The following is a 566,175-nucleotide window of genomic DNA, read 5'->3' on the forward strand; positions in this document are numbered from 1 at the left end:
ATAAGCTGTGGAGGAAATTAGAGTCAATCTGTAATATAAACGCTGTGGCCTTACAAAGAAAAAGAAGTAAAAGAAATGTATGTGCTACATTTCTCCAGTACCTTCTGGGGTTGGCAGAAGCCCACGTATTTGCACATGGCAAGCGTAGCTCAAAGTTGCATTTTGCAACTGTAAAGGCTTTTTAAGACTCTGGATAAATTAAGAACACTGTAAAGTGTGCAGGTGTCTGCACACTTTTAGATACCTGTATGTCTACATAGAGAAAATTTCTGATTTGCATACCCTCATGTAAATGTTTATATGAACAGGCAAGATACGTGAAATTTACAAGTAAAATCCAAACTCTTGAAAACACTTGTAATAAGAGAGCTAAGTTTCTTAGCACCAGGACCTGAAGCGAAGCTTCACAGCCATCTGAACCAGCAGCGCACGTAGCACCACACTCGGCGTGCTGCTGACATCAGCTCATTAAATAAGCTAACTGATCTGTTACAATGCAGCTGCAAATAACTGATAATAAGGTAATATGTCTAACGCTTCCATGAAACCCTCTTCAAAATGCCTGTCCTGCAGGTGAGGGTGCCTCCGTTCACCTCCTTAGGATGTTTTAAGGATTCCTACACATGTGGTTTTGAATACTTACTGGCATTTTCAGAGGGTAGGAAAAAAAGGAAAGAAAAACTCTTGCCATGGTTGCCTATGCAAAAATACGTCCTTCTACACCAAGAACACATCAGGACTGACGTAGCTATAATTAATTAACATTGCTCCTGATGTCTGGGTGTTGCTTTTTTCTTACTGTCCCTGCAACACAGGTCACACAGGCAGATCACTTAGTGGTGAGGAAGTCTCTGCAACTTCACTGAGCTCCGGCAGGCTACAGAGATCTGCTCAGAGAGATTTGCACCGCTTGGTGGCTAGAGTTATCAGTAGTCACACCATGAGCAATTTGTAGCTAGTATTTTAGAGAATTGGCAAGTTTCCTTCCTGGTGGTCTGAAGAAGACAGGGAATGTGCAGAGTCTTTGAAAGGGAAAATGAAGTGCAAGCAAAGGAGGGCAAAAGAGAGAGTTTGCAGGGCCAGAGGTGTGAAACTGCTTTGATTATCATGAGCAGCAGGGAAAAAAAAGCATCATTTTCTGAGAGGGGGAGAAGGAGAAATGCAAGGATTCACTTGCAGAGGGTGCTGAGGGGGAATGAGTGAAGCATTCTTCCAGAAGGGATAATTTCCTGAAAAAATTTATTTTGAGGGCATGGGCACTAGTCTTAATACTTAATCTGTAAGCAACAAAAAAAAAGAATCTTTTTAAGAGTGTCTTTCTAAAACTAAATGTTTCCTCTTACTATTTCCAAACTACAGCTCTGTTTTGAAATGGATAGCTATGCTGCTGTTGGGGTTCATAAAAATGCACCGAGTGCATTTTGGCCCTCCAAAATGGTATGCTACTTTCTCATTATTTTTAGTTTGGCCTCCAACCAAAAAGCCAATTATTTGATTGAATCTCACGCTGAGCTCTGTTCCTGCGTCTGTCCCACCCAACAGTACTGGTGTAGCGCACTCACCTCCCTTTGGAGCAGCCAGGGATGCCTCTCTCTATATGATAAGCACAGGCAGTTAGCTTTGCACTGTGGATGAGTTTCTCTCTTACTGTTGGCTGCAGAAAAGCCTAGACCAACTGTCTTCCTAGTTCAGGTATTTTGATGAGCTGCTGGAAATTAGCTGGTGTGAGTCGTAGCCCCTAGCTCTGATGAAGCAGAGCTGTTGGGCAGACACTTGATTCGGTGCCGTCACTGCTGACGTGTCCCAATGTTGCTGGATTATGCCCAGAGGGTGCTGTGCCTTGCAGGGGTAGTCAGGCTCTGCAGGTTTCTGGAGAAGGGAGAAAATTATCTCACTTTTGCAGCCAGAGAAATGGAAACTTACAGCAGACGGTCCTGGCAAATATGGCAGTGCTGGAGGTGAAGGCCTGGGATGGGGTTAGTGGGATGCTGACGACGAGTCTTCTCCGGGTGGTTGTGCTTCCCGAGTAATGCGTCATCAGCCAGCCGTGCTGGCGTGGGGCGCAGAATCTGTAACCCCACGCTGCTTATTTCCTCTGCATGCAGCAGCACCACCTCTGCCTGGCCAAGGTATGGAAGTGTATCTCTGCAGCTGGTAAATAGCTCTCTGCAGAGCCTTGGGTGCACCTCCTGGCTGCGCTGACCGTGACTGGGTTCAAGAAAACCGGTAAAGGAATATTTTCCTTTTCTCTTATAAGCCAAAACACCAAAGAATACCTAAATACCTTGCAGTGGGTATTTACTAAATTTATATTGAGCTGGTCTACTACGGCTGCTAGTTTGTAGGATGCAATTACTTGTTGTAAGCTTCTTATCGTTTAGCAGAGCTTGAAATAGTACCCAGAAATAGCAGTTCCCAATAGCTGTCTCACTTAAAAGACACACCGGCCTCCTGACCACTCCAGTCACTCATTTTTGTCTCCCAACCAAATGTGTTGGGATAGTCTTGCAGGTCTTTTGTAAAACTCTCATGATGAATGCTGTACTTGGAGGAGAAATCTTCCCCAAAACATCCTCTAAAGAGGAACAAGGCAACACTGCGTCCAGTTCTTAAATGCTCTATCTCATGACTGGGTTAATATTTTGATGTGAGTGGCCTGAGTTGTATGAAGGCTGGAAAGACTGAGCCCAGGAGGGAGCTCTGCAGGGTTGAGAGAAGGGGAGCAAAATCAATGAACCTTGCTACGCTACTAGCCACTATAATGCCATCTACTGAAACCACCTTGAACTTCATGAAATTTTCCCCTACAAAACAGTTATATAGATACATTTGTGCCAAACAGAAGCATTTTCAGTGAGCAAGGGGTTTAGTCTACTGTCGTTGTAGTGAGTGGGACTAGGGTGGCAATGACAAGTCATCAGACACTTGGCTGTTTATTTGGTTATTGACAGGCTGGATGCTTTAGAAGCCTGCAGAGCCTTTCAGCTCTCCTTCCTCACCCTTTTAGTGTGGCTTTTCCTCTAACCTTTGCATACCGCTCCACTGAGAAATTCAGAAGCGTCAATAACAAGCCTTAAGTGGAACACTTCCCCAACAGCCACAGCAACTCCCTTCTCACTGCTGCTCTGAAAGGTTAAAAATCAGGTTTTCTATTTGATAAGGCCAAGAGTCAGGCTCCAGGCCAGAGTATTGGGGTGGGGCTTTTTGCAGTAATTAAACTGTTTGGCAGCAGAATGAACCCTTTGAATCTCTTCTGTACTTGAAAGTGATGAAAAGTCTGATCTTTTTTTAAAGAAGTTCGTATTAAAACCTGTCAAATTTTGATGTGCATCAGAATGGAAGTTTCATTTCATTTTTATTTACTACATTTATTATTAGGGATTTGGGTGGCAGGTTTGAACCTGGCAGTAGTTAAAATATGAAAATAGCATCTACAAACAGGGTTGCACTCATCTACGTCTTCAAGCAAGACATTCTTCACAGTTAATGTTTCTGATTTGGGGTAGTCTGATGGAGTAGACAGTAAACCTTTTAGTCTACATAGAAACGGGATGAGGGAGTCTATGAAAAGTATTAAGGCAGTATATAAAGGGTTGCTGAATACTCAGGTAATTCAAGTATTAAGCTGCTTTTCTTTTCCAAAACTCCTCAGGTATATTGTGGTCCCTTGGAATCATTGTCTGTGAAATGAAAATGGAGAATAGGAGGCACTTCTACTCTCCCTCAAAGCGTCTGTAACAATTACATCTAAGAGATATGGCTTCACAACGATTGCTGTAATACAGTCATGTTCAAAATTAAAACAGTCCAGCCTCTGGTGTCTTACTGAGTCCTAAAGCCGAGAGACACCAACAGCAATGAAACCACTTCCAGAGGAAAACCACGGCTAAAACATACAGGTGTTTTAGCTGCTTAGCTGTGCCTGCCGTTTCTATTTCCATACAAATGGCTACCCAAACTTCAATGTGGGAAATGTTAGGGGCTTTCAAATTATCCACAATCGTGCCAATTTAAAAAATTTTAAATCACCTTGCCTTCTGTGAGGAGCCGATCTCTGTTCCCATGGAAACAGAAACAGCAGCCTCCGAGCATCCGGCTTGATTTCTTACAACTCCTCTGAGCCCATCTATGGCTGCTGGCTGAAAGCTGGTTCAATATGCTCCAGACCCTTCACCACCAGCCCTGTCCAGCTCTCAAACACACTCCCTTTGCTCCTTTTAGAAGGAACTATTTGAACATCCTTCCAAAAGCACTGTTTCACAGTGCAAGACAGTCCTGCTGGCATTTTGCTTCAGTAAAATTGACAACTAACGTAAAGATTAATTGCATAGACTACATTCTTAACCAATATCTAGCGTTTCATAGTGGTTTCCAACAGAGGTCTTCGCTGAAAGGTGGAGCCAGTCCCTGATGTTTTACCCAAGAGAAAGATAATCATAGTCTTCACCATAATTATGAAGAACATGAATGGATTTCATCTAAAATTAACATCATGACACTCTATATATCCTAAATTTATTGTTCATATCACAGAAATGTGAGGTCTTTTTGTGCTTGATATGTGTTTGAACACGGTTAGCTATGATCCTTACTCTTCAAAAGGTTTCAAAGACAAAAAAAGGACAAGAGAAACTGTGGGAAACTGCAGTGTCATAGGAGGCTTGATTAACGCAAACAGTACCTGGTAGTTCTTTGGAGAGAAGTACAACCGCTCTGTGAAAGAGCAAATTAAAAGGTTTGGGTTTCTATCTCCCCTTCTTGTCACAACTTCAGGTACCTGCAGAAAGATGCTTTTTATTTCTCTGACATCTCTTGTGTATTTTGCCAACACGCTTGCTTTCTCCATCCCGTTAATTCAAAGGAAATCACTATTCATTTGCAAGTATTGCATATTCATTAGCCAAGGAGGCAATGCTTGCAGTGCTGAAGAGGTTTCCACTTCTCAGAAAGGACTCTGAATACTGCAATTCTGGAAAGAAAGCGGGGTGTGTGTTTTACAGACTTAGACTTAACACAAACACTCTTTTTTCTTTGTCTGAGGCAATGCAATTACTTCATGAAGTCTGACAATTCAAGTTCATACAAACTTTAGACAGAAGTTTAGATATGCTTTGCAAAAACCCCAGATCTTACCTGATTGTGACTACAGGGGGTGTGCACATAGGCAACAGCTGTTCAGACTGGCATTCACAAAGATTCTGCTGTGTTTTGTGAAAAATCGTGCCATTTTTAGTCAATCTCAAACCATTGGACCTTTGTCCAAAATACGCCTTCTCCAGCAGGTGTCTCTCTGTACAAAATATTTCTTCTTTAGTAATAATACAGTGAGTTGTTTAGCATCGTGGGAGGCAACAGTTTAGATTCCTTTGGCATATTTTAGCAAATATTCTGCATATTTGCTCATTTAGAAACATCACCAATTGTTGTTTGTTTTTTTTTTTTTCCTGAGGAGGAATGCAAAACTTAGCAAGTCAACAGTGAACATCTGAAAGATCTTTTAAAAAATCTTTAAAAAGCAAAACTTTTCTAAACAAATTATTTGCATGTTTATTATTGTAAACAGTCTGAAGTACTGAAGTGTACATTTTTGGATTTCCAGATAAAACATAACTTACACAGTTCAGACGAACCAGTTGTTTAGTCTCAGTTAGCACTGTAATCCTCCGCCTGTTTGAGAAAACACATACACAGATATTTTGACACATAATCCTACCTCTATAGGTAGAAAGAGAAACAGGGAACTGGTGAAAGCATTTGTGCTTTTTGCAAACCTCAAATGCCAGAAACACTGATCAGCTGAATCCCACTTCAGCTAGGTAAATGATTATGCCTGATGTTTGACATTGCTTAGTCTTGTTTTTCTACTGTTACTATTGAAAGAAAGGTTTATTACTGGCTTCCTCAAAACAATTTAACTTTTCCTTTATTTATAGTGAATTCCTTTCGGATTGTTTTTTCAACTTCTTCCTTTTTGCTTTGATAGATTGGGGGGCTGGTAAAATAACATTCTTCATGAACAAGTATTTCCTTATGCCTCCATACAAAGATGTTGGTACACATCCACGTGAGCAGCATTTCTGCAGCACAAAGGAGTCTGCTTTACGGACCAAACACTTGTGGAATTACTCTTTAATGTGACCTTTCTTCTTGTGACAAGGGCACAAAGCACTTGACATGGGGCACCACCCTCTGCATACAGAAGTTATAATATACATGTTATAACAAGAATAACTTCTAACTTAAAAGCAACATTGAGATCAGCGTTCACCTTCTGAGAGGTTTTCCTTGTTACTTCTAGCAAGCTCTGGGGGTTTTCTTAAGACAGAGGAGGAAAGGATAGCTTGTAGTTGGAAATGCTGCACACTCAAAATAACTTAAAATTTACAGGAAAATAAACACACCTTGCCAAATGGTTTAGATAGGATCACTCTGAACAGGATTATTTGTGCCTCCTGGTCTATGCAAGGCAGGTCTCGGCTTCAGCCTCCTGCTCCAAGCAGAGCTGACTTCAAAGATGGATCACACTGCCCAGGACCTTTTTGAGCTCTGTCTGTCTGCAGGGTGGAAATTCTTCCATCACTGCTTAACCACCGCTACCGTTAAGTTTTCATCTAGTCAGAATTTCCCTTGCTGGAACTTGTGACTGTTGCCTCTTGTCGCTTCGTAGTGCACCTCTGAGACGTCTGACTTGTTTATACCAGCAATGTAATTTTGCTTGTTCTGTCACCCATCCATTTTCCTTAAGATGAGCTGTGCTTTTGGTAGCATGTGTTTTTGTAGATAGTACGAGCTGCTTCGTGTTCTGGAAAACTGCAAATCCAAGCTGCTTCATCTACTTGCTGTCGTATTATTCTCCCTTTGCCCTGTTTACCTGACATTTTTACAGGCAATGTTCGTTTAGAAATCAAATTTTGCTGGATCCTTGATTTTATAAATGGATTTTCAAACAAGTAGAGGACTTTTGCTCTCTTCATTGAACTTGGCTAGTATTTGTTCCTCTGAAAAGTCTCTCTCGCTTAGACATCATCCAAAGATTCACCCTCATGCATATGCCTACAGAGCTGTGGACTGCCCCTGAATTAGGGATAACCAATTTTGAGGATGAGAATGAGATTACCTTGCCAACAAGAACGCTCAGTCTCTCTCTAAGAAACCTGAATGGTTATTACATGGAGACAAAGTGCTTTTACCAGCTTTAATATTTGAATTGGGAATATTCTGCATGTGCTGCTTACAAAGTGAGATCAGATGCAACAGGCCAGAGACCTTCAGTACGATGTGCTGAAGTAGGCTGCCGCTGCACCTCAAACCACAGTGTATCGACAAAGAAAATGTGATACTTAACCCTCACCATCTCTCTTTTCAATTCTTCCTGTAAATCAAAACTAAGTTTTCAATTCTGAGTTTGATCTTTGTGGGGTTTTTTCGGACTGGCTGTTTTAAGCTGTTCCAGCTGACCATAACCTGAACTGTGCTCATAAAACTTCCGCAGGTAGAAGTTGTGCAGTTTAAGAATAAAGTCTCATTCCTCAAAAGGGGATTCTGCGAAGAAGCGTAGCATTAGCTGAATCTGCTCTTGCTTTCTAAAATATCCCTACAACCTGTTTTTGTTTGTTTGGTGAGGTTTGCAGTTGGTGAGAAAATGATAAAAGAATCAAAGTTCCAATAGCAGTGGGACAGACGGGGACAGAAAGACTGCCAAAGTATTACGTCCCTAAGAAACCAGGCACAAACAGACCCTTAGTTTTTCAAAGTTTGTCATCTTGGCTATCACAGTAGTCTCTGCTGCGTGTGTTGCTGGGGGAGGCATGGGGATGTGTAAGGAAGAACAGGATTCTTTAGTATGCCTCTAAGTGGTCTATTTCATCTGTAGGATACCATGGTTGGAGGCTCTTCCAAAACAAAGCATCAGTTCTACATGACAGAGCAGCACAAGACGTAGTCCTTTGTTCCAAAATGTCTTCATGGTTGAGCACATGTGGTTATAGCTGAAGTCTGGATATTGTGAAAACCTTTTGTAAAACCTGGCAGAGGGGAGGGAGCTACCAGACACTGCTCTCAGCCTTCACCAAAGCAAACAGCTCTGCATTTTCTACAAATAGGGCCAAGAGGAAACACAAAAGACTAGGCTAACCTGGGTGACTTTGTGCATGACTTTCACAGGCTCTGGTAGTCCCAGATTCAGTACCAGTCATTCCTTCCGTAAATATACAGAATAAATCATGCCACAATAGAGTGCTGAAAATCTCCGCTCTGACTCATTAAAATTAAAGTTTCTATCTACAGTGAAACAAGTTCTAAGAGATACTTTGCTTCATTGCACTTCTCGGTATACTTAAAAAATGCTAGGTAAGGGACTCTTGTCAAAGTGTAACCCTGAAAGCATGGGAGCTACACTCATGTAGAATATTTGGATAGACATCACTGAATCTAAGCAGTGGATTGCCAGTTTGGGCAATCCAAGCACTAGATTAAACTATCAAAAGCCACAAATCTAAGATTGTGAAAGCACCATTAGGCTTCCAATCCTATAGTGAAAGAAGCCTAATTTTAAAAACATTATCAGAAATCAAAAGAAGTCTACATTAATTTACTCTAGGAATTACAGAAACGTTCAACAGAATACAATATTATTAAAGAATTGAGCTTAGTACTTCTCCAAATCCACACTTCAGTTACATTAACAATTATATTGCTTCCTTTTGAAGTACTAGTTTTCTGTGCCCATAAAATTACACCAAGAGCTGCAAAGTGACAAAAGCTGTAGTTCTGTCTTACAGTGAGCTAAGCTCTAATAATACCTAACATGATTTGCTCACAGAAATATTAAAATAAGCAATAAATTGGATGTTTGGCACAGACTCCTAGATATGGACCATATAAATGCTATGCTGTTTGGTATTTTACTATATCTTGCTATATATACCTCTTCTTATTCTTGGTTTATGCAAATTACTGCAATCCAGCAAATTACTTGGAACTGAGTCAAAGAGCAAAGGACAGTGGCATTCCTTCCAAAGGCATTCTTTGTTCTCCTTGTTTTGGAAGTTAAAACTTTCAAGTTGATGATGACGTTTTTAATACTGAGTATGCAGTTGAATTTACCATTAAGACTCATTTAAAAATGCCGTAAATAATAACAAATAAGCAACTCTGGGTATATTTCAAACCAACAAAGTTGACAACTGTTCTAATATTCCTGGACACACTGGATTTAATTAGACTTTTTTTTTTTTTTTTTTTTTTAAATCAGATCCCACCACCAACATGGCAATAGTTGTGCTCACATTTCCAGGAACTGAAGTAAACAAATATGGGTAGAAAAAACCCCAACCATTAAAACTGAAAAAGTATTTTGAATTTCTATCACTATGATATCTAAAAAAATACAGTAGAAGTATATGTAGTTTTATTCTGAATCGAAATTGCTAGCCTTCTAATGGTGATACTTCAACACTTCTGTCAAAAGGAATTTCCTGTTTGTTCCAAGAATAATTGAGATGGGTATATTGGGAAAAAACCAAGGCAGAACTAGTTGCTTTTACTCCATAAAAAGAGTTGGGTGGAAGGAAGACACTAGTCAAGAACACTGCAAGACCATTGCAGGAGTTAGTTACCTAGGAATTAAAAAAACCCTAATACATTCTACACAATCTGTTCTGTGAGGTTTTGTCTTTGTTTAGAATACTCAGCTAATTTCTGTGACTTTCTAGGAGATAAAAAGCGAATATATGTCCTTTCCTAAATTGAATCTGTCGTGCCATTAACCTTTTGGACTATTTCAAATAATCACATAATGGGACAGTACTCACTTTTATGAGTGTTAATTGTGGAGCTATCAACCGAAGTTAACTTTTAGAGGTTATTACTACAAATATTATATAATGCCTTGGTGCTTTAGAGTTCTATATATCACCAATTAAAAAAAGAACCAAAACCCAAATACAATTGCTTTTGCAAACTTGTCCAGAAAATGCTAAATGCACACTTTGCTTTTTTTGAATCTTCTTTAGCATCTAGATGAGATGACATATCTTTGGTTTACAAAAGCTACGAATGTTGCCCTTTTACATTACGTACATTGTTCACATTTCAAGGGGTTGCTATAGGTGACCCACAGGAAGCAATAAACGGACAAAACACAGAAAGACAGAATATTTAAAGTTTTAATCCAACAAATGAAGAGGGTCTTAACACTGTAAAATACCATTGTATTGCTAATGCTGTAGAATTGTACATTAAAAACAGTTGTCTATAGATGTAAAAATAGCAAGTTTATGATACAATAAAACACAGTATAGAAACCATTTAAAATTAAGTAGAACCTCTTAAACAATTGAGGCATTAATCTAAGTGTTTCTCCAAATGTATTAAATAAAACACAGTTAATACTGACTCTAAACATCCCGCCCCATCTTCCCCACTCCCCGCCCTAATTAAACTCATTAGAAAAAACAGTAGTCTCTCAGTCACTATGTTTTGCATTCTTTCAGAATCATTTAGATTCTCCATTTTCTTCAAGTACAGTAGAACAACTCTTCATAACACAGTACTACCCCTGAAGTAAATTTTTTCCAACGCTATATAATTTTGGAAGTAAGTATTTAAGATTAATTTTGAAGCTAGAAGAGGCTCAAGGAAGTCTGCAGGATGGCAATTAAATTTTCAATGCAAATTATTTACACAGACATTAGTGTACTGTAATTACAGCATAGAACTGGCAACATAGCTGATGGGTGCTTTTAACAAAAGCTCCAAATGAAAGAAAGGGAAGAAAAACAGATTACAAAATAAATAATCTAAAGTTCTTCATGGTAGAAGCGTTCATCATGAAGCTGCCTACCATAATCCGTTGCTTCACTGTTGAGAAACAAATCCTGGTTCTTAAGAATTTCTGCTTCAGAAAGCTTTTTATCGTCATTCAAATCCATTTCTTCAATAAGGTGAAGAGCCTTTAAAATAAATGGAACACCATGTGCACTGTTAATAGATACGAGCATTTATAAATAATGCTTTTGGAATAGCTTTGTCAAAGTCCTGCCACCACACCATTATTTGTAACAAGCTAGACAACATACTACATTCAGAACAGAGCCTTTCTTTCCTCAGTTTGCTTCTCTTTGCCTCTTTTATTTGGTGGCAAAATCATACCATCAGATCTCTACCCTCACTATCAATTCTAAAGCAACAAATCAATGTCAAACCCACAGCTTTACTTTGAGGGCAGAAGACAGCACTAAACCAGCAAAGATTAGCCATCTTCCTGGAAGCATCTGTAGTCCTTGAAATCCTCGGGCGAGTGCAGTACACGCCTTTCGTGTATGATCTGCAGAAAATGCAAGCTTAGCATGTCAGCTAGAGACCCTGTGTTCAGGGAGCCCTTCTGGATATCCAGGCACCGAATGACAGCTACAACAGCAACTCCTTGATGTGTGGGACCTCAACTAGGATTTAAACCAGTACAGTCTTCAAGTTGAGCATCCTCTTTCAGAAGCGTGCGCCGATTATCTCAGTCACATATTTACCCTCTGTCTGACAAGAGAAGCATCATTTACAGCTCTCAGGTTAAGCTGTAGGCATGCTTGCTTTCAACTCTGGAGGGGTCTACTGTGCTAAGCCATTTTTTATTTCCTGAACCTGTGGAGACTCACTGTCTACCTTCAACAGTGGACAAGATAAGCCATCTAGGCATAGGAACTTCAACTTTGGTTAGCAATTTATATTTTCCTTCATTTCCTGAAAACAGAAACTTGCTTTTCTCAAAAAACTTTTAAATACTAAATCATGACAATGTCAAATGAAACTGCAAATTAAAACTGTTATCAGATTTTTGCTTATTTATATATCATAAAAGGAGGGAAGTTCAGCAGTAAAAAAAACAATTGCAGAGTATTTTACTTGTAGCTCATTCACAAGTGTTACATAGCTCAAAGCTAACAAGCTACTACAGTAGCTCTACCGCACCGATTAATTGTGAGAAATAGAGGAGTCCAAGTATTACATGTTTTTTTTGTTTTTATTTGCTAAACATCTACAAATACAATGATTTAGAGAATCCTTCTGTTCCTACTTTTTCTGATAAATTTGGCTCAATGTAACTGCTAAGTGACTTTTTAAAAAATTAAATATTACTTACAATTAAGCTGACTACCTCACCAAAAAGGACTGAAGAAAATAACCGGAACTAATGTTAGCCAAGCAGATTTTAAAAGCACTCTGCATGGCAAAAGCTAAAAGATTATTAAGACAAACATCTTGGTAAACACATATAAATTCCTGGAAATAGAATGTACAGTAATTTTTATGTTATTTAGCTACCAGGTTTCTCAAGTCATTTTGAAATGCCAAAATGAAACTGCAATATTCAGCTTTCAAACAGCAGTTTATGACTTAAGTCAATGCTACCTTCTCTTTAGGATAGGTTCTTCAGGATAGGTGACTTTGCTAAGCCCTTACATTAACTGAAGGAAAAAAATAGCACATTAGAGAAACAGAAAAAAAAAAAAAAAATTGTTTTCAGAACTCAGCTACTGCTACAGCATGGCCTTGCTGTAAGCGAAGATTTGAATGAATAGCGAAGAACTGCTAAAAAAACCCCAAACCCAACCAAGCAAACCAACACAGGTATGGTTAGACTCAACACCACACAGAATTCAAGTCAGTTAGAACAGTATTTTTTTTCCGTGAAATAAGAACCAACCACCCTCAAGAGTCAGATGTTAAACAAGGTCTGTGCAAAGGCTTACAGATCCACATTTACAAAAATACTGCTAGAGCAATTTAACAACTTAGTTTCCTACAATGATAGATACGCGAGTACCCAGTGCTGCATGCTAGCCACATTGCTTTTTCTGTCACCAACAGAGCTGAAAAAGGAAGAGGTGGGACCTCAGTAATGAGACAGTCCAACCCAGTAGCTGGACTATGCTGTTTGACACAAAGCATGTCCTGTCTTTACCAGGAATTATGGAGGCATGGGAAGACCTGTTGTTCCTGCCATTCTGAACACCAAAATCCTCCAGTGCAAAGGAAAGAGACTTGGACAAGTTAAGATAAAAAGTTACTAGCGGAAAGACAGAAATCCTCTCTACTGCAGTCGGCAACTGTAAAGTCTGCTTACTAAAATAGGTTGTTCTGGAACACCCAGCGCTTCTACTGCCTGCTACAAAAAAATAAAGACAGCTAAAATGAGAATCCACTTAAACCTATTATGCTGTTCTACCTCCGATTAAATCATTTTAATTATCATCAAATGCTGTTTGCATTACAGCATCTCGAATCATAGAATACTTCCATTTTCTTGTACTTACAGAAAGAAAGACAAGTCTTTAGTTCTACAAATTATGGTGATTTATACAGTTAGAAGAATCACAATCAATTTTTGTTTTCAAAATTATGCTGTCAGTATATACCAGCTTCTTTTAGTAGTATATCTCATTAGATTTACTTACAATAACTAAAAAATAACTTATTAAAATACTGTACCCTTAAGTCCAACCAAGTAAGCTATTTAAACACGTAGAAAGGCACTTCGTTAATTTATAAACACTCATACAATTAACAGGAACTTCACATTTGCCTAATGCAGTTAAGGGACCTGCACTCTTTTGACAAACTGAAAAAAGGTTAAAAATATATACAAAGATCTACTAAGCATTCTTTTTCAACTAAGACATGATAAATCTGAATGCATCTATTCAAATTCAAAATTCTACCACATTAATTAAAATCTAAATAGCAGTCAAAACACATACCTCCTCTTGTGCGATACCCTGATTATTAGGTACTATCCAAGACAAGAGCTCTTGAGGGTCGAGTTTTCCGTCACTATCCTTGTCATAGTCATTGACAAACCGATCCTTCTCAACAAGTATCCATTCTGGATCTTCCCTTGCAGCTAGTAAGACACATTTGTCAAGTTTAAAGCCACTTTTTACCTTAAAGCAGATGTTTTCACCTTTTGTCCTAAGCAAATTCACTTATTCTCATAAAACATAACATAAAAGTGATTTGACTTAACAAAGACAAGACTTACAGACCAGTCCCAATAGATTAAATAAATGCATCTGTCTACACATGAAAAAAATACTTGTATAGAATAAAACAGCATTTAAAGCTAAGGTAATATTAAGATTGTAAATTTACAGTTGAACTAAGCAGACATTAAAGTCAAAGTTTACCACCAACTGAACTGTTCACTTTACATCTCCGCAATTACCCAAATTGATAGTGGAGAAAGCATACTTTATATTGAATGTGCTGCCAAGCAGATGGTTTCCTACTTATTGGGACAGCTGACATATCAGTAGAAAAACATTAAAGTGGATAAAAGAGATATCTTACATTTGCAGTATTTACTTTGAATGAGTTAAGATTACTCTCTCCCATTAATGTATAGCAATCGTGTTGCAGACACCATGTTGAGAGTATCACATGACAGCAATATGAGCAATACTATAGGCCTCAGACATTGGTCATCTCAGCACTTAACGGATGGAGGAAAGTAGGGAAAAGCTTTAAATCAACAAGCGTCCCAAGAAGTAGGTAGATATATAGTGGTTTGCAGCATATAAAACTGATAACATGTATTATAAAAGAACAAAGAGTGAAGTCCCTCTCCTTCCTTTCCAACATCTTCTTTTGCAAGTAGATTATCCCTTCATGTCACAATTCATCATGCACTGTTGCCCAAAATCACAAAACAGTTATGAAACTACACCCACCATGTAGTTTAAATAAACTGTGCTGCAGGAACACTGTCTGCAGAGGAGATGGGCATTTGGAGAAGTTGAAGTAGTTTCTACAATTATAGCTGATTCTGAATTCTTGCTGAAGTTTTAATAACAAAGCTGTTATCTTCTCTGTTAACTGCAAGGACCCTAGCAACAACTTCACTCCTTTCCAACAGCTTCGGACAGACTGGCTTGGAAAAGCTTTTTTTATGTCAGAGCAGGAAAATGATAAAGAACCCTGTAGTAGCATCAGAGATCTATTGTTTTAACCGGGTCTGGCAAACAAGATGGTTATACAAGGTGAAATGTCAGGTGGTTGATTGCAGTGAAGAAAAACTGACTATTCCCCTATTTCTCCATATCCTTATGTGGCTTAAACATTTTCTCCATCTAGGATGCTAGCCCACGCTTAAGAATTAGCATTCCTTAGGACCAAGCAAACTCTCCACATGCCTCAAGCTACTGGTCTTTCTGAACTGGAGGAGTTATTTGCCCTATCGTGTAGCAAATATAATACAGTGTATAAAATATTTATCTATTAGCAACATAGCTAGAGAAAAGTATTGCTAAACACCAGGTAAGAGTCCTTTTTCTTGTTAAAGAAGGAATACATCAAGCTTAAGGAAGGGCAAGAGTGGGAAAAAAACTAAAAGTGAAAGCAGATAGGCTTTTGATATCTGGTACAGTGAACAGACTCCTTACACTTCCCCTCCGACTCTCTTGAAACACACACAGCTTCACCCCTTCTAAAGCAAGGCTGACAGCTGCCACCTTAAGCTGATAAAGACCAGGGAAGTTTAACCTTATATTCATGCTGGCTGGTTTCGCAGATGTGTTCAGTTAGCAAAACTACATCTTATTTCAGCTGCATATCTAGCCATGAGGAATATGCTTCAGTCTTCAGGAAAACAAGAAGTAACTTGCAAGGAAACAGTGGGATGGGCTTTATACAAACTACTGCCAAATACATACAGGGCAGACTGAAATAATGACCTACTATGCCCAGTACCATGAAACTGAATTATCCTAAAAGACAGGATAACGTTATTCAGAATCTGTAGGTGGAGGTGTAAAAAGCTGAGAATAAAGGTGCATACAATTCATCCCATTCCAAAAGCTTCTGTTCAGTTCCTTCTTTCATGCCCCCACCCTTTTTCCTTACTTGGGTCTCTTCTGTAATCACCAAGGAATTCTTCCAGGCTAACAAATCCATCACCGTCTTTATCATGTTCTTCTAAAGCCTCCTGAATGACAAAGTCCTTTTGTATACATACAAAAAGCAAAATATTAATTTGGGAAAAATTAGCAACTTTTAATCAAGAGAAACAGCAATAAATCATTTTAGAGCAATAAGGTATCTTTTAAAGTAAAGACTCCCTCATTTCAAATCTGCTTTTCCATTTTTATGCAGATTAGTGCATTAATTGGTTCCCGTGCAACAGAACAGATCTGTTCTTAAGAGTTTAGGATGTCAGGTTTTATGAAAACCAAATCCAAAAGGTGCACCTAGGGTTGGAATCCTTCAACTTAATTCAAAACTACAAAAATAGCTGAGAAACATGAATTTCTACAAAGCTGTATCATCTCATTTAACTCTTCTTTTTTCATGTGATGTATTCATTTAATTTGCATTTTTGTAACTTTATGAAATTGTCAGGAAAACTGGTTGGTTTCCTTTTGGTCCTGTGTTTCCCAGTGAAGCCAGTCTGCCTGTTCTCCTAGTTCTGTCTTGTCTTGTTTGTCCATAATTGTCAACACAAACAGAGGCTGTTTGCATGGCACTCCTCCTGGCAGTTGGCTCTGCAGCATCAGATAGACAAAACTGAAGGCTCTATTGCAGAAAAGCACCAATGTACTTTTAACTGGGGTCAACTGTCGATACTGAGCTGGAATGACACCCACAGTCACAGCAGTGAGGAAATAGATGCCCAATGGCAAAGTGCTCCTGGCTGAAATAATAATCTCCCAAGCTCTAACCACAGTACAGTCAGTATTAAAGCTTCAGACAGGCTTGAATGCTCTTTTTCGGCCAGAAACGTGACTCTTGTGTCCCTTTAAGTGAAGTGAGAGTAATCGGCACTTGACCTTTTCCTGTGAAAAATCTTTCCTGTAAGTCCCCTTAACTAGAACTGAACTCTGAACTAGGCATGAAACTTCCTCAAGCTAAAATCTCACTGATCTATTTCCAACCTAACAGAGTTTAGAGACAGATACGTCAGTCCAATCCCAAAAATTTGGGATAGTTGTGCAATACTATTCCTGAAACAGATTTCAAAGAAAAACACTGAACCGCTACTCCAGCTCCTGACCTCCAGCACTGGATCCACAACACATTATCTGCTTTTTAATTTGGTCTGTAAAAGCAATACTCAGAACTGCTCAAAAGCACACTTCCTGTAGTACTGGGGCTAAGCACATGCATTAAAAAGATGTTGCATCTATATACACAGGCTGATACTCTCCTAAATCTTACCGTCATATACTCCACTTCCTCAGGATGTTCAAAAGCAATAAATTCATCCACATTTAGATCAGGAACATCATCTCTATTAGCTTTTTCAAAACGCTTTTTCTCCTTTAAATGAAGCTTAGAAAATAGATTTAGTTAGAGCACTTAATGAAAAGGAAAAACATTATAGTAGCTGGCTGTAGGCTCATTAGAATATTAATTGTTTCACATTATGTACTCATATTATACTGACATTGTATTTTCTCTAAAAGAGCTCATCCAGAGCAATGAGAACAGCACTTTTAATTGAGGTAGTTTTACTCTAAGAATCGCATAAAACCTTCCTTATTTTTTCAATTTAAGGAGACATTTAAAACATACTCTTAGCCAAGGCTTCAAAAACACAAAAGGGAGAGAATGAAAAGACCAAGAATTATCTTGTCTTTATACAGGCTTCCTCTTCTAAAAGTCACCAATTCCCAAACTAGGTTTAGTGGAGTACAATGATTATAATTAATGGTAGCCATTGCAAATTCCGAAATTTACATTTGAAGGACATTTAACCTTCTGGATTTCTATCTCATTTATATCAAGGGCTGTTTGTAGTTCAAAGAAGGTCTTGAAAGAAATATCATGTACGTAAAATGTCTTTTCTGAAGCCATTTTAAGTGCTGAAGGATTAGACAGATTCCTTTAATACAAGACTGTTGTCCATTACATCTGAACACATTTGAAAGCAAAGTCACTTCTCTCACCCATTTTAAGTATAAATATTAGCATGCCTTTTAAAAATAAATAAGATCCACAATAAGCAGGGAAGTTCTTATTTCTGAATGTCTTGCACTTCCTGTTTCCAAATTCCAAATGCGCAAAAATTTTGTATTTTTTTTCTCATTTAATTTCATACAGTCTCTTTAGACAAAATAAAGACCCACACCATTGATAACTGATCTCTACTCAAACTGCATGTGATGTGAGCTATACAAATGCTGGAATCCCATGATTAAGTGTGTTGTGCTACCGGTGTGACTCTGATCTGGATAAGGGAGTGGCCAGCAAACCAGAGATCACAAATACTTTAAAAATAACCATTTGAAATTGTACTTCCTCGTTTATATCCTATTTAGTGATACTTCTTTCAAAATTAGGCTAACCTGATTAATACAGAGCATAACATGTAACAAATAAACGTATAAGATCTTAACTATTCTGCAAAATAATTAAAGGTACTCTTAAAGAAAAGCTGACCTTAGCTGAGAGTTTAAATAGGAAGGCAATTCAGAAGGACTGACTACAGAAAGGACTGGACTGCAACATAAACTTGAACTATTGAGGGGGAAAATCTATTTTTCATCGTTTTTTTGAGAAGTGATGAACAAGGCTGCCACCTTCTGGTAAATTCATATGTTTACTTGATGTCAATTCTAAATCAACACCATAGTCTAACTCTTCCATTTTGACTAGAGCAGGATCACTAATTCCCAAACATAAGGAAAATGCTGAAGAAGGCTGACATATGATGCTTGTACAATGCTGCTAATTTTGCTCTTTACAATATATGTTGAAGAAGTCAGCAAGCAGGAAAACCCAGCAAGCAGTCAAATAAAGCATAGCATAAGTAAGTAAGTAGGAGTTCTAACTCGGCATATATACCTATGATGGCAATATCTCAAACATGGGATCAATATTTTGACTGGTAGGTCCATGTAAAGTCTTGTTTTATTTAAAAGCTATGTAATTATTCAGTTAAGTGACCTCCAAAGCTTTACAGTTTGTTTCTTCAGTGTGTAAAACCCCCTGCCCATTGTCTATTTCAGCTTCACTTCTGTCAACATCCTGTATTATCTATTACTACTTTATTAAAAGCAGCCACAGCAATCTTCACAGAAAAAAACCCCAACAAACCACTCAGGCCAGAATAGTCTAAAAACTCACTTATTCACTTTTTGGGAAATATTTACATGTACTATACATGTGTAACCTGAAAGGAAACAAGTTTCGCTATGTGGTGATTCTTGGTGAACCTTTCCTCCCTGCCTCTCTTGCCTCTTTCCTTTCCACTCTCAAGTATCTGCTTTCATATATGACATTAATCCATAACTTCTGTTGTTTACACATCCAGTTTTAGCTGTCAGAGTTGCATTTTGATTGCTAAAAATGTCTGAATTGCTATTGCTTTCTCTGTGGGTCTCTAATGGACAGAAAATGTTAAAGTAGGCTGTATTGATACCCCACACTGGGTACTTGAGAAATAACTGGAAAATGCAACAGAGGGGGTTAAAGAGTACAAGGGTTTCCTTTACCTCCAACACCAGTGGTACTGGCCCCTGCTGAAGGGAGGACACTGGTTAGGCTACAGACCTAATCTAACAGATTGCCATTTTGTTTTAAGGTGATAGCTGGAGACTGTGCTCTGTGGCAAGACTGTCAGTAGACTTACACTCAACTCAGCTTGAAAAAATATACTTGGGAGGTACGATTTTGTTCTGTCTTTGTTTAGTTGGTAGCAGCTTTAATACTCCATTACTTTCCTTTAATTACTCCCCTATCTCAGATAGACGAAAGCGTTAAACCATGTGCCAGCTGCTAGGGTTTCTCTACCCATCTTGTTCTGTCACAATAAACAAACATTGCTGCCTTTTGCCAACAGCTTACAGAAACTGATGCTGAAACATTTTACCTGTCGAAATGATTCTTCTTCTTGATCCTCCAGGACAGTGTTCTCATCAAAATCAATTACACGATCATACATTTGCATATTATACTCCTTCCAAGACACTAATCCATCACCATCTTTGTCATAGTCATTGAAGTGTTGCTTAGCTTCTTGCGTAACATAATGTTTAAAAGACTGCTGTATCCAGGAACTCAGCTCCTCTGTGAAAATCATTAAAAAAATAATAAAATTAAAAAAAATCAGAATCATCTGCACTATAAAAACTATAAAGATACCACAGGCCTATTCAGTCTGGAATATACTCTGCAATTCAGATGTAAGCATATAGGCAAGAGCTTAGTTAAAGCAAAACAATCTGTTTCTTCTATGCCATGGCTTTTTTCAAGTTAACTGAATGAGAGACTAGATCACAGCTACAGCCTTCAGTTTTTCTTTCGTAGTACCACTCCCCCATTGATACCCTTAAGCTAGAGTTACATGGTTACTGGCCTATACTGGTGCTGCCAGAGTAAGTGTGATGTATCCCTCTCTGAAACAGGTGGGATGTGGTAGGAAAAAATTATTACAGGTAGCATTCATACAGCTACATAGCAAAGTGGATCACTAAAAACTTATCCTGCAAGTAAAGTCTTAAGTTTTCAGCTGAGAACGTACCCTTATTTAGGTCACTGAACAATGGAAGCGGGAAGCCTGCCCCTTTTGGTGCCTGCTGACATTTATGTCAGCCTGAAATGATTACGTGGCTATGCCTTTCCAAATCTGAAGCCAATCAACACTGTAGCATCCCTTCACCTTTTTTGTCTTCAGAGCTTTATGAAAATGATACTGAATATGGTTTAGATAGACAACTCTAAACATAACTTTTTATCCCCCCAAAATATCATTCCCATCAGTTTTGGGTTTCTTTTGAAAAATCCACAAACTGAAATAAAAATAAATTCCCTGCCATTGCCTTAATTACCAAAATGAAACATTAAGAAATGTTTTCCCTTTACTTGGGGCTGAAATCAAGCCTTATGTATTTTTGGAAATGCTTTGCAGCTATTTGTTTTTATAGAAACATGGCTAAAAGAAAGCTGAATATGCAGATGAATTCATACAAATACATTAAAGTTACTTCATTTAAAGATTGGGAGAACATATTCCCTCAGTATCACCCAGTTATTTTCAGGTGCCCAGAAAGGGAAGGCAACTTCCTCTGCATTGCAACATTATATAGCTAAATCAACTCAACTGAAATCCTGCTCTGAAGAGTCATGATGACTAATTAAAAAATCCTACAGAAATTACTACTTTGGTGTAGAAAAATCTTATAACTTTTTTTAAATACTTAAGTATCTTATTCTGTCCTTCCTTGCAGAAGTGTCAATACAACTTTACTAGCTTTATTTAAATATCTTTGAAAAGCAGCAAGAGATTTTTAAAAATATATTTTGAATACTGAATTTGTATTACCAAAGGAACCAACTTTGTAACAGATTCTGTGAATCGACTGAACATGTGGAGGCGTGCATGCCATGTTTTATAACCACTGAGGCTTGTGCACAAAACGAGCATTGCCTTACAAGAAACTGCAACATGATTTCTTAAAGATGGGTAACATATAATTTATAGCATGGTTTATTTCCCAGCATTTGAGGCACGAGGCACAGCCATCTGAACACGTAATGTCCAGTGCCATTAATCAGAAATACTTAATGCTCCAACATTAGAGAAGTGGTATTAATATTTATCACAAATTCTCTCACTGTTAGCCTCCACTACTCCACTACTAAGGAAAAGTTCTCCAGGAGTGTTCTGCAATACACTGAAAAATAACTGAGCTGAAAAAGCTTCGATATCATAAGTTTATTGGTGTAAAACCGTATTCCACTCTGAGTTTTCCTTTGGGAAATGAGGGGAGGGCAAGTTTCCATTAGACTGAGAACCAGATGCAATATATACCATGAGGATGGAGTACGGGTGGAATTTCTACCCTTTAGATAGACCTCTGCCCTTACAGCCTTCACGTTGTGAACTGCTTGTTGTTTATTACAGGGGTCAGCCATCCTGTCAAAGTTATATACTATCTCATCTCTACACAGTCAGATGCAGGAACACTGAAACAAGTGTGCAGCTGATTAGTTTCAGCATATAAAGTGGAAGACATTCAAGAGATATAGCTGATCTTGTCTTTAAAACCATATTTTGTCCTCTCACCTAGAAAGCTTCCTGCATGTTTAGTATCATGTTAATGAAGTATCACTGTTCTGGTGTGAAGTATCACTGTTGTGGTGTTTGAACAAGGATTCTACTTGCTCTGCGTGTGTGCATGTGAGACGATTTTGATTTTTTTGTCAAAATCACAGCAAAACACCAAAAATACATTTTCACAATGAGTTTTAAACCGAAATTAATAACGTGTCATGATCATGTACCGAAAGGAAGGGCCCGAGTTTACCGTGGTGTTCCCGAGTCTGACTGATAAAAACCTGTCTGGGAAGAGACATTTGATACGATACTGTGATGAAACGAATATATGATTCCTCAGGGCCACTCGGTGTCACCAGGCACTGAAGCGCATATAGGTAGTACTACGACTGCAGCGCGCTTTCTTTGCCTCTGAAACTTGCTCTCCGAGTTGCACAAAGAGGATTTCGAACACAGAAATCCCCTTGACTCAGAGCGGCTTCGGGCGTGCACGGCTGGGACCTCCAACTTAGTAACGCTCTCTTACCCACACTAACTCGCTCCCGCGTGCTCCTGTTGGCCCCCACTTCTTTCCTCCCGTAAAACAGAAATCTTAGGGACCGAGACACCCTCTGTTGGCGTTCCTAACGCACTGTGCAAGCTGCTCCTTCTGTTTTCCACGGAGATTCCCCACAGCACAGGAGTCATCGGCGGTGTCGCGGGGGGGGGCGGGGAGCGCATCTTTCCCTCCTCTGCGGGCGCGGGGCCGGACCCGGGACAGGGACAAAGCCCGGCCCCCGCCCGCTTGAACCCCCCCACGCGTGCTACCAGCTGGTCGCCGGGCCACGCAACCGCGGCGGGCCCCGGGCCAGCCGGGTGCCGGGCCGCCGCCCGCCGTTACCCTTGGTGAGGAGGCCGTCCGCGTCCGAGTCGATCTTCTTCACAATGGCCCTCAGCCGCCGCTGCTGCTCTTCCGGGCTGAGCCGCGCGTACTCCTCCGCCTCCTCCTGCGGCAGAGGGAACCAACCAACCAACCAACCGCCCGTCAAACCGCCGTCCCCGGCCGCCTCGGACCCTTGCCCGGCCCGGCGGCGCCCGCCCCGCGGCCTCGCCGGCGGAGAAGCGCCGCGCTCGGGCCCTGCTCCCGCCCTGCCCGCCGCCGCCCACCTGTCCGCCGAGCAGCGCCTCCCGGTCGTAGTCGGCGCGGTGCTGTCCCTGCGCCGCCAGGGCCAGGGCGAGGGCCAGGCCCAGCGCCAGCAGCAGCAGCAGCAGCAGCGGCCGCCGCCGCCGCCACCACCGCATCTCGCCCGCCGAGGAGGGGACCCGCGGCTGAAGGGGCGGGGAAAGGGGCTGCGGAGGGGCGGGACGAGCGGCGCGGCGGGGGGCTCGGGGGCGCCGCCTGCGCCGGGGGTCGGACCCGCGGCCCTGGGGGGACGCGGCGCCGGGCGCCGCCTTGTGCGGAATTGGCCGCAGCGGGAACGGGCCGCTGGTTGGGAACCGGAGGGGTTTACCCTCCTCTGTCGCCCAGTCCTTTTTGCTGTGGCCGTGGAAGGGACCAAATGCGATCGAGGTTGGGGGGATCGTTTGCCGACTCGTAAGCATCGGTGAAGCTCGGCAGACCGAAGTGACTTGTCACCAGAACGTCAGGCAAGCGTCAACAAACCCTGGCATCGGGGAAGAGGATCAGGAAACGAGCGGAACGGTGTAAAAGCTTTACACCAAAAACGAGCCAACGATTCTCTGGCCGGAGGAGCCGACTCGCAAGTCACGCTTCTCACCCACAGTTAAAGGGGAGCAGTGCTTTAGGAGAGTTAACAAGGTGGATCGATACGACTGTTCCTAACTGCCCAACGCAGATAATAGAAAAGAAAGCTGTAAAATGAATTTAACCTCGTTTACCACTCAGACAAACTAGAAATACGTCAAGTAAATGAGCAGGGGGCCTCCCCAGGAATACCATTCCTAAGAGCTGTTGCGTGAAATTGGGATTGCTCTGATCCCAAGCCCAATGAGGTCAAATTAATCATTCTTACTGGGTGAATCCAGGTTTACGCAAGACCGTCCCTAGATTTGTTACTTCTCCTTTCAATACTAGTGTGTTTCTGGAACTCCTCTTTTAAACAGAAAGAAGCGAGATTAACCTACCTGGATTTCCAGAAACACAATGAATGGTTGCCAGGTTTAAGCAGAGCCCTCGATTAATGGAGGTTGTCTGCTGTGCTGTCCTGTCTCTTCCGTGGCAATAGCGATGTACAGCTCCCCGGTTAACCTCAAATTCTATTAACTGCGAAGAGCCACGACAGTTCATTTTGAAGATCTGAGAGTAACATATTGCAATAAATCAGTAAATGTGTTATTGCAATTTCCTGCCCATATAAGAAATGTCTTTCTATTAAAAAAATCTAATAGTGAGTTGAGTCTAATATATTTTATTGGTTTAAATGTTAAATTTCCCATCAGTATTTATATAAATCACATATACAAAATGTGAAATAAGGCATACTACTTGTGGCATGTGTAGATAAAGCAAATCCTGTAAGCATTAAAAACAGAAATAAGATTTGGTTTCTGAAATAGTACTGAAGATGCTTTGTCTTCTTTGTCTAATGCATTACTAACACCCTAAAAAAACTCTGCTGCCTATCTCAAGGTTTGACAAGTGTATCACATTATACATTTAAGTGCCTAAACTGTACTAGCCTCCAAGTAAAAATTTCAACGTAAATGTGCGAAGAGCAAGTTTATTAATGGCACGTTCATATGCCGAGATGACTCAGGATAGGAGGAGGAGGAAATACAAATAACTGAAACAATAAAGCAAACTAAACCAAAAAGTCATTATATCCTATACATTAGGAAAAAAAAATCTGAAGCTCAGCAAGATGGAAAGCATAGGCAATCATATTCTTCTCTTGGTAGTTAGCCTGTGTCAAAATGCAACCCAGACACTTCCCAGCATGCAGTTAATCGGTCATATAATAAAATTCAAGATCATTCTGGTATGGATGCGGGGGGGGGGGGGGGGGGAGGGGGGAAGAGAGAGAGGCTCTCATATTCCCTCGATATTTTTAACCAAGTGCACAGCAAATGCATCACTATTGTAACTTGTAAGGAAAAAGAGAGTATCAGTGAAGCTATTTTTAAATCAGAATGAGTCACGCTATATAAAAACTTTTTAATGTGCTGAACTTTCTGACTTTTCAAAAAAATCCCCCCTTCCCCCAAGCCAAATTGCATACAGTCTTTCACAAGTCTGCTTGGAGCTTCTTTCAGTCACAAAGGAATTAATGTTAGAAGGTCATGTTCAACACAACTTCTTCTCTTTGAGATCTGCAAATGTAAATCTCTTCCTGTTAAACTGTCAGCAGGAGATCAGTTGTCCAGCAACACAAACAGTAGCTTCTTAACAGTTATTTCTAGCAAGTGAAGTTATCCATCTGGTGTTTACTACAATTTTTTTATGTTTCTACATTTTAGTTTTATAAATCACTGCCTAACTTGAATAAGCTTTAATTTTCTTCACTCTAATGTATGTCATTTATACCCTTTCAGAATAAACGGATTTTCAGTAGTTTTTTTTAGATAGGCTTCCATTTTGACATATTCTCCTAATTTTGTTTTTATCACTTGTAAACATCTTAAGCTGCATACGAGATGGTTAAGTGTATCCAAGACCTGCATGCAAAGATTATCCTTCCTTCTTCCGTTATAAAAGTCGTTGGATTTTGGCATGTGGATTTAAGTAAGGGGAAAAACTGAGCAACAGTGTACTTATAAAGATGATCAGGTTCAAATACCATGTGTTTGCATTTCAAAATGGCAGTCATTTGCTTTAGTAGTACCCAAATATGACTTTCTGAGTGTTCTAATCAATTGTTTCGTAACACCTTGCACAAAGTATCCTGAAGTATTTTAGACCCTGCAGACATTACAGACCTGGTTTTCTACATCTTTGCATTTAGTGCAGTTATTAATATCTGAGGAAGTAGGTTATAAAATGACACTTCTAATGTGGTATCTGATTTGGCATCGAACCAGAACAGCAGGATTTGACACGAGGCCCAGTACCACAGTGCTCAGCTCAGCCGCACACCAAAGAGACAGTTGTGGAAGCTCAGACAAATGCCTGATAAATAATAAAGAAGCTCATAATCGAACAGTGACGATATAAGGGATGTGGACGGGGCCTTCAGGGGCGACCTGGCTCAGCTCCCTGCTCCAAACCAGAGTTAAGTATATGCGTCATTTCTGAGAGATGTTTGCGCTGCTGTTCCTGGAGACTTCAGCTGAAGCATGTATAATCTCCCAAGCCATCTATTCCAATCCTTGTATTATTTTTAACGTTTTAGAGATAGCAGCCTAAATTGTCCAGGTTACAATTTAGGCCTCTTACTTCTTACTCCTGTCACAGCGGGGGGAAATGGATTATTCTCTTTCTCTTCACAACCATGCTTTTACATGCTTGAACGCTCCCACCACATTCCCTTTTGGCTAAATAGATTCAACTTGCCCAGTATTTCCTCACAAATCACGTTTTTCAGGCCTCAAATCCCATAAGAAGGGCTGGCCTCTCCACGCGAGCCCCACCGGTCTCCAAGTACAGTGCCCAGGCGGGACACAGTACCCTAACTCACACCTCACCAGTGTTACACCCCAGGATTAGGTCCTGTTTTGCTGTTTGCCTGCGCATACACCCAATGTCTTGTACACGCGTATCTACTGGCTGGCACATATTCGACGTTCTCCTTTTTCCACCTCCCTACCGGCGGGGAAAGCGCTCGCCGCTGAGGGACTGACCGCCGTCACCTCAGCGGTCCCGTCAGCCTGGGAGGGCCGAACTGACGGCACCTCAGGGCTTTCTCACAGGGCTGACGCGGCAGCCCCAAGCGACAGGCGGCCTGACACGGGCCGGGGAGCCGCAGGTTCCTCCGGTACGCGGTTCGGGACCCCTCTCCAGCCCTCTGTCAGAGGCGGAGGCGCCACGGCCGCCTCAGCCCCGCACCAAGCGGGAAACGAGCGGGCGAGGTGAGGGCAATGCCTTCGCCGGCACGGCGGCGCATGCGCGGCTCGCGGGGCCGGGCCGCGGCGTGTGTGTGTGTGTGGGGGGGGTGGCTGGAGGGAGACAAGCGGGGCGGTGGTGGTGGTGGCGGCGGCGGGCGGGCGGCCGCTGGCGGCGGGATGCGATGACATCACCGCGGCGGGACGCGCGCGGGCGGGACGGCGCGGCGCGGCGGAGAGCGTGAGTGGCCGCTCCGCGCGCCCCGGCGCGGGGGAGGGGCGCGGCGCGGCGGTAGGGCGGCGCGGGGCGCCGGCGGCGGGGCAAGATGGCGGCGGGCCAGCCCTTCCCCCTCCCCCCTCTCCCCCCTCCATCCGCCCCGCGGAGCCCCCCAAGCACTGCGGGCGGCTCCGGGTCCTCGGCCTTCCCGAGAGGCCCGGCCCGGCCCTGCGCAGCGCAGCGCGGTGGCCGGCTGAGGGAGTGAGGCCTGTTGCTACAGGCAACCGGGAAAGCCCGTGTCGGCGAGCGGGCCCGGTGGGTGTCAGATAGGCCTCGCCGGAGCGGGGCTCCGGAGCGCCCCCCCCCCCCCCCCCCCCCGGGTTGTGCCCCGCGGCAGCCCTGCCTCAGACTGGTGGTGGTGGTGGTGGTGGTGGTGGTGGTGGTGGTGGTGGTGGTGGTGGTGGTGGAGGGGGCCTGTCCCTCCCGCCTGTCTCTTCCCCCCGTCGCTCCCGCCCAAGCCCGCAGTCGTGAACGAAGTCTGTGAGGAAACTTTGGAATCGCTCAGTCAGCGGGAGATTCCCGTGCTTGTAAAGCTCTCTGTTAATTTGAGTTGCGCAGGTCCGCCTTATTTGCGGTGTGGAAGTTTTGTGTGTGGGGGAGGGTGGGGCACGCATCCTGAGAAAATTTACTGTAAACTCTTTAAAAACCGCCATAAGGTGTGTAAGTATTTGCATTTTAAAAACTGTTAACGGCGTTCATAGTTTAAACTGATGGTCTTCTTGTGCTGTCAGAGAGAAAACCATGGTTACAAAAGCTGACAGTAGAGTAGGCCTCGCAGCATACTCGGGGCTAGGGTTTGTATTCTCTGCACATTTCTCTAAATACAGATTCCTGGTTTTAAATTGTTTCCAAATGCGCTGCAGTACTGGGAAAATACTTGGACCCTCAGGCTTTTTCTTCGAATATACGTGTCAATTTAGTGAGCTTTTATTACACCTTGATTATAATCAAGTTAAGTTGGTGGGCAAAAGCACAGTTTTCTAAGATGCTTCAGTGGCTGAAGACTCCTCATGCTGGGCCTATCCTGATGCCTGAAGTGATGCTGAAAGATAATCTTACTTTGTTTTCAAAAACTTGCTTCCTTCAACCAGCTGCAGAATGTTTCAGTTTTCTTAAGCTCAGTATGTCGTCTTAAACCATACAAACAAGTGCAAATCCTAACAACTGCCTGTTTGTTGACATAGGTTTTGGCTATTTACTTTTAGAAAAATCAGCAATTTACGAGGAATACAAGATGTAATATGAGAACAAGTGAGCAGCCCACTTAAAGCAGTGTCATTAATGATAAAGACCAACAAAATCCGACTTTGGATCTGATTAAAGGTTAACCTTGTTCTGTTACCTAACTTCTGATAATTTAAAAGTGTCTTTAACTTCTGGTTAGTGTCTGGCTCTTCAGAAGAATAAGAACTGTTGAAGGAGAGCGTGTGCATTCTAAGAGTAGCTGGTTAGAATTTATTTCAACCATGAAGCCAAGGGTTTAATTTTATTTCAGAATTGTTATCGTTGTTTTGAAAATTCTTGATAAACCTATAAATATTTAGTCCTGTGCACTTCTGCATTTGTTGCAATGGTTCTGTAGTTCAAAATGGGATAAAAGGATTCCCTTTCTCAGATTTGACTTCTACGGGAACCGTCCCATTTTTTTTAAAAATGAGAACAGAAGTTTCAATTTTATTTTGCTTCGCCACTAATTATCTGATACCGATTTCTTAGTATGTCTCTGATTCATTTTTCTTTTTGAACTAATCACCAACGTGCCTGGTCCTCTGTCACAGGAGAGATTATTCTGCTTGCCTTTGACTATTCCAGAGCAGTCCATGCAATGATTTGTTTTAAAGTTTTAATATTCTGTCTATTGTTTACTGTCTTACTACATATACATTTACATTTTTCTGTATGGTCATTCTCTTTTTGTTTTCTTTTTGGGCCCTTAGCTGCTTTTACTAAGGAGCAATGCAAACACTTCACAAATAAAACGATCTTCTGAAAAGCTTACTGTGTTCGTCCGATGTCTATGACATAAAGGCTGCTAAGAAGCTAAAATTAGTTTTAGAAGTGGTTTACGTTAAAATAATTAATTGCATTTATTTTGACACAGGTATGAAAACTCAATGGGGTCATCCAAAAACGTAATAAGTGAGCCTGTTGATGTGGAGGAAGGCTATAATATGATGGTAAGACATTCAGCTACTGTAACAGTGTGGTAGGATTTTTCCTACTGCAAGAAAAACTAATTTTTCATTTTGGGATACACTGACAGATCAGTTCATTTGTACCTTCTCTCTGAAAGTATTGATTCTAGAAACTGGATCAACTTAATTTGTTAACACCGTGATGAGAAACCTTAAAAAATGAATTTTACTGTAGAAGAAATTTGTTTTGTATCATTTCTAGTTGTGTTACTATATTGGTTTTTTTGCACTTTAAGGCATTGTTTCAGCTGATTCCCATTTTAAACTGCTTTCATCCAACCTGTGCTCTAGTGTAAGACCATAATGTTTGGTTACACTAATGGAGTGGTGGTCTTTGAAGAAGCTGAGGTTAGAGCTGAAGTCATTTTCTTTGTGAATGCAATGGATGAAACTGGGGGTTTTGTTTATGGCAATGTATGTATATATATGAATACCATTAAAACAAGAATCCTCATAAAAGGTCCTCTAATATTCATAGCCATGCAAAGAAGCAGTACAGACTAAATGACAAAAATCTGCTACTTAAGGCTAAACAAATTTGTAGTCACTCCTTTTGCCTGACATGATTGTATCTAGAGTACTTTGATGAAGATAACTTCTTTGGATAGTTAAGTAGCAAATAGGAGGGATTCAGGTTGAGGGGGCGGTCAAAAAGTATCACTTCACTCCTATGAAGGAGGGCATTAAAGTTTACTCTTGTCTAGTCAAATGAAAAGACTATGTTGATACCCACTATGGCCTTTGGCACAATAGTTTACACTTCTCTGTGGCTGTACATTTCATTATTGCTAACTGTTCCATTAAGACCTCCTCTAAGGCTTTGTTGTTTTCTTTTGACTGACATCTAAGTTATGGAGACTAGAATTTTAAGTCAAGTTCGAGTTTCATGATACAAAGTACTTGGAAATGTCATGTTGAGATACTTCTGCTTTCCTTATAAGCCTTTCTGGCTTGTAAAAAAATAAATAATTTTAAAGGTCTGTTTGGTCTGGACTAATGGAAAGTTTTACACTTACATGGGAGTAATGATCTCCAAAAATAAGGATGGAAAACAACTGTCTTGGCAGCAGTTGTGCAGAAAGGAACCTTGGGATTATAGATTCTGTATGCGCAACGAGAAATTCTGCTTATATATTAGGAAGAGTTGGGTCTGATCTGACAGGGGACAGGAACTTGGGGGTTGGATGAGACCTGCAGAGGTCCCTTCCAGGCTTTGTTATTTTGTGACTAAGTTGTGCTACTTTATGTGTGGTATGTCATGATACGTGTGTTATGATTATATCGTAAGTGATGAAAAGGTAATATTGTATTGCAAAGAAACCCACCCCATGCATCATTTTGAGATGATTAAATGGGAATATCATCTGTAAGATGTGAATAACCTGTCTGCAGTGTTTAACGTTCAGAAAGTCTTTACTGAAGTATTTGTATCTGCTTTTGGATGTTGTGTTTCAAAGAGAGATGTGAATCAGTTGGAGACCATCTGGCAGAGAAAACCGTAAGTGCTCAGATCCAGAAAACCTGAAATCTGAGATCTGGAAAACGGGAGAAAAAAAGATTAAAGGAATAGGGATGGTAAGCCTGGAAGATAGGAAGACCAATGAAGGATGAAATGGGATGTAACAGCATGAAAAATAATAGGAAAGAAAAACATTCAAATGATTTCCAAGTCCTCCGTGTATGGCAAGAATGAGCAGGCTTATGCTGTAGGAAAGCCATAGTTAAGTATTACGTAGATTGTGCCAAGTGAGCAGTGTCTGCTGGTGAAGGATTTGAAAGAAAAGGTGCAATAAATGAGGAAAGATTTATTTGTTTACTTATTCATTTTTGGCAGTTAGGGATGCTGTAGATTAGCCTTACTTCCAGCTAAGGTGAGTGTTTAGGTCTTTTTGAAGATTTGAGAATAAATTAATGCAAAATGCAGTCTGAATATTCTTCTTTTTGGTTTAAGACAGACTCATTTCAGAGGTGATTAAGTTAAAATTATTTGACTCTGTTCTGAAGTAAGGCACCACAAGTATTTACATTGGGAGTTTTTACAGTATTTTAAAGTGATTTTAACAGTTATGTGACATTCGTGGGTCTCTAACTCTTAGATCAATGATGGAAAGTGTATTGTTAAGCAACAAGGGATTAAAAACCCCAGCCAAACTTGATTCAGCAGAAATAGTCATCTTACTAAAAATTCCTAGCAAGAATAGGCAATTAATTACATAGAACAGATCCTGGGTTTTTACATGCTTTGCTTGGGTTTCTTTGGGCCAAAATATATAATTTGCTTTATTTATTTGGTTAGGTTTTCCAAAACTTCACTTACATAGCAGTGCTATTTTTTTCTTTATTTTTGTTGTATTATGTGGTGATATCTCGAGGTAGGTCTGTGGAGCACTAGATGGCACACTGCAGCTTTGAAACATACAATTGAGGACATCTGGATGAGAGAAACTGAAGTTAAATACTGTTATATAAGCATTGAAGTAAAAGCAGTTTCTCAGTTCGTCTTGCATTTCCTACCACCTTAATAAGTTATAGCCACTCATCTGCTATATTAGTTTTTACTGTATTTTCTTTCTAAATATGTACTAGTACTATAAAACTAAGTGGTTGCAGGCTTGAGTCATACAATGGTAAGAATGAAAAGAGGAAAAATGTGTCTTCTGATTAATGCTATAGAAAATAAGTCTGTTTGTGCCTGAAATAATATTTAGATTTATGTAACTTCTTTGTGGTTAAGTTTGTCAGTGTTTAAAGATAACTTGGTCAGCAGTTTTGTGCTATCACGGTATATAAATTTATCATTACAGTATATAGCTTGGCTTTGTTTCAAATTATTTTCTGAGGAATAACTTGATACACTGGAGAAGAGGCAAGATTTTATCTAATTGACATCTGTTGGTTGATAAAAATATTTCTCAATATATTTGGTTTCAAATGTCTTGCGATGGTGTATTTTGCAAGTGCAAAGAAACATGTTTATTAGGTAAAGTGAAGTTCATCCTCAGTGTCTCTCATTCTGTCTTTGAACAGCTGCAGCTTTCTAGTAATAACAGCTAACTTCAGTTGCCAGGAAATACTTTATAGGTTCTTGTCTTCTCGGTGAAAGAGAGGTGGGTTTTTTACACGTTTTGGGTAGTTCCGATAAATCTCATGCCTTTCTCCAGGCAGTTTTGGTTTAAGCCCAATCAGCAGCTACGCACCACGCAGCCACTCTCTTGCTCCCTTCCACCCGTAGTGGGATGGGGGAGACAATTGGGGGGGAAAAAAAAGTAAAACTCGTGGGTTGAGGTAAAGACAGTTTAATAGAACAAAAAGGAAGAAAATAATAATGATAATAATAAAATTACAATAATAGTGGTAAAAGAATTAGAATATACAAAACAAGTGATGCACAGTGCAGTTGCTCGCCACTTGCTGACCGATGCCCAGTTACTTCCCGAGCAGCAATCTCTGCCCCCCCTCGGCCAACTCCCCTCAGTTTATATACTAGACATGACATCCCATGGTATGGACTATAACTTTGGCCAGTCTGGGTCAGCTGTCCTGGCTGTGTGTCTTGCCTTCTTGCTGCCTGGGCATGAGAAGCTGAAAAATCCTTGACTTAGTCTAAACACTACTTAGCAACAACTGAAAACAGCAGTGTGTCACCAACATTATTCTCATATTAAATCCAAAACATGACAGTATACCAGCTGCTAGAAAGAAAATGAACTCTGTCCCAGCCGAAACCAGAACACGGCCTCTTCTCCAGTCAGCTAACACATGTGTTTTGGTCTCCTGCAGCTTTTATCTTGAGTAATTAGTTCTAATTAACACAAGCTAACTAGAACGTTTTTGAAGTCTACTGTGATGCTCTAGCAGCACTGACAATCAATTAAATGGAGGTTAAAAATGTGTGGTGTAGACATACACATACTGAGGGCTGGGTAGTAACTCTCATGTCATGTTAATGAGTCAATCTGCTTATCATGCAGAAAAATGTTTGTGAAAATGAGTATGTACACCTGTTTCAAGTATTTGAGGAAAATTTAGTACCCGCGCACCCTACTTTGGATGAAATCAACATATTGAACCAAAAATTTGTATATATATATATATTTTTTTTTTCCCCCCATCCCTTTATTTCTTATTTTCAGGCTTCCTTCCAACGCTCTAACAGCCATGACAAAGTGAGGAAAATAGTTGCAGAAGAGGGACGTACAGCAAGGAACCTAATTGCATGGAGCGTTCCACTGGAAAACAAAGAAGATGATGGTATGTATTCAGGAGTCTTCCACCAGCTTTTTCCACTTCCATCCCTTTGTCCGCTGGAGTTGCTCACCTGGAAACATGTTTCTTACATAGGATTTCTCTATAAAAAAATAAATGGTTATGTTTAGTGTACATAGTATAATTTTAAAGCTTTTTTACAAAATGAACCCTGCATTTGACAGATCACTTTATAAAACCTTCACCGCGACAGATTAAAAACTGTTTTCGTTTTGTCTGTAAGCAACATCTAAGACTGTTCTCTTGCTGATACTATCAAGATACTTGCGTAATATAATAATGTTGTCTTAAACTGATCTCTTGTAACTTGGGAATTCAGAATTGTAGAGATAGCTTAGAACAATCTTAACAAATTGCTCTCTATGCTCTAAAACAAATAAGTTTGGAAGTTTCTTTTGGTATCACTTCAGTCTTTGGTAAACATCTGTGAAGAACTTTGGGGATATGTGGGGACAGTTTTCCATAATGCAAGTCCTTGGAACAGTTTTGTTACTGTTGTAATATTCTCTTGTGCTATGATGACTTAAGGAGCCAGCAATTGATTTTAATTTTTAAGCTGTTCCAGATGTCAGAATGCTGTTTTTGAGGGCTTAATCTCAAGTATTTTTGTAGCTCACATGTCCCTGTGCAGGTGCTGCTGCTTTTGAGACTTAGGCAGGAGTGTCTAAAAGTAAATTTTTTGCTGTGAAGGTGGTTGAACACTGGAACAAGTTGCCTAGAGAAACTGTGTGCAGTCTTTGTCCTTGGAGGTGCTCAAAACCTGACTGGACATAGTCCTGGGCAGCCTGCTCTAGCTGACCCTGCTTTAAGCAGGGAGGCTGGACTAGATGATCTCTAAAGGTTCCTTCCAAGCTCAGCTGTTCTGTGATTCTGCCAGTGAAAAAGATATTTCTATGAAAAGTTATGTCTAAGTTACAAGATCATTAACCCTATGTCTGAAGCAAACTGACCCAAAATTTAAACTGTCTTTGCCTTCCTTTATGCATTAAGGTATATTTGTGATTTTTTTTTTTTCTTTTTTAAAGCTGAAAAGTCTAAAAGTCACAGAAGGCAATGGGTTGCTTGAAAACCTATTTAGATGTTTGTACGTGGACATTTATGCAGCTTTCATTAAGGAAATTGCATTCAGTTCAGAAGCCATAGCTGTACCTCTGTTGAACAGTGACAAGCAGAATGACAGTTAACTTATGTTTGTCAGCTAAACATCCTAAGCCTAATTACAAGTGTCCACATTTACAAGCTTTGGTTTCAGGTTTTGACCCTTTTAGTTCAGTATTGTCCCAGCTTAGGACATTTTGTGCAGTGGCATTTTTAGAAAGCACTAACTGGTTAGCAGAAAAACAGGTACTGTGAATCTTTGTTAGCTACACATAGGAAGAGAAAATGGAAATAATGTAAGACTTGAGCATAATCTAAGTAGAATGCATACCTCCCAGCTTTGGATCATATGCAACAGCTACTCAGTTTATTATCATGAATACATGGATTTTTAAGTGGGCCAGTTTTTTGTTCTTGTGGCAGCTTCATTTACGGCTGTCTCCAGAAGATGCATTTATCTATTTGCTAGTCTTACATTTGCCTGCATGTTCTTGAGTATGTTAGTAGATCCATTGATATTATTAAACTAGTCACATACGTCATTTAAGCAGAATAGAACTGGGGCCCAAAGTATTTATAGATTCTGAATTACACTTTTGGGAAGGGTAGTAATATGAATGAGAATATGCAAAAGGAACATGGAGTGTATTTCTAACAGTTTTTTTGAGCTACTTGTGAGTTGATTCAATTTCTGTTTAAAGAGTCTGCTTCTTTTGAATACTGCCTTGTTTGTAATAGTCTTTTAGAAACTTTCAAGTAACACTTTTCCCTTAAAAACAAGTGTATGTGAGTTGTAGATGAATGTTTGCTCTAACTTTCTGCCAACACATGAAGAATGAATGTAAAAGTGAATTTTTAGCCTTCATTAAATAGTTATGTATGATAATTAAAATCTAAGTAGCTATATTCATTTCCTTAATTTGGTTGTATTAGCACCATTGTAATTTTTAAACTTTCTGTCACTGGTGCTTTCTTCTTTTTAAAATTTCTTCATTAAATCATAGGTTGACCTTTTTGCACAATACAAAGGATCTGATGATAATTGCCTGATGGAAAATTTCCCTGTGGAAAGGAACTTGTGGCTAATGAAAGTGGCAGAGCCAGATCCTTTTTCTCTTGACCCTTGTCTTGGCATAGAGGGTATATATGTTGCTGTCAGTGAGCTCTGATTCATTTTATGCTGATCTTCCAATATGTATTTTGTCCCTGAGGAATGATACAGCAATATTATGAATTAGGACAGTTCTAACTCATTCAGGGGTTGTGTAAATCAGGCCAAGGGTTCAGGCTGCCTGAGCCAATCCTGCAACTCTTCTCTACAAAGCAGAATTTTGTCTTTGGGCAGTTTCTTCTGCTCATAATGTTCAGAGGTCTTGCTTTGGCAGTAACAGTGTGTGATTTAACATTTTATGTTATATACTGTTAATCATTACGAGATTTTTTTTTTATTCTTCTGCAGAAACAGTGAGGTATAGGCATTTGCTGTTACTAGTGCTAGTGTTGTAGAAGGTTGATAAATTAAAATGCTGGATTCGTTTTTTTCAGTTTGTATCCTTTCTTTTTCTATTTATTTTAAAAATTGAATGCTTGTGTCCTTCTTACCATTTGTCTGAAAGACTTGTGTATTTTCTATAGAGGACATGGGTAAAAGAGCAATAAGGAAAAGAACTGTGATCAAAACCTGCTAATTCCTTAATGGAAATACATAGTTCCTGTCAATAAGAAATATTTCCTTAAAAAGGAGAGAGATTTCTGGAATGGCAGGTCACACTTCTGTTACATATTTTGGAGCAGCATGCACCCTTGTTATGTCGGATCTGAAATTCCTGTTACGAATATATATATATATATATATAAAAAAATAAAAAAATGACATGAGAAAATCCAAAGCATGGTGGCAGTGGTCTAGAAGAGGTCGTGACTGTTAACACATTTCAGCTATTGAAATTAAAATACTCCTTCACAGAATTCATGAATATGCAGCAGATTCTGCTGGATAGACTAATTAACGGTACAGTTGACTTTGTGTCCTAGGGTGAGAGTCTTATAACTGTGAAAAATTCACTAGTCTGATACTCTGTCTCCAGAATTAAATTTGCATTCCAGACCTATGGCTACCAATTGCCTGTTGCAGTCACTTAGATCTTGCCTACATTGGAAAGCTGTGATCATTCTAATAGTGGATTTCAGAGTTTTTTTGATGTAATTATTTTGTATACCTGGCATGGAATTTGAGGTACCACATGCAGATAAGCACTACACACAAATTTTATTATAAAATCGAAGCTATGATATTAGCAACAGTTAAAACATCCCAGAGGCTTGACATTTAAATGTTAACAGAAGGTAAGGTACCTTTGGAACTTGAAGAGATGTGTCCAAAAAATTGGAAGAATCTTGTATTTGTAACTGTTCCCTTCTTATTTCCTATTTGTTTAAAATCATTTGGACTCTTGCCACATAGAATTCATTTGTAGATTAAGCATTTCAGGGTAAGGAAACATACTTTATTGGTTGAAAGGTACCTGGCACACTTTGGGGAGCCTGCAGTATAATCTACTGGTTTAGCAAGAGCCTGATGGAGTAAAAAGGTTTTGCCGTATGTGATGAAAGTCATGAAACTTGGCTCTCTTTGGCCAGTAAGGAAGTTGTAAGAGTCATGACTGAAAACATTGTGTGTAAGCCCTAGCAACATTGGATCGGATCGTAATTGGCAGGATATAACATGAAGGGAAGGGTATTCTTTAAGGCTCACAAGTTTCAAACCTTGAATTTCACTGAAATGAATGGGAATCCAGTCTAGTGCTGATAGGTGAATACAGGGCCATTATATTCTGGATGAGACAGTGACAGTGATTTGTAGAAGTAATTTTGTGCAAAATGCATTGCTGTAATTCAATCTGGAGGTGGAAAAACATGGAGAATTTTGGTGATATTCATGCTTGAAGGCAGTAATTTCTCCAGATCCTTAGCATTGTACGGTTAGAAAAATCATACCTACTACTGCTCTACAAACTTCTAAAAAGATGCAGTTTATAATAATACTAGAAACTTCAATATGCATCCTCAGTTAAGGGATCAAAAATAATTGGTCTCGTCTGGTTGCTTCCTCCAGGCAGATGCCTCTGCCTTACTTTAAATGAGGTCCAGGCAACTAGGTCTTACCCAAGCCTCATTTTTGCAAAAATGTTTCTTAAGATGGGCAACTGTTCCAGCTGGGCTAGTTAGATTCCAGAGTACAGACTGGTTATATGTAGCAGTGGCACTATAATGTAGACTGACTGCCTTAAAGGTTTTACGGATAATATGGAAGAAAAGAGGTGACAGAGTAGATTTCTCACACTGTGTATAAGAACTGGAGGAAAACAGCAGAATGCTTACCCAATTGTATCTACAGATTCATTCAAGGAGATGAAAAGAAGTATAACTGAAAATTGTTACTGTTCCTGCTGAAGGTCTGATGATGAACAGTGTCAAAGACACTGAAACAACATCAGCAGTTGATCTCTACCGTAGTGAGAACAGAAATGAGGGCTGCTATTAATTACTAAATTTAAAGGTGATTCCCACATTTCTCGTATCAGTAAAAGTATCCAGAAGAGAGAGGCGAGAGGGATGATTGTTGAGATTGTTAGTATAAAAGATAGTTTTTGAAAATAGTTTATGAATGGCTTTTTTTTTTTTTTTGGAGATATTAGCACCTCAGCTTTTTGTGACAGGAAGTCTTCACAAATCATAAACCCTGTGTGCTTCATATTTAATTACGAGACAGAGAGGAAATGGACTTCAAGTGTAAAATATGACTGTAGCTCCCTGAATGCTGCAAAATTTTGCTACTTTATATATCTCACATTGGCAACTTAATAGCTGATGAGATTATTATCTGTGGTCACTATTGTTCTTTCCTTAAAATTCAGTAAATTTCTAGCAGGTAATGCCCTTTGTATGTCATTGAGTTCCTGTGCATCTCATAGCAATGCTAGTATTCTGTAGTTACATACCAGTAGTCACTGAACATACGCATAATGGTTGAGCAGTGCTCTTGTATTGTCATTACTTGTGAATATAAAAGGACAAAAGCAGAAAGGAAGATGTCCTCTAATAACCAGAGGCACTTAGTAGAAGAAAAAGAACAATAAAGCTTGGAAATGTGGCTGCTGCTGAAATACAAAACTTTTTGGCCCATACACCTCAAGAAAAAATTAGTCCTTGCCACACATTATTTGCTTTTAAATTTGCAAAACCTGGTATTTACATAAGTTTGGTTTTCTCTAAATGTCTGCCTTATATAGAAAGTGCCTGAAAACTTGCTTTTGTCTTTACAGGGGACTTGTTCAGACATTTCCCAGTTCTTAGATGATGGATTAGTATTCTCTTTTTTGTAGAATCTAAAGAGACTACAACTGGGTTTTTTGTTCATCTGCCCTTTTTTAATTTTAACATACCCATATTTGTAAGCCTTTTCACTGTGCAAGTTCTGTATGCCATTGCGTTCAAAATCTTGTCTTTGCAGAATGTAAATTATGTCAGAAGAGAGACTTTGGTGATTGAAATATTTCAGTTGTCATAATTCTGACATGGAACTGATCTGCAGTTTAAGCTTTTTAGTGAATAGGAAGTTTTTATACCTACAGTAGCTGAATCAGATTTTTTCCTGAATGCTGCTAAATTGAGTTTAATATATTAATTTGTAGCTGTTGTTCGGATAAGGAAGCATTTAAAAAATGAATTATCAAGCAAATAATTTTTAATTTGTTTTAAAATTAAAGGCCTTGTTCCCTGGAATAGCCAGTGATGCAAACCAGCTGTACAAACCAGCTGTACAACTGCTTGATTAAGACAGGTTTACAGCTGCTTTACATAGTCAGAGCAATGTAAAACAGCTGGACTGTGTTAGGGAATTTGGCCTAAGAACTGTTAAAATCTCAGCTGGACAATTCTGAAATTCAAGAATGATCTCTATGGTCTAGGAAGGAACTGTATTCAACTAATGCATTTATTTGCTTGGCTTCATCCAGCTACATAATCTTGAAACTTAGATGTAATCTGTGCTAGAGAGTACTCTAGCCATAGTTAGTATTTTGTCTTAACTTATGTTTTTGGTAATTGGATCCTGTGATTTTCATGTTGTGCAACTTAGTATTTAAGTTGAAGGAATAAAACTTTAAAAAAAAATTTTTGTTGTTGCTTTTGTTGTTTGATTGGTTTTTGGTTTGGTTTTTTTTTTTTTAAATTACCCCTGAGCAAATCTCAAAGATTAAATGCAAACGTGTCAGGTAGGTCTAGGCTAACACAAATTTATCTATGCAAAGGTAATTTTTAATCAGTTAAGAAATTGCCACCACCACAGCATGGAGACCTGAAATCATCCTTTCTGACTGTGGGAATTTAAACTGATTTTGGAAGCATAGTTGCTAATGTCTCTTTATATAAGCAGTGGAGGGAGACAGCTACATTTGAGAAGGTATTTCAGATCTTAAGGGACTGACTTATGCTCTGTGAACGTTTTTCTCTCTTCCTTTGGCTACCTAAATGTAGATGAACTAAATCCAGTTCTAAGTTCTGTTTTTCCCCATCTTTCTTGGCAGAAAATATGTAAATCTATTGGTAGGTTGTTTGAACAGTTTGAGAAAAACTAAATTACTACGTTTGTTTTTCCTAAGAAAGATATTCCTTGTTTTACTTCTGTAATATCTGATTGAACAGTCATTCAAGAGCAGACTTTTTCTAATCTATATAGAAAACTAGTATCATATTTGACATGAAGGTTGTAATGATATGATTTTCAGAGGCACTGAGCACTTAAAGGTAGATTATCTTTGTTTAATGAAGTCTGTAATTCTTGCCTTTCTTTGTAATTTTTATTCATTTTTTGTGTGTTTTCTGGCATTATCCACGTTCTGAACTGTGGAGTATATATTTGGAATGTACAGTTTTACAAACCTCTTAACTCATCAATTATGCCTATATCAGTACATTGCAAGGTGAGATAATGCGTGTTTTAGAATGCTCTATCTAATTAAAATCATTATTGTTGATTAAAACAACACAGGAAAATCAAAATGGCAAGCTGGTGGAAAAACAAAGAGAGTGGCTCAAGGAACGCACAAGACTGCAAAACAGGTATCTGCTCATTTTTTATTATGACATAAAATTTACAACATAAAAATGTTTTGTGATATCACTGATACATTATTGGCTGTATAATACATATATAAAATGGTGCATTGTATTTTTATTATTTTTGTATTTTTAAAGCATCCAGTTTTCAAACTCAAGTATTCAGAACTTAAAAAATGTCAGAATTTAGGTTATCTTCCTCAGCCTTTACTTTTAGCACTTCCTAACCTCTGGATGCATGACTTTTTGGCATTAAAGTTACTTTAAGGAAAGTGCTGTTCAATAAAATGATACAGGATATTCTTCCTATAAGCATGCTGCTTAAACAAAGGCTACCTTTCTGGCCATTTTCTAATTTAAGGAAATGCTGTATTTCTTGACCTCATATGTTAATGACTGAAGTCAGTATATCCTATTTTGGAAAAAATTAGTCCAGGTGAGTAAAATTTCCGAGAGTTATGACTGGTGTTATGGACACACGAGTGTACTGCCACAACTGGAAAGCAAGTCTGAATGAGAAGCGTCAAGAAGAAACTGCTTTTATTTTTATTCATGTTTTTTCTATGTCACTGACAATCTTTATTACATTAATAAAGTGATACATCTTTCTTCATGTTTAATATTGTTAACAGTTGCTTTGCTTTGATTAATGGATTTAGCCATTAGTATGACTTTAGCCATTTAGTATTTTGAGACAGTCTGTCAGAGTTTGATAATATGACATATGGAAGATTTTTTTTGGGGGGGGGGGGATAATTCTGCTTCCATAAAGATGTATTTGCATCTTTAAAACATAGGCACGTTCTTTTCCCAACTTAGTTTAGCAACTATTAACCTTGTGTTTTCTCTTCATGTACTAGTATGTTACACATACTCTGTATCCTGGTGGAATTTTGTTGATGTAGTTGGGGCTCCCTGTAAGGGTTTACCCTCAGAACCTTTTGGGTGCAAGAGTAATGTGCTACATAGTTTGGGTTCTGTCTATTTTAGTCACTTGGGTTTACGTAAATACTGAGTTTTCTGGAGAATACTTGATTGTTATTCAGTGGCTCTGTGTGGGATAGCTATACTAAAACTACATTGTAGAAACTGCATTCCTAGTGGGTACAATTAAGTTTTAAGACGGAGTGCTGAGTGTCTATGCATCTTGGCACTTCAGTTTGGCATTCAGCACCTTTATTTCTACTGCATTTCTGACACTGGATACTGCTGTAAATTGGTGGCTTTTTTTGTTACTTCTGTTGAGCCTTCAGTTTTAATTTTCCTTTACACATAAATGGGCTGCTAATCTCAAGAAAATAAGCTTACAAGAACCCTTTTGTATAATCTTATCAACCACATCTTCCTCTCAGTAGGGTGCTGGCAAATATACATTCAATAAATTTTGGCATCCTGAGAATAAATATACACTTAATACTTTCCAGAACTCCAAGGCAGGTTACTGAAACTATTTTGGGGGGAGGGGAAATTCAGTTTTAACGTCACTTTCATCATCCACACTGAGTTACTTGAGATGTAAGAAGGAATATTCCTGTGTTTCTTAACTTCAAAAGCACAAAAGCTTTGCATTTTCTGCGGTTCAAGGTTTGAACGATCACTGCAAGTGAGATAATATCAACTAGCCCCTCTGAATCTTTGTTGTTCTTGGGTGGGTTTTGTTGTTCTAATGAGGACAAGCTTCAGTGTAGGCCTGCTAGATCATGTCTGTATAAGCCATTGTCACACTTCGGGTAAACACACATGTTATTTGAGGCGGGGGGGGGGGGGGGGGGGGGCAGGGAAGGCCAAGGTAGGCTATTTTTTGGTGTGTTTGTAAATGCTATGATTGATTTTTTAAAAAAAATATTTTTTAGTGAGCAATAGTCTTCAAATTTGTAGAATGTATATTAAACTTGGGGTAAGTGTATTGTCAAAGGCTAAGGGCTCCGAGATCACTTAGGAGATTCAAAAGTACTTACATCCAGTTCAGAATGATCTGTAGAAGTTTGCAGGATTGGAGCTTTAGAACTCTGCTCAGAAAAACTTAATTCTGTGTACTTGTGTCTTGTCAGTGGAAAGAGGCTTGTGCCTCAACTACTAACCAAAGTGGAAAATCTGCTAAGAGTTAGTTGGAAGCACTAGACACAGGGATCTAGGTGGAGCTTATGTGGCTTGGGTATAGCTCCTTCTTGGTGAAGGTGTGGGATCATTGCCTTATCGTTCTTTAGTCTGGAGTGTTAGAAATGTTTTGTCCTTTGCCCGTATGTTCCCTCAGAATACCAGAGAGATCCAGAGATGATAATCTCTGGAAATTGAGTTTCACTATTGCATCACTCTCAAACTGAGCATGACACTGAAAAATATGATCTGGTCAAAAGTATGTACTTCTAGTAAATACTGTTTAATTAGAACTTAATTCCAGGAAGGATGAGTAATAATAATAAAGCTATAGCTGTGCATCAGCACTACAGTCTTGAAAAGTCTGTACCTAATCCAGTTTTTCTTCCTTTTCACAGTGAAAAGTTAGTTTGATTCACTGGCAAATTTACTTAAGATGCTTACAGGTAAAGATTCTGCTGAACAATATACAGATTAACTCAGAAATCCTGCTTGCGTTAAACATTTGTACAGAATATAGCAGTCTGTATAGGATACTAGTAGTATCTTTATATTAAAAGTAGTCTTTGCTGCAACTAATAAATTTAAGTGAGTACTGGCTTTCATTTCAGTAAAGTTGGTGCCAGTCAAACTTGATTAAGTTTGAGAGTAGCTTGCTGAGTTTGATCTTTTTTCATGGAATTTCTGGAGACTGAAGTGCCAAACATGGAACATGATTTGGGTGGTTCTCTGAAAATTCACTTCTGTTTCCTTGAGTGGCAGATACCAGGCTGTGACAAATTCAAATGTACAGTGTTAGAACTGACTTGTATCAGGAACTTAAAATATTATTTCTATTAACTAACCACCAACTTAATGCTTACCTGCTTGTGTGATTGTGTTTACAAGAAATTCAGTAGTTTAGGTGTTAGCATCCTTTCAGAGGCATTCTACTGGAATAAGAGTAACTGTAAATGTTGCTTAGGTTTTACTTAGACGCTGGAAATCTGCTTACAGGGATAATGGAACTGCTACAGCTTACTTAGAGTAGTTAACATGGTTCAACATGCTGTTTTCCTAATTAAAATACGGCTGACGTATAAGAGAGATGATAAATGGATGCCAAATACAGTAGATGGATAACACTTGTTCCTAAATTTCAAAACATATTCCATGACACTGTCTTAAAGATACATTTGAAAATTTATCTTTCAAATAGTGGAAATTATGCATGGTTCCCATTCCAAAACGACTGATCCTTTATATCAACAACATTAGCTGAACAAGTAGAAACCTAATCACTTTACTAAGGTCACATTTGGTAAATACAGGCAGCAAAAGGTAGCACTGTTAGTTCAGTACAGTTATTTATGATTCGGTAGTTAAGGTTGCGTCATTATAAACTGTATTTTAAAGGAGCTGTAAATTAGCCAGTATAAGCTTTGCTTTAAAGGTTTATATACAAGGCCTCAGCTAAGAATTCTCTGTCTCCACGTATAAACTTACCTACTATGAAACTCATCTTTTGGCACAAAAAAATAATGTTTCCTAGCTTTTTACATAGGGGACAAAAAGGCTTGAATCCCAGTCAATTGTTTTGCTATTTTTGCTAGTATTTCTAGTTAGTGATTAGATATTCTAATTGTAAACTCTGTGTAATGGCTTGCACAGTGTTGGTTTCAATCACCGAAAGTAGAGTTTTTAGAATGGAATTTTGCGGTAATCCCTACAAGTGTACTCCAGTAAGAATTGATTTTTCTGGAGATCTGTGCCACAGTGGACCAATGTATCAAAACTGCGTTAAAGGTGCTATTAAAATGTATGCATTAATGAAAAAAACCCAAACAAACCACCACCCCAAAACTCAGACTCCTGTAGCATGTATCACAAAATGGCATACAGCTGGACATCACTTTGGTTTTATTGGAGGTGCTTATCCACCTGGCTACTACGGAATACAAAAACTTACAGAAGTCTGGCATGGTAGCAGGATTTTTCAGTTTGTTTTTTGTTGTGGGAGAGAATTTCAAGTTTAATAAGGACAGTGTTGTGGGGCCAAGTACTGATTTGGTATTTTCAGCCAAATAGGCATGCTTCAGAATCATTTGGAACATCCTTTGCAGATGAGTGAGTCTGTCAAGGAGACATATCCCCATATGAGTGACTAAGCTGAACACACAAGGTCAACTGATACATAACACTCAGGTGGCATAACAGTACTTCCAAGTAGGTACGTAGTGATTCCTGCCTGAGCCACCATTTGTGAAGACAGTCAGATGTTTTCCCTCTGCTCCCGTCACATACAGCATATTGGCAGTACTCTGCATCTGTGCGGCAAAGCAGTACTAGATCAGTTAGTCTGCATATTAACACTAAAAATCAAAACAGATTTGATGTAGTTAAAGCTGTTAAATTACAACTTAAAACAGCATGAGGACACTTTCAGATTTGGTATAAGTAGGAGCAACTTGATTCATTGGCACACCACTTTTATTGGGTTGAATTGAGCTTGCAATGTTAACAATATGGTGAATGGAAATCTTAGTACAAGTAGTTTTCTAAAGTGTGGAAGCTTCCTTTTGTAACTAATTCAGTGCTTGCTGGCATCTCCTTTGCAGTGTAGCCATAATATATCAATCAAAGGGCTAGCCACATCAGCATTTCACTGACATTAATACTCATGTATTAGAAAGAGGGTTTAAAAATGATAAAGTCGTATGTAATGTCTTGGTAATAGAATTTAACTGTGATGGAATACTGCTGGTATAATTATTAGTAAAATGTAATTTTCATCTCTGGATGCACATACTTGTCAGAATAAGTACTACAGGATACGTAATTAGAAAATGTAGTTTTCCAGTGTGCTAAGAGGCGGAATATCTTGTACTGTTGTGTGATGCAAATATTGGGTTATAAATGTCAAAGAAACAGAATCTAATTCTACACAGCTGCTGCCTATATTTAAGATAAGAAAGTGTGTTTTAAAAAAACTCAAGTCAGTGGGCTGATGTAGTCTTCAGTGAAAAATTTGTTTACAAATGTTTGAGTACGTTGAAAAAATGTGTGTTGCACAGAAACCCAACCCCTTACTGTATTTGTTTTTTGTTTTCTGTTCTGTCTTGTTTTTGCAGAGCACTACCATAGACTGTAAATTAACAGCAGCAGCAGCGGGAGATAAAAACTTTGACAAAAGCCCAACAAAAACAAGACAGCCTCGAAAAGTTGATCTGCGAGCTCGATACTGGGCATTTCTTTTTGACAATCTCAGACGGGCAGTTGATGAAATCTATGTTACATGTGAATCGGATCAGAGTGTTGTAGAATGCAAGGTAAGTCTTCAGCTGTTCTTTGCCTGTTGTCATGTGGCTCTTACTGTGCTTTTTTTATTCTTCACAAAAAAAGCCAATTGGGGAATTAGAGCTTCAGAGACATGTTACTTTTTGTTTTGTATTTAGTGAAGCATTGTAAATAGGAAAGCTGACAGCATATTTATTCAGATTTAAGAAGATGCTTTCATCTTAGGCAATGACTGATTATTGAAGTGTAAAACTTGTAGTGATGTACATAATGTTATTAGATCTCAGTTTTTTGTATGAAATCAGTTTTTGCTTATTGAGTTCCAATTTTGTTAATTTTCTGACTGAATACCAATTAATTTATTTTTTACCGTAAACGTTCTTTGCTGTAGGTGGCACTGTTGTGATTCAGTCTTTCACATTGGTTTGCTTCCTGCTAACTGGCTTAATTGTACGTTGCTCCCTTTTTGCAGTGGTAGTTATCACTCTTCTGACTCTATCTGTAGTGTTAAGAAAGTGGTTTGTGGCCAAGCGTAAACAGTGTCTGGTTGGGATGTTACTGTAAGGTGCACTTCCTAATTTCGAATAACGGTGTATGTAACAGCTTGTGCATCTGGTTTATGTTTTATGTGTAGAAAGCCCATTGTGACTTAATAAAAATCACTCATTCTTTAGAAATGGAATTTATCACAAGCACTAAGAGAAGCCAGAAGAATACGTTATAAAAGAAATGTTAAAGATATGACTTATGTTTTCATATTAAAGATGGCTGAAAACTCAACACATTCTGGAAATGATTATCTAATCACTGTAAAAAATAACATATGTCAATTTAAGTGAACTTTTTTCTTATCATATGCATCTAGTTCTCTGCTATAATCAGACATGGCCAAATTGACTTTGAGATTAGCGTACAAATCAATTTCATTGAAAGCAGGTTTGAACAGTAGCTAGAGGCTTCCAAATCACTGGTTGGTCTAACACAATTTAACCTTTTGTTACTGAACTGTCTTCCTGCTCAGGAAACTTCTCTGGAGAATTTTTTGGTTTAAGAAAATCAGTCAGCCTTGCATTGTAATTAGATTACCATTTTAAACTTTTGTGACTGAAAGAACAGAAGTGTATTTGTATCATTATCACATATTTTTAGGGTTAGATATCATTCAGCATTTTAATCATGCTACTTGATCTGTTCTCGGATGGAGATATTACATAGCCTAAGTGAAAAGTCTTCATTTTAGTAGATGCTTGACAATGATGTATGTATCTGTATGTATCAAGTTACTTGTTTGCAAAACAGAGGTGGAAAAAAGCAAAAATGAATAAACGGGAGTCCAATGTCATGTGTTGTAAAACTTAAGTAACATTCGTGTTGCTTTTACGTTTTAAAAGATCTTTCTTCTTAGCACAAAAAGTGCCTTACTGGAGTAGCTGGAATATGCATTTGTGCTATGGTCATTTGTTTGTGAGACTTTCTTTTAAAGGTTACTGTTAAATGATGAGTATTACTCTTTCGATAAATTACTAAAATTTCTGTTAATTAAGCTGTGAAGTATAAAACTGTTGAGCCTTGCCAGTTACTTTTACTAATAATGCTTCACTTCTCTCAATTCTGTTGATTGTCATAATTTATTTTGGGGTGGTTATTGTTGACAGATACAGTCCAGTTTCTACCAGAGGTTAAGTTGTCAATGTGTTCTAGCTAACCAGTTACAGGAGAATATTTTAACTGCTGTCTTTTGAAGTGAGTGCTTTACATTACTCTTAATAGATAGGCATATAACATTTTTGGTACTACATACATAGGCTTCAACTAGGGACTGATCAAACTTGTCGTTAGCGAGGAGGTATGTTTTAATTTTGGATGGAATATTAGTGATAATGAACAACAGGTTCTTGTGGGAACTGTGAGTCTTCCTCACCTCTGATCCTGAAAAGCCAGTGCTTGCTGTCCTCCATCAACTGAAATACCTTGTCTAAGTGCAGCTTTCATGTTATGGAATATAAAGAAAGTGTTTCCTGTAGTACCTCAACCTTTTAGGAGTTCATAAATTAAAATTGTGATCTAGTCTCAGAGTTCAGTTGGCAAATGATAATTATTAAGAAGCACTCATGTGACGTTTCAAGAATTCCTGTAGCTTGGTAGAAGGCCTATGTCCTGCCTTAAAAATAGCTTAACTCATTCTTTAGTTTGATCATTACAATTTGTCCATGTGTGACTCAGTTCAGGTAAATAATTATCATCTGCTTATCCAAAACACTTGCTCTATTGCCTTGGCTTTGGTAGTCCTGTGTACGTTGCTTTCATGTTACTCCCAAGCACCAAGTTTCATGCTTTGTATTGGCTGTTCTGATCGTGCCAGGTCCAACCTTGCAAGAGCTCTGGTCATGCCTTTTCTTGCTACTTGAAAATGTTATAGCAATTAACAGAATCTAGATTCCCTGTTTTGTGTCAGCTTGGGTGTTCACTGTTGCAGCAAAGACAGCTGTAGCAAAGGTTCTGGGTGTTTTTCCAGGGTTGGCTCTAACTGCTTGAATGTGCAGGACTGGGAGGATACAAAGTGATTTTATGGCTCTGAATGAGGCATATGTGAATAATTGCATAATATGAGGCATAATATGAATTCTCCGTGGTCTAATGAGGTATCTCCCTAACTCTGCTATTGTCGGTATAATACCAATAATGCAGATGTGGCATGGCAAAATATGTTAAGCTTCATTGGCACAAAAATGTCTATAATGTGTATGATGCTTTTCTTAGGCTTTTGGACTTAGGAGGCCAGGTTTAATGCAGTCATAGCATGTGTCTTGTCTGTCCTTGTATAGCCATGATTTTCTGTTATCCCTGCTGTAACTTTTAATATCAGTGGACCAATTTAAATTATTTTAGTCGTCATAGATTTCATGAGAGTAGGTGACTAGCTTGGAAGAAGGCATCCTGTTAAGGTTCACATTGCAGAAAAAACTGCCACTCAATCTTTATTAGACACCAGGGAATTCAGAGAGAACAAGAGAACATGAATACACCAACTGAAGGAAGAGGGATTGTGTGTGTGGTGGTTTTTCATTTTGTTGGGGTTTTTTTGTTCCTTTTTTTTTTTTTTTTTAAAGTAAGAATTAATTGAAATGCATGTCATTATGTCATTTCTGGCACCAGAGAAACCAGTAAGGAGATCATGGGAAAACAGGCTCCACAGTTTGCAGAACCACTTAGGCTTTTTTTTGCTTGGTGGTTTGTGGTGGATTTTTTGTTTGTTTGTTTAATTTCTCTTTGGACAGGAGGAGTTTAGCTAATTCTTATGCTTTTTCCATTTTTATGTATGATAGTACTAGTCTTCTGAATATTTTAATTTTAGGATGAAAATTCCATTTATAATAAACTTTTACTAGAGCTCATGCTAAAAATGAGAATAGATTAGCTTCACTTTTAGGTTCTATTTTGCAAACTTTTTTTACTACATAGAAAAGTGTCTAGAGGTTAAAATGTTACAAGAGATACCAGCAGACACATCAGCTCAGTTGAAAATGGATTGATGTATTTCTGCTATACCTAAAGCATTGAGAGGATTTTGATAAATGACAGTTCCATATTGCTGCATTTACTTTTCAAACTCATTTGACAGAATATCTTGTTAGCTCTTTTCATGAAGTGTACCAGTTTTATTTTTACTACTGGACATGTGGGAAACAAATAAGCAACCGAAATGGTTAAACTGTTAGCCTTTCGTTCTTTGTTTTTTTTAAGTGGTATTTTGAAAAATCCTTTTTATTAAGATAAATTGGTGTTATCAAAAACTTCCTTAATTTCAACTTTTAAAGTGGTATCTCTTCAAACTTATGTCTTGGTCAAATGGGCATGTGCTGTCTTTAGTTGTATAAAGATTTTCTTAAAAGAAGACCCATGTAAAAATGAAATGTGACAACTTACAGCATCTAAAACCTTCAGATTAACTTGGTATAAAAGTGCTGGGTGGTTTTTTTTTTAAATTTTGTACCTTTTGCTGTCTTGTATTCTTACAAGTTGGTATAGTTTTATTGATTACGTTGTCACTGAAGATAATGTTTGATGCTCCCAAATCGGAAAGGGCTCTGGTGGCTGGTTGTGGTTGAAACTGCAGACGGAAGGGTTGTGGTAAGGATACAAACAGTGGAAATGTGTGTAAGAGGATCGTTGTGTATATTTTCTCCCAGCTTTGGGCACTGCTGAAGTTGGTATTTTGCTATTGATTTGGAATTGAGAGCCCTCAAATCATGCATATAGATATGCCTTTGATGCTTTGTGTATAAAGATATAGTGAACATGGTTGAATTGTTTCTAAAAGAAATAAAGAGTTCTCAAGTTTAAGCATCATCTTACTGTACATAAATCAGTTTGTGCAATAGTGATAGAGATTAGATAAATTCTAATAGAATTTGCTATAGCCTTCAACATTTCAAAATGCGAATTGTATGGATATTCTATACATCAGCTAGGTTTCTGTGTGTTTAATGTTTATATGAATATTTTATTACCTAGTATTTTCTAGGTTTGGGTGGTGAGCTTAGGCAGAAAAGAAATAGTAATGCCTTTAAATCTCTTTCTGTATGCTAAAAGAAATTAAGCCCAAAATTATTTGTAGATGGAGGAAGGCAGATTCTGTAGTCACTTTTGATCAACGGAATTTTGGTTAATGCAGCAGAGAAATGTGTCTACTGCTGCTGTTCTTTTATGGTCTTCAGGTGGCTCAACAACTTGAGTTTGTTTGTTTATGTTTATATATATTTGTATATGTTAAAAAAAAAAAAGGAAACAACACATCACACACTTGTATAAAACTCTCATTGATAGAGTTAGAGCAGCTGGATCCAGCAGCTAAGGATACGGTACAGTCCAGAAAAAATCTCAAACGTCTTAAATTTTAATTTGTGGGGTTTTTTTCCTCCTAGGATGAATTAATGGCTTCAGCTGGTTTTTTCCTTTCAAAGAGCTGAATTTTATTATATAAAAATGTAGTTCTGTATTCTTTTTAAGTTGCTGTTTAACATTACTTAATGCTCATACAAACTTTTGTCTTTCCACCTAGCATTATTTGTTGGTATATTTCCGTAAGGTTTTGGCAAGGGTAGTTTCTCTCCTTGTTTCTAAAGCTTACAGATACATCCTTAAATCAGTCTGCCTTGAGTGTAGTTCAGTGAAAACAATTTAATTCTTCTTGAGATTCTTATTCCCTCTTATGAAATGGAAAATGCAGCAATGAAGTTCTATTGTTCTCATTCTCATAGACAGTGCAAGATACTCTGAAGAGGTGGGTAAATCCTTTCCCTGAAAAGATTTGGCATGTTGCAGGATATTATGGAAAGAACCAGCTGAAAAAACCTTTAGTTAAGGCATTCCAATCAGGGTGATATCTGTGAGAGAGTCTGAGTTGATTGAAGCTTCCCAGAAGGAGAGAGAAGCTTGCTTACTTCATTAGTGTCGCTTGTTGAGAATGTCTTGTGAGGGCTGCTTTTGGTTCTGGGTATGCTAATTCTAATGTTTGCAACCTGTGCATGCAGACTGAGACCCATGGTCATCCAGGCTGATTACTAGCTTTTAAGACAGCCAAAAAACCTGTTTCTGAACATGTTGGAGCTGAAGGTAAAAAACCCAAGATTTTCTTAACTTCAGTGAAAAGGAAATCTGCAATAATTCAGTATAATGGTCAAGTTGATCTAAAGAGGATCTTGATCCTGTCTCCACTGATAAGAGCCAAATCAACTGCCTAATTTACTTTTTTTGGAGGATAAGTTTTGACACACACACACCACACCACACCACCCCCCTCCACCCCCCCACCCCCCCCACCCCGGTACTTTTTGTTTTTAAAATGTAGAAGATATCTAGTTCCAGGGAGGAAAAAATACAGAATCAGGGTTTGATACTTAAGGCTTTTTGGGAGAGATAATTTGTTATATGTGAATTTCTCTTCTTTCCTTGTAGCACTACAAACCCTAAGAAAGGTATCCCGAGAAGAATTATGAAGTAATTTATTTCCTCAGTGCAGGCCTCTAAGTATTCTGTGTAGGTACACTATTCTTGTTCCAGTGTCCTGGATTCCTCTGAGTCTCTGGGTGAAAAAATTCTTGGCTTTCCAAAGGAATTAAAACAAACCAAAACAACCTATACTGCAAAATCTGTGTTCTTTAATTAAGGTTTAATAAGAATCTTTTGCTTTTTACACCTAAATTCTTCTAATTGGTAATTATTTCCCCAGTAGAATCCTCTGTTAAGTGTATTTCTATCAATTTTGTAACCATTTTGAGCATTAACTTAATACCTTGTTGCACTGATGTCTTCATTCTTTGAACCTCTAGAACATTTCCATTTAGAAGGAGAATTTCAGCATGGAATGAACTCTATTCCATATGACTGAATCTATTGTCTTTTTATTTAGTACAACCAAGGTGATTATGAGTTTCCCTGAAAGCCTAAGTGAATGATTTACATATTAGAACATGTTTCGTTCTTTTTCTGTGTTTCTCACAGGACAGTCTTTCAGATCAGTAGGGTTTTATGGAATATATATTCAGATTGTTTGAGAAGGTCTAATTCTGCAGTTGGACTATGTCAGAAGTGTGCAAGGCTGCCACTTAACACTCACTTGTAAAAAATACATGTCTTCCGTTTCTGAATTTGGAGATATTTAGGAAGAGTATGTTTATGTCTCTTTCTAGGTAAATACCCTGTGGCTGTATTGTGGCAGTCAATGCCAAGGGAAAATCCCTTTTGTGAGCATTCCTCCTGCCTCTCTTGGGACATTTACATTTCCGTTGTTGTCATCTTCTGCAGATAAGTCAACAGTGAAGGACAGGAAAATGGGGTAATGATTGGGCATCCAGTCTCACAGGTGGAAATGGATGAGATCTTTCAGAATGGTAATCTATTCTAAAAAGCCAGATGCTGAAAAGCTGGAATCTCTTCTCGTTGGCAGTCTGGATAATTCCATCCCTTTCCATCCTTCACATCATATATACATATATATATTTACATTTTTTGTGTAAATGAATTGTCTGATTAAGTCTCTGCATGTGACCCCTGACTGCTACATTGATTCTTATGGAGAAGATTTACTTTGTTAACAGTTATACCTTGGCAGATAGTGGATTATGGCTGTTATGTTGTAGGTGAATCAATGAGGAGCAAACTGAGGCCAGATACCGTGCATTTAACACTGGGATCTAAGAGCCCATGTGTTCCTGCAGCTTTACTATCTGGAATATGCTGCTTAGTGGCTTCTGCAAGCCTAGGGTGAGAACATTTAAAAAGGCACACCAATTGAGAAAACTTTAGGTACTGGAAAATTATTCTGGTTTTCTCCTCTCTGCATCTGTTTGAGAGTTTTGGGGGTTTTTTTTGGTGTTTTTTCGTTTGTTTTTTTTTTTTTTTAATATTATCTACTATGTACTGAAGTTGGTATAATAAGAGTCCTTTGGCTAGAGGAGCTGCTTCTTTTTGTCCTTTCCCAAAGTTGTAAGAACCGCTTTGGCAATCGTCTTTGTTTAACCTAACCCCAGAGCTGGCTTTAAGTGTTTGTAATTCAATTGTATGAAAAAGGCTACAAGGAATTTTTGAAGCTATTTTTGTGTCAAATTACTGAAACACCCAGTTAACCTTAAACATATAAATTTAAAGAAAGAAAGAAGGAACTTATGTTGCCTGCTAAAAATGTACTCTAGTACAAGAAAATGAAGTTTATTTTGGTAAATATGTAATCTAAAATAGTTGGTATAGATAATGAAACAATATAAAGTATGCATAGTTTGTAAAATAACACACATATTTCTAGCCTTGAGAATAAGCTAAAGTACAGATGTTAATTTCTCTGACATGCGTTCTACTATTTTGAATTGTCGTAACCTTAAAATCCTACAATCTTCAATGCTTCCTTGTTTTTCTTCTCCTTGTTTGAGAATGGGAGAATAAATGGAGAAGATGACGTTTCAAAGCTGTTACAGGATTTCCAAACAAAGTGGACTTCTGTTTTTAAGGATTATAATAGGCCTATCTAGGACCCAAGTCAAGGTTGTCCTGATGCAGGAATATAGGATTATTCTGATATGGCTACTCTATATGTTGGAGATCCTTGTTGATTGCAAAATAATTATTATGATCACCCAATTGAAGAGACTGGAAGTACAACTTTAAGATTAATACATAGAAACCAAAGTAATGACTGAGAGCTGGAGAAAAGAAGGAAAAGCACAAAAAGAGCTTTTTGGCATGCAGGACTATTGATCAGAGAATTGAACAAAGGGGAGAAAGAAACAGGAGCCGTATTGTGAGTGTTTTTAGTTTTATGTCACTGATTTTCCTTTAAGTGTTGTTTTTTAACAGTATTACTTTCTTTTTTAGTTTGAACTGGCTCTTTAAAAATTGTATGGGATGGATATGACCTTGAAAAATAATGGGATTTAAAATTGTTTTGACTCCAGTGCAGCCGTAGTCTACCCCATAAAGGTTCCTTTTTGTCAGCACCTTCTCAAGTGGTACAAGTTTCCACTGCTTCAGCACCACAGGGTATATCTGCTACACTCGGTACCGTAGGTGAGCTAGAGAGCTGTATTGATGTCCAAGACCCCAGAGCCCTGCACGCCAGTATTGTGTGTCAGTAGGACAAAGGGATGGCGCCAACCATCCTGCTGTATGCGCCAGTAACTAGAATTAATTACAAACCAATCGAATCCGTTGCAGCCAATTGGTAAACTAATTGGTAATTTTAGCTGTACATCTATATGTAGTTATCTGGATGCCTGTAACGGCGCTTTCAGAGCCACTTTTGTTCTGCTTCATCCTGCTTGACAAAATGGCCCTCATAGCTTTAGGGAGAAAGATGTGCATCAGTGAATATGGGGCCGCTCCAGCTGCTTGTCTTGTTTGTATTCCCTTGTTCGTAAAACATGACTCGGGTTACAGCTGCATGGTTCTGCTCTGATCATTTCTGATAATGTGTAGCTAAACATTCCTTAAAATAGGTTAAGCCATTTATTGTATTTTTTTTCCTGTGCCAAGTAACTTCAGAATACAACTCATATTCAGTTGTATTCGGTTTTTTTTGGTGAGGAGTATCTCAGTGGCAGACTTGATAAGTAAATGATCCAGAATTTAATTTTGCTTTCTATGCTCTTATTGTTAGTAACAGTCAGCACAACTTAGTATGGGCTAACCTAAATGGACATGAATTGAATTAGAAAGCTGAAATTTTATTAGTGAAACTGAAAAAAGAACTGGCTAAAATACATGATTTGCTCATTTCTTGTAGCAGACTTTACTTAAGAATTATCCTGGTGCTCTAAACGAACTGCCTTGGAAGAAAAATTTTTGTTAGCTTTTTTGTGGAGTATTTCAAAACAAAGACCAACTTTTACATCAGCAGTAGTATTCTGTTTGATTTCCCTTGTGTTTGACTTTCTTGTGACTTTTCCCTTGTAACAACCAGCATATGCTCTGTATCTGTCATACATACTAGTTAAAAGGATACTTATGTGAAAACTGAAGCTGAATTTTAGACTTGCATTTGTGTTAAACAAAATGAATAATCATCCATATAACTTCATATGAAAAAGTGTTTTGCATACATTAAAGGTCCTTTTTCTATTATAAGGACAATTAAAAGTAAGGGTGAGTGGACATGATGTTACAAACCTGTGCATTAGTTACCTGTACTGTAGTAGAGTGTTTTTACTGTTTTCAGTGTTAAAAATTTTACAGTTAAAATTTGTAGTTAACACTTAAGAACCAAGACATTTTCATTTGTAATTCTTCCCAAAATATTTCTAAGTAATAATTATTTGCTTTGACCAGAAAATTTTAAACTCTGCATGTGAAGCTGATATAAGTTTTTGTAGAATTCTACCTTCATTTATGGATTTGTATTATTTTCAGCATGTTGTCATCATAGAGTACAGTATAAATTTTTCTTGGCTTTGAAAGGGTAGTTAGGAAAGCTTCTACTTCTGATTGATGTGATCTCGAATTATCTCCTTCAGAAACGCATTAATGTGCTTTGTTGGGTGATAATCAGCTCTGCTGAGAAGGTGCCGTATGCCTGTTGGCTGTGATGGACTGTGCATTTTTTGTCACATTCAGTAAATGATTTTTTAGTTTATATATGGAATGTAGGTGATTTCCTAGCTTACTGCATGGTAAAGTATTGCTCCTTTCTCTATCAGTGACAGTAGATAGCTACGAGTTTAATCATGTGGTCTTTTGCTCTGCTTTGCTCTGAAAAAATGGCACAATTGTTTGAGTAAAGACTGCAGGATCCCAACTTACCTTTTAATTTTTTACTGTTTCTGTATGTAAAGTGACTTTAGTATAGTTACTACACTTGTACATTTGACCTAACTGGAAATGAGTACATACAGTCAATAATTTCTGAAAGTTAAGGATATTTTTGTCAGAAAGAAGTCTTCTAGTTCCCTACTGTTCAGCCACTGGCATTTTATCTATTCATTTCTTCATGATACAGTATGAAGTCAAGTTAATTTTATATGTCTTTTCATAACAGTTAATTTTATTTGTTAGAGACCAACAAATAATTTACAAGTTTCTAACTACTTAAGATTTCGCAGTATTTTGAATAAAACTCTAGCATGCTCACATAATTCTGACAGTGTATGTTTAATCCTACCCAGGAATTACGGGATGGACTAGATTGTTCTTAAGATCCCTCCAAGCTGTGTTATTTTATGATAATTTGTAAATCTTTCAAGCCATAATGTATGTTCATGAGTACAGCTTTCAGTGATTAATTAATGTAAAAATGCATAAATTCTTCAGTACTCCATATAGTTAAAAAATAATTTTTAAAATGATAAAAAATTAATTGGTTATCAATGGTCAAGAAGTATAAGCTGGCTATTGGAGTTGTGAAGTCTGGACACGTAATCACTACATAGACAAGAATGTGCAGTTAGTGACTTTTTTTCACTTGTTAAGGTGGTGTCCTAATCAGAGAATGTAGACTTTGCATCTTGCAGATTATCTTGTTTATTTCTCAGTAAGTTTATGTCAAGCATGATGTTTTTATAAACCGAGTGTAATGCTGTGGTCTTTCTCTTTTTGCCTCTCAAAATATCACCATGATAGTCTTTTTGATTAAAAGCTGCTTTATTAGTACAATAGGGCTGATAATCTCGGGTGACAATAGAAAGTCATTAATCTGGATGCATACAAGAAGACGTCATTTGAGAGTTCTGCACACTTGAAAGTCAGTAGGAACAGGTTACAGTTTGCTGAACTTCAGAAGCATAAGAACTATTTATTTCTAAAGTGGGGAACCCAGGATTCTCCAGAAGGAATTCCCTCTATCTGATGCAGTTGCCTTTGTGTAGCTTTATGTATTTTTACTTCACAAACAGATTAATCGTGACATTTTTAGTCTCCCACAGGTCTATCAGGTTTTACAGATAGCTTTGCTTATTTGATGAAGTATGTCCAGCATATTTTAAAAGATACAATTCTGACCGAAAAATCCTGAAACAGTGATACTTATGTATGTTAGGAATTATTTTCTTGCCAAATTTTGCTATTTTGTCCATAGATGTTGGTCTCGCAGAGAACTTAAGAAGTGTACACATTTTTTGATAGGATAAATATATCAATGTTTGTTCACATAAAAATCTTAACTATCTGGGCTTTTTTCCTTTCAGGGTTTTTCTTGGTGTTTTTTATAAGAGAGCTACAGATTAGTAAATCCCTACTTTCTTTTCAGTTCCTTTAGTGGGGTGGGGGATTGTTTTTTAAATGGTTGATGTAATGGTTGCTTTTCAGGAAGTCCTGATGATGCTTGATAACTATGTAAGGGACTTCAAAGCATTGATTGACTGGATACAGCTACAGGAGAAGCTAGAAAAAGCTGATGCTCAAAGCAGGTAATTAGATTTATATATTTTTAATCTACATCCAAATATTGTCTCATACTAAACTTCATTTTGTAGCAGAGATTCAGCAAATAGAACCAATTTTAATATTTGCTCCGGGGCATCAGGAAGGAAGTTTTCCTTCTGGGAACAGAATTGGTGTGAGGACATAGAGGGGATTTTATCCTCCCTGGTAGTGTTACCAGTGAGGAGCTGTGCCAGAAATGGTAAAGAGTTTGGAAGTATAGTATCAGAAAGGTAAAACTGATGACATCATTACAGTTTGTGCCTAGTGTTGAATTTGTGCCTCGGTGCCTAAGTATTTAGCTTTGAGAGGTAAATGAGAAGTAAGGTTTTGCTGGTATCATTTGTGTCTGTACAAGATGGCAGAGCCATAGTATGTGTGGAGCGATACACTCTAGTTCTTCCATTTTCCTTTGTTAGGTAGTGAGTTCAATCACTCATCTGCCTAGGTAGAGACAAAAAATAGACCAAATGTGACAGAGTGGTTTTTTTAGTTGTTTATAGGTTATTAATCCTCCTGGTAGTACTGGAACCAGTTAAAAGATAATTTATGTAAGTGCTTTTCTGAATCTGTCTTCAGCAGCACTGGGTTCTACAAGTTTAGTTTTGTTTTTAACTGCCAGTTGTAATTTTCATGTAATCGGATAGCTTCAGGAGCAAGAGTTAAAAATAAAAAAGAAGATAGCGTCAGCTTCAGTGAGATGCATAATGAAACTGCTACCCTGGCTTCCATGTCAAACTACATCTGTTTGGATAAGAACATTTTATGTTAGTGGCAGTTAACTTAAATCAACCTGTTCAATTATCTTTTGCAAGTACACATTTATCGGCAAATGTTATTCCTAACAAAGTTTGGTATGTCAGTAGTATGATAAAGGGAGGGGATGGTAATATATTTGGTTGCTTCTAAAGTTTTCTATGTACTGGAAATACTTGACACTTATATTAACCAAAGCTCCATTTAAATTGTATTGAATGTTCTGTTACACAGCATAGGAAAACGTAGGGTACCTTAAATTGTGGCCTTTTATGTGCATTTTCATTGTCATTAGAACTAGAGGATATTTCCAGTCCTACCCCTGATCCTTTCTTTTTAACTGGTTGGTTTGATGTTTGGTGCCACACTGACAGTTAAAATAAGCGTTGTGGTCCTGAGAGTATGCATTATTTTTTATATGGGTCTGGCTAATACAGTTTGGAGTTGTAGAAACATTTGCTAAGATGATTAAATTCAGCAGTATTCATTAATACTTCATAGCATTTGTTGGTGCTGTTTTTCCTTTAAGGTGATAGGGGAATAGTTATTGTGAATTTTATTTTTAAACTTTTCTTTCCTGCATTTGCAGACCTACTTCATTAGCCTGGGAAGTAAAGAAAATGTCTCCAGGACGCCATGTGATGCCAAGTCCATCAACGGATAGAATTAGTGTGACATCAAATGCTCGAAGAAGTTTAAATTTTGGGTATGAAACCAGATCATAACTTTATTAAAGCTAAAATAAGGATTCGTTTGAAGCAGAGTTCCTGAATATGCTATTTTTCTATAGTAATCAATATATTATTTTGCTGTTTATTAAGTCATACATGCAATTATTTGCATTCACGAAAGAAAAGCACATGGTCTGTAAAAGAAAATCCTATCAAGGATTTAGTTTTTTACTTACTTTGTTATATATTTAATTACTCGTCATTCCAAAAACCTGAAGATAAAATACAGTTAGTGTATTTCATGTTATCTATTTAGTACTCTCTTCCCACTACAAAACAAAGGTCAAAATGTCTGTAATAGGCATTTTAAAATTGCCAGTGTATGCAGTGGGAATGGCCAGCTGAGTGTGCAAAAGTGTAGGTCAAAAAGTATTAAAAAAAATATTAAAAAAAACCGAGTGAATTTAAAGTGAGTTTGTGATTCTGATGAAAAGAAAAACTGATACTAGTTTAAATATAAAGCATATTATATATTACAATAAGGCATCTTTTACTTGTTAAAAATTAAAATGACTGTTTGAAAGCAGTTCAACAAAAACGTGCATAAACACCAGTTTAGAGCAGCACTGTCTGGCACTGTTTTCAGTTCTGGAGAGCATGTATGTGTCCAATTTAAATCTTTCTCAGGGTGTGTTTGGTAGTTCATTAGGTTTGTTGGGATCTAGAGCACATACTATACTGTTTCATAAGTGATTACAATGTCCTCAGCAGAGATGTAATATTAGAATATTTGGTCAGTACGTCCAAGTGTTGAACTTTGTTAAATTTTGAATATCAAATATTTCTACAAAAATACTACAATGTGCGTTTGGTGGAAAAATCAGTCCAGTGGTGTAGTCTCTTTGTAGATGTATGTATTGATACCTACCTGACAACACCTGAGTGGTGTCTGCTTAAATGCATCATGATGGAGAGAAGATATGCACAAGCAGTCAAATGAAAAATTTGAATCTTGTGGAAATCAATGCTTTTTTATTTTTATTAGAACACAAACAACAGCTCAGTGTAACAATGTCTTACAGCTAAGCCTTTTTTTCGATGTAATTACACGTTGCTATTGTTGCTAGAGCTGTTTTATTCACCATCACAGGGAGGTGATTAGCTGCTGTGTGTGTTAAAGCAACTAATAACAAGATGAGTTTCCTATGCTTCAGACTTGCAGACTTTTTCTTCTGTCTTAGTCTGCTTGTGCATCTCAAAGCAAGGCAACACCAGACAACTACAATATTTTTTGTGTGTTTGAGAAAATAGGATAGAAAATAAGGGTTTAGACATACTTGGTGTACTATGGAAATTTTTGATAGAATGCTAGAAATTATTCAGAAAGGAATAGAGGACAGAAGAGAAGGTGGTGTTGTACCACTGTAGAAATTCATAGTGAACGACTTGTACCTGTGGTCATCTTCAACTCTTCCCAAAAGCAGTATAGGAGGAAAAGTGCAGAAACCAGAAACAGGAACAATCAGAAGTATCCAACAGAACTGATGCAAAAAGAGGAGAATTTGGAGAAGAGGTAACAAGAAGGGTATGACAAATAAAATCACTTACAGAGAAGATGAGTAGGAAAATTTTGTTCATTATTTTTCATGGAAAGGAATTGGAAGTACTAATTAAAATGATCAAACACCAAGCCTAAAATGACAGAAGTATTTTTCAAGACTTTAGCATGTAGAATTTGTTATTATGCGATGCTTTGGATGCCAAAAGCATTAAATGACTTTAGAAATGAGTACCACGAAGATTAAAGTCCATCTTCAGTTATTAAACACAAAGATGTGTTTAATAAATTACAACAACTTTTCAGTGTAAATTGCTGCAACCTGGAGAGTATGCCAAAGGAAAAGTCATTCTGTACTGCATGGTTGCAATAGTGTCTTTGCTTGGCTGTATGTAACTATCAGAGACAGGGTATGGGGCTTGGCCTTTTTTCCTGGTTTCCTCATAGGAAATGGTATTGCATCCCTGTAGGATCTGTGGGAATTATTAAAACCAAACAAACTAACCAGCCACGTTTTTATAATTTATGGAATTATTCATGATAGGGGTTTTTTTGATGAGTGACTTGATAAAAATAGGAAATAATGACAAATTGATATCTCAGTGGGCTTAAAATAAGTGAACAATCTAGCTATATGGGGTTTTTCTACACATTTATTTGAAGCTTGCAAGATCTCTATTTCTTTATCCTTGATTTGCTTTAGCTAATGAGGCAGCTGAATTTGTTGGACTGTTTTAATCAGTGTTGTAAAGTTTGGAAAAGAAATTAGTTGTATGATTGCAGAGAAAATGACTCTTGCTACAGAAGAGAATTGGACGCTTCTTGAACATGTATGTGCTTCTTGAATGTTACCATTTTCCAATTTTAAAAAATTTCCTTGCATTCACTTAAAAATATATAGGTTTTTGCTCTAAGCATTGTGCAGAAAATAGCAACTTTTTGTAAAAAAGCAAAACAAAATAATTAAAAAACCACTGCAGTTCTGTCCATCCAGAAATTCAAAGTTTGGGTGGTCAGCGTTATTTAGACTTTCTGAAAGTTAATAGAATGGCCTTCCATGTTTCCAATTTATTTTTGCTGAGTAGGTAATAGAGAATAGACCTATACCTTTATTTACTTAACCTTGGAACAGTAAATTATGGATTTGTGTGATCTACATTTACAATTAAACCTGCCCTTTCTCGGACTTCCTGCCCATATGCTTTGTTAGACTCCTTGTATTAGTAATGGTTGCAGCCCATTCTGTACGGTTCATTGATTAAATTAGACTGGACCTGGGAAGATGCAATAGAAGAGCTGTTATATTTGGCTGTAAATACTCACCATATGTTTATTTCTATGATATTAAAATTTGGTATCAGAGAATGTTCCCTGTGGGGACTGTTTGTGCATCACTAGAGTTGCAGGTTTCTTCATTAGACATGAAAAAACTTTAACCTGAGAATGTAGCTTACTGTTCATTTAGTTTCGTTGACTACTAAATATAAGGAATCTAACTTGGAAATTTTTCTCCATGTGCAGTGCTGTTTTCTATCTTCTTCCGATGTGACTGGGAATATGTAATAGGCTATCAAGGTAGTTACCCAATAGAAACAAAAAAACCCAAACCACCCCACTTGCTGATTTATTGCTGCATCCTTCTTTCTGTGGTTAGATTTACTTTTTTCATGAGGTAAATTTATAGGGATTTTGCTGATGAGAAATCTACTGAGGCTTTAACGTTGAAGAACTATAAATTTCATTTTTTAAAACTGTGTAAAGAGAAGAGGACATGGGCTGTATGAAGAGTTACTACAATAAGCTTTTCTTGTTGTTGTATAGTAGGTCAGAGTTTCTGAAACTAGCTCTCAGTCTGAATCATTGAACACCGAGATTAAGGAGAGAGTGGGCTGATAAAGTTTGCTAATGAACCATTCTGTTATTTGATTAGACACTAAAAAAAGCTATGACTTTCATTTAGGAACCCTGCAGTGACAATTTCTGCAACACGCCTGGCTCCTTCTGGTGTAAGTTGGGCTGATAAGGTAAAAGCCAATCATGGAACTAAAGCTGCCAATCCTGAGCTAGCAACAGCACAAACCTGTCTGCCACCTCCAGCACAGAAGTCATCGCGGAAAAATGGCAAGTCTCTTTAAGTGGCTTAAGTTATTTTCACAAACTCTGTGGTATCAAGTTAGTTCAGAATGTGATGACCTGTTTTCAAACCGAAATTAATTTTGCAAAATACAATGTTTAAATCAAGTATTGAGATAAAAGATTAATGCAGCCCTACATTGGAATAGTTAAGTTTGAGACAAAGTTGTGTTTTCATGTGTAGGTAATATTCCACTCTATTTCCACTAACTAGAATTTGATATGTTAAAATACCAGTGCACAACAGCCCGAGAAAGAAAGGTCATTGGTCACAAACTGACAATCTAACTGACTGCAGTTTGGAATGGTTTAACAATATAAAGAATAATACATGTCCAGGAATCTGTAAAAAAGAGCTCAAGATAGTTTTTTGTGCCCAGGGAGACAATGTTACTAGAACTGCACTGAAGTAACAATTGATGGTTGTTTTTTTTTCTTTGAAGACAAGAGTTAACCACATTCAGTTATGAATTGTTTCTCTAAAGATTGTCCTTAAAGAATGCTTGATGTGGGGTCTTTTGTTTTAGAAAGAGATTTGTTTAGTTGTAGACATAAAAAACTTCACCATTTGGTTTATAAAGTTAGTTTCTTTGCACACACTGGAACCCTGAGATTGTCTTAAGAAATGCATTTTTTCCATTTATTTTTTTCATGTGTGGTCCCGGATGACTTTCTGCAAAATAAGCAGGCAAGATGTAGAAATGGATATTCTGAAAGAAATTTAAAAGAAATGTTAATAATTTTTTTTTTTTTTAAGAAAAATTAGTGGAAGAGCATGTATTAATTGTATTAATTTAAGATAGTTGTACGTTCAACCTAGTAGTAGTAGAAGTCATGTGTAGTGGTTTGGAGACTTGTGATATGTTATGGAACAAAATACCTTGTCCAAGTGTCTTGCAATTTAACATAAATGAGTTCAGTAGCATGTGGATTCTTACGCTTAAAAAAGAGCAATCAAAACCATGCTCTAAAAGTGGTTGGTTGAATGGGAATTGATTGATGCTGTTTGCATGAGGGAATATCTTGCTGTATATAGTTGCAGTGAGCTGGTTAGAGATCAGTAGCAGTTTGGCTGAGTTTTCAACACTGTAACTGAAGGTGTAATTCCACCTTTAATTTTTGCCAGTAGTTGAAGCTATTCACAATGAAACCTTTTTGTGTTGATTATTGCTCATATTAAAGTGACAGAATCCAAGCTGTTGTTAAAATACCTTTATTGGGGATTCTTGTGCATACGGAGAATTTTATTAGCTCACGGGAATAAAACTGATCTGCACTTCCATAAGGATAACATATTTTTAAGAGGCTAAAAGGAGAACAAAAGACCTTATCCCTATGTTAGTTTTAGGCATTTAAGGGGCTGAGGAGTCAGTGTTGTGCTGTGTTTTATTGGCCATTAGCTGCAGCTGATAAGCTCCAAAAAGAGCAAAACCACTTAGGTCCTGTAGTACTGGCCTTAAGTGTCCAGTAATTTTCAAAATGAAGTGTACTATACAATTCAGACTTGAAACATTTCATTTTAAGAAATAACAGTCATTCCTTCTAGAGGCTTTGTTTATTCTTAAGAATCCATTATCTCCGACATTTGGCGTTGGAGAATTTTGATGATTTTCTCATGGATGCATTGTAATGTTTTTAACAAATCAAATTCTCTTTAGGAGCATGTTATCCTTTGCATGGAGGCTAGAATCACTTTGGTAAAATCAAATTAACCTCACTGAAACACAAGAGAATCTGTGAAGTTTATGCAAAGGGAGCCACAAAGGCTCTTTGCATGCATTATTGAAGCAGATACGAGGCTTGTGTATCATCTGCTGTGCCTGTTCACCAGCTAATGCACTCATAGCTGTTAGGTACATTCAGGCCTTGTGGGAGGGAGGATTCCTCCTGCCACCCTGTAATGCTTTCTTGCCCACCCTAAATCCCAGCTGGGTCTTAGAGTGGCAAGATTTCCCTAAAACACTTTTTCTCCAGTGATTTCCAACAGCATTATCATTAGGTGTCACAATGGTTTTGTGAAGTGGAAGAGTGGTATGATACTGTATCTGTTTCATGGTTGATGGAATTTCCAAATTTAACTAAGTAAGTCCTTAGGGAGAGAGAAATGCATTATTTTTCCAGATATTTCTTTGAATTCTTTTTTTTTTCTGGATGCATAATTAAATGAGGTTAAATCTTTCTACCTAATTTCCCTCATTAATCTTAGTGTTAACTTCAGTATTTTAATGAATTTAAAAAAAATAACAATTTTGTCTTTCATGCTTGAGTGTTCTCTACAATATGAAACATGGTCCAGTCTTATTGTCTGACTGGTTTATGGCAGGAGAAAAGATTGGTTTAGTAACAGTAGTACAGTAGTCTAGCATGAAATTAATTCCCAGGTGCTCCTGGTAAGGTTATACAAGTTTAGAGTGTGTATTAAGACTGGAAATAGGTGCTTAGAATTAGAATAATTGCTTGTTGTTTGTACATAACTTAGGAGAAAGGGCAGTCAATAACATGTAAACTTTTCAGAAATACTGAATGTTTTTGCTGTTGCCACACTTGAAATCTAGTTTTATTACTTATTATTGTTATCTTCCCATGCTCATGTCCATAGTTGTGAATAGATGTAATGTAGCTAAGGCTTCAGGCTTTGCAGGACATACAGTCCTCTAAAGAAACTGTCCTGATTTGGGCTCAGACATGCTGGCGCCTGATCTTGTGGAGGCATGCATAACTTCTGCATATTGAGAACAAATTGCAGGAACGTCATCACAGACAGCAAAGGAATATTTATTCCTGTCTGGGTTGTCAAATTATTATGCATAATTTCTGTTGAAAATTTTACATTCATTCTTTTTTTATCTTTTTTTTTTTTTTGCACCCCTCCCTGTATTTTTAAGTGGCCATTAAAAGTAGTCTGACAACATCTCTAACTGAAGTCTTGCCTGTTAACCCACCATCTCTTGTTATGGTTTGTAAATTTACCACTCCTTGCACCACTACGTTTTCTCTGGTGTTTTTGTTCTTATTTTATTGTTCTGGTTTTCATGTCTTCTGCCCTTTAACTGTGTTTTGGCTGTGTTTATGTTTCTATATTTGCTTCCAGATTCTCAAGTAGTCATGGTTTTCCAAAGTGCCTTTTAAATGCAGTAATACTACTTTAGATTTTAAAAAAAAAAGTTGGGGCTGAAGTTTAGTAATGAGTGGGGAAGTTCAGGTAGGCTTTGGTAGTCTGTTACTTGCAAGTAAATTTTTAAGAAGGAGCATGCATCTCCTAAGGTAGAACTCCTTAGTTTATTGATGTTGCCAGTAAGACTGCTTGGCCAGTTCTTCCAGATGGAGTAACTTTGAAAGGATAAGGCCCTGGTGGCTATGAGGGCCTCAAGGTAACAGATGGCTTGTCACTTCCATGTAATACAAGAGCAAGCAGGGACAGGGAAGTTCAAATGAAACTAGAGAATGATCAAGGTAGTCAAATGAATTATTCATTGACAAAACTCTGGGAGTAATCAAACCCAGCATGTGATACTTAGCATGTGGAGATAGCTACTGGGCTATATGGAAAGAATTCCAGACTTAAGGAAAAAAGTGAAGGAAGGGAGGAAGGGTGATGCCCCACCGAGTATTGACTTTGCTTTAGATTAGGAACTACGTGATCTAATGTTAATAAATATATTAGCTTTGCAAACATTTTGTTAAAAACGTGCCTGGAAATGACTGAATACTAAACTTGTAAGTGAATGAAAATGAAAAAGTAACTTCTTGTGCACAGTTTGTTGTCAGATGGCATAAAACTGTTAAACTGATTCCAGACATTTCAACAGTCTTAAATGCATGCTTGCGTTAAAAACTCTTTTGTATTTGAAGAATTCACCAAACAATATTCATTCAAACACAAGTATTTATGTGCTGTTAAAATAATGGGATGAGTCTTGAGTAATAATTATGTCTGTGAACAAATACAGATTAAAAATTGAACATGTATGGCTTTTACTAAAAGATTAATTCTTACTGTAGTAACTGTGATTATGGCTTTACTATGCTCTGAATAATTTTATTCTCATTAATTCTATCTGTTTTAGAGTACTGACAAATATGCCATGAAACAAGGAATTAACTAGGCAAGGCAGGCAAGAATTTTTTTTTGTAGAATTAACTTCAGTAGGTATTAGTAAAGATTATCAGTAGAAGATATTAGAAGGCATTAGTAAAATTATTATTAAGATATAGATAAGATTAATATAACTTATTATCTAGATGTTAGTAAAATTATCTTTAGGTAGTAGGTACTACTAAAGGGTGTCTCCTGATCTTTTTTTAATGTAGAAAAGATGCCTTATGTAAGAGCTGACTTCAGTTTTTCAGAACAAGTAGAAGTGAAATCTTGCAACGATCTTGTTTCGTAAGTGACAAGCAAAAGGAATCATAATCCAAAAGTCTGCTGCATTAAAGCAATGGCAGTTTTTTGGTTGATTTCAGCAGTCTTTTGAACAGTTTCTTTGTTGTCTGCATATTACTTGCCAGGGAAATTTCTTGGCCAAATTTTTTTATAAGCTATATACAGCAAAATCTTTGTGGACCTACCAATTACAAAAGTCAGTGGGGTAGGAGCAGGTGTGATATACAGGGGGCCTAAGCAGTCCTTGTAGTCCCGCGTAATACAGGGCCATATTCTATATAGGTTGTGTTCCTGGAGCTTTCTGCAGTAAATCTGTTTGTGATTCTTGCAGAATTAAAACCCTATTCCCTGGAGTACTGTTGGAGTTAAGATTGTCTCTGAGATAGTAGTAGTGTGTTTCGATCACTTGCTCCTGTGGGTAATAATATTTTTTCCATGTAAAGATGAAGAAATGAAAATAAAGCCAAAGTCACTTACAGGGGTCAAATGGAAAGACTGTGGTAAAGCAAAAAAATATAATCCATATATTTTTGATTGTCATTCCCCTCTCTAATCAGTGGTGCATACCAAAGCATGTGCAAGTGCACATAGGAGGAATGAATATATAAAGGCTTTCTGCAGAGGTATGCTGTCTCTGGTTACCGTCAGTAATCTGAAGAGATCAACTGTAGTCATTCACACAGAGTTTTGGAATTTTATTTACTTTAAAATATACAGCAAATTTTCTAGAGTAAAACAGTTTCAACAGTAAAATATCAAATTGAATTATCTTTTTGCATCTGTCATATTATCAGCATTGTTAAGGTTTGTGAACAGTTATACAGTTATGTAAAAACAGCTATGGCATGAGCTGTTCAGCTAAGATAAATTTCAGTACAGTCCTGTTAACTTCACTGGTAACTCATGATTCACACCAGCCATTGGTCTAGGCTGCTGTGTTTTATCCTGAGATATTAAAAGAACCCAGTAGTTAAATAAGCACTTAATATTTGTGAAGTGCTAGTTGCCAAGTGAAGCAAACTATGAAAGTGCCATTACTTCTGGTTTAGGCTAATTTCCAGTTTATTGGTTACTGCTGATGTTGAACATCAGTTCAAACCTATTGAAAGGTAGTTAAGTCCAGTAGGTACAACGGTTTTATCTTTTACCCAAAATAATCTTCATTTTTATTGACAGTCCTGTGACTGTGCCACTGCAGTGCTTTGCAGTATAGCACTTCTAGTGAAAGTGTTGGTACCAGAATTTCTGTACTTGTTTTACAGTTGCCAGAAACATATGCCCTGGAGGGAAATTTAAAAAGACTCCAGGATTTTTTGACCATGAAAACTAATGTTAAGACAGGTCCTTTTTATGTATTGTAAATTGCTTTAAAATAAACATACATCTTCTGAAAGGAAGAAAAAATATTTTGTTCTCTCATCTTCCTGTGGGTGTGTTGCGTATAGATGTTACTGGCAGTCCATAAAGATGGTTCACTTCTTGTAACCTAACCATCATGTGTTCCTACTGAAAGCAGGTGGTATTTTTAGAGAGCATAATGCTTTTAACTTACATTTTTTAAGCCATTTCATATTTTGCTTTTAAAAATCAGACCTCTAGAAATGCAAGTTTTAAGCCAGTCTTTAAGTTGGTAATCTGCAATTCATCATAATATACAAATCATTCAATTTACTCACCACCCTTGGGTGTTTGAAATGACATTTTTTGACAACCAAGTAGACTCATATTTATTCATATTTATGTTAAACATTAATGTTTGAGCTCTGATCTTTATGCCTGAGCTACAGGACCATCTTTGTTAGTAAAAGCTTTGGAAATACCCAGAGAATGAATTTTGATATATAAGTTCTGTTCTATTCTAGATTTTTTTTCAGGCAATTTAGTGTTGGGTTTTTGATTCTTTGCTCCTCCAGGTAAAAATAATCTCCCACACCCTTCTCTTCCTTTTATGTGACAGATCCTAAAAATAGCTTATGCCAAAAGTATATTGGAAAATATGGTGCATAGTTAGTTCTTGAGTTTTTTGCAAGAACTTCTGTTCAGCAATTAGACATGCGTGAGCTTACTTTTCACAACTGTGAGTTGTACCATCAGGTTTCAAAAGAACCACAGTCATTTCAAGATGTGTGGGAAATTATGTGCTGGTATTAATTGCTGGCCACAAAAATGTTGTATATGGAGAAGGGTGTTCACCTTGATATTCTAGAAACGTGATCACACTTTTAAGATCCAATACTTTAGGCAGACAGATGTAACTTTGAAGGCTTTTCAGGTATGTACCAAGACTAGATATAGAAATGTTGATCAGCAAGTTGTATTTAACAGCTATTTAGTCATGAAGGTAAATTGAAGAAAACTACTGTTTTATTTTCTCCTTCAATTTGCAGTCCCACTATAGCAATGTTTTGCTATTTCCTGGAATCCAGGAAAAGACATTTTCTGAAAGCTGACACCGATTAGTGTATTTTTATGAAACAAGCGGGAAAAGTAAGGAAAACATTTCTGGAATAGTAAGTCTCATTCTGGACAATACTTTCCACACTAAGATGTGCAGTTATGTCTGTGCTTGCAGAGATTTGCACTTTCATGAAAGACCTCCAATGTTACTGTTGCTAGAAAGAAGAACAAAGGTGTGGTTGCTTTGTTGTGCTTTACCATCTTGTAAAATAGCAGTATAGACATGAAAAGCTTAAGTAAATGTTGCCTTTCTTCACGTGGTTTTGTGTATGAGTAGCTTAGCTTCTTGAAATAACAGAGCTGGTCCATGAATAGAGTTGTTCAGTGTTTGTGAAACTGATAGCAACACTTGAAGTAAAAAGCTTTGCTAAAGAATATTTCATTGATTTTTTTTTTATTGATTTTTAAAGAGAACATTTTTATCACACAACTTGTGTAATACTGTAATAAAATAGTTGTTTATAATACTTCTATTTATAAGTCTCCCTTTCTTAGGATGGAGTGTTTTATATTTTATGTAGATCGAAAGGATGCAGAGGGCTGGGAAACAGTTCAGCGGGGAAGGCCTGTTCGATCTCGATCCACAGCTTTGGCAACAAAAACTCCTGTAGCTGCAGAATCACTAAAGTCCAAAGGTGACAGTGACAAAGAAAATGTCATTTCACCGCCATCGGAGAATAAGCGCGGGAGTTCGCTCACTGACAGTGGTGCATCCAAAAGCACGGAGCTTATACAGAAAGATCCTTTACATCAGTCTGAAGGTCCTCTTACTGAAAGGACTCAGGTCAGTACAATTTTGAACCATTTTCTAACCTTAAATCTTGCAACTTCTTCTTTAGAGCATTTTCTAAAGATAGTGTGGTCTAGAGGTTTTATTCACTAACCAGATTGGAAAAGGATTTAAAAATAATGGCTATTTCAGTTACATTTATGGAAACACTCTAAGATGTTGGCACAAATAGGCAAGTTAAAAATCATGAGATGAACCATATATTTTACAATGCTGTGGACAGGTTTTGCATGTTTTCCAAAAACTCAGCATTAGGCACATCTCATACATAGAAGATTTCTGGTAGAAAGATCCAACTTTTGCAAGGTTATTAGCAACTGAAATAGACGTGGAGTTATTTGCATCACTCACTGTAAGGTTGCCAGGTATTTTGCTAAAATCCTTTTGACTCTGGTGACTTTAAAAATCAGTATGTTACATTTTGTTAATTTTGTAAATGCCTCTTGTTAGTTCACAGCACACGCCTTGGAAAACAATGGGGGCACTGGCACACCAATGCAAGAAGATTCCTTAAAAACAGTTTCTGAGATGCCTCCCATTCTCACAAATACTGACTGTACTTCAGAAACTCTGCAGATTAATGGAGCTTCCTCCCTGATCACTGATACTATAGACAGGCATCAAACAGAAAAAGCTAAGACTGAAACTGAAATGGATCCCTCAGATATTTCAAATGTGAGTGCTGCCAGATTGGTAAGAAATTTTATAAGAATTCTGAGTAAATAATAGATATAAGCCTTAATTTTCTCATTCTGTGTTGTGTTGCACAGTGTTTATTTTTAGCCTGCTGTAGAAATTGTAGCAAAGTCTGTAAGGTACTTACTGTAGGAAAAATAATTTCTTGCAGTTACTTTTCATGATAGGATTTAATTCCAGTAAAGTTCCTGAACTCAAAGTAGAAAGATAGAAGTGCATTATTTGGAATAGAGAGATCTGTGCTCTCATTACTTTTTTTACATATATGTTTGCCGTAATTTTTCATTTCCTTCCACTATCAATCATTTTAGGTCAGACTCTTTTTAAATTCTTACTCCAGTTTTGCTAATTATTCAAACTGGAAACACATGGCATATCCAAATTCTGTTAGAAACAAATGCAGACCTCTGCCTTTTAACACTAGCTGAACGGCTCTCTTGGGTCTTCCTATACAGCTAGCAATTTGGATGAACGCCATTCTTAAGCAATAAATGTTAAGTCAGTATTCTCTTTTTATGTGGCTTCCTGAAAAGAATGTCCTTTCTTGTCTGTAGGATTCTGCAGGTTTCAAGGTGTGTCTGCTTTACTGGGATTCTCTGAGTGGAGAATTGCAGTAATGCTACGTAAAATCCAGGTTATTCTTTCAGGTTATGTTTGTTTTGTTTTCTTCAGAAACTAGATTAAAATTCTGATTTGCAGAAGTTTTCTTGTAAATAGCTTTCCCTTTAACATCTTTTACAAAGATTTCCAAGTCAAGGATTTGTGTGGTTTTTTTTAGAGCTGATTTCTAGCATCTCGTCCACTAATGTTGATTCAGATTCTCAGCTATTTACAGTTCAGGATGCTGACAGTTTGGTGGGATTTGTGTCTCTTGTGAGCATCTTACTCCTGATTAGTTTGCTTTGAACACAGATTTGTGCATTGTGGCACATTGTTTGGCAGCCGGAGTGGAAATGAACCAGTCAGTACTGGACATTAGAGAAGGAAAAGACAAATCAGCATATTCAGGCTTACATTCTTGCCTAACTATTTTGTCATTCATGTTGAAAAACAAGTATAGCCTGAGATTCCATTGTATTAACTGTGGTAAATTTTAGATACAGTTCATCTGCAGATCCATTTTAATCTTTAAATAATACTTTGGCACATGATTCCTTTTCTGGAGATAACAGCAGGGCATGCCATTAACGTTTCAGAGTATGCATTGCGTAGTCCCTAAGACTAGGTATTTAGAAGAATAATTAGAGAACTGTCTTTGTTGCTGTTTATGACAGTGTTCATGTAATATGTTTTGGAATTAATGTGAATGGTAATTAATTTCCTAAGTGTTTCATGTAGCTATTAAATGAGTAATAGTTGCTAATAGTTTTAGTGGGGTTTGTATTTCAGCTACCTTTGCAAAATATAGCAGTAAAGGAATTGCAAGTAATTAGAAGTTGAACAAAATATCGTATAATTCATATTAACTATATGGAAACACTTTTTTGTGCCTCCTACTGATGTTGGGTTTTTTTCTGGTTTCATGTTTCCTACAGTCTATGGCAGAAGTCCTTGCTAAGAAAGAAGAGTTAGCAGATCGTCTGGAAAAGGCAAATGAAGAAGCCATTGCAAGTGCTATTGCAGAAGAAGAGCAATTAACAAGAGAGATTGAAGCAGAGGAAAACAATGACATTAATATTGAGACTGACAATGATAGCGATTTCTCTGTGAGTGTTAAATTTAAAGTACCCAACTTGAAGCCGGCTTTGATGTCAGCAGAGTATGAATATAGAATTTGTTAGTGTTAATGTAATCTGTTTTACATGCAAATAAAGTAAATACTGTCATGTAATAATTATACCATACTGTCTAAGGTATATTTAGCTAAATTCAGCAGCACAGTGCTGCTGACTGGTACAAAGTCCTCTGATGTTGCAGTCATTGTCCTGCTGCCTATTTCTATGTGCAAAACTGGGAAAGCTGGGACTTGTTATTTTCATTGCTACCACACAGGAGCTACTCTAGGTTGAAGCAGAAGTCTCCATTTCTACTGTCAGAAACAGCAGGGACAGCATCTGTCTTTGAGATGGCTAGTTCAGTCTGGAAACATTGCTGAATATCGCTGAGTTGGCACTGTTTAATATGTGTGTACACCTGCGAATTGAGGTTTATGTTTTTACGTCTGGATCATATTAAATTTCAGGCTAGCATGGGTAACGGAAGCATATCTTTCTGCGGTATGTCTATGGACTGGAATGATGTTCTGGCAGATTATGAAGGTAAATATTCATATATTACTGTGCTTATGTTGAAATGACAGTAAAAGTTAGAAAAATGCCCATTTTACTCATGGCTAGTTAAGGTTTCAGAAGATCCCCCTGACATCTAATTATTATTCCAAGTTATATTATTTTTTATGTTATTTCCTTAGGAAAGATGGACTTGTGTGTTCAAACTATCTCTGTGTCTTTGTTCTTCAGCTCTCTTCTCCCATCTCTATTAGAATTTTAAAATTAGTTACGCAGTTTATCTTAACATTTGGATAAAAGCGTAATAAAATCATTAAGCACTGAAAACACCCAGGGATTAGACATGCATCAGTCTGTGTTTGCACCTTACCTAAGTTCAAGAGAACCCATTTGAGAGAGAACTTGCAAAAGGGACTAAGCCTCATTAATTGCACTTCTCCCAGAAAAGTGTGTTTAAATTACCTAACACTTTGTTTTCTTTATGTACAGCTCGTGAATCATGGCGCCAGAGTAATTCTTGGGGAGACAGAGTGGAAGAAGAGCCTGCACGTCCACCCGGACATGGAATACACATGCATGAGAAACTGTCGTCACCATCGCGTAAAAGGTTTTAGAGTTGTTACCTGTCTTGATTAGCCAGTTAAAACAAGCAACCAAACTCATGGCTGCATGGTTCATAAATCTACTTTCTTTAAGTCCGTGGGTGGAAAGTGTTGTAGAAATCAGTATATTATTTTCATAATGAACTAGGCTTATGCTACATTGTCCGTTAAATAAAGATTTGAAGACTAGAAGAACAGTATTTACATTCAGGGGAAATTAATTGCCCGCCGGAGGTCTGTTTGTTTTCTCTTACTGAAAATGACATAGAAATGTTTGCAATGCTGTCAGTTAATGTTGTCTCACTTGCTTTTGCTCTGCTTTGTTTTTTATTAAAAGAACAATAGCAGAATCCAAAAAGAAACATGAAGAGAAACAAATGAAAGCTCAACAGCTGAGAGAAAAGTTACGTGAAGAAAAGACACTGAAGCTTCAAAAATTAATGGAGAGGGTAAGCTTTCTGTAATACAAAGGAGCAGGTCTGCTGCCTTTCAGTAAAGCTTTTTTCTTTTTTTTTCCACATAGCCTAGAAATGTTAGAGATTAAAACTAGCGGTGAAACGAGATTTTCCTTGGAGTCTGAGTTCACGTAGTTTTCACAGATGACTCGTACATCACAGATATTACAGAAAGCATTATTTCAAATCATGAACTTCTATGAGAGTGTTGCTGACATACTATACTGACTCAGATTCAGGGAATGCATGATAAAAGTAGAAATGTGTTGCATGTATCTGACATAAATGGTAAAACTCACCAAACTGAAGCAGTTAGCAAATCAGTATACTTTGGGTTAAACTTAATGTAGGCTTTGTGTAGAGCATCAGAATGTTTTATTACTCTAAATAAAGCTTCAGATATTGGGAAATTTTGTGGAAAAATTCAGGCCCTATTTTCAGTTACTGTACTAGTAATGAATTTACTCATATATAGGAGAAAGATGTACGGAAATGGAAAGAAGAATTATTAGATCAAAGACGAAGGATGATGGAGGAAAAATTACTCCATGCAGAATTTAAACGTGAAGTGCAGCTACAAGCAATTGTGAAAAAAGCACAAGAGGAAGAAGCTAAGGTAAGTTATTTTGTTTTAAAGGGGAACTATTAATAGTTATGCTTGTATATGTTTTATACCTGGGAGTGCTAATGAGTAGGTTGTGAAAGATGATGCAAGTTAGATATGAACACACGTAAACTGTGAAGCTGATAAATGCTGATATATCTCTAAAATGGAAATTTTTTCTGTAATATGAATTTAAAATTAATTAGCTGTTATTAGATGTCATGGTGGGTTGGACTGGAAAAAAAGATGGGTTGAAAGAGAGCTGATAGTCGTCTTGCTGCGTTTGTTCGTCACAGAGTATGGCAGCATTTTCAGTGATAGCTAGTCCTCCTGGAAGGAGTAGAAGATCTTATTATCGATTCTCTGCTTTCCAGCATGTAAAATGAGAAGTGGGGAGAGCTCATTGCTCTTCTCCTTTGTTAAACATCCATTCTAGATCCAGCATTCTGTGTCCTTAAACAGTTCTTTTGCTGTGTTCTGTACCACTAATGTTGTTAAACAGTTGGAAATAAATAGAAACCTACAGTTGGCACATGGCAATTGTTGTAAAATAAGTATTTTGTTTAGTTCTCTTCTGACTTCAATATGTAATTTCATAAGACGAGCACTAGATGAATGCTTTTTGGTTTACCTTACTCATATTACTTTGATAAACACTGTCATGGTTTAACCCCAGACAGCAACTAAGTACCACACAGTCACTCACTTGCTCCCCCCCTCCCCGGCCTGGTGGGATGGGGGGAGAGAACAGAAGTGTAAAAGTGAAAAAACTTGCGGGTTGGGGTAAAAGCAGTTTTATAATTGAACAGCCCCCCCCCCCCCCCCCAATCATAACAACAATAAAATTGTAAGGAAAAGGAAAATAACAAAAGGAGAGAAACGATACCCGAGAAAGACAAGTGATGCAAATGAAAAACAAGTGCTCACCACCAGCCAACTGATGCCTACCCAGTCCCTGAGCAGCGGCAGTCCCCTCCGCAACCTCCTCCCCAGCTTTATGTACCGAGCATGATGTCATATGGTATGGAATATCCCTTTTGGTCCATTGGGGTCCACGGTGGAGCAGGTGGGTGCCTGAAGGAGGCTGTGACCCCGTGGGAAGCCCGCACTGGAGCAGTGTGCAAGTGTGCTCCTGAAGGACTGCACGCCATGGAAGGGACCCGGGCGGGAGCAGGTTGTGAAGAACTGCAGCCCGTGGGAAGGACCCATGCTGGAGAAGTTTGTGGAGGACTGTCTCCCGTGGGAGGGACCCCATGCTGGGGCAGAGGAAGAGTGTGATGAGTCCTGCCCTTGAAGAGGATGAAGCGGCAGAGACAATGTGTGATGCACTGACTGTGACCCCCATTCCCTGTCCCCCTGCGCTGCTGGAGGGGGTTAGGTAGAGAATCCGGGAGTGAACCTGCGCCTGCGAAGAAGGGAGCTGTGGAGGGAAAGTGTTTTGAGATTTAAGTTTATTTCTCATTACCCTGCTCTCCTTGCTTGGCAATAAATTGAGTTAATTTTCTCCAAGTTGAGTCTGTTTTGCCCATGATGGTAGTTGGTGAGTGATCTCTCCCTGTCCTTATCTTGGCCCATGAGCCCTTTGTTATATTTTCTCTCCCCTGTCCAGCTGAGGGTGGGGAATGATAGAATGGCTTTGGGCACCTGGCATCCAGCCAGGGTCAACCCACCAAAATGACAAAACTGATTTAGCTTTTTTTACTTAGTCACTGTTTCTGTCTCTTGGATTAGAATGATTTCTAGGTTACCTAATTCAGTCTAACATACCTTCATTATTATTTCATTGCACTGGTGTGACTTCTCTAATCATATGAATTAAATCACACTTGCCATAATTCCCCAGCTAAGCAGGTGTTTCAAATATTGTGTGTGTTTAAATGTGTAAGATCTGCTGCCTCTTGAGGTTCTTGTGTTCTGGAAATAAAGGTTAATTGGGACAGAAGGCTTTAGAGAAATAGCTGCTGAGTAGTATAGCTGAAGGCCATGGTAACTCTTGCTGCCCAATTGGTTATCTAAATTCCCAGTGCTTAGTTGTTTACTGAACTGTGAAATCCATTCTGTAGATGGATTCTAGTCAGTACACAAAGCAACAAATATTATCGTACCACCCTTTACATGATCTGTTGTTGTCTGTTCATATATGTTCTTTTTACTCATTTCTTTTGTGGATTCAGACAGGGCATGAAATTTGAGTACAGCAGAAGAATTTCTATTTCAATCATATGTCTGAGTATAGTTTATAGCTGATAAATTTTTATGATTTACCTCAATAGCTTTGATTCTAAAACTTTTATTTTATTAAATCAAAGTTAAATTAGAGTTTGATTTTTCCTGTCCATATAAGTTGCTAAAGCATTTGCATTTAAAAGCCTAAAGTTGACAAGAATTTTGTTCAGCAGCCTTGTAGCAAGGACAAAATATTGATTACCTTCATGAACCTAAGTAGTAGAAAAGCATTTTCTTTGGTATTTTTAGTATACACAATAAAGTACTTTTAAGTTAGCCTTTTCATATTATTTTCTTTTTTTTATTCTTGTATGTTGCACTGAGCTGTGGCTGAAGAAAAATTTATGTATGTTTGTGAAATAGGCTATACTGATAAGAAATATTAAGACAATGAGCTTGTTCATTTTTTTCTGATTCATAGTATGTATGTTTTCCCTTTTTTATTCAGTAAGTACCCATATACTTAAAGTTAGATCAAAAGACCTGTTGGATTGTACTAGCACTTATGTATTTTACTGATTTATCCAGCTGGGCCTTAGCACTCCACATTTTTGTGAATGAGAGAATAGACTAATGAAGTCTCATCGCTGAGAAGACTGGGAAGATTTTCCTGGTATTTACCCAAAGTTTCTTGTTTTTCTGATAAAATTCAAATTATCTTTTTTTATATTCCATGGGCTAGCCAGTTAAAAAAAAAAAAACCCAACAAACAAAACCCCAAAAGAAATAATAGTAATAATAATAAAAAAAAAACAAACAACAAAAAACCAAAGCCTTATTCTCATCTTGGTAGTTTTCCAACTCATTCTGGTGAAGTGTCCCACCAGTTTAATTATCAGATGGATAATTGAGAAATGGGTGGAATCCCTGAAGAATGAAACTTATTTCAGCTTTTCAGATCTTTTCTTATACTTTCTGATTATTTACAGGTAAATGAAATTGCATTTATAAACACCTTAGAAGCTCAGAACAAACGTCATGATGTATTGAATAAACTAAAAGAATATGAACAACGCTTAAATGAATTACAAGAAGAGCGTCAACGAAGACAAGAGGAAAAACAAGCACGTGATGAAGCAGTTCAGGTATAATATCTGTAGTTGCAGGGGGACAATGAAATATGTATTTGTTTTTTAATTTTGGCTATGCAGTCTTTGTAGCTTTATATCTTACTTTTCTGAAGTAAGGAAAGGAAGTATCTTTTAATATGTTTCTCCTTTGTGATGTTTCAGCAGTAAGAAGGAGAAAGGTGAGTCTTAAAAGCCTCTATAGCACAGGTCTTACAGATGTTGGGTAGATGATTCATGCCTGTCTTAAGCTTTTTAAAAAAAAAATTTGTTACTCTGTTGTAAGAAAATGTTTGTTTTCTTAACACTGAAAACTTAAGTGATGAAACAGAAAAATACTCCTTATCATATGCCCACTGTCATAATTACAATACTTTTTACAGGATCAGTGAAAACCACAATGCAAATGTGTTTGTGTTCCTGGAATCCTGGTGCGGAGTGGTGTGTTGTTTTTTTTTGTTGTTGTTTTGTTTGTTTGTTTAATACAGCATTCCAATACAGAGTTTTCCTAGCCTCAGGCATTCACTTTTTTGGCACTGTTCTCTATGTTAGAATCTAAAACATAAGTTTTCTTCTTATGTAAGCTCTTCTTCCCTCTCTATATGTACCTCAGATCACCTCAACTGTAGATCACCCATGAATCCAGCTTCTGCCAGAGCTTAGTACTTAGGATTAGCAGCTGATTCTATCTCCTTGTTGAATAGTGGGGCATGTTACTGACTTCAGTGACTCAGAAGCCATTTTTGAGACAGAAGGTACTCCAAAAGTGCTAGATAAAAGTCTTTTTGAGAGAACACGTTATTAAAAGTTTCTGGATTTCCTAGGTTTGATTGCATTATCAGTGAAAAGTAGCCTTCCAGATTGTTTATGAAAAACCTGATCTTGGTGATCCTGCTTTTGTAGTTACTCATACTCTCTTATTCTAGAATGCAGCTTTCCTGGAATCTCTTTCTGAGATTTGGGGTGTTTTTAACTCTTTCTTGTCTCTGCCATTTTTTTAGTGCTTTCCTGTGTTGTGTAGGCATTAGGCTGTTCTTAGGCTGGTAGTTGAACTAGAACAAACACTGCAGACAAGTTTTCAGTAATAAATCCCACTTATGACCACACTGTTCTCTCTGTATCCTTTCTGCCAGACCGAGTATCAAGCTGATGCTTCCCATTACACTTTTCTCCATGCACAAGTTGCTTAACAGTTGAGTAAAGCCCTATATTTTGAGGTATGCTGTAGCTTCCCCTGCTGTCCTGTATAAAACAATGTGTATTCCCCTCACGGGGGAGCTTTCCTGCACTGTTGTGGAGCTGGACCCACTCCCAGTATAATAACTTTTTTAGTAGTGTCGTGATTTAACCCCAGCCAGCAACTAAGCACCACACAGCCGCTCACTCACTCGCCCCCATCCAATGGGATGGGGGAGAAAATGGGGAAAAGAAGTAAAACTCGTGGGTTGAGATAAGAACGGTTTAATAGAACAGAAAAGAAGAAACTAATAATGATAATGATAAGACTCATAGAACAACAACAGCAATAATAAAAGGATTGGAATGTACAAATGATGCGCAGGGCAATTGCTCACCATCCGCCGACTGACACCCAGCCAGTCCCCAAGCGGTGATTCCCCGCCCCTCTTCCCAGTTCCTATACTAGATGGGATGTCCCATGGTATGGAATACACCGTTGGCCAGTTTGGGTCAGGTGCCCTGGCTGTGTCCTGTGCCAACTTCTTGTGCCCCTCCAGCTTTCTCGCTGGCTGGGCATGAGAAGCTGAAAAAATCCTTGACTGTAGTCTAAACATTACTTAGCAACAACTGAAAACATCAGTGTTATCAACATTCTTCTCCTACTGGACTCAAAACATAGCACTGCACCAGCTACTAGGAAGACAGTTAACTCTATCCCAGCTGAAACCAGGACAAGTAGTATAACTACAAACAAATAATTCCACTTCAGTGAACTGAAATGAATCGTGAGAGTTCTGGCCTATAAGTATGAATATAATTTTATGCAAAAACTCCTCAAACACTGGAAGAATACATTTCTAAACATATCTACTTTATGTTTACTGTAACAGTGATGGGCTTCTGCTATACATGGAATTGCGTCATTTAAAATCACAAGGATTCTAAAAATGGTATAAGATTTCAGTATCTGTGCAAACTGGGCTGTTTCTCTACCTGAACAATGTCTTTGTCAACCTCAGGTATTTCTCAGATCCATTCAGTAAAATCTATTGCTTCTTCCTGACACCACATTCTGCAGAATCACCTTTAAAACCTTCCTTCCATCAAGCTTATTTTAAATTTTTAATTACAGGATCTACTGAAGATTTTATTTTTTGTAGCTTTTAATTGCTTTTCCATTTAGTAGCACTGGTACCTAATTAAAAGTGTACAAGCTATACTGGTATATTTTCAAATGGAAACTCAGAGGTCTTTGTAAGGAATGTCCAGCAGAACTAGTATTTGGTTTTGTGACGCACTGGGTGTATTCTGTAAAACAGTTTGCATTCTTGTTGATTTAATAGTACAGTTGTATTAAAGTATTCCATATCTTGTCTTATTTTTTTTATTAAGAAGGAAATGAATGTATTAGTGCAATGCTGTTGCTGAAACTTTATGCAGGGAAAAATTATGTTTTCTGTGAAAGCCACAGTTTTGATTATCCATTACCAAGCTATATTGCCTGTGCAGATGAAGACAGTGCAGTTAACATCATATTCATTAATATAAAATTCTGTGCATGAAATTAAAAATGTTCACTTATTTTTTTAGGTCTTCATTTCTTGAATAAAGTATAAGGTTAATGTTTTCTGCTTTTAATATGTCTAAATTTTTGTAAAACCGATATTTAAGAGCACAGGGCCCTCATCTAACCATGTAAAAAACGTTCACCATTCCAGCAAGTTTTGGCACGTGCTAATGAAATCTCATACTGTCTCCTGAAAGGAAGATAATTTATTTGCTAGTATAGTGATGTGTGTTCACAGTGCAAGGAGTATATTTTAAGTGTATTTAAATATCTATTTTTCATTTATTCTGTCATACAAAACAGACTAATTTTTTAGTAAGATAAGGATTTGAAGAACACATTAAAAATCCAGTTCTCCCCACACTTTCAGCTAAACCAAATAATCACATTCCTCTTTGTAAAACTTACCAACTTAATGTCTATCCATAAATGTCTTATTTAAATATGAGGTTTCAAACATGCTTTATTTTTGTTTGTTGCTGATAGTAGTACAGCCATTCTGTCAGAAAGGTTTACAATACCATGTATAGTTTCTTAATTAGTCACAAAAAACTAAAAAATGAGTAGTGAGACAAATCACATATTCAGTGATAGCACAGCAAAAAATCTGTTTTGTTTTATAACATCATTCAAATAGTTTCAGAATCATAATTTAAATATTAATATTCCATGGGAGCATAGGTTATTTCAACATTACCTGTATCCTGTAGGATGTTTAAAATGTTTTCAAATACTGTCATTAATGAACTAGATTTATAAGCTTTTATAGTGGATGGACTTTTTCAGGATGACCAAAGCACATGGCCAATTAATGTGTGTCGTGGTTTAAACCCCAGCCAGCAACTAAGCACCACACAGCTGCTTGCTCAGTCCCCCCAACCCCAGCAGGATGGGGTGGAACAGAATTGGAAGGGTAAAAGTGAGAAAACTCATGGGTTGATATAACACCTTAATAGTTGAAATATAATAATCATAATTGTAGTATTGAAAAGGAAAATAAAAACAACAAAAAAAAAGAGCGAGAGAAGTAAAACCCAACAAAGACAAATGACGCAAATGAAAAACAATTGCTCACCACCAACTGACTGATCCAGCCAGTCCCCGAGCAGTGGCCCCCGGCCAGCTTTCCCTAGCTTTGTATGCTGAGCATGATGTCATATGGTCTGGAATATCCCTTTGGTCAGTTGGGCTCAGCTGTCCCAGCTGTGTCCCCTCCCAATTTCTTGTGCCCCCCTGCTCCCCAGCCTACTCGCTGGTGGGGTGGTGTGAGAAGCAGAAGAGGCCTTGACTCTGTCAGCACTGCTCAGCAGTAACAAAAACATCCCTGAATTATCAACACTGTTTCCAGCACAATTCCAAAACATAGCCCCGTACTAGCTACTGTGAAGAAATTCAGCTCTATCCCAGCCCAAACCAGCACAGTGTGCAGTTTAGTTCATCCAACTGTGCTTTCAGTGTATGTTCAAGCTCATATTTGCTTATTATTCCTTTATCTAGTAAAAACACAGTTCTTACTCTGTCATGAAAGTAAGATAAAATTCTATAAGCAGATGTTAAAATACAGTTTCCGTTAATTCCTTTTTTTTGTTTTTCCCTAAAATAAAAGTTAAAATTTACTGTTCTATGACTAGGAGCGCAAGAGAGCCCTAGAAGCAGAACGGCAAGCCCGAGTTGAGGAGCTGCTGATGAAGAGGAAAGAACAAGAAGCACGGATTGAACAGCAGAGGCAAGAGAAAGAAAAAGCACGAGAAGATGCAGCACGGGAGAGGGCCAGGTAACTTTGCAATAATTTCGTTGGGTCCCTGCCCTTCACCGTTACTGGTTCCAGCAAACTGTAGCTTCTCTATAACAACAGTATGTTCTTAGCTCTTCAGCCTTAGTATTTTAAAAAGTATCATTAATAAATATTCTTGATAAATGGTTTGAAAGAAGAAATCAGGTGAGTAATCGTAAATTCTGTAATAGATTTTTGTGTTCCTTAGATACATGCACAATATAACATGCAAGACTGTATTTTATTATATTCATCTTAGCTTTATTGCTAACAAGACCTTTTAATAATTTGCCTTTTTCATATTTTAGCTTAGTTTCAAAGGAAGCAAGATTAATGTCCCTGTGTTCCCCATTTCCTCCACTCTCCAGTAACTTGGACTTACTGGCATCAGTTTGAGTTCACCTTTTCGTAGACACTAGAGATTACCTTTGTGAAGCACAAAGCCGGGAAATCAGGCTTCATTAATTCTACTGCCTACGAACTGCTTGGTTTATGTTTTTGCCCATAATCAAAAGTTCATAAAAGGGTTTTCATACGGGCTCTTCTCTCTTTCTTTTGAGCCAAACATGAGGTGCAGGGAAAATGAATGTTGGGTGTCATTGCAGTGTGTGAGAGGGGTTTACTTTCAAGTCTGATTCAGGAAAACTGCTTTCTGCTTATTGTTTAATTTGCCAAATTCTATTTGTATTCACATCCTATTATTCCTTCTTTCCCTACAGTTCTACTGCCACAAGCATTTCATAAAACCTAAATAGAAGTTACATTTTTCCTATGACAAGAAGTGTTCACTAATGGTTCTTATAAACATTTTTGTTGTCACAGCTTGTTTTCTTCAGAGTTGTCATGAGGAGTTTTTTTCTCTCCAAGTAAAATATTCAGAAATGTATTGATCACCTTCTTTCATCTTCTAAAGCCATGAGTAATTCTACCTTGACATCATAAAGAGATTCCACTTTCAATTAGATGTTTAATGAATGAATTGTGGATAGGATCTATGGCCTTGCCCAGGACCTCATGGACTTTTCCTCAATATATTGATCCAGAGTCACAATGAGATAGAGTGAGTTGGAAGGGATCCTTCAGTATCTTATTCTCATTCATAGACACTTGAGGAAGATTAGGGCTAACGGGGAGAATTTTGGTTGTGACATTTTGGGTAGATAGACACTGTATGTGTAAGGCTTTTACATCTTTCTGAAATTTGAGGAAACCCTTACAGTAAGCAAATGTGTGATTATTGTCCCACTGACATCTTTGCCTTCTGAGGTCTTGTACGGTTAGAACCTGTCTAAAGGCTCAAGGCATGTAACTCTTTGCTCTGTTTAATCAATTTTAAATCTGCCACTTTCCTTTGTTGCACCCCATTTATTTCATTATGACATGTGAAGAACAACAGTTTTCATTTGTCTTCTGTTAGTACTGTGTTACAGCAAATTTTGTCTGTAATTGCTACTATGGCACTCAGTTTTCAAATGCTTTGTACTTGATATTGCAGTACTCTGCTTGTATTTGTTTGCCAGATGCTGATTATGAGAGAGATTTTTTTCCTTTTTTTTTTTTTTTTTGTTTTTTTAATAATTTTGGGAAAGAGTAGGAAAGAATGTATGTGTGGTGTGCTACAGTCTGGTGATTCTGTTATGTCAGAATGGCCTCAGAGTCATTGCATCTCCTTAATAACAGTTCTGAGGTTTCTCTAACATAGTAGAGTTAGAGGAGGATTCAAAGTGTCCTGGTTTAGAAGCTAAGGGAGAGATGAGCTTGACAGGAAGCTGGCTGTACTGTCCATTCCGTCTTGGACTTCGGCATGTTTTGGTGGAACCTCAGGGTATCATTTGGTGTTTTGTTTTGTTGGGGTTTTTTCCTGCTGCTAGGATTTGCCTCTTATCCTGAAGATTTAATACTTGCTGGAATGAGTAATTTTTTTAATATCTGCTTAAAGTTTCTTCAGTATAAGCTTTACCATGTGCATCTGGTGGTGATTAAAGCATCTGTATGAAAGGAATAGTGTACTTAAAACTGACTTTAAAAGCCCCTCTGCCCTTATGGTACATTAACTTGATTCCAGTAAGGTTTTAGATGTAATTTCAGAGCATTTTATATTCCAGAGAGTTGAAATCCATAATATGGAAAATTTTGTTCTTGTCAATAGAAATCGTAAAACTGTATAATGTAACCTAATCATATAAAAAGCATGCTTTTCAGAAGGGCTTGTACAGAAATAATGTTGATGCACTATAAATTGAAACTTCAGAATTTTGTTTCAAATATTATTAATCCAAAGTATGCAATGATTTTAATTTGTCATAGTTTGTAGCATTAAACAAATGCTTAAAAACACATACTGAAAGGAAGTGCTAAAATAAGCTTTGGGTTTGGGTTATGTGTTAGCTGTGATTTGTTTTAGCTCATGGTGTGAGTCAGGAGCTCTTTAATACAAAGACTGTAGTTCAGTCTTTCTTTATATACCTCAAGGGAGATAGCACATAAACTACCTAATGCTTCTCATCCATCATCTCTTCCTCACCCCCCTTCCACGCCCATGGTGATTGGAAGAGTTCACTTATACTTTCTGAAAGAACAATTGTGTGTAGTGTTTATCGTTAGACTTGCTTCCTCCCCCGTGTTCTTTCCTATCTGCTTTTACATTTTCTGTGGCTTTTTGTTTTAAAATGTTACTTTATCTGAGTCTGCTACTTTTACTAAAATGACCTTGTTTTTTCTACGAGTTTTTCTGTTTAAAAAAACCAAACAAACGGAAATCCACACAAAACAAAAACCACTGCAGTTTGAATAATATTTTTTATGTTAGCCTTTCTAGATTTGTCATTCAAACTACTTTAATTTTAGAATTCCTTTTTAAAAGATGGCTAATGGTTTTGAATGACTTCTTCATTGCTCAGTCTTACTCAAAGCTTTTGTTACTTCTTTTGGCCTTTCACAGCTGCCAGACTTCTAGAATTGTTTCTCTCCCATCCCAATTCTTTTTGTACTAACACCATGAGTAGGTGACTTTCTTCTTTTTTTGGCTTTAATAGCTTCCTTGGCTTACTGGTCATTAGTGAGTTGTTCTTGATGAAACTGTTACCCGCAGGTTTCTGCTTAACGGTTACTGTAACAGATCAACTTACACTTCTTGTTCTTTCCTCAGACAGAAAAAAAAATAAATCTTAATACCGTGATGCTTAGGGGATTCAGAGGCTCTTACTGACATCCATCTGCATGACAGCTGTGCTTTGTCAGTTTGCTGGGGAGGAGAAGGAACGTTGCTAAAAGTGAAGAGGACAACTGAAGTTTGAGGCATGATTCAGCTTTTGGAAGAGGCATGTAGGGTAGACAGGTTCAGTGAGCAAAATAAGTCCCGACTGCAGTTATCTACAGAAGGTGACAGGCCATCTTCAACTTTGTTTTTTGGGGTGCTTGTTCTCCATTTCAAACATAAAATAGTCAATATTATGCATGCTTTACATTATAACAAGCTTTCCCTATGTTTATTGTGTTTTGGTTAGAGATCGAGAAGAGAGGTTGGCAGCTCTTACTGCAGCTCAACAAGAAGCCATGGAAGAACTACAGAAGAAAATTCAACTGAAGGTATAGAGTGTTACTTTAGTTACAAAATACATCAACAGTATAGAATTTCTGCAAAATTATTTTCTGTATGTATGTTTTATTTGGTGAAGATATTACAGTGCACTGTGCAGAGTCCTGAATTACATAACTTTACAAGAGATTTTTATTTAGACTTGCATTAAGAGAAGGACCTTGCAGTATAACATACACTGTGTAGTTTGGAAAGATCAGGACTGAGCTCTGTGGAATTCATTAATTTCAAAGCTTTGAACATGAGAACAAGTAAAGCTGTACTTCCCAAGAGAAGTCAAACTAATTTTAAATTAAGTTGTGAAGAAAATCAATATATAAAAACTCACACTGTTTAGTAAAGACATTTCACCAAATAGTCACACAATTTGCTATCTAAAGGTATTGAAATTGATGCCATCAAGTGTAGCATGCAACTTTTGTTTCATGAGGGACTCCAGTTATTTCATAAAATAGGCATAAGGATTGAGCCCCTTGTAGTTCACCTGTTCAGCTGAATTGACTGTCCAGTAGAGAACCAAGGTATCAGAAGTTTTGAAAAGATATCCACTATTTTTCAAGACATTTAAAGACTTCTAAAATGATCAATTACATTTTTAAGGTTCTGAGGTAGAGCTATGTATTAAAGTTTCAATTAATGATAAAGTATGCAAATTTTTATTCTAGGATGGTTTACGTATATGTACAAATGATTTTTTTGTTTCAGTATAATTCTTTGCTCTGATCCCAGTCTGAAGCACCATAGCTACATTTACTTGTACTGTAAAATGCAGTTTTGTTATTAAATAAAGGTTCATACCCCAGCCTCTGATTTTAAGTAATACTTGAGAGTTTGTTCCATTCTCCTGAGGGTTAGGTATGAAAACCCTCTGAAAGAATCCAGTGAACTGTGCCTGCTACTGCAGATAAATAACAATTTATTTTACTTTAATTTGTACTTTATGATTTCATATCTGTTAGTGAAGAACAAAACCGGAACTGAGATGTTAAATGTAACAAGATTTACAGAAGGATTTGCAACAGATTAATTGATAATCACCTATAAACCAAAAATAGTGCTGATTTTTTTTTTTTTCATTGTAGCATAATTTTATAGTGTCTATGATGTGTGGTGACTTTTAATGCCTTTCAGAAATAAAAAATTGTTTCAGTTTAACAGAATTTCATCCTAACTGTACAATATTTGGTATTTTCCAATATTTCTTTGCTGTCACTTTGATTATTTTCCATTCAGCACGATGAAAGTATTAGAAGACACATGGAACAAATTGAACAAAGAAAAGAGAAAGCAGCTGAATTAAGTAGTGGAAGACATGCTAATACTGATTATGCACCAAAACTTACACCGTACGAACGAAAAAAACAGTGCTCGTTATGCAATGTAATGGTAAGTTGGATAGAGGGAATACTGTCAGAATTGCAAGGCCAACCTAAGCCTCGAAGTTACAAATTATGCTTCATTCACAGGGGAGAGTACTGCACATCTACTGTGCCCCTGCTCTGCTCTTGTAAAGTACACCTTATTTTGGATTCTTCTGTCTATAAATCAGGTGGTTGAGAGAAGATTTGATAGAACTATACAGTTGTAGGTAGAATAGAGAGTGTGGACAGTACTCAGTTATTAGCTGTCTCTTCTAAGAAAAGCAAGAATTCGGGAGGGAGCATCAAATGAAGGTATTTAAAAGCTAGATTTAAAGCAAAGTAAAGAATGTGGTTCTTAATATAGCAGGTAGATGAGCTGTGAACACTTAGTTATCAAATTCTGTAGATATTTGAATTTAATGTGAGTTCATGGAATGATTGGACAAATTGCATTGGATTGAAATTCACTGAAGGTTACTAGGTACAGAGAAACCACATCAAGCTCGAAGTTCTTGAACTGAGTTTGGTTGGAGGCTTAAAAGTGTTGAAGGGGAGAATCAGCGTTCGCTTTGTCTCTTCTTTTACTTTTCCTTAGGTGTCTCATTTTTGGTCACTGTTGGAAGCCAAGTGCTTTGCTAGACAGACCTCCGATCTCAACAGGGTATCTCTTCTTGTGTCTGCCGTTCCATATGTCTGAGGAATGGTGGAGAAGAGGTAGCCATACAGTCACTGAGTAGGAAGCAGGGAGATCTGTTCTTGCTGATAACTGGTTTTACTGATTCGCAAAGACTGCATTATTGAGTAAAGCCTTATATCCTGCTAAGCATTATTTCTCTCTGATTGCTGAATTAAACAAGATTGCACAGGATCACTTTGAGCAGTGCTGGAACAGAAACTCAGGTTCAGCAGACTGCAGTCTTGTATATTCACTGATGACGAATTTCGGAATGAAAGTCCAATATATGAAGTTAAATGAAAATGAGATGAGAAGCCAAGATTTTTTTTTTTTATTTTTTTTTAAATCTCTTACTGTACTGCTGGCTAGCAAATCATTGTGTAATTTACTCTTAAGTCCTGCATGAAAGATGTTAATGTAAATTAGGTTGAGTAATAAAGTACTGTGCTTAAAATTCTGAACATACTCCTGACAAATTGGCGTATTTTATATTTAAAATACTGTAATTTATAGATTATGGAATTATCGAGGAAAAAAATTACTGTTATGTCATTGTCATTACAGATTTCGTCAGAAGTGTACCTTTTTAGCCACATTAAAGGGAAGAAACACCAACAAGCTGTGAGAGAAAACAGTAGTATACAAGGACGAGAGCTTTCAGATGAAGAAGTGGTAAGTTTTGTAATATTTTTTCCTATATTACTTCCAGTTTTAACTGCCATCCATCTGAGTAGTCTAAGAAAGTCTTTAAAATTCTTTTAAAGGACTTGAACAAGAATATTTGTGTTAGCATGGGAATAACAGTGCCCTTTTGAACATAGACTACCAATGAAAAGGAGCAAAAGAAACGTGGGTTCAATTAGTTCAGGCAATTGCCATTTGAAATAGATTGTGTATAAAATATGACTAATTGCTTTTCTATTAATCCAAAGGTGTTTTTCATTTCACTGTATTCATCTTTTCATCATAAAAATCTGAGGTGTTGCAGGTGTCTGCATTTTGCCTTACCTTTTTTTTGTTCCTTTCTGTTGCTTAAAATATCTTACTCCTCTTTTGGGTTATCAAATGTGCTATCCTATGCATCAAGGTCAATAATACTGAAAACTGTGGTGCTACATTACTTTAAAATGTAAGATTGGAAATGCTTTACAAGTATTAGCATTGCTAGAAAGAACAATAATTAGTTTTTTGGTAGCTTCTTTAGAAGAATTGGCATTTACGGTGTTTTTTTAGGAAGCACTGAGGACATTTCATACTAAATCAAGAAATTATGCTGTTTTGAAGAAAAGACTTCTGAATTGTTGTCTGATTTAATTTCTCATTGCTGGTGTCTGAATTGAACTACAGTATTAAGTCAAGGCCTCTTCTATGAGACAAATTATAACAGTCAGACTTTGAGTTCTGTCTTATCCAAAAAATCTGTGAATGCCCATGTATTATACCTGTCAAATGTTACAAAGAAATACTTTACAAGCCAATTCTCCAGAGTTGATTCAGATTTAACTTCATTGTGTTCGGAAATCTGTTCCCAGCCAAGCTGATTCAAATGACACTGCTCAGCACTTCTAATTTTTGGCTGTCTCCTTCTTTCCTTCACAGTTCTTGTTACTATTTTTATTTGTTGAAATCTTCTCTTTGTTTACAGCTTCTTATATCCAGTAGTAACATATTTTCTCTTCCTTCTTTAAAAAGCTTTGGAGAGTTAAGTCTCTGAGGTATTGAAATTCACAGGGGTGGTTATCACTGGAAAAACAGAAAAAGAAAATTGGAGAGATACGGTAGTCTGGAGGAATAAATTTTTTGCTGAGTTGCAGTATGCCTATCCCTTCCTCACTGTAATGAAAGTACATAAACTATCCTTTCAGTTGTTTTTTTTTTTCCTCTTTTACAGTGGTTAGTGGGAGTTGTGTGGTTTTGGATTTGATTTTAGATGCCAGGTTTACCGAATTGGATATATGGGATAAGGCTTCATACTGCATCCATTTTCCTGGAAATACAAGCTGTGAGATTTCCCAGAATCTTTCATGTTGCTACATGTACCAAAGTGGGGGCCATCTATAATATTGAAATTTTCTTGTATCTGTCTAGCCTTTGCTTCTATCTGTCTAGCCACTGATAATTGAACTGTGGTTGTTGCTGGGCACCTGTCTCAGATCAATATGGAGAAAACAGTGAACTAGATTTTTTTCTGACTGGGTGTTATACACTATTCACAGCATCTAATTTGATAGCTTTAACAATTCCAGCTTCCAGAAAAAGGGATCATGTTATAACAGCTGCATTTATGCCCATTTGATGAAAAAGAAGTTCCACTAGAGGGCACAGATATCTTGATTTTTGTGGTGTCCAATATCATATGCTTAAATCCAGTGTTTTTCAGCAAAACATTTTGATGTGAGCTTAAGACCAAGATAAAGGTTAAATGTATGGGATCTTTTGAATGCATACCTGGTGCGGGAGCAAAAGGAGAGAACAGTTTTAACTGGATGAACAGCTTGATGATTACAACAGCAGATTTAAATATCCTTAATCAAGATGGTGCACAGTATTTGGCATACTGGCAACATATGGATGCTTCCATTGTTACATATTTAATATATTATTTATAACTATATTTTAATTAGTCTGAGTATACAATTCTGAACCGCACTATTGTAGTCTGAAATTTCCTTCACCTGAGGCCCTCTCTGTTTGGTATGGGTTTTTTTCCGAAGAGCAGTAATAAGATATACATGCTAGAGATAGGTCACTGTAACGTAGAAAAGCAATTCTATTTATCAGAGAAATCTGCTTCGTGTACCTCTTCATTCAGCATGCATGGTTAATGCATACTCTGCCTCCCCCACACCTAAAGCATTCAGTAACTTTAATTAAGTTTTGAAATACTTGAGAAGAAGTTCACAAAGTATTATACAGAAGTAAAACCATATTCAAGGGAAGCATTATAATAATCATAGTTACTTAATTCATCATTGTTTTCAATTTTTTAGTCAGTGAAGGTATCTGTAGTGAGACACACTTGTACTACTTAAAGTTATTACTTGTCATCTGTGGTGTCTTTAGATTATATGCATCTTGTCTGTGACCCTTCTTCTTTGACATAAAAGATTTTATTTATATCACCTTTAACCTAATAAAATTTCACCTTTAACCTTATGCACTTGACACCTCAAATAACTTACTCTTGATCTTTGACTCATTTTGTGTTGAGCCTGTTAAGTATAATAGGTTGCTGCCTAGAAAGAAAGCTTTTTTTTAATTGTAATCTAGCCATAGAATTTCTTTATTACTTGAGAAATCACAGAAAGACTTGAAATATGTTTATTTTGACTGTATTGGTATCACAGAAGGTAAAATTTAAGTATCTCCTTAACACTTTGGAAACTGATTTAAGTAAGTGATTATATAATATGTTTTCATACAGTAAGGATTTTTGTTGATTGATTTGACTGTAAGCAGAAAGGTAAAAGCTGTACTGAATGATCATTGGCACTAATTTCTCTGGGCCAGGTGGATGCTAGTAGTTGATCTTGCCAGGTATAAAAAGAAACTATTATATTCTAGGTTTTTTGCCTTTGCTATGGAATCTATAGGCTTTGTATTTTACAAACATTTTCAGAGATAAAAGTAGATTTCATATTGGAGCAGTTTTCCATTGTTCTGGAATTAAGCATATATTGTGCTTAATTCCAGCATATATTGTGCTTAATTCCAGCATATATTGTGCAAGAGCTGACAGCTAGTATTAGAACATCAATAAGATTAATTCAGTTGTAGATGTGATATATTTGGTGAAACTCACAAAGAAAATAGTTTTGTTATGAATGAAGATACTAAAAATGAAAAAGCATGAAGTTATTTCTAAGATTGTATGACAGCTTCATTTCATCTCAGCTTTTGGGGTTTTCTTCATTTGGGTGTTTATTAGTCTCCAGCTGAAAAGGACGTAGATTTCTCTTAAAGCAAAAATCTATTGATTTTGAAACAGTGGTCAACTTTTCTTTTGTCCCGTCTCTTATAAATACATTCATTCATGTAGATGGCAAAACTCTTTCAGCAGGGTGGGCTTCAGACTAAGTGTCATCTTTCCTTCATTATATTTCTGAAACTTGGAATGCTATCACTGTCCCACACCGTTTCACATCTTTCACAGCACAGTAACAATGTTCTGTCTACATTTTCTCTCTCTGGTGTGTCTTCTTCCATCAGACTTACAGCTTTACGTTCTTTTTACATTGCTATTTCTAAGCTATTGATTTCCAGTCCCCTCCCTTAATATTCATATTACTTTCAGTTCAGCAAGATGTAAACAATATATGCAGCTTGGTTTCATTGACTTAACTGGACTCAATTAGTATGTTTGAAGGTATGACTAACTGTTTTGCGGAATCAAAACCTGTGTGACACAAAGGGCTTTTGACATAAAGGCCATCACTGAAAAGGGGCCTGCTGAAAGCCATAGGACATTATGATTTCATTAGACTGAGGAGTTTCTGCAAGGACCTTGTAGGCGTTTGTTCCCACCTGTAGCTCCTAGATTATTTATTCATTTTTATGCCCCTCTGCTTTCCCTTTTTTCTTTGCCTTTCTTGTCTATCCTAGTTTGCTTTGAGAAGTACAGATAACATCAGTAATCCTTACAGGTTGTTTCCTTTGAACCATTGTCCTATCTCTTGTCTGTATCTCCTGTCATTTAAATACCATGGTTTAAAGGCACTTTTAGAGTATAAAGTTTCTAATAAGTGAAAAGTACTTCTAAAAAACATATGAAATAGATAATTTGGCAGGGGTTTGGTTAATTTCTCTAAGGTGCATGCTAGAATTTTATGTATTCCAAAGCAGGATGGAGGAATATTAATGAACCTTTGTTTGCATATGTGAAAAATGTGCATTTTTTTATCAGGGAGGAAGACTGACTCTGTTGTCATGATATAAATGAAACAAAGAATTTCTTAGAGGTATATTTAGATAAAATGAAAATACAGTCCCATGATGGAGCAAAGAGATTGTTGTTGCCTGAAGACTGACAGCTTTAAAATGTGAGGATTTATAGAAAGACATGGTTGGTTGAGCCCACCCACATTCCTTTTTAAAAAAACCAACAGGTAGTTGGTGACTAAAGCTTACTCTATAGTGTGGGTTGTCAGATTGGCTGGGGTTGCGGTGCAAGCCTTTTCTGGCATAGGTCTGTCTAGATTGTAGCAGGGTCTGATTTACAGTGTGCATAATTGTGCTGGCAAGTTCCCCTGGTACAGACACTACTCCACTGGCAGGATTGTGCTTTTGCCAGGATGTGGTGAGAGGCTGCCTGAGAAAGCAGAGTTGTGCTGGTACAAGTTCTGTTCCAGCCATGTAAGCTTTATAGCTAGCACAACACACAAGCAAAGTTGATGTTCGTATAAGTTTGAATTTCTAAAAGCTTTTTAGGGGCGAGAGGTTGTTTTTCTTTAAGAAATCGAGCTGTTTTCTCAAAGTTGTGTGTTACTTCCATTATTTCTTTCAGAGGAAATTACTGAGGGAAATAGATGTGGGAATGTTTTCATGCCTGGCCTTTGCTCTTTTTCTTCTGTATTTACAAGGAGCTTTCTTGTCTAGAGACATGGTGATGCCTGGACTTTGCTAATTACAATTGTTTTAATTCACTGAATTTTAATTTTCATTAAGAATAAATTATATATAACTTTGTGCTTGAGATCGCTCCAACCAATGTGCAGAACCTTGCAGTTGGCCTTCTTGAACTTAATGAGGTTTGCACAGGCCCACCTCTCAAGCCTGTCGAGGTCCCTCTGGATGGCATCCCTTCCCTCCTGTGTATCAACTGCACCACACAACTTGGTGTCATCAGTGAACTTGCTGAGGGTGCACTCAATCCCACTGTCCATGTCACCGACAAAGATGTTAAACAGCGGCGGTCCCATTACTGACCCCTGAGGAATGCCACTCGTCACTGGTCTGCACTCGGACAGTGAGCTGTTGATCACAACTCTTTGAGTGCAACCATCCAGACAATTCCTTATCCACCGAGTGGTCCATCCATCCAGTCCATGTCTCTCCAATTTAGAGACAAGGACGTTGTGCAGGACGGTGTGAAATGCTTTGCACAAGTCCAGGTAGATGACATCAGTTGCTCTTCCCTAATCCACCAACGCTGTAACCCCGTCGTAGAAGGCCACCAAATTTGTCAGGCAGGATTCACCCTTAGTGAAGCCATGCAGGCTGTTGCCAATCACCTCCTTATTTTCCATGTGTCTCAGCAGAGTTTCCAGGAGGATCTGCTCCATGATCTTGCTAGCCACAGAGGTGAGACTGACTGGCCTGTAGTTCCCTGGGTCTTCCTTTTTTCCCTTTTTAAAAATGGGTGTTATGTTTCCCCTTTTCCAGTCAGTGGGAACTTCCCCGGACTGCCATGACTTCTCAAATATGATGGATAGTGGCTTAGCCACTTCATCTGCCAGTTCCCTCAGGACCCGCAGATGCACCTCATCAGGTCCTGTGGACTTACGTACCTTCAGGTTCGCTAGATGGTCTCGAACCTGATCTTCCACTATGACGGGCAGTTCTTCATTCTCCCAGTCCCTGTCGTTGCCTTCTGCATCTTGGGCAGTGTGGCTGGAGCACTTGCCGGGGAAGACTGAGGCAAAACAGTCATTGAGTACCTCACCCTTCTGCGTGTCCCAGGTAACCAGGTCTCCCGTTTCCTTCTGGAGAGGACCCCCATTTTCCCTAGTTTTCCTTTTATCACCGACATACTTGTAGAAGCTTTTCTTGTTGCCCTTGACATTCCTGGCCAGATTCAGTTCTATCATGGCTTTGGCTTTCCTAACCTCATCCCTGGCTGCTCAGACAATTTCTCTATATACCTCCCTGACTACCTGTCCTTGTTTCCACCCTCTGCAGACTTCCCTTTTGTGTTTGAGTTTGTCCAGGAGCTCCTTGTTCCTCCATGCAGGCCTCCTGGCGTTTTTCCCTGACTTCCTCTTTGTTAGGATGCATCCCTCCTGAGCTTGGAGGAGGTGATCCTTGAATATTAACCAGCTTTCTCAGGCCCCTCTTCCCTCCAGGGCTTTATCCCATGGTACTCTACCAAGCGGATGCCTGAAGAGGCCAAAGTCTTCTCTCCTGAAGTCCAGGGTATTGTGTTGACAACTGTGGTTTTAGCCATCTTTATTTATTTTGAGGTTCACTCTAAGTAATGAAAGTCCTTAGCATTCAGTGTTAAGCTCTCTTGTGTTTGACTATTCAAGGCTCTGGACTAAGGCTTTCACGTTATTCTGATTATTTTTTTCAACTATGAACTCTGTGTGCCTAACGTTTGCAGCCTTGGTCTTATTCTGGTGTATGTTTGCACTCCAGTCTCTTTTGAACATTTGAATGATTAGTTATGACCATTACAGTACAAGGAGATGATCTTGACTCAGCTCTGGTTGTATACAATATGTAAGTAATTTCTGGGTAAAACAGTGGTGCATATGGCTTGGTCATATATTGAACAATATTCCTGTTTCTTTTATCCACAGAGGTACAGAATATAGACTTCATTGTAAATTCTTTTTTTTATTATTTTTTGTGTGTGTGTGTGTCTATAGTTTTCCAGCAGTAGCCCATTTTTCTTCTCTTGCTCAGTGGAAGCAATGTGTAAATCACTTGCAGAAAAGAGCTCCCTATCCCAATAAAGCCTCAGGTTCCAGTTGAGTTTGCTTTACTCAATTTTTTTTTTTATTTTTTTTTCCTGAGGAAGGGAGGATTTTTTTAGAGAGGGGCTGTGTGTTGCTGGAGGAATGGAATTAGGCCAAGCATCTGTGGTCCATTTTTGTTCATGGATGTTTCATACCTGTTGGATACCTGTGGTTCTTTCAGCACAGGAACTGGCTTTGTAATTCTGCTGTGAATACATTTGTCCTAGAAGAAGCTGTCATGAACAATCATGTAATTATAAAGTTTAATCCATGATGCAGTTTGCTGAAGGTCTCTCGGTACTCTATACATCAATTCTAGTTTTTTGTACTTTGTGCAGCAGTAGCTTCTAACCTTTAATATATTATAAAGTGTTGTTTTTCTTGGCAAAAATGTACATGATTAATTGTTTATTGGCTGTGTTTTTAATTGTGATAGATCACTGCCAACAGCTGCACCCTTCCTCCTTTTGGCTTAGATATCTTGAATGTTCACAGCCACTAAGAAAAACTACTGCTGGCAGGGGCAACTGCACTCTCATTTCCCTCTTTCTCTTGCTTGCCCTTGCAGCCACATGATAATGTCAGTGCTGTCCAACTTTCTTTCCTAATCTGCAGAGTGATGCTTTCCATGTCCAGTATGCAGAATTCTCATTCTTGCGGAAGAAACAGCTTTACTTTGCCTTCTGTTCCCACATTTTGGAATGACAAGTGGGAAAGGGAATGATACTAAAAACCCCAAGAAATATCTGAACCTACTATTAAGAATATTATTTGCTATTTATCTTAGTGTCAGGCTGTCGTATCATTGAATTTATGGACAAGCAAGGTGACTAAAAGTGCAGTTGGTATTAGCAGTAAAAATAGTATTTAGTTTGGACATGCTAAAATGCAGTATTAGTCCCTCATTTAAAAAAAATTAATCTTAATTAAATAGAAGTAGTGAGGGAAAAACTACTTCTACAATGAAAGGTCAGTCTTCAGTTTTAAACAAATAATAAAAGGTTTTTAATGCTCTACATTCATCTTCTAAAGTACATTCTAGCACAGAAATGTGAATAATTAAAATCTTGATTTTGAGAAAATAATATTTGAATATCCATTACTTTATTTTTATAACCTCTTTCTTCACATAAGAAGCACTCATAATAACTCTTATTAATGGTAACAGGTAAATACCTTCCTTATTTTGAATCTTCACCATATTTTGGAGTGGATCATCACTTGTGGTATTATAACCATATTTGATCACAAAAATTTGATGTCTTTATGATTAAGCGTTAATGACCATTTGTTTCAAGCTGTGATTGGTTATAATGTTGAATATTGAGTTATGCATTTGACTCAGTCTGCTTCAGCATCTGTTTTCCATATTAAATATTGTCCTAGGCTACGAGGAAAAAAATAAAATACTGAGGAGTTTTGTTGAAACATGTAAAAATCATGAACAAATACTTCTGTGGTAAGATGATTTAGAATTGAACCTTAAAAACCTCTTCAAAATTTGGCAAATACATTCTTTAAGCGATTATATACAAGTAAGAAACCGTTATTCCTGACATTGGTAATAAATACCGAAAACATTTTAAAATTATTTTCTGCAGTTACAGGATACTGTTTATTTTGAAACAGGTAAAGATGTTAATCCAAAAGATAGATGTAAGCTTCAGAATAGTTGCCTATTGATTTGCTAGAATATATTCCTTATGTACCTTACGTTTATACTAAATACTCAGATTGCTGTTGATAATTTTTTTTATTAAAATTGTAAATGAATAACAGCAATTATGATGTGATATAAGTTACTACAAGTATGTCTTTATAATCTTCCTCATGTTTATTATTTTAATGCTGATACAGGAGGGCAAGTAAAAACAAGTGTTTGGAAGTTCTGAAGATTGAATTTAGACAAATAGCTAGAGTCAGTTATTTTTCAAGTTGCCTTGGTCTGCAGAATTGGGTTAGAAGACTTATAAGAATGCCTTTTCTTTCCAAACTTGGGGATTCAAGGTTGGAAAGAATACAACAATAATAGGAATAACCAGTCTTACGGTATTCTGGCACTTCTGCTTCAGTTCTGGCCAGAATCCAAAAATACAGAAAGGAATGAAAATGAAAAATAATAGAGAAAAAAAACGTATAAACTTTTCAGATTCCAAGAAGGTCATTTTGGCTCAGTTTTGTGGGTGAAAGTCCAATAGCCGGAAGGGTTTTCCACTTACATGAATTGGTTAGTTTATACATAATGGAAACACAGCTAATTAAGCACTGTGTCACACTCTGTATAAAACAGACTATACATTGGAAAGGTCAGGCCTTCACTTGCCTTTTGCTTAGACAGTAGGATTTCACTCCAGTGCTGCTTTGTGGTAGCACAGGACCCTCCAGAGCTTATAGGAACGGCAGAAAATACTTGATATACTAGGTGATGATCCTGGCCACTCCTGCCAGCGACTGACTGGCTTCAGACCGGAGGATTTTCAGAGCTTTCCTTCCCAGGCTGTTACCACTACATATTAGGAGGAATATTGTGCTTCACGAGAGCCAGCAAGGAGCAACGTGCACGCAAGAGAACAGAGGATCTTAAGTTATGACTGCCCTACAGCAACAAATGCCAGGCTGTGATTTTCTTCTCAGTTTGAGCAAATACAGATGCTTTACTGCAATATTGTCCTACCTGTGCAATCTTGCCCCAGCAGAATTTATAAAAAGGCAATGCTTACTTAAAAAGAGAGGAAAGGGAAATAAGTATTTGTGTTAAGCTCACTCCTAATTTTAGAATGAGGAAATTTAGTTAGGAAGAATTCTGTTTGGCACACTTTACATCACGATTTAATAATGTTACTATAAATATTTGCTGAGTAGTGAAATGAATAGTAGCTAATATGTAATACAGAGAGCCAAAAGTGTCACAGTCAAAGAGATTGGGTAAGAAAATAATTTTGCCATTGTGTTCTGGTTTGATAAATACTTGCATATCCAACGTTTCATCTGTCAAGCTCAGATACGTTGATGATGTTGGTGTGATCAGGACATTAAGTGAGGAGAGCTAGTCAAGAGTATTGGTCTTGTGAATGGGTATTGTGTGAAGAGGGTGTCCATTAGGAAATTTATTCTCCAGCTGTTGTATTTTCTAGAGATTACCAAGGTTCAGAATCCCATTTATGGTATGGTTTTCCTCCTCCAAACTCAAGTGGACTGTACTCAACTGTATAGTATTTTGTAGTATTTGCTACACTTTTGAGGGAAAAATTTTGCAATTATGTTTGTTCTGGAGTCTGAAAGTTTTACTTTATTTCAGAGAGTATTGATAGTAATGCTGTAATCCTTGTAATATAAACATGTCATATAAGAAAAGGGGTGTAATCCATTGTATGGAGAAAAACTTGGTTATAAGTACATAGTCAACTAAAATTATCAACTTCAAAATATAAAATGAAGTGGGTGGTTTTTCTGTTTCAGGCAGTTGAATGGGACTAGGCAATAACCAACAAGAATGTGACTTCATGGGTGACCTTATTAGTTTTAGCTATAATGGTTTTGGCAACTTGATTCCTCATGTAGTTTGTAGATGAGGCTCGTGTTGCATTTGGAAAGTTTCAGGATTCTCAGTGACTAAAAGAACAGTTGAGGATGGAGGGAGGAGAGAAGAAAAGCAAAGACATTTTTTGTAAATAATCTAATTTCTATCTTGTCTGCTTTGTGGTGACTGCAGTTTTACATGTGCATTTAATGTTAGTTTTTATCACCTTGCTTGTAACTAGAAGTATTGAAACTTTTACAGGAAATTTATTTTGATTGTTTTAAAAATTACTTTAGTGTTATTTAAAAATTATTAGAGGTCTGTATAGCTATGTCAGATAACCAACGTGTCTATACAGGATGCCGTCAAATATCAAATTTTATATATTTACCAGGTTACTTTTATGTCTCATAAGCTTTTTCAGCTAGAGACAGTCTCCCTCTGAGAAACAGGTGCAGTATGCCTTGTGATTTTTAAAAATAACCTTTAGTTTTGGTGAATGCATGTAAATAACACTGGAGAGAAATAGGAGGAGTATTTCTACTCTAATGCATATGCATCACTGATCCGTCACCATATGAGTACATATAGAGGAATATATACAGATGATCATGAGGAAATATATCAGCATTCAATTCTTGTTTCCATATTTTGCAGCTGTGCATCACAATATATTACAGACTAACTGCTTTTTGTGGCACAGATTCTGCCGCCTTCATGAAAGTTGATACCTTATTTTGTGACATAGTTGATCTCAGCTGTGCAACTTAGAGCATGAGTTATCAAGTATGAAAAAAGATGGCAGAAATCTGATATGTAATGACCATCATAGCTGGTTCTTTTTTAACCCTGAGATAAAAAGTAATCTGTTAGGACAAAACCAGCGAAATTACTAAGTTATACATAAATCTTTAAAACAACGTTTTAGAGAAATTGTGCGGCTAAACCTGACGTTGCTGGTGTAGAAACTGAAACAGCAATGAACATTTTTGGTAGGTGTGAGCACAGTTCTTAATAACAGAAGCTTTCATTAGAAAAGAGCCTTTACTTAATAATGCTTTGCATTTATAATGGCCTAAATTCTCCAAAGATGTGGTGGTTCACTAATATCTGAGAGTTTGGGGTCAGAATGTCCTCAACATAGCGCAGAATCAGGCCAGTAATGTTCCTTCACGTTGTCATGAAAACAAACCCAGAATGCCTTTATGGAGGGGGTAAATTAGTCTCAGAAATTCCTTGTGCATTTAGCATTTACTTATATAAAAATAATAATTAAAAAAAGTAAAAGGCTTTCAGGAGGAAGTGACTAGATTACCCAGTCATTCTGCATTACCTTTCTTAGAAATAAAAACCCTTTGAAATTGAATAGTTTCCTTATTGCTTAAATAAAAGCATTCAGAGGATGGCAAAAGTTTGCTTTCTAAACACTGCACTGGCTTCCCTCGCTTTCATACAGTTATGGGAGTTACTTTTATGGTATGTTAACCTGCCCAACTAATGGTTGCGCGGGTAAAATTACTCATTAATTTAGTTAAAGGATTGGACATACTGTACTTCAGTGCAACTCAGTGGATTCAAAAACCTTTATTTTTTGAGATAACGGGTAGGAGCTTAATAAAACATGGGAATAAATATTTTTACACTGCTCTGAAGCATAATACAGCAGCAGCTATCTTCAGATGTGAGTTGTCATTCAACACCAAGCTATTAGTTATACTTGTTTCACACCTGAATGATGTAGATCTGCCTACCGTGATAATCCTGCGCTTTGATCTGTACCTTCAAAAAGTGATTGTTTTTGTGACACGAGGTATTACTACTCTAGTCTTACTTTAATGAGCTGTATGTGTGAAGTCTGATATTAATCCAAACTGCCACATGTGAAAGCTGAGAACTCTGAGAAACATCGTTCACGAAGGTGCTTGAGTTCATATGAACAAAATGGTTCGTAGCCGTCCTGTGTGCTATTGACAGCAAGACCTTTTTTAGCCCTCACAGGCTGATAAATGAATGTGCTTGTTGAACCCTGTAGTTCTCTTTGAGTCATCTGCTAAGCCACAGGTAAGATTAGGAAAAAGAGATGAGTGTCTGCTAAGGGGATACGAGGCTTTGTCTCTCTCCTGTCTGCCTAGCAGGAGTCGTGATACCGTGTTTGCAGTGGCCGTCGTGCAGCAGGAAGGCAGCGGGCTGACTGTATCTGGCTGGAGATGTTCTGCCCCTTTGGTAAGGTGGTGTCCATTTCAAAGTGCAGCATTAACTTCGTTTTGCTCTGCTGTCACTTTGAAGGATATAGTCAGTAGTTTGGAGATCTGATGAACCAAAAAACCAGTTTCACTGTTGAACAAAGATACAGAACTATAGTAATAGTTCTTGTTAGTTTTGTGTATTACCAGTGCTTCATCTCACTCGTGAGACAAGAGGTAAACTAATGGTAGATTACAGTGCTAGGGTGTACTAGTTCAGTTTAGAAAGCAGGGATGTACATATCAAATCCCACTGAAATAATTATTTTTTTTTAATAACTGAGCATCCACAAAATGTGATAGGTTGATTACCCTGAAGCTTGATAGCAAAGCAGGAGTAGTGTCATAGTCTGTTCTGAGGAAGTCCTTTCTTTTCTTAACACTGAAAAACTCAAACCCATCAGTTTCGTGTGACGTTTCATTCAGCCTTATGACTAGGTTTCTGTTTATTAAAAGCAAGTTTAAGGGAAAAGCTATTTTTTAAGTGGATGTTGAGGGATACATCTCTCTGAGGAGACAAAAATGAACTGGGTGTCATAACCGGCGCTGGGATGGTTTATGTTCTGTGCTACTGCAGATTGGTTAAGAACTAACTCATCAAAAAATGGAATATTTTGCTAGTCTTGTACTACTGAATCATACTAAAGGGGACAGCCTTTTGAGATACCTTAAGTTTTCTTTTAAGCTCTTCTTGTTAAAATTAAATGGATAATATTAAGGGCAGGGGGGAAATACTTACAAAAGCTGTTAAAGTTGTGTTACATATGGTTGTGGCAATACCCATGGTTTAAACAACTTGGACAATACATCAAGGAAAAAATGTTCAGGTGTACTGGGAGTTACGCAGGGTAGGCGGTGTAGCAAAGTTAGTGTTACTTTTACAATTTGCTTTAGATTATTATGCTTGATTTCTTATGTCTAATATTAATTCAGTATTCATTTTGCATTCATATGATTTAAGATAGAAATTTCAATTACTATTTTGACCAAATATATATTGCTAGGTTATATCAGGCAGCAGTGCTTTACAAAAACTAAATGGTCTTTTTCCAGGAAATTTCACAGTGATTTATTTTGTTTTCAACAGGCATAAGATTTTCCTGAATCAGTGAAAGAAAATATAGGTTGTTTTCTGGAAAATACTATCTATAAATTTTTTAACGCTTCACCTTTTACTTTGAATTTTGAGGATACTTACCAAGGAAGGAATAACCACATCTGATTGTGGCACTAAGCATTTCCAAAGATAAATTATCCTAACAAGCAATGGTGATCTATACTTAATAATGTATTCTGTAAGAATACAAATGTAAGCCTCAGTACATTAAAAATGGGATAAATATATTCTAATAAATGGCATTGAACTGGTTGTTTGTTGTTATTTGTAAAAATGAACAATTGGTTGCTGTAGCCCAGTAGTACAAGCAGTCATAACGCAGTATGGACATACGGTGTCCACTTGTTGCATCGAGGTATTTGTGTGAGAGATTTCGATAGTGAGAATGTGTCTGTTAGTCTTTTATTATTGTAGAAGGACATTGCAGTATCATGCAGAACATCAGGTTACACATTTTTTTAACCAAAGTAGACTAATTGTGGGCATTGTAGTGGTTTAAGCGGGTCACTTTTAAAGTTGTGTTGATTAAACTTGTTTAAGTTTCTTGCACTGACAAGGGTCTGAAGTACATTGATAGTTCAAAAGAGGTTAAATTCAGTAATGCACATTTAAATTGAAAAGTAAGTTTAGAAGGGACATTCGGGTAGAAATCCTTCTTGGTTGTTGAAATCTAACTTTCTGCATAGAGTACTTTGAGTAAATTTCTAACTTGAACTCAGGAAAAATAAGCTAGTCAACAGTTTGGCAGCTGGGGGGGGTTGGGAGGGTTTGTTTGGTTCCATTTTTCTGGTGGTGGGGGGGTTGTTTGCATGTATATAGTTTCTGGATAGTCTGTTGGTCATGGGAATTGTTACAAGCACCTACATGTCCATTCATGGATAGCATAGGTCAATCAAAATTGAGAACAGCTTTAGAGGAATAGCTTTGGTTATTCATCTCTAAATGATAAATATTTATTTTAAATGTAGACCTTGAACTGTATTGTAGTAGTCTATACTTTCACTGAAAGTACCTCTGAGGAAACAGGAAATTTTTTGTAACATTTAAAAAAAAAAATCTTTGAAAGCATTTATTTAAAATCACGTTGTAATCACATTACCTTTTTTTGCATGCCATTATATAAAAACTGTACTATTTCGTAAAGTGTTTAATCTATGAGCAACTGAGTTTTTACCAGTATTTTACTTAAGTGCACATTTGTTAATGTGAGAGGAGAAGTAATATTCCCATCAATAAATGGTAGCACTTTAAGTAGTGAATAGATTCAATGTATTTTAACAAAAGTTAGGACAAGTCTAGATTTTCATGAAGAGTTAAATTCATAAACCAGAATTAGTTCATTTAATATAATGAGTTGTATTGGTAGGGCAGGGTATTGGTTTCATATGGCTGTAAAAGGCAGCTTGGAGAAGAGAGAGGATGTCAGCTTGGAATTCATACTTGTTAAGTAACAGTTTCTTGAAAATTAGGGACAACATTTATTCTCCTTTACTTCTCAATAATTATTCTCCCTTATTACAAAATACCCATCATGTGTTCTCTCCAGTGTGAAATAATCTCTTTTCCAAAATTTATTTTAAATTTTTTTCTTAATTTTATTAACCTTTTGGTAAATATTTACCACTGTTGTCTACTGGAAAGATAATCTATAATCTCCACCGCATGCTGTAAGATTAAGTATTATTTCAATATTTTCTGCAGGAGCACCTGTCATTAAAGAAGTACATTGTGGATATCGTGATTGAGAGTTCTGTTCCTGTGGAACCATTAAAAGATGGAGAGGAGAAACAAAAAACTAAAAAGAAAGCCAAAAAGCTAAAGGCACGGATGAACTCCAGGTAGTACAAATTTCTTCTTAATTATTTTCTTTAAGTTTTGTTCTAAAGTTTACCTTTTGTCCTTTAATATGAGCGCAGTGGAAGGCTGAAAAAAAATTTTAAATTATTTGCTTTGGGAGTGTCTTGAAAATAATACTGATGAGCCTAATTTATGGCCACTTTCTCTGATTGAGAAAGAAAACTGAGTATCGATCTGGAGCCCTTGGTTTCACCTGTTAAGAGCTTTTCTCATAATTGGATGCCAGTGCCCTGCCAAAACTGTAGCCTCTTCTAGCATACAATAGCATGTTTAAATTTGTGTAAACCATGCCTATTTTTCTTTCTAGCTATTGATTTTTAAATGAAGTATCAAAGAAAATCAATAGTAATCAACAAATAGAAGTCAGCCTGCTGTAGTGTCAAATCCCATGACTAAATTTAATCATTTTTTGTTGCCTGTCACAACAAAAAGAAAGTTAAAAATATCTTTAAATGGAAAGTGAGTTGTCAGACCTGCAATTTGTTATTAGTCTAAAAAGTGACATCTGCAAATCAGTGTGATATGCAGGACATCATTATATCATGAACTGGCAGTGTCAGTCTTTATAGCTGAATAGTCCCCAGCTAAGGTTAATACTTAACTGAAGATTGTAACATATCTTTGCATTTATCTCTAAAAATACTTCTCAGAAGGTTACGTATTTTCTCTGTCTTGTTTTTAAGCAAGAAGTTTTACGAATTATAGGAAAACACCTGAATGGATTTTTAGAGCTACAGTAAAAATGAGGTGGTGTATTAACTCATTAGTGCTAATAATGGCACATTAGTCTTCAAAAACACAATACTTTTACAATGTATTACTGTTTCTGATTGTTGTCTTCTTTGGATGAGCAAATCCACTATGTGAATACCACACTGGAACACACTGTTGAAACTGGATAACGTATTCTTCCAGGTTTCTGATTGCTCAAGGTGCAATTATTCATGTTACCTGTTGATCTAATGCAGTTATTGGGTCCAATTTTGATTCTTTCTCAAGAGCTGCTTCTATTGAATTTAGTCAAAGATTTGTCAGACCTAGGAATACAGGCTCTAATAATAATTTGTTATTGGCACTGATATCTGAAAAACTTTTTCAGAACATTTCGAATTCTTACATGTCAGACTGCTGGGTGAGTCAGCATATTCATCATCAAAAATTATAATTAAAACAGTAATAAAGGGGCATCATTTTACAAAGGTGATATACCGTTGAAAAATACAGTGAAAGTTTAAAAAACTAAGAGGAGTTATATTCGCAGACATGAAATTAATGTTCATTACGCTTGGTTTTGGTTCTAAAGGGTGACTAAACTTTTCAATGGGATACTGTCCTTGAAGATAATGGGGAGTTAAATTGAAGATTTCACCATGAGTTGTCTAATGTTAACACAAAAGACTTACTAATAAAAATGTCCAATAACAATATGAAGTAAAGGTTGTTCCATGGAATTTCAAACAAAAAATTGATAAGGAAAAAAAAATCCATTTGGGAAATTAATTTTAGCCATGCAAGTCTTGCCAGTCTTCTACAGTCACTGTAATTGACACTTGAGTAATAGTAATAGGCATAGTAATGACAAATACTGCCTGGATGTTCCTGCATGTAAGCTTATTACTGGTGAGGTGAGGAGGTTTTCCATGTTCAGAAAATGGAAGAGGATTATCTTAAGTTATGTGGCTAAAGCAATTAAAGCAATAACCTCTGAATTACAAAATTAAATACTAAATTAAATAATTTAGGTAATGTCTAATAAGTTTCCACCCAACGATCTGGACAATACTACCACCAGATGGCTGGGAGTTTACTGCTCAAAATAACTACAAATTTAGGGGGAATATATAGTTAAAGTACTTAATAGTTAATTTACTGAGGATCGTTTGAAGGTGAAGAGTATTTGATGTTGATAATCCACATAGTTTCACAGGTGTTAGATTATCTACAAACCATGTTTTAGTACACATTTGCAACTATTCCTTTTCTCTAGAAAAAGAAATAGTTATAACAAACCTCCTTATACCTCAAAACTTGAAATTATACATTCATTTCAGTTTCTAGGAAGCAGTGATATTTTAAACTTGGAAACAAAAAAAAAAAGTAACTGCATCCAAATAGATTCCCATTGCTCTCCTGAGTTTCTAGATCTTAAATCACTATTACAATACCAAAGCAATGAAGGGCAAAGGTGAATGAGGGGACAAATTGTGATCAACAGGTTATCAGATATGTTGAGAAGTTTTGTTAGCCTTATTAATTATAACCTTAAGCCATTAAACTGGTGCTATAGTAACAACTGATACATAGCTAAGTAAATTATCTCAGGCTAACATGTACGTGCTGCTAGCAGAAGAATACTTAGGTACCTGCATGGCAAAAGAAAGCCTGATGAAAGGTAACCTCAAGCAATAGAGGTGTAGTTACAAGCTAGGAAGTATATACAGTTGAGATGCGTTTTGCAATGGATTTAAACCACTCCAGTCATGTTCATTTAGTAACAGATATTTTAGGTGATTACTCATGTTTGACTGACTTGTCTGTACAAAACTCAAAGCTGAAATGTGTTGTTTCTGGCTAAGAGGCAGGAAAGAAGGCAAAAGGTTAATAAAGGAATCTCACCTTCATGTTTAACACTAAATTCAGTTGTGATTAATAGCTTTATTAATGATCCACAAATCAGAGCTAGCGGTAATGTAACAGTATTTGCATGTAGCGTAAGTTGTATACGTTAAGCAAGCCAAGGGAAAACTTGAGTAGCTTTGGAAAACTTGATCCACTTGGGTGAACAGAAGATATAAAGAAATGTTTATTATATGTATCTGAGAGAAATAATAGGAATTAGATCTTTACTAAATACTTTTTTGTGCAGTGCAGCAATGAAACACATTTCCCATTGGAAGCCGTTGTCAAAATCTTAGATTTGAAAAGAATAATTGGACATTTGTAACGTTGGCAAGAATGTCAATGGATAGCAGTTAATATTTAGAATACCTTGAAAATTAATAGCAAACACTGTTTTTATGGGTGGAAGTTGCCCTGAGGCAGATTTTTTTTTATCTGCTTTTCTGTCCTGAGGAGCTTTTGGCACTTTCCTCTGGGGCTTGTTATGGGTGTGCTTGGTAGAGACAGATGGATCACATATCTAATGACACATTTAGTCCCAGGTGTCAGTTACGTTTCCTTCAGGTGTGTGTAGAGGTTTTTTTGAAGAATTTTCCAAGCCATGAATGATGATGTCCCTTGTTCATCTGAGAACACAACCTCAAGAGGCTTGAACAGCGGATCTCCCTGAAGTCCCTAGAGATCCATGTTGCATCTGTGAAGTCTTCATTTCAGAATAATAATTGAAAGAGCAATTTTAATGGATCAAGTTTTTAAGGGCTAAATGCTTTTACTGCCTGCTGGATGTTTCTTCATCACAGGGTGCTCTCTCTGAGAATTGAATTTTTCTGCATCACTGTAGTGTCTGGATTAGTTTTACTTTGTGTATGTATGTTGATAAAAAAGGTTACAGGATTACTACTGTGAATCCTGTTTTGGTTGGTGACTTGGTCATGATTTTCACCTGTTGGCACCGGCTGGCTGGAGTCAAAACAAGCAATGGAAAAAAGTTGTCTCCCTCTTCCTACTTTTTGGCATATGGCCAGCATAAATAATACTTTTAAGGGACTAAAGAGGTTTGTGTTTCTGTTTCCAGCAGTAAAACAGTCATTCATGGAGGTATTTACTTCTATGCTGTATGCCTAACAAGGTTCATTATGTTACAACACAGCCATTAGTTACACAAAAAATACTCCTGTACCTGAAAATATAAAAATTATTTATATGTTAATTATAATCTCTGTGATGTAGTGATCTTCTGATCTGTATTACATGTCTAAATTACTAATATTTTCATTAGATGAATGTCGTAATTTTATAATAAGCAGTAGGTTACTGTAGTTGTTGTATATACAACTTGTACCATTTTCTACCATTTGGAAAGTCAACTTAAATACACCATTTGTGTACTGATGTTATTCTAAAGTAGTAAATATTAATCATAAATTGTTAATGGCCAATAGTTAAACCTCATGTCGTGGTTTAACCCCAGCTGGCAACTAAGCCCCATACAGCTGCTTGCTCATTCCCCCCCAGTGGGCAGTGGGGGGAGAATCGGAAGGGTAAAATGAGAAAACTCATGGGTTGAGATACAGACAGTTTAATAGGTAAAGCAAAAGCCACACTCACAAACAAAGCAAAACAAGGAATTCATTCGGTACTTCCCATTGGCAGGCACGTGTTCAGCTGTCTCCAAGAAAGCAGGGCTCCATCGTGTGTAATGGTTACTTGGGAAGATAAAGGCCATAACTCTGAATGTCCCCCGCTTCCTCCTTCCCCCAGCTTTATATGCTGAGCATGATGTCATATGGTCTGGAATATCCCTTTGGTCAGTTGGGGCCAGCTGTCCCAGCTGTGTCCCCTCCCAACTTATGCCTACTCACTGGTGGGGCGGTATGAGAAGCAGAGAAGGCCTTGACTCTGTGTAAGCACCACTTAGCAATAAATAAAACATCCCTGAATTATCAACGCTGTTTCTAGCATAAATACAAAACATAGTCCCATACCAGCTACTATGCAGAGAATTAACTCTATCCCAGCCAAAACCAGCACACATCAGTATGGATTATGACAGGGCAGAATTGATGGAAATGCTGTGTGTTACTATGAAGTAGAAAAAACCCAAAGGTTAGAATTATCTTACTGGTATTACATACTGTACACTTAAGACAATAGTCAATAATAATGAATATTTTCTCCTCCAGGGCAAAGGAATATGAGAGTTTGATGGAAGCAAAAAATGCTGTCTCTGATTCCCCATTTAAAGCCAAGTAAGCATTTAACTTTATATATTTTAGACATACACTACCCCCCCCCCCCCCGTCCCCCATCTGTGGCAGAATTGCTTCTGAAACTTCCAGTGGAACAGGTGTGGTAAGATTCCCACTCAATATGGGGCATATTGCCATCTTGAATTACAGATGGGTTTCTAATACAAAAGATCAGACCTTACAAATGCAATTTTTTGGAAGGCACTGTAAATCTTAAACCATGTAAGATGAAATAGCAAAGAGAACATATGCTCGTCCTTTTCCTACCTGGAAGCAAGAAGGTTCCTGCTTTTTACTTCCAAGGCTGGTGGTGAAAAATCAGCACTGGAATTCTGGGGCTGAAAATGTTATGTTTGGCTTCGGTTTGGTCAGAAACAAAGGTTCCTATAGTGAAAGCACAGATATTTTAATGCACAGATGTCTTAATCTGGCATTGAGCTTTCTAAAGAATAGACCTTTTTATTTTCTCTAGGATAAGGCACACATGAAAACAGTTGGATGGTACAATTAAAGCAAGACCTATTTTCACTGACAAATTCCTCATCCTTAGTTTGAAACTGAAAATTGCTCAGGTTTTGCTTTCAGATTCCATTGAAACTGGTGGGCAAAAGGTGCAGAATATTTGGATTTCCAAAAAGCTTTTGATGAGATCTATCACCAAAGATTTTAAAAGAAACTATATAGCTGTAGCATAAGTGGAAATAAGTTGAAAAATTGAAAAGAAGTGGAGTATATGATCAGTCCTTGCAGAACAGGGAGGTTACCAGTGGAGTTCTGCAGTCCTATGATGTTCAACATATTCAGAAGTGACTTGGAAAAAGAGAGCGAGCAGTGAGGTGACACAGTTTGATGATGATAATGATGATGCAAAGATATTCAGGATAGTAGGGACAAGAGCTGATACCGAATGATAATTTTGAAGAGAGTGACTCAGCAGTAAAATGGCAGGCAGGTGAAATTCAGTGTATATTAAGTGCTACAAAATGGAGGGGGAAGGCAGAACTCGATTATATCTTCACATACAAAGTGTGGGCTTTGAACTTACAGAAGTGGTAGGTGGTTCCAAGAAAATACCAGCTCAGTACTCTTAGCAGTTAAAAGAAATCCTTTGTTAAAATTATTTAGAAAGGAACAAAAACAGGACAAAGAATGTCATTATGTACAAATGCCTGGATCATCTATGTCTTTTGAATACTATGTGCAGTTCTGGTTCTTCATCTCAGAAACTATATGCTAGAATTGTTAAAGGTTCAGAGAAGGCAGGAAAGGAAATCAGTACTAATTTCTGGTATAACTTCTGTATTAGGTATTAAGTAAACTAGTAATTTTCATTCTGGAGGAAAATGTGGCAATAGGAGGAATTTTTAATGGGAATATGTTACAGAGATCTGTAAGGTCATAAATGGCATGGAAAAAATGGATGTTGATTGTTTGCTGTTCTTCCGGGTACCAGAATGAGGGAGCATAGAATGAAGATGGAGCCAGCTTCAAAAGAAACCAAAGACAATAGTTGTAGTGTGCAATTCAATGTATGGCACTCGTTGGCAAAAACCACACAGATGCTAACAGTTTATCTGCATTACTGCAGTTCTAGCAAACTACATCCAGCCCAAGAAACTCCTAAGCTGAAAATGGGGAAAGAAGCAGATTAGTGAAGAGGATTATGCATGCTTGCCCTGTTCTTAATTTTCCTGAGACATCCATTTACAGTTTGCTATTAAACAGGATAGTGGGCAGATGGTATGCCTTTCTTAGGAGTTGTGCTCATGAAGTCTGTAGCAGGTTAGTCAAGAGGCTGTGGTGTCTCAACAGTTGGATTCAAAAACCTTCATCCTAAAATTACAACAACTTTTCAGATCAGGGATATTTGACTTCAGACTGAGGTAATAACCTGTACTAGATCCTGTATGTTTTGTGGTTGCTTCCATCACTCATAAATTGCTGTACACTTGAAGGTAGCATTTTGTAGAAGTTGCTGTTGGTTAAGATGTTCAGAACCTTGCTGTTAGGCTTCCTTGGTTGTATATACAACTAGCCTGTATGCAGTATCTTTTACATAGTCTTTTCAATAGTTTGAAAACCTGCTGCTGAATTGTGGTGTGTATTTTAAAATTATAAAAATCCATCGCTGAGGTTTGACGTAAGGAAATGAAACATCTCCACCAGATGGCACACCTGCATAAACACATTGGGGAAGAAGGTTCTGTTGGCTTCATTTCTTAATAATCAGCACTTCAATTTTCAAGATTAATTTCATGGCAGAACAAGACTTCCAGATTTGTAGCTTCTGTGCTTTGCTTTTCTTTGCTATCAGAAAATAAAAAATCAGGGTCTCATTGTCAGAACGTAGAAATGCATGCGTTCAAGTGACTGAAAATACTGATAAGCTGTAGTCCTTCCGCTTCAGTTTCTTTCTCACTTCTGATTATCAGCGATGTACTTTGGTCAGTTGCATCTCAATTGCAGTGCAACAGAAACTCAGATTTTTTTATTTTTTTTTTTAGTCTCTTGACTGATCCTGAATTTACAGTTTCCATTTCTCTCTACTTACTGAAATGCTAGTGTGCTTTCAGGCAGAATTTTCTGTTCCAACTGCTTTCATATTTTCCTCCTTTATAGCCTCTGTTTGGGCTGTGCCCTTTTAGATGTAAAGTAGCGTGATGGCCACTGTGTAGCTCACTTTCATCACAGATCTTCTGGGAGTTTTCTTTTGCAGTCTTCATGTAGAAACCTAGTGATCTGGCAGATGCTTACATCTAAATTTTTAAAACTGTTTCAGGCGTCATAGGTATTGTCATTTCCAAAATTACACCATTTTTACCTACCATGAGGGTTCAAATGTTTGCGAGCTTCTTTGAAATCAAGGGGGTAACAATGGGAGCTCAAGTCTGAACTGACTTTTTAAGAAGGAGGAGACTGTCTGTGAATCAACCTGAAGCCCATTTATTTCTATTAAAATTTGTTTACTTTACACAACACATAATACAAAATGGAAGAAGGATAGGGAAGGGTAGTTTTATCCCTTTCTGCAAGGGAAGTGATGAGAGGGCAAGAAATTTCATGAGGCAAGAGTTTTAGCCCAGACCATATCTGTTTACATAGAGAAACATACTCTTAATATAGGAAAAATTAATAGGAAAACACCTTTTTTAGCAGAACTAAGTATAGGATCCTACTTAATCAAGAACAGTAGGAAGAAGAATCGGCTGAAAAACAAACAGTTAGTAGATCTCCACTGAAACATTATTATATTAACAAGCTATGAAAATAGTTAGACTGTTGCCTTTTTAGCCAGAAGACAGTGTACTGTACTATGAGCTAATATTAACTGCTACTGTACCTGGCTGAGGGAGAGCAAACTCTTGCCAATACTAGGAGTCTTAACAGCTTTCAGGAGATTGGTTGAGAAAAGTCATATCACAGAATGAAGGGGGTAAAAACTGAGAGTGCTAAATGTGTTCTTTGTGTCAAAACAAATGCCAGTACTTTTTGTTTATCTCAGAAGAAGGTTTGATGTATTCAAATTGGAGTGGAAGTATACTAATGAACAGAAAATACTTTTTAACTTGGTGGGCTGTGGAATTTAAAAATGAAAAAGTTTTCTTTTTAAATTCCATTTAAAATGTGACACAATTGGTAGGTGTGTTTATTTGCTTAACCGAACCAAATGTGTTTTAGAATGAAATGATTAAATATAACTTTCTTTTATGCTTCCTTGCTTATGCCACATTTCTTTACTCACTTCTCGCCCCCCAAATTGATTGTGTCTTTGCAAACAACTAAAACCATTTATGGAATGCAATTTCTTATCTGATTTTAGTTCTTAGTCATGTTGTCAGTTGTTGCAGAAGAAAGACAGAACCCAGAATTAGTCTTTGGCAGGTAAAAAGCCTTTTTAGATCACCTTTAAGATTAAGCCACCTTAACATTATGAGACCACTGATTTCCTGCTGCAGCTGATAGACTTTTTCAGTAGTTCTTATTAGTTTAAGGTTTGCAGATTTATAAAAACTTTTACACTGAGGAAGCACCGATCCAAGTGCTTTTGAAGCTTCACATTGGTAACACACTAATATCAATAAGCAGACAGAGTTTATCCTGCTTTGATAGACATGGTATGTATACCTTTTTCAGTTTGAGTACTGAATCTGATTCCTGAGTGAGATTGTAAACACTGGTAAGTAGTTCTTTTTTAGAAACAAGCGTTTTAGAAGATGTCTGGAAGAGATATTTTTTTTTTTCTTTTTAGGCTCTATTAAAAAAGTTATGTCTCTTAATGAGGGGCGGAGGGGATAATTCCAAATACTGCCTTATTTAGTAGGTATTTTGCTCTCTGAACTATTTAATGTGGCAAGAGGGGCTTTCAAGGAAAAGGACTATGGATATTCTCACCTGGGAGCACCCAGTCAGTTGCTCCTGACCTCTCTCTCTACTATGCATTAACTGGTTGGTCACTGGTGGCACTTAGGTAATTTTATAAATGCTGATGGACTCTCGATGGATTTGTAGTATTAATTCATATTCTCTGGGAACTGATCTGAATGTAATTATTTAGTGTCTAGTCTGTTAAGTTACCCTGTCAAAAGATGTGTTGGTGATGGCTCTTTCTGTTTGCAGCATTCTCAGGTGTCCATCAGAGCACATTGGTAAAAGGGAAGGAAAAAGTTTTCACAATGTTAGTGCGTTATTTACATCTATTTAGTATCTTCTAATCCAAAGGCTGTATATTTCAGTGTTGAGGCAACCTGCAAGTAGTAAAGTGTAATTGCCATCCTTTAATACAAGCAGGGAAACTAAGGTAATGAAAGATTGTCACATGCCTAAAGGGAGTTAGCAGGATTGCAGGGAAAAAAATTTAACCCCCTAATCTAATACTTTAGCCAGTCTTTCCTCATGCCAGAAGGAATTGGGTTTTTTAACTTTTGTTTTTTTTTTTACTCTACCCTTTTTTTTAAACTATGTAAAGGGACACTTCAAATAGTATGGAAATGGGAACCACTATTATCCTGAAAAAGGACTGCAGCACAAAAAGAGGAGAGTTAGGAAATGAAAAATTATTTCCTCTAAGTGTCTGCTGGAGAAAAGATGGGAACATAGTGTGAAGTTTGTTCTTGCAGAGGCCCAAAGCTAAATGCCTTTAACAATACAGTTCTTTCTTATTTTCATTATGGTATATCAGTGCATTCACAAGATAGGCTTACCTTGTAGGTTTTCTTCGTGTAATAAGCTAGGGTCCAATTAGGCCAGTTGTAAGATACTATACCAAAATAGTGATTACTGGTAAAAAAAATCAGATGATCTCTGAAGCTGGCAGTATTTGTGCAAAATTTAGTTTCCAAAGAGCTGTGAGACCTGTAGAAGAGCCGAAGTGTAAATAAAATAAAATTCAATTAAACTTTAAGAAAAGATAAATACCTGCTTATGAATGGATGGATGGTAGATTTCATCTTCAGAGAATTGTTAGAGCACTTATAGGAATTTAAATAAATAAATTCAGAGAATGATCTTCATAGAAATTTTTCATCGTTCTTCAGATAGCTTCCATTTCAAAAACTAAAGAAGGTGTGTGAAACTGTCTAGCAGTATTTGGGACTATGTCAAGATGTAGAATAGTGTTTTCCATTGCGTACCTAGAGCGATCGGAGCGTGCCACATGTGCCACCGTGTATAATAATTTTACTGCAGGGGGTCAAACCGCAGGCGGTACAGAATAGTCCAGGGGCTGTACGTTGCTTTAAGAGGATACAGCATAACTCTGTGTTGGGCTGGGCAGGAACTGTCACAGACTTTCTCAGTTCTCTCCAGGCACAGGCTGCATTGGGAAGAATTGGGGCTGTGTGTCCGGCTGGCATCTGGCCGCCCTCAGCGGGAATGTATGGGAGGAGTAACCACTCCTTCCGTACAGAAACTGCCCAGAATCCAGTGCTCTGCCGAGTCGTGCTAATCCTTCCTTGCATACATTCAGCGTACAGCCAAGAAATGATGGATTTAAGTGTGGAAGTGCTGAAACACATTGATGTTGCTATTTCAAGGCTTTTTTTCTAGAGATGAAAGGTGGCCTATAAATATTAACAGAGATCTTTTTCCTTTAACTTACAAAATATATTAAATGTGCTAAAAATATTTAGCCCACACTAAAAAGAACCCCTTAATTCATACAATACTTTTAATTTTGTTTATATATTTGCTATATAAACCTTTAATATCAATATCCCTCATTTTCCCATTTGCAGTGCAAAAAGATCAGATAAAGTATTTGTATTTGCTGAAAATACTATTTATTAAAGTTTACATTATGGTAACATTCCAAGACCAATCAATGCCTTATGTCCTTTCTGATATTTCTTCTGCATTCTGAATTATCTGTTTGTGGCCAGTACTAAAATCTTAATTAGTGAGATGTAAATAACTTTAGATAAAAAGACATTAACTTTAACTTTCCCTTTTATTTAGCCCAGTAAATTTTCAGTTATTTATCGTTCCCTGTACAGAATAGGAAGCATTGGAGGAATGCAAATTGGGGGACAGAAGGAAGATTAAATAATTGTCTTGAAATTTTTGGATTTGGAGTCAACTGTATTTCCACGTCGTCACTGGATCAGGTGTTGATACCATGCTCTATTAATCTACAGTGCATATAAAGAGTGCACAAGGAGTACAATATGTACAAAGAGGTCTCCCTTTCCAAATCCATTCATAGCAATGATAAATTGTATATCCAAGCACAAGTCATCTTGCATAGATTTCTAGTCCTTTGAAACACTCCTAAAATTATTCTTATTTCTCTGATCCTGCCAAGAAGTCAGTATAAAGGATATTAAATTAAAATAATTTTTCTGAGGTTGACTTGGTGGGAGGAGGGTTTATTTCCTTTCTCTTACCCATGTGATCACATAGCATGCGTTACCTGTTTTTGGCAGAAGACCAACATACAGTAGGATATGAGGATGTAAGAGGTAATTCTTTAATGTGGCAGAACCGAAAATTTATTCTTCATGTTTCTTACTGTATGATGCTGAACACACACTTAGAAGGTTGGAATTTTGCTAAAACTGTCCAGGAGGACTTTTAGAAGAAATGGAAAATTGGAAGACTTTCCTTGAGATTTAATGGGTTGTACGTCTTTTTTTTATTATTATTTTCTGACAGAAACTCAGTGTGATGTTTAATTTACATAGCATCTTTGTATACTGAAAAGAAAGAAAGGGAATTTGTCAACAGAAATAACAATGTAATATGATTATTTTCTATTTGAGTCCTTGTGAGTAGTGTTTTGATAAACCTTACACATGTTGTATGCTGATGCCTGATGTAGATTAGGAAAGTCCCTTTCTTCAGCTTCTGTGGTTAATCCTGGTTGAATTCCATTCCTCTGATGTTAAATGAAGCAAATGGAAACCCGTCTTCCTGTCTTCTGTCATGAAGTTACAATATAGGGTGGTGGTTTTCTTCAGTGCTTTATATATGCTTTAATCATGGAATTTGGGTAGATGTTTCAGAGGGAGAAAGTCTTTATTTTTGCTTAAAGTGCTAGGATATTGCCAAGTCAACAGCCATTCTAAATCACATTCTATGAGAATACCTGAAATATTCTGCTTTTAGATCATCTTTGTGGACTGCAGCAATTCAACTTTTTACTGGTGCTGCAATCCACTCCTTATGCTCAGCAGTTAGTGGTCAACTGATTTACTGTCCAATTCTGCAGTTATTTGTGTTTTGGCTTTTGATTTTTTTTCCCATTTTAGCTCGTGGCTTACTGAGTTAGGCAGAGGTTTCCTCCAACCTCATTTTCCACAGAGGAAATAGCAGTGCAGAAAATCTCATCAGGACATAATCTCCCTTTATTTTTCTTGTCATAGAAAAATCTTGGCTGAATATTAGTGTATTCAGCTGACCAGATGATAAGAAGTCCAAGACTCAAAATTCTGCAGGTTGTTTTTATTTGTACTTCAAAAAAATATTTGTATTCTCAGAGTCTCTTGAAAGTTTTTAACAAAGCTCTTAATTTTTTCAAGAAAAGTTACAGAATACCTGTTTCCTATTGATTAAGTGGAAACTCTCTATTCTTGCCCCAAATGAATGTTCTGATTATTATTTTTTTTTTTTTAATACATGTGACTTCTGTGGTACGTTCCCCAGCCATTCCATTTCATTTCTCATCTCTCGGAGACTAGTTAATGTAGTTTTCTCTTTGCCATTACTCTGTGGTCACTTTGTGAATGCTTTCTGGCCCTTTTACACTGATGATCTCCCATTTTATGATAAGCATTGATATCCTTCCCCTCTCTTTTCCTTCCTGTAGAGCTACGTTTGTTACTAATCACAACAGTATTTCTCCCATGCATCCTGCTCAATTACCAGCTTTGTCCCACTTCTGGTACAGATTGCTCAATAGATCAAACCAAAGGTTCACCAAAAGCTGAGCCTGTCATTAAGAGCAGCCAGTAGCAGATATTAAGGCAACGGTTGACAAATACCTAGCAAGTACTGAATGATAATTCCTCCCGACTTCATCAGTCTCCAGTTAAGGGACTCTGTTTAGCATTTAGTATCATCTGCCTTAATGCGTCTACAGATGTAGAAGTCTACATCTGAGCTGATTGCCGACTTCACATTCAAGGCAAAGAAGGATAAAGCATGAGTGTGTTTGGACTGCTTTGTTTTAGACCTTAGGATGAGATGAATGGTGCCTTGGAACTGCATATTTCTCCTCGCTGCCTAGCAGGAGAGCACAGGTGAATGGCCCAGATGTAGATGTGTAAAATGGAAATGAATCCTAACCCATGTGTGTCTACATCTCTCCCAGCGCTGCATTTTGGCTTCATTACTGACCCTCATTAATAAAATGCCCTTCCTGAGGTAGTTTGCAAAGTCACTACTTTTCACTTACTCAAATAACCCTAAAGAGCTATTTCTTTTATGATGCCTATAAGAAATCAGACAAGTAGTGTGGTGTTCTATTTCCCTTACTCATCTCAAGAGCGAACTACTTGGCTAAGTGGGCAGAAAGGATTGAATGTTGGAAGAAAAGTAGGATGAAACCATGTTGAAAATGAAGATTGCAGAAACTAGCAGGAAAAACTGTGGAGGGAGAATAGGGAAATTGACACTGTACAGAAACAAACCTGTAGCTAATAAAGAAGTACCTTTATGGCTGTACCGTTCACACTATTTCTATGCCATTTCCCTGAAAAAGTAGATTGTGAAATGTCATAGGCACTCTAAGCTGACTGTATGTCCTTGCTGTATTGCATATTTTACACGCTGTTCGGTATAGATGATGATAATACTTTTACACAGATTTTCATGATTGCTTTATTGAAATTCAGTTAGCAGACTTTCATTACAAAGATGGAAGTTTATGTGATCAGGAGAGTTTTTGCTTTAACTGCTCTTCATTTTCTGTTTAATGTTAAAGGTTACAGCGATTAGCAAAAGACCTTTTAAAGCACCTCCAAATGCAGGATAGCTGTTCGCTGGGGAACAACAAGGTTTCTGCTCTGGACAGGACTTTGGGAGAGATCTCTCGTATTCTGGAAAAAGAGGTATTGTGACTGTTCCTATGTAACTTACGATTAACCTATAAACTGTGTTGCCCTCAAATGTCATTAGTTTGGATTTGGGAATGTTTCAAACGTGTCGATGAATACATGACTTCTGTGTAACAAGCAGTGTCTGCTATTACACTTTCCTGTGGTGGTTGCAGCAGTGGATGCTTTTATTTAGACATCAGGTTTTATATAGGCAGTTTTGCAGAAGTGCAGAAAACACACTTGACTGATATTAGATCATCTGGATAATGACAAGCTGTACTTGCGCTGTATTTTCCTTGGGGTTGTTTTTAACCTGGGCCATTTCAGTCATCTAGTTTATAGTGCGTACCCACAAACAGCTTTTACAATAAGGGGCCAAAACAATTAGCAGAGAACAGGAAAGAATTGGAGCCAGCTTTGCTGTCACAGCCACCATATCGTGGTGTAATGGCTGACTTTTGAAGGAGCACAAATCTGCTGTGTTTTCCTAGAGTGCAACAAAGCCAGTAGGTCTTTGGTGGAGGATGAAGGTATAATGTGCATAAATACGGGATATTTCTATGTTTTGATTTTTTTCTAAGTGCTATGTTTGTACAGCATGTTTTGGTTTATGGTAAATGTTGGATTTTTTTAATTTATAGCATAGCATTTGCATCTTTTTTACTGCTGCATCATGTCCAGTCTGCTGCCACAGTGCTTTGTGTCTTGTAATGCATTATTTTTGCTCTATTAGGACTATGGTGTTTGAGCTTTCAACTGGAACACTGTGTTCTGTTCTCTCCAACCATTAGAAAATACTTGTCTTTCATATCAAGAAATCATGAAAATTAGTTCTGAGAGAAATCAAATTAATGAAATCTGAGAAGGGTTGCATAATTGTGGTTCAGAGTTGGTGTCTGTGAAGATGAGAGCTCTGCTTGATGCTTTTCACAGCTTAGTCAATGTGGAACACAATTGCTGAGAGCGTATGTTTTTAAATACCAAAAGCTGCCTGGGATGCATAGGGTTCTGATGTTCATTCTTGTAGTTACTTTGATCTGCTGACCAAGTTTAATAGTGTTTTTGAAAGAGTTGTGACATTTTCAAATTTTGCAGTGTTTGCTTTAATTATTGAAAAAATAATTTGCTATTTATTTCAAAATACAGAAATCATGTTGTTGTATGAAGACTATAAAAAGATGTATCTATTTTGAAATTTATCTAAATAATTATTGGAAGCTGGTTTTGGAAAGTGGTGGTGTATCCACCCTCTCATCAACGTAGATGTTTTCTGACAAATTTTTTTTAAATGAGACGTGAATTGCAGCTAAATGTTAATCATTAATTGTTCACAACATTTTCTGCTTGTTGAGTCTACAGGGGAAAATGAAAAGATAAATTTGATAGTATTAATAGCCATGCATTATTTTGTTGTTGATTTGGGTTTTTACCCCCAAAACATTACCACTGGAGAAGTATTACTATATCCAAGTGTCCTAATCAATAAGGTCAAGAAAGATTGATTTCAATAGCTGTCACTGTGTTTATGGCACAGATCATACATAGTCATTTATAGAAGTGGATAGTAATTCTCTTGTTAACTTGCGAGTCAAGAAATCAGCAGACACATCTTGCATGTCAATGGGCGGTGAAAAGAATCTTGATGGTGTCAGTCATCGACTGAGAGGAGGAGACTGACACTGTTAATTGAATTTCCCTGGAGAGCATAAAAATATACCATAATGTGGGGGGAGGAATGAGGGAGTGGGAACCACACAAGCTGTCAGTGTGTGTGAGCTGATAACATTGATTTACCCTTGCTAATGGCCTGGGTTGAATAAAGAATTGCCCTGAGGGAGGACAGAGTTCACTACAATAGATCCTTGCCACTTACTAGAAATTCTTCAGGCTCAGTAGTAGTCATGCAAAAGTATTACAAAATAAAATTATAAAATAAAAACCTCATGATCCAAAAAACCCTCTTTTCAGTCATACTGTGAAACATTGGATTTTTCTTTTGTTAATAGTTTACACTGAATGAAAAATGTATTTATACAGTCTCACCAGGGAAATAAAGATTTGTTTTGCAAACAATGAAATAAAATGCGGAGCTGCTGTTGGTAACAGTAAATAAGAAAAATAAATACCATTAAATTTCTCAACAGAAGGGTTATTCAGTTCATCAGAAACTCTGTGACTGTACTAAAACAGCATTAAAGAGCAGGATTGTATTATTTATGCAAACTTGAATCACAAAAAAAGCCACGTATGAAAGATTGGCAGCCCTGTCTCACTGGGTTTTGCCTTCAGGTGGAATGGAATCAGACTAACAATTCCTTTTTGGACTTAGTCTTCACCTGTTATGTTTCATAGTGATGAATAAGGCTTTTTTTCACTTCTTGAGCTGCTTTTATAATGTGAGAACATTCTAGGATGAGGCATGCCTGCATGATTATTGTAGTCATACTTGGTTTTGTTTTGCATGCCTTCCTGGTCTGTTGGCCATAAACAGATTCTGCACTTGGGGCCAAGTGATTTCACCAATACAGCAAGAAGAGTTTGTTTAATGTAAACTAAAAGGTTTTTATATTGGCATATCCTCTAGCTACTCAAATTTGAGAAATCTGTCTCTCAGGCAAAGATACATCTTAACCACTGCATGTTTTAGAGTCCTGTCTGTTTATTGTAGCACACTACCTGCTTCTCATTAATACCGAATTCGTAGGCTGCTGCCTGTTCCACATGCAACACAGTAAAATCTACAACTTTCACTTTGAATCCAGCGCATGATTTGAGTGCTAATAAATGAAACAGAAGTTGCTTTGCTTTTCTTCAAGTGGTGGTTAGATCTCCAGACATTTCTTGATAGGTTAACATTGGCTTACTTGGATGAAGCTCTACAATCACTAGAAGTATTGCACCCTATGCCAGAAAAGTATTTGTAAATAAGCAAGTTGAAGTGCAGGTTTTGAGGATCTGACAAGCCATTAATGCTTACAGCCGGTGGTTCACATGTATTTTAACTAAATAAACATAAAAGGTGCTATAAAGTCATGAACCACAATGTCATTCCAGTTCTTAAGTAGATTTGTACACCTCAGGTCATGTGTCCTTGCTTCTGCTAGTAATGTCAAGCAGGAGGCCCAAATCCAGATGGTGGTGTATACACCTGGTGTGCTGTCCCAATGTGTATCTACAACATGTACTGCTAGGGTGCTGGTTTGGCTGTGCTCTAGATTATTGGAAGGTAGTCCTTGGGTTTTGTGCATAGTCTGCCATCCTTTCTGGCAGAAATCCTGGAAGGAAGTTGTATTCACTTTCATCTCCACTTTGTTTTTAAGTATATTAAAAAAACAGACACACACAACAGCAAAATGCATGCAAACATTACCAAAAAGCCCTGGCCTGATGTTGACAGATTGTCATACGGGACTCTTCAAGCTCTTAGTAAGATCTGATAACACTCAGCCGATGCTAAAACTCGTGTCCCCTCTCAAAGCAGAGCTGATGTTTAAAACTGCAGGGCTAAAGCAGTTTTGCTGCCACAGTTCTTTTGATTTTATACGTGTTCATTCTTTGATGGGCCTAATTTTACACATCCATTACCAAGGGCAGCAGTATGTTTCAGATGTGCAAGGAATCCTGGATTGACTGTTCCAAGTTTGACTTGAGCACTTACACAGAAATGTCCTGTATAGGGAACACTTTCAAAACCCAGTATATTTAAAGCTGTATATCCTATTAGTGTGACTACAGATACAGTTTTTAGTTGCTTATGCTTATATCATGTATTTCCCTCAATGTATAGAGGTGAGGTTTACCGATTAAAAAAACCAACAAGACCGTTGTCTACTGCATATAGACTTCAGAGGTTATGCTGACTGAAGTACATGTATTTCTAAGGCTGTGAACCTGACCTGGGCCAGAGGTTACTGCCTCTCATATGGTCATCCTTAGACTTGCTGACAGAACATCACTTCCCTAAAGTTCTTCCTCAAATTTGTTTTAGGGGTTTTGGGGGGGGTCCAGGTTTTAAAAGTCCTACTTCTAAATGTTTAAAGTATTCTGGGTGATTTTTGCTAGGTCTGGGCTAGGCAGAGATGACAGACACCATTATTCTGAGGAATGTGGCAGGATGCTACCTTCAGTAAGGAGGATGGTGACATGCAGCTGAGGGTAGTAGCCTTTTCACCTGCCTCAGCTGCAGCTAAAACACTGCAGTTAAATCACTTCAGTTAAATTTGTACAAGACTTACATGTGACATCTAGACAAGCTCTTAATGTGTCTCCCGTCCTTCTGACTAGGACTATGACATAGAGGCTCAGTATGATCGTGAGGCAGCCTCATGATTTTTGGAATCCAGGTGCAGCAGGTAATCTACTTAACTGGCATTATTTTTATATGATGTTTCTTATCAGACCACTAGTTTGAAAAAGTTCTTCATCACAACACAAGGTATAAGATTCCTTTAACTAAGTGATTTGACAGAAGATCTTACAGATGTGCTCCTGAGGAGAGGGCTGCAGCCACAGGGGAAGGACAGAGGTTTTATAAATGTGCCAGCCTAAGCAAATACTACAGCTGAAGCTCACGTGTCCATCACAAGGCACAAAGCACTAACAAACAAGAGTTCACTGGTTCTGATGTTCATAACACTTACTATGATTTTGTATAGTTTTGAAGATAGCTGTGTCCCTAATCTCCTTCAGGCTCTCTAGGTGCTGTAAAAATCTCAGTAAATAATAGTGAGTGCAAATTAAGTAGCTAAAGCGTGGAAATAAAATGGAACCAGAAGAATAGAAGAGGAGGCTTTTAATAAATTGGGCCATGACGCTTGTAGTTGCTTACCAGCTCACCTCATGCAAATCTAAAAGTAGCTGCTTTTTATTAGGCTGAGTTTCAAGATACTTGTTTTTATTACTGATTCAGTACTGTAAACAGATTTCAGGGGAAAAAATATTCTTCCTTAGAAAAGGTGTAATTTATAACTGAAAAAGGTGTGAATCTGAGCTATTAATTGACTGCAGTGTTTTAATACTTTTTTAAAAAAAGGATCTCAATGCTTATGACCTCTAAAATGTGCTCTCTCAGTGGCCATTAATGGTTTGTTTTGTGTCAGGCAATGGTTTTGGTTTTGTGATTTTTAGATAGATTTTTCAGCCTCCTGCTTCAGCAGTTGTAATGTCAGCTATTTACATTTCAGTAAAGTGTTTGTTGTAGTTTTCAAATACATGGGGACTGTAGACAGACAGTGTTTATCCCATTGTAAAGACTGTCAGAAATGGTTGGCTTTAACACAGTCAGGCCTGGTATTTATGTTTTATTCTCTAAACTGTCAGGCCCATTGGGTATGGTGACCATAGCCAGTGTGAAGATTAATAGGCCAGTTTTTGGAAGGCACACTGAATTGCATGGCTATCTATGCCTGATTTTTCTTTTTTTCTCCAATAACACGAACTCTGAATCATTAGAAATCGAAACAAATTAAAAACTGTCCAAGATCTAAGGTATGTAACAAATGCCATGTAAAATGGAACATGTGTAAACTTTTGTCCTGTTCATGATAAATTTCTTCAAAAGTCTCTACGGAGATTTAAAATTGCCCTGTGTGTGTATGTGTATATAAATATATATATGACATGTATATACAGATAAAATAGATTTTAGAATCAAATACCCTGCTATAAATACTCAGCATTCTTACTTATTTAAGTTTATTTAAGAATACAGTGGGATTTGTGATTCACAAACTCTTACGCATTTGATTCTGGTGCTGCAAAAATTTTTGAAGCTGGCTTGAGCATCCAAGGTAGCTGCATATTTCTAGTGTAGCCAAGTAGTGTAGCCATGAAAAAGAGAGGATTGAAAGGCACTGAATTTAATGGCTGGACTTTATTTTTCAGAAGGTCAGAATTTTGGACCAGCTGAAAGGCTGGTGTGATGTATCTATCTTTAAGCTTTCCTTGACTTGCTATTGATTATATTTGAACTGGATATGGCGTTACTACTCTACATAATTTCTGATGTTTTGAATGAGTATTAGACAAGATACTGTAATTTGATTTCAAACTCTTGAAGAAAGTTTGAATTTGTAAGCTAAGCAAGAGTGACATAAATAGGCAGTGTATTTTATGCTAGATGATGTCACTGGAAAAGTCAGACTAGCTTTAAAGCACACTGGCCTTAGCTTGAGTCTTGTGGCTTCTATTTCAAAAATGAAGAAAACTGTCAAGTGTGAATTAGAGGCAGCAAATTTTAAACCTAAATTTTGGCTAAAAGCAATAGATCCAAGTTTAACTTCTGTTAATCAGCTAGACTTCTTAGAGGTAAGGTTGATCAGTATCTCTGAAGAAAGCAGGAGTGATCACAGGCAGAGCAGTGATTCAGTAATCTTTTCAAAATTAATATTTTTTGTGTTTCGAGCATTGAAGGGTCACCTGAGAATAAGACGGTGGCAAAAATCTGTGGTCCTAAAAAAAACTGTGATGATTTCTGCAGCCCCCCCCCTCCCCCCCCCCCCCCCCAAAAAAAAATAAATATTTGGCTTGGCTTTTATGTAGAAAAAGGAAGAGATGGAGAGAGGAAGACAACAATGGATAATTTTGGGAGTTGTGAATTGACTAGATTCCTCATTGCAGTAGCAGAGCATTTCTGTAGACAAGCTACAGTCACTAGTTAGTGTTAAGGATATCTACACTTCTAGAAGAAAAACCCAGCATAAAGTCTGATACATGAATTCATTGAGGGCTGGGGAAATCACAGGAGGTGTCAGTTTATCTGTCACCCTCTTACATAATGCCCTATGATTCTTTTTCTGGTTTAGTATGAAGAAGGGAGAAAATTACTGTTTTAGTGAATTTACCTAAGTCATGGACTAGTGGCTTTACCCAAATTAGAGCCACATTGTCTGTATTTTATGATCTTGTGCCTGTGTGTGTATGCATGTATACACATATTATCTGTGTATTATTTAACACACTCAACCAATTATTTTAAATAGCCTCACAAATGATTTCTCAGTCTGAAGCTTTAAAAAGTTATTTAAGTTACATTTAAGCAATATTATAGTAATGAAAAGCTTGGTCAAGATGCCAAACTTTTATAGGCACTTAGTGATTGAGAGGTGTTTGTATTTTCTTTGAAAGGGTGATTTCTGTGATGCGGCCCACTTCTGTTTTCTTGTTTACTTAATATCTCCCATTTCTCCACTAGAGGACACTACTGGCAGAAACAACAGCATGTCCTTTTAATCCTTAGAAATAATAAATCTATTTAGAAGTCAAATTTTGTTTTTGGAAGAGAAACACTTATATAAGATTTAAATTTGGTTAATACTGATATGACTCCTAAGGCCAAAGGTATTACCTGCTAAACTGATTTGCATGTTAATTCTCAAAGATCTGTGTTTAGTTATGGCTATTTTCAGAACAGGCTTTAAAATACTGTTGATTTTCGTATTGGACAAACTGGCCCCAGTTTTGTTCAATTTGAATACTTCTACTGGAGTCTGCCTTCGTCTTTCTGACATCAGGTTCAGCCAGTTCTGTGGCACTTCACATGCCAGTGTGTTTAGAAATTACACAGCGCTTTTTTCCTACTGAACTTCGGACAGCAGTACGTCTCCTGGTTTTGGTGTGTTAGGCTATTTAAGTAGGTAATCGGTATCCTGTCAAGGATAATTAACATTACTTAAATGTGCAATCATACAGTGTCTTCTATAGGAAAAAAATAGAAGTACACACATGCACAGTATTAATTTAAAAAAAAAAAAGCCACATGCCCACAGTTAAATAGGCATATTTATGAGCCACTGTTGTTTGTGCTATTTACATTTTATAGTAATCTGCAGTGCAGATCTCTCTAGTGCTTGAGCAGCAGTTCAGCTTGGCTGTGGTGGCAGGAGTGTCACGGGGCCAGCAGCAGGGCTGACCTCTGGCAGCAGCTGGCAAGGCAAATTCATGGCAAAGGCCCCCAAGCCCCACATCAGTCCTGCGCCCTTTCCTCCTTCACCCTTGCAATGGTGCAGTGGGTCCCTGCAGAGTCATTGGTACTGTCATGTTGTAACCTACTGCGTTTTCTCTTATATATGTGGTATGTGACTTTTGGCTCTTAGCCATGTGAAGATTTTGATATATATTGCGCTGGTTTACACCAAAAAGCCGCCTTCTATATTGGGCAGTGGGCATTTTGTGGCCAAAGTGTTTAAAAAATAAAATAAACTCTCACACACTATCTTAACTGTGCTTTCATCTTTATGGATTTTGTTCTTTATGAGAGTAATTGCTACTCTTTTATTTTTTATAGATAATCAGAAGTTACAACTTTAAGGTTCATTTTAGCTAGACATATGATGTATTTCTATACAAAGAATGGCTTAATTTTTTAATCCATCCATTAATTTTTCAACTTTGGATACTCCTGCAGTAACCAGTTCCAGAGCTACAGTGATGTCACACAAAGCGAAGTCAGTAATTAAACGTAAAGCTGAATTCTAATAGTGTAAAAACGATTGAAAGTCAAAACCCAAACTTTATGAAGTGTGTTGAATTGCAAAAGTTAAAAATAAGTCTGTTTTGCCAGCTAAAACTAGAATTCAGGCCCTTGGAACTCTATTTTACACCCAAAAATCTAATGAATTTGCTAACACAGAAGGTAACATAGGGAATTCTGTATTCATGCTTCCTTTGTTGGAAGTGTTAATCAAGTCTTACCTGTTCTTACAAAAGTACAGAACCTGAGTTCAGAGCATGAACTCAGGAACTGATAAAGTAGATATAATTGATGGAAAATCTCAGGTGTAAGTAACCCTCGTCGAAATCAATTCACTTCAAACCCTTTAACTGGGAGATTAGGGATTTTTAATGTATACATGTTCAGCACTGAGCGCCAATAATGCACAGTGCCACTAAAACATGGTTTGAAGAAGGTTCAGCAGTGTTCAAAGCTGGAGTATGGGGTATTGTACTGTGTCTACCACCTTAACTGCATATGGTCCAAGCTACTAGTAGTAGAAACATCACCTGATCTGATCAACTCTGGCAGTGGATTTGACACTAACAGCACACTGGCTGTGACTTCAAAGAGCAGGCTATGTGCAAACACAGGAGGAGCTCTTTGGACAGCATTTTCTACCCGCACAGCCTTTTCCTGTCACTGCCAGGAAGAAGTCAATAGGTCAGGTGTGTGTTGTGCATTGCAGGTTGGACAAGGCAGCTTTATATTATCAGTAATTCGTTTGCCCAGAGTTTCTATCATCTGTGGATTAACCTTTTTCTCAAGATGAACATAGAAATAGGAACTTCTTACTAGAGGTCAGCCATAGAATATTTTTTAACTTGTTTGCTGGAAGTGGTATTAAGAGGGAAGTTCAGTTCACAGAGAACTGCTGCAGTGAACTTATTCCAAGATTATTTAATGTGCACAATGGGTGTAGTTGAAAACCGCTGTGTTGATTTCTGGTTCTGTGAGATGCAATTAAATATTAATTTCCAGTGCCCTTATGCTGTACTATTTGTGGCCTTTTGCTGTCAGATGAGGCTTTTTTTCCCCTTCTACATCAGTTTAGAACTAATACATCATATCAGAATGGATATAATTGCTATATATACATTTCAAGGTATGCACAGTTTCTTCACTAAGCGTTTACAAGATGAGATATGTTTTAATATCATTAAAGTACAGGCACCAATTTCTCTGTGATGAGAAAATGGCCTACGCAGTCATGTTTCTGCTAGTAAGCAGGAGCCAGTTTAGAGATCATGATAAAGTAATGGTTATTATAGCTTCTAAAAAAGTGAAGTTTTTAGTTCATTTAGTCTGATGGTATATCTATACATATATTTTCTTGAAGGTATTTTTTAAATTCTATATCTGATTTGAGACAATCCCTTCTGACTTAAGAACATACCACCTAGAAGTCTTTGTTGTCTGTTCCCATGTTTGCAGTGCTTCACAAACCCACATTATTAATCTGCCCTGCAATACTTTGTTGCTGTCCTGTGGATGGGTAATGGGCAAATAGTCCAAGAGGTTACAAGAGAGCACCCAAGGCAATCAGTGTGAAAGCTGTGTTTAGAATTCAAGTGCTCTTGACTGCACTACAGGTCTTTAAACAACCATCGTTCTGTCCCTATATGTCTTCTCCAACATAATTTTAATATCTTTAGTTTTGCTTGATTGCACTGGTTTTCATAGTTTTAAGTTCAGCTGAAATCAGTGCTGCTTTCTAGTGGCTGAAAGCTTTCAATATTATTATCAACCATAGGGATTTGAGATTCAGTGTTGCAAGAGATCTGCAACTTTCCTACTTCGTGGACAGCTTCTTGTCCAATAAACTCCTGAGAGAAAAGGAACAAGATCCTGTAACTGTGCTTTTTATATACTTGTTTGGGAACTTCTGTTTATGAGATTATTCAGAAAAAGTCAAATTGGCCTTAGCTAATGGAGTGATGTATGGAGAATCTAGGAGCAGTTGTTCCTGGTATTAGAGACTTAAGCTTTTATCCTTGCTTTCCTCCTTTAATTGATGCATTTACTAGATGCCCTATTATTTATAAATAGACTAAACATTTATTTTTAATAAGCACAAGTGTTGCAATGCTCGGTGTTGTCTTTCGCAATATCTATAAGGACAATTCTTATTTTTCCAAGCAATGTTGACTGTTTCTCATTATGCTACTTAGCAAGAGTGAAAGCAGCTAAACAGATAACATGTAATTCACTAGTTTACCTTTACCTATCTTTCCCATATGGCTTTCACTGACTCTGGAAACTTCACAAACAGGATTATGAAGGTCCTGTCCTTGTCAACAGAAGTGTTAATAGAGTGCCTCTCTGATTTTACTATTGAACTGAAAAGATACTGCAGAACTGGGAAGGAGATCGTGTAAATAAGGTTCATCTTATTCAATAAGGTAATACAGTGATTCAGTAAGGGCCCTATCTAATATGGTTTATCTTACAATACGGGCAGAAGTTTGAGAACAGAAGAATGAATAAAGTATATGATGTGTATAGACAGAAGTTACATTTGTGAGCACGTGACATTTACTGTTTGCAGGACAGGCTTAAGAATCAAATTTCTTAGCAGTGGTACTGTCCCTAGGCCTGGACCAATTTTAAGTCACTTGTCAATAATGTACTTTCAGAGAGTATAATAGTAAATACCTCTTCTTTTTTTATTTTTCATTTAATAAAAAAATAAAGTAAGCCTGATTTTCATTGTTCCATTTGCGTGATGTGTCAACTGCTTTGTTTTTCATCCTTTCTTTTTGTTGTACTTAGATATTTGTCTTCCTTTATGGTAAATATATGTGAGGTTGCAGTTAGTATACCTTAGCTATAAAAGTGAAAAAAACAATATTATCCAAATGGCTTAGATACTAGAGGCTGAGCTCTACAGGGGAGTGTGCAAGTACTGAACATCACACAGGGAGTGAAACCGCTTCTGCAAGATAAGGCCCATTTACCTACCTGCCATCTCAGATGCTGGGTAATCATCCTCTCCTAGATGAAGCCATGGAGATTAGTCTGTGTGGAGTGTAAACACAGAAATCAGAGGAGCTGCCTTATCTTGAAGGCTTCAGAATCAGCTTTAAGGCCTCAGAATTTGCACTTTGCGGGATAAGGTGCGAAGGAGCATTTCTCAAGCCCTCCTTTCTGTTGCCTTGCAAAGCATTATCTAAAGAACTTGGGTGCTCTAACACGTAAGCAATGCACGAGGGAGGAGTTGATAGAAATACATCATAGAATCATTTAGGCTAGAAAAGACCTTCAAGATCATCATGCATCTATAATAGAAGAAAAGCAGCTGTACTGCACATTCCAGCTTCCTGGCCTCAAAGCACTACCTAAGCTCCCCAAGCCCCGAGGGACGGCTGCAGAGAGAAGAGCTGAAGGAGGTGGCAAACCTCCTTCAGGGCCTGGGCCTGATTGTATGCATTAAAGTAGCTCCAGGGCTGGTCTAACTTCTGCCCAGGCCTGGCTCCACCCTTCAGCCAGTCCCGAAAAATGAAGAGAACAGAATGAATATTTAGACTCACAGAATCATTTAGGTTGGAAAAGACCTTCAAGATCATCAAGTCCAACCATCATCCGTACCCACTAAGCCATGTTCTGCAGTACCTTGTCTACATGCTTTTTGAATACCTCCAGGAATACCTCAACCACTTCCCTGGGCAGCCTATTCCAAAGTCTGACAACCCTCTCAGTAAAAAAATTTTTTCCTAATACCCAACCTAAATCTCCCTTGCCGCGCCACTTGAGGCCATCTCCTCTCGTCCTATCTCCAGCCACCTGACAGAAGAGACCAGCACCCACCTCACTACAGACCCCCCTTCAGGTAGTTGTAGAGAGCGATAAGGTCTCCCCTCAGCCTCCTTTTCGCTGGGCTGAACAGCCCCAGTTCCCTCAGCTGCTTCTTGTAAGACTTGTGCTCCAGGCCCCTCAGCAACTTGGTTGCCCTTCTCTGGACACGCTCCAGCACCTTCATGTCTTTCCTGCAGTGAGGGGCCCAAAACTGAACACAGGACTCGAGGTGCGGCCTCACCAGTGCTGAGTACAGGGGGACAATCACCTCCCTGCTCCTGCTGGCCACACTATTTCTGATACAGGCCAGGGTGCTGTTGGCCCCCTTGGCCACCTGGGCACACCGCTGGCTCATATTCAGCCAGCTGTCAGCCAGTGCCCCCAGGTCTTTTTCTGCCAGGCAGCTTTCCAGCCCCTCTTCCCCAAGCTTGTAGCGCTGCATGGGGTTGCTGTGACCGAAGTGTAGGACCCGGCACTCGGCCTTGTTGAACCTCATACAGTTGGCCTCGGCCCATTGATCCAGCCTGTCCAGATCCCTCTGTAGACCCTCCCTACCCTTGAGTAGATCAACATTCCCTCCCAACTTGGTGTCATCCGCAAACTTACTGAGGGTGCACTTGATACCTTTGTCCATATCACTAATAAAGATATTAAACAGAACCGGCCCCAATACTGAGCCCTGTGGAACACCACTTGTGACCAGCCGCCAACTGGATTTAACTCCACCACAACCCTCTGGGCTCGTCCAGCCAGCCAGTTTTTTACGCAGTGAAGAGTACACTTGTCTAACTGATACTGATAGGTACGTCCTTAATGTGAATTAATACCTCCCCCCAATGGTGTGCAAAGGCTACTGAGCCGATTCTGGCTCACGTTTTAATCCTAAACTAGTTTCCCACTGATGTTCAGTGCTTGAAATTGTATTGTGGGTGAAGTCACTCATATTTGTATACCAGTTTGAGATTTTCAGATCAGGGTATTACTATAATACTGATTTCACTAGGGAGAAGTATTACAGGGAACAAAATTATCTATTTTAATAGAAAATACTCTTTTGGTATAGTCTGCAGTGATTTTTACTGTGTAAAGTTTTATGTCTGGAGGACTAATCAGAGTGTAGATTTTCTACAGTCACAAATGTATCTGTGGTTTTGTTATGTGCATGTAGAGATACTTGTGTATTTATTTAAAGGGGGTGGGGGGGTGGGAAAAGGACGAGCCAGCCCACGGTTGTCTGGTTTGTTTTTCTAAGGCAGCTTTGAACTGCATTTCTTAGCCCCTGGCATTTTAGATAGAATCTTCAAACACTAGATAAAAGGAAAGAAGAAAATTCTTAAGATGGATTTCAACTATATTTTACTAATTAGTTATTATTTCTTCCTTCAGTGAACAGTTTAACAAGTGTAGAATAGAGTTGCACAAGTTCAGTGTGTTCTTTCAGAAACAGAAGTCGGAATGTTTCAAAGTATGTGGGATTCATTCAGAAATAACTTTTTTCTGAACAGTTTTAGTTCCTGAGGTCTGTTCAAACAGGCCTTCCAGATCAGCTTCTTATTTGGACGTAGTAGGCAGGACGAGCAGAAAGTGTTTCTTTGGCTGATGAAGGAAAATACTCTTTTTTAATCTACATAAAGATATTGATTGTGGAGGTTTGTCTTAGAGGGAGGGTTTACACCGGACTGTTTAACTTAGTTCAAAAAGATTTCAAGTAGTCAAAATGTGAGGTGCTAAAGTTGCATAGAACAGAGACGGTAAAGCTGTCGTTAAATCATTTCAGCTGTTAAAGCTCCGCATTATTTCTGATTCTGCTCTACTTATTAACTAATAATAATACTTTAACAGGAGAAATGTATGGAAGTGAGTACTTTGGTCCAGGACATTGGATTTCACCCAATAATTCTTGCACCAAATTAATAAATTATGATTTAACTAGGATCATATTTTTCTAGGAGATAATCAGGTTTGATTTAAAAACTTAAAATGATTGAGAGTCGACTATATCCTAAGTATATTATGCTCATCATTAATTACTCTTGGCATTGAAAAAAATCATTTTATTCTTACCTGAACTCATCTAGTTTCAGCTTCCAAATATTAGCTGTTACTGTGCATTATCAGAAATCTTCTTCCCGTTCAGGTACTTCCACACTGTGATTCCATCATACTTTTACTTTTTCCAGCATAAACTAAATTGTACTTCTGTAGCGTCTCATGGTGAGACAGGTTTCTCTGACCTCGTATCTTGTTTTACAAATCTTCCAGTTTGCCAAATGCCCTGTGTAAAGGGGAGTGGCACTGCAGGACAGTGGTTTTGGTCTGTGTTCTGTCCTGGAGTGTTGTATGCAGAAACCAAATGCTGTTCCTAATTGACGCTCACTTTATTTTGTTCTGTGTTACTTTGTATTACCCGATGACTTTTTTAAATAAATCAGAGGTTTTTCCCCTAAGTTGGTTTTATTTCAGAAGAATACATTCTATATTATCTGACTACTTTAATAAGTTAAAAAAGACCTAGCAAAGTAACAGCACAGGTCAGTTGGCCTTTTCAAGTATTTCTTTGCTGACCATGTTATGTATGATGAGACATATATGTGTAAATGACTTTTTTTTTTTTTTTAGCTGTGTGTATTTTCCTGTACCAAATGTCAGATAATGAGATGGAAACATTATTTTGAACTATTTAGTCTGCTAATTTTCGAGTTTGCCAAACATACTTGTATCATTGGGTAAGTGGTGCTTCTGAAGGTGCCACAGATGCCAATCTCTGATAAAATCCACCCTATCTTGTTAATGAACATACAAACAGTTGTTCCCCATCTGCTGCCTCTGTCTGAAAGGTTATGAAGCCCTTCCTTCTTGATCACAAAGGACATAATTATTGTCTGTAGAGGAGTCAAGTACAAAGACAGTTCATCCAGTCTGACCGCTACTACACTGAAGGCCACCAAAGATTAACAGCTGCTTCTCCTTTGATTAGGTTAGGTAATAACAGTTACTTTAGTTAATAATTGGATGGATTCCCAGGCCATGTAATTCAGGTTTAGGCTGTCATTTTTTGCTGGCATGTAGCTGAGCCGTATTATTGGAACGGAGCCTGTAATCCTATTAGTCAGTTGTCACTCAAGTCATAGGAGAGGAGAGAAGGGGAATTCAAATCCATTAAGGTGTTGTAACAGGTAGGTAAGTCAGTCAGCCACACTAGCCCAGTGTGCAGGGAACTTTCTTGATTGTTTGTCATAACTGAAAAAAAAGGGATTCATTTTAAATGTCTTAAAATGTTTAGTTCATAATTAATCCATAAAATGGCTACTTGATTCGTTTATTGTTATTTGTGTTTATTTTGCCACACATACATTAGTGTACACACACTCTTTGCTAAAGTTACTTGGTTCATGCACAGTTCTGCTGAAACTAGTTGCTGTGTGTTCTAGATGACAAATTTATAATGGTCCAAAGATTAAGAATACATACTTAATATCACATCAGCTGTTTGGCTTTCCTCCTGTGCAAACAAGACCACTGTATTTCACAATGATACAGACTTGAGAGGGATAAAGAAAAATGAGGGTTTTTTCTTGTATTGATTTTGAGTGCTACATCTGCTGTTCTGAAGACTGTGTCTCTGTTACTGTTTTTGTAATGGTTAAGACATATCTAGGTGGCATCCCCAAGGTTTTTCTGCCTCTTCTTCTCTCTGTTAAGAAACGCATAGATGACAGTAATAATAATTTTTGCCTACATGTTCATTTGTCCTTGCTCTCCTGCATGACCAGGTAACTTCAGAGCTTTGAAATCCTTTTATACGTAGAAATCAAATTGTTTAACAGTGTTATTTGAAGTAGTTGTGAATTTCTGAAAATACGTATGAGCTAGTCAAATTTTCACACACTGTTTGAAAACCAGATGTATGTATATTTTCTTCTGTTCGACAAACATGAATCCCATTATATTGATTGCCTTTGCTGAATAACCTTCCCAATCTAAATATGCAGCCACTCGAAGAACTGTTTCTATAGTGAAATTATGAAATGGGTTTTATAAACATCTAGCTAAGTAATTTGGGAGACCAAGTTAGAAGTCTGGAGGATTCTTTCAAGCAGCAAAAACATGCCATACAGGTTTATACTCCTTCCAAATAGGGATTTAATACTTACTCCCTACATGATCTGTCATTTTTCATGCTCTCATGGTACCTGATCTACTGAGTGCCTTGGTGCTACCAGAGTAAGTCATAGTTACCTGAATGGGTCTTTCATTCTGACACAGATTCAAATGAGGACCAATTTAAATAAGAACATTATGTGAGTAAGGGCTTTGAATAACTCGCATGCCTCAGTCTACTTGTTTTGAATTTTTATTATGTTTTAATAAGTATCAGCTAATGTAAAGCTAAAGCACTACAGAACATTAAGTGAGTTTGGATCATATTTTGAAGGATATAGGTTAATTCTGGAAGAAAACCAAATTGGATAAGATAGCCTGCTCCCCTGTATTTATGCTTTAAGAAAGATTTCTTCAGATGAATATTTAAATACTTCAAAATTTGAAACTCACCTCAAGTAGGAATAAATTCAGACATATTTTCAAGTATTTTGGTATTATTTGGCTGCTATACTTCAGAGATGGAGTGACAATATTTTTCAACATTGGAGAGATTTAATACTGTTTGTTCTTTACACACAGCTCATCTCCTTACCTGAGGTCTCGTATTGTGGATAGCTGAGGAAATTGCCTGTGCATGATTCCTTTTTCCACGGTTTTCTCCAGTACCACAGTCACAGTATTCACTCTGAAAACATCAGTAATGCAATATTCAAGCGACTCTTCTGCTCCTTTGTGGATAGGGCATGTTTTCTCTTCAGTTCCCATGACCCCTACTGACCCAAGGCCAAGCTCAAGGAGCTGTGCCTGAACCTGGGATTCCTGATAGCAGGGCGCTTGTGTGGTGACCAAGGTCGTTCACAAGCACTGTATACCAACAGTTACTTTGGTAATCAACATTGCCTTTCAATAAATGGGGTAAAAACTCTTGGAGTTCTCCACCTTAAAAGAATCCTTGGAGATAAATATATTAAATATCATGCCAAAAGTAGTGTATTCCTAATGCCTAAGTGGCAGTTTTATAGACCTTTGTAAGCATGGTGAACAATTACGGTGCTCATGTAGCTTTCCCAACTTTGCTGCTGATTTGGTTCTCCCTTTCATTTAAGGCTTTCCCCCTCTCTCTTCCATGCACAAAGTTAGGGATTTATTTCCCTGATGGCTAAGCATCAAAATGCTGATTAATTTTTATGAGTAATTTAGAGAGGAGAATAATAGGACATAAAGCTAAATCATATAAAACTGGGAGAAATTACAAACTCGCTTCTTCTTGATAGAAAACTGTAGTAGTAAATGAAGTTCTTTAAAATGTAAATTTATATTTTGCAATATATACTTGTCTTTAATAAAACATGAGACAAAAGTGAAACAGGCACTCTGAAGAAAAGTCTGTCTATAAGAGAAGTGATGCTGAAAAGAAGTGATGCTCCAGACTGAAGTGGAAGGAGAGCATGTAGGAAATTAAACAGCTTTGAAAGATTAATACTCTTTTTAAGCAGACACATGGAGGGAGAAGAGGGAGACATTATAGCTTCTTTCAGTGTAGCTCTGGTGACTGGCTGTGGGGGGAGGTTCCTTTCTGGACACTTCATTACTAGGTATTTATGGAGAAAAGAGAAGTTCTGGAAAAAAATCACAAAAAAGAAAAATTTACATAAAAAAATAAAAGAAAAGGGTGGGTTTAGCATCAATGAATATGTAGAGTTGAGAAACAAGTCAAGTAGGAAAATGTAACAGTGTACGATTTCAAGAATGGAGTAATTACTAAGGGGAGAAACAAAACAAGTGCAATAAAACAGGATATAACTCAGAGTAATGGGATGAAAGAGAGAAAGGGCATATTTGGTCTGAATGACGGGAAAGACTTCTTCACCACGAGAGCTAATAGGTTGTGGCATAATCTCCCATGAGAAATAGGGAAAGTGAGAAATGGGAAGTGCTTGGCACATTTAAAACTGGAGTAGCACTAACAAATGTGCTGTAGCAAATAAATCAGCAGTGTCACATAAATGTCTTTCTCATTTGTGTGCTGCAATGCTGGCATGCCAATCTTATGCAGAAATCCTCGTGCACATTTGTCTACACTGGTTATGTGTGTATGTTGATTACCAAGGAACATGCACGCTTGAAATAGGAGAATCTCTCCTTAGACTTACGAAGTTTTAAGCTGAAGTGAAAATTGATACGTTAGAAAGGCCCCAGGCTTTGGCAGGGGGGTGCTGAACCGCTCTGCAGCACTGGTGGAGCAGGGCAGGAAGAGGAGAAGGTTTGAGAACTGTGGCCGTAAGCCAAGGTGCTCAAATAATACTGTCTGATTTGTGGCAGGACTATTTCTTCGCTGTTTGGCTGTCTCTTCCTTACGGCTCTATCAGGAGGCTGGTGGGAAAGCATTGCAGGGGAGGCAGCGCTTACTGCAGATCGATCCCAGTCACGCTGGACGCGCGGTTGCTGTGTTGTGTTGTATCAGAGGTCCCCGACTGGGGGGTGCTTAAGGAGGCTTTTTTTATTGTTGCTTGGAGTTTTTCTGAGTTGGAAGGGAGGGAGAGGAAGTAAAGGAGGAATATATGAGTGAAACTCAAAAATAACTCTTTAGTTAAGGCACACTTACTGGGCTAACTGGACTAAAATTGACTGCTAGAAATTATATTTATCAGTTAGCCTGTAGGAAATCAGTGGTTAGTTATCTCAACTGCTTGGTGAGTTGGCACACAGATTTCCATTCATTTGAGGCTAGTTATTCCTTTGGAGGTAAATCTTTTGGCTGTCTAAAAATCTACATGTGGTTCATATTAATTGTGGACAATGTTTTCTTTTTGAATATCTGACTTCTCTGTTTGAACAGTTTTTCTGGAGCTTGGAACTTAAATAGAGTATAGATGTTTGCTTGAAAGAAACTTATGGAGAGAAAGTTGCATGATTGAAAAAAAAAAGATGTATACTTTTGTGTTTACATATTAATGTCTCATCCTCATAGGGAAAAATGTTTCCCTTCTAAATCATACTCTATCTTGCTCAATTATATGTCTGATTGTTCAAAGAAAGATTTTATGGCCAGAGTCACTAGGAGTTTTTTCTGTTAGCTTGTTATAGTATAATACGTTCTTTACGGACTAATAATGATTGTATTTATAGAGCACTTGCCATTTTTTTCCCCACATGCCAAGTGCTTGCAGCACTGGGCGGGAAAAAAGAAACTATTTCGTATTAACTAGAATATCCTCATCATTGACAAAATCAAGATGATTAAATACAAACTGCCAATAAAGTTACATAAAATTAGCAACTTAAAAGTAGTGAAGAAGAAGATCTTACTTGCTTTACTTTAAGCAGTAGGAGATAAAACCAATTTTGCAGGAAAGGAAAAGGGCGTGAGTAAGTTCTAAAATACTGGACCTGCTCCAGCAAAAACTCAGTCACTTGCAAACTGTAAGAATAATGGTAGGAAGGTATTAAGTGTAAAATTCAGCTAAGTGGAAGTTCAAAGAGGACACCTCGAATAAATAAAAGGTAATCTAGAAAGCTGGGAACAAATACAAGACTAATTTAAATTGAATCTTTCCATTTATAACCGATAACATAGCATAATGAATGTAAAACAAGCTGGATGTGAATGTTGCACCTCAGAGCTAAAAATATTCATTCGTTCTGCTACATTTTGAATAAGCTGCAAGCAGTGTATTAGACAAAGGACCTGGGTGGCTAGTAAGTTGGAGTTGCCAGAGATAAACTACACTAATCATCTAGGTGACATTTTCAAACTTTACCTCTGTAGTTTCCCGTAACTGAAGCACTACCAAAAATCACATCCAGATTTTTAACATGATTCTTAAACTCCAGGCAATTAATTTGAGAAGACAGAACAGCTAACCAACTTGTATCCTCAACAGCATCTGTCAGGCAACATTTCTGTCTTCCCAAGATTAAGGATAAAATAAAACATCTGGTGACACTGTCAGGCTTTCTTCCAGATCAGCAACTTAACTAATGGGTCCAGGTTCCATGAAATATGTAACCAGGTATCATCAACATAATGATGGTTCTCAGTCTTTTAAAGTGATCTGCCTAAGCTATTTTATGCATACAATGAACAAACAAATCAGGGAACAAGCCTGGAGGTTGTTTCCTTTTGGAAAAGTGTAAAAAAGAGGAAGTACCCATCTAGAGATTGTCTGTATTCTTTAAATCATATACAAAGCAATAAAGTATAGCTACAAAGATAATGGCAACAGATAAAGATTAAATTTATTAAAATCCCTGTAGCAGTATGTCATTACAGGAAATATGGTATTCAACTGTATTACCTATATAGTATTTGATATGTAAATATGATCTTTGAGAAAAATAGCACCTGAGAATTTGAACTCCTGCTCTAAAGAATACTCTTCCCTGTGCACTGGCAGTGAAATGCTTTTTTCAAAGGTGTTCAACATGATAAATAAATGTGTTAAGGATTTGCTGCATTGATGAAACTCAGGACAATTGTCTGTCAGGCATATCTTTTATGTAGGAATTTCTTTAATTTCTGTTGGATCTCTTCTGTGTTTGTGTTTATCTAGAACACAGCAGATCAAATAGCATTTCGGGCTGCAGGAGGACTGACTGCCCTTGAAAACGTTCTTCAAGCAGTGACTTCTCCCACCAATCTGAATGCGGTTTCACGGATTCCTTTTAAGTAAGTATGATTGGTCCTTCATTTGTCACTTAGAATCACTAGAATATTTATTTCACATCTGCTGCTTTGCTGCTGCTTCTCCTCGTGGTCCACTGTTGAACTTCGAACTGTGCTGTACTGTACACTGCCATGGAAGGTGAAAGACTTTTCCACTCAACCTCTGGTTTTCTAACTTGGTGATTTTATTTCTAGATGTGATATATTTGAGCAGTGGCGTCCCTAATTGTATAAAATGAGAAAAGAGAAAACTGTATTAAACAAAGAGGAGGTACATATCTTTTGAAGTTAGTCTGTAGAGATCTCCAGTGGGAAGTGGAGGAATTTTTTAAAGGATTGCAATTCACTGGAGTCTGCTTTTAAAATGAAATCAGTTGTAAGATACTGCTAGCTGAAAGGGCTTCTACAAACAGGTAAACCAAAATTCTTGTGGATTAGAGGAATTCCTCTTTATAGCACATAAGAATAGAAGGGTTTAAATGTCTAATCCCTAAAAAAAAGGTGGTGACTAAACAGAATACCTGCAAAAACTGATAACTCAAAAGCATGCATTTTCCCCTAATCTCTAACTGTAATTTTTATCCATTCAAAAGCACATATGTGCTTTCAGAGCCCAGCTAGGCATGGTTTTAGTACAAGAGGAGCCAAGCCCAAGATACCCTGTTGGGTACCATTGCCATCATTTGTTTGTAGATGTATTTTAATATTGTAATAATTGGAATGTAAGTGCTACGTTGTGAGGGTTTGCATTAAAACTGTTCATTAATATGTTACGGGACAGGTGTAAAGTGCTAGGAAAGAACACCAAGGAAAAAAAGTGGTTTTAAGATACTACCTTTACTCTTCAAAGAGAATAAAATTCCTACTTTCCCAGTAAGTCACGCAGAATGCACTTGCTGCAAGTCCAGCCAGCTCCACTGATCAGCAATCCTGAATTGGTCTTATGGTGAGCCGCTCAGCAGCAGCCTTTGGAATTGTTAATTTGCAGAGGCTATAATTTTGAGTTACTCTCATTGATGTGGGATAAACTTTGCAAGAGAAGGGGCTGCACTGTGTGGCCACATAAAGCTTAGCTTAAATTTAGCTTTAAATTCTTAGAACGTGCGTCTTCTATACATCCTTGATTTTTGTTCTTTCATTTTAGGAATAGTCTCACTTTGTCAACCTTTGTTGAGAAGGTTTGAGAATATCGTGTTTACGTTATTAAAAACATTTTGTTTGAAGTCTGTTAGACAGTATGAGGATGTATTAGTTCTCAGAGGAACTTGTGTGCTGGTAAATAAAGCCCCGTCAGCTGCATTTGTGTAACAGAAAGAACATCCAAGGAGATTTATCAGAGGTTCTCCTCTCTATGACAGTTACTCTCTGTCTCATACCTATTTCAGACCAGTATAACTGGTTTCTCAGATTCCTGAGCCTATTCATGACTGAATTATAAACGGAATTTTTAAACCTTTAAAAAATCCTTTAGATGTTCTTTTATTAACGCAAGTTTTCAACTCTCTGTATTTCCAAAAGAAATATCAAAGCAGAAAAGAGATTAATATAAACTATTCTGACAGCTTTGTATGTTAAAAAAAATAATCTACTGAAGAACTTAGGTCCACTACTGAAATAACAGCATTTCATTCAACTTTACAGCAAACTGCAGTCTCCAGTTTATAGGCATCTGAAAGTATTGTAGTTTGGTAGTTATACATCAGGTTGCACGTAATTTAACACAGGATCCTCCTTTCTAAATGCATGGTTTTTTTCTGCAAGAGTCTAACTGCTTGAGTCTAACTTACAGGGTCTAGAGTCTGCTAGAAGTGTTGCAGGGAACTTGATGTTGCGGCGTGTGATGCAGAGCCTCCTCTATTCTTTCTGATAGAGAAGAACATATTTTGTGCAGAATCCGCAGCTCGACTGTCTAGAGCAAGCAGTAGTTCCAGAGGGTGGGACTTTCCGTGAGCAGTTTGAAACAGGCACAAATGTGGCTGGTTTAGAGAAGCCATGTTAATGCATATTAGTATGGTCTCACTGAAAGTATTTAAGAAATTCTTCAAATATGTTGCTGTAAATATAGAATGTTTGAGAGAGTTTCAAAACCAAAGGATAATGATAGAATGTATTCAGTTCTTTAAATGAGGAAGAAAATTTGTATTGCATTTCTCCTCAGTTAATTTTTTAAATGAGTTTGAAATCATTTTTCTTTCTTCTGTGCAAATGTAATTTGCATCCTGACTTCTTAAACTTTGAATCTAGCAAATCAGGAGTTTTCTCTGTTTAAAGACAAAACAAAACCCTGTGGAAAGAAGTTGAATTAAGACCTTTCATTAATTGCCCTCCAGTCTTCCCCTGGCCAAATATGCTTTGCTAAAGGACACTACTGTACTTAAGATTGTTTGTGTGCTCTTGCAATGTTTAACCATTTGTACTCATCTTAAATTGGGAATTTGTCTGTTGTTTTGTGGTGAGGATAAGCTATTTACAAGTAGGTGAGGAGATTAGAAGGGCTATTATCTACATCTCTCTTTCTCCAAAATCCTGGCAGTATGGTGCAGCTCAGAACTTTAATCCCATGTCTACAAGATAAAGCTTTATTATCAGAAGATTTAACAATATGCCTGTTGTTTTGTACTACTGTCCAGATTGGTAGTTAGAGCAGCAGGACGGCAAATGCTGTGAATAAGATGTGACATTTATGAGACAGATGATACATTTGGTGTTGGGGCAATTTTTCTCCCCTTCAAATAAATCACTGAAAAAGGAAAAGAGAAAGCAGTGGATTATAGGAAGTTTTATTATTGGTGTTAATGTACAAATTAGTGTCCAGCCGCGTTATTTCTTAAAGTAGCATTTTGTAATTTTCCTGGATTTGTTCAGTTCTCCACAAAATAAGACCTATTCAGCAGAATTTCAAGAGGTTTCAGAGTCTTATGGTATTTTTCTTAGGCTTCTACTGAAAATCAAATGGGAGCTGCACAGCAAAACAATTGAATGACTTAAGATCAAGACCAGAAGATGAGTCTCATCCCCCGTGTTGCCTTGCATATTTGCTATGGGCAACTCATTTAGCCCCGTTGTGCCATGACATGTTACTGGCCTTGAAAACTGTAACAAGTCTGCTAACAAATGAGGTTTGTAGGGTTTGTTTAATTAACATTTGTGAAATACATTGACTTCCTTGGGTGACCAGCGTTTTATATAGAAACAAGCAGCAGTCGTATGAGGAACAAAGGAGGACTCTGGTTTATTATGATGTATCTTCTCTATTCATACAATTTCTTGTATCATTTATTTAAAGCAAATATTATCAGGGTAAGAAAGCCCAAACCATAATTATATGCATAAAAAGCAGAAAATAGTGCCTGCATAATATTATGGATGGCGTTGATACAAATTACTTTTTTCAGTAAGAGCTATTTTGAGCTGCGAGCTGGTTTTATAGCTTGTTGTTTGTAATTTTTACTTGGTTTTATGAGCATACATTTCTTAAGCTGCGCTGTTACTGTTCATGCAGTTCCATAGGATTGTCCACAATTTTTTTTACAAAAAGTACAAAACGAGCTTTCTTATTTTCTTGTAAGGGTATTCCCTCTAGAGAGACATTCATTGAAAACTAGCAGTTGGTGCAAGGACGTAAAGATACCCTAAAGAGAATGAGCGCTGTGCAAGTTCAACATCTGAAACCTGCAGCATCTGTCTCTTTCCATGATGTATTCTTGCTGTGTGCCTCAGAGCTGGATTTCAAGCTCTCAGAGCCCGAGAATAAAGTAATCTTGCCCTCCTGTGTGATACAGGAACTAATTTTATTGTCAAAAGGAGCTCTGTGAAACGTTACGAAACTTATGGATTGAGAGCCAGATCTCGCAATGAAACAATTGATAAGCCAGGGATTAGAGTATTTCTGTAGAAGATTTTCAAATTCTATCACACCTGTAAATGTTGGGGTAAATTAATTGTTTGATCATCAGTTGTTATTCAAGAGTTTATTCCTAAGTACAGTAACATTTCAGAATGAAACTCCGATCTTGGAAGGGAATTGTTGCTGAGTTTTGTCTTCTCTCTATTAATTGGAGACTAGACTTCAGCTGGAGTCCATTTTTTAATTGGATATCCTTAAATAATGTAAAACACAAACAAAAGAGTAATTGATTATGAATCTTGGAGGGTTCCTGCTGGTGTAATAGGCCCCGTGAGTGAAGTATAAGGGCCTGTATTGTCTTGAAGAGTTAAAATTGGTATTTTTACTTTAAAATCAACTTTTTGTTGTTGTTGTTTCAATCCATACTCTTACCTTGGTGCTTCTTCAGCCGTTCCACTCTACAGCTATTCTGTGCACCGTTTTGAGTAATAGCGCACTTCCCACTTCTTCTCAACTCAGCTTTTAAATACCAATACTGATCACTTTCTTTCCCCATCAGAGTGCTGCTGCATAATATTCAAACTGGTTAAAAATGAGCAGTTTGCTACTAAATCAACACATCCTAAATTTGATAATGTTTAGTTTTGTATTATTTCAATGCCAATTGAGCTATTTGGGTTATTTTCTTCATTGATAATCAAAGTACATTTATAATCTTCAGAAGTTGAAAGTAATGTGAAAAAGGCTTTACGCTTGAAACAGGCTAATCGTTATATGTTGATCATGCCCTGATTTTTATACAGCAACAGTTGTGAGTTCTCACCTACATATCCTGGTGCACTGTGGTTGGATAATGTTGCTGCCTCAGTATTTTGAATAAAAGTTAGTTTGTCAGCTTGTTTATATCAAGCAAATTGAGGAGAGTGAAGATGTGCTAGCATAAAAGAAAATTACATACATACATATAAACTGTTGAAATCTAGCTTGAAAACGTTGATTAAAATGAATCCTCTTCCTATTTCTTTGTACTCATGTAAAATAAATAACACATACAGATGCATATTTTTGTCTAGTTTAAAGACCCATTTCTTTTTTGGATCAACGTTTGTGTACCATAATGAGTGTTTTTATAATTGGATTTACTCTAGAGGAAAGCCTTACATCAGAGGGTACTTACTGTGTGGTTTGAGTATAAATGCTGTCTAACATAGCTTTAAAGCTGATTTGCGGGTGTGATACAAAGTTTAGAGCAACATCAGTAATCAATAAACAGCTGCCTTACATGAGGCTCATACGTTACTATTTCAACTGATTTTGATATCTCTTGAGATAAAAGTTTTGGAATTAAGAGCAGTTAGAGCTTTCAACAGGGAAAAAAATGGTAAGAAATTTATTGAGTTTTTCATCCCAGAGAGTTTAACTGGTGGTTAAAGTAAGTTCTGGCTTGACATTCACAGCACTCTGCTTGTCTCAGAGGCCTTGTGCAGAAATGGTGACAGTTGACAGCTGTTGTTCCCTTAATAAGATTAAAGTAAAGAAATTAGTCGTGCTGTCTTTAATCTGCCATTTAACACCGCGAACCACCTGGGGATGGCTTCTGTGCTTGACACTTCCAATTTTGAATTAAAAAAAAAATTATGGAACTGAATCGTAGTTCAGAGTGTGCTGTGATTAGAATGTATTTAGACGAACCATAGTTAGCAAGCGTATGTTATCAATTAAAAGAACCCTCTTTATTCTTGTGAAAAATTAATTTGACATCCATTTGCTTACACCACCTTTTCAAATGCATTATTTGAGTCTCTGAAAATGCAAGTACTCTTTCTGACATGAGATTCAGTTGGGAAATACAAAAACATGATGCATTATTACCATGGAATTTGTTCTATATATAAAGTGGAAAGGTTTTGTGTTTTCAAATGTAAAATAAATGATCCTTTTGGGAGTTAGGAATCCCATGTATCAAAAAACATTATTGCATGAATTAACTTAATCACCTCAGAAACTCTGAAATGCTGTCAAAATAATAAGTTAACCTACCAAGTTCATATTTGACACTTTGGGTAAATTATAATGTTTATATTTAAATAGAATTAATCTTTATTTTAGAATAGCTGTTAAAATGACAGATGCTGATTTAAAGCATCTTCTCAACTGAAAATAGAAACTACCGATATAGCTTCATATCTCTCTCCCCGTAAACACACCTACACCGGGGAATAATCTTCTATGAAAAGTAGAAGTAAGTGCCTAATGAAATTTTTTTTCAGCATTACTGAGGAAAGTGAAAAAATACATTTATACAGTCAGGACAGGAAAAGAGAATCCTGTTGCAAGGGAGGTTTTAAAAAATGCATGTGAAGCATGCTACTTGAATTACATGTAGGTGTTGTCCTTGTAGGGTAAAAATTAGATGAAATAGGTGAAAATGAACCTGCCTTTGATCAATAAATAATATTTTAATATTGTTTTCATGTCATGTGAACTGTACATTGAAACTGATTTAATTAGGCAGTAGAGTAAAATTAATTACCAGTACAGTAAAATTAATATAACTGGCAATACGGTGATGCTCAGAATATTATTGAAGGAAAGGTATGAATGTTCTTTATTTTTTTACAGATCAAACCAAGCAAGGTAATTTTACTTTTTAAAGTTCAAAATTATTTCTCCAGCTGAAGAAAAGACAATCCAGAAATACAAATGAAAAAAAATTAAATATTCTGGCCTCTGAGCATTTCCAGCTTTTCTTGGCTTGAGAATACAATGGACGTATATAAGACGCTTCGATTTCAACTCTTGGGAGCTGTGCTAAGTAATCAGATGCCTCAGCAATCAGTAAAGCAGCCTCCCTTATTATGTAAATAACTTTGTTGTTTCAAAAAATATTTTAGGAGAAAAATAAAGCATAAAACTCAAGTCTCTCTTTGTAAGTATGTTGAATTAGTCTACAGCTTGTTATGTTAAATACCAGCATTGATGATTTCTGTATGATAACTTGTTTGTTGCAATCCCACTCTTGTATGACCTTTTGACAGTGCTTACAATTTATTTTCTTCTGTGGAGTTTATTTGAACTTAGTCACGTTTTTTCACATGTTAAAAAAAAACACAACAACAACAAAGTAAAAGTTCTTTTCCTTTTGGTTTACTTTAGACGACTTGAATTTCTAGCCATCTTTATTACTGTATATATTTGATTCATTTGTGTTGTGTGTCTATGTGCGTATTTGTATAGTAACAGTGGTAGCTTTTGTAGTAAGCAAAGTTCAAGGAATGAATTTTGTGTTTATCCTGAAATAGTATTATCCATGATGAGATTTATCTTCTCTGTGAGTATATTCTATAGGACTGGTCCCAGCTTCCCTGCAAATCCTGTTTTGAGAAGAGCACTATAATGGGAGCAGATGGAAATTACTGCACATGATGCAAAGAATAATTGGGCATGTTTTGTACATCTGGAGCTTTCTGTGACTCACTGTGCTTATGATTTTCTGTTCTTACTGTTGCAAACCTGTAACCTCTTCCTTCCAGCCATAGGTGTAGGTCAGTTGATGCTATTGTAGTTATACGCTAACGCTTAAAGGCTCTGTACAGTAGTGGTTCACAATATGTCAGAAGAAATTTTTGGACAGGAATTTCACCTGTGCAGTTTTGGTTGCTCAGTGCAAATTATTTGATCCTCTCTGTTCCTTGATTAGTTCACAGGCGCTGCGCAATAGCCTCTTGCTGAAGCTGGTCCCGGTATACTGTGAATTACTTCATACCGTTTTTTTCTTCTTGAAGGTTGTGCTAGGAAGCAGACCTTATACCCAAATTACTTCTGTGATATAACTGTAAGCCACAAGAAAAGAATATTACATATCCAAATTATGAAATCAGCTGACAGTCTGTGTAAGTTCTGTTAGGAGTTTTGAATATGGAAGAGTCCAGTAGCCATACAGTGCATGACTTCTGATAAGTATGGCTTTACTGTTGTGAAGTTACTGATTATTTAATTGATTTCATGTAAATTTTTAGTTCTGTTTGGAATCCCAAGTTCAAGAGAACGAATGTGTATTACTGAAAGGTTGTTTTGTGATGTGCTTCCATTTATTTGCTTTTGATTTAGTGAAGAAAGAAGTAAAATTCTTATTTTTATTTTTCTTTCCTTCTGATTTTTTAGGTCCCTCTGCAATGCGGTAAATGCTTACAGCCTCACCTGCAGTAATTGTGCAGAAAACTGCACCTACGTTCTTTTTAGTAATAAGATCACTTTTCTCATGGACCTGTTGATACACCAGTTTACGGTATGTAAAATAGCTATTTTAATTTAGAAATGTTTGTGTGCTTCACAAACGTATTAGAGTATTTAGAGTATAAGAACACCAGGAGATACATGAGACTAAAGGCTCAAAAGAGTAAGATTCTTTTGTCGTATGTGGTAACTGTTTCTACTATACTTCCATACAAATGGATATACTTGCTTCTGCTAATAAAATCTGCAAAAGCATGCATACCAGGAACTCTCGTGAGTGGACAGTGTGCTATCTTTAATGTTTTCTGAGGTTGTTGTCTTTAATTCATCCTGTAGTAATATTTACAGTATAGAATATTATGTGTGATTCTAACGTGTTTTGGTATCAGCAATATAAGTCAGGTCAGTACATCGCTGTGCTTTGATTTGCTGAAGGGCTTAAATAGCAGGACTCTTTAACTGTGAAAGTTTTAATTTTCCAATGTTGCATTTAATTTGAAATGTCATTAAATATTTTATTTGAAAACTCATTTTTAATTCATAGTGACCTGCTCATCATAAGATATTTAGTCTTGGTTTTCTACTTATAAATGTGTGTATGTATTTTCATGAGCCAAGCAGTTTGTTAATTGAAAAGTTATGTACATACTTTAAATAATTTAAATGACACTGTTAGAATCAACAAGCCATAGGACTGTTGATGAACACTTTAAAAAGATAGTCCGAAGGTCCTTGACACAAAGAAAACCTGAACGCAACTTGTGCATTCTCTACTAAGTAGCTGCCAGCTCATTGTTCTTCACCAAATCTTTCCAAGAGGATTCCAGGTATTAGATTTCAAATATACTTAGTGAAAGGTGCATGTATTGTGCTGGCCCAGTCACAACATCGCTGGCTCTCTGCAGAGCGAGCCAGCGCACAGGCTCCATGGGTAATTACACGAGAGATGAAATCCTTCAGCACTTCACAAGTGACAAGATCCATTCTGATGCCAAACACCTTCCCTTTTCTCAGTGCAGCGCTGTGTGAACAACCTGCACTTTTCCTGAAGAAATACAGAGGGTATTTCTTAGGAAATGTTGGCCACCTACAGATCGGAGATACTACATAAGAAAAATTTACTACGCTTAGAGCTGTTTTCAGTCTGTTGCCAAATACTACCCTTGAATTGCAGCAAAACTGTAATTAAAGCTTAATGTTTCCCATGATCCACAGTGGACTTTTCTTTCCTATGCATAAAGTCTCTTATGTTCTCTTCAGGCAAAATTGGCCCTTAAACTAGGATATCTTCGTAGGTCCGTGAAGTACATATTTAAGTACAAAAAAATACATACAGTGCTGCTTTTCTAATGCTGATTTTTCTCTCTCGGAAATACAATAAATCAGATCAAGTTTTAATTTCTTTATTACAAAAAAGAAATGGACAAATGGAGAGCACTTTTTTAATTTGATCAAGCTCTGAATACCAAAATATTAAAAGACACCCCTCCGAAGAATTTAACTGCCTCCAGTATTCTAGTTTGGTGAGCTGTATGATGCTGCCTTTGCCAGTGTTGTGTGTATTTCCACTTGCTGTTGGAAAATAAACCCCAAGTAATACCAGGAGTAATAAATGAGAACATATATTTGCAAGGTTTTAACAGATTATTAAACAAGTATGGCAATATTTGCTGAATACAGAAACAGAAATAATCCAGTTTTGAGAAACCTTTAAATATATTCTTGAATACAGCCAGTATGAACCTTATTTCCAACCAATTTAATGTAGGTTTATTTTTGTTTTTATTCATCAATCGAATGCAATGTCTGCTTCACTTTTGCTAAAACTCAAAGCTATACATTTTAAAGAATAAAATTTAAAACAATCACTTCTCACTGGTGAGAAAATGTTCATTTTTGTTTACACTGGTGTAACAATTTTCTCTTCAAAATATTACTTGAAGAATTATTTAAAAAAAAATTAAAAATATTTTTTTTTCCAATGAAAGCTTGGGTACCAGTGGGAAATGGTAGAATAATAAATAGACTGTATTTCTTTTTTTTTTTTTTTTTTTTTTTTTGTGACATCCAGCCTGCCCAAGTTAATTGTTAAAAGTGTGCTGATCTTTTATCTCATACCTAAACAGAGTGGTAGGAAACCTTCTGTAGATTTTACTTACCATTTTACCTTTCTTAGTCTCCTTAGCTCAGGTAATGCCCAATTTGGTGTCTGTTGAGGTTAGTAGTAGTATGTTTCCTGATTTTAATGGTTAATGGATCAAACCTTCCCACCTACACTCACAGAAGTCTTGTGCTAGAGTTGTAACTTCATTTATCTACAGACTGCTGTCTCTGCTCTGATTTGTCTTCTGTACCTAGAAAATAGTTGCGAAATAGTGAGAACTTTTCTAATTGTGTATTTTGGAAGGTTTCATACTGAGAGAAACAATTAATTATGTGGAGCATGTAAGGATAGTTTTTTATTTTGGGGGGGTGGTGGTGTTCTAGTAAAGTGACAGCTGTCATATACTCTTCCATGAAGATATCTGAAAAAGCTGTATATATATAAACCATACATATCTGTGCCTGCATTTGTAAATAATTTTGTGTTTTGTAAATAGATTGGGGTTTGGGGGTTTTTTTTTGGATGTCTGTCCTTTTATGATTTCACAAAAAGAAAACCATGACAGCTTGTTTTCTGCTATATCTTCTCAGATAGATCAAAGGGAAATTTCGAAAAGCTTTTGAGAATAACAAGTTGGACAAGACCACCTTGTCCAGTAAAAATTCTTAGAAGGATTTTGTTCCTTCAGTCACATCTTTCCCATAGCATACCTGCTTTTAGCAGTTAAAGCATAATGCAAATCAGTACTAATTAAGAATTAGAAATTGAGACATTTTTGTTGTTATATTTCTTTGTTCACATAAATACGCAAAATTACATGGATTCTTTCTTGTTTCATTTTTGAATTGGATATTACATAGAATTGCAAATGACTAGCTTGGGGTAGTCACCGCTATGCACTTCATTTATTCATGTGCATTATTGCTAATATCCTGCACGTGCAATAAAATTTTTAGGCTGTTTTTCTTTCTGTTTAAGATTAATTGCTAAAGGCTAGAATCAGATTATTCCTTTAAGTAGATAATTTTATGTAAACTTGCAACATACAGGATTGATTTCAGAATTGAAAAGCAAAAAAAAAGAAAAGTCTTGCCAGTCTCTCTCCAGCAGTCTGACTTGCCAAAGTTGGTTGCCATTTATAGCTCTGGTTGAAATTTTGAAAATTTCAAGCTGGGTCACTATGATTTAAGTTAATCTGGCTATCTAGTCACAGTGAAGTGATTTTTTCTCCACCATTTCTTCACTAGAATGTGCTGCCATTTAATTTGGGTGCTTCCAAAATACAGTATACATCCTATCCCCACTGCTAGTTTCTAACCGTTTGTGGTCAGTTTTTTAATCTTCTGTACTGCAGCAAGTAAGGCAGCTTCGTGTTTGTTTGCGCTGATTATGAATACATGCTTTTTAGCTCTTCTGGTCCATTTTGAAATAGTGCTCAGCTGCTGTGGCACTGACAGTACTCCTAGCCCCAAGCAACGAGGCCGTGGGGGGAGTTTCTACGCTCCAGGTCACTAAGAGATCTAAAAAACCTGCTCTCCCTCCGGTTTCGGGACTAGTTGGAGACCTGAAGCCCAGCACCTAGAAGTATTCAGGCTGGCCAAAAAAGTAGCTCAGTTAGGTGTCAGCTCTGTGGATTAGGTCATTTCTAATGCAATTCAGTCAGCGTTGGCAATGTAAAAAAGCACAGAAACTTCATGTCTTTTTCTCTCTTTTTAATAATGTAACTTTTAAAGGACCAAAAACTTATGTTTTGTTTATTTGCTTCAGTAGGAAGCCAGTGTGTTAATCCTGTAGTAAATCTTGAAAATAGGGCTGGGGTAGGAGAAATAATGACATATTAAAGTATTTAGGGGTAGGGAATTTAAAAAGTGGAACCTTCATCTGCGCCATCTTAAGCCCATAGACTTCTTGGGCTGTTTCCATTTCCTTAGTTTGCTAGTTACTACATAAAAATTCTGACATCCTATAGATACTGTTTTGAAAGTATATGTTTTCCAGCGTGTTTTTGAGGCAAGCCCAATGACTTACACATGCAAAATCACAAAATCACCACTGTTAATGGGAGAAGAATACAACATAAGTGACCAAATGAGCAGAGATGGGGTGCTTCAAAAGGTTTGAAGGCTTTCCATTTAGGTTTAGCAGCTCTATATTTAAAATTCTTGATGGCTGTGAAGGATTATGCTTTTTGCGAGACAAAAACATAAATGAGTTTTCAGTGACAGAGCTCTACGTTGCTAACTGGAAACTGTTTGGGTTTGGTTTTTTGGGTTTTTTTTTTGTTAGCACAGAAAAAAAATGTGCTCTGATATGCAGAGGTACTTTTAGTGACATGAGTCAGAGTGGAGTAGCATTTTCAGCTATATTAAATGTTTGCCTAAGTGCTTTACTGGATTGGGGCCATATTGTTCAGCATCTTGCAGGATTAAGTCCGAGATGTTGGGCAGAGCTGAAGAGCTTACAGCAGCTCTTCAGAAGCAAGGGAATCCCTACACAAGGGGAATTCTCTGCTGAACGGCTTAACAGTTTCATGGAGACTGTACTGCAGCTGAGTATCTAGTCATCAGAGCGTTCTGGTTCAAGAACTGATTTAAAGAAAGTAGGAGTCTTGATTAGGCCCAGCATAGGCAGTCACCATAAATGCTAAAAGAGCGTTGAGATGTTGGATGTGTCAAGTAATTGAACAATAGTTACATTTTTCCTGATTTTCCTTTGTGATTTAAAAATGTTTTAAACCAATTACTTGACAAGTCAGTTTAACTGTGTAATTGTACCTGTAGATTTGTGTCAGTTAAACTGTTAAACCTCAGAAATAAAAACATGGTATGTTTTAACATTTACTCATCTAAAGCCCATGTTCAGTAAACACAGTTTCTCTGAATATGATTAACTCCTTGTGTAACCAACACAAAGAAACCAGAGCTTGAAAGCTTTCATAATTACACTATTAAATTTTAAGATTTCCTCCCCCCTTGCTTGATAGAATTATCAACAAGCGAAGTAATACATCACTTTTGCAAGCACCCCAATTAATTTTGAACATAAATCTCAACATATTTTCACACTATGCCGTTAATTACTTCTTCGGTAAAAGAGCTGATCTTTTGTCACGCATTTGAGTTCGTATAAATGGAAAATATTAAAGGTGGGAATCAAGTTCAAATTTACCCATTTTCTGTAAAACAGTATTTCCTTCTATCTCCTCTTTGACATACACAGTATAAAAACACATTTGGTCTTGCTTTGTATTAATAGACACACACACTTTCCGCAAAAATCAAATGTGAAAAATCAGCTCTGCAATAAAAGATTGTATTAAGACTGCTAGATCTATTTATTTTACAAATTAGGAAGAACAGTTTTATATTAAAGCATGAACTTGTGTAGCTAAGGGCTATATACTTAGAAAATACAGTTCTTATATGTACATTCAACTAGAAGACAAAAATAGACATCTGTTTATAGTACTGTTCATTACAGCAAATGGAAGGCTCTACTGCAAAATATTATTAAATCTTTTAAGAAATAAGTTATATATAATATTTTCTCTTGAGTGAAAAAGCAGTGAGTGGCATTTGTTAGCAAACTTTAAAACTTGGTGTTCTTAGTACAAAGTCACCACATTTAAATTGATTTATACATTGCAAAGCTTAATCCATCCGTTCCAGTAGGCAATTGGAATCATTAGGTATGAATTATTTTAGTCAACAGAAGTTACTGGAGCAACATAATACTATTTTTCCTATTGAACTTGAATAAGCAGCTAAAGACTTCTCACTTGCTCACTTGGCTCATCACCAGAAACAGGCTATTACAATGAGTTTTAAGTACCAACACAAGGCTCAGAGCTAATGAATAATAAAGAAATGTGCATGTTGTTCTTTGTCACCGAGTGTTACCAAATCCCTCCTGATACCTATACAGGGAGGAACGATTTTCTGTGACCTCACTTGCATATACCAAGTGTAAATGATTTGAACCTGGAATGAAAATAAAATTTCAGCCAATATTGATCACTAATTACAGTGTTGAAAGCCTCAAGCTGTCTCGTAAAAGTGCCTTCACAGAGGTCTATTGGTACATGGAGTCCAGCAGCATTAAGCACAGTGAACGTACCTCGGAGCCCCATGTCTTGATTGATGTGTCTGTGCTGCCAATATTCTGCCTGTAAAACTGCAGGACTTACACACACACTTCACTTACTGTTTGATCATAATAGGGCAGAATTTCAGCTGGTTAAATTATCTTGGACTGCAGAAATGAAAAAATAAAATACTTTATTTAAAAAAAATTATACTCCTCAGGAAGATTTCCTTCCAGATCTGTGTCCTGCATATAGATTTGTCTTCGGGTTTGCGTGTTGTACATCTCAACTTCACTGCCTTTTTTAGGAGTGGGCTCTAATTTAATGATTTAGAAAAATTGGATTCTGTTCCTCTGAGGTCTGTTCAGACAGAATTGCATGTTGTGCTTCTGACATGATTGACAAGCAACTGACATCTGATGGACCAGTGCAGTGGTCATCAGGTGATGTTTTATATTGAGATGTTCAGGCCTTATTCATGGGACATGTTTTTCCTGCTGTCCTTAATAGTTAAAATATGATGGTATCCATAAAGTGCTCAGACTTTCTCCGTGCCTAATTTGAGATTTGTGAGTGAAAAGCATTTCCCATTGCATCTTCTAGAACCATATTATTCATGTCATCCGTTATGATGTTCCAGTATGTCAGGTTGTGCCCCAGAATTTGTGCAACTTTTCTGTCTTCTCAGATAATTCCTTAGTTGTTTTTTGTGTTCAGTTGGTTGGGGTTTTTTGGGGGGGAGGAGGGAGAGGTGTTTGATTCTTCTCATCAGATTTGGTCGGCATAGTGGGGTTTTTTAATATGCCTCCCTCCCTGGGAGAAACTTCTACTTTAACAGCCTTTCATTTTTTACAAAATCGGGACTCTCTTTATTTTTGTAGACTTCAGAAGTTTTAGCAGTTCTCTTTCTTTTTGAAAAAAAGATGGATAAGAGAAATGTGAATCAAAAAAACCCATGGAGCCTTCCCTTAAGAGTATTCTTGCCTTTGAGGAGTACTTAGCCCTTTGAAATACTTAGCTGCTTTGGGTTAGCTTTAGTAGTAAACTGCTCGACTGCGAAGTTCTGACACTTAACTGGGAAAAGGTAATTCTCTTGCAGGCTTTTTCAGGTGTGAAGGGGAACATCTGTAAATCATCTGTCTCGATTCAGTGAAGGTTGCCTTCTTTCACTGCCTTAAAACACTGTATACTGCCCTCTTTGTGTACCTCTGCAAGTCATATAATTTGTTCTGAATTCAGTTATGCAGAAGCTTAGCAGCACAACTGAATACCTCCTCGTAGATTGGAAAAATTTTGTATTCCCCAGCGTCCTTTGCCACTGTTACCAGATGGCACCTCCTGTGGCTTTCCTGTGTGTTGTCTAAACTTACTGCTCAGATGCTGTTTCAGTATGCTGTTTCCTAAGGGCAAACTAGTACTGTTCCAGATACATTTATTTTTTTTCTTAGTTATGGTCTGAGTTTTATCACAATCAGTCTCACTTTTTGTGGCAAAAAAATCTGTAATTTTTGTAACATTAAAATTCCACATAAAATACTTTGGAATGACACTTACTTCAGGATATTTTTGTTTGTTTTTTTGCTATGATGGAGCAAGTCCTCACTGCAAAGATCATTCCTGTTGCTGGCAAAGTATATTGTCTTTTTCTGTGAAGAGCCACAACTGTATCTGCTGTGTCACAAGAACTCTTGCCTTTCAAAATACTCACTTTTGTAGGGGGTGTTTGTTTATGACTGTTGAGTAGCCTTCTGATGGTACATTGTGTTTTTCCAAAGTCAGGTAGGGGATTACCATACAACAGTTAATGCTATTTCTTCACAGAAAATAGCTATCTTTCCTCTATGTTACTGAACGCTTTGTGTATCCTACCTAGACATTTAATATGTCTTTGTGGTAACACAATGTAGTAGTCAAAATGAACTGTCTCAGTAGTTTGTTTATTTGCAGTCAAGTTTAAAAAAAAAAAAAAAAATTTTTTTTTTTTTGCTAGTGACTCATCAAAATCCTGTGTGTGCATAAGAATTGTGTGCACCACAATCGTACTAATGAAGTACTCTGCTGCTATAAGGCTTCCTTCAGTTCTCATACACTAAACGCTGTTTTGACTTGATTTATTCTGGTTTGGCTTTATTATCTGCATAAGGGGTATAGACCTTTTCCTGTATCTGAAATGTTTTAATGTCCATCAGCACTCTATAATATGTTACTTTATTATTATTTTTGGTGTACTCATGTGCAACTTTCTAAGTGTTTATCTACAAACCTTGACTATTTTTACTGAATTCTGATTGGTTTTTCTTTTTTTTTCTCTTTACTTAGGTTAGTGTTCCCGATGACCATAATATTACTTCAGGCAGAAGTGCAAATAAGCAGGTATTCGAAGGTTTAACAACAGGACTTCTGAGGATAACTGCTGTGATTTTCAGATGTCTAATCTCCAGCTTCCCAGATGGAAACAACCACTCTACTGCACTGAAGATATTACAGGAAGTGAAAAGTAAATCCTCGCAAGTGGAAGCCTTCAACGGCAGAGTCCAAGATCTAATCAGGTTAAAAAAAATTAAGAAACTTCTCTAAACCTTCTTTACTACAAAGAAAGAAAATTGCAATGATTTAAGAAAGGAACAAACTGCTTTAACTCTTACCTTAGCAAGAGCAGTTAGTGTGTGTAGTCAAGAAGACTATTGAAATATTCTCAAACAAAAATGTTCTTCAAAAAGCTGCAGACACAGAAATACAGAAAAAACAAGTCTTTTAATTTGGGGCTTGGTTTTTTGTGTCCTTTCCGTCCGCTTCATCTCCTAATTACCTAGGAGTCAGCTTCCATATTATCATTGTTTTCTTTCAATTCTCTATGCCAACTGTGTATGCCCGTTGCCGGTGTGGTCCTGCATATTGTACATGCATTCATATAAGCTTACCATAAAATATATACTTTCTATTATAAAGATTACCCAAATAATGAAGCTGTATTTTAACAGCAATTTTCTAAGTATATTTCTTGAGCAAAATTTCAATCAGAATAACTCAGTGAGTTGTAACAGTCAAATAAAAGAGAATACGTTGTTTTGCTCATTTTTACTTGAAACATTCTAATTCTTTTGGTAAAAATACTTGAACCTGAATATATGAATATATATAATTAATGTATATTTAATATATAGATATAAAACTAATATAGATCCAACAATATATTAGACTTGCTAGAAGTGTATAGTTTCACTAGTAAATTATATAAATAGTCATCAATACATCTTCAGCCCTCTGAAGAAATAAAATTCTGAGATATGCTACTGAAAATGTATCATACTGACCATCTTCAGACTTTTCAAAGTCTGGTATGATACTGGTGAGTACAAAAAAGACAGCTGGAGGAGGAAAGCAAAACAAATAGTTGTCACAGATACCAGTGACCTCTAAAACTTTATTGTTCTCATGTAACTCGTCTTCTCCCCAAACAGGTTTAGAAAGAGTGTGAAATTTCAGGATGTTGTATTCTCCCCATTTATGAATGGGAGGGTGGGAGGTCTGCTTATTGATATTTGTGCTGAACAGACATCTGACACTGACTGGGCCAAGCATAGGCATACCCTTGAGATAAGAAGATACATGAGAATCCAACTAGGTCCCTCACCTGAGGCACTTTAGGGGATCTGGTTATAAATGGAGAATGAAAGGCACGATGACAAGGTAATAGCGCAATTAGGAAAAAAAGAGAGAGGGCATTTTAAACTAGTCAAAACCAGACAAATTCTGTTATTAATGAGAATCTTTTGCCTCCAGGTTGTTGTATCATATGTCCTTGGGGAGTTGATTAAATGAGAGTTTTAGGAAGATGGGGGAAGAAAGAGGAAAGTTGAAATTTTTTTTTATTTTTTTTTTCTATTTGGAACTACTAGACCTGATGCATAAACAATAATTATCTACACACTGTCTGGGTATCAAAAGGGTAGCTAAATTATTTGAACTATGCTACCATGGGTAAAAAGACTGGGAGATGGAGGCAATAGATTAGAGAGCTTTGACATTCCGCTTGTCTGTATGCTCAATTCTTCAAGGAAGGGAGTGTTTCATGTGTCTTCTCATTGTCTCCGGATGCCATTAAAGAATAGTCCCAGTAGACTGAAAACTCTCATCCATTTCTTCTCTGCCAAAAGAGCAGCCGCTTTGTGTCCAGGTGTGGGTGTAAAGGAAGGGGAACAATGAACATGTTTTGCAGGTGTCAGTCGGACTGTAGAGATGTTCCTAGGGAAAAAGGAGGAGAATATTGATGAGAATGGTTGTGCCTTTTTTCCAAGTAGTAATCTCTCAGTATTAGCTGTATTTTATTTAGTTTTTCCTCTCCCCTCCTATTTCACAGAGAGATTTCTAGCACTCAGCATTTCTCTGTGACTGTGATGTATCTAACATCCAGCTCTGTTCCTGAAATTATTCTGCTAATACAGGAGAGCTCACTTATCACCTGTATGATGAGGTGGATTGCTTAGATCAAAATCTGCAAGAAACCTAATGCTGGTAACCTTTCATGTTGCTAAATAGAACAAACTTACCTGAGCAATGAGTGTGCAATTAAAAACCTTTGTGCATCATTGTGTTTTTAACTGCTATACTTCAGCAGCCTTAAAAATTTTTCATACTGCAGTTAGACTTCTTGCTTTATATCCAGTGTATTTTTTTTCTTAATTACTTTCTTTGCTTCCAAAAGCTTTGTGTCAGCAGAGTCAACTTTGGCAGAAAGTCTAGCTTCCAGCCCTGAAGAGAGATTAGTCATTGAGCGACAACACTGTCTGAAAAGTGTAGAGGTTTTATGCACTAATCTTAAAAAAATCCCTGTTTTTTCAAAATCAGACTGTAAGACATGTGAGGGAATAGTTATCTTTAATAAATACTTCTACAGCTCCTGTGACAAGCGTTATCTAATCAGTATTACTTATTTAGTAGAATCAATATTATTTAATAATGTTCCATACTTAGTCAAGTCAGGGTGGTCTTGACATTATGGAAATGTACAGCCAGTGCTGTACCCATCTCAAGGACCCTGCGCTTTAAGAGGCACTCTCTAACAAATGGACTGGACGAGCAAGTAGACAGAACAGCTGGTAGGATGGAGTAGTATTAGTAGCAGGATGGTTTAGTGTAGACTATCAGTGTAAAAACAGCGAATCAGTTGATGGTGTCTGAAAGTAATTGGTTCCCCATGTCTTTTAAGTCAGGTGGAGGCACAGGATATAACAGCAGTTCTTCTGATTTTCGCAAGCGGTTTCTCCCACTCGATAAGAGTGAAGGAAAATACAAAGAAAATTAGAGGGGAAAGAGAAGGAGGTGATTGCAGCGGGATATTTGTCTCCACAAAGGAAGTTGATCTCACATAAGTCAGCAGAACGAACAGTTGAGACAGAGTAAAGTCTGAGAAGCTGAATGTTTGTGGTAGAAAAAGGAAAGTGCATGAAGTTAGGCGATATCAGCAAAGTGACGTGGGAAAAAAAAATAATCTGTGTGTGCAGTTTAAGTGGAGTTGATACTGATCAAAGTATGAGAGAACCTGGTGTGGGCAGAGAGATCTTGGTACAAGGACAAACAGCAAATTTTTTGGTGTCGGTTTCCAAGCTATTAGAAATTCAAAGAAGAAATTTCAGCAGTAGTGATCTGATGATCAGCAATGATGATCTGATCTACTCTGATAATGAAAGAGGAGTTTTCAGTTTAAAAGAAAAAAAAGTCACTAGCATGGTTTTCTCTGCATTGAGTTTTGGTTGAGCTCCTGAGGAGGCTTTCTGCTCCGGATCCTTCTGTACTGATCGTAGAAGGTTGTTATCTGCTTGTTCTATTAGTCTCTTAACTGTTGCATATATTTTAAAAAGGGAAAAAAAAAAAAAACAAACAAGCCAACAGCTGGGCAGTAGTTGTTATCATACACGTATTGCAATAAAACATTATCTGGGTAACGTCATTGTCTTCTTGAATTAGCGTGTTCTACAAAGTTTATCTCTTCATGCTAAAAAGAAATCGTGCTGTTGCAGAGCCATCAAGATTATTATAAATCTTTTAACTATGGCAAAATTCCATTGTCCTTCTAGGAGTATGGTAAAATAAACATTTACACTCATCTTTCTTGTACAGTATAATACAAATTAACCTACAACAGACAGATCTCTTAACAAAAACTACTGATAGTTGCAGAGAGCCAGATCTCAAGTCATTGTAATTTGAATTGTTTTATTGAACCCTTTCAGAAAGAGTATTTTAAGTAATCACAAACCTGCATTTTGTATGGTTTGATAGTAGAGAAGCAGAAATTACTTCCACTGCAAAGTTACCAAAACTGGCATGGGACTATTTCTTTAATACAGTTTTCCCTCTGTTTCTAGTTATGTGGTGAACATAGGATTGATAGACAAGCTGTGTTGCTGTTTCCTCTCCGTTCAAGGCCCTGTTGAGGAGAATCCCAAAATAGCAACTTTTCTACAAAATGCCACAGCAGTGTTGCATGGAATATGTCAACTGTGTTTTGCTGTCAATGGAAGGTAGGTGCACTTGGTCTGTCATCTTTAATATGTTCATCAAGCAGCAGCCTTTGTAACTCTGTGCCAACACTGTGTTCATGGAAGCGAGCGTTCTGATGAGGCTGTTAGACAGAACTGTTCTTATTCACACAGTAATAACCAGTAAAGAAACAGAGCAGGAGATTCAGTCTGCTCACCCTTTTTCCCATTGAACTGTAATTAGTTACCTGCACTGAGTCTTGATTCTTGTAAGTAATTTATCAGAATTGCAAACTTTATCTCTTTTACTCATCATTACAGAGAGGGTTTTGTCACCGCTAATTTTAAGTGTCCAGTCCTAAGGACTTCAAGAGGTATTTTATTATCAGCTAAAATCAACTCTTAATTGATTTGTCTCTAGAGCAGCCTAATTCAGCTCCTGTTCTTTAAAATACCACTGTCAGTAAGGGAATTACATTTTTTTATAAATAAAAGTATTTCTAGATTTGTCAGGGAATTTTCTGATGCAAAATGTTTGTTATCGTAACCTAACCAGGGTTGTGGGGAGTAAGCATGAGGTATGTGTCTGCCAGCAAATCTGGACTTCTATAATCTACAGCTTCGGACAGCCTGACACTGTGAGAGTCAAAATTTCAGAGCTTTGGGGTGCACATACTAGAACCTACCAGCATTAGACTTACACATTTCAGGAAAAGACAAGGCTGACAGAACTTTACAGTGAATTCCTGAAGGGTAAAATGATGCTGGGGCAGAAAAACCAGAGTTAATAAAACATAAAATAAGAAACAAAGCTGTAGCTAAGAGCTGTTGCTGGTAACCTAGGGACACAGGCCCATGGAAAAAGAACTGCAAGAAATATGAGCCCAAAGAGACCATCCCAACTTACTGACATTTCCCTTTCTGAAAGCTGCCAACTTGGCATTTACATTCCAGGACAGCGCTGCCAAAAGTCAAATGCATACTAAAAAAACCCAATAAAAATCACCCTTCTCTTAGTGAAATAATAGTTTTAGCTACAAAAGTGACTAATATAATATTTACAATTTCTGAAGCAGGCGCATGTTTCACTCGCATAATAGAGATCTTTGCACCCCAAAATAATACAGCACTGTGCAAGTACTTCCTTCAAGAACATCTGTCCTTTGTAGCAGAAGAACAATTTTAGAGGTTTGAGCATTTTTCTTCCCCAAGAAGTATCTGATCTTACTACCTGCATATAATAGCAACACATTGGGTTTTATCCAAAGGTGCTGATTGTTCTTGATTCCCAGGTTGAATTATTCATTTGAGCATGAAAAGAAATGAGAGGAATGAACTTGGAGATTTCAAAACTGTTGTCTTTCACTTCTAGATCAAAAGCTTTGGTGTTACTGATTAGAAGGGCAGTTTAAATTAAATGTCTTTCATCACCTGAGCCCACTCTCATGTAAGAAGTGAATGCAGAGTGTAATTCTGTCATGTTACAGAAGTCCTTAGTATTCAAGGTGATTTAAATGGAACAAGGTATTGCCAAACACAGATTAAGGTGGCAGAAACAGCTCAAATTTATTGAATTCTTAAATATGTCACGATACAGTAATACACGTTGTGTGATACATGATCCGCAGCACAAAAGGCGGCCTCTCTTTGTGAGAAATACAGATGCCTCTTTCATTCGTGGTAAATAATAGTAGGACGCAGTGCAGCCTATTCAGTCAGAATCCGGCATTTCTCATTCTCCATCTCTGTTGATACATGTTTGAGCACCAAACAAACATGCCATATTACACTTCTCTGTACATCAGAGTAACTAACCATTCTGATCAGAAAACTTTTGAAGTTGTTACTGAGAGGAAAAAAAGAGTCTAGCAAGTACTACCAGTGCTCTGACACTGTAGCGTGAAAAGAAGTTTTGCCAAAATAATATCAGGCTTTCACCATTGTTGCAAGAGCAATTTTGAATTCTTCTTTTGATATAACCTCCTATATAGAATGTTTCCAGGTTGGGAACTAATTTATGCTCCTCAGTTAGTGACAGCGGGGGGTGCAAAATTGTTTTTTCTGATAGAACTATTTCAGGCTGTTATTTGTCATGTAAAAAGTTGTCATTCCATATTAAATGCTTTAGAGTATTTTTATGCAGTGCTCTTTAAGCTGTGTGCAGATCTTTGCGTGGTGCGCCACTGAGTGGCATAGTGGGAAGCTGATAGGACAGTAGACGCTGCCTGGCCAACACACCGGGGACCACCTCAGGGCTCTCCAACCATCCACAGTGCCTGCAACAATGAAATCCTTTATGAGCCAGAAACGGCCAAGTGCTGCGTGACCCTCCTCCTTTGCTTTCAGATACCACCAGGCTGTTACAAACTTCACTGCAACTGTAGTCTGCAATATTCCCAGAGGGCCAGAAGTTAAACGCTCTTTAAGTTTTCAACTATTAAGAGATTCTGTCCTGTGGGTACAAAGTAAGTTAGGCCATTTCTAGAGCTCTGATGTAGGAAGAGCTGTCAATCTAGACTTTCCTGTCTTCCTCACAAGAACGTTTCATAAAACTCCCAAACTTAGCGGAATGTTTCTAATCCAAGCTCTGAATTGATACCCACTGTTTAATTGGGCAGTTACTTCATGGAAAACAATTTTACAGGCAGGGAAGAGATCTCAGTCAAGTACCTCCCTGCACGTACCTCTACATCAGGCAAGATGTCACAACAGTAATGATTATTAGAGAATAGCCTCAAATTGTATCATATATGTATCTCAGCATTAAGTATTAAATGAGGTCTATGGTTGATATAATGTAGATGATAAAATTTTAAGACATAAACTAAGATACTTTTTTATTCCTGTGGTAGACTTGGGAAAAAACGTCAAGAATCATGGAGTTAGATACAATAAAGGAAGGTCTTGCTAATGTAGAAACATAAATTGGAGGATTCTCAATTTTAAAATCATAAAAAGTTATTGAAATGAGGGAATCCATTCAGAACATGTGTTATAAACATATCTTAGTAGGAGAGAGGGATTTTCTTTTCATTAATGGTCTAGGTCTTTAAAAAGATTTAACTTTTATATTGATCTTACTTCTCAAATGATCATTTTTGGTACTGGCTAATAAATGCTAGATTGATTCTTCTAATTGAAGTTTTGCTGTGGATGTAATAGCACGTTTTCCAAACAGTGTGTAACATGTATGAAAGATCATTTGTTGAAAACATTAATAACTTGTAACCCTATGTGAACCTTGTTTTGATAATTTTTATACCCTCATCTGTTACATAGTGAGAATATGTGAGGGTGACTTGAGACCTCCAACTGGAAGTCCCATTTTTCTCATGTTATGTTGCATCCATTGCTAGCAATGGAGGTGAAAGCTCCTTTCTCCCTGATGAGTTTAAAAAAAAAAACAGAAAAAAAAAGGTGTGTAAGAGCTACAGATAGGGTATTGTCCCTTATTGTATGTAGTGAGAAATCATAAAATGCAGCATGTCTGAATATTGAGCTATCTCTGTTTGCTGAGCAAATGATGAACCTGTCATTTGATACTTAGGCTTGAAAGTTGTGGCTATGATAATGCTTAACTGTTTTTCGCTCACCATTAAGAGTAACAGTAGCCAGAATTGAAAACAGAGACATTTTTATTAACCTGAAATAAAGCAAAGTATTAAATAGACTTTATACAGAATAACAGTGGTTTATATAGCCATATAAATCTCTCTTGCAATTTGTGTCCAATTCCAGATGTCCAGTAGCAGTGTTCAGGATGATAGCCTTGTTTTCCAGAGTTTATTATTGTAACCGTGAGAGATAGAAGGCCTATTTTGAGCCCTTGAGTCCTGAATACACATATAGAGTATGCTTGGCTTGTAAACACGAGACAGAAAACAGTGAGCAGGCATGGAATGCAAGGAGCATTAATAAAAATTTGGCCATGCTGCCCCAACTCAGCCTTCCCTAAAAGCAGGAGTGAAGACTTAAGTAAGAAAATCTACAGCAAGTCCTTCATCAGTATAGCAAGGATCTTTTCCTGTACTGCCCAGTGGTCATCAAATCTGTATCCTTTTTTTCCCTATGTGTCTTCGGAACTAAGATTTCTGTCCAAGAAGTTTAGTTGTTACTCCATGGAGGACTAACTGTTAATGCCTTATTTTGCTTTTGCCCATAAGTATGAATGAAGAAATCCATACTAACTACAGAGTTAATGCAAACAGCAGGAGGAAACCATCAGGAGTAGTGCAGTGTAAGGGTTAATCACTAAGGAAGAATGTTCTCCCTAAGAGCAGTACAGTGGACTAGCAATAACACAGGCACAAGGAGGTAAGTGAGTTTTGCATAAGGAGAATATTGCAAATGATAGTCCCTCAAATTACGTAGCTTCTTGGGACATCAACTTTTTCAAAATTTTGCTATTTTCTTGATATAGGAAATGTCTGCAAGCTCCCTCGTTAATCTAGGAAAATAGAGTGTCATAGCAGAACAGTAAATTGTTACTGTTATATGTTATCTCAAAACAGCGGTGGAATACATATAAATCTGTGTCAACAGCTAATGAAGTTGTGGATTACAAGCTGCAGTGGCAGAAAGCTGCAGATATATAGGGTTTGATCTAGGAAAATAGTGACTGTCATGTCACAGATATGCAAGGAAGTAGGCTGGTTTGTTTTCAGTTTTATTACAGTAATTAAGATAACGTCTGTTTCAGCTGTTGGATGGTGAATCAGATGCAAGTCTGCCTGAACGCTGGTTGTGCTTCTCCCACTTCCAAGGGACAGCAGATCCAGCAAGTACTGTAAACTAACTAAAACTTGGTCTTGAAATTACTAAAAAGTTTCAAATCATTGCTTTTATACAGTACTGTGATTCCTAGCTTGACAGTGTGAATTATAACAAGGTCTGATGGGTGCTAAATACTTCTTTATACTTCTTTTATTATTATTTTGCCTCTTCATTTTGACATCTCTTTCTAAATAAAATAATTTAGAAGCAAAAAGTACACATGATAGTCTTTAAATCCTAATAATAAAAAAAACCCCAAACCAACAAAAAACCTCAGATTATACTCTAAGCCTTTTGAAAACTCATGTTTCCATTTGGCTCCACGTTTTTAATCAGGAGTATATATTTCAAATATACAAACATTATAATGTATACCCTTAAGAGAGGCTTGTCTGCTTGTTAGCTCAGTTTTTAAAACAATATATTTTCAGATATAAACAGTTTGCTTATATTGAAGCTTGGAGAAATTGTAGTTTTATACTTGTTCCACAGAGTATGCTGTTTCTCATCAAGCTGTATTGAATTCCTGTTTTTAATAAATAGTGGTATATTTTAAGCAATGAAGTACCACTGTTTAGTATCTTTCTTTCCTGTGATGGATATATCCACATTTTAAAATTCTTAACCTTTTTTTTTACTCATAAACCCTGTACCAATTCCTGAGACTCCTTGATGGCAGAAGCTGAAAATCGTAATGGCAACCCATAATGAAAATTCCCTGCATTTCATTAAACTTTTCTCTTTAAGATCCTGCAGGTTGTTTGACTGTAATATAAATATTTGCCTGTTTTTCTGTGTTAAATATAGAGACATGGTAAAATTTGAAAGCCAATCAGTTTTCCCAGCTATATAAGCCAACGTAAAAAATCTGGTAAGTCTCGCTTCCCTTCAGTGATTAATTGAAGGGGTTTTGTCCAATACTGACTATTTTACTTTGGCAGCTGCTACAGACACCGTAAGCTTCTTTAAATAGGAGAGTTAAAAGGAGGTACATCTATAGGAATCTCCTCTCGTAACTTCAGTTACATAAAACCTAGGTTTCTTGTATGACGTTGTCATCTTATGCTATTAGGGTTTTTATGGGCTTTTACTTCAGTCTGTATCCTGACAGTTAGCACTGGATTTTCACTGGGCTTACCTATGAGGTGGACTAAAAATCTGCTAAATGTATGAAATCCACTGTTGTACAGGCTTGAGCAAAATCACTCAATGCAGTGTATGCAAAGGTTCATGCTTTATTTTCCAACTTCCCATATACATTTTTTCTACTTTAAAGCCCACAACCAGTATGAATAACGTCTTTTACCTTTTTATTGTAAACATTTAGGCTTAAAGTGATTATAACTGACAGTTAAAACCAACAGGAGCCAGTGGCCCGTTCATATACACATTAACTGTAATACAGGCAACATCAAAAATAAACATTTCTAACAGTGAGATTTTTTTTTTAACAGCTTTGTCCTGTGGTATAACTTCAAAATTCCTGGTCTTTTCTGTGAAAAAAATAATGCGTGCATTTTGAGTTATTTTACAGTTGACTTTTTTATGTATATTTTGATTCATTCACTGCTTCAGAGCAGCACAAAATGGTAAAAGGATTGCATCCAGCAATGTAAGCTTTTTCATATGGAATTGTTTAAAAATAATGATGGAGTGAGAGTTGAAAGCAAGCTAACTTTAACCTTTGGTAAAATTGGTCAATCTTCTCATTGTATATAGTAGCAAAAAATTCTGTGAGATACCATACAGAATAATTAATTTGGGGTTATCATTTGACCATGAGTGGTTTTTTCTGTCTTGTCCTGTTGAAAAAGCTAAGATTGAAATTAAGAAATACTGGTTGGCAAAAGGAGCTGTGTTTTCATGTGACATTCTAGTTACCTGAGTGTAGTTAAGTGACAGCACATTTTGGCTACTGCATACGGCAAAAGAAATAATTGGACATCAGGAGGTATTTTAAAGTGAGAAACGCTATGGAGTCCACAGACACGCAAAGCAAAGTTGTAAAAATGGTGGTCCCAGAGCTGTTAGCTCACCCTCCTTTTGCAGCCATCCACATTCGTTCCTCACTTGCAGCCAGATTCACGTGCCAACAGGACTTGAAACTATGCAGCAGGAACCTGCGTAAAGGCACAGCTGGCAAGGCCACGAGATGGTTCAGGAAGTGTCTCTGCTGACTCCATTCAAACACACTCACTTAAAGACCACAGAGCTTCAAAATCAAGATTTTGGGCACGGATTCCAGGTGTAGGAAAACGAAAGTAATGCCATAAATTGTTGTGCCGTGTAGCCCCACCCAAAACGCATTTCGAGCTCTAGTATTTTTCCCACTTTTTTTATTCTTTATGGAGTAAATGGTAGGGTCGTTATGAGTGTTACAAATCACCAGCTGAATGTTTGTGGTTCTTCTTTTACGGCAGGTAAGTGGCATCAAATCATAATTTTAATCATCTTTTTAATGTACTTCAGCTTGTCTTTGGAATGTTATTACATGTATTTTGAGAGAATCCTACGCCGGTGGCCTTCTGAAGCACTGTCACGGCTGGTTTTGTGGCACATTTTCTTTAAGGATTGTTAGGTGTTCAGTCGGCTACCACAGTATTAAACGAACACGCTGGTTTTGGAACCTGTACAATAAAGTCAGACACGTTTGTCTCCAGCTGACTCTTTACAAATGGCTGACTGCTAACTTGCAGAGTCGTACTGGAGGTCTGGTGGTGACCGGTGGTAATGGAGTCACTCGTGTAACAACACAGGTACTGGAAAATAGGCACAGCTACGTTGCTTTTGTTCTTACTGTGTCTCGCCTAAAGATCTGATTTGTTCTTACTGTGTCTCGCCTAAAGATCTGATTGCTTCTTTCAAAGATTTGTGAAGTAATTATGCAATCTTGTGTGGTTTTTGTGCAGCATAGGTGTTGTGGTTTAACCCCAGCCAGCAACTAAGCACCACGCAGCCGCTCACTCACTCCCCCTCCACCCTGTGGGATGGGGCAGAAAGTTGGGAAAAATAAAACTCATGGATTGACATAAGAACGGTTTAATAGAATATAAAAAGAAGAAACTAATAATGATAATGATAACACTAATAAAGTGACAGCAGTAATGATAAAAGGAATGGAATATACAAATGATGCGCAGTGCAATTGCTCACCACCCGCCGATCGATGCCCAGTTAGTCCCCGAGTAGCGATCCCCCCACCCCCACTCCCCCAGTTCCTATACTAGATGGGACGTCCCATGGTATGGAATACCCCCTTGGCCAGTTGGGGTCAGCTGCCCTGGTTGTGTCCTGTGGCAACGTCTTGTGCCCCTCCAGCTTTCTCGCTGTCTGGGCATGAGAAGCTGAAAAATCCTTGACTTGAGACTAAACATTACTTAGCAACAACTGAAAACATCAGTGTGTTATCAACATTCTTCTCCTACTGAACTCAAAACACAGCACTGTACCAGCTACTAGGAAGACAGTTAACTCTATCCCAGCTGAAACCAGGACAATAGGTATTGCTGAAATAGGACCGGGACATTAATCCTTGAGGTAGCAGCAGAGGATGCTGTACTTAAAAGCTTTTTCAGTAGCTTCGAACACTCATGGACTATAAATAGAAATAACTTGGAAAGAAGTGGTACCCATAAATGTTACTTTCAGATAAGATCATTCCTTACACGTGTGATCTAACTGATAAAAAGCAGAAGTGAGTCATCTGAGCAACTGCTTTCTAAATGTAAAGATGTGAGCGGACAGCGATGGAAGCAGATGGGTGCTGGTAGAGTAAGTTGTGTACAACCCAAATACCGTCCTATTGTATTCATCTGGGCTCCAGGCTGCGAGAAGACCCCTCAGAGGCTGTGCAGAGATACTTCATAGCTTGGGTGCTAAAATAACCATCCTGTGCCTCCTAAATGGTCCCTCCTTCACCTGCAGCAGTTCGGCCTCCTTGCAGTAGCTGCGCACACTGTCCCCACCCAGCTGCTAAGCGGTCCCTGCTCAGGGACACAACAGGAGTTTGAAAGACCTGGTTATCAGCCTTGCTGTCTGAAGCAACCAGGTGTTGCTCGTGGTTTTAGTGCCCACTCACGCTACCTTACAGAAGAATTGGATCCGTGACAAAATGCATAGATACTAGCTTTCAGGTTTGCTAGTATAACTGGAAAGATGGTGTTTCATGTAACAGTTGTTCCTTCTTCTCTTAAAATATTTAAGGTATATTTGAAGTTAGCCCAGTATCAGGGCTTCCTTTGGGACATGGAGAACACAGGTTTGTTATCCTGCTCTGCCTGTTTCTCTCTCTTTTACTTTGGTCCAAGGAAACAATGGTGTGCTGTTACCAATAGAAATTCTCCTTGATAGACGTTGGGTTTGGGTGAGGTGGTGCTTTCTTACCTGGTCTTTTTGCTTCACTAGAAAAAGTGAAAACGACAGAAGATAATGATGATGATTGCCAAAACTTGGTAGTTGCTGAACTCGTGGTTTAGTTGCTCCGTTGAAGACAAGTGTCCGTATGATAAAAAGCAGGATTAGTCAGCCTACCTAGGCTCTGTGTTGGAAACTTCACGGGATTGGAACAATGTGTGTAAGAGGTGGTGCAGGGTGCTTCTAATGCAGATACTGAAAAGATCATTTAGAGCCGTTCTAGTCAAGGAAAAGCTCCGTACTGATTCTGGTCAACAGGAATATTCTCAGCCCTCTGAGCGTCCAGTCTTTTCTGTGTTAAACTGAGGTCTTCAGAGTTGTGGATTGTTTTAGGAAGTGGTTCTTGCCTCCACTACTTTCCCATTTCCTTTGGTTTTACTTGTTATAAAAGGGGAAAGATGCCGTCATCTAATTTTCCCTTTCAAAACATCTTCTCATATCACCTGTCCTATCTTCCTTTAATTATAAAAAAGAGTAACGTATAGACTCAATCTTTGATATTGGCACTTATTTCTTTTTTTCTTTGTTGTTTTTTTTTTTCTTAAGATGGAAACATGGTAGATGAGGTGAAGACCAGATTTTGATGTAACATATTTTCAGTGTTACTGTTCACTGTATCTTAGTATTTTAGTGTTTCCTTTGATTGCCGATATAGACTAAATGTATTTCTGTAATGAAGTTCAGGTGATTTACATGATGGGTTTGAATTAGAACTCAGAGGATATAAAACATGTCGAATTATTTTTGTGCTTTATTTTATATTTACCTGCCTTCCACACGTTGTCACTGCTCTGGAAGTTAAATAATCTTAGTCTTCCTTAGTAGGGGCTGTCCTGCATCATCTTCTGGATTATTAATAACGTGAAAAAACATGAACAGTACAAATCATGGAGGGATTATGTTAAGTGCTTTTGAAAGTTTGGATGGGAGAATGGAAGGGGCATCCCGAGTTATTTGCCTGCCTGTTCTGATATCCTAGATAGCCAAAAACCTTCTTCGTTATTTTATATGCCTACCCAAAAGATAACAAAGAAACCTAGTTTACATTTGTACGAGCTGCGCTGGTTTGTCTCGAGCGTTTCATACTTGTTTGTGCTTTGCTACCGTACGGTCTCCCATAATAACATCTGACTGAAATAAGTAGTAGTGTGTTTTGTTAACTGCTCAACCACTTCATTCTTAAATTCCTGCAGAACTATTTGATTAAGATCATCTGGTCCCAGTAACTTAGTTTGCTACTTAGGTAGGTATTTGTTCCAGTTGCCTGCAGCCCGTCACTGAGGCAGTGAGAGGCTCCAGGGAGTTCTCCCACCTCTGCTGGCTGCTGTTGCAAGGAAGAAAGACGGGTGTAGGCTACTGACCTGAGACAGAGCTTGCATGGAGCCCCTAAAGTGCCTCCAGGCTTCTAACTTTAAAGCTGTCGAATTTTCTGCACGGTCTCATGCTGGTGTCGTGAACCCATTTTGGGAGTAAAGACACCCGTATGTGGAGAAATATATTTAAAGATACAGCTGCGCTGCAATTAAAAGAGAGCGTGAGACGGTGCCCGGATTATTGAAAGTATTTTCTGGAAATGTTGTGGTTTCTTGACACATTAGACATCAGGTTTTTTCCTTTTTTAACAGCTTACCATTTTTCTAACTTTTGGCTTATTAGAAATACTGCGTCCTGGGCAAGTGTTCTGGCTGAGTGCTGGTCTCCTCCTCAGACGGCTTAATGTTTCTTTGACAGATCTTGGAACATATTTGACAATACGCGCCAGGACCCCACAGGACTAACAGCAGTTCTTCAGTCTACGGATCTGGTTGGAGTCTTGCATATGCTGTACTGTGTTCTTTTCCACGGGACAATTTCAGATCCAAACACAGCAAGTCCTAAAGACAGCTATGCAGCAAACACAATCCAGGTTGCCATTCAGAGTTTACGTTTCTTCAATAGTTTTGCTGTTCTTGATCTGCCTGCCTTTCAGGTAACAGATGTTTTGAAACTTTTGCTTAGTGTGAAAATGTTAATTATTGTATATACTTTTGGACTAAGTTTTGTCTTTATGATCTGAGTTATTGAAGGGACTTTCATGATTAAATGTTTAGGTTTTCTTCACGCATAAAATCGGTAACTGTTGTTGTTTCCACCACATAGCTATGGCTCATGTATTTAATCAAAAAGTGAAAACTTGGAATACATGAAATGCTGAATCCAATCCATGACTTACCTATTCAAAAAACATCACTTTTAACGTAGTACTTTTTAATAAGCCCCAAAAATGTAAAAAAAATCTTGGTCAAAAGCACGAAACAACAGTTTTTCCTATGTGAAAGGACTTGCTTATATTATAACCACAATTTACATTTGTCAGTGCTTTCAGTGGCTACTTGCTTTAAGATTGTACAACTGAAACTGAAAATCACTTGATATTATTAATTTTTTTAATCCAAATAAAATTTTATTGACCAAAAATTGGAAATTTAACTTTTAATAATTTTTGTTCACAAAAAAAATCCCAAAAGATCACATTTTGAGTCTTGAGAAGGTCTTTTCTTAACCTTCTTCTGTGAACAGATTTCTAGTGTAAATGAATCATTTGCCATACAAAGAAAACACAAATACTAGTGTATTTCTCAGATAAATTGGCAAAGCTGTTATGTTAATATAAAACACCTGTCAAAAAGCATTGCTTTGCAAAATGCCTTTAGCAGCATCAATCTTACACAATTCATCAGAACAGGTTTCTGTTGCATTTAATATGTAATTTGTATGTAAGTTGTACCACACACTCCGTCTGAAATACATTAAAGAGCACAAGCTTTGCATGAGTAAGGAATTTAGTGTAAGGGTATAAGTCTCCTTTAGTTTGTATTTCTTGACTTTGATTTTTAGTACGTTTAGCATCTCTAATAACAGCAACAAGCAATTTGCATGTGGCAACATTGATCTGTATAGATGCAGTTGCAGGATCCAGTCCAGTCAGAGGTTTTTTTATAGGGCAAAGAAACAGTGTATTTATTGGAGTTTCATGTAAAACAACTCTTAGACACACCATTAACTCCCTTTTCTTTCTGTAAATCAAGGTGTATCAAAGTAGTTCTACAGCTTGTTCAGTACCTCTTGGTTTGAGACTGGATGTTTATTTGTTGCTGTAGATATTACAAGTATATACCTGTAAGAGAGTAAGACCAGAATTGGGACAGTTACAGCTCGTAGGGGAGCTGCAGCGCATCGCGCTGGCTGAAGGGCTGCTCCCCGCTATCTCAAGAAACCGCTATTAATTTTTAAAATGCAGGCTTCTACTTACACTGTCTGTATTTACCCCTCTACCAACTACCATTGTATCTGAGCATTTATAACAAACCATGAGCATTAATTCCCAAATCCTACTGATTAGTTTGTTCTACATAAAATGGCGCAAGATAGTAATTATTGCCTAAAGGGTGGTAGAAAACTAACCAGTGTGAATTATTTAATTCACTTCCTCGATGCAGGGCTTGGCTCAGGAAGTATCCGCTTAGCTGTCTTACCAAATTGTAGGCATAGTATTGTTTGTGATGGACAGACACACTTGTGTAATCTCAGCAGCTATCCCTTTCAATGTATTAATGAGATTTGTTTCTGTAATGTTAAAAAAATCAACATACATCTGAGGCAGTTTGCTGTCCATTCTGACCTTGTGGTCTATAGCAGGCTAGCAAACAGCAGAGAGAAAAAGCATAGTTTATGTACTCTCTGATAATTATCTCTAAGGAATAGTTTTACCACGTAATAGTAGGACTATAGAATAGGGTTTTTTGATTAACAGAAGAGGTCTGGTATTCTAGAGTTTGTATTAGCACAGATGGCTTATGGGTATATATTTCATTTAATTTGACAGTCTAAACAATGGAAAGATGGTAGTGAGAAACGACGCAGGATCCTGAGCTGATATTAATTCTGGCTAAAAAGGAAGCATAGTTTCCTTGAAAAATTAGTTTAACTTTTATACACAAACTCAGGTGCCCTTTGACCTGTTGTTATCAGGGAAGGTTAAACCCAGAGTGCTAGGTCACAGCATACGTGGCTAGCACTAATTAAATAAGGGTGGACCTAAGAACATGGCATTTACATGATGTAAAGCAGCAAATGGTGGCTGTATTGTGCGTTAAATTTTGAAAATACACTAACTTACCAGAATGCTTGAGGTTCAAGATAGAAAATATCCACAGCTGAGTCTGGTTTAATTGTCAAGCATTCTACTATTGCTGGCTAGATTTGAAGTATGCTAAAACTAAACTATACTACAGACTGGGATTTATGTATATGTACTTAACACAGGCTACGAGGTATAAAACGAAGAAAACTCTCAAATGAAAGAGATTTTCTCACAGGCCTGCATTGCTGTTTCATTAGAGTTAGTAGACTGTCATGCTCATTCCTTGTGCTTTAGTTTTCCCCTTTGACCTTGTGTCGTTCTGTCTGTTTGACATGTTTATTAAATAGAGGCTGTAGGCTGCACAGATAAAATCTAATTCTGAATCTCCATGTTACAGCAATTTGCCTACTTTTAAAAAACATCCCAAGAAGCTTTGCAGCTGAGTGTTCTCTCCGTTTGGATGTTTCTAACTTCTTTTAATGTTTGAAAAGTCATTATTTGTTATTAATCTTTGTATTCCATTCAGAGCGCGGTTATTAATGAGAAATGCATTTTGCTCTTCTGCAGAAATGAAGATGGTTTGGTTTCTTTTGCTTATTACTAAGAAATATTATTAGCATTAAGTTTTCCTGGAACATGTAATGTATGTCAAATGAAGTGGTCAACCTAATGCTACACTGAATGTCAACTAAGCAGAATCCAATTTTTGCAGTGTCCCTTTAAAATTGGAATTTATTCTTGTTTTTGTGGCTTTTAATGTTATAGTCCAGTTGTAAACAATAAGTTACTGAAAGACGAGAGCTGATTCTGTCCTCCTCCAAAGTCATCGCAACAAAGAACGTACCCTATGCTTTGCAGAAAAATAAAAGAGTGCAATTGATGTATATGTAACTCACACAATTTCTGTAACATGCTGCTAGACTGTAATTTCTGTTTCTTGGCCTTTTTTTCAGTCTATTGTGGGTGCTGAAGGACTGTCCCTTGCATTCCGGCATATTATCAGCTCTCTGTTGTGGTACTGTTCCCAGCATACCTGTGAAGGATTGCTACACGAAGTCATTATTTGTGTGGGCTATTTTACTGTAAACAACACAGATAATCAGGTAAGGCAAATGGAAAATGGGATCAGAAGTTATCAAGGGCACATTTAGTCATGGATCCCTCAAGAAAACTAATCCCCTCAACGGTGTTGCTGAAGCGCTTGGAATTCCTGTGAGCGCAAACATATGCACTTGCAAAAGAGAAGCTGAAGTTGCATCTTAACATGAAAACGTTAATTTTATGCGTCCATAAGCAAACTCCATGTTCTTATGCAGACAATGATGCTGACTTTGCACTGATTTTTAAGTAGCCTTACTCGCTGCCAAGATATACTTAGCAACTGTTATTTTTAATTCCAAGTTAACTTCATGTCTATTTGATCAGATGGCTGTGGTACCCAAGTTAAACCCTTTTAAAGCCAACTAAGCTAGTCTGCCATGAAGACATGTCCTCAGATGCCAATGTAGCCATCTCCCTGGTAACCAGAGCACTCATTTAAGTTTAAGCCATCCTTTTCCTTGAATCTTTTTAGTAGTAAACCAAATACTCTGTTGAACAAACAGTGAAAATTCCCATTTAGCTTCCTTGATTGTTGTCCACTTCAAAAATATTTCAAGTATTTTAGCCTTAAAAATCTCTGAGTTTCTTCAGCTTATATGTAGCATCTCAGGATGTATTGGGCAGGGCAGAAGTTGGCAGTAGCTCTTTATTTTTGAGTATGCGAACCAGACTCTGGGTACACAGAACCTGCGTCATGGCGCCTACATCTGTGGTATGATTCAGTTGAATGCTGTATTTTGTGAAGTTACTCTCTCCATATTTGTAACACCTGGTTCCTGTTTTTGTTCCACTTTGGGGGTAGGAGTTCAGGATGAGGAGCTTAGTGCCCTCAGTTAAGCTGACGAGCAGAAGAAAGAAGTGTTGCAACTTGTCAGCAACAGTTTAGAGAAAAGCCGTCCGATAACGTTCTTACAGTTTTGACTATAATTGGAACATTATAATATCTTAAAGCTGACAATGCTGTGAGAAGTATTATATAATTATATAATGTAATTATATAGTAATGTTTCTGTGGCTTTGGCCACAGCTGGAGGGAGGATCCTGCAGCCTTCCTACCCTGTGCAACCAAATCCCACGCAGGATCTGGAGCTGACTGCGGGCAACACTTTTTAATATGGTCGTTTTGAAAGTCCATGTGATATTGCTGCCATTTTCTGATTCCCACTGCTACACAACGGGTCGTGCTGGCATCCAGAAGTGCCAGCAAACAATGTTGTATTTTCTCTGCCGTTCAGAAATTTCTTTTCTGGCACACAAGTACAAACAGATGTGATTCATTGCATGGAGGACTTGAAACTATAAACGTGCCAGGAATAGCGCAGAAGAGGGATTTCCTACCAGCGATGTCAGTTCGAGTAGTCTAGTGCCTGTCGCTGTTTAGCGCTCATGCCCTGGGGTGAAGGTCTGACCATGGCAAGCAGGCACCGTGCCACGGCAGCAGCTGGCTATGGTGGCTGCCGGCAGGCAGTCAAGAGACTAAGTATGTGCAAAATGCGTTTGTCTGTGGGCATGCTTCCCAGCTGGTGATTTTTCAGTGTCTCGGAGTCTTCAGCATGTGCACTGGGGGTTGAGGTCATGTACCGTCACTAATCTACCCCCGGACTGAGTTAATTTTCAAGATGGAAAGGTAGCTTTTGCAGCTCTGAGAGTCAAGTTTAGGTCTTTGGTTAAACAACCGCGGTACGTTAGTACTTTTCGTACACTAAAAGCAGTCTGCTGCGGTGGTTTGCTGTGGTGGTACTATCTCAAGAGACGTCACGACGTGCTTAACTTTTTATGTAATTTCTGATATTCCCAAGTGTTTCACTGAGGAGGTGGCATTCTGGTTTGGGTTTTTTTGGTTAAAAAAACCCAACATTTTGACAAACTGAAGCGTTCCTCACTCGGGTACTTGCAAAATGCAGGGAAGGTTTTTTAGTAAAAGGAAGTATTTTTCCTTTTACTACGAGGCAAAGCAGTACAACTTGCTTACGGTAGTTATTTTCAGGTGCTGTTAGTGTTGCGATTTCCAATAAAGATACAATGCCTTTCAGGAAAAGGGAAGTGCTTTCTAGTCATTCAGTTATGGTTTAATTTCTTATTATGTTATGAGCTTCCAATTTTTTCTTTCATCGTTGATCATCTGCAGAGTCCTACTAAAAATAAAAAATTCGTCTCACAGTGAAAGCTTTCAAATAGTAGGCTTGAACTCCTGGAAAGAACAGCATAATAAAAATAGATACACCAGACTTGAGCTACGAAAAGAAATTTCCATAGAGCCTGATAGCTTTTTTTATTTAGTATTTGAACAGACTTTAAAGGAGGCAATAACTGATGTATTTCAAAGCATATTCACATTATTCTTGCAGTCAAATGTACATTTGCTTTGAAATGTTTGTAGTTTAAATAAGTCTTTTCCTCTCTAAATTTGTATTCCTTATTACAAACCTTTGTATGTTTTCATTACTTTCAACTCTCAAAAAAAAAAAAAAAAAAAAAAAAAAGAACAAATAGTTGTTTGGAGTTTTCAGTATGCCTTTTTGTGATTCCTTTGTCTGCCCACATCAAGAGATAAATATCCAAAGCGGCATACTGGAATAAGGAAAAAAAGGCATTAATTATTCAAAAAAATTGCAGCTTCCCAGTTTGGAGAATAGATAGATTTCTAAAAAGGAAATTTTACAGCCTGTCAACCTCAACATTGACCTTCTGTAGTAGTACTGTGATTTAAGTAAGTGAATTATTACCACTATGCAGTCAAAATAATAAAAGGGCAATTTCCTAAATATTTCACATTCATAGAAGAAAATCTTCCAAGAGCATCATATGCCAATCATTTAATGTAATATAGGTTTGTCTGGTTTTATTACACTATCTGTAAAAGTCTCTATATTTAGTTAAGTAGCAAATTAAAAAGGAAACTTATTTTCTCTCATATAGCTTTGAGATTCATATTTCACTGCAGTTTCCAGGAGACCCAAATAAGGGGGGGCCTCACCGTGGGTCCTGCATACATGCAGAGAGAGTGGCTGGGGTTCCAGTTAGCATTTTCACCACGGCTGGCTTTTGGTCCAGGCCCAAGTGATTCTGTCAAGGAGCAATGAGGACAATGGATTCCTAAGGAACACATTCCTAGGTGTTTTGATAGTGCTTGCTCTGTTTATTTTAAAAAGACTATGATTTTGCTGACTCTGCCCACATATAATATATTAGTAATATTCCTTTCCTTTTTTTGTATTTTGTTTTAACAAAAATAAAAGCTTTTTCAGGGCAGCTGCTGTCACTGAAGAAATAAATCAGTTGTGAAACTGAAAATTTCAAAAAGCAAGGAGCGTTTCTTCAATTTTTTAAATGCTTTAACATCATTAGTCAAGCCTAAACTGCACTGTCTGTTTTGTATCGGCACGTGAACTTTTGTTTACTACAGAGTTAGACAGCCTGTGTTTCACGAGACAGGATTCTGTAATCGTGTTGCAGCAGAGCTCGGCTTTATTAGGCATCTGCTTTGCATGAAGTATGATCAAGGAAACTGATTCTCTTTTTTTGGCCACCATTTAATCTACTAACATATGAAAACAGGTCCCATGGTACTAAGGATAGACATGTAAAACTAAACTGCGTAATAAAAATAATGTCCAATATTTCAATAAGCCAACCATACTATATCAGGCTATAGGATTACAGTTACTAATTAAAATGTTCTTGTTAATTAAAAATATCCTTCTATTTCATTACATTTTTATTCCCTTTCATTGTTAGATTTAATTATTATAATGAATATAATTAGCATGTGCTGTCAACTCACTTCATTTGCATATTATATTGGATAATTGAATGTGGTCCTGTAATTAAATTAACATGAATGACAGACAATTTGGCTTCTTTCACATTGCTGTATTGGGAATAAAAATCTTTCCATAGTCATTGCAATTACTGAATATTTTTCCTATGAAAAGTCATCACAAATCAGATCCTCAGACTCAGGATCTTGCCTGACAGGCTCCAAAAGAAGTTGTATCGTTTATTTGTATTGCTATGCATTTATTTAAATAAAAATAGCTTTTGTTCTTTCAGACTTAGACACACACTGTATTTAGAGTGCTCTAGAAGAATCTCACTAACTTTTGGGATATATAGGATACAGATCTGTATACTTCTAAATTGCCAAACTAAAACATTATTACTAGATGACAAAATAAAATCTGTCAAAGAGCTAGGGAAAAGTGTATGCAGCTTTTAAAAACTTAATTATAAAATTATGGTGTGTAGATAGAAGGAAAAACTTCTCTTAGAATAGCCAATGCAATTGGAAAAATTTGGATATGTAAACCATGTGTCTGTGAAGAAGGGGTTTCATCCCCAGAAGTTTGTCTTCCAGCTGGATGAGTCTAACTTATTTCTCTGTCACTCCAAACCTTTTATCCCTAGACACTTGTGTCCATAAGAACAGGACATTATTCTTATTGTAAACTTATAAACAATGAAAATGTTAATGTTTAATAATCCATATGTTGAAAATAGAAGCACACGGAATTAGATTTAATAGTATCATTCACTTATTACAAATTTAGCCTTGCTATATAGATGTGGGAAATCACAAAACATGTTTCAGGCATACCAGCTAGCTCCAGTTAAAGAAATAAGGAACAGTAAGATTACAGGATATTTTGGGAGAGGAATTTTACCTATCGAAAAAATACAAAATGTCACACAGCAGTGTCACAGGTATAAGATGTTCAAAGAAGTTAAAATATTATATGGCAGTTACAGTTCTGAATGGATCATGAAATTTATGACACATTTAGTTTCATGCCCAGCACAAAGAAAGCATGGTAGATAGTCCCTAAGAAAGCCTTCATCCTGAGATTGTCTTTTTCCCTTTTTTTGTTCAATGATAGTCTTATATTTTCTTACTTTTTAGCATTTTTTTCCTGTGGCAAGTCTTACTTCTGTCATAAAATAACAGTACACTTTATCCTACAGTAAGTGTGTATCACATACATATATATGTATGTGACATATATCCTAACTATGGTTACAAGTATGGCTAGGTTGTAAGGGGCACTTACAAAGTGACTTTAGATTAAAAGTTATCTTCTGTAGGGAAATTATTTTTAACTGCTTTTGACAGTGTTAGTGCATATGGAGTTTCAGTACATGGCCAGTTTCCTCTAGTGTTAGCGCGAAGAAAGAAAAATACTTTTTAAATGGAAAAATTGTGAAAATCAGAAGTTGACAGGAAAACTTGGAAGAGTGGTTATAAAAATATTATGTAGAGTTTCCATATGGGTTGTTTACTAGAGGCCATCATTAAACTTTAATTATTTATGTTGCTTTTCGGGCTATGGAGTTATTGGAACAATTTTGATGGGGTAGGTGGAGTTTTTGAAAATACAACACGAGTAAGGATGCAGGAGTTTGTAGTTACTGTATAGTTAATGTCCATATTTGTAAGTAAATAGGATCTGAAATGACTTAATTCTGATTTTGTTAGTTTCTTTCCAGAGGAGGGATTTTTAGGAGTATGGATTTCATGTTGAGGTTGTGGGTTTAGTTCTTTAAGCCTTTCAAAAAACGGTTTGAGAGGGTGTGGGGAAGGTAATTTAATAGGAGCAAAGCCGTCACATGAAATCAAGTGTATTTAGCTTCAGTTCATGATGGCTGGCTGATTCCTGTCGGAGGGGAAGAGGGAGTGTTTAGGAGTTAATATGAGAAATTAATGCACTTGGGTTTATCTTACTGTCTTATTCTCAAACTGTAAGCACGGGGTAAATTTAGCTCCCGCTGTCATAAAAAAAAGCCGGTACCTCAACAACCTTAAAATACGGTCCGTCACTAAAGCTTAGAGATGAAGAGAGCGAGCAATCGGCTAATGCCGCCTCCAGAGAGTGATGCTCTAATCTTATTCCTGGGTCAGGAAGAAAAAGGGTTTGGTAGTCTCAGCTTAATCCCCAGCGGACCTTTGTCCACATCGAACAACCACCACACAGTTTGGCATAATCCTGCTTAATAAGCAGTTTCCTCTCAGCTAAGACCTGGGCCTGAAACATTTATGGGTTTGGCCAGTGGAGATCCGCTGGCGGAGATGGACGCAGAAGCTTGCACAACGCCTGCCTTCGCTCTGCCTCCTTCCCACCCAGCCTGTCAGTCTCTCCTTTTCATGAGAATTAAATTTCACATAGAAATTTAAAACAAAGTCTAAAGCCTGCAAATATTTAATCGGGCCTTGTGAGCTATTGTCTGTCTCGCCTCATGTGTGAGGGAACTCCCTGTACTTCTCCCATAAACTCTAAGTTTCCAAGTCTCTGCAGACCCACAGTGACTGTCCCCACCATCGGTGGCCCCATGCAGAGAGGACGCCAGCCTGCTCTGTGTTCACAGCTTTGGGCTCAGGCGGCTGACAGTTGTTCCGAGCGCTTGGATGCTGCTCTAAGGGTGGGAGCCTGCAAGAGGCCCAAAGAAGTCTCCCAAACCCATTTCATCATATTCAGCTCAAGTAACACTGGATCGAAGCGATACTGAAACATAAAGAAAAATCAAAACGCATTAAATCTTGCAAAGTGAGTACTATGGAAAATCTTGCTCGTCTTCCTCTCCCCTTAGTAATGGGTACATTGTAGCACATTTTTCATGGCAGAAAAGTACATTTTCTTGTTCTCTGTTTGAAACTTTTCCTCAGCCAGCTCTGTAACATGTCCAATGGCTCAATGTTTCACAGTCTTTTTAGCTGATGATCAGATATTTTCACAAACCCTTTATGTTCATTGTGGAAGCCAGAAGACAAAATGTACTAGTAATAAAAATTCTAAGACCACATAGCTTACTTGCGAGTAGGGTTTTGGAGAGTGATGGAAAATACTTGCTTTTGAAGAGAGAAAATGCTCTGAGACACACTAAAAGATTTTGTGTGTTTTAGACTGCAATATTTTAATTATTCACACCTTCTGGGGATTTTGACCCAAACTAGCTATGTTTTCAGGGGTGATGGCAGAAACCTCTGCCAATAGTATCTTTGAGTTTCTGTTGACTAAGGTCCTGTTTCTTCTCTAGCCTTTAAGTCAATAATTCTCCATTCAGATCAGTTGAGCTTCATCTGTGTAAATGAGTAGAGAATCACGCCCAAAGCAGCGGCTTAAATTTACAAGTGGTACATCATCAAAGTTGAAGAGCTTATCTAAGTGTGAAGGTGATTCTTCAGAAATAATGCAGGCCTACAAGGGCTAATTCTAATCATTTCAATGTTTAGAATAATACCTAGGGATTTGAGACATGGCATGATGGGGTTTTTTACTTGAGCTTACAGAATATATGTATTTCTCAATGCATGTGATAAATAATAATACTCTCCTCTGATTAAAAATTATTAGGCCAACACTTAAACATATAAATCTCCTGTTATGTTATTTTGGAAACTATGAAGCTTACCGTTTTCTAGAAAGCAATGATACCCTTAAATTTAACCGGGTATTTAAGTATATGATTAACGTTAAGCACGAAAGCAACCTCACATGCTTAAACATTTATTTTTATGTTAATACGTAAAATGCTAAAATGCTATAATTTTTAAAGTTAGGCTTTTCCTTAATACCTTTTCTAGTTCAGGCATTAGATTACTTCTTTATCCTGTAGCCTGGGCATGTGTTAAATTGACAAATAGCCTCAATGCATATTAGAATTGGTTCCATTCTCCTTTCATCACATTGTAATGAGCTTATCTTTTACAATATCTGTTTAATATTATTTATTTATTGCTGAATTTAATCTATATATACTTCATTTTTTATCTTATAACTAAGGTGACTCATTAGTTATCATTTTGGGTGACATTTTTTCGAGAGCTTTGTATAAAGAACTTCTTTATCTAGATTTCCCACTAGCATCACTTTCGATAAATATTTTTACATCTTTACTGCATCACTGTGCTTGTATTTGCCATTGTCCTATCCGAAATGCTCAAATGGCTTAGGATGTTTATACAAAAACTGCTCGGACACTTTTTTTCTTTGTTGTGTATACACAGAGCACCACTGAATCTGTGTGCTTAAACCATAGAGCTAGCTCTAAAAGGACAATGCTCATAATGTGGTTTATAGGAAGACTAATGTTACTTCTGAACTCTGTTATCTTTTCTCCGAAAGCTTACATGTGATGTTAAGAAAATAAACACTGGAATTTTTTCAAATAGACAAAATTCTTATTTTTAATTTTTAATGTAGCATTCTGGAACATTGTTTTTGCATGGAAACGGTGCTCTGATTCCTGGTAGATGTTAGGAGGAATTTAGAACGTTCTTTGCTCCGAGCCTTGCCAGTAGTGGAGTTTGCAAAATGGAAAGAAAAGAGCTTGACCTTAAAACAGAAGAAGAGCCTAAGTGGTGACATATTCTGGTGATTAAATACTAGCAGTATGAGATCTGTTTATATAGAAGCAAAGAAATAATGCAGATCTAACTTTGAAGAGAAACTCTGGACTACTAATATAAAGACTTATTTCTTCTACAAAGTTATAAATAACCTGACATCAAACAAAAGGATTTAACTGTTTGATGGAATACTGTAGTTGCAGAGATTAGATGCACAGTTCCTGTTCAATGAAGTTATTAGTTGTTTGTACAAATTAGAACTGACATTTATATAAATGACAAATAAATAGAAAAGAAACATTAATAGTTCCCATACCAACAGTACAATTTTAAGATCCAAATGTTTATAATGGCCATGTTCAAGTTTGGAACTGTAGGTCATACGAGATAGTGGAAAAGGCAAGGAGTGTCCCTTAGAGAACCATTAGCTTTTTAGTCTGATTTGTTCTAAGAAAATTGTGTCTGAACATGAAATACATTATAGCAGAAGAGCACAGTCAAGTAGAAGAGCACACATTAATGCTTCATTTCATAAAAATGAAAGGCAATTCTATTGAGAAGGATTTTTTCTAGAAAGTTAGTTCACCTCGCCGTGATAATCACTGTGTTTGTTTCTAAGAACCTATGGAATACACCATTTCATGAGCAGCTTTTTCTCTCCAAGAGCTGAGGAAGGTTTTGCTTCGGGAAGCTTTAAACTTTACAAAGTTACGATTCAGCTCCATTTTCCTGTATCCACTTGATATTGGTATAACTTTATCTCACTTGTCATTTGATAAAAGAGCTGCATGCAACTTCTAATACTTGGTCAAAATTACTAAAAACCACCAGCCTGACTGTAGAGTACGAAGAACACAACATTGTCATGCAGAGTTGGTCACGCAAGAGTCGTGCACTTAAATGACTTGTAAGGTTTCGTTCAAAATGTTGACATTTGGGTTTTTTGTGGCTACAGATTTCAGTTTCTCTCCTTGGCAATCTTTCTCCTTTTTTTGCTTTCTTAAAGCAGCAAGAAGCAATTTTTCCTTTCTTCTGTGGATGAAAGAAACTGGTAGGCTACAGAAAGCCCCCCTAAGTCCCATTCCCTTCCTGCTGCAGTGTTGCCGCGCGAGCATCCCTCTGCTGCTGGGGAGACCTGGCAGCATGTGTGCAGTTCCAGGTGCTCAGGTGGCAGCGGGGAGTAGCTGGACATTGTCTCTACTTTTTTAGCTGGACATCCCCCTACCCCTGCAGCTCTAATTTATGGTGCCCTAGCAGTGCCATTGATGCCAGCAATGGATTTGCTCTCAAAGTTTCTGCATTTTTATGTTGCATATTTTTTAACAGCATAAACCATGATGTGATGCTAAGATATGGTAGAAGGAATAGAAATAATAAGCAAACAATGTGATGAAGTTAACATCTAAAGACACTCATTTTTTTAAATCTTCTGTTATTTCTGTGTAGTTGATTTCTGGAAGGCCATGTGAGCTGGCAGGCAGAGTAACCAAGTGGCTACTAGGAGAGATTCAGGAGAGTATCCAGGCTGCAGTGAGCTTGTCTGTTATTTGTCATGTGGAAAACACACCTGTACACCTTTGCGTACAAAAGCATTACTGGTGACTTCAGTAAAATGTCAGCTTTTGCAAAATCATTGCCTGAATGGTAATGGGAAATCTGTGATAAAGGAAATCATGGGGCAACACAACAGAATGAAAACTAGAGCTCAAGTTACGGGAGCTGCTCTGAAAAGTACCCACATATGGTGTTTCTATTTGAGAACACTTAAATCATATCTTCCAGTTATGTTTGTGAAAAGTCTTCAGCAAGTCTCCCAAAAATGAAACAAAAATGATGGAAGTGCACGTCTGTGTTCCTGAGTTAGCCTGGAGCTGAGGGCTCTCGTGTATATCCCATAGGTCTCCAAGAGCCAGCACCGGCTGTGTCCCCCAGCCCCGGACTTAAAGGACCCTGGAACAATGGATTATCGTTGGCAGCGTTGTTTGCCACACCGAAATGGATGTGGCGAATGTCTCCTAGCAAATGCACCATCTTGTTTAGTGACTCCCTTTGATAGCTAGGGAAGCTGCTTTGACCGATGAAAATCATACCCTGTTTTGGGCTTAGGCTTGGACTTGACAACCAGACCACTGTCGAACAATTCAGAGGAGAACAGCTTCTCACCAGACTTAAAACAATTCATTTTTAACCTGGAATACTGTGATGAGATTTTTTTTTAATTGTTATTGGGGGGGGGGGGGCCACGGGGGGAGGAAGCAACCTTTGAGGAAATAATTGAATAGAATGGTAAATATTATTATCATTTTAGACACATGATGAATGTCTTGTAGCTTTCGAAGTGTATGGATAATCTTCAGTAAATGTTAATAATCGATTCATAATATTATGGTTCTCTGGTCTAGCACAGTTTAGTTCACTCAGAACCTGTCTTTCTGAATGCTCACTTCTCAGTTCTTTTTTTTTTCTGCCTTTGCATAGACAGAAAGCATGCTGCTGGCTTTCTGTTCTTCCTGACCAGAAAATTAATTAGCCTCTTTGAAAGATAATTCCAGTGGGTTTATGGTATATATGGACAGAAACATGAATGATGCCTTTCCAGAGCTCCAAATGTCCAAGTGAAACAAGAAAACCTAAATCTATCAGTAGAACTAGACTAAATATTGCTCTAAAAAAATCAGCACTTCCACTCTGCAGTAATCCTGGACTAACCTTGTGTAGTACACAAGGAGTGAAAAAGCTCTTGGTCTGAGACTGAACTTTTTTTTTTTATTATTACTTGTAATAAAATATCTGACAATATTAAACCATACATGCATAGAATCACTGAAAACCAATCTGTGATCATAATCTTCCTTAAATCTCTGGAAGGTTGCAGGCAAAGTTTTACATTCAATTAGTTTTGCTTTTTTTAAAATGCTTTACGTATGTAAAATGTGTGCAATTACAACTTGGAAACAAAAATCTAGATTATCACCAAAAATACTACTCCATAATTAAAAATACGTAAGTCTTCACAAGGCAGCTTGACTGAACTAGTAGTTCTTGAAAAATCAGTAGCATGTATCTACGTTATATGTCTAATTAGGAAGTATGAATATATGAATTACCAGTTCACTGCAATTTGGGTAGTATTTGTTCAGTATTTTACATACAGTCATTCTTTAACTTTCTGGCTGACACTCTGGCTGACACTTTAGTTTTCTCAGTGAAAATGCTTTTTATTACTTACAAGGTGCTTATAAACTCAGTTACCTGCTTGCGAAGATACAGTTTCAAAGGCTAGAGGATTCTAACTTTAATTTTCTTGTAAAATTAACCATTGACTTGGTAAGAGTTTACTTCTGATTTGACATGCAACTGCTGATACGTTCTGTGTCATTGCTGTATCATTCAGAAGATCTGTATCTTATTAGTTATGAAGATTTTATTACCCCGCTTTGACAAAAATTCATACATATGCATTTAAAACCAACTGTAGTTTTCATTCACAATAAAAGCGATACAGAGAAAGATGAAGTGAAAGACAAATATACGTATATACAGTATGTAAATAGAATTAGGTGGTGTTCACCAAAACATCTTTCCCTTGCTAGTTCTCAGGCGAAGGTTGCCCCTGTATGCCAGCAGTTACCTCGCTGCCCTTGCAAGCAAGAAAAGGAGTCGCACTTCGATGATTCTTGTGCCCGCAGGATCATCAGAAAGTTATTTTGGGGCCCTCGGAGCTTCACAGAAAAATGAAATGAGCTGCAACATTCCCTTTGCTACCCAGAGGAGAATTGTACCCAAGTTATGTGGGTCCGTGTGGTTTATTAGCTCCCTAGGAAAGGCCTTCAGCCCGGGGAAGATCTCCTTCGCAAGGTGCCAGGAAGCAGCGGCAGGAGAGGAAGGCTGCTGGAGCTGTCCTGGGGGGAATGCAAGGAAGAACTGCAGAATCCAGGATGGAATATCCTTCCAGCAGTCACCTTGGGTCTGTAGCCAGACTCCCTACCTAAGTGACAAGGGAAGCCTTATCTCCCAGCAAAATGATGAGTTCCCCTCCCAACGTTATTACTGTTCCATACCACAAGGAGCTTTTAATTTTTTTTGATTGATTGTCCTTTTTTATTGCTCAAGTGCTGTGTGGCATATTGCTGGCTTTTGTCATTGTAGTCTGTTTTGAAAGACTGACTTTTATACTGCTTCAGACTTTCACAGCTAGAAGAATTGCAGCAAATGGCCAAGCAATATACTATGTAGTGAATATTGGCCCCAGTAAACTTGAGGAAAAAATGGCTTCCGTCTAGAGACTTTAGAAATCGTGAATCATGCTTTCCTAAAGCGTTAAACTTCAGAAATACCAGTACAGTGGATCAGGCTGGTTATTGCACTTGTGAGCGCAGAGTGCGCTTTCCAAAGAGTGGCGTGGGAGCATGGATTGCCTGGTAGGGCAGAAGAGAGTGCCTGACCCTCTGGCTATTGGAGATTAAGCAAATTAGCGGGACCTGCAGAAGGCTGTAAACAGGTGGGAGTCACAGAAGATAACTGATTGGCAACCTTGAAAGGTATAGCTCAGTAAAAAGTTCCCACAGGTCATCACATTAGTCCCTGTGCTGGGTAGGCAGCTAGCGTGGATGCAGTAGGCGCAGCGTATGTGGCATAGGAAAAGCTGGAAATTCAGACGGAGACCAAGCAGGGAAAATAGTGTTCTTAAAGGTGACTTTCAGCAAAGGTTAAACGTAAACAAAATCGGATATTAGAGTGGCATGTATTGTGCGGCCTTGCTAACCATCGGCTTATACGGTGTAGAGGTTGCTTCAGTTCAGCAGAGGAAAGGGTTGAAGAAGCTCTAGCCTCTCATTTTCAGCAGGCTTTTACATCGAGAGCAGACGGTACCAATGGCCAGTGCTTTCTGGCGTACTAACCCTCAATCCTGTCACCGCGCTCCGTAACAGGGACTCTACCCCTGAAATGTATCAGGGTCTTGAATTTGACTGGTAGCACAAAAACCAACTTCATTAATTCATCATGAAATAGCATTTCAGAAACGTATTTGCTGTGTCTCTTACCTGTGTGTATAGTTTCAGTCTTCAGAGGGTTATTCTCATGTTTACTGTGTAGGGCCAAAAATAAGCTAAGCTAAGTTGGTGCATCTTCTTTGGAATTTATTTAAGCTAAGTACAGGCAAAATCAATAAATTTGTATGAATACCTATAACTTTTGAGAGTAAGCAAAATTTTTTAATGAAATATAGAAAATATGAATGTGAGTTACCTGCTCTGGATAAAAAAAAAATAATAAAAAATGTGGCTTATATGAATTTGATAGGTCTCAATTCAGAAAAAGAAAACCACGAGCAAATATTAATGGAACCTAGGCACATATCTGAAGTTAAGCAGGTGCTTAAATGCTTGGCTATACAGAAATGCGATGATTTAATTAGGATCTGGTTACGTTTGACAGGCATATCTGACTTTCAAGCTAAAGAGAGAGAGCAACAAGAAAAGCTAATTCTAAGTAAGTAAGTCTGGATTCCAGTATGTGGTGGGAGGAAAAGCAAGCTTTCTGCACTGGATATAAGTAACGAGTTTCTATCTCATATTAGAGCATTTTGTAAGATGAGTATTCCAGGCCTGCAAAACTCCCTGGGATCATTAAGCCAAGTGACTGTTCAGTCAAGAGAAGTCTTTTTCCACCGTAAAGAAGTCATGGGCAAGGTTTTCATTTGTTTTCTTCACTGTTCATCTGCTAAGTCAAATGCTGGACTTCACTTTCTCTACCAGTTGACAGTGAAACAAGGAATAAGTGCTCTGCTAGAGATTTGTTTGGGTTTTTTTCCAGTAAGGGGTGACTCATGATTTTTTTTTTTTTTCCTCCAGAGTACATAATATAGTGTATCAGGTTTAGTAGCTGCATTAGTACAATGAGCTGAAATCATTAAATTGATTCCACATGTGATAAATACCAGATTAAAACAATCAGCAGCCCTTGTATATACCTTCTATCTTTAATGTTGATAACATCATAGTAGTAAAATGTTGAAAAGATAATGAAATAATAATTCCATGGAAGCTATTTGAGTATCTGCACTGTTAGTTTGGCAAGAGTTCACTAATTATCCTTGGTGGTTTTAGAACTGGTAAAGGAAGCAAAGTGTGAAATGAAAAATGTGAAGTCCCGAAAACTTCTTTTCCTCTGCCTGTTCATGCAAGTGTACAGTGGCCATTAAAAAGAAATCAAGAGTTCTGTTGTTCCGCCCTGGATCAGAAATACCAATTGTCATTATTTTAGTACAGTTACGATTAAGTACTTCTCTGATTATAGAATTTACGGTAGAAAAACATAGATTTATATAATAACCACTCCAGTTAATTTAAAATTCAAACAGTAATCACAAACTCGAAAGGCACCCTCTTGCTTACAGGCTTGTAGCTGGTAGTTCAGTTTAGAATCATCCAAATGCTTCAGTGATATTTTCCTCAAAACAATGTCTGAATGTATGCTTAATTGTCACATATTTGGCTGACTTTTAAAAATTCCTCCTGTCTTTAAGGGCATTAAGACATTTCTGCCAGTATTTTGAAAGGTTTTCAATGTCGTCTTTACTGGTGAACTGAAAAAAATGCAAACTATTACTTTGTTGATCTTGTTTTTAAACTGAGCTGCATTATCAACTGAGAGTGTGCTCTGAAGGTATTGTTAAAAGTGCTTTGAAAACTTGTAAATCCCTGTAATTTATGTTCCTGTGGTCTCAACTGCTTCTTTCTGTCCTTCTGGTTTTAATTTGAATGCAGTCTTGTCTGGGTGTGTACCTGTAAAATTGTGTTTTTCCAAGTACAATTTACAGTCGTGACCCTAAGTTTTACAGTGTTCTAACCTTATAGGAGCTTCCTCCTATGCCGAAAAGCCAACTTTGGGTCAAACAGCTCTTTCATATTATAATTGTCTAATCAAGGTTACTTGGAACAGATCCGATTTTGGCATTTTTTAGTTTATCACAAAGATTTTATAAGAATATCAAGTAAATTGGAAAGGTTCGTTTGCAGGAGACCAGTAATAGCATTGCCTTTTTTCTTCAGATGTACACAGTTGTAAACTTAGCCTGCTTCATGACAACAGTCCCATTTATCTAAACAATTCTCCTTTTAGAGTCGATGGCACTGATAGAAACTGAGATAAGAAATACATATGGGAGGATCTTTCTGAGTCTCTACTTACTGAAACTCCTTGCTGTGCAGCTTACAATCACCTTTTCTTTTTGGTGCCTGAGAATGCGTGGCAGACATCTACCATGAAACAGAGTCCTCTCTAATTGCTAGAGAGCACTCTAGTAAAAGATGATCGAGCTTCAGGAGGGTTTTTACAGTCCTGGTGATCTCTTTCTTGATTCCCCCCCTCTCCCCAAAAAACATGCTTACTGTGTGTAAATGGCAGGGGTTGTGGTTTTTTTGTTTCATAGCTCTAACTTACAATAGTCCCTTCGCTATAATTCTTTGTCTTTTGAATGAAGGTATTAAATTATCTACTTTATTGTAATCTGCAGATTAATCCCCTTCTCATTTACTTACTGTCTTTTTGGGTGATACAGGAAAAAAAGAAGTTTCACAGCCTTACATTCTTTGTGTTCCTCTGCAAGAAGAATAAGACTTGGACACTGAAACAGAACTTATTTAGACTAAATGTTATAAGCTTTATTTTTAGTATTTACTCCTCAGCTGTGCTCATTTTTTTAGCATGACTTCAGCACCCTTGGTGGTTAACAGGAAGAGAAGAACAGATAGATCACGTGTTTTAATTTTGTTATGTTTGTATTTTCAGATCATTGTACAATCTGGCCGTCACCCCACAGTGCTGCAAAAACTGTGCCAGTTGCCTTTCCAGTATTTCAGTGATCCTCGTTTAATCAAAGTGCTCTTCCCTTCGCTAATAGCTGCTTGTTACAATAACCCTCAGAACAAAATCATCCTGGAGCAGGAGATGAGTTGTGTTTTACTCGCCACGTTCATTCAGGTAGCTATTGCAGTAACGTAACAGTGGTGTGCAAGATAACTGCAACAGTTTTTCTTGCCTTTGCTGTGTATATGGAGATCATTTGACTGAAGTAAAACAAGTAAACAGCATTGAAGTACTTTAAGATTCTCTGCAGCTCTTTTCAAACCACAGATTATGCCTGTACTTGAGGCATCTTAAGCACTAAAAGGTAACCAAGTAGTTCAGGTTCTCGCTGTCACATGCAGAAACCTGTTTTCATTAAAGTTATTGGACATGCTAGGAAGAGTTGATGTAGATCCTGCTATATCAAGACAATTCTTAAAATACTTAATTTTTAAAACACTACTGCACATACAGCATATCTGAAATCGGTATATTAATGTGTTTACATACAAATGTACAGCTGTATACTGCATACAATAGATTTACAGAGAGAACTGAAGTTTATATATTTTATGCAGAAAATACACAGAACACATGTTACCCGTCTAATCTTGCAATCTGTGTTTTTGACAGTAAGCCACTGAGGTCATTACGAATACTGTTCTGAATAAGGATTTACAGCATTTTTGTTCCCTTTGTCTAAATTTATATGCTGTGCTTTATGTATCAGATTTTATACATGCCTCATGTTTTCCATACATTTTATTGACTGTTTCCAATGAATAAATGTAGTTTTCATAAACACTCTAGTATTAAAAAGTAATGTGCTTTTAGGAGTCTAGTAACTCTATATCAGTCACCTGAAAGTTACTGTTGTTGATACAGAAATGTTAGTCGAACTCTTTCCTGATGCTTTACAGCTAGTCCAAGGGTAGGCCACACGGATTTGGGAGAGAAAGCACAAGAACTAAATATTTACTAAAAGTGTTCGCATAACATCAAACTTCTGAGTGTGACTACTGTTTATCCTTTTAATACTAAAATAATTGCATAGCAGTTTAAAAAAAAAAAGTTTGGAACTTAGTATTAAAGAATTTGCTGTGTAGTAATGAACTTTTGGTTAAATACAAAGCTATAATTCATCATTGACTTTCGCATAGTGAAACTACAGATTTCAGCGTAGAAGTGGCAGCGGCAAAAAATAACTTGAGCATTACAAGTAAGTGCAGCAAGTTTAGTTTGGTTTTTTCAGCCAAAAACCATAAGAGTGGAGGAGAGTGTTCCCTATATGAATAATTACAGTTATTTACCTTGATTTCTGTGCTATAAGAGAGACAATGGCATTTAAATCCCCAGTAGCTACACCAAAGCTTAAATATATCTACAAGAGTCAACGTTATTAATTTGATTTCCAATTAGAGGTGTATCTCAGATGCCAAGTCCACATACTATTCTTGCAGGCTTTTAAAAAAGGTGTGATATTAAAATATGTAAGATCCTTATGTGCTGTAATGTCATGTCTTTGTTGACTTCACTGGTACTTGAGCATTTTACCCATTTTAAAATCTAATCCCAAATGCTGCGCACACACACGATACTGAAAGGAAGCGAGGAATGCTTGGATACCCACACACACAGAAGAGACTTGCCTCTCCACTTTCATTTCAACTCGCTGCTTGTCAAGCAAGTCTCTCATTTGCTTCAGTGGAAGGTTTGGGAAAGACTGTAAAATATTTCCCTGTGACTAGAAAATGAGATTCTTCCTGTGCCAGGGAATGCAAAAAGAAGTCCCATTTACGTAAAAGTTTGGTGGTGTGTACGAATATAACACTTAAATACAGTGTGTTAAATGTGTGCAGCATAAATCAAAGGAAAATGATTGCTGGATTTTATGATGACCCACGTTATACCTCCCTACCAACAGATTTATTTCCATCATCTGAAGATTGCATCATCCTTTTTATTTTTGTTAGTTCTGTTTAGATGTGCTGAATAATTAAAAAACATTTAGGAGTATCCACGATTTGCTAAATTCTATCTCTTATGTCAAGTAATACCGTCTCTGCTCAGTGAGTACTTGGAACAAAAGATAGGGTCTAAAAGCCCTCCTCGTACTGGGGCAGCTGACTTGCGTACTCGTGCGTTGTTCGGAGCAAAGTCGGTGCCGTTCCCGACTCCGGAGGATGCAGCATCCTGTCCGACAGCAGCAGGGATCGCACATCGCGCTGGGCGCTGAGATTAACTGCACCTCAGCTGGTTACGCAGCTGGCTGCAGCGTTGGCCAGAGTTAATCACCTCTCTGGAAGAACTTCACTTACTCTCAGGAGATCAGGACCTCAGGCTCCTGGGTCACAGCCGGAGAAATTGGGATAATTCAAGGATTTTGTAAGAGCGTATTTGGAGTCAGGAGTGTAAATCTAAAACTCTTATTTGTTTTAAAGAAACACAACTATAGTATAGTCCCCTTAAAAGTCATGACAATAACTATTTCCTAAGAAGACACAAAAACCTTGTTTTTTCTGTTGTGTATTAAAAGGTTTTTTGTTTTGGTTTGGGTTTTTTTCAAAAAAAAAAAAAAAAAGTATAAATAAATGTATAAAAATCCAGTATATATTATAGAATTCAAGTGCTGGCAGTATTCTGTTATGTAGCAAACAAGCCAGAGTTTGTTAATTTACAGATTTCATAAAATACTGGTATTTTTGAGTGACCGTGAAGACTTCAAAATGTTGGTTTAATTCCTCAGACGTAAGATCTGAAAATCTGATGCCTTTTTTTTTTTTTTTTCCCCGCTCTAGGATTTTGCACAGAGTTCAAGCCAAATGGATAATCAGTTATCTCAGCAGAGGGGTATGTCTCCAGTGAAATGTAATAGAGTTGCAGTTGGGTCACAAAATGTGTTGATATTATATTTTACTGTGATTTAATTTTTTTAATCCGTATTACGATGAAAGAAATACAGTAAATTGCAACATGATTTTACAATTTGGGGAGGGGGTCCCTAGCTTACGTTCAGAAACATACAGGTCTTCCAGTCTGCTACTCATGGTATCAGGAATTCAGAGTGTTAATCTTCATTAAATGCTACGTGGTATCATGTCTTAAAATGTGATACTGTACGTGCACATATTTAATTAGCTGTCACAAAGGCTACCTTCAAAAGTTTTAGGTTGCAGAAGTCACGCAGCCATGCCAATACACCCAGGATGCCAAAAATCGGTAAAATACTGCCCTGTAATGATTCTGTAAAGTTTCTCAGGTTGCAGAAGAGCTGCGATTTTTTTTTTTTCCCCCTCAGTTGTTGTAAATATCACGTAATATACAGTTAACCTCTTTAGGCCAAACATTTGGAAGATTCTTAGCTAAGATGGCTATTACTTGTTAAACACATCTGAAATTCAAGTGTGCGGTGGGAACCTGGTCTTGAGTCACCCGTATTTTGCTTAAAGTATGTCACTCGGCCAGTCATTTCTCTCTAATAGCAAGCAGAACTCCACCACCATTTTGCTGAATGTTTGGCAGAAGACAAGCAGTTCTAGGTCTAAAACATAAGCTTTGTGTTTAAAATTAAATTATAAAATTAACATAATTTTATGGAGATTTTTACGGTCAACATTATACCTCTTAGTCTGAAGCAGCCTCGTGCAGTGTCTGCAGCACAGACTTTCCAGGATTGTGTTTGCCTGAGAATCTGCTCGAGAAACGTCTAAAATCCAAGTGGGAAACTGCTTTTTATTTTCACTATTCAAACTGGATGAACTTTTAAACAAAGATGACTATGTGGTGACATGTGAGTGTAATTTCTAAACATTCCCCAGTTGCAAAAAAGCTGACTTAATAATAGTATAAGTAGGATTATTTTTATCCATTATATCTCTTGAATGTGAAGGATGGTGTCCCCCAAAAAAACAAATGGGAACAATAACGCTGCTGGGAATAGAACTTGAAAGCGCACACTTTATTGTTGGGTGCTGTGCTGCAACACGCTGCTCGAAGGGTCGGACCCTGCAAACCCGTGCACGCCTGTGTAGTCCTGTTCACGTCACCAGCGGTACTCGCAGGAGTAAAAGCTGTGTTTGTAATCGTGCTGTGAGCTTTGGGGAGTCAGGGAGCAAAACTCCTCCGCAGCCTGTCGTGGAAAAAGCAGAGAGCGCGCCGCTGAGGCTGCCCAAACTTGAACGAGGCCGAACTGCTCCCCGGTGGGTCCAAGAACATAAAACACGTAAAGATGTATAATGTTCCGATGCATAAAGCGGGAGCGCCTGATCCAAAAGCTTAAAAATCTAAGCCTTGGCTCATGAGAGTCCTCTACCCCCTTTTTGAAAGCCAAACCTCAACGGCTGGAGCTCCACAGAAGTGTCATCCCATGCTTTGAGAAGTTTTTGGTAGGGGGAGGGGAGCGAATGGCTTGAAGTATCTCGAATTGGCTGCGTGTTCATTATTCTTGTTTTATTGCCATCTTATCTTCAGAGGGATAACTTGGTAATTTTATGTTCTATTTTCAACAGAAAAATTTTTCAATTCTCAAGATTATCTTGAGCTGTCCAACAGATTCCCCCGCCAGTCCTGGGAAGAAGCTCGACAGTTCTTCTTGAAAAAATAAGTGCTGTGTTTGGTTTTAAAATCCCTGGCATCGTCACGCTGACCAGTTCCTGCTGACTACCTTCTTTAAAAGGCTATTCCGAAAAGTTTTTGATACTCTAAATACTTATGTTGTAGATACATAATTTGCACTATTTGTATCATAAGTACTGTAGATACTTTCAAGTTCTGTTTTGTAATTTTGACAATTTCAGTTTGTTTCATTCACATATCCTGTGTCATGACGTGGGTATTTTCTACCCTGTGATGTGGTGGTACTTGGACTGCAGAACTGCTGAAATAAGATTGCAAACAGAGAAAATGTGTTCTATATATCTTGTAATAAAATAACTTATTCTGTCTGTAGTGTGACTTCCGCGTTTACAAATGTTGGTGTCCTTGAATTACCATAAGCAACGCAAGGCTTGGAGAGAAAAAAAAAAAAAAAAAAGACTCCTGTGCTCTCTTTCCAGTTAATCAAAAGTCTAAAGAATTTGTCACCTTTAGCTCTGAGGAAAGTTCTCTTACCATTTTTTGGTGATTTGGGATAAATCACGTGACGCAGACTTTTTAAACCACACGCATTTTTAACATTTCGATAAGACTTTAATAATGCTTGTTTAAACCTCGTGATGTTCTCTGAGCGGTGAAGGTTCCGCGAAGCAAAATTAAAAGGTGAAAAACGGCAGCGTGTCTCGGTATAAGATTTATTTCCCGCGCCTCTCGCCGTAGCGCGCTCCTCGCCGCTGTGAGGGGCTGCGGGGTGGGAGGGGGGGGGGGAGCGGGACGCCGCTTCCTCAGGGAAGGCGCCGGCGGAGCCGCGCCGATCCCGGGCCGCGGGCGGCTGAGGGCCGCGGGGACCGCCACCGGGACCGTCCCCTCTCTCCGCCGGTCCCAGCGGCCTGGCCCGGCCCGCACCCGGGCGATCCCGACCCGCCGCGGCCTGAGGAGAAGGGGAGTGAGGGGGACGCGGGTCCCCCGGCCGTCCCCCCCCGCCTCCCCTCACACACACACCGGAGGCGATTTTAAGGGCCCGGCCGGCTCCGCTCCCGGGTGACGGAAACGGCTTCGCTTCAGTCTAGGCCCGGGAGAGCGCGGGGAGCTGAAACCCGACCCGGCTGGAGCCAGGTAACGGCGGGGGTGGGGGGGGGCCGCGGCGGGGTTTAGGGGGGAGGCGGAGCGGGAGACCCCCTTCCCACCTGTCCCCGGGCCCGGGGGGGGGGGGGGGGGGTCGCCCGGCCCGGCGGCAGCAGAGGAGCCCCTGGCTGAGGCGGCCCCTTCTCCCCTGCCGGGCTGCTCCGTGCGCCCCGACGGCAACTGCGGATCGGCCGCGCGGGCCAGCTCCCCCCCCCCCCGGTCCCCTCACGCCCGTCTCCTCGGCCCCTCCGGGGGTGGTGGAGCCGGCGCCGCGCTGCCCGTCGTCCCCTTGCGGGCCCGGGAGGCTCGGGCAGGGCCCAGCCCCGCCGCCCCGCTCCCCTCCCCGAGGGTGCGGGCGCGATTGCGCGGGCATGGGGCTGGGGGGGGGGGGGGGGGATGTGTGCTCGCCGCGGTTTAAGGCTGCCCGGGCCTGCGGTGCCACCGGGAGCCGGCCCTGAGCGCACTCCCGTCCGGGTAACGGGGAAGGAGCCGGGGCGGCCCCCGCCGCGCTCCTTCCCAGGTGATGCCAAAGGCAGATAAGGAGCCGCCGCCTTCGTCTAGACTCGGGGATGAATACACGCGAGGGGGACGGCTGGCCTCGCCGCCCCCGGGGAGAAGGGGAGGCGGCACCGCACCGCGGCAGGTGCGGGCACGACCCGGCCGGGCCCCGGGGGCTGCTCCTTGCGCCGAAAGGGAAACCTGCGCTCCGCCTCCCCGGCTATAAATAAGCGGCCCCGGTCGGGAAAGCCGATTAGCGCGGTGCGGGGGGGGGGGGGGGGGGGGGGGGGAGGCCGTCCCGACCCGCACCCCAGCCCGCACCTCGACCCGCACCCCGACCCGACCCGCTCCACGACCCGACCCGGCCGGCAGCGCGGCTCCGCGCACGGGGAGCCCCTCCGCCGCCCCTCCGCTCCCTTTTTTTTCGTTTCAATCCTTGCCTTTTCTTTTTTCTCCTTTTTTTATTAAGTCCAAAATATTTAATCCCACTATTCAACCGCTGACTCTGACAATAAATAACAATAACTTACGTTTGTTCGTTAAAGGCTCAAACAATCCGTCCTCCGTCCATTGATAACTTAACATTATTAGTACTGGTTTTCCCGTTAAAACAGTCTCGTTTCCGTGTCCCGTTTTTCCAGCGATCGTGCGGGGCCGGGCGCCGCGGCCCGGGAGAGGCATCGGCGTGAGATGAGGCTGGACGGCGCGGCTCGGCGGAGGGAGGGCCAGGCCGGCTCCGCGGCCGCGGGAAGGCGCGCACGCCGGGGGAGTCTCTCCCCCCTTTTTTGTATTCTCTTTTTTTTTTTTTTCCTCTTTCCTTTTCCCTTTCCAAAAAGGGAAGAAAAGCCGTCCCCGGCACAAGCGGCGGGCGAGACAGCCTGTCACCGTGCCGGGCTCCAGCGGGCAAATCCGCGTTTCTTTGGGGAAAAGAAACATCGAAATCCGCAGGGAAAAAAAAAAAAAAACCACCAAAACAACGAAATAACCAGGGCGGGGGCTCTCTCTCCGGTCTGGTGAAGGCGGCGAGGATCCCGGTGCTTTTTTGGCCGTCAGTAACATATTTTTTGTTTGTTTTTAAATAAGAATAATTAAAAAACAAAGGCGTTTGTCCGGCGCTCTGGGAGCGGCCCGGGGCCGGGTGTCTCATGCAGGGAGCGCAGGCATGCGGAAGTCCCGCGGCGGCGGGCGGCCGGCCGGGCCGCCTCACGTCTCGGCCGGGCTGGGCACCATGCTGTTGGGGGTGTCGGGGAGCTGGGAGGACAGCGAAGTCACGTCGCTGCCGGAGGAGGTGCCCAAGGAGCCGGACTCGGAGAAGGAGACCTGGGGGAGGGGGATGGGGAAGGGAGCGGCGGCGGTGAGGGCCCCGTCCCCGTCCCCGTCCCCCCTCCCGCAGCGCCGGGGGCTGCCCGCGACCCGACGGGGGAGGGGGTCGGGCCCGGTCCGTCCCGGCCCGTCCCGGTCCGGTCCGGCGCGGTGCGGGGCGGCTCACCAGCTGTTGGAAGGCGGCGGGTTGCTCCAGGTCGCTCTGCAGGGCGAACTCGCTGAGCGCTTTCCAGGGCGGTTGGTAGGTCTGGACCTCCACGGCGCTGCCCTGCACGGCACTCTCGTGGCGGATGGGGCTGCCGGCCACCAGCGGCGTCCCGGTGAGGCCCTGCAGGCTCTGCGGGCACACGGGCCTTCCTTCAAGCGCGGCTGCCGCCCGAGCCCGACCACCCCACCAGCCCCCGCCGCCGCCGCCGCCGCCACCACCACCTCCTCCTCCCTCCCCGGCGGGGCGGGCGGGCGGGCGCTCACCGTCTTGTCGCTGTGCTGCTGCTGCTGGAGCTGCTTCATGAGGATGGACTTCTTCTTGTCCTTGCAGCGCTTGTTCTGGAACCAGACGCGGATGACGCGGGGGCTGAGCCCCGTCATCTCCACCAGCTGCTCCTTCATCAGGGCGTCGGGGCGCGGGTTGGCGGCGTAGCAGGTCCGCAGCGTGTGCAGCTGCTTCTCGTTCAGCACCGTCCTCACGCGGGTGGTCTTCTCCGCCGCCTTGTGCGCCGGCGGCCGCGGGGCGGGCGGCCGCCCGGGCACCGGCTCTGCGGCGGGCGGGGAGGGCGCTCACCGTCAGCGCCGCCCGCCCGCCCACAGCAACCCCCCCACCCCACCCCTCCCCAATCACCGCCACCCCACCGCCCGCCCCGAGAGGGGGAAGCCGGTACCTGCCAGGTGGGCGGCGGGCGGTGGCAGCGCCGGGCTGCGCGGACCGCGGGCGGCGGCGGCGGCGGCGGAGCCGTCGGGGGTCGGCCCGTGGTCGGCGCGGCAGAGCAGGTCGCGCTCCCGCAGGCAGAACTGGTCGCCGGGCAGGAGCTGGCGGCCGCAGGCGGCGCAGCGGAAACACTCCAGGTGGTAGACGTGGTCGCGGGCGCGCATCACCAGGTCGCTGCTGCTGAAGGCCGCCCGGCACTGGGCGCACTTGATGCCGAAGAGCCTGCGGGCAGAGGAGGGGAGGCGACGAGCCGTCAGGGTCGGCGGCCGCGCCGTCGGGGCGGCTCCGGCGGCCGGGAGTCAGCTCGTCGTTTGGGGAAAATTCGGGGGGGCGGGAGGGAGGGCTTTTGTGCTGTTTCGGGGTTCGGTTATTTGGGTTTTGGTTTTGGCTCTTGGGTTTTTGTGTTGGTTTTGTTGTTTTGGTTTTTTTTAACGAGCGTCGGCGCATTCGAGGTCACCTGCTGTAATCCCGCTTGCAGTAGGCCTTGCCGTCGCGCAGGAAGCATGTGCAGGTCTCGTCCAGGGGCTGCCCGCACTCGGCGCACTTGAGGCAGGCGACGTGCCACTCCAGATCCGGCGACACCCGCAGCAGGAAGGGGTCCTGGATGCGGCCCCCGCAGCCCGCGCACAGGGCCAGCCCCGGCCGCCCTGCCGGGAGCGAGCGGGACACGGTCAGGGGCAGCGACGTGCAAGAGCAGAAGCGCCAGGAATTAGGAAAAACCACTTTTTTAAAAAAAAAAAACCAACTTTTTTTCCTTTTTACTTACTCTTTTTTTTTTTTTTTCAAAATAGGAAGAAAGAAGAAATAAAGACGGAAACACGGAGAGAAGGAAAGGATGGAAAGACGAAAGGAGAGAAATAAATACAGCTAGAAACTAAAAAAAAAAAACCAACCAAAAAACAAAAACCAAAACCACAAAAACCCAGAAACTTGATGGAGGGAAATAAATGCAGAAAGACCGAGACATAAAAGTAGAATTTCGGAAAAGGAAATAAAAGCAGAAACACAGAAACACTAAAACAGAAGCTGAGGAAAAAGTTAAAGGAAGAAAAAGAAATAAAAACGGAATGACGGAAAGAGAAACAAAACCCGCGAAAACCCAGAAGGACACAGTTAAAACGGGAACACGGAGAAATGAAAACAGCAAGAGACAAGGAATCAGAGAGACGGAAAAAGCAATAAACCCAAACAAAACCAGAAGAACAGAAAGAGAAAGAAATAAATGAAAACGGAAAGAGAAATTTTTTAAAAAAGGAAGACAAACCGAAACGCGGACAGAGAGAAAGAAAGAAAAACGGTAACGCGGGCAGGGAAAGAGAGAAGGAAAGAAAGAAAACGCAGAGGGCAAGGAGAGAAACAAATGGAAACGGCAGAAAGACACGAGCTCGGCAGCGCGGAGAGCCGAAAGGACAGGCATTCGGTAAGAAAAGGGAGCCGGCGGGGCCGGGGAGCGCCGGGCACCAACGGGAATAGCGGCGCCGGAGATGCCACGGGCCGAGCCCGCAGCCTCCCGCGCCCGCCGCGGTGCCGCAGCCCTTCCCGGCGCTGTCACCGCGCCCGCGGGTCCGGGGCGGCACGGCGCGGCACGGCGCGGCGCGGCACGGCACGGCGGCCGCCAGCCCGCCCGACGGCAGTCGGCGGCGGGGAGCTCGGCGTCCCGCAGCGTCCCGCCGCTCCCTCCCTCCCTCCCGCCCCGGCGCCGCGTTGTGCGCCGCGCTGCGCTCACTTACTCTTGGAGGGCTCCCCCATGGCGCCCGGGAGCGGCCGCGGGAGGAGGATGTCCACCATGCGGGCGGCCCCCCTGCGCACCGGCCGCGATGCGGGATGCGGGATGCGGCGCCGCCGCTCCACCACTACCCGCGCCGCGCGGGGCGGGGGCCGCGCCCGCCCCCCCGGGCCCGCCCCGCCGGGCCGCGCCGTGATGTCAGCGCGCACCGGCCGCCGGAGGGGCGGGAGGGGGGGGGGGGGGGGGGGGCGGCGCTGACCTCACCGCGCGGCCCCCAGAGGCGATTGGCGGCCGCGGGGAGGGCGCCCGCGGATTGGCCGTGGTGAACAATGGGCGCGCGGCGGGGCGCGGAGCGGGGCGCGGGGCGCGGAGCGGACTCCCCACGCCGCCCCGCGTGGAGCCCGGCTCGGCGTGACCCGACGCCGCCTCGGACGGACGGAGCGGGTCGCCCCTGAGCGACGCGGGTAGAAGCTCCTCCGCGGGGGCGGTGGGTGCGCGGCTCAGCGCCCTAGCGCCCCGGGAGGCCGCGGCACCCACCCGGCACCCGCGGCCGCCCGCGGGACCCTCCGACCGCCTGGCCGGCCGCCCCGGCCCTCTAGGCGGAGGGGACGGCGGCATCGGCAGCCCGAGGAGATGGAGATTCATTTTAGCTTCCCGCCTCCCCCCCCCCCCCGCTCTCCCTGTTATTTCCCTTGACTTTTACTTCGCCTTTTATGTTCTCCTTCTCTTGTTTCCCTTTTTTCCTGTTCCTTCCCCTCTCCCTCGCCTTTTATTTCGTTGTCCCTCTTCCCTGCGTTTCGGCGTGCCGCAGGCAGGTGCCCGCGGACGGACGCGGCGGGACAGTCGCCGGCGCTGCGCGGAGGCGCATCCCCGCGGCGGACGGGAAGGGGGCTCCGCGGGGGACGCGGGCTCGAAGCTGCGGGCCCGCGGAGCCGTGCCCCGCTGGGCGGGGGGCGGTGCGCGGAACGGCCGCCCCGACGGACCCGAGCGGGACCGCCGGCATCGTCGGGGCGGCCGTCTCGGGCAGCAGCCAGCCGCGTGATGAGTCGAAATTAGGGGGGAAAAATAGTATTTTACTGCGTTTTCATGCACCTGATCCCGTGCTGCGCCTGCAGCTGAACCTCTCCTGTTGCTTTTTTTATCCCTTCTATTCATTTTTCCTCCCTCTTTCCCCCCAGTCTCCAAGGGCTTCCTGTGCATTAGCAGAAAAATAGGGAGAGTGCTTCAGCGGCCTTTGACTCGGTTTTAAATTCCCAAAGACTTCGCAGCACAGCGGCACGAGTAGCTCAAAAGGTCCGTGAAAGCTTATACGTGCTGGAATTGAGATTGCTGCTGTCGTGGGGCTTCGGTCCTGGCCCTCCCCTCCATGCAATCACCTTCTTGATTTTACACACGGAATTTGACAGGCGTAGACCAACCTGTATGGCTTGGGAAGGACATGGTGACTTTAAATTTTGGCTCAGGAAGGGCAGGCTGTGCCCATTTTGCTCGGAGGAGGGAGGCAGGATGGGTTTTCCAGCCGACGCGCTTGGTTTTTGTAGGAGTCGGGCGCTCTGTAGGTACGAAACCCCAGAAGCTGCTGCGCCTTTGAGGACCCCGAATGTCGAAAGCAAACATTTAAATTTGCACAAGAGTCGAGGGGAGAAGCAGGATGGCGTTTGGGGTGCCCACTTCAGCAGGGGCACGTGTCGCCAGGGGATTTTGGCATCCCTGCCCGCCCCTGCATGTGCGACGGTGCAGAGGTGCGGTGTGGCAGTGACGTCCTCGGGGCAGGGCGAGCCCCCGTGTCCCCTGCCTGCGTGGCAGTGGCAAGGGTGGCCGTGGCGCCTGTCGGGGTTTGTGGTCCGACCGCTGCCTGCCGTGAGCCTGGCTCGTTTGCCAGCGGCAGAGCTGAGCTGGGAGGTGAGCGATGCGAAGGGCATTGGAAAAGTTTGGCTGGCTCTTCAAAGCAGGGTGACCCTGTGGGACGGGTGACAGGAACCTCCACAGCGCTGCCATGGCCGTGGGGCAGCGCGGGGTGTCCTGGCCATGCCTGGCAGGAAAGGGGGTGCAGAAGGATGACTTCAGTCTGAGCCGGAATCCACGGAGTCCTGAGTGAGTCAGTATCTGCATGTGTTAACAATAAAATGCAAAAATAAAATGTCAGAGTGATAGGAGAATGAGACACGTCTAAGAATACAGCAGCTTGGCAGGGATGCTCTATGTTGCATCACCCTTTTCTCACTCGAGGGCAGGGTCCTCCCTGCTCTCCCAAACCTCCCATCAGCTTAGGAATAGGAAAGGTTACAGCTGAGCCAGCCAAACTTTTCCAAACCGGCACAAAGCTGTGCTGCAGGCACACCTGTGTGAGTACAGAGCGGTGTGTTGACACCGGGCAGGTATGGTGGGACTGGACTGGGTTTGTGACCGGGCAGGTAGGAACGGGGTGGGCAGTGCTGGCATGGGCAGCTTAGTAGAAAACCCCCAAAAAGGACTTGCCAGGGAAATGCCAAAAGACCTGAACCTCCTCTAGGTGATGTATGAAAAACTTTAAAATGACAACAGGTAATGCCAAGAGGCATAAAACCAGCCCGATACCACCACGGTTTTCAAGCAGGTTAATTGTTGGTTCATCTGAGGTGGGCGTACGGGAAAGCACGTCATAAAACCGTAGAATAATTCAGGTCAGGAGCGACCTCTGGAAAAACCGCTTTCAGGTCGCTTGGAACTGCTAGAAGCATTTGCTAGTCAAAACCAAGTGCAGTCTCTCCTGACACACCGATTACTCCTTGCTCTCCTTCACCCAGCGTCCAGAGTTTCCAATCGCTTTCGGGGTAATTCCAGTCGGGTTTGGTGCGAGAGCTGGCAGGGGCTGCCTGGCCGCGGGGTGAGGCTGGCTAACAGCGCTTCCCGCTCTCTCCGGAGCAACTCTTTGGTTTTTGCTCCCAAATAGAAATACAAGTTCCCTCTAGAAAGGGGAAACGGTAACAATTTTTTTGTTTGCAGCAGATTGCAAAGGCAGTAAATGCTGATTCTTTCAGAGCCAGCCGTGGATTAAGTCCATTATAAAATTAAAACAGATGGAACACAATTTCACTTACATTACAAAAAGGACAGGAACCATCTGCAATAAGATTTAGCATTGCAAAGCTATTGTTATCATGTTACCATTAAAACCTTTGATGAAGGGTTTTCTTTTCTTTCATAAACTTGTTCACATGAAACAAATGTTTTATTTATCCATCTTCCTAAGATAATGGTATTTTATTTAAAAAGATGACATCTCTCAAAAAAACAGCTCTTAGTCCTAACAGAACATATGAAAATAAAGAAATGTTGTAAAACTCCAGCATCAAACCGTTGGGGGCTTCAATGGGGAGCCGGTAGCAAAAGGAGGAAAGTCCCTGTCCATTTTCCCTTTAAAAAACATTTCCTTGTGTTTTGGGACAATGTCTGATACTGAAAATAGATAATTAATGAGATAATGGGATACTGCATGTCACCTCCTGTCCAATGGGATTATCTGATGGCTAATTATGGACAGATTGTGATTAATGTGATTATGGATTGGATATTAATCTGATTCTGGATTGATCTAGTTATGTTTTAGTCTGCTCCAAATGGTTAATTGGATCTGAGATAATAGAAATGCAGCTTGCACCAGATTTTGCCACATCAGTTGATGAAGTATCTTTTGATCTGGGTGGGTTGCGAACAATAAATTATTTACAGCTGTTGAGAAAATGACTCTTCCTTAGAATGTAGTCATTCATTTTATTTTTGAGAGCCTTTGAAAACAAAATCAATATCCTTTTTAAAAGGAGATGTTGACAAAAGAAAGGCACGTACATAACTCACAAACAAATGTGACGAAATTAAACAGTGGTTAACCCGGTGGCCTAATGTCTGGTGATGCATTTGAATTGCTATGTGGAGCTTTGGGCTCAATTCTTCTGAGACCAGCAGGGGTTGGGAGCATTGCAGGGGAAGAGGGCCCAGCTCTGGGGAAAGTGGTATTGCACAAGAGCTACTGCCAGCCCTGCTATTGATTAAGAATCAGCCATGGTAAAATGGCAAAGGGACCCCTTGCCATTTTTCCCCCCTCCAGACAAGAAGGACTCAGAAAGTTCATGGGCGTAGAAAGGACTCATTGGCCCATCTCATCTGGTCTCCTTCATACCAGACCATGCAACTGGACCCACTATTATTATTTTTTCCCCTCGCAGTCAGCCTGTTAATTTATGGTTGACCTCAGTCATGTCTCCCAGAGATGCATCTGGTCTTGATGTAGCCTGCCAGTGTGGGAGAGGCTGCCCCACTCCCTGCGAAGCCATCCTGCTTGTTAACTACTTTCACTGAAATGGCAAATTAAGTGTATATTTTAGGTTCAACCCCTAGGCACTGGATCTCATTATGCCATTATCTGCGGGATTAAAGGCAACGGGTAAGTTGTAGCATCTTAGACTTCGTGACAGGGCAAGTGGGAGGTGCATTAGCCTTCATCACCCACCGGCTGGCATAAGCGGCAGGTAACTTCACCAGAAGGTGCTCCTCTCTCGCAGGCTTTGCAATAACAGTATCAAAAATGAAGCAGGTCCCAAACCGCTGAAAAGAGAGGCCTATTGCAGCTGTTGCGCTTAGCGCTGAAGTATTATTCACTGAGCTGAAACTGAAGGAAAAAAGGAAAAAGCAACTTTCCCTGAAGTGCTTGCAGGCATGGAAAGGGCTGTTCCCCTGGGGTGATTTCACGCGCTGGCTGTCCCTGCCTATGCAGGAATGGCTCGGGCTGGCACGAGCGGGAATACAGTGGCATCTGGATTCCTCTCCAGCAGCGTAATGGGCAGAAAAAGCAGCTACCTGTTTAAAAAATAATGCTGCTGTTAACCCGGCAGAGAATTTTACAAGCATCTCCCATTAGCGACAAGGCGAGCTGCGCGCCGGAGAAGGGCGGCAGGTCGTCGAACGCCCATCGCAGGTGTCTGCTCTGGGAGGGGAGCAGAGCTCTCCCCGCTTCCCTTGTCCGCACAAACCACCGCCACTCCTGGACAGGACGAGCTGCCTTCTAAGGTAACCGGAGCCTTTGCTTCCTTCCAGGAGGTTATGAAAGTCCCTTTTTGCCTGTGACCTCAGCAGAAGGGGCTTCTTTAACTCCTCTGGCGATCTCTTTCTCTAGGAACATGCTCCCTGACTCCCTCATTACTTGATCGGCACATGCAAATGATCAGCAAGTGAGAGGAGTTCATAAGAAAGGGAAAACACCTGCCTGTGGTGGTTTTGTAGGCTCAGTATCAGTAGAAGGGTTGTCCCTGCTACGAGGTGGTTTTGGGGAGCTCTGTCCCCCCCTTTGGAAATGGGGCTCATGGCACTGTCCCCTTCCAGAGGGCTGCTGTAAGGCCTCATGGGAGACTAGCTGCTGATCTGAGACGCACAGGTGAGTGGTTGTAAGATGATCTGGGCAGAGCATTAAGCACACCTGTGATGGTGTTTTACTATAAAGGAACTCAAATGTCAGATATGTTGAGAGGTGGTTTTGTGCCAGTGAGGAGGAGCAGGAGCAGCGGTGAGCAGGACCATGGGGAGATGAGGGTCCATGTCGTTCAGAGGGTCCCATGTTCGTGGCTGCTGGGAAGGGGTGAGTGCAGGGGGACAGGCAACGTTCGGGGTGGCTGAACCACTTGGTTCATCCGAGCTTGCAGTGCTTGGGCGCAAAACAGCTAGTTCAGCAGCAGAGATCCCTGCTGCTGCCACTTCCAAGGTGGGTTTTTGTCCCGTCCTTCCTTGCTGCTGCCCATCCGGTGCTGGGCCGCGGGTCCTGCCCTTTGGCTCGGAGAGCCCCGCTGAGCCATAAGCAGGTTGCAGTTGCTTTAACGTTATTGGATTTTGACAGATTAGGAGGCGAATCCTTTCGTGTGTTGGGGAAGCTTCCCAAATGAAGCTCTTTTAATTTATCTGAGTCAGCTATCCCCAGAGTGATTGCAGGAGTAGTAAGTAAGGATGACCTGTGACAGAGGGGATCGTCATAGCAGTAATAAAAAAATTCCTGTCCTCCACTAAATCCCTTAGTCATGAGGCTGTATTAGCTGGATTCCATATGTTTTAATTAGGAATTATGTATTTTAAGAGAACCAATCCGATTCTAGTGGAGACATGATTACATATTTGTAATGGTTCTCATTTCATTTGGCTTTTTTAGAAATAACCAATACCGGTACCTGCTCTTGCTTGCAACCATATTTGTAAAAGTTTGAGTAATGTGTTGATGATTTATTTTTTTTTCTTCCCCCTCTCTCCCTCCCAACAGTGTGAAAAAATGTAATTCCCTTTCCAATGCAGAAATTGGGTCAGCAGATCCTAATGAAATAATCCTGGATAACAATGCACCATACAATGATCAGCTTCCACTAATTAATGATTAATTTTTCTTTCAAAATACAGAGTACTATCCTCTGCCTGCAGCGGACAGTGACTCTACCGTCAGTGGTACCTGTTTGTTGCATGTTTTACCATTTTTATTATTGTCATGCCCTAGGCGGGAAGGTCAAACAGAAGAAAGCTTTTTGCCACAGTTCAGCTAATATGGATCATGCTGATATAATTCCTACCTAATTACGGTTATAAGCTCCTAAAACACTGGCCATAAGTGATAAAGACTTCCTTTGTGCTTCAGGGTGTAATCCGCATCAAGCCAGTTTCAATAAGGATTATGTCCATCTGAAGTGTTAGTGAGGTTTTGAATCAAAATTATAAACAGAAAACATAATAAAAAGCCTGTCGTGTCTCTGGATTGGCGACGCTACACCTTGAAATATGACCTAAAGGGTGGTGATATCATTTGCTCATGAAAATACAATGTATGCTGTTAAGCCAGATACATAGTGAAAGGATCAATTTATTCTGAGCTATGATGCAATTAGGTCAATTTTGGTAGTAGCTCACTTTTGTTTTGGTCTGAGGTATTAAAAAACAAACTGGGATGAGATGGGTTTGTCTGTTTGGGGGCTTTGGGGTTTTTAGGTGCACATGTGTTTCTTTTTATTAAAGATTTTATCCCCATGAGATGTGCATGTTGGAAGCTCAGTTTTGGAGCTTAAAATAGGATTATGAAATTGCGTGCCATGCTTTTGATGAGTAAAACACCTTAATTAACAAGACATAATGGCCAAATTAAGGATGCCCAGGATGTTCTTATTTTGTATCCTTATTTTGCTTTTGTTGTTCCTTCTGTTGGATTACCTAGGGTGCAGATAGGGATTTCTACACTGTATAAAACTTCACATCTGTAAAGAGTTATGCTGCACCTTAACCATCTCTCAAACTGGTGGTAAAGAGCAGCATCAACTATTTATCCTCTTCTCAAACCCATATCAGGGTCTTGTGACTTCAGCAAAATCCCCCTTCCCCTTATCTTCAAGAAAACAATTTTTTTTTTTCTTTTATCCAGTCATTTGCTCAATTCTGGAGATGCAACAGGCAGCCCCAAATATCAGCCTCTGTATCAGAAATAGCGTGGCCAGCAGGAGCAGGGAGGCGATTGTCCCCCTGTACTCGGCACTGGTGAGGCCGCACCTCGAGTCCTGTGTTCAGTTTTGGGCCCCTCACTGCAGGAAAGACATGGAGGCGCTGGAGTGTGTCCAGAGAAGGGCAACCAAGTTGCTGAGGGGCCTGGAGCACAAGTCTTACGAGGAGCGGCTGAGGGAACTGGGGCTGTTTAGCCTGGAGAAGAGGAGGCTGAGGGGAGACCTTATCGCTCTCTACAACTACCTGAAGGGGTTTGTAGTGAGGTGGGTGCTGGTCTCTTCTGTCAGGTGGCTGGAGATAGGACGAGAGGAGATGGCCTCAAGTGGCAGCAAGGGAGATTTAGGTTGGGTATTAGGAAAAAAATTTTTTACTGAGGGTTGTCAGACATTGGAACAGGCTGCCCAGGGAAGTGGTTGAGTCACCGTTCCTGGAGGTATTCAGAAAGCGTGTAGACAAGGTACTCCAGAACATGGCTTAGTGGGTACGGATGATGGTTGGACTTGATGATCTTGAAGGTCTTTTCCAACCTAAATGATTCTGTGAGTCTAAATATTCATTCTGTTCTCTTCATTTTTCGGGACTGGCTGAAGGGTGGAGCCAGGCCTGGGCAGAAGTTAGACCAGCCCTGGAGCTACTTTAATGCATACAATCAGGCCCAGGCCCTGAAGGAGGTTTGCCACCTCCTTCAGCTCTTCTCTCTGCAGCCGTCCCTCGGGGCTTGGGGAGCTTAGGTAGTGCTTTGAGGCCAGGAAGCTGGAATGTGCAGTACAGCTGCTTTTCTTCTATTATAGAAGCATTTGAGACAAAGTAAATTTTGCCTTCAGATGCTTGCATTGGTGGACCTGTTTAGCTTTTGCTGTAAAGCAGTAGTACTTTTTGGTCTGATGTGAAAATCATGGGGCAGAAGAAATTTTAAAGGAGATCCTGTGCCAAGGCTGTGGCAAAGCTGAAGAGCCCTTTTGATAAATTTGCCTTTTGCTTTTCTACGGGGCACCTCAGAAATGCAGAATGAATCACTGACATGCTGCAGATCACTGCTTATTCTAGGAAGAACGGTCCAGTGGCCATAATTGTTCAAGGTTTGGTTGGTTGTTGGTTGATGTTTTTTTTCCTCTCTAAACCACTTCAGGATGGGAAGGAAGAAACTGCATTTGTGGCTCACTATTTAGTGATTTTTTGGAATGGGAAGTCAGTTGGGAACATCCCAAATCCATGTGTGCTTGGGGCTCCTGGGCTGGCAGACAGATTAGTCCAGTGTGGTGGCTCCTGCCAGCTTCTCCAGGACACTAGGTTTTCAGAGCGTGACAGCACGTATTTTAGCAGTGAATTTGGCCTGAAACTTCGCTCCATTGATTTTTAAATTCCTCTCCTTGCCACCTGGAAAAAAAGCCTGGAGGCATGGAAAAAACAGGGAGCCCCCAGCCTGGCCCTTGGCACACCCTGGTGCCATGGAAGGGGCAGGCACAAAATGTCTTGCCTTGGTTCTGAGACATCAGAATAATAATAATAATAAAGAAATCTATAAAATATGCGGAGCAAATGAGCTATTCTCCAATGCCGTTGCAGGGCTGACCGCAGGGGTAGGGATGAGGCAGCTGTAAATCTGTCCTGGTTGAGGGTACGCCGCCCTGGGCTGGTGTTACCTGACTGGACTGGGAAGCTGTCAAGACTGGTGGGTTGTGACATTTGGGAAGCACCGTGATGTCTGGGCCTCTCCTGTGCCCCACACGCTCCTTCCCCACGTTACCTCCTTTGCTCTCGCTGCGTGTCTAATGTCGTGGGGAGCTGGGGGCGGGGGAAGATCTGGCAACTTGTGGGCAGTTCTGGACATGTCCCCAGGGTCGGGGCTGGGAGCCTGCCCGTGCCCTCCCAGCCTTCTGCTGGCTCCACAGCCGCAAATGAAGACTTTCCCCTGCTTTTTCTTCACAAGGCACGTTTTTATTTCCTTGGGGATAGGATCTGGTCTGGAGCATAGGCATTTGCGTGCCTAACTCCACTTCCTGTTGTTTTCTTCTTTTTAAAGGGCTTTTAACTCTTCGCGGAAACAGTGCGGGGGGGGGGGGGGCGGGGAGAAGGGAGAAGGCTCGCGCGCGCCCCGTCAACGGTCCCGCACCCGCCGCTCCAACCGCCAGCCCGCGCGCTACTACTACCCGGCCACGCACCTCCCGCCGTGAGGGAGGCACGGGGGGGGGGGGGGGGGGAGGGGCGCTTTCTACCGCTATCCATTGGCCCGCCGCTTCGGCCAATGAGGGGGGGGGGGGGTGGGCGCGGTTCTCGCGAGAGCGGCGCGGGGCCGGGGCGGTGGAACCATGTTGCGGGCGGTCGCGGCGCAGCGCTTGCGGCGGGCGGTGAGTGCGGGGCGGGAAGCGCGCGGCGCCCCTTCGGCCGCGGCCGGGGTGTGTGTGGTGCGTGTGTGCGCGCTCCGGCGTGGCCACCGGCCGCGGGGTGCTGAGGGGTCGGTTGCCTTCCCTCCGCCCCGGCCGTGTGGGCCCGTGCCCAGTGGGGCAGAGGTGGGGCGGGGCGGGGCCCAGCTCCGCCGTCGGCCCGCCCGGCGGTGGTGGCCGATGGGGGTGTCCGGGGGAGGGGGGCGAGCAGCAGGGGCCGAAGTCCTCCGGTGGACTCCGCTTCTCTCCCGCAGCGTGGCTGTTAGCAGTGAAGTTTCTGAGTGGATGCCGGGTGTTCAAGAAGCCCTCTCCCGTGCGCAGTGCAGGCGAGAGTTGAGGGTTGTTGTCCTCTGTGAAGAGCTAACGTAGGCTTAAGGGAGGTCTTAAATTTTTCGGAGTGCTCGCTCTCATCCGCCCTCCTGCAGGACGGGGTGAGGAACGAGGGTGCTTTCCTTACGGCTGAAGAGACTCTTGCAGTTGGTTATTGCAAACTCTGACAACGTTAGAAAGGCGTACGTGGCTCAAGGGGAGGCTCTCTGGGGTTTTGAGAGGTTAATAACTGTTTCTCAGTCACACGAACACAGCTGTGCAGAACTGCGATTGCTTTAACTGTCACAACCTGCAGACAAAGCTAATGTGAAACACTTGTTGCTTTTCCATATTGACCTTCATATTGTGCAGCTGGGAGGACTGCTGGGCTTTTGGAGGCCGATTGCTGCTTGATGTGTCCTGCTGGCTATGTTACCAAATTTAACGACTAGGTGAGCTCAAGGTTAATGGCGTAGATGATTCATGAAATGTCCCTGAATATCTGTTTGATCTCGTAGTGTGCGCTACGAGATATTCCCTCCACTAGAACTGTGTGTAAGTAGCCCTTCTCAAAGAGCTTTAAATCTCACAAGTTTCTTTTTGAGCTCTCCAAGGCTTTACAGGTATTGCAGTTCTGTACAGCTCTAAAATAGGAATTATGGACATATTAATCGGTTTCAGGTATTAAGAATGGCTTAAAAAAAAGAGCAAAGGTAGACCAGGACGTACATGATTTAGTTAATCTAAAAATTATAACTGTTGTAATCATTGATGTCTTTCAGTTATTGTCAGGCTCTAGGCTTTGCAAAGCAAAGGTCTTGATCTCTAGAACTCCTAGAACGTAAGGTACAGCTACGTAAATTATACTTTCATGATCACTGCACAGGTCAGTTTCATGTCCTGGAAACATGCGGTCAGCTCCTTGTTTTTCAGCCATATGCATCTAAAGTCATAAATTTATGAAATAAAGCCAGTAGAACATTGTGTGCATCTTCAGTGTGTGGGTAACAACGTAGTTTGCAAAAGAGGCACAGCAAACTGCAGTTCAGCACTGCTGACGCTCATGCAGTTCAAGAATGAATAAAGTCTAGAGAAAAACAGGATGCAAGAGACCTGTAAAGTATGAGCAACGAGGAAATGTTGGAGTTGCATAACTTAAAGATGGGAGGTCTGAGGAGGAATATGAGACTGCAAATACACAAAAATTGGTGCAGAGGTGGGAATAAGCCATTTCACCAGTCCATGGATGATAAAATAATAACAGTTGGCTTAAATTGCAAGAAAGCTATTTAAGATAGCTACAAAGAGTTAAGACGGACATTAAGAAATCCTTTCTAGTTCAAAGGCTATTAAGTTTTTGGAATAGCTTGCCTAGGAGTCTTGATCAACAATAAGCTAGATCATATGTTGGAAATAAGGGATACGGTGGCTTAGCATCTGATGGAGGAGAGCTTTCTATAAACTCTTGGAAGTCCCTACCAAACTTGTAATGATAGGAAATTGTGATCATCAGGATTGTCTTGTGGACTTAGTTAAGGGGTATTTTGAGGTCACACATTCCTACCCTTATAAAACAACAAACAGATAATGTATTCCCTTACATTCTCTGCTTATCATTTTTATCAGATAAGAAAGTGTCTGCCTTTTTGCCTATTCACAGTGTTGGGGTTTTTTTCTTCTTTTTTTTCTTCTTACATGACATTACACAGCAGTTTGGGGGCCAAGCTGATTGTAGGTGGGTATAATACTGTGCCTTTAATTTTGTATCCAGTTGTTATTCAACCTGTGTTGAAGTTAGAATTTATCCTAAGGATATTCATGAAGGGGAAGCAGTGTTAGTCTTGACTGTTTCAAGTCACAGATGAATCTCTTGGTCTCCCTCACTTCTAGCTCCACACTCCCTCAAAAAACCCCCAGCAACAGGGTGAAAGAGTGAAGGACATTGTGGCTCTCTGTTTCTTAAGAAAACTGTTTTGCTTTGTATAATGCTTCAGGGTTCTGCTGTTGTTTTAAAGGTCCAGATAGAGTAAAAGTTGCATTTGTTTCTGCAGTATTGGGGGCAGTGAGTGCAAGAGATGCTTTAGAGTTGGCTTAAACAAAGTAATAGGCTTGTGCTTATGAAGCTGTAGGAGATCTTCAGGTGAAAGTGGTCTTAACTGCCAGGTTTTCTTTCTCACGTAGTATTTTACTATATAATAGGTTTTGAATAAAGTGAAATGTCACTTGCATAATTTTTGGTGAGATTGAGCAGATACTCTTATTTTGTCTTTACAGTGTTCTGGGCGGACCCAGTATTCACAGTTATTGAGTCTTTGAGTTCCTGTTGATTTCAGAGCTTTCAATTTCCTGATGTTTCTGAAAATGGTGGATTTTATTTCAGTCATATATATCTCACAATGCATGTCTGAGCTTTTTTTTTTTTAAGCATGAGAGAATTCAGATAAATGGGTTTAATAGCCTGAAACACACCTTACTCTGGAAGTACTGGGCTACATTTGTAGTCTTAGGGAATGCTCTGTATCTGTCCTTCAATTGTCATTGATAAGCTCAGTCTAATAACTTTTAAAATGTATTCATTTATCTTGAGTTTACTTTCAGTAGTGTTGTCGGTATTTCAGAACAGCTTTGTTGCTTTGATTTTTTTTTATTAGTGGTTTGCATGGGATATATCTGGAAGAGTTTATGCTGTATTACAGCTTTATGTTGCTGCTTCAGTTCCTTTGTAGTTTTAAGTCTTTATTGTGATTCCTAAATAAATACTTTTTAGAAGTGTTTTCTTTATTCTTTTGCTGTTTTTTTGCTGGAGTTATAGCTCCTTTTCAGTGCCTTTAGTGTTGTTTTTCTGGTTAGCGTTTCCTGTAGTTAAATAGCTGTCTCTTAGACCTCTTCTGTAGCCAGATCTGTACAGAGGTTCTAGGAGAAGTATAAGCTTTTTTGCTAGAGCTTCATCCTCTCCTTGAGCTTCCCAAATGTTTTTTGTTTCTTTTTAAGTTTTGCAGCTACAAGACTGTCTATTAATAGAATTAGGCATTGTTTTGTTGTATAGGAAAGCAGCCATTATCTTTAGTATTACCTCAATTCCTAGTTCGTGGAGTCAGGTCTTGGGAACTTTGCCCAGTGATAATGGGTCTCTGAGATACATCCTTCCTACTAAGGAGTTTTAAAATTTTAATTTCTGGCCATTTTGCTAAGAAAATCAGCTGTAGAGATACCTTTGTGGGTCCAGTTGTTAGGTACTTTTTGCCTTGTGAATTGCTATTTTGATTTAGTTCCTGAAAGTTGCAGTGGTTCCTCTGAAGAGGTTGGGAGGCAAACTTTGGTTTCCTGGGTGAAGTTTCTAACAGCCTGTTTCATACTCATGCATATTTGGAGCATGGGGCCACGTACAATACACCTACTGGGACGTTTCTTATGTTTCCTGGAAAGACTTTTTGGCCACCCCACCTTTTGCTCCTCTCTGCCACATGTCTTTCTTACAGGCCCAATTTCATAATTCCTGCATGACAATGAGTGTCCTTGGAACAGGCTGCAGGCAGTTAGCTATTGACTGTAGAGGCCATTGATACCAGTGTGCTCACCAGTTTTGCCAAGCAGCAAACAAAGATTTACAACATTTCTGTCTGGGATTTTCCAGCTGTGTTAATACCTATGTTTTGTATCATATAAGCAGCAAATCTGTATTTAAGAAATGCTGGGCCTGCTTGTGTGCTGTTAGGTGACCTGTCTATGTGCTGAAAGACCAACGTCCGTTCAGTTTGCATTGGTGTTGCTGTGGAGAACAGATCACCTGTGCATATGACTGAGTACTTTGGATGTGTGGGGTGTTGGCCTCGTGTGGGTTTATCTGTGCACCCGTACTGGGCGTGTCCAGATTTCTAACCCTTGGCTGGGACGGTAGCAGTGGGTAGTCTAGAAATTCAGATACTATGCTCAAGTTTTTCACATTCTGCTTGGAAAACGTTGCTGGGTTTCTCAGGTGGGGAACAAAAAGATGCTTCGGGGAAACGTGAAATGATAGATTCAGCAAATGCTTTGGCACTTTGCAAGTGGGTTAGTTGATGTATACTGCACGTCTAGGTTAATCTTACCAACTTTTAGACGCCTGGAAGTCAGAGGCCAGGTTTGCTGTACTATCAATGCTGGGGAGGCATGACTGTGTGTGTGTGTTGGAAAATCCAGACAGTTTTCCTTCATAAATGTTTATTTTAGTATAAACTGAATCACTGTCTGGAGTTTCCACCAGAGAGGAAATGTAGATGTTTCTGCTGTAGAGGGAGCATAGGTGCCTAGCTTCAATTTATATCTAAACCTAGGTGAAATAAATTTCCAGTTCTACTGGTTGCTGGCAGATGTGTTCATAACCTTCTGGTATGCTTGAGAAGCCACTCGATTGTCCAAGTTTGTAGGATGTTTAACTGTAATTGATTTCTTTGGATAGCCTGATTTTTCAAGAGCTTGGTTTTCGCCAGGAACCTTCTATGGCACAAGCGCTTGAGTGCTGTGCCCTCTCAAAGCATTGTTTTCAATAGTCTGGTTGTTATGTGTGTCTTATTTCTTGTGCTTTTTTTATCCTTGCTGTCAGCTGGTTAGGTTTATACTCAACCTTCCTATTTTATCTAGGCTTGAAACTAGACTTCCTGCCCAAGTACAGATGGAGAAATTATGTCAGTGAAATAATGGGCTGTTCTTGCACATGTGCAGCTGGACAAGTTACTTCATCAAAATAACTACCTGTCCTTTTCATTGACTCATTGCAGATTCTCAGTTTTCAGGATCATATGTAACGGGATGAATTACTCTCTGGTTTTACTGCAGAATCCTTATTATAACAAACAAAAGTCAGTTTGTTTTTGTTTTGTTTATTAAAAAATTATTTTAGGTATGTTAGTATGTTAAAATTCAGACTCATGTAGGAATCTTACTTGTCATCCAGGATTTTTACCCGATGTAGAACATGACTTTTATTTTAAATCTGGTCTTGTCTTTGTGTTCAGAAATGTCATGCATGTAGGCATAAAGTGACCTTCTGGTGTGCAGTTCCCACAAATAGAAAATGTGGGATTATCAGTTTAGAAATAACACCTAGTTAATGCTGTAATATCCAGTCTGCTCAAGCAACATCCATTGCTCTTATTCTTTTTGGCTAAAAAATTTCTCAGTTTATTCTGGAATTGTTTGACAGAATGATACAGAGCTTCTGTGGTGGTGCAGTACTTATTTAGGGAAAAGATCATAATATAGTCAGAATTAAATGTGTGTTTAAAATGCATGTGGCTCCCTTTGGAAATTTGAAAACTTTCACGAGCAGGGTCCACTTTACCCTGTGACACGACTATAAATCATTGGAAAAGTGGGCTTTTTGCCACAAAAGCATGGATTTATTCTTCAAACAGTGACTAAAATCTCATAATTTTTGTTGCAAATGATGTATGAAACATAATCAAAAATATGGTGTCTGATCTATATTGGCAATAAATATTTTGTTACTGGCAATTGGCTTCAAACGATCTTAAAATCTTTAATCATAACAAGTAGCCTTAAGCATAAAAGATTAAATGCAGAGCACCTTTACAAGAATCCTTATTGTTTTAATCAAATGACAAATTATAATCCTGATTCTGCAAAACCTTATCTTTGTATTTTTACACTGTGATTAGCTTCAGGGAAGTCCTCGGGGTTTGCTTTCTCTGTGTGAAGTTTAGCATGTTGGTGGGCTTTGTGTGGTTGAAGTCCGTATCCAAATTTTAGCCTCTCAGAATTTCTGAAGCTTTTTTTTTCTAGTTTAAGTAGTGGGTAAGTGCGGATTTGTCACGAGAGGAGATGGGGTCAGAATATATGTTTAAAAAAGTAGTATTTGGCTGCACAGTTTTTAGTGTTGTGTTAGTATTTGTGCCTTGGTCATATTAATTAATAGATTTTGTTTTCCATGTGTTCCATATTACGTTGATCATAACTCAAGTCTTGATTTAGGCTTTATGTAGGGTAGAGAAAAACTTGGAAGGATAATATTCCTGTTCCCATGCCAGACTTTCCCTACCCTGGTGTTAGTCTCTGACGAATAATGCTTTTTCTGGGTTCACCTGAAAATGAGAGAGGACAGCCTCAGAGCTTAGAATATTTTGGTTTGGTTTCATGGCAGTTCTTTGCCTTTTTTTTTTTCTGTCTTTTCTTTAATTTTTGCTTTAGAAGTTAAAGTCTGTGTGTGGATGGTGAATTGGTCAAAATTATTATTTAAGGACCATTAAATTGTGGTGGTAGACTAAGAGGTCAAGTGTCAAATGTTTTAAAGGAAAATAGAAAAAAATGAACCTGATGCTTATCAATAGTTCTGTTAGTGTGTTTTCAGGCTGATTAATTGTGATCCTGCTACTGCATACAATTTTGCCTTTATACATAACTAATTAAAAAAGTGTGTTCTGTAGCTAGATTTTGGCTAAAACCTGTAGTAAAAAAACCCCCAAACCAACAACCCCAAAAAACCAAGAACTAAGTATTTATTTGCTAGCCTTGATTTCCTTGTGTCTTAGTCTTGCTGGTCTAATCTTCACTCTTTAAGGTACTTTAAGTTGACCAACTGAGCTTGAATGTAAGGTATTAAAATGTTTTTCTTAGTATTGTTCCTGTATTTTCCTGTGGAGGTTTTAGTTTAAACTAGTCAAGCAAGTTTATACCTTTTTTTTTAAACACCTTATATGTTCTGCCTACTTAAAAAAAATTACCTAGATTTAGCCTAATTTGTTTGACAGCGTTATTTTACAGTTTGTATAATTGCTAAGTTTCTGTAAAGCATTGGATGCTCTTAGGAACAGTTTTTTACTGAAATGCTAAGTATCCAACTCCTCTCTCTCTCTCTCTCTCTCTCTCTCTAAAGGCATTGCTGCTCCGGAGGTTTCAGAGTACATTAGTCGTAGCAGAACACAACAATGAGACTCTTACACCCATTACACTAAATACTATCACTGCAGCAAAACGTCTTGGAGGTGAAGTTTCTTGTTTAGTAGCTGGTACCAGCTGTGACAAGGTAGGAAATGCTATTTTCATATGAATGAAATAATGAATGCAGTGAAACAGTACTTGGTAGCATCTCGGTTAGCCTGAAAAATAATCTGTAGCAAAGAGGAACTGTGCCAGGAATTGCTAATCTGCCGGAAATGTCCTGCACTTGAACTGCTTCTCTTCTGAAGTGAAAATATGGGTATAAATCTCATTTCACAAGGGAGAATATCAGTATTGGTTGTTATAAGCTTAAGCAAGCAAATTTTTATAGGACTAAAGGACAATTAACTTTTAAAACAGTATTTCCCTGTAAAGTTTGAAAGACAAATATTGCAGTGCTAAAAACTTGCAAAGAAGCTTGCACTTGTCCAAATGGAAACCAGCAGAAATGAAACAGTATGGTAACAAATAGGGCTTCTGAGCATCTTGCTTTTACTAGTCAACTACTAGTAGCATAGTGACAGTGTGTTTGCAACCTAAAATTCTGAAGTTGGTGCTTCTTGACTTTATCGGATAGCTCACGTCTAAAAAAAGTTTCTTGTATGTTAGCTGTTGTATTGTTAGTCTAAGTTTTATGTGCAAAATCTAGAGACAATATAGTTAGTATATTAGTGACACTTTTATTCCACCATGATGTACTCTTGTGTGAACAGTAAAAGTAGAAATAATTATGCCTAATATTTTTCATACTAGGCTTATGAATTTCATACTAGGTTTATGAATTGTTATTCTGAAAGCAATACGTAGTATCTCATGCATGAGGCATACTTCAGCCAATTCACAAATAGGTGGAGAAACCTCAGTGGCTATTCTAAACTGAGCCCCAGGTGTTCAAGGTGGAGACCTGGAAGCAAGTATTTATCCAGATCAAGAAAAGCGGGGGGGGGGGGGGCGATTTGCCTCATCTGTCTGTCTGTGAGTTTCGTTATTCTTTGGCACTTGCGTAGTAGAAAAATAATTGGGAATGGTTGGTTTGTCTGTTTTTTAATACTAAGTATATGGTGTCTATTTGGCAATGTATGTCATGCTGGGAAAAAGTACTTTATAAAAAATGAAGGTTTGGAGTTGTTTTTTTTAAGTTTCTTTGTAAGAATCTGTATTGATAGGACAAAAGAGCCAGTTACTCAAACAGATATTCTGTAGCAGCTATTATGGAATTTTTGTTTATTTCCTCTGGTTAATTTTTGAGGGTTAACTGATACTCAGCAAACTCAGTAAAACTATGCTTGTTCTGGGACGATGCATGTGGTCTCCAGACACTGCTGTCAGTCCTCTTCTCTCTGATCTGCAACAACCCTTTTATCATTTAAACTTTACTTCTGCAAATTTAAAGGAAAAAATGCATAAATACAGAATTTAAAATACACATCACATCAGTAGGCAAAAGTCTGCTGCAGACAAAGGATTGTTCCTTCAGAAGAAGTAGGATTGATTTCTTGGTGATTCTATCAGAATACTGAGAAGTAATCCTCAAGCATGATTGTTATCCACTGTTGTAATACATCATAAGATTGTTGCGTAATCCTGCATGCAGGAGGCAAGCTTTCTTATGTTTGGTTTGATTTGTAGTTTTTTATTCACAAAATCAATTCTCATTATCCTATAAGGCACTAGGCTGTGAGTCAGAAGATCTGTATTTTGTTCCATCAGGTTTGTTCTGCTTTTGAAATTCACATACTTTTGTGTTCCAGTTGTAACTAATGTATAGGTTGTGAGCTCTTTGCAGCAGAGACTCTCTCTTGTTATTTGTTTGTGGTGCCTGTTACCATACAAACTAATAATGATTTATTTGCAATCATAGGTAGCACAAGAACTCAGCAAAGTGCAGGGTGTTGCAAAAGTTCTAGTGGCTCAGCATGATGTATACAAGGGATTTTTAGCAGGTGAGAGTTGTTCTTACCTATTGACAAAAGAAATGGTATTTATATTTGTGATTGAAAATAAGATAGTTGTAAATTTGGGGCAATATTTTTTTTATCCTCAGAGGAGTTGACTCCCTTGATTTTGGAAACTCATAAAAAATTCAATTACACCCACATTTGCGCTGGAGCATCTGCCTTTGGGAAGGTAAGTAGATCGAAGTGCATCCAAATTTCTTGTAGAAAAGAGACAGAGACACTGTTGTATGTGAAAGCATGAATCAAATGCCTGAGATAGGTCAGCTATGGACAGTTTTGAGTTTTCAAAAAATGTTACAGTAGTTTGCTTAAGAGGTCATTAGTTAGAAACACCGGTTCGTGTCTGAATTTTATTATGGGCTGACTTGGACAAAGGAACAGTGTAGAAGAAATATTTAGTGGTAACCAGCTAGTTCTATGTACACAAGGCAAAATGTACAATAACACAAAATAGATTAAGTGATCTGAAAGTATTACGAAAATTGTAAGGAAAAGTACAGTAAATTGAGATGAAAAATGTATGATTTGCATGTTGAAATGAAAGTGTGCAGACCTATTGGAAGCAAGTTTTTTTGGAGGGGGGAAATGGCATCTGTGATGTAAGTACTGTAAATTGAAATGTCTGCAAATACATATAAATAACTCGGATCCGAGTGCCAGCCAAGATGTTTTTTAATGAAAATAAAATTTTTCAAAACTTGTTTTTTAAGGAGTGTGTATTTAAGTATGCGGAGAGCCTCAGTACTAACACTCTGGTCAACGTTCTGGTGCAGCTAAATGAGAGAAAAAGGATACTTCAGAAATCTTGCTGATGTGGGATGAATAATGACATCAGCCTTCCATCTGACTACTTTTACTTCCAATCAATATCAATCTGTATACTTGTAATTTTGCTAGGAGAAATCTTTACATACCTTAAGTCTTAGGGTTTATTTATTTTATTTTTACTCTTTATTTTTGATCTGCAGTGTCTTAGTAAAGGTTAATAGCTTTTGCTTTAAAGCTTACACTTCCATTTTTGAGCGCTTAATGTGAGTAAAGATTTAGGAACTGGGCCCTTCGTGTTGTACCAGCTTAGGAGGGGGACAAAAACCAAGCAAAGCTCTTGCTATCATTAATTTCTTCATGATTTATGTTGCTCTTTTTAGCCTTCCTATTCTTAAAGGTGCTAAGTTATTTTTTAGAGTCAATTTCAGAACAGGAGAATATATATTTTAATATTAATTTTTAAAATAATAATTTTTTGGCTTTTGAGGAGAAGGTGCGAGGGGTGTTCCTATTGTCTCTGGTAACTAGCTTCCAAAAGTGCCTTTTTTCCTTGAAGTGCTAAGAGCTCAGCAATCCATAATTGTCAATTTCCTGAGTAAATTGCATCTATATTCAGTTTTAAACTGCTGAAGCAAATAAGCCTCCTAATTTAATATATTGTCAGGACCCAGACTGGACAGACCAAGGAGTCATGTTTAATTTGAAATTCCCTCGGGCTAAATTGAGGTGAAATGATGCCAAACGATCAGTTAAAGATTTTATTCATGACAGATGCAAACTGAACTGGCGGGGCGTGGTAGTAGGTGGCGGGGCGTGGTAGTAGGTGGCGGGGCGTGGTAGTAGGTGGCGGGGCGTGGTAGTAGGTGGCGGGGCGTGGTAGTAGGTGGCGGGGCGTGGTAGTAGGTGGCGGGGCGTGGTAGTAGGTGGCGGGGCGTGGTAGTAGGTGGCGGGGCGTGGTAGTAGGTGGCGGGGCGTGGTAGTAGGTGGCGGGGCGTGGTAGTAGGTGGCGGGGCGTGGTAGTAGGTGGCGGGGCGTGGTAGTAGGTGGCGGGGCGTGGTAGTAGGTGGCGGGGCGTGGTAGTAGGTGGCAGGTTTCTCACAACAGGAACTGGCATAAGACTACTTCTGTAAACTGTAACCCAGGATAACCATATACATCAATTCAGGGAGCAAGGAGATCCGTCCCATTGAGTCATGAGGTTCAGAGCAGACCCCCTTGCTTTCTAGACTCCCCCTCAGAGAAGGGTCTAGGGGTGGCTGGATCCACTCTTAGTCTCAGACTTGGTCAACGGTTTATATCTTGAAACGGATGAGGTGTAGGGATTGTGGAAAAGGAAAGAGAGAAGAAGACCGAGAGGGGGAAAAAAAAAGGAAGAGAGAAAGATTTCACTGGTCCTGGGTCCAGTGCTGGTCCAGTCAGCCAAGGGGTCCAGTCTGGGTGGGCTTGTGCACCTGGGCCTTCAGTTTGTGTCCTTTTATCTTGCCCCTCCCTCGGGCGGGCACCTGAAGTGTCAGGCTTATGAGCAGTTTGTGAGCCTTTGGGCTTGGGGGTTGTTTGTGGAGTAACTTTCTCCTTCCCTGCAGATGTGGCCATTGTTTGATCTTTGTATCCTAACAGCTTATCTGAATAGGGAGCTACTCGCCCTCCAGCATGCCCTCCCCCTCCTGTTGCTCACGTCTGAGCTGATGGGCTTTTCACCTTGGTTCCTTGCTCTGCAGGGTTTGTCTTTAAGCAGAACTTACCCCACCACTATGTTTGAGACATTAACTCTTTCAGTCTCTCACAGAAATTGAATTCAGGGTTTCCCTTAGGCTAAGTCTCATAAAATGTCTAATGTTATTACAGTAATGGGATTTTATTTGGCTGCTAAAGCTACATGAGTAGCCCTACAAAAACCTTACAATTGTATGTGCCTTTTTACCTACGCACAGCATTATATGAAGTTAAAAATCAGGACAGCAGGCATTCTTTTACTGACAGTGTGCATTTTACTTAGCATTTACTGTGCTAACTTTTCATCTTTAACTGCTAGAATCTTATTCCCAGAGTGGCTGGCAAACTTGATGTTGCCCCTGTTTCTGACATTATTGAAATTCAGTCACCAGACACTTTTGTGAGAACTATCTATGCAGGTGGGTAATCACAAAAGGTATGTGGTATTTGTGCAATAAAGAACCCAATACTGATAACTTTTTTACATAATCCTGTTGTTAGAACCTTGGAATATGATAGGCATTTTCACTTTACAATCTGAATTGCTGTGGTTCATAAAAATGAAACCTGGGGATGGACATGATGCTCCATGTATGAGAAAGCAAGTAATCCCAACAATTTTGGTACTAGCAGTTAGAAACCAGGTCTATCACTTTAACAAATAGAATTTGGTAATCTCCTTTATATGTACTGCATTTCTTTGTTAATGTTCTTCTGATCAGATTTAGTAAAACGTAAGACATTAAGTTAATTGTCCAGCTTTATTTAATATGACTAGCATTAGTTCTGATTTAAGATACCACAGGGTTATTTTTCCTAATTATGAAGACATTGAACTAATTATAAATATTTAATTATCTTAATTTGCAATTCTTTTTTCAGTCTTGTTTCTCTAATGCTTGTCTGACACTGCATTTTAATTTAGATATGAGCTCATTAGTTTGTGTTTCTTAATTTTACTGTACAAGATTGTACCATGTGTACCAACATGGTGTTACATTACCAGAATGTGGTTTTGTGTTGCACTTTTAAGTTGCTTCCCAGTAATTCACAGTTTCAAGATGACTTTGTTTATGAATAGCTGGTATTACAGCATTTTTCTCTTTTAGTGTTCCCTGCAGCCTCCAGTGTCAAGTAAATACCTTATATAATATATTACTGAGAGAAACGCAATCCTACAGATACTTGGGGCAGGCCTCATTGTCTTCTGATGAATTCATGCAACCGGATAAAAGATCTACTTTGAATTATAGACACTCTTTAAGAATTAAACTTTCAAAGTTGGGTTTTCTTTTCCTCCTTCTGAAATTTAAGAGCTTATTCATAAGAAATTATTTGAATGCTCTGTATCCTTTAAAAATAGAGGATTTGTTATACTTCAGAAACCTGGAGCTAAAAAGTAAATTAAAATATTTGTATAATCTACATTTATTGAGTACCTAGGTTTCAAGCTTTAGTCATCTAAAACTGCAGTTTTTGGGAAGTAACTTTCTAAAAGTTGTCTATTCTGGTAGGACTGCTAATGTGTTTCTAATATTAATTTTATTTGTTTTTTTAAGAAGCATAGTATGTTTGATATTACCTTCTTTAAAAATGTAATATGACCCTTTTTTTTTTAGGAAACATTCTTTGCACTGTGCAATGTGATGAAGCGATTAAAGTATTTACTGTACGAGGAACTTCTTTTGAGGCTGCACCAACAAGTGGTGGTAGTGCCAGTTTAGAAAAGTGTGAGTATTTGTTCTGGTATTTCATGTAATAGTTAGTTTTGCTCGCTGCACGGTAATGTTTTGCAGAAGTGTTTGTCAAATCAAACTGGTTTTCATGATCTGAGCTTGATGCTTGTAATTTTTAGTGATGTCTGGTAAGGGAAGATATGGATTATATGCTCACTTGCTAATTTTTCTTTGACCAGAAATGGAGATTACCTGTGCTGAAATCTGTGCCTGTTTCACTTACTGCTTAAACCTCTGCCACCACAGTCTTGAAACTTTTCTGTATTTTAAGTTACAGCTGTTCAAATAGCCAGATGGGTTTTCAAAGCAAGATTGAGCAAAAATAAAAGTGGCTGGCTGTCCACAGTTTTGGTTTCATCAATTGTATTTAAATTGAAATAGGTCATTATAATGTCTAACTAAATTAGTAGCAGTTTAGATTGATTCGAGAATACCCACTTGTAGTTTTAGATCAGTTTTAACTAAATCAGTTAAACTAGTATTTTAATGAAGCCAGCGTAGCTTTGATAATAGAGAAATCCAGTCACAGAATCACAAAATAGTTGAGGTTGGAAGGGACCTCTTGAGATGATGTAGTCCAGCCCACTGGAGCAGGTTGCCCAGGTTTGTGTCCAGTCAGGCTTTGAGTATCTCCACAGATGGAGACTTCCCAACCACTCTGGGCAACGTGTTCCAGCGTTTCATCACCTTGGTGTGTTTTTGCTGTGGGCCTTTTCATGACTGTGCTGTAAATCCAGCAGAGGCAATCATTAGTAACGTGCTGCGTGTGTGTCCCAGTTCTCATACTTTTTCTGGGTGGCTTAGTACCTGCCCCTGAACTATCCTGTATTTCCTAATGTCTGGGGATGTTAGGAAACAAATGCTACTTGATACTTAAGATTAGCATATTGCACTGTCATTGCACTACTTAACTGGCTTGTTTGCCTGTCTTAAGAACCACACTTACTATGCTGTGTTGATATCGATGTATTACTTTATACAATAGACCTTCATTTTAGTGCAGCTTGTACTATAGGTTACTTAAACACAACTAATGAAAGAGCAATTACTGATAGTAGTTAAAAAGCTCATGGTAGAATTGGTTATACAATTAACTTTTGCATTAAGTTTAAGCTCAAATTTAAACAGTTGAAAATACACACTTTGTCCTTTTTCTTGTGAATGTTTTTCTTCATCTGATGAATGCAGTAACCCCTCCGCCACCTGTTGGTATCTCTGAATGGATTGAGCAGAAGTTGACAAAAAGTGATCGACCAGAGCTTACGAGTGCAAAAGTGGTTGTATCAGGTGGTAAGTCGATAATATTAAAACTGTGTTATGTGCAATTAAGTAATGGCACATCCTGATTAAATAATACCTGTAGCAGAACATTATAATGTGATACACTGAAAAAAAAATAATAATTATGATGTAGTTCTGAAATACACCGTAGCGGGCCAGTGGGAATGCACCCAACATGTATTTTTTGTGAAGAGGCAAAACACGTTTTAACATATGCTAGTAGGCTTTTTAAGAACATTGTTGTATTTGGTGAGCCCCTTTAAAATTTTAGCGATATGATGTGGTTTTAGGTCCAAATCTGTCACGTTTAAAATTATTGCTAATCGTTACAGGCAGGCCAAACATTATTATGTAATGGCTTTAATGGTTCTAAAAATCATTATGTTTGTATTCTGCTCTTCAGGTATAAAGTGATGGACTGTGATTCTTACTGTATGCCTACAGCTAAAAAATTATTCTGTAGTTATCCCACGACAGAGTTTTGTACCTGAAGCCAGCAGAGGGAGCACAAATTAGTAAAACTCCTGTTTCCCTGATTTCAGAGAATGATCTTGATGATGCTGTGTGCAGGAAGTAAACTAGACAGAGTGGTGTTGGTTTATACATATGAAATAATAATATTAATCACCAAGACAAAAGCTAAATCTTCAAATATTAAATACTATTTAGTAATATATCCAAAAAGTACCCTATGCAAGCACATATTTGTGGCTTTGCAAACTCAAATACTCATACAGAATGTTTATGTAGGCAATAAAGAAAAATATCTTAAAGCATATTATGTTCTTCTTTATCTTTTTTTGTTCTTAACTTTTAAGGGAGAGGCTTGAAGAGCGGTGAAAATTTTAAGTTGTTATATGATCTTGCGGATCAATTGCATGCTGCAGGTAAACTTGTTTTCTTCCTTTTTTTAACTCTGGTTATTATATTTTAAAAGATTACATAAAAGACTTAAGATGAACATTGTTTTAAATTTTCATCTCTCTCTCAAATTCTTAAAATCCTGTTAGTTTAGTCGTAGATACAGTTTTGTCTTGTCCTTGTGGTCAACTGTGTATTTGAATGCCTGTGTCTGAAGCAAAATACTAAACTGTAATATTCCCTGTCCTCCTCAAATATCCAGATCACAAGCTCACAAACAAAAAGTGAAGTTGTATAAATTAAGAAATGGTCTTAGCTCACTTTGAAGTGCTGATATTTTCTTCATTCATCCTTATATACTACTCCTTTATAGAATCCCTTTCACACTTCTTGTAGTTTGAGTGGCTCTGTCTTTTTACTATGCTTTGTATTAAAAGGAGAAAACTGACTGTGTACAGTGTTTCAGCAAAATATTTTAAGAAAAGGTTGGGAGAGGAGGACGAACTGTTTGCATTAATATTTTAACTACATTAGTTTTAGATTTCACATGTAATAATACATTTATAGTTCTACATGAAAGGCTTTGTTTTTAAATTGGTGGCTTCACTAACTAAATGTCCATGTGGCATTGTCAAGTTTACTTTGATATTTTTCTTCCGTATGCCTGACTTTTTAGCTCCACAGCAATATAAGATGGCACATGTGTTCTCTTTAAACTTGGGAGGAGCATTATGGGAAGGCACTTATGGGAAAATCCTCTTTTGACAAAGCGACAAGAGAAAATAATGGAAATATGCCAGACCGAAATCCTTGCTTTCAAATATATGGCCCTTTGGTACTGGGAGTAAGGATTTCCTGTTGCTTATGAAGTGCATTAGCACTTGGTATTTGGAAGTTTCAGCCAGTGGTATAGAGAGGGATTACTATAACAGCTTTTAAGAGGGAAGTTTCTAAATATGTGCCCTTAGAGTGTGGGACTCTTCTGAAATACATGTGCTTTTATGGTGATAGAAATTTGGCTCACTAATATTTTAAAAGAAAACACTGGAAATATTTTCTTTCAACTAGTTGGAGCTTCCCGTGCAGCTGTTGATGCTGGCTTTGTTCCTAATGACATGCAAGTTGGACAGACGGGCAAAATAGTAGCACCAGTAAGTATGGAAATACCTTTCATAAAAGAGCTGTGATGTTTTCTAGCATGCATTTTCCTTCAAAGCAAGTGCTTAGAAATGAGCTAAGTCTTAATACTGAGCCTAACAGGAAAAGCTTAGTGTGCCCATTGTGATATTGTCACTTGACCATGTGTTTGCAAAACTACAGCAGCAAGCTGTGATGTAAATTCCGACTTTGGGTCTATTGGAATTGTTCCGCACATAGTTTTGTCAGAGGTTTTGCATGCTGAATTTTTTTCGTGGTTGCCTGTGCTGAGCCTTTTTTAGTTTTCTAACAGCCATCATTGATATGCTAAAAGATGTCATTGCCAACATAAACTTGAAATTATATTGATATGTGGCTTGATCTCTGGGAAGTGTGTTTTTTGGTAACCACAATTGGATTGTTGCATTATGTTCTAAGCAAAATTTTTTGTAAGAGATGAAAGTGCAAGAAACTTCAGTGATAAATAATCTACAGGTTGGCTGCTGTAGATTGAAATACCAAGAAGGGCGTACTGTAATGAGTGGCTTAATGTTGGGAAATAACCTGCTGCATATCTTTTCTGCTATGCATCCTGGTATCACAGGGGACTGATTTCCACCCCTGTGTCATTTTGGATTGGGGGGGGGGGGGGCCCTTTCTGTCATGTAGAAGTCTGAGGCTACTTTTGTTGTTCCTTATGACCTGGGGAAATTTGGGGAAAGTGGTAGACAGATAAAGTGCACTGGAGCATTTGTAAATAAGAAGGTACAAATGTAGGTTGTCTCAGCGTGGGCTAGAATGTGCGCTAGCACATGATGATTGTCAACGTGAGTAGGGAATTGTGACTAAGAACATGGCCAAGTATAGCAGTCTGTCAGATGTACACTTTGAGCTATATAAACAAGTAAACATTTAGCCTTTCAGTAAGCAGTTCTTTGAGTGTGTATGGCAACAGAAAGCACCAAAGAGCAACTTTATACTTGTTAACGGTTTAACGAGACCAGAGGGGAGAGTGACCTGGAACTTAGTAGAGAAACTTGTCATATTTCAACTCCTGCCTTTACCAAATCGCAGTAATTTAAATAATACTAAAAAGCTGTACATGTCCAAAGCTTTGATAGGATCTGAAATATTTTGCCTTTGTACCATTAAGAGTTGCAAATTCGTGAACCTCAAACCATGGCCATTATTTTTGCAGTATAGAGCAGGATAGAGCAGTGCTTAAAGGTATCAAAGACAGAGGGCTTGTGATTCCTGGAGTCTGTTGTCAGTTCTGCCTCGTGGGTTTTCTTGAACCAAGGTACTTTGTGCTTCCGAGCTCTTCTGTCTTGAAATGTGGATAAGGATATTTACTGCTTTTTTTTTTAAAGCCTCATCAAATGCTGCCTGATGATAGCCCTGTAGGGCTAAGTGGAGCTATTTCTAGGCACACTAATGTTTAACCTGTAAATCTATATGATAATCAACTGATACAGAAAACAGCTTATGAGAAACAGACCTATTGGTAAGACTTAAGGTCCATCTGGTTGCATATTGCGTCCTTCCAAAATCTTGATAGCAGTGATGGTAATCTCTGCTATGCAAGGAAATTGTGAGGCTTTACAGATTATAAATGCAACCTAACTCTTCTTTCTGCTGATGTCTTTCTTTTGTGCATAGTCTGCAATTGTTATTTTTTTGGCCGTAGTGCAGGACAGTTATAGCCCCCAGCATAATACTTCCTGTTTGCTAAGGGAACATTTGTATTTAAATATAATGCACTTTCTTTTGATCACACAGTAGATATAAGGTCCACCGTATTGCAGCAAGCTAATCAATACTAATTCAGAAAGTGCAGCTGCAACATACATGGAAATTGCAGGTTCCAAAGAAGGCAGAGCTTGTTGTCATAAGGAGGCAATCTTTAGTTGGTTGTTGTGTACCCAAACCTTTGAAAACCAGGGAGTAAGCTGAATGTCATTTAACTGCATACATCAAAAGGGTGTGAGATGAGACTGACCATTCTTAGTTCTTCACTACCCAGATATCCATTGATGATGGGGAGAATGCTAATTTGAAGACAGCTCAGCTCTGGTTTGTGTGTCTTGAGGCTCAACAATGAACATTCTTTCCAGAGTCAAGGGCATATAAACAATTATGTTGAAACAAAAAAGGGTAGTTTTTGATGAAGTTACAGTGCTATAACTTGCCACAGATGGCTCGTAGCAACATGTGAAAGTTATAAGAACATACAGCCACATCATATGATCACATCAATGTCACCATTGTCATCTTCTAGAGGATTGTTAAATAGCCGTTAGTCAGCCAGGACTGACTAATGAAAGTTCAACTATGGTGTCAATAAACAATCCTAACTGGCACAATTGCATGGTGTTAGTGGATTTCTCTCTCATCTCCCTTCTTAACAAATACTTATTAAGTAGTGAGTTATGCAGAGTACTGAAAATAATATGCCCCTTGTTTCAAATTGTTCAAATATTTCTTCTGGACCTTAAAATATATGCAAGGACAGCATACAGTGGCTTAGAAGTATAGAAAATATTTTATATTGATTCTAGTGAAACTGCAAGTTGAATTGATACTAAGCCCTCAGAATTGCTGACTAGAGGAATTAATTTTTCAATGTGCTGGATAGGTATCCTGAATCTGAGGCAGTTTAAAGCTGCAAATTCTTAACTTGACATTCCTAGTTCTACTTTGCTGTCTTCTTGGTACTTTAGCCAGAAAATTATTCTGTGCAATGGAAGATAAAGTTCACTTAAAGGAGTAGAACTGAACTTTCTTGATCAGATCAAGATTATACTGGCTATTTTAACAATGCTCTAGAAGATGACTGCTTTCTCTTCCTATGAGGTATGCTTGATATCATGAGCTCTCTCTGAACTAGTGACATTTTATCTGGAAAATTGCAAAGCAGCTTTGTACATTGGTTAGTTACATTAGCTGAGACCTGAGTTTTGTTTAGTTTTGAACTCCAGTTGATGTGGTGCCTGCCTTCCTGGGCATGTGGGTTTTAAGCAGGGGAAGAATTGTGAATGCAAGAAACTGTTGGAGTTGGAGACATACTTGCTCTCTCCTGTGCAGCCGTTAGTTTCTGATGGGCAAGTATCTTAGCATATACTCTTACTCTTCTATTAATAGTCTCTTGCCCAGTCTCAGCGGAGGATTGGAATGCATTGTTTTTAAAGGACTCTGGAATTAGGTCATTTTGGGGACTAGAGAGGGAGATGAGTTAGTTACAAGCTCAGGAAAAGAGGAGGTGCTTCTGCTGCTGCTTTTTGTGTATGACTGCTGGGGAGTGTTTCTGTGCTTATCGCTGGGTAAGAAGGTGATAATCTAAAAGATCTGCTTCTTTCTTCCCTTGTGCCTTTGATTGTGGATTTGGTGAAGGAAGGGTAATTTTGGTCATAGGTCCTTCAGTAATTCCGTGACTGGCTTCAGTTTTTAAGAGTGCAGCCCAGACAGTGCATCAGAAGGCATGAGAACCTCACAGCCACAGCAGCTTTCCTGAGATGCTGGTGTATTAATACATGAACCAACTGCCAGTCAAGAAACAATTGTAGTTCGTTTTGCTTAAGTCATGAAAGAATGCACTTAATTAAGGAGTACAAATTTCACCTTCTTTCTGTTTGAGAATTAGTTCTAAACAGTACATCTACACTTCCAAAATAGCCTTGGATCTCTAAACTTTGTGCTTTTGTTCATGTTGGAATTTATGCATTTTGTTGTTTTTTTGACTGGATCTCTGGTAATTTTTCTTTTGTCTAATTTTATTCCAGTTGTTAAAATGTTTGGTGTATTATTTTTGTTTCTGTTAGTAGCTTTTTTTACCTGTTGATTTCAGGTGATTGCAGCTCCTGTTTGGACATTGTGTCTTATAAAAGAGAAGGCTGATTTATATTACTTGATGAGATGGAAGGAAGGAAATTTTCAGGCATAAGTGGATATATTAAATATAAAATGTTACCTTCCTAATTAAAAAAGTAATTTAGTATCTTCAATGTCTTTAATCAGTGACAACCATTTTAGGAGTGTATTTTTTTTAAATTAGAAGCTGGTTTTCCCCTATTTCTTATATGCAGGTGTTCTGCAGAAAAATGAAATTCAGTTCTCAGATTAGGCACTGTATATAGTTTCTGTTTTAAGAAAAAAGCCTATATAAGAATGTTCAAATTAGTTGGTTTTGGATAAAAATATTCTTCCTATGAGTGTCTACTGTTAAGCATTAGTTAAGTATATCCAGTTAGAAAATACGAAATTCCCTGCACTGATCAAGCCTCCCACCACCACCCCAGAGTAACAGTTATTTTTAGATAAGAAGTTTCAAATAGTCAGGGGCATTAGTTTTCACGGTAAAAATCTTCCCAATTCTTTCTATTTTGTTTACCCAAAAAAAAAGAAAGAAAAAAGAGCAAAAGGGGGATGAGAAGAAAGAAGGTAAATAATGTTTTTCAGTTATTTAAAACTTTTGTACATGGAACATGAATGCTTCATTTATTAGCTTTCCTTACCCTAGGTATAATTAGCAACATTTCTAACATACAAAGAAGTATGTTAATCTTTCTCATGAATTTGCATAATTTGTCTAATATTTAAACAAAAAAAATCTGACTTGTGAGAAAAGAAAAGCAACTCCTATAAGTCTTAAGTAGCTTGTTAGTTTCTGAACTGTGAACTTTGCAGTATAGATTCGTGAGGAAGGGGCATATAGGGGATGATTGAATGCCTACAAAGAGGTGTCTAATGTCATTTTAGTCATCTGGGATATAAAAAGTACATTCACAGGGCTGGTAGTTACTGTGTGGGACCTGGAGACTTCCTTCTGGAGCAGCATCTATGATTCAGATGGGAAATCTTACACTGTCTACAATGCTACTAGGCACCTATGTTTGGACACCCAAATTGTTCCCATGGTCTCCCAAGTTTTCCCTTGTCTCCTAATTATATTCTCCCTTTAGCTTTTAAGGAAGGTGGGGTTGTACTGGGATTATCTTGCTCTCAATTTCTTCCCCCCAGAAAACAAACAAAACCTCAGTGGCACTGTGAGTTGTTTTGTTTTGGGTTTTTTTTGTGGTTTTTTTTTTTGTTGTTGGTTGGTTTTTTTGGTTGGTCCCCCCCTCCTCCCCCCCCGAAAGTGTGTGTCATTTTGGGCTGTTTTATTTTATCCTCTGACCTAGTGGAGGACCTGCTGCTGCCTGAAAGGCATCTTTCTAGTTTAGTCTCTTCAGAGTTTGTGTTCACTTCACTCTTTTTAATTTAATTTTATTTTTCCTCGGTTGAAGTCTGTGTTCTTTCAGGGTCCAGTTCTATAACTGCATTAGCTTTCTTAATAGGTTTTCCTAGCTGGCAATAGGGAAGATGTGGCCAGACCAGTATTTTACAACTGTAGGACTCAAGGTGTCCATCTGAGGGTTAGCTGTCAGTAGACCAGGGTTAGAAAGCCTCACCTTCACCATCTCAGACCTTATTGCAAGGTTTCTTCTTGAGGAAGGGTACAGTAGAGAGGGTCCATCCAGCAGGGAAAGTGCAGCCAGGCAGAACTCCTTTTTTTAGGTGTTCAGTTGCTGCTCTCTTGTTACTTTCAATGTTGGGCATAAAATACTAACAGGTGACAAGAAACCGAGATGGAAAACTCAGGAACACAGAAGTTAGGAAGTACATGATGGAGTAATAATTGACGTGAGATTAGGTGATTGTGCTAGAAACGTGATATGATTGCACAGAAGGCAGATGCATTTGGACATTGTATGTGCTGAGAAACCTCAGCTGGGGAAGGCAGATGGGAATTCAGTGTAGTTCTGGTATGATCACCAGGAGTAAACTTGCTGACCAGCTTAGCTTCAGTGCTTAAGTTTCAGTTTCATACCGGAGGGTCTCTCTGGGTATAATGGATTGCAGGAACTTCAAAAGGGAGAGAGATGTACAACTGTCAAGAATCGACAGTAATAATGAGGAAAAAAGAGGCACATTAAAGAGGTGCAGCTTCAATTGAGATGCTGAAGAGTGAGATATTGGTTCAGTTGAAAGGCACCAAAGCTGTGGAAGAACAGGAACAATTTAAGGTGTTTTATGACATGGAAAATGTAGGAGTGGGATGAAACTAGAAGCAGGAAAAGGAAAGCTGGATGGCAAGGCAGCATTTCCTGGCAGACAGATACATGAAGGTGCAGAATGGTCCTCTACAGAGCAGTGGAATTCCTGTTGCTCCCCCTCGTTTACAAGAGGATGGGACACTTTCTGAGCTTGTATATGCCCCAGTACTTTACTAGGCACTCCCTTCCACTGCAGTGAGTGGCTTTTTAGCACTTAGTAGTCATCTGCTTGCTTTGGGAGTAGCAGGAAGGGAGAAAGTATCACATTATTTACATTATTCCTGTATTTCGTACTACTTTGTATTCAGTGGCAAAGGAATCAAATACTTCCCCTAGCCTGGGTTTTGTTTTCTCTAAAATGCATGAGTGACTCATGGTTTCATTGCATAGTAAGTGGATACTAACTCTTCTTCAATGTTACTTCCCATCGCTTTCTTAAGGATCATTTGCTTGCTCAGGTTAATCTATCTGTTAAGTTTTGTTTCCCTTCACTCCCTTGTGGGGAAGTGTAGCGAAAGTGAAACAAGGTATATTTTATCCCAATATTATTGTTCCTTTTTGTTCTTTGGCTCTTACCTAAAATTACTAACAACAGAATGAACTACTTAATTCCCTTAGCTTGGTGAGAAGTGTCACTCCTGTCATCTTGATTGTGCTGAAAAAAAATGTTCTACTCCTTGCTTATCAATGATAAGCTCATTGCTTCCTAATTTGTTACACATACAAGGAGGAGAATATTGAGATACTAAAGTTTCTCTATTCAAACACGTGGTACGTTACTGAATTTCCCCTACCTTCAACTAGCTGCTTTGTAGGAATGTGTTATTTGTACATTACATTTGCGGCTTTTATTAACAGACCGGCAGGTGCACTTTTCATTGTATAGATCGTTGAGGCAGGTAGCTAGCAGATGGGAACAGCATTGGGAAAACTGACCGTGCTGGGGAAATTGTTTTTGGAATATCTCCTCTGATAATTCACTATTGTTGAAAAGTAGCTTTATAGTGGCAAACTTTAGAGAGCTGTTTATAGGCAGCTGGGACTGAATTTACAGACTACCTTTCTCTGACTTGCTAAAAAGCTAAAGATTGACAACCCCTTTCATCCTGCATTATCCAGTGTAGCTTTTAACTCCAAGAAAACTATGTTCACAAATTGATGCTCTGCTCCTCTGGGGTTGGTGCAGGAACATTAAATTGTACTAAAATATTCATATGTGAGTGCATTTAGCTGAAAGCAATTGATGTGCTTTTCCCTAGAGAGAGAAAAAAAAATTGCTGTATGGCCCTGCACTCCAGCAGACACCCTAACCATGCTTAAGAGTAATTACATAGCTTGGCTGATCAAAGGTTCTTAAAGTGAAAAAGAAGCCGTAGTTGGGATATAGTTTAGTAATGTGTGCTTCTTGAATGGAACATAGTCAGCTGCATCAAAGTAGTACATACTGGGTAATTGTTTGATATACAGTGTAATATATATGAACTAGTGTCAAGCCAGAAAATACTTTATTAGGTTAATAGCTTGTAATTGGAAGGAATCTCTTGTATGAAGTGATTTTCATTGCAAAGATTTCTTTCTAATTTCACTGTCCTTTCACTCTTGCAAATAAAATAAGATATCTGAGCTGCCTTTAAAAAGAGTAGACGTGCCAAAGGGGTTTATTAAACTAGCCTGTTTAAAAGCATGCCACTGGTAGGATGATAAATTGATGTACACTGAAGGTTTTCAGTGTAATTCAAAAATTGGCATAAAAATCAATAGAAGCTGATGGCATGCTTGCAAAGTAACTACCTCATCTTGTGTTGCACCTGTGGATGCACAGTAGTCTCTTACAGCAGCATTCAAAAAGTCACTGTAAGTTGCAACTAAAAACTCTTCTTGTGGTTCTCTTAAGCAAATGTATCTTAATTGCCCCAAGGCAGCCTAAGGCATTTTAAAGTATTCTTATAAGAGAAAATGAAGTAAGATTATATACCACAAATTAGTCTATAAATAATTGGAAGAGTCAGTATGCACAGGCAAATAACTGCATTGGTATATTGGTAATTATAATCATCCACATATAGCACTCTTGTGACGTTTATGCAAACAGCATGTAACTGGATATATGTGGATTCTGGAGCCAGTTGTGCAAATTTGTGCATGTGAAGACTCATGGACTTGCTGTAGACACTAATACGCAAGTTGGGTACATTTAAAGCAGAAATAGGAGTTTAGGGGATGGCTGAGGGGGATTTTTTCATTTTAATGATCAGCATACAATGACTCTCTCTATAAGACATACCATGGTCAAGTTTGTCGAAAAAAACAATACAAGGCTAGATTAATACTTTAAATAGCAAATGAGAAGTTGGATTCATGACTTGGAATCTTGCCTTACAAATTTGGGACTTGAAGTTTTGTTTCTTTTTAGGGTTGTTGTGATGCAGATCTGTGCTTATAAACTTTGAGGTTTCTGTCAGGGTCCTGGCTCCCACTGGAGTCTTGTGGGATATTGTGTGGCAGCACAAATTAAAACACTCATGACCTTTGTGCCAGTTTGCTGGCCAAATCAGCTTTGGCTGCTGCTGTACCCCTTGTGAGAAGCCTAATGGGTATGTTATGTGCTGATGCTCCCACCTTCACATGTTCCCATTACTGACATACCAGGCCCTTTGTGCAATAGCACATATTTAATTTAAGTACTTCCTGATTGTGCCTCCTTGCCCTCTTCTTCGTATGCTTGTAGGCTATTTGGTCCATTCAACTTCCTGTGCCGTGTGTTTCCTCGGTTGTGCTTTTTCTGACCATTAGCTCTCTTCTCTGGTGTCCCTTCTCCTGTTCTGACGTCTGCTATTCACTTCATAAAAAAGAAAGATTTGTGGCAAGGCTGTGACATACGTTCGGTAATTATTTCCTGTGTGAAATTAAGTTGCTGTGAGGCAAGACAATTGTCTAATCTGATGCCATGCCCTTATTCCACCAAAATTTTCGCTTTCCTTAACTTTAATTGCTTTTGGGACTTCATTTCTATCGGGCAGTGCAGTGAGCCCCTTGGTACAGAACCTGTGTGCTGTTTTGTTATGCCGTTCTCTTGTGGCACAGCGCTGGCAGCAGCCCTTCAGTGAAAACCTGCCTGTGCACAAGCACCAGGGAGTTGATAAATGCCACTCCATGTCCTGGACTTTGACGTAAGTGCCTGTAATTGTAGGCTGTGGATCAGCTACCTGACAGCAGTAATTAGAGCAGCTTCCAGGGATCCAAAAAGCAGGAACTTGAAGCTGGCATAAAGCCATCTTTGTTGGCACCTGAGAGGTGCGATCCAGACTCTGATTTACGCCGTTTTGTGCATTGGCATGGGTCTCCTGCTTAGATGAGCTCTGCAGAACTTAGATCTCCTTCCAGACCTTAATGTGCTCTCTGTTGCGATGGCAGGCGTGTCGCATAACACAATTGGAAGCAATGCTGCTCTGTGGTACCGAGCTGCTTTCTGTTTTCCTCCCTCACTTACTTTGTAGTGCTTGGGGTTACAGTCCTGACTTTGGACTTTGAACGCTAACACAGTAGAAATGATAGGACTCGGCAAAAGGCATGACAGAAGTTAATGATTTTAGGGAAAATACCAAAACAAGGGTATTATGCTGAAAATAACTTAGAGATCTGAATTTCTGAGCCTTTTATGATCTCTGTGGATGACCAATTGAATCCTTCCCTTGGAGAGCACTGAACAGTCCTGAATCTTTATCATTCAGACCTTGTGGGTCCTTTGTGTCCCTCCTACTAAATTGTAGAATAGATTTCAACTAAGATATAAGCAGTCAAATCTATTTTACTGTATGGAACTATTAATAAGAAACATGCTGTCCTGTGTGTTCTTTGTATGGAAACATTGCTGAGGTGATCTACTGTAAGTGTTACAGCGTGCTGAATGGACCAGTTATCGTAGTCAGAGAGCCAAAAGCACATAACCTAGAAGGGCATGGCTTAGATGCATAATAAAGGCTTTTTAGACAAGCCTGGTGATTTGCAAATGTCCTTTTAATGAAACATCCTTGTCTCCTAGATATTTTAATAGAATATATACATAGGCATCTGGCTCCTGGCTAGCTGGATTCTTTCCAAAGACTGAACTTCACAATGTTAAACAGACTGATAAGAGTATCTGGTAGTCTAGATGACTGGCACTTAATGAATTGCTCTAAAAAAAAAAAATCAAATTACAGTAATGCGTTTGTAAAAAGAGATTGTATTAAAGACTATATGATGTTAGAATAATTTCTCCTTTAACATCTGTTCTTTTATTTGGTATAATTAAAATATTGCATTTTTACCATGAGTTCTTATATGGACATACTGTATTACATTGCAGCTGTGGTTAAAATGGATTGACCTCCAATGGTAATCTACTCAGTAAAAAGCTGTTTGAGGCAAAGAAATTTCTGAGTGTCTTCAACAGCTGTGTGTTTTTGTGGGAATGCATAGACTACATTCTGTGTTTCACTTTCAAAGCAAGCCTTTTTAATAGGAAATACTTTGTTCCTGCTCTGTTTTCCCTCCCCTTCAATTTTTACAGGAGTTCGCTTGTGTAGAAAAGCTTCATAAATTCTATTTATCTATTCCTATTTAAAACCCCATGTAATAGGTGAAATCTGTAGCTGTAGAAATATCAGAAAGCAATCATCTTATTTTCTTTAATTGATATAATGACTGAGACCTGTATGGAAAAAGCAGTCTGTGTGGCCTCTGTCTTTGAATACCTTCATTTGCCAGCCTCTTTTGTAGGTCTGTGCCTGCTCCACAGCTGTGCTTTGTTCTGTCATGTTAAAGGCCACTTAACTGTAATGCATATCTTCAGTTGCACAGGGAAAAGATTTTTTTGACCCTCTTACCCTCCCTGGCCCCCAAAATAATTTCTTGAGTTAGATTTGTATGTTCTTAAGTATGGACTAACGTTGGTATTTTTAAAAGAGAAATTCTGTTAGTATTTGAGGTTGTGTCTTTCTAAGCATGTATGAATACCACCTTTTAATTGGTTTTGTCAGATGATCCCCTAACTAGTCTTGTGTGTTACAGTTTCCTCTTATCGAATGAGTTGGTGAAAAGTGCTTTCTTTGTTATTTCTTCTGTAAAATTAGGTAGCTAAACAGTACAGGTTTGACTGCTGCTTGGACTTGCGGTGGTGGGAAGACTGCCATGGAGCTGAAAATATACTTGGGTTTGGATAGATTATAGCCTGGATGACTTTCAGCCTGAGAGAAAAAAGTACTTTTCTGCTGTGAATTAAAACTGTCAATATATATCTACTTGCCTATAAATTTTCATCTATTTTGAATATAAGTCTCTTTGGAGATGCTAGATTGGGAGCCCCAAAGTGTAAAGATCTACTGCATGTTGGTGCTTACCTGGGAAGCACTTTACTCATCCTACGTAGGAAGTGATAGTGAATGGGGGAAGAAAAGCTTTAGGGCATATGAATGTTGAAGGTTGGGGTAGATAATAGAAACTATCACTATGAGCATATAGTGCACCAGCCCACTTCAGTATCTGAAATGTTTTATCCTGCCATATAGGAGACTTTTTAAAGGTTTAAACATCTGAATTTCAGCTTTGTGCATTCTCTCTTATTTAAAGGATCCTAGAGGCTTCAAACAAAAAAGCTTAGGTTTTCTCTTTAGGCAACTGCATTATCCATTTGTAGGTTATCTTGCTTAATATGTGCGTTGGGAATCTCCAGGGTCATGGGTAACACTGATTGCCCTGTCCTCTGGCTGAGCAGTGTCTTACATTTGATGCAGAGCTAGCTTCCCCCCCCCTCTTCTCATCTGTCTTTGCCAGATGCTCCTTTGGGATTCTCCTTTTACAGTTCTATTGCATCCCCAAGTGGGGAAGGGAACCAATCATCAGCTGCCTTTAATATTGAAAATTACTGTAATGTAAAAGCTACTGCATGTAATTGATTTTGAGTAAGGTTTGTGAGAGCTTACTGAAACTGTGCCGTGGGTACCAAAAATGTCTCATTTTTGTTATTTTCTAGGAACTTTATATTGCTGTGGGAATATCTGGAGCAATTCAACACTTGGCTGGAATGAAGGACAGCAAGGTATATAAAGATGGATGTGCTAGGAAAGATTTTTGAGGGAGGAAATGAGTTGACTTCACTGCTTTTACATCAGTACTTTAACCAGTTTTCCAATTTTTTTTAATGTTAAAATTGCTGGTTTGTCTACTTGTTGAAAACATGCTAGCCCTCTGAGCCTTGCCAAAAATGATACTGTGGCACAACATCTAAGACAGTAGAAAAAAACAATTGCACTATCACCCAAAGTGGTAAGTAGGAGCAGCTAATTGACTTTGCTAATTAAAAAAAAAACACAAAACAAAAAAAACCCCAACCAACCAAAAAAAACCAAACCAGAAAACACAGATGCCTGAATTCTATACAATAGTTCATTTGCGTTTATTTCAGAGTATGACATATTAATTCATGCATAACAATGTGCAATTTGAATTATGAACTTACTATCCATAAAGTAAAAGATGTCTCTGACATTCCTGCATTTAGCCATTCAAATGGAAACCTAGTATAAAACGGCAGTAAAACTTTAAAAGGTTTAACTCGTTAGTTGCCAAAGCAAATAATCCAAAATTGGAATTGTCAGTGTGGTCCACAGTGCAGTGTTTGGAAAGAGGAGCAGAATTACCTGCTGAATCACACTATCAAATGCCAAACATCAAAACCTGTAGGTTGTCCTGCTTCCCTGCAAGTAATTTTAGAAGAAGAATACATATATTTTTTTTTTTTATTTCCAGGGAAATGAACTTACGCTTTCTGGCAGAAACCAAACCCAGCACTTTGAATAGCTTATAAAAACGAGGAAGAGGTTTGCAAAACTTTACAGGCAGATCCTTGTGTTTAACCAATGACAGACTAGGGAGTTTATGTGACTGGCAATTGTCCTCACAAGCCAGCCTGTGTGGTAGGATGATCTCTGCTTTCTTACAATTTAGTTCTTTTTGCATATGTTATTTAAATATTTGGGGGGTTGGATCATGTAAGCTGGATTGGGGATACAGCACCCTTCTTGGGGCCTCAGTCTTCTAAAATCGAGGACTCTAGTGGTGTTAGCATTAGTCAACATAGTGGAGAAAAGTCAACCAAAATTAGAAATTAAGGACGAATGATGGGCAGGGATGAAGGTTGCTATTGAGAAGTGTGAATAATAGTATCTGTGGCAGTGTATTCTCACTGGTTTTAGTGGAACAGAGTTGCCGTAGTCTCTTCTACTTGCATGCAGCAACAGGGAGACAACAGGGACAGTCAGGCAGTGGGAGAGTCTGCAAGAGCAGTACTGATGCGGTACTGCCACCATCGTCCTCGGCTCCCTCTGGCCTCTGCTAGCAGCTGATGGGCCACAGTATTAAGAGTGTCTTTTGTTTCAAGGCGTTTAGTCTCCAACTGTGCTTTTGGGTGAGGAAGAAGATGGGCAGGTGGGATTAGTATCAGCCATTGACTGAGAACTGTGTATTTAAAGCTGCTTAAAATTTGATCTGACCCTGTTTGTATTTATCTCCTGCCTTATCTCAGTTAAGACTACCAGCAATACCGGGAACCTATTACTTTTAAATGCCACAGTTTCCTTTGATATAAAAATATTGAGCAGCAATATTGTCCTGTACTGTAACAGCAAAACCTCTGCTTTTTTGGCTTTTCCAGTGTTATGTTTGGTGTTTTGAGATGTTCTTTTATAGGAAATAAGGACAGATTAAATTTGTCGATACGAGATGCATACTTAATGGTTTAATTTCTCCCATATATTGTAGTTTTTCTAGTGTAAACAAATGTATGTATTGTAAAATGCAGTTTTACTTATTTGTGTTTGAAATGTGCTCTCCTTTCCTTTTAGCCAAAGCATATAGGTGCTGTAGTTACTGCAAAGATCTGATTTTCACAAACATAAAGAATTATGCAGCCTTGGGAACTCTCTGGAGTGTTCCCTGTCTTCCCTCAGCACTGTGAATTATCTGGCATTGTGAACTTGTACACTTCAGGATACGTTGTCCAAAGTAGTCAGATGCTTTCTACCAAGCAAAATGTATAATTTATTTGTCCTTTTACAGCAAGGTAGAAAACGCAGCTTTTGAGGACACCTGGAGAATCGTTGTTGCTTTCTTTCCTTATTTTTAATTCCCTCATGAGGTAGTTACGGTATTTCTTCCTTCTAAGAGGTTTAACTTGCAAAGTTCTGTTGCAAGCAAGGTGATGCTTTTGCTTCTTACGATGGAAAGTCTGATTTAGCGATGAGGTAGAGAACCAGATCTTACTAAGAAGTTACTTCAGCTGATGGTGACAGAGGAAGGACTAGGCTGCCAAACTGAAGCTCAAGACAGTTTTGGAAGCAACTGGTGTTAATTATTTTTGCGATAAGGCCAGAGCTGGCAGCTGCCAAGGTATCACCAGCTGCTGGCCTCAGCCAGCCCTCAGCATTAGCCCCTGTGGCTTCATGCCCCTGTGAATGGTTCTGCAAAGCATGGTAGGGCCTCAGAGTATAGTTGAAGTCTTTATTAAAATTGTCAGTGGAGGCTTCCATTTGCAAATGGGGTAACTGAAATAAAAGCAATTAAACTTTGGGAAAAATATTTCAGGGGAAGCATTACTGGACTACTTGCAGGTCTTTGCTTAGGAGCTGGCAAGAGGGCAGCAGCAGTGCTTTGCTGTAGGTACTTCCTTCTTGTGTATATGATGTGGTCCTCCTTTATAGCAAGTCACAGGATACAAATGACCTGTGAAGAAAAAACATTTCTGTGGGCCTAAAAATACAGGATTTGCAAACTCTTATCTTTGAGTTACTGCCACTAGGTGTATGCTACTAAGCCATTAATTTTGTTGGACAAGTACATTCAGTGGAGGGAGTAAAACAGAGACACATAAACTGTGGCTACCTGGGAATGGCAGGTAAGTGTATCAAGTAACTGTTGGATTAGAGCTGTCCTGAGGAGTCTTGTTGCCTTGAATCAGAGTTTACATTGGCAGCATTTAGGTGGAAAGGCAGTATCAGAGTGCTGTGGTTTAGACCCCTGCTTGGTGTAATGCTCATTTTATGAGCTGCTGTCTATTCCCCCCCCTCCCCCCATCCTTTATGGAGTGCTCCCCATCCTGTTGTAGATTTTGATGTGGACACCCACACTTATTTTGCTGGAAGCTGTCACAGACATTTGCAGAGTGATTTACCTATATGGCAGAGTTTAAACCAAGAAAGATGTTTTCTGGACTGTTGTGTTGGGATTTTGATAATGTGCATTTTTCTACTGTGTGACAAACTCAATGATATGTCCCATAGTAAGTACAGAGGCCTTTAGGCATGGCTTTACTGTACTTGTTTTAAATGCTACCTCTGAGTTATTTCTGTAACGCTATGTCTCAGATCCTGTAGATAATCTTTTGTAATGATTTTTTTTTCTAGACTCTTTTCAACAGGGAAGGACAGCCCCCATATGAGCAGGGAAGGGAGTTGGGAGGTGTTTGTTTTTGAGGTGGAAAGGAGAAATGTTTGTTAAATGCTGTGATCTGTATCTTCTGCTTCTAGGGTCTTGGAGAGAATTTAGCCCATGGTTCCTGGATAAGGCCTGTCACTGTAATCCAGCCCTAAATGTTAATCAATACATATATTCTCATGGTGCTTTACTGTTGCTTGCAGACCATTGTTGCTATTAACAAGGATCCAGAAGCTCCAATTTTCCAAGTGGCAGACTACGGATTGGTGGCAGACTTATTTCAGGTGAGGTTAAACTTGAAGGTGTATGGGATAACTCTTTCAGAGAGATTTAATGCTAGCTTACATAATATGATCTAGTAAGTGTTAAAGATGTCTGTGTGAAGGTGTTTGCTTTGGGTTGTTTTGTTAAAGAATTTGCTTTATGATTTCATTACTTCCATGCTCAAAATTCAATCCCTGCCAGTAGAAGGTATCGTGTGTGTTGCCTGCCTCTATTCTAGTTTCCTGAATATGAACCATTTTGAGAAATAACTGCATGTAGGTGCTTATATGTATTTTTAAGCCTCATCAAGTATGAAAGTACAGAGTTGGCAGGAGGAGTTCTTAATTTTTGCCTGGGCTTGCTGCCTTACTGATGCCCATGAGGAACTTGCAGTTCTCTCTGGGAAAACTGAACTGTGAGCTAGCCCATGTCCAAGTAAGTGCCTATGGCTCACATGTGTGAGGCTGCCTGCGCGCGCATCCACATGTGTCACTGGCGGGAGCCTGTAGTGGCTCTGTGGAGAAGCGTGGGCAGAAACTGCCAGCACTTAATGCCATTCCTGAACTACTGCCCGCTGCCTCAGCGGCAAGCACGGGCCTTTTTGTAAGCCAGAGTCAAAGTCACATTCTGAAGAAACACCATGTAGACAATTTCCTTAATAAATTTTGTACGAATGCATTATTTCCACCTAATGGAAATGTAGCGCTCTTAAATAATTAAGAGGCTTTATTCAGCAGGAGAGAAGTGGGGAGTGCTGTGAGCTGGGGTGACCCACAGCCCCTGGAGTGGTGTGCTGGGCATGAGGGGTGGGAGGGTGGGGAGTGTAATTGTGGGGGTTGGGTGCTGCACTTGGAGAGTTGGGGGGGGGGGGGCGTCAGAGGGAGAGCATGTGCTACCATGGCACTGGTGTTTGTTTGTTTGCAGGCGGTGCCGGAGATGACAGAGCTCCTGAAGAAGAAGTGAGTGATGGTGATGGACCCTGCACTGCACCTGGGGTGTAGAATAAGGGCAAATAAAGGATGGGCCTGGAAAGAGGTGGGGTCACTGTGGTGTTGGGTTTTTTTTGGTGGGCAATGGGATGGCAGAGAAGAGCGGTGGTGGGATGGAGGGAGGGAAGGGAATGAAAGAGGGGATACAAGGCAGGAGGCAGTATGTGTTTGGTTGTCAGTGTTTATTCCCATCCATGTTCCCCTCCCAGCTGTGCTCAGACCCTGGGTAGGGTTGGGCTGGGGGGCCAGGCTTGGGCCAAGCTGTCCAGCAGCTCTGTCCTGCCCCCAGGCACTGTGAGTCTGTGCTGGACCTGGACTGGTTGGAAGGTCCATGGTGCTTCCAGGCACCTGTCAGGCTGGCCCTGGGCTGGCAGCAGGACAGGTCCATCATCTGTCTGTCCCCCCCAGGTGCTGCGGGTCCATGCTGGCCTAAGACTGCTGGAAGGTCCACTGTGCCCCAGAGGACACTGTAGGTCCCAGCTGGCCCAGAGCTGGTGGCAGGGCAGGTCTGCCATGTGCCACAGGCACTGGCAGGCAGAGTCGATGCTGGCTCAGTCCCAGGCTGGTGGCTAGCGCAGGAGATGGCAGGGGTCGTCTCCAGCACTGCCACTGTGCCTGTGGCAGCCTCATGACCCAGTGCAGTGAGCACGTCCCCACAGCTGTCCCTGTTTCCCCAAGCTGTTGCTATGCCTCAGGAACCCTGCCCAGCTGTGGTTCTGGGGGCCCTAGTGCCCCATACTTCTCATCGATTGTCGGGGCTCCCTGGGGGCAGTCGAGGAGTGGCTTGAGCTGGAAGACATCGAGGCTCTCCTGGTTCCTGTGGTTGTAGATGCCAAGCCGGTGGCCCAGGCCAGGACTGGCCCCCACCGAGCCTGCCGGGCTGGGCAGCTTCAGGTTGACAGGATCCAGCCCCTTCTGTGCCAGGCAGGCCTCTTCCGACAGGGAAGACAGCAGCTCCTGCACCATGGCGTGGGCCACCCGCTGCCGGGTGGGCGCCAGGTCGGCCCGCAGGCCGGCGCCAGCCTCCGCCGCGTCCTCGCAGGCCGTGCTGCAGTCCGGGGAGGAGCCCAGCGTCTGGCTGCTCTCACTGCAGGCCTGGGTGCCGGAGCTGACGGTTGACCGCGAGGCGCTGCCTGAGGTGATGCTGGCAGATGTCCCGGTGCTGCCCAGGCGCATGGGCACCTCCACGGTGAAGAGGTCGGAGGAGATGTTGGGGTGATGGACGTCGATGGCGGCGGTGGTGACGACGCAGATGGCTGCCTCAGGGACACCGCTGTCTGTGGGGAAGAGAGCAGAGAGAGGCAGGTGAAGGGGGCCCAGCCAGCGCACCACAGCTGGGCTGGTCAAAGTGCCAGGAAGGAACCAAAGGTACCAAAGGAAGTCACCTTTCCAAACCCACTGCGCCTCTGCCCCCTCGAGCTTTGTATAGATCTAGTTCCTACCTATTTAAAGTAGCTATGTTTATACAGCTGCTTTTTATATACACAGGTAGAGATATGCACCTCTTGTTGGAGAAGGAGATATATCACCACAGATACAAAACAGGCATACATATATCAGTAATACTGTATACTTATAGATGTGTACATATTCCATAAATGTGTCTAGAGGTATGCCAAAAGTACATACTGTCTAACTTTACACACAAACACACCCCTTTCTGTATAAATATATGTATATTGTTCTGTACATGTGTGTATGGAAGGAGAGATAACTTATACAAAGTGGTGTACCTCTATGAAAACATATCTGTACATGAATACATTCCCCCAAACCCTTTATTTCTATAGCCCTATGTCTAGATATACACAGCTTTTATGTAGCTGTGTATATAGAGGGCTATTAATATATAAATAGTATTGCATACATCTATATATGAATGTCTATATATACACACTCTCTCACACATAATCTTTCTAGACAGCCTTAGCTGTATAGACACAGGAAAATGTATATATACATGTGGAGCTCCAGTTATAATACATTATACCTATATATACACACACACACACAACTACTTTCACACACCCTCTTTTCTATATAAATCTGTATCTATATATGTGTGCATATATGGGGAATAAATAGAGAGGGAAGAATATACATACATAATTAGTACATTATACTTACACCCAAACACCCCTTCTTTAGTTATATATTGCTTTTATGAGTAATGGGAATGTATACAGAGCGATACACATACAAAGTATATATACTATGTAGGTATATATACACAATCACTCACATACACCAACATCCTTTACATATTCCCCATAGCTACATGTTGTGTATACATATAAGGAACTGCATGCATATAATAATACATTATACCTACATATGTACACACAGACATTTGATATATCTACTACATAGTCTCCCCCCCTTTAAATACATGTAATTATCTATCTTTAAATAGACCACACACTCTCAGTCTCTCTCACACACACATATACTTACCTTTATACATAAACACATCTTTTTTTCACTGTGTGTATGTATTTGGGGAATGTATATATAGGTATTACACATGTATAATACATTATACCTATATGTGAACACATACATATCCATATTATATGTACTACACATTATACACGTAAAATTATATATACACACAGGTAACACCTTTTTCTGTATCTCCATGTATATTATGGGGATGTATATAGAGGAATACACATCTATAATACCATATATGTGTGTGCACATATATATATTCTAGACAATATATACATGTGTATCTATATACAGTGTCTCATTTTATATATGTATATTTATATATAGAACTATCCATAGAGATGGGGGGTAGGAACCCTGCATATAATACGCTATACTGAAGTATGTACACACAGACATTTGTTACAGATACTATATAACACATAGTTCACCCTTCAAATACATATAATTATCTGTCTTTAAATAGCATACACACACATGCGCTCTATCACACACATATACTTACCTTTATATATATATATGTATTTCTCACTGTGTCTGTACATACATGGGGCAGGTGCACACAGGGATATACATATATAATACATCATACCTATACTTAGGCACACACACATCTATATTATATGTATTATAAAATTATACGTATACATAAACACACACAGATAGACCTTTTTATGTATCTCCATGTATATTACAGGGATGTACACCTATAAAGAATACCACATACCTGTATGTAAATGTGCATACACACATTCATATTATATGTAACACATAGGTATATACACACTCTCTCACACACCTCTATTTCATATACACATACTTTTATGTATAGATTTATCCATATAGATATGGGGGGTATATATGTGTGTGTATAGTACATAATGGATATATAATGCTTACCTTTATATATACATATGTATATCTATCTCACTGTATGTATATAAATGACCAATGTATATATAGGGATATATATGAGAAAAATACATTTATACCTATATGTGAACACACATATACATAAAATCATACGTATATACAGAGACTCGGTCACTCACACCTCCCCCTCCTTTTCACCTATCTTTAAACATACATACACCTAAGTATAGATTCATACATCTCTATGTATAGTCATATATATAATGGGGATATATAGAGAGTGATATACACAAATAAAAATAATACTGTATACCTATATGTGTCTGTGCATACATTTTTTATAGATAATAATTTATGTGTGTATAGATAGTTTTTCACATGCATACACACAGATTTTATATACACACATAAATATCTTTATATACACATTTATCCATATTTATAGAGAAAATGTGTGTGTATATGTAAGTATCCCCATTTATAACATATTATACCTATATAGGTACACACATTTTATATATAATATATATAATACATACATGTGGGTATATATATATACACACTCATGTATTTTCTAATACGTAACATATAAACTATATATGTATATACACAGGCTCTCACATACCCACCCACACATATGTACCTTTACATATATTTATACATATATAAAATACCTATGTAGCTACACACACATATAAATAGCTTTATATACACATACCTATATATAGGGGGATGTATAGGGATATACCTATAAGATACCATATACCTATATATGTATATACACACAAACACTCATATAGTCTATATATAAAATATATACATAATACAGTTTATACATAATAGAGATTAAAAAGATATTTATATTCAGACACAGTGTCTCTCTCATACACCCTTTAAAAATATATATAATTACCTATTTTTAAATAAAATACACACTCACCCCCCTCCCTCTTTTTAATCTTTTTTCTCTCTGTATATATGGGGAATTTATATATAGGGATATAGATACATAATACATTATATCTATACATGATACAGAAACAGATATATCCATATGTAATACATATTATACCTATTAAAAATATATGTATATACAGTCAACTGACACACTTTCTACATATATTACATAAGAAATATAAAATATGTATATACACAGTTTCTCTCACACATATATCTCTGTATATAAATATGTAGTTGTATATCCCCACGTACATATATGGGGTAGACATCTGCAATACATTATACCTATATATGTATATACACACACAGATACCTACTTTATACTTAACTATAGCATACATATAAAATCTGCAAGTATATTGTCATACATACACCCCTTTTAATACATATTTATTATATATGATATATCTATGTATATGCAGTTATACACACATACACCCTCCCTTATGTATACTTATATAGGCTTACATATATGTATACACACATACAGACATATATCTTTATATGTAATTATATACATGTATAAGTATATGGATATAGATACATAATACATATCTACACACACATTTATATTTCATAATACATATAACATATATACATATATGTGCAATCACATGCACCTTTATAGATCTTTACATATATAGAAACATGTAGACATATTTTCATATGCACATACACATCTTACTATATAAATATATATATTGATGTATACATATGGGGGTATCTATAGGGGTATACCTCAGGCATTATACCTATATACACACATACATTCATATTTTGTTTAATACAGAATACATACAAAACTTGTATGTATATACACACACACACATATGTCTTTTTTTATATATATGAAAAAACCAAGAGATCTTTAATAAGCACATATATATGTCCCCATGTATATCAATGTAGGGATGTATCTACAGGGATATACATATATAATACATTATACACGTATATATTTACAACCATACACTTACACACAATTTCATTTATTCTTATGTTACGTATGTATCTATGTATGTATGTATCTCTGTGTGTTTATGTATATAAGGGGATATAAAATACATTATACATAGATATATCTTTTATATCTATAATATACACACATATATTGAGACCATCTCTCCTCCTCTCACACCCCCACCCCTTTACATATCTTGATATATATTTAATATATGTATCTAGATAAAATATCTATCTATACATATACACAGCCTCTCACACACATCTTTATATGTATGTAAAGACATATGCATACATCTTTGTATATGTATATACAGTCACACACATACCTTTATATGTATATAAGTCTTCTCATATATATATGGGGATTTATACGTTTGGAGATACATACGATACATTATACACGTACACACAAACGTATATATTTTTACTTATGTATTTTTATATATGTTTGTGTGTGTATATATATGGGATATACATATATAATACATTATAAATTTATATGCACACATATATACACACACAGATGTATGTATATACATATACACATATATACACACATTCTTATAGAGATATACCTATCTTTTTATATATGTCTATATTTCACCATGTGTATACATACTATATATATAGGGATGTATATATGGGATAAATGCATATAATACACTATACTTACATGTGTACACACCTATATATGTATCTTGTGTATATGCAGACAACCCATCTTTTTATAAATATCCCCATGTACATATGGGATGTATATATGGGGATATACATACATAATAAATACCTTATACCTACACACACTTTTTTTTATATATATATATATATACACACACACACACATATACACCCCCCTATACATGGAATGTCATACACATAAGGCAGCCCAGCCTTGCTTGCCGTGAGGCGACACTGCAGAGCGAGCCGGTTCCCCCTGCTCCCAGCGGCGGCAGCTCTGTGCCAGGCAGCCTGTGCCCAGCTGCCCCCAGCCCCGCGAGGCCCCTCGGCCCCGGGCTCCAGCTGACCCGCGGAGCGGGGCGAGAGCCCTCCGTGCCGGCGCGACGCTTGCCAGGGGACATCCATTTGAAGCCTGACCTCAGGTCACAGACTGTGCCTGCCGCCGAGGTTTCTTACCAGGCCCTTCAACCTTTCCGAAAGGTTCCCGGCATGGTGCTGGGCTAAGCCAACGCCTCACTTCTTTTCAGTTTTGTCCATGCCGCTCATTCCCGGGTCCATTTGAACCGCTCTGCAGACTGGACAGCCTAGCTACCTAGGGGGAATTAACCTCTCCCAGATCTCCGAACTATTACCAGTGCCTTCAGCAGGAGCAAACCTGGGGCCCTCCAACCTTTAGGGAATTACTGTTTTGGTACACGCTTCCATGGAGCAAACCAAGAGATGCCATGGTGGGTTTCATTTCCAGGACGGCTCTACGTCATTGTTCAGTCTCACCTGCTTCATAGCACACAGTGCAATGCAAAAATCCAGCTCACATTTACATTTTCAAGCAAAACTTACCACTGCTAGGCTCATTGTAGTATCGTCTGATGTAATTATTCATGTCATCCTCTGCAAGAACAAAATGGCAGCCGTTAGAAGACCATTTATTTGATTAAACAGCTGAAATTCCACCTCGTGAAAGGCTCTCCTCTGCCCCGTATGCCCAGAGCACCACCTTTTGTGTATTTGTAGGCCAGAGGAGCAGGTGTGATTTGGCGACACACTACACGCCCCCTGCCTGCCCCATCCACCCCACGGCCACAGTCAAAATAGGGATTATCATTTGTTGCAGTTCTTTATAGCACCAGCCTGGGAATGAGGCATTCCGGGTTCCAGAGAAAACGTGCTCCGTGGTACTTCCAGAGACTGACGCAGGGCCGACCCGTTCCCTAGGTCCATACACTTGTCCTTACAAGCAGGAAGGAGAACGCTGGCCTTTTTCTGGTCAGCAGGGCCCTCCCCTCCCGCATACGGCACAAGGATAAAGCTTGTGTTTATCCCGACAGGCTGAACCGAGGGCACCGACAGACAGACCTACTTCTGCTGTGCGGTTACACCACCGAGTTATCTCTTTCCACACGGTTACTCTTCAGAAAGGGAGGCGCTGCGTACCGCTTGTGACCTGAGCTGCCTTCTCCCTCCCGTTAACGTTGGTGTCTCCCTGGAGAGACCCAGCACTCCTGGGAAAGCCCACGCGCCCTGCTCCCTACCGGGCTGCAGCCATCCCCTTATTCTGCCAAGGAGTTCTCCATGTAGGGGCACTGGAGGGCAGGTTTTATTTCTCCTGTAGGGATACTTCTATTTTCTTTCAGTATTTTTTTTCACATGGCCCAACACTGCTCCTCATTTTCATTTGCAATCCCCTCCCGAAACCTATGCTGTTGCCATACTGAACAGCAATGACGTAACCATTGCTCCTGAGCAGCTTCCCTGTGTTTCTGCACTCTCTCTTTCCTTTTAGTGTTTTTAACTTGTTCCTGGGAAACACAGTCGGCTTAAAAAAAAAAGAGGAAACTACATCCAGTATGTTTCCAGAAGAACGGCTAGAACGTCCCCTGTTCTACCTGGAATGACATGGCCAATAAAAGCCACACAACGAGTTTACCAAAACAAGTAGAAATGCCTCTCCAGCTCAACACAAGCGCTTGCTGTGGGAAAGGAAAAACAGAGCCAGACAAGCCAGCTCTCTAGCAGTTGTAAATCCATGTAGTTTTAATGTGCAACTCCCTACTGCTAAAATAATGTCCTCTTTTTTTTCATTCAGAATGAATAAAGAAAATTATTCTGTTGTATATTACATATATAATATATAGCATAATATTTACATTATCTGTTGGCTTAAAATACGCTACAGAGATTTTTTACAAGTCAAGGGTGTAGTACTACACTTGTAGTACGTACATGAGAGCTACACCTGAACTTCAATAATGGTAAGATAAAAATGAAGATGTGACCACAAAAGGCAAAAGCAGCAGCTATATTGCATATACAATTTAGATGCTGCATACATTTAGATGCTGGAGATGACAGTGGGATTACGTGTTATCTTACAGAAAAGCAGAACATTTTACAGTTGCGGAAAAAGATAATAAACTCCTCTTGTTGCAATTCTGAGCAGAATGCAAATATTGCTGCTAAGAAAACAGTGTTGGCAATCCAGGAAGATTTTTCAAGCTTACAAGCAACCTGACCTGCCCAATTTGCGGTGTATCGTGTGCTCTAAAAGCATTCTCTCCTTTTAAGTGCTCTTTTTGATACCATGTTTCAGAAAACCATGCTCATCCCTTTGAGCCAGATTTCCTTCGTCCCCCTGGGTGTTTGTGGCTACACAGTCCTGCCTTTTCACAGCACATTGCGGTTTGCAGGTGAAAGAAACAGATGTTTTCTGGGGAACACTTTCTCCACACAACAAGACCCAAACCACTAAGCACTCTGTACCTGAAATAGCTGCACTCATAAGAAGGCAATCTAACCTGACACTGAAAGGCAACATGGTTGTTTTCCTGGTTTCATTGGATCTTAAAAGCTTTTTTGGCCCTTGTTGATCTTTAAATGCCTGCAGTCAGAGGTGTGCTTTGTGCTAATGTCTGAGTTTAAAAAAGAGGCCTCAGAGTAGCTCAAGGCAATGCCGCTGGATTAGGAGTACATTGCAAGGCTTTTCAGCTATCTGCTACTAAAATACACTTCATTTCAATCATGCATAATTTATACTCTAAATGCCACCAAACCTGCCAGCCCATACAGATACAGGTTCTTCTTCAGGCATGGAACCTTCAGCTACAGTCAGAAAATACCTGCCTATCTGTATTCAGGTAATGCACTTTCAGCATATCTAACTTAAGAGTCTAATTCTAAGCCGAGAAACGGGGAAAACAGAACTACCGTTTGGCCCGGATGAGGGCACGTCCTGCACGTGGGGGTCGCCCTTCCTCATCACCTGGCAAAAGCACACGGCCACGCACTGTGCAATGACGGGGGACTGCAGGGCTCTCATTTCCTTTGGCGCTCTCTAAAGTCTGCCCCAAATGCCAGGATGCTTTGCACCAAAGACAGAAAACAACTTGGAAAAGTTATTCATCTGCTTTTCGTGTCTTATAGCACGGCTCAAATCCAGTCTTCTTTAGGATTGCATACATTTACTGCCCTGGCCATCTGTCCATCAACTAACGGAATACACCAGGGCACTATTTTCAAACCGATCAGTTGCTTTCAAACCAATTTAGCAAAGAGATTATAGACAACTCTTTACCAGCAAAGGCCAATGCCAAACACCTGAAAAGGAAATCCTGTAATGGACATACTCGGATCTCTCTGAGTGGTGAGGAAAATCACCGACAGTCCTGGCTGTGCATGTGACTACTTGCACACAAGATTGGGAGAGCTGCCTACGTTAATGTTATTATCTGATGGCCTTATTAATGTCATTGTTTTATATTGCTTATCTATTTATCTATAGATAAAATACGTATAAATATATACATGAGCATGTATACGTAAAATATAAAATAAAATATTTTTTTTTTTTTTTACCTTGAATACTTCCTTATGAACAAAAAACAATAAAGAGTAATGGAATAACAACAGCAGAATAAATATTTCAACAACAGATTAAGTTTCTGAATCATTACATTAAAGCAAAATGACAATTAACAAACTCATCTTACTCATATGAGAGTCTCAGCTGCTTTGGGCATAAAAGGCTATAAACAATTCCAGTTCTCCCTCATATTCTACGTGGCTGAAAGCAAGGAGTTTAAAAAAATGCCACAAATATACAACTGGAAGCAACCATTTGTGCATACAAAATGTACACACATACAAAAAGTACAGTACTGCCCATTACTATGGAACACTGCTTAAGTACTTTACGGTGATTTACAATGAGATGAAGCCCCTCCTGCTCAGTATGTGCAGTCAAATGGGATGAGGACTACAACGACTTTTGCAGCTGGTGGGATGTAGGAAGTTCATGTGAGCAAGGGGAGACCAGCTTTTACAAAAGGGGCAGATTGCTTATATTATTTAAATTCTACATAGTGTTTTCTGCTGTCAGTGTATTTTAGTTTCAGCTCCAGAAAGGGAGTTGTCTTAAGAAATACTTCATTCTTCATAGTTTCTCTGGGTTTTTAATACAGTTTTTTCTTACTTCTGCCACCTTGGAATTTTCAGGATCCAGAAGACTTAATTTTTCTCCTTTCCTAGAAATAAACCCATCTCTTCAAATACACAGCAATGTTACCTGCACTTCCTTTTCCGGAAGAGAAACTTTCCATTTAAAAGTCCTTAGCCATAATGATGCCCAAATGGTATTTATAGTAAATTATGGAACTGGCAGGAAGTAGAAAAAAACAAAACATTTCCCTCTTATTGCTCCTGGAAATGGCAACCTTAGGAAAACATCTATGGATGATGATTGGGATCCTCTCGCTAGATGCACCAGGAGGAATCATAGAACCATTTAGGTTGGAAAAGACCTTTAAGATCATCGAGTCCAACCGTAAACCTAACACTGCCAAGTCCACCACTAAACCGTGTCCCCAAATGCCTCGTCTACACGTAATGAATGAAAGCCTTTACCCCCAGGAAATCTGGTGACAAATTTGGTGATGAAGATCCAACAGCTGTGAGTTGAGAAGGTAGAATGGGAAGAGTGAGGCAGCTCTTCCCCACGTGAAAACCCATCCTAAGCTGTGGCGAACAAGGATGGTTCTACAATCTTCCCTGGAAAGCGAGAGCGGTGGGAAGCAGTTAAGATATGCAGCAGCACGGTGGAGGAATTCAGCTGAGAGAAGGTTTTACCGGGCAGGAGAAGGAACGAGCAGGAACAGGCTGTTCTCTATGGTCCACGAGCATTATTTGCTCAAGTAGCATGGGGTGTGAATGACCTCCAAAATAGCATGACAAAATAAGACACCTGAAACTGCTTCACCTACTAGTGGAACACAGCAACTATGTAACTGTAAGAGGTGAGGCAGCAGAGGAAGGTGGGACCACAAGTAGACAGACAGAGGGGCTCACTCCAACATCATCAAGACTTTTCACCAGACAGAAGGGAACGTCTGGTTGGGAAGGTTGCTCAGACTCCTACCTCTCTCGCATAAAAACACGACAGCCTTCCCTGACGCTGTAACCAACCACTTCTGCGAGGCTGTAAGTGCAGTAAAGTCACATCAAGAAGGGGAAATAAGTCCCATCTCTTAGCCTGTTACCCAAATCTCTGTTATTGAAAAAACATGCGGTTCTCGGTCAGGATCTGTCTGACAGCTACTGGATTTTGTCTGATGAAGGTTTTCAAATTATCTGCCTGTTCTTTTCCCACAAGACTCAGAACACACGCTAAAATGGTTCAGGGAGTAATAAACTATTTAGAGTACAGTTCCATATAATCTCATCTGACCCAAGAGACAACATTGTAATCTCTCTCTCCTGGCCCTATAAAAACCTAATAAATTTGGTGAAACACATAAATGACATTCCACCCAAGGCAGATCTCTCAGTTCTGTAACCCCTCAACAGTGACCTTTGATTGTTTCATCAATGACTTTAGTGAATGAGTCAGCAACCCCCCTGCATACAATAAATACCATTTGCACATCTTTTAGATTAGAGGCCTTAAAAAAGGGGATTTCTTTTGAAATATTTCATTATTAAAGTATTTTACTTAATTTTTTTATTGCCATTGATTGTACTGCCTTCTGTCTCTCCAAGCTGAATTTTCTGAACTGGAAGGCTATTTTTTCTGCTGTGTAGCCTCCCACTGAGGATGCAAGTCCTCAGGGTAGAGTAATGTCTTACCCCGACTTTCCTCCAGAAAGCAATCTTTATTAGGAGGTTTCTAAAGAACCCGATCTTTTATCTCCATAACTGCTATCTGACACTGGCATCTTCTCCTTAAAGTACCACTACCACTTACAAGCATTAGGAAAGGAAAGTAGCATAACATACACTTTGCAATAAAAACCACTAAGATAAACACTCTGAGCAGGGAGGCTTTTCAAGGCACAAGTTCAAATTATTGTCACCTAAACACTTCTAGAAGTAAGAACAGCGATGACAGCTATGCTGCTCTGACACTAGCCAATAACACTGCTTCAACCTGACTTTGCCCAAAAAGAACATAGCTTTAGTATGACACTGTAGTGCAGTAAGAAAGGAAGACAGAATGTACATAAAAAAGGACATCTCTAGGTGTTTCTGAGAGCAGAGTGGCAATCCACAGGGGAAAATTCCCCTATGAAGCTGTAACCTTCCCAGGGAGTTTTCCCCTGCAGATTGCCATGCAATCTCTGGCATTCCAGATCTGTGCGACCTTGGCCGTCTGAACTTCACCATCACCAAATTCTCAGCCAGACCTAACCTCCTCTTCTCCGCAGCAGTCCAAGTATAGCTCAGTGCTCACTTGTAAATTCATTTATAAAGGCATATGCACGCTCCCTAGCCTGTGCTGTACCGTTTAGTTCACCTTTCTGGTCTTGACGACCTGAGCAGAGATTCTTCCCTTTTGCTTTGAGGGCCTTAGAAGGTCTCCCTCCCTTTCCCTCGAGCAACATGGAAAGTTTGTGCCAATAGGAAACATGAACAGCCAGCTGGCACTTTCCAGGAGACTTTCCCTGCTTTTCGTATGAAGGCAGATGGCCACGTTAAGTGCAAGCCGCAGTACTCACGCGACTGTTCCATTCACACAGATATCCAGTCCCTGCAGAGGTTGGATGGATGCCTGAGCACGTGGATAACCCAACTTGAGAGGAACTGTGAAAGTTACCTTGCACAGAAAACAGAGCAACAGATTCAACCCGGTTCTAAATAAGAAATGAACCTGAGATGGAAGTCATTGTGTGGAAGGAAATCCTGGGATATGGAACAGGCTCCATTATCAGCAGATACTGCTGGGCCAGAAGAATCAGGACAGAAAACCGAAATCCTTAACTGACAACAAACTGGGTGGCTTTGGGCCTCGCTTTGGCAGATCATGCTGCAAAAGCACTATATGCCGAGTTGAGCGTGGCTGAGATGCAAGACATCTGTGTGTCAGCATGGCTGGTGGCTTTGGGTAGAGGATGGCCTGGGGGACCTATCAATGGTCTTTCCAACCTTGTTCTCTATGAATATGGATCAGCAGATCCACATCTGAGCTGGCTTGTTACAGTCAGCCTGAAGCCACATTCGTTGTGTCTAGAAAAAACAAAGGTTGAGAAAGAATATGGCTACCAACCAAACAATAATTTGCTGGGTAAACATCAGGGAAAGAGAAGAATAATTTAAGCAAATGGATTCAAGAACAGATTGTTATAAACTGGCAATGAATAAATGTAGACTGGGAATTAGGAAAAGATTTCTAATAATTTAGAATAGTGAGATGCTGGAACAGTGTTATAATGGCGGCAGAGGGCAAAATACATGACTGCTGTCACATGGAACATGATCTGTTTATGAAAGGGATTATTATGAAAGGGGCTGCATGCTTGGACAGTGGAAAACGTTCCAGTTCTGTGTTCCTTCACTTGTCAGCAATGTCTTCACACCTCCCCACATTAATGATGGGAGACAACTTCAACCTCACACGCATGACCATACGCTCACCACTGCTGGAAGTGAAAAGTTTCTACCCCACCCATTTGGTGAATATGAAATTCAAGAGCCTAACTTCACTAACTACACACACATTTATGTAAGTGTTGCTTAAGGTTTAATTCCTTTGATTCCCGCCTGGATGATCAGTGCACAGAGAACCACAAAGCCTGAAAGAGGCACCTTCAGAGAAGCCAAATCCTCACTCTTCCACAGATACATGGAGTTTAACCAGGAAGCAGAGTGCACTTCAGATATAACCATTTCCAGGAGTAGGTTTCAAAGTAGATACATTTCAACATTTGAAAATAACCATAAACTATTTTTTATCTATTGTTCTGCAGTAACAGGGCTCTCAGAGCACTAACAGATGATCACCAAAGGAACTGGCTTAGAGTTTAAAAGTGTTCAACCAGCTCAGACTGCCTTGCAAGGGAACAACTGACAAAATCCTTTCCAGTACCCTGCTTTGGCTTCTCAGACAGCTTATGAATAATCATAAGGGAAACCCTCTGCAGCTCCAGAATTTTTCACGTTCCCCTACCAATATCCTACTTTATTCACTTACAAAATGGTGGGTACCTATGGGGACAGCAAGCTTTACTTTTCTGCAAGCGTGATCATAAATTGCAGCAGTCCCCCAAAGCAAAAGACTTACTACTAACCCTATAAAAATGGAAATTTGACTCAGAATAACTAAAAATAAGCTTTCCACGATGCAAAGTAACAAAGCTAGGATCTGGTTCTTGCTCAAAGGAATAGAAGGGTGGCATATTAATCTTAAACTATGGCAGTACTGTAAAATTTCAAAAACTGAAATGATATATGCAGGAAAATGTGGAATTTCCACTAGGAACTCTAATTCATATATTATGGGAGAGATTAAAGAATAATAAATTTTGGAAGGAAGTATTATTGGCTATATGGGGCACTGTGAACCTGGCATTCCCTGTAGCCTGGAACTTTGTATACCAAACACTAAAAATGATTTGTGCAGGAGCAGAAAACATTAGACGTTATTCTGGCCATGACCAGTTACATACTGTACAAGGTAAGAACTCAGCAAAAGAAAAGACTTCCTCTATAATTTAGAGATGAACAGATAGGATAATATTAGCCATTATGTCAAATGGTAACAATCTCTGGGAAGAAAGGAGATGACAGCACTTAGGACGTTTCCCTTGCTCTTAGAGAAAGGCTGACCACAATGGTCCTGAAAATCATTAGTAATGCTGCTGTGCATTCATATGCAACAGCTTTCACCCTGAGCTCTCTACAAACTGAGGCAGAGAAGCTAAGTAAAGTGCTCACGGTGCAGCAAATATCACAGTTTTGCCATGGGTTTCTACCTCCTAGAGTTGTGCCCTTCTCTCGAGTCCCATCATCTTTCCTGTGTTGATAACGTTACCCTTTGACTTGCATGCTGAAGCCTGCGTTTTAGCCTTCATGTTTGTCCGTTCTGGAGATCAACTTTTTGGCAAGACAAATAAAACCTCCATTCAAAGCAAGTTAAAGGTGAAAAATTTCCTGCTTCTTAGCCAAATTAATTAAAAAATACCATATATCCATACATTTTCCACAGAGTTATTCCTACTATATTAGGAGATCTCTTGGTGAACTGCTCTGGGGAGATACAAGTGTGTGAGGCAGCAATCAGCTCATTAATTCAGAGGACTGGCCAGGCCACAAACAGCTTACAGCTGTACAGCCTCAAGAAGTGGTCCTTCAAGAAGAGGCATGAAACATCAGCTGGGAGTTATGGGACACTTTCAGAGCCCACTGACCATCTGACTAGAGCTCTTGCCTCTCCCAGTCTTATACCAGCAATTAAGGCACTTCAGATACAAAGAGAAAGAGAACTGCAGAAAGAAAAACTGGGTGAAAGCATGTACTAAAAGCTACCAAATCACCTAGCACATCCAGTACTCTCCTGGTGCAAGCCACAATGTGTGTCTCTACACAAATTCCCTGAGGTGCTGCGTGTACCATGTGATGCTGGGGATACCTGACTTACTTTACTGAACGCTGTAGTAAATGGTTGCACAAAATCCAGTGTAAATACCAGAGGACAAGCTACAGCTGTCCCTGAGGAGCTTTAACTTATGCACTGTCCCATAAAACTCCCAGGTAGGGAAATGAGTAAGAAGTCTCAATGCTTTCTTATTCCATAACCCCTTTGTGGTAAAGCATGCTGCACTGAATGTTTCCATTGTTCAATATAGACTGGGGAAATAAGATTAGCTTGAGACGGAATATCTCATTTTCTCATGCAGTATGTTCCCTAGCCAACTCAAGCTTGCTGGTTTGGCAGAACTCAGGGGTCTCTGAAGATGGTGATTTTTTGAAGGCTGACAAAGTTAAGTTTGGCACAAATACATGCATTTCATGCCATACCTTACCCTCAGGTGTTACATGTAGGGCTAATATTCTGCCAGAGCGTAAGAGAACAGCACATCAGAGCCTGTTTTGCCCAACAGCTGAATTGTGGCTTTGAACTGCAGCTTTTAACAGTATTAGCAACCTGGTCCCTTATTTCTCCTCCATCTAGTCAGTGTAATAGGCAACTGCAGATATTTTTCAAAGCTCACAAATGCCATGTGGCACACAGAACAATTAACTGCAGTCATCACTCTGGAGTCTTTAAGGAGGAAAGACACAGCTTAGAGAAAATGGATGCCAAGCAATTCTTAATGCGGTCTGACACAGAGGGTAACTTGCAAAACATAAGCCTTGACCCTAAAGTCAGGAGTTAAAACAGCGGTGGCTTACAGTTCCAGGCAGAACAAGTGGTGTGGAAAGCCCTCAAGATAGCACTGCCAGTGGAACCACAGCATGTGAGAAGCGGGAGGATACAGAAATGACCTCCAGGAAACACCTCAATCGTCCATGCTCTGCAGAGCCATGTCTCGGGAGACTTTCACGTGCCTGAGCAGCTGGGGAGATGGGAGATCCTACACCAACTAGATATACCCCTTCCACCCTGTGCAAATGGAGGCACCTTCAGATGAAGACGTGCTCTTCTTCCTTCCGACATACCACATTCAGGTTTTGCTGATATATATATTGTTCAGAATGGCCATGGTGTAGATGAAGAAAATACTGGCAGTGGCTACAGCAACAGCCAGCATATTACTGTGAGTGCAAGTTGGTGCTGAGAGAGCTGAAGAAAGACCCAGTTGAAGCAGGGAGAGAGAAGAACCAGGCAAGGCTGGCTCATGATCTTTCTTCCCGAGGGGTAACTGCCTCCTCAAGCTGTTAGTTGAGGTTTTGAAGTCCTGTATAGGATACACAGAAGTAATCTCTAAGCCAGCATTGCTAGTGCAGGATTCAAAGCCTTCGTAGCTTACTACTACTTTCCTTTGCAAAATAATCGAGGAAATCAAATGCAAAATCCTCTGCCTCAACTGACTGTTCCCTGGATTGTGAACTAAAGCACTGAGCGTTATTGCTGGGCTTGTGGTTTCTCATGCAATCTTAATTGGGCCCCTTGTTGGTAGACTACCATGGATGGGTGTCCCTTGCTATAAGATCACAGGAAATTTTTTTCTGTCCAACTCCTGCCTCATTCAACAGGAAGGACAATTGTTAAAATAGTCACCCAAAGTTAGCTTCTGAAGACAAGCAATCAATGCATCTACAAAGGCTTTGTATGTAATATATGATACAATGCACAAAAAATATTTCCTCTGGTATTTTTAGATGACTTCTGGGAATCAGAAATTAATTCTTTATACTCAGTATGAATGTTTACATATAACTTAACTGCACCTTACCCAATATGTAAAATAACACGTTTTCTTATTTGCTGAGCACCTTTTTTCAGTGAAAAGCATGAATCTCTCCAATCACGTAACCTAACTGAATGTAGAAATCCATCTGAAGACTGTGTGTCTACTTTGTTGCATGCATGGCCAGCATTTTACAGGGAGACACAAATGATAAGTAACTGTGTTAACCTGGATGTTGGAATGAATACCTTGGACAGAAAAAATTTTAGATGAATCTCCACAGCACTAAAAGTTCAGCAAGCCTCCTTATAATGTGCACAACACTCTCCAGTTCCAAATGTAACCCTCAAGGAACACATGCATAAATTATAACATATCCACTGGGGAAACCTCTGAAATACTACAAAAAAGGGGGGAATACATTTTAGGGGGCAGTCTGCTCAACTGTCTGCTTTTAAATACAATTTCAAATCAGGAATAATTAATGGCTGAACTGCGGTTAGTGCTTAGATATTATAAAGAGGAAAAAGCAAGAACAATTTCTACATGCTTTCATTACCAATTAGAGAATGGAAAGGATTATAATTTGAAAATGTCTGGTGAGCTTTTTCTCTTAAGCCTTTTGATTAAAGTACTTCTGTGCCTTGAATTCTAAGGAGTTTGGCCAAAATAAGGATACCGTGCAAGCCTCTAATTCAGGTATATTCACATACTGCTCATCTACTAAAATAATCAAACTAAGATGTCCAAGGTAGACTAACATATCACTAAGGTTGAAAGTGTTGTCTCCTCTGGAATATTACATTAAATGTTACTGAGATTAGGACACATCCTGCACCCCCCATTGTAAGGGTTGGGGGATCACAGGAAAAAGAGCTATGTCTTCTCCAAAAATACTTCTGGTCTAGCACTTTTCTGATAAAAATGGATCCAAGTAAACGTAACTGTTGTTATTCCCGCAAACCACACACCTGCCCAACAGACAGCTCACAGACAACGGACTGCTCTTCACCACAGTCGCGTGGCACTTGCACATCCGCGCAGGAGCTGCCTACAGAGCGCACCATTCCTTTTCTGGCACCAGAGCTGCCCTGTCCAAGCACAGCTGGGCTGTCCAGCATTGGCAGTTTTAAGCAACCTGGTAAGACCATAGCCTCTAGGCAAGGCAAGCTTCACAGCTGATGCCTGGGTCCCCTCTATACCACAGAAATGCAAGTGGCCAAAGACAGAAACTGTTTTTCAATGTTCTTCTCAATTTCCCTGCTTTTACCTCTGAGTGCTTATGCTTTTGCCAATTCGGATTTGGCTGCTGCTTCTTTAGTGTTTGATGGATATAATCATGACGACACTGGGAAGGTACATCACAGTCATTTTCTTCCCAAGTCATTTTATTGGCTCTGTTCGCAAACGCAACAGCTCCTGCCACTTCAAAGCAGACACCGCCTCTTTGCAAAAATGGGAAAATGCAGTCTCCAGAGCAGGTAATCAATTCACCGGTAGACTGAAAGTATTTAGTGGGTTCAGTAACTCCATGTAAGGTATCAGCTGTGCCAGCGGGTAGCAGCACACAGGCAGCACTCACCTCGTGGAGGTCGCAACTCAGTGATGTTCTCGGTGGCTTCATCATCTGAATCTTCAGTTGCTACCACCTTGTACCTGTTGCTGCTCTGTTTGTTCAGTACATGTGGGACCTGCAGCGCAGCTTCTCTCTCTGCAGCCAGGTCCAAATCCTGCTGAGCAAGGTGGGCCCTCAGCTGCCTGATTTCAAACTAGAGGAAAAGACAACACCACATACTGATGTCAGTTAAGCGTGGCGAGAAGTCTATATTCTACAGTTGGGGATCTATTACTCATTTTATCACTAAAACACTACAGACTGGTGACAGCAAATACACAATACGGTTGAGCTAGGATGTCAGTCCAAGCTGCTGATGCTCTCCCAGAGCCCGTGTTGCACCATTGTTCACATAATCTAAAATAATGACTGCCTCATGCTCGTCTTCTATTTTGTACGTCTACATCCTAAAGATACGATTTTGGACAATTTTTAACAGATCTAACTGCCAACTCAAATGAAATCTTTATAGAAGACCACTCTTAACAGGCATTTAGGGATTTAGGTTCATGAAAAACATCCCTAACCAGCTCGACTTTGTAATGAGAATTTCTGTGAAGGGAGGTTCTCTAAGCAGTACCCAGAATGGTCCTCCCCCACTAACTGGGCAAGGGGGAAGGACACCACAGTCCTCTTCCAACTTGAAATCTTCTGTACTCAACGGTGTGCAGAAAACCCTGAGGAAGGTTGCCACTTTTCTGGCCAATCCCCTCAAATATATGAGCCGTGGCAGTTAATGACTTACTGCAATCAGGAAGGGATTTGCCTCATGACTGGTGTTATAAAGCGGACACCTAACAAAAAGACAGAAGCTATCAGGTACATTGTGATTGATGGACACAGCATATTTCTCTTGTATTTGACAGCCACCGGTCTTCCACAATGCAAGAAAGAAAATATTTTTTCTGCAAAGGCTGCAGAGATCCTTTAAACCCTTATATAAGCACTAAAAAATCCCACTGTCCTTCCCCTCCGCCATCCAGCACAGCCATGCAGCTGCATGGCAGAGTTTCTCTTTTTTAAACTCTTTTTAAGATCAGTAGTACAGCAGTGACCAAATCATAGCTAATTACAGAAAGCCTGAGAGGGAAAAGCAAATTAGGCGAGTAATAGGCTAAAGCATTTAAAATTTAGCTTTGCTGGGCCTCCCATAGTTCAAGGCCTGAAAAGCCATCAGAGAGCACGATGCTATGGTGAGCCACACTGCACCTGTCACTCCACATTTACAACAGAGATTAAATTAGCACCTCGATGCTTGAAAACTGGTGTGTAACAGCATGTAGGCTAAATGAATCTGGTTCTGGCTCTCGACTCTCAGATGCTGACTCAAATCTACTTTGCTGTCAGATTTTGGAATCCATCAGTGGACGTAGTTGGTTCCACTGCAGTCCACATCAGGCATGCTGCAGAGTACCAGCAGTTCCTCCAAGCTGTGTAAGAAACTGGCAGGGAAACAAGACAGTTTCCACAGATTTCAGAAAGGAAAAAAGAGGAAAGAAAAAGGGATTCCAGTTTGCCACATTGGGAGGCTATCTGCTTTCCAAAGCGTAAGGGAAGGAACTACAATAACTAGAAGGCCTTTTCAAGACTCAAATCTAGAGAGTAAAAGGGCAATTTAAGTTTTCCAGATTGCATTCAAACCACCCAATATAGGGATCTAACAAAGTACACAGTGTTTTCTGTCTTGAAATCAGTGGACAGAGGTTTGGCAGCTGCAGACAGCTGGCTGCATGAAACACTCATTGCTCTTAACCAAAAGTCCTCTGGCAGTGGCAGTCAGAGGAGTCAAGTAATATCAGCAAATGTCAAAATACAGCCCTGCTCCTTGATTCCTTCAATGATACCTCCATGGCAGATCCCAGATGGTGGGTTTTGTGTTGACCTGTCAGCTAGGAAGAAGTAGCAAACAGTAGTGCTAACTCTTTTCCCACCCAGCCCTAAGCTTCCTCAGGCTTAAGGTGCCCATGCCATACCAGAGGTGCCACTATGAATATCATTTAGCTGTGAAAGGACTATCTGGAGTTCCAATTTTGCAACAGAGAGAATTTCAGGTTTTATCCTTGATTTGTGGAAAAAACCAAAAAACAACAACCACCAAAATATCTTACATTTCACTTTTAAAGGGAGAAAGATACCCTTTCAGACACTCCCTTGGTTTAAAGGAAGAAATGCACTCAAACATGATAGGCAAAAAATAAATCTGGAGATTTTTATTTTTTTTTTAATTATTGCTTAACCATATTTACTTGCCTAGCTTAAACTAAAAGGCAGTAAGAATTAGGCGTCATTACTGTTTTTCTCCATTTCACATTTCATCCTTCAAAAACATTCCTGTGTGTCAGAAAAAGAAATATTGCCACTAAAATGCTTAATTCTGGCCTAGAGGTAGGATATGATTTCTTTTTTCATGGAAGAGAAAAAAACCAGCAGGTATTTTATAACAGAAATAGATAAAACTACCTAGAAGTCAGCTCAACAATTGTATTTCCGCATCACACCCAATTTAATGAGCTTAAGCATTTACAAAGATAGGCTGAACCTTGTAACAATCAAAAGCTTGAAGAGAATCACTGCATTTTACAGATGTGAAAAAGGAAGCACATTAGGTGATCTTTCCTGCTACAGTGAACCTACAGCAAAAATGGGGGAAGAGACCAGACTTTCTGATGCCCACTTACACGATTCAATTAATAAAGCAAGAGTTTCCAGATATCCACAGATTATTATCAATCTCTAAAATTTCCATGCCTAGTTACCATCCAGTTTTTAATAGATGAGTTCATAAACTTTATTGTTTAATATAGCTCTGCCAACAAGCTACGAACTACTCAGCCTGGTATGCTGGACCAAGTAGCAGTCTGGAACCATTGCTGGGATCACCATGCTGGACAACTACACTTTGTCCAAGCAATTCTTTATTTCCTATTTATATGGGGAAAATTACTATCTTGGTTGAATCCCAACCACACGGACAGCATGCGAAACTGGAATCCACAGAGAAAATTACTACCACAGTTATTCAGGTGAACAGCTAGTACCTCTGGTAATGTCAAAAACAGAAGGGGCTTTGCTGCCATCTTACGTTTGAACGACAGAAATACACGCTTGTGCCTATAGCAACAGAGGAAGCACCTGCTTAATGAAGATTGCACAAATGCCACATTCTAGCAGAAACTGAAACCTAGACTTGATGTCTTGGCTCATGCAACACTTCCCTCATCCACTGCCTGAGGATGAGAAGCATATGCGAGACTTGCAACTTTTTAAGTGATATTTGAACGCTCTTTTATTGCTAGCTGCAAACACAATCCACATGCTTGTCTTACATTCAGCTCTTAACACTGAGCTAGTTCAGGTGGTCTAAAATCCAGAACTGAACATGAGACTGTCAAGAGCAGATGTGAGGATTGAATTCCTAAGCACAGTAAGGCAGCACAGTGCTCTGGACTTCAACATCATTTGCAAGGTGAATAATAGCACACAGAGATGTTCAGAAAGATAACAAGAAACGCAGATGTTGCCTACAAAACCACGCAGCTGCAGCTGGTTAACAGAGGCTTTCCCTTCCAGTTTTCCATTACCTCAGATGGTCAGCTTTGAGGTCCCATTCATGTTTGCCCTGAAGTCTATATAGTCATTGAAACAGTGGAAAGCCTGAATTAAATACTGTTGTATGTGTAACTGTCATTTTTTTATTGACAGAGTAGAGGGTATTCATCATAATAATGGTGTTTGTCTCACCCCCACATTCACTGTTCTGATGCAAAGTGATCCATACAACGTGTTCCACAGACATGCAGAACCGTAATACTGTTACAGACACAGAGCATAAGACAGAGCCAAAACCCTACACAATATACCGCTTCCAAACGCAAACCCAAACTCTCTAAGTCTCTAGCATGTTCAAAAAGGTACTGGGTGGGATGGAAAAATCACCATTTATCATAAGGATTGATTTAAGAAAATGAAAGGACATTCAATAAAATATCTAGGAAAAGTTAAACCACAAACAGAGCTTTTTGCTTACAAAAGGCATGCATCTACTCAGGACATAAGCTCAATATTAATTGTTTCCAATTATTACTTCAAAATTATCCCAAGATACTGTAGAAGCTGGAATACAGTTTTTGCCAGTAAAAGCAACCCACTAAAAATAAAGGTTAAGTCTAAGAGAAGTGGGTGTTCCTTACGGGCGTAATTCAATAAGAGACTGCATGAGCAAATTATGTTGTAGGTGCTTATATCTATTGAACATCATATTGAACACTGACCTCGGGCAGTTCTAATGTGTAAAAGAGCTAATGAGATTGCTCTGACTGCATGTCATGCAGTCCAGGGCAGGTTAAATAAATCATTAAAAGGTATAAAATATAACAGTCTTTTAAAGTAAAAATTCTGGGCCAAGTTAAACACATGAAATTTCTATTTGCAGTAGGAGCTGATGCAGCTATCTGAATGTAGACCTGAGCCTCTCTAATACAGGGTACTGCAGGAAAACTGTACTGAGAAAACCGTGCTCCATATTTTCAGGCAGACCAACCTTCCTTCAGCCTGTAAGGAAGGATGCGCAGCATGAGGGGGAAAAAACAAAGCAAAAAAAAAGTGCATATAAACTTATACACATGCTTTGATTTGTTTAAATTAAGGCTTACTCACAGGTATCAGCCCTATGTTAAGAACCTTGTAAATCCCACAGAGAGCCAGTGGGCAAATAATGCTGCTGTGTGGAAGAAAACTTGTTGTGATCAAGGAGACTAAGGTAAACCATTGCCTGACTCAACATAATTACTAACTGAGCACTGGTCCATTTGAGGCTGCTACTGACATTATTTACGAGGACACCTACAATATTCATTAGCTTTAATTACATATACTTTGGTAACTTCTGGTGGGTTCCTTTATCAATAAGTTCCTAACATACTTTGCAATGGAAAAAATGTATTTGAAAATTTCATAGAATCACAGCATAATCTAGGCTGAAATGGACCTGTGAGGGTCATCTACTCCAACACTCTGCTTAAAGCAAGTCCATTTAGCTCAGGTTGGTAAAAGGCTGTCCTGTCAAGCTTTGAATATCTCAAAGGTTGAATATATCACAGCCTCCCTGGCAATCTGGTCCAGTGCCTGACCATTCTCCTAGTGAAAATGTTTGTTCTTATACTTAACAGGAATTTTGCACATGCCAAGCTTGTATACTGTCACTGTGCACCTCTGAGAAGAGCTTGGCTACACCCTCCCATGAGGGAGTTTAAGACAGCAACAAAGGTGTAATACACGTGGCTAATGTGAAAATACACTTATTTCCAAGAAAAAGGGAGATACAGACCATCTCATATGAGTAACTAGATTGTCAGGCATGAAGAAAAAGTTCATTGATGGTAAATTTAAACTTACTTAGTGTTTTCAAAATTTGTTACATGTCCCCTTGTAGCACAAACTTAGCAATATTTTGGCAGGAAACAAACCAGAAAGAACTATGGGGCATGCCTGTGCACTTCCTCACTCAAAGAATGCATTACGTGATTATTTATAAGCAGATAAAATGACAGAGACATACCCAGAGCTCTAGATAACATCTCAGTTTATATGCCTGGTTTTATAAAATGTGCCACCCCATCCTATCTGGTATTTATACAACATGCATGTAAGACTCAAAAACGGACTTAGCAGTGAATCGTATAGTACTTCCCTTCAATGGTCTAGCAATAGAGTATGATTGACATAGTTTCAAAGAGATCAATGAACATTTTAGCCAGAGGCTTACTTGTGCCTAATGCAGGAGCAATAACTTTGCTCAATTCTATTAGTGCTGTCTGTACAGAATGCCCTGCCCTAAAATTCATTTGCTACTGGGATACAATCCAATGTTTATTTCCATTAGTTTAGCCATTGTTGGTAACAATAAAAATCAGGAGACAGTTGCAAACTAATGATTTACGGGCAGAATGAAACATGGGATGACCTTGGCTGCCTTCCATTCACCAAGAAAATGAGTGGTAGTTAGAAATAAATTAAAATTATTGCAAAAGGATAACATAAGTTATTTCTCCGATAGGTAATTTTACCAGCTAAATAGCCCTGTCATTAAGCTAGCAGCTGTTGTACAAATTATATTCCAAGATAAAAAAGAAATTATAGCTTCCATAGTTGTTGCAGCTTTGAGAATGATGAAAAACCAAATTCCATAGGAGCTGACAGAAAAGGAGCTCTTGTGATAAGGCTGTATACATAGTCTTGGCTGGACTGTACTCAGCTGAAGACTCTTATGAAAGTTAAGCAGAAAAAATCGTGTAAGTGGATCTATCACCAGAAATGGAAATTCCTTTACAGGTGATTCCAGAGGAAAAAAGCAATCTTCCCTGACTGGAATTTGCATTGTTAATGAAACTTTGGAACTTCGTTTTGCAATTTAAGTTAAGTTATTCTGATAAAACAATACCACCAGCAGTATACTCTGTTCATATTTTTGGTAGTAATTGCAGTGAGACTTTTTTACCTTTTACCTTTACCCATTTTTAGAAAGCCCTGTTACTGTGATGGTTAATGTTTCTCATGTTTTGTGAAGTCCTGTACAGCTATGTCAGCCCTTTCAGTATTTTCTGTCTTGACTGCCCTCATGCTCCGCTCCCTTTTAATGACTTCTTTCTTGGCCAATGGAGAATAAATAAAACAGCAAACTACTCAAACAGTTTCAGTGGGGTACTACAGAGAACAAAGCGGTGGTCCATCCAACTATAATTTATAAAATACATTCTGGTTTTCAGATGTATGGCTAGCCAAAAATCAACATCTGGAAAGAATTTTCATGTTTGCAAAAGTATGTCTCCAATATCATTCAGGAATGGAAATGTACTTTATAGTTGTGATACCCTATCACTAGCCAAAAAAATATACAACTGGCAAAAGAAGCAGAATTCAAAAAAGATGAAGGAAGGTTGCATCTTTCCTGCTTTTTATTTTTAAGCAGGAACTCCGTTTTTGCCTGTCAGGTCTTAAGTACCAGCTTCAAAACATGAGGGCACGGGACTTCTCAGAGAACTGGCCACTAATTAGTTTCGTTTTAAACCCCAAACAGAACAGGCTAATATTTTTTTCCCCCAATTCCTCTTCAGAAATAATGACTATTTTGTCTGAAACGTCCAAAATTATTTCATCTGCAGAAGATGCCAGACCTTAAGAATTTCAATCCCAATTGCCCGACAAATGGCGAAGCAGTAAGAAACTGCACATGGGATCTCAGAAAAGGAAGTCCTGGGAAATCTTTCTAACAGGAACGTTTTCAGCCCTGTCTATGATTATTAAATAAATGCAAGTCATCAGTGTGGTCACAAAGATGCAGCCTCAGGATGATTCAGTATCTACATTCACTGCTGGGATGTAGGCAACCATGGTGGCTTGCCCATTCTTCCCACTTGGGCTGGCACTGCTGTGCCCCAGCGTGCATCTGAGGCAACAGCTGAAGCCCCTGCGGGCAGCTCCCAACTACCCCCTCTGCCCGTGCCAGAGGTGGCACCACACAGACAAGGCAAATGGGAAGCCCTCCCTGCCAGAGCTCCAGATTTGAGAACAACCAAACTACTGTAGGCAAACCTTCACTCAAAATTTAACACAGACATGCACACTTCAACTCCATGAACGAGCAATCCTTTGAAAAGGTCAGAAAAGATGATCAAATGAAAAAGCAAAAACCTGGCAGAATTTTAGACGTTAAACACCATTAGGAGACATTTTTCCCACCAGATACTGTACACAATGTTAATGGGAATATTATAATGCTGACAACTTGTTCTTGACTGAATTATGAAGCTAATAATTTACAAAGCAAGGATGCAGCAGTACTTGTGTCAATGTCTTGTGTTGCTAACTGTAGCAAATCAGTACATTTACCTCATATTATACAGCTGAGACATTTGTTTGGCAGGAAGTCAGGACAGTAAAGTAAGAGGGATTAGTATGCTGTCATTTTTCTATAGTCCATATTTTTCCATAGCTGATGACACTTGAAAGCTAGGAGACAACCTGCTCTGTTTTCACAGATTTACTCATCTACCAATGCAGTATTTCTTTGTACTTGACATACAGTTATGCTGTAACCATCAGACCTCAGATTAGGGCTACTACACTCAGACATTTTGCAAACCAGCCATGCAGACAAGGAGTACCTGGATCAGAATGGAGAGTTGCAAAAGCTGCTCCTGAACCTCGCTTGGGATAACAAGCCCATCTTTACTCAAAGACCACGAAATAACACCACCAAAAATTGTTTCGATATTGAGAGTGTTATCTGGCTGCATAATACATTTCCTAAAAGCGAATGTTTTCAAATTTAGGATTGTCAAGACCTTTAGCCTAATAGTATGGTCTGACAGACAAAATACTGCAATGGGACTCAACAAATTGCTGATTTGCCTAGTGTCTTTGGTCAAAGGGTAGTATCTCCCCTGTAAAATGGGGTATATACCATTTTCCTGTTCATTTCACAACCATGAATCACTTAACAGCATTGTGCAAAGTTGTCATGAAGAGGACTGCAGTTTTGCCACTGAAGATACTTGCAGAGTTGGAAATAACTAATTTTTAGCAAAAGTCAAGCCTAAGGTTTAGAAATTTGTTACGGTTAATGTGACAGACTCTCAAAAACAGTGTTATGAAATGACACACACTGTCAACAGGTCTTCCAAATTCATCACACAGACAAGGCAACCTAACACCACCAAGAGTTCATTGCAGAATCCTAGGTTGAGATCCAGGACACCTGGAACTAAATCTAAAAAGCCATTGGGGCCCTAAATACTGATGGTTTCAGAAGTATTTTAGGTTCCTTGGTAAAAGATCGGCACCTAAATCCCTGCTTCAGATTATGCACCTTTTGGGCAGTTGGTCTGTTCTAGGACAAGTTGCCTCTCCTGTCTGCTCAGGCCCTTCAACTTTTTGACTGATTGTGCCATTCGGACTTACACGTCTCTTCATTTTATATTTGGAAGGCAACTACCACAACTGGGAAGCAGGAGCTGAAGCTAAAAATCTCCAGAATTTATTTGGATACCTCATAGTTACCCTTACAACTGAAACAAGAAGTCACTTGGGGGATCATTCTGTTGTGGCTTGACGGTCACCTGAATGCCTCGCTTAACCTGGGCTTCAACATACATCCCTGGTTTTTACTTTTAACGCAGGTTATTCAAGAACTCATTTGCCTGAGAGAAACTGCAAAAACTCCTGGCTCGTTGCCCAAACAGTGGTTTTACACCTTTTTCATGTAAATATATTCATTTGAGGTATTTTACGTTTCACCTCCCCTTACCTTAAGACTGAATCACTGAACATTTGGGGGCCTGGGAAGAGTCTTGACTGTTTCCAGGAACTAGAAGCTTCTACTGCAACATTTTGAGTCTGCCAAAAAGTCTCTTGACTTACCTACAGGGAAGCTGCCTTCTGCATTTAAAGCAGGGAGGTTCATTAGCTTTCAACTACACATACTTTTCCTAGGAATACAGCTTTAATATAGCTGCAGTCTCCAACAACAGCAATGACTTCTGCATGTTCTTAGTATAACGTCAAGCTATCTGTACTTGTTCAATAAATTACATACTGGAAGCATTCTTTTTCTATTCCTCACATTTGTTTTCCTCACTTTAAAAAACACAACCACAGCAGCTGAGGGAGAAAACTGCTGTTTGACAAATAGCATGCTGACCATATCCTGGCTGCAAGCTAATACTTCCTTAACACTGAGACCTGTCACCTTACAACAGAAGTCCTAGTGATACTTCACAAATATTAGCTTGCAACAAAGGACATGAACTGTTTGATTTGTCGTGACAAGCTATGCGTAAATAAAAACATAACTGAACTTTACCCCTTGTTCTTGGCAGATCTGGGTTAGTCTTTCCAGCTGCTCATCTTGAATAACCTTTGCCTTCTCATATTGCTGAATCATCATCTCCATCTCCACTTTCACTGGAAGGACATAGGCTGGAAAACACAAACAAGCACTTAAAGTAACTCAGCTATGATTTGGTTTATTATCAGAGGGAAAACCTTTACAGATGTTTACAGGCCAAAGAATGTCACCCCTTTCACTTGCATCTAGAGAACTAGAGTATTTCTTATAGAAATAGCACTAGACTATTTCTTCTGGGGAAGAATTTCTAACATGTGAAATGCAGGTCATCAGCAGGGTCTAGATCTTGTTTGGTCAGGTCTCCATTTCCCTGGCTGATCTGAAATGCATCCTGCATGCTCTTCCAGCTTCTGCTGCACTAATACAGATCTTTTCCAGTGTTTACCATGGATTTGCTAAACTGCTGGGTAGGAGGATTTTCTGCTTAGAGTTAGGCCCATCCCCTCTAAACCTGAACAACATGGTTCCCTTAGGAGAAAAGCTATTCCAGAGCTCTAAGCATTTATTTCTTACCACAAAGTCTAGGAATTAAGTCCTTAATGGAAGTAGCAGACTAAGAAGGATATTTTAAAAAACAAAAAGGCATTTCTCTTCTATTGCTTTTCAAGCTACAGCCTAGTTTTCAATAGGTCTTCTGAATGCCTCTGGAAATTTTGCTCCTGTCATAACTATGGCAAACTCAGACTGATCAGCAAAGCTGTTCAACACATACTGCAATTCTTGATGTTTTCTGAAGCTACACAAGATCCTGAACTTTTCTTGTACACTTCAGTCAGAGGGCTACGACCTTTCCTCAACTCTGAATACAGAGTTTCCTGGGCATCTAAATCCAAAATAACAACTTGACTCTGATCTTTCACACATGAGCAAAGCGACCCTTCATTTATTCCTTTTCCACCTCTTTTCCCTGTAACCTGAACTGCCTACGCTGAAGTCGTCGCTTCCAGGCACAGTTACCAGTTCTGCCCTCTGCAGCCTTGACTTGTGCAAAACAATACCAATACACGCTTCATTATTATGCTGTACAGCACACCAGCATCGCAGAGAGCACCTTCAGCATGGAACCCCCATGGTAAGAAAATGCTGCTGGAATCTGACATAAAAATTGTATCACAGACAAGAACTTGGAAACGAAAGCCCCAAGACAGAGCTAGCTGTATGGAAATGGGGAGGGTGTAGCAGATATCAGAAAAACAGATTGGAAGCAATTATTTTGCAGAATCAGGAATGACATCTGGTGGCAAGAGACAGAAAGCAGGTCAGGGCATTTACTTTACAGGATAGGGGTTGTGAAGGTGCCTAAAGAAAAACAATCAATTATAAAGGCTCCTAGGGAACAGGAGATTCAGTCATGAACTTGAGACCTACTCTCCTCCATGGGAGTCATAACACTCTTCTGTTCAGTACTTCTAAAATGTAAGAAGGAGAATGATAGAAACAGTGGTGGCAAGCAATCTTTTCGTATTTTTAAAATCTCTTTTTTTCCCAGCCTGCCAGGTAATTCTTGGAGTCACAAATTAAATCACCACTCACCGTCAATGATCCTCTTCACTCTCCATATTCGTAGTGTGATAATAAGGCTGATAGCATCCCATGGGCTGCTGGGGCCATTAGCCACTGTTGAGGCCACCATTGGTGCCAAGGACAAGATTATGACAGCACCATCAAACACCTAGAGAGAAATCAGTTTTTTCAAACCCTTCCTAAAGATCATAACCCTGCCATTCCTGCTTGGGGTCTTGAAAGGCTCCCACTTTGCCCAAAAGAAATGTAATTATGGTACATTTTTTAAAGGGATATGAGAGGTGGCCAAGCCACAGAAAGGCTGCATCCTTTTTAGGTAGCACAACAGAATTCCTTAGTGCATTTTATGAGGTGAAGAGAGATAAACTGTGGTGGGAGGGCAGTGAGAGAGAAAGGTATTTGGAAATACTGGCCAAAATCCCCAAGCAGAAGTGATAGCCTAAATGCTATTACAGCCAAAGAGTTTTATTATCATTGGTATTTATTACCTGTTACTTGGCATAATGTCATCCCAAAAAAGGATACAGTCCCTGCCCATAGATCTTGCTGTCTAAATGAAGAGATCAAGAAGACAAGTAGAAAAAGATGGAGCAAAGAGACTTGATGGCTCTTGGCCACGTCCTGACTACACAACGTGTGTGGGAACGGCTGTGCATCAAGACAGAAAGACTCCCTGCTCTCACCTTTATTGGGCAGCTAGGTTTTCAAGGATTTTGACAACTGGGACTATTCAGAATGATTTGTATGACATTGGTTGCATTGGGATTAGATCAGAAAAGGCAATTGTGCAAAGTATTACACAGAAATGCATGAGTAAATACATTTCAGAGCAAACTGGCAATAGTGTTGTGTCTGTCCTACACTCGCCTAGCAGGGTAGAACAGAATACCACGTTCTCATTCCTACTGAGACCTTTCCCAGCTGCCAAAGATCATTGATTAATGGTTTGCATAAGAAGCCAGGACATAGTTTTTATAAGCACTATACATTCAGAATTGTGCATAACAATTCAGTGTACTGAAAAGAAACAGTTCTTACTGCCACCCTTTGATGGGCAGTGAACAATATCACTCCATTCCAAATTACCAAAATGAATTATCAGAAACTGCTGCATTTAGCCTGCATAATAAGGATCTCTGAATCAATAATTTAAGTTTCACTTCAGTGTTTTTAACAAAGCAAGTTAAAAGGTTTGCAACTTTATTGCAAGCCTTTAGACTCACTTAAGCTCTGAGAAAGCCCAGATTTTTTTCTGGTGCTTCCTGTGCAGTATTAGTTTATCAGACAGTATCAAAAAAGAGCTTTTCATTTTCCTGATCTCCAGATTTCTGCTCAGATTGTGATTGTGTGTTACTTATAACACATGTATTTCCTTATCTGCCTCTGCAACAGTATGCACATTCTACCTAATTTTTAATTTGTGCTACAAATTACAGTGTTTATCATAATTCAATTTAATTAAAAATTATTTCACAATAAAATTGGGGGGAGTTGCCAAACCAGTATTTTCCATCAGAAAACTACACTCAATTTTTCAACCAGTTCTAATTTCAACTTGATTACAGGAATGGGGTTACACAAGTCACATGACAATTTTTACTCATATTGCTCAATATCTCAGGGTAACAGTATCAACAGTTAAGACTAGCACAGGTCTAACAACAAAATAAATAGACACAAAGTGCAAAAATGCCACAATCCCTCCCTTAATAAAATATTTCCAAATATTGCACTCTTCTGAGTCTCCCTCAGAAAAAGGGACTGCAACATACAGCTACGTATACATGCATATAATGGGAAAAATGTGCATATTTATGCAAGTTAAAAGATATTGTATTGCATCAGGTCTATAACAAAGCCATCCAAAGCCGTTCTTAATATTCTTACTGTGTCTGCCTGGAAAATGGTACAAAAAGTATGAGTGCTTACCTCTATTTTGTTTTCAATGTAATCCCATATGCCGAGGACCACAATCCTCAAAATAGTCTAGTAAAATAGATTAGGGGGAAAAAAAAGATAAAGAATGTTATTGTAATTTTAGATAAACATTTAGTTCTTTATCTAATTAAAGGATCATTTTTTTGTCTTACTTAACCATTATGCATTTCTTCTGAATAATAATGAGGATCTAGAAATAGCTACACTTCTATACTATAAAAGCAGGTATTGCTTTCCAACCATTATATTGACTCAGTGAAACTTCCATAAGCAAGTTCAAATGTTTATCAGCCTTTCCATCCTCCAAAAATTTTGCTTTTAGACTTGTGAGATTTAGATCACCAAGCCACCCGACCCTCCTGACCCAAGCCTATATAACATCCACTGTGGGGCCCCCTCAGTTGGAATGGGAGAAGATTCTCTTCTCTTGCCATCTTTGATATGCCAGTGCTTACTATTTTCTAACAGAAGAGGCACTGTCCCCTCTTGATGCCTAAAGATACTGATATTTCATCAATCTGAAGAGCAGAGGCTCTTATTCTCCCCCTCTGGCTGTTGTCTTATTATAAAATCCCAGAAAGTCATAGGATAAGGGAGAAAAATATCTCTGTGATCCTCCTCTATGAAGCAAAACTGCTGTAAGTAGCATCGGTAGCTAGAAAAGAAGAATAAAGAGCGCAGAATGAACCAATGGTGAATTCCCATTAAAAAAATCCAATGGCATCTTTCCTAATTTTTAAGCCAGTTTTGAGAAGATGCAATTAAAAAAAATATCAATCAGCCAGCTAATGATTGAAATTGAATTCACATAAATGCATAACTGGTAGGGATGTTTTCTGCCAACAGCAACATCAAGGTTAGATTTTGACAGACCCTACAGACGCGAAGAGGCTAACTGCAGCTATGTGTCTTGCAAAGAAGACCAAAATGCTACTTTCTCCACTAAAGAACAGTACTAATGACAGAGAGCTCAGCAGGCCTGTGTGTGAGGGGTGACATGCCAAGAACTGTGCAGAAAAAAGCAAGTGACTGTGATGAATATATGTATCTCCTCTTCATTACAAATACAGATACATTAAATCCCAACCGACTCCGAATTTATGCCAAACGCAGCAGCACTAACTAATCGCAGAACAACACTGGATTTTTCAGTACTGTTCCTCTGCATGGTTTTGCCAAACCCCGTGAGCCCAATTGCCTCACTTGGCCTGGGATGACTATGCTGAGCTCTACCTTGGCACTCCAAACCTGGATAACAACACTTAATCCTGTTTTGCAGAGGGAGACATTGCTGTGGGAGATATGGTGCTTTCAGAGCCCAGCCTCATACCATCAACGAGCAGGAAAGTGAACCAGCCGACGCTTACTCAGAAATGGCGTATGTGAAACATTGGCCAAGTCTGGCTGAGAAAGGGAGTCACTAGCCAGAAGAGAAAATGCAGTGCACTTTTTCCTCTACCAAAAATTATGAGACTACGTAGACACAAAACCCAGCTAATACTGCTGATCTGTATTCCTAAAAAGAACATTTTACTTCCAAAGCATTTTACAAATACAACAAAGGAATAAGGCTCACAGCAATTTCCTGATTAACCTGTATGCTCGAGGTTTGCATGTGGAGGAAGAGACGGATCAGTAGCTCCTCAAATCCCTTAGTGATTCCAAATTCGCCAGCATGATGTAAGTGCAAGGTGTAAGTCACATGCTGCTGTACAACCAAGGCACTCCTGCAGCCTAAACGCAGCCCCTGAGCAGCATACTTCCAGACTAAAGCATCCCAGCTCCTCTGCAAGCACCTCCCTCACTCCCCATTGAGAAGCTGCACAAAATGCTTAAGGACAAGTCATTCATGAGCCCGTAAGTTCAGCTATACGAGTTAAGCTGGGGTCCACCACAACAAGTTCCACAGCAGGCAGCCATCGGGAAATGCATGAGGAAAAACAGTACCTTCTTTAAAGACTGGGATGCTACCCTTCCTACAGCCACCCTGTTGACAGCATAGAGAAATCTGGCTCATTTTCTTCCATGCTTAGGCAGCATTTATTAAGTGCTAGGTCAATAAGCAACTAACTAAAGGATGGCTGAACAGTTAACACCTTTACAGTAACTGATGGTAAAAATCTTTCTTCCTTTGGACAACTGTGCACAAAGGTATTTCCACTGAAATAATAAGGCATATCTGCACAAAGAAAATAGAAACTCAGTCTCACAACCCTAAACACGATTTAACATGGGGCCGTTGAGGGAACATAAAAAAGGATTTTCCTTTCTGCCTTTTTTAATTCCTCACTGCAGTGTTTAAATCAGACTGTGCTATTGTCATATTAATGGGTCTGAGCAGTTCCAAGGGCTGGAAGCTAGCACAAATGTTTTCATTTTCAGTCTGCTGATGTGAATCAGCGCAAGTCAGCAATGACTGGAAGTCTACTCGGCAGACATTTAATGCAGTAATGGTTGTTGCTACTACCTCTAGAACATAGGCTCCTCCTCACAAAAAAACGCCTTAATGACAAGCATCTTTGCTCTCAGCTAGAGCAGACACACTGTAGGAAGGGAGAGCGTGAGGGCAGAATGAACACAGCTCCCCATCCAAGAGACACTCTTCAGAACGAACTGGGCACAACTAAGGTTTAAGCTTTAAAAACATTTGTTCTGTATGGAAGGTCTTAAAGCTATGCACCAGCATTGTCACTCTTAACAAAAAAACTCCCATCACCACTGAAGTGACAAAAGCCACATAAGACAGCTTTTCCTTGGTGCCTGGGGGGAACCGGCTGCCCCAAGAAAGTAGCATGAGTCACAGACTGCGTGCATCTGGAGACACAGGTGCCATACGCTTACTGCTCACTGGCCAATCTTCCCTAGTGGCAACTCCAAACTAGGTTTAGCTTTCTCTACTCGCCCTTTGTACAAAGCACAAGGTCACATCTGCTGCTGCTGTCATAACTCTCACCCAGAGGAGTCTGAACCAAGCAAATTTGGACTTCACTGGGCAAATCTCCCTGACTGTTCAATATAATAAATACTTCGACTAAAATCAAAGCATTGGTGTTACTTACAAACAACATTTTATTATTTTTCCTAAGCAAAGATATCTTTCAAATAGATATTGCATTTGCTTGTGTACTTTCTCTGTACAGAATTTTAAAAATGAGAATCTATAGCAAAATCTGAAAAAAGAAACAGAAATTAATAATCCAGAAAACTTCCTATGCACTGTACATGGACCAAACTGAAAAATGCACATGAATTGGAAGAGAATTGCAACTGTAACACTCATCACAGACAAAACATAAAAGTGTTACTCGCAACTCTACCATATATAGACACAAGAATCTACAAGAAATAGAGAAAAAATGGAGAAGCACTGCTGCTTCCTACTGATGTGCAGGCATTTTTCAGCACTGTAGCAAATGCACACACATAGTTTTGCATTACACTACAGGCATTCTGCATTTTTGGACACACAGATTTGAAAGCAAATGTTAAATATCAGTGTGAGTACTTTTCTGTTAAAGGCTACTGCTAGCTTGGTTTTTTGTACTTGAGAAAGAACGCTTTAATGTTTCTTCACTGCATATCTTTTAATTAGAAAGTCCTTAACATATATATTTTTTTAGTTATATCAGAAATACATTTTTCATTTTGAGTAAAGCTAAATTATTACATAAAAGTCTGTCCAGTGCACTAATAAAAGGTAAGTGACTGAACACTTCTGTTAACTTAAGTTGGAGTAAAACCAGATTAAAGTAAAATTTTAAACCATTTTTCAGACAGAAATGTAATTTCGAAGTTGACAGTGTCCCTTGGTGACACACAGTTGATTGCACAACATTAACTGTACGCAGTGAAGTTTATGAAATGTGTGATGCTGCAGGTTTTCTCTCTCATTTTGTAGGGAAACCTGGCCAAGTCCTTTGCTGAGCCAGCCGTGTGAATTCCCACAATCTGCATGAGCTAGCTACATTTGTCAGCCGACTGCAATGTACATTAGGTAATTTTAAATACTTTTTTGCTTGCACAGTTAATATACAATTTACTACTCAGTGACTCATTGTGCCAAATTCGTCTAGAAAAGAGGAGGCTGAGGGGAGACCTTATCGCTTTCTACAGCTACCTGAAGGGGGCTGTAGTGAGGTGGGTGCTGGTCTCTTCTCTCGGGTGGCTGGAGATAGGACGGGAGGAGATGGCCTCAAGTTGCAGCAAGGGAGATTTAGGTTAGATATTAGGAAAAAATTTTTACTGAGAGGGTTGTCAAACATTGGAATGGGCTGCCCAGGGAAGTGGTTGAGTCACCGTCCCTGGAGATATTCAAAAAGCGAGTGGACAGGGTACTTCAGGACCTGGTTTAGTGGGCATGGTTAATGGTTGGACTCGATGATCTTGAAGGCCTTTTCCAACCTAAATGATTCTATGATCTGTAGTGTGAAGAAATCAAAAGGAGGCAGCACAGGAGGTGAAGCTGGCCCACGAGGTTTAGCTAACAGCAAAGGAAAGCAACTCTGCATTTCGAGATAGGGTAGTGATTGTACAAGAGCTAGACAGGATGGAGTGGGATGGAGAGGGTGTCTTTAAAAGAGCCCTTCCTTCCACTGCCACAAAACTAATCTATCTGTTGCAGTGCGTCTGTACCTCTAGCTTGTACAGAAACTCCAAAGATCAAGCTTCTGCCTTTTGGATGTGTCTTGTAGGACCAAATATTTATTGAAATCTTTCCCAGAAAGAACACCTTGTACCCAATCTGTAATTTATAGCCTCTCTGGTTTGGGTCACTCCACAGAGGCCCTAGCTCATTCACTGCTTAAAAGAACCTTCTTTTGCCATCTTCTGGTGTACCTGCCCTGAGATACTGCATTAGCAGTTCTAGCACACACTATCCCCAGGCCACCAGAGCACAGAGGAATGTGTTAGCATCTTTGAACTGAGGCATCCTTCTGTTTTCAGTGCATTTGCATCCTCCTCACATGGTTTCTCTTCAGTCAAGGCTCTGCAAGGAAACATATAACTACTCACCTCACCTACTACACAGTACAAAACATTCCCCGTCTACTGCGCTCGTTAACTGCTGTGGCTCGATTAGCACATGTGGTCACATAGAAATAATTAACTGCAAAAGCTTGGTGACACTAATAGACATGAACGCAGTATATTCTTTTTCACTACCACCAATACTATTATGGTATCATATACGCACCTTTGCGTAAACACTGCAGTTCTATTTGTTCTTATCTTCTCCCATATTTGTTCTTAGAATATGGAGAAAAAGAATTAATTCTAAACTGACAACTCTGGTTATATTTGAAAGGGCTTTTCAGGAATATAAATGGCTTACTAGAGACACAGTATACTACCATCAGGTAAATGCAGATTGGATAGAAAACTGGTCTTAAGCAACCCTGCATCAGAAGTTCCCCCTGGGCACGATTACACTAGCACTAATTCTTATCTTTGAAATGCACCGTGTAGAAGGTGCTGGACTGTCACTATGAAGAGATGAAAGCACAGATGAAGCACTGATAGAGCACATCATATAAGTCAGGTATATTCTTGGAAATGAAGTGGGCAGACTGGCATTTCAGGAGGGTGCCTGACTAAATTCCTAGACGTCTACAAAACCATTTTCCCTGGTAACTACTATTTTGTGAAGCAAGAAGAGTGGTTAGAAAAGAAATTTCACAGTGTATTAATTTTCTTACACACTAGCAAAGAAGGAAGCTTAAATATACCTTTATAAATTATATTAGTATATAAAATCCATATCTTTATTCCTAGATAACCCCTAATCAATCCCCTTAAAAATCGAAACATACACAGTCAGCAATGCAGTGCGTTTATGTACCATGAGAAAAGTTGTGTGTGCATGGAATGAAAGTAAACATCCAGAAAAGAAGCCTCAGCTTATGGAAGAAATACAGAATTAGTAGAAGATTATTATCTTTCTGCTCAGCTGTTTGAAGCTCACAAAAAAAAAACCGTAATAAAAGATAACTGATTTGTCTAATATAAAATTATGAATGTTATGAAACATGTATATGGGAAAGGCATTATTTTCTCATAGTCCTGTCAGTTGGGATGTTTTTCCTTTTTAACAGAACCCTAATAGTACGGTCTTCCTTAGGAGGTTTTATTCCTTCCAAGGACTGCTATTAACAAGGAGTAAAGTGTCAGACTACTGCAAACACTTCCTCTTAACATATAGGATGAAGAAAGTCTTTGGGGTTTTTTTCCCTCCTAAAAGTGAAAATCCAAAATGCACTTGTGAGCCATAGCTAATAAAACAAATTCTTTTGCAGCTAGGACCCCAGACTTACTCTACTCAATTTGAGAACTCATTTCTTCGACACAGATACAGGAAAAAAGTTGCAATTCTGCAATTGCCTAACTTTAAGCACATCAGAAGACTTGGTTACTCCCAGGGAAACACTCAAGTGCTGAAAGCTAGCAGAATGCCTGAGTGCTTGGCTGACTGAAGCACATACAGAGCAATGCAAAAAACTAATATCAAGAACTCAATTCTTGCACGCAAACAGTCTCACCAATCTTAGTGGAAAAGCAGAACTGAACAACAGCTACAGAATCAAATATTTGTGGCAATGTGATAAGACTATTAAAATATAAGCAGACTCCAATCCACTTACCAAAACACTGTGACATTCCCCATCTTCCTTTTCTCAGCCAACTATTACCAAGGCTGAAATTGCCCTCTTGATAGGGTGCAACCCCGGCCTTGCCTTGCTGTTGGTACTGGGGTTTCCACCCCCCAGTGTCTTTCTCTTCTCTTCTGTCTTAACATCTGGGTAACATTTGGTGCACAGACAATCATAGTGATGTATGTAAACAGAGACAAACATACACAATCATCACCACTAGTAAATCCTGTTCAAATACTTGGAAAAAAGCAAAAAGAGCTGATGTGCACACTTCACTTGAATAAGGATATTTTAATGTTGAAAAGTCACAGACAGTGACAGAGAATATAAAATTAACAGAGTGCAATAAATTCCTTTAAGGCTTGTAACTATAACACAAGCGTAGAGAGACCAGGAAGATGCTGTGAGATTAACTACTTAATTTTGTTGGCAGCTGTTCTGCTGGCATTTGCTAGCTGCTGGCATGTTTGTCCCCTTCATTTTAACCAAGCAGAAAACCAGCGCCTGTTTAACTCCAACATGATAGGACTGTAATTACTTGCAACGCTTCTGTAGCACCAGCTTTTAGTCAGTCATATTCTTCCAAAACATTCAGATTTTGTGCTGAAAGTTTTCTGGTTTTTAACTACTCTTTTGCAACTTCATATTATTTGTTCTCCAAGTCTCAGTTGAGGCCTTTCTGAAGAACTGTGTATCCACACTTACAACTAATGGGAACCAAACTACAGAATAAATAATAAACATCCAAACTTAGGACATGGTACTTGCTATGGGAACAACCCTTTCTAAACACCAGAAACCCTGAATACTTGCTTTGAGGAAAAAGGCACTGACTGAAAAACTAATCAATCCTCAGCAGTTGCCTGTTACATCCAGGCAACCTCATTAAATGTGCTCATCTCTGGAAAATCATCCTGGCACGAATAGTCACAGACTGCAAAATCTCACTACAACACACAATCTTCCCAACAAATAATTCCAAACAAAGATAGCTGACTCATGTTATTGGGAATCAGAGGGCAAAAAATCCCCTGAAGGCACCAAAAGAGTAAATAAAATTAAGATGGATGAAAAAAAAAAAATGTGATCTGCAATTTTTGCAATATTTCATAGCCTCTTGAAAAATCAGGTTTTGGTTTGGATGAGAAAAAATTAAACCATCTGTTCTTCCTCTGATGAGACACATTTCAACACAAACAGATGTGCTGCTGCTCATTAAACCAACCTGGCACAAGGCCAACCCCAGCAAGCCCAGTAGGAAAGGTACACCTTCATTCTCTTCCAGATCTGTGGTCTTAGAAGCACATCCAGTTGCTCTGTGGAGCCACCTCTGTTGCTTTAACCCAGTCAAGGGCTCTGAGCTGCCAAATGAACCAATATAAAAAAAAAAATCTACCCTCCTCTGTGCACCTTACATGGCTGCCTTGTGGCCTCATTTTTCTTTGGTGTAAATTCAAACCATAATCAAATAAGTGAAGGAAGATACTTTGGAAGACAGAAACAGATAATAAAGTGAGTGGTAAGAGGTTTATAAAAAATAAGAACAACAAGTAGACAAAGACAAGTAGTTCCAAATACCTAATACAGAGAGAAAGAGAAAAGCCAACACAGATCCAAAATTAAGATGGTGAGTCAGGCAACCAGTTTAGGCTCTGTGAAGTATTTTTTTTATTGTTTTCCTGCAAAACACTTATGAACCAGTTCATCCACTTCTGTGGGTACTCTGTGTCAGAAGAACTGAAACAACTAATTTCTTCCTTGAGACAGATGAGTACTGGCCTTGAGGATCTGTCTGCACTGCCACAACCAACCAACCAAAAACTGCCAGTGTATGAACTGAACTATGGAAGCAATACAGGAGCAAGGCACTGCATTCAGGATTTGAGAAGAGTGGTTGGTGGTACAAATGAATGAAAACAGAACTTCAGACTACACCCCAGCAGAAAGGAAGTTGAGGGGACCACAGGAAAACTTTTTTGTGGAACAAGCTCCAGAAAGCGACGAAGATCAGGTGAGCGTGCATGTGCAGCCATGCTGCTAGCAGCAGAGTTACAAGGTGATCCAGTTGGGATGCTCAGGATTACAGGCAGCTCCAGGGTGTTAATCCCCACTGAAGAAAGATTCTGGGGGAGAGGGGAAAGTACTTCTTTACTGGGAATGTACTCCATCTAGCAAACCCGAGTCTTCGAGAATTAGGATGTGCAATTCACAAAGGGAAGGCTCTGCAAAATTTTTTAATTGCTTAAAGATCCTTTTTTTTGGTCACTTTACATGTATCCTACAACCCACAATCACCGTCAAAAGGTGAAGACAGTAATTATATCTATTTGTGTAACTGCAGCACCAGAAGGCTAGGATGCAAAGCAGTCTTGAGACCCCTGCCTGTTATCAAGGAATCCTTTCAGAAAGTACCCACTGACGGTCTGGCAACACAAGCTAGAAAATACCTGTTATGAGTAGAAATACAAAGTAGAAATACAAAGTGATATATATTAATATTATATATTAATAGAACCATGAAAATAAGTGGTAGTATAATATGGTGAGTATGAATTCAACACAAGTGATCTATCAAATCATTTACAGATATCACGGCTCCTTGTTTTTTGATTTTTATTTTGTAACCTACACTTAAATTTACCACAGAGTGAAGACTTTAACATCTGTTTGGATGATGATATTTTCTCCTATGGAACTACAAACAAACCCTTTTAAATATTTAAATCCAAGCAGTCTTCCAAGTTAACAAACATAAAATATTTTTTTTGTGACAACACATTATGACCTGAAAAAATAGCCTTAAAAATATTTTTGGATATTTCAGGAGTAGTCTAAATGTCTCAATGCCAATGACTTCTTTTTGGAATAAAGTTGAAAACTACAACAGATTATCCCACTTTGGTCATTTGTTATACCATGACTACAGCCTCTTCCAATGCATACATTCATACAAATTTTTGCAAAGAAATTCACCATTTGTTTCATTCTCTTACTGTGTCTACATGCAGCCACCTAGAACATCTAAACTACCTACATAAATTGTGAGAGGAGATAATTCCATTCTTAAACCAAATCTTTTTGTAAAAAAAAAAACCAACCAAAAACCTGTGGATCTTTATTCCTGAGGAATATATCTTATTCCTATACCTTATACCCAGTAACACTGATAAAATTTCTGTGAGAACACATGGATGAAACTAGTCCTGTCCTGTGCCTGTAGTGATCTGGAGATGATTATTTGTTTTTGTAGTTTTCCAGTTATAATTTGTAAGACAGTATCTTCCATATTTCCTTGCCAATCCTAGACAACTGACAAACAGCACTAAACTAAACACAATTTTTTAGTTTGCTGAGTAGGAGCAGGAACTGTTAATTTTTTTTTTTTTCTTAAAGTTCACTGTGCTACGTTTATTCACAATCAAGTTACTGTTAAACTCTTGCTAATTCCAGTGACAGCATAAAAATACTTTGCAGTTCTGTATGTGCTGAAAGACTTTGATTATACATACCTCTGAAAAGAAAACAGACAGGATGACTAGGCTGATCCAGTGAATTATTCCTGCAAACTGTGAAGCACTTGAAACTGCAATTAACACAATACAATGAAGCATCATTATAGTAGTAGAATGCAACTTACGTTTAATATCATTAGTACTGCTACAACTTACATATGGGTAAAGCTTGCTTTCTTAAATTTTGTAATGGAAGTACCAGAAAGAGGATGGGATGTAATGGGACATGGAACTCCAGCCCTGTCAGCTGCTCACCCTAATTCAGGCCAGCATATTAGCAGCCACAGCAGCTGTTCATTGGAGCTTTTACACATAAAAAGCTGGTAAGCAATGACATATATATTTATATCTTTGATGCTCTGTCACTGCTCCATGTTCTCCGTGCACAGCTTTAGTACAAGATGTGTGACTAAATTCTCTATACCTAAAAATCCAGACTTAGAATTCTGTAAGGAAACAGAATGCTCTTCTATCCCCACGTTATTCCTTGTATTCAGACTTTGACAATTCAGCTCAGAAGATCAGTAATTTTCTGGAATGGGTGCTTAAGAACTAGTGCTCAAACTAGGCTTCAAAATACATTTCTGTCATCTAAATAAATAACCCAGGTAGGTAGACTTTTGTACAGCTCTCCGGATGTGGCATGAACAGCCACAACTGGCTCAGGATCTCATTCCTCTGAGAGTCAAGTTTGACTCTAGGAAAACCATAGTGAGAGAAGCAATAGAAAGAACCAATGTCATTGCTAATCGTTAATAAGATAAAATCTTAATGTATTAATTTTAAGGAGTTCATGAAATACCAGCAATTCTAATTTGTACAACAAACATAATGCGACTATTTTTATATAATCTATTTCAGGATACATGGCTATGATATGGACAGCTTTGTCTTTAAGCAAGTTCCTAGGAGAACACTCAAGAAAGTTACAGTAAATGAAATAAAATTCCAGTTTAAGTAATTGGTAAAGACACACAATTTTCTTTTGTAAGCGCTCTTTTTCATAAAGACAGTGACAATTAAAATCACTTATGTTCACTTCAAACTCCTCCATGAAAAGAAGTCTACAAAGGGTAAGTTAAAATGGTAATTTATGAAACTATGGATTCTACACACTAACTTCCCATGTAGGTTGTTGAGCCAGTTATTCCACTTTCAAAGTGGAATGACTTTGAACAAAAGTCCTTTCAGGAATTGACTGGCAGGAACACTCAGGAAAACTTATCTGAATTCATTAGAAGTATGATTTTACAGAGTACTAAAGCCTTGCATGGACACTCACTGGCATTAAATCAGGCTTTCATTTGATTCAACTTATTTTGCTTTAAGTAAAATGAAATAATCTCAGACAAATGAGCTTGCTGCAAGACTACACAAGAAGCTCTATGATATGGGTTACCATTATGGGCTTAAATGAATCTCCTGAAATCTGGAGGATTCCTTAGTAAGTAAACTCAACTGAAACTCTGTGATCAAAGTTCCTTTCATTGGTGACAAAACAAAGAAAGCTGAAAGGGTCCAGCATCTGAACTGCTGGCAACTCCTCTTCATTTCCTTATTCTGAACTTCAGAGTAGAAAAAATTCTCTCTTTACTTCAGGGTATCTTTGAATCTACCATCCCCACAGCAGACAGATTAAAATAGTCTGTGTGGTCTTGCAGTTTCAAAGAATTACTGTGTAACAGCAAAGTTTAAGGCAATGGATGACTGTGTGCATAGATGCGCAACACTGTGGCAGAATTAACTAAGTCCCAAGAACATATAGGGCATGCACTAAATAAACCATCTTATTTTAAAATTAAAACTGATTGAAATGGGAAGGGGAGGGGAGGGAAGGGATGTAGGAAGAAATCAGGCTACAAAGAAAACTGTTAGTATGAGCTGCCACTGGAACTCTCACAGCTGAGGCTTATCTGGGGATTCATGAGAGAGGTTTTGCTGTGGTGCAGCAGAGGAACTACTTAAAGATGAAACAAATGGGCAAAGTATAATATATTTAACTTTCCCAAGACACTGCCTCTATAGGGTGCCATAAAGAACAAGGAATAGAAACCATTTATAAGCTATTTTTCAAACAGCTGTCGATCGACAGACAAGGCTGCAGCTGCCCCTTAGTGGACAAAAAAGATATAGCAACCACGAATTTGGAAAGAATATTAATTTCTGATGCTGCACTAACTGTAGCAGAGTGCTGGACACACTGCCAGACAGCGTGCAATTAAATTGCCGGTAAAACAGTAAATTTGAAAAAAGCCTTCCAAACAGCAAGCTTTTGTACAAGAGCTGAATCACCAGTCCATAGACTGAATCTGGATATTTGCCAAAACACTCCCTTTAAAAAAAATACAGTGAAAACCTAAAAATAAAAATAGGAGTAGGGTCTTCTCCAAGAGGTGCTCATTCCTGCTCTGTGGTGGTTTGGTTACATCACTGGGATTCAGTCTGAGGCAAAGCACCTAAGTTATTCAGCTGCTTCTTTTATCTGGAACAGAATTTCACATTTTTTAGGCTTGCAAGCCTTTTTTCCCCCAAATTGTAGCTAAAAGCCAAAAAGTTCTGCTTTATTTCACATTTGCTTGTCTGGTGCTATGGGGGAGAAGTGAATGCAAATACAGATGCTTTTTAGTCATGAAGATGATGGTTCAGTACAAAATGTGGAGTACAGCCAACCTCAGTCTTCCTCTTCCCCCTTTCCCTCACTTTCATATCTCCTCAAAATGTACATCCAGGAGGGGAGGGATGAAGAATACATCCTGACAAACCCTGAGAGGCCATTACAGAAGCTTGTACTACCAGCACTTGCTTTCTGTGGATGTCATTCTTGATGATGATTTCCTGGCAGATACAAACTATACTGCTTCTGCAAGGAAAAGACAACAGACATGCAGCTCACTGCATGGCTTGGGCAAGCCCTGAACCCGTTCTTACTCAGGCACTGCTGCACCGCAATGTCCATTTTCTTTGCACAGCTATGCATGTATGCAGACAGGGCCCCAGTCCAGCAACCAAATGGACAGGAGCCAAGCTTTTCAGCCTCACAGTTTTCAGGAAGGCCTGATGCCTTTTACAGACATACCTGCTGTAGTTGATTGCAGAAGAAGAGCAATACTAAGATCATTTGCTGAGTTGCTTTCCCCCAAAACTACAGAGGACGAGGAAGGGACAGTATGGTCTATATTTCTAAGGAGTGGGGGTTGGAACCTGACATGACCCTCTTTTTGAAATGAGGTACAAGTGACTTAATATACATCTATTTCTGCATTTGCAAAACATCACAAGGTATTAAGATGTTATTTTGTTAATGCATGTGAAGAGCTTTGAAGATAAGACTAAAAAAGCTGATTACAGGACAGAGACATAGAATAAAATACCTATTATATGTCCTCTGCTTTCTGGGGTTTCTAATTCCAGCATGAATGCTTTATGCTAAAATACACTAAAAGGTCTCTGTCCTTTTCATGTGTGTGACCTACACATTTGCAAACATGGTCTCCATCACTGACACTGACAGTTTTGTGTATGAAAACTGCACAGTGCAACCAAAGGCTGCACTAAAAGTATGAGAGGAAAATGATGCTCACAAGATGTCACAGCCAAAGAAAACACCAGTTCAAAAAAAAAAAAAAAAAAAAGGAGGCTTCCTAAGTAATTATAGTCTATAACATCAGTTAGCAGTTGTTATTATGAACAATATCGAGTATCGGCAGTGATGTGCCAATAACATATCCTAATGCATTGGTTGATTTCATATAGCGTAAGGAATCCTGTAAAACTGTAATTACATTTTTGAAAAAAAAAAAAAAAAAAAAGGCCTAATGGCTTTTTAAAACCTTAATGTAAGTGACACACATTCTTCATATGACGCAACTTGCAATACTTGTATCAGCCCCACCAAGATAGCTTTTATCTGATAGAAAAAAAAATAAAAAATAGAAGGTATTCAGCTTAACAAAGGCAAGCAGCTTGATGGGTCGATTCATTAGTTAAAATGCAACATAGCAACACAGAGTGGAATGGGTCCTTTCTCAGGTGCTGAGAAAATCCATAGGGGCAGGGGCAGCCTCTGAAATAAACACCTATAGGTCACGCACAAGGTGTAAGCTGCAGAGCTACATGCACTAGACACATAGAGGAGGAATGATCCCTAAAACAAAGCCTTCTTTAGAAGAGTCTTCAGAAAATAAGTGGTAAGAAAGCAGGTGCTTCCAGAGAACAGCCTCCAAAATTGTGGTAAAAATCTAAGAGAAATCAACAGAAACAGTTTTTAAACTCTTTGGCTCTACAGAAAATGACAATTCTCCACATAAACAGAAAGATATGGCACCTCAATGAATGTTGTTGAAAGCTTATTCCTCATTCAATTTTTAAGGACTTACACCCGTAATTATCATTCCTGACTTTTTTTTTTTTTTGAAAGCAGCAGACTTGTCCAAATCCTGGGCTTCCTCATCCAAAATGGTAAGTCACCAGAGACTACAGAAAATAACAAGTGTAACGGAGCGGCCATGCTCAGAACAGTGTGTGCAGTATGGACAGGGGTGTATATGGTGCGCACAAGCGTGGAGAGACAGCTTAGTCATTTATTCATCTTATAGGATTTATAAAATGGCTGCAATTATCAATAAAGTCCCCTAAAGTAATCTTAATACAATTGCAATACCTAAACCTTTACAGTGAAATCTAACTGCACTAGTATCAATTGAGAAATCACAAAAATAAAAGGACTTCAGCAGAATAAAAAGTTTGTTTGTTCAGTTTAAAGTTGCCATAGAAGGTACCAGACCATGGCTCTTTCATGCTATGTATTCTTGCATTTATGGGATTGAACCCCATCACTGTCATTTCAACATATTTGAGATTGTATGGAGATACTAGAGGTTGTGCTCTTCAACATTTAGCATAGAGAAAAACATAGCTAGTATTTGTGTTCATGTCAGCTTTGTATCATAAAAGAAAAAAAAAAAAAGGCGGGGGGGGAATGGAAGAAAAGAGCAATAGAAGAAAAAAAGATGAATTAGGAAGCAAAACAGCAGCATTACAATTTCCATTGTGGAACCTGTGTAGAGTGAATTCAGATAAAGCAAAACTCCATTTAAGCTACTATTTGACTCCCAGTGTATTAGCAAAGTAGAATGAAAATCTGTATCATTTCAGTATATTACAAGATAGAAAACCATAATTTTAATTCCTACTCACCTCAGTAGAAGTAAATCAATAATAGAGATAGCACCAAATAGCCTAGCAAGTTCATAATTTCTGTCTATCCACATGCATGTGGAAAGTATCAGAGATTTATGATGCACAAATGATCTTTCTTCTGTGTATACGCAGCATGTCTGTAAAGGACAGACCTTTTCAAGTGTTAATGACAATATGTGCTGATCTCTGCATGTACACTCTGCTTGTATCCTTTGAAAAATTTGTCCTATACTGAATTTGGCCAGCAAAATAAGGAAAAGACTGACTTCACTATACCAGGGTTCCACAAAAACACATTTCTTACCTAGCCTAGTAATCATTTAAGTGGTAGGAAAAGAAAATCCCCACCATCCTCCCCCCTTCAAAAACCTCCCAGCAAGTTAAGCCTTTATTTCATCAAAATTAAAAAAAAAAAATAAATAAAAAAATAAAATTAAAAAAAAAAAATCCTCCTACTCACACTGGAGAAGCTTTATATCTATTAGGAGTTCCAGAGTCAGAAGAATCACCACCAATACTACACAGGCTACCAGGAAACTGTTGAGACTTGCACTGAGCAAAAATACCTGCCACACAGCTGCTCGTCTCCCACAGCACGGTTTTAGCCAGTTAGATCTAAGGAAATAAAATTAAGAGGAAAAACAAGAAAAGAAAAGAAGAAGTAGTGAAAAAGGAAAAGAGCTAAAAAGCTGTGAACTCAAAATTACAAGTTCTGCTGTAATGAATACACTCAATAATGTACAAAGACTTTGCAAAACTCACTTTTATTGGTTTCTTTACCAAGAAAAAGACTTCACAAAAAACTTCACCCTGGGGATCTTGTGTGTCTCTCCAACCCTCTGGAACGTACTGGTGTTCAAGTGCCTTCTAATGCACTAATGCAACCCTAATTATCACACATGCTTTTCTACTTTCTTCCTGTCTTACTATCTTTCATGTGTTTTTACTTTGACATACATGCTGCATTCACTTATCTATGAGTACCAAGGCATAAAAGGACTCTGCTATTAGGTTAGAAGCTAATGATGGTTTTTAAGAATTTCTCTGCTGTTCAATTCTATGGTTGTGCACCTTTATCCCTGTTCTAGTATGAGACAAATCAGACAAGAGCTGCCAAATTTTGTTTGCAACTATCAGTCCATGACATCATGGAAAAGAACAATAGGAATCTGGAAAACACCAAAGAATAAGCTCAGTGACTCCACAGCTACACCTATACTAGCAAGTATACACAACCTGGCAAAGTGTCCAGCCACTGGCCAAGGCTGTCTAGCTTGTCTATTTGTCTAACTCTCACCAATCTGCTTGTCGACCAGGCCAAAAAGGACTTTCCCAGGGTTTGGGGTAGCACAGTTTTGGGGACAGCATGTGCCAGGGACTGCTCGCAAACCTAGTTTAGATGAGGTCACCTTGTTTTGGAGGAAAAAGAAGGTTTAGGCAAAATGAAGAGAGCTGTGAGGAAGCTACAAGTTGCAGAACTCTCAGAGGAAGTTGATGTATCAGTAAATGTTGCACTAGTATTGTGCTAATGCAGATACATGTTTTCAAGTGTGTTGTTAAAAGATTAATTGTTTTCTTTTGAAAATACTTGTAATAGGAATAACAGTAGCATGGACTTCACAAGCATAAAGCCCATCCTGATACTTTTTTTTTCTCCTAAAATCCCCCCCCTAGTTTCACTTTGATACAATATTGTATCATTCCTCATCACAGTGTTTTGTAATATTCTTATTCTGGCCCACCTCTGAAAGTTCTGATGCTTGCCTGACACTTTGTATTTTCAAAGCACTGTAACTACACATTAGCTAATAAAGAGCTAGCATGATTTATTAACTAGGGTTTAAGAAGCTGCAAGCATACAGAAGTGTGGTGCAGTAACCACACTGTCTGAACTTAAAATACCAATACACAGAAATCAAGAAGATATGATACTGATTAGTTCCAAATAAACAGGTCTAGACTCAATAACTCATGTTCTAATCAAACACTTGGAAAAACATCACAAAACATTCCTTGCAATACCCACACTCAAAAACGAGGGAGAAAGTGATGCTAAGCAGCGTTCAGAGACTTGACACTTTCAAGCAACTTCTCAGAATTAAGCATATCAACTAAATACTTGTACTCAGATTGCTTGATTACCTGACTGTAAAAGACCTCCTCAACTGACTCTTAAAACTTCAGAGAAGATTTGACAAGTGTTACTGTCAGGAACTTGCCCTTACTTTAACTTTGTTACGGTTCTAGCCTGAATACAGAATGCACTAGATTTCAAAAGGGTGTAAAACACAAGGGAAAAATGGCATTGGGACAGGACCTTTTTGCAGACTTGATCTTTCAATGGTTTTTATTTTACATCATCTCAAAACAGGATAACTTGTCTTTACTGCAGCTGTTATTTTGTGTTTTGTTTGGGGGTTTTTTTTTTCACCTCTTTCTAAAAATTATGCTAGGTAATGACTCTATTTAAGTAGAACAGTTTTTAGTTCTATTCTCTTCCTACATTTATCTTCCCTTTTCCAAAAAGACCCGTTTTGCCAGCATTTTAATATTGGAGGGCAGATTTTCCTCTTTCCTGTTCTCAGAATGATCAGTAGAGGGCCTAAGTACATTCCTTTAAAAGCTCTACATAGTTGAGATTTTCAAATATACCAAATGTACCAGTAAGAATAAATCAACTATGATAGCACACATTACATATAGCCATGACAATCATTACTCAAGCTAATCATTACTTATAGAATGCTAAAGAACGTGGAGTTATTCTGTCTGTACAGTACTAATGTTCCACTGATTCCAAAAAGCTTCTCAATGAAACTATCAATTTACAATTGGAAAAGCAATCAACTTAGGAGGTCAAGTGCAGATCACCTGCATGTTTACAGATATCACTCATAGAATATACAAATTGATTTTTCAAAGACACAAAAGTGTTTTGAAATTTAAGCACTGAAAACCCACCTTCAGTTTCATATCTTAATTTATTACACCAAGGTGCATTTGTTCAACATTTGTCCTGTGAATGGACAGTGATTGGCACCTTCACATCACTGCCTGGTAGACCACTTCCCAGACCTCCTCCAAGTCCTCTGAATCCACTGACATGAACAATCAGATTGTGCTCTAAAAGGAGCACTGGGCAGTTTCTTTCCTGGGTGCTGCTTAGCAAGCTCATTCCCTGCTACTTGTACACCTCTTTACAGTGGAGTCCTGATCTTGCCTTCAGTTGGGGGTTTTTGGGGTGGGGGGGGTGGGGTTTGGTTTTTGTTTGTTTGTTTTTTTACTTCTTACCTCTTGTAAAGAATGGACATAAATAATAAAAGGAACTACAATCCAACTAGAAACATATTTAGATAAACCTGTTAACATGCTAACCACACTGACTCCTCATACACAAGTCTTCTCATCTCCTTCAACCCTGTAACCTGTCTCAGTAGAGCAGTATCTCTCCCTGCTGATTTGTAAGGGCTCATCCATTCAACAGATGAGAAATCTGGTATTAGAGAAAAACAAAACCCTACCAGAATTAGTGTGGGTTTAAACTTACCTTCCAAATCCTGGCCATTTCCCCCACAATACTGCAAAGCTACACTAAGTTTAAAGCTCAGATCAGAAACTCAGCTACACAAACCTTTAAAAAAAGAAAGTTAATTTGCACAGCTCATAAATTTATGATGCAATTGCATTCTACCAATATACAAGTAAAACACCTTTTTCCCCTCACTCCAGACAAAAAAAAGAAAAAAGAAAAAAGTGCCCTATTTTGTTCAGAGAACAAGTACAACTCTTTTGGTGTCCTGTATTGTCTGTGGATGCCATGCACTACAGGGATACACGTAAAGTATGACTTAGGGCAACTTTACTGTATGACTTCAAACAGGTTCATTAGGTACCTCAGTTGCTCCATCTCTACAACAGGAATATTATTTACCTTTCTTATAATGCCTGGATGAAGTAAATAAAAGTACAGCATGGGAATTTCTTCGTTGATGGTGATAAAAGGCTGTAAATTTTTGTTATGAAACATTAAAATATATTTAGTGGAATTTTACCAGGGGTAATTCTTTTTAAAGATACTTTCACACATGGCTTTGTGGAAAACCAATCTGTCATCACCAATGCTAGTTTTATTAATAAACAGCTTGGAAAAAAGAACATAAGGCAAAACTGGGAAAGGTTTAACATATTTATTTGGTAAGGAACCACTACAAACAATTTGTTCAAGCTGTTAACAGCTGTCACTGTTTCTATTTTCTGGTCTTCCAAACAAATACCCTAAAATCTGCATTGTATCTTACCCTGTCTTTTTTTTTTTTTCTTCTTTTGGCTGAACAGCAAGTGTTTGCATTTCACAAGATGGCTATGATCAGAAAACAGAAGGATGGATGAGATCCAATCACTATCTGAAGGAGTAGAAAGGCCATGGTCAGGAAGTGACAGGAACACAGAAAGGCTAAGTAACAATACAAAATCTGGCTGGGACAAAACAGACAGCAGAGCCTCACAGCAGGCTACAGGTAGCAGCTGGAGGCCTTGAGCAACTCCAAGGAACAGAGAGAGCTCTGCACTCCTTTCCTGGACTTCTCCTACAAGCTTAGTTTAACTACAGAAGCTTAACTATTGAGTGCATCCTCATCCTTTTTTTCCCTAAAAGTTTTACTATTTCAAACCCCATGACATTCCTTGGAGGACTGCTGCAAAACTCTGTTGCTCAAATGGCAAGAAAGATTCGCCCAGTTTTCTGCCTAAACTCACACACAGCCAGTTAATACATATTTGCTTTTGTGCCAATATTGTTCATTAGCTTGATTAGTTCTTTTCCCTTGCTGGCATTTTTTCCATGATGCATTTATACACAGCAATGGCATCCACTCCTGTAATTTAATTGAAGCCCGTGCTTTTTGTAAAACAGACACTCAGTTTCTCTAACTGTCCTAGTAGTCTCTTCTGCATGTGAATACAGACAACTAGAGCAGTACATATTATTTTGGAACAGGTTTAATTACATGAACGCTTCCCAGCTCTATCTGAAGTACTTTATACTTTCTAGGATCATTTATGCCTTCTATAGGTGTATATCACACTGTTTGCTCACAGATATCCTGTGATTACCTGGTGTATTACTCCTCTCATTAGAAAATCGCTTACTAGGCTTTTCCTTTTTGTGCTAAGGTCTTTACCAAAATATTAACATCATGCTCAAAAACAACCTTTAATAAATATAAGAACAGGTATCCTAGGTCAGAACAAAGGCTTGGTATCCTGTCTCCAATAGTGGCCACAAGCAGGTGTCTCAAGATGAATAAGAACACAGCCAACTTATAAAACTTCCCCTTAAAACTCTCACAGCATCCAACTAATCTTCGGCTTGGTGACTTCCTGAGACAGATGTGGTTTCTCAGATTCTACTTAGCAACCTTCAATGAATTTCTCTTCCACAAACTTATCCAACGTTCCCTTAAGGCTAGATAAGCTATTAGCAGCCACACATTCTTTAGAAAGCAGTTCCACATACCTACTGCCCTCTGCACAAAAAGCAACCTCTTTTTGTTTCTTTTGAACTGGGCCTTAATCTATTAATGCACCCTAGCACCTGTATTGGAGGGTGCGTGTGTGTGTGTGTGTGTGTGTATCAAACCTTATTTTAACCTCTCTCTGTCACAGATTTTATAATCTGAATCAAATTTCAGGTCAGCCTTTTTTCCAGATTGAAGAGTCCTATCTTACAGAGTAATCTCCAGTAAAAGTCATATCACATCTTTGATCACTGTTTTCCTTTGAATCTTTTCCAGTTCTTTTATATCTACCATATCCTTTTTGACAAGGACCAGAACTACAGTCATATTGAACACATGGGCAAAGCTTGGATATATAGAGAGGCACAACAACAGCCTCTCTTTTATTCTCTACTTCTTTTCCTAATGAATCGTAACACCTGATTTGCTTTTAGACTGCCGCTCAGCATTTAGCTGACCTTTTCATGGACTCTCCTTCAGACTAATATTCCTCTTTTCCACATTTCTCCATTGTTTTATTGCTTATCCATCTTCCAGTTTTTTGCACCAAGCCATATCTTCTCCAACTTAGACAATTAATTCCAGTGTTAAACCAGTTAAATTAGACCCACGTAATTCCCACTCTCCAGTAAAGAGCTTTGCAAACAGTGGTCTGTGGGCTACAACTACTACACTTTTACCCACCAAAAGTACCTGGGAAAAGCAAGTTCTGTTGGAAAAATACAGAAAGATCTATAAACCAACCAAGTCTGAAAATCACTGAGGTAAAAAATTAATTCTTTTCTTACTTATAGTAGTGCTCCATCTACCAATTGGTGTCACTGATAAAAGACATTAGAGGGACACACTCAAAGGATTTAGGTACTAGGTTAAACACAGTAATGAGCTATTTGGAAAACAACATTTACAAGATGCAAAGTTACAAAGATAAATACTTAAAAGGATCTGTACAGAAAAAGAAGTTTCTAAATCACTGAACAACCCTGTAACATAGCCCAAAATTTCATGTATTCTCTAGTGAAGAGCTGGTCACCTCATAGGTTCTGTCGTGCTGAATGCTCATTTGCTGCTGCAGTGCAGGTCTTAGTTTTGGACCAGAGCACTGAGAGTAGCAGTGATATAGTACTGCACAAAGAACAAATCAGCACTATAGTCTCATTCACTATATTTTCCTGTTAAGATTTTGTACCATTTTTCTGGACTCAGACTCTGGCTGGCAGCTAAAAATAAATTAAAAGCCATTTTTGTAAATACAAGGAGCTTGCTCATTACATGAAATAGGTTCGCCCTCCAAAACCTTTGCACTTTATCTCGAGCTTGGACCTCATTATTCACCATGTATCAATATCATGTGCTCCAGGATCTGCATGAGGTGCACAGAACTTTTCTGAAAGCTATTAATTACGCTGCCAGATAAAGACATGAAAAGCAGAAAACAGGAGAAATGCAAGAACTTGGTCCATTTGAGTTTTTAGTTAAAGCACCTTTAAGCTTTGTAGAAAACACAAGTAAAATACCTCAAACAAATCAAAATAAAAACTGAAAAATTAATATGAAAACCAGAAATAATAGCATCTACTTGGAGCAATTACAGAAGACAGACTCAAGGAACAGACATTCTTTTCTCCCAGGATGGGTGAACACATTCATCAGTGAAAGCCTGCAACCCATTGAAAATGAAAAGCTCAAGACTCTTTCCTGTGTTAACTTCTGAATCTCTGTAAATCTCTGTTCTCTGTTCAGTTTTAGTTTCCCTTCCTTTTTATCTCTCTCTCTCCCTTCCTATAGTTTCTTTTTTTCAGATATTCCTACTGTTTAATGCACTTTCTAGCTGCAACCAAACAAATCTAAGGCTATGAATAGATGATCATAAATGATTAAACTACAATGGCATGACTATTTACAGCTAATGTCAAGTGAGTCACATTAACGGTATGAACTCCCAATCTTTTCAAATACTGTTTTACATCAACAGCTGTAAGCACAGTCATGTTTCAGATTTGTTTAACATACAAAAATTCAAGAGCTGCAATCTAAAACAAATACAACAAATAATTTGAAGTTGGTGTATATCTCTCCCCTTGCTTCCCAACCCCCATTAAACACATATACTTAGAGAGCCAGGCTCACTGCCTAACTGCATATTCACAAAAAAAATACAGCCTATTGTGCAACTGTCTGTAAATTCTTTTATAATTTATTGTGAATGATACCTCCTAATTGGAGCTTAAAGAAAATACAGGAAGGAGAGCTTTTCCCTGTTTAGGCACACATGTACCACTTTCTGCATGTTGTCAATTTTTCAACTGTTCTCCATCATTTTTATTGGTCATTAATACAAAAATAGAAAAAAGAAAGTATTTTTTGGAAAGCAGAATACTTGACTGGAAAGAAAGAAATTAAGAGTGGCACTTAAAAAGCTAATGCTAACATTTAAAAATCTCCTTAACTTTCTGGCTGATTAGTCTCCTTGAAGAAACGTTTACACATTCTTTTCATGCAGAGTTCAATGCAGACACAGTCTCTCCAATAAATTCACAGACACAAAGAAAATGGGCAACTTTGCCACTGCTTTTTGTACACAAGTATCACCTAATCTGTTACAGATACATTAGAAGTGTACACCACACGTTCTCCTTGGCATTCAAGGCACATTCTATGAATGAGTTGATTTCTCATATACATGTCTCCAGCCTATGCCTCAATCATTTCTGCAATGTCTAAGCATGCAGTACAGTGCACAGCAGCAATATCTAAGGATGATTCTAACAAGTTAACTGCAGGGCAGATCAGCAGGACTAATAAGTAATGAACATCACACTCATATTGGTTCTGAGAACCAAGCTACTATTTCTTCACAGTGCTAAACACTGGGTGGAAGAGATATACCTTTATAAATAGAGATTGCTGTAGTCATATAAAACTCAAAATGTTTTAGTTACATCATGCTGGCATTTATCAGAAAATTTCCTTTTTCTGAAGAGTAAGACCCATAGCTCTATTAACATCAGCCTCACTGCAGCTAGGAAGCAAGCCAGATGCAGGAAACCCTCCTATCCCACGCGTGGAGACCACTGGCACCTTACTCCTGTTCAGTGCAAAGGCAGCAACGCCAGCCCACTTGCATGATTTACAATGAGTGAGAATATTTGCAATGTAGATTCCATCCAACTGAAACAACTTCCATCATGTAAATCTTTGCAATTTCCCTGTTTCAGAAGTCTACAGACGAAAAAGAATTTTTGCTCAACCCACATTAGAAGACAATACATTTTGTGTTTTGTTTGAGGGTTTCTGGGAGATCAGAAAGGTTCTTCTTGCCTGATTACCCTTTCACTACTTACAGGTGTACTTCAGGGACAGGCTTAATGTGCCATCTAATCTGCAGTCCTTTCTTTGTTGCTTAGCACAGGGATCAGCACTGTAAACTAAATTTCTGACAAAACCAGTTCAAACTGTCCACAAAATTCCTTCAACAACATTGACAGATGGGAACTGACTGCTCTGAGCATTTGATATGATAGAGCAAAGACCCATCAAACTGCAGAAAATAAGTTTTTTATTCCAGTATCTTTAAAGCCATGGGAATGTCAATTTACATATGGTCTAACAAAAGACAGACCATAATTTTCCTTTCTTTTTGTTTTTCCTTTCCTTTTTTTTTTTACTTTCTCATGGGAGCGGTGACAGTCTGATGCCAGCTGAGAGTCTTCCAGGCACACAAGAGGGCTTAGCTCTGATCCACCTATTCCTGATTGCCTATTAATATCGGGTTTATTGACAGAAATGTTCTCTCAGATGAAACAAAAAGCTTCCCTAGTTAGCAGCCAGGTTAAATTTGTACTCCTGCTTGGACCCTGAACACCTTCTGGCCTTTAACAAGGAAAGTTAGAGGAAAGCCTTGGGGCACACACAACCAAACCATTAAAGAAGAAGACTCCTTCCTTGTCCACTCATTCATCTGTAGTCTGATGTCTCTCTTGTTGCTCTGTGGAGATGGACACTTACCAGTGATGAAGTGTGACAACCCACAGCAGGAACTAGGGATTGTGGACAGTTATGTTGAAAACCACAAGGTCACGGACAGATGCAGCTTGTAACAACAACCCAGCATTTTCCAAGCACAGGGATGTGGCCAGACCTTCCTATCGCAGAGCCTTGCAGTTAGAACGACTATGAATTGCCTAGATCAGCTACAGATCTAGAACAACAGAACCATTCAGAATATATGCAGGTCATACAGGTTGGCACATTCCCTGAAATTCTCAGGGAAAAGTATACAGAAGGTAAGACTTGGAGTCTACAACAAAGGCAGACTGCCAGAGAGGGGAAGATGAGTCCTACATCATCTTTTAGTACTCTTTGTCATTAGCAGTATCTTCTGGTACCTCCACCTGCAACCTGTATGGTAGCATCAGGGTAACATAGTTTCACAGTTACAGATTCAGATGCTGGCAGAAACTAGAGGGACTTGGACATTTTCTGCCACCTCCTGTGCTGCCCATCCCACATAACTCTCTTCATACATGAAAGAGAGGTAGCTGTCAGTTCCTGTACCAAACTGATCTGACCCACCCTATCTCCTTCTTACTCAGGTGGAAGCCAGACACATCTAACAAGGCCATAAGAAAGAAATTACACCATGTTCATAATACCTGACAGATTCCCAACCAAGCCATGAGGTGGTATGGGGCCAGTATTTTACTTTTGCTGCTGGGCTTCTTGAGCTCAGCTCTGCTCCTAGATTTCACAGGGCATCAGTTGCAATCAGCACTTCTGAAAGGAAGAGGCTGTCATTCCCACAAGGCAGATGCAGTCCTGGGACTCAGCTGAACATACTCAGCCAAAATGCATTGAGACATACAAACTACAGCTCTGAATTTTCTTCAAAGAATCCACCCTACAGCTGGGAGGTCTGGATGGCACCTGCTTATTTCTGTTTAGACTGATAAAGCCACAAAAGGAGTCTGTGTGAAGTAAGAGATCTCTGCTGAGGAAAAGAATGACAAGTCTATGTCCATGCTTAAGACTGCAAAGCTGTTCAAATGGTTACAATGAGAGATCTGTGCACTTTGACACAGTGAAGAATTGAGTTTCAGATCACAAAAATCTATAAAAATGCATATTTGAACTAAACTGGTATTTACTCAGCACCAAAATAGCCTGAGGGTTACACCTGCATACTCAAATTAATTTTCAAGTGCCTCTTTTGCTATGCAGGGTATTTTATGTTACAGTTGTACCATACTTATATAACCTACTTGAAACATATTTCCCCTTGTTTGGAGTAACAACTTTCTGGAGATGTCTCATAAAGTCCAATTTGGAAAGAAATTAAAGGCAAGAGCCTTCCCCACATAGTGCTTCCTGACTACCATACAGAATACCTGCTGAGCAGAGATCAAGCAAGTCTCTGCTCATTTCAGAGCACAGGTTAAAACACATTGAGCTGTTAATAAATGGAAGCTTATATAAAGCCTTTTAATGTCTTCATCAATGAGAGCTCTATATGACTTACTGTGAAGTGCTTTTAGATGGATCTTATTGACAGTGGAGTATATATACGTTCAGTGCAACACAGTGGAACAGTAATCACAGAATCAGATGGGTTAGGCACAAGCGCTCACTTAATCTCTGTCCCAGGGGATGTTAAAGGAGTTATTATTCCTGACAAATGCATCTTCTTAAAGACTTCTAGCGGTTGCAACTCTATTCTCCTCCTCCCCATACACACGAGTAGTCTGTCCCAGCACTTCGCTACCCTTATTATTTTCTTCTTTGCTGCAATTCAAGCCTCTTACTGCTTGTCCTAAACATCACGGAGATCAATAACAGACTGTTCTCTTCCTCACTGAAGTCTCTTACAAGCTCTCCTGAAAGTCTCTTCTTCACATGAAATACAAAGAGTTATTTCAATCGGTACTCCATGGCAGGTTTTCTGGGCCTCTAATCATTTTCACTGCCTTCATGTGGACTCTCTCCAGTTGACCCAAATCTTTCATAAAAATTTAGTATAGCAGTCCACCTAAAGCCACTTCAAGTCTGAACCAGGCATAAGGATGAGTTCTGATGTCCTGTAGGACAACAATACCACATAATCTGACACTGGGTAATGTCTGGGCAAATGTTAGGAACTGTTCAAAATCCTTTAAAAAGGGTAGATTTGGATTAGATATTAGGAAGAAATTCTTCACTGTGAGGGTGGTGAGGCACAGGAACAGGTTGCCCAGGGAGGTTGTGGATGCCCCATCCCTGGAAGTGTTCAAGGCCAGGTTGGATGGGGCTTTGAGCAACCTGATCTAGTGGAAAGTGTCCCAGCCTATGGCAGGGGCATTGGAACTAGATGATCTTTAAGGTCACTTCCAACCCAAACCATTCTGAGTCTATGATTCTATTCCAATAAAACTGGAACAGTTGTTCTACAAAAACAGGAGTAATACATTATCAAAGACAATGTTTTCACATAAGCAAACTACACAATTCAAATTATTCTGTGAAAAGTACACAATCTGTCCAGGAATCAGCGGTACTAAGTCATTATCTCTCAGTCAGGAGATGTACAACTATGTACAAGAATCACAGTATCTAACTCTCCGTCACCCTGAAACCCTCCTGAAACACCTTTCACAAAGAGCTTTCACCAGGCCATTCTGCTTGTCTGGTGGGCTCGATGCTTGGTCTAGTTTTCCCTGACAGAAGGCTTCCAGACTGTGGCCAAATAGCAGCTGTGAATCACTTAAAATTATAAAGAGCCCCAAACCAGCATTAGTTATATTAGAAAACGTTACTTCCATCCTGTGACAATGGTTTTAGAAAGAGTTTGAGGACAACTGGCTGCTCTTCTCCAGCTCAAGGTTTTCTTTTTTACAGGCCATGAAATTCCTATAGCATAAAACTATAAAACAAAATTCTGCCCTTTGTACTTACCCTTCTCTTTGGTACTCCTCATCCAAATTTGACAAAAGCTGGGACCCAGCCACAGACAGATCCAGTGCAGCTAAAGGTAGATCTCGATAAGCAAAATTAACAAGCTGTACAGGAGCAATGCTTTTGGTCTCTTCTTCTACTTGTTGTGAAATTATCTCAACTTCTGAAACACCACCTTCTATTGAAGGCCTGAAAATGTAATAAGCAAAATAAAAGAATCCTCTTTCTCTACACACACATATACATATAAACAAATATAAATAAAAAAGCAAGCAAGTAAAAATAAGTTAGAGACAAGAACTTCACAGAATCTTAAAAAGCCAGCAACGTAAAAGGCCTTTGCAAGGTCATTGAAGGAGGTGTCCTCAATGAGGGGACAGACCAAATCTCTCCAAACTTGTCTTTAGTATATCCCACTGCAATCAACAGAAACCTCACAAAGGAGAACAGCATTTCACTCTGCTGAATCTGCTTCAAAAGCACTAAATATAAATGAATGTTTTAAACAAACAAATATGGAAAAAATGCATGAACCCAGAAGAAAAATATTTGTGCAAAACAGAAGAAGGCATGTAACTATGCCAACTAAAATCTCACTGCTTTCTAAGTTAGATCAGCGAGCAATGAATAGCTAAGCTTATTAATCATTATATACAAATCAACTGTTATTTAATGGATGCAGTTTGACCCCTCTTCCACTGTGGGTCAATATTCAAATAGTTTTGATGGATGGTAACTTTGTTTCATTCAGCTAGAAAGGATCATTCTGTTACAAGTTATTTCAAAATAATTCTGAAAGGAGAACAACAATTCAGAAGAATTACGGACTCCTCTATAAAGATTATCTTAACTATCGTTATATACAGCTTCTAAATCTGAACACATATTCTTCTACCACCCCACTAACATTAAGGGGAACTCCGTGCAGGTAAAACCAGAGTCTGACTATGCACATGTCTTCCACCTTTATAACAAGACACTACTTATCTAGATACTCAACTTTGTCAGCTAGCATACTATCTAGTGCATGTGAAGGATGACTTCATTGCAGGGGAGAGAGAGAGAGCTTGCACGTCAAGCCCCAGCAGGGATTGATCCTTTGCAGTACCCAGTGAAAGCGGCTTGCTCCATTTGATTCAGAGTAGGTGCAAGCATAAACTCCTCTAGCTTTCATCCAGGGGAGCTTGTTCACTTCTGAAGAAATCTCAGGCTAATTGTCAGAGGTTTTCAACAGCAGGTGTGAAGACATTCTTTTTCCTTAGGGATATAGTTAAAAAGAGCTTAGTACCCAACTTCCCTCTCTTATTTGACTGCAAAAGTTGCATTGGTGATTTTGTTTTTAAAAAGCTTATTAAAATCTTCCAGCTATTCAAGCAACCTGAAAACCAGTTCATTCTTTTTCCAAAAAAAAATGAATAATTTAGAAGAGTTCTTAACTCTCATCTTGTAAGTCTAAGGATGTGGGTGAAGGAACTAAAATTCTATGTGAAAAAGAAAGATTCTATTGGTCAGAACCTCACCATTAGACTCTTTTGGACAGAAAACATTATTCCTAAATTAAAAGGAGCTAATGCTGCCAGAACTACACAAGAAAGTAATTTTAAAAATTGGAAAATGCTGTTATATCTCAAGTATCTGGCAGGGAAAGGCTGCAACTGTGTCATACTATGACAGAAAGTAGAGGTAAAAGGAAGTACTATTTAAACAACCTAAAGGCTTATTTTATTTTATTCTTTTGTCTAACTAATAATGCAAAGTAATGAGATTCTTTCATTTCAAAAAGAACTGTATTCCTCTGCAAACAATCTGAAATCAGAAGCCCAGAGGGAGCACCTAATTTTAGCAAGAATTTTCTTTCTTTGATTTTCACCTTTAGTGCCATCCTGTGGACATTTCCCTTTACAAGCTGGTTCAGTTTTGCACAGAAGAGCATACAACGATCCAATTGTATGGCAAATAAAGGAAAAAGGAAATGCATTGGTGCAGCCTTCTCTCTCCCAACAGTATTTACCTTCTGTATTCTTAGACAGACTACATGACAGACACCGTCTGATTTGACCGAGAAGAAAAACAAACAAACCAACAGACTAGTGTTGGCAAGTTTTGGGACAGATTTGGTGGCAGGAAAGAAAAAAGGCAAATGGATCTTAGAATAATATGACATACTAGTTTTCAGTGACTAGCTGTTAGTAACACATCAGACATGCTTACACCATTCATGTTTTTTCTGCTAATTCACACTCTTTAGACAACTGACCAAATCCTACTACTCCTCCTGAAAAGATCAACTTTTCCTTCTAGTAATACTGATAAAACCCTCTTGATGTCACAGTATCATTCTCCTACAGGTAGCAACCTACTCCCTTCTTAGTTATAACTATCCTCACATTGTACTTACTGAGGATTGGTCATGTTGGAGGATGCAACCAAATCCAGCAGTGGTTCCAGTATTTAAGTAATTCCAGCTGCTCTGCACAGAAGTTCTAGCCTTCCAAGATTAGGTCTCTGGGAGAAGCAAAACAAAGTTACCTAAAACACAGTTGAAAGAACTCCAAAGGGCTGCACTGACATTTGTTGTCATGTTGTGAGATTGTCTAGTAATTTTATTTCCCCCATGATTCCTTTTCAAAGTGGTTTTATTCCAGGTTAAATCCTCCATATTATGGAAGCTGTAAAGTTACAGTGCATTTACTATATACATGGACACCCACTCACATATATACCTCCATAAGAACACAGGTCTTGCTTTAAACTGCTAGATTCTTGAGAAGGGTAACCAAAATCAGAAGGGAGCGGATTTTCAGAGAAAGCTCATGACTTCAGGAGTGCAAACTCTATTAGAAGCCAACTGATTTTTTACCCTTTTTTCCCCAATTTAATATATATTATAGAGATGAGCATTAGCTTTGTCAAGAAAGTTTGGGGTGTTTTTTTCTCCATTTTCCAATTTGAACTGTGTTCCTGACTCCCTTTGGTACTTTAGAAAGTCTCTTCCAAGAACTAATTCATGTTGTCAAACATTCTAGATGGCCTGTTATCAAGATGGTATTTTGATCAACAAACCCACTAACACATTTGGAAAAGGCACCACATTTGCTTGTGGCAAAGTCTCCATTTGTGTTGTATCTGAACCAATACATAGCAACCAGAATGGAAGAGGACAAGCTTGTGAGAATGAAACCTACTGGTACACAGGTTTTGGTAGCTGGAAAAATATGAACTGGAAAATACCATATAAAAACCAAAAATTCTTAGAAAAATATATCATGAGGGACTTTGTAAAGCTACTGGCAAGATTATATGCTAAATAATTTTTAAAAGTAACATAAAAACATACTCTCATTTTAACTAAACAGAAATAGTCATTGGCAAATTAGAATATTACTGACAATAACACACAAAAAAATTCACGATAAAGAAAAATGTTTCTTATACTAAACTTCATACTAGAGTCACTTACAGGCTGAATTGTTAGTATCGGTCAAACATTTACAGTGGAGACATGTCAATGTAGCAGCAGTATGACCCTTAACAATCACTTGATACCAAATAATAAAATCTGAACTTACATCTTTTGTAGAGCCATTTCCAAGAATTTATTTCATGCCTTGTAACCTCATAATAATGTAAAATATAGTCAATGCATTCTCAGATTGTCCAGATAATGTGCCTGGTTATGCAAAAAGAAAGGGTCTACACTGTGATCACCCTCCTCAGGTAGGTAAGTCAGCCAAAAGCAATTTAATTATTCATATGAAGAAAAGAAACATGACCAACTTTAAAACAGAAAAATACACATATTTTAGAAAAACGCATACCCTCCGTTTATCTATAACCTTGTAATACTTCTAAAGTCAGAGTAAGAAGCAAACTTTTTTCAGATAAACCTTCCTTAATACAGAAGAGACTTGAATCAACATCCATTCCATATCAATGGGAGTCTCTTCCTTGAATTATTTTATTTATTATATCCCTAAGGTAGCAAAATACAAAAAAAAATTTGCCTAAAAATTATGCATCTTTAAATCATACACTGAAGGGATTAGGTGAATTTATACCTATGACGGTTTTATGATAGCAATTGTTACACCTACCAGCACAACAAAACTAAACCATAAATATCAGCCTTGTTTTGCAATGTTAGCTCCCTAACATCTCATTCTGGGTTGGTATTTTACAGCACTTTTCAAAAAAAACCCAATTTTTAAATGAAAAATTTTACCCAAACCAATTGTTCTAAGCACTCAGCCTAATAATATGGTAAAGGCATGAGGTACTGTGCACCTGTCCTGTGAGACTGAGGAAATTGAGAATCCTGCTATAACTGCATTTGCAGACCTGGAGAATAAAAGGAAAATGGGGATACAGCTGATTTTGGAAATGGGAACAAAACTGATGGAAATTGGCCTCAGAGGACAGGCAGACAGATTTAGATATGGGAATTTCTTAACATCGTAAAAAACTCACCATTTATTTGGGAGACAGCACAGTGCTAATACTCGCAACCTCCCTCCCAAAGGGGGTTTAGAAAACAAAGCAATGACAAAAAATGTGGAGCTAGATTTTTAAAAATTCTTATTTTTTAGATTAATCTCAAGATTGCAAGGGAACTTAAGTCGTAACAGTGGTGCCAGCAACACTGTAGTTCTTTCACATAGGACATGAACATGAAATATTTGTCTCTCTGGAACAGAGACTCAGTCTCTTTTTTTTCTAAAGCTGTAAATATGTTCACATTCACACAGAATTTTGTTTCGCAGCTCAACCAGATCTGACCAGTGGCAACACCAATAAGCCAGACCTGCGCCCTCCTACTGGAGTTAGCAGCTCTACAGATAAAGTTTGCTCACCACCAGGACTGAAGGAGCTATTCGCAGCCAGGCAGCAAGCTCTTCTGATAACTCTGATGGCTCCACAGGGAGCAGAGTCCAACTCGCCTTAGCTGAACGGATTGTTACCATGACATAAGGCGCTCACAAAGGTGAGACTAGTACCGTGGAAAGAGATCTGAAAGGAGATAAAGGCAGTCAAGTCTCCAAAGGACTCAGTGGAGCCTTCCCGAGAGAAAAAGTGGCAAAAAGTGAGTAATTTCTGGTGCAGATAACTAACGTATTAGATAATTTAATGAATTAAAAAGACAAGTAGTTAATATGTACAATAAAAGGGCAGCACAACTGAAACCTTCAAAATGGACATAATAGGTTGCGTATTATCTATATCCTAAAGGGATTCCTGTATGATTCATACTTCTTTCTAGGCTTTAGGCAAGCAACAGAAATGTCTTAACATATACTGATATTTTTTCAGAAACTTATTCTTTCCATCTACTCCACCTCATCTATCTGCTACGTTAACTTCCTTAAAAAAACCAAAACAAACAACTTTTATAGCAGCATAAAACACTGCCAACTTCCACAGGAAATTTCTGTCCAACTGAGCGGCATTTAAAGGCAACAAGGAACAGCAGGGAGATTTTGTTCTTCTGCACTTATCTCTCGCTTGCATTCCTATAGGATATAGTGTAGGCAAACAGCAACGATGTGGCTTTCCTCCCTACCAGAGACGGGCATGGGGCAGATAGCAACCTTTGGGTATTCCACCCACCACCCCAGCGGAAATTTTTCCCTACAGCCCTTTCCACACCTATCCCACTCAGTGTTCAGTAGACAAAAAAGCGTCATTTCTCATGGTCTCATCTGAGAGAATTAGTTAACAGTTCCAGGGTTTTGCTGGTTGGTTTTTTTCTTCCATTTCTTGGAATGGAGACCAGACAGCACACAGTGCATTCTGAGTTGCCATGTGAGTATGAGCAATGCCCATTTTGTGAGAGTACAGCAATTCTATTTGTTCTGTGGTGTAAGTGTTTTCAGGGTGAGATGGCTGTAGAAGGAACACAGTTTCACAGGTTAAACAGAATTAGTTTAAAAATGAGATACAACAAAAAGGAAAGAATTGTCCCAAAAAGTTCCTAGTGCAAGTTTTGGAGTGGTATAAAAACCAGAAACATTCACTAGATTAAATGACATACTGCCTTGTATTTACCAAGAGGACAGTGCAATCAGATGGGAAGCATACGTCTGCATCTGGTTTTCTGTATAGAGTCAAGTTTGTAGACTAGTAGCCCAGCTGAAAATGTGTGGGATCACAGTTCAAATCTAAGCAAAGCTGACTCAGCTCTTCACCCCTTTGCAGTAGATGAAGGAAGCTGCAACCCAGCTCACTGAGCACTTTCTGAGGCAAGACCTTTGAAGTGCTTAAAAAGTGCTGTACTTGCCTTCCAAGCCCTTCAGCTTTCCTCTGTTCTTTGCACAGGCATTACACATGCCAGTGTTCCTGAAAACTCTTGCAAGGCACTCTCTGCTTGATTTCTTTCACCCCTCTGTGGGGGCACTGGCAAGCAACTGCTTCACGGTTCGTGGGTTATGCTCAAAACCATGCAGGTTGAGAAGTGAGGTCGTGCGCTATAGTTGAGCAAAGGTTCATACTGCTGCCCTTGCCCAGCACACATCCTGCCCAAGTTAATTTGTTAATGTTTAGATCAACCTTCTATTGTCAGTTACCACACCTTGGCTGTAGCTTGCTAATAAGGAGATAAAGTCCAGCTTAACACAAAGCATAGAACACAGTTTGGAAAACATGTTAATGCGTAGCACATGCGTGTACATACACTAAGCTAAAAGAAAAAAATGAAAACAAAACCAACCCCAAGAGCAAGCTTAAAAAAAAAAATAAATCTCTACTCGAGCATGAAAACCATGACTTTTAGCATTGGTTTAAGCACAGTCTTAAAAAATATGTGCCACAATGTAGTGGACCCAACTGGGGGTGGGGAGTAGGAAGATGGTTTAATTTAAGCCTTTTGCACCAAAGTCTCTACTAACTTGTACCCTGTTTAGCTGAGCTGAAGTCAAGAACACATGGTTTGGAGCTGTTTGTTGCATTTGCTCTCTTTCTGAGGAGTATTACCATGAAGCTGTAAGCTCCTGTACAAAATGCAGACACTAACTGAAACATCTGAGCTTATGTACTTGCAAGTAGCTACAAAACCAAGTTCTGACACATTCTTCTAACAAAAGATTCTTCCACACAGCCCCCCCAAGAGCAACTTAGATGCATGGAGAGGCTCATAGTTTGCATTCAAAGTAAATGCAACAGGCCACACTTGAGGAAACACTACTGTCAGCTACAATGCAAGGTTTTAGGTATTCCTGCCCAGTTTCTGCTCCTTCTTCTGGCCATGCACCTGCACACAGGCCATTACTGTGAGCTGGACCAGGAAACTGATTTGGCATTTCAATCAATAACAACAAAAAATTATCTTTCTTTCCCTGCACTTTTTTTTTTTCTAAAAGCAGGATGGTTCCCCTGATATAGGTCACAGTACAGCTCCAAAAATAGTTGTCAGCAAAATGGAGAGGGTAGGGCAGTGCACTGTGGGCACAGCCATAGAAACACCACAATGGAGAAATACTTAAGATCAGAAATAACTCAAAGATTATGTGTTGAGCCCTGGCCATTGGCAATATTGAGTTGAAGTAAGCACCCAACGCTTAACAGATTAGGGAAATGGTGGAAATGAAAAGGGCTTCTGTGTGGGTTTTTTCTCCTTCTGTATCATGCTGGAGCTTTTTACTCTCAATCTAGTACACATCAGGAAATGGCCTTTTGTTTCCTTTGTGAAAAACAGTTATGTACTTATTTCAGTCTATAAATTAAAATTCTTATACAGGCTAAAGCTCAACTGTAAGTGATGGCTATTAAGGTTCCTACTGGGCAATTCTAAGGAGGTCATGGAGCTATCAAAAAATAAAGAGAGAACAGGAAAAGAGGGAATAATTTGAAATAGAGGAGCAGGGGAAATACCTAACCAGACATTACCCCAGAAGCTTCCAAACAGAAGGGGAAGTGTGATTTAAGGGTAGCTACATTTAGCTCTTGTGACCTAGACTAGCCAAAGTTCTTTTGTAATTAACACCACTGATATCACCCTGAAGATTAGCATGAACATTACATGATCACTCATCTCTACTAGTGCAAGTCACATTTCTCCAAGAACTGAAACTAGGCTACCTAGGATCACAACCTGACAGTTCTGACAACCTGCTTTTAACTTCTCTGAGAATTTTAACCAGCTCCACACATCTGCCTCTAGAAAGTTTTATTGGTCCTGTATGTCAACAGCATTGCCTTCAGAAGTCCAGCAACCTGCACTTCTGAAGGGAAAATCCTGAAAATCTCCTGCAGCAGAGGTCCCAGCACTTCCTTCACTTCAGGTTGAACAAAATTGTTTTTTCTTTTTTCCCGTGTAATAGGTGAACAGGTTCATTGTGAGAAATTAAAATTTATTTTGATTTAACTGATCCTCCCTAATCCCATTTTTATTTAAGACAAGAGTTTGATAAAGTATTTCTTTATACAGCTTTGTGTAGGTGGATAAGGAACACTTATTTATTTAAAAAAATAAAACAATTAGATTTGTCAAAAGATTATGAATGCAGAGATGCAGCACAGAAAACAAACAGCAAATTAACATCCTTCAGTCAAGTACATTTGATAATATATTATTTTAACACCGCAGATTGCCAATTCCATTCATATCTTTAACATTCCAATGCAGAATCCAGAAAAGGAAAGAGGTACAAGAGATAGAGCTTTTTATTTCAAAGAAGGAGGGCCATTGAATTTTGCATCTTTTTTTATGGAGGCATCTACAGTAAAGTTTTTAAATACATCACATTGAAAAAAATGGAAAAATCCCTCCATCACAGGAAAGGTATTTAGATTGGGAAAAAAAAATCAGGCATTCAGAAATTAGGAAACGGCAGATTTGAACTTGCTCATGCAGCCATAATTCTATCCCCTTGTGGGATCATCCCGTATGCTGAAATTACGCAGAATGCTGTTTGGGGAAAAAAGATCATGTAATCATGTAACTAAAAACTGTCTCATTATTCATAAGTATAGCTCATACTTTCCAGAGAGAAGTTTAGACTGGCCAAAAAAAAGTGATCTTGAGCACAATCATAATAATCTCTCTGCAAATTGCATCATGATCATTGGTCAAATCTTGGAACTTTTCAGTACTGCAAATTTGGACTACAGGAAAACACTAGCTTGAAGAAAGCCTTTAGAGGAGGACTAGACCAATACAACTCCCAGGAGAGCCCAGTCAAGCCCACCCTCTTCCAAGGAGCTTGCAGATGTGCAGCACATGGTACATCCAGACAGAAAGAAACAGGAGGAGCTGCTCTGTTTGGGATGGTTATGAAAAGACACCACTCATGCTCCTTCTCTGTGCTCTATGTCTCTTCAGCTAGCAACTGGGGAGAGATGGCAGTGGCTACACAGCAGATCTACAAACAGGGTTCTGTGATATGAAAACACTCCAGCATGAATATACTTTCTACACGTACCAGTGCTGCCCTGACAGCTCCTTGGGGCTCTCATTCCAGTTCATGCTACGCAGTGCCTACTGGCACTGTTGAAATTCAGTTGTTCTGATACACTACCAACATTTTCCAGAAAAGACACATGTCCAGCAGGTACTGCAGCAATCCACAATGTAGCTAATTCTGAAGATGTCACGGGGCAAAGAAATAGTAATTCTCTGGACTGAGGGCCCTCTGCTTGCCAAATTTTAACACTCTATAGCAAATAAAGGGAGCAATACGGCATCCCAAAAATCTGGAAGAACTGAGTAACTATCAAGGTTACCCAAATAGAAAGCCTGCTCTTAGCTCCTTAATAAGAACATGCATTCATTCAGCAAGAAGACTACTCATTTCATCTCTTACTCTGGCGTAACTCCAAGCTTGCCATTTACCTTATTTTGCAAACTGCCCCTATTTAGCTGTAATAAATTGATGATTCCAACAGTTGTTCTCTATAGCTTCCCCATGTGGTTAAAGCGGAAGAAAAAAACCAACCCACACTACAGGGCTCTCAAGTCCAGAGAATGAACAAAAGAGAGCAATTGCATATTTAAAAGGTCTCTTTACAGATTTGCCTAGTCTACGAAGTTTGGGCCTGCTTAAAAAGAAGTGAAGCCACATAAGCACGCTTGGTGTTTCACGTGAGCACTAGGCACAAGGCTGCCAGCTTACACTATTTTACTGCACGTCTCAACATCTCCTGCTCTGCTTATGGCTCCAACTACTGGAGGTGGTACTTTCATTTGAGAAAAAGTAAGGTCATATCTACACATACAAAGCAGCACCCACTTAGACTGGACATGGCTCCTAGCAAGATGATCTGTCTTTACAGCTCAGCACAAGGAAACTAACAGGGACCACAGGCTTGGATAAACAGCTCCAGCAGGATGCTGTGTTGATCCTGCTTCTGGGCTCACAGTTGGAAAGCTCAGTATTAGTTAGCTTTTGCAATGTGCCACTGCACATGTTGATAGGAACGAGCCTGGCATCGACAGCTACAATGGACTGAAAACATCTGGGTTTTTCCAGTCTGGGAAACTAAATGACTCTGGGCTCAGTCAGCACATGGTTAAAAGATCATATGGACAAATTTCATAACACAAGCTGAGATTTTTTTGTGCCACCAATTCTGGTCCTAAAAGAAAAAAAGCCTCCAACCTCCCTTGGATTAAATATTAAATTTGAAACCCAAAGTTGGGTTTGTATTTGCTTGGCTAACAACAATTCCATTTCTGAATTTTACATGTTTGGGGATGAGTCTAACCTAGCTGAGTCATATTAAGCCAAATTATTACTATTGGAAGCAAATCAAGTACCAATTTAGTTTCAAAGAAGTTTGGGTTGCTTGTGTCTGTCAAGAGTCAACTTGGATTTTGCTTCTAGTTCTCTGTTTCTTCCTCCCTGGAACTGCAGCGAAAAGCCACTAAACAGAGACTTGCAGCCATGTCTCTTGTTTTCAAGCCAAGCAAGATAGGTCCAGCCACTCTTTAGAATAGCAAAGAAAAAATACATATACTTTTCAACATGTTAGAATGCATGGTTTTAGTTGTACATAGATACCTGGCAGCTTGTCTCTGATGAGATTTGAGTTAATCACACATGCACTTAATTTTTGCAATCTGTTAATGGTTTTTGAGGTAAAAATACAAGTCCTTTTAAATCCAACAGCAAAATTTATTTGGACAGAAATGGATTTTCACTCAGGCTTTTAACACTAGTGACAGAGAAACACAGAAGCTTGAGTCAACCCTCAGTACGATGTAAGTCTCAATTCAGGAGGGTGACACTGTCCATCTGTCTTAGGGGACACTGCCTTAGTCATGTGAAAGTACTAGGGTCACCCCATCTGCCATGAAAATGGTTAAAACTCATTACATTTTCATTTCCATCCACAATATCTGCTGCTCATCTTACTTGAAGGTTAACTTTCTAATACAAGCTCGAGTATCTGCCCATGCCCTTAGATTAATGCAACTTGAAGATTGCCTTTCAGCCATTAGACTTCAGCCTTAAGACTATTCCTCAAGCTATTAATTTTTATTTTCTTTAGAATCCTGCCTGGGCCTAATAGATTCTGTATTGAAATACCTTTAGAAAATTTTAGCAGTATTCTCTAATTTTCTGGAGAAGCTAATGTCAACCAAAATACAAAAGATTCACAACATGACAATAAGAATGGGTGAAAGTACAGAGAAACTCTCATAAGAAATTCTTGGCATTTATTTAATCTCTTGGAGCTGAGGATTTCAATGCATCTTACCAATTATGGCTCTGAGGCCCATAAATATTGTATTTCTATATAAGTAGGAGACCAAGAAGAAAGTTCTTTAGACCAATTCTGTCTCTCACATAATCAGCAATATAGAATCAAAACAAACCTAAGTAGACTGGTACTAAATCCAGTCAAGCTATTAGACAAGTCAAAACCAGCATCTAGAAGTAAAGATTTCATTCTAAGAACCAACTATACTACAAATATATTTTTGAGAAATATCTATGTTCTGTCATTCCTGATAAGTTTTATGGGCAACCTTCCAGACAAAAGGCAATAAATTTATATGAAATTATGGCTTTACTGTGTATCTTAAAAGCAAGTATATAATAATTAGCCCACTGTTGTGAAATACATTACTCTTCTCTCAAACAGTGCTATGCTTTGAAGTTTAGCTTTTGGAAACAAATAGCCCAGCTGTTTTGATTGCAAATTTACAAATAGTTGCAGTATTTCATCCTGGTGATGCATACAGGGTAAACCTCACTTGGCAAGAGCAGACAGCTAATAAAATTTTTGAATTCGTGTCCTGTCTGGTACTTCAGAGGGCAGTTATTTCACACAGTGTATGTGGACACAACAGTTGTACTGTTTGTGGCTGGGAAAATCTTTCCTGACCACTGGGAGCCTAAAATGCAAGATTTAATTGTCTTATCATAGCATGCAGTATACTGACAGTCATTATTTTAATATACAGCTAGTGCATTTAACTGTATAACCCTGGCTCCCTCAACAGGTGATGGAATGCACTTACTACATACTATAGGCCCAGTTTCTGCTACAAAATACTGATGGTGAGGGACTCAGTCCAAGCTGTGAGAAAGCAGGCTCAGCCCTGACAGTCCTACATAAAATCTGGAGGAAACAGCCTGCCCAATGTAGCCATGTTAACTGGCCACTAATTTCCATATGTAGTAGCCAAGTCCTGCACCTTCCTCCCTCACTGAGGAAGAAACATCACAGAGGAGACACACATGGCCAGTGTACGTTTGGAGTCTGCCTAGACTGCTGTGAATTGCATAGGTAGAGAACAATTCTTCCTGGACCTGGAAACAAGATGGGAAGGGCTTGCTTTTTGTCCTGCAGCAAAAAGCAACTACACTGCAAGGGCTAGCATAATTTTTTTTTTTTTTTTAAAGTATAAAGGGGAAAAAAAAGCAGAAACTCAAACCGTCTCAGCAAAAGTTCATCTACTTGAAGATGTTCCTGCTTATTGCAGGGGAGTTGGACTAGATGACCTTTAAAGGTCCTGTCCAACCCAAACCATTCTATGAAAAGCAGCACAGCAACAAAACAAATGGAGAGAGAAGGAACACAATCTGGTTTGACACCTGTTGCAGTTAAATCCCAGGATATGGCCTGGTAAAGAACTCATACAGCAAAAAGCCAACACCCCCAAGGTCTGGTTCAATATAGGACTACAAATTATATATCTCAAACAATTACACTTTTGCTTCCACCTCATATTGTGCATTTAAAGTAGACATTTTTGAGCTTAAAAAAATAGTATGTTCATTTAAAAATAATTTCAAGCACTGTCTGTACCTAAATTTATGCTTTGGAACTTTGAAGCTCTAAATTTTCTACTTAGAAAAAAACTACTAATTTTTTTTTTTTTTTTTGGTGGAACTTTAAGGTAAGCATTAGGTTTTCAGAACTTTTTTACTAGAGGTAAATGATTCCTTAGTTATTTTGTATAGAATACAAGAAGGATTACTAATATATGCAAGAGGAGTAGTTTCTGAAAACACTGAAAAGCGTTTGCTCTGCACAGGCACGCAGCATTTTTCTGGCAGGATGAAGCTATTTGCTTATTCATATAAACATGTATTAAAATGCATTCAGCTACTGATCATGTAATACAGCACACATGAAAAGTAAAAATGCTAAACTGATCTTTTTCCCCCTTCAAGAATACATAACTAACATCACCATCCCTGCCCAGCCCTCATCTCTTAAACTCTGCAAGAACAGAGAGGACTGATACTCATGTCACATCAGTAAATGGAGGGCACCAAAAGCTACTGAATAAATTCCAAAGAAGAGTGCAGGAATAGCCACCCATGAACTCCCTTTGTTTTAAAGTTGAGAACTGTCAGCTTGTGCTCTTCCACTGATAGCATCAGTATCACAGAGAAACCTGAGATTAAATTCTCAATTGCTAGGGGCTCACAAAGTTTACTCTTCACTAGGAAATTAATCATACTGTGATTTAACACCATGAGCACAGAACCAGTTTTCCCTGTGACACTAACTTGGTGCTACTTCTAACATACTAAGAAAGCCACATTGTAAAGCAACAAGGATGGCACTCTGGGATTCAGATTTTAAAATCTACTTCCGTATTCCCTCACAGGCTTCTGTAACACACTTTGAATCAGGGCCTTAAAGACCATAAAACAGAGCACCATCACAGTTGACCATGCTAATCAACTAAGTCCCTAGCAGAACATTAGTGAGTGAGAGGCACTGAGCAGTAAGAACTTTGATATGTTGGAGGCAGATAAAATTCATGCAGAATTCAAACAGAAATGTTAACACTGTGATGCTGCTTCAGCTGTTTGGACTTTGGTGCCTGCATGCCACTTCAGGTGTCATAGGACTAGACTATGACTTCCTGGACCACAATTCTCCCTTCAAGGAGAGGGGAAGAGGGGAAGGAGGGAAAAAAGAAAAAAGAAAAAAAGTACTTCCCCACCTTAGAGAAGTTTTGATCATAAACTTAAAGATGTGATAAATGATAAGATAGAATGATAAAGGAAAGCAACTGATGAATCTCACAAAATTGCAGAGGAGCCTCACCTCAGAGCTGGTCTTCCTGAAGTAGCACCAAGAACCCCAGAGGTGCTTCACAGCCCAGTGAGGCTTCCGCTGTCACTGACAACACAGCAAGAAAATACAGGAAACATTGCACAAACAGGGACCCACCTTCAGCTTCTCTAGCAAAAACTTTTCAGTAATTGTTCTACTCAATACTTACCAAATCATAGCAAAATGGGAAGAAACAAATAGCATATAAAAACCTCACATGTATTTTCAACTGAAAGTCATGTATGTTAATTCCTAGGCTGCTCTTTAAATATAGAGCCATAGTTATTTACGGATGAAAAAAGTTGGGGAGATGAACTAATTGAGAAAAGTTATTCTCATTTAAAATGCCTGGCACTAACTCTGAATCAGACCACAGTTACGTTTGCCTGTGTATTAAATAATTATAGCAAACTTGTATTAAAGGAGATACAATAATTTTCTGTGAACACTTATACCACACATGACAGTGTCTGCTGGACAAATGCAGTAAAATGGACAAGTTTATGCAACAGACTCTGCTACCCTGGAGTTCAGCCCAGGGAATATAATGAAGCAGACAACAGGACAACCCAATGACACTGGCCCAGAGAAAAATCTTTGTTATCCTTCAACATTCTGTGCTGTTGCTCCTAAGCATCCACCAGAGCAAGTTAGGGGCATTTTGCCTCTTTTGGCACCACAGAGGCAGAAAAGCTTTGGCCACTACTGAATGACCCAACGTAGCAGTCATCCTGCCACCCTCCACAGCTCTGTTTTAGCAGTACCTTATTTAGTACTTCCAAGTCTCATGACCCATATCCAATAAGGAGTTTCTAATACATTGATCAGATAAAAGCATGCTTTTCAAGCGATGGTTATGCAAGGGATCAATACTACAATGCAAGCCCCAAAACACTAAACAAATGCTAAGTTATAAATAAAACACATTCTTGCTCTTAAATCTGTAACACATACCAGCCACCAGCTTGAAACTGAACTGTGTCTGTTACAGCTGCAAACAAAGACTTTTGTTAAGAGTTATCAAACTCACCTTTATTAAAACTGGAAAAACTTTACCAGAATAGTCATTAACATTTCCAGAAGGTAGGAAACTGAGAAAAATGTGTCCAAAGACAGACAGATGAGAGCAAGGAAGCTACATCTGTATTAGCTTCTAGATTAGAAACACAAAGAGCTGGTCAGATTGTTGGAAATTTTTCAGAAATATTTTTACATCAACACTGCAGTAACTCCTCCAACCCAATCACTATCTGCTAAATAATTTATCAATCTCCAGCCAAAGACTCACCAGCACTTTCAACAAAATTTAAGCAAACTAATGAGTACACACTCACTAACTAAACCCAAAGTCCAAGACCACATAGCAAATAGGTGCCAGAGTCTGGATTAGAACTCATCTTTCTGACTTTTGGTCTGGCACTCAGTTGGTGAAAAATGCCACTTGCCAATAGAAAGCAAAGCCTCCAGTATTGTAAGTGTAGGTTATGTTGTTAGTTTTTTTTTAAATACATATATAAAACCTTCCAAAAATAAAATTAATTTTGTTTTAAAGTCTTGTTTGAATGAGAAATATAAAAATGCAAAATTAATACAAATTCTCCAATGAAACAAGAATATCTGCAAGGAATTAAGATTATACTGGCCTCAGGTCAGAGATTTACTCCACTTGACACTGTAAGAACAAGCAGCAGAAATGAGACAAACTGCTGCAAAGACCAATAAGGGGTTTAAAGAGGCAGTATCTTGTGACCATTCATTTCTAATCTTCATAGCTCCAAAACACTGGTCCTTCATAAAACTGTTATGCTCTTGTGTTGTCTTTCTCACTCTCAATAAACTGATTTCAAACATGATGTTGACAATTGACAGTTCATGACCTGCTGAGTTATAACATTTGAAAAACACAAGACAGAAAGCTTTCAGATGGTATCAAGCATCTGCACTGGTTGAGAGTTGTCAAAGGCATCCACTGCAAACTTCACTGCAAGATTGAGATGGGAAAGATACCAAGATGACAATCAGAATTTTGTGATTTTTAAGATCTTAGAAATGAACAGTCTTTCAGAATAAGAAAAACTGGCCCATGCTTTTGTTATTCACATGCTATTTAAGAGACACATTAGGTACTTTAGAAGGTGTTTTTTTAAAGTGACATAAACCCTGCTGCAAAGTACTTAATCTAATTTAAGACAATGTTTGCAGCAATAAGATCACACGGTTTTGAACAAGTATATACTAAATAGCTTATAAATATAGGTTGGTTTAACAGACCTATCATACGTATTGTGATACTGAATATATGATCTTTCAGGAAAAATTGAAGGATAGATAGCATGAGAAACAGGGAATGCTTCAGAAGAAAACTTCTGTCTTCAATCAAAGATGAAGAAGTTTTTGAAAAAATATTCCATTAACGCTGTTGGGTTTTTTTAATCCACATTACCCTTCTTTAACATCTGGTAATAAAGAAACACTCTTCTATTAAGCACAACACAGACAGGTGTAACCAAGAATAATGAACTTCAGAGAATACTCAGAGAGAAGCAGTGTTAGGCAGCATCCAAAGGCTAGAAAAATAATCTGCCAAGTACAGGCAGGCCAAAACACTGTGCACCCTCACCCAAGAGCAGAACACTTCTGACTCCTATGGGACTAAGACAATCAATGAGCTTGGATCAGTTCAGGCAGCTGTACACTTTTAAAGCATTTTACCACTAACTTGTGCGCTGCTGCAGATGGCAGAGCAAGCACACATTTATAGGGCAGAACTAATTTCTCCTACTTTCAACAAGAGCATACCCCATTTCAAAAGTCCCAAGAAACACCCATGCTATAGTGCAATACATAATTGTAACTTGCATCAAACTTTCACCCATATAAGAAGCCAAACCATTTGTTTTCCATTAAATTACTAAGCCTCCCATTGTTTTTGTAAAAAAAAAAAAAGTAAAACATGAGCCATAAAAATTAAAAACACGCACACATTTTTTTCCCCTCTCTGCTTTTAGAGGAAATGGCTTACTGAAAGAAAAGATTGCTTTACTCTTTCCAGGCCAATAGTTTTCCTCTTCGGATTAGAGAGAAGGATTACAGCAGCTCACGCTGAGCTAGCACTGCTGCAGCTGGACTTTGATACTAGTTGCCAGGCTGCCTAGTTTAAAGCTAACTCAGGTATAGCTGTACAAACTGCAGTCTGCAATGCAGCAGCAAATTAACTATTTAACTCAAACCAAAATCCTTTTTCCCTACTTACTGAAAAACAGCAGCTGACAAACTATGGATTTGGTATTCTTTCCCACGCAATAAGATTTGCTGCAAGTATCTAAAAATAAACTTCATGCTGACAGCCCAAGGAACCAATCAATGAAAGTTCAAGAGGTGCATTTTACAGTCCAGATGTTCTCAAACTGTGCTCCAACAACAACTTAAAGATGGTTGGTCACATTATGCTGACTTTTCTCCCCACTTTACTGTACCAGTTTATGGCCAAAAGATGAAAAGTACATTTACAATTCTTAAAATATTTCTCCTTAAACTTTCTCTCCTTTTACTACAGTTAGCAGAAAAATATCACAGCAAATGAATGGGATGAGAGGTTATCCCAGAGACAACTTGGTGTAAAGCATGAATCAAACCTGAACCTCTGCAGCAGGATGACCTTAATAAGCAATAAAAGCATGAAAATTACAGGATCTAGATGTACATGCATATATACTCTAGATAACGACAAAAATTCCACAAGGCAAACATGCTTTTCCTAACCTGACCCACACACTTTTTCAGTGGATATGGTGTTGAAACTTGTGCAAAAGATCTTACTTGCTTATTTAAGGAAAAACCTGATAGGATTTTCTAGGCAAATGGATTGCAACAGTAAACTGTTGTTAGATCTTAACTTATTAAATACTCATGCCTGAAAGGTTTCCTCCAACACTTCAGTTATAAAATATTATAAAAAAGCAAAACTATACCTTGGGGAAAAGATAAGAACTAGTTTAAACATGCATTTATCCATGCACTACAACAAACAAAACTATCAAAACAGACAAAAATCTAAGCTTGGATACAACACTGTCATATGCCTTGTATAGGGGATACACATACTTTAGCTATAGACATACCCATATCTTCATCCATCTTTTCATTTGGATGTTAAATTAACAACTACCAACTGGAATGCCATTGACACCAAACGCCATGATAGGCGAGAAAGGGAGCAGCTAGATCCAGTGTGTAGATCCAGTAGCCGTTGCTACACAGAACCCTCCTTGCTCAAATCACAAGAATCCTTATAGTTCAGTCCTTTGGGGGTGAAAGGAAGATAACGCTTAGCCTGATATGAGGAAAGTCATGAGAAATTAAGTACCATGTAGCTTCATTGCCCATAGCAGAGAATTGAAAAACAGGTCACATACAGCACCTTTATATATAATTTTTTATTTTGATCTTGGCTTGCAAGTATTTTCTTCCTCCTTGCCTTGCAAAGGCACATACCTCTCATAGGAGCACAAATCTGCAAGCATCCCCAGAGCAGCATCTCAGGCTGTTTTGCTGCATTTCCCAGAAAGCAGCCTTAGTTTTTCCAAGTCAAAAGAATCACTGATCCATCATCTTTGCTACATGTTATAAAGCAGAGGACTAAAGCAAAGTTCAAACGTTCAGTGTTTTTCCTTGGAAAAGTGCTCTGCCACTTCAAGTCTTCTCCATCTTTCCTTCCCTAAATAGGAGAACTTTCACCCTTGGTTTCACATCTCTGCTCCAGCCACAGGGCTGCCTGATGGTAGCAGAACATGCATTACATTCTGCTTTTTTCAGTCCTAAATAATCCAGACAAACTTCCTGCTCTTATTAAAACACTGGTATACATTTGGATTTTTCCTTGAACACCAACAATTCAAACTCATGCCCATCATTTCACTTCATTTTCAAGTAACCATTTTTAATGTAAACCACAGCATTCTATCTGTGTACTCAATTTCTGGAGAGAACAAGAGTTTGTTTTCACCTAGACATTCATGTCTTCGCAGCACGGTTTAACAGCTTCATGCACAGACCACTACACCAGCATTTCAGACAATATTCTGCTAGCAGAGTCCCTTTCAGACATGTGACCAAATAGCCCAAGTCATAACTATTGCTGTGGCTAAATACGGGGTTAAGTGAGAAGTGGGGAAGTGATTTCCTTAGCTCACCATCAGTTTTGTTGTCTGAAGGGTTACAGAGATCATGGACACTGCCTTCTTTGTCCCTATTTTTCACATGTCTTTTGGCAGCTATATACAGCAAGACAGATTCCTTTATGTATGATAAATGCTACAATCACTGCTATCTCCTTAGGGAAGGCAAATAGTGCTGATCACAGCTCAAATGGGTATATAGCTCATACTGAAAATACAACTTCTCTACTGCAAGGCAGACTGATCTTCTGCAGACTAAAGAGTCACAGATACAGAACATATGTTTTGATTAACTGAGTATGCTGCACTTGATAAAATAAAACCATTACTTTGAGTGGGTTTGATGACTTTCGTCATCCTTTAAGGCAGTAATTTTATCACCTTATTGCTTTTCTTTTAAACTCCAGCTTGGGAAAAAGAAAATCAGATGTTTGTCTTAAGCAGGATAAAATCTAGAGTAAAAAGGTCTGTTCATCATCACCTGTTCCCCAGCCCTCCTAAAACAAGAGTACTGAAGCAACTGGGGATTTTATCAAGCCGATAGTTACCTCCAAGCATGAGCTTACATAAGAGAGTGCCCAGAAGAACCTGCAAACTTACCTTAGATCATAGCCTGACATACTTGCAAAAATTATCAGCTATTGACACTGCAGTCAATAATTTCCTATTCTACCTTGGGATCTTAAAGCATTAAAAAGTCTAAGTAATCATTCATAACGTAGAAATACTTTCTCTTCTATAGGTAAGTAAAATAAGGTTCAGTGTGTGACAGAGAAAGACATGCCATTTCTCTTGTAACTCATACATCTGCGTCTTAATGATGCATTTGTTCTCCTTCACTATTTATTTTCCTCCTTTTCTGCCCTCAAGCAGTTTGGGAAGCTTCTAAATTGTTTTATTCTTCAGGGCATTTTTTTGCCTTTTTTTTAAATACAGTCTATGTTTAAACAGTCTGTAGGGTCCTAAGTGTTGCTACAGACAAACACCCATACAAAATTAGATTCAATAAACCAAAAAATCTCTTAGACACTTTCAGAACTGCTGGTAGCGTACAGCAAGTAGAAGCATGACAGGCAATCTTGCTGTTGTAAAAAGCTTTTACTGAACTCTGTTCTACTTAGTTCTTACATCAGCTGGATAACAGATGATTTAAAATACAAATATTCTATGTCATATACTTCAAACCTAGACTCTGAATGCAAACAGTGCCATTATCTGCTTAACAAAGACCAATTATTCAATGAATAATCAAGCTACTGTGCAAGTTCTGAATGCCTATAATATGTTATTTGATAATATGGTGTCTTCTGACCTAGACAGAGCTGCCTACAGCATATAATTAAAGGTTTCAGATACATTATGTTCCTCTCCTGCCAAATGCTGTTCATGCAGTATTCTTTATATACCCACTGAAACTAATAGAAAAACAGTCTATTTCAGACTGAAGTGCTTTGTTAAACCATTTAAACAAAACCAGTATACAGGCCCAAGATCAGATGTCTTTCTAGGGAAGGAAAGTACTACCACCACCTGCTTTTCCTCCAATACCAAATTCTCCATTTTATAATTTAACATTTTGAACACTGGCCTTGCCTTTTTCTATCTTCATTCTATGATAAAACACTGCATTGCCTTATGATAGCATCATAATCATAAGTATTCCATTACAATAGACATTACCTGGAGAGAAAGCTCCTGACCCACACAGCCAACAAGAAGTGAGTATATTTTAAAGTGATTTTCAAAGCCTGTGAAATACACAGGCACTAGGGCATGAAGTCCTCCCTCTCGACAAAATGAACTGTGCAAGCCTGTATATCCCTGTCAATTTGTCCCATATACCTTAATCTTTATTTGAAGGCATGAAGCAAAAGAAAGCTCACTTTACATGTTGACTCAGTCCATGAAAGCTCTCCACCAAAGCAGTCTGCGAAAGTGCTAGTTAACAGTGTTTTCAGATGAGGATGTGGATCATTTCTCACTAGACGATTTAATTATTTCACTTACCCCAGCAAATATCAATCAGATACTAGCTGATTCCAGTCACCTAGGCACTCTGGGAACTGGCCACATTTCCAAATGTGTCAAACAAATAACTAATTAGTCTTTGCTAGTTCACTGTATCCATTGCTCTCATATTCAGGCATTGGCAGGCTACCAGCTACTTTGACCTCAGTCCCTTCCCCCCGAAAAGGGAAATCATCTTTGAAAGTAGTTCTTCAAAAGCAACAAGCCTATCTTATCTTCAGACTGAAACAGTGCATTCAGATTAGGTGCAACATCCAGCCACTAAAGGGAAAAGGACCACGTTTCTTTCCATAGCTCCCAAATTTCAGAAAAGTACAAGGGAGTTGCTGACAAGCATTTTTAATCAAAAGAGAATGTAATTAAAAAAAACAAAACACACCCCTACAACTGGACACTATGTAGCTCAATATTCAAAGGGTTCTAAGAGTCCCAGGGCTCCTACTCCTCCGGCTGTTGAGGGAATCCTTTGCCTGGCACTCCAGGCCTTCCCAGCATTTTAAAGAATACCTTCATTTACACATCAAAACTCCTCTACTTTCTGGCAGGATATGAAGCCTGGGTACCAGCCTAAAAGCAGCACTTCAGGATAATTGTTATAGTCTCTGGCTTAGCTAGAACCAGTACCTGCACAACAATTACTTCTTTTTCTACAGCCGAATAATAGATGCAAGAAGATGGTCAGTATCTTTAAACTAAAGATCTTTAGTATCTTCAACTAAATCTGAACTTTTTCTAATGAGAGTCACATCGGTGACCTGATCCTGACTTCTAAGACTATAGAGAAACAGCCTTATCAGTTATTTCTCTCTCAAAAGAAGCAGACTACTAAAGGAATTCTTCCTCATTTTCACATTAGAAAACAATAGCAGGGAGCCAAGTTTGGTGAAGGTATCCATGAATCTGAACATGTCACAGTTACACCCATCACTTCAAACTCCTGGATATTTAAATAACATATTCCAGAAGACTTCAATACAAGTCATACAACACCATGCATTTAAAAAACCCAACCGCTATACACAACTGTCTGAAGTTCTCTGATTTAGGGGCTAAAACCAAACCTTGGGGTTTTTCTGTGCCTTCCCCCCCAACCCCCCCTCCTTTTGAACTGGAAAAAATTCCACAGAGCATAAGTCTTCCAACAAAGTACTGCAAGATGCAGCTCAGCCGTGATTTAACAGGCCCTACCATTCAGTTTCAGCCAGCAGAACTGGCTGTCCTCAGTGATACTACTACTACAGATATTCCACTATAGATCACCAAGAGAGATAGGCCACAGCTGTGATGAAACTGTAATAGAACCCATCAAATATTTCCTTCTCCCAAAAACTACTCAGTATTCCCCACTGCCAGCCTAGTTTCACAGCTGTGTACTGAGGGTTGGATTTCCATTTTAAAAATACTTGGTAGATACACTAATGCACAGAGTATCTGTTCAAAACCAGTTCATTCAGAGTAAGTATCAAACTCAGGTTGTCTTGGAAAACTTAAAATTAACTTCTTTCTCATTGCCTGTTTCAGTACAGGACAAAAGCTTTCTAGAAAGCTATCTACAGTCTTTTAAATTGACTCCTGCAGGAAAAAAGGCAAAAAATCCCAATGCTGTGTTAAAAACTTGGCTGTGCTTCTGTTCAAAAAAAACAACAAAATTTTAAAGAATGCAGTGAACAAACTCTAGTCACTCTTCTCCCCAAAGCCAAGCATTTTCATGTCACAGTGGTGTCACTGCAGCACTATCCTACCTAATAAATATGCGTGTAGCAATCAAAAGTGAGGATCCCTGAGCTAAACAGCAAGGAAGACTGTTTCAGATAAATTACTTGCTTCTGATTCTACCACTTACTTTCTGGTTTTATAATCACCTCTTCCAGTTTAAAAAAATACAGGCCTTTCTATGGGGCTACATGAAAAAAACCCAACCATTGACTGATGAAGCAGACAACATATGAAAGTTAGCTGTCACATGTATAAAATAAATTGAAATTAAAAGTTACTTTAGGAAGTACTCTTATCTTCAGGTAAGATCTCAGAATATTACAGTATAAATATAGCCCAATTGTTTTTTCAGTGGCACTCCTTTAGCTAACTAGAAGAAAGTTAGGTTATTATGATTTCAGTGTTAGCAATGTGAAATCTGATGACAACAAAAATGTATACATGCTCATGCTGCCAAAGGCAGCAAGACCTCTTTTTGCCAGTGTTAATTCCTGATACGTAGATAAACAGAAGTATCTGGATATACCCAAAACACACAAGACCTAAATTAACAAAGATTCTTCAAAGTGTCAACCTTAATCACTTTAAAAAAGAAACTACTACTGAACAATGAATTTAGTGTCTACTATGCATTTAAAAAGACTATGTTACAAGCTTGTGCTAGGATGCAAAAATGTCAACAGTATTTTTAATGACATATATACAGTATTACCTATGTAATTAAGGTTTTCCTAAGCATCTATCACCATTCACAATGTTCTCATTAAAATGTATTTAGATTGCAAATCCTCTGGGACAGGACTTATCTTTTATCCATACTTGAACAGTCTACAGCACAATGAGGGTCCCAGTCTTTTTTGCTTTAAATACTAGCACAGCACAAGTATTGTTTATAATGTAGGAGAAGATTGAAAATATTCAGAAAGCACCCTTTGTGTTCGCTCTCCGTGCTTAATTCCCATTTACAGTTCAGAATAAACACTTCAGCTGTCATTCTATTAACAGTTTTACCTACATAAGAAATTCAAGACGGGGCCAAAATTGCCTGCATAATGATTTCACAGTAAGTGGCAACCAGATGGACAGCACACTGCCATATGTTCCCCTTTGCAGAAAGGTGGAAAAGTGAGCAAATATGAATCAGAAAAAAAGGAAGAAGAGTGGGGAGACAAATATCTCTGCAGTATGCCCATTAATTCATGCACACACCCTTTCCTACCAGGAGCATACACAAACTTCTATGTTCCTTGCACCTTAGTATCTGAATTGCAGGGAAGCAATGGCAATAATTAGGGGGCAGTGAGGCAACAGCTGTTTTCTCCAGCACAGTCCTTGCTAGGCAGGTACATATCTATGCTACATCCAACAGTGTTGCATTCCTAAGATAAGCCATTATACAAGCATGGGGAAAAGAACCAGCTTCACCATGGCCCTAATAATGTGAAGGGAAGGGAACAAAGACTTCACAGGGTCAGCCTCTCTGGAAGCCGACACTTTTCCCCAACACAGCACCAAGAAACGAGAGGCTCAGAAGCTGTGCCCCTTCTGCAGCGTCCTCTGAATTTCTTTTTGCCCAGAGATAATATGTGTCAAAAACTTTTAAGGAAACCTTGATGCTACCTAAGTCTTGCATTGCTCTTTCAGTTGGAGCAGACAATCTGGCCATATTATAATGTCTCCAAGGAGTACTTGCCCTTTTGAGCTAGTCCTAAAAATAACACCTTTCAAAGTTAAACATATCTATTTAATTACACTACTGCTCTCTCCTCAGAAAGTCCTTCTTCTGAAGACCAAACAGGGGGAAAAAAAACAAAGGAAAAAAAAAAGAGAGCATTCAGATTTCTGAAGGTGGCAGCTGGTAACAGAAGAAAAACAGTAAATATGGGCAAGAAAAATCTTTGAGGTTGCTTTTTTTTTTTAGATACTTGTGCAAGTTAACACGTGAACCTTGACCCATATCTCACTTTCCTTTAAAAAGTTGTTTTCAAAGCTGTCTAATTTTATCATTCCCGATAAGAATGTAATTATTTACTAGATGTGGGTTGTAAAATCCAGGCAGCTATTATATACAGAGAAAAATTATGGACTGCTTGCTAGCTGAGACACACCACATGCCTCATGTTTACATCCTGGATGTTTGTTAACTTTAATTATTACAGACAAGAGCTCTTTAGTTGACTTTAAGAGGAGCTTTCTTCAAATTTGTACCATCAGCTAAATTGACTGGTAGTCCAAATGGCATACTTTTCTATAAGAAATTGATAGACTTGAACAAACATATCCAAGACAAAATACTAAAATAATTCAACAGCAAAAGTCTCACAAACCTCAATAAAATTTGTATTTTGCTATTTTTATACATGAATTTTCATTTTCTATTAGTGGAAAAAGCTGGTAGGCACACTTAAATATCAAACACATAACACTTTCCACTACAAAGACTTTTGCAACTTTTTTTGAGAAGCTCTGACACTTGCCTCATTGGCAGGCAGCCTTTGAAGTTCCCTGGAATAACAGAGATGCTCTTTGTCTCATGGCAATCCATTCAAGTTGAACTGAACTGTTTTCCTATGCCTGCTTGCTTCTTCTAATCAAGTATTTGGTGGCCTCTCAAAAAAAAAAAAATCAAACAGACATAAACTCCATGTACACAATGGCTGGGCAGCTTGCACCTCTGACAGAACAGTAGCAGAGAGTGTGCTATGGAGCACTTAGAGGTTGCTGAAGCAAAAAAGCAGAATGGCAGGACAGACAGCAGAAAGGAGGATGAAATAGGTCAGATTTTACCGATTGTTTCCCTAGACAAAGCACAAGCCCCGAAGGTCCTTCCTCGTTCACCAAATAACAACCTTACCAAGTAAGGCAATTACCTGAATTAGAAATGACTACTGAAGGCTCAAATCCCACTTAGGGATTTATGAAGGTCAACAAGGGAAGTTTATACCTCCATATAATATCGTTTTACAAAAAAAAAAGCTAAAAACCACAATGCTAAGAGGCTCCATGTTAGAAACTAATTTGCAAGAAGGTTATTTGGGTTGAAAGTGAAGCTTTTGAAAATTAGGAAGCATCATATTTAAAACAGCATATGACAAGCTCCATTTGCATTAATCCTCTTTTTAACTGTTAAGATCACATACTATTTTTCCTGCAAATCATTGCCTCATTCATTGAACAGGGTGGTTCACAACATAGAACTGCATCTGCGCAACCTTAAATCGGACATTTTCCGACTTACAGGTCTGACTTTGCAACCAAAGTATTTGAACATACATTTTTAAATGTAGCTTCATTTGTATGTAATGCTATAGGTGCACATGGTGCTTTACATGATGCAAGGAAAGATACAGTAATTGCCACAAAAAACCTTACAGTTGAAGTAGATCAAAGCAGTACTGAACCCTAGACAAGATATGAAAGTGAGACAGAGGGAGAACCTCTTCAAGCTGAAAATATTATGATTGTGAATAAAGCAAGAAATAAGCCAATATTGCATTTTATAATGTTTAATGACAAAAGTATCATTAGAAAACCTCCACTGCTACTTGACCTTACAAGAAGGCCCCTCTTTCATTATACTCATGCAAAACCAGTGATTTCAACAGGATTACATGGATGTAACAGAGCTCATTGTGACCTTATAACTAAATTAAGAATTAAACCCTAATACATCACTCTTGTCAAGCCAAATCCTAAGCCCAAATAGGTAGACTGAAATATGACAGACTGAAGTAAACCTTCTGCCATCTTTCACCCAGCCTCTGCCCCCAGTGCACCATCCAAGAACCTGGCAGAAAAAAAGCTTTCAATTCACCTGGGGCAGGAGCCTCTAGAGCCAAAGAATGCACAACAGCCAAGTTCTACCCCACAGTGGTAACAAATCCACTTTTATTATTTTTCTCTTGAAGATGGAATTTCATCAAGTATGCTCACATCCACCTACACTACAAAAATACTCCTAAAAGCATTGACAGAGTTTGGAATTTTTTTCCAGTAAAAAAACCAAACAACCCACCCATTTTCCAACACCACAGACTCCAGACTTACCACTTATTATTCAGCCTAATGAGAGCATGGCAAATGAGTTTCAACAGCACACAGTATCAGGCTTAGAACCAGCAAGGAGAGAAAAGGAAGAATCAAATCACGGTTTTCCTCTCACATACCAACTAGCAATGAAGATTCTGCAAATAGCACTTAGTTGACACTTCTGATAACACACAAGGCAGAAGGGACTGCAGTTCACTCTCCTATGTCAATATTGGTTCGGCAGTGTTCATAAGGATAAAGTATTTTGTCTGTTAAGTAATCCCACTGCCCAGGAAGCAGATGAGTTGAGCACCACTACACCAACATAACACCCCATTTGTTGCTCTTACAGAATATGCAGACAGTTTTGTACTACATAACACAGTTCAATTAATTGTTGTTCTATTGCCAGGTAATGTAACTAATTTAAATGAATACTGATGATACATTATAGGTAAATTTTAGTCATATCAGGATCTCGTAGGGCAATGCCGTTTCTCTTCTCCTCCTAATTTGGATGTAATCCCATGTAATAACATTGAAACCATGCTCTTGATCACGCTTGAGGTTTTGCTAGTTCTGTCCCTCTGTGCTAAAAGTAACCTGTGATGCAATATTACTGCAGAGTCAGAAACTGCAGTGTATAGACCATCAGAGACGAGACAGCAAGCTGCCAGGTAGCCAGGTTTCAGGGAGTCACCACTGAACCCAAGTTGGAGTAATAGCACAACAGTACCCGCCACTGGGAGAGGGGAAGTATAATGAGCTATACACATCTTTTACAGCCTTCAGAATTGTAATCACACATACAGCTAACTAACCTTCGGGTTAGTTAGATAGGGAAAAAGGCTACACTGTTTTGCACTGTTCTGCATTTATGCTGTCAGTCACAACCTGAAAATACTTCAGCTGAGTAGCAGGCTTGCACTAGTACACGCACTGCAAGCATACATAGCTCACATCTTAATTTTCTTACTGACCTTTTCATAAACTGGTTGGAGTTAAGATCTTCATCTTGCCTACTACTCCAGTTCTGAAGCTAGAATAGCTGACATCTACTCTTGCTACGTGTTCTCTCTTCCCAGTGTTGTCTTTAGCATAGTTACTACCTGCTAACCACATCTAACCTTTTATACAACTTGCACTTTTTTTCACCCTTCAGGCAAAAACCCCACCTTGCACCGAACAGAGGGAAGTCAGTTTTGCAATCCAATGGGCAGGATCAGGACAGAGCTGCAAAAAACTCCACTTTTTTCAAAAACATACAGGAATGCGTATGCATTGCTTCAGGAACATGGGCTCTTTACCCATACAGTCACTTCACTAACCATAAGCATACTCTTCACAGTGTTTAGGAACCACAACACATTTGAAGCAGTACACACTTGCTTCTTATTCCGCACCCTCTGTAAATGAGAAGTATTCCTTCCCTTCTCTGCACAGAGTATACAGCCTCACAATACAGATATTGTTCGCATGACGAAGTAACAGCTTTTCCCATACAAGATAATTGCTGCATAATGTTAATCACAATATCTAGTTGCAAAGCACTTATGTGCTACTATCATATGGTCTAATTTATAATCCCCCCCTAATATGACCGCGCTATTAATAACCCTTTTAGAAGTGTCCTGCAGGAACTTGAAGCATCTTCACAGGAACTACCTGAAAACCGTTGAGTATCAATATTGTCTCACTCAATCCACGTTCGGGTAATAATGTTTTACAGCACATTAAAAATATACAGCTTACTTACCCTTCTTTCTTTGTGCAAATTCCAGTAGTAAGTCTTGCGGAAAAATTAGTAGGATTCCTGACAGTTGCATGACAAAACAGCAATTTCTGACTGTGTGCCTGTAACATGACAGGTGCCCTGTGTTCAGACAAATGAGCCTTCTCTACTGATTGCATTCACAGCTGTAAATATCCCTACCTCATTACTCATTTTACTCCTTTTACATATACAATCTCTTGCAGCTGTTACAATAGTGTCAGGTGCATGCTCTGTTTACCATAGAGCTTATATATGTGGGTTTGAGAGCAAACCCACATATATAAGAACCAAGAAATTCTGCAGGAGACATGTTTAGCAGATCCTTTTCCCAACTTCAGCATGCTAACAAACTTAGAAACCATGCATTTTCATGCGCTATTTTCCTTAAGTTACTGTGACATGCTATCCTGTTATAGCACAGCAATCCCCACAATTTACGAATTGCACTTCTTCAGAGATAGCAAAAAAAGGCCTATTAAGTTTATTGCATTTTTATGGAAGGCAAACTGAAAATACCCTGGTTAAGAGCAGTCTAAATGGATTCCAACTTCAAAAAAAAGAAACGACCGCTCCTTTTCTTGTCATGGCAAGCAACGATGCTACTCTAGGACAGAGGGTTTCCAAATAGAGCTGCAGCATCTCATAGATTTATAGCACTCTCCGCGAAGAAATTGTTCAAGGGGCCGTATCACAGAGGTATTACACGTTAGGTGGGTTTTCATGCAAAGAAGGAATAAAAGCGACTTTTACGCTAAAGCATTACCGGGGTTATTTGTATTCGGGAACCGCACGCCAGAAGTTGGCAACCCGCGCCCGTCCTGAGGCGCAGGATCCGTTGGGCTCTGGCTGGGGTGGGGGGACGCCGCCGAGAAGCGCTGAGGGCGGGCTGCGGGGCGGGAGGCGACCGCCGGCTGCCAGAGCCCCCCCCCCCCCCCGGCCGGTGTAACCCCCCCCTCCCCTGAAGGAACAACGCCGCACACGGCGCACGCCAAGGCGGCCGCGGCCCCGCACCACAGCCGGACACGGCCCGAAGACCACCTCCCTCCCCAGCCCGCCCCGCTCCGCCCGCAGCCTGACTGACCCCACGGGAGGGTGCTCCGGCCCCGCCGCAGGCCGGCCCGCGGCTGGGCGTCCTAAGGACGCCCCCCGCCACCACCGCCGCCACCACCACCCCCGGCCCCGCCGCCGGGAAGTTGGCGGGAGGCGGCGCCCGCCGCCAAACTTTCACCGCGGCGGAGGGGCTCCCCGCGCCCCGTCCGCCAGCGCGGCCCCCGCCAGCGCTACGCGGAGACCCCGCCGGGCCGCCCTGCCCGCCCCCGTGGGCGGCCCGCCGCGGCGGCAGGGCGTACGGCGGTACCGGGAGGCGGGAAAGGGAGGAGGGGGATGGGGGGGGGGGGGGGGGGGGGTGTCCCCAGCGCCGCTCACGGCCGCGCCGGGGCACGGCACATACCTGCTGCCCGCGACGCCGGCACCCGCGCGGCACCCGCTCCGCCAACGGTCCGGCGCGCGCCTCGCGCGGAACCGGCAGCGGCGAGGGGAGAGGAGGGAGGAGGAGGAGGAGGAGGAGGAGGAGGAGGAGGGGGGGGTTGGGGGTTTGCCTGCGCGCGAGCCCGCGCGCGCCCTCCCTTCCTCCCGGGTCGCCTAGGAAACAACGGGCCGTCGCTCAGGTCGATTAGCGGGAGGGAAAGACGAAAAAGGAGACGGGGGAGGGGGGGGGAACTGGTGGGGGGGGGGGGGCGGTTTAAAGGGGGCGCGCGCGCGTGCTCGCCCCGCGTCACGTGGGTGCCGCCGACCCAATAGCGGCGGCGAACGACGGGCGCTGTAGTACTACGGGCTGGGGAAGGTGAGGCGCGAGAGGGCGGGGCGGGGCGGGGCGGCTCCCCCCCCCCCCTCCCTCCCGCCTCAGCCACCGCCCCCCTCCTTCGGTAGGTTCCCTCACGGCAAGGAACCGCCGTATCGCGATCGCCGACCCCCGGGACAGGGCGGGCAGGTGGGAGCCCCAGTGTGAGGGGCCGCGGGGTGAAGGGGCCCCGGTGTGAGGGGCCGCTCCGGGCCGGTAGCGGCGGCGGGGGCTGGTTTCTGCCGGGGCGGCCGCCCCGTGAGGCGTGCCGGTGCTTTGACACAACGTTATTCTTAAAAGTTCTGCCTGTTCTTTTTGTGGTTTGTTTTGTTTTTTATAGACACCAGGATTACATAACCGCGTACGGAGAGAGCAGCTGCAAGATTACACGATGCAGATTAGAGATTACGTTGATTCAGCAGATTGTCCTGTGCATGTCTGAGAAAGATTACACCAGCAGAGTTAAGAATACCCATTTGCTGTGGTAAGCTGTGGTTTAAGTAGAACAAATTAACTCAATACAAAATTAAATGCAAAAAAAATAGGAAGTAAAAACAAAAACCCCAAGGTTAAGAATGTGCTTTAAATGGAGAAAATTAAAAAGAGATTGAAATTCAAGTTTTAACAGTTCTCTCCCATATGCTGAGCTGCTGTGGAATAGCTGGCTTTGGCAGCAATCACTTATTACTGCCTGGACAATGTTTAGCTTAAAAAATCAAAATCTGAAGACTAGTTACATTAGCTTCCTCGTGACTACCATGTAAAAGTGAATATCTAAACTCTTATGATTTATATTTTTTAGTATCTCAAAATTATTTAAGTGATATTGGTCTATTTTATTAAATGTCCATGTGCTAAACTGTCTCCTTGTATGCCAGTTTATCATATGGATTTTTTTGAGTTTTGATTTATCGATCTGACATTACTGACATTTGAGAGCTGACATGCTGATGGACACTGTATCTACCACTGAGATACAAATAAAAACTAATCACGCAGTGAGAACCTTTAAGTTGTAGTACATTTCAGTTGATTTCTTCAAGAATTTAGGGATGAAACTTGGCAGTGAAAGTGCCATAGAAGAAATCAGTAAGCACACAGAATGAAAGAATAGTGGTGCGGGTTTTTTTCCCCCCAAGCTTGACAGTGATTTTTTTTAATGCAAGCGTCTTCTAAAATGTATTAATTCCCCCCACATAAGCACACACAAGCTCAAGACTGGAATCTCTGTCTCAAAATTACAAATATGTAGTAGTTACATTTGACAGAAGCCTCAACTGAAATGTAGCTTTGCCAACTTCTGTATGAACATCTTGTACAGTAGAACTGGGGTTTCAGATGGGAATTTGCAGTTGGTCGCAAACTACTCATGAAATTTTAGGAATGGAAATTTTTCCCTTAAATTTACTGTAATGTCTCAAATTGTGATTTAAACATCATGACAGCAGTTTTACCAGCTGTTTTAGAATGTAATTAATCCTAGACATAACTTCAGTGGATAAAATAAAATTGTAAACGTGAAGTTTTGCTGTAGGCATTCCTAAGACAAGAGGACTCAGTCATCTGTCATCATATCAGAAAACTGTAATGGAAAGAATTTTGAACAACTGTATTCAAAAAATTCATCTGTCAGTCACAAGCGTGTTGAGACTTGTGACCTGTTTGGCATCTGCTGTCGCTTCTGTTTTTTGTCAGAGTTCCTTCACATTGTGGCTACCCCATCTTAAAAGAAACTTTCAGTGTGTAAATTTGAATAACACATTGTCCTTACACAAATTTGTCGTAATACCTCATCTTGAATTCTTCCCTACTGAGATCTCTGTTAGTTTCAGGCAGCTTGATGGATTTTTTTTTCTGACGCCTGATGATTTTCTGTGCTAAAATCAGTTATGAGCTTCATATGGTAAGGCTATTAGATGTTATTACCTAGATAAGAAAATAAACAGAATCCTTTTAACAAGACTTCAGGACAGTTCCTGGCTTTTGGAGAGAATAAGATGCGTAGAAGTAAATTTATGTTTAATTAGCCTACTAAGCAGATGGTGGAATTTTAAATTTTTTTCCCCTTCATTGTTTTCACGACACAAATATTTGAGCTCAGTATTGGGGCAGGATGAGATTTCACCTCTTTTGGATTTTAAAAAAGAATACATAATGCAGTAAAATCCCATTCTTGAAGACAGCTGTAAGGTGCAACTTCATCTAAATGAACAAACAATGTATATTTGAAATAGCCATATAACTGAAATGATCTTCTTTAATTTGGGGGACAGTTTATATAGAGATTAATTTTAAGAATGTTTGAATAGCAAAGAACCATAAACCAAAACCCAAATCATTATTCAGTGCTTTCTTTTTATCTGCCTGAGCTCATTAAGACTTCCAATTATCATCTTTTGGGGATACTGCATCTCATGGATGCTTAGAATAGTTGGCCATTAAAAGTACACAAAAATAAGTGGCAGTAAGGGTTCTGTTTTAAGTAGATGGGGAGTAAAGCACACAGGTTCATTTAAAGACAAATCTAATGAGTTCAAAAGACTTGTTCCAGGCAGACTCCAGTATGGTGAGATACTAGCACATACTTTTGCTAAAACGCTGAGCCCATTGCAGTTTTGTGCCTGAGTGCTCCATTTGCCCAGAAATCCAATAGCAGTTCCCAAAAAAGAAAAAGCTGTATTCTTTCCCCTAGTGTTTTAGTGCCCAAGAAGCACAAGAGTGTATGAATTTTCTTGTGTGGCTCACTTTAATCTGTGGTTTCTCTGCTACAGAGCAGTAAGCCAGTATTTCCATCACATTTGCAGCGTTCATTGTGACACACACACACACACACACACATAGAGTCCATGCTTCATTCAGCAAAGTACTTGAACATACTTTAACTTAGTGATTTAGGATATGGTTAACTCTAAACATGTCATTTAAATTCTTTCCTAAACTGAAGCTGTTGTTAACAGATTCAGACTATGAAAATAAAGATGTCCAGGACTTCCAAGTAATTGAAGAGGCTGAAGTAGTATCAGTTTATACTGGTATACATGGGTGACCTAACTTTAATGTATAAACTAATATGAAAACTAATCTTTCAAACAATTTATTGTTATTATTAATATCAGTTTAGATGACAAAGATGTGTGGAAGAGGGTAGAACTGATCTGAAGTTTTTTTTCAACAAGCTGGCACAGAGCAAAATAGGCTGTATTTTAAATTTCAGATTAAAATACTCTAACTTGATATATAATGTAATCTTTCACAAACTCCCAAGATGCCTGCAAGACAAACATTTGAGCATTCATAGAATTGGTTTCTGTGAGCATAGGTTACAGCTGTGTCTTAAAAGAAGACATTGAGTTTGTAAAGTGTTAAGTAGATTCACAAATGATCTCTTGTGTTTCTAGTACCAGTTCAGTGCACAGACAAATATAAACAAGTTAGAATCAAGTTTAGCAACAATTTCTGCTATAGCATTTCATTTTCTTTACAATATATCAGCTTACTTTTTCTAATGAGATAGAGAGTCCAATTTATTCTTTTTAGGACACTGATACATATTTGAACCTCTGTTCAGAGTGCAACAAACACCCCAGAGAAAAACATGTACTTATAAATACATGACTACCTAATGATTTACTTTTCAGTCTTAAAAAAAAAAAAAAAAAAGCCATAACTGTGAATGCTGTCAGCAACATCTCTTTTGAAAGTGATCTTTAGACCCAAATTGTGATATTTATTATCAGAACTAAAAGAATAGAATTATGCATACACACATACATCCTCTGGGATTGTTTAGAAAGTATTTTCACCCCCTTTCTTCACCACCCCATTTCCTTGAATATGCGGGCAACAGAGTTTGAAAATAAACAATTACTAGTCCCATAGCTGCCTTTGAACTGTCTTGTTCTCTGCAGTCAGCTTATAAACAATTCCTAGTACATGTAACAATTAGTCCTAGTCCAAACAGCTGATGAGGCACATAGCACAGCCGTTTAACACACTGATGCAGTAGAAAACTGTCAGCTTCCTCAAAAGAATTTTCTGCTGGATCATTGGATTTAAGCGTCTCCTGAAGAAGTTCAACTTATACCAGTAGCAGCACCAGAGAGATAGTGAGATGCATACTGACAATAAGATGAAGGAAAAGAGATGCGAGATCTCCTTTTTGCAGTTGCAAAATCAAGTTACTTTGTCTGTTCAAGGACCCATATCCTAATTAAATCTGGTAAGGGAGCTAGTCTGAAATTATAGGTTACATATCGCATTTATATTTTTTGTTATGAGAGCTATTGGATATTATACAATTTTGTGGAACATTCTGAGAAAAGGGAAAATAATTTTAAAAGGACAGCTTGCTCCAATAAAATACAAATTTAAATCAGATTTTTGACTGCTGCATATAATATTTTTATGATGCAATTTATAGATACTACATTATGTGAATGTTTCGAATTCAGCAATAAATTGTAGTACTGGTAACCCTAGAAAAATATGCGAGTGATTCTGTGAGTATAACGGGGTGTTACCCTATTCTGTACTGGGCCTCTGTGTGCATGTTTGTCTTTGTTGTAACCTTACCCACATTGCACTATATGTAAATTTGAAGCCTTTTTAACAGCACACACAGAATCCAGATCTTGACTGCTAAAAATAACCATCTCCAGGACGATTTATTTCTTTTAAAACCAGGATTTTAGTTCTGAAGTGAATCATGTTGGTTTGTTTCCTTGTGCCACATGCTATGTTAATTGTACTTGGTTGTGTACACAAAGTAAGCAAAGTTGCATACCTGTGAGACAGCCCAAGAGGACAGCCTTTGGGTGGGGACCTTGCTGTTACAGCCCAGTATCACAGGGAACAGCCATTTCAGATTTTCTTGTATGGAAAGGACACTTGAAGAGCTAGAGAAGCCTTCTGAGGTCCCGTGAAAAACAGAACTGTCTGCTTACATAGTAAGTACAAATGCATTATACGTTTTGAAATGGGCCTCTACAGAAAGTTGCCTTTCTATTACTAAAAGCTGAAGTTAAGGCAATTATTTCTGGTAAAGTTGATAATTTATTTTATTTGATCATTTAATGGAAAAAACCATCTTTCTTCCAATATAGGACAGTTTGCTTAAATATTTACATTATGTACACTTTAAAGTATAATTAAGAAAAAAAGAGCAAACATTAGAAAATTAGATCTGTCATGTTAGGCTTGTTCAGTAACCTATTTGGTACAGTAAACCTTGACTATACCTTACAAGAAAACAGAATATAGCAATGTTAGATGGTTATAGAGTTGGCACGTCTACAGAGTAAGTTTCTTTTTAGCAATGTCAAGTGAAGATTGGTTTCTGTCAAGGCAGAGTTTCCATTCCATATTTGAAAAATAATTGTACAAGTCTTGCCCTTGCTGAGTTCTGCTAAATTCATGGCCTATATATTACTAATTTCACCTGACATCCAGACATGAGAAACACTCAAGTGAAACACACACACTCTCTCTGAGAAATTACAGATTGGGAAGTTCTTATTTGTGAAATGCAAGAATTCTACCACCAAGATCTTACCTGACTGAATAACTGTCAGTCTGAGGACTGGTTCAATTGTATGCACTGTCTTTCAAGGTACAAATGCCAATTTAATTAGCTAGCCAGAAACAATAATTTAGATTGCCTAAAAGCATCAGGTATTACAATTCTGAATAAACATGGCAGTTTGAAAGAGGTATTCATTGTTTAAACGTGCTTTAGTGTGAATTTGGTTTTACTCTGTAGTACTGCCCTTAGGGGTTCACTGAACTTGACAGTAGACTTGAATGTTTGCCATTAACTGTGAATTAATGGAACTTACATATAATATAACAGTATATTACAGTCAAAGTACAACAAATGCCTTAGCAGCAACACTGAAAGATGCATTCCAGTAGCTATTTCGTCAGGGGGAAAAAGTCACTAGGATTAAAAATTAGATGCTAAATTTACGTGTTTGTCTTTAGGTGCCGCTTTGGAAGAATAGCCTCTCATAAAGAATAAAAATTGTTGTCGGAATAATATGCGAACAGGTAATTTCTTCCAAGTCATTACTTGGGTGTGTATACGTATATAATTAGAATTCATTAAAATTGCATTGATTTTGACAGCTGCCATTGGGATTGTCACAACTGCTCTGTAGGGCTGTCATCACTTACTAGTCAGCAAACTAGAGTTCACCAGTCAGTGGTACAGATTCTCTAAGGAGATGTTTGCTTTGATCTATCCTAATATTTCACGGTTTGTGATTGATAAGCATACAGTCCAAAGTTGCTTATAAGTGAGGAAGCATGCATCAACCCCTTTATCTTCTGTCAACATTTCCCTCTCCTTTCCCTTACCTTTTTTATTTTAGCAGACTTCAGGATTAGATAGTCTGTAGTATTTGAGCCTCTGGACTAGGCAAGACAGCTGAGTCAACATGTGGATTATCAAGGCTGACTTGGTTCTTTGGGGGTTAAGGTGGTGCTGAGCCTTTATTTGTTTTTCTTTTTAATAGATAGGACAGTCAGGTTACAAAAGTTTAAATGCAAACAGGCAAGATAGTTTAGGGATAGGTTTTTGTGCATGTCCTCAAAAAGAATAATTGAGAATCAGTGTATTTAGAGGCTGTTATTACCTCTGCCAGTTTTAAGTATTCACAGTCTAGTGCTAGAAAGAACAGTCTTGTTTCATTCCTCTTCACTTTTCCTCCCACCAAAACCCAACTTTTTTTTAAAAGAAACTTGTCTCTTCTCTTTATTTACTTTCTCACATAGAAGGATATATCAAAATACATATATATGTATATATATTCTGTAGAACATATGTTGATAGAGTTTCTACAGTTGTATTAACTGAAAAGCTAAATCTTTTGTTGTTTTATTTTAATTGCCCATCGTCACTTGACCTGTTAAACTTTTCTATCTTGATTATGGTAGTCTGAATGTAGTATATATTTGACTTTCAAAGCGTACAATTTGCATTTTTAGATTAATATAAGGTATTGACTTACCTCACAAAAATCATAACACATTCACTGATGCTAATGTAATTGGGTTTTGGCTTGTATTGAACCCCTTCTGATTCTCCAGTATACTCTTTTGCATCACTGACTATAAATTTAAAGGGATAAACTGTTGCTTTCATAGTTTCCTGTCTATAAATACAGAACTGTAGCTTTCAAATTTGATCCAAACTACTGCATTTCAATAAAGTGGGTATGAAGTACAATAATACATATTTTTTGTATTGTAGCAGTGTTAGAGCATCCTGAATTTTCTTTTATTCTCTTTCATAATTCTGTCATCTACTTTATACTGTATTAATCTGGTACTTTCAATAAGTAGTAGCAAAGTATTAATACATAAAATAGAACTAATGAAAAGCACGATTGGATGGAAAATGGGGCACCTGATCTACATGGACATAGAGGTTTCTTCAAATATCTCATTGCTGGTAAAATTAGGGTTACCATTTTTCCCTTAGTACTGGAAAGAAGTCTAGCTCTAAAAAGAAGTAGCCTATAGAGAAATTGTCTGTAATTACAATCAAAAAGGTTTCGAAGGCTTCCTAGGCACTTTTTGTTCTCTCTCTCCACCTCTCTCCCTTTTCTCTAATAGGCCTAAGACAGAGTGTCTGAGGTATTTTGCCAGAACAGAAATGTCTAGTTGGGCTGCAGAGCTGGTCCTTAATACACAGATCACACCGTAACAGTGAGATAATCATTCTCCCGAATGTTCTGAGACCTGAATGACTTGAGACATTTAATTTTCTTCAGTACCCTACCACTATGCCAGTGTGAGACAGGCCTATTTTTGCATAAAGATGAAGAAAAGAAATAGAACCATAAGGCAGGATTTTAAGGAGGTTAACAAGTTCTCATTAATTCTCATGAGAATTTCTTTGAAGGCTTTCCATGAGCCGTCTAAAGGGATTTTTTTCTGTGGGACCTATCTTCTATCATCTTGTTTTTCCATCGGGTAGAATTTCAACAACACTTAACTCCCTCAGATGCTTAATAGAGTTGAGAGCAGGTCAAAGTTGAGAGTTTTGCTTTTTCTCTCTTGATTCTTCTAATTGTATAGATATCCTGATACACTGTTCGTGATTCAATATCCTCTCTTCATTTTATGAAGGATGTAGCCTTAAATTTAATTACACTGTCACAGAAGTTCCACTGCCACTATGTTTGAATAGACAAAATAATTTATAGTTCCTGTTTAAAAACCTGCTTGGTTTTTTCTGCTACCATTTTATTCCTATTGCAATTATACTGTTACCCATGCAAAATAATGTTAAAAGTCTTTCAATAGTGAACTTGCCGTAAATGAATTGCCAAGTAGACAAGCGCAGAAAGCTTCAGAGTTAAAATAAATTTCCACTTAACTTCTAACAAGGTAGGGCAGAACACACATTTCTGATATGCCACATCCTGAGCCAATGCAACAAGGTCAAACATGAACAATCTTTCCAGCTTTACCTCCCTCCCTCCTACAGCTCCCCAATTTATCTGTACACATGCAAAAAGGTCCAGTTACCATTTGGATGCTAGCAATTTGGTAACATGAACGTGAAACTGAACTCCTGTTGAGCTCTGTGGTATGACTGCCTTCATCTTAATATAAGGACTTTACTCACACTCCTTTGTCAATGTGCCATCATAGAAATGGAAGAATGTATGAAAAGAAGGGGGAGTGGAATTACTAGAGATGGACTAGAGCATAGCAGGATGCACCATGTTTTTGTTGCACAGGGTTAGAAGTAGCTATGCTTTTCTGCTACTCTTAGAAAAGTCAGGTTTATTTTGTATACAAAGTTGTAGAAGCTCCTGCTAGGGTAGAATGACTTATGGCCGCACTTCTCACTTTTTTTCTGCAGGAATAAACGGAACCCTAACTCTTTCTTGAAAGGACAAATAAGAAAATTAAAATCTTGTTTCCACTTAGATAACACTATATTTTGTACAGAACATATCTTCTATACATAAATAGTGAGACAGCAGAATTCTTATTTTCAGAATTTCTGGGAGAAACAACAGCAAAAACAACACCTAAAGTGTGAGTTAACACATGATTCTCACACTTGTGATGTCAGAAGACTGCTCTATTTTTCTTTTGATTGAGATATTGTGGTTTGGTAAGATTGAAGAAATATATAAAAATATATATGCATATATATAAAATGAGTTACCAATGCATTAAATGTATCATAAATATATGCAGTCCAACTTCCAATTTTAGACTGCTTTCAAAAAGAGTGAAATGGTACAGTTAGATATTCTTTTTAAGCATAAAATGGACAACTGCTGCTACAAGTGCCAACATTAGTATCCTTTATTTGGGGTTTTATTAGAATGCCTAATTGTGTTTAACACACTAACAATTCATATAAGAAGCCTACTGAGTTAGGAAAAAGCCTTTCTGAGATCTGTGGAAATCACATTTTAACAGGCAGTCTTCTACATAAGTGACACTTCTTAGGCTAGCTCCTCCATTGGTTGTTAAAAATTGGGATGGGAAAACCTGGTGGTGTCCAACTGTGCTATGATTCAGCTCTTAATACAGCGTGAAGCAGTCTCAGAATGTCCAGGTCTACACCTGAGACTATTCTGGGTTTATCTGTACTGACTCTCTCCCATAGAAGCTAGTTAAGCTAAAGATAGTTTGTACCGCTGGAACAGGACAAACCAGGCTTCATATAGGACATTGTGTGTATCACTGTATTCACTATGGTTTGTGGTCATGAAAGGCAAATGAAGTAACGGAGAATTCAGAAGTTCCTCTCACTGCAAGAGAAATTTTGCAGTTATTCCTATAATTAGGTGCTTCATGTCTGATATGGTGATAAATTGGTGATCTTTTTGCATATCGTTACATGAAACAATTCTGCAAGGTAGATAGTACTATATGTTGCTGGCCTCGAAAGCAAGACTGGTACCTTATTTATTCATAGGGTGGTTTTGTTTGTTTGTGGTGGTTTGTTTTGGTGGTTTTTGTGTTTTTTTCTAAGGAAGCCACCCCCACTCCCCAAAAGTATAATTAAGATCTGCTTTTACTGATAGCAATACAGAAGTCTCTATTTTTCTCTGTGTTTGTTTTGGTCTTGTTTTTAAGATCATGAAGAACTCTGTGGCACCAATTATGGATCTTTTTGTCTAAATGGAGGGATTTGTTATATGATTCCTACTGTATCCAGTCCATTCTGCAGGTCAGTGAAACTAAAGTTTTTGTGTTTAAGTATTGGACAGTAGCTGTCTAAAGACTATTTCTCCATTTTGCTTCTTTAAGAAGTTACTGTTAAAACATTATATAAAAGAAAATACCTATTACCTATGGCTGTTCCAAATTCAGTAATTCATGCTCAGATTACTTATCTAGCTTGCAGAGGCATGACAATAGGAGAAAAATAAATGTGTATACTTGTTTGACAGGTGCAACAGTACTCAATTACATATGCATTCAGGAAGATACCTATATTTAGAGCCATATTTCGTCCCCTCATTACAATACAGAAAGGCACAAAATACCCTTTGCCTCATGGAGTATATACGGTAGGAAAGGCATTCAGAAAGGCAAAGTACATTCCCAGTTTTTTCTTCCAGATGAATTATAGTGCAAAAATTCTTACAACATAAAATGGCCTGACCTGAACAAAATGAGGAGGCACAAAAAGGATTATAATATTTTAAGGGGGAAAAATGAATGTAATTCAAGACTTACTATGTTCTCTGAATCTCACTGAAATACTACTCAAAGGGCAGCTTTTCAGTGACAGTCAAAGACCACTTAAAGAAACATCAAGGCAGCAAATATAGATACTTCTTAGTATCATTCATTTATGGGACTATTCTTCTTTTTGAAGCCCATGTAGCACAATGGAAAAGAAGCACTTCCTATTTTTGCATGTGGATACGTTTCTTGCATAAATACAGCCCTATCCTTTTATTTTCTCATTTACCAAGACATAAGAAGATGCAAAATTAACTTTTAATTTTTCATGGTTCTACACTTACTGAGTTATTGTTCATTAAAATAAACTATGGTTAATTTAATGGGTTTATTTAACATAATAATGGGCATTCAGATGCGTATTCCATACACTTAAGGATATTACCTTTTTTTTCTTCTGTGGCAACTTCTGCTCCCTCTTCAGTCTTGAGCTATAACTAACGATAACCAGATGAAACAGTTGAAGAAGGAAACAAAATCTTTTCCGAGATGCCTACTTAAAGTATTTCTTTCTTTTGTTTGGGACAGTTCAGTTTAAACATTTACAACTCAGGCATGTAAACTCATCTAGTAGATGAGGAGAGAAGAGGCAATTTTGTGGTAAATGCTCACTGAAAAATGTACACAGCATGTCACTGTCATTAAGCATATTGTCCAATATCATACAATGAATCAGATCCAGAACTAAGGATAAAGCTCAGAAGTGCTGTATGATGATGATTTATTCTAACTGCTAGACCTTGCAAGCTTATGCTATCTAAAATGACTACTACACACACAAAAAGTAAAACACGTTGAAATACGCATGTTTTTTTCCTAGAGGGAATCCCATATTATTGATACTAAAATACTGAAAAAAGAATGGTTAGACTAAACAGCATCAGTTACACAATTTCCAAGCACCCTCTCAACTATGGCTAGACTATGTAATGAGGAAGGTGTATTTAATGCAATAACTATAAATATGAAGTAACAAATACTGAAAACAATTCATTGTTCAGGATCACAAACTAGTCAGTGTAGGTAATTTCCACTTTAAAAGGGCTCCAAATGAAGTCATTTGTAATTCAGGTACTAGAGGATTTTATAATCTGCTGAAGCAGAAAAGTAACATCTTAAGAGCATTTCTGTTATACTCGGGCAACCTTATTGCATTTAAATTATCAAGTATTTTTCTTCTGTATCTAGTGGTTGATTATGAAGTTATATGGGTATTTAAATAGCAGCATTCTATTTAAGCATGTCCTCATTCCAAGCATGTTCCTTAATCAGTCAGAGAAGGCTAATTATAGATGAGAAAGGTTTTGTTTACACACAGATATCTTAGTAATCAGCAATGATGTGAATAGAAACAACAGAAAAAAACGCATCACTATTCAGCAGAATCCAGAAAAATACTTGGTGCTTTGGAACTTCAGGACTGGCATCATCACACAGTTGCGCAAAGTTTCTTTGACGCAGGTGTCTGCCAAACCCAACCTAAAGCTTCCAAGTGTTCTCAGATGATCATCTCCCACCAACAGAAAAATTGAATTGGTTTTAGAATCAAAGGCTGAATGATTGTTAGTACAGCATTGATTAAAAGGGGGAAATGGAGAAAGAACAGACTAACAAACTGTAAAAATACCTTAAAACACATTTGCCTTGACATGCTACGTATTTACACAAATGTGTTGTGCTAAATTTAGTCCAGATTACCTGATGCAACGTCATTGGAAGTAATTTCACAATGTAACTAGGAAAATTGCATCATTCTTTAGAAATATATATTTTGTAGCACACTAACAAATTAAGAGCCACTGTTTACTTTTGGAATTTCAGGGTTTTCTACCATTCAGAAATGGATATATATGTAAGGTAGAGATTTAATAGAAACAAAACATTAGTTGACCCCCCTCCCCTGTGCAACATTAGCAGATTTTAAATACAGCCGATGTGTGTTGAAACATGAAGTTGCTCAGCTGCCATCTTCCCTCATTCCTTTCCTAACAATGAGTTAATGTGCTGAGCAGCGAAAGGCACACCTGTCACCATAAACAAGATGAGCTTCAAACCCAGGAATGCTCAAATGTACTAAATAAACATGCAGCAGAATGGAGAAGGATGGAAAAGCAGCTGCCTCAGGTGTATCATAAAACATGAGGCTGAAAGCTGTTTGCCTCAGCACCTGGTGCACAGCTGTCCCATAATCATTAATTAATGCAGCGCAGAATTAAGTGACGATTTGGTTGTCTGAGGGGAAGCTCTGGTACTTCCATTTTGTCTTACACGTGGCAGATTTCTGAGAGCCTTCCTTCTGTATTTCAGACTAAATACAGATGGTATAAGACCACACAAACACTGCTCCTCTGCTTCTGAGGGCAGTACACACAAAAATTAATAGTGAATGCTCTCCTTTTGAGGAAGGGATCATATTCTGCAGAGGGCAGTGCGTTCCAGCTAAGTACTGCAAGGGACAGAGGCAGACCTTTGAAATCTCCCTGAAATTCCTATGTATGGTTAAAGGATCTCTCTCCCTTTCCTTTGCTTCTACCTTAATCCAATCTCTCCTCCACCTTTCCTATACTAAAGCAATAAATCCCCTGCATATTCCTTCTATCACTTTCTATATACCCCATCCTTCTCTGGCTCTTTCTCTCAGATGGGTCCTTCATTCTCTTTGTCAAATGTCCCCATGAGTCATATATTTGCTGTGCAGTAAGCCTTCAGAACATACACCCTGCAAGTTGCCAGTGAAGGGTTTCCCACTCATCTGGGCTTTTCTTCTTTCTCTGCCTCCAAAACTATACTTTTGCATACCCCAGGCTCTTCTGAAAACTAAGTGTCCAATTAGTATTTTTCAGTTCTGCTTTTAGCTTGCAAATAGGAACAAAAGTTAGAATACACACCGAAAATATAGCAAAAAAAAGTCAGTAATTGAAATTTTTCTTAATGGGACATAAAATATAAAATGCAACATTATCTTATGTGTTTGAAAAGTATTAGTGATCAGAATTCATGTCACTGCCGGATATGGTTAAGCTTGCCATATAAACACATAGCTAAGGGAGTTCTAGGGGAAAATAACCCATTCTTTCAACTTCTCTCCAGTAGTAGCATTTTTATTTCACTCTTTATGTATACGAATACAGCTTCAGAGTAACAGTTTTGAAGCTCCTCTGAACACAAAACTTTTAAAAAAGCTGCTTAGGTCTTCCAGTTAACTTTGCCATTGCTTATTCACTTTGGCTTTAAATTCTTTTTCATACTTACTAGATGCCCTTATAGTGTATGGATTAGGACAACTTCTAGGAGCCTGCTACAGACTGAAGATTATGGTGATTTTGAAGCTATCAGCCATGTAATCTGAATTGCATTGACAAGCAGATAATTTTTCAGCTGTCTTTTTCTGCTTAGAGCTTTGTATTTACATGCAAGTAATTTTTATACCAAGAAGCATCCGGGTTTTTCCTGACTAAAGGAAGACTGAATGAAAACTGAAGTCAAGACTCTTATAGTATAATACTAAGCAATAGGAGTCTGTGTGCATATTTGACTCAAATCCTACTTCAATTTTTAACGTCTGTCAGATACTTGCTTATGATGCCCACCTTAGAGTCTGGAAGAGAAAGAAACCTTACCTTCTTACCTAAATCAGACAGGCGGTAGATCACTTGCACTGTCTCATGAACTGCATCTGCAAATGACAGCAGTGATGCCTTGTGTTATTGGAAGGCTGTTATACTTTACTGATCTGATTGTAAAGGATCAATATAATTGCAGACCCCCGGTCATCTCCTGACATCTTATCCAATGCAGTCTATTTCCTTCCACCTTGTATTGATGCTGATATGGGTAGTTTTGATTAGTATCCTATGTTGAAAGATTCTGTGGATTTCTTTACATATCTTATGTTAGTGTTTTGTCTTCAGCACAGCTCCTATAGTAAGTTTGTATACAACAGTTAAGGCTGGCTCATACCATCTGACAAGAGGTGTGGGCGTGTGTGCATGCGTGTGCAGGCATCTAGGAAAGCAGAAATCTGGATACTATCTGAAAATGGGAGTTTCTAGTCTCACAGCTTTTCCTCAAACATTCAAAGGCTGTTGTCTTTCAACTCTGATTGAATTAGAAATTCTAATTTCTTAGAGGAGGAAAGACCTTTTTTCCATTTTAAAAATCAACTGTGGAATGCTACGTAGTAGGACCATTTAAAGCCAACAGACAGCATGTGCTGAAACAGCAGGCTAACAGCATGCAGATGATGCTGTGCAACAGCAACACCTGGCCTAGTGACCACAAGAGTTTATTAGCGTAACTCCCTCTTACTGTAGGCTAGAAGCAGGCTTCTCTGTCTTTTGCACTCATTCATTCAAATGCCGAAGCACAGTTGCCTGCCACGTTAACAACTGCCAGTGTGTCATGCTTAACTTGTGCTGTGCTTTTAGGCATCCATTATAAACAAGATAAACTATGAGTTGCTACTGACTTTTAAGGCTGTGTATAATAAGTCTGACTACCTCTAGGAGAGACTGTGTAGATACTATCAGTCTGGATTATGTTCATAGACCACATGCTTGTTAGAGACTACTTTTCTGTCTTGCTTGCAGTCACCGTGCATGTAACTCCACTGAAATTATTAGAGCTCTGCTAATGCAACAGGATAAGCAGATCTTCTCAGTGAGTTCCACTGCTAATTATTGAAGTCTGCTTAGTTTCCTTCCCACCAATTTTAGGAAAGGACTTACAGTAGAAATCTTCCACTCTCTGGCTTGTCTTAGAGCATCAGTTCCTTCTATATTTAACATAGTCCTTCACCTGTCTGTACATCAGCACTGATGACTTTATAAAAGCTTGTGCAAGCTGATATTTGAACATCTGGATTTTCAGAAATGCCCTAACTGTAGCAGAGCCTGTTGGTAGGGTCACATTAGCTATAATTTTGTTTATTTAAATGTAACCAAGAGATACCTCATCTCAGTTTTCTTGTTTCTATGAAAACCTCCATCATTTTTAGGTTATATGGCAGTATTTTCTACATAGCATGGAATCAGTTTCAGCAAGTGTCAACAGGTCAGCCTAGAGAAAGTGGATGGGTAGCTTTGCAATCCCTAATCCACTGCACACAGTTAAACAGATACTATCAAACTGGCAAGTCATGGAAAACATGTTTCTAAAACTTTTGTTACATCCAGGAAGAATTAATAGGTTCAGCATCCAGGATGTTTAAGTTTTATATGTGCCTTTTTAGTGTAGTTCTTTTTCCCTTTGCTATAACATTGGATCCATATTGGCTCTAGTTTTCCTTAGTCTTCTTTCCCTCTTGAAGACTTGTGACTATCTTAAGCATGTAGTTCTGTTTTCTATTTAGGAGAAAGTGGCTACAATCTCAGTGACCTTTTTGCTACACTGTCATTGCACTCCCAGGTTTTTTTCCATGGTCTTTTGCAGAACATGAGTATGGCTTCCATGCACTGTTCATGCCAACTCACTCTACTGTATCACAACAGTTCTCTAACCCTAGCCTTTTACCTAAACCCTACATGCAACTCTCTTCAGCTGGGACTGTCTTTCTTACTCCTGCTTCATTTTTCTCTTTAGGCTACTGACTTACTCCCATTACACTCATTCTCTAGAACTTTTCCGTGAGCCTTAATTTGATGCCAAAACCTATTTATTTTTTCTTTCTGTATCATTTTAGCCTTGCATTATTCTCTAGTTTTCATTGGTATTCAAGAATACTTCTATGAATTTTATATTCCATTTTCTATCCCTGTTATTCTATTCAGCTCTCCAAAGCATTTCTCTCTCACTTGCTAGAGAACAATGCCCCACTCAAACTACACTTCTATTCTTAAAGTATTCTACAGTATTTCAGAAATAGGCCACTGAAATGCCACTATACTTACAGTAAATATCTGGAACATTATCTCAAGCAATCAGAGCAGTCTGCCTACCCTTCCTTCTCCCAGCAGTCAAACATAGTAACTTTGAAAAGTCTCACACTGTCCTTAGTAAATGGTGGCTGTTTGATCAGTTGCACAGCTTTAATATATGATGATAATTAAATCTTTTTTCTAATGTCTAAATCTTCTATTTTACTTCCAAAGGCAAAGAATTAAAAGAAATTGTAGTAATTCTTTGTGCAATAGTTTAGACCAGTAGTACTGAAATAGTGGTCCATAATCTACAGAAAGTGGTGCTGGGAGTCACATCAAGCATGTGTGTTCATATGCTCACAGTGATCCATTTGTCTTATTTAGATATACTAGACATACATCTTTTTTGTCAGTTCCTCCCCATTCCGCCTTCTTATCCCTCATCTGAAATTATACCTTGCAGCTGCCAATGGCAGTTGAGAACTTCAAGTATGTTACGGAGTTCAGCCCATTTTTCTCAGCTGGAGCCTGAAACTGCTTATGTCACAGATTATTATGACTTCAGTGCCAGAAATAGCAAGAAGGAGCAAGATCTTTAGTAATAGAAAGAGAGAAGCAAATTTACATACATAAAAGGCACATGCAGAATGTCGTGACTGAAGTGCTTTCCATTTTCTGTAATGCAATAAATTCCTTAAGAAAACTTAGCAGAATAAGTGCAAAACGTAAGACAAATGAAGATTAGTTTAGCTTCAACCTATCCATTTTTGACTCAATATGAGTTACTAAGCCATTTTACTTATTTTTAATAAAATATCATACCATTTTACCATGGTAAAATACCATATTCATTTTAATCCTTTCTTCGGAAGAAGTTTTCAGAAACTCAATATGTAAAATAAGCATAGTAGAGAAGACTTTTAGCTAGGTCTCTCCAAGAGAGGGTCATTCACCAAGCATGTAACATGTTCTGGCATGAATTATTACACTGCATAAACTACTTTTGCAATTTAAGGTGTACTGTGTCTCAATGAATTCCCATTTCCTTGATCTATTTAGCTGGCAGTACTAGCTCTTCAACAAAGCAAGCTAGAAAGTTACATGAAAGGGGAAAAAGAAAGCATGACTACTGTGTGAGAACCAGTGGGATGACACAGTTAACACTAAAGAGGTGGATTTAATTAATTAACTCTGCCAGTGCAGGAGGCAGATTTAACTGCAGGGTACACCATTGTGAAGTATATTGCTAATCCAGTGAATGTATTAAGATATGGTTTAATACATAAAAGCAGTACAGATCAGAATATAAACTTGATGCTCAACATGCCCAATACCCTCTGTTCCAGAAATACAAGGTGAGTGGAAATTCCATAAGAAAATATGCTGTGAAGCAAATATAAACCTTGAATTACACTATAACAAGTTCTCTCCCCACTTAAGGCCAAAAGAAGCCTTTGTGCTTTTCATATTAGATGACAAGTTATCATCTAATCTGAATAAAACTTGGTTTCCCAGGTGTATTGAGAATTACACAGGAGCCCGTTGTGAGGAAGTTTTGCTGCCCAGCATCAAGTCCCAAACAAAAGGTGACCTGTTTGCAGCTTTCTTGGCTTCACTTCTTCTTCTAGGAGTTCTTGTAATTGGAGCATTCTACTTCCTTTGCAGGTAAAGTGCTTCAGAGTGCTGAAGCTATTTAATCAAGTAGAAATTTCTTCTGGTAATCATGTACTAATTATTTGAATGTAAAAGTATGTAATGAATTATCCATAAGGTTTGTATGGTTATTCAGCATAATTAATGTGGATGTCTCAACTTGTTGCTCGTAATATTTTACTTCCTGGCTTGTTCCTGGCTTTACTTCAATGTCTTTTCTAAGCTATTACTTATAACTGCTTTCTAAAAAAATACTTCTAGTACACCCATTTTTGAGAGATTTTACAGTCTACCTAGAGTTAGTGCTAACATTTTAAAACATTAGTCAACCCTTATGCTGTCCAAAGATTGAGAAGGAGAAGCAAATTACCAAAGTGATTGGGGATCAGAAACTGTTCCACTGCATTGAACTGGCAGCCAAACCAACTGGTGCCATTAGCTCACAATTCCTTTACAGCTCCTGGTTTAAAAAGGAAAACTAAGGAAAGAATCAAATTCAAGAATAATGCCAAGTAGATGTTTATTAACTAACTAACATCTAGAACATATCAGAGGACTAACTCATTTATCAGGATGATCCATGTTTGAGTAGCATGAAGATGTCAATGCTAGTCAGCACGTGCTGCAGTAGCATTTTAGGCATATGAGGACTTTGAATGAAAACACGTAAGCAGTTACTGGAATAAAGTCAACTATTTGATGCTGTACATATATCAGTACAGTATATCAGTACACTTTATACCAAACCCAAACAAACTTACTGTCTTTGCTTACTCTCTGCATTTATGTATGCAAGTCAACCTCCTACATCCCCTCTTGTTTTTAGAGTACAGCACTTTTTGTAAAAGCTCATTTTGTCATATACTGTTAAAATGTATTTATGCCTTTACGAGGCAACTTATGAGCCCTTGTAATTCTTAGCCATCACAGACTTGCAGCCTCTTCCTCTTTCTCTTGTGCTGCATTTCTCCTTGGTTATGATAACCTAAGGTTCTTGCAATTCTGTTCTTTGCTCTCCCATAATCACATTGCCAAATCAACCTCTCTGATCAGTGCCTTTCAATGAGCAACCTTTGGAATAGCTGGTCTAGTTTTACCTCAGCTGCTGTCATGGAAACCCATTGAATGCCAGTTTTTCCCATAGCTGAATATATTTAGAAGAGAGAGAGACCATGTGATAAAACAGAGTTTGTATAAAAAAACCCCTTGTCGTAGAGGATAGCCCCCAACTTAGTCATTTTAGTTAAATTAATCCTGTCTTAGCAGTGGAACACCACAGCAGTTGTTTGCTAAAGAACATTTGCAAATTACTATAAAGTTATTAGAATAGAATACAGCTTTAACTAACTAAAGCAGAATTAATTCAAGTCTCATAGAGGTACAGAGAGTATTTCCTCAGAAGTAAAGCTTGTCTCTGAGAAAAGAAAAAAAAGTCTTCAGAGAGCAGAGAATTGAGAGTCATCTGTTAAGAGATCCCTTTCCTCTGGCATACAGTAAAATTAGGGGAAGGCTGGAGACACAATCTACTGAGTTGACCTCTACTGGGGTCAAAGAGTCTTGCATTGCAAAGTACAGAAGCTTAGAACAACAGCAATGACAGGTCTGTGCAAGTCTTTTATTCGACAGTTGGAAGATGAACCTCAACTACTCTATTTCTTTATAGGAAATCAGTTTACTCAAGCTTTACCTAACTGGCAGAACAAGTAGTAGGGCCACTTTATTAGAAAAATAATAAGGGCAGCAACTCAGTCTTAACATAGTTGCCCTTGAACCTATCTTAAATACCAGACTAGCTTGGGAAATCTCATAAAATCATGATTAACTTCTTTAGTATAAAGAAAAGAACCTAACTGGCTTACCTTTACACTTCAGAGGCTGATATAGCACAATCACCTTCTGCTAGAGAACTCATCTATAAAGGAAACACTTTACATCTAAAAGTCCTTATCTCTTGACTGAAGTGACCAACATGTAAGAGTCATCTCAAGTGGATACTTTAATCTACCCCCCTCTTTTCAGCTGTATAGACAAGGATTATTGCTAGCAGCTGTCATTAACATTATTATAATTATTTTTTTCTCAAATTTGATCTATCACCTGTATCATAACATTCTGGAAGAGGGTAGAATTAGGGCTTGTAAGGGTTAGCTGAGAGTTTGCATCATCCTTGACTTGTCCTCTTGACAGGATATATTAAAATTAAAATGTTAAGAGAAATATTGTGCTATCAAGCTTCCACTATTACACTTTATTAACAAATATGTTTGATCCAGAATCAGAAAGCAGAGAGTTTTTTCCCCTATATTGTGTGTTAGTAAGCATTTCTGTGGCTCTTTCAGCAGAGGATTCTAGCGTGGTTTTAGTATAAACAGTAATGCAATTGGAGGGATGCAGAAGAGGAGATATTAATTGCAATTTAGGACACAGAAAGTGAATCCCTAAAATTATACATAAAATCTATCAGAATTTAGGAAATCAGTGCTCTATTTTCTTGTCCCTGTCACCACTTGTACCCCCCTTCCTTTCCAAGTTTTCTTCCTCTCAGGCTGCTTGGGGCAGATTTCAGGACCAGGCATGTGCAAGTGCATTTAATGCTCCCTACAAACAAATCCGTTCAGCATACAAGGGTGGAGAGAAAGGATTTCATTGCTCTGCTTATAAAACCAAAACATAAGTAATAGTAAAAGTAACCAATAAAAGAAAAGAGCTGCATAGGAGAAGCTCTGGGTGAACAGTGGGACATAATTCTCATTTTATATTTAGATGAGTCATCACATTTTTATCAGCCGAGGATTTATTTTTTCCAATCTGCCAACAGTCTGCTGTTAAGCTGATTTCATGCTGTACTTGATTATTTACCAGGATTCATCAAGATGGTATGGTTTGGGAAAGCAAACCTACAAGGAGAAGGAGGAGAGAGAATCAAAGATAATGAAGAAACAGTATTTGAAATGGCTAGAGGGCGAGAATGATGGAAAGTAGAACAAAATAAAGATAGAGGAAAGGAACGGAAGGTCTGAGTGAAAGGAACAGCAGAGAATGGAGGGAGGGAAGAGGGAGAGTGGTCAAGGACTGGTGACAAAAAAACAGGCAGCTTAAAACTGGAAAAGATAAACAGTAGTCTAGGGTTAAACCTCCCCCTGTTGCTGGAACCTGCTGAAGGAAAGCCTACTGTAGAGCTATCTCAGTGAGTCTCAGGTCAATAGAATATAATTATTTAGGTAGTAAAGTGAGTAGCTTTAATTTACTTTCTGAAAAAATGATGAGGCATCCTGTTGCAAAGAGAAGACTATGCTTCATGTCTTCTCAAAGATGAGTCTTATAAAACAATTTTATATCATGTTCTAGGAATTCGTAAGAATAGTACTGTCCGCACCCAAAATTAATGTGAAAACCAGTTCAGTACATTAGCTTCTATGTTACCTTAGCAAGTTTTCTCCAGGAATGTGTTGTTTCATAGACAATAAATGTCGCTTCTCTGTCAAAGGGGGAATCCTGATCTTTAAAGAGCATGCTCAGTTCCGTTTGCTACATTCCTGTAAAAGCTCAGCACATAAAACTATTGCTATTTCTAACTACTGGGAGTCACTAGAAGATACAGCATCATGCCAACTATTGTATTTTAGCAAAGATAGTCAAGTATTTGCATCATGAATGTAAAACTTATCCATATATATATATTAAATCAGAACTGGTTTTATGAGAGCAATTTGCTATTTAACACTGAAAAAATGTCTTGGATTGGAGTAGGCTTCTGTGCAGCTTTAGGCCCAGGAGCTGCATAACCTGTTAGGAGAGCAGAGCGTGTAGAGGTAGAGCAAATCCAGATCTAGCTGCCCTCTATCTTGAAACAAACACACACACACCCCCCACCAACAAATGGTACTGACCTGGGGAAACCAGGAATGTATGCAAAAATCCTTGCTATTGCATTGTTACTGAGGTAACAAATGGTCTATTTTGCTAAGCAATTCACCTATCCATACAGGTCCATCTGGCCTTCTTTCTCATATTGCACAAGTGTTACTGGAAGAAGAATAAGAAAGGTAGCTGATTAGTATAGATTCCACATAAGCCAGCTTTTATTTAAAAACAATGTAGAGGCCTGAATGCCACACACACAGCTTAGAGGAACAGAAAAAACCCTAGGGAAAACTAAAATAAATCTGCAGTTTATTTCTATGCTTTATTATAAGTCCATGTTGAAATACCAAATTACCTGTAAGGTAAGTGTATATTGATGAACAGGAACTCAGCCAGCCAAAACAACGGGGTCTAGGAATAAAGCCATTTAAGCAGTCCAAGACAACAGACTTTGTGGAGGAGTTGCATCACCACAGGACACAAACTGGACAGCAAGGGGAATAGCTCATGACTCTTCTCAAGAGAGCAGATGTCTAATTACTATTAAAAGAAAGGGACAGAGACAGCAAGAGATCAGCTCTATTCAAAAGATCTGTTTCTCCTCAAGAAAGTGTGGAAAATATCCCATTATTGGTATTTTACTTCCAAATGCTAAGAGAGTTAATGATAAATTAAATAATTTTGTGATATCTACTAATTGCTTAAATAAAGACCTGAGAAATCAGACAAACAGGAACATTAACTTCAGGAGAGAAGCCATGCAGTTCTGAATGCTGTGCCTGCCTCTGATCTCTGTTCTTCTCCCTCAAATACGTGCTTCTCAAAAATGCTGTGTATTAATTAGAAAGTAATTGCAGAAGATCCATGTAACTTTTTTCAGTAGCATCATTCAACTAATTTGTTTCTGATAACTTTTTTTCACTCTGTGTGTGTTTTGTTTTTGTTTTGTTTTGTTTTTCCTCCCTGTTGTCTGGTTTTTGTTTCTTACGGTTAGGAAAGCTTCTATTCCGAGGACGAGTTCTTCAGAGTGTGGTGCCAACCTGGTTGAAACTACAAGCAGCAATGGCTGCAACAGTGAGTATATTTAAAGTTAAATGATTGAACTCCACAAGGAAGGCAGGGGAGGAAGTTTTCTTTAATTAAAAGCATGTGTTTTGTTTATTTTTCAGAAATAATAACAGAGTAAAGCATTGGAGTGGAAGAATGGTGGGAAAACAACATGCAGAACAACCCTAAGAATACAGTAGTTGTAGAAGATGATGTGGTAAGCAAGATGAAAGAAGAAAGTAGACTGATATAGGAGGCTTACTTAGGTGTTGGAGAAGACTGCAACTAAGACATAAAGAGAAAACAGTTGCACTTACTGGAGTTTCTATGTGTTCTTAAAGGTGTATCAAATTATACAGAAATCACTATATTCACTATCATTTCTGTTGGAATTTTGTGAGATTTTTCACAAGTTAATGTTTTCAATAATGCACAGGTAGAAGCATGACATAATTTTGGTTTTTACTGCATGGGAAATATGAAATAATCTTTTTTCCACTGCACAGAGAATATGGTTTTTAGTGTGAGGTAATACTATGAATTTTTGATAGGATTGTCCTTTTTCACAGGATTGCTCCAGAGGAGTTAAGGACTATCTTGATTCAACAGTATCAAAATTTATACCTGTGATACATATCCAGAATTTGGCTTGTTTCAGATACACTTACCCCAGATGTAGGAAAAAACCCCAAACCTTTCTCCAGCTAATACTGACTTTTTTTTTTTTCTTCTTTTTTTTTTTTTTTTTTTTTTTAATAGTAAGACAACATGAGGATGAGGTACCACTGCTAGTGTTTTGGCCAGCTTCCTGGCACAAGATTTTAATTCAAATTAAAAGAAAATTTTAAGAAAAGAGACTGGTAATGGTTAAAAGAAGTTTACTAGGAAGAGTATTTACCCTTTGTTTGGTATACATCCCTAATATCAAGCAAAACACTTTTGTTGATGGTTTTATTTTTGTATTGCTTTCTTCTGAAAATCTCACTACTGAGGGAGATTTAAGCCTTACCTTAAATTTACCAGTTGATATTTCAGATCCTAGGAGTCAGGAATTTTATTCATCAGGTCCATTCCTGACACAAAATATTATCCAGGCAGGTGTCTGGGCTGAACAAGTGCTGCCCTCCCTAAGGATTTATTTGTTTTACGCACATAACCATTTGTTGATCACACCAGTATATTATACATCACTATCTGGTTTCTTACAGTATTCTTTTATTCAGACAAAGAGAGGCCAAATGAAATGGTCCATCTCTTTTTCTGCCTTGACAACACAAATAGACTGTCTGGTTAGTCAGAGGCACAGAAAATGTGAATCGAACAATTTTGTTTTCAACTTATTTCTCACACTGGAGGTTGAAACCAGCAAAAATCAGATATGTTTCCATAATGGCATATTCCCTAGTGGCTCATTATATGGGATTTGTAAGGTTGTATTGAAGAGAAAATTAATTGAGAAAACGTCAGGAATTGAAAGGGGAGACGATGCAGAACGCAGATTTCTTATCTCTGAAATAAACAATCTGGAGGTGTATAAAAATGTAGGTGCAAAGAAAATGTTGAATAAGCTTCTATTCCTAGGGTGTCTACTACATGCTGTAGCATCAGAAAAAATGGTGTGTATTTTATATCAACACAGACAAAAGTACAGCAAGACAGAGAAGAAAAGACATGCTGTTACAGCATATAAGATAAGAAGTCAAAGAGAAAACCGTATTATAGTAGCTACTAGAAAACAAAACAGAAAAATACATTACCTTCTGAGGACTCAGGTTAGAGAAGTTAGAGTCCAAATTAAAGCTCAGCATCTGAAGGCAGAATCTGAGGGCACCAAATCAAGTAGAGGACCTGATCCAGAGATTAAGTTATATAAAGCACTAAAAGATCACTTTCTTCCCAAATTAACTGATCTTATATGTTATTTTCTGGACTTCAAACCTTTAGCTGATACTCTGAAGGAAGGTGATAATATTGCTTTAAAGGCTAAGAAAGACAGAAATGATTTTTCATCACATAGCGACATGCCGCTCTTAAATACAGAGTTTAGGAGATTCGTAGCAGTACTGACAGCTACATTAGAATCAGTATTACCTGAAGTACTTTGCACAGCCTCAGTGAAAATTAGTCAGAGACGACTGCTGTTAGATAACTTCTGTATGTTATTGATCATGAGATGTTCAGATATAATAATGTTAAAGTTTTGTGTACTGTTTTCATTGAAGAAGGAAAAGGCTTGGGGTCATCTTAAGTGGAAATTCAGGAAGGAAACATTAATCGAAAATGTAAGAAATAAATGGACTGAAGTTGTACTCTATAAACTCTTAGAACCCTCCCAGCTTTCTAGACAGACATGGAATAGTTATTCACTGTTACCAATCCCGTTTGCATTATTCTGGAAACAATTTGTACAAGAAGTGAGGATAAATAAACCAAAACCATGTTTAAATGCAAACAAGTTAATTTATCAAACAATGTTATCTTTGAAGGAAATCCTGTTAGTGATTCAGACTGCTTCAAACCCATTGCATCTGAGAGCATTTCAGCTTCTAAAATTAATTATTTCAATTCACAAGCTTTGTGAATATGACATTCAGGTCAAAATGAGACCAGGCTACAAATTCAATTTAAGGTGGTCAAATGCCACAGGAAGTTCAGGGTAGCCAACATTACATATAATTTAATAAAATAGTACAACGCTCTCTAGCAACCCTTGCTTACAAAATTAAGCAAGTAGTCCTGTGAGCAATAAAGCTAAGAAAACACCAGTTCCAATGGATCAGATCTTGTGGTTGGAGTCACTGGAGTCTAAAAAAAGTGTTACATGTATATGCAGGGATGAGTAATAAGGTCTCTCTTTTCCGCTTGACTCCTGTTTTCATGAAACATAAGTTCTCGTGTCTTTAAAATTACCTCTCCACCAGTTGAAAGGTTGTGGAGGGAAGAAAAGTGGAAAACGCTAATTTCCTAGGAACCTCCACTAAAATATGATTACACAACAATTAATTATAGTGTTAACGGCAAAAATTCTTTTATACCTGAGGATCACGTTTTACTTCTAGAATCTTGTAGTAAAGGTCTCTTCATAATGTGTTGCAAAAGTCTTCTGATCACTTGCAGAACAGACTGCTAGCCATTAGGAGGAAATCTCTTTATAGACCTGAGTAAGAGGTTGCTCAATGTATAACCTTTTTTCATTAGTAACCCAAACAAACACTGGGGCAAAGTACAATGAAAGGAGAAGGAGAAATGGCTGTTCAAAGAAAACAAGAGGATTTCTCTGTGCTGCATAATCTTCTGATTTATATTGTTAAATACCAAGCGGGAAGAGCAATGGGAAGTCCATTTGGTAGCACTTCCCATTTTAAAGGTAGCTTCAATGTTGTGCAACTCCTTCATAATTTACTGCACTAAAAAAAATTTCCTCCTGTCCCTGCATTTTTACAGAGCAGTAAAGGGGCTCTGATAGTACGACTCAGTTACTTGAAAATGGAAAGCAGAGAAGAAATGGGGGAGAGAACTTACCACAGTAGAAACAGTGTCTGTGCCACTGTTTTCGATTCAGAGTGTCCTGCCTAGGAGCTACCGAACTGACCAGAGTCCAGGCAGAAAGGGAAACCTGAAAGGCTAAAAATTCCTGTTCAGCAAATTTTGTATCAGTATAGAGGTACCTAGAAGGGACTGCCCAGGGAGAGGGAGAGCTTTAGCCAAGTGTGGTTATGGATTTAACATTGGACACCCAACTCATTCTACAACAAAAAAAAGAACAAAACAACCCCCTCAGTTATGTTCCTTTGGTATTTAGCATCCTTTCAGATTCAAAGGACATCAAGCTATTTCTAGTAAAAACTGAAAAGACTGTGGATTAGTTTGGATAAGAGTTTTCACTTGTACTATGACCATATTCAAACCCAGGGATCTTAATGAAGATTTACGGGTATAAGTTTGGGAAAAACCCTAGAACTAAGTTGTGTTACGATCCTCTGGCAATATTACTTAGATTACCAGGATGCATATGTTCACTGTACCTATCTCTCAGTTATAATGCCTTTTGTTGACATCTTTATATTTAAATGAAAAGATGGTTAAGATTAGTGAAAAAAGTGCTCCTTTTCAAGAAGTACTGCAGTATTTCCTGCACTTTGGGGGAAAATGAGCAAACAAAAAAACCCAAACGTTCATGCCTAAAGATGTTTAAAAAAACCCAAACCTTTTTCATTGTTGTATGTAACGTTATTTGCCTGTGCTTATCCAAAGTCTGTTCTTGCTTTTCTTGTGATTGTAACCTGTTCAACATAATCTGTATGTAATCTGAGAGATGGATTTCTTGATAGCAAAGTACCAAATACAATTTTCGTGGAATACCGATAGGCATGTTGCTACTCAGTTCCATGTTTGGGACTGATACTCCACAAAACCTTTCACCAGGACTTCTATAGCTAGCTAAGAGTGCGTAAACAGAACCTGCAGCTGTAGGACCTGAAATAACAAGAAGATACTGCTGTTTTCATCCCCCAAATTAAAAATATGACCAATTTCTAACACTTCTAAATGCACCTCTGTGTCAGTTTGTGTAACACTTGAACATTCTTTTTCAGTGTACATTAAAAGAGACTTTTCAAATTATCCTCTCAATGTAAGTAATGATATTTTGACTACTACAACTTTTGTACAGGCAAATGATGGCCTGTAAAAAAGTAGGCATCCACTGGTGGCATTTTTTAGCAGGGCTCTGTAATTTGAATCTATGTTGTATGTTCTCCATCACAGAATTTGCTGCTGTTTCAAACTATTCAGTCATTTTCACCAGTTCTGGAGAGTCTAGGAGAGTTGGATTAGTGTTTGCTCTCACTGTTGCCATATTGACAACTCAGCTAAGACAAGCTTATTTTAAAAAAGCTGTTTCTAACTCTTATAGCTGTGAAAATCTATCTTGAAAAGGTGACATGACTGCCACTGATTCAGTGATGTGAATCACTCTGAAACATTTATTTTGAGAAGTTTGTGCTACCTGCTAATCTCAGTGAGGATCTAGCTGTGAAATGTAATGATAGCAATTTATAAATTGTTTTTTAAAAGCATTTAGAAGCACAAATTCCATTGATTTGGGAATAAAATTTTTGCTCCTGAATTATTAAAGCACTTGAAAAAAAATTCCTATTAGCTATTTCTCTGCTAATAATTCTAACATAAGTATCCAGGTAAAATAATTTCCAAATAATCCAAACCTATCTTATGCCTTTCCTTTGAGAAAAAAAAAGTTTCCAGTTTTTCACTGTAGCTATATGTTGTCTGTTTAGAAAAATACCATACATTGTTACGAAGTGCTGTTAGGCATAAAACAATCAGTACAAGGGTCCTACAACGTTTGAACTTGTATTTGTTTGACCTACAACTGTGCTACAGGACCAAGGCACACCACCACCACCACCAGAAGTGAGCTCAGTTTACGTCGCTGCATACCTTTGAGCGTGTAGCTCAGGAGACACATTCCTAGACAGAGCACCCTCAAGGCTAATGTGGACCTCCTCCAAAACAGCCTCTTCTGGAGCCTGTGTCTGGCTGAGACATGGGCTTAGGAACAGGAAAAATTTCAAGTAAGAAATTTGATAAGAGTCTGACATTTATCTTGCCTGCTTTTGTGTGCACAAAGTACCACTGCTGTATTAAGATGGAATGTATTTTAGAAATCCACCACAGACTCATACAGTAAAAAAAATTAAAAAAAAATCTCCCCACAATAGAATAATGAAAAATAATCAGACAGTGGGGGAGGTAATTATTTTCTTAATGTTTGCAGAGCGCTCAGACATTATAATATAGAAGACCCTATAAATGTACGTTTACTATCTTTGTAACGTATAACTATGCAAACTTCGAGACCTCCAATGTTACTTTCCTGTATCACTCCATTGAGTAAAACAGAGGTAGCATCTGAATGGCAAGTGTTTTTTAACGTGTTCTCTCATTTGGCCAGACACTAGGGGTTCAGAAAACTTAGGTCAATATCAATGAACACCCTTACAGAGTTACTTCTAGTAGAAAGTTCTCCATTTTTAGAAAGACAAAAATAAACTAAGAGGGGGTAATGACACTGAGTGAGTTCTGAGGTACACCTTTAACTAAAAATTAATTAAGAATCATATGTAACTGCTTTTTTTTCTTTTTTCAAAATTTAGTCTGAGGTTTAACATTCTTATTGGCCTTCTCTGCTGCACGCTGAAAGTCAAGTCTGGCTGCATCATTTACGTATCTTGGTTTACTGTTCCCTGCTAAGGGGACATGATTCAGTGTGACTCATTGATCTGTTAAAATAAGGCTTCTTCCAGTATTAACTTGGGCCAAAACAAATCTGCACAGAGAGTAACAAAACCCAAGTTCACCATCTTTGCAGTTTTCTGCAGTTTTTAACTGAAACTGCTTTCTGGCAGTACAGTTGTGACAATTTAGCATAATTTGGTGCCTCTTTATCAAATTATTCTTGCTTTCTTACAACTGCATGTTATAGAAACATCCTATAGTGAGGGGGTTTTTGGATTAGTAATTTTAGAATAAAAATTATTGTAATAGTTTTATGTTGGGTAATTGCAGTTTTTGTTCTACAAGCACTAGGTTATACATCACACTGCTTGCCAATTATTTTTTGTACTTTTGAAACCTACGGTTCACTTAATTGAATGATGCATTAAGAACAAATGTGCAACAAAACATTGTTCATATTCAAAACACGGAGGAAAAGAACGTCTTTTACCTTTTGTCAGCAAAACCATCACTTCACCCTGCAGGTCTTGGGACTTTGAGTTTTCTTTTTTTCTTAACAAAACCAAAATCCAGTTGTGGTCACGTAGGGATTATATTATCTTGCTGGAAACATATTACCATCAGCACTGTAACTGCAGATAATTACCTTTAGAGCAGTCCTCCTATTCACATTTGCCTCAATTGCTGAATATTCATTTAACTAACTTTGTCCACTTTAATACCTCATGGTTGTTTTTTGAGTCACAGAGATATAAATTACTGCACTGTAAAACTTCCTGCCCAGGAAGAACAAGCTCTGCCTTCTGGTATGTGCACCTTTTAAGCACATGTGTTTTGGTTTCACTCAGGAGTTGTTGTGGTTAAAGAGAAAATGAGAGTGTGGAGGCAAAATGTATTTGGATAGCAAAACACTTTAGTCACAGATGTTGCAATGTTATCAATTGCACCACTTCCCTGTCATTTGGAAGACGCGACGCCGTCTGGGAGAGACAGCGTAGCAGTTCCAGCCATGCAGTGCGTGGTTCTGGGGTCCCCTGGGCTCATCCCCACTCCCTGAGGTTGCAGAGATGATCCTGGACTCTGCTGCAGGCTCTTGGGGTTCCCCCGCGCCCCCAGCATCTTTTCTGTACTATGTTTACCTCTTAAGCGTCCTCGGCTACAGGATTGGGCCGCTACAGGACCTCGCTGACGATCAGCCCCTTCAAACCACACACACTCATTTCCTGGTTTTCTGTGCCATCGTTGGAGCTCACCATCTGCTTCTTCGGGCACTTCTGGACACGTTTGCACCGTTGCTCAGGACACGTGGTTGCTCATACTTCATCTCCTTCTACTACAGCAAAAAGTTAGTTGAAGTTCATGGGCTTATGCTAGTAGCAACGCTGACTACCCCAGCTCCTGCTAACAGCTACAGGAATCCTCTCTGTTACAGAAATAAAACATCTTTGCCTCCTGTTAAATAAGTAGCTTATGCAGACAGAAAGGGCCAAACATGACATTCTGGTTATACTGAAAAAACATGTATCCACCTCCCACTGAGAGGCTTCTCTTAAAATTCAAGCTTACTCCATTTCCAAATACCTTTCCTTCTAAATGCAGTAACTAAATGTTTTCCAAATCACACCCACACTTACTAATCTCCTATCCCTAGGCAGCCACTGTGAGTTCACAACTTATCCTCTGTCTTCCAATTTAAAAAAAAAAACACCAAACCATCATCAACACAGCCATGGGAAAGTTCTGTCTGTGCTCAGCAGCCACTGAAATCAAGTTTCTCAACACTCGGGGCAGATACACCTCTACCATAGCTTGTCAGGCCAAGTTCAGGAAAAGTTTTAACTAGACACGGGCAAAAAGTTGCCAACTGTAGTCTTGGTTGGTAAATTTAAAGCAAAATATCATTATTTTGTCAGACAACATACAGATAAGTATTTTCTTTTTACTACACTGAAAATGGGCCAGCTGTTACTAAGTGAAAATTAAAGGGAGGAAAGAATTTAAAAGGGAGCAAATATATTATTAGCTATACTGAGACTATGCTGAATTTACTTACTTGAACTTCGCAATACTGCATTCCAGCTGCAGCAATCAAAACAGGTGACTGATGTAAAAGCGTGGAAAAAACATGGAACAGCACAAGTCTTGTTTAAAGGCTCTATATAAACAGAACGCAGCCAGATCTTGGGTGGCACACAATTTCAAATTAAAAAGAAAAAAAACCCAACACTTCTTTTAAAAGGAACTTAAAAGTCACCAGGTAGTCTTAATTTTTAGCACTCTGGATTTAAAAGTTTACAGTAGAGAGCATCCTGCTACAAGAGAACGTAAAAGGCAACCGGTGCATTTTGATTATGTAAACTTAAATACACAAAGACTGAAATTGCTGGTACACATGAAGTATCAGACACTATTCTAAACCAGGGATTTTAAGATTGCTGAAATTCAGTTCAAGATGATGAGACAAGCTGAACTTGTAACTGGACAACATCTCTCTAAATCAAAACCTTTTCTCTAAGAATAGAAGGCAAGGTACTTTTACGTATTTTTCATCTTTATTTCATAAGCACTTTTTTATTTTTCTCTAACGATTTTCATTCATTTTATCTAGTAAAACCATTCAGTTCTGTAAACAGTACTCAAGTCTGGGCAGGTTGTGCACCTCTCGAAATAAAATCCAGGAAATGGTGGATTTTACGCATCAGTATTTCAGTACGCATCAGTAGTTTTTCTAGACTGTTTCACATACATAAATAGAGCACATCAAAGTACTGTTTCTTTCTACACGTTGGTATTTGGACTCCAACAGCCCTTTGTGCAAACCATTCTCACTTTGGAAGAAAGAGGCTTCCTTCAATTGCAGAATTCCATCAAATATCGTCTACCTGCAATTCTGATGTGTACAGGGGATTACACAAAATGCAAAGCTTTCTCGCAGCTATTATATTAAACTCTATTCCAACTACAAGATTCGATAATATTACCAAAACAATGTTTATGTTTTGGAAGGGGCTTTGCTTGCAAGATGTCCACTCTTCCAGACTTCTCAGCTTTCTGGAATGAAACAGCTCACTGAAGGATTAAAAACATATTTACGCTTGGTTTGCTTTAGTTGAACCAAGATGAATAAGAGTCATAACGGTAGTATAACCATGAAGCAGGTCATCCTTTATGTCATTACATTCTCTCAATACGAAATTCCCAGTAACTATTCGATCACATCCTATTTCCCCATGTCCGAAAAAGCCAAAGAGGGGAACGTTAGGAAAAAACTTCCTAAATGCATCCGCTTCCATATTCCTTTTGGTTTTATAATGCCGATAGCCTCTGCCAACACACGCAAACATGAAGCCAATGGTGTTACGCTCGGGGATGTTTGCTGCTTTGAGACGCTGCATGGCGGCTTCTGCTGTCCTCTCATCAGCTACATCCTGGTCTAACAAAACAGTGGCACTCTGGATCTGGGGACCGCTGAAAGCCAGCCCAACCACACCGCAGGCATCGCCGGGCTGGGCGTTGTTACTGAAAGGCAATAGGCACCGAGTTAGAGAACCTTCCAGAGACCACTTCCGACCTGACTAAACTTCTGCTGTGGCAGAAGTAGGCTTCAAAGCAGACCGACATCCTAGTGATTCTGAAAGCCACCCATAGCTAAAAAACAAACCAAAGCCTTCAAATTTTAACAACTTTTTTTTTTTTTTTTTTTTTTTAAGCAACCTTTCACAAGGAAAAACTTTCATATCCATTCCCAGGGATTAAGCATAAGCCTACCTTTCAAATGCATGCCAAATTCAGCAGTTTGTTTATGTCACAGCTCTGTAATTCCAACTAAACTATTAGTTAAACTTAAGACAAGCAAAGGTAGTCGGCATTTACGTATCAAACCAGGGCAACAGTCAACAATGGCTTCAGATTCCCGTTGCTTTAAGTGTCCTTGGTTAGCCAGGACACGCTGGTTTTAGTAGTTACCTGCTTATGCTTTATTAGCAATAATTTAATACACGGTCAGCTCTCTTATCTGGAGTAATGGTGCAGCTGGCATACATTAGATGCAAGAAGAATGTTGGGACTGCTGCGGAGTTCAGACCTACGCTGGCATGAGAGGAGCCCGTGGCAACGTCTGCACTGCGCACCCCTGCACAGGACGCTCCAGTGAGGATGCGCCAGCACCCGCGATTCAGATGGCACAAAGGGCTCTCCCCGTGCAGCAGAGCAGCTGGAGCAACTGGAGCCCAAATCGGCCCTGCAGGGATCCTGGCGAAGGGAAGGGGTTTAAGCTAGATGAGATCTAGCCCAGTCCTGTGAGCGCCACGTCCTTCAGCAGCAGCAGCAGCATATTAGGTGTGCTCCTGAGGCACGGTCCGGTTTGCGTGTTCAACTACTGCTCTGTAAAGCGAGCCAAACCCAGGCTGATACAGAAACAGAATGTTCACGTAATTGGTCTCTGCCACAACGAGTGATAATTTATCTGCAAGCCAGTGAGTAAACACAGACTGCAATAAACACATAGGGTATCTGAAGCTGGAAATCTCCGTTGCAGTGGGCTTCTCCTAACTGGGTTTCCAGAATCCAATTTGTAACACAGTCATACAAAGCTTCCAGCTTTTCTGGCTAGATCACAGCGTAGCAGTTGGACTTCATGATCTTAAAAAAAATAAATTAACATTTTACTACTGTTAATGGGCGTTTCTAGTATGACATAACTAAACGGCTACGGCTTCTGCAGTGTTTCTCCCATTTTAAATCTTCTTTACAATTTACCCTGAAAAAGATACCTACTTCTCAGAGGTCAGTGATGTAAAGCTCTCCACTTGTCCCCCAGCCAGGATGATGCTCTTCTCATTCAAAGGATTGACTATTTGATGAAGAAATCGAGTCGCTCCAGACTTCCAGGAGTTGTAGCCAAACAGAAGAACCACCCGGAGATCTGGGTTATTCTTCAGACCTACGAACAAAACCACAAACACCAACCCTCTTATTTTGAAATCCTGACCCCTGAAGTCCAACCATCCTAGCCTCTCCTCAAATAACACATCACACCGTTAGTGATGGCTTTCCATTGCTGCAATTGGGAAAAGAAGACACAAGTTGCTCAGGCGTTCAGGAGCTGGGCCGCGTTCCCCACGTAAGTGAGAATTTCTGAAAAGAACCTAGCAAGGAAAAGAAGGCTGCGCCTGCTTCCTCCAGCTTTCAACGTCTTTAGTGGAGCATTTGAATTTTACCACAGCCTCTGAAGGCACAGCTCCTCAGTTTTACTTGGCAGCCTTAACAGTCCCTTTTACAGGTAAGAACCGAGTGTCTAGGTTATTCAACAAGAACCACAACACAGTAAATAACTTTACCTGAAAATTAAATACATTACGTACATCAGCCAGTTGCTTATCCCAAGGCAGAAACTCTCAGGTTCCTAGAATACTCAAGAAACCCTCATTATATTACTCTTCATAAATGATCTACCCTGCCGAGAACACAACATGAGGAATGTAAACCGTATTTACTGAAATAGGCTGTGTTCCATTCTACCTCTCCTTGCTACAACACCCGCCTTGGGATCTAAGTGCAAAGTTATTCTGGAGAAGAAGAGAAGCAGCTCCTCCCCACTCATTTCTAAACAGCAGTGATGGGAATCATTCCCAAGGGCACAAACTCATTTATTGTTCTTTTTAAGCCATTAGAGGTTGCCTAAAATGGAATAGCTCTGCTTGGAACCTAACTGAGGTAATCTGAGATCAATACTCAGGATAACTTAATCTGAATACTTTAGAGAATCGGAAGAGCAGATGCGCATAATTACCAGCTGCAGCCTGAGGGAGCCACAGTGTGCTCTATGAATGGAGTTAGAACATAAGCTGTTGTTTCCATGCTGACGCCTGAAAGAGCAATACCACACTTCACAAAAGCCCAAATAAAGGGGGGAACGAGGACATACCTGCTTCAGCAAATTTACTTTCATCGAAGACCCTGTTCTTCAAGTCTTTTGAAAAATGGAAGGTATGAATTTTCACCCCATCGATTTTTGGAAACAACAGAGCAAACCCAGCTTCACCCTCTTCAATTTCTTGAGGTTGATTGCTGCTTGAACCCATAGGGGTAACTACAAAGATACAAAACCAGACATCTTGTGTTCAGTCATTCCAATACTTTTGTTTACACTGCAACACAGATTAAAAGAGGCAGAACAGCTCAGATAACGTAAAACGTGATCGTTCGTTTCCGTAACAACATATGTAACTGATGACTGGTATGATTTTTTTGTTGATGTTTTGGTAAGATGAAGCATGTCTGAGTCCTTGCTGGCTATAGATCATGCTGAGCTGACTTCGGACAAGGAGACATGGATGCGTTTGGACATTTCCCCCCCAGCCACACCAAATATAAATCAGTTGGAAAACAAGCACTGCGCAATACAGCTGCCTCAAGCCCTCCTGCCAACTTCTGCAGGTAGGCAGAAATACTCGGATTTTTAAGGACCACAAGCGAAACGGAGAAAGGTGTTATACAAGCGTGTGATGACAGTATAAACCAAACTGACACAAATATTGGGAGTGTATTATTGAATTATGGTAGCAATAACAATGAAATACCCTACTTATGCTGTGGGAAGAAAATTTAAGGCGAGAAACTAGGAAAAATCTTTCTAGTGATAAAAAGCGAAGCGCTAGAAAAAAGACTGCCAAAGGAGGCTGTGGGTTTTCCACAGTTGCTGCATACACCTCCCGCTAGGCCATAACAAACCAGCACGTACTGAGGATGTCCTGTACGATTACTCACAATGTGACTCTGAAAAATGCAAATAAATCCAAGGCGCGGTCAATAACTACAATAAGGTGCCAAGAAAAACTGCAATAAGCTGCCTGCTCGTTTAAATCAAGCCTTTTAATTACAACTGCATCACACGAAGTAAGAATTCAAGCTCCGTGTGACTCAATAGCGACACCGCGAACTCCTGAAAATTGAAGCTAGCGCCGAACAAGGTGGGAGCAGCACATGGTAATCGCTGTGAGAACTCTCCCGTCAGTCTGCAGGACTACGCTTTGAAAAAACATATGAAATTGTGATAAACGGGAACTAGAATAGATGTGCGATAGGCAGGACGCCTCCAAGCTCACAAAATCGCAGGTTTTCCTCCTACCTACGATCCCCGGGGTGACCAGTCCGAGAACCTGACATCGCTTTGGCAACAATTTTTCGAGTGCGATTGCCGTTTCTTTACTGTTTCTTTTCCGGGCTGTTAAAAAAAGACGAGAGAAAAGCGGAGAAGAGTAAAAATCAGTTGTTCTGAACGGCGCCGGAACAAGCCCTGCAGCCAATCCCACCCTGTCGAACCAACGCTGCCTGTCGGTGGCTGCCCCGTTCCCAGCGTGGCAAATCTGCACTAGTCGGTGAGAGCACGGCACTGCCGGCACGCCAACAGAACCGACGTCCTCCAGGGAGCGGGGAAGGAACTCGTCTACGTCTAACGAGCCGCGCTTCCCGCCGCAAACGTAGAACGACGCGGTCTCGTTTTCCCGCCAAGGATTTACTCTCCCTGGAGCTCGACGTTCGTTCGGAGGTCTCCCTTTCGGCCGGGTTTCCCCCACGCGCCGCCCTTACGCCCGCAAAGCGTTTCTCGAAAGCGGGAGCGAGTGGGTCGGGGTTTTACCTTTCTTCTGCTCGTGGCACTCCTCGTGCCCGCTGAACGTTTCCGCGTCGGCTATATAGAGCACGGTCTGGGGCAGCACGTGCACCTTCTGCGGAAAAAACACGGGGAGACGAGACCGCGCTATAACCCAACCGCCTCCCCAGCGCCCCGGCCTTCCCCCCGCCCCCGGGCGGCGGCGGCGGCGGCGGGAGCCGAGGAAAACCCCGCCCACCCGCCCACGCCCCGCCCACAACCCCGCCCCTCCCTGCCGCCCGGCCCCGCCCCGCCCCGCCCGCCGGCCCGCGGGCGCGCGCGCGCGCGCGCGCACCCACCCACCTCCAGCTCGCGGGCCAGCGCGCGCACCAGCGCGTGGCTGTCGGCGGGGCCCGGCTCCAGCGCCGAGACCCAGGCGACGCGCTGCCGCCCCCGCAGGATCCGCCGGGCGCACTCCCTCCACAGCCGGCACACGCTGCAACACACCGCGGACACGGGGCGCGTCGGCCGGGGCCGCACCGGCTCCCCCACCGGCTCCGCCGCCTCGGCCCACCACCCGCCGCCCCCCCTCGCTCCCCCGCCCCGCCCCGCCTCCCTTACCAGGCGGCGCGCAGCAGCGCCTTGGTGGGCAGGAAGCCGAGAACGCGCTCCACCACCTCGGCCAGGTTGCCGAGGACGAAGCCCCCCTTGGCCGCGGCCTCCATGGCACCGGCACCGCCGCCTCTCTGCGTCACCCCTCCCGCGCGGGCTCTTCCGGTCGCGCGGGGGCGGGGACGGCCGGAGCCGCCGCACTGCCGCCCCCTGGCGGCCGGGAGGCCCCGCCCCGCCCGGGAGGCCCCGCCCCGCCCGGGAGGCCCCGCCCCGCCCGGGAGGCCCCGCCCCGCCCGGGAGGCCCCGCCCCGCCCGGGAGGCCCCGCCCCGCCCGGGAGGCCCCGCCCCGCCCCGCCCGGGAGCCAGCAGGGAGACAGCGCACTTCTTAAAACGGTTTTTATTCATAAACTTGATGCAAGTTTACAAATTACTGTACATTGCCAAGGAACTCCGCCATGAGGAACGCAACCCAACCCCCAAAGCATGCGGCGACGGTGCGGGGTCTGCCTGCCTGCGGGGGGGGGGGGGGGGGGGGGGGCGCCCCACGGGGAGCCGCCGGCCACGGGCAGGCTTCCCCCAGCGCCCACGGGCACGGCGGGGACATCACCCACCGTCCATCCGCGCCGAACCTCACCCCCGTCGTTTCCTTCGAGCTAAAAACGGGATCTAGAAGCAAACAGGCAAGGACCCGGGGGCGCCTGACAGAGAGAAGAGCACAAAGTCGACAGTCAACTAAAAAAAAAAAAAAACAAAAACCATAACGAAAACATGCTTCTGCGCTTCTAAAAAGTGCTTAGTCCGTGGTATGCACCCTTCGCTCGGCCCCAGGGGGGTGCAAAGGCCTAACGACTAGTACTACAACCAAAACAGAATCGATGTAGGTAAGGCAATGAAATAAGAGCGTAATTACACAGACCCAGATTCATTTCCTAACAGAGAAAGAACAGTTCCCCTTCGCCTTTCAATAACAGAACCACCGTCGATGACCGTGGCAACATTTCTTAAACCTCGGAATCGGATGACGTGGTTTCGTACTTTATTTATTGTAGCTTTTATATAAAAAAAAATTTTCATTCAAGGACTTTCATCTCGATTTGTGCCAATCACTTTATAAGTTCATTAGTTTACAAATGATTGCAACAACCCGTTAATAAAATGGAACACCTAAAAAGGTTTTTAGTACTTTAAATAACTTCAAGCTTCATACTGCGGCTCTTCTTGTTAAGGAGGTTGAGCCAGCAAGTAGCAGGAACAGCCCAGCAAGTTCTGATGCCCCAGTGGAAGTGACTAGTTACAAGGTTTTATTGGCACAGCCTTGCTCTGCTTAAAAAAAAAGAAAAAAAAAAAAGAACAAAAAAATCAACCCAAACAAAAAAAGAAAAAAACAGCCAAAAAAGTTAACATAATCTAAACAAAGAGCATCTTTTCCAAGAAACAGTTCATATTCTCATACAGCCATGAAAAATGTTTAATGACTTAACATACATGTGGTTTTTTCCTATATCATTAATTTGGAAATACTACAAATGCTGTCATTTTAGACCAGAAAAAACTACTGTGATTTGCAAGACCTGACATTTCCTAAAACAGTATTAAACAATGTATTAAACTTCTTGGCTTTAAATGAAACGATACAACGCAAGTCTCTGCAGTCTGCATTTTGCAAAAGGTAAGAAATACACAAAAGTGTGTGAACAACTCACTCCTATTGAATGATCTTTAGTAACTCGATAGCCTGCTGCAGGGAGCTTATGCTTTCAAATAAAAAAAAAAAAGGGAGAAGGGAGGGCATGGCCCAAATATGCTTAATCCATAAGAACAAATACGGTAAAGGCCCAAACTGCTCAGTCCAGATACCTAAGAAGAGCGGAATGGTAAGGCTGTAACTTATACTTTACGTGTCAGTTGACAGATTATCCACTAACTTATCTAATAGCTAAAGTCTTCAGTACAGCTGTTATAGGGGCACTCATAGCTTGAGTCTGTGTGTTGGAAAACATAAAAAAGAGCTTGTTTTGTTGACATTGGTCCAGGTATATGACAGTCCTCAGTGTTAGCCATCTTCTTTTGGAGGAGTGTACCAGCCTACAGAGAACAGAGAAACGCATTAGGTACCGACATCATTATGTCAAGATGATCTTGCCATCTTAGTCTCAATTTGTGGGAGATAAAAGCCTAATCCGGCTCCTTCCTTCCCTCTTAAAGTCAGCCAGCTCAGCGAGACCGACTGCCCTGAACGCTAGTGGGTCTGCAGCAGGAAATAAAGCATGTGGCATAATCCAGGATCAGACCCGGTATTTGGGCGTGAAAATTAAATACTTCCAAGTTTTGGGGTTTTTGTGGCAGCAGCTAATCCCGAGTTGGATGAGCTGGACATCGACAGAGGAAGCTGTTTAAGGAGGAACTTTGCTGCAACAAAACCAAATAGAAGAGAAGTACAACCCCTACATCTTCAAGCCACTTAATGCACAGACATACAAACATGACTACACTGGGATACTTATATACAAATTCCACCTCGTTTAATGAAGTTAGGCATGCACAAGTATTTTTGAACGGTTTATCCTGCTTCTGCAAATCTTGCTGTAGGAATAGGCTCAGAAATGTCGGTTGAATAACTTGCCTCCTAATAGGATTTGGCATGTTTAGCAGTCGAATCATATCTGATCAAGTGCACATAGTTTTTTCTAGCCACCTCCAGATCTCCAATCTTAATTCTCCTGGCCGCTATTGTAAAAATGACTCTAAATTTTTGTACAGTGAATACAGGGCCTATTTATGTTGTCCGAGAGAACAGGTAGCAGCTATAAATTAAAGACACCTTTTGCAGCAGCAATAAATGCTATGAATGCTTTGTGTACAGCTCCTGATGCAGCAGTAACCACTGTAGTCAAGGCTAGCACATAGCTAGAAGCAAACAAACAGAGAGCCATGCTGGCTTTTGTAGAGACTAAAAAGCAAAAGACTCAGTTAATGGCAAGTTCAAAATATCATAAAATTGGAAAGCATTTCAAAGTAATTATCTTTGATCTTCCTCCCAAGAGTAGAGAATGCATTATGTTCAATTTTAGAGGTAGGGAAACCGAGGTGCTCACTACAGTCACACTGCAATATGCTCTCATGTTCACAGCAACAGGAATTCCCAGAGGGCACCATGTCCAACCTGGATCAAAGAACATCACGAAGCGGTAACCGGGACTAACCCCCTCATCATGAGACCAGGGTACCAATTCTGCTGATGACTTTTACGTAATGTGTAAGCCACTTAAACCTTCTGAAGCCTCAGGTCATTTGTTGTCTTTGCATCCTGGCACAATGAATGCAATTATACCTGAAGCACTTGAATGCTTGTTTTATGCAGCTGAGAGACCATTAATGGGCTTTAAATATGGTTAAAAAAAAAAAGTGTCTCCCATTTCTATTGCACAGTTTTCCAGCCAGCATGTTTCACTTGCACTTTTTGTATTTTTTTAGTCTCTGTTTTTTCTTTCCACTTTATCTCTTCCTTAGTGATTACTACTATTGAGGTCTTGCCGCTTGAAACAAAGCCTTTCAGGGAAAGAGGCAAACTTCCAGCAGGTACTTCACTAAATAGAGATGCTTTAAAAGCTACAGTAACAATAAAGTTCCTAGATCAACTGGCTGAAAATGAAATTGAACTACCTTTCAAAAGACAGCAGGAATACATAGAACATTCACGTAAGCTGGAAAAGTTGCAATGATTGTTAGTCAAGTTACTTGAAGCGCTATTGTCTTCCTAGCGCAAGATGAGAAAAAGGAGACATCATTTATGGTCTTCCCAAGCCAACATAGGGCACTCTGGCACTTCAAGATCTACTGTGGCCAAATACCAATGCCCAGGTTGCTGTGCAGACAAGAACAAAGTCACAAGAATATACATACCATTTTTCTCATGTATTTGTACTAGTGACTTATAGGACTGCTGTGCTCTTGCTAGATTATATTGATTCTGAAAGGAGAAAAAACTAACATAAAACACCTGCATCTAGAGACGTGAGACTGAAAAACAGCTTTATGAAGAAACTCTATGGTGGGCTCACAAATAAAAACCATGCACAATGTAACAACATTCCCAGCTTTAAGGTACAAGATTTTCAAAACAAATAGTCTTATCTTCTGCTATCTCCTCCATCATAATGACAATAATTTGTATAACCCTACTGCTGGAAAGGCCCCTCTAGCAGAAGGTTCAGAACCTGAGGCAAGTCAGAAGTGTGTTTTGCGACCAGAAGGGCAGGCGTCAGGCAATCCCCACCGCAACTCTGTCTTGCTCAGCTGATCAGTTACCCAGTTAGACAGAATTGTCATCATAAACTTTTGCATCTTGCCTAGTTCACTATCCTTGAATACATACTTAAAAACTGGCATCCAAGTGACAATTTCTTTGACTAGAATATTTAAACATCCTTTGAAAACAGCATTTAGTACAAAACAGCATTTAGTACTTCAAGGTCTTACGTTACGGTCCATTACCAACATACACACTTGAATTGGACTATGATTTCGATCAATGCTGAATGGCTAGCTCAGCAGTACTTGCATGGTATTATTTTTCACCCTCTCATGAAATTTTGCAGGTGTTTAGTCCAGCAAAAGGAAGAGAACTTCTTAACATCAGCATATGCGATCCTGGCAGTCGGGCTGTCATCTACAGCCCTTCTCAGAGCTGGAATTTCCAAATCCTCCTGATTCCCAGTTCTGAATCCTCCTTCGCTCCCCCCCTTGCCAATACGGGGATAGTACAAGTCTAACTACTTGCACACCCTGCCCATCCCAAGGTTTTATCCTCCTCATGTGTTCATCATTTCTTAACAAACTCATAGTTAACTGCCAATAGAACACTCATACATGCACCAGACAGCAAGATAAATCAAAAGGGAAATACATTTGCAATGACAATTCTGTCATTAAGCACCTTCTATGCAAGTCCGCAAAGAAATGGAAGCCCAACAGTAATTTATGTAATTGATATACACAGCACATTTACCTTATTGGCTCCAAACTGTACTCTGGCTTTTCCTTTGACTAAAGTGGCATTGATCTGCATGATGACTGATTCTATTGAATAGGCACTGCTCCAGCCCTGGAAGAGGAAGGAAATAGTTCCATGTAACATGTACTTGCTTCTTGTCCTCACCTTGCAAATCTATTTTGGAATATGTGCTTTGGGATTGCTTTGGGGTTTTTGTGGTTTGGTTTTTTTTCTGCACTCCAGTTTTAGCTACTTGTTTCCAGTTAACAACTTTTATTTTCCAGAGAAAATCTGGAAAGTGATATACAGGCCTAGTACTAAGAACTTGTAGGAAAAATGAAAAGGCTGAATCACACATTTCCGAAATACAGCCAGATAGAAACAAGAGCAGCTCCGTTATTACAGCATTTACACATTTTCAGCAACATCACAACAGCTATTACAACTTCTTGTTGTAAGAAGCAGAAAGACCGCTATCTAAGGAAGCCATTGACTGAGCTATGACAATTCTGCTCCCACGAAAATTACTGCTTATCTCTGACATTGCTTTACCTTCCAGGGTTCACAAAAGTTTCTGCCGGAGCCTGCAAATAGTCATTTCATTCATTGACTTATTTTAAGGAGCAAACCAATCAACTCTGTCTACACAAGAGTCATCTATGCCTAGATTCTTCTGCATTCCTCACTTCTCCAGAGCTGACTTTGTGCAGTAGCAGAGGCTTCTAGAAAAGAAAACAATGTGTCTTGCTCCTGAGAACTCACTCTTCACATGAGCTTCCTCCCAGAAATTCTGAGAATTGAAAGCTGATGTGCTCTCACTTCTTGCCTCTTCCTCAGACCTCCTGTAAGCCATCCAAGGCAGAAAAGATCTCACACAAGATCAGCAAGGCAAATCTTGTGGGACTGAGCTTTGTTACACCGTGTTCCCTTTGGAGTATGTAATTTATTCTACACAGGGGATTCTTCAACTCAGGGGAGACGCCTATTTTATTTTAAAGCATGCTTTGTTATTATCGAGATAACAGAGCCTGTGTTCACCTGTTTAGTAAGAAGTTCCATGCATAACGCACCTCCACCTAGGACATACCTAGAAACAAACGTGGAAGAAAATACATTTGACATAATGAGTTAGTAAGAAGATGAAACTGTTCACAGCACTTTAAGTTCTTGCAGGCCAATTGGTTAATTTTTTTTGTTCACATAAAGCTGAAATGCCCTTTAACCAGGAATATATTGCAACTAGTTAGCTGTATTATACAAAGAAGATTAGCATTGTGAAACAAAAAAAAAAAATATATTTCCTCTGCTAACTACATTTAGGTAAAAATCAGTGACCAAGCTAGTCTGCACAACTGCTTACACAACTGTACACAGACCACAAAAAAAGGAAGGTTGTTTTTTATGGCTAGACTATGTATATGTAGAATTGATGTGTAGTTGTAAAAAAACCTAAAAAATTCACATCTGTAAAGAAATTTAACAAAATTCCACACAATGTAGGTGCACCTATAAATCAAAGATGTAGACAAATGAGATAAAACAGATCATTACTTGCTTTTCCTATAAACCACTTTCTAGTTTCAGTAACACTTCTTCATGCATTGTGCTGACTCAGTAGTCAGAACGCCTGGTCATTTACAAAACCTGGACCGAGGGAGTAGAATTTACCACTCCAAAAATGTCATCTCCCCTATGACCAAGACATTCAAACAATGTAGGTCTGTACGACATTCACAGGGAAACGATCACTGAAAACCTTCTGGGCCATTCTTTCTCTCATTCTACAAAGAAGTCCAAGTACAACAAAACCAGAATCCAAATAAGTTTTCTGGCGTCTGGCACTGCTTGTTCACTTTTTTGGTAGCAGCAACCCTCATGAACAGTATTTAACTGCACTAACCATTTCTTGAATGCAAAACCACACAGCAATTAAACCCAAATCAGAATCAACTCCAGCTCTCACAGACCGCATTTTCAAATGTACAGGTATAATTTCCTGTCAGCTGGAGATGCATAAAAGCCTTGGAAGGTGAATTTAATATTCTCTCCATGGATATATACAAGTTTCTGTGCCACAGACAGCACTTCAAACACATTTAGGTGACTTTTGGAGCATGGTGTCAATTAAATTTAGTATTTTTCAATTAGCATTTGAGGAGGTTTTAGACAAAAACTTTATGGCAGTGTTATGGCAGCAACAGAGAGTCAGTTGAGACTATACAGCAAGTTTAAGGCAACATAGGGATCACACCCCTTCAAAGCACCAACTCGAAACACCCTACAACAGGAGAAGTAATGGCAATGTCAACCATCCACAAAGAAGCTGGTTCTTAAACATCATGGCAGGCACAGTCTTTCAAAGCAAGACACAAACTAAGCAATTCAAAGAGGAACTGTGTCCAGCTGTTTGCCTACTATTAGTTCATAAAGCTTGAGAAGCAAGTCTCCATATGACACTTGTGAGGTCTTCAAACTCAAGGTCTACAGCAGCTCATGTATATATTCAGGGGAAATTTCCTGAAGCCTACATGGTAGTCTCAAAACATACCCTGCAAATGCAATCAACCAATCTCAAGTTGTAATATTTTCACCACAAAGTAAAATTTCTGTAAGGCAACTCAAACCTACCCTCCTGTGAGCACAGGAGATACCACTCGCACAAAGGGAGGATCAAAAGGGAAGTTATCCTGAAAAGCATAACAAAAAACAGGTTAAGAAAAATACTGTCACACTGTTTTCCTAACCAGGAAGTATTTCAATAGCCTTATTTGGCAAATCAGATTTAAAGCTAAAAAAGCAATTTTTTTAAAGCTTTAGTGCCAAATTTAAAGTTGCAATTTTTCTTTTCTTGTTTTTTTTTTTTTTTTTTTTTTTAATTTATGCTACAGCTCCATCTTTACCCAAGTAACAGCTGAGGGTCATTTCAGTCACTTCCTACAGTAAGCTACAAATTTAACCCCAGCATTTCTTCCCATAGACACATACCTTAAAAGAGAAGTTCAGTAAAATGTATTCTACACCTTCTTTTTCTTTTAAGACCTGAAGATCACTATGCAGTGGACTATCAGGATCAACCCTATGAAAGAAGCAGGGGGGAGATCCTAGATGAAGTTAATATTTTCACTTCCTGTAAACAGTAATTACTCCTTTAAGAGCGCTTTTGTGTATTTGTAGTTTACAAACTACATTTGTAGTAGTAATTTAAGGTGAACTGTAGAAAACTCTTGCTCTCTTTACAAAGTAAACACTTTGCCATGAGATCAGCATGAAAGCTTGCTGCAATGCACTACATCCCCAATGCTATCAAGTGCTATTTGAACATAGTTAGCACAAAATAACCTGTTTATTTGAAAACAGCAATTTCAATTCTCTTCAGTTCACCAGAAACATATGTTCCAAGGGCAGGGGGTGGGGTGGGTGGATTTAACAGGAAGACTGTTTTGTCCTATCTAGTTTTCAGTACACAGTTAGTGAATCCTTTATGGAATATGTGATCGTAGTTCTGTATCAGCTGTTAAAAGTAATCTGCATCAGCAGAAGTACTAAAGCCAGCAGCTTCTGCTCAGCAGAATTTCAACAACTGTTTGTTGCAAAATGCTGGTGGTGAGCAGCCTAGACATTAATTCAGACACTACTGGGTTAATCCCACCCAGACTCTGACATCCCGGCAGCTTTTAAAAGAGACTAGTCAAAAAATGTCTGCAGCAAACCAAAAACATATGTTAAAGGGATTGATGGGCTATTAAATCCAGTCCTCTGCTACAGGTGAAACCACAAACTTATTAGATCCCATTTCAGTATTACTTGGGTAGTTTGTCCCCATCCTACCAACGGGAAGCTGTTTCAGAAGAACGTCTCCCAATGTTTAGAAACCTCTCATTTCCAGCCACAGCTTGTGCTAGGCCAGTTCAGAGTTATTTGTTCTAGCAACAATACTGTTCCTTAGTCAGATGGGCTCTTTTCTCTCTGCCATTTACACACACACCCCCCCAACTAGTCTGCACACAGTTTGTTTTTTTCCAAACACTTTTTGCTGGGATAAACAAACACAATATTTCTTATCTTCTCTTAGTCATTCTGGAAGCCATTTGCTGCATGCACTCCATTTCCTCTTTCTTGACATCAGAAAAATCAGACCTGTTCACAGCACTTGGAAAGAGGTTTCAAATCACCGTACAGCGGTTTGAGTGCTTCATTGTAGAAGCACTCAATAGACAAGGCTTCCTGTAATATGGCACAGATTTTTCCAACATACACCATTCCTGCCATTTTCAGCTTCAAAACATTCACATGCCTATGGTTACACTAAGAAGGAAATAAAACTGTATTTCAGCAGCTGGTGACATAGTCATACAAGTCTCACCACTAGGACAAGGCAACAGTTCCTACAGGCAGGCCAACTATTGTGCTGAAACAGCTTATGTCCTTATACTTATTCACCATGACATCTGAACTGAATGGAAGTTCTTTCATCCATTGCCATCTTTTGCAGCCACCCAGCCTAGTCTGGCTAGGCTTTTTCTTCCTACAGGTTTTCTCGTAGGATGATGGCAGAAGATCCCATTACCAGGAATAATTTCAATATAATACCTCTAGAATTAAAGTTACTGGACTATGGACACAACCAAGACAAGTTATCATCTAGTACACATAGCCAAAAGCAGTACGGAAGAGAAGACAGTCATAATTATGTTATACCTAAAAGTTTCAGTCCTATGTGTCTGCTCAACTGTAGAAATAAAGAACTAATGGTACTAGGACAGTTCTGTTCCTTCTTACATCTCGCATGAAACTAGAAGTTGCATTTTCTTGAAACTAAAAACAAACAAAACCAAAATAAAACCATCCAGACAAAACTTTAGACAAAAAATTTCATCATTTAAGATTTCATATTTTGGAGTAGTTTTGGAAAGAGAATTGAACAGTAATGAAAGTTATGGTAATATGCACTGCATTAGCTGTGCAAAGAGTGTTTTTTTGCCAGCTCAACTACTACAGTTCAATCTCTGTACGCACTTCTGTACACTAGAATTGTAGCCACCACACTGTTTTATATGCTCTGGCTAGAGATTCTCATTTATCAGAAGTAAGAATCTCTGCAGCAATAATAAAATGGATTCTTCAGAACATGAAAAAACTCTAGTAACTTACTTTAGAAGCTTAACGTGCCATTCATACAAGCTGTCATTTACCAGTTCCACTGAATATATCCCTGTAGAAATATTAGATAGAATTAATTATGCACTAAAAGTTTAACAAGGTAAAATTTAGCAAAAACATTCTTTGCTTTTAAGTATAAATACTGTCAGTAGATGTGAGCAACAGATAAGATACTGAGATACTGATACTGAGGCACATCCTTCCTCGAGTAGCAGAAGCAATTCTGAGCAACAAGGAGAAAAAAGTTCTTTCACTTCTATAAAAAAAAAATTCCACATGAATAAAATATTTTTTTTTTTTGACACCTAACCATTTCCCCCCCCTCTCCCAGTTCCCCTTCAGACTTTCCACAGCTACAACTCCAGCTCACTTAGCACTCAGGATATTTTACACCCAGTACACAACCAACACACTTTTAAAACACTTAACACACAGTCTGAGTACGCAGCCTTATATTTCACAAGTTCTCATCAGTATTAGCAGACCAGGACAGGACACTGGACAGTGTATGGAGCAGAAACCCCAAAAAAGAAGATACTACATTTGATGAAGCACATTCCCAACAACTGACCAAAGAAGCCAGAAAGGTGCATCAGAAGGATATCCATCTCTGGAAGCCAGCTGGTGATTTACAGCAATCTATTTGTTTTAAGCATGTTAAACAGTAGTTATGCATTTTACTCAAAGGGAAGGATGAAAGGTTATCTGCCATTTTCTTGTATATTCAAGCTTCCTCTCTGCAGAAGTTCACAAGCAGCCCAGGAAAAAGCAATAAATCTTTAACCATCAGACAAGATTTAGAAAATGGTATCAGTGATGTTCAAAAGTCTAATCTCTTCCCCCACAGACTATTCATGCATATACACTAAACAACTATGATTAAACTTGTTACCTGGGTTAATATTTAACAGCATATCTGTTGCTGACATAATTATTTGGAAGATATATGCAAATCAGGAATCTGCCTAGGATTTCTGAAGGCTATAAAACCAATAGATTGCAGTCACCACATTCTCTCCAAGGAATTACAGTATTAATTTCTGAGTTTTATGATTCTAGAATACATTATCTTGCTGTATCGGCTTTGTGTGGCAAGGTTTTGGTAGCGGGGCGGGGGGGGGGGGGGGGGAGGGTTACAGGGGTGGCTTCTGTAAGAAGCTGCTGGAAGCTTCCCCTGTGTCCGACAGAGCCAATACCAGCCGGCTCCAAGACGGACCCGCTGCCGGCCAAGGCCGAGCCAATCGGCAACAACAGTAGCGCCTTTGTGATAACATATTTAAGAAGGGAAAAAAAGTTGCAGCGGGCACATAAATAGCAGCCAGAGAGAGGAGTGAGAACGTGTAAGAGAAACAACCCCACAGACACCAAGGTCAGTGAAGAAGGAGGGGGAGGAGATGCTCCAGGTGCTGGAGCAGAGATGCCCCTGCAGCCCATGGTGATGAAGACCCTGGTGAGGCAGGCTGTCCCCCTGCAGTCCAGGGAGGTCCATGGTGGAGCAGATCTCCATCTGCGGCCTGGGGAGGTCCACGCTGGAGCAGGTGGGTGACCAAAGGAGGCCGTGACCCCGTGGGAAGCCCGCGCTGGAGCAGTGTGCAAGTGTGCTCCTGAAGGACTGCACACCATGGAAGGGACCCGGGCGGGAGCAGGTTGTGAAGAACTGCAGCCCGTGGGAAGGACCCATGCTGGAGAAGTTTGTGGAGGACTGTCTCCCGTGGGAGGGACCCCATGCTGGAGCAGAGGAAGAGCATGATGAGTCCTGCCCTTGAAGAGGATGAAGCGGCAGAGGCAATGTGTGATGCACTGTGACCCTCATTCCCCATCCACCTGCATCACTGGGGGGGGGTAGGTAGAAAATCCAGGAGTAAAGCTATGCCTGGGAAGAAGGGAGGGGTGGAGGGAAGGTTTGAGATTTGGGTTTCTTTCTCATTACCCTACTCTGGTTGATTGGTAATAAATTGAGTTAGTTTTCCCCAAGTTGAGTCTGTTTTGCCTGTGACGGTAATTGGTGAGTCATCTCTCCTGTCCTTACCTCGACCCACGAGCATGTCGTTGTATTTTCTCTCCCCTGTCCAGCTGAGGGCAGGGGGGAAGTGATAGAACAGCTTTGGTGGGCACCTGGTGTCCACCCAGGGTCAACCCACCACACTTGCAGTTGAAAATTTTAAGCATTAGCACTTGCAGTACAGATGACATTTCAAGCTGTCCAGACACCTTTTATTTCTAAAGCATTTCAAAACTCAGTAAACAAGGTAAAGAAACTATGCTTATTTCTCCTTACCACAGTGCCACAAACAAGTGGGTACTGCAGCCAAGATCATGATTTCAAGTTTTTCTAAGTCTGGGACAACAAAGTAGGTCTGAAAGCTTACTCACTGTGTTCCCAATGTTCCTTTTAATCAGCAGCTAGTTCAGGGACACTACACATTTCTGTTCGAGGATGAACAGAAGGAGCTATTAAGGCCCTTTTCCAACTTCCCAGATCCAAGGACACTATTTTCTGAATTGCCCTCAGTACAAGTGGAAGTCACGAATGATAAGAATTTCAATTTGTACCGCTCTGATGTAACAACAAAAAGAGTTGACATTCAAAACTCTTCTCATTGTCAACTCCCATTAATGATGAAACATTGTATCCAGAATATTTTCTCCGACCTACATCCAAAAGGGAGTGAAGACTAGAAGAAGCAGCCTCTCAGTATTACAGCTTTGGCACCTAGCACAAGTATAAAATACTTGTTACAGACAACAAAACAAGTTACAGTAAGTACTCTGACAATATCCTAAAAAATGGCAGATCACAAGAGAACTTCCATCAGCTTGTTTATTCACTAAGTCTCTAGCCCTATTCCCGCGTTCCTTCCATCACCCTAAACATCCTGCTCTTACCCAGAATTCATGTACCAGTCCTTCAGCTCCAAGGTCCATGTGTTTTCCTAGCTTCCACAAAGGAATAACTTTTGCTGGTCGTAAGAGCTGTACTGTACCTAAACCAGAAGTTGTAAAAGGGTTCTTCAGATGTGCGCAGTTCATGACTGACAAGAATGCACCTTAACCAAACAGCAACTGAATCAACCTCTCAAGCACCCAAATTTTGAGCTGAATAGTATCTGTGTGTCCTCATGAACAGCAGCTGCATCAGGGTTACTTGCTGTCTTGATACAGAAGCTTCTTAACAACACTATCCAAAGTTGAGGCGGGGTGGGGATGGTGGTTAGTTTTTTAATAGTCAGGAGGTGTTACTTGAAACCAGCTCATAAGCTTTCTTCTTAATTTAGGCAGTAAGAGGAAAAAAAAGTTCTTGTCAAGAAGACTTTATCTGATCAGTACCAGTTTCTGAGAGGTCCTTAAGGTAGGGAAGGGAATTAAGGTAGGTGCCCTCACTTAAACACAGGAGATTTTTTGTTTTATTCCTCTAAAAGGCCATCCACAGAGGTGATAAAGTAAAAGAAGGCACCCAGAACCATGAAGCAAGAAAAAAATTAAGAGATTAAAAGGTAGGAAAAAACCCAACTCCTTCCAAAATAGAGGCAACATCTTAAAACAACTTTACTACAACTAGAAGTAAATCCCATACAACCTTTGGATAAAAGCAGTGAGTTGAAGTCACTATATATGAACAACACAGCCGCTAAAGATATGAACAGAAGAGATTTCATTTAATATCTCCAAAGTCTTTGTTCCTCCCCCTCCCCCCAATTATGTTAAGACCTTTGTGAATTCTTCCATATTAACCAAGCAAATCTCCAACTTCATATTTGGAAATGAAATCACCTTAGTTTGGACGACTTGTGACTCCTGTTATCAAGACAGACTAATGAAATTCTGTCTAGTTTATAGCAGAATATCTTAATTTGCTAGAGTATTTTTTGCTTCTGTTAGCTCATAAGAAAACAGTTTTCTGTTTATTTTTTAAGGGTAGTTCTTCACCTAGATTTTCCAGATAGATAAGCAACCTTCCTGTTGACAGCGAGCTTCTGTAATCATCTTTTGCATGAACTCCAACAGTAGTATTTCAATCACTAAAGGAACTTCAGTTCTAAAATGGATACTACCTTGAATATACACCCATAGTTGAAGTTCTGAATTTTTTTTTAATGCTACTTTTTTTACAAAACACTTCAGTAGAAAATAAAATATTTAAAAGACTATTACTACAAGTACTACTCAATTCAGAAGTCCCAGTGTTGGCCTATTGTCAATCCTGAAAACATGTAACCTCACACACACTAAAGTGATCCTTAAGCAACTAAAGAGCAGCCTTAGATTTCTGGCTTACATTACAAAAAATGAAAACAGTGTTAAATTCCCTTGCAACAGTTACCAGAACCTTTAAGTTTCACAATTTTTCCCTTTGTGTGATAATCATAAGAAATTAAATTAAGGGAAAAATGGACCACGGAGCAAGTCCTCAAAACAAAGATCACATTAAAAAAAAAAAAGGCAATCATCTACCATGCCCCTGCTCACTGGTGACAGTTATCTAACAACAAAAGACAGAACTGGGCTATAAAAGCAGGAGTTTTGTGCAAAGGAGAGGAACTGATATTTAAATTCACTCAACTCCTAAGACTAAATGAGGCCATAAGGAATGAATCTAGGTAAGTTTTATAACCAACAGCATCATTTATTGGTAAAATTTAATAAATGTATCAGTAGGACAGTGTTTCAAAGCAGGACTGCCATCAGTTTTGTAGTCATGTCCACTTGACACTTTACTTCATTAACATGTTTTAGAGATTGACACAAGGCATCCAGTTGCAGTCTTTTTACGTATTCCTGAGTCATAAGCTAATAATAAGTTACTATACTTACCCTTTAGTACCTGAACTTTCTTTACAGTTTAGCAAGATTTACTTTTTCTCATCATTTAAAGTATGCTTTCCTACATCAGGAGTTCAATCTTTTACAGCTAGTTAAGAATTGTTATTAATCTAAAGCCAAGAAATGGCATTATTAAGCAACCCAAGTCCTCACCTCAATCTACACCTATTATAGGAGCTCCTGGTTGTGCCTCAAGCAGTACCTATGTGATTAAGCACCACACAGTCTTCACAGACAAGTAGATTTGTTATACCCAGTCTTTGTTCTACCCACAAAAAACAAACCCTGAAGATCATATATAGGCAGTAGAGCATCGCTCGTGACTTAATACAGATCTATTTCTAGGCTCTTCCTTAGACCCACTAACCCATTCTTTACTGGATAGATGGTGATTAAGGCATACTGGCAATCACTCAGCAGCAGTAAAGCCTAAAAGGAGGAGGCTACATTAGATCAGCACTAGGTCACTTAATCAAATTTATACTTAAGACATTTTACCACTGTCCACAGTACTTCAGCACATAAAACTGTTTACCTAAAAGGTAAATCTGGCAAATCAAGACAGGAACCTATTGTCTCTTCAACTCTGTCCTTTTACACATGAATTAAAATGCCACAGCCACCAAGCAAGATTTAAAATAAACTACGGGAAAAATTCAGAAAAGTAAAAGATAGAGGATTAAAGTTTAGACTGACTTTCTAATCAGGCATTCCTCCTGTTCCCATCCTGGCCCACAACAGGTTCTCATACCTGGCTGCTGTGGAGTTGCCTACACAACTGACCTACAAGAATACAACTTGCCTGAACTCTATGTATTTTCTGTTTCTTGTATGGTAACACTCAGACAATTCAACATAACATTCCTTTGCCCTTATGTGGAGCAAATAGAACAGCCAACCACTTAACTACTTAAAGCTAATCAGCGTTTGTTATTCAAACAAATTTAAAAGACAAGCTTGTTTTCTATTGCTATTTGTATCCTTGTTCCAAGGAATACACAGAGCTCAGGATCAGATTAACAGCATCATAAAATCATAAAAGTAACAGCAATGTAACTGAGGTTAAATCCCATATAATAACAAAACTTTCTGCTGTTGAACACAAATCCCTCTACAGCAAGTATATTCTTATGATTAGTACTACCTACTGGTAGTGGTCAAAGCTTTTGCCCTATATACCTGGAGAACTGAATTTCAGGTAGTTCTGAAAACTCAAGAAGTCCCAACGGAGTAATCTTGAGTTGTTCTTTGTAGCCATCCACCCCAAGAGCATTCTCATAGTTACACCAATCCTGTTAATTCTCGCATGAAGCTTTGCATAACAAAAAGGAAGAACATTTTAGAGGATATGTATCCTGACTTCCTTTTTCTCCACAAATACATACATTATATATAATCATATTACATAAAATAGTGCATCTATGAATTTTTATTTTTATATACATGCACACATATACACACACGTATATACACACTTATGACAACAAAACACACAAGGATTAGAAGAAAGTATTTGTCAGGAGAATTCTTTTAAAGTGTTATTTCAAGGGAAATCTGAAGCATTTTACCTGTTTTATAACTCTGTGATCTATATATATCCCTGAGTTCTTTCATAAGTCGATCTGAAGCCTGAACTGACCCAGAGACTGCACCCTGAAACAAACAAAAAAAGATGCCAAATAAGTGAAAAGTAATATTTACGAACAGCTTTATTTCCATTACAAAGTTACACTAATTAGGAGGTATTAAACGTATATTAATTTCTGTATTAGGATTAGGTTTTTGAGAAATTACATATTCTAGTGAGCAAAGACTACCCAAAAGAAATAAGACACTCCCTCTAAAGCAGCACATTAATATATACTACTACATGGCATAGGTGATACAAACTCTTAATCAAGGTACAACAGACATTTTTCTGTAAAGGAGTTTAATCTCTTTGGCATTTTGATTCCCAAGATGGATCCACAGTACATTTCTAATAGGGAAATACTTCCTTTCACCTTCTGCTCTTATGCACTTGAAAGAAGAGTAAGACTAATCCTAAGGATAAGCTTCTGCATGCAAGGTTTTACTGTTTTCTCAGCAATATATTTTTATTTACAGGAGTTGGGAAGTATCCACTATAGAACAGCAACTTTGGGATAAAGGAAAACCAATCAATGTATTTTGAAAATGCAGAACAAAAGCAACACTATTATTTGCAATAGAGTGAAAAAAAAAAAAATCAACACCTACACAGAGAAAGACTAAGGTAAGCAAACCTTAAAATACCAAATATTTTGTTGTGATTTGCCATAGTTCTTGTGGTTTATGCAACCCTGGCAGAAATCTCTTCTGTTCTTTTAGAGCTCAGTTCTGTATTACTCAGCATCTCAAAGTGATAGAAAACTTAGCATACAGATTCTGACCCTGATATTTCAGCCCGAGATACAATGCTAAAGAAAAAAAAAAGAGACAAGACCTTTTAAGTGACAGGCATATCTAAAATATGACTGGCTCTAAATACCACCAGTTATTGACAAACTACTGAACACACCAGTTATCAAGTAACTGATGTCTACTTGTATCAACAACTGCTGCACTGGATGTGTTCAGCACACATCCCCAATGCTGACAGTTCTGTGACCTTGGAATTAAATTCTGCCTCAATTTTCTGAGCTTTAAAGTGAGGATAGAACTTTTTCCTCTTACAAAATTGAAGCGCTTATTTACAATAAAATGATCACCAAGAGTAATTAGATTACTCTCTCCAATTCAATGCAAAGCTAATAGGAAAGATTTTGATATTAAACCTTAGATGTTACATGGCTACCCTGCTTCTATAGTCCACCTGAAATACCATTTTACATTCAAGATTGTTGGAAGATAGAGATAAAAATTAGCATTACAAGATTTAAAATATGGAAGAGGAATGAGGACTCCAAATGTGGTAAGGTACCTATCACCCCAAACCCCAATCCTATGAAACTTTGGCTTCCACCGGCAGTCAGTTTCCCAAAGGTAGATTATTTCATGAGACCCATGCAGTTGTCTGCTGCTGCTTGGACTTCAGTCACTCCCACTGAAATACAGGCTAATACATGTGGCTTGGAAGCATGATTTGGGGGGCAAGGCAGGGGGAACCCACCACCAAACACAAAAAAAGTCCCCACCTAGAATAAAGTTAAGTTCAGCCTCTCTTTATAAAGTACTGCATGATTAATTTATGGGTCTGTTTTTCCTATTCCATCTAAAAACTTAAAGAGATTTGTTTCTTCAGTTTCCTTTCAGATACTATGAACATCTATAAACAGACAGATCCTATTCGGATAGAAGCGTCAGAGAAGTATTTATGGAGGAATCTGAAGCAGTTATGACAATTGTCTAATACCTGAAATGTCATCCCTGTTTGCCTCAAGTCAACAGTGATAATACATATTCTACAAGGTCTTAACTGTAGGATCAAATTATTTCTTAAGGGTTAAGTATCAGTAATAGTACTTGATGTAATCAGTAATAGTTACTAGATAGCCTCCACATACTCCTTTGTCTTCTCTGTTCAGTAGCATCATATAACATGCTTAGCTTCACACTATAATCTGTAGACTATACTTTTAAGCTATTCATTTTCATACTCCACTGCATTTAGTTACACAGATTACTGAAATTCCACTAGTTTTTCTTAACAGACTGGTATGAAGAATGAACTTTGTAATTAAACATGCAAATAAAAGGCAACTCCTTTCACCTGATTAAATAAAAGCTACATAAAGACAGGGCTCCAGACAAGTAATTTCTCAGTTTACTGAAGCCCCTGTCTCTAGAGCAGTAGCAGACAGAGAAGGCATTTCTCTTCCTCCAACAGCAAGCAAATGCAGTTTTATGGGGAAAAACTGGTTGGTTATATGTTATTTGCAGATTACTACTATTTATAGCCACTGTTTGCAGATTAGCTGAAAAAGGAAGCATTACACTTAACACAATGCAGTGTAAACCACCATTCTCTGTAAAATTGCTGTGCTTCTTCAGACCTGTATGAAGGGTGTTAAGGTTGAGACTCATTAATGTGTTGAGTCCGGAAGAAAGAAACTTCAGAGACGTGTCAAGATTTTGGCCTTCTGTGCAGAGCTGTGCAATATCCTTGCCTCATCTGCTGTATTTCCTACTGAAAATAGTCATTTTCTTATGTTTTTCACAGAATATCAACCTCTAAATACAGGCAATTTAAAAACAACTTAGATTCTCAAAGACATCCTGTGGAAAATTAGTTTCCTCATTGCATCTTTATTTCCAAATTAAGCTACCAAACTTCTGTATGTAATGTTGGAAGCTCACCTTGGCATATGAAAATTTAAGTATCTTCTGTACTGTAGTAATTTAAAAACCAAAGCTTAACACACCCACAGACTTCTGAGTGCCATTATAACTGCTGATAAACTGAAGGGGTATTAAAAAAAAAAAACCAACACAAAACAAACCACATTAGAGTGTGTAAGCTAGCCTCAGTAGACTTTGTAACTGTTTTTTACCCTTTTTTCCTAGGCATTTCTAGTTGGGCTGCCTACTCCTTATATAGCAATATTAAATATAATTAGACTTGCTACTCTAAAGAATCTATAGACTGCAAACCAGTAATCTATGATCAAGAGAAAGAGGCTAGCAAGCTTAACCTAAGTAGTGTAGCACAGGAGCTTACTTTACATGCTCTGAACTACCCCTGGAGGAAGTTGAAGAGGAAGCCTGCAGAAATTAACTGCTATACCTGATGGTAACCTTAATGCCAAACACCGCTGCTTTGAAACACAAAGTCTTCATTCCAGTGTCACTTTTGGTTTTTATAACTACTGTTAAAGTGCAGTTTAGAAGAGTACTACTTGCATCACACCACTGCGTGATACAGTAGAGCAGTGAGTTCAGTTTTGACTGTAATGGTACTAGAATTAAAAACTTTAACTTTCAATAACTCGCTACATGCAAGTTATAATTTCAAAGAGTGAATCAGATATAAATAACTGTGTCCCACATTTCTCCAGTTGTGAGATCAAGAGTTACAGTTGCAACTGCCTTAGAAATAACTAGTCAATCATGGGATCTGACAGGTATCCATGATGTAGGCTTGATGCCAAGAGCAGAAAGGCACAGCCATTTGATTTGTAAACTGAAGGAGTTGAGAGCTGCTAGACAAGCCGCAAGCGATTTTTTTCCCCCCCCTATTAAGTAATCAAATAGGCACGAAGTCTCACTTGATTATCCTCTCCTGTACAAGCATACTTGTGGTTCTCCAGAACAATAAGCAGGCAAGCTGGAGAAATCCCTGCTACAGGAGGTAAACATCTATATGGACAACATGCTAGCTGCTGAAGTTGCAAGTAACAGAAACACCTGCAGGAATTCCCAGAGCCAAAACTGTTGAACATGAAAAATATTCAGGAGATGCATCGCTACAAGCTTGTCCTGTTCTCAAAGTCTTCCCCCTAAGGACATGTGTCTAGCACTTTCAAAAATGTGAAACTTTGGTCCAAGTCAGTATAGGCATTATATTTTTCAGAAGTGTTTCTATCCTTAATTAGTATTCTAGTGTGAACGTATAAATTTGAGTAAAATACTTTATCAAACAGTTAAGCAACTTCTAAGAAAACTAGGACTTCAGAACTGAGCTTCTGCATTCACAAGTCAGTAGGGCACACCTAACTATGCAGAAATCAGCACAGCACACACCACTGCCCTAGCTGTCTGCTGCACTAATTCTCCAGAGATAAGAGGTTTTGCAGCCTCAGCTTTTCTCCTTCGGACATTTTCTTTTCCCCTTCCACTCCTCAAAACACAGCCAAAGTCTGCTCCTTAAATCAGTTATCTGAGGTAGGAGGTGCAGTTCACTGCAGTTTTAAATTCAAAGACCAGATTGTCTATTTTCCATCTGATCAGAAAAATACTGTCACACATCAATACAGTACAGTAAATCACCTCACAATACATTTCAGATAATTCAGCCACAAGACCAAAAACTACCTGCTAAAACATAACACCAAAAAATGGAAACTCCTTCAAGATAATAAAATCTCAAGTGACCCCAAAAGAACTAAAGAATACAAGTTTGCTCTATTGTCACGGAACTTTCTCAGTATTTGTGCAGAAGTACATTCATTCCTGGAAGTTGAAGTAGATTCATACTTACTTCAAGGATTAGACTGAAAATGGAAATGACACCTTAGACTTCATAAAATCTGAAGATGAAAGTGGAGGCATTTGAGACTTCGAAAGGGAAGTGCATAAACTCCTCAGTAGGAAATGCAAAAAGCTAATAGCATTATCTAAATAAGAAAAGCATTAATCTCTGAAATTACTATGTGGGGAGAGACCTCTGCAAAGCAAGGAGCAGCAAGTTGTTTAATATTTGAAGTTAATGATTCCAGTTCAAAGACCTTGTTTTACTCCCAGTAAGCAAGTGGCTCTTTAAAGTTATTACAATGCTAAGAGGAGGATTAACTCTTACTCCAAGTTACATACTGTACCGCAAGCCAAATTTATTTCCTGATGCCGGCAAGAAGAGTAGGATTAGGGATACTGCCAAGGAAGAGAGCTCCTTTACAAAATTAGTGGATAGATATTCTTAACTTGTATAAAACACACAAACCCTTAAAACTCCTATGACAACAGCCTTGAGCAGCAGAAAAATGTCTTCAACCTGTGAAGAAATGTCTTGAACCTGTTAAAAATATGCAAGAATGGGACTGCATGCACTCCTTTCCTATGGAAAAACCTTTAGCATGATCCGTAACTTCAACCTGCATTTCAGCCAAGGGGAGAGAGGATGACACACAGATTTTGGCCAAAGAACATGTAAAGAAACTGAAGTCTTCCGGTTGCATTGGGCACTAGTCAAAGCCTTACATTAGACTTCATGTTCCCTCTTCCAACAGCAAGCATGTAAACAGCATGGCTTTGTTTTACTTTCCTCTGCTGAGGAAACAAAGTATACCAAAACAGCTGTGTAGTTTGTGTGAAAAGCAGACTTTGTTTAGCCACTACATTTAAATTTGTGAAACTCACTGTCCTTTAAGAAAACCCCCTGTGAAGGGCTGTGCAGATTTAAATTTTACCTTATGTTAGGATACTGCACAAACTTCTGCTATCTTAGAGCATGTTTAACATGTTCTAATAGAAGTCCCATGTTCTGGCAGCATAAAGGGGCATTTAAGTGCTACTAGGTTAGCTCCTTCCTAGGTCAGTAGTGCAGCTATAGTTTTCAGCTCTCAAGCACTTAAGAGTAAACCCTCACAAGTCCTTTGAGAAATTATTTAAGCAGCACAGCTATTTCTGGTGACCCACAAAAATACCATGGTTCCTCAGCAGCAGTTGAATACCCTGTTCCCTGGACTCAGCTGACCTTGTTTGTGCACCAGCATCAACGAGAATGTCTTGGCACGAGAAACAGCTATTATGTAAGTTGAATCTGCTGTTGTCAAACAAAAAACCAGTAGTGCTCATTTCAGCTCCACTAGATGTGGAGGGAAAAAGCAAAAGGAAAGGCAGTATTTGCTAAATGGGAAAGAGCAGATTAGCAAAAGCAAATCTGCAGTTTTAAGAGGCTTTCCACACCAAGGAAGAATGTTGACACTACAAAAACCTTTTTTCAGTTCTACCAAATTTTTAGATGATAGTAAAGCAGACCGTGCCTTTCAGGCTGCAAGAGCATTTATTTTCTTTAACAATTAGAGAGACTCTTTACCATCAGGTCTGAGTTATAAATGCAGAAATATACAGAATCTTAACAGGCATCTTCTCAAAGTCTGAACAAACATTTCAGTTTAAACAAAACCAGTAAGTGATCATTGTGCTTATGGTTAGTCAAGTCTTAAAACAGACTTAACTATACAGCAAAAGCAGTTTGGCACCTTATGTTTACCTGCTTTTAAAGAGTGAAATGCTGATCAGGCTTGGGGGTTTTTTGTTTGGTTTTTTTTTTAGGTTGGTTGGTTTTGTTTTGGTTGGTTTGGGGTTTTTTTGGTTTTTTGTTTTTTTTTTTTTTTTTGAAGGGGTGATCATTACTGTACACTTTCCTTCAGACAACCTGATAGGTAACTATTGAATTCATACACAAATCAAAGTGCAATCTCCTCTAGCCAGCTATCTCATGCTGCCTATTTCAGTAGAACATAAGTCTAAGGTATTTTTGACAGGTTTGCACTCAAGTCATGTTAGAACAGCAGTGGGACAGGTGCAGAAGATTTTTAGTGGAAGAACTCCGATAGAAGTATTTCCATCTTATTTCCTTTGCAAAGCAGATGACTACAAACTGAAACCCTTTTCCATGTTCAAGTGTCAGTAACTAAGAGGAAGACTTTTTTTTCTAAACTAAAGTTATTTAGGGCCAGTAATTCATGACAAGAAATAGTCAAGATTCTGTTAACTAAATGAGCCTTTTCCCTAAAATCTTATGGTAACTAGATCTATCAGGAGTGCATCCAATATTAAAAGTGGATTGGATTGGCTTGGCTAGCACCAAGCACTTCGGAGGTATATAGTTCTTCCTACAAATCCAAAGAGGTTCACAACAGCAATTCTCTTGAATCTAATACAATTTTTAAGTGCAATTTAGGCTATTTGGAAAATATTTACTGCAAAAATCATAAAGTATAAGAACTAGAACAAAGCTGGTTCTGTGGGCAAAAATCAGGGTCCTCCCTACATACCAATACTAAATCTTATTCCTTCCCTAAATACTTACAGGTCCCTCTCCTGTACCCAACTATTGCTCACATCCTCAATTATTAGTTTAATGAGAAATAGCACATCTTGTGCCTGGACATGACCTACATGTCTGCTGACTTGCCAAACAGCATATAAAAACTCAGGAGCTCACACAGTAGCAAGCACTGGCTCAAGCACCTTCTTTCTGTACAGGCGACTTATGAAAATTTTAGAACCCTTACCTTCGGGTGAAATTGGTCATGAACAGAAGCACTGAATTTCATGCATTATACATTTTAAGCCTCTGTCAAACAAAAGTTTTGATTTCTTTGGAAGCCAGGCTAAATAAAATTAAGGTTGTATGACAACATCATTACTTCCTACACGCACCTTTGAGAAGTAGAAGCTTCTCTGGAGCTTGGCACTTTTCACAAAACATTTTTAAGCCCCTGGAGAACAAACAGGTGGTTTTTTTTGTTTTTTTTTTTTACAACTGCCCACTGGCAGGATCACTCGGAAAACCGTGATAATAAAACTGCAGAAGCTGCTGAAGGCCCCTTGCTTTACGTCTGGCAAAAAACACCTCACCCTTCAGTGATTTACACGTGGCGTAGATACTACCGCAAAACAAACTCATACGTAAAATAGATTTAAAGCACAGATTCCTGGGTTTACTAAGTCTGTTAAGTCACCCATAACTTTTAATGCAGTCAGGTTTATATATGGCTTTGTTATTTTAATAAGGGCTCAGCAACAAAAGTCATGCTTACAACCTACATGTTTTCTGCTAATTCTGCAAGGACTACTGTTCATAACAAAGGCATCAAGCAAGAGACAGAGGGACAACCAAATGGATATCTCTATAAATCAGATTAGCAGTTAAATATCATTAACAAGTGGGAAACCTGGATTTATATGTAAGAGTTGACTCTAGTGAAAAGCTAAAAGATGCTGCTTCATCCAAAATGCCAAGAACACCCCAACCCAACTGGACAAAATAAATGCTGATAGCATTCTCCCAGGCTGAATGAGAGTGCTTTGAAGTAGTTTTTGTGCCTCTGTGGGATGAGGACTGACAACTAACTTCCTGTGCCAAAGATTTTGATGAAAGATGAGTCCATTTACTAAATGACCTTGGAATCTTAGCTGGCCTATTCAAACTTCTCCAAAAAGAGCTATTTAGTTCCCATAAGTTGAGATGTTTGTCCCCTATATGCTGGAAGTCAGCTACAGGTTAATTTATGTCTAGGTGCATAGTAGTAGGATTTATTTGTTGAAAACCATTTCTATTTTAAAGCCAGAAGTATTGCAAAGAAAAAAACATAAATCATTAACTCACATTTAAGTGATCTTGCCTTTGATTTTTTCTGATTTTTTCTAAGATTGCAAGGTTCTCTTTTTCAATGCCTTCATCCTCAGATTTCTTCCCATCAGCTGGTTCCTCCTCCTTCATATCATAGTGATCCAGATCTTCAATGTCCTACAGGATAGAAGAAAATTCACTGTAAATAACTTAACTATGCTCTTCATTCAACAAAACCCTCTCCAAGGCCATTTAGGGATACAGTCACATCCTGCACCGTACTATGTATTAGTGATTGTTGGATGCCATTTCTATTTTGCTGTAACTTTACTCTCTCAGCCAACAGTATTCACTCAAGTGTAGGGAGCCTTCACAATATGAATGAGACACAAATTCACAACATGTTTTTGGTCACAGAAACAAGCACCATAAAACTTCTGCGAGAAGTTAAGACTATAGTGAATTAGCCCATTAAAGTAGGTAGAAGACAGGAAGTTAAGGCATTTTGAACAGGGCTTAAGAATCCAAAAGTAACCACAGTTAGGGTGTCTCCAAGACGTGTCTAAAAGCAGGCTCTTTTTTTAAACTAGAATCCTAACTATATTACACTTCTGGCAAACAACGATTAAAATATCTGGCAGGGCTACAGCAACCCTTCAAGAAAGTAAAATATTAGAAAGCTACATGTACTTTATTCAAGGTGAACATTTCAGCTGAAGATTAGATGCAACAATTTTGGAATTAGGATGAGAGACAAAATTATGTGGTCAAGTGTTCCGATCACACAAGCCAACATTTCAGTTCTGAGTTTAGACTGAGACACTGAAAAATCTTCCACTCTGTATTCTGAGACAGGGTTATCCTGTTGCAGAGGAGCACTCTGAACTTAAGATAACTGCCTGAAAGGCGATTCAAGTGCTATTTGTGGAGGGGAAGGATGTAAATACCTTGAGATGAAAAAGGAAGCACTACAGCAGCCATACCAGCAAGCTATGAGAACACAACTATCAGATATGCTCCAATATGCAGTGCTCCACCACACCTGTGGGTACTCTTTATACACCATCTGTTTGCGTGGCAGGAAAACCTGGTCATAAACGCAACTTCAAGGATGTCTTATGTAGTACACACCTATCTGGTGCCCTTGACAACACTGTTTCCTCCAACCATAACAGATTTTAAACAGAGTATTCTTTAAAATGCTCATGTTTCTCAAAATAATGTTATAGCCCCAGGAACCGTAAGCTATTTTCAATTTAGAAAATGGACAAGATTACAAGTTGAAGGTATCAGTGCCACACACAATGCCACCTGACAGCTTAGAAATAATGACAAACATGACAATTTTTTTGTCTGAAGTCAGTCAAACAGAGTGCAAAAGGCTACTTAAAAGTCTGCAAGCAACAAGAGCCTTGTGGCAGCAAAATATAGTAGCATACATACTACCTTTACAGAAACTCTGGCTCCAACAGATGTGGCCTGGATCAGGTTAAATATGGTGTAAGAGAGGCTGATTCAAATTAATTCCAGAACATGGGTAACATTTAGATCTTTTCTAAAGGAAGACCTTTTATTCAGAGAATGAGTTGTTCATTGTTACTACACACCTTCTTCGTTAAAAATCTAAAACTGAAGTAGTCAGAACAGTTCTCCTATAATAAGGCTATTTCTAGTGGTTTAAAAAGCAAGCATCTTGAAGCTATTCTAACATGTTGTAGAAATAATTGAAAGGGGTGGTTCTCACACAGTAAAAAGCGTATTAAAAGGAGCACAGTCTTGCCAGACAGTGACATAACCCCCTTAAAGTCTAGCATGTCTGTTTCAGATGTCCTTCCATGTCCTCCAATGTAGTACAGTTAAAAACTAGCTCACCTGTTTAACGAATCAGCAAACTGGTTTACTCTAACACCAGTCTGCTTCGATTTGGGAGGCACTTTCAACTGTATCAGAGCTAGTTCATATGCTGCTTGAAATAGGAGTTAACAAAGCAAACTTACTGATCTGGCACACAATGTTATGTATTGTTTGACTAAAGCACAAACAGATGTCAAATTCTGGTATCCAAGTACCTCACAGCTGAGATCTAGGTTTAAGAAGAAAATTTCACTAGTTTTGCAGTCAAGTGAAAGCTGACATTAAGGTAAACATCCAAATTTTTAATTACCTTTTCCATTGAACTCTAGGGACATTACATTTTACAGTTTAGCTTAATAATTAGCCAGCCGCTGCAGTGCAACGTGCCAGAATTCTACAAGATTAGGACAACAATCTTGTATCTACACATACTTCACCCATATCTTCTTCTTCCTCCTCCTCTGATGTAACTTCTTCTGTTGTTCCATTCTGCAATACAACAATGAGGTTTCTGCATAAATTATGCCTATGTTCCTTTCTTTCAAAAGCAGAAAGTCTACTATCAAAAAGAAAGCAATATATATGAAAGTTACACTTATCAAGGTCTGCAAAGGACAGAAGTTTAATGTGAAAGATACACAAAGGTGCTTTTCTTGAGTATGACAGTGAAGAGATTTTTGCATGAAGCAAAGATAAACAGAATGTCACAATTAATTTCACATTAAGCTCTAAGTGGAAACTTAAGATTCAGATAAGGATATCCTATTCCGAGACAAGGACAAATGCAATAAGCAAGTCAAGCACATTGTAACTCATGATTTCCTAACCATGAAAAAAGATCATGGCTCTGACTAGAATTCATATACACGCTAGACCTCTGAAAAGAAAAAACCCAACGAACGTTAGACCTCTGAAACTTAATGGATTTTTGTCTCACTACCTAGAACTTCTATGCAACAACTACTATCATCAGATAGCCATTGTTATTAGATTATTTGACAAAATACCAAAACAATACATTGAGTTCATTTTTTATGGCTTTCCATTTCAAGATACCACTTCAAGCTCAGGAATTCTGAGCTGCAGAACTACTCGGGAGCATTCTGATATGCTTGTCCTCTGCTTACTCTTCCTTTGGCAAAGGAGGAATGCCACTGCTGTACACAATGCAGGGGACTAGATGGATCCTTGGTCTGACTTACTAAGGCCACTCTTATTTAACTTGCAAATTATCTGACATTTCTGGCTAAGAAACACTCCATGAGTTTGTTTCTGAGTTTTAGAGCATAAGCAAGACTCTTCAACAAAGCTACTTCCTGATATTACAGACCTATTGCCTTACAGTTGCACTGCTATGTGGGTGGCTGAGAGAAAAGACCTATAGGATTACAACTGGGCACATGACCAAAATTAAGCAAGTTATTTGTTATTACTATAGTACTGTCACCACAGGAAAACCATCTGTTACGCTACAGGAGTTTTTAGAAATCGTTTCATCTTAACATGTATAAGCAAAAGAAGATATCATAATCTTATTAAAAATACAAAAAAAAGCAGTTACTGTCAGTTACCAGTTCCATTTTCAGCACAATACAAAACATTTTAGTTAACCAGAATATTTCACAGCCCTTCACAACTCTTAATTTGTCAAGTGCACAAACAGTAAACAAGGCAGCTCAGATACTCCCTACCCAAAGTAGCATATGGTCTTGATATCCCATATCTCTGCAAGGGATTGAGGAGGAAGGAAAATATCAATAGTAGTTCATCCAAGTGCACACTGTAAAACATATACTCTTCAAGAAAAAGCCAACAGTGTTTAATCACATTTACATTTTGGAAAAAAGTAAATTTGGAAGGCAGTAGGAATGCACAGTGATTGGCTTGAACAGTATTTAGGAGGGAATTAAACTGAGAGCACTGGTATCACATACACACCTTTCAATGGTACAGAAACTCCAAAATAAATTGTGTAATAGTATCGCACCATCATTAAATGGATTCTGCAAACAAAATTCAGATCAAGGACACCATAAAGCAACAGTGCTTCATATCTCAGTTCTGGCTTACACAAGGTTTAATCATTCCCACCATCTTGTTTCTTGGAGTTGAAAAAACAGCTCCTTCATTGTCAAAAGGAGGTCTCCACAGCTTTTTAATTTACCTGTCCAGCTGGTAATGGCTGATCTAACATTTCAACATCTGGGTGCTGAGGAAGATTATATAATCTGCAGAGGTCACATATTAATCGCTTCAGCTGTTGAAGAAGCTATAAAAAAAGAAAACATGGAAATGTCTATTTAAACCAAAGCACAGAACAATATATTTTCAATTTTCTTCACATGTCGGTACTGAACTTTCGGTCAGTGTAGAGCACTTAAAACTGCACGCACTGGAATAAAGTTTTAAAGAACGCTCTTTTGCTCTGTAGTCATTGTAATAAAATCCCCACAATGGGAAACCAAGGACATGGCAAGTCAAAGATGGCTCCCATTCTCCTCATGTCAAGTGAAGAACGCCATGAGCAAAAGAATAATGTGCTCTAGCAGCACCATCCATTCCAGGCATAGGCGTATCAGCCACAGATCACTAGGGGAGAATCAAATGGTCATATTTCATGAGACAAGATTGCCCATTCCGATTTCCTAGGTTAAAGAATCAGGTCTTCAAAAAAGCAAGGAGGAACAGTCTGATTTTCCACATCCTGAATCCCTTCCTAGGGACATACCAGTGAGGCACTAGAGGCAAGACAAATGCTGTACAAGGCATAGAAACTAGCTAGTCTCTGAGCTAGAGCCCAAGTAGTCTGCTTGCCCTATCTTGTATCAAGTTGAGGCACAATCTGTTACTATCACCGATTTCTGTTTCCAGCTTTCAGCATTACATTGACGGCATTCTGTTAACTGCAAAATATGGAACACCTTTCACTCACTGTAATGCTATCCAGAAAATAAATTTAGTTCTGCAGAAACAGAGAAACATTAAATTTGCTTCTTGACCACCACGCTAATTAAGTGAATTTCCATAGCTGTTAACTTTCTCTAGGCAGCCTCAGAGTCCTAGTTAAGGCCAAGACCATAGAAGACTGGATGACTCTTCCACATACCAATGGGAGTTTGTCTTGCCACTTGTAGAAGGCAGTGTGCAAGACAGCCATTTCTGTACACAAAACCTTCAGCACCACTAGTAGTTAAAGCTTAGAGCAGCAACCTCCACTCTCCTTTAAGAATCTCTCCATGAAGGAGGGAGACTCAGGCAATGTGGCCTCACCCAAGGTATAGCATTGACCACATCATCCTGAAAGAATGATACCTCTACAACACTATTTGGTGTTTGCATACTGTATTTCTTAAAATATACAATAAATTAAGGTACTTCAGAAAAATCTAGGCACTCCAAAATATTCTACATGTCTAAAGCCTTGCTACAGGCCAGTTTAAATGCTCTTACCTTACCCTACTGCAAGTGAAAATTCATCCTCTGCAGTGTTAAGAACTCATTTCCAAGCCCAAATCACTAGCATTGATAAGCAAATGTGGCCCTTATGCTATTGGAAAGCTTCAGCGCTTTTCCTTACTTCAGTAGAAATTAACATTCCCGTTTAATAGCAATGTTATTTATTCATCGGAGGCCATGAACTGACATACCAGCCTGCATTACAAGAATTAATAACAATCTCTCCTATCGCACCATGTTTACTGTTTCTCCATCATTCATGACATTCATCCTTAACTCAAAAATAAAGCAGATGACAGCAAAAGAACTGGTGTATCAGCAACACATCTCTTGTGAGTATATACATGAGATGTGGTAGTTTATGTTGCCAGAAGCTTTCTGTAACAATCACATTTTTCACCAGTGTTAAGACTCTACACCTGTTCGAAACTTCCTGGATGTCTGAAATATCAGGAAACCTTTTAGCAGGCAGAAAGCAGGTTAATCAAAGTTACTCGGTAGACAAAATCACAGATCTTAGAACTATTATTCTCAATATTTGTAAGATGCTTAAAGTTGCAGTGCTACACATTTCGTTGAGAAAAAAATTTTCTCCTCACAAACAACACTGCTTCATGGAGAGTTGAAGCATAAACTATAAAGTTTCAGGAATTGTAATTTTTCTCATGTAGCTATGTAAAGCCATGTTTACATCTGTTATGAAGCATACAAAAAATCTAAATGGTGGGGGAAGAATACCACCACCAGGATTTGGCTGGTCCAAAGCTTGGAAAAGCAGATGAACACAATATTATATGTGTCTTTACAGACAGAGACAGTAAGGTCTGGGAAGAGAGTTAAGAACTGCTTCCTGCTCCCTCCGCTCCCCATCGTCTTCATGAGAAGTCCTGTCACCCGAGTTGAAATTCAGAAGGAATCTTTACAGCCAGGACCTAACACACTGTAAGCTTCTCTCACTTCATTCTGAACACAGCACTACTGCAAGGTACACAAGCACTCTCGAAGCAACAAACTGCTGGCACAACCTGGACCAAATTACACAGTGGCTGTGCTTGAAGAGGTGTCTCCCTGCCTCCATCAGCACATTTTCACCTTCTCATTTGCACTGGCACCAGAGATGACACAACCATACAGCAGCTTACAAGCTTCGTGGCAGATCAATTCCTGATGTGCTGCAGAACATAAGCACCAATTTCACCATAAAGGGGGAGGCAGGAACATGCAGCTGAGAGCAAGAACCCCATTCCTTGGCAGCAGTCTACACTTCAGGGTTAGCTTAATGCAACTGTCAAACTGCAGTCTCATTTCTATAGCCAAGATATTTTACTTGACATTAGTTTCTACAATCTGCAAAGGTGGTGGCAGAGTGAGAAGCTGATCGCACCTCTACAACCCTTCTTCCTCATTACTATGTTTTTCCTCCTCAGGAATTCATTTCATACCCTTGATCCTTCTGCCACGGATCACCATCACCATTATCCCTTATGCTCTGCTCATAGGTATGAAAAATCATAGGATAATTTGGGCTGAAAGGCATGTCTGGAAGTCATCTGATCCAACCCCCTGCTCTGAGCCTGGCCTAGCATGATTTGTTATGTGTTAATGGTATATGAATAGACTGTATCAAAAGGGATAGCAGATTTCTGCCATGTATTAATAATTTAAATATATTTTCAGGCTAACTTCACATACTTGGCTAATGTAAAATGAATGCTTAACACACACTTTGCTGCTATGAAGAAGAGTGGGCTATCAGTATACCAATAGTTTCCCTGGAATACAAACTGCCTCAAGCAGAAACTAAACAGCAACTAGAATGCATAATCCACAGGGTACTAAAGGAAAAATGTAAATAGTCTGCATAAGGTAAATGCTCAAGTGACCAAACACAATGTCAAATTTATAAATTAATGATACTGATTATAATTAATATAAAAATAATCGCAAAATATAAAAATAACTTATACATCCATAATACAACTTCTAATGCTTCAGGAGTTCTGAGAAGTTGGTAGTTCTTACGGACACCATAATGCTGTTTTAGAACACAAAAATACCTCTTAGAATTTTTTTGCTTCCTGTGTTAACATCTTACAAACCTGAAAATGGTTTAGAACAATTTTTCTGAAACCTATCCTACATTAGGAGGCCTTTTTATGCATGAAGAGATCTTTCTAATGGAAGATGAAAGCATTAACAACTTTAGGATACCTTTAATGATATTAATATACTGCTGGGTTCACTATGAAGCACCTTGTTTTCTGATTACCAAGAAACATGGACTTAAAAAGTACAGTGCAAGTATACACATTCTTCTATAGGTATCCATCTGCATATATATACACACACACTATATCTATATAAAAATGAAGTAATTGCTAAGTGTTAGCCTACCATTGAAGGAAACTCCTGAAGAAGGATAGAAGAGGAAACAGAGGGAAGAAATAGCTGTCATTTGGAGTGTGGCCACTACTTAGCTATCAGGTGGTCTGCGACAGTAACTGGCCTCATGCACATTCAGCAGCCTTCAGCAGTTTCAGAAAGTACATTAAAGCTTCTTCCTGCATTTTGTCTTTATAACCCCCAATGCATAATTAGTTGCTGCTGCATTGGTAGTTTGCAAGAGCCAACATTCTTTCCTGAAATGCCATCATGTGTGACTAAAACTAAATTCTTAATACAGAAGCAGTGTGCTTAGGGATAGCAGCTTATCCACGTTGTACACATACTTATGCCAGGAATTCTATACTTTTGACGTCTTCCATGCAAGTTTAAGCCCTCAAGGTTTGCAGAGTGTGAGAATTAAAGCTGCCCGTCTGAATTTAAGTCCATTTCACTACTGTCTTTAAAAAGCAAACCTCCAAATCATGTATAGTTATATTTAATAACCCATGAAGGAACGTTTGAGACTTTAGACTTGCAACTGTAACTTTCATTATATTAAAACAGAACAATGAAATTGAAGTATTGAACATAATTGAAGTAATTTAAGAAATTGAAGTATTAAACAGAACAACAAAATTATCTTTTGCATGGTACAACCACTAGAAGGCAGCTGTCAGTTTCAGCTACCCACCAAATCTAATGTAATGCTGATTTTCAGGATCTGAAAAGCAATTCAGGAGACACTAGGGATCAGAGAGAATTCTGTAGCCCTTTCATCTGCTGACTGGAACTTGTTCAATATGAACAGTTGAGCAGCTAAAGCCTCCAAACCTAATGCTATCTATGCTGATCATGTTCTTAATCTTTCAACATTTTTAGTGTTTTGACAAATTTGCATAACAAAAAGCACCATGCTGATGCCAAGGTAAGTAACACTATTTCAGACCCACAGAAGATTTTCCAGGAGACGTGCATGATTTTAACTCAGTAAAACAGTTTTTCTTTTACCATGTCAAATGACAAGGCTACCATATACATAGACCTGTCAAACTTTTATGCCTGAAGAGCATGTTCTTCAGTTTCCCAAACAGCTGATAACTGTCAAAAGTTACAAATCAAGTAGAAAGGGCAGAGTAATACCAAAGAACGCTAAATTAGGGTACATATGCTAGCAGTGCTTTTAGCACATGTTCGCTGTGCTCAGTTGAGCTCCTGGAAAAGTCCAATGCAATTTCCAATTCAAAATTTGAATGTTCAATAACTTTATGAGTTTAGAGCAACATGGCACATATGATCCTTTAGCTGCAATAAATTAAATGAAAACTGGTTTGAACATTCTAAAAGTCTAAATTGAACTGCATGAGTTTTTAGGAGGCAGTACGACAAATCAGATGCCTCTGGATTTCTACCGGTAGTTCCTTATCCCTTCCTATGCTACTCCAAGAAGTCTGTGTGTGACTTGCTCCAACACCCTTGAAGGGGAGGGAGGGACTTGCATGAGGAAAAGTTGTAGGGAGAAAAAACAAACCTCAAGCCTTTTGAGCAAAACAAAGAAGTCAGGTTTTGTAGTGTAAGTATTTGCCTCTTCAACCACTCCCATTTGTCTTCATCTTGGCATAACATAATGTGGGGTGGATTCCCGAGAAACCAATGGGCCATCCACAGGTGTCTATTACATCAACCCATCAGCTTTTACATGGGCAAGTACAATCTTGATATCAGAAGCTGTTTTCTTACAACACACATAAGCAGTCTATGTGCATAATGCAATTCAGCACAGCAAGTCCTATGCATGTTTGCAATAAAGCTTTCTACCTTATTGCAAGCAAACCTGTAGGTAGTTAAACATAGGAAATATCTTGTTTAAAACCTTTAGTCTGAAACTACTAGCTACACCAGCTTCAAGCTGGACAACCTTCAAAGAGGGTATTTAAGAAAAAAGTTGATTTGGCCACATTTTCTGCTGCTATACTGTTGTATGTCTTTCTATGCAGAAGTCACAAAGACTAAGAGATCTGTAACATTCTTCTAAATGTAGTTTAGTCTAGAGTTTAGGTTTTAAGAAGAAAATACACAACTGATATATGTCTCCCCTCTAATCAGATCCAGCATAATAGACTAAAATGCTCGTGTTCCTCTGCAATGCCCCTTTGTTTTTAATCATGGCAAGGCCCGTGAAGACTGTCACCTTCTTGCTAGTTTTCTGATTATTTCTGCTAGAAGTCAAATGCATCCTAAATATTCTTTAGAAAAATAAATTTACACATCCTTATTTAACATCAAGTATGCTTGAATAACATTATCCCAGTAAACATTACAGGTAAATGATTTCCTGAAAAAGAACATTCCCAATTTTTCCAAAACCAGGCAAATACTAAGGCCAGCACTTAATCCATGCAACAAGCAGTATTCTGTAGACTGATTTGTTTTGTATGCACCACATACATGCATGCATTGCAGTACACAAAAATAAACAAAAAATGTTAAAATAATCCGTTAATAAAGACCATCCTTAAGGGCTATTTAATAGCCATAAAGTTGAATTTGGAGAGGAAAAACAATACTTTAAATCACTGAATTTGTCAGCAGGCTGCAAGACTGCTGTTTGTGGAACAAAGTACATTTGTACTGAAATTTATCTCCAAGCAATATTCAAGGACACTTACTTTCCTGCATAGAATGACGTCCTGGTTTTGGCTGGGATATAGTTAATTTTCTTTCTAGTAGCTGGTGGAGTGTTATATTTTGGATTTAGTATGAAAATAACGTTGATAGCAACAACTGAAGACGTCAGTGTGTTAAGTAGTGTTTAGACTAAGTCAAGGACTTTTCAGCTTCTCGCGCCCAGCCAGCAAGAAGTCTGGAGGGGCACAAGAAGTTGGAAGGGGACACAGCCAGGATGCTGACCCAAACTGGCCAAAGCTATATTCCATACCGTGTGACATCATGCCCAGTATATAAACTGGGGGGAGTTGGCCAGGAGGGGTGGATTGCTGCTTGGGTACTAACTGGGCATCAGTTGGCAAGTGGTGAGCAATTGCATTGTGCATCACTTGTATATTCCAATCCTTTTATTACTACTATTGCCATTTTATTATTGTTATTATTATCATTATTATTTTAAACTGTTCGTATCTCAACCCACGAGTTTTACTTCAGGGGGTTTTTTTCCCCCCCAACTCTCTCCTCCATCCTCCTGGGTGGAGGGGAAGTGAGTGAGCAGCTTCGTGGTGCTTAGCTGCTGGCTAGGGTTAAACCATGACAAATGGGAAGTTAATTTTTATATATGTATATATACATACACACACAGCTCTTATCACTACATCAAAAGGGTACTCAAGTGACATATAATGCCTGATAGTCTTCTGAAATACAAAACTACCACTAGAATCTGTGCAAAGATTTTTCTTTAAATAACAATCATCCAAAGTCACAACACTGTTGAAACTTATCACTAGCTAAGGAACATTCTGATGAACTAGAAGCTATCAGGTCAAGTCTTCACTGAAACCAAGAATTCTTTGTATTAGTTACCATTATAGCCATATTTTGGAGAATACACATTCTCAAAAACACACAGCTTTTGCCTCCATAATCAATCGCTGTGCAAAGAAAACTCTAGAAGAGCAGTTTTATTCAGTAGTTTAAAGTTCTCATGCATTTCACTGTCACATTATTTTCAGAAAACTTCAAACTGTAATTACTGGGGCTGAAACTTAACTTGTTTTAAAGAGCAAGCATTTAAGTCATCTCCTCCTTGCCCCAAATCTTTTGGATTACTTGTAGTTCACATGTTTTTGGAAGAGACACTTGTGTTTACAAAAAAACCTAAATAACCCCCAAATTGAACTAATTTAATTGTTTGTTCATGTCACAAAGCTAAATTAACAACCAAAACCAAATAAACACCCAAAACAACGAAAACACTTGCTCACCAGAGTATTGCTCTTCTTAATATCTTCTAAGCGCTCTAAGACTGAAGTCAGGTTCGGGTCATCTGATTCTACAAACCATATTGGTGATGAAGAGGGGTAAGACTCCTGTCAAAAAAAGTAACACAAAAGACCCAACAAATAAACAAACAAATAACCCATAAAGCTTTTAAAATTCATTCACCCAAAAAATTTCACAACGAAGTATTAACATCACCTTTTATCTTACTCTAAGTCAGATAACATAGAAGCTTTTAACAGCATTTTTAGGCAACACAAGAGAAGTTGAAAGAAATCCAGCCAACTGCTTCTTCTAGTGTTTCGTTCTATTGATCAGATGATGGACATTATGAAGTAACAGTGCTGAAAAATTTAAAGCCCTGGGTGCAGCTGGAGCAGGAGGGAGAAATTTAGAAATGCAGTGCAGGTTATCATTACCAAAAAATGGAATCACAAGTAGTACATGTCAAAGAATAAAACTACATCAATGCTAATTTTTCATAAGAATACAGATTCTTCCAAATAAAAGCTGTGAAAGCAACAGCCAGGATTATTCTCCTCAACCAGAATTATTCAAACTGTTCTAGCACTAGCCCTCAGACTGAAGCAACATAGCTAAAGTCTCCTGCCTCAGAGGACAAGATAATGGGCAGATCACGATGCCAAAAATCTACAATTTTATCTTTGTACCATCAAGCCTTATAGAGGACTTTCCGCTATTGAAAACTTTGTTAGACAATATATTGCATACAACCCTATCAAGAAAGCTTACAGAATAATTTTTTTCCACCAACAGTCCTACAGCTGTTAGGCAGGTGCCAAAACACATCCTAGTGACAGTGAGATTCAAATGGGTTCACAGGATTGGAAGTGTACTTGATTTTCCAGAACACATTGTGGTTAGGGCATATACAACGCATGGAATAGACGTGGCCCACAACCGCTCAAACTATCCATGACAAGTGATTTTTCTGTCACTAAGCTGGCACAGCATGCAGCCCTTCAAAAGGTGCTAGAAAGACCCTTGCTACAAAAAGGTAAACAGAAGTCCTTTGCCTCTCCTTTAGATGTTTCAAAAAGCAATTCCAATTTTTTCCCAACACAGGTTTGGTAACATTGCGAGGATGGAGGAAACCACATAGCTTCCAACTCAACAGTAAGTACCCCTTCATACCATTGACATGCTTGGGGTTTTTTTGTTTTGTTTTAGTTATTTAAGGTGTTCTCCACTTCTCACCCATTCAATTAAATTCTAGTAGCTGAGGGCAAATTGCTGAACCTCAGTTTCATCACCCAGATACTATCTTCATATTCCCAGGTCTTACAAAAGAATATGAGGGAATTTTCATTCACTTCTCTCACTGAACTTTAAAAGGAAGAATTCCATATTTCTCATTCCAGAGACAGCAAATCATGCTTTATTCTTCAACACTTAATATTCAAGGTTCCTACTGCTACTCTAATAGGTGACTCCAAAATATGCACTATGCTTACAAATTTACACTCTTTCTTGATTGCATTGTGTATTTTTTTGCTTTATAGTTTTCAAGCAGTAAGAAGTTTCACAGGAGGAAGACATCACACCTATCTGTCGGTGTTGCTGTCTGGTCTTTAGCGATTCCCAAGCAAATTTAGCCTTAGCAAGCTCTCAAAGAACAAGTCCCAAAAGAAAAACCCAGACCTTCCTAACTTAGACAATCTTCTGTCTTTTCAAAAATACCGGGCTTATCAGGATACAGAACACTACCCATTTGAAAACTGGAGAAAAATACAAGCATGTTAGAATTGGCTTTTAATAATACAAAGCTTACTTCCTAACTGACCTTCTAGCTGAAGCACTTAACCTCATAAAAGAAGCCATGTGATTAGATAAAGGAAATCAGCTTTGGCAAAACAGACTATCAGAGCAGAGTTCTCACCTGGCAGCATACTCAAGGGAAGTTCTAGCTCCAGAGGTCTAAGATTCCCACCTGTAAACTGACACTTTTGCATAAACTTTTTTTAAAAAGCTCAATCCCCCCAACCAAGTTTATATATATTTTTTTTAAATCACAGCTAAAAATACCTTAGAAGAATACATGATATTCCTAGTACCTTTATGAAAAGACAAACTGTTTACATCTTTCAGCTTTACTTCAAAGCATACCATACATAAAGCAGAGACCTTAGAATATCTATTCTTGATTAAGTAAGGCCTAACATCTCAAATGCATGTCAAGAAAGTCCAGTGCTCAGCTTGCCAAGATTTTAAGGCTAAGGAAGGCAAACAGATGGGTAATTATGTGTGGTTTAATCACTTTCTTCCTTTACCAAATACAGTACCTTGGAAAAGTGTATTTTCTCCTCAGTTTCACTTAAGACACTCTTGAAAGACTAACCACTAACACTGCTGGAGAAACAAGGTTGAATTCTCAGCTGCCATTGTGTTCCCAAACTATTATTTTTAGGAGCTACATTTCATTAAAGATATTCTAGGTTTTGTACTGATAACATGTCACTCATTTTTAGTAACATACAAGCTACCTATAAAGTCTTCTGCAACAGAGCAATATTTTTACCGCAAGACTTTCATACTGCTCACTGGATCTTTACACATAGTGGGGAATATCAGAAGGGAGATTCTACTGTGGACCTACTGCCCAAACACTTGTCTGAAACGGTGATTTTTGAGACCTGAACTTCTCTGTCCAGCTCATTAGGTTAAGAGAAAGGCAACTGGGTAAACACTACTACTCTGACTTTAGATTACACCAACATTCCCATCAGAATATACAAAGAAAAAGCAAAATCCCTTCCAAGATTCATTAAGCCATCTGCTTCTTAAAATCCTCAGACTCATTAGAATAAAAATATTCTCCAGATACAGTCAACATTTGGACTGTGTATGCACATTCTCCTAACAAGTATTTTTGGCTTTTTTTTTTTTTTTTTTTTTAAATTAAGCATTTGTTATGTTAGTCCAGGTCTAAGCAAGTCTATTAATTGCAATGACTTATAGAAGATAAACGTCTGTCAGTCCACTTTTCTAAACCGTATCTGGAATCTGAAGACTGCTTACAGACTGTAGTTCAATTCTTCACTGTCTATATTCTTCTTTTCTGCCAAATTCATCTCTCCTTTCTCCACCAGAAGGATTTAATGAACAAACCCACAGCAGAACATTTGTTGGTTGCAAACAGTATCTATCCCAGTCGGGGGCGGGGCTATACAAAAATGTCCTCAAAAAAACCTGCAACAAGTCCTTTGTCAGACAGTGACATGACTGATAGTTCAGATTTGATGATCAAGCAAACCCACTATGTGTTTAAATACATTACAGTGGCTACGTGAACATGCTGATGCCTTCTGCACTGAATGACAGTCCTTCCTCATTCTTTGCTCTCCTTCCAACTCATTCCATTTTTTGCAATGAAAGCAAGTCCTGCTGTATGTGAGAAAACATACTGGGATTTGATACTGCCTGCATTATTAGTGTATAGTACATACGAATTACTACACCCCCAAAATGATTAAATATTCAAATTTTTAGTCTGCTTTAGCTTTTGAAACATGAATGGGAACAATGCATTTATCAGAAAGGCTTTTCTTAAACAGTGTGTAAGTATATTCACTCAACTCTATCAGAAAAGACTTCAAATTTTAGAATATGGATATTTAATTGCATATCCCAACTTTTTCACAACAGATGCTTAATATTAAAATACAAGTTCAAACTTCCAGTTTGTTGCAACATTTTTTAATTCTTCAGACTTACCAATAAATATGTTCATTTAACTTAAAAAACATAAATGGCACTAAGTTTCTCTAGATCTATAAGTAATCCATATTTTTGGAACAGCTGAGTTTCACGCGGATATGAGTCACTGTATTTTGAAATACAGAATTCACATACAAACTTCAAACATTCTGATCTTGAGATAAAGCAAGCTCACGAGTTCGTAACACATAGCATGCAATGAAAAACTAAGCTTGTGGTTTGTAAGGTCAAACAACTAACTTCACACGAGCTAATTCTGTTGAGAGAATGAAGTCAACTTTTTCTTCCGTATCTGCACCCTATAGAGAGGAGAGATGGGTTTGAGTTGTTATGCCATGTAAGGAACACAAGCTTCTCAAATACGAAGACAACATTCCATGAGATGAACCCTAAAATAGCAGTTGTTTTACTATTAATTCTCAGTGGCTAAAAACCGCAACATTATTTTGGGCCTTCCACTCCACAGCTGACATACAGTGATTTTGTATAATCTAGCTTAGCTGCACAGGTATCACCCATATTAAGTGCTTGAGATCTTTTATGTAACATGACATTTTCTTGCTCTCTACAAATAAAAGCAAAAATTCATCACAATAGGCAAAGGCTACAATGCTTAGGCTTGGGCAGCTTTCACAAGCTAATGCATGCTATACAGCTTGAAAAGCTAATGCAATTGCTCAGTAAGACATGACACACTGAGATGACATCACACCTAGCATGTACTGAGGCCTGAGGACAAAGGCTGGATGTTTACAGCCAACCCAGATACAATTACAATTCATGGGATCATCACTTCTAGAGAGTCTTTGTATTAACACCAGGACAGATTGGGAGCTCTGTCAACATGAACGCTTCTGTAGCTGCTCTAACAGAATGCAGCAAAAATCATTTAGCCTACTAATAAACATACAAAATACAAAGAAAATAAAACCCTGCACTCCTGACACGAACAATTTCAAAACCTATCAAATCATTTTGGAAAACCACAGCATATTAGAAGAATACACGCAGAATCTCACTGTTCAGACGTTCCATTGCATCCTCTGTAAGAGGGTCTACTTACATTTTACTAACAACTTTGCTTACCAAAAAAAGAAGCAAAAAGTGACAGAAGATACCAGGAACACACACATTAAGACAGCTTTTCCTGGGTAGAGATTTGTCATCTAAGTATATCCTATCTAAGCTTTCTCATCCTTAACAATAAGGCTGTTTTACTTGCAATGTTATATAATCTTTACCCTGTTCTCTAAGGCTACAGCATCACAATTTTGATGTTATTAAGAGCCTTTTAAACAAGCTATTTCTAAATTGCTCCAATATTGCTGAAATTGTGAAGTTCCTAAATTAAAACAACACATCTTGCTCACATTCCTAAGATTAGAACAACCTGTACACACACTTTGCTATGAGGTACTAGAGTAAACACATCTCCTTGTACACAACACAGCCATTTTATCATGGCCAAATAGTAGGAAAACACATTTAAATACACATCTTCAGCATTATGATTTAAAATTGCAATTACATGCTGACAGTACTTAATTTTCTTTAATTTCCAGATTATCTTAGATTGAAAAAGTGTTTTTTTCTTTTAAACTCCATACTGGCTGAACAAAATTCAACCAATTTTATTTCTTTTCTGTTTCTAAGTTTTTGCAAAATCTCCATCGACAGAACCTAGTTCTGTTCTTCTTACAGCAACTACAACTAAAACTTAGCCGATTTTCATAACAGCACTTCTATCTTCTCAATCCCAAAATTTTTTGTCCATCCCCTTTACTTCCAAACAACAGAATGTCAAACTCCAGATCTTTTAAACAGCTTAATTGCTTTGAGAAGGCCAGCAAGAGACCATTCTAGCTCACACAAATCTTGGTAATGAAGTAAATCCTAATGTAAGAAGACATTTCAGAGGGCTAATGCAGTCTTCTCAAGGTAAATACATTTGCAGCTATAACCACACATCAAGTAATTGATCTCAAATCATAGATGGCTTTCCCTCAGCAGACACCTTGATGCTACCAAATTTATTTGAATTAAATAGCAGAATTAGTTTTTTTTAAAAAATAAAATCAAGTCCCACTGGTTAGGGATCATATACACATCCTACACGAACATTCAAAAAAAAAATACTGAAGATTAAACTACACAATTAGCTACAATTTAGTACATATTATTTGCAACTGTTAGTCAATCATTCACTACTTATGAATTTTTCACCTGTGTCAGCCTGCCTTTAGATGAAAACAAACAAAAAAACCCAGAATTAATACTAACAAAAAAAAAATCAGGAATTGAGAAGATATTCTTAAAGCTAAAGTTTAGCTTGATGACCGTAAGACACTAGTACTTACATCTCCTTAAAAGAGTATTAGTTGTGATTACACACTGCTTCCCATTATTAGTGGCCAAATTTTCCAAAGGCAGCTTAAGATGCAAGTAAGCATTTTCTACCACTAGGTACTTGAGTACCCGTGAAATCTACAGACTAAGAACCTTTAAAAGTCAGCAGACTGTCATCTGCCCTCCCCTCCCATTCTCTATAATCATTAAAGAAGAAAGCATGAAGGGTCACTTTCAACTCAGGTTTTTTGAAACTTCAATAAAACTATTTCCCAGAAACCTCAAGTTACTGAAACCCCAAAACTTGGTATTTTCAACATCCAGACATCACCATTTGCTCTGTTGTACAGACTGAATGAGTTATGGAACATATTACAATATTCTAACATTTCCAAGTTCAAGTAAAAATTGGCACTTTTACATATGAAATAACTGTCATTTCTTGAAGAACCTAACAGTTCGGTGATCCAGAGTTCTACAAGACAAGTGTATGCTGGGGCAGTGGGGGGTGTTTAAAAATAAAATTTAATATTGGGGGTAGGGAGAAAGCAAAGTGAATTTTACTCACCTCTACTGAAGTAGGGGAAATTTTCAACCTGCTTCTCCTTTCGAATTTTAAGATTGTATACAACATACTATTATCTTGCTCAATACATATAAACAGAAGAATGTCTTTTATTCACTGGAGTTCAGTTAAACAGAGATCTTTAACTGTCTCTATACCACAGAAAGCAAGCTTCTATTAGCTTTAATTTTCTTACACTCTTCCTGAAGTCAAAGCCTGACATGCTCAGTTCAGTGAGAATACTTACTACAACTCATATTTGGCAAGACACCAAGTTCAACTGACTAAAATAAATATATCTCTTTTAAACATAGAAAATTACTGCAATTCTCCCCTCAAGTTTAATGACTGTCTTGACAACTACAGCCTATACAAGACAATCCCAGATGAAGCAGCATGCTTTGGTCAGACCCCTGGAGACGGCAAGAGCTTCATTATCCTGCACCTTTACAGGAGGTAGGTGAAAGAATCCCATAATCCTGCTCTGTGTAGGTTCTGCTAATATGCTTATCACTGCAGAACTGAATACCTTCAGGAGCGTATTAAAACAACACAACTAACAGGGTCATGGGTTTCCTCTCCCACACACTCTCCAGGGAATGAGGCAAGTGTAGCAGAGTATCTTGTTTTAGATTTGTTTATGTTATTAAATACAGCCATGTTAGAGAAGGCAGGGTCAAAGGCATGTGCCTCACGGAACAAAAAGACCGTAACAAACCACAACTCTATAGGTGCCTGTAAAATTAATTCTACAATCAGAAATTGTCCCAAACAAAAATAAATACAGTTCTCTGTACAAACAAGTTCTGCTGATTGCAGAAGGCTACCACAAAAGTAACCACAAGGAAATGTTTCTGTAAAGAGAATACAGAATGATTATGGACATTACTTTTGTCTTCATAACAGACATCCTCTTGAGCAGAGCAAAGCAGTTCCCCTCCTGCCACATCAGGCTTTTACAGACACACATGCAATGGTCTGCCACTTTGCACCTTCTACAGCCACCTTCTGTTCAAGTGCACACGGACTACAGCATGTTTAAGTGAACTGAAAGCCTAGATTATGGAACACGTTTTGCAATATACGCATTGAGCAGCATCTGCAAGTGCCAATATTCATAAGATGGTGACCACAGCATAGGTACATAAGTATGAACAGGAACAGTATGTCAATGGCAATTCACTTGTGTGAAAATTGTTCCAAAACCCAAGAAGCCTGTAATTTGCAGCTTCATCTGCACAAATTCATTTGTTCAACCCAGGCCCGTAAAATTATCTTGAAATTATTATGCATCTTTTAATTTTTTTACTTTAGATAAAGCTAAGACAGAAAAGAACATTTTAAGGAAAAAAAAAATCCTGGAAAAGACTTAAGCAAATGCTGCTTTCAAATAGGCACATACAAGAGGCCAGTAATTTCAAAGTTTGTGAAATAATCTAACATACTTCTGTGTTTTACTTCCATGTCTCTATCTAGGTACACACATTTAAATCTCCTGCTGCTTAAACATCATTACCTTAGAAGAAGCCAAAACACATAAAACCAAAGTAGCAAAGGCACAAAATATCACTTCAAATGGTCACAAATGTGAATGCAGATGTGGTGTTCTCACGCACCTTATGGTCAAGTTTTTACAGCCACTCTTTGAACTATTTAATCTACACAAAATGTCCCAATTGCCTATTCTGGTACATGAAAATGCACATTACCGTTGGAAAAATAGGTTTATCAGACTCTCTCATAAGTTGTCACAACCTCATCCACTCCCCTTACCAAATAGAAGGCAGCAGGCTACTTGTCATCCAGTATAACACAACTACACAGAATTAAAATACAAACTTTGAGCATAAAAGCAAAAAAGGCGCTTCTCTGATAAAAACATAGTTATTGATCTTCACTGTGAAGCAACATTTTATTTTCCAGGTCATCATCGTAATGCAGCATGCCATCTATCCATTCAAAGAAATTCACAGAAAAGACAAACACTCTTAACATTTTGTATGGACCCAAAGTAAAATCCACCTAACGTTAATGTACTGCTGCTCAAACACAACTCTTAAGTTAAAACTAAGCATGATTTAGCTAACAGCAAAGCAAGTGACAGTTGTTCAAAGAGCAGTGTGTAGTCTCTGAAAATGAAAACTGTTGTTGAGGACCAACCCAGTTAAGTGAGCTAAGGAACATTCCTTTGCCAATACTATTAACAGCAACAAAGTTACAGATCATCCACACTGAAAATTGAGCAAAGAACACATCATCACCGAAGAACGACTTACTTATCAGGAAGCAGGTTATAGAGCTGAGACTAGAATCCAGATTTTTACCATAGCACCTCACAGCAGCTGGATCAACCTATCTTGCTCCTCACACACAAAAAACCCACTGTGTGCTTGTACGCTTGTCTTGACAGTTGTCAGAGGATAGTTGTTTTAGAGCCCTCAGCCACAAGGGTTCTCTTCTTTAATGCGTGCATTATACATGCACTCAAGCTGGCAATGGTTTATCTAATAAGCAGCTAGACACACGCGCTAAAGAGAAAGCTATTTTGCAAATCTGTCTCTCCAACACTCTTTCTTTACCAGCAGCACTGTATCTTATGTGACTAAATTCCTGAAGGAAGTCCAGTTACTTGAAACAAATTATCAACTTGTTCTAATCATCAAGAGTTAATCACCTACTTCTGCAACTATACAGACAAGTACATTCAGAAAGTTATCATCAACATTAGTGTCACAAAGCCAGAGTAGCAAGAAATGCCTTGTAATACGGCTAGAACTGAAGAAGTGGTTTTAAATAAGTTGCAACATGTCACTCTCTCCCTGACATAACTTGAAAAAGAAGTTTCCTAGCAGACCTATTCTTGCCTTTATCACTTAGACAGTTACTCCACAGAATGCAAAGCCTGACGTCACTTCTGCTGTCACTCAGAAATCCAGCATGTTCTCTTCATTCTCTTTATCTTCAGGAATTTACATCTTTCAAGTGTTCAAATCACTCAGCCCCTCTTCCATCAAAGGCACTGTGCCCTTTTCCCCCTCTCTGAGAACAACTTTCCTCTTTTCTGCCTTTTCTCTTTACAAACTTGCTGTGCTCCAGACACATCTGCAGACACAAGGATTCTTCATTCTTACCCACTGCTAACAGAGGTCCTGCTGCTCTACTGCTCTTACACCCGAGTACCACTCCAGCCACCACCCACCAGGTTCCCAAGCTCTCCCCTCAGAGCAACACGTACGCAGCTGCCCTGACTGCTGCTTAAGTCACTGGCCTTCAGATTAGAGCCATTTAGGTGGAACTTTGTCCCCCACACACAAAATTTCAGTACCATGGAGTTCAACCAATGTTTACCATTAATAAGTAAAATACCACACTCTTACCACAGTTATTTCCTACTTCAAAAATTCAAGGAAGCCTGTGGTATCTTGAACACCACTGCACAGGAACACTTCAATTTTTTTTTCTAATACCACTATACAACTTCTGACAGAGCTTATATTTCTGCCTTTCTGAATACACACTGAAGAAGCTACTGCAAGATCTGAACCGTATGGAACTCTCTCAAGGGGGGGTTAAAAAAATTAGAGATCTGGGAGAAAGGAGAATACAGTCCAAACTAAATCTCAAGAAACCACGCACTAACTGCTCTACGGTACTTAATTCACCAGGATGGCTTGTATGCATGAGATAACAAAAAAGAAACAAAACATGTAAGGTCATTATTTTAATACCACACTTAAAGATCACAGCTGGAAGCAACAAATCAGTAATACACACTAACTGCTATGCTTGTTTCCAGCAAAGATCAACTGAAAACTATTCTGATCATATTAGCTTCAACTGTACTGAATACAGGCAGGCTGATATGAGATCTAAATGTTAGATATCCTTTCCTTACTATAATCAGTCATTTAATTTTCCAGCTGTCTTCTATCAGCTGGTGACAGGTCATTTTCACTTCTCCTACAGAGCCTGCAGCTGAAGAAATACAGTGGAATGCTTACTAAATCATAAACTATCACATCTCTTAAAAATGGCATATTACCATTCATGGTCTAAAGAAAAAAAACAGAACAAAAAGAAAAAAGCCCATACAACTTCAGGCAGGAATTCAGGGGTTTATAACCTTTCAAAAGCCACATAAAAGCAAACAACCTGACAGTACTGAACAGTAGTCCACACTGAGGCATAACTAAAATAGTAGTTATTTCTGTTAATCAGCTTCTACTAACAATTGTTCCTATCCAGTTTTGCCCTGTCTTTTTTTTTTTTAATAGAACTATTTAAAGAACTGTCTCCATCTTTGTATCTTCCATTCTCCTGAAAGGAAATTGATTTTACAAGTAAACAAACAAACTACTTCCAGTTAGTCTGGTCCAGTTGTCTCTCTTTAGCTGTAACTGTAACAAACCAGGCACTCACGTAGGCCCACTGGACTGATGCCGGCTCGGATATTCCACACAGGAGCGAACCCAAGTGCTGCTGCAGACTCAGCCAGCGCTTGGCAAGCAGCTTTCTGTTGGCAATGCTGGCTTCAGCAGTCTTCCCCAGCATTCACTCATTCCTATGCCCTCTGTTGTGACGGTACAGCTGTTTTGTGCAGCCATGCAGTGAACCAGACCGGGAAATGATCCAGATTAACAATAACCCAGTAAAGAATTTTTACATGCCAGCCAGGTCCTTAATCCAGTAAACTCAATTTTGGCCACCTCAGAAGGCACATAGCCTTTGCTGGTCTGCAAGCAACAGCAGTATTATAGAGCGCACAGGACAACCATACTTTGTTCTTCCTAGCAATCGCAATTTTTAATTCATGTTGAGGAATATCGACATGTCATCAATATACAGTATCACCTGGCATAACACAGAAAAAACACCTGCAGAGTCATTCTAGTCTGCATAAGTCTGACAGAATGAAGTTATTCTTTTTTGGGAACAAACTTTTGATCAACTCCATTAATAACATCTGATTTTACAAAGTTCCTTTGTAGGCAGACTGCCACAATGAATTTGGAAGTGCAACCTTATTTTCCAGAATAGAACACACTTTCTACACTAGTCCCTTTTTTTTTTTCCTCATTTCATTCATAAAAAGCTTTGACAAAAAAGCCAAAATCTTAACATGCCCTGCACCCATCACCCCTCTACCCCCATCCCCCTAAGAAAAAAAAAATTAAAAAAAAAATCAAGATTAGCAGTACATTCTCTTGCTTCTTGTAGCATAAGAAAGGTCTCTGGCAAGGCCAACTACCACTACTCCAATTTTTGACACAAAGTAAATCTCACTGGCAACACAAATCAAAGCGAACCATCACATACCAGCAAATCCCTGTTACAAAGTAGCCCTACTCTTAAGTTAGTCTCTGAAAAAGTAGTGAAGATGAAGAAACATACAAAAATTACCAGGTATCTTCCAGGCTTTTACAAAAACCTCCTGAACAGTTAACATGAGGAAGCATGCTGTGTAAAAAGAATATAATTCTTTTTATAAAACTTCTTTTAATTATCAAAGTGCAGGGAGACCTCTTTTGAGGTCCACAACAGTCCCAGTTGAGAAACTGTTGTATCATTAACTCACATGAGTAACCCATTTCAAATAAGTGCAATTTCCTGTACATTAAAACCTCAACATAAGCTAGTATTTATATTTGAAGCCCGCCATTGTGGCTTTCAAGGATATTTCAGGAGCACTTCATACATTATGGAGGGGACATAACAACTGCCTGCAAAGTCCTGAAGTACTGGTTACAGCCTTTCACACACAGCACAACTAAGCTGTGGTGTCAGAAAGTAAGGTCTTATGTCTTCCAGACACAAAACTTTCCCCCTGCTCCTTTTTACAATATTCTTTCTCCAATTAGAGACTTGGCATACAAAGAGAAGTTAAAATCCTAACTCCTCTAGTATTTTTTTTTTTTGTTTGCTTAATTTTGGTTTGCTAAATAAAACGACTAAACTTCTCAATTTCTACTGCCTAAGATATATTTGAAAATAGTTACTTGAGTGCCCTTTTTTAAAACACCAAGTATGTCGAATTCAAGTTAGAAAGTACATATTGTCAAGATAAAGCTGTGTGTGCTTTTCTTTATTCCTAGTATCCATATGCTGCAAGACAAAGGTCTTGACCTCACTACAGAATGTCTAGTAATCTAAAAAAATATCTGTGGTTTGAACTGAACGCCTCATTCATTGTATGGTTAGTTCTGTGTACAAATAACCTTTTTAAAAGGCTATCAGCTGTCTAGGCATTAGCGAGAAGTGCTTTTAATATCAAAGTCCTACACCTTTGAAGAACTATTGCGTGTTCTAATACACTTCCTGTATATACGCAACTTGTCAAAAGCTTCATAGGTAGTATCTTTTCATTGATTCTGGTTTAGAAGGGAAAATAAAGTCTTCTCCCATCAATTGCAGTTATCTGTAGACAGCAACCTTTTCAAGCCTTTCATAGCAGCTTCTAAGTCCGATTTAGCAGCAGGGTATTTTTCAGTGAAAGCAGAAGATACTTCTTTCCAACAGAGAAGCAAGAGTATACTGGAGTCAGCCATATCAGCTGAATGGAATTGTTAATGTATGAAGGATACCACTGCACATCAGAGCCCAGTATATGTCTGGGGCAAAATCTGCTCCCACTCAGAGGTGGCGCAAACCCCGTTCTACCTGCAAGTGCTACTTGAGGACACAGAATTCCAACAGTAGTCTTGTGTACAGGTGGAGAGATATTAATATCCAGTTTCTCTCTGAAGAGATTATACAGAAAATATAAGATGCTTACAGCAATCCAAATCAGTCCTTTCTCGTGCAATAACAAGGAAAAGATAGAATAATTCTAACATACCCTTTGGAATACTATGACAAAAGTGTGATAAGGTACCAAACTGAAACTACAAGTTGCATGGAAAGACACTTACCTAAAGTCACGATCGATAAACACGCTCCTCTAGGTAAGGCCACTGTTTTGATACCATTTCAAAAAACATGCAGAACAGGACCAGGATAAATACAAATACTTTGTAAAGGACACTGGTTTATTGAACTTGATTAATTGGAATACTGCTGTTAAATAAAAAGGAAACCTGAGAAAAACAGAAGACTCCAGAATGGAGACACTGCTGTTGGCATAACAAAATGGGAATGTGAAGGTACACAGCCTGAACAAGTTCAATAATTAGACAGTTCTCAGGAATAAGCAGCAATGTTTCTGACAGGGATGACTCCACCCTGAAGTGCCTCTTTTAAAATAATCTGATTAACCATTTAAGTTCCAATATGGGTCACTACCAGAAATCATGAAGGACAGACTTTGACAAAGCTTGCCTGTCACTTTATGAAACAGAAGAGCTACCGAGTAAAATATATCTTGCTTTCATTTCAAGCACTGTTCAGTATCACAGGTAGACCACTCCTAGGATGCTGCAGCAAATGCTTAACTTTGACAGTTCTACAAATTCATACTGCAGACAATCAGAAAATCATCTCAGTGAGAAATTCCAGGGCAGGCTTCTAATCAAGCTGTGGAATTTAGTCTAGGAAACTCGTGGAGATCCACACAGTTCCTAAGCAGACATTCTCCCTCAGCTCTCCAGGACAACGTTTCCTCTTTCCTCTGCCTTCTCTCTCTAGACTGGAGAAAAGAAAGAGATCCATTGTGAAGATCAGAGGAACTTAGTTATTGGGGCTCTTTTCAGACTTAGTGCAGAAGATACTGGAAGCTTCCTTCCCTAGCAGTTTTCTTCTCCATCCAGTAACTTTAGCATCTGTACACACTGCTAGACAGCTTTCATTTTGGGTAAAATATTGAGGTACCCAAACAGAACCACAAAGAAAAAAGTGATTACTGAGCTTTGTACTTACTCTTCCCCTTAACAGAATTCTTGAGCATCCAAACGCACAATCTACTGTAAGCTCTTGTCGAGTAAGGGAAATATCCTGGCTTGATCAGTATTGTAGGGGTTAAATTGGCTAAAAGAAGCAAACAGCTAAAGTTACATATTTGCACTACAGATCTAGAGCACTTCTGCAGCTTCTGATAGCAGCTTCTGATGCAGAGGGTGAATCTCCCCAAGAAAACATATTTACCAACAACTTTATAGCCTTACCAGCTTTTACTTGCTAATACCACCATTTGAAGTTCCAGTTCCCACAGTACCTGCAGATCCACTGAAGCACAGTAAACAAGACTTATGCTCTTCTAGTTTACAGTACCTACAGAAAAAGACCTGGAGGGAATTAGGAGTCAGAGCCAAGAGAATCAATTCAGGGGAAGGGGAGGGGAAGAAGAATAAATCACTTTTGTCATACTTTGAGTTCTAACGCTTGTGTCAAAAAACTAGGACAGAAGTCCAGAGGTCAGCTTTCTCTTTTTGGCTCTGGCACCTGCTGCCCACTTGCTTCAAGAGAGCCACCTCTGTATCTCAGGTTGCCCTCTCCCATTTATTTTTAACACATGGGGAAAATAGCCCCCTACCTCAAAGAGCCAAAAATTAGCAAACATTGGAAAGTACCGAGCTGCTCACGGACAACTGTGAAACAGAAGTTTCAGGAAGCCTGGACACAGCCTGTTTTCAAAGCAGAAGTCTCAGCTCTAAGGTTTGAAACAGCTCTTTTCCTGTTCTTTTTGCCAGTTTGTGTGCCACAATTCTAATGGCACGCCAAAGACCTCTTGACCTTTAGGGCAAGTGACTGTAATAGCAGATTGCAGACACTGTTTCCTCATTAATACATAAAAATGCCAAGACTGAGTGACCTAAGCCCATTTCTTGCTTAATCAGACACACCTCAACCAAAGGCCTACAAATGGGCATACTTCTTTGCAAGTTAAGAAGGAATTACTGTCGAAAGTAGCTATGACAAAAGCAGCCTCAGAAGTAGATATACACTACAGCACAACTTCAAGGCACCAAAAACTTCAGGCCTTACTACTGGCTTCCCTGTTAGCTGTCACTTGACAAAGAATTCAACTGGCAACTGAGGGTGCACAATCACCAAACCTTTTATTTTACTCTTTAGAGAGAGACTGATTAAATAGATCATGTTGTAGGGAAAGAAACAGCCAGACTTCTCGGCAATGAAATGCTCTCTACTGAACAAAAAGATAAAAATAAAAAAATAAACATTTAAAGGAAGTCACTCATTAGGTCTTGTCTAAAAACAAGAACACCAAAGCATCTTGCTTATTTTACCATATAGAACATCTTACAAGTATATACGAGTGTCTGTTAAAACAAACACCTGTCCCATGACCACAAAACTGATTTCTCATGACAATTAACTGTGGAACCTGAAAGATCCTCTTAACAAGTCTCCTTTAATTTCATAAAGTTATTTTAAGGCAAGTAAGGATCTGATCAAGATTATTAGATTTGCTGGGTTCACATGCACATTTTCATCTTTCAGTACTCAAGTATTTACACTTACATGCATGTTTCTGCCTCCACATTATGTTTGAAACTTTCACCCTTTTACAGGCAGAAGATGAAAAAAGCTGTAGAGCTTACCTTCCTCAAACCCAAATGTACTAACCCTATTTTGACCCAACCAAAATTTTTCAATAGTCTTAAGCTGAATCTCAATACGGCATCTAAATTCGTTTATAACGACAACCAGTGCAGTAAAAATGAACCTCCAGTGCTTTCCCTGTAGACGACTCGCAGATGCCGATATATTCAAATCCTTCGGCAAGCGTAAGCCCTAAACTTTTAAAAACACAGAGGATTTTCACCACGGCACACAACACTGAACGTTTTATTCTGCTTCCCTCTCACTCGTTTAAATCAAACAAACGAACCCCAACGAATTTAAGGGGCGAGGGCGGGGGACGACGACACGACACCAGACCCCAAAGCCAGAAATGAGAAACGCCAAAACAAACCGCGGGTAGAAGCCCCTCAGATTCGACGAGCCTGCTCGTACCCCCTCCACAAGTTTAAACGCTACCGCTACGACAGAACAACTACTCGGCGGGAGACCGGAGGCACTGTTTTATCCCTCCACCACGGCAAGAGCGAAAAGTTTCCCCGTCCTTCTCGCCGCCGCTCAGCCTCAGGGGCTGACCCCCACGGGGGAAGGCCCGCCGCCACCCAGGCCCGCCCGTGCGGCGTTTCCCCGCCCGGGTCAGGGCGGGCCGCCCGGCTCCAGGCCGCGGCGGTGTGGCGCACTCAGTAAAGCGCTCGCCCTCCGCCTCCCTCCCGGGCTTCCCACCTCTCGGGGCAGGGAGGAAAACGCTCCCGGCCGCCTCGCCGAGAGGCCGCAGGGACGCGGGGAGGGGGGGGGGGGGGGAGGCAGGCAGGCAGGGACAGAGGGCCCCCCTCCGCTCTCCCCGTCGCCCTTCCGCTGCCCCGGGGGATGGCCCCGCGGCGGGGAGCCGGCCTGGGGACTCTCTTCCCGCTGCCCCGGGCCCGGCCGCCCTTTGTTCCGGCTCCGAGGCAGGCGGCGGACCGGCCCTCGTCCTTTCCCCCGCACCCGCCGCCGCGGCTCCCCCGGAGGAGCCCCCCCCGCCCGCCTCGGCGGGGAGGCGAGGCCGGAGGGGGGGCCCGCTCCCTAACTTTTGTTACGGTGGCGGCGGAGACGGGGGAGAAGGAAACACAGAGCCATGGGGGGGGGCGGGGAGCGGGCCCAGGCGCCTCGGCAGCCCCCCTCCGGCCCCCCGCGGCGGGCGGAGGGGCCCCGGTCCCGGTCCCGTCCCCGTCGTGTCCCCCCCCCCCCGGTGCTGAGTCACCCCCGCGGCGGCGGCTGCGCCCCCTCCCCGCGCCCCGCAGACAATGGCGAGGGCGGGCCGTGCCCGGGCCCTCCCCCGCCGCCCCCGGCCCCCGCACCGTGATGTTGCAGTGGATGGTGAGCGGCGGCGGCGGCTGCGGGCTGGAACCCGGCGGCGGCGGCAGGAGCACGAACTGGCAGTGGAGCTCGTCCAGCTTCCAGGAGACGATGCGGAAGCGCTCGTGGTCCTTGTCGAAGATGGACTCGAGGAACTTCAGCTCGGCCTTGAGCCCTGACACCGACATCCTGGCCTCATCTCCGGGCCCGGGCCTGCGCCGCCTCAGCCCGCTCTCGCTGCTGCTGCCGCTGCCGCCGCCTCCCTCCGCCTCAGCCCGGCCCGACCCTGGCCCCGGCCGCGCCTGCGGGGCGGAAGATGGCGGGAGGGCGGAGGGGGGGCCGGGGCAGCCCCAGCCGGCGAGGGGGGGGTGGGGTGGGGGGGGCGGACAGCGAGCGCGGCGGCAGCCCCCTTTGTACCAGCCTCCTGCACCCACTCGCTCGCTTAAAAGGGCAACAGCGCAGCCCGCTCCCCCTTCCCTTCTCTACCCTTCCCCTTCCTCCCCGGCGGGCTGGGCCAGGCCCGCCAGCCGCCCCGCCCTCGCCCTGCCCTCCTCCCGCTAGGCCGGCCCCGCTCCCGGGACACACGCACGGCAGGGCCGGGCCGGCCCCCCGCTCCTCCCTCCCGGTGCCGCCGCCCGCCTTCCCCGCGACCGCCCCAGCGCCCTCGGTCAGCGCCGCGACCGCCCCCGCGCTGCCCGCCCGCCCGCCTGCCCCAACCCCTGCCCGGGCGCTGCCCCTTCTGCTGGCCCCGGCTGGGAGCCCTCCGCCCCAACCCTGCTCCCGGCCAGCCGGGTGCCGAAACGCGGGGACCTGCTCCTTACCCGTGTTTCTCCCTTCTCTTCTGCTGCTCAGCCCCGCCGAAGGGAACGCGGTCCGCCTTCCTCACCGCGCTTTTATTTTGCCGAGGAAAAACTGCAGCTTGGGTTTTGCGCTTGTCATCTCGGAGTCCTTGTCAGTCCTCCAGGACTCCTAGACGTCCGCCGACATAAACCGGGAATTCCTGCCCCGACACTTCGGACGGATCGGTACGAACAGAACCTGGTGTTGATCTCTGCAGGCTGGAAAGCAGCCTCATCTGCCGAGGAAAGGCCGAGGAAAAGTGTTCAGTGTCGCATTTAAGTTCCCCTGTAATCGTTTATACAACGTTTCACCCCCAAGAAAAAGCACCAGGAAGCATGAAAGCAGAGTAAAGTGAGTACTCGCTACATCCAGGGACCAAGAGGTGCTGCCTCCATTTCTGCCACCTTCCTGACACTGGAAAAATCATCTCTGTACCTTTATTTGTCCCCTTCCATCTCGGTTTTGTCTCTAGACAGTTGACAGATCTTTGGGACACAGATCAGCTCTCGCATAGCATAAAGAGGTTACTGTGATAGAGGTAATGTCGCTATTGTCGCAGAGCGTCCTTCGTGTTTCCCAACCAGCTTTTAATTAATGCAGTACACACACGCATACACACAAACCTGGAATAAGTAATTGCCTCTTTTTTTTTTTTTTTTACATTGATATTTTATATAAATCTTCAATTCCAGAGAAGCTGGCAGCACTTCACAAACCACAAGCTGAATCTTGTCAAGTGGTGAGAATTCTAATCTTGATCCAGAAAAACAGTTATGCACATGCCCAACTCCAAACATATGGAAGTCTTACTGATTTGCGGGCTTGAAATCTCCTATCCCTCCAGCAAAGAGAGCTGCAAAGAACACACTTTGCTACAAAAGAAGCCAGGAAGGATTGACACTGGTTAAATACTCTGAATGAAAGATACCAGAAAGTCCAGAGTTAAAAGACCTGTTTTCTTCAGGTATCATTTGAAAGACTCCTGTTATACCGTGTGTGCAACTCAGCTTTCCTAGAAGGGCTGAACTGTGTGTTGCCTCAGACGGTATGGCCTGCAAAGTGAAGACAGAGTGGATATATGACTGTTGTCTGTCAATGCATCAACAGGCAAGGTGAAGACCTTTGAGAGATAAGGAAAGGTTTAAGTATAAGGGCGAATTAGCTATAAACAAACAGCAGAAAATGATGACTATACCTATTAGAAAGGGAGGGCCTGGAAGCGCATTTCTATGGGAACACCAGAGACAAAACTAAACAAATCAGACTGTCAGGTGTTAGATGATGTGATGCATGAAAGAGCAGCGGAATGAATTTGATGACTCAGCCCCATTTCCCTCATATGATAGGATTTTGGCCTAGAATGCCTCGCTGCAGCAGATAGGTGGGTAGGCTTAGCAAGTTCAAACTGCACGTTTCGTCATACCTTACCAGAACTGCCTCTATCACTACCTCCGGTCTTCCATTCTCCTTGTCTTCCCATCTGCCTTCCCTCTCCTCTGCACTGGCTGTGACAGCCCACCTTTTTTGGCAGCTGCACAGCCGAGAAGTGCGTATGTGCTGGCTGGGGGGGATGCCTCACCTGCACTAGCTGGCAAGCTGGTGGAAGGCATGAGAACCTCTCTCAGGCACCCAGTGATCCAAACATCATGGTGTCTCCCGACCATCCGACAGGCCAGACAAATTGCTTAATCAGCCAAGCGTGTCCTGCAAGCCAAACACTGTTTAAGTCTGGTCTAGAACTTTCCTCAGCTCTTTCAGTCTGCCTTTTTGTTGCAGGCTTCAAGAAGCAACATGCAGCTGCACAGCCACCACTCCTCTAAATTCTAGTGCGCTTCTCTGTATTTAGTAGGCATTGTGCAAGCTGCGACGTTGCCTGTAAATTCATTTCTGTGATAAGACCTTGAGAACACATTGGGGCTGCGTCGCTCTCTGGAATACAGAGGCTGCTTCAGAGGTGTAAAGAGTTGTTCGTCATGTCTGACTCATTCCTGTTCCTTCCTTCAGGGACTTGCCATAGGGCTTTGACATGAATCTCACGTTGGTCACAAGATGACTCAGGAAATCCTGAGTCTCCCAAAGACCAAAATGAATGCACACAGAGGAAGACCTGACATCTCTGTGTCATAAACGATTTTAATCCTGGTAAAGACCCTCAGAAGCATTGTATCAGATTCTAGTAATTACAGATGATCTTAAGTTCCCTTGATCTATATTGCCCGTAAACACCATTTTTTTTCTACCTTTCTTCCTGCGTGTACATCTTCAACATCATGGAACCTCTCTCTATCTATCATACAGCTAGATTTCCGCTTCCAGGGATCTGAACTTTGGCCAAACCTCTCTGTTATGAAGATAACATACCTTCATAACCTTCTTTGTTTCTTTTACCTCCCTTTCATTGAAATATAGCAAGTTTTGTAAGAGTCCTCAACTGAAACCATCAGACAAAAGAGCAGATTCCTCATCACTTTCTTGGGTAGAACCAGCAAGAAAAAAAGAAGGCAAACAGTTTAGACCAAAATTTTCTTTCCCATTAGCATTTACTGCCAGTCCTGTCTCCAACATATCAGCTAGGCATGTCCCTGGTGAGACAGAAAGCTGACAGCAAGGGGCAAAGGGAACTGAAGAAAAGGTGAGTTCAGGACGAGCCATTAAGAAGGAAATGAACAAAGATGTAGGGTGGGTGGGCTTTGATGAAAGCAAGAGTTGTTTGGGGCTTAAAGAAAGCATGTTCCAGAGCACAGATGAATTTCTGTTTACATTAGTCCTTTTCTTCCTGTGAATGCCTTTTCCAGGTCTGCTGTACTTCCAGCTTTACCCCTGAGTGAAGCTCCTGTATGTTCAGTTGAGTGTTTGTGCCTAGCAGAGGATTGATTTGTTTCCCTGAGAATAGTTTATGGTTTTGGTTTTTGACCTCACTTCTCTCATTTACAGCCTAGCCCTTAGAAAGGGTCTTTCTGTTTAATTCTGATGTCAATTTCCTGAGAGAAATGGCAGATGCCAAAGAAGGAACTGCCATTTTAGAAATAAGGAAGGCCCGGATCTTTGGTAACCCTGAACCTTGGTAGAAGGAGAAAGAAAAGGATAAAGTTAATGAGATGGGAGGGAGTGTAAATTGGTTTTAGTGATGGATGATGCAGTTTGATAATAGCGGATCCTGGGGTAAACCAGGCACTTAAGCTTTTTCACAGGTAGTAGCAGAACCTGAGACTAGAAAAGAGAAATAATACCTGATATCCATAAGGAGAATGATAAGGCAGGAACCTTACTTGAAACCTTGGGCAAAGGCAGAATTATTCAAGAGGATCCCGCTTTTCCAAGATGCAATCCAAACCGTCTCGCTCACCAAAGCCAGGCTTTCACATCAGCTTCTGAGCTCACAGCATCACAGAAGTCATTGCTTCAACAATGAAGCCACTTTCAAAGCATTTTAGAAAAAAAAACATACATCAGTGCATAAAAGCTGATGAAATGGCTGGAGAACGCAGTTTCAAGAAGCACAGCATGCAGTGGACATGGGATTGCTTAGTCCCACAAATACCTGTTTTACTTCTAAAGGCTTTAACAGTTAAGGAATGGCATTTCAAAACCAACCTATCCCAGAGCAGCTTTGGACAAATAGTGGTACTGTTGCCCAGATGTTCAGGGATAGGGCTCAGGGCGGTGTCTGGAGGCACTCAAATTCTATGGCCATGACTTTAACATTTAAAAAAAAAAAAAAAAAAATTAAAAAGTAGCATGGCTTTACCCAGGATGGTCAGAGAGTAGTTTTCAGTTGTAGTCCTTCCAAGTCCATTCCTGTGGCTGTCAGCAATGGAGTCAGATAGGTCCCTTCTTTAGGGTGTTTTTACACAGCCACTGAAGAGGGTTTGTAATCCTATACAGGAAACAGCAATAACCTTTTGGTGAAGATTTCAATTACTGTTTGTGGATTTGTAGTCCTGGCTATATTTATACATACTACTGAACAGTGTATATTTCAGAACAGTCAAAAGCTGAATAGTGTCTGCAAAGCAGAGTTAATGATATATTTTTGTTCCACATGAAAGTTGTGGGAATTAATTTATTAGCAGAAAGGTGCCACAGGAAAGCAAAGACATGTTAATCACAGTCTTGCAATGCTGCAGATGGGGATTAGAATCCACTGTACTAACACATCAGAAACCAAACTCCTTGAGCGTACTTTAAAAAGCACGGTGAGGGAACATGCCTAGTGTTCTCCTTTATGGCTTACATAGCTTCTTAAAAACAGATGAAAAGCACATCTATGAAAGCAATAAGGAACCATGCAGGCATATCTGAGGCATGCCATTTAATAAAATAACAGAACAAGCTAGAGAAAAAAGAAAAATATGATATCTTTTTTCCAAACCCAGCTGAGTGAGAGAAGAGGTAGCTACATGGAGCACTGTTCAGAGCACAATAACACACCTTCCCTGGACTCCCTGAGACTTGCACCCCCTTCCTTGGGAACCACACAGAGTCATAAGCCTTATAGGGCTCAGCAAGCTTATCCTCCCTTGCCATCACAGAAGCTTAAAAGGGATGTACAGGAGCAGAGGTCAGATGCCAGGCTCAGTCCTGCTAAATACATTTTTGGCTGGAGGGGGAAGCAGGGAAATGGGCAGATCCCTAGGTCAAGTACTCACAGTACTGAGAAGCAATCTTAATCACAACTGAATGTGCAGCTCCTTTATCCCCTTTCTTTTTTCCTATTTTGATAGGCAGCGAAATAGTTAACTTTGTCTATATTTAAAATATCAGCACAGGGCATCTGAGTTGGCAGGCACTGAGATGAACTGGGCACATCAGAGTTATTGTTTCAGATTCTGCAAGCACAGTCAGACATCACCATGTCACTTAGCCTGGAAAACAAATCAAATGCATCTCAGCAACCATACCATCCAGGGTTTCTCAATTACTCTTATTACTATTTATAGATAAGTTTAGATTTTGGGGAACAAAGCAGTGCCTGTGACAGTACTCTCCCTGTTCAAACCCTCAACAGAATGTCTAAAGTGCTGCACAAACACTAACCCCACCAGTATCACACCAAAACAGGCATAAGATGCAACCTCATTTTATAGGTGGGGAAAGTCAGGTACATTTTTGGGACACAGTGTTATTGCAGAACTGGGTGTATAGACAGTCTTAGAACCTGGTCATGGTCTAGCACTGCAGTAACTCAGCTAACTTAATTTCTGACCCAGACTTGGAAGAGACTTTATCAAAGTTACACAGTGAGCTGGTGTCAGTGCTGGGATTTGTCCTGCTTACGCTGTTTGTCAACAGAGCCCAGCTGTCTGAGAAGAGGAAAAAGACCTTGAGTCTGGGGCCAGCTGGACAGCAGCTCTGTTCACAGCCTTTTTGTAGACTGAAACAGTCACAACTCCACTGTGTCTAGCCATTTGCTGTCCTATCCTAACACCCTCCTTGCTGGAGGGGAGCAGGCAAAAGTGCCATTGGAGCTGTCAGAGTCCATACATGGGGTGTTGTCCATCCCTCTGTGCTGAGAATGCTCTCAGGGGACACGGAACAGAGGGATGGAAGGAGGCTCAGGGGCTGCGGTCCCTGGAGAAGCAGCATGAAAGGTGGCACATCCATTTGAGATGCTGATGAAGGTTTTATGGGAATCAGTTAATCTCAGATCTTAAGTTACTCCCTAGTGCACATCATAAGCAGGTTTTTTTCCTCACTACCACCACAACAGGACGGGCTGTGCCTTACGAAGATATCACACAGTACTCACAGGAATTAAAAAACTGGTGAGCTGGATCAGTGATTTTCAATCATTCTCCGATTTGGAGGTCACAGGGGTCCATAGATCACAAGTCAAGGTCTACCAAGCTCTGGTATGGGATTTTTTTATATATTCTGCATCTAGTAACTTTTAAATATCAAACACAAAATCGAGTTTGGTAGATACAGCACTGAAAAGAACTGGTGAAATACATCTGGAAAACTAACCCATGTACCTTTATAGTTGAAAGGACAGAAAAGATAAGGCTTTTTTCCATTATAAAGATGACTTGAAGTATGAGGAGTTGCCTGAGAAAATGCCACAGAAAATGGCTGTCTTAGAGAATCAAATGCAAGACCAAGCCTCAGAAAAGAATGATCCCACCAATTACCATTCTGTAAATCTGACTCTTCCTGCTAGAAGCAAATTCTAAGTACAAAAAGCCACTAAAACAGATGAAGGCTAACAGACTCACAAGCAGTTATATTTACCCTGGAGTTCATAAGGAAGGGAACCTCCTATAGATTTACAACATAAGTGAGTAAAAGGGAAGTAGCAGAAGCAACATACTTGGCTTTAAACAAACATTTGAGAGACTGAATCACAAACCTCTGAATATAACATTAATTCACATCTCTTGACATAACAGCACCCACATAGCTTGAGAACTAGCTTAAGAATTGTGAACAAGGAATAAAAATAGCAAATTACTGAGCAGGGAAAGGTACTTAGTGTGTTTAAAATGGATCATGGTAGTGCTGTGTTAGAGTTGAGATCAAGACTTTCATAGTGATCTAGAAATCTGAAATTATCAGATGACAGAGAGAGGCATTTTGAATAACAATGAGAACAAGGAAATAATCCTAAAAGGTGCAGAAAAATCAGAAACTGTAGAAAAATCCAACTCCTTGATCTATAAGCGACAAACCTAGTGAATCTTGGTTTCCTATAGATTATGGGTTTTGTATCACCATCACACTGCATCTCACTTGGTCTCATGCTATAAATCCCCTCACCCTTTCCCAGCTCCTTTCCATGTCTCCACATTTCTTATTTTCCACAGGGTTCTCTGTATTTCCACCCACATTCACCACCTGTTTTGGCTAGGGGAGACAGCAGATGCTGTGACTGCTTTCAAAATCTATCCTGCCTGGTATATTCTATTGTATTCGTTACTTCAATCTGTCTATTTAAGAAAATGTTTTTATAGATAAGATTCCATCTTTTGTCCAGTATATTCTATGTATGCACAGATAAGCTGTGGTTTGTGGACAGGTTAAGACTGGGGTCTTACCAATATTTCTGAAAGGGGGAACACTTTCTTTCCTCTAGTTAGTCACTCATTTTTAGAAAACTTGTGGGACATCGTATTTTACTCTATGTTTCTATCAAATTTAAACAGTCCAACAAATTCAAGAAGCAGTTAAGAGCAACATCCATATAATGTTAAGTGGTATTTGCCAGTATCACTGCATAAAGAAAGGCCTTGATAAACACAGGAGGCAAAATTGCACCTACAACACTGCAACTGTCATCTTGGCAGAAAATTTTCAAAAATCAGAGCAAAGTGTGGGACTTGGAGGACAGATTTCTGAAGTGGGACTTAAAAGGACTAAACACCAGAGCTAGCTTCTCAGATGCAGCCAACATCCATTAGGATTCTCCTTTACACCCCCCAAACCTAGATCTGATTTACACTCACTTTAGCTCCAGGCACAACACAGAACAACCTCAGAAGAACACAGCATCAAGAATGCAGAGTGTGGCAATAAGCTCACCAGTGTGATTTTTTCTCTAGACAAGAGTCTTGTCCCCTGCCTGGCTGAGGAAGATTTATCTGGCTTGAAGAACCAGTCTTACATAAACACTTCAACTAAAGGACAGTTAAATAGGGATACACTAGCTTCCCACAGGGACAAGATAAGAGGAACAGGGCTGGAGGGAAGGAGTTAAAGGATCTTTATCCTCGCCTCCCTACATTAGCACATGATTGTATCATATAACCAATAGTACAGGTAGTTGCACAGCCCTGCATTTGTGTTCTGGCTCCCAGTATCTGCAGGCTGAGAGCACTAAGTAAAGAGAGGGATTATTTAGCATTGATATACAGAGGAAGCTGGGGATTTAAGCAAGAAAAATGAAATTAAACCAGAAAGAAGAAAGCACAACCTGAATGTTAGCCCAAAGCTTCCTGCCGCGATGACGTACGAGACTCTAGAAATCTCTGAGGAAACAATGCTGTAGCGCAGAAGAGCTGCCAAGAGTGGCCACCAAGGAGGGACAAGGGTGGCCCAAGTTGGGCATAATGGGGAAGGCCAAGGGAAAAGGCTGTGATTTCACGGTTGTAGGGCAAGCTGGATAAGGTGAGCTGTAGGAAAGAAATGTTGATTAGAGACTGCTTAGAAATCTCCTCTGGCCCAGATGTTTCAAAGAGCAAAGTCTTGCCACACTGGTAACCCAATTTTAATTTCTCCTGCACTCCTGACGGTATTAACAGCCCTGACAAGGCTGGCCTCGGTGAGAATTTCTGTCAGTTCCTGTTAGCAACCTGTGGTGGTGCATTTCTTTCCCCCTCTCCAGGCTGATTTACCAACTTGGCAAGGCTTGCTAGGCCTTAGCATAAGTGTAATGAGTCAGGCAGTTAAGCGACCCTTTACTGTACCAGAAACTCTTACACAGCTAAGACAGGGAGATATGCTGTACATCTCAAGGACTCCTGCTGCCCAGTGGAGGCGGGCGACAGGAGTAGAGATAGCCATGTTCTCATAACAACCTCGAGACCTTACAGGCCTTCCCTGACAATCTTGGAGTATCCTGTATCTATGTTTTAAGTTTTTCTCAGATAGCCTCAGAACTTCCCAGCGCATCTGGGATTCCAGCAATTTGTGGATGACAAAAGTCAAATCATCTCCCAAACCTATAAACAGCGGTAATGAGGCCCTTTGAGCTCTCCTGGACCGCAGCAGGCTGCAACCAGCATCTCCCTCTGACTGGGATACCTCTCAGAGCTCACAAAATTTCCTGTTTGCAAAAATCAGAGGTCTGTCACCGAAAGCTGACATGACCTGGGCTGATTCTCTCCGCTCCTCGAGGCTTGACCCTTCACCCATTTGAGAAAGATGCTGAAGCATTCAACATGAATATTTTCACTGACCTCAAGGGGAATTTTTAACAGGTATACCCCTTTTTCTCTCTTTCACTTTCTTTTAATCTCTTTTACTGCCTTATATGCGTATCTCTTAGTGTCTTTATGCACACTTGTGTACTAGTCTATGATAAGTATATCATAGCAAGTATAAGTTATTACTTTCAAATTTATACTTAAATTACTGTCATGAATCTTGTTCAACTGTGAATGAATTTTAAGCTATTATACTCATAATCCCTTTAGATATAAACCGTTGACCAAATCTGGGACTAGGAGTCGATCCAGCCACACCTAGACTCCAACAGGAGTTTAGAAAGCAAGGGAGTGTTCTCTGAACCTCATGACTCAAAGGGAGGGTCTCCCTTACCCTTTCCCATATTCCCAATCTTTGCACAAATCACAGGAAATTAATTCTTCGTAACATTCCTTTTTACTCTGTTACATTTTTGGTCCATATATATATAAGTTTAGTTTGATTCTAATTTAATTTTCCTGAGTGCATTTCACCCATGTACTAAGCAATAGAGTAAACCTTGCCATCGAATTCTGTGAAGTCACACTTTCGTATAAATTTATATTAAATATTTTTTCTATTGCTAATACAATTGGAGATGATTCTTTAAGCGATCCGAACCCTTCTTTATATTCCCCCGCGACACAACCCCGGCATTTTTCAGTGAGCACACACTACCACCTAGCGCCAAGCGATTTTGCTGCAGGAAGAGGATTGGAAACCCGTGTCCCCAAAGGGATTTTGGTCCACGCAGCTCCAGGGCTCTCCCGGGCCAGGCGGTGCCCCTCGGGGCAGCCTGCCCGACTGCCCTGGCATGGGAGGAAAAGCAGGTACAGGCTTACCGAGACTGGCGGGTTTTAACAGTTTGGGTGCCTGAGAGGAGAAAAAAGCCCCCGTCATGTCGACAACCCTGAAGACAAAAGAAGAGATACCAATAAAAGAAGGCAGTGGTCCTTTTCTGTGCTCTGAAATGATTTTCAAGCATTCAGGACAGTCAATCCTATTTTATCCATCACTTCCAATGGACTGCAGGGAACGCACTGAAACAGTATGAATACTTAGACTCAGATGAGCTGTGTCAAAACTGAACATGAGCCCCATAAGTGTAAGACAGAAAAGTGGTTTACTGTCCCCTTTCCCTGTCTCATTCTCAGCTTCTTGACAGCTGACCTGGGCTTAAATTAACTACATTTATACAGTAATATTAACCCAAACAACTAATCTGGGGAACTATCCCTCTGTGTGGCTGTTGGCCTTGTGAGTGAATATGGCTGACCATAAATTCTTATTCATTCTTCACGTCAATCATGCTATTTAATAAAATGTTTTTACATATTAGATTCTGTCTTTTTGTCCAGGTACTCTAGAATCAGCAAAATCAACAGCATACTCATTGATTTATCTTTGCAGTTATACAAAGGCTTATACCTTCCTCTCCAGGCAAGGAGATTAGCCAGTAACATTTTCAAACCCTTTTTCCATTCACAAAATGTTAACCTTTTACAAGAAGAGCTTTGAGAAACACACAGTGATTTACCAACTGGTAGAGCCCCGTAAACAGCAGGAAGATTTGTTCACAAGGATTCTCTCAATTGGAAGTGAATTGTGACTCAGCCACATTTATTAACCTTCTGCTTTCATTTCCACAAAAGCTTATGCCTTTGGGATCTTATGTTTTTCTGCTGGCAGAAAGCATCATGAAGGCACTGAATTCGCTGTGGAGTTACAACCACCTTCATCTATAGAAGATCTGCAGAACAGGTCTCCTTGGTACAAATACAGACTAGATGTGAATGTGTAACTTTCTAGAACAGCTGTAACAGTTGTGTGTAGGTCCAGTTATCAACTGCTGAAATTAGCCAAAGCATTAACTTTTGATGGACCTGGTGCTGCTGAGTTCATGCTTCTCACTGTTTTGTTACTCAAATTGGCCAGCCAGAGCAATAGCAACACCTCTATACAACTCATGGGACCAATAAATATGAATTATAAACCAGGAATATATAGACTAAACCACCTGTCTAATTCTGATAAACAGCCCATTGAGCTCCAGGGAACGCCTGCCCATCAAGTCCAGTGAGCTTTGAATGAGGCCCTATCTGAAGGGCAACATTTAGTCACTGAACAAGTATCCCGAGTATTTTTTTTTGTAGTATGATCTGGGGAACAAAAGACTATTGTTCATGTAAATGAGTAAAAATAGCATGTTATCTTTCAAATGTACTTGCAACAGGAATGGAATATTCAACATTGACACTTACTCAAAGAACCATAAAGCATGGACCCAATTAAAAGATGTTTTAAAAACCCCAGATCTTTGAACTAAAATATATGCAGGTTTTTCTTAATTTGTGTCCAGTTTTTGTTTGTTTTCTTGGAGACATAAGGATATTTTCATACTTTTTTCAGGCACTTTGAGTGCTAAAACATACCTTAAAATGAAAACAGCAATTCTTACATACTTAATCCAGAACTGAGTCTTTAAAGAAAAATACAAAATGCCATGTGAGCAGCTATATTAAAATTGATATTTAATTTGGGAGCATGAATGCTTGTGTTAGACTAAAATTAAGATCAAACGTCTATATTTTCTAGAGTCATTAAAAAAATTATTCTCTTCATACAGTCAATAGAATTAAAAGATATCCAGTATCTTAAGTACTGGAATGTGTAGGAGTCAATTATATGGAACTTAGTGACTGGGCCTGAAAGTAGCTCACGGTCACAAAAGCATTCCAGACGCCTTTAGAAGGCCTTGAACAGAATAAACAAGAAGACAAAAAAAAAGTAAGATCCCAATTAGGAAAACGCAGGTGCGCATTCCACGATAAAGGGAACTTGGCACAAACAACCTCAATTCGGCAGTTTATCTTGACCAATTAGACTGAGACAAGTTTCGCGTGTTTTAGTTGATATAACCAATTATATCTTATGTTTATACGCATGTACAATGTCGATATAACCAATCATATTTTATGCTTGTGCGCGTGGACACTATATGCTTGCATGCAGCAGCCAATCAAAGCTTCTCAGGAACTTAGAGAATTGTATGAGAATGATCAGCTATGCTCAATAAACTGGCGACTTTGATCATCATATTGGTGTCCTGTCGTCCATCCCTGCATGGTATTTTGCAACAGAAGGAATTATGAAAAGCATTATTCTAATGCTTTTTCAGGTTGCAGAAGCAAAGACAGAGATGTGATGTAATCAAGCATTCAAATTTCCAACATATTCTCTTAAAAACCTTCTGCTTGGACTCTCTTTAGACCATTCCTGTACCGGTAATTCTGAGGATTGCGAAACATGTGTGCTGTTTTGGCTTAACTAAAGCAACCAGAAGGTTTTACTGGCCCCCATCACTCTCATCTAGCAAAAAATTAAAGTGTAGGCTTTGTTCAAGGCACACAAGCAGTGCCATAGAAATAACTGGGATTTAAGCACATACTTTATATTAAAAGCAAATGCTCAACTGTTTTGCTGGATCAAGAGCTGTAAGTCTTAGTGATGCCATGGTTTCTATGACAACTGAGTGTGATATTACATGAAGGATTATGATTTAAAGGAACACTATTACATCTGGCCTTTTCAACTGATGCGGTCCTACTTTATCCTGTACGTACCTTGTGTACAAATCTGCTTGTCTTTGTGGAATCACTGAGCCCATAACCAGGAGGGGAAGGCCTCAGCAGACCAGGCTGAAAATGAGTGAAGGACACTGCTCCTCTCTCTGTTCCTGCAGATTCCAAAAATAAATTCAGACTCAGGGCTGTGCTATCCTTTCAGGCATAATTGCAGTCCAGGAGCTTGCTGATAGCTGAGGGATACTGCATCTGCAATGCAAGAAACCAAGAGCCAGGTAGAGTGGCAGCGCAGGTGTTGTGAGCCCAGGCTCCATCCCTTCAGAGCCCTCACAGCCCTGGCATTGTTCCCTGGACCCCCAACCTGTCCTATGGGGTTGGCTCCACATCCTGTTGAAGACTTGAGTGCCTGTGAGATTGCTAACAAAACTCTGGTACAGGCAGGTCTCACCTCCACAGTCTCCTTCCTCCATCCCAGCAGTGATCTCTGCTGAGTTGCTGCTCCTCTCAGCCCTGAAGACCGCAGAAACTCCACACCACCCTTGCTTTTTGATTAACTCATTCTCCATGTGGCTCAGCCACGAGCATATTTGATCTCTTGGAGGTGTCCTCCAATGAGCTCCATGGTCCTCAGTGATGTCTACAAACGTAACCAGAAAGGTATTTTCACCCCTTAGGAGCAGATGCCAACAGCAAATACATACTACTTAGTACTAAAAGCTACCCCAGACTAGCTGGTTTGGAACAGGGTAGGAAATACCTGCGAAGTCAACTCTCTCACTGTCCTTGGTGTAATAACGGCAATCTGCTTTTTAACTGAGAACTACTAAACCCACAGCTGCAGACCTCCAACAGCCGGACGGCTGCAGCACCTTCTCAGCTGCTCATATGCTGTTGCTTACATTCATCTCAGCTAGTTGCAGCCATTTTGGGTAGGAATATTGTCTTCTCTGTCTCACTGTCTCATTTTGAGAGAGCAGTCTGGCTCTTGGGCTGCTATGCATTCAGGACACACTGATTCACCTGCCGCTTTTACAGGCAAATTAGAGCCAGTGTTGCAAATTTGTTCAATGGCCCTTTTAAGTACATGGCTGGCTTTGTAGCAAACAGCTCCCTTTGGATTAGGATAAATGCTTTACCAAGGAGATTAGTGCCACTGCACTTGTGAAGTCATGATATTCCTTACAAATAAAATCAGTGACTATAAATAGCCAGCACATCTTCCATCCTATGAGATTATGAGTTTCTTCCTTGCACAACAGATGAGCTCACTGAGAGACAATTTTGTGATGGCCAGATAGCTCTAACATGAGATTGAGCCCATCATCATTAGTCCAATTAATGCTCCTTTTTATACCAGTAAAATAACTGATGCACTGATAAACTGCCTCAGTTCATTGTTACTGCAATATCCACAGCTGCTCTGAACACATCCGTGTAATCAATACGGCCCACTAAAAGGTTTCTAAATGAGTTAACTCTTCCAGGAACCGGCCAGATTTCTGAGGGACTATTTGCTTATAAAATCTCATGCTTTTTGTTCTGTGTTTCTTTTATTTACAGAGGCATTAAGTCCAATCAGGCGCTGATCACACACACTTGAGCAGAGCATAATATGTATGTCACATGCTATTATCGTAATAGAAGCTGAGCAAGGGAACCTGGCCTTGAGGCTAGTTTTTCCATGTAAAAAAATACTTAACCTAACCTGCATCATTCTGACAGAACTAGGTTAGGGAGTGACTATATGTGCAGTTACATTGGCAGAGCACAACGTACCATGAGGGATGGGAGAAGGGTAGCCAAAGACAGTAAGCTCTTATTCCAGTTCAGCAGCAGCCAGAACAGCGTCTCCCAGAATAGCCTCAGTAACATGATCAAAAAGGCCTATTTTGCCACCGTGCTAAGCTGCAGGCCATCATTTAACATGAACTGGGTCTCTAGTGTCCCTGTTCTTTTTCAGTAGCATTGCCCCCACTCAGTCTGCTGCAGGTGCAAACAACTGTGCAGCTCCCAGGACAGCAGAGAACTGCATTCTTGTTTAAAGGGTGCGGTTGTAGCTACAGTCATCAGATTCCTGCCCTGTTTTCTGGGATAGATTAGAAACATTCCCAGGAGCCACACAAAATCTCTCTGAATGCCTAACTTCACTGCACATCCAGGAGAAACACATCTCTCAGGTCAGCCTCTCCCTGCCCTGCTTCAGGGGAAGGACTGTGTAGAAGACAAGCCTGCACACATTTCTCAGCAGGTTTGGAGCTTTTGTTGTTGGCTCCAGTTAAAAACCCCAACTAAAACTGCGAAGCCCTTTAAAGCTTTGTTAACCTTCTACGAAGCAAATGCTTGCACTTCAGACTTACTCATCCAGATACAGGTTTTCTGGCAGCTGCAGATACCCATGCAAAAGCAATCACTCCTACCTGATGTCTACAGCATTACACGAGAACTTCACAGCCTGAGATGTAACTGCTGAGTCTCCTCTGAAAGTTAACTCCAGGCAGCCACATACCAAGCAATAAAGCTGGGTGCTGTATATGCATTAGAGGAGCTACAGAGAGATAATTTTTCACACTTAAAAGTAGTCATCACATGGTATGGAGGCTAGGCAGTGAACTCTTCTTGACCTAAACAGAGCTTTTCACCTGTTCATTGCTATCTGCTGCTGATGTTGCCACTAGAAATGCAAAAAGGCAACTCTGCGTTCCTCATGCTGAAACACAACCCTTTAATGAGTTCATTTTGAATTGTGCCTCAAAGACCAGACAGAGGTGGTAGTAGAATGCATATCTTTCAATAAATTGTCAAAATCCTTTTGGGAGACAAAATAGTGTACATTTTTTGAGAGGTTCCCATCTGTCTGAATTCCTAATTTGTTTTTTGCAGCTAAGACGGCTCAGATGGGACTTCGCTCAGAATACATATCCTGAAGCTGGGTTTCTGAAGTTTTCTTCACACCAGGATACCAGGATAGTACCTGCATAACAAAATTCATAAACTGCAGAGCTGCAGCTCAGGCCCAATGGCTCTTCTGCCTTCTTCAGATAAGGAGGGTCACACAGACCCAGAACCCAGAGACAGAGTGCTCCTGAATGGACCCTGCAGCAATTCTTTACTGCCAGGTAGAGCTGCAGGGGAGCAGTTGGTAACAGTGATACAGCACTGAGCTTTCTGGACTGGCTTTGACTGGCTGATGCCTCTGGCCACAGTAGAACTCTGACATTTCTCTTGGTCCTGATACAGCTCAGGGAGACCCTGTAGCTACTACAGACCCAGCTCTCAGCTGGCTTAGGTGGTCAGCACCACGTTTGGTTGGTTGGTTGGTTGGTTTTCAAATCCCTTTGGAGGTTGTTTACAAAGGCTTTGCAGTCCATGAGGAGCATGAGGACCACTTTGAAATGGTGATGTCCCCAGAGGCAGTGAATTCTACGTTGCTTCAGTTGTAGAACTCTGCCTTACAGTCCCCATCCAGGGAAGTGAGCCAGATAGCTACATCTTCCAAATAAAGACTTCGTGGAGGCTGCACTACCCTCTGATGTTTTGAAATTTCCAGTGGACCACATCAGTCATGAAGTGAGAAGCAGCGTTTAAAATCAACCTTTCATCAAGAAGTAGAACCTCATCTGTGATGGGGATAGCGTCGTCTTGTTTCAAAAAAAAAAAAAAAAATCACACATCTGTCAGAATCCTTTTGGCTCCTATTAGAACATATGTTGCCTAAAAATAATTGCTTGTTTCCTGTTGTTTCAGTTAGTTTGCTCTGTGTGCCTGGCAGCATGTTGCAGAGTTTCACTGTTTCCCCAAGACAGTCAATCATTTTCCCCTGTTGTTTGTGTGGGTATTTCACACACCACACAGAAGAGGAAAAGACTAAAAAAAAAGAAAGGAAAAGGTGATTATAATCCACATAAAGCAGCCAGGGGCAGGGGGCTATGTAGTGCCAAGAACTCCTCTAACTTTTTTAAAAAAGTGATTACATTTCAAATTTACTATCCCTATTTAGCTGTTGAAGACATAGTCTCTTTCTGTAACAAAAGTTAAGAGCACAAGTTCTCAGACTGTCACTGTCTGTGGCAATTTCAAAACCAGCTGAGAAAACACAATTTCATCTCTATTGATTAAATGATGCATGGATACACTGATTAAATGAGCATAAGAAGTCAGTGATCAACATAACTTCTGCTTAGTACTTAAATTTTTAGAAACACAATGTTGGGTAACATTCTTTTTAGGATGGAAGAAAAAAGCATGTAGTTATCAAGACAAGAAACCCAGGACTTGGGTGGGGTTTTTTTTCTCCCATTAACTGGTAATTAGCTCTACTAATTACAGATCTTTAGTTCTGCCTTTGTTGGTTTAATCAGTTGTGGCCTTCAGTCCCCAAAGGTAAGATCTGCACCCCTCTAAAAAGGGGCAACTACTTTCAACTTTTCTTCTGCAGCAGGTCAAGATGCTCTTCTAGACACCAGTCTAAACCAACAGGCTGCGTGTGAGGGCTGAGTAACAAGAAGCTACATAGCACTTCAGTGTGAGCAGTTACAGAGAAATTACCTCGTTAAACTCCTTGGTGCTAATATTTGTCACTGTTTACAGAAAAGCCTGCCTCAAGAAAGAGGCTATCCAGCACATGTAGAGCTTCTATCTAGATGAGGATGGAGCTCATAGTATTTTCTGTGACTTTATATCTGTGAGCAGACTTGATGTTTAAAAGAGCTTTCTTCAACACACTTACTCATAAACAAATGCCATCTGCATCACGTGTTTGCTCTTCATCATAAGCCAGGGGAAAGCAACAGGAGCAAGAAGGAATGAGCATAGTAATACTTTCGCCAAACAAGGACATCTTATCATCTTGATTCCCCTCCTGTGGGCAGCGGACCAGGGAAGGGTTGGAAGGCTCTCTCAGACCCAGGTATAGTTAATCCCAAAGAGCTGACCAGAAGATGGCGTGAGAGGAATAGTTTTCAAAGAAAATCGCCAGCTGTGGCCTGCTGACTGCAGCTGTGGCAGCCATCGTGGGACCCTGTCTCCCAGCCACTCAGTAGCACCCACGGGGCTGGAGCTGGCCTCGAAAGCGGGGGAGGTGCCCAGTTAGTGGGAGACATGGATGGATAGTGGGTTTAGCTGGTTAATTAAAGGGATATTTTTATTCTCCAAATCCAGTTTGCTCTGGAAATTGGACATGTTCTGAAAACCTATAAACATCAGTACAAAAAGGAAAAAATATCTGAAAACCTCTGGGGGGAGGAGGGGAGAAAATAATTCTTGATATTCTTAAGACATCATGGTTGGTTCTTAGAAGGCTGTGCAGACACTATGCTCTTTGGCAGGTATCTCCACACAAGAAGTCAGTGACAGTCAGGTAAACCTGGAGCATTCTTATTAAATCACTGCAGGTACTATGGGTCACTATTCATTCAGAGGAAACTGAAAATCTGGACCTTCAAAGAGAATTCCTTATGAGTTGCCATGGTTCTTTTCTTCTCCTACCAAGCTGATGTGTTAGTTCAGGTAATACATCTTGAAGTAAACTGAACTATGAAGTTCAAGCAAAGAGTACTATTTCTAGACAACTGCTTCTATTAATTTAAATCACACCAATTTTCCTGTTCAATATCTTGGGAAAGCCACATGGTATTTCCAGTATGGGATTAAAGGTCCCTGATCATTGCACTCTACTTTAAAATCTACAACATGCTTTATATTCTGAAAAAAGCATCTAGAAATCTTTTTTTTTCCCTGAGGTTCATGCAGCCTTCATCTGTTTGCCAATATTTGTTTTGGCTCAGACTTATGTGGGCCAGGGAATTAATTATGTATGATAGCCACACAGAGTTGTGGTGAAGAGTTTTACCATCCGAGTGCAGCACAGGACACAGTTTGACGTACAGCTTCCAGTGCAGATCCATTGGTAATGGTTACAATTTAATGTTGTAAAAGGAAAATATGTTCACATTAATGTTCCAAAGCTAATCTATTCCATTTGATTAAACTGCCACGTTTTCACAGGGGAAAAACTCACAGTTTGGAGAAGCAGCAACATTCAGTAATTATCCATGACTTCTTTCCCCTTTTAATATTCCATTTATTTCACTTTTCCCAACCCATTTTTGACTAGGAATCCTGGAAACTGTTCAAATCTGTCCTGATCAAACCTATGTCCTTATCTTATATATGCTAATATATTAAATGCTCAAAATAGGAAGAGCTTTATATGAATGCTCCATGTTATCTGTTAAACTGGGATCTTCAATATCACCTACCGAAGTTAGTTACTGCACCTCCAGTGTCCTGGTTTCAGCTGGGATAGAGTTAACCGTCTTCCTAGTAGCTGGTACAGTGCTATGTTTTGAGTTCAGTATGAGAAGAATGTTGATAACACTGATGTTTTCAGTTGTTGCTCAGTAGTGTTTAGACTAAAGTCAAGGATTTTTCAGCTTCTCATGCCCAGCCAGCGAGAAAGCTGGAGGGGCACAAGAAGTTGGCACAGGACACAGCCAGGGCACCTGACCCAAACTGGCCGACGGTGTATTCCATACCATGGGACGTCCCATCTAGTTTAGGAACTGGGAAGTGGGGGTGGGGAATTGCCGCTCGGGGACTAGCTGGGTGTCAGTCGGCGGGTGGTGAGCAATTGCCCTGCGTATCATTTGTACATATGAATCCTTTTATTACTACTGTTGTCATTTTATTAGTGTTATCATTATCATTAGTGTCTTCTTTTCTGTTCTATTAAACCATTCTTATCTCAACCCACGAGTTTTACTTCTTTTCCTGATTTTCTCCCCCATCCCACTGGATGTGGAGTGAATGAGCGGCTGCGTGATGCTTAGTTGCTGGCTGGGGTTAAACCATGACATCCAGTTTCACTCCTACACCTTCTGGGCCCTTTATCCATCCATAGAGATCCAAACAGCCTCAGTCACAGACCAGACTCTTGTACTCGCTATCACTTGGTCACGCACATGGACACTGGGGGCCACACAGCTGAAGAGGTGCTTAGCTCCATGGAGGAACAAGTCCAACAACCACTGGAAGCTCCCTCTGCTGTACTGGATCATTCTCAACCCATCTCACACTTTGGGATGATGCTTCCTGATTGCATGTCCTGAAAGTCCTGCTCTGACTAACTTTGCCTGGGTAGCTTTGGGTCTCTTGGAAGCTAGGCAGAGCCACTTATCTTCAGAAGGAGATTACATGACAAGTAAGGCAGTGTTACAGACTATGTTTTCCTCTGTACATCAGATGTTGGCTTTGGTACCTGGGATCCATCTGTCACACTTATAATCAAGCCAACTGCTTGGCAGACTGCTACAATGCTCTTCACATTTGTTTGACATTAACCTTTTACATTACTGATTTAGCTGTCAATTGACTGCTGCTGCTTTTGCAAAATGTGGTAAGAAATGTTTGGAAAACACCCTGCCAATGACCTAACTACGTACCATTTCAAATGTTTTTTTGGCAGTACTACCTTACATAAACAGTCTGCAAATATCCCTGTCTTCCTCCGCAGGGAAACTCCTGTAACAGACGTGTATTTGTAGCACACAGCCCTGAAATGGCAGAGATGAGATGGGAGACTCATGCTCAAGACTTTTCAATCACACACTAGCAAACAGTTAAAAAAAAATAAATCTCTGAACACACAAGGTAGGTAATCAGTGGGAGAAAAAAGCACATGATCAGCTGTGAGCTACAGTGGAGGAAGAAAGGCCAAGAAACAAAGACTGAAAACAGTCCCCAGGTAGGTTCTCTGGGGAGGCTCAAAACCCCATCCACATCAGCAGGCACCTAAGCACCTTTAAAACACAGGCTCAGAGTTTCTCAGCAGCACACCACAATCAACCTGTGGTTCTTCTTGGCCAGTTCTTAAGTCATAGAGGTGTGTCATCCCCCGCGCAGCTCTGATTTTGGTGCTCAGTGGTTAACATTAATACTTCATAGCTGTGTTGCCTACCAGCCATTTCCCATGTCATCCTCTCCTGGCACTCTCCCCAATAAACCTTGAAAGTATTGTAAGGCAGGGGCAGGAGACAATCCTGCATAGCCTCAGCTGTGGGGTTTTTCTATTGTTTGCATAGCAAAGGCAGCAGGGACAGAGTTTCATGGTTTGCAAGGCTCACTAAGGCATGTAGCATGCCTCAGGGAGACAGCTGGCTATGTCTCCACTGATTTTTGCCCTTTGGCAGCTCCCCTCCTCTAAGTCATATAGAGAAACAGTTGGCTGGGAGGCAGCTATGAATATTTGGCAGGGGGAGCAAACACCGAGGCATGCTGAATAGCACCTGGCACGAAGAAGTTCAGAAAAACAGAAGTACAAACGCACACTCCAGCAGAGAAAACACAAGTTCCAGCGACCTGAGAACTAATGCAATATATTGATGCTGCAGTGAAAATTCTCTAGTACAGCTGATAATCTCTTCACCTTATTTGAGTGTGAAAGCATTCAATTTCCTAACAAACAAGGTGATTTCAACTCCACCTATTCCCTGTACAGCACCTCTTCACCACAAGAGTGCATCCTTGCAGTTTGCACTGGGTGCATCCCCTTTTACTGCAGTATCAAGGTAACAATACCTTAAATCCAGAGCTGTCTCGTGCCAACTACCTCTATTACAACCTTTGATAAGTACTTATTTGCAAACGCTTAGTTTGATCTTGGATCTGGTTTTTAGCATACCAAATCAACGGGATAGTAACAAAATGCCTTTTAACTACATTCAAGATAGGTGTTGTGTCTTAGTGCACTAACAAAACACTGCTGAATATCTAGAAAAACTGTCTCTAAAGCAATATTGTAGTTCTTTCTGGCCAACTTTCTTTGGTTTTCTTACCACAGTACCCTTTCCCCTATCATGCTAACAACAAAGGAAAAACCACCCTATTAGTTTAACTCACAATTCCTTACCAGGTGCTGGCTATATCTTAGTCAGCACTGTAAAAATGTTATTTTGTAAATTAATCTTCTCAGCAGATGATCTCAAAGCATGTCTCTAGAGGTAGGAACCTAGGTGAATACAAATAACACAATATCTGAAGTATACTCTTGATATTATGCAAACTCTCATAAAACCCAGACTTTGAGCCTTGTGTGTAAACTGAGCAAAGCGAAAGCTGATGGAAACAGAAACCTCCTCAGGTTCCCCTTTCTAAAAGGAGCTGTTTATCTTTTGTGGATTTTGCCTTTCCCAGCTGTGCTTCTTCAACTCCTGCTTTTGCCCTGTGTAGCTGTGTGCAGAGTCAGGAACCTAAAGAGAATGATGAGCTGAGTGTTTCCTACTTTGGACAAAGAACATTCCTGCTGAGACCCTATCAATTAACAGGAGCAGTGTGGCTGATCCCCAGACAGGCTATTTCATTGCCACAAGCAACTTTCTGGAACTTTAATGCTGCCTTCCCAGAAACAAGTCCCTCTGGGAATGACCTTGTGCTTTACAGAAGTAGATGCATCACTGCTGGTATTTCCACAATTTCTCAATCACTGCTACCCTTGAAAGAAGTCAGTATAAACCCCTAGTAATCCTATTTAAGACACAAAGGCCCTACAGATTACACACTTATTCCTGATAATTTTTCATGGGCTGACAAATGTTTGCACTGTTTTGGTTTACAGCCACACTGCACTGTTAAACTATTTGTAAGGTCTGACTGCCTGATACTTTGGGAGACTGTCTGGTCTAGAACATGTGCCAAAAAGACGGGTACCCAGACAGCTGGATCATTTTCCCAGCTTTGTCACAGGCCCTGCATGTGGGACCTCACAACAGCCACATGAGGTCAAGCACGTCACACAGCCTGCTAGTGCCTCCGTTTCATTTTCACCTGTCATCTCATTTATTTGACTGACAGCTCTGCAGAACAAGGGCTGCTTCTTACAATAAATACATTCAAGATCACAGGTGTGGTTTCTAGACACAACTGCAGTACAACAGAAAACATGAAAGCAGAGCTGAGCTGCTCTGCAAGACTGTCCACAGCATTAGGCTTGTGAGGCCCAAGAAGTACTGTCAGGACATGTCGAGGGCAGACTTCATGATGAGCAGGATTGCTTATCTGAATGTTTAAAGGCAAATGACAGCACACATTACAGTCATTACATTCACTTAAGAAGAGGCAGACAACTAACGTGTGACACATACTGTTATGGATAAAGGACAGACAGTGTAGTCACTGAAATGATCTAATAAATACTCGAGGCTGATCTAGGGAGTGATCCAGTTTCCCAATGAGCTCGAAGGATTTTTGTTTTCAACTTCCTAAAAAGGAAGGAAGGAAAATCTCTTGCACAAGAAAGGAGGATTAAACAGGGAGATAACTGATCAATGCCTTTGGTTCAGTGGATATATGTCAGAGGAAAATACTTATTGTGATGAGGGGTGGTTATAAATATGGAACAGACTGGGATGTGAAAACAGAGGCAGGATATTGGCGTGAAGTGGTGGCCCTTCTACTAGCAAGCAGGCAATCAATAGCTTCCAGATAAAAAAAGGAAAATAGGGTAACAGAGAACAGCAATTCTAAAATACTGATATAGAGAACAAACTGCTTATTGCTAATGATCTAGCTCGTCTTGGTTATCTCTCTGTAACTTTACATACTAAGGACTGGTGTTTGTCAAGGATTAAGCCTGTCAGAGACTGGTACTTGCGAGTGATAAGCAAGAGGGAACCATGAGCAATCACAAAACTTAATTAAATGTTTGATGAATTTACGATCTTGTTGAGAAGGCACAAGCAGAGGCCTTGCTTGAATAGATAGGGCCGAAAAAATAAGGACTCCTGCCTTTGTTCTCGTCCTTGTAGATAATTTAGCTTAAACTAGCCATATGGTTTTACATCACTAATGAAAACTTAGATAATAAGAGCACCAACAAGCATTTTTTTAGGGACTAACGTGCATTCTTTAGGATAAGATGTATCAAAACATGTAAAGGATCATACTGCGCAGAATCACCTGAGGAGGGTCAGGTAGCGGACAAGTGAGGAAGACTATGGAAGACCACCAGAGACCTTCAATGTGCCTGCATAAAGGACATTTGCATATGCTAATAGTTTCCCAGAAAACTAATGAATATGTATAACATTTCTTGGAAATCTAGTGAATATTATGTAGAACATGTACTTAACCTGCACAATTAGGCCCCACGGTGTGCACGATACGTGGAGCAATCCCCCGTGCACCCAGCGCTGCCAATAAAGAATACCTACTTACTAGTTAATCAGACTATTGAGTTAGATTCTTTGAATCAATACTAGGAAATATAAACAAGAGTCTGATTGCAAAACAGAAAGATATAAATATGTCCCAAATCTCACGCAAGTAGCTGATAAGTAACATCCCTGGACAGGCAGGGACTAGTCACCAGAAAAGAAAGTTAGACCTGAACATAAAGCTGGCCTTGGAATGGAGAAGACAGTAGGGCAGCAAGCATTAGGCAGGATAGGAAAGGCCCAGGTGCAGTTCAAAAACTGTGAAACTGTGACCTTTACTCATCAGCTGACACATTCTCTATCAGTAAAACAAACAAAACAGCCAGTGGAGGATGATGAGGTACTTTAAGTTTAGAGAATTCTATCAAAAGGAGGATTTTGTGCATCTCGGCAATTAAGATACAGTTGCTACAGCTGTACCTGCCAGTTACTGGGTTTGGACTTTTAGGAATTTCCTTCCACTTTGAAAGCCAAGACCTCAGAGACGGTCCTGCCATAGGTTCATTAAGTGCAGTCCCTGAGACACGTTTAAGCAACACCCCTGCAACAAGAAGTGTGGTGTCTGACATTTTTTTCCCTGAACATTTTTTTTCTCACTTGGGTTTTTTCAGTCCTTTTTCTTCTTCCTTTCCTATTTCTCCATTCTATTTTCTCCTCCCCTGTCCACCATTCCTTCCTACAGTCTTAGCTATGGATTATCACAAAAAGGAGATATGCGATATAAATGTTAACCAATGTATGTCAACAACTCAGAAGTCATTAATATAACTAAGCCTAACCTCATTACACAGTGCTGTATGCTGCCTGCCAAACAGCCATGTATTCCTAAATACTGCTATTCTATTACACAGTAAAAGAACAGGCTATGTCCAAAATTTGGTGCTCTTTGCAGTTTTTCTCTTTACTGCAGAATAAACTCTGAGAGTTACTTATTTACACAGCAACTTCAATGATCTCGAAAAAATGCCAAAGCACCTAAAAGTCATGCAGTTCTTGGGCTTCTGTTTGACTATTCTGAGTCTGGTCTCAGTGCTATGACTTTACAAATATTAGGCTGAGTTATTATTCTTTACTTTTATCTCACATTGCTAACAAGTCTTATATATCCGAGGTCAAAGTTAATCCAGAACAACTTCTGGTTGTACCTCCGAATAAGCACTCTCAAAATGGAGAGGAAAGTTTGCAACAACACTGAAACTGATCCCCTTGTTTTAAAGAAAACTTCCCTACTACAAGAAAATGCAAAGCAGTACGGTTATGTTCTCCCACCATATTACCAGGCATTTCTTACCATCTCTTTTCAAAAATTTCAGGCAATAGGTCAAATCCTGCTTTCAGGTGTATGTGATTAGCTGTGGATCAAATTAATCACAGGTAAAAACACAGCTATGACAACCAGGTCAATGGGTCTGTGCCTAAATCTGTCTTGAGAAGTTCAAATATAGGCAACATTGGTTGCAAAATACTGCTTTAGCTTTCCTATACTTCTAATAAACTGAAGTACAGTCTGCTAAGCTATTTTCCACAATTTCTGGCTGAATCACTTGTAAAGTAAAGATACATGGCCCAGTCTACAGTGCTCTCCCTGTGCGAGAAAATGTCATCCAAACAGAGGAACACATTTCATCTTTCTCACTTCTTTGCTCCAGACAGATCTGGGAAGACGTTGACCAATTCCATTTACCTTCTGCAATATTGCTCTGTGACTTGATGGTTGGTACTTGCATCAAAATCTCATTCAAGCCCCCCTCCAAGGAGCTGAGGACCTGCATTTTTTCATCATGCTCATTTGTGAGCAAAGACAGACACCCAGAAACAGGCAAGCAAAGGACACTGGTACCTGAGAGAGGGACAACTGCAACCTGTTCCTTCATCTTGTCATCCTGCAACACCATTCTGTGCTACAACAAAATTTGGTTTTATACATGCTGGTAAGAAGCTTTGCGCTGCCCCTAACACTGGACAGTGGAACTCGCACAAACTTTAACAGTGATGTTACCAGTGGAAATGCCAGCTGGAAGTGGCTCCTGGTTTTCTAAATGTCAGTGCTGGGGGAGAAAACCCGACGACTTCACTTTTGACTATTTCGGGCCTGGTCAAATGGACAGATTGAAGGGAGGAAGTGTCAGGTTTTTGCCAGTGCCACTACCAATCCACACGTAGCAGCTGGTTATCTGAGTCAGTGATCCAAGGGGCTTTCCTTTGGCCGAAGGGTTCTGTCCCAGTACTTTCCCGGGCTTTTGCACACAGGGAAGCACTTGGTGCCTGCCAGCAGAAGCTCCAACAGACAGGTCTGGAAAATGTCATGTCAACTGTCACCTTCCTGCTTCCCTGGTTTCTAGGAGAGCCAAGGAAGACAAATAACTTGTGGATCCAGGTCCTCCACTGCCAAACAACCCAGAAGGACAGAATTTGTCCTCCTTGCCCAGGCTACCTCCACCAGTAATTGCTGTTGGTATCTTTTATATCCAGGTAGATAAGGAATGACCAGGCAGCAGTGAGAGCTCAAAACCTAGCTGTTTTTTTCTTGCAATCCAGGTTTAAGAGACTGCCCAGTCCTCCCCTGGCCCCTACAGCAGGTGGTTAAAACAGCCATCAAGCAATGAGTCATACCACTAACAGCAGAAGAATTGTATTCATTATTTAACAGTCTCTGGGGTCTCTGTGCTGCTTGGAGACAGCCTACATCTCCTATCAATCATTTAACACGTTCCAGTTCAGTGCAGTTACATATGGCTCAGAGCACAGATCTTGCCTGGAAGAATCTCTCACTTAGACTTTTTTTTTTGTGCAGCCTCCTCCCAAGTCTCATGTACCTTCCCCAGCCTCATAACTTCTTGGCAATGGTTCAGCTCTTTTTCACTTTAAAAATTAATCTAGTGTTCACGAAAGGTGCCAGACTGCCAGCACTCAAAACTGCAGCCTGGTGTTTGCCCACAGAGCAGGTACTGCCCAAGCAACAGGAGATTATGTTGTTTGACACTGACCTGATGATGCATCTCAGACCTTTTCATGAGGGGCAAACTTTAGAGATCAGACAGTTACATTTACAAACTAATTCATTTCTCACCTTCTGTCTGAGAACATGGTAGGTCCAGGCATACAGAGTTGGACTAAACATCCCCCTGGCCCTAGTATCCTGTCTCCCACAGTGACCAAGCTAGATGCACAGGGAAAAAAGCAAGATGGAAAGTACTAGCCCCAAATACCCTTCTACAGATGCAGCTCAGAGACTTCCTGATTTCAAGGTATTTAGTGGTGCCTGGATAGTATGAATGTGTCTTCCACAAATTTGTTTATGGAAATCTTTGGCATCTGCAATCCTACAGCTGTAATTCCACAGCTTATCTACATGTTGCAATAACCTTCACATTCTTTTCCCTGTTTTCAACATCCCACATGCTACTAGACCAGAGGAGATACAGATTCTTGTTGCCTCATCTGCCATTGACCTGCCATAAGATACAGGACAAAATATAGCATCTTTGCAACTCTGCTTTACCTGGTACAGAACAGGAATAAAACCAAGTGGGCTTCTCTAAGAGATGTCTAGACATCTCTGGATGAAGAGCTCTGTAACATGTATTGTTGCTGTGAGGTAGATACGGTTATAGACTAACAGATAGGCAATCACCAGGTCATTAAAATGGTAACTTTTGGGTTACAGCTAATCTAGAACAAATACAAAACACACCCTTAGAAATAGGTCTAGAGCTCTTTTCTGATCCTCTGCAATGGTGCTACTGCACCACGATCCTCCCTCAGAGAAATAGCTAAAAAACCTCTTGTGTCCCCATTCAGCATTTCTGGAGGAAGGGTGTACACTGAATATTTGCAGTGACAGTTTAGCAAGCAGTGCAAGGTGGAAAGGATTTAGAAATATTCAAAACTAAAGTTGGCTGGAGAAAAATCTCTATTAAAAGTCTTCCAAACACAAACAAGGTTTCCTGTGAAATGTTTTGAGTTTTCATTGCAAACCACAGTTGTTTACAATTTTGCTTTAAACATGCGAGATGTCAGAGTGCTTCCCCTCTCCATTTTCAACAGAAATATCACTGCCTTAATAGAAAGAATTTTTTCTTAAAAAAATTAAATAAGTCTTTGGCAAAACCAATTTTTGCTAAAACAATTCAACCAACCCTTCTTAAAAAATCTTTAACAAATGGAAATGCCAACAGGTGACAAGAGAGAGACAAATAAAAATGAAATTTTTGGCAGTAAGAAAACTTGGTGAGCTAAATAGAAAATAGAAAATGAATTATGGCAGAGAGAAAGAAACCAGAAGAATTTTTAAAGGCAAAATTCTATAGGAGAATCAGTGTCAGCCACTGGATTTCAAAGGGACAGTTACGTGTCTGAGCACCGGGGATCAATTTATGTGTACAAGTCAAGTAGCTGTTGCTCTTTCTCCTGATGCAATTTCAAATTGCTTAAGTTCACTGAAGAGATTGTTGGCTGGGTTTTATCTAGCCAGATTGGAGGAAACTGACAGTGAGTATATTTATACTTCAGTGCTTTGGACAAAGCCAAAGTGCTTTAGTCTGTATGAGAACCAGGGAATACATATTTTGTAGATGATGACTTCTGAAGAGTTGTCTCAAAAGAGACAAACATGGAATATTTCCATGGAATACTCAGTATTTCATGACCACAGCAAGCCTCAACAGCTATCTCCTTAACTCATTTCTGCAACAAAACACAGCAATGCACTTTAAGCAATACCATGGATTGGTATTTGCTTGGACTAAGTCCATTAACCCTGGCTTAGGCACTAGCAAGCATTACTACTGGTGCCTAATTTCTATCCAAATATTTTAAAGAATTCTTGGGATTATTTTTCTGATAGCTCTGGCATATTTCTCCACACTAGCAATCATGGCAGGAACTTTCAGTTGTCTCCCAGACTGTTTCACAACTTATTTATGTGCAGCTATTCTTAAGTCAATGCATTCCTCATGATTACACAGGAGACGGACTGGCAAATATACTATATGAAGTAATCAGTTGCAGTAACTGTGCTCTTAATGTAACATGACAGCTCTTCACTCAGCGACTTTGCAATAGAAGCCCTGGTATTTAGAACTGTTATTTTTATTTTTATTTTGAGCTTACATAGTAAGAGATCAAAACTGAATTGTCCTCAGGCAAAATGAACACAAAGTCTACGTGCAATTGTAGTGTATAAAACTCTGTGTGGCTCTGTTTTCCTCTGGGTGAACTGGGAATGACACCTACCTAGCCAATGGAGTCCAGCTTGGACAGGCTCAAATCTCTCATGATTTTACCCAACTCTGAGTTATAAATATCCACAGTACTCAAATGGCATCTTTGATACAGTATTCATGAGATACTAGTCAAGGACCGTACAGTAGAATAGACTCATATTTAAGTCAGCTGTCAGACTGTTTGCTTGAGATGACAGTAACTAGTGGGAGATACTTTCCATATGCAGGTACTTTCTAGAAGAACCTAAATCACATTTCAGCTGTAGAAGAAATGGGCATGTCACACCTCAGTGCTCCATGCATAAGAGACAAATGCCTGCTGTGGATCAGGCCAGCCTGGTCTGGATTCTGATTCTTCATTCAGGAGGAGGCACTAAAACCTCACTTCTACCTCCTTTCCTTCCCCTCAATAAACCATCTGTATTCTTAGCAGTAAGAGGCAACGTACCATATATTCTTCGACAGTGTTAGCTGGGCTCATTAGTTATATGCATTAACTGTTTGTGAATATCATAGCATGAAGAAAACACAGAAACACAATTTACTTTAAGAAGCCTCTGGAACTTCTAATTTAGACTGTGATCTCTATCTAAATCTGAACACTTAGATTCAAGTTTGCATACAGGACAAAATAGGTAGTGTCTTACCCATGCTACAGGTGGAGAAGTGAGGTAAAAAAATTGACAAGACTTCCCATGGCCACACACAGTGACAGTGGCAAAGTCAGGGACCAGTTCCAGTTTCCTGGTTCTCAATCCACTGATTTAAGGAAAACAGTTTTGGGTTTTTTTTTAAACCATGGACACGAAAAGCTTTACTGATTTGGATCCAAAAATATGCCAGCTTGTTCCACATGCAAAAATATCAGTTATTACCTATGTTCTTCTATTATGTAGAAAATACATATGTAAATATTTTTTGTACAACAAAAGGGGGGGGGGAGATTAAACAGAATAAAGAGCAAAATACTAAAGTAAATGAAAGAGAGGAATGAAATCTCATTGCACTGAATACATGTGATAAATGCAAGATTTGAATGTAAAAAAACCCACCCTGCCACATAAGGCTCAAACTGAGCTGCATCTGCAGTTTGGTGAATGAGCTTCATGTTACCTCCAGGAAAATTCACACTGCACTTTCATTCCACATCATTTCTTCAGGGCAACCGCAGAGTGACAATACTCGTTATCATCATTATGCTTATTCATAGTTCTTTGCATGCACCTGCCTCCTCTCACAGGACTACCCTGAATCAGCACACTGTTAGTTTTTACAGATAGAGAAACATACAGAAGTTTCTGAACGGGGCACAGCAACCTCCCTTGCTGCTGGGTCAGCGTTATTTTCGTGGGGTACATTCATGCTGTAGACCATGGTGCAGTACAGTTTTCTCAGCTAGCTTCCCATGAGCTAGCTTTGGTGCCCACAGCAGTGCAGAACCCTATATAAGGTGCAAACTGCCAAAGGAGCTCTGTGCTGCCAAACTACAGTCCTAGCACAACCCTCAGGAGTGTACTGAAAGCCAGCCTTGGGATAGGTCTATTTTGGCATCCATGACACACTGTCCCCAAAGCTGGGAGAGAACTGAACTGGACCATGAAGCTTTGGCTGTACCTGAGCTGAAACTTTGCTTCTCAGTAGTTTTTACTGCCCCTTTGGTTCCTTAGAAGCTGCTCCCCAAAGGCTGCCCCATTCAGTGCTGTCCCTGCTAGGTGCTCACTTTTTCACCTACCATTCAATACTTAGGCCTGGTTTGATGTTCCCCTAAGGAGAGACCCCTCTCTTTCCACGTCTTGCTCAGGCATCTCTGTGCTGTCCCGCAGACCTGTGTAACAGGCTGCAGAGCAGTCTGCAGTATAAACGCACCTGTATACACAATCTCCAAATGATCTAATGCACATATACTGTCACTCAGCTTCTCCAGCACTGCACAAGAAGTGAACTCGGCAGACTTTTTAAAATTGCATTCCACATGTTTTGATATCTTACATGACTTTATCATTACATCAGCATGAGAGTATTTGCTTCACTGATAGCTGAACTGAAATTCATGCATCTCCAGTTTTTAGGCTGCAGGAATGTTAAGAAAACCATGAGTACTAATATACTTTATAGAATCAGAGTGCATGGACCAACTCACTTTTATGACTCATCTATTACACTATTTAAGCGTTCTGAAGAGTGGGAAGATAACATTGCATTGAACGATGCACAGATGGCCTACTTCACATAGGAAAGAAATTAGTATTTTCATACTTCGTGACAGTAGTTTGAAACTCAGTGAAGCATTGTAATAGATAAGCTAGAACTGCTGACATTTGCAAGCAGTTAAATGGTTCAGTATCTAGTGCTACAGGCATAAACTCAGGCTGACAAAGCAGTTTCTCTCTAGTTTATTGGGAGGTTAATACAGGATAGATTGTGATGATAATGGTTTTCAGGTTCAGCCCTTTGCTGAAAGATCACAGCCACAAGCACAAATATACTACAGACCCCATGCATTGCCAGTGTCTCTGCAATTTAGCAGCAACGGTAATTACAATTGTTGCACCTTTACAAGTGGTCACAGGTAAGTAAAACAGTCTCTCCTGAGTTCTTGCTGAACACGCTATTTTTGTTCTTTCATAAGCCAGGCTTAAAACAAGAACAGGATGCAGCCAGGCAAGCGTATGCATAGTGCACAGGTGGATGTTTTTAATTTATTTTTTTTTTTAATAAAATGCACCTCAAAAATATTAGCTACAAGTATTATTCAAGCCTTTGCCTATCTAAAATACTGAGAAAAATGTTTCTTTGCTGTATTGGGAAGAGGATCCCATGGTAGCCAAGAGAAAGAGGTTTTTTGTTGGTTTTTTTTCACTCCTCTGTAAAGAGAAGAAAATAATTGTGTTCCAATCCCCGGGTACATACATTTTTCCTAATTATCACTCTTTCTTAACTCTTCCAACTCAGAAATTTAAATAATAAGCATTTATTTTAATAAATGTTATATATATTGTACATGTAATTAACAGCACACAGAGGTAAAGATATGCTGTCCCAATGGATTCTACTGATTCTGATGGCAGACCAGCAGAAAAGGTAAGGTGAGACCTGGGAAACTTGGACCTTTGTTTCTGAATCCTTTGATTCACATGGATTCTGAAGTGTTGTACAAATTGCTACTGATAGATCACTCCCCTTTAGTCAGTTCTGAAACACATTACCAGGTAGGTTATAAACTACACCACCTACACAGCAAGACAGTCAGTTTAGCTGACTGCTACGCTCATTCAGATCATCACTTTTATTTCAAAAGTAGTTGCTCAGACTGGGAATCTAGGAGAGAAAGGTTAAATATCTGCTCTTAAAAACACTAAGGTCTTGAACCCAAGTTTCCCACGTCTGAAAATTAATGTCTTAAATATTCCTTGCTTTTACAATAATTTCCATCTTGTGTCTGAGAAATTTCCTGACAGATTTTGACCAAACTGACATGTTTCCAGTAAGACGCAGACATAGGCGGTATTTTCCAATGAGAAAGTTTTCATCAAAACATTCACAGCCAGCTCTCCTTTTAATATGATTTGTTCATTTACTGATCAAGCTTTTCTTGTAACTCTAGAAGCAGAGACTAGTTGCAAGGCCCAGCCACACTCAGACTGTGTTACTGTCACTTCTTTCCACCTGCAGCCACAGTTTTGCAGCTGTGTCCGGAGAAGATCCTGGGCTTGAGATGATCCCAGGCCCAAGGCAGGTCCTAGAGACAGCCTGCTTTGAGGAAATGAGGCAGAAGCATCCTGACACTGCAGATGTTTAGGCTCAAGGACAAAGGCTAACTGTGCCCCCAGCTTCTCTCCCAGTGTTGGCCACGATGCAAAAAAGCAAGAGGGCAACAGCTGTACCACAGGCCCACTTGAAGAACATAAGGTTTCTTACTTCTCTTGGAGGTTCTGCCTTGAAGAAACACAAGAATTAATGCATCCATTCTCTTACCAACCCTCTGACACAGGAAATCTTCATTCGACTAACAGCAGACACAGAAGGAGGAACAACATCACAAAAGCAATACTGAGCAAAGAATTATATCCCAGCTGTGAGAGGGTACAACATTGTATTAGCACAAAAAACCTTCTACAGTCTCCAAGATCCACATGCTAAAAAGCCCCTGCAGAAAATAAGTGAGAAATACCCCTGCTCAACAGCAGCGTGTGGCTTCTGCTCAGCAACAACGGAGAACTAACCACAGCAAACTGCCCAGTTTAGTTTGTCTACCTAGATGCCTACTCAGCTATGCACCTTCTTGGCAACATAAATAAGAACAGAAGGGTGGACTTTTGAAGATGTCACGCTTTTATGCTAAGTTAAAGGTGCTTTCACTTAGTGCTGTAATGACACTGGCAGAGTACTAAGATGGGAAGGAAGGAAGGACATAAGGACCACAGGAATGCAGACTGCAAGGCAGGAAAGCTGGGGAAAGAGGGAAGCATATAGCCAAAGCAATACCCAAAGTTTGTTGGGCCACTCACAAAGTGGCCAGGAGTGCTATTAATATAATTAAGTCTGATGTCCAAATTCAGAAGCCTTTGCTCAGTCCTTTATAGTACCTGTATCTTCTTAGCAGGTCCCAAATTGGAGTCTGAGTAAAAGCTATCTATCAAACTGGAGTTTGGCCATGTGACTCAGAACACAGCAGCATTTGGGATCAGGGGAAGCTTGCTAAGACAGAAGCGATGGTGAAAATGCAAAGGCAAACCTCTGTGCAACAGTATAGAAAATAGATAAATGAAGCATAAAGAAAGGTCCGTGATCTCTTGTCAAGAAAATGGAATTTGTAACTCTGCAACTTGAAGAGATGACAGCCTGAGAGATCTGCATTTAATGAGCAAAGTTCAGGATATTTACTAGCCAGACTTCAGCCTGCCTCAGGCCTTGGGCCAATATGACTGGAGTCAGAAGGAAGTACTACCAATTCTCTTACGAGTTTTAAGAACACAATAAACAGAAAGACTTGAGCCAAGATAAAAATATAATCTCTGTAGTCCTTGGCACAGGGAGAAGCAGAAGAAACAGTTCCCCTGGAAATCCTTGTAACTGGGAAAGTCGAATGACACTGGAACTAAAGAAAGCACAATTTCTTTTCCACCTGAATAGTCTTCCAAAGACCAGAGAGCACTGGTAGTTGCTATTCTCAGCCACCAGGAGCCAAAGCTGAATAGGAAGAAGTGGAAGACAGGAAAAATACAAAGTTTACAGCAGTAAGCACTGCACTTCCAAGGAGAATGAATGCACAGCTTTCACACAGAAACAGCTATAGGGAATTTCTGTTGAAATTTTAAGTAAAGAATCACATAATGTTTGTGAGTGAGAGTGCCTTACAGAAATGATGAGTCAGAGAAAGCATAAACTGGACTAGAGACTTAATGTACCTCACAGTATATAGGAGCAGCTGGCCCCTATACATGCCAGAAAAACATCATCTTTAGCTACACTTACAGCGTTGGTATTCTATAACCTGTATGCTACCACTCTTGCTCTAGTCACTCCTAGTGGTCTCTAACCGTTGTTGTTTTTCTAACAATTCTTCTGTCTATACTTACCTCCAACCCATCACCCTTGTACTTGCCCTAAAAAACCCCAGCTAGGGTCAATTCTGGATGATTGATCAGTATCAGATATGTATCTTCCCCATGGGAAAATCTCTTTCATCAATTTTAATGCTTGCTTGCAACTCTGCAACTTCAACCACAAAGCATAGAAGATAAAATGAAACTCTATCATCATTAAACGTACAATCTTGAAAGTTCATGACTGCCCATAATTCCATTTGGATTTCCATTTAGGATTAGACCACTGTTCCGCCAATTACACTACCTATCAAATACACAGTTTTTTTAAAGTGACACTAAATCTAGTTTCCTAGTACTATCTCAGTGATCTCATGCTATAAGTACAAGCACACAGAGACTACATTACCAGAGAAAAACAATCGGGAAGGAACTTTTTGAAACCCTCTTGATGATTCCATTACGTTGCCCCTTCTAAGAAAAATATTATAAAGTTGAAAAACAGTCAATTTGCATCCTGGGTGTCTATTAGCAAAGCCATTAGGATCCCATTACTGTATAAGATTACAATGGAAAAACAATTTTAGTGCAATGCAGCAGAGACCCACGGATGATCTTTTGGCATGAAATTATAACAAGAGTACATGTGACATCTTCCTCTGAAGATGAAGTCACAAGGAAAATGGGACAGTTTTAACACAACTTCTACAGCTTTTCAAAATAACATAGGGAATTAAAGACTGTAATTTAAACTAATACTGTATTATGGACAATAAAGCCTACCAAAAAGCAAGCCAAGTACTTTTGCAGTTCATTGTTTTCAGCCTGCCCAAGTGTTACCATTTAAGTGTCTAGTATATAGTAGATTGTAACACCTGAACAAAACAGACCTCATTTGTGTAAGGTGAACATATGGCTGGATACCATCTACCTGTGTCATAACATTTCAGTCCAGATGGACAGGAGCGCATCATAGAAGTACTGCAAAGCGCTAACAAGCAAAGCTTGTAGTTGACAATGCAAAGCACCAGCATGAAAGGATGTTCTGCAATATAACATTCACAATTCTCCATGGATCACCTAAAGGTTTAGGCCCCAGTTCAACACACCTTCTAAACAGATGTTTTGTTCTAAGCACGTATCCAAACTTCAGTACTTTTCCAAAAGTGGGTGGATGTTTTTACCAGTTCTTAACACAGGTGGAACAAATGCTATATTTACAAATTACATCAATCTGAGAAGGCAAATAATATTTGGGTGATTTAACCAAGGAAAGATTGTTCTTGATGAAATATTTTTCTTACCCGTTTTGAAATAACCCAGTCAACACTCCTTCCATTTCCTCTCTGTTCCACTGGACTGCAATAGCAAGATTATTTTTTCCCCAATATTCACCATAGTTTTCCATTTGCTTAACCTTCATCCTCTGACTAATCCTTGAAATAACATACTCTCCTCTTCTGTGCTAGTATCCTCCAAAATGATTATATGACAAAGCATACTCTATAACTGTTGTTTATATATCGTGGATTGCATGTTTTTAAAAAATAAACCCATGCTAAGGCCTAGATACTGCCACTGCTGAGGGCAGGGTTAGATGCAGAACTCAAAACAAAACTAATTCTTATCCCTTCTTTTGGTCTCAGTCCAGCTTCCAATTAATGCAACAGAACTGTCCATTGGCCTCAAATATAGCAGAATCAGGCCAGCTGTTATCTGAAATGCTATAAAGGAGCAGAGGTAGTGAACACAAAACAGCAACTGTAAAAGCTACACTCACTCCATTGATTACAGAGAGAGATTTGTTTGAAACAACAAATGCCCAGATAACCATCTTTCATCCCACCATAAAAAACAACTCATGCCCAGATGCAGCACCATCAATAAAGGTAAAGAACATCAGTAAAGGTCTGCAAGGACAGTATCACGAATGTTGCTAAGAAAATCCTTTGTGCATTTTCAGATAAAACATCTGCAGCAGGTATATAAATAGAAAACACAACTGAAGCTTGAATGGTTATTCCAGAACTATGATTTGCTCTTCCAAATTATTTCTGGAAGGAATTGGCATATGAATATAATATATATGCTTAAGACATAACCCAATAAGGTAGGCAAGGATGAATTCAGCTTCATATGAGTATCCAGACAGATGCTTCAAACAGACCACAGACTTAAACAACTTACTGCATCAAGGCTTGTCAAGAAATCCCTTAAAAACTAATTGGAAGGAAACAGGTATTTACATACTTGTGATTCTATGACACATAAAAAGGGCAGCGCACTACCACTTGTGGAGTTATAGCAGGAAATCAAACCACTGAAGTCAGGGTGAGGCTTGTAGCCTTCCATATGAGAGAATTTCATTCTGCACCACACAAAGCAAGGTGCCTTTGTACAAGGCATCTATGTCATGGTCTGCAGCAGTGGTTCACCATGCAGGCCAGAGGTGCATGTTGAGCCTTACCAATTTCCTGCCCAAAACCCAGCAACTCCCAAGCTTTGTGCATAGGTGTCTGTACAGTTAATATGATGACAAAATAGTGCACTCCCTGGTTGTCAAGGTTATTCAAGTGCAGTCCTTATCACAAATCCTGCAAGTCATCACACTCAGTGCTATCTTCTAGACATCCCAGATAGCTTCAGACACTAGCTCTGAGCTTCCTAAACAGTCGCTATTTCATTTCAACAAGGGGGAAAGAAAAAAAAAAAAAAGGTCAGCTGGAGTGCTCAAACCCAGTTCCAAATCATCACATACAAGTGCCAAAAATCACAAATGTGTCCCATTCAGCTGCCAACAGTTTCAGCTGGCACTGCACATCTTGATCACAATACAGACAAAAATCTGTGGTATGGAAAGTGCTGACAGTGCAGCACTGCCAAAATAATAACATCTATCAGTATCACAGGTATAGCAATCTACAGAGGGAGTGGTATTTCTTTTCAAATTCTCATACTCAATATCAGATTATGATTATTAGAACCCAAGGCCAGGTGAAGATTAGGAAAAATATTCTTCAATACAGAAATGCCTCCTGATAGCATGAAGCTACAAGGAGCATCACGGATATTTTATTATTTTCTATAAAGCACTCTGTACTCAAGAACACTGCCCAGATTAGGCTGTGCTACAGTTGCTCCACTAAGGTTTGCTCGTGCTCCACTCAGGTTTAAGGTCCCAGTCTTGCATGACTTACTCCCATGTTCATCCTTATCTCTATGAACAGTCCAGGCAGGTTCAATAGACCTGTTTGCATCTGAACCCAGAACACACAGGAACCTTTGCGGGACCAAGGAACAAGAAAGTACATTCCCGCACTCCCAAAATATGTACTGTTATTGGTAACCCATGTTTTTTTAAACTGACCCTGGCCCAAAGCTACAGTAAACCAGAACAGGTTTGAATAATGTTTTCAGTGTCACACATCTGTCACTTCTCAGTGCATAATAAAAAGTCACATTGGGAATCCATGGAGATTTAGAGACATATGGTTTGGCAGCCCCATTGTAAATTCCTATTACCACATTAAACTAATTGACTTTGAAGAAGGAAAAATAATTAGGAGAAAGAGAATTCACATGGTAGGAAAATACAGAGCATTAATGAGCATTGCTATTTATTGCTCATACTCCTGCCTGTCTATTTTTGATACACAAGTGCTCTATTGTAGACTAGCTGGAACTGCTAAATAAAAAGTAAGAATGAAAAACAACTTTCTTTAACTTCTATCAGACTATTCAGAATAGAAGTAGAGAAAATGACAGCAATACAAATCAGGAAAGAATAGGAAATAGCAGGACATGGGGAAGAACAAAACAGGGACAAGATCATTTACCCAAACAGTTAAGGATACCTAGGTTATGGCAGCTGCTACTGGCAAAAGGGGTATTTCAGAGAAAAGCAAAACCTAGACTCAGGACTGAGTCTGCATACAAGAAAAGTGCAATGACTCTTCCTGCCTGCCTACGCTGCAGTTACAGAAAGCAGCAGGTAAGCATCATTATGGTGGGGAGGAGTTCTGGTCATGTTGTTCTGTTCTCAGCATCCTGGAGCAAACCCAATGACCTTACTGAGCTACTTCTGGTGCCACTGAGCTCAATTCCCTCAAGTGACAGCAGTCAGGAACAACTTCAGTGAAGTCAATGGAAACATTGCATTAGAGCTGAGTGGTAAGTTCAGAGCAGACAAACATATGTTCAAGAATGGAAACTTGTGAGGGAAGTATCACAGAAACCAGCAGCCTGGTCCAAGTCAAGGACTATTTTCTAATTTGATGGCAGAGGCCTGACATGGGGTTCACAGGTAAAACAGAACAGCTAATAGTATTACCTTCTTTCACTCTGCATGGTACAGCCTGAGGGTGCTACCACCACTGCTTATTTAATAAATTGACAGTCTCCCAGAAAATTCCTCTCCCCCATACAGAACTCGCTGCTCTAGGACTAATGGGTCTTAAAAAAACCTGACCCTTTTCTTAATACACAGAAGGTACAGTTTAAGTGCTTTGAAGCTTCTCATTTTGAAGTGAGAAAGGGAGGGAAAGGTGACAAGAAGGAAAGAGCTGTAGGAGTCACTGGGGCCATGGAGAAGCATATCAGGACACATTCAGCTGATGCAGCCACAGATTACCCATACAAAAATGCTGTTAGTGCTATTTTGCCTGATGGCTATGCCAAAGGGAGATTTTGATGCAATAGAACAAGAGAGACTGTGGAAGAAAGAGATGACATAGACCATTCCTATCCTGTGTGCACAGTGAGGCCAACAGTAGTATTTTTGTTGAGTTTGGTAGAATTGAGATGGTCAGTAGCGTTGGAATTCAGATAAAGAAAAAGTGGGGGATCAGGTGGGAGGAAGAACATGCACACGATTAAAAATTTCCACTCAAGCACAAGGCTAGACCGAGAGTCTCCTGTCCCTTTTTCTACCCAGTCTAGAGCTTGTGGAGCAAAATAGGAAAGAGTGCCTTAGATGCAACTGATAGACTGCAAAAATAATTACTACAATTAACAGAGGCACTTCCCTAGCAGGGCAGGCAAAAACTGAATTCGGGATTTTCTTCTTTGTGTAACTGAATAAAATTTTTAAAGCAACGTCTCACTCCAGATATGCAAAACCCATCATCTTCTGCTACAGTGAAAACAGCAAAACAGAAAATCATTTTTACAATAAAAAGCTCCCTAAAGGAAGACACTGCTAAACTGAGCTGCTGTGGGAAGACGAGGCAGACGTTGCGCTCTCACTTAGAAGTACTGGATGTGGAAACAATGACAATTAAAGGAATGAACTCAAAGAAGTGATGGACTCTTCCCTGTCCTCCCCCATTGATACAAGAGCAGCAGAAACTGCATTTCTCAGGAGACAGGTATCCAGCTACTTGCTACTCTGAAGTGTTTAAAAAGCAATATCTACTGGAACAATTTTATTTTCGAATGTCTAGAACTGCTCTGCTACTCTTTCCCCTCTTCCATGAGCAGCTGGCTGCCAGTTAACTGCTAGTAGCTGCTATTCAAGGCTTGCTGAACTAAAAGAAACTACAGGCAGTGTCCGGATCTTGCTCACAAAGACAGATATGCAGCACAGTTCCATTGACTATACAGCCAGGACTTGCATGGTGTGAACCAAGATCAGAAACACAATCCAGGCAAGTGTTGCCAAGGCAGATGTGGCAACCCCCAGAAGGGCCATAATGAGAACAAGAGCTCCCACTGCAAACACACCAGCTGTGGGGAAGTTCACTAGCAAAACTGTAGTCTGCAGGCAGTTACCATGCCTTGGGCTTTAAAATGTTGCCAGAAAAAGAGAGAGTTGTCACAGGGTAAATCCATGAGGCTACATTTTAATCTCACCTGTTCTCTTTGCATCCAAATGAAGTCCTTCTGGATTTAAACCAGTGGCAGGGAGAGCATAATCTGCATGAGAACAACTATTTCTACTAGAAAAGCCAACAGGAACCATTTCAGTCACTCCTGGCCCATCTGGGGCATTCAGTGCTCTTTGGCCTCCAATAGTTTCTTTTCCAAATGTGCTAGGAAAGCTTCCTAGGCCCTGTCATCTACTGAGCTAAAATCTTCCAGCACTCCCTGAGGCTCAGTTAAACTGAGTACAGAACTGGACACAGATTTTTAGATGGCTCAAACGCTATAGACCTGAGTACTATTCTTCCCAGTGGATAGTTTTATAACATGACTCAGGACCTCATGAGGAATTGCTCAAAACCATGCAAGATATTATTAGCATGTGTCACAGCTGGAAACCTCCTTTAATCGTGCCATTTTTTTTACTTTGAGATTCTTCACTGGTGCTCTATTTTCAAGAGAGCAGAGAGTTTTTGAGTGATCTTGGAAAACTGCAGTATTTGACAGGAAACAGATTCTCCAGGATATTTTTTCCCCCCAAAAAAAGTAAACCACACAAATTCACTTCTCAATATAATGCTCCTTCAATTTCAGAGAAGTTTCAAGACTGTTCAAAAAAATCAGACACTGAGATATCACTCTGACAGCTCTAAAAGCGATTAAACTTTATCTTGGTAGAAGCAACCTTCATTGGCAAGGCAAACTGTTTTCCTACCAGTCTTTGGAGATATTTTATAAGCAGTGCATAAAGAACCTTTAAAAATTCTCTTACACGGTTAGCATACATTTTATAAGACCAGCAAAGCAAAAAGAAAACCATAAAATGCCATTAGATTAGAGCATTACCGGAAGCTCCGCAGATACAAAATTCACAAACCTTACATAGCCAGGCATAACACAATCAGCTCTGCAATAAGCAGCATACAGTTAAGAGTACTGTACTTGGATATCTAGCTGGTTTGCCTTCCATAATGAAGTAGAAGGCAAACACAGAGCTATTACATCCTTTCTTCTGTTTATTGAAAAAAAAAAAAAAAAAAGTAGACTTATATTGTTTCTGGATTATAAGGGCGCAAGCAAACAAAAATCCAAAACACCATATAAAACCCCATTCATCTTCTGGACACAGAAATGGTTCAGAAATCAAAATGTGACCCACTTCAAGACTGGTGCAGTGGTTATACACACTGGTTAAATAAATGCTTTTCTATTAGTGTTTTTCTTAATAAGTCTTTGTTTCTGACTGCTCTAAAAGAAGGTTCTTCAGATAGACTGTCTTGGCAATGAAGTTAGTCCTTAAAAACAGTATAAATTTGATATTAAATTAAATACAGAGCAGTGGAAAGAAGCACCGTTCAACCGAGAATTGGGTTTGCAGTGTGCAGGTTGCAGGTGCTGATTCAGAGTATCTACACAGCAATTGCAATTCTGTTTGTAGCTAAGCATGGAAATATTAGAGGGGCTGTGCCAAACTACTGGCATTACCAGCACTGCTACCTGCCAGCTTGTTTGACATCTTTGCTGTACTGCAGACACAGCTGTGATTGCAAGAGAGAAGCATGCTGCACAACATTGTATTTACACTTACCATTTAGGACTGGTCCACAGCATAGATGCAAATCTTGGACTGTCTCTGAATCTCACATGTGGCTTTCCACGCTCAGTTCGGACTAGTACCTATTTTTCTGATTATATAACTTACTTCAGTTTGGAAGGATCACTCATTTTTTTTCCTTGCAAGGTTAGGTTTGCCCACATGAATTTTCCTCACCCTCAAACGCAGTTGTGAGAAAACAATGTGTAAAGGGAATGCATCACCCCAAACAACCTTCAGAGCTGTGGTAGCCCTCTTTCTTTGAATGGTACCTTTAAAACCTGTTCAGTTCAATGCGTGTATCTGCAGACTGCAAATGCACACTACCTACCTCCCTGGAGATTTAGCTTTTCTTTTGTCTTTATTGTTCTCTTAGTGAGACTAAAAGCTTACCCTCTTTTCTGTGTAAAAGGAAACCACATAAACCTCATTGTGCCCTGAAACTACATAAACTTTTGCATGCAGTCTCCTTCCCCTAATAAAAACGTTAATGAAGTTCACTTTCAGCACTTGTGTTTGATTCTCTCACTTTGTCACATCTGACATATTTTTTCTAAATCCATCCTTTTCTGCCTATTCATAAATGAAAAGAATAGGGTTCCTGTGAGAGCTGTCCTTTGTTACAGATGACAGTTTTCTGACTTACTACTATTCCAGCAGATGAGCTGGTTTGTTTTTACTTCAGTGCTTTTAGCTTACAAACCTGAGAGAAAAAGAGAGACTGTGGGGATCTAAGCAAGAACTACCAAATTAGCTACACTGCTATTAAAGAGAGAAGAAACTTCAAAATGTAGCACAATCTTCTTTCATACAAAGAAGCTTTAGCATTTTAGCTATCCTGTTAATGTTAAGATACAGGCAACTGTCCCCATGTACCCGTGTGTATGTGTAGGATTAAATCAGAAAGGCTTATTCCTGCATAGGAAGGTAATTTGATAAAAGGCAATCTGATTCTATTTTAATCAGATTAATTATTAATTGCACAACTATCAGTTTATCAGACAAATGTATTTGAAAAAATATAAACCAACATTTTTTTTCCTGACTAAGACACTGACTTTGCTCCACTGGTACGAAAACCTATGCATGCAGAGAGGTCTAGAAGTGCTGTTTTGAGAGGAACAGTCTATTCTTCAGTTCCTAAATTATCCCCTACCCCTATCAGTCTTGGAAGTTGTACTTATCCGCATTTTAAAATTGCACTTGTCATCCTCATGAACACTTTTCTCATTACATGTGAGGATACACAATTTCAGAAGCTTACGGTCATTGGGGGATTGGCATGTGTTGTTATATGAATAGACTGATCTGGAAACAGTTCTGTTCATGTCGGTATGGGAAATCTCACAAGTACTGCTGCCTTTCAAGTTGCACCAAGTTACAGCATAGGGATCATGCATAATTGTTATCACAAAAATCAGCAGAAGGAAAGAATTAGAGCAGCCTTACTGATATAAGAGCTAATGGCGACATGTCCTCAAGGTGCAAAAAGGAAAGTAATGCTAACTCGAGAGAACACTTCACTCGACAATAAAGGCTGAGAAAGAAATAATCATTCTTTTCTCCCCTCCATCAAAAATTAAACTGCTGACTGTTTTTGTGAGGAAAAGAAGGCAGTAAAAACCCTTTCTCTGTTTATTCCCAACAGAGGGCAACAAGAAGATGCTTCCCTTGCCCAAAGAGCTCTCTTTGAACCTCCCAACACAGACACATCCCTCTTGGGCTGTGAGCAATCCTGTCTTTCAGCTTTACTTAATGTTAATGTTACCAAAAGGACACGATCACCCTTGTGTTTGCCACAGGGGAGGGTTTGATGTGGACTGTGTACCACGCCCAAATTACTTTCAGTCAATACTGAGCCCCACAATCACTTCAAACAAGATTATAACCCAAGTGAAGAAAAATAAACCAATACCAATTCAGCAGCTGAAGAACAGATTCTGAAGAAATTCTTGCCTTGTTAGAGAACTACAGTGCACAAAGTTAGAAAAAGAAAGCAGAAATGTTTGGATATTTTGAATACCTGAAGTGTTAGGAACAATCTTGCAGAAGTCAAATATAACAGGAAGCACTGAGGCACCATCACTCTCCTCAAAACCCCAGGAACGGTTATTTTGCAGCACTTTATAACCTTCATATATTCCCTCCTTGGAGACCATCTTGCCACGTCTCACCTTCTCTAGGTTCATAACAGAATGAACAGCATCATCTCTATTTGCATACAGTTACTAGATTTCTTTGTCTCGTGCATGCACTGACATGAACACCTTCTGCTCTGTACTACAAACATGTAGACACATATTTTTGTGAGAACTTGCTAAAAGCGTGAAAAAGGTTTTATTATTGAGTTTTGCTCTGATTCAAGGAATCAGAATTCTGTGTTAAAACATTTCCTTAGTTTCCCCTGTGTGATTTTGTGATCTCCAGCCATTCCCATATTTTCTAGCAACACAACCTTTTCCTTTTTCATTCAGGCTAGTTTTATTTGTGTTCCCAAGGTTCCTGATAGCCAAAGGAATGTAGTATGGCTCAGCACCTTGACAACATTCTCTGTATTGCCAAACCCAACACATCTCAAATACTTCACTCTCCATGATGCTGTAGTTAGAGAGAATCAGTAACCAGATTTGCCTACAATATCCAAGCCTGCTCTTTCCAGGGATGGAAAAGAAGAAATGGGACACTGGGAGGAGTTGAAGGAAAGTTCAGGGAGAAACAGGAATTAAGTTTCTGTTCAACCCAAGGTAGAACACATGTAAGCCTTCTCTACCTCTCCGTCTTCTTCAGTATCTAATAAAAAAAATGCACGCAAACTACAATTCTACAAAGGTCAATGTGAAAAGAAAAGCAATGGAAAAGATACCTGCCCATTACACACCTTTTAAGTTCTTTAGTCTAAAGGCAACAAGAACATGGGACAAAAGAGTGCCTTAGACTGTCATCTAGACTAAAAAGTGGCCTATAGACTAGTAAATCCTTTCCCTTTTATTGAGATTCTATGTTGTCGGTATAAAACCTATGACTTGGGCTATATCATACAAGCAGACACACTCAGTTTGCCTTCCAGTCCTGTCTGTTATTGTCTCAGGACTGCACTGAGATGTTATGCTGTTTGCAGAGCAGACTAAGTACACAGTGCTCAGCAGATCTGGCATGATACATCTGTCCTGTTCACCACTGCAGGCAGGTGGGCATTTCAGTCCATGGTGCCTCCTAGTGTGGCCTCATGTCTGTCTCGCACATGATAGCACAGAGCCTTGTGTGCAGGGAGTGAGGAATCGCTAGCAGGCCTGGACTCAAGCACAGCCTTGGGCCCACACTTGCTGTGCAGTCTGGATATACCCTGATGACAGCCCTGAGCCACCCCTGTCATTGCATCTTCATTTAATTTATACCAGCTTCATTATATTCTGCTGTAGGTTGTCAATCAAAATGACAATTGGTCCATTAAGGCTGCCACCAGTCAAATGCAATTTTGGATAACTCAGAGGAGGTGAACTCACTCACTGTATGAATCCTGACAAATTGGCTATCACATCCTTTTTTCCTTTTTTTTTTTTTTTTTTAAAGTCACCATATGAGCTGTTTCTTGCATTTCTAGTAATCCTATTAACTTTCAAAGTGATGCAGCATGGGTGTCCAGTCAATCAGCCAGTCAGTGAGAATTAATGGCCAGTGGAAAGGTTGCCTATGATAGATTGAGCTTTCACACAAAGAAAATTGGAAATGCAAGTAAAAGAGTCAATGGAGTGAGCCGCAGGAGCCTGGGGCCCTGCCAACAGCTGAGTGAAAAATATCTGCAAAACATACTGTACATCCCACTGCAATGAACCTGACCCTCAGATCACATGCCAGATTGCTCAGGCCACAGAAAAATAAGGTCTGATGTCAACACATTTTTGCAGTGTCCACCAACCTCAGGTGGAGCTATTATTAGTGAATTATTATTATTGTGAATGAAGTAGGGGGAAGAAGAAGATGAGGCACTATGTTTTGGAGAAGGTCCAAATCATCTTCAAGACTTTTATATAGGGGTGGGTGAGGCTTGTGAAAGGCCAGAGAACACACAGTCCTCCACCACAACTCAGTCTGTGTCTGCTCAACTCTACGCCAGCTAATACGAACTGATAGCAGCTTCCCTAGCAGAACACACCGGAGAAAAATGCACATTGCTTCCCTTCTTTTGGTAGCAAACCAGTGTTTCATCATCTAGGACTTGAGATGGGACTTCAAGGCCTCAGTCAAACTTAAGGGCTCAAGACAGCTTGATTGCAACTACCTGCTGCTCTGCACTTGAAGTAAAAATCTTCTAGTTTTGGCTGCTTGATGCATTCTGCTTCTATAAAAGCTTTTCCAATGGAAAAGCAAAAATCTCCAAATCTGTCTGGTGGTTCTGAAAGATAATCTTCCTTTCAACAGGATTAATGGGAGCAAACCTAACCAGTTCAGATGTACAAGCTGATACACGAGTACTTTAGAGCCAAGATTTGGTTGTCCGCAACAACAGAGGATAAGGTCTATTGATTTGCTAGGGTCATATGTAGGCAGACCACAGCCATATAACCAACCTTTTACTGGCACACAAAAGCAAACAGTAACACAACTGCCCTCACTCTGGATCCTTACCACTGTTCTTTTATATCTTGTGACACTCTCCGTGCATTAAAGCAGTGCATATAGTAGCAAGAGGGCAAGGATGAACTCTAGCACTTTCTCACAACTAAGATTTTCTTGGTCCTGTAACTAAGAGAAGCAGATAAAGATGGCTTTTGACGCTCTTTAGTTTTATATGCATTTTGTAGCACCTGCATTATCCAGATGTCATGCAAACTGCTCACTTGTATCAAAACACATCGGGGAAAAATTTATCACTGACATATTCTGAGATGCTTAGATTCTGTAAACCAAGTGTACAGGGGTGTTTTCTCAATTGATTACTTCTGGAGAGCTATGCTTGTATCAAAGGAAAAAGTTTTCAGCAAACAACAAGCCAGCCAGTAATAAACATGCTCTTCAAACAAGAGATGTAAATATTCCACTTCTGGAGTCTAATTTCTGTAGGACTGAATCAAATTACCTTTTGGAAGAAGAGACTTCTGGCTAGCACTCTATTTAATTCATTCTGTCAGTGCATGCTTTAGTGCTCTGTGTAGGAGACTGACTTCGTCCAAGACTGATGCTCTCTGCTCTATAAATTGAATCCACTGATGCATAATTGAGCCCTTGACTATATCAAGTATTTGCTTCACTAGACCCTCTTCTTGCTTACTTGCTATATTTGTTCTGCGAAAAATAAGTTTTTTCATTCTGGGGAATGAAAAATTGAGACACCTGAAACTAAGAGGTGCTGAGCATCCTTGGAGCCCTGCAGAAGTAGATAACACTTGATGCATGTCAGGTAGCACCCTTGGTTTCCATTATTTTGCTACTACTGTTGTTTTTCACATGTTTTTAAACAAAATTTGTTGGAAGCAAAAAACGGTTAATGTTTGTGTTGAAATAGTAATTGCTTCTGGTTTTGGAAAGACAAAAAACAGGCTCACCTCATATCATCCTATAAATCTGCGTATATCAGTAGACTTACAAGCCTCCTCTTGGGGAAGCAACCTAGTAGTCTGGAGCCTTTTGGCAGAGTCTGCCCAGCGTTCTGTTCTGTCACTGATTGTTCACCACCCAGAGCATCCACCATGTCACACACTCTAGATACTTAATCTGCAAAATGAGATATCTCATTCTTAATTGATGAATAGATGTCTCAGTCTCACAAGGCAGCCAATTCCCTTTTTTCTCTGTCAGTGCTAACTAACAGCATATCAAGATTGGTTTTTAATCATTAAGAGAGAAACACAAAACAGCAGGAGTGACATTTTAAGTGCCATTTGGGTCTCCATTACCAAACTTCCAGGCTTTGTTCCAAAGGGATTTGGAAGATGTTAGGATGCAGCTGCTCACAGCTAAGGTTGTCTGACAGGCACAAGTGTCTGAGAACACCAGCCTAAGCCAGGTGTAAGCAGCCACAGCACAGAGCCCTACACCACACTCTGTGCTATGTCCCTAAGGCTGTGCTGTTAGGATTTCTGCAGACCTGGCCTGCATTTTGTTGTAATCCAGTATGGTACTGTATCTGAATTGTGAGAAAGCTTGCCTGCCTTTCTGGGTGTGGTGAAATGTGGAAAGGCATCAAAGTGCTACTAGCACCATGCAAAATGGATGAAAAAACAAGAAAGGAGAAAGCAAAAATCAGGTTTTAGTCAACACACCTATTTGAACAAATGTATCCACAGCCAAGCATTACCACACCTATTGACAGAGGGGTTTGTGTGTGGACCAAGAGAACACAGAACAGCTTGAAATAGTGGTACAGGAAAGCCATACCATTAGTGCAGCAGTTGCTTGCAACACTCCTTAAACTCTTTTTGCTGTAAGCAGGAACTATGTGATCATGTTAGCCTGGAACAGAGAAGCTTATTCCATGAGCATAATATAATCACACCTTACTCAAAGATACTGGAAATTCTGTTAAAACCTTTGAAGATCTTGTTAGTCTTCACAGGCTTCATTTACAACAACTTTGTAATGCTGGGGAATTTCAAACCTGATGTTTGAGAGCAAGAACAATGCTGAGGTTACCAACTCTGATGCAGTTCACCAGCTCTGGATTCAAAATTGTATTTACATAAGGCTTGTTGCATTAGTTGGTCAAGCTGCTCTCTGCCTATCTTGGAGAGAGAGAAGAATACTCTTCCCTCCACCATTTGGAGCTGACCCATGCGGGACAGTACGAATGGACGCTTTTTGGAACAGGGACGATGTCCCAGAGCGCATGGCAGCACTCAGTGCAACAGGGCTCCAATTTTAATCCATTCCTGAGACTGTGTCATAGTATACGTAACAAACCAAGTATATATCACAGCAATCACCTGTGGACACTATGCCACAATGAATTGGTTTTCTGTTTGACAAATCTCTGCCCTAATGCCCACCAGAAGACTTGATCTCAAATCTCTGCACAGGAAATAAAAGAGATCATAACAGAGAAAATTCAATAATAAGTAGAAATAATTTCAAGTAAAACAACCCACAGATAAACTTCTGGAATAACTGTGGCTTGAATTCTAAGTTGCACATACAGAAGTTTGCCATCATTATAAATTTTTAGGTTTCCTCTGTCAGGTTTTATCAAGAACGTATCTGTGGTATTTTTACAACACTGATGTCATTAGCACATGTAAGCTGTCTCATGATTGTCGTTCAGTAGCAAAATGGGGACAGGTTGTTACAAGTTTAACTTTATTTGAAACCCCTTGGGTCTTTCTACACTAGTTACGCAGATTGCTTTTGACATGTGGGTTGCACTTGCAGGTGCCAGTCACAGACCAGCAGATAGCTTAAAAGCAGCCTTTATCATTCCTCTAGCTGTAGAGGTCACTGCACAACAAGGATTACACTCAGTATTGGCTCAAGAGCTTCTGGCTGTCACAGCTGAATACACGCTGTGGTGTTACAGGGTGGGCCCCCGCATCCTTAAGTTTTCCAAGTTCTCCCTACATGTATAATTAATATCATATACTGCACCTTGGTTTATATTATTCATCAAATAAAGCATATTCAAATGGAATTCAAATGAAGGATACTATAAAAAATATAGTGAGTGTACTACATGATAATCCAAAGTTTAAAATTTTCTGAATGTTTTTTGAAAGTAGTAGTATTTAAAATTTACTTAGAGAAACATCATACATTAAGGGCACAGAATACTATACCTTCATTAAAAGAGCTAGAAGTAAATGCAAAATATATGTTCAAGCAATGTATGGTTACTACAAAAGTTTTGAACTGACTGACCACTGAAGTGAGGGAGGCTGCTGACTGAACATATTAATTCAGAAGCTCAGTATAGATATACCTGCACATCTGCAGTCTCTTCTGCAGGTGCATAAAGATGCTTTTTCTTCTAATTTGATATTGTAATTCATTAAAAGTTTAAAATCAAGTAAGAATTGAAAAATCTGGAAAGTTTATTTTCCTTTCTTAATCAAAGATTAAAGCCAGGTAAGGGAGGCTAAAATATACTAGTTCTAAATTCCCAGGGAACTAATAATCAAGTAACCAGATCAACTCACTCAAATATTACAAGAAATCAGTTGGTCTTAAATGAAAAACATTTTTAATAAGCTTTTTTTCTAAAACAGTCAGCATATTTAATAGGTATCAACTCCTCCCAGTCAAAATTAACTGAAGCTTCCCTATATTTCTTATAACAGAATTCTATTGCAGCATGCAAATATACCAAAAAGTACCAACTACATGTGGAATATTCCCTCGAAGAATCTTTTACATAGATAATTTTTTCCAGTTATTTTATATATAAACATATATATATTTATATATATTTATGCATATGTGTATGTGTATGTTTTCTTTAGTAATTTTCCCTTTCTTATAGCACCAGTATGAAGATTTCCCCTAAGAAATTCCCAGTCATAGAGAAATTGAGAACTTCACTGGGAAAACTAATGGATTGATTAATGGCACTAGTAATACCAATCTGTTATATTACAGTATAAATTGAAAGTTCAGATTAAGAAAGAACATCATGTTATAGAACATTTGAAAGGGGTCCAAAAATCCTGATATGAAGGGACAGATCTTCATATTCAAAAAGTTAAAATTTTGCAATTAATACAAAAGGAAAAAAGGTCTGGACCAGTTTTGTTGGGTTTTTTGGTTGTAGGTTTTGGGTTTTTTTAAAAATAAGTTTAGTCTAAATAAGCTTTCTGCACGCATGAACTGTTCTCCCTAGAATAACTGGAGATCAGTATGTATTGGAGTAGGACCCTGGGATGTGATTTCCAAGTACTGGAATCACAAAGGAGTAAATTATTTGCCAACATCATATGTAAAAATAAGTTGAATTACACTGGAGAAGATCTCTTCCCAAGCTCTGAAAAGCCCAGGAAAGAACCTTACAGTTCTGCGATTTAAATCCATCCTTTGTTTACTCTGCTTTCACTTTACAGAACTGCACAGGAATCAGCACAGTAACAGTAGGTGGGTGGAATTAGATTAGACCTTTTCTAAGACTGAAACATAGGCAGCTCCATTCCTCATATTCAAAAATACTGGTGAATGTGATACCCCACTTTAATGACTACATACACATAGAAAAATAAACATACATGTGCACCTCAGAAAGATTTGGAAAGATCTGGACAGGGAAAGAAATGCAAGTTTACTGTTTCCTCAAATATCTTCCCACTGTGTCTGCTATAATGAAGATGGACAGTCCTGATACATTATTTACAATGCTGTTGGGAATGCCCCAGAGCCAAAAGGAAGCATATTGTAAGCAAAGACTAATGCAAAAGAACTGCTACTGCAGAACTTGTCTTTTGGAGACACAGTGAAGAGCCAAGCAGGGAGATTAGCCATGGCTTCCCATGGCACCATAGCAAATGCAGACTGAGGACGCAGATGAGGCCTTTGGGTCGTAACATAATTGTTCTTTCTGAAAGAAATCTGATACTCATGAAGCAAGATATTTTTCAAAGGCACCAAGAAGTATAAAGGCTCAGCTCCCTCCATTAACAATTCTAATTTTCCATACTTTGCTTTATTTCATGAGCCGGCCTACGTGTTAATTATTACCCCCTTTCTTCTGCAAAAGTGTCTCCTCTCAGCAGCTGCTCTGACCAGCCTTTCCCCTTCAACTTTCTTCCAAAGTTGTCCTCTTATCATTCACTTCCTTCCACACTCCATGTACCAGGTCTCACCTCATTACTCCAATCCAGCATTACTCTCTCTTACTTCAAATCCATCATGACAAATACCTTGCAGGAAAATGCTTACAGATCAGCCCCAAATAAAAAAGCAAGCTAATATCATGCCCATAAATTAACTTTTCCTGAGAGTCTTCCAGTGCATTAGCATCCAGTTGCTTAGCATGGATCAGATTCTGTAATGGTATTTGCTGTTAGCGCGACTTCAAAAAACAACTGAGAGCACCGGTTGATCAGTAAAAGGCTGTACAGCTCACAGAGGTGGCACTTAGATTTTAAGCTCAAGAGAGCAGGAATCATCCACCTCCCTCTGGCACAGTATCAAGAAATCTGCTGGTGCTTGACAAATCAAATGTAATAGCAACAGCAGCAACAAATTCATCAATAATGACCCGCCTGGGCTTTTGTGCTTCTCCCTTCCCTGTGCTTCAGCACCTGGTGGAGGTAAGCCCTGAGGTAGCATCACAAACTCTTGTGAGCAAAAGGCTGATGGTTCTAAGGATAAAGCTGAAGAAAGAGTTAGCACTTTTTGCATGTGTAAGTACAGGCCTAGCACAGCAGCACCAGATTCTTAGCTGGGGCATCTAAGTACTGCTGCAATTACGAACAGTGCAGTGAAGAACACTCCTTAGTGTGCTCAAACATTTTCAGCCTTGGGCTATTGAGAGAAGACTCCTTTCTGCTTCTATGATCCCCTACTTAATGAATTACTTATTTTCAGGGGGCTGTTTTGAGACATTGTGCCTTTGTAAGTATAACAATATAAAATATTTCAGTATGACACTGCAAGGAATGAAAGACAGAACAATAATTCATGGCTAGTACATAGTTACTTCTCAGTCACGGCCCTAACAGAAAAGCTAGCATGAATTATGGCACTGTAATTCACACTGTCAAACTACTACTGAATGACTATATATTGAAAGTAGTTGTTAACTATGGAGAAATATTATTAATGCTAGTAGCTAATCCAGATATATTTACTACTCAATTATTTGCGGTATATTCTGTGCAAGTCTGTGAGAAGCTGATGTAGAGCTGCGGTCTATTTTGGAACTGGAAATTTTATTAAGCTGGTATATCTGGTTTCTGAGTTTTTCAATTGGTATTTTGATATTAAGGAAATATTTGAACCTGCGAGTGGGAATTTTTTTTTTTAAAGACATGCACTCTCTTTAGTAAGTGAACAATTGTGATCAAAAGGGCCAGGAGATGAGATGCAAAGTCTCCCGGAGTGTAATTTAGACCTCATTTTTACCATTAGTTTAAAAAAAAATTAAATAAAGAGAAAAGTTTATTACCATGAACCACCTCATCATGTGGATTCAAAACTCACTGAAAGCAGTGTGCAAAATACTCAAACTCTGGGAGGAAAGAGACTGTGAAAATATTGGCTATGCTTTACTAGTGCATTACTGTGTTTGCGAATGTCCTGGGAGACCAAGTCAACTATTTTTCCTAAAACCTCTGTCTGAACCAGATATCTCTTCCACAGGTGATGGAGCTTCACCAAGAGTCTCCCAGGGGGCTGGACTGCGGGGCTGTGGCTTCTCAGGAGACACCTAGCCTACTCCATGACACCTTTTGTAGACACCCTTCTGCTCACTGTCTTACTTTGACTGAATCACCACTGACTCACCAAGACCTTTGGTGACTGTGGCAGGAACCAGGAGCAGCGAAGTTTAATTCCATTTCACATGTGAAATGAGCACAAAACAAGCCACACATACTACTTATCACAGGGCAAACACTCAAAAATTTAGTTGCACTTACAGCAGACCCACATGCAAATCACATGGGATCTAATTCAAGTCAGGGTGCTATAAACAAGCAAGGGAGAAGGAAAAAGGATCATTAGGTGCACATGCAAAAAGGTGCAGTCTGGTACAAAGAATACAAAAATTATTTCTGTATTGGTTACAGAAAATACACAAGAAAACCTGCCACAATGTTATGTCATAGACACTGCAGAATACAGACAGTAAATTAACTTCCAGTGTATCGACCTGTTTGGTGAGCACAATGATTTTAAGTAACCATTCTGCCTAACAAACAGAGGGAGAAAAGTATTTTATTGTGCCCACCCCAGCACCACATCAGTCTTGACAAGCCAGAGGGTAATGGACTAGGCAGAACTCAGACGCCCAGCATCCCTCTTCACAAGCCACACTCTCACTGTTTTGCCAAGCTCTAGAATATTGTTAAAGCTTTATTAACAAGGCTAACCTATACCTGGAATAGCATGACAGAGATGTTAAATGCCTTCATAGATTTACATTTAAAAATAGAATCTGCATATAAATAGAAAACTGAACAGGGCAAACAAGTTCCTATACATATTTCTGCCACAACTTAAAGGCATAACTGATCCAATAAAATGGAAATTTTATTTTTCCAAAGCTCTTTCCAACTGGTCATTTTAAAATGTAGTAGAAGCAGTAGCATCTGAAAGCTCTTCCATGTGGTACAACCCTCCCTATTTTACATTTGGTAAACCTGGAGAGGCTACAGTCACGGGTCCAATGTTCACATTGTGTCAGTAGAGTACAAATTGAGATCTGCACAAATAGCAGCAGGACTTTTGCAAGTAGGTTTCTCCACTTAAAAAAACCCAAACCAAAACAACAAAAAACCCGACAACAAACAAGTACACAGGAAGAGAAACACATTAGAAGCTAGCTTTATTGCTACTGGCTTAAAAGCATAAGGATCCCAGCCTTACTGTCATTTTACTCCAGAGGATCACTCCAGGGGGTTACTCTCAAGTAGCCTGTATCAACAGAACTAGCACATGATGAAAAGTCTTCATCTTAGGAGCAGGTGCAACTTCAGATCTGAAGGGTTCGTGTCAAGGCTGAATGGGCATTTGAAAGCCTGCAGCTTCAGTGAAATTAAGCTTTAATGTTGCAATTTGCTCTTAGCAAGTAATTCTGGTGAAGTTTGCTAAAGCTATTTAAATGTTAGAGCATTTCTGCACGTTGATTAGCAGCCAAGAGCTGTAAGCATGAAAATGCCATTTGAAACACTTGTAGCATAATTTGCACATGCTTGTTGCAGAACCTAATCAGGATTGCAGTGTTTGAGACAGTAAAGTGAAGGCAAGTCTTCAACTTCTCCAGAGTTAACATTTGGCATTTTGCAGGAGCTGGGCAAACATTAGTGCCAAGATAAAAATACAGTCCAATGCAGGTTCTCACATCCACAGAACTAACACGAGTCCATTTATACTCAGAAAAGAAGTATTGCACTCTGGGATTTATCTGTTATGTGACATATGAAAATGCTGCCTAATGAGGACTGAATGGAGAGTGCACCCTCTGCTTCTCCTTTCACTGTTCATTAGCAAGTCCTCTTCCCTTCTGACAGCCCCTGACCAAACCCAGTACAGCACATATCTTTCCATCATGGCTGATAATGTCATCTTTTTCACTTTCCCTTTAGGATTTCATTGGGTAACAGTAACTCTAAAATCCCCAGGGAGAAAACAAACAAGCCAAAAAAAACCTGCGTGACTTAAGAGTCTGGTTGGGGTAACTCCACAAGCTGAGAAGCCAAGATCCACAAAACAAAGTCCCTGCAAAACACGGGGGCTTCTTGATACATCCTCATAGCAGGGGCTAGGGGAATGCTCAGAGCTCCTGACTGGGGCACTTGTCTGAAGATTAGTTACACCAGCAATGCTAATGAACCATAAGGAGGAGACAACAGTGCAAAGCAAATTAAAATATTGCTCTGATTGCATTGAAAATTCAGCTCCAATTAAAAATCATTGACAGTGGAAAAAAAAAAAAGGATCTGCTTGTTTTAAATGGCTCCTAAATTAGAAGAAGTCTCAGAGAGGCCCCTTACCCAGGCAGATTTAATGAAAGATTATTTCAGAAGCAAAGATCATGAATGCATAGCACAAGCACTTCATCAAAGAGAATCTGACTTATGATACATCTGCATCCTAAATAGATCAGATATACCCAAGGTCAGAGGGGAAATGAAAGCTGATGGGGTTGAGGCAGTGTGCCCAAAATCATGCTGCTGACCTGAGTCAGTTCTACAATAGGTGTTCTGACTCCCAGTCTGAGACTTCATTAAAGCAGTCCTGAAAGGATATTACTCACTGTATAATCTTCCTTCAGCTGGTCATGTGTGGATTAAACTAACGACCTTACAAGCAATTTCTGAATTAAAAGCAGTCTTTCATCGTATAACCAATGTCTTCCAAACATACCCGGAAAACTTGTATTTGGTCTTGTAAAAATTCACCACTATTTATATATATACACATCTTTCTATCCTCAGTAAATTTTAGGGGTTTTATGTATATTTATTTTCTCTACTATCTATACGAGGGTTTTTTTTTAACCACAGATACGGTATAAAGAAAAATAAATAGTAAAAGCTAAAACTATTTAATTGTGAAAGGATAAAGTTACCAGGATTAGAGAACTGCTGAATTATCTGAAATTACCTTATGTTCTCTGTTCTGCACGTCTCAAGTACTAGCATCTCTTTACAGTATATACAAAGAAACTGCAACTGAATCAGACTAATACACGAGTAGTTGCATGAAAAGCTACTAGGCAAATGACGAATATTCAGACCAATAATGCAAAAAGGAACATTACTGCATTTCTCACTGCTTCTAATCACGCATGTAAAAATCAGGAGGGGTCTGCTCTTTTCTGCATTGTCATCTCCTATTTTCACATCTGGGAAAATGGAAAAGATAGATAGTCGTAGTATGAATATAATAATGAATAAGACAGCTTTTTCATATTTATGGGCAAAATGACAAACATTAAAACACTTGTTTTAATCCTGTGTGCAACAGCTCTATGAAGCACAGCTCTGGATACCAGGGTAAGCACTCATGAAACAACTCCTAAAATAGATGAAGTGAATTAAATGCTCTTGAACTACAGCCGGCTGAAAACCCTGAACTTTTTTCTGTAGAAGGGAAGAAACACTTTTTTATTCTCAATTAAGAAACACAATGGAAGCCTATATGCAAGGAGCCTCTTCTTTTCCTGTTGAAAATCCCTGGCCTGCAATATAAAATGACACAATTGGCAGTGGATTAAACTGCCACTTTCGATGTATTTTCTTTCCCTGCTGCCTGCTCTGCCCAAGGGGACTGCCACCCCCCACAGAAACCAGCACACGATCTTACTCCCAAACCATTGCCTTCTTCAGCCTTGCACTTTAAGGTAAACCGCATTCAATTTTGACTCACACTGATATTCCAGGCTAAAGATTACAGCCCATCTGATGCTGATTTGTGGCCCATTGAGCTCTCTGGCACGCAGAGAAGCAGGGCAAAGGGTCACAACTGTTTTATCCCTTGCAACTTAATGCACTGCCAAGTGCATGTCAGTCCTGAGAGTTAGCTGACATGAAGCTGACTGTGACTTAGCCCCAAAAATGAACTGTGGCTAGTGTCGTGTCACAGTGATAATTTAATCCTGTTCTTATTTACACTGACTACTAAATCATGGCTTTCTCCAGTCAAGCAAGCTTAATTGCTTGCAGTCCTGCACACACAGGAGCAGTGCACAGCTCAGGTGAGGTCCCTGTGGATAAACACTAACGAGGTTTCTTTGGCTCACTTTCATCCACTGCCCTGACTGCAAAAGGCACCATCTACGAACCAGCCTGAGAAGCACACGCCTGTCTCATGTGGGTCAGAAGGCCTCTGGACAGGCAATGTCTGTGGTTTGCACCAGACCTAGGAGGCAAAAATCAAGTCCCATTTCATAATGTAAAGCATTCAAAGGCTAAAAAAAACCCCCAAGAACACAAAAGTAAAATGAGCTGGCTAGTATCTTCCTCTCTTCTCTACTTTTAAGTGGGCTAACCAAAAAGGGAAGCAGGCCAGCATTATGAAGCAGAGAATTAAATCATTCTGCATTATTTCTGTGTATGCTATTGACCATCCACAACTATAATTGGTAGCTAATGGTGAATTAGTGCTGCCAAGTCTTTTTCTCTCTATTTCCCTCAAATCATTTTCCCTGTGGATGCACTGGAAAGGAGATATTGAAAAGTCCTATTAAATAGCCACTGACTTTCAAATGAAGTAATTGAAAAGGACAGAGCAGAAACAGTGACTTAGAGAACTAACTTCATATCCTAGGAAATGGATTTGTTCTCACATCAAGTAAGAACTTGATGGTCTCAAGCAATCCTTCCTGGTTTTGCTCAGGCCACAACCTCACTGTATTTTCTGCCCTTGAGCTCCTCAGCACTGAGGCATGATGGCTCTGTGTTGAGAGACTCTTAGCAGGGAAGCTCCACCATACCATGTATGCCTATAAATATTAGCCATGAATTTTTCCGAATCCCCAGACAGAGGTAGAAGAGGACCAGGGTCAGCAGATGAATTTATAAAAAGAGGCCATCAGCTTAGCCAGGTCTGTTTTAGAGACGTTTCCAAATATTCTAGAAGAATTTGGAAGTTTGTTTGGTAAAGCTGCACTTGTTATCATACAAGTTTTATGTGCAAAAGAGCAAACCCCTGGTTAAAGAAATGCATACTTGCAATTCATTAAAAATTTCTCTCTCTTACACTGCAAAAAGAAACCCCAGAGCTATTATAGGCAAATTTCACCTTCAAAGAACTCACATACTGGCACAAACTAATCTCATACAACTATCAACTAGACCTGCTCAGACAGCTCTGCTTTTGGCAGCCCCACAGTAGGCATACTCAAATGCCTTCAAATGCAGCTGCCACCAGGGAAGAACAAAGCAGGTTTTTATCAACATGAGCTATTAAACATTCAGTGCGCTTCATTCATGGCAAGGCTAAGTACTTTGTATCAAATGAACTCGAGTGTTTGGGATAAAAGGTATGATGCCTTGAGTGAATTCTTTCACATGAAAAAACTGGCATGATGGATGGCTGCTCCCATGATAACTAGATTGTACATCCCAGAGCACCTACAGTTGGCTATAGACTACGAGGGGCACCTTTCCATTCAATTTTCATTCTTTTAAATATGTTATTTTCTACTGTAAGAACCTTTAGTTCCCTTTAAAGAAATTCATCCTCTAAAGAGTTTGCCTTTTCCATCTAACTCCTGTACTTACCGAAACCAATAGTCCATAAGTAAATGTATATTATTAATGCTTTATTACTCACTTATTTTATTGCATCTTTACAGAAAGGAGGCTTTGCTTTCTTCGTGATTTAATCAAGACTTTTCTGTCCTTTAAAATTCATACAGGATTAAAAACTACTTTCAGATATCAAGCTCGACCTATGAGGTTCATTTGTGGTTGCTCTCCCAGCACTCCTTTCTTTTTTTGGATCAATTTTACCAGTGCAAATAATTACAGAGCAACTATATTATCAATTATTACCAATTCCCTACTTACTGCCACAATCAGACACAATATTTAGATTACTTCAGCATATTGAACTATAGCCATCTAAAGTCATGGATGTAAAAAGCAAGACTACACTTAAATTTCTTAAATATCGATAATAAATGTGCTTTCAGCATTACTTCCTAATCTCCACAGGAAATACGCATTCTTCCCTAAATGCAAGAACTGCATTAACTAACAAGAACAGAAATGGGGAGTCTCAGTAGATTGTATCGTCCCTGTGCACACATGTGAAATTTGATACTGGACACAGGATGTTACCTTACCCATTATCCATAGGTGTAATCATATTTTTTAAAATACTTCACTTTAGCCTTGGTCCCTCTATTTAGACATCTAAATCTGAACAAAGTAGTTACCGAAGCTATACCATCATTAGGAGAATAATATCAGCATGAAACTCTGTATTTATATCCCAAACATGCAAGCATTCAAAGTGTCTCTCTCAAAGCTAAATTGCCTTGCAGTCACACAGTGAAGTGACTTGAATAAGAAACTTGCTTGATTGGTTTGGTAAAGATACAAGGTTATTTCAGGTAATTAAATCTTAATGTTACTGCAAGGAGTTTCAGAAAGATCTCACAACGCTGAATGAGCATTCAAATTCAATATTCTTAAAACACAGTAGTGCACCCAAGGGTAAAACAATGCTAACTATATATATTTATCAATAGATTACTTACTATCCCTAAAGAAAGTAATATGGGAGTCATCATGAATGGGTCTATGAAAGTGTTAGTTCAACTCTCAGAGGCAGTAAAAAGGCAGATACATTTTGGAACTATTAAAAAGAAAATTAACCAAAACAGAAGACATGGATTTTCCTTGCAGAAATCTCTAATACACCTGCATTTTGAGTACTACTGTTTCTTATATTCCTCCCTAGGCATCTCATGTATTACCAGCCATCATTAGAGATTAGTTATTTGAATGTAAGGACCTTTGTTTGTTCAGCACAATTGTTCTTACCCATGTGTTAATTACTAGTCACCTTTTCCTGCCTACATTGTTGGGGCAGTTATGATTAACAAAGATAAAACTGAATATTTATTTTTAAATCCCTGGATACAGTTGAGCTCTCATAGCAGAAACTACTGCGCAGTTATCACTGTTTCTCACAAAACACATATTAGCCAGCACTTCCCATCACACCTGACTGTCATGTGGAATTCATACCCAGCTCTGCACAAATGCCCCACAGCACTGCTGACCTCTCTCTACCCTGCCAACTGCTCTTCTGCCACAGCATGTCTTGAGCACATCAAATGCTCCATTTGCCAAATATGTATGGAGAAAAAAAATGTGCCGAAGTGGGACTAATGCTGGTTCAGAGAGAACACCTTCAGGACTGTCATACCAGAAAGAGGTGTCAGAAGAATTAATAAATAATGAAATCCAACTTTACTTTTCAGTATCTGCAAGTCTGGCATTTAAAAAGCTGTCTGTAATCCCCAAGTTTAAGAAACCTGATGATTCACGGAGAATAATCAATTATTGTATAAAGAGCAATGAATTCAATTCAGGATGAAGCAAACAGTTTCCCTGCGCAGGTGCAGCAGCAGACTAAGCGGTGTTTGCTAAGCAATTCCGCCCAGCTGCTGCACCTTCACAATACAGTCACAGCGTGACTGTATGGATGTGGCAGGACTGAGCTGGCATGAAGAGGCAGCAAAGCAGTCGTATCATCCCCCTGAGAACACATATATGGACAAGGAGAGCCCAAGGTAGTGCCCCTGGCCTTCACTGCCTAGCACCAGGAGGAAACACTCTGTTGAAAAGGATTTCAGACACAGAAGGTCAATATGGGCACCCACGTCCCCCTGCAATTATACAAGAATGCAGCACTTAAGTTTATTGATGCTACGGAGAAATTGCTCTCCCTGCACAAGAGGAAACAACTGAAGACAAGTAAAATCTTTACGGTGATTTCTGTGGTCTTTAGATCAGGTTTTAAATATACTCTCTTCAACAACTGCCCTTGGAGACACTACAACTGTTCCCAGCTTCCACATGCAAAAAGTCCGTAGCAAGTCCCTCCTGCAAAATGACTCATCTCCTGCTTCCACTGTACTTTTCCTGCTCTGCCTTGAGAGCTGGCAGAGAAACTCTTCCAGTTCCTTAACCACTTCTGTTCTCTTTCATGTCATACCACACAAAACTAAGGTGCTTACTCCTAAGGACTGGTTATTGGTGCTTCATATATGAATTAACTATTGGAATTTGCACATTCCAGAGACAGTTTGGGGCAAGTCACTTCAGTTTCTTCATCGGTTTCTGTATTTATGAAGGGTAGTAAGATCTATATTATACAGACAGTCCTCTCCATTATGAGACAGTACCTGCTACATATCACTATAAGCAAAAGTGCATGTCATCCATAAAAGAACTTTTTGGTAACTGTTTTATACTGATGATTATAAATGGGCTGCACTGATTTATTTACAGCCTGGTGCACACACCACTGCAGGGACCAGACACCTTCCATTTTTGCAACACTTCCCACTATCTTAAAGGAGGACAGTGTCCCACTACCTAAATGCATTTGTAGAGTGAGTAAATTTTACTATTTCCATTACTCACTGGCTTTTCATTCAATGTCCTGTAAGTCCTAAGCATCCTCAAAGCAGCAGTGACTTCTTAAATAATGCCATTATCAGAGCAAGCCAGGAGCCCAAAACCATGAGAATATACACTCAAAACTGCATCTGCTGTACAGAAATAAACTTTCCAATCCAAACAGTGGGGAGCTCTGGCAAACAGGTGAAAGTCTGAGAGATGGCATTATCCAATATCACTTATTTTTCTTGGTGTTAGTTCTTCCATCTCAGAATTTTTACAAGGACAGCATGACAGTTGTACCAGCAATGCTGGGATAGGAAAGAGTAAAACAAACTGATTTAAAAAAAAAAAAAAAAAAAAGACGTCAGCATAACATTCAGTGTGTCCATTTTCTTAATGGCCTCTGGGATAGCATGATCTATAATAGCTTGCCTTTCAGGAAAAGTGGAATGGAAAAGGCATCTATATTTAAATATTAATAATTTTTGACTGCTCCAAAGCATTAGAAACAGCTCTGCTTGCTACACACTAGAGAGCTGATCCCAACACCAAAAGGTACAACCCACCATTATCTTCCTAATGTCAGCAACATATTGATTTTTGTTCCTTTTATTTGTGCATCAAGGCTCCCAGACTATGCATGTGTGCATATGTGTGTATTTGAGTATGTGGGGTAAAGACTAGAGATGGATGATGTTCTCTGTTGATGTCCCACATCTTTCGACAGGACAGCTTTTCCCCTACCCTTTTATGTTTCTCTGTTCCCTCATGTAGGTGCTGCTGTTTCTACGCTCACCCTGCAGCTGTGAAATGAAATGGAGTCACAGTCTGCAAACACTGTGCCTCAGCTGAGAGCAAGCAGTGAAGCATGATACAAACTGGACTTTCCATCCTCTCTGAGGGCAAATATATTGCTTTTACAATGCTTCCAGCCTCAGCTGAACTGAGGTTGAGAGGACAGACTCATTCCTGATCTGATCCTGCAGCTAGTTATGATGTACAGCTAGGATGATGTACAGTGTACACATCAGATCTCAGCTGAAGTCTGTTAACAAATCTAATCATGCCAGAACTGTCTACAAAGGCAGGAGAAATGGAGAGCAGAGCTAAACATCCTAACAAAGTAAATTCACAAGCCTGTATCATTTATTACTCAACTAATAGCAATTCTTCTTGTTTAAAAAAAAAAAAAAAAAAAGGTGTAGCAATAGTTGTAGTTCTCTTGGTATTTTATCGATGCTTCAAAAAGGTAACAGAAGAGACTTTGCCATGATACTCCTTCCTCCCTGTTAGAATCAGTAACAGACCCTACATTTTACAGTAAACTCCTTTTTGCAAAAGTGGAGCTGGCCTGGAGCCCCAGTGAACATTTGGGATTCTGATGTGTCCTTATTCTTGCAAAAGACCAGGACTTTTCTTAAGGGGAAAGGCAGAATCCCAGTTAAGTCAGTCTAGCAGTTATTTAGTTAATCAGCTTAGGCACTCCTGCTGAGAGCTGTCCATATCCAGCTGGAATTGCAAATGAGGGAAAGAATAATGGAAAACTGGAAGAAACATGGGAACTGAAATTATCTCAAGGCATTTCTACAAAGGTTCTACTTGTTATGAAAAACCACGGGGAATGCACTCATTGAGTACTGCACTTAGGAGGGTCAAATGCTGTTTCCTCTAGATAGGTAGATTAGCCTCCACTCCAAACTCCAGTCCCTCCCTTTCCAAGTGCCTATAGCCTTGTCCCTGCTCTGTTCACAACACTCTCTTCCCTGTGTCACAGAGCATCTGCCTCCTGGGCCCCATCTCTCTCAACTTCACAGTCTCAGGTCACACACTGCTGATCCTGTCTTCTCTCTTTGTCCACTCTTCTCAGACAGTTTGGTGGCTCAGAGGTAAAATGAAGTCTATTTCCACATATCCAGCATCTGCAGGATAATCCCCCTCTGCACAGCCACAACACTGTTTTCAGTCATTTTATCCCCAGATCCTAACTACATTTGCTTGTAGAGGTCCTTCTTCGCCTCATTTGAGCTCAGCCTCATCTTCTTCAATTCTCAGGCCCACCTGTCATCTCACAGCTGCCTCCCCGGCCTCATCTTTCTCTTTCACAGTCTACATAGTCTGTTCTCTGATCCTGCACTCATGGTTCCTTCTTCTCACAGCTATTTCACAACAGCACCTCTGTGCAGCCCTCCCAGGCAGATTTCTAATTTCTCTGCCTTCAATCCTGATTTCTACCTCCTCCAGCTTCACAGCTTGCTCTTGCTGTACATCCACTTGCCTCATGTCTTATCTAACTCAAGACTGTTCTGTTCCCCACAAAAAGCCCCAAAAGGGATAGCACATACACTCCAGCCACTGCCTTTTCAGAGACTTAACATACTTGAAACAACAGGCCTGAAGGGAAAAACACCTTGAATTCTCTGGGCCTTGCTTCCTTACTCCACACTTAACACTAGTATAGATATAATCTATTTGACTTCCATGATTATTCTCAGATTGATGCAAGATTCAAATATGCAAGAGCCTGCATACAGACAGTATAAAAAAAAAGATATATATTTGGACCAGAAAAGGTATTTAGACCATCATTAACACAAAGAAGTAAGGCCTGAGTGTTCCAGATGGCTGGTTTTAGGAATGTCTGAGCATTTGTGTGAAAGAGATTGTTGCTATTACAGGACACATGACATGTGAAGGGGAGTGCCAGGGCTCATGTGAGCTCTATCTGCAGACCACAGCCTGCTGGGCTTCTCTTCCAGCCAGGACTTGGGCAAGATAAGAAGAAATATAAATAGCATGCTGGCAAGCAGAGCTGTGACAAAGTGCTGCGCTGACTACCGAGTGCCAGCCTGAAGGAATCAGCGCTTTTTTGGATGCTACTTCAAATCTTTATAATTGGGATAGACTGAAAAGATCAAATGTGCCAAACACTGATTCCAGTTCAGAACAAAATCATGAGTACACAAAAATCAGGGGCACGGTAAAAAAAAAAACAACAAAAAAACTCACCCTCTAGAAATAGTCTCTCTTCCTCTCACTTATATAATCCAAAAGGATTTAGCCTAGTACTTAACGTACACATTGGTTAGAGAAAACAATCCATCCAGCACTATGCGCCTTCCATGGCATCTGCTGCACAAATCCAGTGTCCCAGAATACTCCTGACCTAACCACACTGTTTTTGAGTGAGGTCATGGACAAAGGCAAGAGGAAGAAATGAATACAGGCAGGCTGGACAGAAAATGCATTTCCAGAAATCCAGACTCGTCTTTTCATCGACCTCAGTGAGATTATATCAGGGATAATTCTGCCCAAAGCATAGCATGGTGATGACTTAAAAAGGCTGTGCCAGTTGGCAGGAGAAACAGAGAAGGATCTAACAGGAGTGGTGCTTGGAGCATGTACAAGCCCAGAAAGGCTTCCCTGACTTTGTCCTGTTAGAACATGGGAAGCACAGAAATTAATCCAGCCAAGCTTCTAGGGAAGGGATGGTTTGGTTTTATTTTCAGCTATAAATCATGTTTACCTAGCCCTTGCCAAAAAAATGCCTAAGTACAACCAAAATTACTTCCCCAGCCACCTCACCCTCCTATGTACACAGCAACGTCATGTACTTTACTATGCTCCCCAAGAATGACCTCACTGGCAGTTAAACTTGCCAAAATATTTCTTTTATTATACACCTCTATCAGACCCCCAAAAAGAGACAGTATGCGATGGCAAATCCAGCAAGGCAGGGTTCAAAACATCATTTATAGTGATCTAGATAAAGCAAATGATGGTCTTGCCCAGATTTCTTATGCAGGTCTATCTCCGAAGGAGACAGCCTGGGACTTATGACACTAAATGCTGCTGCTATAGACTTTGAAGGAGATCTCAGCAGGAACACAGCCCCTGCTGTGCCCAGCTACACAAGCTTTTCAAGCACAGGAGAATGGAGTGGAGTCTAAAACTTCCTACTTTCCCAAGTCTGAAATCAGTAAACGTTTGCCACAATGTTTGCATCTAGATATTATTCAGAGGTCATGATGTTTAACGCGAGCTCTACTGCTGCTCTGGAAATCACAAGGAGAGAAGTAATCACCTTCTCCTGCAACTTTATGAGCAGCAGTGACAGAAAGCATTTTCCCCTCAATTTCTGGTTTTTTTCTGTAGAGCAGCAGGAGGCTCTAAAGGAACACCAACAGTGCAGTGCAAAATCTTCTCATTCCCAGTCATAGCAGGAACAAACCCAGTCACACACAGAACAGAGAACTTGCTTGTATGCTCCCTCTATGTGGCGAGAAAGACAGGCAGGATGACAAGATTTTTAACTGGATCCGTGGGTGGCATGGTCCTAGCTCAATCACTGACTTGCTGTGCAACTTTTGGGCAAGTCACTTCACTTTTGTGTCTCTAGGATACTGGTCAATATTGCAATCCTCAAGTCCAGGCTACGCTGGTAATAAACTGATAAGTGTCTGATGGAGAGAAGAAATGAACCTTACTTTGAATTTCCGTAGGGCCCAGTTGATTATTACGGCCCAAGTAGAGTAAAGTGCTAATTAACCTAATAAGAGGCTGAGTGCATGAAGATTCAGACTCAGGAGCTTCTATCTGTAGATGCACTTTGGCTGGTCTGCATACTGTAACTCACAGGGTATTTTCACTTACTAGAATTCATTCGCCCTCTTTTCTGTCAGCTTGACTCAATCTCATAGAGCAAAATACTTGGCCTTTACCAGAGCAGGCATCCAAAAATATCATCACTGAAAGGTACACTGTCCAGCATTCAGATTTTTCACTCTATTCCTCTGCCTACATTTGTGAATTTTCTGTTAAAAAGTCAGAAAACAATCACACTCTGACAGAACAAATTCAAAGAGGATGACAAAGCCTTCTGCCCAATTTCCAATAAACCCAGTGGTTTGGGAGTTGGAATTTCCATCCTCCTCAAACACAGAACATCTTAGTCTTTACCTCATTGGCTTGATATTCCAGCTGCTGTAAATAGCTCCTTTTGGGCTAAAAAAAAAGTGTCCTTTGCATAAACATAGCCTGAAGCAGACACCACTAAAGCAATTTTTCGAAGTACTTCTAAAGCAACTGAATATCCTGGGTGAGTAAAGCTCAGACTGGCACATGAATCAAGCTGAATAGGTATAGTTCACATCAATTTGTCTTGAAAAGGGGGCACCATGTGCTTGATACAGAATCCATAATAAAATGCAAACTCTTAGTTTTCATGGGCATACCTTGCTCATGAATTATTTGGGAATTCTGGCAGATTCACATTCTTATTTTCTAAATGTTTTCCTTTTTCCATTTGTCATACAAGACATTGACAAAGAACAAATAATAGGAGTAATTTAGCAATATAATACAGCAATGCCCTTGCTGTGTTATCTATGGGGACTGAATTTAGGACCTATGCAAGCATCAGACTAGGAAGAGAAAAGGGAAGAGGGAGGTGAAAGGAGTAGAGGGGAAAGAGGAGGGGGGAAACACAGAAAAAGAGAAAATAAACACTTCTATGATCTCCTTAGCCTTTGGTTTTAGATCTGGACCTGCAGTTGCTTGAACAGCTTTGACTTTTCACTAAGTAATGGAGGAAGTAACCATAGCTCCTCCACCCCACTCCTAAAAACAGGTAAGATCAACTCAGTCACCTGACCAAGCTTTTTGCTTGTGATAGAAAAGCTAACCCTGCTAAAGTGTAAATAACCACTGCTCTATAGGTATCTTCCCCTACTGAAATGACTGTGAGACTTTGTATGACTTTGTGTTATTATTCCACTTTCTGCAAACGCAAGGGAAACCACCTCAAATAGTTTGGAAGGTGTAACACAACCACTGTAACAGCTAGAGATTGTTACTGATGTGTGTTTACCTAAGTGCATGTACCTGATCCCTGTTAACAAAGCATTTAACAGCTTCCCAGCTTTGCAATGCACTTATCCTCTCAACTTCCCAGTGAGGAAGCAGAAAGACACTAAGTGACTTCTTCAAGCACACAGAGTAAGCGCGGAGAAGAAAGAAGAATGGATCCGACCTAGACAAACCCAAACTTCAGATACAGAGCTCTGTGTGCAGACCATGCTCTCCTTCTGCCACAGAGCCAAACCACCTGCTGAACCATCAATGCAAAAAGAACAGTCATGAGGAGACTCATAAGGAAACATCACACAACAACCTAGACCTTGGACAAAATCAAGATTTCTTTCCATGGCTCTCCTCTCTCACTGCTGGTTGCTTGCTAACAAGCTTCAGCAACTTCAGCAAGGCTCAGGCTTACTCCAAATGCTCTTAATGAAATATCAAGGAACCAGCTGAACCAATTCTATTCACTGTTGAATTCAGTTATGAGGAATGGGTTATTTTCCTGCTGCTAAGAGAAAACTCCTGGATATAATGAAAAATTAATGATAAGAACCATCGCACCTTTTGGCTGTTCCCATCTTCCTGTTATTTAGATGACTTAACTAAATTACCAGAAATAAAACCGAGCCAAGTAATCATCCTTTATAATGGTAGATAAATTTGATTTTTTTTAATTGCTGCAAGATTTAGGGAAAAAAAAAATCTCCAAATTAAAGTGCACAATCATGAGCCAAATAGGAGCAGCACATGACATGACTCCCCCAGAAGCACATTACATAAGGAGTCAGTTGCAATGCAAGCACCAGAAACCAGTTCAATACTGCGCTCCCTGTGAGCTGTACGGTAACAGCAATCTTTCTAACAGAATACACAGTTGGCCCTGAAGCCACATCTCAGGAGCTGGGCTATATGTCTTTTGCCTTACAAAAGTAATCAGCTATTGCTATGCTGCATTCATCAGAAAATTTCCCCTTCAACAACCTGATGATGGACCCAAACTGTTTTCTAAATGGTGACAGAAGTAAAAATAAAATACACACAGCTTTTTTTGTTATTATTTAAACCAATAATGCTTGCAATAAATAGCAAGCCAGCAGCCAGAAATTCTAATATCTTATTGCCAGACTTACAGCACACATTTTTCACTCCACCTGATTAAGGTGACCCTGACATAAGAAGATTGTACACAGGTTAGGATCTGAGTTTGCAGAATCAGCATAATTGACCTCAGAGGGGGAAGAAATCATTGATGTTTAAGTAATAGTGAAATTCAGCCTTCCTCATGTGGAGAACTACCAGTTTCTGCACCTGCTACTTTCTGAACCCAGCCTCCCCCCTTAGAGGACTTGTAAATCTACAGGTAAATAATAAAAGTGAAGAGCTCCCACAGAACGCCCCCCCTTAAGTTCTGCACTGACATAGTGCCTGCTCAGTACTATTCAGGATGGCTTGAATCACCTCTAGTCAGACTCACTAGTTTTATCTCTCAATTACCCTGCTCTTGGCATCTTGTTTTATAGGTTATCAACTCCTGGAAGCTGAGACTCTATTCTGCCTCTGTGCAACACACACATACAATGCGAACCCTAGGCCAAAGGTTGCATGTCTGTGGACAGCTGTCATATAGCATGAGAAAGAACACACAGGTAGTAAGTCCTCCACACGTCTTGTGCCAAACCTACAGCCTACAGTTGCTTAGCTGTGGGTTCACAGAAGCCCGTATGTCCTCTTCCAGTCTGCTCCTAAACTCATGCTCTGGACTTCTGCTGTACTTAAGAACATAACATCTGATCATGCCTAACTACCAAGCCTGACCTTATGACTCTGGTCCAGCCAGTAAGTGCACAAAACCAGCACTAATGCTGCTCTGAGATAAGTAAGCAGAAACAGATCAGCTGATGCAAGGGAAAGAGATGGGTGCTTTGGTTCTCATAGTAATAGGGAGTTCAATGAAACTAGACTGTATCTGGCTCACCAGCATTTAGTTCTCCAGCTGGCTACTAGCAAACATAGCAAGAGCCACCAGTGAAGTGGTTTCATGCATTGCCAACTTGCTGGTCCCCCACTGGTGTGATAAAACTGGAAGCAGAAACAGCTGAAGCGTTAGGCAAAAGAGGAGGAGGTGGGTAAAGGCAAGGGAGGAGTAAGAAGGTGCAAAGAGTAAAGAGAGAGAAGATGAGAGAGAAAAAAAAGGATGTTTCTGTATACTAAACAGTGAAAGGGGTCCTGTGGATAGTTAATTGACAAAGACATGGGAATTAGCCAATGCCGAGAGATTTTAAAGGACAGGAACAGGAAGGGTTGGGACAATAAGATTCGGTGTAAGTACTGTCCTGATATAAAAAACATACCCTATGAGTAAAAAGCAAATAAAAGCAGGGTCACAGCAACAAGAAGACCAACTCCTTAATTCCTGTGGGTAGTGACTTTATGCTTTATATTCCTAGCCTTGTTTCCTGAGAAAGCAAGACTTCCCATACATGTCGCATTCCTGTCCACTCAGCCCCCAATAACTTTGGAACTTCACAGCTTATTGAAGCCGTACTCACCAGAAGGGCAAGGCTTCTAAACACCTCAATACCTTGGCAGACAGGCAACAAGCAGGGGAGAGAAATCCCTATATGCTCACCTTGTATTAAGCATCAGGGAACTTGTACTAGAAACACCCTTGCAAACTGGACTCCCTTTCCAGCCAGTTCTGAAGTTCCTGGCTCTGACTTACTCGTGACCGTAAGCAATTCTTGAATGACGAAAGCCACTAAAGAGAATGCAACTAAGTACCTGAGTTCCTGGGGTTTGTTGGCGTTTTTTGGCAGTAGAAGCTTCTTAAAGTATGGCACAACTTAACATTGTATGTAGTTGGGTGCTAACCCCAAATACAATAGCCTGGCTTACTCTACATTAAAAAAAAAACCAAACACCAAAACCACCTACCTTGGGGAATGACAGCCTGGCCTTGATTCATTGCATGACCTTAGGCAAAGTACTGCGTAAATTTTCAGATACTTTGAAGAGCTGCCAGACAAGCAACAAAGGATTTTCCCACTCTTCTCCTACGCATACACAGGCATTCTGGTATTAGTTTTGTGCTAAAAGCTCTTACCTATGAAAGTGCCTTTCTTATGTCTTCACAACCTGGCTGCCTACAGTTTTGTGGAACCTGCCTTCTTAGACACCTGTCTGACTTGTAGGCATTGCAGAGCTGAATAGCACAATCTCCGAAACCTCTGTGCATTTAGACCCTCATCTTGTAAACTGCTCTTGGTGGCACAGTAGCTACAAGCAGGTGCTTAGAGCAGCTGCCTGTGCAGAGAAGACTGTCAGGATGGTACCTGAGCCTCTGTGCACCTCAGTTTCCTCATACAGTTGAAAACCTCTCAAAATAGTGAGGTTTCCTTTGTCAAGTAATAACTTCCTGGGAAAATAATACTGCAGAAATATTGACTGCATGCACAAACAGCCTTTCAAATATACTTGAAGGCACTGCATTGTTTCCAGCACTTACCACACATTCATACAGATTAGGAACACACCAGAGTATTTCTACATTTTGCATTGTGGTTACTAGTTAGTTCAAAGCTATCTTTTGTGAAAACTGGAATACAGAGTGAAGTATCAGGCATAACCTTTCCAGCTGGAAGTCTTTTATCCTCTGTATCTCTTTCTTTGAGATTCCATCTCTTCTTATTGCAGCTGCCTGAAAAATGACTGGATATGAATCATATTAATAAAATACTAATCTGCTTTAATTGAAGTATTTTGCAAGTGCACATAATAAAGTAATAAGAAACATCCTAAAGATAATTTACACAAGAGCAGTGAAGCTAACATAAACCTCAATGTGACGATCATAATTGTTTCTCAATGCATAAGGAAAAAGACAACCTGTGGGATCTGCAGTTCCCTACAGGCTCACAACCTTGCTACCCTATGCCCAGACACCACACAAGTGCCAGGACAAACTGGTTGGACTGCCATTTTCAGTTCAGCTGTGTTTTGCAGAGTATAGCTTGAATATAAATACCATCACGCTCTTGGTTTAACAAGGAAACAGCACTTCATACTAATGTTGTGTGCGCTCAGATCAATTCTAGCTCTGCAGCTTTGGAGGTGTCCCTGGCAAAGAAACCCATGCAAACCACAGGATGGGTAGTGGGAAGTAAGCTATCAGGCAGGAGAGTCCTCCAAGTACAAGTTGGCAGAGATAGGACTTCGGGAAGCTGGGGAATGTGGTATTTCTTCCTACCCACCACACAGCAATTGACTTCAGTCAGCCAGACAGAAGGGAATGTAAGGGGCAGGGGGTGGGGATGTAGAGCAAAATAAGCTACTGCATCATATGCTAATATTCTGTGCTCACTTGTGACCACCCTTCTCTGAAATTGTCTGCTTTACGAAGAGACCCACTTGGTCACAGAAAGCCTCGAATAATTCCTCTAAGCAGAGAGATATTCCATACAACATGAGTTTCCCAAAGCCACCCCTTTAAAGCCTCTGTGCACTAATGAACAGCTTCTCCCTCTCCTCCTTGGCTCCAGCTGACAAAGGCCTACAGTTCTGCTCTGAGAGCAGAGGGGAAATTCTGTTAGCTTGAAAATCCAATTAATTCCCAACACAGATATTTGTACCTTTTTAATCCACACATTTCTGCTCTCCTGTGCCAGTCACTCACTTTCTACAGCCTCCCTGATCCTCATGTTGGTAGCCCAAAGCCAGAAAGAACCACTAGTCTCAGGCAAACACAAGACAGTTTGATTATAAATGGATTATAAACTTTGCATATCAAAAAAGAGATTTTTCTTGCAAGAATTAAGCAAAACCCAATCTTTAACAAACACCACACTTATGCTTCCTCTCCTCAAAATACAAATTATTCAGTTAAAGTAGGAAAAACAAGTGCAAAAAATCCAAACCAGTTTTAAATAACCAGAATGAAAGTCCTATGCCACCTTGCTCCTGATTCTTTGCAATCATTTCACTTGTACCCTGCTCCTTAGTCTTCCAGTCTACAAAAGAGTTGAATTTAATACAGAAAACATTAAACTTAAATACTTCAAAGTGTTAAATATCAATAGGGAGTCTCCTCCTACTTTAAAACCCTAGGGGGGGGGGTTTCCTCACATTTTTCACCTACCTTTACACAAAGCAGAAGGAAATCCACCTCAGTATATCACTGGGATAGACACATATTCAGAAACGACTGACCACTGGGTACTACTCATGCACAGACAGCTTATTTACACTGATTAATAAACAGCAGCCACTTTTCTGGTGGAGCATGATCTCTTTAGCAAAATGAGATTTTTTGCAAAAGATATCTGATTCAGTGAAAAACATGTTTGCTTTTTAACTGAGAAAAAGAAAGAACTTTTTAAATTTTTTCTACAAAATTAAAAAAACCAGCTTCAATAGGCAAAAAAAAATGCATTGATGTTTGTCATAACAAAACAAAAAGAATAGCTTCCCAAACCTACCAGCACACTCTTTCATCTGTTTTACACCCCTCCATAATATCACCCTGCCAAGCAGAGCCACACAGTATGGACATTGGAAGCTTTATATCTCCACCAGCATGGGCCTCTGGAACGAGCATTTATCATCATGGGATGCAGCTATGCAGAGCAGCCTCTCTCCCTTCCCTCCATGTAAATAGGAGCTGCAAAAGCCACTGCCTGCACATCATATCTATCAGTCAATGTGTTGATACTCACTGCACTTGATCACTAATTAAAGAAGACTTGTTTTCTCCCCTCTCCAAGGCCACAAAAAGGAGAAGAAAATAGCTAGTGTTAAATCAACAGTACAGTACTATCATTTTCTATGGTATGTATGTCCTTACTGACATAAAAGTATTCTTTAGGGTATGCTTAAAATTCCTGTATGTAAAATGGTTGAGAAAATTCAGATTAAGCTGTCTTTTTCTCCATTTTCTTTTTAAAACATTTATGTTGAAACCATTTTAAATTCTTTGTCCTGACACATCTAGCCTTTATAAAAAAATCAAGCATTGTAAGCTCTCTGGGAAGTTTCTCCCCCTTTCTCAGACAGTGTAACTGATCGCTGGAGAAACTGTTTTCCAGCACCTTGATTTCCAAACCCTTTCATCTCACTTTCTAAGAGTCCTATAGCTCTGTGTTTCAATGACAGCAGCCCAATCACATCATCTTCTAAATGTGCAAGGACTAGAGGAACTCAGGTCACAGGAGAGCTGAGAGGATGCATGGGGTCATTTGGAAAAACCTCACAGCTTTAATGACAAAAGATTCACCTTTCTCTCAGATGCTCACATTCAGCAGCTGTCTTCAGGTGAAAAATAACCTCTTACTGACAGTTGTTACAAAAATAAATCACACTTAGACGTAACTGAAACCTCAACAAAATGGTATTTAGGCAGAAAGAACAGCCATGTAAATCATAACAAGTCAGGGCATGTCTGTATGACATAAGGTAGGGACAGTCAGAAATACCCAGCCTAGCTCTGAATTTCAAATGACTCCACATGCTTCAAACCAGGCAGGTCTCCTGCTCCCAGTATTGGAAAGTGGCCATTTAAAGTAGAGGAATTAGAAAGATAGGTATATGAATATTTTAAAAGCTCTGGGAAAGCAAAGCAGCAGCAATCAGAGACTGGAAGCATTCCACCTCAGCATATCTCCAGTTCAGTGACTGTGATGTTTACAACTTAGACAAAATCAAAGCATTTTGTTTGGAATGATGACAAAACAAAATCTTTTCTAAAATTTTCAACAAGAAAAATCCTCAAGAAACTAGTTCAGCGTCGATCTGGCTTATCTGTCTGGTTTTGTGCCGATCCCGCTAAATCAATCACTCCTACTGCCTCAAATGGGACTGTACCAAGAAAATCACGGACACGGTTCCAGCGTCGTCAAAATGGGATTGCTTTTGTTCCCTTGCATGCTGGCATGCCTCAGATTGCCACAAATAAGGAGCAGATGGAAGTGTAGATTGCACTGGGTAGAACTCAAAATAGATTTTTGGCTATCCAAGACAGAGTAGTCTCTGGAGACTCTCAATTACATATAAGAAATTGTAAGGTTCCAGCTGAATTCTAAAAATACACCATCTTTACTGACAAGCAAATGTATTATATGTTTATATTTAGCTCATGTTCACATTCAGAGGGACTGCTGCTGTATTTTATGTGACAACAGGGAAATTATTGGTTTTGACCACGCACTGGGATAGACATGTCACAAAACAAATTTGATGAGATTTTATGGACAGCTAGAGATGAATCTCATGCACAGACACAAGTTAATTATTCAGGATAAAAAAACCAGATCATGTACTAAGCCAGATCCTTGGTTAATTACCTTATATGTACTACTTACAAAGCAAACAAATGACCCAGTGAGTCAGACCTATTACTTGCTGAATCAAATGTATTATCTACCGAATCAGATACATCAGCTCTTCAAACAGAAGCATAGTTTCTTAAACTAGAGGTAATATATTGCCTCATATGTCATGTAACATGATGAGCTATACTAGATCTATGCTTGCTGAAGTCAACATCCCAGGACACAAAGGCTGCACTATGAGCCAGTAACTGAAAGAACAAAAGTGATGCTTTAATAAACAAGCAAAGATCAAATAAAATTCAGAAGGAAGTAATCCACTGAACATGTAGTGAGACCACCACCCACCATTGTGGACACAAGAGCTGTGAGCACCTTGACAAATTACACAAAGAGCTTCAAGAATGATTTACGGTCTGGAAAAAGAACCTACTTTATTAATGAGACACCAAGAAACCTAATCTATTTTGGTTATCCAAAAGAAAGCTAAGAGTCTAAAAGTTATCTAATAGGAGAGATTTCAGAGTGCGAATAGTACTTTGACAAGGACATAATGATACGTAGTGGTTGAAACTTAGAAATAAGGTATAAACTTTTAACAATTTAATTAACCATCAGAACCCTGCTACTTAAGGATATGGTTATTCTTAACCATCTGAAGTCTTAAGAAGTTAAAAACTGGAAGTTTAAAAGTGTGGAACTTTAAAAATTATGTTCTAGATTAATCTTAAGTTATGTGTGAGAGGTAAGAATCCTGTGGTCTGTAGTAGGGAGGACACTAGATGCGTTCTGGTTTTAGAGTCTACATATCTACTGATGTCACACAAGTACATAATCATTAAATTCTTATGAATTGAATCTTCCTGTGCCTACATTAACACATACAGGAACCAAGAACATAGATCACTCCATATGCTGTATATTAACATATTGAACCTTACAGCAAACAGCATGCAGTGGGTAGTAAACCTGTCACCTATTTATTGGAAGACTATTCTGAAACTAGACACAGCCTTCTGCTAGGATTGAGGAGCAAGTCAAAGCAGCTCATCTCTCAAACACTGGAAAGGTTTGGATTTGATATAAATCCATCCCATTCTCTAAGGAAGCAGCACAGATATGTGACTGAAATTTTGAGAACTGAGAACTATATTCTAATCCTCACCTTATCACTGATTTCCTACACAATTGGCTTAAATTTCATTCTCTCATTTTACTTTGTTTCCTGATCTGTAAAACAGGACTAGTGGTACTTCAAGTGCCTAGCAAAGTACATTAGTATCTGTGACCCAAATGTGCTGTGTTACTATTAAACAGGGAGTCATCATCTCCAGTAAAAGGAAAAGCTTTAGAGTGAAAGCTGCTCTGTTGACTAACAAAGCCAAGGCCGGTAGGTACCACTAACTCTAAACTGGATGACGAAAGGTGGAGGCAGGAGCTTCGCAACAAGATCCCTGAAACAACCATCCTGGGCTTGAAGAGCTCTGCTTTTCAGGACTAAAAAGCCTAATCAAAGCATGTTGTTACTTACTCAGCCTGCATAAGGCACTGGCAACAGGGAAGAAGTGGCCTGTTCCCAAACACACGTCTGGTTTGTAATCCAGCCTAAGCATAACACCCATCATTCTACAGCATTTTTAAAAACTAGTAGTGCTGTTATTATATATAGCACAGCAAAGCCAGTAACCAGACATGCATGCAAAGTGTATTAAACATAAAGAACGGATACACAACATAAAAAAAAAAAAGGCATGTCATACCCCAAGTCCCACAATCTACAACCTGGAAAATATCTTAGAGTGGAGGGATACTGCACAACTAGTGGAAAAAGCTGCCTTCCTGGTACTCCTCTAGCAGTGACTAACAGAGGAGAGCACAGCTGTAGGACAGAGCTCTCGGCAGTACACCAAGGACACAGCATCCTATGCTTTCGGTTTGGAGTTCAAAACTAGTGATCTGAACTTTGTGTATTTTCTCAGGGCCCCATTAAGCTGACTCACACCAAACCCCAGTTCCAGCATCCTTCCTCTGGAGGGTACGGTACAGATGTAGCGGTACAGTGTTGTGCTGAAAGCAGAGCCATCAGCACAGGCCTGGCAGGCTAAGGAACTACAAATAACCACCAAAAGTCCATTGGACCAATCCGCGCCATCACAGTGGCTTGCTGCTGGAGAGGAGGACCTTGCCTGTTGTTCAGCATCAGCACCTCACTACAACTACCCCCATGAAAAGCCAATAATTTGTGTGGGTTTTCTTGCTTGGAAAAACAAACGACTCCTGAGTTCTCATAAGCACAACTGCCACAAAGGATAATAAACCCCAGAAGTGGTTACAAAACTGAGGCCCTCATAATGATTTCCTTTCAGTCATAACTGATTATATCCACACAACAGAATCCCAAGACATTGCTAATGATAGTAGACTCTGTCAGTATGTAAGATGCTATGAGACTTTGTGAATTAAACCCCATTATTGTCCTAAATTATAGATAAATTTCTCCCTTTCCTTGGTGATATGCAACATATTTTTTCTTCAGGGCAGTTAGGTGATGTCAGCACAAATTACTGCTTTCCACACAGTGCAGATGATAGAACCGGAGGCATTAAAGAAGCTTACAAAAACCAAATCTGAAGAGACAGAAGGAACTGCTTCCTTTGACTTGGAAATAACAAATTTGGCTGTGGCATGCTGGGTAAGGCAAAAGAAAAAAAACTTAATTTGGGACACCGATGGAGCTTCAAAAGCTTCACATACTTAAAAATCAAAATTCAAGTTTGGATTCTTGCACTAAGTTACAAAAAAACCAAGAGAGGTGCCTGTCTTTAGATGCTTATATCTCTCCATTAAATATATACTGATGTGTAATACTGAGATAATAAATTATTGTCTAGCAAACTAGGGAGCTCTATTTTTGGCTTGGAAAAAAATTATTATACAATGTTATTTAGAGTGTTTTTCTAACTGGTTTCCTATTCTTTTAGTTTTTCCTACTAGATCAAAGTTGAAGGAAGGGCAGAGAAAATGCTAGTGGTTACATATTTGAAAAAGGTTCACAAGTAGTAGTATCTTTTGATCAAGTGATATAATCAGAAAAAAAAAAACAGGTTGTCAAGGCATATGGCTCTATAAAATTTTTTGTTACTTGATATACACATACTTAATTTGCAAATCCCAGAACAAGGAATTACTTAATTATCCTGCATAATTTTCCTTTATCATCATTTTATTATTGCACTGTGTGCACTAGAAGTCAAGCTCTTGGTTGCCATCTGCTGTTTCTTTGTTTACATTTCACCATTTTTATTAGCAAGGCCAGGTCACGACAAGGAGAGTTAAAGAATTGTTAAGAACAGGCACAAATGCTGCTTTCACACACAACCTGCCAGAGATAGGTGACCAAAAAACTTCTGGAGGGCTTTCTTAGTGAAACGCTGCCCAGCTATTCATATGGAGAGTATATGATGCCCTCTCAAACCCAAATGCAGAGCAGGAGTAGCTGGCAACTAATCCCCACATAGCGGCTCGCTCATTTCCCCCCTGGTTGGGATAGGGGAGAGAACCAGAAGAATAAAAGTGAGAAAACTCGGGGATTGAGATAAAGACAGTTTATATAGGTAAAGCAAAAGCCACACACCCAAGCAAAGCAAAACAAGGAAATCATTCACTACTTTCCATCAACCGGCAGGTGTTCAGCCATCTCCAGGAAAGCAGGGCTCCATCATGTGTAACAGTTACTTGGGAAAACAAATGCCATAAGTCCAAACGTCCACCCCCCTTCCTTCTTCTTTCCCCAGCTTTATATGCTGAGCATGATGTCATATGGTCTGGAATATCCCTTTTGGTCAGTTGGGGTCAGCTGTCCCAGATATGTCCCCTCCCAGCTTCTTGTGCACCCCTAGCCTACTTGCTGGTGGGGTGGTGTGAGGAGCAGAAAAGGCCTTGACTCTGTGCAACCACCACTCAGCAATGACGAAAACATCCCTGGATTATCAACACTGTTTCCAGCACAAATCCAAAAACATAGTCCCATACTAGCTAGTATGAAGAAAATTAAATCTACCCCGGCCAAAACCTGCACAGAAGTCTAGGTTTAGTAGTAACAGATCCACTAGATTCAATACGGATCATTTTGTAATACTACTCATACTGAAGATTTTATGCTTATTGTGCTCCCATATTTACAGAACCACATGCCCCATACATCTGTCCTGGCCACATTTCTCTACATTTAACATGTTTAATTTTTAAAGAGTTTAGAGAGATCAAATACATCCATGTTATATGTTACATACTTTACAAGCAAGAGCCATCTTTGCCAGGGCCACTGACATTAAAATCACAGTAAGCATTCAGCTCTGTTCCACTAAAAATAGGACCAAAGAGCTTCTCCTTTTGAATTTCCATGCTTCTGCAGACAACTGTTCTGGGGTTGCCCATTTGATTCTTCTCAGAACTAGCCCATTGCCTGTACTTCCACAGTTTCAGCATCTGCTGGGAAGCAGAAACAGCAGCTGTTTCTTCTCTCTTATGTAAGTCTGTGTAGACTTCATATTTGTTCTCACTATTCTGCGTAACCACCAGAAGGTTACAGGAACCTAAAGAACTCTGCACAGGGGGGTCTTATGGGAAAGCCATAAGACTGGGCTTTCTGTTGGGCTAAAGGTGATTCCAAACAGTGATGTAGCTCTCACTGACAGCAGCCATAACAAAGTCTACCTCCAGCAAAACTTTGTTAAACCTGAAACTGGATTTTATTTTCCATTACGTCCCTTCAAAGCAATTAAAATAAAAAAGAATCTCACTAACAACCTCCTGTGCTGGCCTGAGAGTTTGGGTACTTTAAAACTGCAGAAGCCTGAAGGAAGTCCAGCCAGTCCCCAACTCCTTAGTGGGTTTCTGCCAAACTTTAATGGGGTTTTAACAATCCTCACTTTGAGGTAGTGATGATGCGGGTTATTGCTCAAGATGTAATCATCACTCTAGGTACATCTGGATCTTTTTTCTTTAAGGAGAAGGGGAAAAAAGGGGGGAGGGGGGGGATTACAAAGTTAAAAGGACATTGCTGATTGATTATTAGTCCTGATGAAGCAGTATTGCCAGGTTAGCTTCATGACAGAAAAACCCAGTATCCATTTCATTTGCTTGTTAAAGAACAAGCAAAAGCCTCTTTGGTAGTAGAAGCATAAATGTGAAAGCCACAGTAATACAGGGCTTCCTTGAGTTTTCATGATTCTTTTTCATTCCTTGCCATCCAAGCCCTTTACAAACAGCAATTAATTCTTTACAAATCCTTATTTTTGCTTTACACCTGGGGAAACTGGAGCACTGAGCAGGGATGGTACTCATCTAAATGCAGCCCCGGAGACTCATGGTAGAGCTGAAAACAAAGCCCATGTCTTTTGGCACTCAGTCTTTTATCCTAAAGTCCTCTTTTTCCCTGAACTTTTCAAATTTGCTCATTTTGGAATGCAGCAGTTCCAAATAAAAAGGTCAATCTCAAACAGTACAATTGTCATTCACTCTTCTCCTACTCCCATTTGAAAGGATGTACAGATACAGATGCAACAGATATCTGTTGCACCATCATGGGTGCAAGAAAGAAACCTTTGGACTCTGCCACAAACAGCTGTGGGTTTGTTTTTTTTCTGGCACACAAGTGATCTCAATAACAGAAAAATAACCCCCATATGCCAATGCCCCATCCTAAAAGCCCCAGTGTACAAAACAGTCATTACTATCCTGGCATGGGCCCAACACAGTGAAAGCAAGGGAGGAGGTAGCTGTATGTAGGTCTGCCTTAGTGAAGAAGAGTGATGGTTAGAAATCAAGCAAAACTCTTCATAATTTTGCAGGGACGCATGCTCTGCACCACAGCACTTCTGGGTTTTCCGGATGACTATGTATGCACCAGGAACTTATCTTTTGCTATGAGCATCCTGCAGTAGATAGAGGCATCTTGAGAAAAAAAATCATTATAATGCCAAAAATATAGTGATCCTTCTAATACAACTCTGTCCAGTACTAAATTTGCCAACCTTGTAGATAAACCTCTCATCACACCACAGTCTGAGCAAGATCTGCGGGTCTGGCCCTGCAACATTAAATTCCACACACAGCTTGAAAATATCATGTGTGATTTATTCATAGCATCTACTTGTAGTAGATGGTAGAGATTTTCTCAATAGCTTACCAGTTACTGCAGGAAACACAGTAGTAGTAAATGGTATTAAAATTTCAGTCTGCATAGCTGGATGTGTATTTGCCTTAGCACAGGCTGCTTACTCTTTATTTTCTTTACTCTTGGGATAGTTATGTTTTATTTCACAGGAATGTTATATGCTTTGTCATTTTAGGTACCCACAGTAAACAGTTGTTTGCTGTAGGATTTTGCTATAGGACATTCCAGATGTTTCAGTAGAAATGTATAAATACTGAAAAAGCTGGAAATAAATCTGTACTAACTGACTCTTAGTTCAGTTGGATAAAGCAGAAGAAAGTGATTAAGATTAAAAGGCGCAATTCTACTGAATCTAGAAAACATACCGTAAATACTAAAAACTTATAACTGGACCTCTACCAAGGGATGTAACACAATCTGCCATTACACCAAAACTGGAAATTGGGCAAAAATTACAGTGACTTGGCAAGCAAGGAAGCACAGTTTCTTAGTCAGAATAATATAGCAAGGTAGATAAATGTAAGAAATAGAGATCCTACTCCTGGAATTTAGTTTTTACTTCAAAAAGTAAGAGCACAGAAAAATGCGTACACTGCATATAGGAACACACTGGTGTTGGCCAAGATGTGTTCTTAAACATGCATATATTTGGCCCCTTTTTATTAATTTCACACAAAATGCAGGCATTACAAGAATGGTTACGGCTTCATTTACAGTGTTTTCAAAGAATATGTAACTGCTTGCCAGTCATATATTGGACAGTCAACAGATTGCCCTGCAACAAATCTCAAAGCATGTAAGAGGAAGCAAAAGAGACTGATAAAAATGAAAGCATCAGCTCCAAAATAGCATAACCACCCCCAGCTGCTGCTTCTGCAGTGCTTTGGACAACTCTCTGGACTTGGTACGCTTGTGCACTTTGGAGGTTAAAGATGCTGATGATAATCAATGAGTGTTAGAGGCTTTAATATTACTGCCTTAAATACTCTGCAAACATAACCTACCTGCTAGCTCACAAAGCATATGGTGATGACTTTCAAAAATTAACCAGAAAAGGAAAGCATTGTTTTTCCAGGAGTGACTTTGTCTGCCATCAGACATATTCCAGAGCAGAAAGGTGGCTTTTCATTGATCCATAATAATTCATATTTTGACAATGAAAACTGGAATCGCATCCACTGCTACCAAGTCATTTGTATGCATCGTTAGCATTATTAACATTGTCACAGTGCTATTAGTGGCAATTCTCTGGAACATTTTGTGGGTTTGGAGCAGATTCAAATGTGATGACATATCAGGCAGCAAAATATACTATCATCATTTGAAACCTTAAAGGAGTGTTATTTACCTCATAATTTGCTAGCATCCACAGCTCTGTTTCCCACTATCATTTGCAAAAGCATGGTGGTATTACACCTTGCCTGAAGACAGCTTATTACAAATCCCTGTACATATTGGTTAGAACCCATTTGGCAAAGCAAATGTAATTACAGAGGTGCTGTAGAAATGGACTTTATGACATAATTACCCACACAAGACATGGTCCATCACTGTAAAGTAAGCCTCTGGATGAAAACTAGTTCTCCAGTATAAAGGACCTATTAATCCAAAAAAGCTTACAACATTCCAAAGCTTTAGATTACAACAGACCAAATATTCCAGATATCCTTGCCCTTCCCACTGATTTCTACTAACAGTTGTTTTGTGTGAGGACCTAGCTAGGCTCATCCATCTGACAGTTATTGGAACTACAGTGCCAGTTTTGTTTTGCCTTGCAAACTTTAAATCGGGACACACTACAGCACTGTTAAATGAAGTTGCAGCAGTACGACTTAACCCAAAAACTTTAGCACCAGAATGGCTGAGGTATCACACATCTCTGATGGGACTGTAAGTGCATTTGTAAGGAAAAAAAATTCCAGGAATGCAGAATGTTAGCTCCAGCACAGCTGTTCTAATGAGCTCATTTAGACAGTGGTGAGTAGGGAAAACTATGATTTTACCTGCAAAGGGCCATGGGTATTTGCAGAAGTTACTTGTAAGAAGTTCCATTTTTCAACTGATCAGAGAGCACAGTATGCCTTACTGCTGATGAGATGAACCAGGACTTTGGCAGATATCATTAAAGTTCACTCAGATGTAAGGCGCTAGAAAAACAAAATTGGCCATTAGTTGCCATTTTCTGTAGCAATTTGCAATCAGAATGTGACAGCTGTTCTGCTACTGCAACAGTATGTCAGTCCTGTGTGTTCTGTAAGGCCAGTATTTAACAAGATGATCTGAAGTCCCTTATCGATTCAGTTTAGCCATGAGCTCAGACCTGAACTTTATTTCAGTGTCCAACTACCGGAAACCAATTGTGGCTTTCCACCTGGAAGCATTTATTTTTGCAGCAATCTGCCAATAATACCTGTACCTGTCTCATTAAGGAGGCAGGCTGCATCCCAGGTTGCTTCCATTTTGAAAGCTCCAGCATTTCTGACTGGCTCTTTCCTATATGCAAGTGGCAGCTTGAAATCACCATGATAAATCCACAAAAGGGGACTGCCAGTTTTCCTGGGCACTTGGACATCTTGCATTCCTCATGCATCTAAGAGTTCTAATATCCTAAGGCATGCAAAGCATTACAGTACCAGGAACAAACCCCCAGCCAGTTCAGTGGATGGGACTCTGCCATGCTATTCCCATGCTTGCACAGTGCATTAACATGCAAATCCAGAATATCACATATGCTAATGTCTACTAAAAAGACTTTTCATTTTAGGATCTCAGCTTAATGAATACATGGAATCCTGCAGCATCACTGTGGATAAAATGATTGCATAGCACGAGTGATCAAGGAAGACCTTCAGCGATCTGTCAGAATGAATGAACACAAGTGAATGGCAAAGGAATGTATATGGCCAGAGAGAAGAAAAACCAGCTGTGGTAATTCTCCCTGCCCAGCTTCAGCAGCAAAAATAGTGCAGTCAGTGAATAATCTGTGATCCTTTAGCTCTGTGATGGCCCACTGCTTTGGTGAAGCAATCCCAATCTGTTTTGTTACATCTTGAGCTGCTATTCAACTCTCAAGCATCAAGCAGTGTAGATGGTACAAGCACAGTGACTACAGGGTCCATACATCTGTTACTCCTGTAACTGGTGCAAAAGCACAGAGGCTGCTTTGGCAGATGGAAGATTTGCCTTTGAGGAGAAATAGGTCAGATATCAGAAAGTAAAAACAGAGAAAAAGATGCAGTCTTTCTTCCCCAGCAGACTGGTGCTTTGCCTAAACAGATCCTTAGCAACTGAAGGCACAGCTCCTTGAGAGCAATTCCCTGCACATTGTAAAAGACAACATTGCCCAGCCGGCTGAAGAGTATAGCAAGGTCTCTGACCATACAAGCCTCTGATGAGTTACAAGCCAAGCGGAATGTAGTGAGAAGCAAGAATTGGAGGGCTCAGCATAAACACTTTGCTTGGGACACACCTCCTAGGGTTTGTGACTATTACAAGAGGGTAATTTTCTGTGGGAAGGCTCCATTTCTATATGCTGTTAATTAAATGCTGGAGGAAAGCAGAGAAATAGTGTTTTATCTTCATGCAGTTAATCTATTCACATGTACTCACTCGGATTGCACTGGCTTTTTTCATCCAAGTAGATGTCCCCACAATGACTGTTCTCCTGTTTGTCTCACTGGAACTATTCTCCTCCCCCTCAGTTCCCACACTATTTTGAGGTAAGAATTCTAACTCCCATTTAGAATCATAGAATGGTTTGGGTTGGAAGGGACCTTTAAAGGCCATCTAGTCCAACCCCCCTGCAATAAGCAGGGACATCTTCAACTAGATGAGGTTGCTCAGAACCCCATCCAGACTGACCTTGAATGTTCCAGGGATGGGGCATCTGCCATCTCTCTGGACAACCTGTCCCAGTGTTTCACCACCTTCATCGTAAAAAATTTCTTCCTTATATCTAGTCTGAATCTACCCTTTTTTAGTTTAAAACCATTACCCCTTGTCATATTGCAATAGGCCCTGCTAAAAAGTCTGTCCCCATCTTTCTTCTAAACCCCTTCTAAGCGCTGAAAGGCCACACTAAGGTCTCCTTGGAGCCTTCTCTTCTCCAGGCTAAACCACCCCAATTTAAATCAATTCCAGCTAACAGAGAAGTGAATAAGAGGGAAATGCAGTGAAGAAAGCACAAAAAAAGACTTAAAATAACAGGCAGGAGCTAGCACAGCGGATCTTTCATACCAGGCTGGACCTAATCATTAAGATAAGCACATTTATGTTGCTAAGGCTAACAATAGGCAAGCGTGCTGCAAAAATCTTTTGAGTATACAGAAATCATCATCCATCGATTCCTCCATAATCCACAGAACGTTTTATCATCAGAGATGTTTGCATAGCATTAAGAAGCAATAAATCCACCTCTAAACTAAGTGATCACTTTTATATATATACAAGTTTACTAGTTATAAGAGATCAAAGTTTTATATCTTTTAAAGTTAAAAACACTATTAAACCTGAGAGATTATAATTGAGGGTGTTACATTAAAGCTATATTAAAGGAAATTGTTTGAGATTGCCGGTGAAGAAAGGTGAGAACATACAAGCCATTCTTCTCATGGTAGAAGGCTATGAGCTTTTTAAAGAACTACTGGGAATCCTCAGTGGAGGATACAGTATAGTCGACGTACCTTGAGTTTTCAGAGTAAGGGAAGGCAACAGCACAAGCCATTTCATCAAAGCTGACTTTTAACAGCTTGTTTTATACAAGTGGAAGTCCATGCAGTGAGTGCTTTTACATTTGTCTCACTGAATCCATCCTCCTTCCCTAAAGAAATGAGCCAAAAATAATAGACTGTTTAGAGGAGTTACATAGATTGTAGATAGTACAGTTACCAAAGATTTTAGTAGACTCTCTTTATGTATTGGGTTACCTCTGATGGCAGCTCCTTTAAAGACAACAAAGTTATAACATACTGGCCTATTTAGTGAAAAGAAGGTGGCTAAACGTTTGGGGAGAAGGCAATGAGTTGTTCAACTATACACTGACAGCTTGCCTAAAAACAGCAGCAGGTGACCTTCTCCAAATAACCCCAGTCAGGTAGCAACTGTACTAGATGCAGAACTCTGGTGTGTTATGCTGGTAAATCAGGAATGCCTCTACTCCAGCCAATGGTGTTAGACTGTTGGGAGATGAGACAATAGCAGAACTGCATCTGGTGGCCAGTTGAAGCAGAGGAATGTCAATATGCAGATAAAACAGTATTTAGAAGATTAGCACATTTTTTTTTTCTATCCAGGGACTTCAGCCTGTCCTACAGTGCTTGCAAAGGGCATGTAAGATCTTCTTTCCCCTTCCCTCTACACAAATCTTCCCATGGCAAGTCCAAAACCACATGATACTCTATACTCTGCTGAACTCTTCAGCTGTAAAATATGACTTCCACAGAATTTCTCTAGTGCTCTCTGCAGTGTCTTTATAGTTACTGCTATTTCTGAACAGGCTGCTTTAGCTTTCTTTTTAAAATCCTGTCAAATGCTAATGACAACAAATTCTCTGTTCCTCTCCTGCTGCCCCCAAAAAGCCTTTTGGAGTTCTAGTTTAGAAAGATCACGTGTGGGCCTTGGAGTGGAAAAGGGCTGGCAGTAGGCAATCAACTTTCTCTTGACACAGAAAATTACCCTCTGCTAGGGCTATAATTTATTGACATGTCTTTCACTAACAGGTCTTCTGGCACAAACTTATAACTAGCTCTCGCCACACAGCTATTCCCATCCACCGCACTTATTAACCAGAAAGCCTTCTAAATGTTATCTAGTAGCAAGAATTAAGCAGTTGTGTTTTGCAGATCATGTTGCTTAGCTTGCTCTTTCATTTCCTCTTATTCAACATTATCACATTATGTTCCCTCTTCTTATGTGCTTTTCCTCTTCACAAAGCTCTTTAAACAGCTGCAAAGGGGGAGGGACCACTATGCTCACGAAAACTCCACTTTGCAGAATGCTTCTGCCAGGTCCTACTGTCTGTCTCTTTCCAGGCATTTAATACCTCCAAGATTCAGGTTTGCTTTTACGTCTCTTCCTTGTGCATCCCTGACAGCAAAGCCTATTGCCAGCTGTCTTAACTGAAGAACAGCAATCCACCTCTTCGTGTTATTGCCATGAGGAATACATACACCCTCTTTCTCTTTGTAGTGGGCTCCTTTTATTTTAACGGTAAGTGATCTTTTCTTTCAGATACAGTTTGCAGAACAGCGATAGCTTTCGCGGCTAGGAGATAGGACTGTGATATAAGCTCTCAGACAATTTGTAACTATCACCCTAGTAGGCTGCAGACTTTAAGAGGATGCATGAAATTGATTATTTTAGTGTTGTTTCTGGCTTGTTCAGTATCAGCAAATCCCCTACGATGGATATGGACAGACAATAAGTTGGACATAAAATGACAGAGCAGTAGGAGATGACAATGATAATCACTAAATAATATCCCTTTAGATGCTCCCAGGATCATATGTGATGGGAAAAGCAGGTATTGTGCTCGGAGTGAAAAAATAAAAAATTAACCATGTCATGTCCAACAGACATGAACCATAAGACAGATATCACCCCTCTAATTATTGGCTCAAGTTCACATATTTTGCAAAGTTCATACTTCCTAATTGTTTGATTACTATGTAAATAGCTTAAATTAAGTTGAAATATGTAAATATATGCTAAAAAAAAGCAAACATACATTAAGAACATTTTCTTTAGTCCACCAGGATTTCTTGCATATGCTTTAGTCAACACACACAGCCCAACAGCAGCATGAAATAGTGCATTTACCGTGGGAGTTTCTTCCCACAGAGGGACTCCACTGAACTGTTCAGAGTGAAACTGGCTGAAATTGAACTGACACAAAAATCACATCTTTCTCATAATTACCTATTCATCCCACAGTTGTTTTGTTTCTTCAATCACTGAAAGGCAACTTTAGAAAACATCTGCTTTGTAACAAATGAAGAGTGAGGGCCTACTTTAGATTCTTAGATTACACACTTTTTAACCCATTAGTATTTCCTTTTTAGTTGCATTAATTGCAGTGCAGAAATTAAAATAGTCTTTAAAATACAGTAAATTCACCACTACATCAATTGGAACAATAAGTGTTCCAAATTAGCATGCATTGTTCTAAGAGGTTATATAAATCTTTTTACTCAAGAGTATGCTGAGAAGTAAAAACATCATGAAGTCATTTCAGATAAGATAATGGCATTGTCTTATTGCTGCTTCTTGTTTGCTCTTTACAAATTACAGATGGGAATTTGATATGTCACCATTGTCCACTTAAGTTATTTGTGAGAGAGGAAAGAACAAAAATGACAACATGTGTTACAATATATTATTTCTAAACAAATGCTATTTCAACATTTATTAAAATAACCAAAGTCAGGGAAACAGATGAAACATGCCTTATGTTAAATTTTGCAATGTAGACAGTGGTAACAGTGCACTTGCCTGTATTTGTCAACATTGCTCCTTATTCTGTTCTGTGGAAATCACTCCAACATATTTGTCATTACACTGAAAATAAACAACATAACACAGGATGACTAGTTATTTCATTTAATATATTTAATTTAGAACATGTCAAAGGGAAAGTTTGCACAGGGGACTGAATGAAGTCTGTGGTTTTTTTCTTCTGCTGTGAAACTGGAATTGGAAGCATCCTGATGCAATTTTTTTTTTATGGTCATACTCCCACAGAGAAAACAAACTTACTGCAGAATGCGTACCGCAAGTTATGTGGCAATTTGCTCTCCTTGTCATGGAGCAGATGTGTAGCGTGTTCAGTGAAGCTGAAACAATTTTCCTAGCTCAGGTTCCACCCCAATGTGTTTTCGCTATTACTGCTTTCAGTACACAAAAATACTCCACCCCCAAATTAGGACTGCTTCATCATTCTTGTTAAAATCATTTGTCTTAAAGCATCAGTCTATCCTCTGCAACATTTCTGGTGATTACTGCTATTTGGAAAAAACCAGTTTGCAAGGGAAACTGTGCACTTTCGTTTCTTCCAACTATGAGAGGCAAAAGAGTAGTTTCAAATGCATGGCTACTGACGTAAATTTATGATGATTTCATGCATATAAAGATGAACTTGAATGCCTGGTAATTTTGTTCTCATTAGGTGCCATGTAGTTAATATGTAGATTGGTAATGGAAAATAGATTAGAAAAATTATACAAGAATCACTCGTTTTTACATGTTATTTACAGACTGGCTTTAGCAACCTTTAAGGCAGTGCACTGCTGACATCTAGCGGTGTTTGATACAGGCATCTGAGAGAGACGAATGAAGAGCCCCTTCGATCGTTATTTCTGATTATTAAGTTATTTAAAGGTTGGGACGGGATGGCAATTTTAGAAAGAATTATTTATTACAGGAACCCCTTCCCTAAGAACAGATAATAATTTCTTAAAGGCATTCATTATTAACAAATAATTTTTTATAATTAAGTCAAGGCCTGTCATTCATCTACATAGTTTATTGAGTCAGTACTTCAGAATCTGAGCTGTTCTCATCAGACATGCAGACCCCACAGTATGTTTTGATTTGCAGACCAGACTACTATGATTGCTAAAACAAGGTTTCAGAGAATAGGATTATTACAAATTCAGAATTAGCTTTCTGCAGATATTCTGCAGTTTCTACTTCTTACTTGCTGCTTAGCAAATACTCCATATGCTAGAATATTTACAGAAAAAGATGGCAACACAGTGAAAACATATTTATCAATTCAAACAAGAGCTCACTGTCATTGCTAGCAGCATTCAGTGATCACTGTATGAAACAAACCAAATGGCAATTTAATTATATTTGAATTATAGCCATCTGCTTATGTCACTTACATATGCAACAGCAGGAATGTTTGTTAAAAAAAAACAAACAACAAAACAAAACAAAAAAAAACCAACAAAACAAAAAATACCACACAAAACAAAACAACACAATAAAATCACTTTAACCAAGATTCTCTCTTTAGCTTCCACAAGGCTTCTCACCTATCCTTATAAACACAGATCAACTCATTCCTAGAGTGCAGCCCCATTTTCTTTACAGCATCAAACTTAGCTCTATCTTGATTGCAATACATAAGAAAAAACAGAATCTGAAGCTTAGCAAGGATCAACATAGCTCTAGCTTGATAAGCCTTTGATTAGGCAGGCTTACATGGAGAATAAACGTAATATTAAAATATCACATGGTACTAGGGCTTTTATAATGACTTGCAGGGAGGTACAAAGCAAGTATGAATCAAAAAACAAACTGACCCAACAAACACAGATGTATTCATCCAAATTTGTTTTCCCAAATGGCTTGGGAAGGTTTGAGAAGCCTATTCTGAAGAGCAATGTTATGGTTAAGTATATGTGACAAAATTTGTGCTACCAATGCCATAGCATCTGCTGGTCTTAAAAGAATTAAAACAAGCCTGGTGTTTACCTCAACCTTTCTCCAGAGCTTGAGTAAAAGCTGTTCTTAGATGTGAAAAATCTGTTCAATATTGTTTCCTTTTATGTGTCTCCACTTTCTTACTGGATCAAACAAGAAGTTCTTAGAGTATTTTTTTAATCTGAGTGGAATTCACAAGTACCAAGTTTCAGGAGAGACTTGTTCCCCCTAGCAACTTACAGCCCAATTCACATAGAAACTAGGCACCTTCTAGAAATGCACACAGACTTTGGCTACTTAGGTAATGCTGGCCTTTTGATGTCTGCCTTTCTCTGGATCTCATGGATTTGCTATAACATTAATTTGTTCTGGTTTTTTATGTACCACAAATTTAAAATACTTGCATTGCCAGTGGTTTTTGCTGTGTGGAAATGCTCTGGGGAATAATGAAGCAAATATGCTGTAGGGACACTATCCTCAATTCTGCACTATCTAGGGTTGAGTTAGGTGCCCTTTCCTATGGAAGAATCATTCTATCAATTGGATTAGAATCTGTTTTCATTAACATCTGTGTCCATCACTGTCAGCTGTATAACACAACACAGAATTACTTGACACAGAGCAGGATCTCTCTGGGTCAATTCTGCTGGCAGGACATTACCAGGACCTTAGTCATCAGTATTATTTGGTGGTCAATAGTGGTTTGAAAAGTCTGCTAGAATGGCTTTAAAAAACACAGGCAAGAACATGGGAACAGATGCAGTTACCTCTGGGGTTGTGTCACAAGCTGTTCTGCTCCATGGCAAATGTTGAGGCTTGTTTGATAGTATCCTGCAGACATCTTATTTTGCAGTCACTAAACTCCAGCTTTGGCCATCTAAGGTTTACGGTATTTGTGCTAGTCCATAAATTGGGTTTTGTTTCCACATAAAATAAGGCTTACATACTGCCTCAGGTTTTCAAATAAAATCATGCTGAAATAGAAACATCACTAGCTACCAAAAAGCTTTCAATCATTAAAAACCCCTTATGACTCCTGCAGCTCATCCCCTGGTTTTCCCTACACAGATCAGTCTTTCAATTTGTACACGTGCCTGCACCTCTGTCTCCTACAACACTAAAGAGAGAAGTCGCAGCCAGACTCCCTGCATTTGGATCATTGAAACGTTCTTCCTCTGTTATTAAGAGAGTGGTTTGCTCCCAGTTTCTATTTCTCAATGTACTCCCCAAAGTATCTATCAACTTGAGCTTTACATTTTACCATGAAAAAACCCAAAGGGTTCTGATTTATCTGCTTTGATCTATTCTTTGTGAAAGACAGTCAACTTCAGAACAGATATTGGTGCAAGCACCATATCCTTCTGTTCATACAAGCCTACAGTCTTTACAAAATCAAAAGCCCTCATTATTTCATGAAGATGATCTGATGCACAGAAATTCTGTGATCCCTACATCATGTCTCCTGGTCTCCTTTCTGAAATCCTGTTACGTGATGTTTTACAGGAAGCACTGCAGCAGATGCTGAAGAAAAGTTAATGAACCACCTACTGAGTCCTGACAGGTACAATAAGTTAATTCGACCAGCTGTCAACTCATCCCAGTTGGTATCTATAGAATTGCAGGTTTCCCTGGCACAGCTCATCAGCGTGGTAAGTTCAAATTAGGCTATGCCTTTTAATTCATTACTACCTGCACAGTACTCTAAGTAAAAGTCATATTTGGTATTACTATGTCCCTGTTATTTTCTAGTTTACATAATAATACTTAATAGGCAGGGCCCATACATGGCAATTTACTGGTTTTATACTTCAGAATGCAGCTACAACAGGGAGATCAATCTATGCCTAAGCAATAAAGAACAGTGGCCAGATCTTCAGTCAATAAAACTCCATTGATCAAAAAATCAAAATCATTCCAGTGATTTCAGTACAGCTACAGTAAGTTACACCTGGTCAGGACCTATCCTGGACTGTGTATACAATGCTAAACGATCTTCTGCTGTTTGCATCAAAGAAATCTGGTTTAATGGCCTGAAAAAAAGCTACAAAGCCAGCTCAACATCTCATGGGATATCAGGCATATCAGCAAAGAACAGTGAAATATTGTAAAGAAAAAGACATGTTAATTCTGGCTGGAATAGTTTAACGTGGTTAAAACAATCCTCACATAAGTATCTCCTCATATTCAATAAAAATTACTTCAATGGGTCTGAAAGACATTTTCAGTCACAAGGTTAGCATGCGTTTAACAGTTCTTCCAAGGCACAAATACACACCTCAGTGCCAAGAGAGTTTTAGCATTAACTGCAGTGGGAACAAGATCCAGCACATAAGTGGGGATAATTTCCTGAATCGGGGCTTTCAACTCTGCTGCTCTCTCCCTGGATGAAAAAGATGATACAGATGACTGCCTCCCTGCCAGAATTTGTGTGTGGGCCAGTGACTGGACTGCTGCAAACTTTAAGAGACCTATATAATTTATATTCTGAAACTCAAGAAGAAAAGACAGACACTCATGGAACATAAGGGAAACTGTACAAGCAGATGAGTTTTCCTATATATGTGCAGACTGATTTATACAGGATATACTGTCATGTATACCAGATGACTCTGGGACAAGTACTCCCTCTCTCCTGGAGAATTCCACCTGGACACAGACATGCCTCCTCACATGGTGCACTGCCACCACTAGCACAGTGTCCTCCCAGATTGCAGATTCTGGGCATAAAAAGCGAGGTGCTTTGCCCCCACAGGCCCCAGCAATCATCAACCTAAACAGAGTAGATGAATGGGCTAGGATCAAGAATGGCACAGCTCAGTCCCTCTGTATCCTCAGTCTTCAAGCACAAAATAAAATTAAGCATCTTATAGGCTCTGACAATCTCAAGCATCTTCAGGATTGGAGAATCAACCTGTTTTCCTGCAGAAATCCTCCTGACTCTTTGACCTCCTACCTTGCCCCTTCAGTAGAGCCCCAGCCATACAGATCTGCTGCAGAGAGACTTCTCTTCTGGACTGCTGTCCAGAGAGACAGTGGTTTCATGAAGCAGAGCCTGCCAGCTGAGAGCTTACATGGCAAAACCTTACATAAACCTCATACAAGTTAATCTAGGCCTTCTTGGTGGTCAAATATGCCTTCTCTTTCAAATCAAATCCACAGGGGGTAAGGGGGCAGAAATCAGCTCAGCAGAGTGGTGGTAATTGTTCCCAAATAGCCATACTCCAGTCACAACTGTCCTTGTTAAAAAGCCACTTGGAGCTCTACACTTGTGGGGTTACTATTTATCATCAGTATGTGCGCAAGACTGGCCATATTACCAGCAGAGAAATGCCTGTCTTGAAATACACTGGATGAAATCATGCTGCGTAGTTGGAGATATCCTCAAAAGCCTACTGAATAAATCTTATTACTGCAATAAACTGAAACTTTTTAGAGGACTACTCTTCTCTCTCTTTTTCGCTGCAGAATGAACGGGAGCAGATCATGACTACAAATGTCTGGCTGAACCAGGTAACCAAACCCACAGAGGCATGCTCTTGCAAGCCACAAATGCAACTGCTTTCACTCTATCACAGTGATTGTTTTGTTAGTGCTGGTCTGGATACTCCCATCACTACTGTACAATTCTTCTCTTAGGAGTGGATTGATTATCGTTTGGCTTGGAAGCCCTCTGAGTATGAAGGAATAAATAAGCTGAGAATACCTGCAAAACACATCTGGTTGCCAGACATTGTGCTTTACAATAAGTAAGTAAAACTTCTGTGGTTTATGCAGACAGTGAACAAAACTTTAACCATGTATCAAGAAACAACCATCAGAACCAATGAAGTAGGTCTGATAAAATTCTAAAACTGAATTTTGTAACTTTTAGCCAGTATCAAGTGTATCTGACTGGGGTACTGGTGTCAAAGATAATTTTAGTAAAATCAGGGCTCTGGTTAAAGAAATTCCAGCAGACTTGGAGCATGTCTGCAGCGTGAGCTGTTAAAACACCAGGGGATCTGTGACAAGGCTCACAACTGAGACTCAGATGTATATCAAGCTAGACTATATGGAAAGCATTCATTGTAAGTACAAGCCCAGCCATAACTGTTCATGCTTGCAAGGAGATAAGACATCTGGAATTCTATTGGACATCTTAGGTTCTGAGCTACATTTTTGTCTCCTACTTCTTCTTCCCCCCTCCCTTCCACCACAAACCCCAGAACACAAATCTGTTACAAACTTCACATGTATCAGAACTCCATGAGTTAATATTCATTTACAAAACCAAATTATGTTCTGTTTTCATAAAGCATTAAAAAATCAATTGTAAGAATACATAATAAATCTGTCAACATTTGACCCTGTTGCTTTACAGTACAGAGAAAAACAAAAGCCTGGTGCTAGACCATACTTCAGTTCTTCTTTCAAACAAACAGCTAACTGCCAATTTTGTTTTGCTTTGCTTTGTTTTTAAGTCTCTAGCAAAGCCTTGAAGTGGATGATATCAAGCCTTTGGGAAAAAAAATAATCAAAACTTATAATATACTTTCATGATACTTTGAAAAACAATGAACTCATAAACATGTGACGGTTTATGAACATATACAGATGGGAAACTTAGGAAGTTTATATATAACTGAGTTAAGTCCCTAGAATCCTACTGCTGGAAATCAGATTTGAGAAATACTTAAAACTATTGTATTAGTCACAAAATAATTCAGCCAGTGGATTAGGATGTACTCTGGCTGGTCCAATCTTGTTCTGGTAAATCATGTCCCCACCCTCTACTGCTTTCTTCCTTACTCTCCAAACGATACCATTTAATGGATTATACGAATGGAAAGAAAGTTTTAAAAGGCTTCTTAAATGTATGGGAACAAGCTTTTTGCCTCACCATATTGGATTTTTACATTAGTACAAAGCTTCAAATTAAAATTTTAGATAAAGAGCACCCCCCGTAACTTTCTGCTGCAGAAGCAGTGTTTCAAAGGCATCAGTCAGTTCAAGAAGGTGCTAAAGAAAACACGAAGAGCATTCCCATGCCCCACAGCTCTGTCCGTATGTAGCCTGTGCACAGGACTGCAAAGGCCACTGAGACAGCATCAGCAGCCCAGCCTCTATCCCACAGCTGAGCCAAGGGCAGCCAGCAGAAGAACCTACAGATTCTCAGCCCAGGAGTCTACCCAGTACATTGTACAGTGTAATGGTAAATCTAACTCAGGGAGATACAGACGTGAGAAATAAGATAGAATCTCTTCACTAAAAGGTAAGCTCTTTACTAGCGATTTTATTGGCAATGAACTAATGACCCTTGTACACTACAGCCTCTCACTTCCGCATCTGTTTGTTTCAATGCCTACATGAGTTAGCTACAAGGGTCTCAGCTCAGTGCCAGGCACCAGCATTGGTAACATGAGGCCTCTCCAGAGCCAAATGCAACTGATCTGGAGAACAACTACACATGTGCCAAGCCTTGGATACTTGTCGCACTTCCCTGCTTCGAAAAAAATCAACTTTAGCACTGAAATAGCCCTATTTTCCATGATGTGTTGTGAACAAACAAGTGATTCATTAGACTTTTTATTAACTCTTAAGGGGCCTATTTCCACTCAAATAAAAGGGTGCTACTTAACCATAGTCAGCTGAACTTCATTCGTTCACTTGCAGTGAGTTTGGTCCTATATTTTTGCAGATAACATATGGCCTTTAGGCTATGTGCATTTCTTTACAGATGTTTATCAAAAGGAAGGCATGGGGGATGTACCTAGTACAGACTCTTCTTTGCAGTATAACTAAGTGGCTAACCCAGTTTTTAATAAAAGTGATTGATCGACATAGGAACAAATCTTTGAGTTTCCTCATCTGTCAGGAAAAAAACAGTCACTAATAGTTGTTCCTTCCTACTGTTACACTTTTCTTTAGTAGCCTGATTGGCTGAGTTTGAAAGATGTTGCATAGCACAGGTGAGAAGATGCAGTGAATAGACTCAAAACCACTACATTTCAATAATATTTATCAGCAATTGACCACTGCACATTTCTACCTCAGGATACTTCATAGGTTAAACAGCCCTAAGTTGTTCACCCAGAAATATTGGACAGGAGAAGATATTGACTACTGACTGCTAATGATCTTCTCCCTGAATTAAAGGGCCCATCATAACATAGAAGACTCTCCTGGTGGAAGTTTGGCAGTTGGAGGAGATACAGAGCCAAGATTATTTGTGGGCACTAAGAACACTGTGGCTTGTTTGTTCTGGTTTTGTAATAAGTAAACATTAACTGGAGTGATGCAATAAATTGTAAACCATATAATTACATTTCCTCTGCCTACACTCTCCCTGCATTTCTAACTAACACTGCTCATCCTTATTTCCTCGTCTAAGTCATTTAGGAGTGTTGCTGTGTGCTCTTAGCAGTGGCTGTGTTCCAGATCAAAGGTACCTCCATCTTCATGCTGGATGATCTCATTTTTACTCAGCCTTCAGAGATGTTGTAAGCCTTAATTACTTTAACAAACATTTACAAAATACTTTGAGTTCTTTGGATGAAACAGAGATGCATATTTATTATTTAATAGTATTTTTATGAAATAATTTTTTTAAGTATTGGACTAAATATGAATTCTCTGATTGGGAGAAATGCATACATTAATCTCCCTATCAAGTTATACCTCCCTACAACATAGATTTCAAAATCAAAATATTACTAAATTTTGATTCTAGGAACAACTGAGGCCCACAAGACCAAGAATGTCAGAGCTTTTCTGTTTTGAACTGTTTTTCCTCTTAATGTTTTATTATCTTCTCTCCTTTTTCTTTCCTCTTGTTTCATTAGTGCGGATGGCACATACGAAGTTTCACTTTACACAAATGCAATCGTAAAGAATAATGGAAGCATTCGCTGGTTACCACCAGCCATTTACAAGAGTGCCTGCAAGATTGAAGTTAAGCATTTCCCATTTGATCAACAAAACTGCACATTAAAGTTCCGTTCTTGGACATATGATCATACAGAAATTGATATGGTGCTTAAAACTTCCATGGCAAGCATGGACGACTTTACGCCAAGTGGAGAGTGGGACATTGTAGCACTCCCAGGAAGAAGGACTGTAAATCCTTTGGATCCCAATTATGTCGATGTGACATATGACTTCATTATTAAAAGGAAACCCCTTTTTTATACCATCAATCTTATCATTCCATGTGTGCTAATTACATCCTTAGCCATCCTGGTGTTCTACTTGCCTTCAGACTGTGGTGAAAAAATGACCTTATGCATATCTGTGTTGCTTGCCTTGACTGTGTTCTTGCTGCTGATATCCAAAATAGTCCCTCCAACATCTCTAGATGTTCCACTGATTGGGAAGTATCTCATGTTTACAATGGTACTAGTGACCTTCTCAATAGTTACCAGTGTCTGTGTACTCAATGTCCACCATAGATCTCCAAGTACTCACACTATGCCCCCTTGGGTAAAGCTGGTTTTCCTTGAAAGACTTCCAGCCTACCTGTTCATGAAGCGTCCAGAAAATAATTCTCCACGGCAAAAGCTGTGCAACTGCAAAAAGACAAAAGCTGAGAATCCTTGTATGGAGCCAGCTGACTTCTACAAGAGCTCTACCTATTTTTTGAATACAGCCTCTGCCAAAAAATGTGATATGAAAATCACTGAGACTCTTGACAATGTCAGCAGCCATCGAGATTTTAGGTTAAGAACAGGCACAAAATTTTCTCCTGAGGTCCAAGAAGCAATTGATGGAGTCAGTTTTATAGCAGAGCACATGAAAAGTGATGACAACGACCAGAGTGTAAGTAAAAACGAGAAATCATCCCAGTCTTTCCAAACTTCATCTCCTGTCCTCCCTGTAACACGCTGTTCTTCAGAAAGCATATTTGAACTCCCTAGTTATTCTGAAGTTTTTAGAGAGATTCTAGCTATAGCTTATAAGAGGAAATATTTTTTGCTGTTAAAAGAACTTAATGAATAGCAATTTGGTAAACACCAATACTCTCCTGGAAAGTAACATGGTTATTTCTACAAAGAGAGAATGTTGATTGCCCAGTAAGTCATGAAGCACCCTTGAAAACGCCATGTTGTCACATGCAAGTAGTGTTTGGCGGGGGGGGGAAATAATATTTAGTTCCAGGTCAGAAAAAAAATATTTTTACTCATTGTATTCAGTAAGACTGTGACTCAACCCATGGCCAGGCCACATTAACCAGAAACAATCTACCTGCAGTTCAAGCATTTATTTACCTAATTGGGCACAGAAGGGGGATTTAGTAAAATTGGTAAAATGCCTTTGCAAACACCCTCTCCGGGCTAAGATATCTGTCTGCATATAGCAAACATAATGGGTAGAATCGAAATCCTAATGCCAGCGGAGCTGACACTTCTTTCATTTGAGTTGAATCAGACTTGTTATTGGTTATAAGATGTACTTTATCCAGGACGCATTTAAGCAGTGCTGCTGCTGCCTTATTCACTTCTCCTACTCCTGTGCTACTAGCTAGCACACTAAAGCTGATATAAATACACTGTGAATAATGCTTGGAAAAACTCAGATGGTTCAGAGTTTTGTTTAGACAAGCACCCATGATTAGGAAAAAAATCAGCCTCATACCTACCAGTGTCGCCTCTGTGACCCAGATCCCAGTCAGACTCTAGGTTCTCTATTTCTGTTCTGCTGTCCCTCCCTCAGCCAAGCAGATTAAATAAAGTTGGGTTTCCGGTCTTGCAGAAGTCCCTTGAGGAGCATGCCACGGAGTAGTTCATGTTTTCTATTAACTGAAATTACTGTCAATATAAATAAAGAAGATCAGCTATTAACATTAGACATGAGCTTGTAAACATTGAAACTGACTGAACAGAAGCAGACTTCATAGAGCAGAAAAAAAGTTTTCTAATAGCTCAAAAATTCTTGCAAGAATGTGTTGCACACTTAAAGGATCTACAAAGCTTCCATGTGATATTAAGAACAATTTTCAAGGGTATTTTATACATTAAAAATTAATTGAATGCTTTTCACACAGGGTCCTCTGATATTACATATCACTTTTCTATATTCATAATTTTAATCTCTGCTTTCTTCCTTCATTATCATGGTCTGATAACAACTGCTCATGCACATCTACTACAGTATGATTTCAGAAGCACACAATTCCCATTAGCAGCAGTGGAAATTAAAAGTGTGCACTGAAGGAAAAATACGTAATGTTCTAATATAAGACAGGAGATAATTGACAAGCAAGGTAAAGCCATTGAGGTGAGGATGTCCCATGTTTAACTAGAATCAATGAGAGAGGATAAAATAATCAATCCTGAGATGCAAATGAAGATGGCTATATTCCCCCTTTACAACAATAGCCTGATAGTCACTTCAGTTTGAGAACAGAATCTAAGGCCATGACTTTCACAGACAATATATGCAAGGCAAAAAGGGATTTTAATAAAAGCAGCAGTATTAATATGCATTAAAACCCTTGATTAGGATGACTGCTGACAAGAAAAGAAGTCTGAAGCTAACCCTGTTTAACAGCAGTAAACACCATCTATTTTTGTCCACTGAGATTAATAGCATCTGCAAACCAAAATTAAAGGAAAAAAAATTCCTTAATTGGATTAGACTGTGGGTTTTTCCGGACTGGCTTCCACCCGGCAGCAACGCTCAGTACCTGGTGCATCCAAGACAGCTAAGAAATATTTACAGTATTTTTCACCACTGCCCAAAATGGTTGTATGAGAAAAATCCCTTCCCAAGCCTAAAGTCAGTTTATTCCCTGAACCTTCAGATTTGTTTACTTTTATTTTCATAAACAAAAACTCAGCATTAGCAAGAGAAAGAGTAAAAGAATATGACAAATTGCTAATATCTTTAATTGGCTTTTTCTTCCAGGTCATTGAAGATTGGAAGTATGTTGCCATGGTAGTGGACAGGCTGTTTCTCTGGATATTCGTCCTTGTTTGTGTCCTGGGGACTGTTGGATTATTTCTGCAGCCACTTTTTCAAAACCATACTGCTGCCGTGAACCCTTAGTTGTAATTTAAAACTGTCAATAGTTACATAGATGTTAAGTCTCATTCTGCTCTCAGTTTCCCCCCTGTTAAAACCACAGAGATGCCAACTGATGTGCTCTTACATCAGATTTAGAGTAGGGAAATGTAAAGCAGAACTTGACTTCTTGTGGTAGGGGAAAAAACCCAAAACAAACAGAAAACTACTATTTTTTCCAATGAGTTCAGTATTTCTGGTAATATCTTGGTCCTTTTTTCAATTATTTGAAGTCTGAACATAACAAAGGCATTTACTGTACAGTATGCCATCCTGGCTCACAAGGATTGTTATTTTAAAAGTATTTTACATACATTGCCTCAGGAAGGACATTTTCTTTCCTTAGAATACTGCAATTTCCCTATTACAAAGAAGGTATTGCTATGACATTTATTTCATTCAAATGCATCAAAACTATTTGTGACTGATTTATGAAGAGCTTTACAGGTGGAATCACTGTTTAGCTGTTTGAGTATGATATTTAAACCTGAACTGAGAAACAGAGACATTCTTCTGAGTATGTCTGGTTATGAGTATAACCACTTGCCATCTCTGATAGCTGATTGATCAACAGAGGCCAAATTAATATATGACAAACAAACCTGTATATACTCTGTTCAATGATGAAATACAAATAAAATGTAAAATTTTCCTTTATATGGATTTAATCCTGAAATGTTCCTGCAACTTTAACAGCTCATGTAATTGGGGTCCACACACACTTCCATGAATCCAAGGCTAAGAGCACAGGAAAGCATCTAGAGCAGACAATTGTGAAAGGCAGCTAGAATGAGAAGACATCTGAGAACAGACAGACACGCATGTTTTGCTGTGGAGATTTTAAGCAGATTTAAGTAAAATCCTCAACAAATTAGCTAGGAAAGCACATAACGCACGTACAGTCTTAAAGTCTTTGGCAAAGGACAGATCAAGGCCCTAGACTCCCATCACAGGACAATCCCACCACACTTTGTTCCAGGTAGCTTGTAACCTACAAAAGGACAAGACATTTTTCAAGCTCAACCAATCTCAGCTTTTCCTTGGGGTGTGGTCAGAACACATAACAATTTTACCACCATTGACAGATACAACTAATGACTGGTGAACAAAGTGGCAAAATCCACTACTAGTTGTGAAGGGGATGTGACGCTCACCTGTCCCAGTGGAGGATTAGCTGACACCTAAACCTGTGTTCTTGAACCAGCCACAGATGAAGACAGCTCCGGCTCTATTTGCTGTCATCAAAACCGAGCTACATCTCTACCTAGATCACCATTCCCAGGCAGCTAAGATGACGACATAGATTTAGACATGCCAAAACAGACACACCAACCTTTCCAAGTGTTCAGAGCAACTCTGGGACCTTTGCCGATTGCTGTGTTCAGTTCCTTCCTGCCCATGCGCTGAACTGCCCCGCACTGCTGCCACACACGCCCCCATCCCGCACACCCACTCCTGCACACTGGAAGGGCTCTCCCAGGGGCTTGAGCACTGCAGCATGGCCTGGTGCATGACAGCCTAGGAAAAATACAATGAAAAAGTATCAGCAGTGACATGGGTGAGGCTATGTGAGCAGCAGCAGCATCTCCCTTAGGTCCTATGCTAGAAGAAGAAATGGTTGTAACGCTATCATCCTCCCTTCCATTCCCCTTCCCTTATGCACCGTAACCGTGCCCATCACTGAAGACAAGGCACGAAGGTGAAGGATGTCTGTAGGACAGCCCTAGTAATGCAGGTGTGCCCTGTGACCATAGAAGTTACCACATCCTTCTCTCCCAGAGGGTGGCAATGCTCTGGTCCCCAAACATTAACCGTTCTAGACATTTCCCATGGTGACTGGTAGGTGGTGTAAAGTTTAAATGGGTCAAACCTGCTTTCCCCGCCTCAAATGTCTTCTCCTTCTCAAACCTGGAGAGCAGAGCTATTTCTCTGCAGACAACTGAAACAACAGCTGTGAGATGAGATGAGATGACATGACATGAGGCACAGGCCGCACCTCAAGAGCAGAGGGGTGCCTTCACCCACACAGGGAGGTGCTCCTCTACGTTAGGTTATATGCCAGGAGCTGACATGGCACTGAACATCACTAGCACATGTGCACCCACTGCCCCAGCTGCTAAGCAGCTTTTGCTGCTTACAGAGAAGGTAGAGGGAAGCCAGAGCAGCTGCCAGCACTGCACAGGGTAACAGTAAAGCCTGTTTAAATCCCACAGTAATCCTTAACAGTGAATCTGAAAGAGGCAGCACCGACCTCAGCACAATGCTCTTGTGAGCTACAACACACTCCTGCGGGGCAGAAGGGAGTGGGACTCACCCAGCCAAGCAACCAAGCATGCAGCAAGTCAGCTGTGGACCCTGCAGTCCACCTGACTGACACTGGACCTGTGCAGAGCAGAGACCCCTCTCTCTGTGCTCTTTTCACCCAGTACCAACAGCAGTTCTGGCTCTGTCCTGCTCTCACCCTCCTACCAATCATTATTCCTCTCCCCTGGTGTCCCTTCTTATCCTCCCCCTCGCTGCCTGAATGCAACTGAAATGAGGCCTGCAGTACTCCCATCTCGTAGTTGGCCTTATCTTTATGAGCAGTAATGACTGATAATGCTTGGCTCCGTAACTGCAGCCTTCAGCTGAATTATCCTCAGCATAGAAAAAAGTTTTAGAAAGGATTTGGCAGCTCAGCTAGCAGCTAACACAGAGCACAGGCAGATGGAGGCCTCAGACTTGACAAACCCAGAAAAAGCTTTCAGAAGGTACATCACTGGCCTCAGGGAGATCCCTGCAGAACTAGAGCTCCTCATCCAGGAAATGGTGGGCTCTGGTGCTTTCCATACACTGTGGCCACCTTATTCCTTTTTTAATCACGAGTGAAGCAATATACTCTAACCTAGTTATGTTCTTGGAAACCACCACTGTATTTTTTTAGAGTTTCCAGAAATAATTCAATCCATAGCAAACTTCAGAATGGAAAATTTCACCCAAAGCCCCCAAATTTTGAAAAATCTGAACTCCTAAAACTGCTTTCAAAATGGGAAATGCTATTTTTGCCTAACCCTCAGCAACTCCACCTATGTAATACATAGAACTGTTCCCAGTTTAAACTGTCAAAGAATTGTAGGGGTTTCCACTTTGATTTTTTGGCAAAATTTCAAAAACAAAAAATTTCTGGAGAAAAGGAAACATTAAAAATGTCATCTTGCAGGCTAATATGAACATGGCAAGGTCCCAGTTCATCAAACAAACTTCAACGTTTCCACTTTTCAGGGTTTTTACAGTAACGCTTTTCATTTAAAAAGGGAAAAAAGTGGTCATTCAAAATGTATTTTTCACTAAAACTGTTTTTCGGTGGCAGTGTGCAACCAGCCTTTGATTCCCTACTAGTAAGGAAAAGCCTCTGTTGGGTCCCTCCCCATTCCCTACTATTGCAGAAATCTTTAACTCTGACCAATCCTGTCTTCTGTCAGAACACCTAGACGTGCCAACATCACAACACGTATGTACCATCCATGTCCAGGTGAGTTTATGTGGGACTGTTGCTGCACCCCTGCAGCCACAGCAAACTAGAAAGACCAGCAGTGATGGCTTTTTATAGAGGGAGCATCAATACCCCAGACAAAGGTGGGAAAATATTATTTTCCTCATCACCTGAGTCGATTAAGACTTGATCTTAACAAATCTTAACAAAGTAAAACACCTTTAAAAGTGGCGTGTTTATTAAAAAGCAAAGGCTATGTAGTTTGTTATTGTAGATCTTCTTGGGTAGATCAGCTTCCCCCTACCCATACAAATTCTTCTTCCGTGTAGTTCTGCAATGCACTCATGATGATGTGTCCTTATCACGTCACTCTCCCTAGCCATAAAAATAATCCTACCATAAACCCAAGCTGATTTCACCAGGAGCTCCAGCATGTGATGTCAGAAACAAAATACCTGTGCATACAAACACCACTGAAAATTTCAGTAACTAGGCAAATTAAGCTAAAATACCAGTACCTCTTGATGCAATGGCTCTTTGCTGCCTCTGCAGATTATAAGTTTCCAAATCATTCATGTTTAAGCACTAACTTTTGGGGAAGATGGGTTATGATCTGATCTTGAAAGCTTTAGCTGATTTCTAGTTGTGACTAAAAAGAAACAAACAAAAATCTCAGTTATAATGCTGCTTATACATGGAAGCTAAGAAGGCAGAAAGGGAAAACATCTAGTCTCAATGCCCTGGAAAGGCAAAAAAATGTGTCCACAAAGGGTTAAGCTAAAAGAGCAAGCAGCCAAGTTCTCTGGAAAAAAAAGAAATAAAATCAAATGGACAGTAAAGCCTACTTCCTCCATGCTAATAGAATTACAGAAATTATCATAAGAGCATGTGTCTGGGGATGGAGTGAATAATGCTCTGAGAGATAGGGCAAACGGGATAAACAAGCTCTGTGCCAAGACCAGCTGAACTGCACCCAGTCTGGTGCTCTTTCTCCCAGTGCTATCTCTTAACACAGTGCCAAATGGGCTCATCATTTATCCTTCCCTAGCAGCAGGGAGTTAAGCACCTACTGGGTGCAGCCTCCTGTCCCACAGGGCTTCGCTCTTGTCATTTCCAAAAACAAGGGTGGAATCCCACATTTTTCTCTCTCCCCCTCCTCTCTCCACACAGACCGCCCAGATGTGTGCAACAACCACTGCATGCATGAGCCTTGCATCACCTGGTTGTTCAAGAGGGGCACAAAAAGTGACATATAAGTTAACAAGGAAGCTAATGGGCACCTAGGGAATGAGCCACTCTGCAAATAGTGATTTTATGATTGAACTTCAAACACAACTCTCCATTCTCCTCCATCTCCTTCCCCCTGAACAATAAGGTTTCATGGGATCAGGCTGGGATCCTATGCTCTTATTTCCCTTCCCAAATTTCACCTTTCTAATCCATGGAAGTAGGAACGGTCCAAAGACCATTTGGACAAGTTTGATCTCCAACTCATATCCCTGGCTCTTACCAGATCCCAGCTGCTATGTATATCACTCTACTGTCAACAGTTGTACATGCCTTTAATTTCTCCTGGGAACAGCATATGCTTTTTATACAGTCAAGCACCTAGCACATGCACTTGCAAGATGAGACACAGGCAGGAAAAAAACCCTCAACATTAACAGCATAATTGGAAATTCAGGTCCCATGATCTCAGTTCACTGCTAAATCAGGCATCCCTAATGTCAATATCCATTTCAGCACAATTCAATTATCAGATTTTTATTAATTAAACTTCTCCTAGTAGATTGGCATGAGCTTCCAATAGAGAAGGATCCTGTACAGCAGCTGACTAGAAAAATCTTTAGCATTGTCAGTTTACCAGGTTCGTTTATGCACCACTTCAAGGACTCTTGCCCGTTATCCTTGCCAGAAGACTGCTCTTTGCCTACAATAACATCTGTTTTGCCTGCAATTTATTTGCTGTTTCCAATGCTCTGACAGCCTGGATAGCTAGAAAGGGGGCAGCAGAGCAAACCTCATGGGAGCTCACTGCGCAGAACTGTGTTCAGGGTCCTGCCGTCTGCTGCTTCCAGGCGTTTCACGCATCAGAGGAGCGGAGCTTTCTGTACTTCCTATGCTCATACAATCCTGGCAGCTAAGCTCATCATCAACAGCTTCTGTCGACAGGCAGTAATTCATAACACCATGGAGAGCATGCACGCTCTCCTTTTAACTGCTGCTGTTTGCTTTCTCTGTCAAGGTGAGTGATCCTTAATTTGTTTATTCTTTGTTGATGAAGCAGGGGGGGTTGAAAAGGTGAACAGGAGATGGCTTTGGTGCAAATTATTTCTAAGAAGTGCTGAAGCTCACTCCAAGCTAATGGATAAATGTACAAAATCCTAGTACAGCTCTTTTTGGTACATAGGTTGTTGTTGGGTTAGTGTTGGGGTTTTTTTAATATCTCCTTGTAAAGTAGTTAAGTAGTCCTGATTCAAGATGCCAAACAGGACACACAAAGCCATTTTAACATTAAGAAGAAAAAGCACCTTGCATCTAAAGGTGTGGTTTTACATATTGTAGAGAAGACCACAAGAAAGTGATAATATTAAACAGCTTTAAATATGTGCTGCAAACAGTGCACCTTCTCTCTGTAGATATGGAAAGCACCAAAACATTTCAATAAAAAAAAAATAAATGCACTTCTCTAGATACGGTGGATGCTAGATTTAATTAGAGTGCTGGTGACATGTAAAAAGGCTGGCAATTGAGGATTGACTATAATAGGGAGTCATTAAAATCTAGCTTTAAAACTATTTACCTAAAAGATTTGGGAGTATTTATTCCAGGAAGTCTTGCTCTGAGCAATACGAGATATCAATAAATAATACGGGCAAGGCTAGCAGTTAAAAAAGTGTGAAAGAAATGTGTTCATTTTTTAGTTAGCAAGTTGGCTTGAATGATTTTACTAATCTGAAAATAAAATTGCTCTCCAAGTGAACGGGGGGGGGGGGGGGGGAAGGAAGAAAAAAGGGAAAACAAAAAAGCTTTAGCTTTTAGCTGAATACAGTTTCACATAAGGGGGACCCTGTTGTCTTAGGGAGAGGGGAGCTCTTACAAAGATCAGAAAGTAACACATTCTTTGTGAAACACTACAGATCAGTCACCTGCAGATACTTCTGCCTCCCATCTCTTTCTCTACTGAAAAACCACTGTCTGGCAAAAAACAAACACAACCTTGCAAATATCTATAGATTCATATTTGTGTTTCAAAGGAACTGTAGAGTATGTTCAACAGACTTCAGTTTTGGGGCTTTGCCAAATTTGCATAGTGTCATCCATAAATGACAAAACAGGCTTTCTTTTGTTTTTCAGTTAAGAGTGCTTGAGGATGTGTCGTCCAGCAGAGAGTTTAAGAGAAAGTCCCCTAAAAATAAAATGTCGTTGGCCTTTAAGTAGTGTCCAGCTGTCAGGATGGTTATTGCCTAGCTAGCTCTGAAAGTAAAAAGGTAGTGTGAAATACAGGCTCTCTCACCCCTCATCCCGAAACAGTTGAAAGACCTCGTTATTTAAGTATCTGTTTGCAGTTTTTCTGTTGGCCACAGGGCACCATGAACAGCAGTTATCAGTGGCAAAACGGACAGCTGGAATATATACTAAATAAAAATTACTTAGAATAATAAACGAGTAATTAGTACATTTCTTTGAATGTGCTGAAAAGTCTTTGAATATGGTGGTAATCAATTTTTAATTCTTTTTTCCGCATTTTAACAAGCAGGCTGTTATCATCGCTATAATCACGCAATCATGACTCAGGCTAGTTCTCATTTCCTGGGAATCCTCCTATTGCAGAACGCTCTGACAGCTTACAAGCGGCCTGGTCCGTCGGGTTACGCTTTTCCCTCCTTCTGCTCCACACACCCACAGCTTCGGCAGGTCTAGGGGACTAGGCCTGTGAGGGGAAAGTGCTTTTGTACGTCCAGTCCTTCAGTAACTCCCCCAAACTATTTTTTGAGCCCATTTGCAGAGATGTGTGTGAGAAAAACTCTGTCATAGCATTGCCTTTCATTGTGTTTCTTCTGCCAGCCTAAGCGAAGGCCAGTCGTGACACACTACTACCCGCTTAGGCAAGGCTTGGCCTTTCCCCACACATCACACGGATGCTAAGCAGCTAATGCCCATCAAGACAGGAACCAAAAGCGGCATCGAGCCTCCCCACGCGGGGGGCTGCTGCCTCGGAGGCTGCGCCTGCCCCCGCGGCCGCTCACCCCGCCGTGCCCTCTGCAGGCGGTGGCGGCTCCGAGGCTGAGCACCGGCTCTACGCGGCCCTCTTCGAGAGCTACAACCAGTTCGTCCGTCCCGTCAAGAACGTCTCGGACCCCGTCATCATCCAGTTCGAGGTGTCCATGTCCCAGCTGGTGAAGGTGGTGAGTACCCGCCCCGCCGGGCCGCCCACGGGCGACGGGAGGGCCGGCGCCTCGCCCGACACACCTCTGTTTTCCAGGATGAAGTCAACCAGATAATGGAAACCAACTTGTGGCTGAAGCACGTAAGTAGAACTCCCCGACAGCCCAGACGGCACCAACTCGCCTCCTCCCAAGCGCGGGAGGTTCTCCCCAGTGCGGGCCGGGAAGACCCCGGCCCTCAGGGGCCGCGCCGGGGGCGGGAAGAGCCTTCCCCTCAGCGAGGCGCCTGCGGGCTCCCGGGAGCCCCGCGCTCGCCAAGCCAGCGCCAGGCCCCCCCTCCCTCGGGGCAAAGCCGCAGCCTAGGAAGGCATCACGGGCACGGGCGAGGCCCCCGGCGGCGCCCGGGGCGCCAGCAACGGCCGCCCCCCCTCAGCGCCCGCCCGGGCGCCGCTCTCCGGCGGCAACGCCGCCGCGCTGCTGCCCCCCAGCGGCCCGCGGCGGCGGAGCGCTGAGGGACGCCTCCCGCCGCCCCGCTCGGGCAGCCCCCGGCCGGAGGGGATGGGACGGGACGGGACGGGACGGGACGGGAGGAGGGCTGCCCGGCCCTCCGCGCCGCCTAGCGCGGGCAGGGCTAGGGCCCGGCCCCGGCCGTCCACCTGAGAAGCGGCATCTCCCACCTCGTTAAGGGACCGGCCACAAACACCGTCGTCGCCACCGACGCCCTCCACCTTTCCGCCTCACCCACTCCGGGTGCTGCAGCATTTAAATACGGGCCTGGCTCGGGGCGCTGCTGTTAAAACTCAGGTTGGGAGTCGTCAGCTGCAGCCCTAACCCTCCTACGCTTGGTAGGTTGCTGAATACTGTATTTTTGCTCTGAAGACTCTGAAGACACGCTGTCTTGGCAGACGCCGACGCAGAGGAAGCAGCTCAGCAAGGAGGTCCCGCACAGCATCGCTTGGTGCCGTTTAGCTCCCCGGAAGCAAAAACAAACCAAAAACGTTGACTTCACTTTCAAAAGTCGTTATGGGTTAAAACTCGCTGTTGCAGTCAGCTTAATTACCAGCTTAATTGCCGGCTTCAGCTTAACATTCAACTTTGTTAAACTGGGGTTTAACGAGCCCTAATGAACAAGGCTGTACTTAAACGAGCAGTGACACCCTGCAGCCCTTTCTAACCCACCTACCCAGGGTCCTTTACTCAACGCTCACACCGAACACCAGAGCTGCCTATGAATTTGTTTTCACCATCTCGCAGACACCTGGCTTTCTGAGACCTAAGTTACTAAAGTCCTACACTCTCTGGCAAGAGAGTGCCTTATTCCTTCTTTCACCTTGTTTCAGCTACTGAGTAGATGTTCCTAGGACATGGAGCCACACACATCTACATCATACCTAGATCAATAGGCCCGCCAACTATCTCCATGTGAATAAACACCAGACGTGCATGCTTGTTAAAGAAACATCTAATCATTGTAGTATCCAAAATAAAACAACCCTAGAAGTGGTATGACAGTGCTTCATTTGAGTCTAGTCCATTGAATTTCAATTTCTTCGCAAATCTAACAGACTCATTTCTTCTATAATTAGATCTGGAATGATTACAAGCTTCGGTGGAATCCAGCGGACTATGGAGGTGCTGAATTCATCAGAGTACCATCTGGCCAGATCTGGAAGCCAGATATTGTTTTATATAACAAGTAAGACTCTTACATATTTATCTTCTTAATTCGTGAAGAAGGGGGGTGATGTTACTAGTTTAAAAAAAAAAATCAGCAGCATATTCACTGAACGCGTGTCCCACATTTCCCTATTGCTGTACTCACCTTCGTGCCATCTACATCACCATCACTGGGCAGGACCCAGCTCCTAACCAGGAGCTGCAAGTGGGCAGGCCAACATGAACTTTGCTTTTCCCCTTCACAAGCCCCCACTTTTACTATTATTTTTTCGCTGTCTACAAGGGAGGTGGCAAGAAGTTCCCTTAGACTGGAGAGTTCCTGTCTGTCAGTCAAACCTTTAACTGTAAAAATCTGAAATTCTAGCTTTTTAGCAGTTTAACTCACAATTTGACACCTTTACAATAATAGTGTTGGCATTTAAAAGCCACAGGTAAAGTTTACTTTGTATGTCAGTTTCTGAGACTGTGAGGAGCCAAACCATAACTAAACGGATCCCTCTGCTATGTAGGGAAGCAGTTCTCAATGAAAGGGACTTCACTGAGATGCAAAACTTAGGTCTATGGAACAGCAATGACACTTCTTTTCTAACTGTGGCCTTAAAACTTTAAATTACCTTTTAGTTTTACTTTTTCATATAAACAACTGAAATTGTCAGACGGATCATGTAAGATCTGTGTGATCAGGATAGTAACATGGGACTTAAAAAAAACCCTCACCAATTACACTCCTTATGCAAAGATGCACCTCAACCCTAATCCCTCTTTCATAGTTAATACCTGCACTGTCCACAGAAGAGGTGGAAATACCAAGACTGCAGGTATCCTCTTATCAGCCTGTGGGTCCTGATGTGCTTGATCTAGAATAGAACAAAATAGTTCAGTTGGAAAAGACCTGCAACAATCATCTAGTCTGACTGCCATTTGCAATCTCCTGTTTGCTGTTTTGAATATTGATGGCACTGAGCCATCTTATTATAAGGGAGAATATTTCCTTTCAAATCCTCCATGGGAAATTTATATGGCTGTTTATTTCAGTTTAACTATGCAAATTTATGACAGCCGCTAACTCAGTCCTGCACATGCAATTCAGCTCCACGTCAACACGTAATTGCTGACTTTCCCAAACAGATTAAAGTGTTAATGTATATGATCTGAATGTATGAAACTACCTGGAGTAGTTGCATTCTAATTTTTGTTATTTTTATTTGCTTTACAGTGCAGTTGGGGACTTCCAGGTTGATGACAAGACAAAGGCCCTATTAAAATACACGGGTGAGGTGACCTGGATACCTCCAGCTATATTTAAAAGCTCATGTAAAATAGATGTAACCTACTTCCCATTTGACTATCAGAACTGCACCATGAAGTTTGGTTCCTGGTCTTACGATAAAGCCAAAATTGACTTAGTTTTAATTGGCTCTACAATGAACCTGAAAGATTACTGGGAGAGCGGAGAATGGGCTATTATTAAAGCTCCTGGGTATAAACATGACATCAAATACAACTGCTGCGAAGAGATATATCCAGACATCACATATTCTCTTTACATTAGGCGTTTACCTTTATTTTACACTATCAATATGATTATTCCATGTCTGCTGATTTCTTTTCTGACTGTATTAGTTTTCTATTTGCCTTCAGACTGTGGTGAGAAGGTGACACTCTGCATATCGGTCCTTCTATCTTTAACAGTGTTCCTTCTTGTTATCACAGAAACCATACCTTCTACTTCCCTCGTAATTCCACTTATTGGGGAATACCTCCTTTTCACCATGATATTTGTAACTCTATCTATCGTCATTACAGTATTTGTACTTAATGTGCACTACAGAACACCCAAGACACACACAATGCCTGTGTGGGTGAGAACTATTTTCTTGAACTTACTTCCCAGGATCATGTTTATGACAAGGCCTGCCAGTGATGAAGAGAATAATCAGAAGCCAAAACCATTTTTCACTTCTGAGTTTTCAAACTTAAATTGCTTCAACAGTTCTGAAACCAAATGCTGCAAAGATGGCTTTGTATGTCAAGATATGGCATGCAGCTGTTGTCAGTATCAACGAATGAAGTTCTCGGATTTCAGCGGCAATCTCACAAGAAGTTCAAGCTCTGAGTCTGTAGATCCTCTGTTTTCACTTTCAGTTCTGTCACCAGAAATGAGAGATGCTATTGAAAGTGTTAAATACATTGCAGAAAATATGAAAATGCAGAATGAAGCAAAAGAGGTAAGAACATATTTTACTATTACTCAAACTGCAGATACCATTTGCCATTAGCGTGTTTTGTGAGAAAAAGAGATCTCAAAAAAAACCAAAAAAAAGAAAGAAAAAGAAAAAAAGGACAACACAGACCATTATTTTATACAAGTAAATTACCCAAGCCGTATTACAAGTATGTGCAATTTTGAATGTAGATAATTTTGGGGAGCAGCTCTGTTGCACAACATTCTCTTTATTGACATCATATATACTGAGTGAAGCACGTTAAGGTAACCACTGCTAGGGAAACATATTCAAGTATCCATCCTACAAGATTAGGAGTGAGGATTTTCCACGTTATAATCTGAATAGTGGAATTTGCTGACTCTATGGCCTTTAGGAAGTTACATTCTCCCTCCCGGAGCTTACCGTTAATAACAAAGAACATAAGAATGAATGTCCTTCACAGTGATGATGTTGCTTATTCTGCTGCTGCTGCTGTAAAGTGCTGTAGCTAAATGAGACAACTGCTGCAAGATGGGCACCATCATCTGTCATAAAACTGCATCTTGATGCAATAAAAAAAAAAAATAATTAAGGTTTTCTTTTTATCATGTTCCTCAAACATACTAAGAACAGTAGCCACACCACCACAATCGTCACTGAATTTAAATCCTCTGCAGTATGGCAGTTAAAGTTAGAATTAAGTTATTTTTTTAATGCTGAAATCAGAACTTCATTTAGAATTAGTTGGTACAGAAAATATGGGGTTGTTCTGCTTTTTTTAAGTCTGCCTTAACAAACAAGTTCTAAGCTAAAAAGCGCAAAATTTCAACAACAACAAATACATTATTCATTTATTAGCTTTCCTGAAGAAAAAAGAAGTAAAAATTTAAATTGTAATCTCAAGAGTAACTAAAATGATCACCTAATGTAGTTACTATTAATATATAACATAGATAATACTTCAGTGTCACTCTTGTTATAATGCCTGCTGTAAAAAAAAAAAAAAGTTAGAAAAATCTGGTTTTTGGAAAGTTGGCTCCCTCTCTACGTGGAAGGTAAGGAGATGTATTTTACATCATACATGAGAACAGTCAAATTTCAGTACTACATAAGAAACATATCAAATAATTACACACCAGTTAACCTTTGCCTTTTTACATACTGCCTAAAGACCAGCAGGAGCAGTCTGTTTCAGTAAAGTTTTCTGGACAAAGCTGATCACCTAAGAATGTAAAGCTTTCCACTTTCATTTTTGACATACAGAAGAGAATTTGTATCTCATGAAGTCCAATGGCTTGGTGAAAAACTTTTTGTGTTCGAAGTAGCAGCTTTTGGCTTTGCCACAAACAGCATATTCAAATAAAGCTTCTTCAAGATTAATTTATTTGTCAATTAAAACAGATATGTAAATTGTGCATACATGAAAAAGACATCTACATATGGAAAAAACCTGTGCTTCCTATATAAAATAGTACTAATTGCTAAGGCAAGTTATTCATCTAATAAACATCCCTACTTGCTATTCAATTTATTTTTCAGATTCAGGACGACTGGAAATACGTTGCCATGGTAATCGATCGTATTTTTCTATGGGTTTTCATCCTGGTATGTATTCTAGGAACAGCAGGATTGTTTTTACAACCTTTGATGGCTGGAGATGAAATGTAAAGATTAAGTAGTATGTTGTGAAATCAAATAAAACTTTTGCAAACCAACACTGCACCCCCACCCCAGCACCTGGTGTCTCTTCTATGTGTAGTAGAATAAGAATCTCTCTTGGCCTCAACTTTGCTTGAGCAAGAAGGCTTTGTTAAAAATGTGAAAAATGTGGGAAAAAAAAAGATTTTTAATCTTTACGACAGCTAATCTCAAAGTAATATGAGCCATGCTTGACAGCTACTTTCTGCAATAACTAGAAAAGATGTAAGTAGTACGTTAAAGTTTATAGGAATGGTTTAAGAAGGGGTTGATAAAAAACCTGAAAATTACATGAATATTCAGAAAGTCAAGACAGGTTGAATACTTTGGGCTACTACATTTGTCTCCACGAGCCTAGTGCCAAGTCTCAAGTCTCTTCAGACCATGACAGGATCTTCTGAGAATAAGTTCATACCGAGTTCAACGAATGCCCTCATGAGGACGAAATGGTTTAAGATGCATACATACCAAATTGCTACAATGCAGACATTGCCACCTGGTGTATAAACTGACTCAAACAGTGGGAGGAAAGGACCACGGGCAGGTTTATTACAAAAGGAAAACAAATAGGTAAATAATAGATGATGGTAAATAAAGCAGCCATAATGTAAAGTCTGTGCATCCCTGTATTTCAATGTATGAGAAGACTGTCAGAAAAAACAAGCTATTCAAACCTAATAATGTTTAAGACCGTACAAGTAAAATGCACACTAAGACGCAGGCTGTAGGTTATGCAAAGGATCAAAATACTTGGATAGGATGGTTTGGATACAGAAGCATCCTGCTATAGCAAAGTGTTTTATGACAAGGGAAGGCAGGTAGATACAAAATAGTCCTGTAAAGTATGCTAAAATTACTTCTTAGGCATACTTGTTGTTTTTTTTTAATCAGTAACTGCAGATAATTTAAGAGCATGAATGAAGAATGCAACAAAATACTGTAATGAGAAAATATTTTGTAAAAATATGAACTGTTCTCTCTGTACCAAACTGGAAACTTTTTGGAAATACAGTGTATCAAGTAATGTAACATTTACGAAAATAAAGAGAATCAAGCTGTTGAAAACTGTGCTTTTTTTTTTTCCTCATTTATTTTGACCGAGTGACAAAAACCTATATAAGGTAGCATTAGCTAGAGTTCAACACATTCAAAAACAAGTTACATAAAGGTCCATGCTTCTGAGTCTACAAAAATTATTTTGTTTCAGACACACCTGTAAACTGAAGACCCCCCAAGGATTCTAGTGTCAGCTATCTTACCTGTATTTATCATGACCAGATTGTAGAAGTGACTTAAAGAAATTCATGCCTTTCCAAAAATTGTGAGTTACCAGTATAAAGACTGGGACTCTGTTGACCAATATGCTGCCAATCACTTTATGATATAATTGGGCAGTCTACATACATCATTTAACAAGGGGAAAGAGACAAGGTGGGGAGTTAAAAAAATAATATATGTGGCTAATCTATAGTTTTACTTTGCTTTTCTGTTCAGGTAAGAATAAACTTCAGTAATTCAAACCCAAGGAGGACTACAGAAAGAAATTTTGCATTTGAAGAGAAAATAAGATATCTAAAGTATTTCTGCAACTTCCACACAAAGTAACTGATGCATCGTTTAATCTTAGTAATACTAAGGAAGTTAAAATTATTATATTAGCGAATTAAATCAGATCATCTTTGCAAATTCACCATTAAAATTAATTATGACAGGAATAGAGGAAATATGGATATCCAATGCCAGACCTAATTGTGTAACTGAAGAGGAAGAATGACTCCCTTTACAATCAGAATTATTTATAAATTGGTATTTAAAAAAAAAAAAAAAAAAAAAAAAAATAGTGTTGCCTGGCATCATTTCCCTGCCTGTGAACCTTCAAAATCTACACAAAACCAAAAATGTCCTACAGGTAAAAACAATTGAAATAAATATTCAATTATATATAAGTTATGACATAAGCAATCAGTATTATAACTAGTACAGTGCCAAACAGTGCTATTCTGAAGGAGATCCCGTGGCGGGGGGGTGGGTTGGGTTGTGCAATATGTATCCATTTTCCAAATTCATAACCACCATAAAGCTTGCATTATCAAAGATACCACAATTTACATTAAACTTTGCACCTAAACATGTTATTATTAATGTAGTAATTTCAGCAAATAAACACTTCCCAAAACTTGCTCTAGCTTAGCATTACTGTATTAGCCCTGCAGAATGCAACTATATTATGACGTACACTGATAAAACTCTGATGTAGGAAAAACCCCATCTATTTTAGAGTGTCTTCCAGAAATAAAGCTTTTAAGAAAGGTGGCAATGGAATGAATGTAAGGAGTTTAAAATCAGTATTTAGAGAATATATTTTAATGGAATAATTAAAAAGTTGCAAGTTAGTTTCCAACACTCTCAGGAATAAGAACATATGGAAAGCTGCAAGTGGTTGCTGCTTAGAGTTACGTATGGTTCTATAAGTGAGAGAACCTATTAAAGATAGATTTCTAAGTTAGGTTTAACAAATGCGTGAAAACTTAATCATCTGTATTTGGTTATACAGCATAATAATTTTCAACCCATTTCCTTCAGAAGGGCACTGCCCAAACTCCTTCTACCTGTGCTTAAAAACTTAATACAGAAACACACAAAAGCAGGAAATGATTGACATGTTTGCAACTAACATACTGTATCAAATTCTTCATCAAGAATAAAGAAATCTGAATGTTCTGGTTCATTAGAAACTTGGGAACTCATTTAATTGCCTTTGCCTTCCTTTCCACAGCTGATACAGAGATACCAACGTATCCTGTACGCATTTTAAGAATTACTGTATTAAATGTTCATGTTAGTATGATAAAATTAACGAGGTTTTAAATTCAGCAGCAAATTCCACTGAAAATTTATAAAGGCAGAACATAGCTAAATCACTATTTTTACTTATATGTTGAATATATATGTAAGTTTAACTGGCATTTTTATTATTATTTTAATTTTCTCTGTAGAAACTTTATACTTTTGCAACACATTCAAGAGAGCTGATAAAAATCCTCCTTTGCATACTATAGTAAATTAAAACTAGCAACTCCATTGTGTAAATATCTGCAAATATTTAATACTCAATATAACAATTTATATAGTAATTTAATAATTGGACTACAGTGATCATCACTAAAAAATTTTAAATCCTTCTATTTCACAGTAGGTGTCAGTGTATGCTTTTTTGACATATCATATATGCAAGTGCTTGACAAGGTCCTTTCAATTCTGACCTGATTTACAAGTAACTTAGTAGACTGGCAATAAGCAAATTAACTTCTATGTGTCCTAGGGATGCCATGCTTTAACATAAACATAATTTTCTGGGTTTGTTTGGTTTTTTTTTTACTCTATCAGAAACATGCCTAAAAAGAACATGCATGGAAATAGAGCTACTGCAAAACTTTTTAGAGATGTATTAGCAGGAGACAGATCCAAAAATACTTTATGCATTTGTACTGCCTATATGCATAGGTACTATTATACTTGCCCATTTATGAATAACAGGAATAAATAACACAAGTGATCCAATTATTGAAACCAGAAGAAAAGTCCATAAGAACATTCGATCAAGCACCTGAGCAATAAATTTCCAGTCTTCAACAACCTAAAAAACAAAGAGCATAACAGTTGGTCATTACGAGCAAGAACAGGTAAGAATTCAGTACCAAACCCTGCAATTCTTAATCACTTTACAGTACACTTTTTTTTTTCTAATCAGGTCCATTTGGTAACCCCCTTTAATAACTTTTTATAATTACACTGTGAGCTAGAACAGGAACAAACTTCCATCTATGAAGATTGGTAATTTATATAGACCAATACTAGATTTTAATGCAGAAAGTGACCCTGACAAGCACCGAACAGCCTCAACTACAGAGAAGTGGAATTGGTAAACAATTTTCTAATGCATTGTAGTATTTAGGTTTCATGCCACGGCGTCACCATAAAGTGGAATTCCCGGGCAGGAGCTAGAAGCAAAAGTTGTAAAAAAACCCAAAACAAACAAACAAACAAACGAAAAAAAAAACAACAAAAAAACCCCACAAACAAACAAAAAAACCCCCAAAACAAAACAAAAAAACACCAACAAAAAAAACACCAAAACCCAAACCACAATAAAAAAAACAAAAATTAACAGTAGACAGCAGCTGTTGTGTTACATACAAGATCTGAAAGCTGTGAACTTACTGCTGCACAGAATTATATACTAGGGAGAATACACACAGTAGTTTCAAGACTATTTTCCTTTTTGATAGGATTATTCATATCTATACACAGTTTTCCAAGTATAGCAGATATAATTGCACAAGCAAATTAAAGCCCTGCCAAATAATTGTCTTTGATTTGAACTGGAGCTATCCACATTTCCCAAGCCTACTGCTTCCTAAGAGGTAAGGCTACAACAGTACTAGCTGTGTAATTTTTTTTAACAACTTCTGTAATTAAAGCTTCCATTCTCTGGAGCCTAAGTAATAAAATACAAGTGAATCCCCGGTTAGCTGTATATTAATTTCCGAGATTGAGAGTCACAACAACATCACATCTGAAAAACAAAATACTTACCACCTCTCTTGTCACTCACAGTCAAATACAGTAAGTTCAGTAGAGAAAGAAAATCAATCCTTAATTTACAGGAAATTATGTATTTAATAGCAAACTATTCTTTTATGTTGTTTATACATGCAGAGGTATTAGATACTGTTTTAACAGTACAGTGGATATGTTTATTCAAAATCTAGGCTGGATCCCTTGTGATCATGTCAGAACTGAGTCCTGAGAAGGTACATTAGAGGAGTTAGCTTACTCCTAGGCTAGCATGTGAGAACACGCTCTCAGCAAACAGCAACTTTTGAAGACAGTCATTTATGTATAAATTGAAAGTATCTCAGCCATCGGAAACAGACAGTAGTATTGTGAGACCACACAACAAACTTCTACATTTCTACACTAGCCTGAAAATATCATTTAAGTCTCTGATGTTCCAATCGAGCTAGTTTAAAAAGTAAGGAAAGAAAACAGATTCATAATGCTCTAACCCAAATGGTGTAAACGTCCACCAAGGATAGTTCCAAGTGCAAATGTACAGATTGAAAAAAAGCCTTTCACATCTTTTGGTATAACTTAGAGACAAAAAAATAATAAGGCTAGAAGAGAACACTCAAGAAGTCATCTACCCCATGTTTGACCTCAGCACAAAATGACCAACATATGGCTATAGCTTGTATTTAAACTAATGTAAGTTAGGGCATTAAAAATTGTTTTTATTTGGAATTGAAAGCTGCAAAATAAGGCTTAACAGTATTTATTCTGAGAATGTAAGGCAAACACATTTTTCAGATAGCCTTCAGGTACAACATTAAAATGAAAAATACCTGCTTCTCTCATCATAAAAATAACATCCAGCAGCACTGTAAGGAACAGTTATGGAACATGCTCTTGTAACAGACAAGTATCTCTGAGAATCTGTAATTAACAAGATGAACTTACTTCTAGAAGAAAACAAAAGACTTTAAAGAACCCAAGGACTGTATTATATCAGCCCAATACCTATAGGAGTTCTCAGTATTGTACCATACTTGTACATTTTTCCAGTGGAAATAATTACACAGCTTCCAATGAAGCACAAAAACTGGAAATCCCATAGCACATATTTAATATGAAACTGCACAGTAAACCTTTACATGGTTTTCTAATTTCCAGTTTTACAAAATCAGTGTAGTATGGCTAATACACCCACCTCGCGAACTTCATTCTCCTTCATAACATGTCTTGTAATATATCGGATAGAATCTAGAGCTGCTTCCAAGGTATTCCTGGATGATTCAGATCCATTCATATTTCCTGTTTCCTCCTTCTGAGCAAAGTATCTATCTACATGACTTCTCATGCAAAGTAGCTTGGGAAGTTTGTGAAGAAATATCTTGCGAACCCAAGGTGCCATAGCATTGTGTGTAGACGAAGAGCGATGATGAATATTGATAGCAAAGACAGTTATCACAATGGACAATGTCACAAATATCATAGTAAACACCAAGTACTCTCCTATAAGTGGGATAACTTTAGAAGATGATGGAATAATCTCTTCAATAACAAGAAGAAAAACAGTCAAAGATACCAGTACTGAAGTGCAAAGTGAAATTTTTTCACCTTCATTTGAAGGAAGATAGAAGACAAGGACAGTTAGAAACGAAAGCCCAATACAAGGAATAATGAGAAACAATGTGTAAAAAAGTGGCAAACGTCTAATTATAAATGAATATGTAACAAAAGGATACCAGCAGCATCCATCAGTCCTATTTCCTTTGCTCCCTGTTGCAGCCACTATTTCCCATTCTCCATTGTCAAAAAAGTCTCTTTTGTCAACATCATAATCTTCAAGAATTATATCAACCTGTGAGCCATCGTAAGTCCAGGAACCAAATTTCATAGAGCAATTTTGGAGGTCAAAGGGGAAGAAGGTTACATCAATAGTACAAGAACTTTTGTAGTTTGCTGGTGGAGTCCAAGCAATGGTGCCATCATATTTAACTACAGTTTTTGTAGATGTTCCCTCAAAACGACCATCTGCACTGAAAGAGAGAGAGATATATGCATGCAATTACAATGGGGGTGTGGAGGGTGTGGGTGTGTGTTTTTAAATAAGAAAATACGTTTTGTTATTGTCATTTCAGCTGTTTATCCCTTCTCTCCCTTCATAGCCAAAATTTTATATTGTGTTCATAGTCAACTTTTTTTTTTTTAAATCTGAATCTGCCACAGATACACAGCTTTGGAAGAGTGAATAATATTTTCAAGTCATGAAAAGATCTGTGCAACTTTCTGTGGTCCCAATGACTTATGAAAGGATTGTAAAAATCCTGACCTTTAACTGCACGACCAAACTCTGGGTTTTCTATTGGTAATACAGCATAAATACTTTTCAATTTGGCCAAATCATAATTATTGAAGAAAAAAAGTCACACAGCAGGTAAAACAACACTTGTGTGCCACCTGCAAACTTGAATTTACAATCACTGCAACAGCCTTTTTTCCTGACTCAACAAGTCAGGAAATGTAAAAGCCTTGTATATGTACCTGAGTTGAGCAGAAAGGTTAATTCAAAAGTTATTGCTTCTGAGTTCTGTTACTTCTCAAAAAAACAACCCCCAAAAAACAAGAAAAAAAACCCCTTACAGTTGAGTGTATATCATTTTAAATCCATGCTGAATATGACTTACAACCGTATGAATTATTTGCTTCCCTCCCATCACTCTACACTGTTAGTTTGTACCCAGCACTGCGCAAGACATTGTTTTCTAATTTAAAAGACTTTACACTAAGAAGTGGAAATAAACTTTTCAAAGAGACTAGAAATTCCATACAGAAGCAAAGCAAAACATTTAAGCATTTAACATGGCAACAAAATCCATTTGCATTCACAGGCAAATTATTCCACACATTCTTAGCTCCACTAAATGTACACGCATATCTATCCAATGAGCCTCCTAGAAGCAACTTGGATGGTAAAGTTAGAGAGTAAATTTATTTTACATGAAAAGATTAAAATCTTACTTGTCATACAACACGATGTCTGGAATCCAAATAGAATCTGAAGGGACACGAATAGATGTTATTCCAGCATAGTCTTCAGGATTCCACCTTAATTTTACATCTATCCATTCCTGTGGATATGTGAGATGTAAAAATCATTATTATTGTGAAGTTGATTTAAGCAGGGCAAGACTGGATGAAAACAGATAAAAAGGCAATTAAAAAAAATTCAAACTTGCTTCTAATATTTGCATACAACAGTGAATTTGCTGAACAGACATCTATTCACTTCATCCAGTATTAGTTTTCTAAGACCCACTTGACAGTATTTCTGTACAGAACTTAAGATATTAAAATCCTTTTTCAGAGCGTGCATACATAAGTAAGAGCTATTATAACGTGTAGACAATTAAATTTGAAAAAAAGCTTGTTCTGAATGAATATCAATTACTTTGGAAGCTGATCAGAAGCAATTTAAACATTTTCATCACAAAGAACAAGCCATGCTGCAACTCTCACAAGATAGTTGTTCGTATTTCTACCAGCAACACTAAAAATAGCACCATTAAAAGCATAGTAGGACTTTGGTAATTTTATACTTGAACTAAAAGCTCAAGAGGAAAAATTCAAGTTTCTAAGAATCCACCATCACACAGAATTTTAAATGGATATTCAGATCAGTTCTTATTTTATTTGAACTTGTTCAACTGCAAAAAGTTGTGCAGAAACTATTAAGAGGGCACAAAGTGTTATCATTGACATATTGCCATCTCATACTTGCTGAGTAGTCTCAAAGTTTTCCTGAAAGGAAAAGCTTTGCCTGAAATTACAGTTACTGGGAAAGGCGGCAATGGGAAGCAACAGGAAAGAAAACGAAGTAGCCCCCCCCCCAAAAAAAAAAATTTAGCAAGCTAGTAAGTATAATCAGGGTCTGCAAACATTCTTCTAAGTTAAATCAAGAATGATTTGTGAGCAGCATTTCCCAAGTTAATAGTGGCCATTAGGTTTAGCACTGGACTTTGATTATTGAGGCTTTTTCCTGCCCCTAAACAAATACTCGCAAGAGGAAAAAGTAGCTCTTTATAGCAAGCATATACAACTTTGAAACTGAAATTCTTCAGTGATGTTTATCTGATATTCTCAAATATTCCACAAGAGAAAGATGTTAAAACTATTATACAAAAGACTACACAAACCCGTACTTTTCTTAATATAGTTTTTGAAAGAAAACTTATGTGCTGAAGCAGTAACTTTTATGGTTGGATACATGCACCTTGGTATATTAAATGGCCATGCAATGCCATATCAGTTTTCTTTTAATTAGGTAAATTTTATAAATTTACCTTTTTGTTTGTTTTTGGTTTTTAAGAGTTTGATAACAATTAACCCTTTAAAGCATTTCCAGGGACATTTTTTTAAAGATACCACATAAAATAAAAATTCATCCAACAACTAAGTTTTTTTAAACATACAATTAATTAGAAAAGTTTCTTCCAATTTTTGACTTGCAGTTATGAAGCTTCAGAATTTTTCATCAATATTTTACACATACCTGTTTCAACCAGACATTTGTTGTCATCAATTGATTTTTCTCATCCTATAAAAATAAAACATATTTTATTAAAAAAACTCTGCACAGTACATTTATAGTATTTAGCTGCTTTAGTTCACAGAGGTTTATAATTTAAAATACAAAACACACTTCTAAAAGCATTCCAGTCACTGATAAGTATGTTTATATGAGAACTTCTTAAAGACACAATTATGACCTTTGACTATTTAACTGTTAAAGTGATGTTGCTCCCCTTCTGTGTCTCTTTCCTCCCTTCCACTTCTTTATTTGACTGTGTTATGCCATCTTACTGTTTTTCTATGGAAACATAAGGGAACAGCCAACATGTGGAAGAAAAACTCCTCTTATATCTATAAACAGTGAATTCAATTTGAAAAGAACATTCTAAAGTGAGTAAGTATCAGGGGGGAAAAAAAAAAAAACAAACACAGCCTCTGGTTGATCTCTTTTACATCACAGGTAACGCCAAAAGATAATCTTCATTACTATGGAAGTGACATATACCAACACTTAGAGGATTTTTGCTGCTTAAGGGGGGAAAAAGAGCTGTATTGCAAGTGTTTCTGAATTTTACACAAATTGCATTGATAAAGTTTAAAAATATGCGGTTTTCCCATTGAATAAATAAATTAAAACACAATTCCTGAGGCATAAGAATTTCACTCACTTTTTTTTTTCCTGAAAACACCACTAAAATTAAGAGCCATTTGTCTTCTCAACCTCTTTGCAATCACTCCTTCATGCCTCCATATACAATGCGGTTTTTTATTACGCTGATAATAATTTCAGAGGTTTAATCTATTGTGTTTAAGCTAAAATATGCACAATTGTTTCATATGACATGAGGTTCCAGAATTTTAAGAATTAGGGGAAAAAGGTAAACAAATTTATTTACTATACATACCACATCTACTAGCTGAGAGATCGCAAGGCCAAACTTTATTTTTATAGTGTCATTCAAGCGTTCCACTGGACGAACCCATCTTTGATAGTCTTCAAATAAATGTTTAAACAAACGATCTTCACTTTTAGCAATAAAAGAAGGTTCAGATACACCTATGTAAAAAAAAAATATTATTAACATTGATTTAAATGAACAGTGCACATCTGCATTCCTGTGTCCAAAGATCTACAGCTATGCTTATGCAGACTTAAATTTCTCATCTTATCCCCTTTTCTCTGGAAGCACAGCCAAGGTCTTAGAAGAAGAATTTTATAAAATCACCTCATTCTATTAGCATCTCCATACCACTATCATACTTTAAAATCTATGACTCAAGAACATTAAGATAATTTTAGTAATATAAAGGCAAAAAGCACTTATATAATTTAGCTAGTGCCATGCAATTACAGAACTCCTCTAAAACTGAAAGCTTATCTATGAGGGACTGAAGTTCTATCATTCTAGAACAAGGTGGTACTTTTAAAAAACCTACATACACACCATACAGGTCTCCAGTATGCGCTCCAGTTTGAAACATCAGTCTCTTCATGTTTTATACATTATTTCTTCTAATGTTTGGTCACATCTATGATGTATAAACTTTGCAGTACCTGTAGAGCACTTTTTCCCCCACACTGTTTTGTATCTTAAACACATGTGCCAATCTATTTACTAGTCTATCCTCTACCTATTCTAATGTTATATTGACTGGAAGGCACTTTTCTGGTGAAGTAATAGTATACATTCAGTTACTTATTTTTAATAGTTCTCAAGGAGTCATTTAAATCCCTGGAGACTGACTGATGTCCTGGAACAGCCAAAAACCTTTGTATAGCTTACAAAGAAGTAGAAACTAAATGTTGTCTTCTGTCTCCTGAGACAATGGAATACATGGGGAAAAAAAAAGTATTATAGATGCAGAAACTGCAGGCAGTAGCCCAGACCTTAAAAGAGATATGTAAGTTGTCCTAAAGCACCTCAAGTTGTCCTAAAGCACCTCATCAAGCAACTGCTGTCCTTTATCTTTGGGAATCCACAAAAAATGGGGGTTTTTTTACCAACATGGTCTCACTGAAGAGTATCAGTAGAAACTCTGCTACCCAAAAAACCCAAACTTCAACGTTTCTCCATTATGAGAACCCATGCAAATAAATTATATACCCTAAATAACAAGAGAAGCACAAACTTGGGGAAGATACGGAGAAAGGGGAGGAAAAAGGCAAGCTCAGTATCTAGCCAAGTAACTTGAGAAAGAACAGCTTTCAAAGGCAGTGTGAAAGACCTGAAGAAGGCCATCACTTCAGGAAGCAGCACAAGCTACACACATCACCTTGAAGGGAATGGCTCCAAAAGGGTCTCCAATTCCCAGAGAGAAGTCAGAGCAACCACCCCAAGACACGAAGGTATGCTCTAAACGAAGATTTTTACTACTCACTGATGAGATTTAAACTGACTGAAACTACTGCCAAAAAAAAGACCTAACAATTATTATAGTCAGTTTAAGGGACAGAATAAACCAAAGAAAGATATTCACAATCATCTCTTTAATGCAGATTTAAAATATTATACCATTACATAAATGTATGGCATGACCTCTCTAGAAATGATGTGCTCACTAACAGCATGCATCTAAAAAAAGATAGATCAGAAACAGAAAAGCAGCAGAGAATGTCATAAACAGATTAAAACCAGAGAGTCATCCATACAAGGAGAGATTTAAAAGATTAACATTATTTTGTTTGGAGAGGAGGTGAATTTAGTGAACATAACAGATGCAGATAAAGTAGTGAATGATGCATGCAGAAAAAACACTAATGGTATTTAACCTTTCTCATCAAAGAAGGTAAAGGAAACAAAAGCATAAATTAAAGGCAATATAAACAATTTCTATTTGAAGCTCATTACCATCAACATTTGGTAAATCAGAAATTATTAGACATTGAAGAGGACTCAAATCTTAGAATTGACTGGGATTACTAAATTGTCAGTTATGTCAGGTAGCATCATACCTGCATAGTGTATTAGTTCTCATTTCAACACAACTTGCAAAATCTACCTCAAAATCTGGTCAACACTTTGATGGCTTGCATTTGTTGCAGAGACTTGGCTAACACCATTTAAGCCATTAATTTAGATGGACTTAAACTAGTTCTATGTAACTGCAACCACTGCAGCTTAGACAACAAAGGTAACGTAAGTTTTTAACTTCCCTCCCATTCATCAAAGTGCTTCTGTGACAGCAGCTTTCTACTGCACTACAAAAGGCTGCATTTACATACAGATCCTTCAGACAAAACGCCCGAACCACAAGAGAATTCCCTGCCTCCTGCACTGCAGGTTTATGGCAGTCCAGTAGAACTATTATTATGAATACTAATTTCATTTTCTCTGAAATTTTATAGTAGGAGCAAAAGCAGAATGTAGTTTAAGGAATAGGAGTGGTAAAGCGGGAGCAGCAGGACTCCTCTTCCCTCCAGATGTTACCATACACTAACATGCTGCTGAATGGTTCTTGTTGCAGGCCAAGTCAGCGTTTGGGTTTTAATACAGTTCACCCTTCTGTTTCAAAATACAAATCTATCTGTTCATAATGTATTTCCTTCATTCACAAACCCACTGTTCTTTGAGGTGTAGTATTTGTACATGCTCTACAATTTAACATCTTTCCAGTTCAAGATTGTTGACGGTGGGTTGTGTAATAGCAAAGAACTGATGGGCAACTTGTGTTGTACCACTGAGCATACCTCAGGTGGATACAGGAAAACACACAGGACATAAGAATTGCTGCCAAAAAGGATCCAGCAACAGAATGTTACACACACAGGTTAGCTTCACAGCTATTAGGTTAAAATATATTTATTTTTATTGATACCTGAGGTTCAAGTGTATCCTCATTAGCCAAAGAATTTTTCCTATTTGTAACTATACACAGATTCGCCAAGTCCTCCTTCTTACAGACATCCAAAAGAATGCTTCCTGAAGACACAACTTAATTTCTCTATTTCTATACCCCTATTTCCTGAATTATGAATGGTTTTGTGTATATTTCAGCCTAATGTTTCAAAAATGCTTGATTTTTGTATTAGCATTAATTACATTTCCCTTTTACAGTTACAATTCTCAACTGATTTTTTTGTACAATTTGAGAACAACTATGTATAGCTGGGTATTCTCTCTCCATTAATTGACCTTGAAGCAATGCAGAGGCAAAGTTGCACCTTCACCATTTCTGTGTTCCTGTAAGATGACCTCCTGTACAGCGATACAGCATCTTCAGGGTACATGCCGTTTCCAGATTAAGCTTCTCTTAAAACACAGTATCTTCTCTGCTATGCTAAATGGAGACATGTTCCTTAACTATTTTTATATACTTACAGAATTTTTTTCAAATGTTTATGCTCAGACCTACAGTATACTCACTGATTTATTAATATGACCATATTTTACTAACAATATAGTTCAACTGATTTTTTTCTTCTTTTTTTCTATCACAGAAATATCCACACTTTTTCATATTTCTAGTTTATTGTGTTTATTAATAAGCTGGGGCATACTGTTCTATAAAAGGCAGCTTATACAAAGGGGAGGTCCATGAGGAGGCTGGAGATACTACCAGTATCTTAAGAGTCAGCAAAAATAAAATAAATAAACACACCTGCCTTCCCATATTTAATAGAACCACTCAGCTCACTTGTTACACAGACTGCATATGTTTAATCTCTTTTGTCCTTGTGTCTATATGCTTTTAAAATTATGATAAGGGTTGTAATTCTTAGTTACTTACTGGTATTACCACCAATTAAAAAAACGTGACAAACTGGTGGCAAGTAGAAAAAAAGTACAGAGGAGCGGAAAAGAGGTAAAATACAGGGAGTGGCTTAAGGCAGCAGACTGGCTATGCTGGTTGAAGAAAAAGAGAAAGAGGTTAAAACCTATGACTAGCAAGATTAGCAACCAAACAACCCAGAGTACAAATCTCAAAGGATTACAGAAGCAGTCACCCCTGCTACTAGCACAATGTACTAAAAAAATCTTAGAGGATTTGTAGCCTTTGAAGGGCAATTCTAAGCATGCCTGTATTTGTGTGGCTTTATTTTTGTTGAGGTCAGGTAACTTCTGCAGTCTAAATGAAAGTCTGCTCTCTTTATTGTTCAGTGATAAATCCCAAAGACAATGTCTATTTTATAATTTATACCTGAAACTCCTCTCTGCTCACTCCATCTTGATTTCAAGTTCAACAAAAAACCCTAAATCACATGAGAAAATGCTGGATGGTCAAAATTTGAACTCTGCAAAAAGGAGATGAACATTTATACACAAAGCAGACTAATGATTCAATTTTTTTAAACTTTGAAATAGTTGGAGCACACTTTTGACAAAATGACTTGACCTTGGACAAAACTGTATTTAAAAATTCAGTTCTGCCATTTCCTCCCTAAACATTTAACAAACTTCAATAAAAGCACTTTGGAAGAGCTATTTAGAAAAGAAGAGGAAGCATTACATGAGTCTTGGATGCATGAATAGCATGACAAAACATGGACAGGCCTATTCATTTTGTTAACATTCTCAAGTCAAAATTTCACTGGCGCTGCTAATGGCAAGCCTTTAAAATGCTTCAGATAAATTACAAAAGTGTTATTCTTTCATAAAAATCTGTCTTTTTACACTGTTTCTTACTGTACCACTATAGGATGAAATTTCTTAGCATCTTAATATGATTTAGCAGCATCATTATTCTTATAAGAATTATCAGGGAAACAATTAGTGTTACAGCTATACCTCATATCTGTTCATAAATTTTGGTTTGTTTTTAAATAAGATAACATCACAGTCCACCTTTCCGCAAAGAATAAACTTTCTCTGAACTCTATATTCCTCTGCACTTCCTTAGATAAAGTGCCTAAGAACCACATTGGGACTGCAGGTATAACACTGGTCCTTGTACTTTAAACAGTGTAGTGCAAAGCATTTTCTAATTTATATAATTGAGTGTTAATGATTTCAGGTTTTCTTTGGATTGCTACTTGGTGCATTTTCAAAAGAGATCCACGGGAGAAGGGAAAGGGTCACTTTTTAGAAGCTTAATGTTAAGATGTAGATTCAGAAGCAACATGTATTACTAATGCAGATTTATAATCATATAACACTATAATGAAAAAGAACACTACCAAGGACAATAAACATGGCAAAATACACATACTTTGTAGTTAACATTAGATTCTTTAACTGCGTGTTATCATAACATATAGACTGTTATCCACAGATCTAACTACTACAAATTACAATACAGCTAATAGTTTGCCTATAAACCAGGAAGGTGAATGAATACATACAGTACACCTGCCTTCAGTACACTAGTATATTTATTAAGATGATAATATGATTTTTTTAAGTGATACTTTGTCACAAATCATGTAAAATATAAGCACTTGAAGTCTAGAAGCACAATGGTAACTGTTTGACTATAAATTGTTCAGTGATCATTCTGAGACAAAAAAAAAAGTTTGCCATCTTTCCTACTAACTAACTTATTCTACAGTGAGCATCAGTGCTTTTCCTCCTTTAAGTTTACAGTTTTTCCCCAAACAGATCTAGTCACATCACAATATTTTGGTAGCTGGTGAAAATTCTAACTGCAAGTCATATTTACATTGCAGCAGACAGGAAAATGTAGAACAAGATCATGTTCAATATTAACTACACAGATCTCTGTCTAAGCCTCCCTTTACATTTTAAAGAATCTCCCACCACTACTTCATTAAGCAGAAAAGATATGCAATATATTAAGTGAAGTATAAAATAGAAGTTTTATTTCTGTACCGATTCCCCCCCCTTTAAAAGGATCGTTAAGTCATACTTTCTGTACTGTTTTCAACTTTTTTGCTTACTTTTCCTTCTATGCTTTAGCAATTGCCAAGAATCCAATCACTAACAGTCAAGCATTTAGTTAACAGTAAGTATTTAGAAAAATCAAAATGACCTTTACTAGAATGTCTGTAAGTCAAAGCAGGATTACTAACTCTACTCAATTTAAGGAGCAAAAGTCAGAAAAGCCAGCTGTTACATTCTGTACTTCCTACAAGTATCTTTTTCTCCCCTGTTCAAAAAATAAAGCCAAAGCCCACCACTACTATGAGCACAGAAAAGGTGGTTATTCTTGATGATTTATTGTTGGCAGTTTTTTTGCGAATTTGTTCTGCTTTCTTTTGTTCAGAGGCTGTCTTGCGATTTCAAAGGTTGAAGAGTATAAAAGTGACAGCCTTGTATTTCTATCACTGTGTATTAATGCATGCCTGGCAGCTGCTAGCTGCTGCAGGAACTTTTATGGTTTTTTGTTTACTTTGGGACTTTCAAGTTATTCGGACGATTTCTGTCTTCTCTCTCACCTAGCACATCAATCTTCTGCCAACCAGTAGCAAAATAAAATGACATATTGTGGACATGAAACTATCAAGGATTTTGAACTGCAATATTGCTTAGCACCTACCAATATGAATAGAGGTACAAGAGCTGCACATAGAAATCAGGAAAGAGGTTTCTGACATTCAACTCCAATTTAAAAGATTAAAGTTTCCAGCTTGATAATTGAAAAGTAGAATTAAGCTATCCCCCAACAGCTTAGCATCAAGGGATAATTATGGCCCATATTAATGAACGCATTTACAAGTTTGATTAATAACAGCATAATATACTGCCATGTAGTTTGTAACTAATCAAGAAACAGATACGATCAACTAGGGGTTGATAGTCAGTCTTCAGATTAAGAGCTAACTGGAGCACAAACCATTCCTTCCTGAATACCTGTGTTATGGATTCTATCGTAAATACACACAATATGCTAAAGAGCTTCCTGAACTCTATAGTGAAGCTATTGCCAGCAGTAGTCTCCTGATTAACAGCCACCTACAACACTAACAATACAGATCTGTCGCATGGCACAGCATTTCCTCATTTTTTCATTGACACTACTATTCTCCTCTCAGCTTTCAGCAGACAGAACTGTGATCCTTCTCACTGCCTAGCAGCTAGGGCAGATGAAAAGGCTGCCTCATGTCAGGCTGCCTCAGGGTAAAAATTCTGGTCACTCTGAAGCCCGGGGGACTTCTTCTGTAACAGATCCAGGATTTTGTCCACTCTCTTTACACCCCTTTTAACCATTGCATCATTTTCACTAACTGTCAGTAAGGACTGAAGATCAACTGTTAAGAAAGCACTAAGGAATGCTGAATGCAAGCAGCAAAAACCGTGTATACAAGTATAGATAGTGCAAGGAGTAAAAGGAAGAACAAGTATGTAGGATCTTAAAAGTAGAACCATTTATTCGTATAGATTTAGAAGGTATGCATCATGGAAGTAAACACAAATCCACAATTTATGGAAATAAGACTTTTATGCAAATAAGACACAGGCCTCGGACTTCTCACAAGTTGCCAGCGCAGCCGTAGGTGCTGCAGAAGTTGCGCACTGGTGTTACCTTCTGCCACAGCAGCATTTTGCTCATGCAGCTCAATTCCAGTCTTAGATACACTGGAACATACAATCCTATGGCTCATAGAAATCAGATACTCTTTTTAGGAATCAGATACTCTGCTCAAAATCAGATGCAGAGTAGATTTCAGAACATATACTATCATACAAAAATCAGGTTTTACCATTCTGAAAAGTGGGAAGCTATACAAGTACTTCCTTCCACAGTTCCTTCTACAAATCAGCACAGATATTTCTCCACAGATCAACGCTCATGTTTTTCTTCCTAAGAACCTCTAAAGAAAGCACAAAATATTTTAAGAGAAAAATCACAAGAAACCCATACAATCAGGAAGGTCTGCAGCTTCCAATCTGTTAAACTGAGTGGAAAATGTTTGGGTGTATGAACTCCCAAGGAAACACTATCACAGGTCTGCAGCTTGGCACAGCAATGCTATAGGTGGTTGTTAATCTCAATTCAGTTTGTGCATTTGAGTCTCACCTGTTAGTCTAAGATTCAGAGCAACAAACAAAACTTATAATTTCGTTGTATTTTAAATCAGCACATATTTTGTCTTGTCAAATCAGTTATCCAGGATAAAGGGTTAGTTCACCTCCGGACAACTAACTAAAGGAAACACCAAATTCATTTACAAGCACTCTTAAAGTATGATAAAAACAAAGTCACATCCATAAATCACTTCTACTCATTAAAATGATTTCTGTACCACATGCAAAGCAATGCCTCTAAAGTAATTTTAACTGTACGTACATGATACTCTGATTTAGGTCATTATTTCTGTTTGCCCTATATTTTAGTAATAGGGAGCTATAATGTTTTTCATCTTCTTAACAGCAAATTTAATTTTATTTTAGAGCAAACAAATTGTGAAAAGAAAATTTCATCCTCATTATATACGATTAGTTCGTAATGAGGTCAAACTGTTGGCTTGTGCCAAAAGGCAAAATTTGGCTTAACGTGACTGCAGGTAATTCCATACAGTTATATAATATAACATAATAATTTCACATAGTAATATCTTCTGTCATGATGAAAAACACTACTTTTCCAAATAGAGGCCAAGAATAATCTTTTAAATCACATTTAGCAATAACAGACTGAGTTTTTGTATGTTGAATTAAAACCGAGACCTCAATACAATTTACTTTCCTTAAACCGTACTTACAATCATTTTTTTCAATTTTGAGCTGATATCAAAAGGTCATTTTTCATTAATTTCCTTTCTGCTTGTAAATATTGCTGTTATAACTTCAAGATGTTCTGCAAAACTCTTAGCAATGTACCCATAAATTATACAAAAGCCATGTTTTGAAATAACTACTTCTAAATAATTATTTGAAAGAGCATTGGTTCTGCTCCTTTAATCTTTCTGTAATTTTACAAACACTTCAGCTTCACATGCTATTTTACATCCTTCGACTCTGAAAGTTACATCCTGATTGAATTACGACTGACTCTTTTGAAGCCAAAGAAACAATGCATGACCAAACTAAAAAGAATTTTGTTATAAATTCTTGAGAGGGGCATTTTTACATGCAGCCTGATCCATATGCGATATTGCAGTTATAAAAACATATTCTGTAAATTTACCTCCATATCAGCTGCACATGCAAAGAGCACGCACCACAAATCTACAATTGTACCTCGTCTGAATCAGCGAGCAGAGGAAAAATTGAAAGCTACGACACTTCAAATGTTCAAAGCGTTGTATGTTCATTCAAAAAGCGTAACAACTGCGTAGTGAAACGTGTGGTAGTCAAGACTGATGTGCACCTGAAAAGCCGTAGTTTGGCAAAGGCATTTTTCCCCTCTTCTGTGAGAGGGGCAGCTCTGGCGAGCCCGTTTGACCACGGTCTCTGTAAGTCACGTTCATTTCTTTTAAAAACTAGCAGAAGTCCTGCCATCCCTACCTCAGTACTCCTCAGCGACCGCCACAACCCCGCTTCACCCTGAAATCAGCCTTATTTTAGCCTCCCCTTGGCAAAAGTGGATGGCGTGGAAAACGAAGCGTGATGCGTGGCCGCCTCAGCCCCGGCAGCCTCTCCCCCCCCCACTCCACACGCAAAAACCCGCCTCATTTTTCCACACGAAACGCGCTCTCCTCCTGCCCGCCGGAGCCGGGCTGCACGACGGAGCACCGGAACACCCAGGGGAGGCAGCGGCGGACCCCTGGGCTCCGGCACAACCTCCCCCGACCCCCGGCGGCCAGTTCGCCCCGCACAACGACAAGTTTACACGAAAGCCGGGGTTCAAGGGGGCTCATAACTCCCAGCTGACCGTGTGTGTCCGTCCGTCCCCGCCTCCACCACCCTCCCAGCTTCCCGCCGAAGCGCCTGCCTGCCACCCGCCCCTTCCCGAGCGGCAGACCCTCACCCACACGGGGCCGCTCCGAGACGCCTTACCCGCGTAAGGGGCGCGGGCGGCGGGGCCGGCTCCGGACTGGCCGAGAAAGGGCGCGAAGAGGCAGGTGAAGAGGAGCAGGGGGCGGCCGCGGCGCAGGCGGGCTCCGAGCTCGGCCATGGCTGGGGCACGGTCCCCGCCGCCTCAGAATCCCGCGGCGAGGACGGGGCGCCGCTCCTGCCGGCCGGCGCTGGCCACGCCCCGCCGGGAAGCCATGAGGGGGCGCGAGGGGCGGGAGAAGAGCGCGCGCGGCGGGAACCGTTAGAGCGGTTGGCGTGCTGCGGTGGGCGGGGGGAGGGGGGGCCGGGGCCGGGGCCGGATAGCGGCGGCGCGACGACCCTCAACAGCGGCCTCGGCAAGGCGTCGTCCGCGGGTCGTTTTTCCCGGCAGCCAGTCCCGGAGGTACCGACTCGTGGCCCGACACCGTGTGGGGCTGGCCGGACAATCGTACAGCTAGCTGACCGCCGGCTGCGTCCCTCAGCGGCCCTGCCTCGGGCGGGTGACGGCCACCGCCTCCCCCGCGGTCTGTCAGGAGAAGTTCCCTGTGAGGGAAGCAGGTGCTACGGAAAGGAGCTGTAACTAGCAGGTACTTCGGAGGGAAAGCTGTAGCCATCCCACAGAGCACTGTACCCAAAGGCACCCCTCGGGCGCCGTCCCGTCGCTTCCACAGTTAAAGAAAAGGTTCCTTCAGAGGCGCAGGTGCTGACTAGGTAGGTGGTGAGCTGGGGTCACTGCTTCTGCCTCTCGAGCGACCTGCCGTGCCTCGCTGAGACGCGGCAGCAGCAACGGAAACGTTAAATAACCATGGTACATCCACCTGGGTCGACATTTGTTTCTTTTAAACCGTGTTTTGGGGAGGGTATTTAAGTTTGAGTGAATTTTAGTGAAAAGGAAGATACTAAACTAATTTTTAACTTCCATTGCATATGAAACACTCAGTAGGGTTGGGGGTTTTTTACATTTCTAAATCAGAATGTTTTGGAACTTTTAATCAACAATAAGCAAGCTGATGCAAGCTAAAAAGACCTAGGATGTTTCCATCTTTATGTATATTATAGATATATAACATAGGTCATGAATACTCTGCACACAAAAAAAAAACACCAACACTTTTTTTTCTGTATTAGATAAATAAAAAGTTACAAAAGACAACTTTAAATGCACCAACTGTGAAATATAATTAATGATTTTTCCTAAATCATCCTAATGGAAATGTACAGTATACACATTGCCACAGAAAATAGAAGCAGCTGGCATTAATGCATCTTTTACGTTTAAGGTACTGTTTAAGATTTTTACAGAGAGAAAAGATTTGGAAAGAAGGGCTAAATGGCTTTACACAGTGTTAATCAGCTGCTACCTGAAAAGTGCTAGATACCAGATTCCTCAGAAAAATGGACTTTTTTCAACTCAGATAATTTTAGAAACTGTGTACCTTCCTAAAACAAGCATTACCCAAAGTAGTAACTTCACTAAGCATGTTGTCAATTATGAAAATTCTTTCATACCAAGTGTTTATTTTATAGAAAAACAGGGCATCTCTTTGTAAATCATGAATCTTTTGATGACCAAAGCAGAGTACTTAAGCATTTCAATCCCTTTCTTAATTTTTAAACTCGTGTTTTTCTGTATCATCTTATCCTACAGCCATATTTAGGATGTGCATGTCTGTGCAAGACATAATGCAGTCAGTACAAGCCATCCGAAAAAAGGCTGCTTACACAGTAGTTTCTTCCAGCACACTTCTAGTGACATGTTGTATTGATTTGAATGCTCTGCAGTAAATATGGTCATTTTATATATTGAGAATCCATTTGTATACTGCATGTCCTCCACAATCGAAATATGTGTTAAAGGATGCAGCGTGTGACTCTTATTTTGAAATGCTCAGTGTGTATGCAGTAGTCAACCCAAGATTTTAGAGTAAATTAAAATTTATTTTAGCCCAAAGCATGGCACAACCCCCCCCAATTTTATTCTTTCATGATACACTGGAGTTCTAATGTTTTCTGAATGCTCCAAAAATTACTGGGCAATGTTTCTACTATAAATTTAAAATCTGTAGTTTTTGATGACAACTGGTCCACCACTGCATTGCACCTGGTGTTCCTAACATTAAGGTTATCACGTAATTTCTGTTAACAGCATATGTGCATTGCAGTAAATGCATTTTGGAGCCATCATGTCTAGTTAACAGTGTTAAATGTAGTTGCCATTCGGATGTGCAGAACATAGCAAACTGGTTTTATTACATAACTATGAATTTGTTTGCAGCTGGGTCCTAGCTAGGCAAAACAGATGCTGTAAGATATAAAAGGATTAAACTGTCTCGGTTACATGCCCAACATTTTGCTAAATATTTTATGTAGCATCATCTGGCACACATTAATTACGTTGTATAATAATACTGGTTTAGAAAACAGTAGTTATAAATAAGAAGCCGGTTTTTCCTGCTGCTTTGAACTTGGAGCAAAATGTTAATACTAACAGCAGCATGTTAAGTTTAATATTTATCATTAAGTGAAAGCCTAAACAATTACCTGAGTAAT

At 39.4% G+C, this 566,175-nt stretch overlaps 11 protein-coding genes and 1 long non-coding RNA gene across 29 annotated transcripts; 5 read left to right on the forward strand and 7 right to left on the reverse strand.

The window, feature by feature from the left end:
- Window positions 1–10,156: 10,156 nt before the first annotated feature.
- On the reverse strand, window positions 10,157–23,636 carry RCN2 (reticulocalbin 2). Of its 2 annotated transcripts, none has more exons than XM_049811486.1 (7): window positions 23,195–23,636; window positions 22,929–23,034; window positions 19,862–20,058; window positions 17,206–17,307; window positions 15,895–15,991; window positions 13,755–13,897; window positions 10,157–10,952 (listed from the first exon to the last, which is right to left on the reverse strand). In XM_049811486.1, the coding sequence occupies exons 1-7, from the start codon at window positions 23,627–23,629 to the stop codon at window positions 10,800–10,802; spliced, it is 1,233 nt and encodes a 410-aa protein (XP_049667443.1). In that variant the 5' UTR covers window positions 23,630–23,636; the 3' UTR covers window positions 10,157–10,799. The 2 variants fall into 2 exon arrangements, with proteins under 2 accessions (XP_049667443.1, XP_049667442.1); XM_049811485.1 differs by having other exon boundaries at window positions 17,206–17,319.
- Window positions 23,637–27,033: 3,397 nt separating this feature from the next.
- SCAPER (S-phase cyclin A associated protein in the ER) lies at window positions 27,034–197,534 on the forward strand. Of its 5 annotated transcripts, XM_049811460.1 has the most exons (33): window positions 27,173–27,266; window positions 28,508–28,625; window positions 29,404–29,479; window positions 33,631–33,748; window positions 40,914–40,984; window positions 46,189–46,386; window positions 58,145–58,245; window positions 59,604–59,720; window positions 63,204–63,364; window positions 70,739–71,001; window positions 71,458–71,700; window positions 73,239–73,409; window positions 73,886–73,961; window positions 74,421–74,538; window positions 74,871–74,982; window positions 75,464–75,604; window positions 78,748–78,903; window positions 83,263–83,405; window positions 86,912–86,993; window positions 88,237–88,389; window positions 89,605–89,712; window positions 105,298–105,434; window positions 110,256–110,321; window positions 119,740–119,866; window positions 140,798–140,913; window positions 148,922–149,045; window positions 157,501–157,730; window positions 161,550–161,705; window positions 172,581–172,818; window positions 175,926–176,075; window positions 192,209–192,400; window positions 195,064–195,115; window positions 196,774–197,534. In XM_049811460.1, exons 3-33 carry the CDS (start codon window positions 29,417–29,419, stop codon window positions 196,866–196,868), a joined length of 4,278 nt encoding a protein of 1,425 aa, XP_049667417.1. In that variant the 5' UTR covers window positions 27,173–27,266; window positions 28,508–28,625; window positions 29,404–29,416; the 3' UTR covers window positions 196,869–197,534. The 5 variants fall into 5 exon arrangements, with proteins under 5 accessions (XP_049667418.1, XP_049667417.1, XP_049667414.1 ...); XM_049811461.1 differs by lacking the exons at window positions 27,173–27,266; window positions 28,508–28,625 and adding an exon at window positions 27,034–27,052; XM_049811457.1 differs by lacking the exon at window positions 28,508–28,625 and having other exon boundaries at window positions 27,187–27,266.
- Window positions 197,535–198,943: 1,409 nt separating this feature from the next.
- Window positions 198,944–202,612, reverse strand: ISL2 (ISL LIM homeobox 2). Its single transcript, XM_049811495.1, has 6 exons — window positions 202,460–202,612; window positions 201,187–201,376; window positions 200,683–200,951; window positions 200,276–200,559; window positions 199,971–200,141; window positions 198,944–199,801 (listed from the first exon to the last, which is right to left on the reverse strand). The coding sequence occupies exons 1-6, from the start codon at window positions 202,515–202,517 to the stop codon at window positions 199,685–199,687; spliced, it is 1,089 nt and encodes a 362-aa protein (XP_049667452.1). The 5' UTR covers window positions 202,518–202,612; the 3' UTR covers window positions 198,944–199,684.
- ETFA (electron transfer flavoprotein subunit alpha) lies at window positions 201,551–245,896 on the forward strand. 3 transcript variants are annotated; one of them, XM_049811478.1, is made up of 12 exons: window positions 201,551–202,149; window positions 219,517–219,666; window positions 221,443–221,524; window positions 221,626–221,708; window positions 224,340–224,439; window positions 225,640–225,750; window positions 226,945–227,046; window positions 227,856–227,924; window positions 228,967–229,049; window positions 241,141–241,206; window positions 244,802–244,882; window positions 245,787–245,896. In XM_049811478.1, exons 1-12 carry the CDS (start codon window positions 202,090–202,092, stop codon window positions 245,823–245,825), a joined length of 1,026 nt encoding a protein of 341 aa, XP_049667435.1. In that variant the 5' UTR covers window positions 201,551–202,089; the 3' UTR covers window positions 245,826–245,896. The 3 variants fall into 3 exon arrangements, with proteins under 3 accessions (XP_049667435.1, XP_049667434.1, XP_049667436.1); XM_049811477.1 differs by lacking the exon at window positions 201,551–202,149 and adding an exon at window positions 203,947–204,357; XM_049811479.1 differs by lacking the exon at window positions 201,551–202,149 and adding an exon at window positions 212,234–212,300.
- A 124-nt stretch (window positions 245,897–246,020) lies between these two features.
- Window positions 246,021–336,976, reverse strand: TMEM266 (transmembrane protein 266). Of its 4 annotated transcripts, XM_049811471.1 has the most exons (14): window positions 336,871–336,970; window positions 335,403–335,500; window positions 311,033–311,189; window positions 309,752–309,852; window positions 308,581–308,687; window positions 306,183–306,371; window positions 294,200–294,354; window positions 288,538–288,611; window positions 278,370–278,426; window positions 276,450–276,588; window positions 274,872–274,987; window positions 264,980–265,166; window positions 252,620–252,670; window positions 246,021–247,128 (listed from the first exon to the last, which is right to left on the reverse strand). In XM_049811471.1, exons 5-14 carry the CDS (start codon window positions 308,592–308,594, stop codon window positions 246,536–246,538), a joined length of 1,575 nt encoding a protein of 524 aa, XP_049667428.1. In that variant the 5' UTR covers window positions 308,595–308,687; window positions 309,752–309,852; window positions 311,033–311,189; window positions 335,403–335,500; window positions 336,871–336,970; the 3' UTR covers window positions 246,021–246,535. The 4 variants fall into 4 exon arrangements, with proteins under 4 accessions (XP_049667428.1, XP_049667430.1, XP_049667432.1 ...); XM_049811473.1 differs by lacking the exon at window positions 335,403–335,500 and having other exon boundaries at window positions 336,871–336,976; XM_049811475.1 differs by lacking the exon at window positions 309,752–309,852.
- Window positions 336,977–337,053: 77 nt separating this feature from the next.
- On the forward strand, window positions 337,054–360,642 carry NRG4 (neuregulin 4). 3 transcript variants are annotated; one of them, XM_049811497.1, is made up of 7 exons: window positions 337,054–337,087; window positions 337,601–337,744; window positions 343,240–343,305; window positions 347,368–347,461; window positions 355,356–355,505; window positions 360,352–360,431; window positions 360,527–360,642. In XM_049811497.1, exons 3-7 carry the CDS (start codon window positions 343,296–343,298, stop codon window positions 360,541–360,543), a joined length of 351 nt encoding a protein of 116 aa, XP_049667454.1. In that variant the 5' UTR covers window positions 337,054–337,087; window positions 337,601–337,744; window positions 343,240–343,295; the 3' UTR covers window positions 360,544–360,642. The 3 variants fall into 3 exon arrangements, with proteins under 3 accessions (XP_049667454.1, XP_049667456.1, XP_049667455.1); XM_049811499.1 differs by lacking the exon at window positions 337,054–337,087 and adding an exon at window positions 337,305–337,345; XM_049811498.1 differs by lacking the exon at window positions 337,054–337,087 and adding an exon at window positions 337,332–337,410.
- Window positions 357,420–359,893, reverse strand: LOC126043319 (uncharacterized). The gene is made up of 3 exons (XR_007507391.1): window positions 359,713–359,893; window positions 359,470–359,519; window positions 357,420–358,390 (listed from the first exon to the last, which is right to left on the reverse strand). It is a non-coding gene; the product is annotated as an uncharacterized LOC126043319 (long non-coding RNA).
- An 8,276-nt stretch (window positions 360,643–368,918) lies between the features above and the next one.
- On the reverse strand, window positions 368,919–375,011 carry FBXO22 (F-box protein 22). Of its 2 annotated transcripts, XR_007507389.1 has the most exons (8): window positions 374,875–375,011; window positions 374,617–374,749; window positions 374,302–374,389; window positions 373,792–373,887; window positions 372,589–372,753; window positions 371,439–371,604; window positions 370,629–371,303; window positions 370,110–370,181 (listed from the first exon to the last, which is right to left on the reverse strand). XR_007507389.1 is itself a non-coding variant. In XM_049811489.1 (7 exons), exons 1-7 carry the CDS (start codon window positions 374,976–374,978, stop codon window positions 369,752–369,754), a joined length of 1,182 nt encoding a protein of 393 aa, XP_049667446.1. In that variant the 5' UTR covers window positions 374,979–375,011; the 3' UTR covers window positions 368,919–369,751. The 2 variants fall into 2 exon arrangements, 1 of the variants encoding a protein (XP_049667446.1); XM_049811489.1 differs by lacking the exon at window positions 370,629–371,303 and having other exon boundaries at window positions 368,919–370,181.
- Window positions 375,012–375,255: 244 nt separating this feature from the next.
- On the reverse strand, window positions 375,256–429,437 carry UBE2Q2 (ubiquitin conjugating enzyme E2 Q2). Of its 2 annotated transcripts, XM_049811947.1 has the most exons (13): window positions 428,922–429,437; window positions 411,446–411,550; window positions 403,834–403,938; window positions 402,102–402,158; window positions 399,852–399,992; window positions 391,408–391,492; window positions 385,010–385,070; window positions 382,844–382,934; window positions 382,487–382,545; window positions 380,897–380,945; window positions 379,874–379,969; window positions 378,769–378,835; window positions 375,256–376,950 (listed from the first exon to the last, which is right to left on the reverse strand). In XM_049811947.1, the coding sequence occupies exons 1-13, from the start codon at window positions 429,105–429,107 to the stop codon at window positions 376,919–376,921; spliced, it is 1,134 nt and encodes a 377-aa protein (XP_049667904.1). In that variant the 5' UTR covers window positions 429,108–429,437; the 3' UTR covers window positions 375,256–376,918. The 2 variants fall into 2 exon arrangements, with proteins under 2 accessions (XP_049667904.1, XP_049667905.1); XM_049811948.1 differs by lacking the exons at window positions 382,487–382,545; window positions 382,844–382,934.
- An 87,290-nt stretch (window positions 429,438–516,727) lies between these two features.
- CHRNB4 (cholinergic receptor nicotinic beta 4 subunit) lies at window positions 516,728–530,870 on the forward strand. Its single transcript, XM_049813268.1, has 6 exons — window positions 516,728–516,956; window positions 521,679–521,824; window positions 523,641–523,685; window positions 523,812–523,921; window positions 526,997–527,969; window positions 530,058–530,870. The coding sequence occupies exons 1-6, from the start codon at window positions 516,902–516,904 to the stop codon at window positions 530,196–530,198; spliced, it is 1,470 nt and encodes a 489-aa protein (XP_049669225.1). The 5' UTR covers window positions 516,728–516,901; the 3' UTR covers window positions 530,199–530,870.
- Window positions 530,871–535,758: 4,888 nt separating this feature from the next.
- Window positions 535,759–543,690, forward strand: LOC126044066 (neuronal acetylcholine receptor subunit alpha-3). The gene is made up of 7 exons (XM_049813282.1): window positions 535,759–535,930; window positions 537,955–538,094; window positions 538,172–538,216; window positions 539,660–539,769; window positions 540,967–541,022; window positions 541,896–541,978; window positions 543,497–543,690. Exons 1-7 carry the CDS (start codon window positions 535,876–535,878, stop codon window positions 543,623–543,625), a joined length of 618 nt encoding a protein of 205 aa, XP_049669239.1. The 5' UTR covers window positions 535,759–535,875; the 3' UTR covers window positions 543,626–543,690.
- Window positions 543,691–544,251: 561 nt separating this feature from the next.
- On the reverse strand, window positions 544,252–563,846 carry LOC126044063 (neuronal acetylcholine receptor subunit alpha-5). 4 transcript variants are annotated; one of them, XM_049813269.1, is made up of 6 exons: window positions 563,629–563,846; window positions 553,696–553,847; window positions 552,771–552,815; window positions 551,240–551,349; window positions 549,426–550,257; window positions 544,252–547,292 (listed from the first exon to the last, which is right to left on the reverse strand). In XM_049813269.1, the coding sequence occupies exons 1-6, from the start codon at window positions 563,744–563,746 to the stop codon at window positions 547,131–547,133; spliced, it is 1,419 nt and encodes a 472-aa protein (XP_049669226.1). In that variant the 5' UTR covers window positions 563,747–563,846; the 3' UTR covers window positions 544,252–547,130. The 4 variants fall into 4 exon arrangements, with proteins under 4 accessions (XP_049669226.1, XP_049669227.1, XP_049669231.1 ...); XM_049813270.1 differs by lacking the exon at window positions 563,629–563,846 and adding an exon at window positions 563,137–563,179; XM_049813274.1 differs by lacking the exon at window positions 563,629–563,846 and adding an exon at window positions 563,000–563,010.
- Between the last annotated feature and the right edge of the window lie 2,329 nt (window positions 563,847–566,175).

Source organism: Accipiter gentilis, chromosome 10 (assembly GCF_929443795.1).
Source record: "Accipiter gentilis chromosome 10, bAccGen1.1, whole genome shotgun sequence".
In the NCBI taxonomy this organism is placed as follows: Eukaryota; Metazoa; Chordata; class Aves; order Accipitriformes; family Accipitridae; genus Astur; species Astur gentilis.

Excerpts from the sequence above, each read along its gene's own strand:
- RCN2 (XM_049811485.1), bottom strand. The coding sequence starts at position 23,629 with ATGCTTACGAGTCGGCAAACGATCCCCCCAACCTCGATCGCATTTGGT. Across the intron at positions 20,059-22,928 it reads GGACGGCCTCCTCACCAAGG|AGGAGCTGAGTTCCTGGATA; the intron begins GTAACGGCGGGC and ends TGATTTTCACAG. Across the intron at positions 15,992-17,205 it reads AGGAAGTGGAGTATATGACG|GACTTTGTCATTCAGGAGGC; the intron begins GTAAGATTTAGG and ends TGTATACAAAAG.
- SCAPER (XM_049811457.1), top strand. The coding sequence starts at position 27,211 with ATGACATCACCGCGGCGGGACGCGCGCGGGCGGGACGGCGCGGCGCGG. Across the intron at positions 29,480-33,630 it reads AGGAAGGCTATAATATGATG|GCTTCCTTCCAACGCTCTAA; the intron begins GTAAGACATTCA and ends TCTTATTTTCAG. Across the intron at positions 161,706-172,580 it reads TGTTTTGCTGTCAATGGAAG|ATCTTGGAACATATTTGACA; the intron begins GTAGGTGCACTT and ends TTTCTTTGACAG.
- ISL2 (XM_049811495.1), bottom strand. The coding sequence starts at position 202,517 with ATGGTGGACATCCTCCTCCCGCGGCCGCTCCCGGGCGCCATGGGGGAG. Across the intron at positions 200,142-200,275 it reads AGCAGCACAGCGACAAGACG|AGCCTGCAGGGCCTCACCGG; the intron begins GTGAGCGCCCGC and ends GTGTGCCCGCAG. Across the intron at positions 199,802-199,970 it reads CCGCCGCCTTCCAACAGCTG|GTCTCCTTCTCCGAGTCCGG; the intron begins GTGAGCCGCCCC and ends CCCCTCCCCCAG.
- ETFA (XM_049811477.1), top strand. The coding sequence starts at position 203,962 with ATGGGTTTTCCAGCCGACGCGCTTGGTTTTTGTAGGAGTCGGGCGCTC. Across the intron at positions 224,440-225,639 it reads TGTGAGAACTATCTATGCAG|GAAACATTCTTTGCACTGTG; the intron begins GTGGGTAATCAC and ends TTTTTTTTTTAG. Across the intron at positions 241,207-244,801 it reads CTGGAATGAAGGACAGCAAG|ACCATTGTTGCTATTAACAA; the intron begins GTATATAAAGAT and ends TGTTGCTTGCAG.
- TMEM266 (XM_049811473.1), bottom strand. Across the intron at positions 274,988-276,449 it reads AGTGAAGAGGATCATTGACG|CCTATGTCCTTCCAGTGAAA; the intron begins GTGAGTGGTGAT and ends TGTGTTTTCCAG. Across the intron at positions 252,671-264,979 it reads TGAGTTGCGACCTCCACGAG|AGGATGACATGAATAATTAC; the intron begins GTGAGTGCTGCC and ends TTGTTCTTGCAG.
- NRG4 (XM_049811497.1), top strand. Across the intron at positions 347,462-355,355 it reads GTATCCAGTCCATTCTGCAG|GTGTATTGAGAATTACACAG; the intron begins GTCAGTGAAACT and ends TTGGTTTCCCAG. Across the intron at positions 355,506-360,351 it reads GCATTCTACTTCCTTTGCAG|GAAAGCTTCTATTCCGAGGA; the intron begins GTAAAGTGCTTC and ends TCTTACGGTTAG.
- FBXO22 (XM_049811489.1), bottom strand. The coding sequence starts at position 374,978 with ATGGAGGCCGCGGCCAAGGGGGGCTTCGTCCTCGGCAACCTGGCCGAG. Across the intron at positions 374,390-374,616 it reads CGCTGGCCCGCGAGCTGGAG|AAGGTGCACGTGCTGCCCCA; the intron begins GTGGGTGGGTGC and ends TTTTTTCCGCAG. Across the intron at positions 371,605-372,588 it reads AAGTAAATTTGCTGAAGCAG|GTCTGAAGAATAACCCAGAT; the intron begins GTATGTCCTCGT and ends TTTTGTTCGTAG.
- UBE2Q2 (XM_049811947.1), bottom strand. The coding sequence starts at position 429,107 with ATGTCGGTGTCAGGGCTCAAGGCCGAGCTGAAGTTCCTCGAGTCCATC. Across the intron at positions 391,493-399,851 it reads AAAGGCAAGATCACTTAAAT|GGTGCAGTCTCTGGGTCAGT; the intron begins GTGAGTTAATGA and ends TGTTTGTTTCAG. Across the intron at positions 382,935-385,009 it reads TGGCACGTTAAGCTTCTAAA|GGTTGATCCTGATAGTCCAC; the intron begins GTAAGTTACTAG and ends CTTCTTTCATAG.
- CHRNB4 (XM_049813268.1), top strand. The coding sequence starts at position 516,902 with ATGAGGAATACATACACCCTCTTTCTCTTTGTAGTGGGCTCCTTTTAT. Across the intron at positions 521,825-523,640 it reads TGGCACAGCTCATCAGCGTG|AATGAACGGGAGCAGATCAT; the intron begins GTAAGTTCAAAT and ends TTTTCGCTGCAG. Across the intron at positions 523,922-526,996 it reads GACATTGTGCTTTACAATAA|TGCGGATGGCACATACGAAG; the intron begins GTAAGTAAAACT and ends TTGTTTCATTAG.
- LOC126044066 (XM_049813282.1), top strand. The coding sequence starts at position 535,876 with ATGGAGAGCATGCACGCTCTCCTTTTAACTGCTGCTGTTTGCTTTCTC. Across the intron at positions 535,931-537,954 it reads TGTTTGCTTTCTCTGTCAAG|GCGGTGGCGGCTCCGAGGCT; the intron begins GTGAGTGATCCT and ends TGCCCTCTGCAG. Across the intron at positions 538,217-539,659 it reads CCAACTTGTGGCTGAAGCAC|ATCTGGAATGATTACAAGCT; the intron begins GTAAGTAGAACT and ends TTCTATAATTAG.
- LOC126044063 (XM_049813269.1), bottom strand. The coding sequence starts at position 563,746 with ATGGCCGAGCTCGGAGCCCGCCTGCGCCGCGGCCGCCCCCTGCTCCTC. Across the intron at positions 551,350-552,770 it reads CAAATGTCTGGTTGAAACAG|GAATGGATAGATGTAAAATT; the intron begins GTATGTGTAAAA and ends ACATATCCACAG. Across the intron at positions 550,258-551,239 it reads GACATCGTGTTGTATGACAA|TGCAGATGGTCGTTTTGAGG; the intron begins GTAAGATTTTAA and ends TCTCTCTTTCAG.